At 40.5% G+C, this 576,716-nt stretch overlaps 1 protein-coding gene and 2 pseudogenes across 4 annotated transcripts; all 3 read left to right on the forward strand.

Moving 5' to 3' along the window:
• Positions 1-10,867: 10,867 nt before the first annotated feature.
• Positions 10,868-11,019, forward strand: LOC114700665 (annotated as a pseudogene).
• Positions 11,020-109,880: 98,861 nt separating this feature from the next.
• On the forward strand, positions 109,881-389,835 carry Mctp2 (multiple C2 and transmembrane domain containing 2). Of its 4 annotated transcripts, XM_037198670.1 has the most exons (24): positions 148,124-148,320; positions 180,577-180,675; positions 198,536-199,070; positions 213,047-213,109; positions 214,628-214,736; positions 232,829-232,971; positions 233,859-233,935; positions 234,306-234,417; positions 238,393-238,428; positions 250,993-251,157; positions 253,331-253,461; positions 262,481-262,667; positions 264,994-265,087; positions 282,871-282,973; positions 284,572-284,674; positions 307,097-307,198; positions 308,457-308,531; positions 310,406-310,525; positions 345,127-345,249; positions 348,420-348,461; positions 365,505-365,614; positions 379,067-379,176; positions 385,647-385,744; positions 387,906-389,835. In XM_037198670.1, the coding sequence occupies exons 3-24, from the start codon at positions 198,606-198,608 to the stop codon at positions 387,972-387,974; spliced, it is 2,637 nt and encodes an 878-aa protein (XP_037054565.1). In that variant the 5' UTR covers positions 148,124-148,320; positions 180,577-180,675; positions 198,536-198,605; the 3' UTR covers positions 387,975-389,835. The 4 variants fall into 4 exon arrangements, with proteins under 4 accessions (XP_037054570.1, XP_037054565.1, XP_028736164.1 ...); XM_037198675.1 differs by lacking the exons at positions 148,124-148,320; positions 180,577-180,675 and adding an exon at positions 109,881-109,979; XM_028880331.2 differs by lacking the exon at positions 180,577-180,675.
• Positions 207,309-207,798, forward strand: LOC114700660 (annotated as a pseudogene).
• Positions 389,836-576,716: the final 186,881 nt, after the last annotated feature.

Below are 576,716 nucleotides of genomic sequence, written 5' to 3' on the forward strand. Positions count from 1 at the left end.
TTGTAAATCTATTTTTAAAAAATCTTGGGGAAGGGCTAGAGATGGTGCAATGGTTAAGAATCTTTGAGACTCTTGGGGAGGACCAGAGTTTGGTTCATAGTACCCATGTCTGTCAGCCCATAACTGTTTTAACTCCAGCTTTAGGGGAACTGATGTTTTCTTTTGATCTCTGTGGGCACCTTTACCCATGTGCACATAACCTACACACATACACATAACATAAAAACAAAAAGTAAGCCTTTAAAATATATTTATTTTATCAGTAGGAAAACAACTGGATGTGACCAAGTCAGGAATTGATCTCAAGTTGGTCTGACTCCAAAGTCAAATTTCTTCTGGATTACACTAGATTTCCCTGCTACTGTAAGTATTCAATAAACAACTACAGAAATAAATTCGGTGGTGCAGCTTCATTAATAAGACTTCTTTTTAGGGAAGTAAATGCCTAAGTAAGTGTTTTTTGTTTTGTTTTGTTTGTATAATGACCAATTTGGTTTAAAAAATATTTATGCAGGTTTACCATATATCCTTACTATGAATCGTTTCATTGTACAAAAACTAAAAGATTAGCAACAATGCCTTTGCATTAAAAGACACATTATTTTCTCCTTCAAATGTGCCAGACAGTTGTGCTGAGTACATTACTCTTAGTTGGCCAATGTGGTCCTTTAGGGCTTGTGATGCATTGCTCCAGGCTCTTCTGGCTTTCAGTGTTTCCATTGAGAAACCAGCTGCTACTCCGATGGGTTTCCTCTCCGGTGACCTGTGTTTTTTCTCTTGCTGCTTTAAATACTGTCTTTGTTCTGTATACTTAGTGTTTTAACTATGATATGCTGTGTGGAGTTTCTTTTCTGGTCTTATTTGGTATTCTGGGTCCTTCTTTTATTTTTATGGTTATGTTTTCCTTAGTCTGAGAGAATTTTCCTCAGTGATATTTTTGAAGTGATATTGTTGAAGATCTAGTCTATATCATTGACCTAGATTCTTTCCCTTCATCTATTTTTATAAATCAAAAAAATTTTTTCATGGTTTTTCACATTTCCTGCATGGGCCTTTCCTGTTTTGTTTGTTTTCTTTTTGTTGTTGTTGTTATTGTTGTTGTTTTATGTTTCATATTATTTTGTCTAGATCCTCTACTTTATCTTCTAGTCCTGATAGTCTATCTTCTGCTTGGTTCATTCACTTACAGAGTCTCCCCCATGAGATTTTTAGTTGTATTACTGTGACTTTCAATTCTATCTTAATTTCTGCTTAAGTTGTCTTCAATGTTTCTCTTTATTGAATTCCATTTTCACATTCTGGAAGGTCTTCATCATCTGTCACTTTTTGTTGTTGTTGTTCTTCGGTTTTTCGAGACAGGGTTTCTCTGTGTTGTTTTGGTGCCTGTTTTGGATCTCGCTCTGTAGACAATGCTGGGCTTGAACTCACAGAGATCCACCTGGCTCTGCTTCCCAAGTGCTGGGATTAAAGGTGTGCGCCACCACCGCCCCGCAAGCATCTGTCATTTTTATTGGCCTTATATTTGTGTTTTCTTGGGCATTGCTCAGGCATTTCTTCTCTTTAAGTTCATTGAGCTGTTTCTTTGTATCTTCTTCAAACTCCTTGAAATTTTTGTTGAGGTTTTTTATTGTTGTGTCTTGCTTGCTAGATAACTTTACTCTTACACAGTTCAGGACCCATCCTAGGGAATGGTGCTACCCACAGTGGGCTGAGTCTTCCTATATCAATTAACAGTTAAGACAATCCCCCATACACATGCCCACAAGTCAATCTGTTCTAGATAATTTCTCATTAAGACTTTCTTCCCAGGTGATTTTAGGTTGTGTCAGATTGACAGTTAAAAATAATTAGTATCAATGGTGAAACAGATTAGGCATAAGGATTGCAAATTGAGACCATCAGTTTCCAATGCTCACACTGAAGGTAGGAATTGTAGAATGGATATATTGCCAAATATTGTAATTTCATTCTTTAAACTGTTAAATGGGTTTAATAGAATCACTCTATTTTCAAAGTTTTTGTAACAAAGACCTGAAGTACTGATTTGCTGCAAAATGCAAAAGATACCATCATGTTATAATCAGTGTACATGGTGCCTCTGAAGAGGTACAATCAGAAAACCTATACATTAATTATTTTAATTTGTTCAAATAAGCATACCTGGCAAATGGTAGGTACAGTTTAATTACCATGAATTTTTTAGGGTGTCTATCATGCTGACTAGAGTTTAGAAAATAATCATTATGTTTTGGCTGAGGAACAGAACATAGTCTATATGTAATTAGTAGGTGAGTTTTGATACTAGGAAAGGTATATACAGATACAAAGTAAACATTGTGTTGTGATGGCTGTTGGTGGATACTGAGTATCTTGGATTTGTTCATAGCTAATGGAGAGTTTAGCAACATCTCTGAACAAGAGAATAACATATTCAATGTAATGTAAGGCTATTAAATGACAGTTGATTTTTAGATGGGGTAGAAAAAGAACTGCCAAGACTCACATAGCATAAAATGGCAGTTGTGAGCTAGATATTTGGCTTCGAAAGGAAGGGATTAGCAAGAAGACAGGATAAGACCAGAGACCATCGCTGAGGAAACCAGGATAAATTACCAATTAAATGCTTCTCAAGATTACTGGGATTAGCCCAGTTCTACCCTTGATCTGATCTATGTTCTTAGATGAGTGAAGCCAGAGGCCTCTCCCCCAACATGACCCATCCATTGAACAGCCAGCATGACAGTATTTCTCTCTACTGCTCCCTACCTAAAAGATGGCAGCTCCTGTATCCCATCCTGAAGGACAGCAGACCTGGGACAGTTGCTGCAGTGAGGGGGGAGCCTGGCTGATGTCTCTCACCCCAGCCTGCTGGGAATGGGGGCAAGGGCTCTGTTCCCTGGAAACTGTATCTGTTTGCTTTACCTCTTCGACACACATGGGGACTCAGAGGGAGAAAACCATGCACATACACACTCCCGTCAATCCAACTGGGAGAGGTGGCCAGAGCCAAAGTTCCTTTCGTAATTCCCTGATTAAGTCTTTATTTGTACCAGCTTCCCAAGGGCACTAGCTTCCAGTGAGGGATTAAAACCAGCTTGTATCTAATTACAGGACAACTGCTCTACCTTTGTTTCCAAATATGTTTATAAATTTCTTGTAATTAAATTTCCCCTCCAGGGAAGACTGCTTGGTTGCACACACTACTCATAGTGAGACATATCCAACGGCTTCCAGAGCATTTCATTTTGATAAGGCCCGAGGTCCCTGCTGTACAGAATGGTGGTGGCACAGTAAAGGGGCCATGTGGTCCTAGTTCTCCTGCCATTTCTCCTCTCTCTCGGTATCCAGGATGTGTCAGTTGTCAGGGATCCCCTGGAAGAACAAGATGACAAAGTGGGTGTGTGAAAACACAGCTCTGTGGATCAGAAAGGTCTGCTTTTATGGACTGGCTCTGTGACTCACATATGTTTCGTTTGTTCATCTAGTATTGTGTATTTCTCATAAAGAACCACAGTTATCAGTCTGAAGCATATATACAGGCAGATTGAATACAACAAACCAACCAACAAAAACAAAGAAAAGTAAAAGTAAGTATGTGAAAGAAGATAGGCTAACTAAGATGCAAAAGAATCACCTCCTGTTTGCTGCTCTGGTCTCCCTGACGGCCATGAAGAAACAGAAAATATGACAAAACCCATCACCACTTCGTTATTAGAGACTGGGTCAGAGAATGAAAAACAACTTTAGGTCACCTTTTTTTTTTTTTTTTTTTTTTTCCTATGCGCAAATCTTCAACAAATCTAACTTGGAATGCATGGTCAGGGATGTTGATAAACACTGGGCGGGGGCCTTCCACACTTTTCCAGGCCACCGGTCATTGCACTGGGAAGACACTGCCATGTTCTCTACAGCTCTTTTCTCAGATGAGACTTCAAAGGACCATGCCCAGGTTGGCTGTGAATAGCAAATGAGATAATAACTAAGGTAGCATTTCGTCAACTGTGACAATATACATTGCAGTAGCATATATTTCAGCTACAAAATAGGAACAATAATTCACAGTTTTGTGAGTCTCTTAAAGGGAAAATTGGTTCTCCAGCTCTAGTCAACCTCCAGTTCTCATCCTCCTTTCCTGAGTTAAGGGAAGACAAGCTTCTCACCCAAACATGGTTCCTTGAGGTGACATTCTCTTTCTGGACAGGAAACTGCTGTCTCCAGGAAAGGAGGGCTGACGTCTAAGTCATTTGTGTAAATTTGACTTGGGAGATGGACCATCATCTCAAACAAGAGCCTGATGGGACTCTTTGATAAGCCAGTAGCCTGCAGATATTCTGCTTCTGTTGGAATTAACAACAGTGCATTTCAGTGGTTGATAAGGACACCAGAGGGACACAGTCTGAACACAGTCTCCTATAGCTGTCAGCCCTGCTAGGTGTCCACCAGGGACTTGTTTCCACCACCCAGTTCTTCAGTCCAGTCACCCACTGCAAAGCTTTCACCCACATCAAACTGTTGAACTCCCATACCACACTCTTCCGAGTGTGGGAGGGACCTGGGACCACATTCTAAAGCAAGTTTAGCTGGCAATTACTCTACAGATTGTTAAAATTGTCAAACTTCCTGGAGATGGATTTAATAATGCTCCTTCCTCTGGTATGGTAGAATTCAGTTTGATAGGCAACTAGGAAGGGAGCCTGGAAGGCATGGTGTTATGTGTTGGCTATTTTAAAAAGTATTTCACACCTGTTACTTGGAAATTAGTGATTCATGTTTTTAAATGGGTGTGAGTACAGGATAAGTTGGGATTTGGTTTTAGTTGAAGACTGGAGATACTTTGGGCACAGTGGCCTTCTCCATAGCCAATGGACAACGGCAATCATGTAGAATGGGGTCAAGCTCTACCCAGAGCCCATCCATCTTGAGAATATATCCACATCTCCACCCACAGCTCATTCAGAGGCTTTAACCAGAGGCTCTATCCAGTTATCCATGGAGAGCTTTAGCCAGAGGGTCATTTTTTTCTGAGACTCTATCTGGTGCTGCATTCAGACGTTTCTCAGAGGCTCCATCCATAGCTCATCCAGAGCCTCTATCTTGAGACTCTATCCAGAGCTTATTCACACACTGCGTCTAGAGGTGCCACATAGCTGGCCCTTCATACTTACAAATACATCTTACATGCACTATCTAGAGCTTTGCTTTGCTTGAAGGACATGTTAACACTTGACATTTATCTTTGCCTTGAAATTTAAAGAAACAACCAGGCTCCATGTAAATTTTGTCAACTCTACAAGACAGACTTTGGTCCTGAATAACACTATGGCACCAGTGGTCATGGATCCGGGTGGGCAGTGGAAGCACAAAGAAACATTTCTTCTGGATATGCAGTTGGAGTGCTCAGAAATGCCCTCCCACCAGGAAATGAATAATCTCCCTGATTTGTGGACTGCTGTCTATTAAAGCAATGCTATGAGGAATCTCAGGTCACAGCATGGCCTCAGTGTGGGAGAGAGGCTCCTAATGGCCCAGGCTCTGCTGGCTGACTCATCATACAGCTTTTAGCAACTTAACTCAGCAGTTCTGTGTCTCAGTATCCTTCTCTGTAATAGGGACTGTAATAACCTCCTCCTAAGATTGCCACAAAAGTGTAATGTGCCAACCCCTTTTTGCATTTTTAAGTGATTCATAGTCTATAAGTACCAGGTATTTATCAAGCATCTACCATGTGTGGTATGTGTGCATTTTCTAAAGAGCACTCAAAGAGCCTTCATTCCTTCCAGGGATTGTCATTGATTCCTGTCTTTTTCTGCATTCTTTTTAGTTATATTTTAAGACATGGCCTCCAATTCTCAATTTCCCTGCCTGTGTCTCTTGAGTCCTGGTGTTGTAGGCAAGAATACCTCACCCTTTTCACATCTCTCCCTGCACTGCTGAGGTGCTGTGTGGACAGTCCAATGGACCTTCCTTTACTTCCAGCCAAAGGGACAGTTTCACCGCAGCATGGGAGGCTCCCCAGCTCTGTGGTTCCTGTCTTGCATATCTTGCGAGGGAGGAAAGATGTGGGCTGCTGCTTCTCTCCACTCTCCCTCTGGCTCTGCCTCCAGCCTAGCAGTTCTAAATGGGATGAACAGCATCCCCAGAACTTCTACCATCAGGGCAGGCCTGCAACTCTTGACATTTATTACAAACCTTCTTGTTTAGATTTGATTTTCAATTTGTCAAGTACTCCAAACATATTTTTTACTTGAGATGGAATGGAGAAGTCTTATTCCTATGAAAATTACACTAGGCCATCAGGACCCCGAACACTTATGACTCTGGAGATCCTCTTCTTTATCTTTATCTCATAGTCTACTTGCCCAAATATATCTAAGGAATTGTGGGAAAAACAGGTCCTGATAATCACACTTGTCTGACCCTCAAAGTTGGGACTTTCTGATCTGTTGAAGAGAAATTACAATGGGAATTCTAAGTCTCCAGGCTGAGGGGATATGAGCCAGATTAGTCATACCTCTTTCCAGGATGCTGTATCTTTTCCATAGTCATTGGTTGGGGGTATAGCAGATGGAAAATCCTGTCTTCATTGGTAATTATTTAGAGTGAGCTACAAAAAGATCTCTTTGTACCTACACTAGAAGATGTAAACTCCAGGCCTTCTTGGGTACCCTTTTCTTAACCTTTCTATAGGGACATTCTGTCTGTGGCTAGTAAGACTTTGCCTGATATCTAGAAAGAGGTACAAAGCTGTTGTATATGGCTCCGCCCAACAAATGCCAGCTGCTGCTGACAAGCCCAGCAGATGTTCTTGAGTTCAACAAAATGGCCTCCACTATCTTTTAACTCAGAATTCTTCCTCATTCACCCTGTGCTTTCAGCTGCTTCAAAGTAATTCTGTTAATTGCAGCCAGTAACTTCCTTAATAACATAATATTGTGTGCACACATTACAGGTCTCCATGGCCTGACATGGGGAAAAATGCTAACAAAATTACAATGACTAGTTTATCAATTATTTCTGACAGCAAAAACAAACAAAAACAATCAAATACAAGGAAGCCATACTGTCCTATGCTAACAGTTCTTTTTTCATTAATTTTGCTTCTCATCCATAGAAGATGTGATAAGCACATGTCAGGATGTGTTTAGAGAGGAGAGGAGAAAGGAAAAAAAGAGGGAGAACATTTCAGTCTTTTGTTCGAAGGCATAGACCACACTTAGATGGCTGCCCTGTGCAGAGCCTGGCCCAGTCTGATGCCAGGACCCCCAAGTCTTGGTCTGCCACATGAACCTTGCCCTGAGGTGTGTCCAAGGAGGCTGGGTACACGGCACTCTGCGCCCTGACACCTTCTGTGTGTTTGCAGGAGCTGAGCACCATTCCAAGAAGCTGTTTCCCCATCTTCCCAAAGTCAGCTGGGTCCAAGAAAGGTCAGAATAACACCATCAATCACTTGGGCTTGCTCTTTAATAAAAGCGTGTGCCCAAGAAGCTGGGATTAGCACGGTGCCTTTGCCCTGTCCAGAACCACCCACAGTCTTCATTAGGCCCCCGGCAGTTCAGGAAGCCATGACTCAGCTGGGCAAGCCAATAGAGTGGTCAGGACTTCCAAGGGTAATTTAGCTTCATGTAGAAGCTCTGATTTATTCTTTTTTTCCTCCTTCAGATGATGGACACTGTACCTAAGTGCCTTAGGCTGGTGACAGGACTGGAGGTAACCCAGGGTTTCTCCACTGTCACCTCCTAGACTATATTCTGACACCTTTGCACACTGCTCCTGAACTCAGCTGTCTAATTCCCTGCCCACCTCTTGATTCCCTTCCAATCCTGCTCACATAACCCATGTGGAGAGCCAGGGACATCAGAGCACTAGCAGATTAGATTGGAGGAGTGAGACAGTCTGGAGTCAAGCCTATAATAGAGCTGTAGGTGTGAGCTGTGCATGTGGCTGGTGCTGAAGACAAGCAGATAAAGCTGTAGCCAGGCCACCACATGCTGTAGAGACAGCTACGCATTTCCAGGGCAAAGTGTTAAAACGGACTAAGGTAATTAGTAGCACCTTCCAGGTTACCCCAACACCTAGTTTCTCTACCCATTTTAGCCATTTTTTCCCTTGAGTCCCTGCAACAAAATAAAGCCTTAGAGATTAAGTTTACACTGTTAGGATGGGTCAGAACTAAGTTTGTAGTAAAGAACAAAAAGGAGAATTTAGGAAACCTCATAGGGCTAGAGCAGACTTTATTTAATGCCAGAAGGATGCCATCCTAAGTCTTGGTAATGCCATCATCAGGTCACAGGCCCCAGTCAGTCAATGACCAGAGTTGAAGAGAATGCAGATTACATTTTTCAGGCTGGGCTCTTTGTAGCTATGGACAGGGAAGGGGAGAAGGAGGTCCTTTAAGGGCAGCACAGGGGAAGTCAGCGGTTTTCCTTAAATAAGGTTTTTGTTTTGCTTTGTTTTGAACCTGTAGGTCTGTTGTCTTCTTTTGCACCCACCAGGTGTCTGGGTTTGGATCAGCTGCTTTTCTTCAGCAATTCCAACTTTGAGCTCAAGTTTAGGGCCTTGGATTTGGGGGCAGGGATTCCTTTAACAGACAGAAAGATTTTCTATTTGTGGTAAGACATCAAGGAAGTAAAGCTTGGGTAGTCTCAAGGGCACCGAAAGAACCACAGTTGCTCTGAAGGCCACGTCTACCAGCTCTCATTAATGACTTCTCCGTATCTCTCCCCAGCCATGTGTTCAGGGACACCACACAGATAACCGAAAGTCAGGCATGATGGGTGTTTACACCACAGACTGGGCAGGTGCTCAAAGGAAGGGCCTCAACACTCCCTGCAGTGCTGTTTCGCTGAGCCACGGAGCCTGATGCTTCTTCTCAAGGATGGAGCGAAACAGGGCTTTCCCAGTGCCCTGCACTTCTTCACTCATTAGTTCCTCACAATTGTATGAATTTCCCAGAATAAAGAGGAACATTTCCAGAGCAACCTATTTTGTCAGACTTTTCTGTCTCGCTTTTCCTTAGATTAGAACATGTTATTTAAAGAGGCGAGTATGATTCAGACAATAGGAGCATGGACATTTCTCCAAGGCCCTATAAATTACCCCTTGATTTGTGAAGTGGACTCATGGCCAGGCATTGTACTGCACTGTGACTCATGTCCAATCCTTCATTTGGCTCTCACAGCTATGTTGTGGGGCCAGGACAGACTGGATCACAGATGAGGGAGGGGAGTTCCTGAGGGGTCAGTGCCTTCCCAAATGTCCCCTAGTTGGGAAGTATCCAGCTTTGGTGCCTTTTTTGTTTGCATAGTGTAGATACGGTGATACCAGTTATATAAATCATACCTTGAGCCCATGTGAAAGTCAAATTATCAGATCAATAAAAAAAAATCTCTAGGTAAACAGATTTAATTCTTGCTATCAAGGGCAGAATGAAGCTTAGTCTATAGGGAAAATTGCAAATTTCCCTTAAAAAAAAAACAAACAAACTCGGGGCTTTTATATCTGTGGGTTTCTATTGGTAGCCAATAGTGGTTGCTTCAAAGAAAGATCAAAAAACAGAATAGGCTGAGTGGGCTTTGTAAATAGAAATTCCCGGGGAAGAGTAACATTGTCCTCAGAGACATTACTGCAAGAGAGAAAAGAAGAAACTTCATGAAACAGTAGTTGTCAGGCTCTCAGAGTATCTAGGAATTAAAAACAAAAACAAAACAAAACAAAAAACACCTAAATTAATGAAAGTGTGTTTGGAGTCAACTGTCAAACTTGCTGAAGATGAAAAAAAAATGGACATCTTCAGCAATAACAATGTCTGAATCATGCAATGTGTCTGGCAGACATCCTTTCCCAAATGACCAGGCTGATCCAAGCTCCTCCCTGCTTAGAAGTACAAAGTAAAGTCTATTACAATAGAGGAGGAGGAAGGGGAGGAGGACTGCTTTCGGCAAATTTGCAAAACCCTCGGAGTCAAAGCCCACAGCAATGAAACTTGGTCTCATCTACCATTTTGAAGGGATTAGGAAGTGCACAGGACCTTCCAGGATTTGATGCTGTGAGGCTTCTTTTTAAGGTTTGCAAATTTTAGACTCCTCCAAGGGACTCAGGAACTCACACAGCCCGTGGTCTCAGGGACTTTGGATAACACAGTCATGGATTCCTTTTGTGCCTTGTTTCAGACAGCTCTGGTTTGTTTCCATTTCATTCAAAAAGTTTAACCTCTGTGTGTCATACACAATGAAGGCAAAAGTAGCTCTTGGAAGAGGAGAGAATCATTAAAGATTAGGAAAAGACTCTTCAGCCTGTCTAGTTTTTAGCTCATCTGTTAAGTGACTGAGACTCAACTGGATTAGTGGTGAAGCCAGGCCACTCAACCCACTAGTGGCAAATAACTAGATTTCTCTAATTTGCATCTATCAAACCAAATAATGTATAGTTGTCCCTTCAGATCCACAGAGCCTATATCCATGGAATCAACTATCTTCGGATACAGTACTCTCAGAAAAAAAGAAATCGAAATGAACATGTAAAGTGACTTTTCTTGTCAGTCTTCCCTAAACACTACAGGTCACTTTACATAGCATTTACATCTCACCGGGTATTGTAAGTCACCAAGAGATGATGGGACTCATATGGGCAGATACTCTTTGGTGATGTGTCAACAATAATACAAGGAACTTGAGAATTTGCAGATCTGGGTATCTGCTAGACCCCTGGGAACAACTCTCCAAGTACAGAGGATTAATTGAATGCAAGAAATTGATCTCAATTATAGATGTGTGTTGACAATGACATTTTGATGATGCTAGCTAAATAATTGATTTTGGCAAAGCCAGATAAAGTTAAGTTTACTTTCCCATTTAAAAAAGAAAGTTCCATCGCTTCTCGGCCTTTTGGCTAAGATCAAGTGTAAAAAAGAAAGTTCCTTTGTTGCTCATTAAAGTGTTTTGTATATCTACTTAAAATTCAAACAGTCGTGATTCAGAATGACTTGCTTTCACTTAACCTGAGGTGCTAAGCATGCCCTCTGCTGTTTAGCTCAGGGTTTCCAGGTTATGATCAAAATCTCAGGTACAACAAATGAAATCTATTGAAAAACACAGTCAGAGGGAAAAAAAAATCTATGCTTCAATGGACAACGATATACATCAGCATGATTATACTTCTAAATTCAATGCCAAGTGCAAGGAAACCAAATTTCACAACTCTTAGGTTCCTATCTGGAAAACATAATCTCTTCCATCGATTTTGTAATATTTTTCACACTTCCAAAGATTGAAAATACAGATTTCCCTTGCCCCATGACTTGAACATTTCTGTAGAGTTTAAGCTTAGGATGGAAAGTAGTGAGGTGTATCTTTATAGTGGAAAAAACAGCTCCATGCAGGAGACACACCTTGTCGCTAATTTGTCCTGCTACATATTCTGGATGATTCTATAAAAGTTGGTCACACTAGGGAGTTCAGGCTTAAATAAAGGAAAAGGACAAGAAAAAGAAGGCCTCTACCCTCGGGGCACAGACATGATGACTGTAACAGTGTTGATTTTCACCAAATGCCTGCTGCAGTGTAGACTGAGAAAGTCACTGGTCCATTCTTTCTCTTTGCCTTTCTCTCTCTCTCTCTCTCTCTCTCTCTCTCTCTCTCTCTCTCTCTCTCTCTCTCCCCCTCCCTCCATCCATCCTTACCTTCCTCTGTCTGTTTGTCTCTCTGTCTCTCTGTCTCTCTGCCTCTCTCTCTCTCTCTCTCTCTCTCTCTGCCTTCTATGTGTGCCCGTGTATACTGTGTCTGCCTGTGTATGGTATATGCATGTGAGTGTGTGAACATTGTGTGCAGGTTGTCATGCAGAGTCTGTGTTTGTCTTGCGGTGTCTTCCTCTATTGCTCTCCACCTTGTTGTTTTGAGACAGGATCTCTCACGGAACCTGAAACTCAACAATTCAGCTAGTTTTGCTGGCCAGCAAGCCCCCAAAGTTCTCCTGTCTCCACTCCCACCATCCTGGGTTTTGTGCAGATTCTGCTGATCTGAGCTCTGGTCCTCACGCTCACACAGCAAGTGCTTTACCCACTGAGCTGGTGTCGGGACCCGATAGGTCTGCTCTGTTCTCACTCTATAGCCAACATTTTCCTGTAGCAAGAATCTTAAAAGTTCCTATTAATAAAATCAAACCTGAGGCCAAGTATTGGGGTGAACACTGGAAGATCAGAGAGACAGAACAAGCCATAGTTAACCTCACCTGGCCAACTTCTCAGCTGATCTTGTTTCCTCAGACTGGAAGCCTCTGAATCCTCATCCAGAAAGAATCTCAGCTGAACTGCTACTCACAGCCTGAAAGCTTAACCAACGAAAAGCTTCTAGTTTCTGGTCCTCACGCCTTATATCCCTTTCTGCTTTCTACCACCACTCCCTGGGATTAAAGACTCACTTTCTGGGATTAAAGGTGCGATGAATCACCATGCTTGGCTGTATCCTTAAACACATGGATTTCTGCCTCTGGGATGCTAGGATTAAAGGCGTGTGCTACCACTGCCTATCCTAAGTATCTAGTGGCTTTTCTGTTCTCTGACCCCAGATAAGTTTATTAGGGTACACAATATTTTGGGGAACAAAATACCACCACATTTTCCTGTCTTTATTTCCCTTTTTAAAGGACTTCTTATTTTTATTTTTGTGTCAGGGTGGGGCTATGTGCCTATGAGTGCAGATGCCCTAGAGGGTCAAAAGTGTCAGATCCCTGGAGTCACAAGTTGTTGTAAGCTGCCTGATGTGAGCACTAGGTCACAAAATCATGTCATCTGCAAGAATAGCTCACACTGTTAACTACTGAGTATAGCACAAATCTTAAAAGTCTTATTAATAACATCAAACCCAGAGCCAGGTATTGGGGTTAAAGCTGGAAGATCAGAGAAGCAGAACCAGCCACAGCCACCTCACCTTGCCAATTCCTCAACCGATACTGTTTCCTCAAACTGGAAGCCTCTGAGTCCTCATCCAGAATGGATCTCAGCTGAACTGCTGCTAAAAGCCTAAAAGCTTAACCAGGCTCTAGTTCCTGATCTTCACACTATCTATACTTTTCTGCTTCCTGCCATCACTTCCTGGGATTAAAGGCGTGAGTCACCATGCCTGGCTGCATCCAGTGTGGCTTTGAACTCATAGAGATCTGGATGAATCTCTGTCATCGGAATGCTAGGATTAAAGGTGTGTGTGTCACCATTTTCTGGCCTCTATGTCTATCTAGTGGCTGTTCTGTTCTCTGACCTCAGATAAGTTTATTAGGGTGCACAATATTTTGGGGAACCCAATAATACCACAACTGAGCCATCTTCCCATCCCATTCTGTCTTCCTCATGAAGGTAAGAGAGAGGTGGAATTACTAGGGATGAATCCTGACAGTTCTCCACTCTTATCTGCAACTGTGTAAGCATAGACAGGCCACTGAAACACCCCAACAAACATGTTATTCCTAAGGGGAATGAAGTAGCAGCCTAAAGAAAACCTGAACGTCACATGCCTCAAAAGTTCTAGGTCCATTCCATCTAATTTTGCCGTGGCTGCATTATTTCTTGGAGGTCCACATTAAGTGATAGTAGTGGGGCTGTATCCCGCCCAGCCTGTCCCCCCAGAATATTGCCTCCACATGTCTATCCCAGTTCTGGCAGTAGATGCTGATTACAGGTCTGTGAGCAATCTCTCCAGATGTCGGAGCCTCCCCTCAGGCCTTCGAGGTTGGCAGTGGGCCCAAGCTGGGGCCCTGAATGTTTGGCAAAACTAGCCTGTGAGTTTTGAGAGGATAGAGAACAGATTTTTCTGAGACTCCCCCCCCCCTTTTAAATAATACCAATGTTGTCAATGAAAAGAAGATCTCAGTCAGGGTGCAGCCCTACAGAAACCTTGTAAGGAAGGAGCTCCATTGATGGATAGTACCAAAGAATGAATAGTCACACAGACCAACATTTTAAAGATGCCTACATTTAAGCAGTGCCGTGGAGGATACTGTAGCTAGCTAAGTCCCTGTCCTCCAACTGTGTTGGGCTACACCACTAACATTTGCCCTCACCCCTTCCCAGTACGGCTCCTACACAGTGTTGGCTGAGTACGGCAGCTGAGGTACCTCACTGCAGTCCAGTTTGATTGTTCTTTAGTCTGACTCTCAGCGTCCACCTGGCCACCCTGCCCAATCCTGCTGATGGGAAGATGCTATGGAGCCCTTACCTTTGGCTCCTGTCTGGAATGGGGTTCTCCAGGGTACAAAAATGGGAGGCAGGGCTAGGTACTAGGTTCAGGGAAGGTTTATTAAGGAATGGTACCTATGAGCAGGAAAGGGTTGAAGCAGGATTATGCAGGGAATGTTATCTGAGCATGATGCACAGATCTGACCTTACCAGCAGCCCAGGGTATTTCCAAGCATAGATTGTCATTAGAGTGCTAGAGAGATTCTTTATGTGGTGGGAAAAGCTAGGCCCTCACATCACTACTTACTCACTGTCTCCTGTGGTCACCCGAAAAGGCTCTGCCTATACTGTCCCCTCCTATACTGAGTCATTGAGAGGGGTCACTCTAAGAACAGCAAGCCTGCAGCCATCAGATAACCATCTTTCTCTCAGCTGACCAGCTTGCAGAATTAGAGAAGGATGTCCCTTTGTTTATCTCAGTCTCCATCTTCTTGATCAATGCCCTCCTTGCCATATTGAGGTTGGCTGGTAAGGTTTTAGGTTTCTACCTCTTTCCAACAAGTATATCAAGGGTCAATGATATGACATGATTTTCTCCCCCAATATACACCTGTGATGGTCAGAGATAGGACAATACAAGACACAATGTCAGAGCTCTGTATAGTTTCCTCTATAAAACAGTACCTGTCAACTTTTATTGATGATGTTGGTCATGTGTCTGGATGCATGCGTTCCACCTTCTGCAGGAGCAGTCTCTGTAAGATTTGCAGCCATGCTGAGACAGTATTGCAACCTCCTGTGAGGATTATTAGTAAAAATCTAGAAATTAGTAAAAATAGAAAGAAACTGAAAGGGGGATTTATGAAGGTCTCTAAAACATCACCCTGGGCTCTGGAAAATAAAGGGGACATTTCAAGAATTCATTTTTATTTGTGTGATCATAAACTAATGCCTAGAAAGGACTTGCATTTGTAGGGAACTGCAAGTGGTAGCCTCATCAAAAGGAGTACAGCTACTCTTCTTTAACTTGAGGCTGAGATGCAAAACACAGAAGAACTCATTAGACATTTTTAAGTTTGTGTCTTAGAAAATGAAAGTTAATTCTGATCCTTCAAAATGAAAAGAACTTTCTTGAACTGGGCTTGGTTATTCACACCTATAACCAGCGTGTGCAGACATGTGTACCACAGTGTATGTATCTACTCAGTCACTGGTGGGCACAGGTTAATTGCATGCTTTCAATACTGTGAATAAGTGGCAAAGACTGAGAAAGTGAGGGTGTGTTTGGCATTTTGATTTCATGTCTTTTAGATACAGGATGGTTTGATCACACAGAAGATCTGTTTTTAATTTTGAAAGGGACCTTCACACTGTTGTCTATAGTGAATACTAATTTACATGTTCAGCAACAGTGTTTTGATGTGCTTTTGTCTCTCCAGACCTCTGCCAATATTTCTTCTCTGTTTTCTGTTTGACATTCCTCGCTGTGCTGAGACTGAGATGGTACCCCACGGTGATTTGATTTGCACTTTGCTGATGATGCAGGATGCTGAGCACCTTTGTACACACCCGCTGGCAATTCACAGGTCTTGCTTTGAGAAATATCAATTCAGATTTTCTAACATTTAGCTCTTGAGTTTTTGAGCTCTACATATACTTTGGATATAAAGTCCTTACAGAATCCTTACAAAATAGATGCTGTACTATTCTATTTTGAACAAATTGGGCTGCACATCACAGTCTGGCTTGCACTTACATCAAGGATAGTTAAAAGCATCACTCAGCATTTCCACATCAAGCCTCTCAGAATCAGGTTACCCTTATTTCCTGTATATTGAACCCTGACATTTATGTCTCTGTGATTTCTAACACTCTCCACCTTCTGTCTTGCAGGGACAATTGTTGATATTTATTAGCATGTAAATAATGATAGAAAAGTGTCTGTCCTACACTGTGTCCTTTATCTAAAATGAGCCTTTAAAAATTGTTCTGCATAACAATGAGACAATCTGGGCTCACCAGACACTTATTTCTGTGATCTAGAATGAAATTATACACGGCATAGTGTGTATCAGTGAAATCCATTGATCTCAATTTACAGTGCACAGTATACAAAGTGAGAGTTAGAACAATGGCAGATATAACATGGCTCATTGACAGTGCAGGGTCTTAAGTTTGTAAAGACTAGAATTATATTCAGATATTCAGATTCCATTTAGGAATTATAGAAGCTATACCCTTGAAAGGAGACTGAGCACATAAAAATCTTCTCAGTGAGCATTTCTAGAATAATAGTATTTGACACAGATAATGGGTATTGCTCAAATTCTAATAAAATATTATGAAACAGAGCTTCAATACAACCTAAGATTTTCAAATCTTATTTTTTGTGTGTGAGTACTTAGCTCACATGTATGTGAACTATGCACGTGCCTGGTGCCCAGGGAGGTCAGAGGAAATTGTCATTCATCTTCTCTGGAACTGGAGTTACAGACAGTTGTGTGTTGCCATGTGGTTGTTGGGAACTGTTGTCAGACTTTCTTTGGACCCCAGCCCCCAAATAATGAGACAGAGATTATTTTTAATTATGAAGGCTTGTTCACAGCTAGCTCTCATAACTTAAATTAACCCATTCATATTAATCTATGTTCTGTCTCATGGCTCATTACCATTCTTCCATAATGTATGTCTGCCTCCCTCCATGTCTTGCTGTCAAAGACTTCTTCCCAGAGTTTCTGTCTCTGCCTACAAGTCTCACATAACCTCTTCTGCCTAGCTATTTTCCATTCAGATCTTTATTAAACCAATCAGGTGCCTTAGGCAGGCAAGGTAAACAATGGCACATGTTTGCTCAAATATTCCACAGCAGGGACTGCACCTGGGTTTTTTGCAAGAGCAGCAAGTGCTCTTAACTGCTGAGCCATCTATTCAGACTTACGATGTAAGACTACTTTCTTCTACTTAAAACTAATTAAAAAAAAAAAAAACCCCAAGGCCAGATGGTTTTAGCACAGAACTCTACTAGACTTTTAAAGAAGAAGTAATGCCAATACTCCTCAACTTATTCAACAAAATACAAACAGAGCATTGCCCAATTCATTTTGTGAAGCCGCAGTTCTCCTGATACCCAAACCACATAAAGACCCAACAAAGAGAGGAGATTACAGACCAATTTCCCTTATGAACAAAGACACAAAACATATTCAATGAAATACATAGAAACCAAATCGAAGAACACACCAAAAAGATTATTCACCATGATCAAATAGGGTTCATCCCAGAGAGGTAGGAACGGTTCAATAAACAAAAATTAATAAATATAATCCACTGTATGAATATACTGAAAGAAAAAGGCCATATGATCATCTTACTAGATGGAGAAAAGGTCTCTGAAAAAATTTAACACACCTTTATGATAAAATCCCTGGAGGTATTAGGGATGTAAGAGACATACCTTATCGTAATAAAGGCAGTTTAAAGAAAGCCCGTAGCCAACAACAGCTTAAATGGAGAGAAACTCAAAGCAATTTCACTAAAATTAGGAACAAGACAAGTTGTCCACTCTCTCCATGCTTATTCAGTATAGTACTTGAAGTCTTAGCTAGAGCAATAAGGCAGCTGAAGGAAACCAAAGGAATACAAATTAGAAAGGAAGAAGTCAGAATATCTTTATTTGCAGATGATATTACCATATACATAAACGACCTTAAAAATTCCACCAGGGAACTCCTAACAACTGATAAACACTTTCAGCAAAGTATCTAGGTACAAAATTAACTCAAAATAGGAATCAGTAGCCTTCCTATGCACAAAATACAAACTGAATTAGAAAGAAGTCAGGCAAACACTACATTTCACAATAGCATCAAGTAATATAGAATACACTGGGGTGACTAACCAAACAAGTAAATGACTTGTAAAATAAACATTTTAAGTTTTTGAAGAAAGAAATTGAAGAAAATATCATAAGGTGGAAAGATCTCCCACGTTCATGGATCAGTAGGATCAACATAGTAAAAATAGCCATCCTACAAAAGCAATCAACAGATTCAATCCAATTTCCATCAGAATTCCAACACATTTCATCACAAATCTTAAAGGACTAATTCTCAACTTCATATAGAAAAGCAAAAAGCTCAGGATAGCTAAAACAATTCTGAACAAAAACAGAACTGTTGGACTTCTCACTATTCCTGATTTTAATTTGTATTACAGAACTATAGTAATAAAAACAGCCTGGCATTGGCATAAAACAGACACATTGATCAATGGAATCAAATTGAAGATACAAATATAAATCCACACTTTTTAAAAAAAATAAAATAAAGAAGTCGGAAATATACACTGGGAAAAAAAAGATAACATGTTCAGCAAATGGTCATATTAGATGATTGTATGTAGAAGAATCCACACAGATCCATACTTACCACTCTACACAAAACTCAACTCTAAATGGATCAAAGACCTCAACATAAAACCAGATACACTGAACCTGATTGTGAGAAAGTGGGAATAGCCTTGAAGCCATTGGCACAGGAAAAGACTTTCTGAACAGAACACCATTAGTGCAAGCACTAAGATCAACAATTAATAAATGAGACCTCATGGAACTGAAAAGCTTCCACAAGGAAAAGGACACTGTCAATGGGACAAAGCTGCAGCCTACACAAGGGAAAATATTTTTATCAACTCCACATCCAATAGAGAGCTAATATTCAAAAGTATATAAAGAACTTAAGAAACTAGATATCAAAAAATAAATAAGCCAATAAAAAATGTAATATAGACCTAAACAGAGATTTTCCAATATAGGAAACTCAAATGCCTAAGAAATACTTAAAGAAATGTTCAACATCTTAAGCCATCAGTGATATTTTGAGATTTCATCTTACACCTGTCAGAATGGCTAAGATCAACAGAACAAGTGACAGCTCATGCTAGTGAGGATGTCGAGTAAGGGGAACACTCATCCACTGCCGGCAATAATGCAAACTTGTATAGCCACTACAGAAATCAGTGTGGTGGTTCCTCAGGAAGATGGAAATCTATCTACCTAAATGTCCAGCTATACCACTCTTGGGCATATACCCAAATCATGCTTCATCCTACCACAGAGACACTTACTCAACCATGTTCATTGATGATATTTTCATAGTAAGAAATTGGAAACAACCTAGATGCCCCTAAACAAAAAAATGGGTAAAGAAAATGTGGCACATTTACACCATAGAGTATTAATCAGATATTAAATGATGGCATCATGAAATTTGCAGACAGTTGGATAGAACTAGAGAAAGTCATCCTGAGTGAGGTAATCCAGACCCAGAAAGAAAAATATTTTATGTATTTGCCTATAAGTGGCTATTAGCCATTCAATAAATCATAACCAGGCTATAATCCAGAGACCCACAGAGTTTAAGTCTAGAGGAATGAACCAGGGTGGGTAGGAACATGGATCTCTCTGAGAGGGATGTAGAATAGATTTTTATGAGTGGACTGGAGGTTGGGATATAGGAATAACAGTGGGAGAGGAAGATAGTGTTGAAGGAGAGAATGTGGGGAGAGACAGCTAGAATTGAGGGGCATTTGAGGGGTGTCACAGAAACCTAGTACAGTATAAATTTCTTAAAATTATATGAAAGCAATACTAATGAAGTCTCCAAATAATGAGGGAGACAGAGTCCCAACTGGCCTTCTCTTTTCTCCAAATGAAGTTTCCAGTACTGGGACTAGGTTACATCTAATTGAGTTGGTGGCCAAAAGGGTCCCATGAAAAATCCCTAAACAATCCAGGCTGTTGCCAAGAAAATAGATAATTCTCCACAAGCTGACAGCAAGACCCTATTGCTGAAGACAACACCCACACAACTCACTGAACATGGAGATGTCGAGCTAATGCCTACATAGAACCCTCACACCCATGTTCTAGTGTCTTTGGTAGAGAAAGGAACTCTGTAGGCTACCAAACATGAAAGAGAAACACCAAGCCAGCTACAAAATTTTGAATAACAACCTGTCCTGCCTGCAAAATATTCTAGAGCAGTAGTGGCACAGAGTTTGTGGGAGTAACCAACCAATGTCTGATTTGACTTAAGGCCCATTCTGTGAGACAGAACTCATGCCTAAAACTGCTTATATGACCAAGACCCAGAGACTAGATTGCCCAGAGAAATACGGTAAAACCAAATACTACTGTTTTTTAAAGTAACAATAAAATGACTTCTAATGGTATTCTTGCTATACTCGTAGATCAGTGCCTTATTCAACCATCACCAGAGAAGCTTTCTCCTGTAGCCAATAAGAAAAAAATCCAAAGACTCACAAGCAGATATTACTTAGAGATTGAGACCTTGAAACACATGGTTCTAAGTAGGATGTCTCCATCAAATCCCTCCCCTCTGAGTTCAGAGAACAAGGCCTTCTAAATCAATTGAGCAAAGCTCATATAAACTCACAGAGACTGAAGCAGCAAGCATAGAGCTTACATGGGTCTATATCAGATCTTCTGCGTATATATTATGGCTTTCAGTTTAATACTTTTATGGGGCTCCGAAGTGTGTGAATGAGTGGGTCTCTGATTCTAGTGGCTTCTTTTGAGGTTCTTTTCATTCTGTTAAGTTGCCTGGTCCAGCTTCAATACGCTGTTTTTTTTTATTTTGTTATTAAAGTATTTTAAAGATTATATTATAATCACATAACTGCTCCCTTCCATTTCTTTCCTCCAGACTCTCTCATACAACTCTCCTTGCTTTCTTTCAAATTTATAGCCTCTTCTTTCATTATTTTTATTAATTATTGTTACATAAGTGTGTGTGTGTGTGTGTGTGTGTGAGAGAGAGAGAGAGAGAGAGAGAGAGAGAGAGAGAGAGAGAGAGAGAGAGAGAGTTTTGTTTTTAGAATTTCTATCTTTTGGTTTTTGAGACAAGGTCTCATACTGTAGGTATCTCTAGATATTTTAGAACTACCTATATAAAGTTTAAGGCCAGCCTTAAACTTACAGAAATCTGCTATTCATTTCATCATGAGTGTGGGGATTAAAGGTATAGGTCACCATTCTCAGCTCCAGAAACTTTTATATAAAAAGTATAACTTTGATACTGAAACTTAAAAAAAAGTCACCAGGCAAGAAAAGACCATGGTCTAAGCAAGTTCAGGATCTTATCGATACATGAAGCATGGAATCCAGAAGAGAGACCACTGTGACATTCACTTTGATGAAAAGTCATTATATTTGTTTTTTAAGCAGGTAACTAAAATTTGTATTTTTAAAAACTAAAATCAATACATGACAATCTAGTCAAGGGCAAACATTTCCTGAACATATCACAAAAGCTATAAATTCTGAAAAAAAAAATTACTGGACTTGACTATGTAAAGCCGAAGTCTTAACTGTAAAAGAAACCACCACAGACAAAGATAAAAGGCCTAGGAATAACAGAGCAAAGAGTTCTTTAGGGTATGTCAGGGGAGAAATAAAATCCCAGCTTGTATGAAAAAGTGGAGCAAAGAACTTGAAGTTATATTTTGTATTAAAATATACAAATGGTCAACAAGAACATGAAAGGAAAATATGTTCACTAAGAGTGGAAGTAAAGCAAAATAAATCTACAGGCACAATTTAGTGGAATCAGGAAGTTAGGTGGTGGCGTTGGAGTTTTGGGCTTTATTTTATCACTTACAAGCCACATGATCTTGTCCTTGACCTTGGAGTCACTCATCTATGCAAGGTTTGTTGTAAGGACTGAATGAGTTAGCTTCTATGTACCACCTATATCTAAATTTCTAGTGCTTTTTTCCCACAAAAAAATTTGAGAAAGCAGATGTGCTAACTTTGATTTGAACTTCACAGAGTAAACTCATATAAGGAAATATATGGTACCTATATATGTGTAGAATTTTATGTGTTAATTAAAAATTTTAAAATGAAAATTGACATGAGAACACATTACCTCCACACCCCAGAAAAAAGAAAAAGTAAAAGAAACCATTTGATAAGTCTAAAAACAAACAAACGAACAAAATACCAAGACATTGCCAATAGTGGGAAGAGCCTTCCAGGCACAAACAAGCTTCAGATGTAATTTAAAAAAGAGAGCAAACACTGTGCCTGGAGGCCAGTGAGCAAGGTTCAGAAAAGAGGAGATGAAGTCGAAGAAGTACCAGGGTGCACATTATTTAGGTTCAGGATAGGGGGATGGGCTTTTACATTTTATTGGAAGTCCTGTGAGAAGCCCTAGAAGGTGAAGGTAAATGTTTAAAATATGGCTTTTCAGGGGGGAGAAAGGAGGCATGTGACACTTCCCAGTTCTTATGGTTTTAGAGTCCCACCAAGACTGATTTCTTTATGCTGGCATGAAGCCATCAAGCTGGAGTTGGCAAGGCATGTGCCCATCCTCTCAAGTCATACAAACAACTATAGGAAAGAAAGGGGACTTACCAGCCTCTTTAAAGGACTCTTCATAGAACAGATTGGAGGTTAGACCAGAAGGAAATAAAAACAGAAGCAGGAAGGCCAAGCAGACAGATTGCTGCTGCAATTATAAAAAATGTGAACAAAAGTGCTTCAGACCAGAATAATAACAGCATAGAATGATAAAACACTCAGTGTTTCTCAGGACCAGGCTCTTCTTTCAATCTTTTCTTATTAACCTGCTAAATGTAGCATCCCAATAAATAAGTTCTTAAATCCATTATGTACTCTAGTGCACTGAAACACGGAGAAGTTAAGTGCTTGCCTCAAAGCAAAGGAATACAGGGGATTCAGTAACAAGACATTTGGTTGGCTGGCCTGTGCTGGCCCTCAGGTTTGAAGTGCTCAGATTCAAGATGGAATCTTCATGCAAAGCCAGTAGGAAAACAAAGCCAGATTAAGTAAATATTTGGTAATTAATTTGGCTCTTAGTGCTGTTGTATGTACACAAAAAATCTTATGTCTGGCTATATATTGCTGAACTTTAACCTGTGGTGATATTATTATACTATGCCTTTGTCCAGTCATATGGACCAAATGATAGTAATAAATACATATTTTGCCCTTATATATAAAATCAAATATGTATATATTAGCAATATATGGCAATAAATATATTATTGGTTTCATTTATTTGGGGTAGCTAAAGAAGCCACAGTCATTTTTCTACTATATTAACAAAATAGCTACTCCATTTAGCAAACTGTTCTCAATTTTTCTCAAGATAATGCCAAACTTCTCAATGAATACAATTTCACACTAGAACCATTTTGATTGAGCATTTCAGAACATGACCTAGACCTCTAATTTTCAAATGTAATGTGAATACAGATCACATGGGCTGTTATTTAATTTCATTTTAATTGGTTGATTTGGGAGACAAGACTTTGCCAGAGGAGGAACTTAGAACTACTATTGTTTAAAGAGCAGTGGTAAAACCAGACAAAGTTGCTGAAGAACACCTCTTGCATGTCATAAAAAGTGACACCCAGGAAAGGAAGGGGCATCTTCTAAGAAACTGGGCTGTTTATTGATGGGGTGGTGGTCTGTGGGATTGGAGTTGGACAGTTCCTGTCTCTGTAAGCTTTCTCTCCCATCATTTGTGTGGAGTCCTCTCCACATAGATGGGATAGGCAGTCTACATTGGAAGCCCTGCTTCCTGCCAAGGAAAATGTGGGATATTTGGAGTTGTATTCTATAATCCTATTGTTGAAAGTCATAAAGATATGAGCAGGAAATAATCAGGGGGAGATGACAGAAGCCTGTCATCTAAAATGGATGAGACAGTTGAGTCAACAGGACACTGCCTCAAGACACAGGAGGTAGATTAAGAGAGATGAATAGATGAAAAAGCCTGAATGAGATCTGACTTTTAATACTTGGAAGACTTTGTGCATCCAGGAGGATATGTCTGCTTAGGAGAAACCAGGGAGGGCCTTGGGAAGTCACTCACTCCTGGCTAAGCATAAAGACTTGAAGATGAAGAAAAAAAAATGAAACAAGACAAACTGGCAAACCCACTGAAGTTTGAAAGCATGTCCCATCATTGCCCCAATTCTCTCTGTCATAGATACTTACATTCTTGTAGGAGTCCATCCTTGGGGGTAGTCAGGATCTAAAAATGACTTATAACAAATAGAACATTATACAGGTGATGAAATACCATTTTCTTGATTAAGTTGTATAACATTTTATTGTTTGCCTTGCTAGGACATTCTCTCTCTTTCTGGCTTTGATGACATAAGCTTCTGTGTCATTCATTGCTTTATACAAAGGTCCATGTGGTAAAGAATCACCACCAGCCTCCAGTTTATTATATTCAGCACTAACATTAATCTTTTGGTCCACTAACAGCACAGAACTCAGATCTGCCAACATTAATGCCAATTTAGCAGTTCACCTTTCTCTAGGTGAACTTTGAGGGGAGTCCAAGTGCCCTAGTCAACACGGCCATTTCATCTTTATGAATTCCCAAAGCAAGTAATACAGTTAAGCTATATCCAAATTCTGACCCACAGAACCAGTAAGATAATAAAGTGTTATGAACCCAAGTTTGTGTTGACACTCTAACACAGCAGTAGATAAAGAGTACAACTGCATGCACAAATCAATGCAAAAGGGTAGATTCAATGGCTCAAGGTATTTAAGCACAACTTCCAACTAGTCATCAATTGCTCCATTAGTCATAACAATCAAAAGAAAAGACTTAGCCCTAAAAATAAAATACTAGAATAAAAATATATTATGAGAAACTTTAGAGGCCATTTACTGCAGGTGAAAAAATATACTCGATAGAATGAGTTCAAATAATCAGGAAAATGAAGAAGCTAACAGCAGAGTATGTGGGGCAGGACATAGAGGAAAAGAGATATAGAATCTGGAGTTGGTGCACTTAATTATCCATAATATTCTGTTATCAACAAAAATTATGACATGCTGAAAAACAGGAATCTGTGACCCACCCAGAGAATTCACCACTAGCACCCAGATATTGGACTTGGCAGACAAATATTTCAAAGCAGTAACTATAAATATGTGCAATACTAAAAGGGAATTCTGCCTAAAGAATTAGGGGAAAGTGTACTGGTAAGGATTCAACCATTATATAATATCAATAAAGAGATCTATACTATGGAAAATTTTTTAAAAAGCATCATAATTCTAATGATGGAGTCTAAGAATCTCCCAGAGGTGAAGCAATTATCAGCAAATGTGAAGGTAGAATGGTAGGGTTTACCTTGTGCTATTTATACATCGGCCAGCTTGTTCTTCATGGGACTCTGTGTTACTTTACTCATTGATGGAACTGAATCTAACAAGAAGAGACTTAGGCAAAGAAAGACTTATTTTGGCTCATGGTTCCTGGGAGATCCAGAGCATCGTGGTGGAAGGTCTGACAGCAGGAGTGTGAGGCAGCTGCCCACAGTTTTCTAGAAGCACAATGGACAGGAAGTAGGATCATGCTATCCAACCTCAAGAAAAGTTCCTAATGACCAACTTCCTCTAGCAAAGCTCCACCCCCTAAGTGTTCCTCAACCTTCAGCACAGCTTGATATCAAGTGTTCAGACCTGAAGAATATTCATCCTGAAGAAGAGAAAGTGAAAACCTAAATATACAAATAAATAAATAAGAAAGAAAGATAAAAATTCCACAATCTGTAATGCTGAAGATTCAATGATTCTAACAAGCCAAAGAGGAAAACAAATAATGCAAAAATGTGAAATGTTAGATATTTACATTCCTCATATGTTCGAGCTACTTTTAAATATTTTAAGAGTACATAAGCATAGTCAAACCATGGCATTGCTTCTATTTCCTCAACAGGCCCTTAAAATGTGTTTACCCATTTCTTCCTTTTGTAAAGGGACAGTTTCTATTCTCCTGTAACAGTACATTTCTTATTTGAAATGTCATTCTTGGTATCTTTACTATTTCAACCAGGCTTCTCCATCAACACTTAAGAGCTGCTTCCAATCAGATTTACATCAGTGAATCATGAATTAATCAGATTAATTGAGAAAATAGGGATCAAAGCACAGGAGCACACCCATGAGCAGGCACTCTCAGCAAATGGCATCACAAATACAATGGATCTTCCTTGTGCACATGATCCTGTTCTGTAACTACACTGTGCCATCCATGCTCTGACTTGACACTGTATAGCACAGAGGAAGAAGGCAAGCATGAAAGACATAACCGGAAATTTGCTCGACAAGAAAGAGACACACTGAAAATTAACCAACTCCATTCCTCTGAGTTCTTACCTATTATTTTACTAATTTGAAAATGCAGTTGAGCAGTTGACAGACTACAGTAATATGGTCTGTTTACCTCAAAAAGGTTTGATAATAAATCTATACATAGATAGGGTGTCCTTCAATAATTCATTGTTACAATACTTCCAACCAATATTTGTGTGTGTGACTGAAAAGGAAGTACAAGGGCATGGAGACAGGTCACTCCCATTCCACGCCATGAAGACTGGTTGGGAGTTTGTAGAATGGAAAGAAGTGGTACTTCATGCTGGTAGCTAAGAAATAAGGAGGGTGACTTCTACTGTTACTCCAGGTAGGAATATTGATATAATTTTTCTGTTGTGCTGTCAAGTCAATGAACTTATCTGCCTACTCTAGAACATTATTATGGGAAGGTGTGACAAAAGAAAACTGGTTTATTTCACTGTGTACATCAAGATTATGGTGATCAGGACGCAGTAGACTATTAAGTATTAATGTATTCTTGATCTTCCAACAGTTGTGTAAGCAAACCAACTAAAAAGAAATGGAAAACAGAAGATTCCTCATTTCTTTAATAGGTATCATTTATAGTGTTTTAATTGATTAAATAAGTTCATCACATGTAATTGACTGCAAGGCATATTTCAAACATGCTGGCTTGAGATCAAAACCAATTCTCATTCAATTGGTTATGATATTACAAAGTGTTTCTAAATAAGTAAGTATAGCTAATGTGGAACGAAATTTGGCTCTACAAACTTCCAATGAACAACAAAAACAGCTTTTTTGGAATGTATGATCATTAGGATTCATGTTACAAAATAAGGGAAAAACTTAACAAGAATCTGTTCTTGGAATTAGGATAGAGAGTCATTCCTTCCTCACTAGGAGAAGACCCTACTCAACATGCTACTATCAACATAACCAAAGTCTCTCTCTCTCTCTCTCTCTCTCTCTCTCTCTCTCTCTCTCTCTCTCTCTCTCTCTCTCTCTCTCTCTCTCTCTCCAATCAGAGAGATTTGAAAAGGAAAAGCAATGTTTGCGAAATGAATTAGAAAAAAATGCCCAAAATACAATCCACAAATTGACTTGCTAGGAACAGACACAATCTAAGAATACATCTTAGGACTACCATTTCAATGGCACTTAAGATGTAAATCAGAATTACCCTAAGGAACTCACACTCTATAAGCCTAGGATCCAAATCAGAGGTTCTGATTAAATAGGTCTGGAGTAGAGCGGGGTTTGATCTGCCTCATGATGTTTTGTTTTCTTTATGATGTGCACAAATAGATAAGCACTGATGAAGAGAGATGAAAGAATATTATACCTTTGCATCATCTCAGTGTTTAGATAAGTATTTAACATAACTAAGTTCAAATCACATGATAGATAATTGTGCACAAGATGTCCCCGATGCCTTCATTCTGTTTCTACATAGCTTTCTGCCCTGCTTCTGTCCATAATGTGACTTGGGTGGCTGCTCTCCATGGACTGCATCACCTCTAAGCCATAGGATTTACCAATCAGGAACACTGGATGGGGCCATGGACAATGAAAGCTAAGCATTAGCTCATTTGATTCTTTCCAAGATGTCAAGAAGGTTTGCTGCAGCTGTTGTCCATGCAGGACACCTCTAGACGAATTTCTAAGAGGTCTTATTAAAAAAAGAACATGGAGCCAAATATAGGGGTGAAAGCATTAGAGATTAGGGAAATAGTGAGAGCCACCAAACACCTTACCTCACCAGCTCTATAACTTCCAAAATGCCATGACTTCCTGTCTACCCAGGCTTTTATTACCTTGCTGTTCTGTCCTCTCATTGGCTCTTAGCCCAGTCATCTCACTTTCTTGTCACTGCCTGTCTGTACAGACCTCCAGGTCTCTATGTTTGGTACTGGCATTAAAGGCATATGTCACCAAGCTTGGCTCTGTTGCCTAGTGTGACCTTGAACACACAAAGACCCTGCCTGCCAAGTGATGGATTAAGGATGTGTGCTACCAGTGCCTGACTTTTGTGTTAATGGCTTGCTATTTGCTCTGATCTCCAGGCAAACTTTATTTGTTAACATACAAATAAAATATCACCACATTTCAGCACAAATAAAATATCACCACAGACACCCCTTTCCACATCTCTTGACTTCATGTGCCACTTACAACCTTGGCGTAGGTGCTTGATTGATGATGGTTTACAGCTAGTAACAGAAATCTCCTTTGTGACCCATACACATACCTTCAGTAGGTAGCAGAGTTTGCTCTTCCATTTCTAGTGGTTGACATAGTGATGATCTTGCTGTTCCCATGCAGCTGGGCTCTTCCTAAGTAAGCAGCTCATGGTTTCCTGCTCAATCATGACATTTGTTCCTGCATGTAGGTAGTAAGGGACAGTGTCTCTTCATTAACTTTAGATTCTTTGGCTTGGGCAATCTTCTGGCACCCATCTGGCTGCATTGAGCATATTGTGGCTTGGATTTATGCAGAAACCCAGAGTTCTTTCCTGGCAAACCAGTATCACTGTTCACGATTTAGAGCCAAGCATAGGACTAACTTGTGGCTGGTGATAACATGAGTAGAATGTCCTACCAAGTCTGCCCAGACCATCCAAGAGCTAGCTCTCCCTGCCTCACCTAACCCCACTCTGGTTAGTATGGGGTTTCTCAAGGGAGAATGATTTCTCAAAGACACAAAACAGACAGAAGGGAACCATCAGGAAACAAATATGAGAGCCTTGAATACGTCTTACAGTTTTAAAGAATTGATTTGGCAAAATTTACTGCTAAATCCTTTAAGAATCCTGTATAATGAAAAAAAAAAAAAAAAAAACATGTAACTCTGCCTATGCCAGTATTTTAAACTTTTTTTCCTGATATTCTTTTTCATAGGTATTTTTACATTCTATAAATATATTCTGGGAAGTAGTAGGATTTGGTTATGCTAATGAGGCTCAAGACACAGTCAAACAGATGCCTCCTAGAGCCAAGCTGTTTGACTTCCATGTTGACTAACTTCTTGCTTCAACTCCTTGTGAACTAATGGGAGGGAGATTGTCTTTCCTCACTGTCGTTCTCAACTCAGCCAGCCAGCTCTCCAGACGTTGCTTCAGAGTGATGCCTAACATACCTCTCTAACTCTTGAAGGCATCTCTGTATAATGAACATCCGTTTCCACTGTCTGCCAGCAAGGCTGAACAACTCAAAATCTACCCCAAAATTAGCTCTCAGCCCTGTTCCAAACTGCATTTCTATTAAAAAAAAAAAAAAAAGTAAAGAAATTGACTCTATGCAGAGTAAACCTGCAAAAAACATATATTTGGGAGGAATGAAAGAGCAAGTTCATTTGATGATTGATAGAATCCTGTGTTGTATACAAGGATGGCTGAATTCATGGAGGAAATTCAACCATAGCACATTTGGTTGTGGCACTGGTTCCAAGACAAATCTATAAAACAAAAAGGAAGTACGAAAATGTATCAGGGAAATCTCGGCTTTGTTTAACATCTGAGGACATTTCAAGAAGACAGTGGAAATACAACATAGAGTATTAAAGAGTGCCTTTCCAATACAGGTGTTTAAACAAAGTATTGTGAGGTGGTACAAACAACAGATAGGGAAGGCAGTCATGGACATGAATGTGGGTAAACCATAAGAAGAAAAGATAGCACATAGCTATTAGACAAGCAGGTGGAAGACCATGTTGATGAAATCCCTTCAACTGTCATGAAACATGAAGTGAGTTTGAAGAAACAAAAAACAAAAGTAAGCAATCACTGAGCTGAATGGAAACTTCTCTCCTACATTCAGCTCATTGAAGGTAGAGAGTGGAGCTGGAGCAGGATTGGAGCCTTCACCCCTACATCCTAGTCTCTTGGGCACAAGAAGTTGTTCTGCAGACTACAGAAAGAAAACCCTGAACACTAACCCATCCACAAAGCCCTCCACCTACAATCTGTCCTGCCTACAAGATGTGATGGAGCCATCAGAGCACAGAACTTGTGGGAGTGGCCAACCAATGTCTGGTTTAACCTGAGGCCCACCCCCACAAGAAGGAGCCTATGCTCTATACTGCTTGGGTGGCCAGGAACCAGAGACTGGATAACCCAGAGATCTAGGGTAGAACCAAACACAACTGTCAAAAAATAAAATAAAATTATTCCTAATGTGCCTTGTCTAGTCATCATCAAAGAGGCTTCCTCCTACAGCAGATGGGAGCAGGTGTGAGCTTTCATAGGGTCACTCCCCTTGGTGATGAGAGAACCCCCTTGGAAGAGAGGGAGGAAGGACTGTAGGAGTCAGAGGGGATGGAGGACACCAGGAGAACATGGTCCATTGAATCAACTAAGCAGGGCTCACATGGGCTCACAGAGACCAAAAGGACAAGCACGGGGCCTCCAGGGGTCTGCACCAGGTCCTCTGCATATGTGTTATGGCTGTTGACTTGGTGCTTTGTGAGACCCCTAACAGTGGGAATGGTTGTATCACTGACTCTTTTGCCTGCTTCTGGGAGTCTGACTCTTATTGGGTTGCCTTGTCCAGCCTCAATATGAGGGCTTTTGCCTTGTCTTATTGTTTCTCGTTTGGTCCTGTCAGACTTGGAAACCTGCTCTTTTCTGAAGATGAAGTGGAAGTAGAGTGGATCTGGGGTAGAGGGAAGGTGGGAGCAGCTAGGAGTCGTGGGGGGAAGGGAACTGTGTTTGGGGTGTACTGTACGAGAGAAGAATCTATTTTCGATTTCAAAAAAAAAAAAAGAAAAGTAACTAATCAAAACAAGTGTCATGATCGCAGACAAGGTGAGGCCTAAGCTTACTCAAGCCCCTGGCTTTCCTGAGTTTGAAGGCAGACATGCCTCCAAGAGGGGTTGACGCAGAGGAGGAGCCAGCCGTTCATGGGAACGTACTATATATAAACCATGGAGGAACTGATGTGAACAATCGACCCTAGAAACCATTTTCTGGAACTGTTCAGGCCCTTTATACTGAAATTTCATATTCTTTGCCTGTGAACGCAATCAAAGGTCACAGCCTAGAGTTTCTTTGGGTGGTTAATCCTACTCCCTGATGGCAGAAGCATTGTTAATATCTGACATCATCATTCCCATATTTAATACGAAGAACGGAGCTCACGCATACGAAGAGAGGAAAAGTCCCTCTTCACAAGCTCAGTGACTTCTAAGGAGAGAAGGCAGGGCCCCCATTTGCATTGCTAGGGTGTCTAGAATAGGGAAAGTGGAAGTAGGAGGCAGCAAAAGGGGCTACATTTTCATTATAAATGAAAAATGGGCAAATGTTTTTGTTATAAAACATGTTTAATACTATCTCAGTTTTCTTGATGCATTAGGCATATAAGTGAAGGGACTCTGGCCAGGTTAGCATGGTGAGCGTGGCTCTGGCCGGGTTAGCATTGTGAGTGTGGCTCTGGCCAGATTAGCATTATGAGCATGGCTCTGGCAGGCCTTGCCCTTCTCCCATTCCCTCGTCTTGCTAAAACACTGTTAGATTATATTCCTAAAGCCAGCCACCGAGGTCTACTCTCTTATTTGACCATTGCCTCCTCCTGCAGCTCACTACATAAAGTCCAGTTATCAAAGTATTGAAGTCCAGCAATCAAAAGGCCTGAATTAACACACTCAATTAAAATAATAAACCTCATCCTAACATGGAGTTTCCCCTTTACCTTTATAAACCACCATTTCCCTAAGGGCCGCATCTGTCTCCTCTATCCAGAGGCAGTCCTTTGTCCCTCTGGGACAAATAGCCTCACCCCCTCTCCCTTGTTCCCTTCCCCTTCTCCCTTATTCTGTATCTCCTGTCTTTGTCTCTTATTCCCTGCCCTCTGTCCCTCTGGGGCAAATCAATCTCCTTTGTGCGGAGAACTTGACCTTGGGGGCCCTGAGCCGACACTTTTCCTTTCAACAAACATTAGGTTACAAAGCTGAAGTGGCATTTCCTGACTCAGGATTAATTTCTCAGAATCTTGCCTTCCTCCGGCATTTTAAATCGTTTCTTCATTCATTCATTCATCCGTCCGTCCATCTGTGCATGCGTGCGTGTGTGCTTGCGTGCGTGCATGCGTGCGTGCGTGCGTGTGTGTGTGTGTGTGTGTGTGTGTGTGTGTGTGTGTGTAGGAATGCACATGTGCCACAGTCTGCATGTGGAAGTTAAGTGACATTCTACCATGTGGGTTCCGGCCATCGAACTCGGGTCATCGCACTTGGCTGCAAGTGCCTTTTCCTGCTGAGCCATCTTGCTGTCCCCACCTGCATTGTGTTTGACTGACTAGTACTGCAACCAAAAGCCCCGTTTGGCTCATCTAATTAACACGCTCAATTAAAATAAAAAACCTCATCCTAACATGGAGTTTAAAGTCCATAACTTAATAATCTGCTTTCTTCCAAGGAACTTCTACAGATGAAGCCCTATCCTCTGAAGTCCCATGAGACTAAGTTTATTCCTTAAGCCTCTCCTTAATGGGAAAGCATGAATAGATTCGGTCATCAGCATTTCCATTCACCTGCCTTATATGATTCCATACATTCATGATATGAGGCTCAAACTGGGAAGTGTGAGGGAGAAAGACGATAAATCACAGGCTATCTGGTAGACCTTCAGAAATAGCTGGAATTCACCAACACTTGTGAATACGTATGAATGCATGTGTGTGAATGTGTGAATGTGTGTGTGTGTGTGTGTGTGTGTGTGTGCTGGTGCACACTCGTGCACATGTGTGTGCCTGGGCATGTGTGCTACATTGATAATTGATGGCAGATAACAAGATGGACACTTAGCTTGTGGGGGGGGGCAGTAATGGGATGGGGAGCGATGCCAGAGCCACTAGGCAGGCATCAGTGCACACACAGAGTGATGGCTGTAACAGGACAGCTTCCTGACAAGAAGCACAGGGCATGTACTCACAAAGCATTTGTCCCACGGAATGCAGCCAGCCACCTGCAGGCTGCAGGCTAAGGGCAGCTGAGGTGATTGACATTAGGGAGAAGCTCAGAGGGTCCAATCCCAGTAGGAGAACTGACTCCTGCAGATCTGCTGCTGTGCTCTGTGCCTCCCCCAGGGCATCCCACTAACATGGTTTACCTGGGAGCACTTCATCTGTCAGATAAAAATGAAGATAGGACTCCACTGAGGAGCAAGCGAAATGTTCTTGAATGGGCTTTGGCAGGGCATCACTGGATAATCCTGTCCTGTGTTCTACAGCGTTTCATAAGCTAACTATATTGGCTGACCTTCCTTTTAACAAAAAGGAGACAGCAGGGTGGATATATGCAATTCATATATATTTTATAGTATAATTATAGTATACACTATTTACTATCTACATATTCATATTATAGATATAATTATATACGTATTCATAAGTAGATTGATAATATGAATATATATAGCACTATATAACTGAATGCATAATCTTGGGCGGAAAGTCATATTTAAAATTAATAGAATTACTGCTACATATAAAAGAGATGTATCTTTTCTTTCCTCATTCTTGGCTATGTAACAGCTGTTTTGTGTCACCTGGGGCCATGCCCTAAGACCATCTTCAGTCTTGTTTTCATTAAGTTTAATAAATGTCCATGGCTCCTAAGAGAGACATAAGATACAGGGAAATAAAAAAGGATTTGAAAGACCAGAAAACAATCCCAAACTAGTGATTATTAACATGACTTTGCCTGCAGGTCCAAGGGCCTGAATTGCTGCCTGTCCCTGAGCTGTGACTGACATGTTTATGAGTCTAAGTTGCTTCTGTCCCCTAAGGAAGCTGAGTGTGGTCACCTGAACACAGTCCAGTTTCCCCTCGTCATTCCTAGAAGGTCCTTGGATGACCTCAGGAGCCCTTGTTTTTCTCAGCCTGGCAGCTCTGATTTCCTTGTTCTCCCAAGAAGAATCAGAAGTCTGGGGTTAAACCCACCCCTTCCTCCCCCACCATGGGAGAAATGAAGGAGTGTGAGCTGGCAGTGAGTTGGACTGATAAAAACGCTGTGTCCCTAACCGCTGAGTGGACCAAGGCAGTGGAATAGAAAGGCCTATTCTGAGTACCGAGGGGTCAGCCAAGGAGCATAAAAGCCAAGAAGAGCAGCAGGATTGATGACAGATGTGCTCAGAGAATGTGGAACAGGGCCACTTCTCATTCAGAGGAAAAATGGCTGGTGGTGAGTTCAAACCTGGACACCCAGAGTAGACAGTGATAGGTGCGAGAATGGGAGAGAACCGTGTCCTTATAAACAAGAAGCGACTTTGCAAGAACTGGATTTAAGAACATAAGAATAGGTTCTGGGTGCTAGGATGAGTAAATTAATAATCCACAAAGATACTTCCGTCTGCAGCAGGATTGTGGGTATGGAAGACATGTTGCTGGGACCTCAAGTCCACCATCTAGCTTCATTTTATTTCTGTGGACTGCCTCCCTGGGTTGCTTTTCACATTTCACTCCCTTTCTTCTCTCTCTCTCTCTCTCTCTCTCTCTCTCTCTCTCTCTCTCTCTCTCTCTCTCTCTCTCTCGTTGCTCCTATTTCTCTCTTGATTTACATACAATCCAGGGCGGTAGCGTAAGCTTGAAATGGTCTAATTTTTTCACTGAATTTCATGTGTTGTGTCATTTGAGTCTCGAACTCTGCACATGTGTATCTAGATTGATCTGTATGTTAGCAGGACGTGTGTGTGTGTGTGTGTGTGTGTGTGTGTGTGTGTGTGTGTGTGTGTGTGTGTGTGTGTGTGTAGCCCATTTGCTTGTGGGAAAGCACCACTTTGTAACTACTTGCCAAGTAATGAGCACCAGGCTGGTTCCCTGACAACAAACCAGATTCTACTCTCTCTCAGCAGTTGGGAAGGGTCTAAGGAATTAAAACTGGCCTGCCACCCCATTCATTGGTCTACCAAGGTTTCATGGCTGCTGGTGGGAAACATTAGACTCCTAGGGTAAAGATTGAAAGTGCATCCCAGTAAGCATTGGGATCATTGGCTTATTTACTTGTCTTCAAAGCTGTGCTAACATTCCACATAGTAGCCATATGTCTAACAGAAACAATTTCAAGGAAGAAAGCTTTGTTTTGGCTCCTGGTTTTCAGAGGCCTCCGTCCTTTGCCCCTTGGTCCTGTTGCCTTTGGGTCTGTGACTATGTGAGCATCATAGAGAGGGTACACACAGAGCAAAGCTGCTTACCTCATGGTATCCAAAAAGCAAAGGGATAGAGAAAAAAAATCATGGGAGTCCCATCATCTGCTTCAAGGACATTTCTCTAATGAACTAGGTTTCTGTCATTAAGACCTGCTTCTTGAAGATTCCCTTACCCCAGAATAGTGTTCTTAGCTAGAGGCAAAGCCTCAGTACTTGTGCCTTCCTAGAAGGTCAAATCAGAAGAGCCACCAAGACCCACTGACCAGTGCAGATGAAACAACAGCTACATATACATAAGGTGAGTTGGTTGGCAGGGGGAAGAATCCTAAGCTAAAGAAGGCTAATTCTTCCACTGTGGAGAATAAACATGCCTGTCTTTTGATCTATAGGGGGATATTATCTCTGTATTCTGAGCGGGACAGGGTTTTGTTTTTCAGATGATATTACATATTACCTAGTTTAACTTCAAATTTACCACACACCCGAGGATAGCCTTGGACACCTGATCCTAGTGCCTCTATCTTTTAAGAGCTAGAATTCCAAGAGGGCATGCTATCTCATCCCTCTTGAGGTACCATCTCTTTCTTCCTAGTGTATTTACTAAACCAACATCCTTGAAATTGTAGTATGAAATACAGACAGTCAAGTGGGTCATCTCAGGAGATGTACAGAAATTATAAAAACATATTAATGGTTGTCTCTCAACCATTCTTGTTTCCTAACTTTATGGAAGTCATATCCCCTTTCTTGATTTCATATTTCATATCTTTAAATAAAAAAGAAGTTAAATTAGATCAGTTCTAAGATAATTTATAGCAATGAAATTAGGATGACTTTTTTTTAAAGAGCAGTTTTGTCAAGATTCAGTCTTTCAGGGTCTGATAATCTCAGGATCATGCTTACATCCAGGAGATCAGTGATGGCTGGCATTACACACAGAGAGACACACACAATCAGTATGTCAGCAAATGTGCAGATTGATTTCTACATTGTGTGTGTGTGTGTGTGTGTGTGTGTGTGTGTGTGTGTGTGTGTGAGAGAGAGAGAGAGAGAGAGAGAGAGAGAGAGAGAGAGAGAGAGAGAAAGCCAGTGGATTAGAAGCTGTTACTAGAATTAAAGGCAAGTTGTGATATCTCATTTCATTTTCCTATCATTCTAATTCAATTGTAAATGTGTTTTTCTTAGTTTAAAGACATGTGAAAGAGACTGCAATTTTCTCTTGTTTGAAAATTTCTTTACTTTCAATATTTTCTGCTCACTCTCATCATGAACTTGTTCTGGGAGTGAAACGATTTGCAGAAAAATCAGTCCTGCTGATCCCTGCAAAAAGGACCAGGTCATTATGAAAAGAAGTCATGCATCTGCTGCAGTAGCTTTGGTAACCTGCCAATGTCAACCACAAAGTGCTAATGGTGGTGGTGTCTCTCAGATACCTCTGATCTGGATGGCCATGTGAACCTGCTGACATAGGGCTCTCAGGGGTCACCTTCTAGGTCTAAACTCCCTTCACAAAATTAAAACTGACACACCCCAGCTTCTTTATTCCATAATGACTTTAGGTATAAGGATTCATATCTTCATGTACATCATTTATCTTTGACATATATCCCTTTGAAGGGGATGAGCAGAAGTCCCTCTAATGGCAGACACTGAAGCCACTAGTATTTAGGACCAGAAAAGTTCTGTATTAACTGATTGGGGTCACCTAAGATGACTGGGAAACACAGATATTTACATTACTATTCATAACAGTAGCGAAATTACAGTTATGAAATAGCAACGAAATAATTCTGTGGTTGGAGGTCACCACATCATTAGGAACTATATTAAAGGGTGGCAACATTAGAAAGGTTGAGAACCACAGCTCTAGCCCATTAATGAATCCTTTGATGGATTTATATACACTGGTCAGTCAAACCTGACTTTCATCATACAGATGATGTACTCTGGGCATCTATATGCCTGCCCTGATCTTGGGTGTCTTTCTTTCTTGCTTTATGTATTCCTACAGCAACAGCTCCATCTTTTCATCACCACTGGGGCTTGTGGTTATCAAGCCTGCTAGAGCTGATGTATGTGGACAAAGTGCTTTGAATTTCATGAATCAGCAGAAGATCATCAGCTGGGTTTCTACACTGGGCTGTGCACTTCCCACGCTGCATGACATATAAGATGACTTTTCCTGGTGCTTGGTAAATATAAGCGGTTGACCTTATGTGGGTATTATTATCTAATTTGCCCCAAGATAACACTGAGTACAGCGATGCTGAATCGCCAAGGAGTCATAGCTACTAGATAAGTGTACTTGGTCCTTGCCAATAAATCTGTTTCGGAATGTCTGGTTTTATAAGCTACACATGTTTGTTCAGTGACACTTAAGTGGACACACAAGCCAAGTAGAGCAAAGCTGAGTACTTTGTCCATCGATCCTGTCTTCTCTCTCTTCTTTGGGCCATTCTTTGGAAGTCCTCTAAAGATGACCAAGATCCCAGGGCGATCTTTGGTGGCCAGCTCTTTCATGGGGGAGACTGAAAATGTCACCAAACTCTAGTAAAGCTGTCTTCTACAGTGGCCTCTTTCATGGTTCTTGATAACTTGAAATACAGTTCCCCCAGATCTCCTACCACATCTTTTCAGATACCTCCTTTATCTAGTTGTTGGCTCCATCACATTCAAGTCATATAATTTGTTGAGTTCCACTAAAGTCAAGATCAATGTGCTTCATTGTTCCAATATGTAAGTATCAGTGAGTTTGAGGGAAGCTGAATTGCTCAGGTACCTTGGGATATGGACACCTACAGTGCATCCTACTTTCCAGCCATTAATAAGTACATATTAGATTAAAAAATCCTTCTGCATCAGTCAGCTTTACATTACTACTGCAAAATACTAAGGCAGCTAAGTTCATATAGAAAAGAGATCTAGTTAGTTCACAGTCTTAGAGGCCAGAAGTTCAAACACCTCTGGAGAATGCTTCATGGCAGATGGCAGGAGTCCATGCATGGAAGGGTCACATGGTAAGGCAGGAAGCAGAGATGCACAAAGGAAGCCTGCTGGGTTTTATAAGAATCCTCATGAAAACTGGAGGGCAGCATGAAAAATACTCTAATAACTTGTGAAGATGGGGCTTGCAATGATCCCCCCCCAGGCTCTGGATGCTCAAATGTTTCTCTTTTTCCAAATATGTACAGGCACCATGGAGAGCAAATATCCAATTATATACCACCCTCCAACACACACTTGGAAGATACTGAAACTCCCCCATCTCTTCTTAGATCTAAATGCCTCTTGTTCAAAGTAAGGCCATAGTATATCAGTGCCAAGATGCTTCTTTACCCGTTTACCACACTGATTATCAGTGGTGAAGTTGGTGTTGTCCCCTTTACCTTTTTACTTTATTCAGTAGCCAACCTCAGGTATTCTAGAAATACAGAATAAACTAAGGCATTACATTTCAGACACTAGTTTATGTCATTTCTCTTGGTGTTATTGTTAATAACTGTGTGCTAAATGGTCTATTTTTTATACTTTGAAACTTCTATTAAGTTTGCAAAGAGAACTTTCTCTTCTCATGGATGCAATTTACTCTTCTTTCTTTATTGAAAGAAGATACAAATGAGTTTTGGGCCTTTATGACTTAAAGACCAAGCAAAGAACTGACCACTTGTCTAACTAGTTCTAAGTTTGAGTTTGTCAATCCTGAAATCCTTTTGTAAGTGTTTATTTCAAAGAATGAGTTCTATTGAACTTGGTTAATTATTCATTTTTTAAGGCTCAGTGGAAAGGTTAAGTTTATGTTCCACTGAAACTAAACTATCAGCATTCTATATTTTGTTTTCTTAGAGATCAGTCATGTGGCAAGAACTATTTTTCATTATTATCACAGTTTAATTTTTCTTAAAAAAATATTAAATTTGAAGAACAGCTGTGGTAACACATACTTTTAATCGCAGTGCTCTGGAAGTAGAAATGGAGGTAGGAAAATTGGTGGTTCTTGAGTTCTAGAGCATTCTGGCCTCCCTTTTAAGACTCTGCCTATAAATAAGTAAATAATTGAATTTGAGAATAAATTTGACAATGTTTGCTCTTATTTTGATGTCACATGATTTTACTATCCCCAACCCATGAAATTTAAAATCTAGAACCTACTTCCTCCTCCAAGAGTCCACGAGGCAGAGTTTGCTTCTCAATTACAGGCTTTGCTGCTTGTAGGACCTACAGGTGATGCTGTGATTCGCTTTGATCTGGCCTGTGAAGTCACCTACACAAACACCTCTGGCGTGTAACTTCTGAGTATCAGTTTTGTCCACTTTGACTTCCTCTTGACAAACTCCTTCTCACATTCTTTTCAGAGACAAATATTTTGAAAGTGAAGAGCACAAGAGGTTGCTAAATATTAGCTTTCAAAGGTTCAGAGTCACGTGATGTTTGCTCGGGTTACCTCTTATTCGTCTATATAAAGAATGATGTTTATTCTTGAATGTGCTTCAGGGCTGAGGCGCTGCTGGGCAAAGAAATACACAGCAAAGAATGTAAACATGGCTGGGACTTGCTTGGTTCTGTCCATGCAAAAATTTGTGCTGGATTTAAGCAATCAAAAAAAGAAAAGAAAAGAAAATGGAGAATGAGAAATAGGTAAGACTTTAAAGACAATGCCATCTTAGATCAAAATGAGAAAAGCAAATATTCCAAACCCCCTTGGCCCAGATTTTTTCCCAGACTTGGATGCTACTGTAGTTTAAGAATATAACATTGTTAAATGGTATAAAATAACTGGAAAAAAAAGTTCTCCATAAGCATGAAACCATAGGCCTAGTAAATTATAGTCTTAGTGTCATTTAAGTCAACTGAAAAATAATTCGTAAAGAATCAGCAGCTTAATTTGATTGCTCAGCAGTTCTTCCTAAAACAGGGAAAGGGCAGGCATCCACAAACCAGATCGCCTGATGGCCTCCAGGAACCCTACTGAGCTTCTACTCCTGAAGGAACTCCCAGCTCATTTTTCTTCTATGACATGGTGTTTCTTTGGCTGCCTTGCTTATGGTGTTTGGAGCCTGGGTTTTATATCTAGTAATAATTTGAGTCTACATGGGCCCTGTTCAAATCAAGGCTATTATGTCAAGATATGAAAGTCCAGACCCAGAGACCTTCTAGCTGTGTGGCAGCCAACAGGTCACCTCATGTTCTTCTAAAGAAAACAGACAACACACTTTTCACCACGCTCTACACGTTCATGAGGACTGGTGAGAAGGTGAGAGACACGTGCAGGCAAGGAGGCACTCTGCAAGAGGGAAAAAGGGCAGCAACAGAAGAGAGGCGATTAGCCATTCCCTGAAGATCGAATTTTGTGATTTTCAGCTCTTCTCTGTTTCCTACTGTTCAACTCAAGGTTTGTCTTCTTGACGATCTCCCATGTCAACACTGTTCATTTCTTTTCCAATCGCAAACTGAATTTTTTTTTGCATTTGAGACTGCCATTACATTACTTCAATCCTTGAACTTCTCTGGACACCATACTACTTGGTTTCATTTGTTAGGAATTTTTGTTTTCCCTGCTTTAAAATTCTATAGACTGCCTAATGAGAATAGGACCACAACATCCTGAAAATATTGTTCTGAGTGGGAGCTGCTTCTTATCTTCACATTTTAGATGCGAAAACGAGGCACGTCACCTCAGTACGTAGCACACAAGAAATAAACAGATGCACTTGAAGTCCACAGACCACCCACATGCCCCCATTGCTCCAAATTCTGCCATTGTCTTTATTTCATTGTGAATGGCTTGCATTGTCTTTGTGGGTTTTTTGAGAGGACTTGGTGAGTAGCTAGTTCCCAAGAAGCTCATTCCATCATCATGGCAATGAAGAAACCTAAAACCATGCCTCCTCTAGGTATTTTCTTTAAAATAACATTAAGATTAATTTCCAGTGATTTTTCATCAAAGTTTGGCATATGTTCTAGCTTGCTCTCTATCGCTGTGATAATACCATGACCAAAAGCAACCTGGGGACAAAATGGCTTATTTGGCTTCCATGTCTGGTTCACAGTCCATCATTGAGGGAAGCCAGAGTAGGAACTCCTGATGGGAATCTGGAGACAGGAATTGAATCAGAAACCATGCAGAAAAATGCTGCTTACTGGCTTGCTCTCCCGGCTCACATGCTATCCTTATTCCATCCAGGGCCACCTGCCCAGGGATGACACTCCCCATAGTGAACTGTGCCCTCCCACAACAATCATCAGTCAACAAAACATCCCCGAAGACTGGCCTACAGGCCAATCTGATGGAGGGATTTTTCTCCATAGAGCCTTCATTTTCCCACCACCCACAGGCTATAAACCAGTCAGTGCAGCATACATACCGAGAAACAGCAAGTGCACACATCTGTTGATTGGACTCCAAGGTGCTTCCAATATTCGAAAACATACATCAGCTTGTTAGCTTTTAAACTTCATTTTTTAATATCCCACAATATGCCTTTTTATGTCCAGAACTGTGGGATTCATCCAAGTTTTGCAGCCAGATGAATTTAATTTGTTCTCAATAATGTATAGCAGATACAATATATAACAAAAATTTAATTATAATACTGTTGATGGATATTTGAATTGTTTCCAGTTAGGGATTATTATATATGCTGACACTGTGAACGTCTTGGGCATGCTTTTGGAAAACACAGACATGAATTTCTATAGGGACTGGACATAGGAGGAAAATGCAGGTCACCCAATGTATGCATGTTCCTGTTAATAGGAACAGATTTCTGTTCCTAACAGGATGGGGGAATAAGAAGCCTCAGTGTTCCACATCTTTACAAATATGTGATATCAATTGTCTTTAAATTTTAACCATTCTGGCAAGTCTACAGTAGTGTTTTCATTTTCACAGATCTGTTTCATTGTGAGATGCCCTTAAGTGTGCTTATGACACATGTGGATGCTCTCTTCCAAGGTGCACCTACCCAAGATGCCTGCAGCTTTTTTCTCTTGCTCCTTCCATCATTTTCTAATTGCTTAATAACGATATGCTATTGTTGCTCTTACAGAAGACCTGGGTTCAGTTCCCAGCACCCACCTGGTGGTTTACTATAATTTGTATTACAAAGGATCTAGTGCATATACATTTACACAGCAAACAATCAAACCCATAGAACTTTACAAAATCTTAGGGGTTGTAGGGATGCCTCCATGTTTAAGAGCACTTGCTGCTTTTGCAGAGGATCCAGGTTCAGTTTGCACCACCTGCATGGCAGCTCACAACATTATGTAGCTCTACTTACAGGGATTCTGACATCCTCTTCCCACCTCTGTGTGTACTAGGCATACATATGGTGCACATGCATTCATACAAGTGGAATAATCATACACATCAAAAATAAATAAACCTTAAAAAAACAACTTATTCTATAAGCTATGAATCCCACTAATTTTATAGCCCTCAGCTCTCTCCTGTTGTTTCCAGTTTATTTTTGTTATGTCATTCCCTCTACTACTAGCTTATCTTCCAATTATTTTAATGTCAGAACTAGTGGTTACAGCATGCACCACTGACTCACAATTATAATCTCATGTAGAATTAGTACTCTGCTCACTTATTGGACAATTGAAGTGAACTATAATTATGAAACAAAAGGCCAATGTTTTAAATGTTGATGAAAAAAGATGGTAAACTTCATTGACACTGGAAGGTGAAAGAAATAAAAATTGATGAGGAGAAATGAAATCAATGTGATGTCTTTATGGTTTATAAAGCAAGAAACGAAAGCTTAGCTGTATTATTTTAATGTAAGGGCAGCCATCAGAGGAACAGGAATCAATGTACTTTTGCTTTTTCCTGTTTGCTTTTTGGAGTCTGAGTTGCTTTTTCTATGTGGCGAACCCTATGTTGTGAGTCTAAATGGATAGGAAAGACTTCCCTCAGCACAGGACATGAAGACTTCTTCTTCGTACAATGTTGGGATAGGTCTCCGATTTATGCAGTGCCAACAGATTCAGCATTGTTATATTTTAGTTAAGGAATTAATGTCCCAAGAACAAGGATTCATAACAAAATCAATATGAAGTAACTCAAAGTTGCAGGTGGGGAACATTTTGATATTTTTGTCTATTCATTATTTATTAATTATTGATATTATTTTGCAGAGCACAGGTTTATCACCAGAGCCTTGCATATGATAAGTAAGTGCTTTACCACAGAGGGAATCCCCAGCCACCAATTATTTGAAACAGGGACTTGCTGTATAGTCTAGGCTGGCCTTTAATATGTGACTCTTCCACCCCGTGTTCCTTTTTTTTTTTTTTTTTTTTGATTAAAAAAAACAACAACATTAAGTCAATAACTAAAATCGTGATGGATACCTTTTAAAAAAATCATTCAATTTGTTTCTATAATTCCAACTAAACTCTTTCAAATATACAAGAGACTTTTGGTGAATTACAAGGAACAAGAAACATTGGAACATATCAGTAAGCAAATAATTGAATTAAAGGCTTAAAAACCAAACAAATAGTAGAACAAAAGCATTTTAATTTTATTATCATGTAAGAGTGAAAAATAAACATATTTTATACTGACAAAGGACATAAGATGTAATACAAATACATTGAACATTAAGTTTAATATATAAAGTGATAAAAATATTACTGTCTGGAACAAAAGTTAATAGCATGAATAAAAGGAGAAATATTTAGAAACTGAAATAGCCACCGCAGATGTAAATAACATAGTCATGTAGTCCATAGCTAACAAAGAATGTTTTATGGACATATCCTTGGAAAATGGAGAAGAGTTAAATGTATCAGGCAATAAGAAATGAAACGAGCTTCACATCAAGTGGCACAATACCACAAAAAAAAAAAAAAAAAAAAAAAAAAAAAAAAAAAAAAAAAAAAAAAAAAAACCTTAAAAACAACTGTCTTCAACTTTCTGTTTTAAAACTTGATTTTTTTTTTAAGATGTTAAAAAAGTACCAAGTACCATGGTTAATTTATAAGATATCAAGGAAAAGTAAAAGATGACTTCAGGATGTGACTTACACTTTGTAAAGAGTCATATGGTAACCTTCCATATCCCATAAATTTATAGATAAATATACACGCACTATGAATTCATGTCACTAGATAAGAAATAAAACAGCCAACTCAGTAAGAAAAACACAAATCAATAGATATACAGAAGGAAGAAGGGGACTAGGAGGAAGGATCAGCAAGCAACAATAAACTCAGTTTCCTCCAGGAAGTGTTAGAATCAAATACAGAGCTGGTTCTGTCTTTAGGAACAGAGCAGTCATTGATAAATATAACTTGGGAAAGACAGTCCAGAGCACAGATGCACTCTGTACACCTATATTCAGCAACATTCAAGGAAAAAAAGCACAAAACAAAACTGATCAACTAAACTAAATCCAGACAGTGTGGACAGATTTTAAACCCAGGTGTACAGTGACTACAACTGATGCACGAAGAGACAAAGGAAGCAGGAGAGATGGCTCAGAGGTTAAAAGGTTCAGTTCCTAGCATCCATATCAAGGGGCTCAGAACTCCCTGGAATTGTAGCCCCAGAGAAATTTTCGAGCACTACACTAATGTACATATTACTCTGAACACACACATGCACACATGCATATAGCACATGCACACACACACAATTAAAAATAAAACAAAATTTTAATTAAAGAAAGAAGAAATAGGTATGTAAAGTTTTCTCCATCCTGGCTACATATTAAAATTATGGGAGTGAGAAGTGTTTGACATTAATGATAAAAAAGAACAAAACTAAAATAATGCATGCACATATTCCTCACATTCTGATTTAATCTCAGTATTGAGCTTGGACATACGAATCATAAGAGAAATCCCAAGGGATTGTGGTATGCCCCCTAAATGGAGCCTTGTTTCTATAGGAAAACTGCTTAGAAGAGTCCAACAGTTTTCAAAGTACCACTCTAAAAAGCACTGCCCCAATGATATGAGCCCCTTCTACATAAAGTAAAAATTATGATGGTTTTTTTTTTTTGAGTTTTCAGAGAAAAACAGAAAAGCATGACATGAATTTTGTAAGACCAGCTTGCTGAGGAAAACAAAGCTTCGAAGTCTGCATGACAGCTGAAGAAAACACAAGCTCAGATCAGTGTACCTCCTATCAGCCAGAGCTGAGCAGACCATTACAAGAAAAATACGGTAGAATGAAGGAAGTCTGCACTAAGGGGTGAAGAGTCACTCTAAGTAGGAAATGTAGTAAAATAATTCACAACCTTTAGACTTCTAAAAAGTAACAAATTCTCCATCAGCTTTCCCATTGACATTTTGATGGGTTGATGCCCATGTATGATACAAAAGAAATTATTTTTTTAAAAGAAATTATTTTATTTCAATGAATATAGCAGAATACTTCTTCAATTTGTTAAAAATATCACATATAACCAGTGTAATAAGCTTAACTTTTGAGAGACTGAGGCAAGAGAACTATCATGAGCTCAAGACCAGCCTGTGCTACATAGTGAGTTTCAGAGAGCCAGGGCTGTAGACAGACTTAGTCTCAAACCAACCAACCAACCAACCAACCAACCAACCAACCAACCAACCAACCAACCATCACCACCAACAACACAACAACAAACATCAAAAGGCTAAAGGTTCTTGAAAATAATGCTTCAGAGGATTTTAAGTTTATTAACTTTCTGATTAGGTTAGACATGACAGCTCACCCCTGTAATGCCTGCCCTTGGGAGGGTAAGCCAGGAAGACCGACATGAGTTCAAGACCAGCCTGTGCTATATAGTGAATTCCAGTATAGCCATGGCTACTGAGTAAAATACTGTCTCAAATAAAACAAAGCCAACAACAGCCTAGTGGTACTGGAGAGATGGCCGAATGCTTAAGAGCAATTACTGCTCCTCCAGAAGACCTGAGTTCAGTTCTCTGCATCCACATCAAGTGGCTCACAACTACCTGCAAGGTCAACTCCAGGGAGTATCTGCACTCACATGCATATACCAAAAAACAGGCACAGATACACACACATAGTTTTCAAAAGTAAAATAAAGCTTTTCAAAAAAGAAAAATGTGTAGATTACCAAGCCCACTCTCACGTTTATTTATGAAAAAAGTCGTATTACCAAATTCAATATAAAATTAGAATGCTAAGTGGCAATACTGGTAAATGGTGGTAGCTATCATCTGAATACATACACCTTTGTTCTATTTTGGATTATGGCTTCGAAGAAGCATACAATCAGGGTCATAATCAATTCATCAATGATACCTTGGGCTGAAAGAACAGATTGCAAGTCAGGGTTACTAATTTTTTCTTTTCTTTTTCTTTTTCTTTCTTTTTCTTTTTCTTTTTTTTTTTTTTTTTTTTTTTGGTTTTTTGAGACAGAGTTTCTCTGTGTAACAGTCTTGGCTATCTTGAAACTCACTCTATAGACCAGGTTGGCCTTGAACTCACAGGGATCTGCCTGCCTCTGCCTTCTGAGTGCTGGCATTAAAGACGTGTGACATCACTGCCTCACTGTTACTAATCTTCTAAAAGGGAATTATGAATACTCAGGTTTACATTTATCTCATATTGATATGTTTTAAGATGTACAAAATTGTGATCATGATGGGTGGCAGGGTGGCATTTGTGTGGTGTTTGGGGTTACCACCTTCCTTTCCAAAGTGTCGTGTGCCATTTTCAAAATCATGAAAAATGATGTTTCCAATATAGACAAAATTACATGAGTCACATGGAACTATTATGCCAATTATTTATGAAAATATTTCAGTGAGAGAAATAGAAGCAAGATTGTCCTGGTGCTGAAGCCAAGGCAAATAATCTAAGAAGTTGTCCTGAAGTTAGTTTAAAATCCCAACCGTTGCTGCTTCCTTATGGGTCCTGCCACAATAAAGGAATGCTATGGTTCAAAACTGCAGGAGATTATTCCAACATACTTTGCACAACAGAAAACCCTACACACAGTGTTGTGGCCTCAGCCCCAGGCATCCCCTTCTGGCCTCCTCCAGCCCTTCTGACCTCTTCTGGAAACACAGGAACTACTAACTGGCAGGCAAATGTTAAAATGCTTTTTATAGTTGTGTTTTGCTTGTCCTGCTGTAAATTATTTGAATTAGTTGCCAATGTGGGAGAATTGGGAGTCTGTGTCCAGAGCATCTAGATCTCCTTAAAAAACAGAAACTGTTAAGGGTTGAACCTCGCTCTCCCAAGGGGAGCTCTGCTCATCTGCTTTACAAAAATCCTGCCAACCCCTATGTTCTCTGTCTCTTCCATTGGTCACTACCCCCGGGAATGAATTTGGCTTTGTGTTCCACAAATACGACCCCCAAAGACTCACACATCCCTTCAAAACCTTCAAGAGCTGACACCTTAAGTTTCTAGCGATTGAGAAAGATGCACTGTGCCCATACATGCTGTACACATGTGTCAGGAAGTATAGCTTTGTCTGAGACACTGAAGAACACACCTACAGAATACAGTCTCTCAAGAGGTCACCATTAGAAAATGGAGGTGATAAATTCTGCTTTAAAATTAACTATGGACTGAAAGTTCATCAGCTGTGAGAAGAGCACGGCGCCCACACTAGCTAGCTCCAAACACTGTACAATGCTTCCACCCTGTGGCCAAATCACAAAGCCATTCCATTATCATTCCCTGGTGTCATGTTGCCATCTTCTGGTCGATTCTGGGAAGACACTCTAAAGCCGCAAATCTCAACAGTTACTGAAATTTCCACCAAATTGTGTATTTGACTGCAAACAGTGGCTTATTATTTGCGGATAGTTGCAGCATCACCTGGCCAATATATAGGGTATCATAGAATCCTGGTTCTAGGAACTAATGCAGATGTTTCCAACAGGAAGTCGAGGAGCAGTTATGTTGGAGGAGAAGAAACTATCTACCTAAGAAAGTCCCCAACTGAGATGAGTAAGGTTGGTGATTCTCCAATGTTTCCTGCTGGTTACACGAGAACCAAATGACATCTTGATAGAAATCTGGTTTTTTGTTTGTTTTTGCCTCTATCTCAGAAATTTTAATTCAGTCTGTCTTTTTAGGATTCTTGCAATCTGGACTTTTAAATGTTTTCTGACAGTTTGGTGAGCACTTTATCCAGAGAGTGGTGCTACTCACAGTGGGCTAGGACTTCCCACATAAATTAAAACAACCGCACAGACAAGTCCACAGACCAGTCCAGTGTATTCAATGTCTCATTGATCTCCACCTCTGCTTTTGATCCTATCGTCTGCTGAGGGAATGGGAAATAGGAAAAATGCACAGAAGGCAAAGAGAGAAAATGTAAAGAAGTCAGCCAGCACAAAATAGCTTATGAGAAGGTGTATAAAGGTAAGGGATCTCTGGCATGAACCCCAATGACAAAATCAGAAAGGAAGGGGGAAATGAAAAGAGAAAGTCTGGAGGTAGCCACTGAAGAGAATATACCAAGAACCCAGATTTCTAGGCAGCTAGTTATGACAGTAATGATTTTCACAGTGATATTCAGAAAGTACATTTTTCCTAGAAGAGCTGGATTGTTAACAGAATGGGTTTTGAGTAAAAGAGCAGCAGCATGCAGATGTTAAGAATGCATCACCTTGAGCCTCATTTTATCTTGTTTAATGTGAAGGTCAGAAACAATCAAATGCGACCTTGGTGCCCTGTCAGCTCTGGCAGACTTCATATCAACTGCTCAAATATCACGCTGTACTCATAACTATCAGACACTTTCCTTTGCTACATAGGAATAACTCTAGGCCAGATATAGATGACCCTAGTGTCATGACTACTCGTTTGTGGCCATTCCTCTTGGGATCCCATTTCCTGAACAAAGAAAGTAAGGTTTACAGAGGTCAAGAAATTTGCTTAAGTCTACATGGCCAGCAAGTAGCACAGCAAGGCTTCAAGCCCTGATATACTAAGGCCCAGTATAGGGGCTTAACATCATTTTATACCCAGGTGCTGCCTCCTCCTCCTCCTCTTCTTCTCTTTCTTCTTCTTCTTACAGAAGTAAGCTTTTATTTCCATGTTTCTCAAATTAAGTTGGTTGAGTTGGTTGCTTTGAGGGAATTAGTCAAAGAGCTTCTTAAAGTTGTAACATGTGTATGTAGGGATGGAGTCAGGAAACAGCAAAGGAGCTTTTTACCTTTATGCCTCTACATACAAGGTTTTCTGCTGCCTGCTTTCTTTATCTCTCCCCACTTGGACCCATTTCCTCAGTAAAAGAAGATGGAGTGAGGAAAAATGAATTTGAACTCACACAGGTGTTCTTGGCCATGCTCACCTGTTTCCTCAGGACTTCTCAGCAGCCTCGGTTCTGAGCATCCATGGATGCTTTGTCCTGCACATGCCGTCCTGCCTAGACTGACAAATTTGACCTCAAACACCTTTGTGCCTTCCTGGCTATTATAAGGTATAAACTCGAATATTTTCATAGGAATATGTTCAAGGCTGTCTGCTCATACAGAAACATTGGGTTACTCAGAGAAAACAAAGACGTTAATATGCCCTACTGTCGTTTCTCAACACTATCAAATTAGTTATCTTTGGGGTTGACTGCATTAAGATGTTTGATTTGAAAAGTTACAAGTTGAGTTACTAACTTGAGTTGCATACAGAACTCATCCAGTGAATTTTGGCTCGAGAGGAGGACACAATTTCTACTAGCATTTTCTAAAATGGTCCAAAACATGCTTCTGTCGATTTATACAAAGTGGTGTTCTCAGCATTGATGGCTATAAAATCAAAATATCCATGGACTTTGAAGGGTGATGAAGATGCTCTCAAGCCAGCAGAATTAGACAATATTTAATTTATGTAAAAAAAGCACATTTATCTCAATAGTATGCAAATTTCTCTCTATTTTTAATACATGATAAGGTTATAAGTATACCAAGGAATTGTTTCAAATTTCTTCATGACTATTTATTACAAAAATGTTTGATGTATGCTCCGATTTCATATATCTACTTATCAGGATCATATACAAATCTGCCTGGTGAAAAGGGTCACAAATGGAAGATGGCCAGGCCTACGCTATTTCCTTCTTCAGATGATTGAGGTCATCAGTGAAAATATTCATGATATCCTTTAACAATTCCACCACTTGGGAGAGTTTTGGTCCCCCAAATCCTAGACTTCAAGTTTTATTCTCAAAATTGGTCCAAAGTGAGGTTCCCAAATCTCTTAATTTATGGTTCAGAGCAACTGGGCTAATAGAGTGGTCCGTTGTGTAAGCTGGAAGTTGACACGGGCTTCCCTGTACTTATTATATTGGAGCTCTGTGGTTTGAACAAAAGTAAGGTGAGATAGATTAAGGAACTCATGAGTACTTTTGGCACTAAAATCTCTCTTGCTATATGTACTTCTTGAGATGCCACTAAAATTCCCAAGTCAGTTAGTTTAGTTTTATATACTCTTTAATTCCTTGGTAGATTGCACTTCCCTGCTCCTTTAGTCCTCTCACATCCTACATGAAAACATAGATGGCACTGACCATCAAGCATCTAACTGTCTGCAAATGGAGCTATGAGAACCCACACTTCCCTGGGTCAGGAACTCCCCGTCTTTACCCGAAAGAACCCCCCCCCCATTCTTTCAGCTGTGTCTCAGATGCCTACATGTCTACTCAAAGTCTTTGCAGACTCTGAGAAACAGTCGAGCCTTCCAGTCTGAGTCCCCATATCACTTACCAGTAAACATCAATTATGATGCTTATCACTGTTTGTGTCGATGTCTTCTTTCTATTTATGAACAGGGTTTCATTTTCACAGAAGCATAAGGCAAGGTTGGGACATCATTAGTCTGCAGGCCGGCTGCCAAGTTGCCTATAGCTTCCCCTCCCTCCCCTGCAAACTCAGCTGCCTCAGCACATTCTGCAACTGAGTCCTGTCTCGCAGGCTCAGGAACTCAAATCTCAGTTTCTAAAACATGCAGTCCTTCCAAGAGGTTTGCTCATAATAACTGGTTATGCACCAAGTTTTAAAGGGGGAGGAGAAAAAGGGCAGAGTGTAAATTTATAGTAAATAACACCATGGCATAATCACATATTTATGTGATCAGAAATGTGCATGAATCAAGAGATGGAAAGTATTAGTTACATGAGGAAAAATAACTGCTGGGTAAGCCTCTATCGTAGAGCTTTATCTATTGGGAGCAGAGGAGAGCCTTGTATAAAGAAGGAATGGAGGAACCAATATTTCTGACCTGCTTTGTCTCCTTGACTTTCTGTGCCAGATTTTATTATGCAGAGGATGGTATATAACTGATTACAATATCACTTTTTATATCAGGGTCTGACCCCTTGATTGCCAACACACTGACAAATGTCTTCAGATCTTTGTTCCAGTCATCATTACCCATCTCCTGGTTTCTTCCCACAGCTGATGAGTGTGGTGGTATTGTGTTCCCCCAAAATATTGTGCACTCTAATAAACTTATCTGGGGTCAGAGAACAGAACAGCCACTAGATATAGAGGCCAGAAAATGGTGGCATACATGCCTTTAATCTTAACATTCCAGAGGCAGAGATCTGCCTGGATCTCTGTGAGTTCAAGGCCACACTGGAAAGAGCCAGGCATGGTAACAAGAGCCTTTAATCCCAGGAAGTGATGGCAGAAAGCAGAAGGGTATATAAGGCATGAAAACCAGGAACTAGCTGGTTAAGCTTTTAGGCTTTTGAGCAGCAGTTCAGCTGAGAGGCATCCAGTCTGAGGAAACAAAATCAGCTGAGGAACTGGCAAGGTGAGGAAGCTGTGGCTTGTTCTGCTTCTCTGATCTTCTAGCATCCACCCCAATAACTGGCACCGGGTTTGATTTTATTAATAAGAACTTTTAAGATTCTTGCTACAGATGAGACCCCTATTCATTCATTCATTATGTGAAGATTATACTAGTGGTCTTTGCAGAAGAAGAGCTCAGGAATGGTATCCCAATAAGCTCTCGGAGACTTCCTTCTATTTGGGGGTACCCCATACACCCTGGCTCAGAATGCATTCTTAGTAAGTGTTTCCATTGATTTGTATTTGTTCATTTAACTTTCTTTTCATGGTTTTCAGTCTTCTTTTTATTTGTTCTTTGGAAGTTTTATGCAATGTGTTTTCTTCCTAATAAGCTCCTCTTCCAATTATTCTCCAATTCAACTCCTATCCTCTACCCACCCAAGTTTGTGCCATTAAAAATAAAATCCTTCAAGACCAATTTTGTGCTGTCCACATATTCTTAGTTGTGGGATCTTCTACTAAAGCTGTCAACTTATCAGGGGGTATACTCTTAGAAGAATCTGTCTCTCCTTCTCCTAGCAGCTAATAGTTACCAATCGCGTCACAAGTTGGGATGGGTTTATGTACCTGGCTCCTTCCTCCATGCTGGGATTTGGTCTGGCTTGGCTTACCCAAATTTCATACATGCTCTTGATAACACTATGAGTTCCTCTGTGCAGCTTCCCCGCTGTGTTCAGAAGATGATGTTGTAGTCGTCTAACACCTCGGCCTCCTTCTTTACCCTCTATTCCAATTATCCCTGAGTCTTGGTGGGGGAGGAGGATTGTCAGAATATATGTTCTCTAAAGGGTTGACCATTCTGCATTTTCTTATTCTCTGCACCTTGACTGGTTTTGTGTTAATCACAATATACTGCAATTAGAAGTTTCTAATTCCCTATCCATGAGGGATAGGCAATTGCATCGATCTAAGGATATAATGGTAAGCCATTAGGAGTCATTTCAATGTTACGTCCATTTAGCATCATAATAATAGGTGATTATCTCCTAGGGCCTATGACTTGTCTAGCCAGAAGCTCTTACCCTGATAATGGTGCCAGGTATGGGGTTCATCCTACGGAGCAGGACTTAGATCCAACCAGAGTGTGGTTGGTTACTCCCAAGATGTTCATGCTACTATTGCACTAATGGACTTGTCTTTCCAGGCCAGTCATTATTGTAATTTCAAGGGTTCATATCTGGGCATGATTGATGATTACTTTTCTTCTCAAGTAACTTGTATAGCATCTCCCAGCACTGTGAAATCCAGACAGTAGGGATACAGCTTCTAGGTCTGTATCAACTTGAATTTTGCCTATTCTATGATTCAGGCATGTATTGTCTTCAACAATGGAGCCTTACCATCAAGTCCTGGGGGGTAACCAAGAGCAGTGGTAATATCCCATAATATTTAGAGGTCAGTGGGAACTCACTGGTCAACAACTCCATAAGAAGTAATTCATATCTGACACTGGGATTTTTTGCTAGCCTCTGTTGTCTGGTAAACACATTGTTTCCCTGTTATACAGCCATTTCATGTGTGTGTGTGTGTGTGTGTGTGCGCGCAGGTGCATGTAGGCTTCCAGAGTAGTAGATTTCCATATGCCATCTTCAAAAGGTCTTTGGTATTATTTATCTCTTACCCTACTCTCTACACTACCAGCCACTTCCCTAAACCAGCTTACCCCGTACTGTTTCAATTTTTCCCTTTCAGCCCTTTATAGCAATAAATTCTATCTCCTTTGAAAGTACTGCTATGTCCCCTCAATAATTTCTCTCTCTCTCTCTCTCTCTCTATATATATATATATATATATATATATATATATATATATATATATACACAAATGAAACGTGTATTTGAAGATTTAATTCTAGCATCCACAGATGGAAGAAAACAAGACAGATATCCTTCTGAGTCTAGGGTGTATGTCCTTCGGGTATGTGCCCAAAGGTGTATAGCTGAGTCATATGAAAGATTTATGTTTTGCTTTTTGAGGGGCCTCCATTCTGATCTTCAGAGTGGCTGCGCCTAATGGATCAAGGACTCAACATAAAACCTGATATTCTGTTGCCAATAAAGGGGAAAGTAGAGGATAGGCTTGAACTCATCAGCTAATGGAAAGACTTTATGACCAGGAATCTAACTGCATAGGTGTCAAGATCGATAATTAAAAAGTGAGCCTCATATGTGCCTAGTTTTATGGTGACTTGTTACATCTTTGTTCAGTTGCTATATCTGAGAGGCCTGATCAGAGACTGGAGGAGTGGAGGGAGGGGAAACTTCAGTCAGGATGTAATATATGAGAGAAGAAAAAGAAAAGTGGACCTCATGAGACTAAAAAAGTTTGCGTACAACCAAAGAAACCACCACTCAAGTAAAGAGGCAGAATGGATAATAATAATAAAAAAAAATTACCAGCTTTGTATCCAACAAAGGGTTAGTACCTAGAATATAAGAAAAAGTAAAGAAAAGATTTGAACAAGAAAATAAACATCCCAGTTTCAAAATGGGGCATGGAACTAGATGGAGATTTCTCAAAAGATAAAAATGGCAGATAAACATTTAACAAAATGTCCAATATCTTGAGCCACCAGGGAAATGTTAACTAAAACATAGGCATATATGCATACAGTAACAGCTAGTGTAAAAAGAGGCCATGAAGCTGGGCGGTGGTGGTGCACTCCTTTAATCCCAGCACTCGGGAGGCAGAGGCAGGTGGATCTCTGTGAGTTCGAGGCCAGCCTGGTCTCCAAAGCAAGTTCCAGGAAAGGCGCAAAGCTATACAGAGAAACCCTGTCTCAAAAAAACAAAAAACAAAAAAACAAAAAACAAACAAACAAAAAAAAGAGGCCATGAGTTTGAAGTGAGGAGGGATATGTGGGACAGTTTGGAGGGACGAAAAAAGGGAGAAACATTGTAATTATATTAAAATCATAAAAAAACATAACCCAAAACCCAAAATAGTCATAACAGCTCAGATAACAAACAAATCATGTGGATGTAGGGAAAGGGAGACATTTATTCACTGCTGGTAGTGAATACATTCAGCTCTTTGCTTAAGTCATAAAATAACTAGTCAAAAATTGGCTAGTGTGGTAGATAATGATTTTAGTTTGTTATTATTTTAGTGTTTCCAGATGTAATTATGATTGAAAATATTTTCTAATGAAAAAAGTCACAGTGATTGTCCTGAATCACATCATTTTCAAACAGTTAATTTTCAGACAGCAGTTCTTAAAATGTGTTCCCCGAAACAACAGTACACTGGTTAGTCTTAACTGTCAACTTGCTACAACCTGGAATTGCCTGGGAAGTGTCTCATTTGAGGAACTATCTAGATCAAGTTGGTCTGTGGACATGTCAGCTGGGGAATGTCTTGATTGTTAAATGATGTGGGAAGACCCATCCTGAATGTAGGTGGCACCATTTCAAGGGCTGGACCCCGAACTCTAAGAGGAAGAAAGCTAGCTTAGCATAAACAAGCAGGCAGTATGCCGCCATTCATTGCTTCTGCTCTTGACTGTGAATGAGGTGTGACCAGCTCTCTCAGTCCGTGCCCCCCTGTGACATCCCTAGACTGATTATACCAGGAATTATGAGCCAAATAAACCCTTTTCTTCTTTATATTTTCTTTGTTGCTGTTTCTATTTTTGTCTTTCTTCCTTAGAATGCTTTATCATAAACAGAAACAAAACTAGAACTCATCAGTGTCAGTATCATCTGGAAGTATAAAAATGAAAAACCATCTGCTGCTCCTCAGACTTAATCAAGGTCTCTGAGGATAGAGTTCAGCCATATGTGGTTAAGCTGTCCTACCCTGCTCTATTCTAGTTAGGACACCACACATGATTCCAATGACACCTTCAAATTAGTGGGCAACTTAAAGCTCAAGCCGACCAAGGCCAATGGCATGCAATGAGTAGACAAGCAGCTAGAACCAGGAAATCTTACAATATGCTATCCAGGCAACATGCAAAGTCATGCAAAATCAATACACCATTTTAGCTGGTACTGGAAATAAAGACATCTCTGCTTATCACACACTGGCAACTATTCTCACCAAAACAGTATTTGAATGATTAAATTACCCAAAACAAACTTTTTTTGCCAATTGAAAATCTGCAAATATAAAAAAAATGGAAAATACCAAGGCAGCTTCATGAGTTACTCCTCCCAGGGGTAGAGATGAGATGTATTTGAGGTTGGGTCAAGACTAGGCAGTTAAGAACACACACTCTGGGCACTGTATTTTGAGTGGACTCGCTGACTTACACTTCCCCTAATCAAGGATAATGGCTGGTATGCAAATCATGTATCAAAGAAATGAAGAGAATGAAACAATCAAGTGTCTGAATTACTGTTCTATTTCTGTAAAAAGACCATGATGAAGAAACTTATAAAAGAAAGCATTTAATTGGAGACTTGCTCACAGTTTCAGAGGGTGAGTCCAGACCATCCTGGCAGAAAGCATGGTGGCAGACAGGCAGGCATGGCTCTAGAGCAGTAGCTGAGAGCTTACATCGGATCACAAGCAGGAGAAAGGGGGTTGGGGAGAAAGAGGGCAGTGGGCCTGGTATGGGTTTGTGAAACCTCAAAGCCCACTCCCCAGTCCCTCTTCCAACAAGGCCACTCCTTCTTCCTTCTAGTCCTTCCTAAATAGTTCACCAACTGGTAACCAAACACTCAAATATATGGGTCTACAGGAGCCATTCTTATTCAAACCACTACATTAGCCAGGTTGCTACAAGCTTCTTGGATAATTTCTCCTGCTTATTTGATTGACACTTAAATTATATTGTTGTTGTTATCATCATCATTGTGTGTGTGTGTGTGTGTGTGTGTGTGCCCATACCACAGTACATGTGTATGCATGCATATGTGTGGTCTCAGTGTATGGGTGGACACATGGACCATAGCATGTGTGTTGAAGTCAGAGGACAACCTTGTTGAGTTGGGTTTCTCCCTCTGCCTTTATGTGAGTTCCAGGCACAGAGCTAGGCTGCCAGGCTTGTAGGACAAGCATCGCTACCCATCGAGCCATCTCACCAGTTGTTGGTTGTCATTTGCATATATCCATAAGTACCAACAGAACATCTTCTGGGCCAAATGCCTCCTGGGAAACTGTATCCTCCTCCTCCGATGAATATACAATTAACATTTGTCCAAACACGTACTTTAAATGTTCTAGAATAATCATACTTGTATTCCCTTTGCTTTAAAAAGGGCACCAAGTTTGATAATAAACAATATATTGTCCCCTCCATCTCCACTACTCTGTCTGCCCCTGTGCACTTTTGAAATCTAGTTACTGAGAACCTCCAGTTATAATCACTTCTCTACTTCTTTGGCCATCCATGAAAGCACAATGGAAATAAGGCAATGAAGTTTGTTGTAGAATATTTTTTTAAGATGTGTTACATTTGTGTATGCTCTGGAACATTTGTTTAATGATGCAAAGAAGTATTGCATTCCTTTATGTTGCATTTGTTTAACCCTGTGAAGCTATGTTGCTTTGCTTGTCTAAAACACCCAATTGTCTAATAAAAAGCTGAACAGCCAATAGCAAGGCAAGTGAAAGGATAGATGGGGCTATCAGGCAGAAAGAATAACTAGAAGGAGAAATCTGGGAGGAAAAGAAGGAACGAGAAAGGAAAGAGGAGGACATCAGGGGCCAGCCATCCAGCTACACAGCAAGCCACAGAGCAAGAAATAATGAAAGGTATACAGAAATAGAGAAAGGTAAAAGCCCAAAGGCAAAAGGGTAGAATTTAAAGTTAAGGAAGCTGGCAAGAAACAAGCCAAGCTAAGGCCAGCAAACACTTATAATTAAGATTAAGTCTCCGTGTGTGATTTATTTGGGAGCCGGGTGGCATGACAGGCAGCCCAAAAGAGCACAAACAAACAACAGAAGTTATTCAGTGCACAATTTTCACTTAAGGACCTTTGTCTCCCCAGTTCCTGAACTTAGAAATGATTTTATCACTTTGGTCTGATTAAAGGCTGGGCCATATGAAAGCTCAGTCTTGCCACTGGAATTTTATCTTCAAAGTTTACTGGGACTGAGTGCTGCAGTCCCTCCTCCCCTGCTCCTCACACTGACTTGGGTCCTTCCTCTGCTTCATGTCTATACTTGGAGCTCTTTGAAGGAAGAGCTAGTTGATCTCTAGTATCTCCCTTCTGGGCATGGTAGAAACTATCTCTTTTATCTTCTTCCACATGCCAATCTGTGTGTCATCCATCCTGTGTGTCTTTAGAAAAGGAATAGAGTGCAGAACACTTAGGGGAGCCATCAGAGACCATCTCCCGACCAAATATATATACACTTCATAGTGCTAAAGAAAGTTGACCCAGATCAATTTCTTAGGTACAATCTATCCCAGTATAGGATCTTTTAGAAAGTCCCTGGAACACACACATATATTATATGGAAAAGAAGGAGGAGGAGGAGGAAGAAGGAGGAGGGGGGAGATGGGAGGAGGAGGAGAAGGAGAAGGAGGAGAATGAGGAGGAGAGGAGGAGGGGGGGAGGAGGAAGAAGAAGAAGAAACCATCATGGACAGCTTCATATTCTGCAACTTTTGCAACATTTTCATATTCTCCAATATTTGGAGAGCAGGGTATCCCAAATACCCTACATGGTTTAGTAGATAGAGCCCTGGAAAAGGGACGGTGGGATCTAACAGGACCATCTAAGTATGTACTTCTGAAGATACAATAATCTCCAACCAAGTAAGTAACCTTATCTTTTTGTTGTTGTTGTTTTTTGAGACAAGGTTTCTCTGTGTAGTTTTTGTGTGTCCTGGATCTGGATCTTGCTCTGTAGACCAGGCTGGCCTTAAACTCACAGAGATCTACCTGGCTCTACCTCCCAAGTGCTGGGATTAAAGGCGTGCGCCACTGCCACTCAGCTAAGTAACCTTGTCTTAAAGGTCTCCACAGGGGAGAACCTGCCCACTAGGCCCTGGGAAAAGCTAGGGCACACCGTATGGTGTCCACAGAATGAACTCTGTTAGTGCCAGAGTATCTCCACTTACCAGGACCCACACTGCACCTTCTCCAGGAAACTTATCTGCCCCATTCAGTCCAGAGCTGTTAGGACCATTGCTCTGTGTCTCTCCTTATCCTCTGTGGGTTCTCTAAAGCAAACACCAGACACTTCTAACAGGTCAACATACTCCTTTACTCAAATTCATTACACGTCGTACAGAACAGAGCTGGTTCAACCTTGCCACCTCACCATCTGCCAAGTTCATCTTCTGAGTCACAAGTCAAATAATTCTTTTTGTTTTATTACTATGCTCCCTCTCCAGTTTATTGCAGGTGATTGAGGCTTACTTTTTGTTTACTTTTGTTTCTATTTGTGTTACAGTTCCATGGAATTATATGTTCTCCTATATATACATAGATCAATACATGTCAGCCAATATTTATGACAGCAGGGATGCAGGTCACTATCAACATTCCAATGCGTTTCGCTGTTCTGTACTTCTGTATTAGATTCTCCTCCTCTCCTACCCTGATAACCACTGCATACTTTCTGTTCTATTAAGAATTTCCAGAATGTCATATAATGGAAATGACATCAAATATAAACTTTCTGAAACCAGGTTTTTGTACTTAGCACAGTGGTACTTAACCAGGAACTTTTGGCCAGGTGGAGATGTTTTAAGCTCATCTGACTCTGGAGGGAAAGGTGTTACTGCCATCTAGTGGACAAAATACAAGTTTGTGCCCACAGAGCCTACAGTGCACAGGACAGCCCCACAATACATCATCCCAGCCAAAGTTAGCAACTCTGACTTTGACAAACTGATCATGTGGGGTGTTCATTTATATGATTACATGCATCAATAGCTTATTCGTTTTAATCTCCCAGCTATATTCCATTGGGTAGATGCCACTTGTACCCATTTCTCTGAAGAAAGATATTTTGGTTATTTTCAAGTTTGGGCAGTCATGAATAATAATGCTGTGAACATTTTATTATAAACCTTAAATGAATATTACCTTTAAGCCACTCTTGCTAGACATTTTCACCTCTTGCTTTTCATGTTTACTTGCTAATAAGTCAGTAGTGTCTTGAAGTTCAGGAAATCACACTAGTCATCGGCAATTCTAAAGAATCAATTGTTGAGTCTTCAGGAATTCTGTGTCCTGGTTGGTGGGTGGTTATATGTGTAGAGAAATAAGTAGAAAGCTGTCCTCATGCCAAGACTGGCTCCATGCTCCGGAAATACCTGAGGAGACCCTAAGCTTTCAACTGAGGTGATGGAAGTAGAAATTAAAAGTAGGTGTGACCACCTGAATGGTCACCTTGCAATCTTGAACCCTTTAACATTCACCCACAGAGATGAGCTTACAAGTCTCAAGACACCCCTAGTCTCACAAGTATTTGTGGGATCCTTGTGAGGCCCCTCCTTCGAGTTAGGCAAAGCAAACAATCGGCAAGGAGGCTCTCTGGTTTTGGAGCAGCCTGCATGCCCCACTCCCCTAGGGTACCTTCTGGAGTTATAGCAGCATTGGAGTCACCAAAGCCTGTCAATAACCCAAATAAATAGACGGGTTCCCCAAGCTAGACCTGAAAAGAATCAGTTCTTCCGTCTGGTGGTGCCTTTTCGAGCTGGGGCGAATGGGCATTTCTTTATATCTTCCCGGAAAAGGTCATGTGGCCCTTGGAGCCTAAGCAGGGACTGACTGAATTAAAAGTGGATGGGGGTGGAATGCTGCAGGGTGAGTCCCAGGGTGGCCCTCTCCCTTTTTGTGCAGGGGATGTTGTGCCCCCTAGCTGTAGTGACAGCTGCATTGCCCCTTCTGTAGATGACAAGATATGCAAGTGAAGTTGAGCTTTCTGCCCAGAGGGAATTTGCCCACTTAAGGAAAAAATTACAGCAGGAAAAGGACAAACAGATGCTATCCTCCATGTTAGCGTTAGCATGTGGTCTGGCAGATAAACTGGATGATGGGGAGAGTGAGATGAAGGTACAGGCTGGCTATTTCTTATACCTAGGGGCCATAATGGTAAGAGAAGACAGATTAGGTCTTTGTTAAAGAGCCCATTCCAGGATACAAAGCATGGAGCCAAGGAAGGCAAGAATGAGGCAAAAGTAATAGAGGTGCCTCTCAGGGCCAACCTTTAATACAGAGAAAAGGAAAGTGGATCAAGGATCCTATCAGGGTCTCTCAAAAGCAAGTGTAGAAAGAATGTGTTGTAGCAGCATTCCTGGGGGGGGGGTGGGCAGATAGCTAAGTACTGTGCATGGAGGGTTGGAAAGCTTTGAAGCCAGAAGCATGAATGAAAGGTGGGACCACCTTCTGCTATGGAGGAAGGCCATGTGGTTGTGGTGGTGGGAGCACTCCAGTTGCTACTATATATGGAGACTAAAGTTGGCTACATCTTAAGGTAGCTGGAGGCCCTGTGTTGTATTGCAAATTTTGGAGCTCCATTGATATGCACCAAATATGCATGATATGGTGCTTGATCTTAGATGTTATTGGTGATTATATTTTAATTCATAGCAACCTCCCAAGAGTACTGGGAGCAATGAGCATGGATATGGAGATAGGGTGGCTCATGTAAAAATATTACACTTGTCTTAGAAGTGGGTAATTATCTCCCACTCTGAAAGAACATACTATATATATATATTTATCCTCTGCCAGAAAGTGTGCTAAGAATGGATGGACTGCTGGGGCATACTAATTCTACAGAATTTTGCCTAAGGGTGCAAACTGTAGGAATAGTCAGTTAGTCATGGTTAGAAGTAGTGGTAGCCTGCAAGGCTGAGAAATTATTCATCTCTAGCCCAAGGCCCTTTTAAAAGGGCTATCTGTGGTGGTTGAGAAGGTTGAATTGCTTATGGAGAGTGACTATAGATTGTGGAGGGCTAAATGGCCTGATGTCCCCGATCCATGCTACAGTCACCAATATTATTCTTTTTACAGCAATTGAGACAAGTGATGTTTTTTTCTTCATATGTTGGGCCTTGATGATTTTGGGGGGTTGGTTTTGTTTTTTGTACACCCTTAATTACAGAGTCCCTCCATACAATAGTGAACTTTCAATAGGTCTTGCTCTGGTAAAAATGTTTCATTATATAATGCTCACCCTTGATTAGCTCCTAGATTTGCCTTTTGAAGAACAGCAACATTAGAAGTTAATGAGTTTTAATGAGAGCACATGGAAAAGAGACTCTCAGAAGCCGTTCATTGTAAATCTGAGTGCCAGGGATAGGAGTATAGTTGTGGGTTTAAAGAACCCCCTGAAACTCCCAACCACCATATAGGCTATTGCTACTGATATTGTTTGCATGCCTGATGACCACCATATAGGCTATTGCTACTGATATTGTTTGTATGCCTGATGACCACCATATAGGCTATTGCTACTGATGTTGGTTACATGCCTGATGATTCAATATTGATACAACTGTTATAAGTGTGGTGTCTTAGGGTTTCTATTGCTGTGAAGAGACACCATGACCCTGGAAACTCTTATGAAGGAAAACATTTAACTGGGGATGGCTTACAGTTTCAGAGGTTTAGTCCATTATTGTCATGGAAGGAAGCAAGATAGCGTACAGGTAGACATGGTGCTGGAGAGGTAGCTGAGAGTTCTACATCTTGATCCATAGGCAACAGGAAGTGAACTGTGTCCCACACTGGACATAGTTTGAGCATATGAGACCTCAAAGCCCACCTTCATAGTGACACACTTACTCCAACAAGACCACACCTCCTAATAGTACTACTCCCTACAGGCCAAGAATTCAAACACATGCATCTACAGGGGCCATACCTATTCAAACCACCACATGTGACAATTATTTTCCAACTGTTTAAGGTTCTGTTCACAGGAGATAATCTATATTTGCTACTGGAAGACCAGACAAAAGTCTGTGACTGGGAAAACAGGCTTTAGCAAGGAGGTTACTGCTCTTGTTCTATTAAAGTGATATGATGTGGCTGTTAAATGAATTCTCCTCTGTGATGGTATTAGTATACTATAATACTAAGGACAGTATTAATTGCCAATGTGATAGAATGTGGTCACCGGGAGATGAGCCTCTGCACCTATCTGTGGAGACTATCTTGATTACATTAATTGAGATAGGAAGACCTGCCATGTGTGGGTGGCCCCATTCCTTGGGCGGTGGATCCTGGACTGAGCAGTAGTGTGCATTCATTGTTACCTTTTGACTGCAGAAAATAATGTGATCAGCTGTTTCAAGCTCATGCTTTGATTTTTCTGCCATGATGAACTGCACCTTTAACTATGAACTAAAAGAAACAATTTATTTCTTAAATTACTTCTGCCATAATATTTTGTTAGCACAGCATAAAATAAACTGAGACGTATTTGGAACATTTGTATATACCTGTGGACTTGGGTTGTTGCCAGGTGAAGTTGAAGAAAACTTATTTTACAGTGGGAGTAGTTACCATGGAGATTCATAATGAGTCTAACTGTTGGTAGTGGGTGTCTGTTGCTGGGTTCCATATTGCTGCTGTGTCACAGCAGCTCAAACCTCAACCCTAAATGGAAGAGAATAATCATAAATCTACATCACCTCTCCCAGGCTCTAGGACCATCATTGGATATAGGGGGCAAAGTATGTCAGAGCCAGAGAAAGTGGAGGACTGCTTTGTAACTGTTTGATCTGAGTTGGGCATGGCCATTACCTTCCTAGATGAGAGGAGTTGTGACCACTCTGATGAGACCCTCCCAAGAGGGCCCATTAATATTTCTTGGCATAGGGAGAAGGGTAGCTCAGGGGAATTATGGGGCTCTTAACTCTCATAAGACTTCATGAGACATTCATGAGATCTATTCCCTTCCCGGGGTTGCACAAAAGACAAACAACAGGTTAGCAGGGATGGGAACTTTGAACATTGTTGAGAGGACATTTCAGCAAAATCTCCCCCTGATTTGTCCATGCTGTGGTTGGGACACATCCATCATGTACCTCCATGAGAGAACTTCTTGGGACTGTGGTCGCATCTGAATGCACCACCAATCAACTCTTGGACAAAAATCCTTTTTGTGGTCTGTTGGTTAGCTCTGCATTTGGAGTGAAAAGATAGATAATTCTTTGTATCTCCCTGGGGAAAGTCACAAGACAAAACCCTTATAAAAGTTTTGTAAATTGCCTTGTGAAGCATTATAGAGGGATGCCCTAAGTCCGGGATAATTCAGTCACCAAGACAGTGCTAATGATTGGTTTATAGTTTGGGGATCTGGGTTTATAAGACAATCTCCGTAAACCCACTAGCTTACTACTAAGCTAACAAACAAAGGCTCCAGTTCAGGTAAAAAGTTTAGCAATCCCCTCAAAAGGCAATTACAGTCCACGATAAGCAGCAAGAATAGTTCCCAGGGAAGGAGTGTGGTCTGATTCCCAGAGTCCCTACATTATAGTACCAAACATTGCTTTGATTTCCACAGTAAAGTGCAAGGCATGCAAAGAAATGAAATGTGGCTCATCCATAAGGAAACACATTCGTAGAAATGTTTCCTGTGCATGGCCAGATAGCTGTCTCCTGGACGAAACCTTACATCTAAAATTCTAAATACCCTCAAAGAGATAAAGGAAAGCACAGATAAAACTAAAGGAAACCAGGAGAAATACATCTTGTCAAATGTGGATGACAGGAAAGAATAAAAAATTATTAAATTAAGTCAGAAATATGGAGTTCAAAAATACAAAATCTGAAACAAAAATGTTAGCAGCAGTTTTAAGTAGGTGTAGGAAATAACTGGTGAGCTTAGCAAATAGAGCAGTTTAAATGATCAAGTCTGAGAGCAGAAAACAAAAAGCATAAAAACAAACAAAAGAAGACTCTGTGGGAAGTGTGGACACATGCTGGAGTGCACCAGCTCATACATAATTGGAATCCTGGAAGAGGATAAAGAGAAAGAATTCAAGACACCAGGACATCCCTGCAGCTGCTGTCAATGTTCTTTGTGTTTCTCTAGTCTCATCTGTAGCACTCACTTGCCAGATTCTCCATAATCATAAACCGCCATCACTGTGAAACTTACAAAGGCCAGTAAAAATCGAAGGACTCCAAGATAATAGGCTCTCCTACCAAGGAGACAGAAAAATACAATAAAGATGAAGACACGTTGGAAGGGGGAGAGTATGACAGTAGTAGAGAGGAGAGTGTGTTCCAAGAAAAGGCAAGAAGATCAACATTACCCTAGCAAACAAGGGGCTTGTTTCCAAAAAGAAAACAAACAGAACAAAAAACAAAATGCTGCCGTTGCCCACCTGCTAAGAAGCAAAAAGGTGGCAGCCATACTAACCACAAAGATAATTACATCAGTGAAATTAGCCACAACACCTGGCAAGAAGACAGCCACGCCAGCAAAGGCATTGGCAGTAATGCCAGGCGAAAAAGAAAATGGTCGGTCCAGCCAAGGAGCAAAAGTATGGCAAGAATGCCAGGAAGGAAGGTAGTGAGAAGGAAGAGGAGGGTAAAGATGGCAGTGAAGAGGAGCAGGGTGAAGACAAAGACAAGGAGAGGTCTGAGCCAGCAGTAGTGAAAGAAGAGGCTGCCACTCCTGCATCAGAGGACCCAAGTGAGGAAGATGATGATGGTGAGGGTGAAGATGATGATGGGGGTAGGAAGAGGCTGACCTCAAAGGAGACACTGTGGAGACCACACCAGGCGAAGGGAAGAAAGCTATTGCAAAAGTCACTGCTGTGGACTCTAAGAGCATGGCCAAGGAGGAAGATGAAGAGGGACAAGAAGCAAATGAGGAAGAAGAGTCTGTTGAAGAAGCACCTGAAAAGCAAAAGAAAGCAATGACCCAGCAGCTGCTCTGGAAGCCACAGACAGTGGAAGCGCAGTGCCAACTGTATCTGCCAATCTCTTTATGGAAAACCTGAATCCTAACAAATACATCCCCCAAAGAAAAGCCCATCTGGAATGTTCTGCTGAAAATGATTTTGCTGTCAAGCCTATCAGAAAGGGCATGCAGAAGATGTCCAATCTGTTGGATTTAGATCTAATGAAAATCCAGAAAATGCCTCTTCAAGATCACTCTGGGCAATGATGTTAAACTAGAGAGACCAAAAGAAAAACATAGCAAGAAGTTTCAGTTTTTAAGAACATTTTTGGCTCCCAAACTCTCAACATTACTCAGAACTAATGAAACACTTTTATTAAAAAATACTTTTATTTTTTTAAGAAGACGTTAATACATCCCCCAATAAATCAAACCTAATGGATTCCATCACTTTATAAACCTGTCTCATAAGAATTGCTAAAGAAGTCCACACTGTGGTGAAAGGGCCCTAGATAGGAAGCTGAGCCCATGTGGCAAACCAATAGCAAAAAGGTGAAAATAACAAAAAAGCAAACATACCACATGGAGGAAGATAACAGATGGATGTAAAAACTCGGTATCAATGTATTTTGGGTTTCAAGGTCTCATGCCTTTAGATTACCAAAATTCACATAAACGAAACAATCACCTTAGAGAGCAGTTATTGCACAATGTAGAATGATATCTCATATCGTTTGTGGATATAGCAATATACAGGTACAGAGAAGATACATGAGTAGAGTTTTTGTGTGACAAAAGAGATTGACTCGGTATTAATTCAAGTGAGATTTTAACCCATTTACAATATTAATTGTGACATACAGTGCAAACGTTGAAAATGCACAAAGAAGGGAAACGAAAAGAAAAAGTCTAGTGAAGTCAAACAGGAAAATTCCATGTGTATGAAACAAAACAGTTTCCCCAAAATTAGTACAGGAGGGACAAAGCATGCCTTGCACGGACAAAGGGTCCGTCCACCGGGAACATGTAAGAACTGCAAACACACAACACAGCCTCAGAACACCAAACAAGCCCTTGTCTTCCGGTACCTGAGCACATAATACTGCTCCTTTTGTTTACATGGGCTGTAACTTTTCCTCGGTGTTTTAGAGCTCCAGCTGGAGACCATTTATACTGTCTAGACTCATACCTAAGTATTGCGCTTTGGCTCTTGTTTTCAACGTGTGTTTTGTTATATTTCACACTCAGTTGCTTATTGCTGGAATATGGAAAGCAACCTGCTTGTGTGTGTATCTTGCATCTTGTCACCATCCTGTGCTCATTCATTCCCTTTTCTCTGATGCATGTTATATACAAACATGTTGATGCCATTTAAATATTAGGGAATTATCTAGCCCTCTGTGTTATGACAGTTGATTTAAGTGTGACCTAATATGTACTTAACATACGCCCTTCTAGCTTCCTTTGGAGTGATGTTTTCCTTGCATGTATTTACCCATCACCTTACTTTAATCTCTCTGCATCATCATACTTAAAGTGAGTTTATTATAGGTTTTATTTTTTACTCAATTTAACCATTTCTGTCTTTTATATGCTGTTATGTAGACTTTTCAAGTTTATGGTAATAATTGACATGGTAGAGCACTAATGTGTTATTCTCATTTCCATTGCTGTGACAGAATACTCGAGAGAAGTAATTTAAAAAGAGGAAAGGTTTATTTAGTCTTGTGGTTCCAGACATTTCAGGCTATAGTTGTCTGGCTCCATTGCTCTTAGGTCCGTGGCAAGGTTGAAGGAAGGGCAGGGCAGAAGAAAGTGGCTCACCTCCCTGCTATCCGGAAGCAAAGAAAACTAGAAAGGGCTAGACAAGCTACATCCTTAAGCCGGGCGGTGGTATCACATGCCTTTAATCCTAGCACTCAGGGAGGCAGAGCCAGGCGGATTTCTGTGAGTTCGAGGCCAGCCTGGTCTACAAAGTGAGTTCCAGGGCAGGCTCCAAAGCTACAAAGAGAAACCTTGTCTTGAAAAACAAAAACAAAATAAAACAAACAAACAAAAAGAGATACATCTTTAAAGCCACCCATGGCGGGGGGGGGGGGGGGGGGGGGGGGGGGGGGCAGGGACGGACCACTTCCTCGAACCAGGCTCCAATCTCCAGTTTGTAACACCTCCCAAGGATGCCATTGACTTCCAAGTTCAGTGGACTACTTTATTAGGACAGTAAAAACCTGTGTGATCATGCACTTCTCCGAAGCCCCGTGTTTGGTAGCCAACCATTAACACATGGCTTTCTGGGAGACAGTTCACATTCAAACCACAAAAGCTATCTACTATGCTTCTGTTTTCTCCTTGCTGTATTCTCATTCTGTTTTCCTGTTGTTCTGACTTCTCCGATTTTACGTGTCTTTTATATGATTCCATTTTCTATATTCCATCAGTCTATTAATTATACTGCATTTGAAAAAATATAATGATTCTCAGGTTTGAACTATACATTTATGCCACTCTAAGGCCTCTTCTAAACAGCAATGTATTGTTTTATTTGTGGTACAGTATCATCCTTATGAAAGAATACCCCTAATCTATCCCATGTGATATCCCTGCCATTCATTTAATTAATTCATATGTTGTAAATTATTATTATTACTGCTTTATTAAATGTGTAAAAAAGTTAAAATATTTTATGTATCTTTGTTTCTCCTCTGATGATCTCTACTAGTTCATTTTTCTTGTCACTGAAAAATACTTGTCCATTTACTTACATTTGTGTTTGAGATATTTCCATTTGAATGTCTCTTGCAGAACAAATTCATCATCAAGTTCAGATTTATTATCTTTTGTATTTCTCCATGAATTTTGAGAGTCAGTATCCCTGGATATAAAGTTCTAGGTTACTACAATTTTCTTTAAACCTATAAAATATCTTACTTCATTCTGTTCCTGGTTGCCTGGCTGCTGATAAGAAGTTTCCTGTTTTATTTTTGTTTGTTTTGTTTTGTTTGTCTATGATCCTCTACTGATAAAGTAAATTTTCATTGACTCCTTTTATTTTTATTGTTTTCGAGACAGGGTTTCTTTGTGTAGCTTTGGAGCCTGTTCTGGAACTCACTCTGTAGACCAGGCTGGCCTTGAACTCATAGAGATCTTCCTGCCTCTGCCTCCCAAGTGCCGAGATTAAAGATGTGTGCCACCACTGCCTGGTTTCATTGACTTATTTAAAAATGTCTTTGTGTCTTTGATATTCCACAGGGAACTTGCTGTATCCAGCTCCAAGATTTGAGTCTTTATGCCTGTTGATGTTCTTCAACTTTTCTGAATCTCTCACTTGATATGCCCTTAATTTTGGAAAGTACTCGGTGACTACATCTCAAATATTTATCCTGTATCTCAAATATTGATTCTGCTGGGTTCATTCCTTTAACCTTGCTGAGTCACTCTAATCTTTGTAAATTGCCACATCATCCTTGGTCGTCCCCCCCCTCCCTCCCTCCCTCTTCTCACATTTCTGTTTCAGACGTCTTTTTGGACTCACCTTCCTATTTACTGCATCTCTCTTCAGCTGTATCCAGTCTCCCAGTGAGACCCTCCAACGCTTTCTTCTCTTTTTTTGTAATAAATTTTAAAACGTTATTTGTAACATTTCCCTTGACTCTTAGAATGTTGTACCTCTGCTGACATAGTTTGTCTTTTCTCATACTGTTGCCTGATTTTCCCACTGACGTTCCTAACGTATACAATCCTCTTTGGACATTCAGTGTCTTGAGTCTGTACCTTTGTCTTTAAAGTCTTTGCTTCGGCACGCCTTTTGGCAAATCTTCCAGCTGTTGAAAGCAGGGCATGTTGCCTCAGGTAACAGAGACTGAGAGAAGTAGGGTGTATTTTTATTGTAAAGATTTAACTCTTGCATGGCTGGGAGACCAGCTACTCTATGTGCTATGGCACACAGTTACCTGCACAGCCCTCTACTGTACTTCTTTCTGGCTTTGGGCTTCCCTCAGTCCTCTCCCTCAGGGAGGCAATGTTTGGAAGCTTTATCCCGCTGTAATCCACTGTTCCCACATGGGACCTTCATGGAGTGTGGCTAAGTGCCAACAATAGGGAAGCCTTTACCAGTCTTACAATCTTTCAGTGAACCTGATAGCCAAGCCGTGCTATTCACAGGTGTTTCTCCACGTCACAGATTTGCTTCTCTCTTATTGTTTTGCATTTTTCTCCAGCTAAAGCAGGGCCAAGCACCATTTTCCCCAGAATGTAGGGCTTTGCTAAGAGATATCCTGCAAGTGTATTTCACAATGATTAGATTGTAGGAGATGTTGGCAGGAGCAGTAGGAATCCTTCCTTTGTCTCATTGGTAAAGGACTTTGGAGACAAGCACAATGGGCCAGCAAGGGTAAGTGTTGAGAAAATGAAAGCATACTCTGAGTGACACTTGATTTTGTAAGTGAGGACTGCCCCGGGGAAGGTTAGAGACTATTAGCTGAGGGGTTTTTCTTATGGGGAGCTTCTTTTGTGTAAACCAGGCCTAGAAATGTCATTAAGGTTGAATCAGTCCAAATCATGCCCAGTTGATGGATGAAGTGAGTCATGGACAATGGGATTGATTTTTCCCTTAAAATTTCCCTTACTGGTTAAGTATCATAAACAGGAGGTCATAAAGCAGCCACTGGGGGAAAATGTTTGTGGACTACCCATGCTACATGGTAGTTGTAGCTGGCAGTGGTTTTGAGGATCGGGGAGAGAATCCTAGGATATAATGACTCTTTCTTTCTGATTGGACAGGAGCAACTTGTGATTTCCTTATTCAGTGTAAAACAAGGAGGAGATAGTTTAATGAAGGAGTTGGCCATCACTCTGATACATGCCTCCTTGCCTAATATACTGCCATTCTCGATTTTTCTTCCCATTCACAGTCATAGGCACCTTTACTGGCTTTTCCCTGTGTGAACTTCGTTGGGTTCCTGAAGGTTCAATCCTTCAATGCTCCTGTAAGAAGGAATCCTCCAGGAGTTGTTCCCATGATGCGATTTACACACTAAGCCCACAGCGATTGGTCAGAAGTATCCCTCCATTTTATTATTACAGGGTCTTTTATACCAAGCATATCCATGGGATCCACATCTACAGATTTCACGAACCAAAGATGGGAACATGCACAGATGTTTTCTTCCTGCCATTAGTCTCTAAACAAAAAGTGTAACCATTATTTATATAGAACTGACATTGCATGTATTGTTAGTGATAATCTAGACATGCTTTAAAGTGCATGAGAGGATGTATGCATATGTTATAAAGAAGTACAAAATGATTTTCATGAAGGGATTGCATATTTCTGTATTTTGGCATAGGGGTACATGTCCCAGAATCAGTGCTCCAGACACTCTGTGGGAAGATTGTCCCTTAGCTCGGAGATGTGCATGTGTCCCAGCATGGAAATCACCTATCACACCCAGTCCCCTTAAGGGTTGAAGTGCAGCCACTGATTGGGCCTTTGTTCCGTTCAGAGCTCTTTGCATTCAGTGCTGGGAACAGAAATGGCATTGCTATTTTCTTTCAGTTCAAAACACTTTTCCAATTCCTTTTCATTTCCTTTCTCTTATGCTATAGCTTATATACAAGTGTGCAGCTTCATTTCCAAATATGCAGAGCCTTTCAAGTATGTTCTGCTATTGATTACTGATTAAATTCCATTGTGACAAAGTAATGGGCTTTGGAGGTCTTGAATCCTTTTATATAAATTGAGATTTGTTTCGTGGCCCAGAATATAGGAGGTCTTTGTGAAATCTCCATGGATACTTGGTAAGAACATAAAAATATGAGCCAGCCAGTCTTTGAGACAATTCTTTATAAATTAGGTCAAATAGATGAGACCAGTTCACAAAATTGTTCATCTTCTATGTGTTTACTAATTTTCTGTCTGCTTGTCCTACCACTGAACGGTGATGACGTGTGAGCAAGGGTGTGTGTGTGAGAGGGAGAGGGGGAGGGAAGGAGATGGGGCGAGGGTGGGGTGGGGGGGTGGGAGGAGGAAAGCATAGCACGAAAGGGGGAGATCAGGGGAGAGGTGGGGAGATCAGGGGAGAGCAGGGGAGAGGTGGGGAGAGCAGGGGAGAGATAGGCAGAGCAGAGGAGGGGAGAAGAGAGGGGGAAGGGAAGGAGACAGGAGAGAAGAGGGGAGGGGAGAGGAGGAGAAGGAAGGAGAAAGGGGAGGGGATAAGGGAAGGGGAGGGAAGAAAATCTGAATAGTTAGAGACTTTTTGGTGTCTTTTTTCTCTTAATTCTGTCAGTTTTCACTTCAATATTTTTATTCTCCATTAGGTACAGAAACATTTATAATCATCAAATCAACCTCTTAATAATAATAATAATAATAATAATAATAATAATAATAAACCTGACAGGGTATTTGTTCTGAAATCTAGCTAGGTGTTTCTTTAGAGGTAGAATCTATTTAGATCTTGTCTTATTCTAAACCAAATGTTATCATGTCTTATGAGCAATCAAAATCTTTAAGCCTCTTACGTTCAACACTATTATTGATATGGGTGATTGAATTGGTCAGCTGCTCTTCTCTCAGGGCTGAGTCTTTTCTCGTGGTAGGCAAGTTCTCTACCACTGAATGGTATGCTCAGTTCTTAAATCTGCTAGGCTGGTGTTTGTTTTCTGTGTTTTTGAATGCCTTTTTATTGTTCTGCTTTCTGTTGTGTTGATTTAATTTCGTGATGGCGTTGTGGCCCCTTCCACAGCAGGCTGTCTCCAGCCCTCGCTTTTGTTACTTGGGTGTCGTTTAGAGTTTATTGTAATACTTTTTTTATGCACCTGTGGTCTGATTTTCAGTAAACCTGCCCCTCTCCTTCACCCGTAGCAGAAGAAACTGTAACAGTACACTGATACTCCCCACCACTTAGCTGTAACTGTCTTTATAAAATGCACTTCTGTGTGTGTCAGCATCTGCCACAGGACACTGCTATTACCTTTAACAGCAGACTGCCCTTGAAAAGATGAATACTTTAATTTCAGTATATATGGGGTGGTTAATGTTGATTGCCAGCTTCACAAAATCTATAATCACCCAGGAGACCAGCCTCTCTGAGCATGCCTGTGAGCGATTTCTTAGATTATTCCAACTGAGTTGGGAAAGCACATCCTAACTGTGGGTGGCACTGTTGTGTGGTCTGGAGTCTTGGAATGGAAATAAAGGAAAATGTGGGCTTGGTGTGAGTATCCATTTCTCTTTGCTTCCTGATGATGGATGGGGTGTGAGCAGCTGCCTCAGCCTCCTGCCTCCCTGACTTCTCCACCATGAAGGACTGGCCCTCCAACGGCCAGTCAGAATGCATTCTTCCTTCCCCAAGTTCTTCTGTCAGGGAATTTGTCTGAGCGACATGTAAAGTAACTAATACAATATTTATGCTGTTTGTGTTATTTGCTCGTCTCTGAGATTGAATTTTCTTTCTTTTTAATATCTTCCTTTGCCCTGGGATACGCTTTAGTGTTTCCTAGAGTGTCCTTCTTCTGCCTTCTTCATATTTAATACCCCTTTTCTATCCTATGCTGGTTGCACACTGATACCAGGGCTGTTAGGATTTCTGGCTTTCACCTTTTTCTTTCCACCTTTCAGTTTTGATGTTGTTGCTGGCCTGTTTTTCAGTCCACTAATCACCTGGCCTAATTGTCTAAACCTCCAACTTCATTTTCCACTACCAGGTGGGATATTTTTCTCACTTGTAATTTACAGATTCCCATTCTCTGTTCATTTTCTCTTTTTTTATCCACCTTTAAAACATCTTCATCAAGTATCTGTGTCTCTTATGGGTCTTTTCAACTATGACCTTCTAAGGAATACCTTCTCAGTGATCAGCTACCTAGTACTTCATTTTTACTCATGTTCACTGGCTCCACAACACTGTAGATACACAGTTTGGTAGGTGTGGATAACACATCTTCCTCTCAGTGCTGAATGTCCCCTGGGAAAAAGACAGACCCAGTGGGTCACTGTCATCTGATTAGTGTTTGATCCTAGTGCTTGGGTTTGACACATTCAAGTTTGGTGCTTCTTTTCAACCTACTAAAGTGTGGCCATTTTAATGAGTTTGTAGACTTTGTTCCATGTGCCTGGCCTTTTGGTGCATCAACTGAACATCTTCATGCACTCTATTCTTGTCTTCCTACCAATGCAGCTGCAGAAATTTTTGCTGCACCGAAGGCCTACCGGATGCTGCAGCTCACTCATCTTTGGATCCACTTTACCATGTTTCACTTAAAAAACATCAGTCAATAAATGAGGTGAATTAATTCAGGCTTTATATGGGACATTGCCTTTTAGATCACAGACGGTATGAAAGCTTGAAAATCCAACTTCTGCCTTTACTCCCACAAGGCAATCACTTCCTGTGTGTGGTCTCTATCTCCCTCCATGGTTAACTGAGAAAAGTTAAGATCAATATGATCTCTCTTGTCTGTGTCACTCTCCCCAGGAATCTCATCAGTCCATCTCTGCTCATTTATTGTTTATGGTTCCCAAGTGTTATTTATCCACAGCAGACAGTGGGAGGTTTATCTCTGTTTAATCTGATACATCTGCTCACAACCCAAAATCCTAATGTTCCTTACATATCACCAGACAGTTTGAAGTATCCCATCCTGGAAGTTGTTTCTTTGAAATGGTACTTCATTAAATTTGCCTTAAAGATTCACATTTTTAATAAACAATAATTATTTTAGCAACAACCATATTAAGAAATATGAAAAACCATCTTTTCTTAAATCCCCAAACTGTATTTCATTTTAATAGGTACTTCCTGTACTCGTTGACTTCAGTCACACATATTTCTAGATAGAACCCCAAAATTTCAAAAAGTGAATAGTGATGCTCAAAATAGTGTCATGTAGTCTGATGAAAAAGAAGGCATTGGAGTCAAACTGGACTGATGGTGTGATTATTTGCATATTAGATAACTTCCTAGCTGTAGCTTCCCCATTTGGAATGTGGAAGTAAGTAATTGCTTTTTCTGAGTGGTTGCTATGCAACCTGAGCTAGGCTAGTCATGATACATTGTCTTTGGGAGGAAAACTGAAAAGAAATGTAAATATATTTCAGTAGTATTGTAACTTAATGAGCTACAATGCATAGACCCCGTGAGTCAGTCTGTAGCCATTTAAAACTAGTAACGATGTCACATGACTCTGAGGGTTTATTTTGAGATCTTAAGTGTGAAAAGAAAGATGAAGATATCTGGATATAAACAAAAATCTGTGAGTTTGCAGATGTATGTGCATAATTTATACATATATATTACATCAAGGAAAATTCTGGAAGGTGTGATCTTATGCTAACATGACTTTCCTAAAACAAGGGCAGGTAAGAACTGCAGGTGATTTAGGCTGGTGCAGGGGCAGGAAGAGAAAGAGGCAAGGAAAGAAAAGGTGCCTCAGTGAACAACAGTAAGAAATGCCTGTCTGCAGTGACCACTGCTCTGTGTTTTTAAGATTTTTCTTTATATTGATTATGAGTATAAATGGATGGGTTTTTTTTTTTTTTTTTTGGTTTTTTTTTTTTGGTTTTTTTCGAGACAGGGTTTCTCTGCATAGCTTTGCGCCTTTCCTGGAGCTCACTTGGTAGCCCACGCTGGCCTCGAACTCACAGAGATCTGCCTGGCTCTGCCTCCCGAGTGCTGGGATTAAAGGCGTGCGCCACCACTGCCCGGCCCAAAATGGATGTTTTTGGTGTTGACTCTTTAAACTTATATTATGAGCTTATTATGATTTATATAAGTAGATAACAAAACTTCTGAGTTAGAAAAGGCTGTTAGGGATGAGCAGATAGATTTTTAACTCAAACATTGGCACTTTGCAAGAACTAATGACCTGCCACAAAGCAAGTCTTGCTGCCTAGACCGAGCTGCATGTCTGCACTCTGCTGCTTGGCTCTAAATCCCTTATATGAATTTGACTGAGAGGAAAATAGACATTTGGACAGCTGTGTCTTTACAGTATATCCCCTTTCTATTGTTTGCTCTTTGAATCCAATGAGTGGCTGGCAAAGGCTTTGCAGAGAGTGAATGGTTGCATCAGGGCATGGGCATACATGTATCTTAATTCCTAAACCACACATCTATGGAATTCTTTCTTGCCCATTTTTCATCACCCTGCCCCTGTAATGTTCTATGTTTCAGATAATCATCTGGGTTAACAGTAATGGATTCCTTCACAAAAGGACAAACCTGTCACTGAAATTTGCAGTTCCAAGATTGTCTTTCAGCCAATTTTAGACAGAGAATCAGCTGAGACAAAAGAATTATGCTCATGTCCTAAATGTTCCAAGCCCATCCCAAGGGTCTGGTCTGTCAGTCTGGGGAACATGGGTACAATTAAAGTGCCATCTGGGCATGTAACATGTAAGTGGGGGCGCTCAGTGCCCACAGCCACCCTGAAGACCATGTGTAGATCTCTTGGAATAGACTGCATGGATATCTACCACAGTAAACAGAAGAGGTGGGGACAAAGAACTTGCCTGGTTATAGAGATGACTGTAGCAAGAGCTAAGTGGTTGTTTTTCCTATTCTATTCTTGTGACTTTTGTCTTAAGACAGGAGCAGAAGAGGGAAAAGCTCTGGATGGGATTTTCACCTTGCATATGATGAACTTAATACTAAATTAGCTTCAGAGCATCGCCCAAATTGAGAGAAATTTGGGGGTATGACAAAAGAAGTAATTCAGGTTACCATAGTAGCTGTGAGGAACATTCCTTTCACTAATGCTGGTACATCTTGCTCCCTAATTTCTGTGCTAGAAGTGAAACTCCTGTCTTCTTACCACCCCACTGCTCATAATTTTAGTTCTGTTTCTTATAGAAATTAGAAAGAACTCAATGAATTCCCTTCCTGAACATCCATTCTTTGCATCTAGGATATATATAAATATGTTTAAGAGTGCATAAAGGAGCTCACTAGACAATGTCACATGGCATGTGCTGTGGTCCTTAAGCATGATAATATTCTAGATGTGAGGGAGCCTGTTGCTCTGCTGCATGATGCAGCCTATTGCACATTATGTCGGTGGTGTTTGTGATAAGACACATCTGGACTGGAATGACATAACCTCGGGCAGAAGAGTAAATGCATGTATAACAAATTTGGCCATTGGCACGATGGGCTTACTTAAGGCAGACCTCAGCGAACATTTCTTAAAAATCCTTTTAACTTCCAAAGAATTTGGTGTGGAGGATAATGATGAACCAAACAATATCTTTTCCTTAAGTGAAGTCCTGTGATCAGTCTGGAAATGATGATTAAAAACTAAATGGAATAATAAAAACATTGAGACTTGGTTGGGAAAATATATAGCCTCACTCTATTTAAAGGCTAGATTTTTTTTTTTGGGGGGGGCGGTTCGAGACAGGGTTTCTCTGTGTAGCTTTGCGCCTTTCCTGGGACTCACTTGGTAGTCCAGGCTGGCCTCGAACTCATAGAGATCCGCCTGCCTCTGCCTCCCGAGTGCTGGGATTAAAGGCGTGTGCCACCACCACCCAGCTTTTTATTTTTATTTTTATTTTTTTTAAAGGCTAGATTTTTTAAAAGATGCGAAGGACTTTGCTAGAGATACTTTACATGGCAGATAGTTAAAGATAACAAGTGCACTGCAAACATTCATGTAGACAAAAGGCAGACTTTTTGTAAAACTGTGGTAAAAAATTATCGTCATGGAAAAAAGCCTATGTCACCTCTTTCCTGCATTGGGAGCAGCAGATTGAAGCTGTTCTGTGTATTGTCACCTGTCAAGTGCCTCATCAGAGCAGAATGAGCGGGTATCTTTCAGAGGGGCACTAATAGTAACAAAAATACAATCCAGAAGGGAGCACAGAATTATACATCTATTTTTCCCACTGTCCTCTTTTCAAATTATTGTTAGAAGTTCACCAAGACTGAATGGCTGGTTTTGTCTGAAGCATGCAGTCACCTGTCCTGTGCACAGCAATGAGGTGTGACAGACTTAAACCCAACCAATAAAATTGGGGCTGAGACTATGCTAGTGAGAATTAGCAGTGAGGTTGAAAGGAAATAATACATCATGTCTTAAATTAACCTGAATGATTCAGTTCAGTACTCAAAATGCATGGTTTTGAAATGCCACACTGAAGCCACAGTCTATGAGGTCTGTAGGTTGTATGAATACCCAGAGAAAGCTTCTGCCAACCACTGTGGCCATAAGGATATATAACCCACTAATCTAATTTGCACAGCTGTAATTTAACACAAGCCCCCAAATGTGACAATGATTCCTACTTCACAGTATGGTGCATTTTGTGAACAAATGAGAAAATTGTGGTTACCTGTAACCCACAGGCAGGACACAGAGATGGGTTATCATTTTGTAACATTTCTTTTCTCGTATAATTGCTTAAGGACTGTGCTCAGCTTGTGTATCAAATTCAATCCGGAAGAATACATTGGCAGCTTGTTATCGCCCGACAAACCCCACTGTAAAAACTACCGCTCAATTCTTGCCAGCCCCTGCCTGCTCACTGTGTTTCTCCACTCCATCTTCTCAACTTCATCAGAAATGATATGTTATAAACAGACATATTTATCTTCCAGATAATCCCAAATGGTGGGAAGAAAGAGCTTGACACCAATTTGAAGCTTTTCTCTCTCTCTTTTTCCTAATCATTTATTGGAGAAGAAAAATAACCCCTAGAAAAATGGATTTTTTTTAAACCATATGTTCAAGAAATCCTTGGTGCATTTCTCTTATTCTCTGTCCAAGTGCAAGCATGCCTCTATCAAGATTAATATTAAACTCAGCCTCGGGCTGAGCTCTAGCTTTGAGTGATGACAAATTCCTGAGCATTTCTCCACAGATCTGTTCTTGTTTTGGTTATGTTTGCCCTCTAAGCAGACACCCTGAAAAAACACACCTGCCAGTGACTATAAGTCAAACCTTTTTGACATCTGATTGACACCTGCTACCACTTGGCTTCTCTGTGGGATGAAAGTCTGGAGGACTGAAACAGGGTCTCATCTATCTAGGCTGGTCTTGAACTTGCTAGGTAGCCAAGAATAGCACTAAATTCCCGGTCCTCTTGCCTCGATCTCCGAATGCTGGAATTACAAGACGGAAGTGTCCCATCCAGCTCTACTTGACATCTTGGCGTGTTATTTAATCTTTCACACTATTAAAGGTTCTTCTCTGGGAGGAATGTGCTTTCTGTAAAATATAGATTGTTCATAATTAAAATCCAGTTTAAATAATCTTGAGAAGATAACAATGAAGAAATGAAAAAAAATGAGGGCGAGTTGTGCCCCAATTCTAGATTTCATCTATAAAATAATGATAGTTTGCTTTATGTAAAGCAGAGCACAGTGCCTTTATGTCCCCTCTCATCTTACTTAAGATTTGACAGGGCTCTTTGTGGATCAGGGTATTTGATGATCAATAACCCAGTGGTTTTCAGCCTTCCTAATGCTGTGACCCTTTAAAACAGTTCATGTTGTGGAGACCCTAACCATAGGGTTACTTCGTTGCTACTTCCTAACTGTAATTTTGCTTCTGCTATGAATTATAATGCATATATCTGATATGGAGGATATCTGGGATATTACTCCCAAAGGGGTCACGACTCACAGGTTGAGAATAGCTGCAATAGAACCTTCTTCCCACACAGCCCTAACATTCCAGAACAGCAGGGTCGGGCCTTGAGCCTGGCATTTTCTTTATTAACAGGTTACACTTGTGTGAACTTTCCTTCGCCAGAGACAAGTTGTCTTCCCTTTGGAAGCTCACCTGTCCATTCATACAGCTTTGTCACCACAGTGAACAAAGGCATTGTCTGGCATCCTAACTAGGTGGAAGATCATTCTGACTGGTCAGTAATTTAAGTCGTTTTAGTTATTTAGGTCAACTTGTATAGTACATGGAAAAGCAAAGGTGAAAACAGAATTTCCCCAGTGAAATTCTGATCATGATCCTTAAGTGGCATAGAACCGTTGTGGGTATTTTCCCTGATGCCTGTCTAAACATGCTACTCATGAGCACAAAACACTGAAATAAAAGGAAGCCCACTCCAACACCAATTGGTTTGATTTCAGGTACAAAAATTTCATCCCCCTCTTTGGATTGTGTCTTCCTTTTGAGAGATTATTTGCATTGAGACTGTGGGTCCTGGTTTTTGTTGTTTGTTGTTTGTTCATTTGTTTTGTTTTTTGAGACAGGGTTTCTCTGTGTATCCCTGGATGTCCTGGAACTCACTCTGTAGACCAGGCTGGCCTTGAACTCACAACCACCACAAGGTGGCTTTTTTTTAAAAAAAAAATTTTTTAAATATTTTTATTGATTCTTTGGGAATTTTCACATCATGGACCCTGATGTCCATCCATGTCTGTGCCCCGCAACCTTGTGATCTCCCCCCAAAAGTAAAAATGAAAATGAAAGAAAAGCCCCAATTGTGTTATCTATATACCTCTGAGTCCTGTTTTACACTTGAACACGGCAGTGCGAGGGGCTGGCCGGAGACAGCAGTGGCAGCTGGTTCTCTGTGCTTTTCCTTCACTCTTTCTGTCTGATTTTGTTTCCTTTCCACTGTTGATGGACAGTCAATAACTACGCACATTATAAGATATGCATCAGTGGACACGGGTGACGTTTGGATTCAGAGACAAGTTATATGATCTAGTGAGAGTAAATGAAAAGCTCATCTACACTCACATGTTTATTGCTGCTCTGCGCTGAGGACATTCAAAAGCCTCTTTCCCGCCATTTCAAAACATGCAAGGCAGAATTGTCACACCACTTGCTCATCTGGAAAAGAAGAGTCGCTGCCTGCCCCCCACCCCAGCTCTATTTCTTCTCCTTTTGCTCACTGTACTCCGCTCTCTCAAATGTGTTTGAAAGTACATTCACTTTTGTTGCATTCTAACTACTTCACAAAGAGAGGGTTTGCCTTACAGCTTGTAATGCCATAAAAAAAAAATTACTGAGAATGCCATAGTGTGGTAAGCCTAGAAAGTGTGGAAACTCTGTGATCTATGGTTTTGCTATGTTTTACATGCATTTACTTCTACAAAATCCAACAGTGACAGCCCCAGTCCCCGAGACTCTGCCTTTAATTGTCTTCCCTGTGCCGTGTACCTGTGAACACGTGTGACCTTCTCAGCACCACCTCACAGCAAGGGCCAGGGTCAAACGAGGTCAGTTCTTGTACTTCTCATTCAAAATTATTGGGGCTCTCCTTTGGGCCTTATCTTTTAAATATATTTTTAAATGAGTGTTTCAAGTAGTACAAATATATTGGTAGTTTTCCTTAGAGTTTCTCCCAATTGACATATCGATTCAAAATTAACTGACACCTTCACACATACATGGCTTTCAACCTAAGAACTTGTTTATTGTCTTTTATATTAATTAGTAAAGATTTTTGCTCCTCTATGAATCTAGTGTATATATATGTATATATATGAGCAATTTCTAATGTGTTTGATGATTGTCACTAGTCTTGGAGGTGATCTGTACATTGTATCTAACTTGAAAAGGAATGGCTCTACACCACGTTATTAAGTATAAAGATTTTTATAAAATTGAGTTAGATAGCTTTTATATGTATATGTATAAGTATATGTGTGAGTATATGTATATGCATATAAAAGTGCTTTTTTATAACATCATTTCCCACTGATTCTTTGGGAATTTCACATCCTGCACCCCAATCCTGCTCACCTTTCAGTCCCTCCATATCCTTCCCTTGCCCTTGCAGCATCTTCCCCCAAAAGAACCCTCCCCCCAAATCAGTTCAAAACAAAATATAGAAAACAAGCAAGCAAGCAAGCAAACAAAACCCGACCTTGATCTTCCGACTTGCCCACACCTCTTCATTCTCCCAGTGGCGTTGGGAGCTGTGGTGCATCACACAGTACACCCCTTGGTCCAATCAACCCTACCCACAAAATGTCCATGGCCAATGTTCATAGGTCTGGTTAAAGGCCTCTGGCACACCACCATCACTGGACCCTCACCGAAACGCCTCTTGGACACAGCGCTGCTGCCTTGAGTCATGGGGATTTGGTGGCTATGATTCTACTGGGCCAGTTCCTTCCAGAACTCCAGCAGGTCACAGATAGGGTAGATGCTGGAGTGGGCCAACACAAGGCCCAGGGTGGTAGATGAGCTAGTCGATCTGTGCCGCTAGGACAGAGTCTCCTTCAGGAGAGGGCAGAGCTAGCTTTCCTAGGTCTATGCCAATGGGGCCAGCTCTCCTGCTGTAGTGTCCAGTAAGGGGGCAGGAATAGCTATCTCAAGGCCAGTGGGGGGGTGTAGCCGGCTCAGCATTGACCCTCCGATTTTAACATACATGGTTCCCATTAACTCCCTGTGGCAACACTGGCTATGAACAGACATCATCACAGACCCCAGCCAGCTACAGCAGGAACATGGTCCCAGACATGGCCTCGGTGGCAGCTTGGGCCACCCAGATCAGTATGGCTCCAGCAATGGCAAGGTCCTCCTACACCAACATGGTCTCAGGTGGTTGTTCAGACCCTGGGCATCTGCACAGCCCTTGGGGGTAACAGGAGCCACAGACATCGACTCAGACCCTGAGTGCAGTAGGGCCATAGACCCAGAGATGGCTGTATGCTGCAGCTCAGGCCTTCTAGATTAGTGTGACCCTGGAGGCAGTGGGTTCCTCAGACACCAACATGGACTCTGACCACACTCCAGTCATCCATACTGCCATAAGTGGTTACTGAAGCCATGGACATCAACACAGACCCTGGCTGCTGCAGGACCACTGACTCAGACATGGCCCTTGGCATCAGCCTGGGCCTGGATGTCATCATATCCCCCAGTGGCAGCAAAGCCCACTCACATCATCATGGCCCTGGTAGCAGCACAGCCCTCAGACACCAAAATGGCCACAAATGGTGGCCCAGATGCTAGGCATTCCCATAACATTGGTGGCAACACGGGTCATGGACGTCAACAAAGACCAAGACTGTGGTAGGCCTATGGACCCAGACATGGCCCTAGGCAGCAGCCCAGGCCTGGACATCACCCTGTCCCATGTGACATGAAGGCCACCAACATCAGACCATTCCTCACAGCCCTTGCTTCTTCAGATCTGCCTCCTACTACAGCAGACAAACCATTCCCCAACTCTTTCTCTCCCATTTCTCCACCATAAACTTGCTCATCATAATGCATGCTCCTGCCTGGTACCTTGTGGCACCTGCCCGAGGATGTCTTCAGTCAGCCCAAACCATGAGGACCCAGGCTGCCCTATGGGTGTCTTTTGCCCACCTGAGCTGCATGGCATCAAGAAGGCCCATGGACCTAAAAGTACTTTTGTACTGTGAGTGCATGTCTGTGTGTGTATATATGTCTGTGAACATAGTGAACATATACTTGTTTGTGTATCTGTGTGTCTGTGTGTGTATGTTTCTCTCTCTCTCTCTCTCTGTGTGTGTGTGTGTGTGTGTGTGTGTGTGTGTGTGTGTGTGCATGCACACAGACATGTGAAAGTAACCTTGAATGGCTGTCAGTTTTATCAAATACCTATTTATATCCACTTGTGCGCACGTATGTAGATTTTACTCTTTAATTCATTAAAACTTTGAATCACTTTTAGGGTTTTCTTTCTTTTCTCTGTTAAATCACCCATGGGCTCTCTGATGAGTCTACCCTGGTCACACAGATAACACCACAGTAGTAGCTCCTGCTTGTCAGCTGATGTTTGGGACTTCCGTGAAAGGTCACAGGGCACCTTCCCTTGTGCAGATCTCTCTCTTTCTGTTTTAGTGTCAGTGTTATTGTCCTGGTAATAAAATGACCTAGGGAGTTTTCCTTCTTTTCTCTGTCCCTAGAAATACTACATGCAAATGAGAAATGGGTAATGCATGTTTGGAAAGTAGGAACCAAAACTTCTCATCCAGAAGTCAATGTAAGGGATAAACTTTTATTATTTACATTTTTAATGGCTAAAGATCAACTCTCTTTCTCATAGAATTACATATTTGGCAAGTTATAAGTAGATAATCAGATAAATATAACTAATAATTTCTAGAGAATATCTCAGTTTTTAATAAATTGGCATGTAGTCATGCATAGTTTATAATTTCTTTATAACTACATGATTTCTCTAATTAAGCCCTCTCTTTGGTTACTAGTATAATTTTTTCACGAACTTTCCTGCTCAATAGTATCAGAATTTTCATTTTCATAATCAACGCAAATTAAGCAAGCATCTTTGATTTGTGCAGGTTCATAGTGACTTGTTTGCTTTGGGCTTTTAAGTGTTTTCTACAAGAGTAACTTGTCTTTCTACTCTTTCTCCTGTCTTTTTTAGGTATGTTTTAGGTATGTTTCTTTTTTTATATGTTTCAAAATTACATTTATTAATTGTGTATGTGAGTTAGAGATGGGGCAATAAATGTGAATGTCACAGAGGCATATGGCAAGGAAAGAGGACAACTTGAGGGAGTTCTTTTCTAACAAGGGGGTTCTCGGGATTGAACTCATGTCATCAGACTTGGCAGCAAGCGTCTTTACCCACTGTGCCATCTCACTGGCCCACATGCAATATTCTATTTAAGCATTTTCTTGATGTGCTTAGCTCATTCATTCTGTCTTTTGTCTTTTTTCTATAAACACTTGATGCTCCACTTACGCCTGCATTCCACGACTTCAGTAATGAGCTATTATTACTATTATTATGTGATTCTAAAGAGTTGCTTAACTTTCAATACAAACTTTTTAACACCTACGTTATTTGCAGTGTATCCAATGTTTCCATGTGAATGGGTCTTTCGGTCATTCTGGGTTTGTTTTTGACTTTGTTATCTGACATTGGTGTCTATGTGGCAAATGCTGTACTAGCTAAAATTCACTTTCTGGGTTGCCATGCAGGCTTGAGAGAATGTTGCATCATCATAGACTGTGGGATTTCATTTTCCTCAATGCTTTGCATTCCAAGCTCCCCACTCTAAAGATCCTTTGTTGAGTTCACACTCTGCTCTATGGGTTGCACACATATTTTGCAAACTCTGTTATTTTCTATTGACTTTCTTGAAGTCATCTTTTACCATACAAAAGTTGTTTTTTTTTTAATGTCACTTTAATAAAGTGGCAGTTGCCTATTTTTTTCTTCTTATGCTTATACAATTCCACATTAGTTCAAGGAAAGCTAACTAACTACCTGTGGATCAGAGGACAAAGCCAGCCACTATATTAAACATGAAGGTCAGACAGTGGTAGCACACGCCATTAATCCTAGCATTCAGGAGGCAGAGATCCTGTGAGTTCAAGGTCACACTGGGAACAGAGCCAGGCATGGTGGCACATGCCTTTAATCCCAGCACTAGGAAGGAAGGAAGGAAGATGACAGGGCACAGAAAGGTATATAAGGCGTGAGTAAGTAGGAAGTCTCTCTCTTGAGGCTGAGGATTTCATAGAGGTAAGAACATGGCTGGCTTGTTCTGGTTCTCTGATTTTTGAGCTTTCACCTCAATATCTGGCTCCATATATTTTTTTTATTAGTAACACCTTTTAGCAATTCATGTTACAGCCACCTTAAGTGTTCACATAACTCCTAGACATTCTTCCAGGACTATATGTCTGTTTTTATTGTCATAATTCACATGGCGGGGGGGGGGATACACAAGCTAAAAGACCTGCAACAGGTTGGAGAGATGGCTCAGTGATGAAGAGCATTTACAACTCTTGCAGAGGACCAGAGTTTGGTTCCAAGAACTCACATCAGGTGACTCACAACCACTTGTAACTCCAGCTTCAGAGAACTCCAATAACTTTGGCCTCCAAGGGCTCTTGTGCACATATCCAAACAGAGACACATAGTTTTAAAATGAGAAAAGCGAGTATATAAAATGCAAGATTTCCTAAAATCTCAAACATAAATACAAAATCAATTTCAAAATATTTGTTCATAGTGAAAAATAAATCACAACAGAATACACATTTATTTCACTTGACAAATATCTCAAACTTCCCCCAAATCCAGAAAGTGACATATGTTTACTACCTGCCTGCTTACTATTCAGCTAAGTACTTTTATCTACCTGTTTTTCACAGCACAGTCTTTAGTCTCCTCTAATATCATTAGAGTTTTAACATGCTTTCCACAGAGAGAATAAAGAGGTAAATTAGCCTTTAGCCAAATGGACTCAAGTATCTGATGACTCGTAGTTGTCAGTGGTGCAACTCAGGGGGAAAAGAGACACACCTCTAGATTTAGAACTCCTTCATGATGTGTCTTCCAAGCCAGAAATCAGAAAAACCGCATGGACATGAGTTTGAATTCCAGCACTCACAAACAAAGCTGGGTATCGTAGGTGGTGCATGTCCGCAATTCCTGTACTGGGACTGTGGAGACAGGATGAGCCTCCTGAGCTCACTGGCTAGCTAGTTTAGCTGAACTAGTGAATCCTGGATTCACTGAGAGACCCTGTCTCAAAATTTAAGGTGGAGAGTGGTAGACAAATATACCTGATACCATCAACCTCTGGCCTTTACATGCATGTGCAACCTGTGCATCATCCACATGTACATACCACACAGGAATATAAATTAAAAATTGGAAAAGAATATCAACCAAGAAATTAATTCACTGTATACATCTAAAAAGTGTGTGTATACACACGTGTACATATATACACAAATGTACAAATATACAGATATTTATCAAAATATATACATATATATTTACACACACACATATATATATGTACATATATATGTGTGTGTGCATTTATGTTTCTATGAGGTGTGCCTGCATGAATGTGGCAGCCATCAGGGCTAGGTGTGGTTTTATTTCCCTTTGCTGGCTGTTTCTTTTTTTTTTAGGTCTGTCTTAGGAACTTAAACTTTATATTTTCACAGCATTGAAGGAAAGGAGGGGGGTACAAAATTCAAATGGTGCCCATTCAGCAAACAAAAACCACTTCTGAGCATCTCCCCGGCTGTGTCTCCTCCCATTCTCCTTAGAGCTGGTCTCCTGCAGAGCTAACCCAGGCTTCAAGTCCAGACTGCTGGCATCCCGCTGTAGCAATTAGAGGAACTGCCCCTCAACGCCAGCTTTATTTTATCCTATGATTGCTAGGGAGAACGGGCACACAGCATCCAGTAGGCAGCCATTGTCGCGGTACCTGTTATCACTGTCATTTCCTGCTTCATTCAGGTGCAGCCGCCTTAAATACCCGCGAAGCAGTTGTGCTTAAAAGACTGAGCCCTGCACTCCAAGTATATGAGAACAAGGCAGAAGCTGGACTGGGTGGCTTGAAGGGCATAGATAAAACAGTGTAGCTGGATGTCAGGAGATTTTGAATTACAGTGGGCAAGGGTAGCTGGGGTCAACGTAGGACCTTAAACATCCATAAATAGGTACATTTCAAATAAGTGCCCCCATGAATTCTGTCTGAGCTTGCCTGCTTTTGGTTACTATCAAACCTCTCAGCAGTAGGTGGCATAATTTCCAGGGATTAATCTGCGCACACATATTTGGGATTCAATAGCCTGTTCTGAGAACATTGTTTCCATCTGGGCGCTTCTTGCTCAGAGGGCAACAGGAGCCGCTCACTTTCCGTGAGGTGTTAATTTGGATGGAATAGTTACTGCTTAGTCTTTCCATGGGCCAGCTGAGCTCTGCTCAAGGACTTTGCATACCATTCCCTTAATTCTTGTAAGTGGTATTCCAGATGAAGAAGGCAAGACCCAGAAAGACAAGAAACATCTCTCAAATCTAATAGCTGTAAAGCAACAGAGAGCTGAGATTCCAGGAAGACAGGGTGGGGTAGGGGATGGGGATGGTAGTAAAGATTCAAGGAAAGAGTGGTGGTTTTTTTTCCACTAGAAGGAACTGTCTCTGTAGGATCAGGCCATTTCTACAATATTCAAAATAAATATGGCGAGTCTAAGATGACAATACTTGTGAGACTTACCTTCACTTATCACCAAGATGAAGGGTTGGACTCTGTCACTTAGACTGACAAGTCCATGACTTATTCTGATTTGTTGCCATGTAAAAAACAAAGCGTGGGGAAGATTACAAGTTAAGGTTTCCGAAAAAATGGCAACTTAAAGGCTAAGATTAAGTGTACACACAAAGACGCGAGATGTAAATCCAGCAGAGCGATGATCCGCTGAGGATAAGCACTTCCAATCACTAGTTCCAACCTTAGCCTGCAGGTGGCAGTGCAGGCCACTGGATGCGGCCTTTGGCCTTAGGGAGAGCATTTCAGAGGACCAGGGGGCAAGTGAGGAATCCTGTTTCCAAAGTCTTAACTTTTACTCCTATGTGAGAGTCACTTCGGCAGGTGGATCTTGGAACCGTTTTCTTCGACCTCTCCCTCCCCTCTGGTGTTTTATTTCCCCCTTTACTATTTATCTTACACATTCTCAAAGTCCAAAAGGGGGCACTTGGGACTGAAATAGATGTATTGTTGTTTTTCCTCAGACTTCAAATCAGATGTTGAAAGGATCGACTAAGGAGTTGGAAACAGCTGTCTAGACCATTCGATATGTCCATCCATCAACCTAGATAATATCTCTCAGGAATGTCTTCTTCATGTACCTGGTGATTCAATCCACTTATATCGCTTTCTTCCTGAAACCTTCAATACTTCCCAAATGCTGACAGGGAAATGCTGAAAATGTGACTCTGGCATCCTTTCTCCACTTACACAAACCACCACATCAAACTCCAGCTGTCTATGACATCCACGAGCCCAGACTGTCCATGCCCATTCTTACCTAGAGTACGGCATCCTCCTCTGTGGTGATATTTTATTTGTGATGAAATGTAATTTTATTTGTATGTTAATAAATAAAGTTTGCCTGGAGATCAGAGGTCATAGCGAGCCATAAACAGAAGTCAGGTAGTGGTAGCACACACCCTTAATCCTATCACATGGCAGGCAGAGTCTCTGTGTGGTCAAGGACACAGCCAAGCGTGGTGACACATGCCTTTATTCCCAGTACCAACCATAGAGACCTGGAGGTCTGTATAGACAGGCAGTGATGAGGAAGTGATGTGGCTGGGCTTAGAGCCAATGAGAAGGCAGAACAGGAAGGCAATAAAAGCACAGGTTAGATAGGAAGAAGCTCTGTCTTGGGAAACTACGTTGAGGTGGTACGCTAAGGTTAGTTAGGTGGCTATTTGCTATTTCTCTGATCTCTTCTGCTATTACTCCTGTATTTGGCTCTGTGTTTCTTATTTAATAAGACCATTTAGAAATTTGTCTACACTCCTCCCCGAAATGTTCTCTCCTTGAGCTGTCCATCAACAGATAACATACAGTGAAAAACTTGTATGCATATAAAATGGAATGCTATTCAGCTCTAAAGGAAACTATAATTATGAAAATTTTAGGAAAATGGATGGACTTAGAATATGTATTATTAAGTGAGGATACACGACCTCAGAAAGAAAAAAAACCTCCACATTATTTTTTATATAAAGAACCTATCCCATAATATATACATATATATGTAAACAAATGTACATATGGATATAATATAACATGTAGGAAAGAGAACAAGGAGAGCTAAATGCTAGGAGATGGGAAAGGATGGAATGTAAGTGATGGGCATGAGTTATGAAAGAGGCTATAAAGCTAATTGGTTTTCTAGTTCTAGCTCTGTTGTGGATTTTTGGAGGGTTGGTGGTGGATGAGCGCATAAAAATACATTTAACAGTGGAGGGGTAAAGTCCAATGTGAAGCTCCACGGCTTCAGAATGGCTTTTCAAACAGTATGCAATTTAATTGAGATGTATAGACTTTGCTTCTAGTTAATTTCACTCATGATGTTTTTATATTTGCAAGTTATTTATAGCAAAGTTTATGTTAAAAAAGAGCCAGCCGGGCAGTGGTGGCACATGCCTTTAATCCCAGCACTGGGGAGGCAGAGGCAGGTGGATCTTTGTGAGTTCCTGTGGGCGCCACGGGCCCTGGCCCCCGACTGTGAGTGGCTGCGGCCTTGCTTGCTGACCTTGATCAGATGTCCTCCCTATTCAGATTCCCTGCCGGTATCCACCCTTCTGAATGCTTAAGGGAAGTTCCTTGTTTGTGTATCCTGCATATTGGGCGTTAACAACTTAGATGCAAGAATGTAGAACATTGGGTCTGGAATGTAGACCATTAGTAGCGAACTTCTGCCCTCTGGGGGTTCCTCCATTTGTGCTGTAAGCCTGTATTTAAGGTTTCTTCCCTCTTTCAATAAACGGCATTCGACATCCAATCATACGAATGACCCACTGTCTCTTGTCTCTATTTTTTAATCCGCAGCCCTTCGCTCAGACATGGTAAATGGGTATCGGTAATGCGGGCGTTACCGCTACAAGTTCCAGGCCAGCCTGATCTACAGAGCAAGATCCAGGAAAGGCACAAAGCTATACAGAGAAACCCTGTCTCAAAACACACACACACACACACATACACACACACACACACACACACACACACACATACACACACACACACACATACACACACACACACACACACACACACACACACACACACACACACACACACACACACAAAGAGCCAAATCAGGGCTGGACAGACGGCTCAGAGGTGAAGAGCACTGGCTACTCTTCCAGAGGACCCAGGTTCACTTCCCAACACCCACATGGCAGCTCATAGCTGTCTGTAACTCTTGTTCTAGAGCATCCGATGCCCTCATACAGACATACCTGCAGGCAAAACACCTATGTACATAAAATAAAAATAAATCAATTATTTTTAAAAAAGAGCCAAACAGTGGTGACCAGAGGCTAAGGTATGAAGAAAATTGGGCGTTGATAGTCCTTGGGCACAAAGCCTCAAGCAGGCAAAAAGAATTTTTGATTTTTAGATCAATAGTAATAATCAAATACTGCCCATTTCAGTATTGCCAGAGGAGTGGGTTTCAAATGTTCTCATCCAAAATAAGGTAAATATCTGAGGTGAGGAAGTTAGGTCAGCTCTGCTGTATCATCTACACTGCACACAAGCATCATGGTGCAGCTCTGTACCCACACTGCATGCAAACATCACAGTGCAGCTCTGTACCCACACTGCATGCAAACATCACTGTGCAGCTCTGTACCCACACTGCATGCAGACATCACAGTGCAGTTCTGTAACCACACTGCATGCAAACATCACAGTGCAGCTCTGTAACCACACTGCATGCAAACATCACTGTGCAGCTCTGTACCCATACTGCATGCAAACATCACTGTGCAGCTCTGTACCCACACTGCATGCAAACATCACTGTGCAGCTCTGTAACCACACTGCATGCAAACATCACAGTGCTGCTCTGTGCCCACACTGCATGCAGACATCACTGTGCAGCTCTGTACCCACACTGCATGCAAACATCACTGTGCAGCTCTGTACCCACACTGCATGCAGACATCACAGTGCAGCTCTGTAACCACACTGCATGCAGACATCACAGTGCAACTCTGTGACCACACTGCATGCAAACATCACAGTGCAGCTCTGTGACCACACTGCATGCAAACATCACAGTGCAGCTCTGTGACCACACTGCATGCAAACATCACAGTGCAGCTCTGTGACCACACTGCATGCAAACATCACAGTGCAGCTCTGTACCCACACTGCATGCAGACATCACAGTGCAGCTCTGTACCCACACTGCATGCAGACATCACAGTGCAGCTCTGTAACCACACTGCATGCAAACATCACAGTGCAGCTCTGTGACCACACTGCATGCAAACATCACAGTGCAACTCTGTGACCACACTGCATGCAAACATCACAGTGCAGCTCTGTGACCACACTGCATGCAAACATCACAGTGCAGCTCTGTGACCACACTGCATGCAAACATCACAGTGCAGCTCTGTGACCACACTGCATGCAAACATCACAGTGCAGCTCTGTACCCACACTGCATGCAATATAATTTGTCTATGTGTAAAAGGGTCCAGATCCTGATACACAGACTTCACTCCAGACCAATGAAATCTGCATGTTTGTGGGTGGGCACAGAAAACACGTGATTTCCAGGCATAAGGGGAGCTGAGGCTTCCTGCCAGGTTTGTGGTTTTAAAGGATGTTCTCAGGGCCAGCAGTGTTAGAGAACAGTCAATGTATTTGAAACGCACATCTTGAGACCTACCACAAACTAAGGAATCAGTAAGGGTTGGGTAGTGACAGTGGTCATATTTTTAAGAAGCCTGTCCCGGTGGTATATGCAAATGTCTGAGAAATGCTGTCACACAGTGTAAGTTGCCTAATTATTTATTTCAGTTGTTGACAATAGAGAAACCAGGGCCTCGTGCATTCTAGGCAAGGGCTCCATATTTATTTGTGAGGCCAACACAAACCACATTGTGATTGTGGGGGTCAGAGGACAGTTTGTGAAAGTTGGCTCTCCCCTGTACCACTCGGTTCCGGGTATTGGATTCTGGGATTGTTTGATGGCAAGCCAATCAGCCATCTTGTTGGTTCTCCCTTTTGAAAAAGAAAAATGCAAACAGGGTGTACATTTCCCAGTTTTCCAGGCTGGCCTTGAATTCATTCTGTAGCCCAGGCTGGCTATGGGCCTCTGCTTCTGCTGCCTCAACCTCCCCAGTGCTGGGGTTACAGTCCTTCATTGGCAGGCCCGGTATGAGGTTCTCACTTCACAGAATGTCCCATTGCTTTGTATGAGTCCTTCCTTCCTCTCACGCTCTATTTCTGGGCACTTTCTCCACATGCTTTGCTTACAACGAACAGGCCCATTTTCACTGAAAAAAGAACTTGACTCCAGCTTGGTCTCCTGGTCAACATCAATTTATAATAGAATAACTTGGAAAAGCGTTTTTACCTGTACTTTCAATCCTTAGAGCACCCCGGAGGTACTGTAAGCATGACAGCTTTCCAGATAAATGGAATGAAAATGGGCAAAAATATTAAATTTCGCTGTGCTCTGTACATTAGGCTTAGTGTTTCGTCACACTGAACTTCTAAGAGGCCAGTAGGATATGACTTTCAATGCTCAGGCAGGAAGAGACGGTCATAGTCCTTCAAAGGACGGTCACAGGAACACAAGGCCAAGGGGAAGAGCAGGCATTTTAACCAAGATCTGTCCCAACAGTGAGCCGTGCTCTGGGTTCTCATGAGCCTTCCTTTTGAATTTTGCCCATAACCAGAGAAGCTTAGAATGAAGAAATCTGGGGTCCTCGGAAGAGTATAGCTCGTTCATCACATGCTACATTAACTGCTCCTGATGTGTCCTGCTCCTTTAGCAGCTGTACACCGACAGGATTCTTTTTCCTCCTGGGGAACTGAAATAGGGGGAGGATTTCCACACACACTGGCTTGGAGACACAGTTATCTGACACTTAACATTCTCCCGAACTCATGCTTTTCTGAGCCAGTGGGCTGAATTCTCAGTCTGTTATGGTCTCAGCAAACGTCTCCCAAAGCCGGTGATGAAGGCTTCTTCCCTTGCATGGTCCTCTTGGGTAGAGGTAGAATTTGAAGGAGTTGGGCCCAGCCTTTAGGTTACTGAGTGTGTGCCCCTGAATGACACAGTGAGGCCCCAACATCTTCTTGTCTTTCTTTGCTACCTGTCTCAGGAGATGAGTGGTTATATCCCACCATGTAGTCACAGCATGGTGTGCTGTTTATCATAGGCACAAGGGACTGGGGCCACTCCACCATTGGCTGGAATATGAGCCAAAGCAAGGCCCCTTTCCCCTTCATAATTGCTTTAGACATCTTGTTACAGTTCTGAAAACTGACTAATGTCCATGCTTGAATATTGTATGAGTATTACTAAAATTGTACCAGGTGGCACTGTGCTAGGTTCTGGGAGGCACAGCAGTGATTACAGCAGACAGGGCTTCTGCTCTCCTGTGGGTCAAATGGTGTCCCTGCTGGCTTACTATCGAGAAGAACCATATTAAAATATCATATATGGTAAATGCAATGTAATAAATAATGAAATATAATATAATGAATACGTGTGTGTGTGTGTGTGTGTGTAGAAGGAGTTGAGTTTAGAAGTTTGGGACATCCTTTATGAGCTAAAGTTTAGTGTGGCTATAGATATGTGTGTCCATATGCCAAACACCCCATCCTGGCAGACAAGAACATGCCCAACCTTCATGTCATGAAGATCATGAAGTCTCTAAAGTCCCGAGACTATGTGAAGAAACAGTTTGCCTGGAGATATTTCTATTGGTACCTTCCAAATGAGGGCATCCAGTACCTCCTCTGTGATTACTTCCACCTACCTCCGCAGATCATGTCTGCTACTCTGCTCTGTAGCTGTCCTGAGATTGGCAGCCCTCGGCCCAAAGCTGACTGGCAAGATTCTTGAGAGGGGAGGCAGACAGAGACATCTATAGAAGGAGTGCTGTGTCCGCAGGGGCTGACAGGAAAGCTGAGGCTGGGGCTGGCTCAGCAACTGAATTCCAGCTTAAGAGGCAGCTTTGTTTGTGGACGTGGTCAGCCACCTCAGTAAAGTTGAAGATGGTGTTGTAGTGAATAAACTTTAAAGGAAAAAAAAGAATAATCTCTGTCTGAAAGTTCTGTGTACCTATATAACTCTATTAAATGTTATTTCTAGCTGTGGTGGTAAGCATCTGTGATTCTATAAGGTCAGGGGCTGAGGCAGAAGGGTTGTGAGTTCAAGGCTAGCCTAGGCAGCATAACAAGTTAAAGGTTGGCCTGACCAACACAATAGCATCAAGAGACGCTATTTCAAAAACAAAATACTCTCACTAATATTGCAAAGATGATCTTTAATGAGCCTGAAGATTATCCAATCTGGTCATGAATCTTTGGCTTTCTTAGGATGTTCCCACATAATTAGGCCACATCAATGCTATCATTATTGTAGGCCCAAGCACTTAGGAGGTGGGTCCCAATTAATTACAGTTATCTTGTTTAAATTGCAGGGCTGTAACCCACCCCAAATAGTCAAACTGAACTCATTGGGACTCAGGTGGTTAGGGTGCTATCCTCTACAACATAGGGACTGATTAATATAAACAGGTACAGAAGGATGTGACCAAGCCACTGGATGGGAAATCAGTGGCCCAGTGGGCTTCTCCCTTGCCTGGTGTTAGCTGTATGGATTAAATTGCCAGACACAAAGCATTTTAAAGCCACCAGAATTGTGCCATTGGCTCTGGTGTTGGGCCACACTTGCTCTTGGTGAGGAGACAGCACAAGCTGTGTAAACCCAGGCCTGGACACCAGACAGTTAGGCTGCCCCATGTGGCCCACATGGCAACAAGCTTCTGTCACCTCTGCCCTACTTGTTTTGTTATTGTTGTTTGTTTTTGTTTGTTTATTTTTGCCAAAGGTAACCGAAAACAATTGAGCCAAAAGTAAAAAAGGAGCATACTTGGGTGCCTCAACTTTTCTTCAATTTTCCTTTTTTTTTTGTTTCATTTTATTTTTATTTCAAGCAGCCAAATTCATCATCCCCTTCTCTGAGAGCCATGGGCATGACTCCCAAACACAGCCTCAAGAGTCCATGATACTTTGGTGACTCCATTTTCCCTTCTGTGGATTCCCTAAAAATCTGCCCCAAAGTATCAACATAGAGCTACCTCTCTCTAGATTCTACCCCCCCCCCCCATGTTTCTTACTCCTGACACTGAGAATTGTACTCCTGTTCTTTTGTATCTTATCACTGCCCCTCTCTCAGGAGTGTTTCCTCATCTGACCAATGAGAGTTCAGTGAAGCCAGTGTCTAGGGTCCCTATGCCTGTCTCTAATCAGTTGCCACTTTGCTGAGTCCTTGGCAGGGCTCCAGAGCTTTGGACCTGACTGGGGCAGTGAGGGAATGAAGTAAAGTACCAATATGTTAGACAGATACACAAAAAAGTTATGGTTGGATGGACTGGGCTCTTGGCTGCAGAAACCCAAGTCATCAACACACACCCACTCAGGGCTTTCTCCATGCCATACGATAAATAATGCTTGAAGATTTTGATTAAAAAAATAGAAATGTAAGCAATATAGAAAACCATGGGGAGCCCAGGAAGTTGTGAGTGAGTGAATGTGTACTGTTTGGTCCTTGTGAACGTGTATTTTTGATATGGGCAATGTCAAGGAGCTGCAGCCTCAGACCCAGAGGAAAAGATAAAGCACTCCCTTACAGGCTGTGTGTGAATGTGGACAGTGTTAGGATACTACCCTCACTCTTCCAGGTTCTGACGTCTTACATCATCAGTGGGCATGGGTGACTGTGTACTGCTGTGTGGTCATGCAATTCTCACCTTAAAAAAAGCAGGACCCAGACCCCCACCCTTTCTTTCTGTTTCAGCTCTGCTCTGCTCCACTCCCTCCCCCATCTTTCTCTCCCACCAGGTCTGGTCCCCTTCCCCACACCCATTTTCCCTCTTAATAAAGCTCTAAAAACTAACATTGGGTTCTGCCGTGGCCAGTGACTTTTCCGACGGCCAACCAGGGCCATTTTACCATTAGACACTGTCTATTTATTTTTGTATTGCTGTACATGAAGTAGCTCTTTACAAAGCAAAAGATGAAGGTACTTGAACAAAAGAAAGCTCTTTCCTCAGGTTAGCAAATCAGAAGTCATTTCCATTCATTTCCCTAATAGAAGGGAGAATTAAGTTCCTTGGAAAAGCAAAACAAAACAAAACAAAAACCCACAAGTGCTCTCATTTCCGGGGTGAGCAGGTATGAGTGCTTCTGATCTTGGAAATGGATGAAATGTTCTCAGGTGTAGAAAGGCCACCAGTCAGAAGAGCAAACTTAGGGTTCAGCTCAGTTTTCTAAATCATTCTTAAAACACGAAAAAGTTTATTAAGCCATGGAGGTGTTACTCTGACAGAGAAAATACTTGTTCAGAAAGATGCATAAACTTAGAAGAAACTTTATGCTTACAGGTGTGTGCCATCTGAGGGAAGCTGGATCCTTTCATCAGTGAAATTTGTTCTTTGATGAGGTCATACTTGTCATATGTACTACATATATACTGCATTCTTGTCACTCACAACACCCACCGTCTGTTATCTCCCTCTTGCCTTGTCAACCTGCTTCTTTCCTGCAGGTCGCTTTCACTTGTTCATGTCAGTGTATGTGTGTGTGTGTGTGTGTGTGTGTGTGTGTGTGTGTGTGTGTGTGTGAAACAGAGAGAGAGAGAGAGAGAGAGAGAGAGAGAGAATCACTGCATCAAAGCAGGGCTGTCTATGAGATCACAGATATAGAACTATCTCATGAAGCCCAGTAGACTCACCAATGGGTACACATCTGAAGATAATGACTCCTCTCTCCCTAGAGCCCTTCATAATATTTCATCAAGGAGGGGTAACCCATAACCTCCCCCCCCCAGTGACTGGCTGCTGACAGACCCAGTCTTAGTCTTATACAGCCCCAGTGCACACAAGCTAATTAATGTTTGTGCTATGTCATTCCCAGAAGACTGCATTTTGTCTCCTTTCTCGGTATTTTCTGACTCTTACAATCTTTCCACCCCTTCCTCTGTGATAGCCCCTGAGCCATAGACGGGGTGGTATAGATATCCTGTTTAGCACTGATCATCCACCCCCCCATACATGCACAAACTCCTTTTAGCACCTTACACAGTCAAGTATTCCTGCATTTGCTGTGCTGTTGTTTGTTTTAAAGAGGTGCTTCTCTGGTTAATGTTTAGAGTGGCTTTGTCTGTCAGTATCAACAGAAATGTGGAGAAGGCAGTGTGACACTATGCTGATGTATTTAAACACTCGTAGTAAGTCTTCCTGTGACCTATCACATCCATAGCCATTGCTCTTTTAATGGGTTTCTACTACCAGAGTTGCAATCACTCCTGTTCAGGGACCTCAAGTCTAATCAGAGAGTGTTTGGTGGTCCCCATAACCATCATGCCGCTGTGGCAGCTTTAGGCACATCCTACCGGGTGTGCTGATTTTGTACTTCATAGGTATCACAACTGGATAAGATCACTGATGGGACGTTCTTTCTGTTGCTTGATGTCCTAATAGAGCGATGGGAATACAAATGGAAGATCTGGCAAGTTCTCTCCTTGCATAATGAATCTGTTTTACATAGTGGTGATAATTATATAATTGTTAATATAAAATTCACTGCATTACATATTGTAAAAGGGTATATTTTATGGTATACAAATTACATCTCCATAAAACTACTTTATAAAAATCCATGACTAAATTTAATGGTGAATTAAAAACAGGTAAAATTTATAGAAATTTTGATATGCAAAATGAGAATACAAAATCATTCAAAATAAAGGAGAGCTAGAAGGGTAAGGAAAGACAAAGTATTGTGAAAGTTAGTTTTACATGAAAACTTGACTTAATTGAGGAATGTTTAGATGGTAGGTGAGGTACAGACTCTGTGTGTGAATGCATGTGAGTTGAACAGAAGGGGGAAGATCTGCTCTTGTTGTGGACAGGCACTATTCAATAGTCTGGAAGCCCGAAGAGACTAAAAAGACAGAAGAAACTTCAGTCAGAGAAGCAGGGAGGCTAAGGACAGAGTGTCACCTCTCCTGCCCTCCAAACACAATCCTCCAGTTTCATCCCCCCCTCTGCCACAGCCCACCTGCTGCAGCCTCCCTTCCTTGCCCCCGCCCATCTCCAGTGGATCCCATAGACCCTCTGCTCCTAACCCCTCCCATTGCTTTATCCCAGCCCTCAGCTCCAGCAGTCACTCCCCAGGAACTCACAGGCCACTCCTGCCAGGGAAGCAGGTAGGCTAAGGGCTGGTGTCAGCTCTGCCTTCTTTATTCCAGGTCCAATTCCCTGCAGCGCCCCACCTCCACCACCACCTTAGCTCTATTAGAGCTCACAGATCTTCCCCTCCTTACATTCCTTTCCTACTCATGACTCTATCCCTCCCCACAATGACAGCAGTCACTCCCTGTAAACACACGAGCCACTCTAGCCAGGGAAGCAGGTAGGCTAACAACAGATCTTCAGGTCTTCAGATCCTCGAACCCCTAGTCTAACCCCCAGTTCTGTAGCAGACCAGCTGTTGCAGCCCTGCTTCCTCTAGACCCCCCATCTGTAGTGGATCACACAGACCTTCCCCTCCAAACGTTTCTCCCTCCACTCATTGCTTTATCCCAGCCCTCAGCTCCAGCAGTCACTCCCCAGGAACTCACAGGCCACTCCTGCCAGGGAAGCAGGTAGGCTAAGGGCTGGTGTCAGCTCTGCCTTCTTTATTTCAGGTCCAGTTCCCTGCAGCAACCCCCACCCCCACCCCCTTAGCTCTGTTAGAGCCCACAGATCTTCCCCTCCTTACATTCCTTTCCCTACTCATGACTCTATCCCTCCCCACAATGACAGCCCTCACTCCCTGTAAACACACAAGCCACTCTAGCCAGGGAAGCAGGTAGGCTAACAACAGATCTTCAGGTCTGCAGATCCTCGAAAACTCCTAGTCTCATCCCCAGCTCTGTAGCAGACCAGCTGTTGCAGCCCTGCTTCCTCTAGACCCCCCCATCTGTAGTGGATCACACAGACCTTCCCCTCCAAACTTTTTTCCCTCCACTTATTGCTTGATTCCAGCCCCCAGCCCCAGCCCCAGCCCCAGCCCCAGCAGGTGCTCCCTGGGAAGCCAGCCAGCAAAGCAGGTAGCCTAACAGGCCTTCACCTCTCCCTCCATTACCCCAAGTCTCATCATCTAGTCCCCAGTTCTATAGCAGACCACATGCTGTAGCCTCTCCTCACTCTTTGTCTCAACTCCCAGGTGAATAAGCAGATCATGGTGGAATATCCTGCTTTCGTCCCTCATGTGGATCCCTCTGCTCTCCACTCCAGCACAATCCTAATCCTAAGAGTCAATTCCCAAAACCCAGAAACAAATTTTACTTGGAACCCCCAGTGCCTATACCTATTGCAGATGATTTTCCTACAGGCAACACTTAGCCACCACACTCTCCTAGAACAGAGAGGAAACAGAAACCAAACACCCACCCAAAAAAGACAAGACCAGATATGAGTACCTAGAATTATAATTATCCCATTCTCAGATGCCTAGACAGCAGTGGAAAAGGATAATCAATAACAAGGACAATTTGTCTCTACTAGAACCCATCAATCCTACAGCAGCAGAACCTGAATATTTCAACATAATTGAAGTACAAGTAAAAGACCTTAAAACAGCCTTTATGCATATGCATATAGAGGTCTATAAAGAGGAAAGGAATAAATCCCTTAAAAATCTATGAAAACACAAAGAAACAGTAGAAGGAAATGAATAAAACCATTCAAGACCTGAAAGTGGAAATAGAATTAATGAAGAAAACCCAAACTGAGGGAACTTTGGAAATGGAAAATTTAGGAACTCTAACAGGAACCATGGAGACAGGGAGACAGGCGTCACCAACAGAATACAAGAGACTAAAGAGAGAATCTCACGTGTTAAAGATGCAATAGAAGAAATGGATACTTCAGTCAAAAAAAAATGGAAAACAAAAACAAAACAAACTGCAACAAAAACCCTCCTGTTACCAAAAACACCAAATCTAAGATTAATAGGAATAGAGGAAGGAGAAGAAACACAAGTCAAAAGCACAAAATATATTTTCAGCAAAATCACAAAAGGAAATTTCCTTAACCTAAAGAAGAAGTTGCCTATCAGGGTACAGAAATTATACAGAACATCAAATAGACTAGAATGGAAAAGGAAGTCCCCTTGCCACACAATAATCAAAGCACTAAACCTACAGAACAAAGAAAGAATATCAAAAGCTGCAAGGGAAAAAAAGTAACATATAAAGGCAGACCTCTTAGAATTACACCTGACTTCTCAATGGAGACTCTGAAAGTCAAGAGAGTCTGGACAGATATGCTGCAGACTCTAAGAGACCATAAATGCCAGCCTAATTTACTATACCCAGCAAAAATTTCAATCACCATAGATGGAGAAGAGAAAACATTCCATGATAAAAATGAAATTTAGTCACTATCTATCTACAAATCCAGCCCAACAGAAGATGCTGGAAGGTGAACTCCACCCTAAAGATGTTAATTATATCTAAGAAAACACAGGGAATAAGTAATTCCAGACCAGTAACGTCAAAAAAAGGAAACACACACACACACACACACACACACACACACACACACACACACACACACTACGACCGCCACCACCAACAAAATAACAGGAATTAGCAATAATTGGTTTTTTATATCTCTCGCAATGAATGGTCTTAATTTCCTAATATAAAGACACAGACTAGCAGAATGTATACAAAAACAGGATCCATCTTTTTGCTGAATCCAAGAAAAAAACCTTAACATCAAGGATAAACTTCTCATTATTGAAAGGGTTGGAAAAGATATTACAAGCAAATAGATCTAAAAAGCAAGCTGGTGTAGTCATATCTGACAAAAATAGACTTCTAGTGGAAACTAATCAGAAGAATTAGGGAAGGACACTACATACTCATCAAAGGGGAAAAAAAATCCACTAAGAGAATTCCTAGCATCTATGCCTCCAGTTTTTAAAAGAAACACTTCGAAAGATTAAATCACATATTCACCCTTTCACACTGATAGTGGAAGACTTCAACACCCAACTCTCACCAATAGACAGGTCATCCAGACAAAAACTACACTGAGAAATGTTGGAGCTAACTAAAGTTATAAGCCAAATGGACTTAACAGATCTAAAAGAAATGGATCATTTTCTCAATACATACCACTGACCAAAGTTAGATTGAGCCCAGATAAGCAATTTAAACAGTGCTATAACCCCTAGTGAAATAGAGACAATAATTAAACGTCTCCCAAACAAAAAAAGCCTAAGGCCAGATGGTTTTTAGCACAGAATTCTGCCAGACTTTCAAAGGAAAGGTAATGCCAATACTCCCCAAATTATTTCACAAAATAGAACGAAAAGGTACATTAACTAATTCATTTTATGAGGCCACAATTACCCTGATACACAAACCACATAAAGACCCAACAAAGACAGAGAATTACAGACCAATTTCCCTTATATACATTGATGTAAAAATACTCAATAAAATATTTACAAACCAAATCCAAGAACACATCAAAAAGATTATCCACCATGATCAAGTAGGCTTCATTCCAAAGAAGCAAAGACAGTTCAATATACAGAAGCCAATAAATGTAATCCACCACATAAACAAACTGAAAGATAAAAACCACATGGTCATCTCATTAGATGCAGAGAAATCCTGTGACACAATTAGATATAAAGAAAGCAAATATCCCAATCAAAAACTGGGGTACAGATCTCAACAAAGAATTCTCAACAGAGGAAACCAAATGGCTGAGAAACACTTAAAGAAATGTTCAGTGTCCTTAGCCATCACAGAAACGCAAATCAAAACTACTTTGAGATTTCATCTTACACCTGTCAGAATGGCTAAGATGAACAGAACAAGGGACAGCTCATGCTGACATGGATGTGGGGTAAGAGGAACAATTATACATTGCTGGTGGGAGTGTGAACTTGTATAGCCACTATGGAAATCAGTGTGGTGGTTCCTCACAAAGATAGAAATCCATCTACCTCAAGATCCAGCTATACCACTCTTGCACATATACCCAAAGTGTGCTTGATCCAACCACAGACACACTTGCTCAACCATGTCCATTGCCACTCTATTAATAATAGTCAGAAATTGGAAAAAACTTAGGTGTCCCTCAACAGAAAAAACGAATAAAGAAATGTGGTACATTTATACAATTGATTATTACTCAGCTATTAAAAAATGGCATCATGAAATTTACAAGGCAAATGGATGAAACTAGAAAAAAAGTCATCCTGAGTGAGGTATCCCACACCCATAAAGACAAGCATGATATGTATTCACTTACATGTGGATATTATGTGTGAAGTCCATGATAACCATGCTACAATCCATAGAACCACGGAGAGTAGGTGTAAAATAAGGGACAGGAGGGAACAGATAGATTTTGTTAGGAAAGGGAAACAAAATAAGTAGATACATATGGAAAGGGGGCTGGAATGGGAGGATCATGTGGGGAGGCAGAGGAGAGAGAAGGTCCTGGGAGGGAATATGAAAACACAGCTAAAATTAAGGGACATTTGAGGGGCAGTATGGAAACTTAATACAGTAGCAACTTTGTAAAATATATACATATATGAAGGCAATATATATAAATGAAACTGCCAAATAATATGGGAGATAGGATTACAACCAGCTGTCTCTGGTCACCCAATGAGGCTTCTAGTAGCAGGATTCAGTTACATCTGAGTTGTTGGCCAAAGGGCCCCCATGGAAATCTCCAAACACCCAAGGTTGTTGCTAAGACAACATGTTGCTCTACAAACTGACAGCAACCCTCCATTGCTGAAGACAACATATACACAACTCACTGGAGATGTTAAGCCACCGCCTACATAGAGCCTTTGCTTCTATGTTCCAGCATCTGTAGCACAGGAATATACTCTGTATGCTCTCAAAAGAGAAATATAAATACCAAGCCAGCCACAAACCCTTTATCTCCAATGGTGTCCTGCCTGCAGAATACACTAGGGCAATGGTGGCACCAAAGTTGTGGCAGTACCCAACCAATAATGGATTTGACTTGAGGCCCATTCCATGTGATGTCACCCATACCCAACACTGCTTGAGTGACCAAGAACCTGATAGTAGATAGCCCAGGGACCTTGGGGAAAATCAAATAATACTGGTCTAAAAAAAGAAAAAAAAATGTAGAGATAAAATGACTCCTAATGATACTATGCTGTACTCATAGATCAGTGCCCTCTTCAGCCATCATCAAAGAAGTTTCCCCCTGCAGTGGATGGGAACAAATATAGGGACCCAAAGCCACACATTATGCATAGAGGACCTGGGAACACTCAGCCTTACATGGGATGTCTCCTTCAAATCCCTCCCCTCAGAGGTCAAGGAGCCCTGCTGAAAGGAGGTGGAAAGAATGTAAGAGTAGATAGGTGTTGCTGGAGGGCTTCTCTCCAGGTTCCACCAAGCTCCGCAGTCCCACAATCCACATATAAAATAATCACTCAGATGCTTATAATACTTATATACTGTATGGCAGTGGCAGGCTTCTTGCTAACTGTTCTTATATCTTAAATTAACCCATTTCTATAAATATATACCTTGCCACGTGGCTGGTGGCTTACTGGTGTCTTTACATGCTGCTTGTCCTGGCGGTGGCTGCAGTGTCTCTCTTCCCTTCTTCCTATTTCCCCAATTCTCCTCTCTCCTTGTCCCGCCTATACTTCCTGCCTGGTCACTGGCCATCAGTGTTTTATTTATATAGAGTGATATCCACAGCAGATAGGAATGAGCACACTGAGAAAACAAGACCCTCTAAAGCAGTGGTTCTCAACTTGGGGGTTGAACAACCCTTTCACAGGGGTCGCATATCAGATATCTTGTATATCAGATATTTACATTACAATTCCTAGAAGTGGAAAAATTACAGTTATGAAATAGCAATGAAATGATTTTATGGTTGGAGGTCACCACAACATGAGGAACTATGTTAAAGGGTTGAAGCATTAGGAAGGTTGAGATCCACTGGTCTCAATCAACATAAGCTTTCATACGAATTCACAGAGACTGAAGTAGCATTCACAGGGCCTGCACAGGTTTGCACCAGGTCCTCTGCATATCTATTATGGCTTCCAGTTTAGTGTCTTTATGGGATTCCTGAGTGAGTAAAGGAGTCTGTTTTTGACTCTTGTGCCTTCTCTTGGGCTCTTTTCCTTCTGCTGGTGTGTCTTGTCCAACTCCAGTGTGATAGTCTTTGTTTTACCTTATTAAATTTTATTTTTATATTTTTTAAAAACGAATGAATGAATGCCTTGCCACTAGGGTAAAGGTTAACAACTGTGCTGTGGTTTCTGTACGTTGTGAATATATGCTGTTCCCATTGGTTAGTAAATAAAGCTGTTTTGGCCTATTGCAAGAAAGCTTACAGCCAGGTGGGAAATCCAAGTTGAGAGACATGAAGAAGAAGGGAGGAGGGGGGGAGAGATGCCAGCTTGCCACCAAAGGAACAAGATGCCCACAGACTGGTAATGCCACAGCCAAGTGGAAACTTAGATTAATAGAAATGGATTAAGTTATAAGAACTGGCTAGTAAGAACCTTGAGCCATAGGCCATTCAGTTCATAATTAATATAAGCCTCTGAGTGATTATTTTATAAGTGGCTGTAGGACTGTGGGGCCAGGCAGGACCACAGGGCTGGGCAGGACCGAGGGGCTGGGTAGGACCAGGTAGGATCAGAAAAACTTATGGCTGCACAACTGAACTCATATCTGCCATGAGAGTGAAGATTAGTTTTCTGCAATGGAGTGACACTGGGTAAATAAACCACTCCAGGACAGGCCTCATGTTTAGGAGTAGTTGACCCATAGATAATGGACTCACAGATTTTTGTGTGTGTGTGCTTTTATTTGTTACAGTTTGGTGGTTTTCTTTGAGGGTGTGGTTTTATTTTGTTTTCTTGTGTGGGAGGGTTAGTTGTTGTATCAGGTTTTTGAGAAAAAAAAAAAAAAACTTAAAGTTGGGTGCATAGCAGGGGAGAGGGGTCCTGGAAGGAACTGGGGGAGAATATGGTCAAAACATACTCACAAATAAGTAAATAAGTAAATTACCAAAAATAAGTCAAAAAGCCAAAAGATGGGTATATTAGTCATGGCTTACCGGAGGAACTGAATCAATAGAAAATATATAAACTGGAGAGAGGATTTATCAGACTGACACACACATCATAAGTCAGAAAATCCAATAATAGCCATCTGCTGGGTGGGTAGCTTGGAAATCAGTTGAGAGGCTGGACTCCTTAAAACAAGAAGGGACAATTAGTGTGAGCAGAAGGTCTTTAGTGGAGGACCACTTACACAAGTTGGCATCCACCTGTTGAGGAGTCTAAAGGATGACCCTTGTGGTTGACAGTGGTGGCAAAAAGAAAGCTTCCTCAGGAAAAGGGGTGCACTGTGATAGTTTGGATGAGAATACCTCCCCCATAGGCTTATATGTTGAATATTTGATTCCCAGTTAGTAGAACTGTTTGGGAAGAATTAGAAGGTGTGGCCTTACATAAAGAAGTGCATCACTGGGTCTTTGAGATTTCAAAAGCCCACATAGTCCCAATATCTCTTTCTGCTGCATGCTTGTGGATCAAGATGTAAGCTCTCTGTTACTGCTCCAGTGCTATGCCTGCTTGCCTGCTGCCATGCCTCCCTCCACCCCATGATGGTCATGGACCCACCCTCTGAAACTGTAAGCCACCAATAAACTCTTTCTTCTATAAGTTGCTTGGCCATTATGTCTTTATCATAGCAATAAAAAAAGTAACTAAGGCAGAAGTTAGACCAGGCATTGTGTATAACTATGATACACCATAGGGCGTCTGTCAGAAAGAGTTTTATACAGGGAGTAGAAACAGCCTAAGAGAGAGAAATGTGTTGCAGTCGGCAAAGCTGGAAGGAAAGAGCTATCTAGGCCCTTTGGCATCAGACATAGAGTTACAGGATTTTAAGTTTGACCTCTGGGTTTTGGTCTTGCTTGGTTCAGAATTTCCTCCTGATGCCTCTGTGCCTCCCTATTAGGATGACAAGGTTTATTCTATGCCATTGTATGTTGGAGGTATATCTTTTAGATTTTGTTTTTATAAAGGGTTACAGTTAAGAGATTGCCAGAAGTGTCAGAAGAAATTTTAGACTTTGAACTTTTAAATTGTATTGAGACTGTGAAGGACTATGAGGACTTTTGAAGTTGGACTAAATCCATTTTGCATTATGATATGGCAATAAGCCTATGGGAGCTAGGCAGTGGTGCAAATGAGAATGGTCCCCAAGGGCTCATATATTTGGGTTGCTTGATCCTCAATCAGTAAAACTATTTGGGAAGGTTCTAGAGGTGTGACCTTGTTGGAGGGTGTTATTGGGAATGAGTTTAGAGGTTTCTGAAGCCCATACCATTTCAAGTCTCTCTCTCTTTATATTATATTTGCAGGCCAACATGTAAGCTCTCAGCTACTGCTCTGGCACCATGCCTGCCTGCCTGCCTGCTGCCATGCTTTTTGCATGACAGTCATAGACTCACCCTTTGAAACTGTAAGTCTCAATAAACTCCTTCTGTAAGTTGCCTTGGTCATGGTGTCTGTCACAGCAATATAAAAGTAACTAAGACAAGCACATACAGATGCCCCCACTTGTTCTTTTCATTTATCCAAACTCCTATATTTTGTTTGGGGTGAGCTCTGTCCATTAGTTCATTGGTACACGGCGAAATACACAGACATAGCCTGAGTGTGTTCTTATCAACTTCATAGAAATTTATCCATCCAGTAAAGCTGAACACCAAGATTAACAAAAGACAAATTCCAAATATTCTCCATTCCCTCTTTTCTCATTGCTTTGCTCTCTTGGAGAGTGGGGTACCATTTTCCACCTCTTTTGGGCACCTGAACTCAAACACTGATCTCTGTGAATGGACCAGAAAATTCCTGAACTCAACGGCCTTCATTGTTGGACTGAGAACCATAGTACAGCTTTTCATACTCTCAGAAATTTGGACTTGAATTGAGCTGTTCTGTCAGATACTGTCTTCTTGTTTACCAATAGCTTGTGGCGAGACTTCTCAGCCTTCATGATAATGTGAGATTCTTCTAATAGTTTCTTTTTCATATATATATGCATACGTACATGCATATATATGTGTGTGCTTATTATCTGATACTTACCTATCATTTGTCTATCTACTTATCTTCATCCTGGCTCATTTTCTCTGAAGAATCCTAATACAAGAATAGTATGCAAGTGTCTAATATATTCTTGACCTGAATCCTAGTTAGAAAAGAAAGTCAGAAAGAGTAAAGAATAGCTGCAGAGAAAGTGATTGATAATTTTCTGTTGAAAGCTTTCATATACTATCAAGTCACAGAAGGCCAACAAATATCAAGCAACATAAATAAAAAAATCACATCTAGAGAGATCTTACTAATGTTGGAGATACACAAAGATGGAGAGAAAATCTTACAAGCACTTACTTCCATGACACGCAAAGAAGGAAGTGTTTGTTCACTGCCTATAGACATTCATATTTGGATAAAGATTTTAGAGACTTATCACACAGTCCTTTAACTATTTTTAACATTGCTCAGTTAAATAATTTAACAGGTCTACTATGATAAGTTTTTGACATGTGTATTTGAGAGTAATTTTACAAAGGGAAGAGTGGCCAGCTTTGGGACTTACTGTATTTGAGAACAGGCCTCTAGTGATACATAATTTAATGAAAAAGAGAGCAGAGACCCAGGGAAGAGTGTGAACAGGAAAGATAAGGGAGAGTGAAGAAGACAGAGAGGAAGACGGAGAGGAAGAAGAGGGTAACCCAGAAGTCTCCAGGGCAGAAGCCAGAAGCAAGTGCTGCCTAGGAGGTTAGTTAGTCAGACACGACACACACAGAAACGTGTGAGAAGAACACTTAGTCTAGAAACTTCCACAAAGGCCAAGAGTGGAAAGATTTCCCATCTCCGATGGAGAATGGAGCCTGGGAAAAGTAGGAGTGAAATTTGAGAGAAAAAACATATAGTATCACAATTTTATGCTACAAGTCAAGAAAGAAAGGTGAGCTAACTCAGCCAAAATGGGCTTTATTTATAAAGACACGTGTAACTCAGAGTTGATCGGAAGACCAGACAGCCAAAGCAGACTGGGCGCACAGAAGGCCGGAAAGCTCCAACTTCAGGACGCACCGAAGTTGGGCCACCGCTGTGTGCTCAGGTTAACAAGGCAGGTGCCTGTGTCACTGCTGATGTCCAATGAAAACTAAGGGTATCTCATCCTCCCCAAATGCTAAGGCTTGGCTGTGGGTGCCTTACTGACCAAACATCCATCCGCTCCTCACTGTACAATCACCATTGCTTGCGAAAGTACCTTCCTAATTACTCTTGAGGAGACATCCCAGACAAGCTGTCCCATGTCGGACAAGATTCCACAGGGACACACAGAGCAAGAGTTTCCCGAAGCCCATAAGACTACGAGTCACTGGGAATGTGAAGGCATGTGTCCACTCCTACTCCTGTTGCTCTTCCTCACAAACGAGAACAGAAAGTTCAGTACAAAGCCTTCTAACTAACAACCACCAGTTCACCCTCACACACCAGAAAATAGTTCCCAGACATCAATAACATCTCCCGATGTTTGAGCTTCAGCACGAAGGCCTCTGGCTGTGATCTGTTCTTCTTTATAATTCTGTCTTCCTCTTGTTCTCATGAGTCACCACCTGTGTGGTAAGTCCTCTTTCCCTGTCAGCCATCAGTCAAAGAGGGAAAAGGAGCAGAAGGGGCAACAGAAAGCTTTATACGTGGTCCGTGAGCATGAATGGCGACTTCAGTGAATCAGCTCAATTTCATCTCAGAGCATAAGAAATATAAAGGATTGGGGAGCCTGGGGACAAACCCTAATTTGCATGAAGTGGCATGCTCCTATTACAAGGTTTTGTATGTGGTAACAAGTCTTCTTAGCAGGGATCTGTGCTAAGGGCCAAGCTAAAGATGAATCAGGCATCTGGTTTTAGAGACAGCTTTTAGATAAGGTCAGTCCTTCAGGCCCAGGGACATTCTTCAGATAAGGGCAAGTAGAGGTAGGAAGTTCTGCAGGAGAAAGGGAGCTCCATGTTTCCAAGCTATTGAAATAAGCTGCCAGGCTATGAGGAGCCTGTGACCTCGACCAGCCAGCAAAAATCTCCCAACACACCTGCAAAATGATCTCAAAACCTCAAGGGACCAATGCATATGTGATGTTAGTAGGAGACAAAATGGGAAAGCTGGTTGAAACAGTTCCATATAAGGAAGGCAATCTGAGCAGCGGATCTACGTGTCTTTTTTGTAGGAGGTCTCATGGCTGTGGGTAGTGTTTGTGACTGATTCTCCTGCTCACTCGGGATCTACGTTTCCTCCCTATAGACATCCAGTGGTTGGAGCATTTCACTGTTGGGTGAGCTATAACATTCACTAGTATTTCAGTCTTTGCTGTTTTTGCATGTGTAGTAGTTCAGTTTTCTTTAACTGCTTTTCTCACACTGTTTATAGACTATCACATTGTTACATTGAATGGGAACACAAATGTAATTGCTTTATGGTAGATCAGTCCTTTTATATGGTTACAAGTAATTGTCTTTACCAAACTGAAAAGTTTTACTCCTCCTTAGCTATCTCATTCCTAATATCTGCTTGGTGGTTTTATATATATATCTCCACATGAAAGTGAGAAGTACCTCTGTTATGTAGTTCAAGTCTGTACTTCAATCCCATACAAGCAGCTCTGACTGTTTACTATGGAGATAAGTCTCTGTAAAGAGAGGTGACTTAAGAAAAAAATCAGAACAGCCTAGACTTATAGTTTCAGTTTTGCCTATGTAAATATGAGTGGTGCTTGCGTCCTTGCATTTCCCATTCAATTTGAAGCAAGAAATATTTTCTACTTTAAATTCTTATTGTATATCCTACTGTTATGGGCTGAGTTCTATTCCCCACAAATTCACAGTTTGAAGTATCTAACATGTATACTGTCATAATGTGATTGCATTTGGAGACAAGTCCTTTTTAGTGGTGACTAAGTTAAAGCCAGTCTGCTAGGATAGGTCCCAGTGTGATCCAAATGGAGTCTTAGTGTGAAGAGAATATTGGGCCCACACAGAGGCATCAGGGTTCATGGACACACAGAGGAAAGGCCACACGAGGATGCAGCAAGCAGCCACTGTAACTGGAGACAGTGGACTGCAGAGAAACCACACTTGCAACCACCTGCCCTTGGACTTCCGGCCTCCTGTATTTCAAGGAAATGGATATTTGTAACTTAACTCACCTACTCCCCCGTCTGTAGAAGGTTTTGTTTGTTTTTATATGAAAATTCCAGCATCAAAGCACAGACACCAATTTAAAGATTTTAACAAAATCGTTAGTAAATGAAATGCACACAAGTTACATCTGCTTTTCTTTTATATCTGAAATATTTTCAGATGTGAGAACAGGCTGGTTTCCATAGCTGCTAATGGGAAAATCAGAAAATCATTCTATGACAATCTTTTTTGCTTTTGTTTTATTTATTTATTTAGTTTTCTCTTATCAGTTTGATGCAGTATAATTTCTTATCCTAATAGTTAAATGTTTCACTGAGGCTTGTCCAGTAACTGAGTAAAATCAAAATTTACTATAAGCCAGTCATCCTAGGGTCTCCCTGCTATATAGCCTCCCTGGTTCTGTGGGCTGCAGTCTGATTGTTCTTTGCTTTATACCTAGAATCCACTTATGAATGAGTACATACAATGTTTGTCCTTCTGGGTTTGGGTTACCTCACTCAGGATGATATTTTCTAGTTCCATTCATTTGCCTGCAAATTTCATGCTGTCATTGTTTTTCTCTGCTGAGTAGTACTCCATTGTGTATATGTACCAAATTTTCTTTGGTAATCTTAATAGCAAATCACCTGTGACATTTTTCTTGCACTGGGTTGGAGGAATCATCAAGGCTACATATACACTTGGCTACAAAGCCAGGTGTTTGCTGGCCATATCATCAGTACCTTCGCAACGTGAATCAGGATATCTTTCCTTAAGTAAAGGTTTGGATCTGTTTAAACAGTATTGAGTTTGACTTGAAAGTTTATATATTGAGGAGACTGTAAGTGTCTCAGATCAACTGCACCCAAATGAGACTCTAGATTGATGAACGCATGAACCCCAAGGGGAACTTGTGAGAAAATGGGGAAGCCAGCTAGAGTTTTATAGAGAACTGTTTCAGTTCATCCTACCAGAAAGTAGTGGATTTTGGTCCATGCCAGTGGTGGCCCCATGTAAGAGACATGTAAGTTTTAGGCTTCTGACATCATCAGTCATCATTATTTTGGGGAAAAGAAATTCCAGGACCCCAATATGAACAACCTATGGCATAAAGAGCTGCATATGATAGCTCTGGATAGCAAAAGCTCTCCAAATCTCTGGGGTCCCAGAAACAAAATTAGTGGAATTCATAGGCACCTTTCTGGCTGGAGAGCTGTTATCATGTACCATTGTAAGCATTGTGTTGTTCTGTTACTCAAAGTTACAAGCTTGGTCTTAGGCCACACCCCAGAAGGCCACCACCACTTCTAAAACCTGGGTAGCTTCAGGAAATTCTGTATTAGTAAGGTTTTCATTAAGCACAGACCTTCCTGTCACGTCGATGCCAAGAATTCCTCTAGGAAAACGACCAGGCATTCTGCAGCAGAATCATCTGCATTCTTTCCTTCTCTGGAACTCTTTTCGTTCAAGCCTCCCCTCCCATCTGTCTTCCTTTGGCCCCCCTGTGTAGCTAGAGTTTTCCTGCCTTGCCCACAGTCAGGACAAATCTTTGTCACCCGCCAGTCCCACAGCCGCTCAGACCCAACCAAGTAAACACAGAGACTTATATTGTTTACAAACTGTATGGCCATGGCAGGCTTCTTGCTAACTGTTCTTATAGCTTAAATTAATCCATTTCCATAAATCTATACCTTGCCACGTGGCTGGTGGCTTACCGGCGTCTTCACATGCTGCTGATCATGGCAGCGGCTGCAGTGTCTCTCCCCCTCAGCCTTCTGCTTCCCAGAATTCTCCTCTCTCCTTGTCCCACCTACTTCCTGCCTGGCCACTGGCCAATCAGTGTTTTATTTATTGACCAATCAGAGCAATTTGACATACAGACCATCCCACAGCACCCCTGTTTCTTCATTGTGTTTGCACTTACAGTCTCTGATGGTTCTGCACATTGGCCTTTGATTGGATTTCCTTCTGAGTGATGTGGGCAGCGTCAACTCCAATTCAGCCCACAAACAAGAGCAATTACATGGACTACTTTTGCCCAGTGGCTTAGGAAACAGTGAGAATGGTATTTTCCTCCTGCCTTCCCAAAGTGAACTGAATTTGTGTTTACTCCCAGGTTCCTATCATTTGGAGAAGTCACCTGCCCCTGGCATAGGTATTAACGGATGGGGATGTTGGGTGGCTGTTGGCAGGGCAGGAGCCAGCATGAAGGTGAATCATCTGTTTATACATTTGTCTAAGCCTTTGGCACAAGCTTGGGCCAAATCTCTACCACATCCACATGCTGACGTTCTAAGGGGAAGGGACACAGAGTTCATAGAGGTTGCTTAGTGCCTAGGGTCACCTGGTTTCCATGCACAGATGTTCAGTTTTTATTGAGGCCACATAGAAACCCCAACGCTCTTTTCTACAAAGGAGAATAGCATATTGCCAAAAAGTGCAAAGCTTTACCCTAAATCCAAGAGGTCTGCATATTTCTTATAGGGTTCATATTGTTTCAATACAGTATTTTGACCTCCCCAAGTGTGTACAATTCATTGGATCTGTTTGAATTAGGACCATATACAGTGACCTCTTTCTTCTAGGCTCATTCAAACAGAACTATTGTTTCCACCTCTTGTAACAACTATATAACATTACCACAAAGCTGGTGGATTTAAACGGTAATGATATTATTTTTATCTCTCAATTCAGGAGGCTATACACTTCAAATTAGAAAAAATGGTTCCCATAGGAGGGTCAGAGCGATATTCTGTTTCTAGCTTTTTAAGGGGGGGGGGGAACCTGCTATATTATTTTTGTGTGTCAACTTGACACAATCTAGAGTCATCAGAGACGAAGGAGCCTCAGTTGAGGAAATGCTTCCATGAGATCCAGCTGTAAGACATTTTCTCAATTAGTGGTCAATGGGGAAGGGCCCAGCCTTTGGTGGGTGGTGCCATCCTTGGGCTGGTGGTCCTGGGTTCTATAAGAAAGCAGGCTGAGCAAGCCATGGGAAACAAGTCATTAAGGAGCACCCCTCAATGGCCTCTGCGTCAGCTCCATCAGCTCCTCCTTCCAGGATTCTGCTCTGTTTGATTTCCTTTCTGACTTCCTTCAGTGATGAACAACAATGTGGAAGTATAAGCTTGTAGCTAGAGTTTTTCTGCCTTGCCCACAGTCAGGACAAATCTTTGTCACCCGCCAGTCCCACAGCCGCTCAGACCCAAGCAAGTAAACACAGAGACTTATATTGCACACAAACTGTATGGCCGTGGCAGGCTTCTTGCTAACTGTTCTTATATCTTAAATTAACCCATTTTTATAAATCTATACCTTGCCATGTGGCTGGTGGCTTACCGGCATCTTTACATGCTGCTTCTCCTGGCGGTGGCTGCAGTCTCCCTCCTCCTTCTTCCTGTTTCCCCAATTCTCCTCTCTCTTTGTCCTGCCTATACTTCCTGCCTGGTCACTGGCCATCAGTGTTTTATTTATATAGAGTGATATCCACAGCATAAGCTGAATCAACCCTTTCCTCCCCAACTTATTTTATGGTCACGGTGTTTCGTCACAGCAATAGAGAGCCTAAAAAAGACACCGGGCATCTTTCGCATTAGTCAGCTTGTGAATGCATCACTGTCCATACTACCTTCCACCCTGGAACTGTGTGTAACTTCCCCTTTGATGATACAGGCATGTGCTTGTAGATTTAAAGTGGTCTACCCTAAGTCCAGAATGATCTCTTTCAAGATCCTCAACTTATTGTCACCTAAAAAGGTCCCCTTTCCAACTTCGGTTACCTTCATAGGTTCTGATATTTAGAGCATGATCATGTATTTCACCCCATTGAGGATATATTCCTGATGAATTTTAGTGTGCTTCCAATTGTAGGTTATGTTCATAAAAGTACACAGTACAAGGTAGTGTAACTTGTCTTTTACTCTGGAGAAAATGCACCAATCTGTCTTTCCCATGAGCTTTGATGCCATTATATTTTCATAGAATGTACCTTCTGCTCCACGATACATGGATTTTTGCGAAGACCAAAGGGTTCCTTTTCATATTCTAACAGCTGATATCAGCAGTGTATCAGACCTGTGTGCTGTGTCTTCTGAGTAGGGAAAACAGTCATAGCTCTGTAGGCTAAATGATGCTGTGGAAAGAAACAGCTGAAATCATTCTAGGGTGAGATTGTTATGACATACCATTAGATCCTCAGCTACCCGAAATTAACTGCATTCCTCTGAATCAATACGAGGACTTCTATCGATTTCCTCCTGGAAATAGATCACACCTAAATAATAAATGCAACTGGAGTCATTACCTGCTCAGGTTGGGATAATTCATTTTCATTTTCATGCCCAGTCCAAAATTAATTGCCCCTGGCCAGATTTGAGAATTAAGTAAAGACAAAAGAGAAATCAGAACCTTTGCCTCTATCAAAGGTTTTCGTGGTGCCACCAGTTTCAGAAATGTCTTCATAGAAAGTGTAATTCATGTGTGTTATCACCTTAGTATTTTAGGTGACACCAGGCTTTTCTGCTATTTTATTGGCTATTCTGCTTTGTTTTGTTTTGTCTCAGGCAAGGTCACACTGTGTAATCCCGGCTGGTCTCAGATTTATAATCCTCGGCCTCTCAGATGTGGTGATCCCACATGGGCAACACTTTGCCCAGCTTGCAAAGGCTTATCTTTATATTTATAGTTGTTGTGTTAAAATCTGGAAGGCACAACCTTCTAGGATTGAGAATACACTTAATAGTTGTAGATTCACCAACTGGCAAACCCATGTGAAAGGAGTTTTTAATCTGCTGCATAGGTACCATGTCAATGTTCCATTCGCCATTTGGCCCCCGTAAGACTCCATTCTGAGCAGTGAAATATGTAATCACTAAAACTCAATCTGAAAAATTTAGTTAGATGGCTCATCTGTCTACCCCTGCTTCCTGTGTTTAATTTTTAGAGTCTACCCTCTAGGGAACCAATTCTGGAAATTGAGCAATCAATCATGGCAGTTTGGTTCAAATTATGGTTCCATTTTCCACACCAGGAATATTTTTTAAAGATATAAACCACAGAAAAGGGTGATAGTCAATTTCAGGATAGTAGAATATATGTATTTTTCCTATCCCTTTTATTATGTGGCATTAAAAATTAATATTGATTTATACATACACAAAGTAAAAATGGTGCAGAACTTAAAAAGATTTCAAATAGGCAAAGACATCTTGATTGAAAGAAAGAGGTCCTATATAATCTGATTTAAGGATTATGCACCGTGATTTCAGCCTTTCATCCCAGTGACAAAACACATGAGTCATAGGAGGCAAAGAAGGAAATATTTGTCTTGGCTCACGGTGTCACAGATTTCAACCACTTGGCTCTTGTTGTGCAAGGTGGAACAGAACATCATGGTAAGTGAATAACCTGTCTCATGAAGGACAGGAGGGAGAGAGTAAGGGTTAGAGACAAGCTGTGTCTTCCCGGGGCATGCTTCTACTGACTTATTGAAATAGGCCTCGTCTACTTGCTACCGCCTTCCAACAATGCCATCAAATCATCAATGTCTATGGGTTAATCCACTGGGTATGAAGCTATGCCCCCAAGGGCCAGTTACTTTCACAGTGTTGCACCTCTGAATGATACTGTCAGGGGAACCAAGCCTTCAAGGAAAGGCCTTTCGGGGTATTGCATAGGCAGTCCACAACAGTTGCAAAGCTACAGCAATCAAAACAGTCTGTTACTGGCTGAAAAAGAGAAGACCCAACACACACACATCATCAACTAGCAGAACACAATAGGAACTGGGGAGTAAAACCATTGCTAGATGTTCAACTAAATTATGGCACAGACATCAAGAGGATGAAATGAGAAGTATCACCTCTTCCATACCCAGTGCTGGGAAACCAGAACTCTGCATGCAGAAGGAAAGCGGATACACACGAAAAACGTGCACTCGAAGTACCGTAGAGGATCGTATAGAAGACCCTAACACATAGTTCCTAGGAAGAAACAACACAGTCAAACAAGGAAAGAGTTCCACAGCATTGATCTGGGAAACAGTCGTTTGTGGATAGTAACAAGGGCACAGCTAGCTAAACACAGAATAAGCCAGTATGATTAAACCAATCTATAAGGGTCAGTTTGGGAAAGTAAACAATTAGCCAATTGAAAGGGCAACCTGCCTCTTGGAAGAAAATATTTTTAAGCCATATATCTGATAAAGGGTTGTGAATATTCAAATATGAAAAGAAACAGTCAATTCACCAGCAAATATACTCCTAAATAATCAAATTTCAAAGTGGGTGAGGGGTGTGAAAAGACAATTTTCCAAAAGAGGCATATTGGCAGTCAATGAGGATCATGAGAAATGCTCACATAGGTATCCATCGAAACCCACAATTAGATATGACCTCATCCCAGTGAGAAAACTGATGTCGAGATGACAAAAGAATGGATTCAATAATCATAGTATAGTCAGATGTATTATAATTGTATGTTTATGAATCACCACACATATAAGAAATATTAAGAAAATTATAATGTAAGCAGGAAAAAGGACATAGAGTTAAGGATTCTATCTCTTACTTCATGTCTTTAGACAATAATAAGGTTTATATTTACACGTAAACATTTTATCACATGCATGTACATATATGCATAAATTCATTTTATATGTGGGTATTTATAAAAATAAATTTTGAATATGATATAACTAGAAGTACCATTAAAGCACTATAAAGAGATATCCTAAGATGAGTATAAGTAAATAAAAATGAAATCCTAATGTTTTAGTGATATGTAGGAAGACAGAACAAAGAAAACATAGACAAGGTCTCTTAAAGGCCTACTCTTTTCTGAAGAGGAAATGGAGGAGGAGTAGATATAGAAAGAAAAGAGGATATGGGCAGGGGGAGCTGGAAAGAGTGGAGAGAGAAGGAACTGTGTTTGAGATATATTATATGAGAGAAGAATGCATTTTGAGTTTTAAAAAAACAAAGACAAAATTAGGAAAAACAGATATCAGATAATCAAATGAATATGGTAGATATAAACCCTGCTATGTCAATGGTTCAAGTGTAGGTAAATAGTCAAAATAAACCAGCTGAAAGACAAAGATCAGAAAATATATAAAATATTATACAGTGGTATTATGTCTGTGAGAAACTTATTTGAATACAATAACACAGACTTGCTAAAAGTAAAAGGACTTAAAGACACCCTGTAGACAAGAAAAATAGGAAAGCTATGTTCACAAAAGACAAAATGTACTTCAGAGTAAATAATGATGACAGACAAAAAGGCTCTTCAAACTATGGTAAAAGGTTAAGGCAATCAAAATGACCTGGCTGTATCAAGTACAAACACCCTTCATTTGTAATGTCAAATGCCATGGACACCACAGGGGAGACGAAAGTCACATAGATAGCTGAACACTGTAACACATCTCTGTTAATAATAGAAACATAACAAGACAGGAAATTGGCAAGTCTGTGGAAGAATTCAATGTGCCATCCACCAAGAGTATCTAAGTAATATCTGTGGAACACTCCGCTCAACATCAAAATGCCCCAACCCCTCACAGTGCTCTGCTCTAGCCCCAAGGACACACGAGGAGAGACCTCTACCATCGAGGTACATCTCTAGCCCTCCACATCCTTTCTAGTTGCTCGTGAAGCCTACATTATATTCTGAGCCGTAAAATTAACCGCAGCAGATCTGAAAGCACTGGAGTCACACAGAGTGTGTTGTCTGGCCACAACAAAATAAAACTAGGACTCATTAACAGAAAGGTAACAGGAACCAATGCAAACACTTAGAAACCAAGAAGACACTTCTAAATAATGCATGGGCCAAGGAGGACATCTCAAAGAAAAAAGAAAATATATCGACCTGAATGGAAAGGAAAAACAACACAAGATATGAAGCACTTCTCGTGGGCTATGCCATTTCTGTAATTGTACACTGCAGTTCTTTGTGGCTGTACGTGAAAAAGGCAATAAGTTAACAAACATATATGAAATGGATGCACTGTTCGAAGTGTGAATTACTGTTAGAACACTTTCAGTTGGTGTTTCTTATCCTTTGTGTCTCAATTTGAGGCAATAATTTTTACTGCTGTAAAGTACAGATTTTTCAGAAAACAGATTTTACAAAAAAAAAAAAATGCCTGTCAATGGTTTTGCACTGACAATTCATTTGATTTAAAACATTTAGGGGTGCTGCAGAGATGGCTCAGCGGTTAAGAACACTAAATGCTCACCCAGAGGACCTGGGTTCAATTCCCAGAACCCATGTAGGACCTCAAAACATCTTCTAATCCCCTTTCCAGCAGATCCAGCACCCTCTTCTGGCCATCACAGGCATCAAGCACACACGTGGTTCACAGACGTGCACATGCACGCAGACACACACTCATATGTGTAAGATAAAATATTTAAAGGTTTGTTAGACTGTCACAAATTTAGTATGGACTTTTTATCAGACTACCTGCTACATAATAAAGACTTAATAAAACTATCTGAAAAATATTCATAGTTGTATCAGTATTAAAAAATTATGAAATATATCCACGATGCTTACCAATTAGCATAATAACTACCAGATAAATTCTATCTAATGTGTCCAATAACAGAAATTAATACATATGGGCAATGTGATTTATTGTTTAGTTTTTAAGCCAAACACCTCCTTAGAAATCAGTAGCAGCTTTGCAATAAAGTATATCAAGTAGAAATCACTGGGAGACCAACTGTCCCTAGGATGACATGAATGTTTCATGAGGTGTCTAACACGTCTCTGATGGCTATACAATAATAGACATGTCTGTTTTTAATGTTCTAAGGACAGTGGTCATTTGTGAGACATAGAAATAATCTATTGATGGATACTTTACAAAAAATGTATAACATTGAAACAAAGTTATTTTGAAAGAGTAATTTACAGATTGTGTATGTTAGAAGAGGGTTGGTGAGTATGATGTTGTTTATTAAGAGAAAGAAGTTCTGGTGTTCTACAGTGCAGCCAGCATAACTGAAAATAAATTATTACATATCTTAAAAGAGAAAGATCGCCGGGCGTTGGTGGCGCACGCCTTTAATCCCAGCACTCGGGAGGCAGAGCCAGGCGGATCTCTGTGAGTTCGAGGCCAGCCTGGGCTACCAAGTGAGCTCCAGGAAAGGCGCAAAGCTACACAGAGAAACCCTGTCTCGAAAAACCAAAAAAAAAAAAAAAAGAGAAAGATCAGGCCAGGCGGTGGTGGCGCACGCCTTTAATCCCAGCACTCGGGAGGCAGAGGCAGGTGGATCTCTGTGAGTTTTACGCCAACCTAGTCTCCAAAGCGAGTTCCAGGAAAGGCACAAAGCTACACACAGAAACCCTGTCTCGAAAAAACAAAAACAAACAAACAAAAAAAAGAGAAAGTTCAGAAGAGAAGAAATTGAGCATATATTTAACAACATCTTTGACTGTTTCTATGGCCCTTAATCCCCTTTATATAGGCTTTCTTCTTCTAGTCTCATGTATGCCTCCTTTCTTCCTTTGGTTAAATAAGTCACCATTATTCAGTCTTTTCTTTTAATTATGTGTAAATGTACGTAATGTAAACTTGAGTGCAGTTCCTACAGAAGACAGAAGAGGGTGTCAAATCTCTTGGAGCTGGAGTTACAGGAAGTTGTGAGCCACCCATTGTGGGTGCTGAGAAATTAATTCAGGTTCTGCTGTAAGAGCCCAATGTACTCTAACTACTAAGCCATCTTTCCAACCCTCCCTTTAGCTTTTCACATCAAGGTACCTGTCTCTGACTTTTCTCTTGTCTCCTTCTCCCCCCACTTCTCCTCCTCCTCTTCTCCTTTTTCATTGTCCTCCTCCTCCCTTCCTCCACCTTTTCTTTCTTTCTTTTTTGTATTGAGATCGAATCCATGGTGTCACTCACATGCTTGATAAAGTCTCCATTACTAAGCTATATCCTCTACCCAAATGTGTCATTGGAATACTTTCCTCAACTCAGTGATTAGGTTTCCCTGTTATGCAGAGCTTCAAAAGGATGAAAGGATGTGGTATCATGTCAAGTCAAAGCATTTATATCAGGTCATATTCAATACACAAGGCAGTTAGACAATGAATGTCACCTCCAATTCTCACAATTGTATGAAGTACTGGGTATTATTTGGAAAATTGGAACACAAATCTAAGTACTTGGAGATTTTTGAAAGACACAAGGGTAGCCAGGGAAAGTGCCATTTTTCTTACTGTGAATATCCTGAACTTTTCTTATTCTTTTCAATCATGGTGTGTCCAGGTGTCTTGCCAGCATGGAGAAATCACAATGGTTGTGGCTTCATCAGTTCTGGACACCTGACTGTAAAATTCCACACAAACTGCCGGGAACTGCAAAGAGAAGTCAATTAGTGTGTTTGAAGTTGCTTTACATCTATATTGTGGTAGTCCCTGAAGATCCGCTCTTGTTTATCATCTGAAATCCCTCAGACTCTCTGGGGCTCACTCTACCAGAGAACAGTAATTAGTTCAAGAAGGACAACTCAGCTTTCTTCTCCTGAGATGGCCAAATGATTTGACAATACTCAGTTTGTAGCTAGTCTGAAGATGTCATCAGTTTGTGTGCGTGCGTGTGCGTGTGCGTGTGTGTGTGTGTGTGTGTGTGTGTGTGTGTGTGTGTGCGCGCGCGCGCGCGCGCGTGTGCGTGTGTGCGCACGCTTTGGAATGAGGTTTTATGGGATGTAGGAATTTTTATGCTAAACCTGGAGAAGTCTCCAGCAAAATTAGATGAGTTAGACCCGCAAATCACCATAGATACTCCTGTTTATAAGAGCCAACTGGCTGTTTAGAGGTTTATTAGAACACAGCCATACTCATTCATTCCCAAAGCCTGTGGTGAATGTTACCAGGCAGGACTGAGTAGTTGTGAAGGTTGTGAAGGTGACTGTACAGCCTGAAGAGTTGAGCATATTTTCTTTCTGTCCCTTTATAGAAAAAGCTTGCCAAACTCTGAACTATATCTCACTGGAAGAAATCCCCTCAGAGGAGCTATGCAAAGACAGCTGAAGAATCCATTAAGGATGATGCAACTCACAGTCAGAACTACTCACACTACTAACAACAATAAGAGGGTTTTCTATGGTGAACTTCTAAGACAGACACCCATTCACACCTTAATAAGATGATAATGATTGTCCTTACAGGGAAAGACCAAGAGAATAATTACTCTTTTATCTTTCTTAAAACTCTTTTTTGGCCTGTGTTTTCTCCCTTGAGATTCAGCCTCCTGCTTTCAGGATGCTTTGTAGAGCTGATGAATCCTGACATTGCTTTTAAGTACAATGCTTTTAGTCTCCATATTTCCAGGGATGACGGGTTGCTAATGGTTCTAGCTATGGTGTTGGCTACTTGTTTCTCTATCAGAATGGGCTCTAAAATTGTAGTGTGGCTCAAAACTGTGGGCTGCTCTGTCATCTTGGGCAGGTTCCATTCCTCTGGACCTTGATTTTCTTACCTGCTCACTGAGAAACCACTGTTGCCCTGTCATAAGCTAATGTACTGGTTTTACCAAGTGATGTAGCCAAGGTACCAAATGCCAGATCATATAGTGTAAGCATCCGATATGGCCAACCTGCTGCTATTAAAAGCAGAATTACTAACTCCTTAGTCATTTACTTAGACAGTTAATCTGGATTTTTGCTTCTGGTTCTATGTGCAAATTAAAGCTATTACCTAATCTATGAGGAAGACGTGCATATGGTTTTCACTTGAGCTAGCAATTTCTCAGAGAGATGCATGTTGAACTTCTTGGGCCTCATTCAGTGATGACACTTTCTGGAAGTCTAGCAGCAGTTCATTTATCTCAGTGATGGTGGATCTGCCTGCAAGTTGTACAGAATAGAGAGTGATATACCTTTTGCAAGTCGTTGGTCCTACTGAAGTAAGATCTTCCATGATTCAGGTAGCCAACTGAGTAACCTATTCTCTTCTGCACCTGCAAATAATTCTATAAATCTCATTGGTTCACCAAGTGACACCTAGGTAGAGCTGTTCCTTTGGTCTGTCGCTGGTGTCCTGTCTGACATGGAGAGATATTTATTTGTTCACGTGTTCCCAAGAAAAGTCTTGCAAGAAATCTAAAACACTGTGGCTCTGATATTGTTCTGTCAGAAACTTCTTAAAGATTAGAGAACACTTTAAGGAAAACAAGTCTTGGAAATTCCGAACAGGGAATGCCTTAAGAGCCTTCCCACAATCACGGACTTAGTCTTACAACAGCCCTTTAAAAATAGTCTCCTCAAAAATAGTCTTTACTCTTCAGATGCCTCTAATGACACATCTTTTGACCCCCAAAAATGTTTATTTTGGATATCAGAGGGTTTCTGAGTTGAAGAGGACTTGGTTTCATTTGGTTCTTGAATGTAGTCCACAGCTCCATGTTTTGAAGGCTGGGTTCCCTAGGGTAATCCTCCTTGGGAAACATTAATTCTTTCAGAGTGGAGCCCAGTGGGAGTGCCTTGAGTCTCCAGGCCTGCTCTTAAAGGGGGTGTGTGACACTCCCTTCTGTTCTCTTGCTTCCTGGACATGAGGTGAATGCTCTTGTTGCACAATGCCTCTCACAGTGATATGCTAACTCACCACAGGTCCAGAGATGCAAGGCCAGATGATCCAGCGTGGAACCTCCCAGTGTAAGCTAAATATCTTCCCGGTCTTCCCATGTGTTTCTAATGTATGGTGATTAGTGTGGAGTGTGAACCGTTTCTAGCAGCCTTCTTTTATTTTCAATGACATTTGAGCTTTAGTGATGTTCAGTGTCATGGCATAGAGAAGCAGAGCTTTGTGAAAGATTTTAGACCTCCTGAATATTGATTATCTTCTGTGCCTTCCCCCATCTGTCTTTTGGTATATTTTCTATACATACAAGTCAACTTCCAAGCATAGCTTTTTCAGATATGAAGTTCCCTGCCATGTGCAATACATTTGGTGTCAAACTGACTTCTTACATATGTGTGAGTCTGGTCTTGTTATCCGATCCATCCAGACTGCCACAATCTGTTTCCCCTCTTCTAAGTCCCTTTTGTCATACAGTGGAATTAACAGAGTTTTATTTTTATCTCTACCCAGGAAAGCATTTAAGATATCATAAACTGCTTACATGGAAAGGTGTCAACATATGCTGGGGATTCTAGGGAAAGGAACAAAGCTGAGGAAGGGAGCCTGAGGGGACATTTATTTCCACTGACAACCAGAAGCACTGGCCGAGGGATTCGAATAATTACATGTAGCTCTACAATTAAACCAAGACACCAAATAATGAAAATTACCGGAGCAGCTCCATGTGATGGACACAGGGCTAATGCAGACACATAGATGTGCTGAATGTCCAGGAACTGCTTCTGAGGTCTTGTGATGAGGGCTGGGGCATCAGATAAGATAGATGGATTCATGTGGTCCCCAATATTGTGAATTCTTGATGTGGCCCTAGTGCCTAACTCTTCAATTCTCAGTCGACTTTTAACAGAAAAGGAAGAGTAGCAGAACTTACTTCTGAAGTTGTTAGAATTTGTGAACCCATAGGGTGCTGGGCATGAAGACTTAAAGAACAGTACCTAAAACCGTTAACATTCCCGTTTTCTACTGAAATCTTCATTGTCGTCTTATCACAAGGTACAGTTTTTCCAACCTGGAAAGGAATGGTAGCTAATGAAAGCCTCACTCCATACATTTGCAAATGATGTATAACTGATTAGCTGTGCATTTGTAGACATCTTTCTGCAATATTCTGTTCAAAATTTCCAACTAACTTTTTAATTTTAAATTGAGAAATGTTGAGCTTTCACAGAAGTGATTTGGTGCCACCCAGCATGTGCTACACAGTCGTCCCAGCAAACTGTAACCCCCTGTCATCAGTCTCATCCACTTTTACGTCAAGAACACATCTGGATCTGCTGCCTTGCTAGAAAGGACTTGGGATGCATTCACATCCTTGGCTGTAGTTTATCACAGGAAAGGATACAGTGCAAAAGCAGCAGAGGGGACTGAATTACAGAGAAAAGTAAGTGTCTCGCAAACCAGGCATGAGATTCCAAGAATCTTCTCACTTGTGGTCACAAAGGATACATTTAATCCTCTGGCAAACATATTGTGATAACACCTGTGACTTCACATGAAATTGACTCAGCGTTGAGGAGAGCTGTGGTGGTTTGCATAAGAATAGCCCCATAGGCTCACATATTTGAATGTTTAATCATCAGGGAGTGGCACTTTTTAAGAAGGATTAGAATAATTAGCAGTGTTGCTTTGCTGGGGTAGCTATGGCCTTGTTAGAGGAAGTGTGGAGCTGGCTTCCTAAAACCACAGCTACTTCTCCAGGAACATGCCTGTTTGCTGCCATACTCTCGGACACTATCTTCCCCACCATGGTGACAATAAACTAAACCTCTGAAACTGTAAGCGAGCCCCCATTTGAATGCTTTCTTTTATAAGAGCTGCCTTCGTCATGTGTCTCTTTACAGCAAGAGAAAATAGTAACTAAGGCAAGAGTTCACTGGGAATGAATATCCTTATAAACCTCTGCCCAGTATCCAACTTGTCGTTCACAAAGATGGTAGTCAACAATGAAGTTAAGATTTTTTTCCCTCCACTGACATTCCCTGAACAGCTGGAGTTCTGCATGAAAAATTTAAGGCTCCCAGACAAAGATGAGCTTTTAGTATGTGTCATATCCACCCCCCATAAACAGCTCAGGCACAGTGAGTCACTCTTAGGTATTAAGGAATGTCAGCAAGACTCCAAAATCTGTATTTTACATGTCAGTTTTGCAGCAATGTCACAAGGAGAACTTTCTGCTTTGTTGGGTTTTTGACACTGTTCTTTTGTAGTAAAATAGTGAAGGATTATACATAAAAGATCAAATTAAGGCCACATCTTACTCCATGCTTTGCCAGCAATTAGCTAGGATTAGCTATTACAGTAGTAAACAGTCTCATGGAAATCATGCTTTTCAGAGCTTCTTGGGTTGCTGATTTTGTGAATAAGAAATTACAGTAGTGTCTCTCTTCCTCCCACTCTTTCTCTCTTTCCTCTGTTCTCTTTTCCTTATTCCCTCTTTCATTTATTTCCTCCACATCTCTTTCTTGCTCCTGCTCAGTTTTATTACTAAGTATAATACAGAACAAGCACACAAGACCCAAGAAGTGAGAAGCAGAAGCATAGCCTTACCACGAGGTCCTTATTTAAGCCACATATAAAGTGATGTATATTTTGACAGTTGATGATAAACTGGAGTCAAATCCTAAAGAATGCATAAAACAACAAAAAAATTAGCATGGCTGGTAAGCCATGGAGAGGCAGACAAAATGGCAAAATATACAAATAATCCCAAAGGTGCTATCAAAAGGATGAACAAAATAACGACAAAACTCAAAGAGTACAAAATAGGAAATAAATAGCAAGGTGATAGATTTAAACTTATAATGTCAGTAGTCATATTGACTGTAAATGGCCCAAACAGATCAATTAAAAAAAAGAATATGAAGTGGAATAAAGAAAAGAAGACCCTTCTCTATGCCCATGCAGAAAGCTCTATTTAGACTCAGTCAAAACAAGCAAAGGATGTTAAGTTGAAGGCACTTCTTGGGAAGAAGAATTTCAGCCAGAGAGGACATAAGAGAAGGTAAAGAGAGACGAAAGTGCTCTAAACTTAGCATGTCTATGTATTAAACTGTCAAAGAATAAATAAAAGGAATTTAGGAAACTAAAAGAGCAAATTTAATCTAAGTTAAACAGAAAAAAGCAAATTGTGAAGATGAGAATATAAACTAGTAGGCTAGAAGGCAAGAACAAAGACAGTAGAGAAAACAAATGAAACCAATATCTTTGTTAGAGTTGACATCAGCTGTCACCTTGATGCAAACCTAGAGTTTCCTGGGAAGAAGGAACCTCAACTAAAGAAATGCCTGCATTGGTCTATGGTCATGTCGGTGAGGCATTAATTAATTGCTAATTGATAGAGCAGGGCTCAGACTACTGTGGGTGGTGCCATCCATAGGCAGGTGGGCCTGGGTTATCTAAGAAAGTTATCTGAGCAAGCCAGAGGGATGAAGCCAGTAAGCAGTTTTGTACAGTGGTATCTATTTTCTCCCTAAGTTGCTTTTGGGTCTGGTATCTATCATAGCTACAGAAAACACACTAGGACATAAATTGGTAGCAAGAATAGGTAGGGTCTTGCTGTGTTGGACACGACTATGTAGTTTGGGGGGAAGAACCTGGAAGCATTTGGAACTTTGAGCTGGAAAAGGCATCACATGCTCAGAGCTTAATGGGCTGTTAGCTGTTACAGGAGCTTGGAAGGCAGGAATGCTGAGAGGAAATCAGACAATAGATGCCTGGATTGTGAAATTTCGGAGGAAAGCAAAGATCTACTAGGGCTGTTCATATTACATGTTGGATCACGAATCTGTGGAAGTGAAACTTTTCTCTGCTTTACAGAACGATCAAGGCTGGTTAGTTAGGGCTACAGAACCTGCTATGATTAATGGTAGAACAGCATCACTGATGCAAAAGTTTCTGGGAAGGATTTCCTTAATGTCAGCACATAGAAGCTATGGTTCAGGGGGATCGGGACTGCCTTTCAAGTTGGCAACTTGAATTGGTAATGTGTAAGAATCTACCACGTGGTATTGGTTTTGGTGGCATGAACGCTAACATCTTATTTGTTGGAGGAAATGAAGGCTATAGAATATTACCATATTAGTCAATCTGATACAGAAAAAGGTAAATTTCAAAGATGAGAAGAATGGTGATAATCTAAGGAGTCTGCAGTTTTCAGAGCATCAGGGGACCTTTATAGCCAACCCCTTCAATAAATTCAACAGGGAGTATTAGTTAGATAATTCCTTGGAAGAAGAGATTAATAAAGCTCACTCAAGGAGCAAGGGGTGATTTACATGACTAAATTTATTAAATAAATTGACAAATTTCTCAAAAAGAAAAAAAAAATCCTCAGCAGCCCAAATGACCACAGATGAATGCTAACATGCACTTAAGGCAGTCGAAGATGTAATACGAGTAAGACCCAAGGATGTGCAAGCTCTGTAGCCAGCAGCATTCTAACCTGACTCCAGAATTTTCTAGCACATGGTGTAGACACACCTTCTCCCAGGTACTCGGGCACATTCTAATCTTGATGTAACTATGAATGAATATGATTAAGTCCACAGGTGAGTTGACAGACAGCCTGTCTTGGGTAGGCCAGGCCTAATCTGAGGAGCTTAGTCCTATCTTAACTTGATACGCCATGCTTCATTGACACCCACATGAGGCTTGCCTCTTTCTGAACAGAAACAGAGGAGGAGTGGATTCTGGGAAGAGAGGCAGAGAGGAGGTGGGGAGAGGGAATGGGAAGAGAGGAGGGAGGGGAAACTTTGGTCAGGATGTAAAATAAATGAATAAAATGAATTTTTTAAAAAATGAAAGTTTTCTCTTCAGGTGACCCAAGGAATGGTCAGGAACTTAGGCACAAATAGGTTCTAGTGACTGTCTTAATGATGGGAGGCAGAAAGTAACAGGCCATGTGGAGACACTCTAGGAGATGAGTGTGACACTTGGCTAGCAAGGGAATAAGGATCCCGATCTCCAAATGAACAGCAAAATTAGCTTAGAAAAGGACTTCTCCAAGTCTCCAGAAGAAACACAGCCAATGTATCACTTGTACCCTTTAGTATTCGGAGCAAGGGACTTAGCCAATTGCTTGTTACATAAAAATGGGAACTAATATACTTGTGCCAACAATTCATTCTTCACAGCTAGTGTTACCATAGAGATAAAGTAAGGCAGGGGGAGTCCAGGAACTCATGAAGAACGATGCAAAAATTCTAAGCACAATGCCGATGAACTGAACCTAACAATTTATAAGAATAATATAGTCAAGCAAGTGGGATCTTGGGCCTAGTTTATCACTCCAAAGTTGATGAACCTAGTGAGTCATGCTAACCAACTGAGAAACAAAAAGTTTGTAATAATCATAGTAGACGCACAAAAGTTATGTGACAAAGGGCCACCTCACCGCTTGCTCCATGAAACTCAGTAAACTGGGACTAGAAGGGACTTCCTCATCCTGGGATGCTGTAGTAAGGATCATGTTTAATAGTAAAAGACTAAATGCCATTTCCTGAAGCCTGAGGAAAATGAAAGAACTCTGTGGCTCCATCTTCTTGCGTGTCTTCTGACCACTGATCTATTTGTTTATATTAAAGAGAACACGATGTCCTTTATTCCTCGAGCTCAGGGTGTGCTGCAATGCGTCAGGGAAAAACTGACGCCACTTCAAAGAAAAGGAGAAAGGCTGCTCCTCTTCCTGGATGGCCTGGTGGTCTGTTTAAAATCCCAGTCTACCAGAGCTACAAGAACCAAGTTTAACAAGATAAGAACATATATATATATATATATATATATATATATATATATATATATATATATCTTTATGTCCTGGCACCAAATGGTTAGAAATTGAAATTTTAAAATCAACAGCATGCACAATGCCACATGGAGAAGCTGGGGCAATCATACCTGTTATTAGGAATATAAATTGGTACAGACAGTTTGGAAAAAGTTCATTGATTACATTCAAAATCGCATGTACTTGTGATATAGGGTCCAACCCCAGCCATTGCCTTCCTGTTCATTTATGGGGGGGGGTACCTATGTCCTGGTCCTGGAAAATACCATTGAAATTTGTAATTATCACAAATTGGAAAGAACTGAAATGTGGGACACCAGGCCCATCATGGTCTCTTCAAACAGATGAAATATTGTGCAACAGTTCTGAGCATACTAGTGCAAAGGGCCATTCGAATGACTCAAAATAATCATCCACAGTGCAAGAAACCAGATCTTCAGAAAGCTATTTCATTTACCCAAGCTCTAGAAAATGCATGTTAACGGAGGAGGAAGCTTGGGAGAGCATGCCCAGGGGCACTTGGGAACGATGAAGAGTAAAGTCTACATGTTTGGTCTCAGTTCTCTGGCTTGAAAAATATGCACATCCATTATATTGTACATGTTAAAATGCATGTTTCATTAGAAGTCAATCCGTCTTCACTAATATTTTTAACTCAGAGTGACAAGTGCCACGGCACAGGATCCATTCCTAAGAGCAACACCTTTCAATGAAATACACTTGAACACAATGGTATTGATTTGATCATTTACAGTGTTCAATAAAAGAGTGCATTGATAACGATCTCTGGATTTATCTCTCTTGTTGAAACTGAGTTCACCTCATTAATATGCTAATATCCATCTGTTTTTAGGATCTAGTCACTGAGGGTAGTCTATGTGAGCCTTCCTAGTCTCCGTTTGAAAGTTGAAACAGGAAATGTCCATCTGTAGCTAGCACCAGGGAAAACGCCTTCAGTGTTCGTGGGATTCTCAGGAGCACACCTCAGCTGCTTCTGTGTCTAGGAGTCCTTTCCCCACGCCTGTCAGGCTATGAGGCATGGATGCAGGAGAAAGTCAGCCTCACCCTACGTCTTCCTTACTTACTCATGCCTATACCTGCAACACACAGGGCCATTTGTGTCCTCTAGTGTCTCTCCTAAAAGGAATTTTCTTTAGCTCTTTTTAAAAGGGCTAGAAAATAAGAAAATAAAGCACATAGCATTTTCTTTCTTTTTTTTTTTTTATTCCTTCCCAAGGTCAACCAAAGGTAAAGAGTTCGGATTTATGCAGCAAGATCCGAGCAGGCATGTTTCCTCCTTAAAATCTGGGTATTTATAAGGAAGAACTGCCTGTGGCGAGGCTGCATGGTTGAAGAGGAAAAATAGCAAGGTCTCTCTATTTTTAGGCCATTGTTCATATACCTTAGAATTCATCCCATGAATGAGGACACTTTGGATGATAGTCCTTTAATTCAGGAAAGAGCACAGTCTGTAAAACCGGCAATGCTGGCCTGGCATGTCTGAAAGGCCTGGGGAAGCTAGAGTCGCTGCTCCCCCAGTGCGTCTCCCTATTTTCAAATGTTCCTCGTGGAGTTTTCATGATAACAATAGGTTCTTTTTCCCAGAAACCGCACTTCCACTTTGTAAAGCTTGCTGTAAGAGGGTGAGGCATGACTTAGCAAATCACCGGAAGCCGGGGTGTTTGTTCGTCCTGCTCTGGCCTGGGCAGGTACAAACCAAGCCCTGTTTGTTAGGGCTGGTGGTTTCACTTGTCCCTTCCTGTTTGGAGAAGGGTATTGCCTATAGAAAGAGCCAGGTTCCCGAATCAGGAGCTTGAGAGACTGTCAGAGGGCACAGCAGAGGACAGGACCACCCACGAGCTCTGTGTCTCCCCACACACGTGACAAAACTCTCAGACAAGCTCCGAAGGTCTTCAAGGAAAATGTGAGGGTCTGTAGTGTGATGAAGGGGGCCATCACCAGCAGTATCAGATGGATGTCACGGAGCCCTTAATCTAATGTGACAATGAGGTCTCCTCACTTGTACCTTTCCTGTGACATTTTTTTTTTTCAGGGTAAGATTAGATTTTCAAATGTAATCATACTTTTAAAAAGTGACAGAGCAAATCAGACAGTTGCAGTTTCTCCCAGATGTGTGGTCAGTGTTCTTCAAAGGTGTTGAGGGCATGGACAGCAAGAAATGCCAGAGACATAGACATGCTTCTAGACAGGAAGAGCCCAGGGAAACAGGAGGACCAAGCAGATGGTGTCATCCTGCCTGAGATCATTGAACATGAAGTGTTGCAGCAAGGGGAAAAGTGGCATTCAAGTCAAGACTGGCAGGTAATTAATAGCAACTACCAGTGTCTCTTTCTTAATTGTGACCAATGCATCAAGAGATCTTAAGAAATTTACAGAGGTGAAGAGGTTGGGCAGATGGCTCAATAGGTAAGAGGACCAAAGTTGAGGTCATCAGCATATGAATTTAACTCCAGTTTGGGTTCATTAGGTTGGGAATACTCAACATGTTGCATATTCTCATGGACAGAATTCATGGACTGAATGAGAAGGACAAAAGTGAGCTGAACATCATTCATCATCATTCAAGTTTCCTCTTCCTTACTGCAGACATGAGGTGACCAGCTGCCTCATGCTCTGGCTGCCATACCTTCACTGCCGTGGTGGACAGTACCGTCATACTGTGGGACCCAATAAACCCCTTCCTGCTCAAGTTGCTTTCCTCTGGCATTTTGTTAAAACCACAAGAAAAAGCAATGAAAACATCTGTCCTGGAGTATGTGTACTAAATGTTCACTCAGTAGAAGTGATACTGGACTTCAAACACGTGGATGACTAGAAGAAAGAAATCTTATGGTCTTGAGAATAAGTGCAAAAGGGAGAACACTGGACTCTGGACTGAAGATTTTTCAAGAACTGTAGAGAAGAAAGAATTTTCCAGTGCAAAGTCAACAATGTTTTTCGGTGAGAGGCAGCTGTGGCCTCACCCATTAGAGAGGCCTGAAGCCAGCAGCCATAATCACATCTCATTTAGGAGGAAATGCAGTAACTTTGTGGCTACATAGCCTGAAGACATCTTTGCATTTACAGGATGCTGGGAGGCTCTAGGCAGAGATGGTTTATCATTTGCTCATTAGTGGTGCATCCTTCATGAGCTTTTACCCCCTCCCCCGAGGTACTCAGGGAGCTCACACTGTCAGCATGTCCATGTGAAAAGACTTACAGACTTTTTATTTTTTATTTTTTTTTAATCAGACTAACAGTGATATGTGCTGCTGGCTGCAGACCTTGGATTTTTTTTTTTTTTCCTCTTAGATAGTTCATAGAAGCAACTCTTGTAACTACTGGAGGAATTGATGCAAAACACTAACAGTTCAAGAATTGTGAGAAAACTCAAAAGAGAAGACAACATAGAATCTAGTTTATTTATTTTAATTAAGATAATAGCCTAAAATTCCCTTCCATTAATTGCCATGATGTTCCAATAGGAATCAGATCTCTTTGCTCACGATGCCTCTGGAAATGGGAAACCTTTATAACTCATTGAGAGAGGCTTTCCAAAGCAGCAAAGTTAGGGTGAAGCCATGGAGCCCCTACTCCAGTCCTAGATGGATGGCAGCCAGACAGCTTTCTGGTTCAAAGGACCCATCTCAGCACTTTAAGGAAATGGATTTTAAAAACATAATACAAAATGGAGGGCCTGGAGGACAGTGTATCTGAGATTGGCACTCTGTTAAGTTTTTATAACACTACCTAGGCTTCAATGGTCTTAAATTGCGAACATTTTGCCTCTGTGGATGTTTAGACAAAACCTATTACCTAAGAATGGTAAAGAGAGCACCTTGCTTAAAACAGTAACTGAAAAGAAAGTCTTTAATCTCAGTTCATTCCAGGAATATGACTGCAATCTTTTAATAAAATTACAGGGGATGAGGTGGTGTACAGGAGAAATGTCTGTTGTTAACCATCAATATGGGAACAAAACAATGGATTGCCTTTCTTTTTGTTCATTTAGTGAAATTAGTCCTAGAATATAAATGTGTGTGTGTTTGTGGGTGTGTTGCTTTTTTGTTTTTGTTTTTCGAGACAGGATTTCTCTGTGTAGTTTTGGTGCCTTTCCTGGATCTTGCTCTGTAGACCAGGCTGGCCTCGAACTCACAAAGATCTGCCTGGCTCTGCCTCCTGAGTGCTGGGAATAAAGGCATGTGCCACCACCGCCCAGCATGAGTTGCTCTTTTTATTGCTGTGAAGAGATACCATGTATACTGGCTGGTTTTATGTCAACTTGACAAAAGCTAGAGTCATCATCACATAGGAAGGAGTCTTAATTGAGAAAATGTCTGATCCAGCTGGAGGGCATTTTCTTAGTGATCAGTGGGAGAAGGCCCTGCCCATAGTGAGAGGTGCTGCCTCTGGGCTGGTGGTCCTGGGTTCTATAAGAAAGCAGGCTGAGCAAGCTGTGGGAAGCAAGCCAGTAAGCAGCACCCCTCCATGGCCTCTGCGTCAGCTCCTGTCTCCAGGTTCCTGCCCTGTTTGAGTTCCTGTCCTGACTTCTTTTAATGATGAACAATGCTGTGGAAGTGTAAACCAATTAAACTCTTTTCTCTCCAACTTGCTTTTTGGTCATGGTGTTTTCTTGCAGCAATAAAAACCCTAACAAAGACACCATGACCAAGGCAACTTATAAAAGAAAGCATTCAATTTGGGGCTCATAATTCCAGAGGGTAGTAGAGTACATGATCATCATTGTGAGAAGCATGGCCAGCAGGCAGGCTGGCATGACCGTAGAGCAGTAGCTGAGGAGGGAGAGAGAGGGTGGGTAATTGGGAATGTTGTGGTCTTTGAAAGCTCAAAGCCAGTCACCAGTGATCTTAATTCTTTCCAGACAGTTTCACCAAGTTAGGACTGAGAATTCAAGTGTATTAGCCTATGGGGACATTCTCATTCAAACCACTGCATTGTGTAAGAGTTTCTACTTAACAGTTCAAAAGTACAAAGTAGGTTTGAGGCTGTGGGACAAAGAAGGGAAAACAATCAGTTCCTATGACCTTAAAATCCAATGAAAGAACATACCATTCTGTGGAAAAGGCTAATCCAAAAATGTTTTTTAGCAACTTTACTCACCATCTCCCAGCGCGAAAAGTCAAGTGTATATCAATAGAACAGACAAACCAACTGTGATATATTCATACAATAGAATATCCAGCAAAAAAAAAAAAAAAAAGAACACAATGAGGAAAGAAAAAAGTCAGCCTTACATAAAAGCATATAAAGGTGTTGTCCTATTTATCTGAAGTTCTAGAATAGAAAAACTGAACTGTGGTGGGAAAAATATATATCAGAAATGAGATCGAGACATTGTGAATTGTGAGTGTGACTCTCTCTCTCTCTCTCTCTGTGTGTGTGTGTGTGTGTGTGTGTGTGTGTGTGTGTGTGTGTGTACACGGATACTGACAAGAGAAATAGATGATGCAGTTTTGGAGGATAAAGACAATGTCATATCAGTTTGGCACTACACCTGTGTTTATCAATTAAACAGTGAACTTATTTACATTTGGAACTATGTATCATATATATGAACAGAAAATAAACCTGAATTCTAGTTAATGGTATGATGGATGATGTGCAATGATACCTTCTGTTTACTTTGAGATGTGTCAAAAATTAAACAGAGGGATAGCGGGCAGAATTGGTACGTAATGAAACATATGATAGAATATAGGTGGTAAATATATAGGTTAATGGTCTTATAAATGCTGTATGCTTAAGAATTTTCATAATAAAATGCTACAAAAACTCCAATAAAATTAGGGCTGGGGTGCGTTGACTTTCAAGCATGAAATTTATCATCAACATTGTCATTACCATATCCATTGATTAAGTTAATGAGAATCTGTTTGGGCTCAGATATATTCAAAATATGAAATCTCTTTACACAGTCCTGAGTGCAGGTGCTATTCCAACTCAAATGTGCAGGAATTCAGCTTGTTCAAGGACAGCATGCTCATGTGCCATATATGCTCTGCTCATTTATTTACTAATATTGTTTGCTTTTGTTCTTTTTATAAGTGTACTAGGTTTCCTGTGTGTGTCAAAATAACTAAAACAGTTTGAGGGTCTTGAGAGTCATGTTTGAAATCACTTTTGTTCGGATTATAAAGCATATAAAATAAGCAGGGGGAAAATGATCACCCCCAAAGTTGAATGATTACTCTCCTGAAATCCATGGATGAATAGTAAACAGAGCTCAGGGGAAAGGGACATTGCCATGACTGATTTTGTTCATGCTGCAGATGGCTGTAGACATATTGAGGCCCTATTAAATGACAAGAGATATGATGTTTGATCTGGGAAGGACAAGAACGCCATCAGTCTATGACAGTTTGGGTGCAAACGATGACTTTTCCAAGGACAGGAATAGAGACTTTGATGCTGACATATTTGCATCTTTCCCCTCAGAAAGGAAAGACGCAGCAGGGAGCTTTGGACCATGAATCATAACTTTGATTGCTTGCCAGTCACCTGGGGAGGCAAAGCTGCTTAGTGACTTCATTTCCAAGGCCATAATAATAAAAGCCACATTGAGATCTTGTCCAAGTGTCTTGAAGGAAAAGAACCCATCACGTTCTCAGTGTATTTCAAAGAGCAACTGCGTGTGACCTAGAAAATTTGCTGGCTGTCATCAGGAAGTGGAAATTTGCCTGTGTGATATTTTAAGGATTGGAGACAATGAGAGTGATGAGCCTTGGAAGAAGTCTTAAGCATTATTACAACTGTAGAGAGACACTTTTCAGTACTAAGGCAAAGGCTTATAAAATTTAAGTGCTAGACCCATAAAGACTTATTCCTAATGGAGGATGTCTGTCTTTCAGCAAGTTTTTCCAACCTGCGGCTGTTTAACTTCTGTCTGGAATTGGATCAGTTCAAGGAATTAATGGGAGGTGATTTCACGTCCATCAGACCCTGACTAAGTATTGAAAACATGACAAGAATTTGGAGGCTGGACTCTCTCATTAGAACAAGCAATAAGATATCCAGTGTCACAAAACTGATAATAATAATAGTAATTATTGGGTGAAACTACTGAAAATGCTTGATGTGGCTAAATATCTTCATCAAACAGCCTGAGAGATGGTACTCTGAGTACTGAAGATTTAAGCTATGAATTCAGATATCTTCTCTTCTAATGAAGTCCACTTGACTTTTAAAAAATTGGGTCATGTCCTTTTGTCACCTAGAATCAATGTCAAGATAGACACAGTTGAGGTTCGGTCAAATGCCTATATGCTTAGACTTCCGTTCCTGGCTGTGTTGAGATAAAGGAAACTGGATCGATCCCTCTCCATCTCTAACAACAGTGACATTTGTCCTGATCCCAGGAATGGAAAGGAGATGAGTTCTGAATTTCCTTCACTTTACTGGCTGGAGTGAGCACGTTTTATAGTTCAGTGGTAGGGACACCAAGCAGAGACTGTTGGCTTTTCTAAGCTCAGGGAAAATTCCCCAGGACATGGTAGCTTTAATTTAATCGGGGGTGGGGGGGTGGTGGTGGTGGCAGGGGGGCGTAGAGAAAGGGAAATGTATATGTACAAGAAGAGACAGAGATTGGGAGAAGCATGAACAGATTGCTCTTACTATGTATTTGAATGTGAATAAGCTCAGGTAGCTGAGAAATCCAAATCTGAGCAAACAGTTGTAACACTCTCTGAAGTTCAGACAGAGCCTCCAGGCAGAGTTCATAGTATCTACCAAAGGGTCTTCGTCAGAGTTTCTGTTGCTATGGGAAAATGCCATGGCCAAAAGTGACATGGGGAGAGAGGGGTTTATTTTACATTCCAGCTTACAGTCCTTTATGAAGGGAAGTCAACGCAGGAACTCAAGGCAGGATCTTAGAGGCAGGAACTGAAGCTAGGTCATGAAAGTGTTCTGCTTACTGGCTTTCTCATGGAGGATTTTTATATATCTCATGGAGGATTTCTCAGCTTATTTTTCTTATATATCCCAGTGGCAATGTCCAACTGACGCATTTATCTAGTTATTCATTATCAATAACAAGTCAGGAGTCAGATATCGGGGTAAGAGCCTGAAAGATCAGAGAAGCAGCAGAGCATCAATCTACAACTGGTATCCAAACGGGAATAAAGGAAGGGACATAGAAATATTGGGAGAAGTAATGCTTGGAAAACCTCTCATCTAACCTAGATTTGGTGATGATGATAAACTGAGATTCAGGATGCTCAAAATGCATTAAGCAGATCATGTATTTCTTGGACATTTATTGTGTACCTCCCCTATTTATTAGATAATCATCTCCAGATTGGTCTCCAGCATCCCATTCTGACGCTCAAACACACCCCTTTCCCTTGAAAATTAAATGAACTATTGATGTGACTGCAATGATTAGAGTATGGCAGAACTGATGGAATATAATTTCTGAGACTGTGTAATAAAGTTATGCCTCTCCTCCATCTTATATGGAAAACATGGGGAGGTATATGTAGCCAGGAATCATGCTGTACAACCAACCAGGTTTAGAATTTTGAAGCAGATTCTTTGGCTCTAGGTTATCAACAATGATATAGCGCTTGAGGCAGCTTGCCTGAAAACTCATGGAATATTCTGAACCAGAGACACTCATCAGAACATCCACAGATGATGCCAGAATCATCCCCATAGAAACTCTGATATAGTATACGTTTGTTATTTTAAATTACTGAGGTTGGGAGTTGTTACACAACAATAGATAAGAATCACATCATGTGTGTGGGTTCTTACAGGCACTATGGCAGGCAAGGAAACAATCTGCAAAGAGGTGACAATGAAAACTGAGTTCAGCCTGATTTAGGCTGACTGGATCAAACTTTGGGAGTCTGATGTCAGGCAGTTTATTGCCAGCATACTTAAACACAGTACAATTTTGAAAACAAAACAAAACAAAACTCCTTGGTATAGTACAATCCCTTGTGTGCTAGGAGGCATAGTTATATCAAAATTCAACTCAAATTATATGTCAGTTCTTCTAAGAAGATAAGTGTTAGAAATAAGCTACTAGTATTAGTTTAAGCTCCTAAGAAAGGGTCTGGTATGGTCTTGGCCATAAAGATAGCACAGAGGTCATTTGTGCTATCAGCTACCCTGGGCCTTGGTTGAGGGAGCTTTGGGCTATACAGATAATGCAAAGGTCATTTAGACTACTGGCCACCTCAGGTCCAGGTGTGGGAGCTCAATATGGCCTGGCCCAACAAATAATGCAGATCATCAGACTATTAACCATCTCCAATTAGCAGTTTTTTTGGGGGTGGAAAAACAGGTTTTATGATCTTTCCTGTGAGAGGACAATCCCAAATGCTTAATATTCTTGCTTTCCTTGGTGATCTGTGTGCAGCACAAGGACCTTCGTGCTCCCCAAATATATGTATGAAGTTTTGAAAAACCTTATTTTCTATAGACTGTCCAGAAATGAATGGTTAGTCTAGAAATATAATTTGGTAAGGGGTATCAACACAACCTTTTTACAAAGATGGAAGCGTTTGCTCTTGATTGAACCATTTTAAGGTTGCAGAGTTTGTACTGCTCTGGAGACTCTTAAATGAGAAGGGTTGATTCTTGCTAGTTGAGGAGTGAGAGAATTTTGGAGGGAGGAGACAGCGGTTATTTTGGGTGTTGGAGGAGACAGAATCTCATAATTTATATTTAGCTTTCTTCCTCCAAACTCAGAGGGTGACAAAAATGTGTGAGGTGGTTGGAGAGGTGGAACACCAAGGACTTGGTGTGGGAAACCATAAGAAGGAACAACGTCTGTGAGAAACAGGAACAAAGACCAACCAAAGACACTACTCTTTAAACCACAGACGTAATTGTGACTTTTATCTTGGGGCTCAACTATTGTGTGTGAAAACAAAACAGTGAGTCTTTTAAATAGTTCCTAGTAATATTTACCCTTCTTTGCAATATGAGAATGTGCCTCTACCTCTAGAAGAGCTGGTGAGTCTCCACCGCCTTAGAGAATAACACAGTCAGATAAGGTACTGGGGTGGTCTATACATCGCTTTATTGACTAGAGGATTACAGCATTTCGTCAAGTGGCAATGACAGCCAAACCTTGAAGGAAGTGTGATCCCTAAGGACAATCCATTTTCTTGCCTGACATATTACAGCCACCCACACACAGTGTGAACTTTGATTTTATTGGGACCATTACCATCACTGCTGACATATTCAGGCCGTTCCCTCTGACTTATTTGTCTATCTTGTTAATTCCCACTCTCTCCTCCAGTGCTCTGATCCTCAGTCTGTAGTTGCTTTACCCTGGCAATTTAAATTCTTGTTTGCTTTTTCCGTACTGCTCACCGACCCCTGACTTTTTCCATGTTTAATTTTCTTCCCTTTGACTTCTACTCATACTTTTTATGGCGATGATAATGGTGCCCTCTATTCTCTCACTTTACATTGTCATCGTTCTTGCCTGCAGAGGACACAAGCTCCCACTGGTCACACCTTGCTGAACCAGGCACTTCACAGTTGTGTGGACTACGAACAGTCAACAGACAAACATCACCATCAGCATTTCAAATGCTGGTTCTCAGACGTCAGTTCAAACTCTTAGAGAACTATCCTGTCAACTAACAAAATCCCATTTCAGCAATATACTAAAACAGCCTGCTCAGGCAAAACAGTAAGGGCTTGAGATTTGAGGAGATTTGAGGAGCTCTCAAAAGGAGCAATAGGTTGTTATTATTGGAGAAGGGAGATTAAAATAATGAGTGAGGCATTGAAGGTGATACAGATGTAACGGAGGCCTGGCATAGGTCTGCATGAGCATGCAACTGGATCCCTTTCTTATTTTGTGGTTTCCAGAGCATGTTTCAGCAATGAATGTGTATGGATGAAGCATACACAGTTTGAAAGATAAGTCTGGGATTTTCAATGAGGACCACATTTTGAACATTCATTAAAGAGGGGTTAGTTCACTGAAATATGCCAGGAATAAGACAGGTAACAAACTCTCTCTCTGTCTCTGTCTCTGTCTCTGTCTCTGTCTCTGTCTCTGTCTCTCTCTCTCTCTCTCTCTCTCTCTCTCTCTCTCTCTCAGTGTGTGTACACATGTGTGCATGTACATGCCAATAGGCTATATTCAGCAGGGACTGGCTGAGGAACTCTCTTCTCTCCAAATCATCTCAAGTATATTTTCTGTTTGATTAGATATGGATTCCCTTCCTGTTCTTCATTTTAAAAGCATCAGAACAATAAGTTCAAATTAAGCAAATATGCTTTATAAAAAGAATATAACCTTTATAGAATGTACACTTTTCCCTTTAGTTAGGTGTTTCCAGATAGGGAAACAATTGAATGCCTATGTGATGATTAGTGTTCTCAACTTATTTTTTTATAACTTTTATTTTTGAGATTATAATATAATTACAACATTTCTCCCTGCTCCTTCTTCCTACAAATACTCCCATATGCCTCTCTTTCCTTTTTTAAAATGCATGACCTCTTTTTAAATTAATTATTATATGATTATGTATATGTATATACACATGTATTCCCTAATGTAACCCACCTAGTCTGCATAATGTTACTCCTATGTATGTTTTCAGGGCTGACCATTTGATATTGAATAACCAGTTAATTGGTGTGCTGTTCCCTGGGGAAGCCTACTTCTCCCAGTTGAGGTGTTCTTTAGTTGCCTATAGCTCTTTGTAGGTTTGAGGCCTTGTGGGCTTTTCCTCATCTACTTGGGCATGTCTATTGGTGTTGTCCTTGTTCAGCTCATGTTTAGGCATTCATGTTTGTAAGTATTCATGTGTGTAGCCTCTGACATTATTAGGAGACATAATCTCTAAGCAACCCTGATCTTCTGACTCTTAAAATATTCCTGCCCCCTCTTCATCAAATTTCCCTGAGCCTTTGGTGTGGGAATGCTTTAGAGATGTATCCACTGGAACTGGGCTTTACAACTTTCAATTTTGATTGGTTGTGGTTTTGTATAGTAGTACTCTCCCTGTTAGAAAGAGAAGTTCCCTTTATGAGGGGTAAGGATTACACTTATCTGTGGTATAAGGACAAGTATTTATAGGTTGTTGTTAAGAAGTATGCTGCTTTAGTAAAATAGTGGTTGTAGGTTCTCCTTCAATAACCATGACCTCAACAGCACTGAGTAGTCAGCTAGGTTTCCTGTACCAGGCTGTTGGAGCCCACTGAGGTTTCCTGGTGGCTTTACCCAGCAGAACTGCATAAGAGGATGATTGGACCATGGGCCTGGATACCAGGTGTTTGGAAGGGTCTATTTACACTTGGCTATATCTAGCAAGGGAAAGGTCTTTTGCCTCACCCCTTGGTATTGTTATAAAAAGCCTTTTTGAATAAAATCCTGGGCTGGTAGGTTTTGACCCAGGCCCTCCCCAGGCTACCCTGTGTTTCTGTCTTTCCTCTCATTGTCTAGATATCTCTATCTAAATATTTCCCACATTTCCCTGCTCAATAGTACTCCAGTCATAAAAGTGGGGGCTGGTCCCCCACACCAGGCACAGTCTTCCTCTTGTTGAGCAGGTCTTAAGTCCAGTTAGAGAGCTGTTGGTTACTGCCGAGGTCTGTGTGCCACCACTGCACCCACACAATTATCTTTCCATGCTGGTTGTTTATGTGGTTCAGAGCACCATAGCTTGGTAGGACCTTCTGTTACCATGAAAGCTGGTCCTCAAGGAGGAGTTCTTCAGATCAGTTCCAACTCAAGGGCCTCTAGTGTCTGAAGTGAAATGTGTGTCTTCAGCAATACAGACTTAATTTCCACCTCTGGGAATGGGGGGTGGGGTGGGCAAACAAGGGCTATAGCAATAGACTGTGTGTTTGGGAGCCTAAGAACAGCCCCGGACAACTCAAACAGGGATTCTTGTGTCTAGTATTGGGGTTTTTGTTAGGTGATGTTTGACTCTCGGAGGAAGCATTGTCATCCTGATGAGAAAAGTTTATTAAAACTACTTATTTATATACAAAATTATATGTATTATGGGTTTTTAAAAGAAAGGATGGCTAAAAGTATAATTCCTTATGACTTTCAGACACACTTATTGTTATTTTTAACCTTCCTCCCTCCCTCTTCTGTGTTTACCTCCCCCCTAAAGTTCCCCCCTTTTCATTTCCCTGATATTGTCAGTTTGATCAGATTGAGAAATGCAAAAGAGGCGAATAAAGCACACTTCTGGGTGTGTCTGCGAGGGATTGGTTGGGGACAGTAGGCATGTGGGCTGGGCTGTAACAGGGGGCCGGGAGAATTTCCCTGAAGATGGACTTACCCAGCCCATAGCGGCCAAGTGAAATAAAATGGAGAAAGGTGAACACCAGCTAATGTAGGCTCCCTCTGCCCTTGCTTCCAGGTTTCTGTGATGTGAACAGATCTATTAGGCCCTCCCCTCCCCACCATAATGCACTGGAACCTTCGTAAATCAGAATGAATCTTTCCTGCCTTTAGCTGCTTTGCTCAGCTATTTGGAAACACCGAGAAAGCCTAATTAGCCCAATCTAAATACTAGAAATTAGTTTAATTTAAGCTGAAATTTTTTATTATTTCATTTCATATTTTGGGCCCATATTTTCTCAAAATGTGGCAGCATTAGTCATTTTAAATCTGTACCTAAACAATTAGTAAGCAAGTAATTGTATGCCTAACTTGCTTAGAAATATTGTTATTACACACTTAATAAGGCTCCATTAATTTCTGTACTAATTTGTAATCACTAATTAGTGAATCTGTACTGTCTTTGTAGGTCAAAATTCCAGCCAGTAATTGGAGGTTAGATAAATAAAAACTTATACAAATTACATGTCCTATATAGTTCACGAAGACACACAGGTGACATGCATTCAACATTTGTTAATATTGTTAGTTATGAGTGTGATTATTATTTCTCCCTGTGTATATATATTTAAAATTTCTGATTTCTTGAGTCAACATTATGGAGCTATTTCTAGACAGGTCTGGCTTCATTCCATGAATTGTTCTTTATCTGCTAGCTGTGCCTGTGAGCATCCTAGGCTTTGTACTTCAAGATCTTTTTCACAGCAAGTAGGGCTGACTCAAATTTCTCTCCTGCTAACTCTCTCAGTGTTATTTTTCCACATATTCTCCTGAACTTGACTCAGGACATGCCTTTCCAGCCTCTTTGGGCTTTTGCATCAGAGCTGCCTCCCTTAGACACACTCTGCTTGCTCATTTGATCGAACATTTCACCTTCTAACCAAGCTCCAGGACCCTAGAAGACAAAAGCCATCATGTTTTTTTCCCTCTTCCTCCTCCTCCCTCCTCTTTTTCTTCTATTCATAGTATCGATAATAGAGCTCAATGTATTGTTGATTAGGGGACACAGACTAGTCACGTGGCTTATGGCCATAAACCCAGGTTTAAAAATTTTTGAACTTGAATGTTTTTAGGTGGGTATGTCTTGTGCCGTTTTGACTGTTTTTGTCCTTTCCTGAGTTACAACAGGCAATCTTTTATTTTACTAGCTTGCCACAATAGACACCACTGCTTGTGTTCTTGGTTGTAGAATTCGAGCATGTGTTAGCTATGACAATATGTCAGTGACTGCATTGCTTATTAATGGAAGATTGGTTAACATGGAGGGTTGCTTATCATCCTGCTAATCCAGTCTGGAAACATCTGCTTGTTCCATCTCAGACTTCAGAAAAAAAAGTGCATCCAAAGATAGCTCCTCTGAACAATGAACAAATAAATATTTCCGAGGAATTGCTAGAAGTGGGACATGCTGAGTATTCCAGTGGTCCAGTCAGAAAGGAAAACAAGGTCAGTTGCTGTTGTGGGATATTTGTACCCTTTGAAGATGTACTGCTGTGATTGGTGTAATAAAATGCTGAATGCCCAATATCTAGTCAGGAGAGAGAGGTAGGAAGTCTGGGCAGAGAGAGAATGCTGGGAAGAAGAAGATGGAGTCTCCAGCCAGATGTTGAAGAAGCAGGATGGGCAGTACAGAGTAAAGGCAACCAACCTGCTTAAGAGAAGGTAGATTAAAAGATATGGGTTAATTTAAGTTGTAAGAACTAGTTAGGAACAAGCCTAAGCTAAGGCCAAGCTTTCATAATTAATAATAAATCTCCGTGTCATTTTTTGTGAGCTGGTGGCCCAAAGGAAAATCCATCTATATATGGTGCCCGGTGTGGGGTGCCATGTGTAATGAGTCTTTCTCTGCCCTGCCAGTGAGCTCCTGAATAACAACTTCTTATTAATTATGAAAGCTCTGCCTTAGCTTAGGTTTGTTTCTAACTAGCTCTTATAACTTAAATGAACCCATTTCTATTAGTCTACAGGCTGCCACATGGCTTATGGCTTTTTGTCTCTCCTCCTACATGTCCTGCTTCCTCTGCATCTGGCTGGTGACTCCCTCTTTCTTCCTTCCAGAACTCTGTCTGTCAGGAAGTCCCACCTATATCTGCTGCCTAGCTATTGGCTGTTTACCTTTTTTATTAAACCAGTCACAGTGACATGTCTTTATATGGTGTAATCAAATATCTCCCAACAATATTTAATATTTACAAACCTTTAGACAGGTCATAATACTCTTGATTTAAAGTGAGGACACAGCCCCAGACTCATGAGATGACTGCCTGTACCAAGGTGCCAGAAGCATCTATCAAGCTAAAAGGCCCATGGTAAAACTGGGCTTATCTACTGTGCTGAGGGTCCTGTGCCCTCTAGAGAGTCTAGGTAGTAGGGGGTGGGGTGGGAAAATCAAGTGTAAAAGGAAGAAAAGAAAAGAGGCTTAGAAAAGGAGCAAATGTTCCTTTGAAGATGACAATACAAACAGATTAAAAGAGCAAGCAAGGCCACATAAGAAACTTTTGTCTCTCTCGCTCCTCTGCCCCAGTGAAGTTCCTGTTCTGTGGTTCCCGCAGCCCAACCGCAAGTTGAAAATGACTCGCAGCATTTTGCAATCATTAAAAGCTATAGAAAGTGAAACAACTACAGACAGAGATGTCTAAAGTGATATCTCACCCCACCTCCCACCACAAAATGTGCATCCGTCCAGCTGTCCAGCTCTCTTGGGGGGGGGAGGGAGTGCTTTGGATGCTTGATGTGTCTTTTATCTGTCCAAAGATATTACCTGCCCCCCTCCCAGGAGTGCTTGCCTCGGAGAATAATTCAGTTGTCTTTAGTATTTGAGCTTTGCTACGTCACCAATCACAGCTCCATTTAAAACTATACAGGGCTCATCAATTTATAATATGCTGTTGTTATATTGGATTTCTTAATTTAATCAGGTTGTGAACTGAGCCTTAGTTTATGGGCATGGGTCAATGGTGAAAGAGATGTTACTTTAAGAATGTAAAACCTCCTGAGTTTATAATAGGCAGCCTGTTCTCTCTGGCCTTCATAATTCATAGCAGCAATAAGGTATGTGGTTGAAGTCTCCCAAGAAACAGCGCCGTGGTCAGTGTGATTGCTGACGTGGAGATTTTCCACTTCCAGACACACTCGCTTTCACACATTAGACAATGGATGCCTGGTTGCATGACAGTCTCATACTAGCTTTTGGTTTTTTAAACGTTCAGTGCAAATCCATGTTTGGTGGGGCCCATGTATAACTCTGCATACATAACCAAACTACTGTTCCATATCTGTCATGTTCTACCTAGAGGCCATATTTCAGGGGAGGAATCTTAGCAGTGAAACATGCATATTTGAAGGATGCAGAACAATTTAAATGGGGTAAGTTATAATTGATAGACACCCAGAATATGGGATGTGGAATGTCGGAATGAGAGCATCCTTCTTAAAAAGAGCCAACAACCAATGTAATCAAAGAAACTAGAGATCTGACTCTTCTCTGCCCTGAGGGACCACAGTGGATCTCCATGGTGATGTCTCCATGTCTTCCTACCCAAGCTGGTTGTGCTATCAAGCTATCAACCCAGCCCAAGTCCAGAGGGAGGGCCAAGGCTAATGTTAAGAGTTCAAATCCCTTTGACGGCCAACAGAAAGCTTCCTTGGCTCTGCTAGCCATGCCAGCAGTGATAAGCCCTGGCCCTCTGACATCATTCTCCTTTCCCTTCACTGCTCCTTCTCATCATTTAGGGAACAACAATGGTAGAAGCTGAAAAGCAATTGAGGTACACACACCTATCAGGATGCAGACCGTGGCAAAATGTGTTCTGTTGTCACAGTGCCAGATGCGTATCATGTAACAAGGGAGTGGACTCACTTTGCTACATGGTATTGAGAAAATGGCAGCCTTTTAGGGTTAGTGCAAACAGTTTTTGCTATTCTGTTTACCCAAGCGAGTTTTTCTATTGTACCATTGTCATTTCATCCCCCTTTCATAGTGGCAGGTGTGGAAACCTAATTTAGTAGGTCACTCCAGTCCTAGCTCCACTTGCCAACTGTATTTTCGCCCGCAGTGTTCAGCCTCCCGAGTAAAGCAGGGACCTTTACAGAAATCGAATTGCTTACAAAGCATATCATAAAACCTTCCTTCTGAATCCGTCAACAGAATTTATGATAATTCCATGTAGCAAATCATCTCAAGTATCCCATTGCAAGCATCCAGACGAAGGCAAAGGTGACTTCCTCCTGGTAGCTATTGAGGTATGTAGGCTTCTCTGGACCAGGCAGTGGCTTTCCCCATTTCTTCCTACTCTTGAATACTTTCTTCTTTTTTTTTTCTTCCCAATCCCTCCTAACTTCCCACCTAGGATAGATGGTCATTAGCTCCTTCTTAGTGAATGGCTACCACAGGAGCGGGGGTGGGGGTGGGGGTGGGGGGTGGAGGGGAGCTGGATGGTGCTGGATGGTGCTGGACACTGGCTTTAGAATTTCTCAGACTTGATGAGATAGCTATATTGAAATTGAGATTTATTAGAGGGGAGTTTGGAATCCTAATGGTTGGGTGATCTGCCTAGTCACAATTAGTTGTTGGGCCAGGATTTGATTTAAAGGCTTTCTGAGTTCAGAGCCCTGCTCTTTACCCATCAATCACACCAATTACACTCCTCTCCAGTTACAGACCTCCTGTCCCGACAGCAGCCTGTAGAATGCTAAGTCTGTCCCACACCCAATTTACCCTATCGGTGGTAACTCTTGTATCTGATTTCAAAACTGCTGCTTCCAGGAAAGGCGAGTCCCCGATCTTCCCCGATAGAGCCCCTCGGAGCCACCCACAGGCCTGCAGGGGGCAGAGTGGAAACAGAGGAGGTGCAGGAGCAGCAAGGTTGACAAAGAAAAGAAACACAGCCTGAAGGGAGGAGGGGAAGACACGGGGAAGAAAAAAGGCCAGGATTTACTGAGCACCTGAGTGTCATTAAGAAGTCTCTGAGTCCTTGGAACAGCTCCCAGGCCACAGGGCACTCTCATTTTTGGAGAAGCGGGGGGGGGGGGGGGGGGGGGGGGGGGGGGGGGGGGACGGGGACGGGACGGACGGACGACGACACAGCAGATCTGAGTGACTGACTTCCACACACTAACGCACCCATGTGGCACAGGTTTCATAGGTTTAAACCCTTGGGTGCCCTTTCTTAGGGTTGGGGCGGTACGAAGGGAATTTATTCTCTGTCTGGTGGTCTATTAGGGTCGGGATGGGAGCATCGTGAGGTCCTTTGAGCATTGGTGAAGACAAGTCATTTACTAACAAGTTTGTAGGACACATTCAGCCTCTTTCCTTCTTTTCGACTTTTAAGACACACCTTCCTCCCCCGTGAGCCAACCCAAACGAATGATCGGAGTAATCACCCTCTGCGTGCCCAGCCAGCCTAGAGAACAGCCCAGGCTCCTTCCTGTCACACCTGGCAGAACCACCCGCAGCTGCCCACGCGCTAGCTGGGAGGCGGCTCCAAGGTGACGCGACCGCCTCCTCCCCTTTAAGGCGGGGCTCACAAAGGGGTGGCCGAGGAAGTCCCGCGGCCCTTGGGACACTCTTGTCTCCTCGGCATCAGGGCTGCTTGGTGCTCTCCTGAGCAGCGATCGCGGCTACAAGAAACAGCAACGGTGGATCCCACGCAAGTGAGGGGCGCGCGCCCGCCGCGCTCTGCTGGACTGGGGACACAGTCTCAGACAGGTGAGGGTGGTGTCTGGTTGGTTCACCTGGCCGCGCACAAGGGCCGGGTAGCAGGGTTCTGGACAGCCGGATACTGAGGTTGTACTTCTTCTGTCCTTTTAAAGCCCAGGTGGGGAGTTATTGACTTTGGGGGTCCAGGATGGGATGTAGTGGCGTCCTAACCAGTGGTTGGCGAGTCAGGGTTCAGAGAAACGTCTTGTGGCTCAGAGGCAGACGTTAAGTATTGGCTAACTTGACAGGGCAGTCTGTCCCACAGTTTCTTATCATTTTAAAGGCCACACACTCAGTCTCTCCAGAGTGCAGCGGAATTATCATCTTATTGCTGCCAGAATCCGGGCTTTGCAGAGGTCAGTCCTTTGCTTGGATGGGGTTTGATGCACTCTGAGTTCCTGGAGATGTAGAAACTGTTCAGTCTTTGCGCTGGCATTTGCTCAGTGACAGGGCAGCAGAAAGCCTTAGAGTAAGCATAGGTTCCAGGCTCTCAACTACATTACAAAACAAAGCAAAGGCTAGGGATGACTGTAGTGAATTTGCAAGAAAAGGTTTCTGCAGTTAGTCCCCCAACGCTGTCCAGTTGTTAAACAGAGCTCCTCTCCTAACGCTGTCTAGTTGTTAATAGAGCTCGGATGCCTTGACAATTTCCTGGGGTGAGTCTTCTCTGTTAATGGACGACCTCTTTTGCAGTCTGAGGATTCCAGCTGCACCTGCATGCTGGACCTTGTGTGCACTGGAAACTACAAGCCCAGGACATGTAAGGTGTTAAGGAGCTTTTCCATGAATCCCGGGGCATTAGAACACTGCTTTCTCCAGGCATATGAAATTCAGTTGCTATTATTTATTGTGTGGGGTCTCTGGATGATGATAGTATAAGCATTCAGGCTTTGACTGGGTCAGCAGCCATTCAATTAAACAAATACTATATACCTGCTAAAGGTGAGCCTACTAAAGATCAGGCTGATCTGGGTTTTGGTAGCACAGATGCTAAGACAAGGGGGTAGAACTTAGAACACTTATAACTTACAGGTGGAGTTTAGAAAAGCCCAGGGCCACATTTATGATTTACTTCAGGACTGTCACCACAGGGAAAAAAGTACCACATAGGGAAAAACACAAGTCTGAGAAGGAGTACACCATTAGCCACAGTGAAAAGAATGATGAAAATTATCATTAAAATAAAGTAAGAACCAATGACGATCAATTATATAAAAGGCCACAGGCACTTAATCTTATGGCATGAAATACACACATAGTAGATATCAGCCCCCCACCCAGATGAGAAACTGAGGCACACAGCAAGGCAGTAATTTGGACAAGGAGGTTGACCTAGAAATGGAACGTGGGTACCTACCTCTGTGTGCTGTTTTGATAGTCCATGCTCTTGTAAGATCAGATAATGTAGATCTGAAAGACTGGCTGGAAATTAGATTTCAGTCATGTTCATAACAATCTGCTGCCTCGGGTTAAAGTAGGCTGAAGTGGATAAAGTGAGCAGTGATTTTATTGGGATTGTGTTGGTAAACTGTGACCTACCTGGGACAAGTAGAGGGACTGATATTTTTTAAAGGGAGAATTATCCTGTGACTTTTTTAGTCTATCTTAAAAGGATTAATATGTCCAAGTGAGCCCAGTTACTAAAAATTCATATGTATTCTTTCTATGTCATACACTTACATGCTTTAACAGTTTAGCTTAATTTTTTTCCTTAGCTGGAAAGTGAATAAAAACCATCACTGTTCCCTAGAAAGAACCTTGTTTATATATGTAAATCCATATCATATTAATAGATACATAACATTCATCTTTCCATCAGCCCATCCCAGGAAAGGCAGCCCAGTGTGCAGATTTGGCAAGGAATCCTTGGGATCCTCATGTGACTTTTGTGTAGAATCCATGACAGCTCTCCTAACCACATCTCCAAGTGCACACACGCTAGAAAATTGACCTTCTAATTAAAGTTATTATGCTCTCTAAAATCAGTTAAGCTAGAACTCATTTTTTTTTTTGTCAAGGAGAATGTTTGCTTTCTTAAAACCCTTTCTGCAAATGCTGTTAAGTAAACACAAAAGTCAAAGCTGTTCACACTTTAATTATTTTTGAGGTATTGCCACTTAACTGATGAGAAAGAGCTTTGCCCATAGAGAAAGATCAGGGGGATATTCTGCCTGGATCATGTTTCACAGGAGTTTAGTTTCTCTGTTTGTAGTGAAGTTGATGACACCCTAAACTCCTCTTTATGAGCCTTTAAAATTGTCTGTAGGAGATGTGTATAAACCCATGCTTGAGTTGACTAAGGTGGTCCAGTAAAGATAGAGCTGGACAGATGATGAATTGGAGAAATTTCCCAAAAATCCAAAGGGCCAAAGTATGTCTGAACATTGAAGCTGTAATGTCTGAGGGTTTTGTGTATCCTGACAGGCAAAGAATAAGGCATTCTCTTGTAGAAAATCAATACAAAATTTGGGCATAAAAGTGAATATTTATTTAAATGAGGATGAAATAGATAAGAACTTGAACATTTCTCTCTCTCTCTCTCTCTTTTTTTTTTTGGTTGCAATCTTATTGGGTAATTTATCAGAACTGTTTACAGAGCAATGCTTCCTGTTTCTAGCCTGGCTTCCCTTCTCCTGAGACTACTTAGTTTCTACCAGACGCATGGATCATAGAGGCTGAAGGTTGAAGCTCTGGTATTCATAATGAGTGAAAGGCAATTTAGTGTCTGGAGGCCAAGGACTCCCAAACCCTTGATTAGAGAAGAAGCAGCTGATGGGGTGGCATCGATTTCTAGATTGTTAGGGACTCTTAGCACCTATGTCTAATGAACAACCCAGATGACCTCTAAGGCCTTCCAGGGATCTTGCCTATTTAGTTACTATTTACTAGGGATTTTTTGTATCTCCAGGACAGGGTTTCATTGATCACAGTGCAGGGTAGATGGTGCCCTCAGGAAGGGTCTTTGGTCTTGTTTGGAATTGGTAGAGTTACTGAGTCTAAGAAGGGCTTTGTAGGTGAGCAGAGGGCTGCAGGGAGCCTGAATGCCTGTTGTTACATGCTGCTTTTAGTGATGTAGTAATGTACCTTAGTCAGTTCTTATGATATTCTTTCAGATCAGCAGCACGAGCACGTCTGAGATAGCTCCTTGGATGCACAACCTCAGGCCCTACCTCAGGCCCCGGGTATCACAGCTATGCATTTGAGCAGGGAGGTTTTTATTGAAACACCTACCAGATGATGTAAGGTATGCTTCAGAATTTTAGAAAACAGACCAGGCAGAAAAATCCCTTTGGACCAAGAGACAGAGGGGTGTTAGTAATAATGTACACGTATTAATATTGTAAAACAGATTAAGCACCTCTCTTCTGAAGACAAGAAATCCAGAGGGTTCCAAAATCTGAAACTTTTTGAATATTGGCATGATGCTTCAAGGAGAAAATTACACACTGTACAACTTTGTCTTTTGCCCAAAATTATTTAAAACATTTTATAAGATTACCCAAATGCTAGGTGCAAGCGAAACACAGTGAACTTGTGTACAAACTTGAGTTCAGACCCTAAGCTATCTCACTGTGCGTATACAAATGTTATAGCATATGAGAATTTGTCAAATTCTAAACTCTTCAGGCCCTAAGCATTTAAAATAAGTGACATATATATATAGTAAACACTGGAGCTCGTCTTGTTTATGTGTATCACATCCTTATATCGTGCCATGCATTGTGTTAAAAATGTTAATGTTTAATCATTAATATAACCTCACGGTGAGGCAGGGCTTTGATGCAAAGGTGGGAAAACTGAAGAAGAGAGCAAAAAAGGCTTTGCCTATCTTATGTTCTCACAAAAGTATGGAAAGTAGTTCAGGTAGGATTCAGGAGCAGATAGTCTGGACCCAGACCCATTTTTTTTTATCCTGCCTCAGAGAAATTTTCATGGATGCCACTGTATTGTGTTGGGCAGCAAGGAGGAAATCTGGAAGGCAGGCACAACAAACTATTTGGATGTACCTTTTAAACCATTCTTTCATTTTATGAGCACCTGGTTCCCAAGATTTTCTTTAGGGACAGATTCCCATATTGGGGAGGGGGTTTCATATGACTCATTCCTACTGCAGATGTTTAAAGTTTGAATACATTGATTACTTCTTTGTCACTGTGATAAAATACTTGATAGGAGCAACTGAAGAGAGGACAAATTATTTTGATTCTTAGTTTGAGAGGATATAGTCTATCATGGCGGGGAAGGCATAATGGTGGGACCTGTAAGCAGGTGGTTGCAGGTAGTATCAACAGACAGCTTAGGTGGATAGAGTCAGTTATAACTCCTAAGACCCACCATCCCAGGCTGCAACCCACTTCTTCAAGGTAGGTGCCACCTCCTAAACATTAAACAGTGCCACCAGCTGGAGACCAGGTGCTCAGACACATGAATTATTGGGGATATTACACACTCAGACCCCAACAAGCAGTGAATGGACATACTTGCATAACATGGGAAAGTCCTTTCCTGGAGCCATATTATGACCTAATAGTATGTCTCCAGTGAGTTTAATTAGGAGTAGTCGTGATTATGGAGGTTGGCTTTCATTAGATATGCCAAGATCTGACCTGAATTTGGGCTCGGGATAGAACCAAGGACCTCCTGCATAAGGGGCAAGTTTTTCATACTAGACTTTTCTAAAATCAAACCCTCTCCCCGAACCATAGAGGACTTGAAGGTGATGTGTATAACCATTGTGTATTGAAAGATGTACAGAAGAGCTGTGCCTTGTGTTTTCACAGCTGTGAGTTGTTTTTTTTTTCTTTTTGAAAACAAATATTCATGTTTAATCTCAAAATAGCCTCAAATAATCAAGCTGTTTAAGTAAAAATATATAGCTACAGATATAAGTATATGTGAGGACGTACAGAATGATGGTGTTCTTGAGTCTGAACTTCAGGTTACTGTCCTTGCTTTTCCTCCAGCTGTAAACATTGAGTTTATGATGGGCAGCAGTGTCTACGTTTGATAGCCTCAGCTGCTTCATCCTCATATTCCTTTTTGCATGTGTTCAGTCACTCGTGGCTTGTCTGGTTGTTAGGTGACTGTGGAGGTCAGGAGGAGATTGGGTCAAACGTAACCTTTGCTGACGTAACCGATTAGACAAGTATAGACTCTTCAGTGCCTCTTGTTCTGACACTCTGTAATGACATATTTTTGTCATTCAGGGTTTAAGCCTGTTTGTTGGGCTTGAGACAGTGGGGGATCTGGAGGTGTGGATATATTTGGGAGAAAAGTAGATTTACAAGGGTGATCAGGTGAATGGGAGTGACGAGGACAAGGAAAGTCTTGGTCTCAAGAGGGGATTTGTATCAGTTTGGGAGGAAGAGTATTACGAGGTCTATGAACCCTGTGTTTGAAATGACTGTGTGTCCCAAGGCAGAGGATTGGGACCCTACAATCTAGAAGTGAGTTGTATAATGCAGAGATTTGAAACAATGGGTCTTTAGGTAATAGCTTAATTATTGTCTAGTTATCACCTGGTTGAATAATGCAGTTGCCATGACAACTGAGGGAACCAATTGAATAGATTCTACAACTAAATGATAGAGAGTGGGCAAATTAGAAGGGGGTTGCAGAGGATATGTGACCATCCCTCACTCTGGCTAGGAAAGATGCTAACACATTCCACTTTCTTTGAAGTTAGGGTGGGAGAGGTTGATTCCTACCCTTTCTTTAGAAACTGGGGATGTATTCTCTGCTCCCATTGACCTTTATCACATTCCAAAGCTGGAATTGTGACTAAGAGAAAAAATTCTCTTTGAGGAAAAGTCAACCAGAGCTGGCCACAGCAGTGGTGTGAACAGGGAGATTGTTGAAGGCCAGCTTTCAGAATCTGATGGTACAGAAACTTCACGTCATTTTTAGAGCCCATTTCCTATGGTGTGACGCCTTCCTTACTCAGTCGTGAGGCAGAGGGGAGGGGCTTGGTCCGGCCCCACCTTGCTCTGCCCGCCTGTGTTGACTACCTCAGGGAGGTCTCACCCCCTATGAGGAGGGGACAGGGTTGGGATGGGGGAAAGAAAGAGAAGAGTGGGAGAAGGGGAGGGAGGGGGAAGAGGGGTCGGCATGTAAAATGAAAAAAAATTTTAAATTTCACATCATTTTCATATGTAAAAACCTTAATTTTTCTCTTCTATATCATGTATTTCATAAAATTATGTTTTTTTTATGTAACCCAGATTGAACACATTTTGTTGTTGATGCTAACACAATTCAGGACAACTTTTTAAAAGCAGAATACATAGATAGTCTTAGATGCACAGAGTTAAGTAGAAAGCTGTTTGAAATAAGCTAAAAAGTTCCTGAAATGAGAATTTGGTCTTATTTGATCCTGTCTTATGCACACTGTATACTAGAGTTTCAATTGTTACTAAAACAAGTAGATCTCCATCCCTTTAGAGCTTATAGCACAGAATGGGAGCTAGACATTTCACACTGAGTGACCCTCAAGGGCTGTTTAAGATAAGGGGCAGGTGTCATGAGAGCTGGTGGTGAAGGGCAACCTCTAAGCAGAGCTGCTGACCATGGGAGGAAGCAACAGGTGGGGTGGTTAGGCAGGGACACAAGGAGGAAGTTTGCGAAGCACCCTGGATGGATGCTTTTGAGGAACTGCAACCTCCGTTGTTTAGTTTCAGCATTGTTAGCAAAAGTAAGCAAGTGAAAGAGAATATTCGTGAGAGATCTGTGAGCTGAGGATGAGGCCCCAAAAGAAAATATTAAGTGTATGTGTGTAGCAAATACCATGTTGTGAGAAGTGCTGCAATGAGACTACTCGGTCCCAGAGACAAAGGGGAGGATAATAGATAATACAGATGATCCCCTTAAAGAGCAACCACAGAACACCACAGCAACTTTCAAACCCCAACTAATGACAGCAGCAACGGGATGATGATCGTGTAACACTGTTTGGGTTTGTGCATGACGGGCTATTTTTCAACATTATAAAACATATTAGGGTTTTAGATTGAGAACCTCTTGGTATATCAGTCCTGAACATTATATTTCTTGAATCACAATAAGCAACACCATTGCTACAATAGCTTTGCTTTGAGTTAAAGATATGCATCTATTGGTATAAATCAATTAGCTCAGCTTCCTAGATGATGTTCTTTGGGGACATGACTTCTAGGGTCAGCTCTTGCATCCCCTGCTGTTGTCCCATGAGTGAGTGATAGCCCAGAGGTGAGGAAAGCTTTTTCCCCTCATGTAATTAGTTGGTGGCTGAGTCTGTTGGGTAGAATGGGTCTGTAGCTCTCTGTCTACACATGTCTTGTCATTCTGTGCCCAAATGTCTCTTGCCTCTTGCCTAAGCAGGCCCCATGTTGATCTTGCTCTGCCGCCCCTTCCTTCAACATGGCCACCTCGAGGTCCTTCCCTTCTTATCTTCTTTCTGGCATGTTTACATTCTAATGTCCTTCCACGAAGCTGAATGTTAGGAATGCTGTAGGAATCCTTGGTAGAAGTCACCTTCAGCATTTGGGACTTGTCTGAACAGGTAGGTTTGTCGACATTTCTTTCCTTCCCTTAAAATTTCAGGTGAGCTGGCAAAGCCAAGGTAGAATGAGAAGAAAGGTTCCCAGGAAGTTGTCTTTGTTAATATTTAATAAGACATGGGAGGGTTAGGAAGGCACATTATGAATTGTCTTTAAACCTCATGAACTTTTAATGTGTAAAACAACAAAAAGTTTGAACAAGCAGGTGTGGCTCAGGTCATTTCTAACTGATTGACAAGTTTGATTGTGTTATCATCTACTTCCTCTCTGACATCCAGCCTCAGGTCAGTTCCTAGCTCCATGGTAAATCCAGGCTACCACTTGATTCACCATTTGATTGCATCTGTGTTCCATTGTCAATACATGCTTTCCGTCGGCAGGTTTCAGCTTTGCACTTAGTGCTTTTTATAGATGACACAACATACAGAGTCGTCTGGTGTGTTTTGCATTCTGTGTACTCACTCTCCGAAGTCACTGAGCCTCTGCCTGGTGCAGCTTTATCTTAGTCTTTTTACTCTGAAGGATCTCTACTCAGCAGAAAGCACTCTCATTTGACCGAAGAGGAAACATGTACAACTTACAGGTACAAATAAACAAGGAGATTGGTGTTCAGGCCAGTATTTGTTTGTTTAAGTTTTACTCCATTATTGCATTTCAAATGATCTCTATTTTAGTTTTTCTTCTCTGTCTTACTACTTAAAAAAAAGTTTGATGTTACCTTCTTTTTTTTTTTTAATTAAGAAAGTTTTTTCATTCATTTTACACACCAATCAAAGATCCCCCTCTTCCCTCCTCCCGCCTCTCCCCCACTCCCCTCCACAAAAAGGCAAGGCCTTCCATGGGGAGGCACATCCAGTAGAGGCAAGTCCAAGCCCTTCCCCCTGCCTCAAGGCTGCGTGAGGTGTCCCATCATAGGTAGTGGACTCCAAAAAGCCCCCTCATGTACCAGGGATGTATTCTGATCCTATCACAAGGGGGGGGGGCGGGGATCAGATCAAGCTATACAACTGTCTCACTATGCAGAGGGCCTAGTCCAGTTGGAACAGGGGTGGAGTGGGAAAGCAATGAAAGAGATACCATGACAGAGTGAGATATCATGGGGATAGAGAGAAACCCAGTGCTAGGGAAGTTACCAGGAATCCAGCTAGATCTACTAGAAATAGTGGAGAGGGTGCCTGAACCGAACTGGCTTACCCCAGTAATCAGATCGGTGAATACCCTAAATGTCATCACAGAGCTTTTCTCCAGTGACTGATGGAAGCAGATGCAGAGATCCACAGCCAATCACCAGACAGAGCTCCAGGAATCCAGTCAGAGAGAGAGAAGAGGGATTCTATGAGCAAGTGCATGTGGATCATGATGAGGAAACTTGCAGAGGCAACCAAACCAAACTAGTGGGAACTCATGAACTTTAGACCAACAGCTGTGGAGCCTCCATGGTACTGGTGACTTCCAGGTCACCAAGACTCATTCCAACTACTATTTCAGGATTCCCTTTGCTTGTTGGATTATGAAGAGGCTGGTTGGTCCATTCATTCTTGGGTTCAATACCCAAGCTGGCGCTGGCACACTTCAATGCATAAGAGACAGAATGATGAAAATGCCACATTGATGAAACTCTTGAGAATCCTGCTGACTCTGTTGTGGAGATGGGTGTGCATTTATTTGATTACACAAAACACACAAGTGAGTGTGCGCCTGCACAAGCACACACATACACACATTTTTAGATTACTTTCTTATCAGATTGTGAGTATCCAAAGCTTAATGTTTTTCAGTGTCCCCTCTCCTTAATCTGACCCAGTTGATACTGTGAACTCCTGATTATTCAAATGGATTTGTGAAAGGCAGAAAACAGCTGCCATATTTCATACTTGATTGTTCATAAAAGATCAACTCACTCTATGTGTTTCTGTTAGATGATGTAAGCTTTTAAATGCGAACAGAGGTTGACATTTCAAACCTCTGAAACTATTCTTGCCATTGATTTAATTAGGTGCTGATCTACACAACCATTAGCATTTGGGTACATTTATCAATTGAGTCTTTTCAGTATCTTCACTGCTCAGCTGTGGTTAGTGTTCCAGATGTTCCAGTCTTAGAGGGTGGGCACTATTCCTATTCCCAGAAAGGCCTTGGAGCCATAACTTAAGGACCTTCCTTTTTAGAAGACCTAGTCTGTAACTTCTTAGGATTCATCAGTGGATGCTCCAGCTAATAGATTTTAGTGGGAAGTGAGATATAATTCAAGTCCCCACAACCTATACTTGAAGCTCTGTGTGCCTTTGAGAAGGACACAGCTTGTGGTTTGTAGTAATTCTAAGAAGCCAACCCACTTTATGGTGTGTTATGAGGGCCTGGGGAGACGACTCAGAAGGGAAAGTATTTATTGTATGAGCAGATGAGGACAAGTGGGTCCCTGAAACCCTTGTAAAAGCCAGGTATGATGACCCATATTTACACTTCCAGTGCTGAGGAGGTAGACAGGCAGGTTCTGGCAGCTGACTAGTCAACCAACCTAGTCCAATGATGAGCTTCAGGCTCCATGAGAGACCCTCTCTCAAGAGATAAACGGTAGAGGAAGACACCGACTTCTGACCTTCACAGACCCAGGCATATGTTAATGCATGCACATACTCTCTTTGATATTTTCGTTAACCTTTTTCTTAAAATATAATTTTTTGCCAACTAGTAATTCTGTATGTCTGTTTGTAGGAGTTTAGAAGTTTTCCTTGGTTTGCACTGGCAACCTGAGTCTGGCTAGTCAGAGTGCTAGTCTTCTGGCAATTAGTCCTCCTGCCTGTGACTGTGGGTGAGCACCAACTGACCTAGTGTTTATGAAGAATTCGGTGGCATTGTTGCTTTCTCAAAGTGTGGCAAAGCCTGGCTTGAAATGGTACACAGCAGAATCCCCTTCACACATGCCTTTCTACTGTTGGCTGAAGTATGAATATATAAGTTCTTTTTTCAGAAGTGAGCACTAAAAAGTATGTAGTGGACTAGTCTGGGCTGAGTCACGGTTCACTGCATGCTTCCATGCACAATAACCATCTCCTAACGCATGCCTCTTAAATAAATGTGTTCAGTTTTAAATGGGTAGGGAGACAATAGGCCATTTTCGTTGTCATTAAAAAAGAAAGCCCTTCCAGGGGCTGGAGAGAATGCTCAGTGGTTAAGAGCACACACTGTTCTTTCAGAGGACCAGTATTTGGTTTCCAGAATGGCTTCAAGCACCCACTTCAAGAAACTAACACTGATGGGAACTCCAGCTCCAAGAGCTCTGCAGCCACCTGCATTCATATGTGCATACCTGCACGTACATAATTGCAAAATTTATACAATACACTTGTACTGGAACATGAGGATAGTTTAAAAAAAAGAAATGAAAAAAAAAAAGAAAAACCTTTGGATTTGATTAACATTTTGAAACCTTAAAATGTCTGACATTTACTATCAGATTCTAACAGATTCTCTGAAGTCAGAAAAACTTGTCCAGTTTTGTCTGCTTAAGCTGAAAAATATCTCTAGATTGTTGTCTCAGTTCAGTGTGTCTTCCAGATGGTGCCCTCTGAGGCAGGCATGGGGTAGACCAGTTAAGAAACTTCTACGCCAGGAGCCCAGTTTTAGAGGCTCATACTGTCTTTACTCTCTTAAACTTACCATCACCATGCTGATGAGAAGAGGCTTGGTTTTGAACTCAGAATAAATCAGAGTTCAACTATCAACTATGGCAGATGTTAGTTGTGGACTTTACTGTTTCAATATTTTCTCTCATAAATGAGTGGTGAAATACTTACATGGTGGTGTTGTAAAGATTAGTAATGGTGGGTGGGGGAGAGTGTCTAGTATATGATGGGTATCACCTAAGTTGCTCTTTCACGTGGAAGACAGGGAGTCTGGCTTCTCAGCATTCAGCAGCATCCAGAGGACTCAGGGAGCAAATGCCCAGTGTCCCCGAAGCTTCAGGCTTTTACTCTATGTTTCTTGTCACTCTCTAACCTGTGAAGGAAAGAAGGCATGATATTAAATTATTGTGCTTTAAAACAATAACAACGGCAACACCCAACTAAGGTCCCTGTTAGGAGACAAAATTTAAAAATTAAATTCAGTCCATGTACTCAACTTGAGGCCCCCGGTTTTAAAGATGGAGTGTTAGCTGTTTGCCTCCTAAGAACTCATCTGAACCTTTTAGATGGTTGCTTCACTTATAAGATGTTTTCCTCTTTTTATATTTTAAACTACATCTGAGGCTGGAAAGCTGATGGCAGACATGAGCACCCCATCCAAAGTGCTGAATTTCATGTCTTCTTGCTGCTGAGTACAGGATAAGTTGGTAAAAACTCAAGCACACCTAAGCCCAATTTGACAGTTTCCTGGAAGACCAAACTGAGTCAGTTGCTTTGCTGGACTCATACCCCTACTTTTCTAATTGCCAGGAAAGGTTTGATTGGCCATGATCTCATGTTTATTTGGGGCAAAAGTGAAGAGAGAAATAGCTCTTAGTCTCAAAAAGGTGGTCTCAGGTGAATCTGATGATTCAGACATGTGATCCCAGGTACATGGAAGTGGGAGACTGAAGCAGGAGGATTGATATATCAAGACCTGTCTGGACAATTTAGTGTACAGACATCTCATGTCTCAAAATCCAAAGTTAAAAACGGGCTGAGGATTGCTCAGTGCTATAGCCCTTTCCTGGTATGCATAAGGCCTCCGGTGAAATCCCCAGTGGAGGGATTGAAGAAAGAGAGGAGAGAACATGTCTCCCCAGAAAATTAGGATTCCTTTTCATGAGAATATCCATGCTACTTTTCTTGGGTACAGAGAAAACTTTAAAGTCTTGTAAGCTGCTTAGATCAGAAAGGAGGGGAAATGTGTCCTGTTGGTCAGGATAGGAGGAAGGAAACTATTGTGAGAGGCTTGCCATGGTTGCTGGGACAGGTTTACTGTTCACCTGCTCCTCCCATGGCCTCCTTGGATTGTGCTGTAAGGTGCTTTGCAAACAACTGAGTGTGGTAGGGAAAGACAATATGACATAGTGTCACCTCCCAGGATTGAGGAATCAGGTGATGGAGACCTGCTGGGGACAAGGCAGCATCATGATCAGGAATACAAAGCTCTGTGGCTAAGCCTGCTTCTTATTGACTGTATGCCACTGGGCAAGTTGCTTAAAGCTTTCTATGCTTCGGCTCACCAATCAGTGAAATAGAGGCTGTTAACAGGGTTATGAGGATTATATGACAATATCCCTAAAGAGCTTGTTCCTGACGCCTGCGGCATCATTTCCTCACTGTGAGGGGTATCTGCAGTCACTATAGTTTCCCATCCTCATGGTGAAGAAGCTTATTTTCGCATTAATGAACCATTACATGCCCTGTTGGCTTACCTCAATAGACCTTAATAATTGCTTCATATTTAAAACTCATTTACAGCATTATATCTCAGCAGGAAGAGTTCTTGGGATGTTGCTAATCACTCTAGGCTTTTTCCATGTGGATCCTCTGAGGTGCATTGCAAAATGCACATTTGGGAGTGATCAGTTTAAGCTGTTACAGAAGAGTGTCCTCTTCATTGAGCTGACAGCCACACTGGTGAAATCAGAGTGGTGGGGGGGAAATCAATGTAACTTTTCTGAAAGATTGGCACTTTTAATATGGAGAACATCGCTGTACACCTCATCATTTGAGAGATGTTGCTATAACAGAAAACCATGTGAATACTTTCCTAGAGAACTGACCACAAGCTTTGCTACTGAATAACCTCTTTGGTTGTTGTGAGACAAAAGTGACATGGTCTTGACAAATGTCACTTGAATTAATCACTGACAAGTTTAGAAATAGATTTGTCAAATGAACCATGACTCATATAAGCATAGGGACTATTCAGTAATTAGTATTTTAGGAACTTTGGTGTGTATGTCCATGTGGGTGTGCATACATTTTCATGTGTGTGTGAACATGCAGTATACATGGTTCATTTGAATCCACTTGTAGGCATTTTCTGGAAGGAGAGTAGAAGGTGTGTGCTTACAGATTTTGGGCTCATGTTCAGCTTTTGGAACCTTCAGCTCTCAGCTGAGAGTCTTTGCCATTGGTTATGTATGCCTTACCCTGTTAAGGAAGTCAAGGACTTCATGGCCCACCTGTTAACTGCAATTTTGTTATAGATGGCAATAATCGGAGTGGAGTGTTCATTATTAAATGACTTGGAAAATGCAGATGGGATGTGCAGTGGGTAAAACACACTCTACACTTACATGGCTACTCTACTGCACTTCCTCCTGGGCATCTAATGGGGCTGTGAGAGGGCTAATGATCTTTACTGACCTAATCTTCTTAAATCTGTGCACAAATCTACTCATGTTTCTCGTCATAGAGCAATACATTTTCCTTACAGCCTATGATTTTAAAAAGTTTAATGGTTATGATCCCTGTTAGGTTGATAGGATACACTGGTCTCTAGGCAGGCTTGGATTTATGGTAAATATTTAGTCATGATGATAGTAGATTTAATTGTCTGGATACACTCACCCTTCTGCCTTGCTACTCCTCTGTTCATCTGTTCATTTGCCTAATTGAAACATAACTGTGATGCACTAAGTATTTATGTGGACCAAGAAAATATACTCACCCCCCCCTCAAGTTCATATATCATTGGGATTGGAAGTAGATTGCAAGATTAAATAAATAGACTATGTGATCACTTTGGATCATCAGGTTTATGATAGATGTCAGCAGACATCACACGAGACATTACTGGGCAGAGGTACTCCTTCATAGTAGAAGGTGGGGCTTGGTGTTAGGCCAATTGGAGGGCACTCAGGGAGATGACCTTTTCTCCGAGACCCTAGAGAGCCAATGTTTGATTTGTGGCTGGGACATGTTACACAATGGCATGGGACCAATAACAGAATGCCTAGATTGTGACTCTAAAGGTTGGCACCCATGTTCTCTTTATTCTGGTTCTGCAGCTTTCTTCTTCATGTGGACTGGAGAGGACAGGATAGGACTGGGTAGAATTGGACCTTCCGAACACGAGGAGTCTCTCCCAGCATGGCCTTTGCCATGGGTCAGTGGAGCCTTCTTCCCTGCTACAGCCAATGTCAACTGAACTTTGTGCCACCGGCGACCTCACCTGTGTTTACTTGCCATTGACAATGGTTGGATAGGCAAGCCCTGGGCTGCAGCTAGGCTTGGTATTCATTTACCTTCCTGCCTAAAACATGTGCTCTCCTGCTTGGTGCTTTTAGCTCTGGGCAAAGTAGGCACTGTTTTGTCGGCCTCCCGCTGTCAAGGTTCAGCCCACTCACATCAAGACACCTGCTGGAAATGACAGCTCCCTCGACTTTCATTTTGAACTTGCCAAATGTGGAGGCCTTTCTAGCCATTTCTATTATTAATGGAATTTGAGTTGTAGCATGTGTTTTTGGAAAAGCAATCTAAGCAGTGGGTTGAGCTCTGTAAAAGTGAGTGTCTGAATTGAGGGTCCTTCAAGACTTGTCAGTGAAGGAAGCACCCACTGTCACAAAGTCTGTTGCAGTGCTTCGAGAAATTCTCTGTATTTTTGTTGCTGTTGTTAACTATGTGTACAGAACAGCATAACATGATTTCTTCAAAATGGAAGAAATGTATAGATTTATAGCTTTATAAGAAAGCAGAAATTTACTTAATTATTGAAATTCAACTTCAATCCTATTCAAGACTTTGAATTGTACAGGTAGATGTTTGCGCTTGCTGTTTTCTAGAATAGTTTTGATGGAGACCAAAAAATGCAACATTTTATTGCAAATACGTCAGCATTATAGCAAATTAACGATGAAACATATTAAATCGGTTATATTCACTTTCCTGCCACATACCTGCATGGTGTTAGTAGTCATCTTTTTATGAGCATCTTACACTTTAGAATATTACAATCTCAAATAATATACATGGACATTTCTGTCTTGGCTCTGGGAAAAGAACTCATTTGGTGTGTTATATTTTAGTCACCGGTGTCTCTTAAATTGATGGTTTTGTGCTTGATTTTTGTGTCAAACCTGTGTTTTGATATTAGTGTTGAGACAGCACTGGACGGGTTCATGTCCTTGAAGTCCCATTTCATACTGAAACCTAGAACCTTCTCGAACATAGCTGCTGACACAAGTGCTTTGAGTTCCTCTTGGTTGTCCATCAGAAATCTAGGCATCGTGATGGTGAAGAGCACACCTCCCCACATACATAAAACACCACTGCACACAGATGTTTTTAGATTCGCTTATCACAATACACATAATGCCTATACTAAAAGGTATAAAAAATAAAAATGGAAAAAAAAATCAAATATTCCCTGTCTTGGAGAGGAGTCAGCCATTAGCAAGTAGGTGTTCCATGTTTGTTTGTGGTTGAGCCATGATAGACATACCATCTCACAGAATTGCAAATATTGTTTAGTCGTGGCTTTGTGGATTTTACATTTACAAGTGTCATTGGTGATTTTTCAAGTGGTTTCCTAGAGCTTGAGGATAGTTTTTAATGGCTGGTTTGATAAGTGAACTAAGAAGTCTTTCCTGTGTGTAGTCACGTGCCTGTCTTCAAACCTGCGCCGCTTACTGCTCCTCCTGGGCCAGATCTCCTAGGCCTGGCATTTATTTACTTTTAATTTCCCCACTTGTCATCTTGAGCAAACCCAGATGGACATCCGAGTCTTCACCTCTGACCATGGAATTCTCTAAAGTTTCATATGGTGAGCATATATTGGGATTTGGAACAGAAGGTTGTGAACTGGGCACTTTCACATGGAATTTTCTCAATTTAGTCTAAATCAAAAAATTTAAGGTAAAGCCAGTGTCCACAAAGAATTAACACTGGAATTATTTGGAAAACATAATGTAGATAAATTATTTTTCCTCAATACTATTGGGACCAGGGTTGTCCATTTTCCCTTATATTAGCCTAGTGAGGGTCTTTTTCTTAGATACATGAGATAATGTGTTCCCTAGAAGGTTAAGTTACTCAGAAAATTAAAAGAAAAGTGTTCATACACACACACACACACACACACACACACACACACACACACACACACACGTTAGCAAATCCACAGCAGAGCTGAGCAAGTTTATAATAAAATTGCCCATCAAAACCATCTCCATTGTGCTTGCTGTGAAATGTGAATTGGTGTGGATTGATAGCATGGGGAACAGCAAAAGTGTCCTTGCCATTTAGTTTAAGCAAACATCGAAATGAAATGTGTTCCATTGACTTGCACTCTAATGTAAGAAGGCTGATGGCAAAACACAATTAAGAAATAGTGGTCCTGGGTCCTGGGAAGCTATTCAGTAGATAGAGTACCTGCTGTGCAAGCAAGGGGACCTGAGTTTGGGTCCCCAGCACCTAAAAGCCAGGTGCTGCAGCACATGTCTGTAACCCCAGTGCTGGGGGGACAGAGACTGACAGACACTGGGCTCTTTCTGGTCAGTCAGCCTAGCCAGCACAGCAGTCAGGTCCGGATTCAGTGAAAGGAACGGGCCCAAAAGCATAAGGTAGAGAGCAACAGAGGAGGTGTCCTGACCTTAACCTCTAGACACATGGAAAGGTAAACACACACACACACACACACACACACACACACACACACACACACACACACACACCATAAAAACCAACCAAAAACCAATATTTTAAAAACATATCAAAACATCACCCCCTAAAAAGTCCCTAAATCATGGAGTCAGTTTTATGACTGGGATATTTCACTTAGCACAATGCTTTCCAAGTTTACCAATATTATAAAATCATAACTAGTTACAGTATTTACTAACTTTTTCCTCCTGAGTAATATTCTTTTCTACAGCCATGAACATTTTGTTTGTTTTTGGCTGAGGGTTTCTTCTATCTGTTGCCTACTAACAATAATAGTAGGAAGACTAACATGCACATATATTTCTGTGTCTCTGCTGTCAATTCTTTTGGGTATATATGCTGACCTGGAATTTCTCTATATGATAAGATTTAATATTTTGGGAACTGCATATATAATTTTCTAAAAGCCATTATCCATGTTACATTCCCAAAATAGTTCACAAAGCTTATAGTTTGTCATGATCTTGCCCACTCTAGGTATTTTCTATTTGGTTGTGGGCTTTTCTTAGTGCATGTGAGGTTCTTTGTGACTTTTACTCAGCTTTTTATAATGATTAGTCACACTGAGTGCAACTTTTTCCAAAAGTTTAATATACATTCAATCCTTGACTCTAACGTTTCATTGAAAAAAATTACCTGGAAAATCAAAAGATCTGAATTCTAACCACGATTCCACGTCTCATTAGCCATTTGACCTTCAATTCTGTTTAACAAGTGTTAATTAGGCCACTACCAACCATTAATCACTGTACCTCATACCACAGAGAAGAGAAAAATGAGTGACAAGATTCCATTAATTTCTGTTTACAGTAATGAAAGTGCTTTTTTTAAAAAAAGCCCCCATCTGTAACCTCAATCCTTTTTAAATCTTTAACTAGCACCTAAAATTGTAAACGTGACATAAATTCTCTTGTAGGATTACCTGCAATTAAAATAATACATGAGAACTATACCAGAGAGGTTATAAGATCTTGGAGGCCTAGGGTCTGTGATCTAAAGAACAACAATATCAACAACAAAAAAACAAACAAAATCTCTATAAACTGAAATCATGAATGAAAATTTCATGCTTCATATTTCTTCATATTTCTCCTCTCTATGGTGTTTGGTACAGAAACACAAGAAACAGTGGGATCAAGATCTACCCCTGGTACATGAGCTGGCTTTCTGGAGCCTATTCCCTATGGTGGGACACCTTGCTCAACCTTGATGCAGAGGGGAGGGGCTTGGTCCTGCCTCCATTGAACATACCAGGCTTTGTTGACCCCCCATGACATCCCTTATTTTTTTAGAGGAGGGAATGAGGGATAGGTTGGGGTGGGGGAAGGCTTGGGGGAGCGGGAGGAGGGATGAGAGGGGGATCTGTGGGTGGTATGTAAAATAAATAAAAAAAAATTCTTAAATTAAAAAAAATGAAATACAATCTTAAGTATTTATACCTTAAAGTTAATTTGATTTTATGGCATTTTATATATGGCTAATTAAAAAAAAATACTTAATCCATCTTAACCAGTTGATGCCATGTATCACATCTCTATAGTTTGAGATTCAAGTTTCTCTCTTCTATTTTAAACTAAGCTTTTGTGCAAGATTGCTCTTACCCAGTCTTGTTTCTCTGCCTTCCCAGCTCCCCTCATCCTACCATTTACATTTCCAAGGCTGCTCAGCCTGCTCCATAGCCACAGCTGGATGCAGCTGACCATCCTCACTGGTTCTCTGCAGAAAGGGAAATGGATGCCCACTTTCTCTCAATGTCTCCATCCTCAATCAGCCTCACCGACTCCACTTCACTTCTCAGGCTATCCTTCCTGGCCAGTTGATTCATTTTTATCATAGGCTCAATTGTGTTTGTTCTGCCAGAAAGAGATAATTAAGTCCTATGGATCATTTCCTAATCTTGTTTTGTTTTTATTCTACAACCCTGTTAAAGTAGGGGCAAGGGCTCCCATCACCTACAATTCCATCTTAACTTAGTTCTTAACTTGATGCTGAGTATACAGGTGTATTGGATATGTCTGTCTCAAGTTTAGAAATATATGAGATCTTTCAATGGAACTCACGAGGCATGACACTCACCTCCTTCATGTCAATTACAACTGTATTTGTTTCCCTGTGACTAACTGGTGGCTGTGCCATATTCCTTTCATTTGCCTCAGCCCTGCTTCCTAAACATACATAATCAACAAATGACAGCCATTCCTCTATATTCATGGAAATTTAGGATCAGGATCCTTAAGCCCAGAGATGCTCAAGTCCCTTGAATAAATTGCCATAGTATTTACATACAGTCTCCAATCTTCCTGTGTGCCTTAAACCATCTCCAGGTTACTAACAGTTGTTTAATAATACATCGTGAGGCTTTTTGTTTGTTCATTATGTGTTTTTTACTGTGGTGCTGGTTGAACTCAGGTACTTATGCATGCTAGGCAGATATGCAACACAGAACAGTATCCCCAGCCTTGTGTAAGTGTTTTAGTACTTTATTGTTTGGGGAAAGAGGTCATGAAAAACATCTGCATGCATTCAGTGCAGATGCAATTCCTCTCTGAATTATTTGTGGCCCACAGTGGGTTGAATTCACCAACGGTGGTGCTGCAGCACCCTTGGATGCAGAAAGTTAACTGTCCACAGCTCAGCTTCTCATTTGATCAATGCATCTTCATTCTATTTAAAATCTCCTTGGTCTAGGCCTATGTGTTGGGTAGGTAGATCCATCTCCTGTGCGCTCCACTGGCACCCACTTCTTCAGATTTTGTAGGTTTCTCCATACCTTTACTTTCCTTTTGTATCTCTCTCTCATACTGGACCCTAAATATCTCAGGAGATCAAACTACATATTGTATTCTTTCTTTTAACACCAAGGAAGGAGTGAGACCTTCCTTATCCATGACACTACTTTTTTTTCCCATTTGTAAAACTCAGAAAATAGAAGAATGCAAAACGTGTGATGGTTCCACACAGGCTGAAGTGTTCATACAGTGTAACCAATAAATATAAAGGGCCAGAAAAGCAGCTCTTCTTGGGTTAAGGAGATGAGGTGTTGCTGTAAGCCATGGTGGGTGCAGCCAGTGTCTCTTTTAGATTCTTGGCTCCTTCAGCCCCCCAGCACACTGCTTTCACCTTCGGTGACTCCACTTTCCAACTACTGTAAGAGCTAGAGCTGAACACGTGTACATGATGTGGATGTGACAGTGGTGGGTGACAGGATGGAACGCTTTGAATAACTCAGTGGTACTTGATGAGACTTGGATAGTCTCTGTTTTCTTTTTGTTTTTGTTTTTTGAGACAAGGTTTCTCTGTGTAACAGCTCTAGCTGTCCTGAAACTCACTCTGTAGTCCAGGCTGGCCTCAAATTCACAGAGATCCACCTGCCTCTGTTTCCTGAGTGCTGGGATTAAGGTGTGTGCCATCACCGCCTGGCTGGACGTGGACATTCTGGAAGTCACTGCCTATTCACTTCGGTTTATGTTGCTATTTTGCCCATTGTAGGGTACTTCAGACCCATCACCTTGTAACCCATCTTTGCACATTTCAAATTATCCCTCCCTGTCCCCCCTCTAATGCACCAGTACCTCGGTCAACCCCAGTGCCTATTTTCAGTTTTTAAATTCCTCTTTCAGAATCGAACCTGATTTATCCATTAGACAGATGGGGCGGTTTCCTCCAGCTGGAGATGGCCGTGTAGCCCCGATGCTGTGGTGGGGCTAACTGGGGAAACCCTGGCACTGGCACTTACCAGCTGACAGCCTGTTGAGTATTTCTAATCTGGATTTCCTGAAAGCAGGGTGATTTTATCCAGCTCCGTTATGCTTAGGAAGATTCAGAAAATTCATAGATAAAGGTTCAGGGCCTGGTGAGATGACTCAGTGGGGAAAGGAACTGCCGTGCTAGCAAGACTGTGAGCAGAGTTTGATTCCTGGGACTCATTTGAAGGTGGAAGGAGAACAATGGCTCCATAGTGTTGTCTTCTGACCTCCATACCAGTTCAGAGAGTGACTGGTCGACGTGTTCCCTGAATGAATAAAAGAATTTACACTATATACTTGTTCTATGGGGAGAAATCATTCATTCGTCATCGACGGCAACCTTAAATGATTGATGAACATTTATTTAGAAAGTTATCACATCACTAGAGACAATTTTCAAGCTGTCGTTTTGTTAATAATTTAAACAATGTCCCTGCATTCTTATTCTGAAATTTGGAGTTATGAGGTGCCTTTCATTTGGCACTTTCATAAAAGATGAATTATGTTTGGGAAATGTCAATAACTTGATGCAGGGCTTAGCAAAGATGGACTTCATAAAGACAGAATTGTTTAGAAGTCTCCTACTGAGAGACAGGATATTTTCTAAAGATAATAGTAACTAAAAATATTAATTAGTAAATTAAAAACAGTTAACATTTTTATTATTCTTAATTAGTTTTCTCTGTAAGAGCAGTTTACTAAGGGTAGAGATGATGTCAAATATATTATTGGGATGTGGTGGTCTGAATGAAAATGGCCCCCATAGACTCATAGGGAATGGCATTATTGTAGTTGTGGCCTTACTGGGAAAAGTGTGTCACTAGGGGTGGCCTTTGAGGTCTCAGATGCTCAAGCCAGGCTCAGTGTCTCACTCTCTCTTCCTGCTACCTGCCAATCTGGATGTAGAAACCTCAGCTACCTCTCTAGCCATCATATCTGCCTATGTGCCACTGTAATTCCTGCAATGATGGTAATGGACTAAACCCTCTGAACTGTAAGCCAGCTCCAGTGAAATGTTTCCTTTTAAGAGTTGCCGTGGTCATGACATCTGTTCATAGCAATAGAAACCCTAAGTAAGACATGGGGGAGTTTTCTTATTTTCAGAATTGGTCAGCAGGTATTTCATTGACTTAGTGCAGAAAGAAGATCACAAGATCTGATGCTGTCCATAGAAGAAATCCAAGTGGAGGTCTTTGGTGTTAGCAGTAGGTACAGCGGGCTCCATACTTAACTGTTAATTTTTAATTAGGTTTTTCAGTTGATGCAGTACGAGTTTTAATAATTTTATTGGCACTCATTTTCTTGGTAGCAATAGATCCCATTTAGGTAAAAAACCTTCCCCATAGTCTTACAGAGGGAGTTTGGAGCGCATCAGGGCATTAAGGCTAGAACAAGGGAAGGAAGGAGCAGCTCTGTAGGGGTTCTGTCAGAAAAACTTAGTATCCTGCTCATCTTCCTTTAGGCCGAGAATAAAACCCTTTGCCATTGCAACCGAACTGTCTTCAAGTGTGTTGGGCTGCATTCATAACTCTCCTGGGAGGCAAGTGGCCAAGAACCCACAGGCTGGACACACTTGGCAGCCAGAAGAAGAATAAAATGGAACAGTGAAATTGGTGTGAGCAAAATAATTGCTCCAAACTGTTTTGGGGGAGAGGGGGAGAGGGCTTATCTCATTTCAACTGTGGAATGGTTATGTGAAAACATTTTCTTTTGACCTTGAAGTTTGTCTCTTCCTGTTATACATTTTTTTTTAAAGGAGAGATGATTTTTGCCTCCTGAAATGAAGACTTTTGCTTTGTTTTCATAGCAGCTAACAACTCTTGACATTTATGGTAGGAAGGACTGCACCCACCCATTCATTTTCAGTGAAGGACTACAATTCATGGTGTGCTTAACTTTGTCCCCATGCTCTTCCCCTACATAGAGCTGAGCTCATTGCAGATGGACGTGAATGCTGTAGTAAAAGAGTGAAGTTTCACAGCTTTGCTTAGATCGAGGGACTTATTATAGTGTCACCAGTAAAAATCAGCAAGGCAGACCTCCAGAGGGGTGTCTCTGCTATGAGAGACTCAGAGGAGTGGAGAAACTCACTGAAAAGCAATGAAATGTCCCCCTTAAATCCTGAGCAGATATAGCAGTCAGCACCCAATAAGGGATGCTGTCTATGATTTCTTATTCCCAGCAGGGCGCAAATGTGAACAACCAGAGTGCTAAGCTGGAAAAACGAACTTGTCTCTCAGCAGATCTCCCTTCTCAGCTCAGGACCTATCTGACCATGTTCTCCATGGTAAACACTGGGAAGACTTGCACTACGTGGACCTGCTGATGTATCATCATCATTATTTTTTTTTAATACTATGAGGTTGAGAGGTGGATGTGTGTGGGGGAAATTCCCAGACAGTTGGAGGAGGAAGTGGGTACTGGGTATCATGCATGAAATTCTCAAAGAATAAAAATTTTTAAAAATGCCATTAAAAATATAAATCACACCAGTCTCCTCATAAGACTCAGCCTCTCTCTGTCTAGTTAAACTCACTTAGGTGACCCTGCTGTCTCTGCCAACCTCCACCCCTTCATTGCTATGGTCTCTTCCTAAGGACAGGTGGACCGGGTTATCTCAGATATGTTCATCTCTTTGGTATTCGAAGCCAGAGGCACAGATGTGGCTTTAGGGCTCAGTGTGGACTTTTCCTTCTCTCTGGAAGTATCTACTTCCTTAAGTAGCTAGTCACTCAGTGCTCACATTACCTCCTTGTCTTGACTTGAATGTATCTTTCAATTTCATGTGTTGGATACTTAATTCTCAAATTTGTGTGTTCATGATACGTGGAGATAGAACCTCTGGAGGTGATTAGGATATGGTAAAGTCATGAGTTGGGGGTCCCCAAATGACATCTCTTCTTGTATAGAAACGAGACTTGTGATGGCATGCTAACTCTCACCCAATGACCTCTCTGCCACGTTATGATGCAACAAGAGGGCCCTCGCTAGATGCTGGCACAATGCATTTTAGATTTTAGCCTCTAGACCATGTAAGCCTCTATTCTTCATAAATTAATACGGTCTCAGATATTTGGTTCTAACAACAACAACAACAAAAATGGACTAAGATACAACTTCTTTTGACTCTAGTTTCTCTTCTGAAGACATAAATTCACTGTGTGGAGGCTTGTGTGGGTGGGGCCCTATGTCATTTTATCACTCAACTGAGACATGTATAAGAAGTCAAGTCAAGCTTGGAATCACGGACTTGCAAGTCCATTCACGAGAATCATTTTCAAAGCATATGACAGATCAAGTGAAACGGAACCTTACTCACACATTTTGAAATTTCAGTCCTGGTATGTGTTCACTATAATAATCTGGCAGCACCACAAGGTAAAGCTTTTTGTTTTGTTTGTTTGTTTGTTTGTTCTGTACTTGTAGAAATTCCACTTTTTAAGAATATTTATTTTCACTTCCTTATATTGACCTTTTGTTACCTTCCAAGGTTAGGAGCATCCTAATCATTGTTTACAGAATCATGGCTGAAGGAAGTCAGCCAGATGTCTCTCTGCATACATGATGGAGAATGCGTTTATTTAATCGTGTGAGTCTGAAAATGATGACTGTCTCCTGCCTGAGCTGAGTTGCCCATTTTTTTTTTTTTTTTGGTTTGATTATCCCTTCCACTCACCTATCATCTGAGGCCATAGAAAGGCATCTGCATCTACTTTTGGAAATACAAATTATACAAGTGGGATAGAGGAAGCAAAAGGAGGCAACATACAAGGTAGTTTGCAAATATCACAGTGCATTTAAGACAAATGAGCTCACTTATTGAAATTAATGTCCCCAAGGGAAACACCCTTTTGTAGAGGTGCCAGCAGTCTTGCCTGAAACCCTTATTTAAATCACACCTGCATGCTTTTTTTTTTTTTTTAAATTGCATATTTTCTCTATTTCTGCTCATCCTGGCTGGTTGGCAAAACGCTCTCAGCCTGATCTAATTTTCTGAAAGGAGAGACACTGATCCTAAAATAGTCTTTGCCTAAAGGGGAAACCAAATTCCTTTCTCGGTATTGCTGCTGCTATTGTTTTTTTTAAAGTTTGTTTTACAGCAGATTAAAGGATTTAACTCTTCACCTGCTCTCAAACGCTCCCGATTTTCTTGATCCTATAACCTTAACAGCGGACATAGCATATGTGAGTTTTCATGGTTACTTATGACTATGTGCATTCTCTGCAGCGTGATGATGCATTATTAAACATACACAGAAGGGACAATAAGGGGACCCAGAAAGTCATTCTGAATGGAAGTTCCAGTATTTTCCTCTCCTGCCATAGAACTGCACTCCAGCCATACCTATTCTGTTCTGGGGGAAGCCCCTTACACCTTCTAGTCCAGGACAGGTTTTCAGGTCTACTGAAAGGTGCCCACACCCTGCAAATAGAGGCTGGGAAGAGGATCCAGAAGGAAACTCTTTGAACTCTGTCTCCTTCCCCTTCTGAGAGAACACAGGGTGTGGCCTGGTGCCTGCTGCCAGGTGGTGGTCAGGGAACGGAAGCTGGTCTTCTGCATCTGTTTCTGCCGCTGGTTTGTGACTGCAGCTGTGTCTGCTGGCTTCTAAACCACTTATCCAGAAACTCAAAAACTTCTGAAAATGGAAAGTGCTTTTGTTTCTCATTGGCATCCAAACTGCAATCTGACCCCCTAGCTAGCCATTCGTGACCTATCTTTACATTCTAAGTGGTTTGATTTTTGATATGGTTTATGGAATGCATACTCTCCTTGTTAAGCCTTAAATTCTGATTTCTATAAAGTTGGCTGAAGATTTTCATAGAAGGGACGGTTTGATCTGTGCACCATTCTGTTTGAAACTTGTGATTCTGTTGAGACTCATGCTCTGTGACCTTTTATAAAGGATTCTGCTTTTCTGAGACAAAATTTCTCATAAAACCTTGTGATGTAGTTTAGGCCCTGAATGTTCCCCCAAAGACACATATGTTGAAGGTTTGGTTCCTACTACATGGTGTATTGGGAGGTGGTATAAGTTATGAGGTGGGAAGGGTTGGGTCATGATCCTTTTGAAGAGTACATTCAAGCCCTGGTGCCTTCCTCTTAGCTCCCTGTCTTTGGTTCTAGGTTATATTCATGTAAACAGGATTTCTCTTCCTTATCTTCCTATGATAACGCACTGTATTCCCATAGACCCAAAAGCAGCAGGATCAAATGACCATGGACTAAACTTCTAAAATAATGAGCCCCAAAACTCTTTTTAAGTTATTCATCTTGAGTGCTTTGTTAGAGCGATGGAAAGCTGATTGACATAGTTTGCTTAGGTCTCTATGGCTACAAAACAAGAGCCTGTTCATATCACTTGCACCTTGATTATGATGGGCTGACATGGCAGAGAGCTCTAGCCTAAGCCCATCTCCCTGAAGAGAAATGATTGTTTCCAAAATCTGTTAACTATTAGTAAAGGATATGCTAACTGCTGGCATCCCTATTCTCCATTTTTCTAGAAGCTCGTTCTTCAAGTTTGATTGTTTACTGTGAGGTGGGTCACTTGCTGTATCTCAGGATTATGTTAATGACTCTGTTTCAGTGTTCTCCTCCTGAAGATCCACCTTCTTTTGCATCATGTGTGCCTGAACCCCTAGAACCTTCCTGGGGATTCTAAGTAAATTGTAATGTCTGCAGCTCTCTAAAGATAGGGAAATGCAAAAGTTCTTTGGTAATGGATCTACCAGGGCTCCTTTCAATATGGCCATTTGACTGCAGAGGTCTCTACAATCTCTGTCATCCTTTCTCCAGGCTTCAGTCACCTACTGTCACTTAGCCCACAGACTCCTTGCTCTTTAGATCGCATACCATTTCATTATCGTAAGGTGCATCTGTCACTGAGAGGTTGCCGGGATCTCCAGTTCTGAACCAGCTTTCTCTCTGTTATCTCTTTCACCTCCTGCCATAGGTACAGTGGCTAGGAATACAGGTATCACCCACACACAAACAAGGAACAGTTCCAAATGCTGCCATTTAGCCTTACAAACACTGCATTAAGTCGTCTCACCTTTTGCCGTGCTCATCTCTAGAAGACTGAGTGAATCTGATTCTATCTACTATATGGGCCCTATGTTAGTCAGCTCTACATTTTTAAAAATTCTTCATTATTCTGAAGAATTTCACATGTACATACAATGAAATAGGAATTCCAGCCCACATTTCACTCCTCAAATGTTTTCCTGAATATATACCCTAGCTTCTTGTCTTTTTGTATAACGCGCCAAGTCCAAGCAATGCTGCCCATGTGTATGCAGGTGACAGCTGCATATTTTAAAAACAACTCTGCCATCCCAAAATAGCTGTGGCAAGAGAAAGCTATTCATTTATTAGTTCTTTAATTAGCAAACTGGGGTTTTCTAATTTACTCGAAATGCCTACAGGAGTTTGATGAAGATTATATAAGTTGTCTTTGTGATGTAAGTTAGTGTCTCTTTACTCGGTCAAAATACGCAAGACAATTAATGAAAAAGCAAGGGTTGTTTTGGTCACAATCTCAGAGTCTTCAGCTGATGGTTGTGTGGTTGCTTTGGGGCCGATGGTTGGATGGTATGTCACAGAGGTCTACGAATGGGGCACAAGGGGCCTGTTTACCACACAGTAGCTGGAACACAAAAAGAGGAAGGGGCTTGGGTCCCAATATCCCAGTCAAGGGCATTCCTTTAATATAGAATTTCCTCTCCCATCTTCCCCTCAATTTCTACCACTTCCAGATAACTCCATGGGCTGTTTGTAATACCTTAAGTACAGAGGCCTTTCTGGGTGTAGTTGAGATTTAGACTATGCAAGATTTAAGCAAGTATATGCCAGGAACACGGCAGGCCCAGTATCCCAACACCACAAGCTACTCCTGCCAAGATCTGAACTTGAAATCCAGGCTTATAAAGTTGAAGCTTCTGTATTACAAAGAGACTACATTAAATTCTGTCACAAATTCTATTGGTTCGGTCGTGCTAATAACAGAAATGGGCTATCAAATAAATCCCTGCTTGACTGGTACATGTATCTGTTGTGAATGGATTTGTGAATTCATGTGGTCCTTTAACATGAACAGAAGATCTTGCCTAAACCTATTTGAAGTCTGTGAAGTTGAATGGCTTTAAGGTTTAGATAGGCAACATCTCACCAAAGACTCATGGGTTGAAGATTGGTCCCCAACTGGTGGATCCAGTCATCAGGTGATTGGATCATAAAGACTTGGACCTCATAGGAGGCTCAATTCCTTCATGTCTGTGTAATATGACAGCAATGTTGCCAGGTGGTAGGAAATGAGAAAAATAAGAGGTCTTCTTATAGAAAGGAGGTCATTAGAAGGGGCCCTGGAAAAACACATTTTTCCCCTGACCTCTCCTCTCTTGGCTTCATGGCCTCCATGAGGTGAGCAGTCTCCTCCACGACATTCTCCCACCACTCACATGTCGCCCTACCTTACCAAGGCCCCAAGTAAAAAGATATAACCAAATGCAGACTGAAACATCCAAAATGATGAGCCAAAATAAACCTTCCTCTGAACCTCTTCTCACTGGTATTTGCCGAAGCAGGGGCAAGTCTGAGTGATACACTTGATTAGGAAGCCATATTTACCTTGGGACTTTGGAAAAGCATTGTCACGTCACAAATAAGTCAATCTGATTAGACACAAACTTAAGAACTTTGGAAATTAAGTGTTTTATTTCCTTCCCCTTTATTGTTCTCACACATTTAATTCCAGCTATGTAATCAATGTCTCCTCTTATTTGAGATAATTTAATTGACTTTGGGAGATTAAAAATAAATTATACTTAAAAGGCTTTTAGTTGAAGTCACACAAATACTTTAGTATTATTAAGTACCAACAAGTGAAAGTTTATAATAAAGTCTTCTTATGCAATTATCATGAAATATGCTCTTTTATGGTGGTCTTTAATGTGCTGTTTGCCAACTGAACTTCATTGGAAAATAATTGTTTGAAGATTGCAGTTTCAATTTGTGCATGTGTTTCCCAGACTCTTCTCTTTACTTACCAGTTTATAATGTGTGTGTTTCTTTTGGGATATGACTGAGACGTCATCGAACAAAGATTGGCCTGGCTTCATTCATTAAGATCAGTAGCTTATTCGCTCACTCCTAATTTTTTTAACTTCACACTTGAAAGCAAACTCAATAGTGAGTGAGTAGAAGCTGCAGTCATGAGGTCTGTAATTACATATGCACTTGGAACACTACTTCTCAAGGCATTTGAACATGTCTATGTTCTGTTACTTTACTTGCAAAATGGTATGTAGACTTTTGTATGTAATTTCCTGTGAACCAAAAAAAAAATGGATTCATATAATAGATTCAAGGTTTAATCATGCATGTTCACAAATCACTTAGTTTATTAAAGGATCTATGTGTGTGGCTATTGGCTGAATCCTGACTATTCAAAGTGTCTATCGAAGACAGAGTACATTGAGTTGGATTTGGTCTCTATGTTCACAGTCATTGTATTCCACAGAGCCAACAGAAGCAGTGAGTTAGTGAACACAAGTCAACTGAATCATTGCTTCCAGGGAAACTCAATAGTTAGGCTCTTAGAATTTTGTCTTAGTTTTATTTATATATGTATAAATGTTTTGCCTACATATATGCATGTGTATCATGTGTATATAGTGCCAGCAGAGGCAATTGCTTTGAGCCACCAAACTATCTGTCCTATAGTCATATTCTTGCAAATAGGTCTGAGTTAGGTTCTTACAAAACTCAGGTCATAATTTACATAAGTCAAGTTACAACATATTTGCTTCCTAGTGCATGAACTTATTTTCTATACAGTAGTGTTAAAAAACACCTTACTTTGTGCACACACATGTGCCATGTATATCACACACACACACACACACACACACACACACACACACACACACACACACACACACAGGATTCATTAGCATTGAACTTGTGGCCAAAACATTCAAATCATGTTTGAATGAAGGTTCTCCAGTACATGTATACTTTTTTTCTATAAGGCATATTACAGCCTTCCCCCTCTTAAGAATACCAGAGGGTGCATCAGACTTGTGCTTGGAGATCATTTAAATGAAAGGCAAGAATGTGTACTCAGTAAACTGTAGAAAGGGTAGGCCCTTTCCAACATCAAATCTGAAGATGTTATAAAGTGTAACGTACCTTCTCCTCTCATTGCTCATCCTTTATCTTGTAAAACAAAACAAAAAAACATAACACATTCCGTGATCAACGTTTTTAATAATGTAATCATCTGACCAGGACAAGCTCACATTAGGAGCATAATTTTCCCCTTGGTTGATGCTCTGTCTGTGCTTCATTGTATTCTCTTCAGTCCGATTTCTTTGTGAGAATCTTTCCCAGTAAAAAAACTCAACAGCGCCGGGTGGTGGTGGTGGTGGCGGCGGCGGCGGCGGCGGCGGCGGCGCACGCCTTTAATCCCAGCACTTGGGAGGCAGAGGCAGGCAGATCTCTGTGAGTTCGAGGCCAGCCTGGGCTACCGAGTGAGTTCCAGGAAAGGCACAAAGCTACTTAGAGAAACCCTGTCTCAAAAAACCAACAAATAAATAAATAAATAAATAAATAAATAAATAAATAAATAAATAAATAAAAAACAATTAAAAAAAGTCAACATCTTAAAAGATTGGTAGCTGGAGTGGCAGGATGTGCATGAACACACACACACACACACACACACACACACACACACACACACACACATTCACACACACACCACCACCACCACCACCACCGTCACCGCCACCACCAGGATGATCATGAGCATGTGGGCCCTGTAATAATGTCTGGTGTGGCAGAACTCCCCATCTTCCTCCAGACATGTGCTTGTGACTCCCTGACACCTGGGTTTGGTAAGAGGACCCCATTCCTTTTCCTTTCCTGGCAGTTCCTTTCTTCACTTGTACCACTCACTATGTGAATTACAGGAAATATTTTTGGTTTTCAACTTTTTTGGTTAATATTTCTTGTCTGTCTTGTCCTCTTCGACGCATACTTTCCCCATCCAGTGTTTACTGTTTTGTTTTCAGCACAGTGACCAAGGACTTGATACAACTCTAGGCTGGCTGAATGTTGCCAAGTGAGTGAATCAGCTTTCGTATGAAAGTTTAACAGCAGTAAGCGCTCCTCGATGTTAAAATGAAAATAAACATGCACTGAGGCGCTGATGGGTAGGGTGTTAATGCATCTCTGAGAAGGAGGCTGGAAACATTTCTGCACTTAGTCTGAGTGGAAAAAAGACAGTTGAGAGTTGTTAGCCTACCTGAAAACTTTTCAAGCTGGGATGTGGGGATGGAGAGGAGCAGTCAGAAGATGGATGTGTTTAGTAGGGCAAGTTGGGTGGCTGCCAGTATCTGGAATAGACCTTGGCCTGCTGCTGAGCAGAGCAGGCACACCCAGAGGCTGTGATGGTCAGAGGGCAGGCAGCCTTTTGGCAAAGAACTTACAGAGTATGTTTTGGTGAGTGGCCAGTTTCCTGGCATTTAATCTGTGAGTCAGAAAAACTTTATGTGTCTTCCTCTTTAGAAGGGTTTAGTCAGAAAATGAAATATATGAATTCAGTTGTCATCCAACAATGGAATTATGTGGAAATGCTGTGCAAAAGGAGCTCTTTATGGCTTCTGAGGGACGTGGAAGACCCGGCTTTTCGACAGGATTTTCATGTATTGCATTGTTTGGTGAATTTCAGCATTTCAGTTTGTTTGAAGAAGTCTTTCATACCTGTTTGAGGTCTTGTTGATTTAAAACTCAGGTTTATTATAAAACTCTTATGCAGTAAGCTTACCACACATATATCTTTGAAGTCTGAAGTTTAACTAATTATACAAAAAAATCTATGAGGACATCTCTTTCCATCTCCCCTGAATAAGTAGTGGTAAGTTTGGTTGTTGGGTCACATGACAGGTAGATATTTAATTGCTCAAGAAACTGTTGGGGTTTTCCGATATGTTGGTGTTAGACTTCGTTCCTGTTTACAGTGCATGAGTATTCTAGTTTGCTAGGCATCTAGACAGCCTCAGCAGCACTGTGTATTGCTGGTTTTGTTTTGGCTTTGCTCATTTGTTTTTAGCCATTCCAGAAGCTAGTTTAGTTTTGAATATAGTGGTGTGTGTGTGTGTGTGTGTGTGTGTACATATTTTGATGTCATTTTGTTTTTCTGAGACTATTTCTTTCTCCTATGATTGGCTCCTGTTGTGTATACGTCGTGTTTACTGCCTCACGGAAATTGTCTGGACTGCCACCTGTTTGTGATGTACATTAAGCCCCATTTTGCTCCCCATTGAATTCTTACTGTTGGATTATAACTTTTATGTGCACAGGACTTGCACCACTCTGATGAAAGCCACCACCAGAAACTTGCTGAGTTCTGAGGGGACAGCGAGCAGAAGTCAGCCTTAGAGAATTACATTTGATTAAAGGTGTGAGTTTCATTTTTTTGTCTGTTGTATAGAATATTAAGTAGTCATTCTTTTCTCTTTAGACAGGGTCCTATTATGAAGTTCAGGTTGGTCCCAAGTCCACAACCCCCCTGCCTTAGTTCAACAAGTATGTATATTACAGGTAGAGTTAGTATAGCCAGATGAGTTTTTCTTTACTTTTTTCTTTTTTTAGAGAAGTATGTTTTCTAGATTGTCAGTTTTGAATCAAGGATGAATTGATGAACATTAGCAATATTTAGGTTGTCAATATAAGGACCTCTCATTAGTCTGACAGCTTCAGTGTGTCTTCTTCATATAATATCCAGTACTTTTTCCAAAGCATCCATGAAACATGCCCTATTGATGAGAGTGGACCCTGTAGACAGGTTTTTCTTTGGGCCGCCAGCTCACAAAATACAACACGCAGACTTATTATTAATCATGAAAACTCAGCCTATGACTTAGGCTTGTCCCACTAGCTCTTATAATTTCAGTTAACCCATTTCTATTCCTCTATGTGTTGCCACATGGCTCGTGGCTTTTACCTTTCTTCGCGCATGTCTTGCTCCCTCTGTAACTGGCTGTCAGCTCCATTTTTCTTTTTCCCAGAGCTCTCTCTGCCCAGAAGTCCCGCCTATACCTCCTGCCTAGCTATTGGTCCTTTAGCATTTTATTAAACCAACCACAGTGACACATGTTTACACAGTATAATCAAATATCTCACAACAGCACCCTGTCATGCTGGTTTCAAATGCTGCCAGTTTTCAAGCTCTCTTCAAATTTAGTTCTAAGGAAAAAAAAATGATATAGACAAACAGCACCATAGACGTGCCCTAGTAACTTGCCTGTCTGCATTCACTCCTATCTAATAATTATCTTATTAAATATGAAGATGACTTTAAATTCTGCTTCAATTGTACATCCAACTGATGTTGTGCATAGACCAGTATAGGTATGTACTTACAACTTTGTATATCTTGAATCACGTTTTTGGTGATTGTCATAAAATACATGAAGCAGAGGGCTCATAATTCATGTTTAGTGTTTTGTGTAAGCTTTGTCCCAGGAGCATGGCAGCTTCAGTAGGGTTGATTAGATTCAGACATGTGTGATTAGTTTTGGCTGCAGACTTCTCTAATATTCTGTGCTATTTTTCCCACTCCAAGCACATTTTAATATGCCTAAGGTTCTGAATAAAATCTCCTTGACTTTGAATATTTTTCTGTGGCCCATTTGTTACATTTCCAATTCAACAGTAGGTGCTTAATCCTGCAAGGACTCTCAGGAATCAGCTGTCCTTCTAGCATAGTACTTCTCAACTTTCCTAATAGAGCAACCTTTTAATGCAGTTCCTCATTTTGTGGTGACTCCCCCAACCATAAAATTATTTCATTTATACTTCATAACTATAATTTTGCTACTGTTATGAATCATAATATAAATGGCTGATTCGAAGGATATCTGATATGTGAGCCTTGATGCAGTGATCTCATTGAAGACGTTTAAAGTTATGGCTGCTGTATTTGATTGTCACTATGCATGGCAGGGATGTTGTTGATGTCAAAGACATGAGGACAGCCCCCGTACAATAAAGCCTACACCACCCCCAGTGCCAACAATACCCACTATATATAGACCCAGGGTCAATTTCTGCAGTTGTGAACCTGAGCAAATCAAAATTTCCTTATCTGTAAAGCTGGCATAAAAGTATCTATTGTATATGTTGATTTGGAAGAATTGTTAATGCATGCAGAACAATTGATATGGGGGAGATATACAGGGACTAGTAAAGAATTCTGGGTATAATTTTTAATGCTCCATTGGCTTCTGAGCCCACTCTGTATAATAGTCAAGGTCATAAATGTGGCTCCCAATGACCTGCAGTATATCCTTTCTCCCGTCTGTCTTGCAACAACTCTCTTCCTGGTTTCCCTGTCTGACTGTCGGCTCTGACCACCCTTGACTGCTCATAGTCTCTTCACATCTCCCACCCCCTGGCCTTCTGCTTCTCTCTCTCTCTCTCTCTCTCTCTCTCTCTCTCTCTCTCTCTCTCTCTCTCTCTCTCTCTCTCTCTCTCTCTCTCTCTCTCTCTCTCTGGAAGGCCCCTGTTCAGATCTCTGTCTCTCTGTCTCTCTGTCTCTCTGTCTCTCTGTCTCTCTCTCTCTCTCTCTCTCTCTCTCCCTCCCTCCCTCCCTCTCTCTCTCCTTCATGCATTTCTGGTTTCTGCTCTGGTACTTTATACAATGGGTACCTCCCCAGTGCATGGACCAGAAATGGCTGTCTGGCAACCTGGCTCATCACACACAGACATCCTAGATCCTTCACTGTCGCTTTTTTACTTCCCTTCACCTGACATATTAAATATGCATTTACTTATTGTCTGTTGCTTCTAAGTAGGACACACATTCTATGAAATAAAGAAGTCTGTTTTGTTCCCTGACATATCCCTAAAGGCTGGAATAGCCCCTGATTACTTAGATATCAACAATGTTTATCGAATGAATAGATCATCCAGTAGCAGGATGGAGTAGGTTGTGATTGAATGAACACTTGGTGGTGTACATTTGGGGATGTGTATGCGTGTGAGAGAATGTGTTTATAAAAGGTTACTTTTCTTCTAGTTAAATATTTTTTCTTTCTTTCTTCTTCCTTCCTTCCTTCCTTCCTTCCTTCCTTCCTTCCTTCCTTCCTTCCTTCCTTCCTTCCTTTCTTTCTTTCTTTCTTTCTTTCTTTCTTTCTTTTTGAGACAGGGTTTCTCTGTGTAGCTTTGTGCCTTTCCTGGATCTCGCTCTGTATACCGGGCTGGCCTTGAACTCACAGAGATCTGCCTGTCTCTGCCTCCCGAGTGCTGGGATTAAAAGTGTGCACCACCACCGCCTGGCTTAAATATTTTTTTATGAAGATGATAAAACCAACAATTTACATGTGCCTGTCCGTCTAACCAAATTAGCCAAATATTTTAAGTTGTAACAACATACACAAAACTGAATTTTCTGCTCATCAACCTCTGCAGTTCTCTCATCCATTTTAAATAAGAAAACCTGCTGCAGTTATCACCCTGCAGGCATAATGATGTGATTGCCTGTGTGTATATTTGAAACTGCCTGTAAATCTCTAGATGAAATCAATAGAATTACCTATGTCATATTAGAATTATCAGGGTTCCTCTGCCTGCCTGGAGGAGGTATAGTTACTCTTAGGATGTGTCTGATGCTTCTGTTCAGACAGACATGGATGCGAATTTACTTTGCAAAGACTGGTTATGAAGAAACTACTTGTTTGATTGGGAAGCAAGGGAAAGACAAACATCTCTTTTAGGTTGAATTTCCCAACTTTTAATAGATGCAATCACATACCTATTTTGTTTCTATTAAAAACTACAATAATTTGGTGATTTAAAAAATACATACAACCATACTTCACATTAGAAATGGCTTAGAAACATATGCCCAACACTTTGCTTGTCTTAAGTAATTCATTTCCAGGTTAATAAGTTGACTCACACTTAATATTCTAAAATAGTTAAAAACCCAGATAGAATAAGTTTTATAAAAATTGTTATTGTCTTCACATACTATTCCGATAGCAGAAAACCCTACCAACACCTTCAGCATGTGCTTTTTATGAAGCCAATTCCCAGGTATGGTGTCAGATGCTGTCTTTATTGCCATGACCACCTAAGGCAGGATGGATCTACTTTGGCACATAGTTTGGGAGCATCATCTAGCACTGTGGGGAAGCCATGGTGGCAAAAGTGGGTTTACCTGTGGTGGCAGAACTAAGAGTTTATAGTCATAGTCTTGAATATGACATGAATATAGGCACTCAGATGGCATTTTTTTTTTTAACAGCTAGGGCACCCATTAAGGGAGGTTGCTACCCACATTCAGGGTGTGTCTTCCCCTCTCTGCTAATTGTCAAAAAACATTCTCTTGTACATGCTGTAAGTCTGTCTTCTAGTTTGATTCAAAGTCTAGCCACATTAATAATTAAGACTGACCATCATATAAGGGTAGCCTTTAGAAAGAACAGTATATTGGACTGGGGTTTCTGAAGTTGGGCAATTACTTCGTAATGTAGTATTAAGTGGTGTGTCTGTGTGGTTTACATGAGGCCAATGAAGCAAGTAAATGCAATAGCATGAAGAAGTGAATTGCTTCTCTTACATTTGGTAAATACCATTAAGTTGCTTGTTGGATAGTGCTTGGTTAAAATAAAGCTCAACCTAATGGCTGGGCAGCTGAGACTAACTTTAGATAAGAGAGTCAAGAAAGCTGGCATGTGTTTATGTTGTAATGGGGAGTCCATTGAGTCAATGAGGGATTGCTGACCAAACGCTTCTTCTATCTACCTCTAACCATCATCATGCCTCCCCAAGGGACCTGCATTTCTCTTCCTCTTCAGCCCTGTTTTTGCCTCTCTTCCCACCATTTCCAAGCTCTTCTCACCTTACTCCACTCAGATTATTTTCTGAATCACATCACCAAGACAATTCATACCATGACTACTTATTCTTTTCATTTTGTCAAATGGATACTTTCAAGATTATTGTTCCTCTGTGCGCAATACTTGATGCTGCTGACCACTTCCTCTATAAAACATCCTTCCTTTGACGCCTCTGTTTTAAGTTCTCGTTGTCATAGGTGATACCACACCTTTTTTTTTTCTGACTAAGTCTTTGTAGTTTCCTTTTTGAGTTTATTCTGCCACAACTGGACATTAAGTACTAGAGTTCCTTCAGGCTCAAACCATCTTTTCTTATGTATTTTCATCTGTAGTCTTCTTCAATAAAAGTCTGAATGCTAATCTCTCCAACATTAATTTCTAGACATGACCCATTTCTTGGTTCTACAATCATGTTTCTAGCTGCCAGCTTGGCTTTTTCCATGGGATAGACAAAACAAAAAGAAACCAGGACTAAATCTATGATTTTTTTTTGTAAAATCTAGACTTTTCAGTGAGTGGCTTTAATTCTTTGGTAATTATTTGGGTTTAACCTCAACATCTTCCTCTTTAGTCCCTCAACTGAGTGCTGTCAATTCAACATCATTAAAATATTGCTGAGAGAAGAAAATGACTAATAAGAACACAGATATGAGCAATATAGTCAACTACCTCCAAATAATTGGCAGACATAGAATACAACAACTGGAGGATTTTTAGTATTTTTATTATTTCTATTAAAATATTATACTTTACAATAAATCTCAGTATATGTTTGTATATATTTGTATTTCATGTTAGCATTTAACATTATAACAATTGTAATTTATAAATTGCTTATTAAATTGTATTATTATTTAATTCTGGATAACATTCATGCCAATGGTACATTCTAACTGGAGTTTTTTTCATATTTATAATATCTTGTGTGTGTTTATGTTATGCATATGTATTTCTGTGCATTTTTCTTTGTAGTTTTTAAATTTTTGAGATTATATAGTACAATATATAATCACAACACTATTTTCTTCCCCTCCTTCTCCTTCCTCCAAACCTTCCTGTCCACTACTCTGCTCTCTAAATTCATGGCCTCTCCTTTTATTACTACATGGATATATATATATATATATATATATATATATATATATATATATATATATATACATACACACACACACACACACACACACACTCCTAAATATAACCTGCTCAGTCCATATAATGTTACTTGTATGTATATTTTCAGAGCTGACCATTTGGCACTGAACAATCAATTGCTGTGCTCATCCCTGAGTATGACAACCTCTACTGCTCCCAGTTTTTTTTTTTTTTTCAGTTGCCTATTGCTCTTTGTATATAGTTGAGGCCCCATGGGCTTTCCCCAGTTCACTTTGGCATATTGGTTGGTGTAGTCTCTGTTTAGCTCATGTTCGGGCAATCATGTTGGTGAGCAGTGTTCTCTGCAAGAGCCAAAGACCAACTAACAAAATCCTCAGTGCCATACCTGAGAAGTCCTCTTGGTGTTGGTGGTCAGGGCTGTCCTAGGGCTTCCCAAAATATACTGTCCATTGCTGTTGTCCCTGGCTGCTTCAATATGTGGAGGCAAGTCCCTATGGCTAAAGACACTGCACTTCAGAAACAGGGCCCAGAGATCACTGAACTAGAACTGACCTAAATGCTTCCTTCCTGAGAATTAGCTTTCATGATACCTGATGGCACCATGCACACTTCCAAAGGATGGAGGCAATCAACAGTCCTACCTAGCTATGACACCTATGAACTACACCAACAGACAGCATGGCACATCATCCTAAGAGTGCATTAGTGGCATAAATAACTGGTAGTAACCAATAGCTCTCTAATTGTACTCAATATCCACTCAATAAAAGGGAAATCATGCCTGGTACTAGAAGCATGACTAGTTAGTGCTAGTCAAATCAAGATTATTGGGGGATAATGTACTAAACTAACTGGAGAATTTTTAAGCATCTGATTTCAGAAGACTGAAACTAAACAGATTTCCCAACCACCCCCAAATCAATCTTCAATAATATTTAGATAACAGTAACACAAAGATAATTAAATTTTCCTGTGTAGACATTAAGCTGTCTCTTAAAGTCTTACTAGTCTTTATTTTCACTCTTATCAAATAGGATACCGGAGGAAATTTTCTTATTCTCTTGAGTATTTAGTATTTAAAACCTTATAAAAATTTTTATACTTAAGTAATTTACGTTTGAAAGCGTTCTCTCCAAGGTTGGCTCCAATGGAATGAAGTCCCCTATCACCACTGGCATTAATCCATGTGTAAAGCAAGTTATAAATCTGTGAAAAAGAAAGCTGTGGTTTTGTCACAGTCGGTGAGATGGTGTGAATACAGATCCTGAGAGCAGTAACTGAATAGCTTGCTAGAAGAAATGCTTGCATGCTGATAGCCACTGAGTGTAAGATTAAAATGCAAAAATACGGCACAATTCTGTATGTCAGTAACAAACAGAAATAGGACATCATAGACAGTAGCATCAAAATCATGAGAAATATGAAAAAAGTTCACATTGAAAGTTTCAAAATAAATTTGAAGAAATTTTAAAAATCACATTTATTTTCTCTATAGCTTTATATTTCCTCACTAAGTTTCTTTTCCCAGTTCCTTAAGTAATTGTGTATCCATGAACCAATAAATCAGCATCTATTTTATTGTTGATTTATGACAATTTTGAGACTTTGAAGACTCAACCTCCTTACTTTATTTTCCTCTAGTATATCTCATTTATTCTGGGCATTTTATATTTTATAATATTTATTATTTTAATTACATACTTATGTATATTTCTCTGTGTGCCTAGCATGGTTACGGGAACTGAAATCAGATTCTCTGTAGGGATGCTCACGTGCCTAACTGCTGAACCATTTCTCTAGTTCTCAGTCCCTTAGAGTTCACGCACTTAGTTCTACATCAACTTATAAGAAAGATAAGAGCAGACATTGATAAGATTGGAAATAAAAATAGAACATTTTGTCAAGATACAGCAAGTGGAATGCATTTTTCTATTTCATAAAAATTTTTAAAGAAACACCTTGGGGCTCTATCAATTCTTATCATGCAAAGGAAAAATAACATGACTGTATTCATAAACAGGCAGAGATTGAATCTGTAATAACATGAATGTTTTATGCTGATATGTTTGGAACCCCAGATAAAAACTTACACTTTCTGATAAAATATATTAATCATCAAGAAATACAAGATACATAAAAGCAGGCACCTAAAACCAATAAGAGAACTCTCAGCCAATAGTTAAATATCATTTCCCCCCAAATTCATGCATATACAATTTTACAGTTAGGTTCTGCAAGTCTTTTAAGGAAATCCAGTAGTGTGTGTGTGTGTGTGTGTGTGTGTGTGTGTGTGTGTGTGTGTGTTCTATATGTATATGTGAGGGGTGGCATGCACCTGTGTGTGTATGGGGTGATCATGCATGTATATGTGTGTGTATTGTATATATATATGTGCATGTGCATGTGCGTGTGCGTGTGTGTGTGTGTGTGTGTGTGTGTGTGCATGTGGGGGTTGGTATGCACATATTTTTATGTGTACACATGTGTTTTATGTGTATACACATGCATGTGGGTGGGTGAGCATGTGCTCTGTGTGTGTGTGTGTGTGTGTGTGTGTGCAGACAACAACCTGGAGTTAAATCACTTTATCTCAATAGAACCATCTTCCACCAACTCCAAGAAATTCTTGTCTTACATTAATGTTTTCTTTGCTGAAGGTGAGATAATTATGAGTCTTGACCTGAAATGCCAACAAAGGACTAGAATTCCATATTACATGTAAAGTTATATGAGGAAATTGTAAGTGAACTGTTTACAGTCTGAATTTAGCAGTGGTTGAAATTGTTAAACTAATAAAAGGAGAATTTGAATTTATCTCAGAATAAAATAAAATGTTCTGCACTGGGATAACAGTACGATTTACTACATTAACTTATGAAAAGAGAAAAAACCCACAGTCATCTAAACAGATGGAGAAAAACTGTTTTGACAATTCAATACTTGTTTATTTTCTGGATTGCTAAACTAAGGCTATCTCCTTACCTTGAGATACCTCAAGAGATATTCAAGTGCTTCCTGGTAGAAGTTCACAGCAAGAGAAAAAGAAACTAAGACAGCTGTCTATCCTGGAAACTAGAGGTGGTTTTAGTTTCTAGGTGAATTATCAATGTTAAAATGATTTCAATAAGGTGATTGGAATTAGAATCTGCGTATAAAGGCAGTTTCCTGTATTCTAGTAACTGTAGTGAAATAAAACCACAGCATGAGTTGCTGTAAACCTGTGTGATATTCTTGCATTGCCAGCAAAATATGAGTAAGCCTGGCTACTATGGAAACATTTAAACTATAACTGATGATTGTTGAAGATTGCTCAGTGTTGCATTGCATAGATAGCATATGATCCTGTGATCCTTTCTCCAAAGGAATCAAGCTTACATCCACACAAAAATTCACACATGTGTGTTTACAGCAGCTTTCCTCACATTGACAAGTAGTAGAAACAACTAAGGTTGCCCTCAGCCCATGAACTGTGGCAACCTCCCAACAATGTAATACTATGGAATGATAAAAATTAAATGCATCTACAAAAAAATAGAGAGAGGGACCTTAAATGTGCTTTGCTCAGTGAAATAGGTGGGCCCGGAGAATATGTTATGTGAAATTGGCTACCTTTGGCATTCTGGAAACATAAAGCTATCGAAAATATAAAACGATCGGTGACTGTAAAGGAGAGGGAGGGCTAGGGAGTAGACAGGACATTTAGATCAAGGAAACAATTTTGTATAATGTTGTAATAGTTTGTAAACAACAAACATTTGCTGAAACCTACAGACAGGCATAATACAAAGTGTGACCTCTCGAGAGAGGGAGAAGAGGGAGGGGCACTCGTGGGAGGAAGAAGAATGTGGTCAGTACAGTTAAATTGCACAAGATGCTCGAGGGAAATTATCCATGTGAAAACCATTGCTGTGTTCAATGAATATATGTAACACACAGGAAAAAGATGGCAGATGAGAATGGGCTGCACCAAAGCAGACTGAAAAGGAATGTAGGTTCTTTATGCTCTGTACTTTCTGTCTGATTTGTCTATAAATATATAAGTATTCTAATGTATTATGAAAATGACATACAGAAAGAAACCACATTGGTGACTAGCTAGATAGGAAAATCATTAATTTGTTTTTATTTGGTGATTAGGCACCGAACATGGGGATGTTAATATTTACATTGAACAGCACAGGAAAAGAAAGCCAAATGAATGAACTGACGGCGGTTCACTTACCTATCTTGTTTCTAAGCTTTAAGCCAGTAGCAAGAATGTCTGTATGTATAAAGTGGGTAGAGATAATCAGTACAGACTCTGTGTATGGCAACTTTAGCCTGACAGTGACTACCACAGGCACTCTGGGAACTGAGCTCGGCATTTGCAGTATAAGATGCTTTGAAATTTGGCCACCCACTGGAGTGACAAATGAAATTTCATTCCCATCCCGAAGAAAGAAAGCTCGAAAATGGGAATGACAGAAGTCCACATGGGAACACACGACCGGACCACAGCTGGGAGTCTTTGCGTGTTGCTCAGAGGTCCAGGCTCTGAAAACCACCAATCTGAAGTATATGGCAAATAATGGCATTATGCCTAAGCAAAAGGTTTCCCAAACCACTCAAAGCAGGCTGAGTCAGGAAAGACTGAATCCATCCTCCATTAAGACAGATGATGAGTGAACTGTGTGAAGCCCATTCACTCTGTATTTACTTAGTACTGGCAAAGCACTTTAAAGCATATTGCCATGTTGTATTCAAGCAAGCATATTGGCCAAAAATGAATGACTGACTGACTGAATGAATGAATGTGTGATTGATAGATACACAGATAAGAGCAATGAAGTGGGGAAGAAAATCTGTAATACTTGACATAAATATACTCCAAGTGCTGAAGAAATTTGTACTTAGGACCTCAGATTGAATGAGTATAGTTTTTTTGCTTGTTTGTTTGTTTTGTTTGCTTGTTTTTCAAGACAGGATTTCTCTGTGTAGCTTTGCGCCTTTCCTGGAACTCACTTGGTAGTCCAGGCTGGCCTCAAACTCACAGAGATCCACCTGGCTCTGCCTCTTGAGTGCTGGGATTAAAGGTGTGCACCACCACTGCCTGGCTGAGTATAGTTTTTGATCAGCTACTGAGAACTAGAAAGCCTCCTAACACCATGAGCACCTTGTACAGACCTCTCTTTTCATTGGGTAAAGATAAAAATATCCCAAATTTTGTGTTTAAGTAGGACTTAAATTCTTTAAAATCTTTAATTCTGCCGGAATTCTAGTTGGAGACTGCTTGATTAAAATGAGATATGCTTACCATGCACCTGTTACTCTGCTACATGAGTTCACATTTATGTTGTGAAAATAAACCTACAATTTATTCTACAAAGCAGTGCCTCTCAAACTTTCTAATGCTGAGACCCTTTAATACAGCTCCTCATGTTGTTTAATACAGTTCCCCAACCATAAAACTATTTTCGTTGCTACTTTTTATCTGTAATTTTGCTGATGTTATGAACCATAATGTAAAGATCTGATATGAAGGATATCTGTTATTTGACACCCCCCCCCTCCCCGGGGGGAAAGGTTCATCCAATTCCCAAAGGGATTGCAATGGGCAGGTTGAGACCAGCTGCTACAGAGGAACTACGAGAAGTATTTTGAGTTCTTGTTGCTGATCAGCTCTGTTAAACTCATAGGAAAGAAAATGCCATTGTCCCTCGGAGCTCCCTTTTCCTTCTTTGGGGTTCTGATTCAGTTACTGAGGTGGCTCAGGCTCAGTCAGAAACTTTGAGGGCTGGTGTTGAAGTTTGTCTGTTTCCATTTGGGTGATTGCTTAGCTGCCAACTGCGAGGAACGTCTGAAAGCATAATACAGATGGGAGTGCCATTGGTCTCCTGGCTCAGGCTGTTTCCTGTGAAGATCTTGTCCTGCCGTAGCGGCTTAGAGAGGCACAGTGCTTATTCTTGCTCATTTAGTGAAAGCTGAGGTTTGGGGTAGGGGAGCAGGATCATTTTGTGTTGTGAAGAGATTAAACGTTTGCTGTTGCTTTGCAAAACGTGAGTATATTCTTGCAAAGAGTTTTAGTATATCTTTCTTTTCAGTTGGTGCACAGTAATTATGACATTTAATGAGTATTGTGTGGTACTCTCACATGCAATATAAAATGACCAGACTTACACTTGTTTTATATTGGAGATAGTTGGAATCCACTCTGCTCTATATTTGTAAACACTTAATTAACTGTTGGCAGTCATATTGTCTGCGAGGAAGCTTGTATCTTTAACTTGCAGTTTGCTGAGCTTCCAAAGAGAGTCTTTGAACTTAAGACTTGAGAGAAAAATGAAACATATGGGTGCCCTTCAAATAGCCTTTGAGATAAGAAAGTTGGATTACGGGGTTGGAGATTTAGTTCAGTGGTAGAGCGCTTGCCTAGCAAGTGCAAGGCCCTGGGTTCGGTCCTCAGCTCCGGAAAAAAAAGAAGAAAGTTGGATTACATTTAATATTCAAATAGGTGGGTTTATCTCACTGGGCTTTTTTTCAAAAGTAAGTCCTTCTTGGATTTCTTCTTTTAGCACTCCTTTTTCTGAAGTGCACACTGTATATTATAGGAATTGTGTTTCTAGTCATAAAGGAAGCCCAACTTCAGTTAGCAGTACACTTTTAAGAACACATTGGATTGTTGTTGTTGTTGTTGTTCGGTTGGTTTTTCAAGGCAGGGTTTCTCTGTGTAGCAGCCCTGGCTGTCCCCGAACTCACTTTGTAGAGCAGGCTGGCCTCAGACTCACAGAGATTCACTTGCTTCTGCCTTCTGAGCACTGGGATTAAAGGCATGTGCCACCACACCCGCTCGAACACACTGCTTTTTTCCTCTTCTTGACGAAGATTTTTGTGTTTGTATGCTTGTGATTCAGTATATTTGGTTCTGGTTATGGGCTTGAAATGATGGGCAGAATGCTTTTAATTTTTTTTGTGAAAGTTATTAAACGTAGTGTCCTGTCTCCACAGAAGATAGAATTTGGTAGAAAGGGAAGAACACTAACATTGGGATTCTTCGGAACTATACATGCCTTAGGCTCTACTTCTCAGAAGCATGCCACTTCTGTGATCACACCAGGCTAGGGGGAAGATACAGATCATTTCAAAACTAGACACAACATGAAACTTGGAAGTGCCTTGTAGTGTAACTGCTTCAGCAGAGAGAAGAGCCACTTCCTGTAACCTAATGTTTTGTGTGCTGTTCTCTTTGTCACTACTTGGAGTTTTGTGATTGTATATGGATTTTACAGTAAGTGTATTACTCACACAAAAAAAAAACCCTGCTGTATTCTTATTGTCCTTGTATTAAATTCACTGTGCTTGGATTTAATGTGTCTGATAGGGATATGTTTAGCAGAACAGCTAAGCAATTCTGGAAAAGAATGAATTTAGAGGAGTTACATAAGCTGATTTTAAGACTGGATGCTACCATGGCCATCAGAACAGTATAGTAGTGGAAGGTGATGGCGATGTGGGTCAGTGGAACCGAACAGACAGTCCAGGATGCCTCCCCTCACAAATAGGACATATTTCATTGAGACAGGAGCTAAGTAATTCATTAGAGGAGGACAGTGTCCCAACAATAGGGTTGGAATAAATTGTCATCCGTATATAAAATGAACTTTGACCTAAACCTAATCTTGTTTGCAGAAATTTTGTTAAAATAGGTCATAACTCTAAATGTAAAACTACAAAACTCCTGGAAGGAAATGTTGGAGATCTTTTTTGTGATTGAAGTTAGCCAATGGATTCTTAGATATAAAACCAAGTCCATTGTGTAAGATCTGTAAAATGTCACAATATTTCTAAAAGCTAACCCTTGATAATTAAGAACCGTTGACATGCAAAGGATATTAATAACAACATGAAAAGACAAGCTACAAAATTGGGGTAAATATTTGCAAGTTATGTCTTCAACAGGGCTCTTAAATTCAAAATATATAATGAACTCTCATAAGCCAAGAGTAGGAGAGCAAAGAATCTTATGTTAAAATAAATGGACAAAAGTCTTGAACGGACAGTTCCCCAAACCACATATAAGTTAGCAAATTAATGCCACAAACCATTTTCAGTATCATACACTAATATGAAAATAAAAATTTAAAACCTTTCTAATAATTACAAAGAACTAAAATAAAAATTCTAGCAATGTCAAATGCTATAGAGGATGGGAAACAAGTGAAATTCTCACAATTGTTAGTGGGAAGAGCAAATTCATACAACCACCCAGGGAACATTTCCTATGAAATTAGCACCCGCTTGCCTCTTGACCCAGCAAAAACATTGCTGGCCATTTAATTCAGAGATGGATAGTAGTTCCACACAAATTTATAACAGTTTTAGTTGAAAGAACATAAGACTAGCAAGGCCTCACCTGCCCGTCAAGGAAAACAGATCAGTTTGGGATGTGCACACACAATGGTGTACTGCTCCTGGAAATCAAGAGACAACCTACTGCGGATAGAGGCAACAACTTGGGTGTGAATCTGTGGAAAGCTTAACAGGAGTCAACCTTGGAAAGTCCCACGTTGTGGAATTCTGCCTGGGAGATTTTTGGAGACGGCTGTTGTGATGGAGAAGAGATCCATGGTAATCAGAGGAAATGAGTTTCTCCTGATGGTGTTCTAATGGTCCCCAGGATCCTCTTCCATCAGCTCCCCTTGATCCTACCCAAACATCACAGAAAGGATCTATTGGTTGTCAGAGGGCAGTTCAGTTGCATGAATGACAGAAATGTTTTCCCACATGCAACTAGTTCTTGAGGGGTATGCTTTTAATCTCTGATGTCACTTTATTGCATTTCTTTTGCTTTTGTTTAATAGATAGAAAGATTTCAAACCTCTCCCTTATATAAGTACTGAATTCCTCACATAGTTTCTTCTCCAAACAAATAGACTTCCCCACCAGGGAGTGCAAATCTCTTTTAAGGACTTAGATCCCAAATAGCGATTGCCAGGAAGTTCTGTTGCAAAGCAGATTCTTCAGAATCAGGTTCATCTGATATATTGGACTTAATTATTTAAATATCATGCAAATTTTATGTTTTATTATAGAAATTTCAAACAAAATTTGCTTTACCGCCCTCCTCAATGAGTCCATTTCAGATGGTACAGGGGCTTCTTTGAGAAGCCTGTAGGCCTGGGAATGTGAACATGTAGGTCATCTCTGTTTGCCTACCTCTGTCTCCCCCACTTTTATTATGGGTATGAAATCCCTAATGCCTCCTGCAGCCCTTTCAATGCCATTGAGTACTGTGTTATACTCCATTCCTTGAGCCCTTTGTCTTCTGCTGCTCCCACTGAGGTCATGTTCAAGTGCACCACTTATCTCTTCCTCCTGCTGCTGTGTTTCTCCAGGTTTCTCTTGGCTGCTCCCAGACTCAAGGTCATTGTTTTTGCTCAGAAGTTACTGGCATCCTTCTCCATTTTCATGAATTTTCTTTAAAATTCTCATATGTTATATATATATTTTAATCAGATTCTTCCTCTCCCCAAGCCCCTCCCATATTCTTCCCACTCCATACCCACCCAACTTCATGTTATTTCTCTTCCTCTAAACCAGTGGTTCTCAGCCTTCCTAATGCTACAACCCTTTAATGCAGTTCCTCATGTTGTGGTGACCTCCAGCCATAAAACACTTTTTGCTACTACTTTATAACTGTAATTTTGCTACTGTTATGAATTGTAATGTAAACATCCGTGCTTTCGAATGGTCTTAGGTGACCCCTGTGAAAGAGTGGCTGTGGGTTGTGGCCCACAGATTGAGAACAACTGCTTCAAACAAACAAACAAACCCCCCAAAACAAATAAATAAACCAAACCCAAAGAAAGCATACACACAGACACACACTGATACAGACACACAACACACACACACACACACACACACACACACACACACACAATGGCATGGAATCTGTTTTGTGTTGGCAATTGCTCCTGAACATGAGGCCTGCCTTGAGTGTGGTTCATGTACTAAGTGTCACTTCATTTGAGAAAACTGTTTACCCTCTCCCAGTATTCATATAATGCAAATAGCTTCTTAGGTAAGGGTTGGACTTTATGCCCACTTCCCCTTTTTTGTTCTGGGACTTTGTGAATTAAATTGTGCAGGTCTTGTGTAGTCTGTCACAGTCTGTAAGTTCAAATGTGCATCAGGCCCGTGTGCCTGAGTAAGGAAACACAGAAAGACAAATATTGCACAGTTTCTCTTATATGTGGATGTTAGCTTTTAAGCTTTAGATATGCACGGTTTATTTTGTGTATTTTACTTGCATTGTATTAAAACTTCCTGTTATTTGAGACTGTTTCTTCACTCTATTTTTTGTGGTTCATCAGAATAACGTATTTTTTTAAATGTTAAGAACTGTAGCTGGTTGCAATTACTATGGAATTTGGATATGCTATTCCTCTCAGATATTTCACTTGTGTGTGTGTGTGTGTGTGTGTGTGTGTTTTATTTCTATGATGAATTTCTGGAGGTTGGGATTTGTACCCTGGATCCTTTATAGCACCTGTCAAATCATGAGTTTCCTTCATACATTTATCAGAAGATTTGAATGTGATCTCATTTCCTCTGACTGAGTAATCTCATCTCCAGTGGAGAATTGAGAAAATTGGGATATAATGAGATGACATGACCCTGATCCAACAGCAAGGTAGTATGTAGCAAAGCAGAATTTGAACCCAAGGAATCCATCTCTAGAGGCCATGGACTTAGTTTGTAGTACTGGAGACACCAAGTGCATACTGGGAGAATCTCTTGCCTGTGGTGATGGACCATAGGCATGGGCTACAGAGATCCATATTCTAATCTTCAGCAGGTTAATAGCCATGTGAATCTTGATTTATAGGGACTTTTGACTGTTCTTTCCACTACTAAAATGCTTTGTCTTGATATGAGATAGTAGGATACAGGAAAGCATTGAGGGATGCTTTTAGAAAGCACTTCCCCTGCCCCTAGGCTCTCAGCTGTGTCTTGCAGCCAAATGTGGCAACATCCATGCAGTGTAGGACAGTGCTCTGATCACACTTGATCACATCAAAAGGATATTATGAAGCATTTGTCACGTGAAATAGGGTCATTTCTCCAGATTTGGTTTATATTGGTTCTCTGATTGATCCAACCTGCTCCATCTCAAATCACCATGGCGTTTTCACTGTGTGACCACACTTACATCTGTGCAGCCATCTTCACCCACACTCCCAATGGCGTGTGAGACACTTGTCCAGGTCACCTCATCAGGATGGGTCTCTTCAGCTTGCTTTGTGGAAGGTTCCTTCATGGAAGGAAGCATTGCCAGTTCTTCTGGATATGCGCAGGACTCTCATTTGGGCAAAGGGGTTTTTCTTTACCCTCGTGTGAATATGACCGTATAGCTGTTAAATGGAATTCAAGTTCAAATGAGTACATTTGTCCTTCAAAACAGATAAAAAGATTTTGGCGGGGGCTCAGTGAGTAGAGTGCAGGCTGTGTAAGCCTGAGGAACCGAGTTCAGATCCCCAGCACATAAACCAGTGGGACTCATCTGTAATCCCAGCACAGGGAGAGGCAGACAGGAAGATACCCTGAGCTCATTAGCAGGCTGATGCATTGGTGAGTTCCAGGTTCAGTGTTAAACCCTGTCTCAAAAAATAAGGCACAGAGTGGTTGAGGAAAACTCCTGACATCATCCTCTGGTTTCAATATGCATGTTCACACACATAAACCACACACACACACACACACACACACACACACACACACACAAAACACACTCGACATAGCACAGGAAGATGTTACATTTGTAGTGTAGATTGGCATGCACATAAGGTGCTCTTTTATCATCTTTTATGTCACAACAACACTTTTTTTAAGATAATGATATCAGACATCACCCAAATAGCAATGTCTAATACCTATTACCTTTCCAAGTACAGCAAATACTTGGTAATCCTCCATTTACAGATGTATATTCAGCTCCCCCTTGTTTATGGTGAAGAAATACTACAGAACCTGTTCTAGCAAATGTCTTGGCTTTAATATTTTTGGAGAAGAATAAGTAGTCTTTCTATGAAGCTTATGTTCAACCCAATAATCCCATTCATTACTTTTCTATTCTGCTGACTTAAATATTTTTAAATATTCTGTTTCTTAAAAATGCTTTTTCTGATGTTTGTGTAACTATGACCTTAATGTTTCACTTCTCATTAAGGGATCAAAAGCAAATTTTCTGCATAAATTCCCTTTGGGTATACCCTTAAACATCAAGAAGGCTCATGTCTGCTTGTGCTCTGTTTCACAGGAGTCTTCGACTGTTTTCCACTAGAGGCACACTCATTTGAGGAGTGGAATTCTTGATTCTTCATGCAGTCATGGATTTGGATAAACCATCTGTCTGGGGGTCATTCAAACAGCGGACCAAACCATTGTTAATCAACTTGAGCAAGAAGAGAGCTAAAAAGACCCCAAGCAAACCCTTGGATTTAAGGGTGCAGCATCACCTGGACCGGCGACTCAGCCTCTCCGTGCCTGACCTCCTGGAAGCAGAGGCCTTGGCCCCCGAGGGCCGGCCTTACTCGGGGCCCCAGTCGTCCTATACCTCGGTACCCAACAGCCTGTCCACGGCAGGCATTGTCCCCAAGAGCAGCAGCAGCTCCCTGAAGCAGTCTGAGGAAGAACTGGACTGGAGCCAGGAGGAAGCGAGCCATGTCCACGGGGTGGACACCGACTCTGAGGAGATCTACGCCTCTTCTGCAGAGGAGCGGCCGGCATCCAGCCAGAGTGGCCTGGATCTGCACAAACATCCCCTTGGAGGGGATGCTCCTGAAGAGCCAGAGGTGAGGCCTGGGCACTTCCCAGCTTTTAGAAACAGTGTTTTTAGGGTGAATTCACTGTCCTTGGGAAATTTGGGTAGGAGTTGTTTTGTGGTTATGCTGGATGGAGAGAATGTCATTTACGGGAATTTAAATTAATGTACTATTGATTGCACTGGTGTTCCCATTTGTTTTAGGACTGACCTCTATGTATTTAAAAGCTAGCACAAAAGAACCTTCTAGGACCGTTTAAGGCTTTAAAAGCCCTAGTGGACAATGTTCTTTTGTTTCAACTCCTGGCAAAGAAATTGAGCACATAACTAACCTTTTGTTCTTCCCCTTTTCCTTCTCTTTTCCTCTTCCTCTCCTCCCTCCTGTTCCTCCTCTTCCCCTTACCTTCAGTAAGTTACATGTTTCACACTGAAGTGAGGAGTGGCAAGAAATGAGTGCTATAGAGCCCCTCTCTACCCATTACCAGCTCAATCGGACCTGTAGACAAGGCATGCAGACCCTTGTTTTAGATGGCGAGCATGTTTCTCTTTGACCACTAGAGCCCGAAGGGTACTCTTTCCTCCTGTGGTACCAGGCCTGTGTAAACTGGTGCACCAGTGTGCACACTCGGGTTCGAGAACTTCCCTTACTTCTCTGAACAAAAAGGTAGTAGAAATCAGTAATCAAACTTTCATTGATTAGCAGTTGTAGCAAAGCGTCGGCATTTCAGGAAGGCTTAGTGGCCACTGTAACGCCAAAGCTCATAGATCTGGAAGAAGAGTTTATATTCAGTCACAAAATTCTTAAATCCTGATCCTGATTGGATGATCAATTTAATCAGCTAATGTGGATATTTTTATTTAAATTCCTCTTAATTAATAATGTAGAAATAGGTTCCAATGTTGAAGTAAGAGGCTAATTTTTTATGTATTCCACATTAATCTTAGAGTTGTAAACAAATTGATTCTTCAGCTGAAGGTTCTGGTTTTACTTTTAGATGAAAATCTGTTGCTCATTCAGTGTGTCTGGATCCCCTTGGGGAGTGGAGGATGCTGCAATCATGTTCTTTTGGACATTGTTACTCATTAAAGGACTCAGCTATTTTTATCTTGACCTTAACACTTAAGGGATATTGTTTGTAAAATTTTTGTGATATTTAATATTTGTAAATTTGAAAATTATTTCCATTTTGCAAAACGCTAATGAGGTAGGTCTAATAAGCTTTGTCAGTACATTAAGAAAACTTGTTAAATATATCTTGAGACTCTTCAGCATCTTTGCATTTATCTGAATCTGAGTGAACTTCTTGGCTTTGATACTAGAGCAATTTCAAATTAGAAAGATTTGTGAGCTATGGATGCTTAACTTCTTTAGCCCTGCAGTAGTCTTTGTTGAATAAATATAGATATTTGAATGCTGTGTAGCCCAAGCATTGGGAAGGTTGTTATTGGAAATTGCTGAATGCCACATCATGTTTGTGTGTGTGCGTGTGTGTGTGTGCGTGTGTGTGTGTGTGTGTGTGTGTGTGTGTGTGTGTGTGTGTGTGTGTGGTCTAGTGTGTATCCTAATGTGTGCCTGAATCTTCCCTGGTTCTTTCTGTGTAAGGTGGTTCTTTCCAGTCCCTAAGATTGCAGTGTTTATTATGTGTAAAGAGGAGCTTCTCCCTCACTCTTCTCCATGAATTGTCTGTGATGGGCAGAGTGTCCATGGCTAGGGAGAGTAATGTCTAATTTGTCCTTTTCTGAAGGCCTTGCTCTGTGCCCATACAGAGCATATGTTCAACTATGCTTAATTAAAAAAAATCAGTGATGGCAGTTGACCCAGGTTAATAGACTTTGAATTGTGGGTTTTCAAAATTGATTTTTTAATAGTATTTATTAGTTAAATTACAAATGGCCTTCGTGGTGATTTTTTCCTATAAATATATAGTGTGTTCTAGTAATATTGATTTTTGTTTATAGTCATTCCCACTCTTCTTGAATCTAATGCTTTTCTCTACTCATCCATATTTTAGTTTACAAATACGTTTTTTAGATGTCACATTGGAAAGAAAATATATGGCCCCTGATTTTCGGAGACTGGCTTATTTTGAAATGCTTAATGTGATCTGCACTAGTTTTACCCATTTTCTTGCAAATGGCATGAGTTTGTTTATTTTTTTTTTTTACAGTGAATAATATTCTTGTATATGGAAAGCATATTTGCTTTATCTCTACACCTGTGCCTGGCCACTGGACTTGTTCCATGTCTTGGATATTGTGAGTGATGCAGCTGTCTACTGCATATTCACTTTGAGATTCCTTTGAATGGTTAGACTTTTTGTTGTTGTTATTTAATATTTGCTTACTTTTGTTTTAGACTTTGTGTTTTGTCTCTTTTCCTATTTGTTTTTAATGTTTATATTAGTTATATACAATAGTGGCTTTCATTATGACATTTTTTGTAAATGTACACATTGTATTTTGATCATGTTATTCAACATCTTGTCTCTTCCTGATCCAGATAATCTCCTTCCTATGCCCTTCCATTGCCCGTGTACTTTCATGTACTTTTGTTGTTGTTATTGTTTTGTTGTTGTTGTTGTTGTTGACTCATTAGGGCTGCTTATAAGAGCATGCATGGGTGAGGGTTTGTTTACAGAATCATGGGCACCGTACCATGATGTCTAGGCTTTGCTGAGTGAACAGTTGTTGCTAAGGATTGCGGTGTGTCCACCTCCCTCTGTTCATATGCCGAATTCCTAACCCCCCATATGACTGTATTGGAGACTCGGCCTTTAAGAGATGATTGAGATTAAATAAATGAGGGTGTAAGCATGGAGCCACTCATCGAATAGCACTGACATTTTAATAACAGAAGGAAAGTCCTGGAAATTTTTTCTCCACCATGTTAAGACATATGGAGAAGACAGCTATTTATAAGAAGTAAATGACCTCATTGAGAACCAAATTTTCCAGGACCTAGATCTTGGACTTTTAGACTCCAGAACCATGAGAAATCAATGCATGTCAACTGGTCTCCTAGTGAGATGGCACTGTAGAAGCCTGAGGTGACTGAGGTAGTGTCTAATGGTCTTTCTCAGGAGGTGACTTCATTGTTCTTGTCACTGAGACTGGGGACAGAGAGTTTGTCAGAGGGCCTTGGAATACTGAAAAGCACCAACCCCCAACATACTTATGTATGTGATTAGTTATGTAGAAGTCTTCCCTTCTTGTTACATTGCAACTTCCAGATAACTAGCAATGTAATTTTTCTCCTCCAAGCATTTGTGCAAATCTGTAGAGATGGATATATGTTTATGTGTGTACATACACAGATACATACATTATATATATATACATATATACATACTCACAGAGATAAATATGTGATAGTAGATACGTAGATGAATATGCTCATGAAGTCTTCATTTGCCTTTCAAGCTAAACCCACCATGAGGTGCTCTGGTCACCATTAAAGAGTCTCTATTGGGTTGAGAATGTGTTAACACAGAGTTCCTTGGTACATAGGTGTGTTCTAAAGCCCACCCTCTTAGCTGTGGCATCACTTAACTGAATGTGTGGGTATTAAATTATTTGGCAGCAGTGAAAGTTTCCTGGCCATGTAAGGACTGCAAATTAAATCAAAATTCAACAGGTAATGAATGCAAGATATTTATGGCAGAACTGAGCCGTGTTACTACAGGACCTCACTGCAGCCATAGTTCTGAACACACAACATGTGCTGTTTGCACTCCACCTGCCCCTATACCAAACAACACCAGCAAATACTTCCTAGAATCCCTTGCCTCAGATCTGAGAATGTTGTATGTTATGAATTATAGTATGTCTCTGTACAATAAATTTTTCTGCTCTTATAAAATTATAATGGTTTAATTAAAGAAAGCATACTTTCCATACTTTACTGCCATAATTTTTCAGTGTGTATCAAATTAGCAATCTTTATATTTTACTATGTCATGTTAGATTTTATTTTTATTTAATTTTTTATTATTGTTCTCTTAAGCAATAAATTAGATTCTATTTTCATAATTAGTATTTGTTTATTTACATGCATCTGAGTGCATGTATGGAGATAAGAGGACAACTGTGGAACTATATCTCTTCTTCTACTGTGTGCTTTTTCTTGGAATCAATCCCAGGGCTTTAGGCTTCACTCCCTGAGCCGTCTCTCCAGCCCAGAATATTTTCTTTGAAGAATTTTTATGCTTGAGTTGCTAACTTAAGTTTTAAAAAGAAATTGTTAAACAAAATTTAGCTTGGGATTAGGAAGGAATTGCCAACAACTTTTGGAATGCCTCTGCTCAGAGTTCTGCCATTTATATAGTGCAGCATCCTTAGCATTGACAAATCAAAGTATCAGAGGACTTCAAGGAGTACTGGGGATGGTGTTCTTGTTATGGCATCAAAATTCAGCCAAGTTTTAATTTTTATATGAAAAGAAAGCATCTCCATTGCACTAGCATGCAATTTGCTTTCATCTTCTATTAGTGGTAAAATATTTACCTCAAAGAAATGTTGTAAAAATAAGTTTCTTCATGACTGATTTCAGCAAATATTTGATCTTTATACCTGTTTTATAGACCTATACAAAGGGTAGTGTGAAAGTTTCTTGGAGGAAAAGTGTCATGAGTAGGAGTTTAGGAAGCCTTATTTTTTCTTTACATACGACAGCTAAGCTATGCCCATTAAATCTCGAATGATGCTGGAACAATAACTGAGAGCCTACATCTTTGTCTGCAAACAGGGGATGTGTGTGTGTGTGTGTGTGTGTGTGTGTGTGTGTGTGTGTGTGTGTGTGCATGCATGTGACAGAGAGGGAGAGGGAGAGAAAGAGAGAGACAGAGGGGGGGGGCACTAACTAGGCTAACTAGATGAATGGTATAGGCTTTTGAAACCCTCAAAACCCTGCTCACAGTGACACGCCTCCTCCAACAAGGCCACACCTCCCAATCCTTCCTAAACTGTTCTACCGACCTGGGACCAAATATTCAAATATATGTTTATGGGAGCCATTCACACTCAAACCACCACAGCACATATACACATATTATATACATTTATAACAATAGAGAAGAGGTCATGAATTAGAAAAGGAGTTCAAGATACATGGGAGGAGTTGAGGAAAGGAGAAGGAGAGGTAGAAATGATGCATATATAGTACCCATGAATGATACTCTTAAAAAAATTAAAAAATAATTTCAAAGAGTCCACTTGGTAAATGTCATCTAGCTAGTTCTAGAACTAGCCATAATCCAGGCATATTGGAGTCTTAAGTCTGCGTGCAAATTTTATTTTCTACACAAGTTGGGAAGTAGTTTTAAAAGCAGAGAGATCCAAAACAAGACAACTGCAAAAGGAAGACATTCATTTTTTTCTGCCTCTACTGTGCTCCATCCAACACAAGGATAAAGGCAGTGATTAAAAAACAAATGCTGATGAATAGAAGGGTTATTTTCTCAACATCATCCATGAATTCTGTCAGGTGGTACACCCTTCCCTCATAGTTCATTTGGCAGTTGGAGCTGTAAACACTAGCTTTGGTGCTACCTCACAGGGTAAGCCAATGGTGCTTCCTGCTTGGGTGTTTCCAGAAGACCTGCCTTCCAGTTATAGAACTTCAGTTTGGTGACCACAGAGAAGCCACACAACAGCCACAGAGAGGAGGAAACAGCCTGTATCTTGCAAAAGGAAGCAGGTGCCTTAATCTCACTGTGCTTCAGTTCTGTGGTCGTTACTATTTTTGTTTGATTTCAATATGGCGTCAGTGAGGCTGATATATATGACGTGTTCTAGGGGTCTTCATGCATATGATTTTCTCCTTCATTTCCAACTCTGGAGACTCTGACATCTGTGGGTGATGAACTTGGCCCTAGGAACATAGCTACTGACAATGCAGACAAACCCCCCTTCTTTATGGAGTTCCTATGAGTAGTGTATGGATAATTTAGAAAGTGGTAAGTGCCATGGAGAAACATTAAGTGGAATACATCCTTAAAAGCCCTGTGTAGAGATGTTACAAAGACTGGTCAGGAGTGATATCTTATAAGTAGTCAATCCACTTTGGTTAGTATTTCTACTAGTTTTACTTAGGGTGTTGGGAACTAAACAGTCAATATTGTGGGCAAGGAATCTAAAGTTGAATTATGCTCCTAGCCCTTGAAAGAGAATCTTCACATGAAGAGGAGGCAAGATAGCAAGCTGTGTGTTTATCTGCAGATGTCTTTCGTGAAAAGAGACCAGGAATTGTGAAGTCCCCAAATTAGCAGTTTGTTAAGGGGTGTGCGATCATTTCACAAAGAACGAGCAAGTATTGTAGACAAGGAGGACAGTAAGGGGGAGCAATGGAGGAGACATCAGAGAAGGAGCAGAGGTTACATGACTGTAAGGCTTTCCTACTCTGCAGGATGACTATTGGACTTCCGTGATGGCCTGGTACCCTAAGTGTGCCACATAGATGCAAATGAAACTGAGACTCAATGCCATGTCACTCGCACACAGTGCTAAGTCAGTGGTCAGCAGTATGTTGGCCGTGGTTCCCGCACCTGCTTCAGACAACGGGACGAGGCTAAATAATGGTTTGCCTTGGATGAGAGTTTTGAGAAAACCTGATGGCCAGCGAGGAGGGGGGAATGGCTTCCTCCTCCTCTCTTCTAATGCCTTTTCCATGTCAACAGTGTCAGTTAGTGAAAATTAACAGAAGACCTTGGGTTGCAGGCCACCTTCAGTTTTAAAAAAGAACTTTCAGGCTGAGGAGATAGCTCATTAGGTACAAACACACTTGAATCACGTGCATGAGGACTTGAGTTTCAATCCCCAGAAGGTATTTAGAAGCCTTACGTAGCTCTGAACTCTAATCCCACACTCCTATGGGAAATGGAAAACAAAAATGGGAAAATCCCTGGAAATGCACAGGATAGCTAGCCTGCTACAAACAGTACAAAAACAACAGAGGCCCTGCCTCAAATAAGGTAGAAAGTTATCCATACGTGTCTATCCATACTCACACACATGAATGCTCACTCACATTAAACACACACAAGGAGATAACTTATTTCTTATTGTTGCATATATTTATGAAGTATGATATAGTAACTCCATACACATGTATAACTTTTAGTGGCCAAAACAGGGTAGAATGTTTCCATCTTTCATCAAGGTTTTGCTCTATACCTCCCAAGTATATCTGCTATAATAGTATAATAATAATAATAATAACAATAATAAATGTGCTAGCATAGTGACACTACTTTATTATTAGTTCCTAAAAGGAATTCTGTTAAATTCTGTCAGCATTATCTCATTGGAATGCATCAATTTACAAAGAGCTTACCTGGTACAGTGTCCACCCTAAAGAAGTCACTTATTAAGTAGATTTTGAACTTTTTTTCATCTAAAACCTACAAGGTAAGTATCCTGCTTTGCTCCTTTGAGAAATGTCTCCATGCCTGGAAATTTAAGCAAAACATTCAAAGACACAAAGAAAGAGCAGAGATGGGTGTGAGTGTCTAGGTTTTCCCCACCCAGATCCTTGTTGATTAAGGGATTTAAGTCTAGGTCGTCTTGATCCGGATCCTTGTTTATGACTGGGTGTTTCTGTTCCCAGTTACATCTGGTGTGGTGGCTGTTACAGGTGCTTTTGGCACAGCTGTGGTCTAATGAGGAGTGAAGGACTCGAAATCCTCCCAAAGGCCCAACTGTCTTGCTTCTCCTTAGTGATTATTTAGCCTCCTGGATTCTTCATTGTATATTGGAAATACGATGACAACCTTTGAACTTCTTAGTAGAAGATGACAACGTGTGTGTTTGTGAATTATGAAGTGATAAGCAAACATAAAGGGATGGATTGTTCTGTTAACACATCTCTTGCAGATAAGATGGAAGGTCATTTGCAAATATTTCTCCTGGTTCAAGAGGTGCCTGGGAACTGGCCAAGCACTTATATCAGGATTTGGTCAGTTTTATTTTCTGTAAATGTCTAGATATTAACTGTGTTTGACTTTGTGGGTGAAAGATGTCTGCCACACAATTCGCTTCTGATGTTACAGTGTGGAGAACACACAAATGAATAGGCATTCAAATGAGAGGGCCAAACAGAAAACACCAATTTTAGATATGTAGGTTTTCATTCCAGTTTGTTTTTGTGTTTTCTTGTTTAGATAGCATTTTCAATTCTTGCATTTTAGTAAGAAAGCTACATTTTGGTTGGCAGAGTTGTGGCTGAGCTCGTGTGCGGCGGCGGCGGCGGCGGCGTTAGTGGCGCCTGCAGGAAAGCGTTTGGTGCAATGGCTCACACCATTTTGTTGGTACAGCCTACCAAGAGACCAGACGGCAGGACTTACGCTGACTATGAGTCTGTGAATGAGTGCATGGAAGGTGTCTGTAAAATGTATGAAGAACATTTGAAGAGAATGAATCCCAACAGCCCCTCCATCACATACGATATCAGTCAGTTGTTTGACTTTATCGATGACCTGGCAGATGTCAGCTGTCTTGTTTACTGAGCTGATACACAGACGTACCAGTCTTATAACAAAGACTGGTTCAAAGAGACGATCTATGTGCTCCTTCGTCGACAGCCCAACAGGCTGGGAAGGAGTTGAGTTGGAAGCATTCGGGGCTGAGGGTGGTCTTGGAACAGGTGCATACAGTGTGCTGTAGTGAACATTTTGTATGATAGGAATCCTGTTTCCATTTTGTTACTAGAGCCAAGATTGAGTGTATGACATGATAGTGAATGATCTTTTTTTTCAAAACCACCATTGCCCCTTTGCTTCTTTCTTTCTTTCTTTTTTTTTTTACTTAAACATTTTTATGATAATTCAGAGAGAAAGTGTTCTTTACCAGTTAAGGTTGGTTCCAGTCCTTGAAACTGTTTGTATCTGCTTTCTAGCAGTAAGTGCACTAACCCTTTGTGGGGATAGGGATGGTGACGAGCTTAGTTATGTCCTCTGGAAAAGTCTTAGTGAAGAATAAAAAAAAAATCTGGAAAAAAAAAGAAAGCTACATTTTTTAATGGATGTTAGCAATTTATCGACCTGATATTTGTAAATGGTCTTTTGGGGCAAGTAAAATTATGTAACTCAGTGTTAGAAACAGGAGACATTTTTCTTTTTATTTGCATATAAAAATACTATGATATTTCTCAAGTTATTGGCAGTGTGCCTTGTGCCACTGAATTTCCAAAATCTATCTTTTTATTTTATTTTTTTTGCTGTGCTTCAAATAAATAGAAAAATGGTTATAAAAGACTAAATGGAACAGAATGAGAGCTGAATGTTGCAATGGGCTGCAGTTTGCTGAGGACAATTTTAGATTCTTGTGGGCATGTCTGTGCACACACACTTTATATGCTGACTGTTAGATTAGATAGTATTCTGCAGTTTTCTTTTGGGAATAATCTTAGAGGTGAAAGAAAACTAAAGCTAAACCTTGACAGTGTGTCCACCAACCTCCCAGTCATTTGTATAGAAAGGGACTATGGAAGACGAGGTGGATGTGTAGACTTGACTGGCTTTTGGACACACCCTCTGATTATGCCTCAGTTGTCAGATGCCTTCTCTTTAGTCTGTCACTGTTTCCAGTGACTGCTTAATAGCTTATCTTGCCCATCTGGCCATCCCATTCCTGATGTTTATGCTAATACTCTCTATGTCTCGCATAGATGTTTGATGTGATGCTCTTTTCTTTAATAATCATACTGTTGAAAGCCTCTAGTGGGTTACAGAATTTAAATCATATGCCACATAATTCTCAGATATCCACTCACATGCTTTCATGGATTAGTTTTAAAATGAAATAATTGATCGCAGCCCGTGTTGTCCCTTATTGTCAGCTTGTCTGCCTGTGGGTGTATGTCTTGTTCTACTGGAATCAGGCACCCACGGATGACTCACTTTGTTTTGGTTCTTGAGTATACTGTATAGCAAGGTTCTCTGACAGCCACATGGAAGGTGGCATTCATACAAGATCACACAGAATATATAGAAAAAGAAAAAGTCATTTGTTCACACCAATGTTTCACTTTCAAGATCCTTGGTGACAATATTGTATGTGTGTGTGTGCATGCATATGTAAGAGTGTATTCACATTCATATACTTGTAACTTCGTGTGTGAAGGCATACATGCTTGTCTGTGTAGAATTCAGAGGTCAAACGCAGGTATTATTTTTCAGGAGATGACCACCTTGATTGCTGAGACAGGGTCTCTCAGCGCATGGAGCTAACCCAACAGATGAGGCTGCTTCCCAGCAAGCCCCAGAGACTCATCTGTCTCTACTCCTCAGCCCTGAGATTACAGGTGTTCACCAGGAAGCCCCCCTATTTACATGGGATCTGGCAATCAAACTCAGGTCTTTCCACTTGCTAGGCAAGCACTTTAACCAACAGAATGATTTCTCTGGCCCTGTGAAACATGCATGCGCGCGCGCGCGCACACACACACACACACACACACACACACAACGTGTCCATCTCAAACCTCCCTTCACCCTTCTGAGTTTTAATGAATTTTCATTCTTTTAAGTTTGGAATTCACACCTAAATGGGCCACAGATTACAGATTAGCTTCCCATCTTTTGTAGTGCACTAAAGTAGAATCCAAACCCATGTGTCTCTAAAGCCAAATCAAATAAAATACACCTGTTGCTTTGACTGAGAGATGAACACCCTCACATGCACATTAGGTAGAAAATAATAGGCCTTAATATATTTTTGTGAGATTTATTAGATTTTTATGATCTTCAAAATTATCTATCCTATCTTTAAACTACTTGTTTAAATTCCTAAAACTGATGCTCAACAGTTGTCAATCTGTACACTCACATGATAGAATACTACTTGGCAATTAAGAGAGATGATAATGATGGGAACTTGGATGGTTTCAAAGGCATTATGCAAAGTGAAAGATGCCTTAAGTTGACATGCTATATGACTTCTTTGACAGATAATCTATAAATTATAAGATCATATGATGAAAATAGATCAGTAGTTGCCTTGGGTGAGGAAGAGGAGGAATATTTTAGCATAGTGGGATGAATGAGGAGGAGGAATATTTTAGCAGAGTGGAACAGAATGAAGGAGTTTTCTGAGTGGGAGAATTGTTATGTATCCTGATCATAAAGCAGTTGTTCATATCTACACCTCTTTAAAGCCACAGTACTCAGCAATATGGTAATCTTATTCTGTGTTAACTTGACTTGTGATACATTTTAGCAAACCCAATATACCTGATTATTCTTGTTGAGACCACAAACACCAACAGATAATAGCAGAGGGATATCAGCCATTCCTTATGACATAAATTTAATTGTGCTCCTTTTACTAAGACACAAAGTCATAACTCATAGATCTAGTTATTACGTTTACAGAAGAGCAGAGAAAACTGCAGATTCTGCTCAGTGGATAATTCTCTAGGTTCCGAGTGCATGAGAATAGTCTAAGTTATGTGTCTCCCAGCTGCTGTAACTTGTCCTCTTGTGCATATGGAGTGCTTTTCTGTTCTTATGGTAATCATTTTCCTTCCTTCCTGTATATATATAGTGTGTGACAGTTACAGTGGCTGTGGGAACCATAACTTTAAGTTCTGTGACTTCTGTGAGTAAAACCAGCCATAATGTTGAATTAATGCCATTGCTCACATGGAATTTCCCTGTTGCTGTAAGTGGGAAACTTACAGTGTATTTAAATAAAGGCTTGGCATTCATTTTTCAATAGTATATAAATTATGACACATATGTAGACTAATTTCATCATTAAGTAGCATTACTACTAAACAGAATAAGGATAACATTGGAGATTATACACAAAGTACCATGCGTTAGCATAATGTGGTTTAGCCATCCATACAATCAAAATGGAAGATAAGGAGCTGGGGAGACAGCCCAACAGTCAAAAACACTTACAGCTTCTGCAGAGGACCCAGGTTCAGCACACTACTTCCCTAACTCTAGTTCCAGGGCCTCCAACATCCTCTTCTGGCCTCCAAAGGCACCAGGCATGCACATGGTACATGTGCATAGCTGTAAAACACACACACACACACACACACACACACACACACACACACACACACACACACACCAAAAATAAATACTTAGAAAACATGGAAGCTAGAAGACTACCATGACACTCACTCAGCAAATAACAAACTAGGACTCTGCTCCTAGCCCTGGTAGCTTTGTAGGACTGCCTTCAAACAGGACTGATCAACTGGAACATTGATTCATTTACTGAAATGGTAGTGGAGAAATGGTAGAGGAGACTTTCTGGACTGCAGAGCTTCAGAGAGTGCTGGTTATTGTTGGTGCTGGGTGTTGAAACACCAGTATTGGCATAGAACATCAGGCAGAATTTGGGACTTGATAACATGCAGTATAAAAGACATGCGAGGAATCCTTTGACATCAGGAACATTGGGTAAGAATTTCATTGTTGATGGCCCCACCTGTCTTGCCTGGGTGTCATTTTAGAAATAGCCAATCAAGGTGAGACCAAGAACCTGAAGGAGAGGTTTTTGGGCACTGGACCTGCTGTGGCATTCTTGTCTGTCATTAGGCTGGGCCCCACGTGGGGTGTTAGGACGTCTTTTAATGCCAGGACACTGATAGTACTTACAGGGGTAGTAAGGTGTAGTGGGTGTAGTAAGTGAAGTGCATCAGCCCCAGAGACGACTCAAAGTACAGAAAACATCCTTCCCGCCTTCCTAGGTGAGTTCATATGAATTGACTGCGAGGTCTTCATGCTCTGGGGACACTGGACTTAGGGTTAGTGAGGACAGAGAAAAGTTTGAGAGCTGTAGAATCAAAAGCTCCAGGGCAGCTACTACTCTTGGCTGAAAGCTTGTTGGTATGTAAGCTATTTCTATATGTTATGGCCTCCTGGCTATTACCAGGTGCAGAGGTGGTTGGTCAGGGAGCCTTTGCTTGTTTGCAGCTGTTCAGCCACCCTGGAGGAGGATGAGAAACGGCCCTCTTGTGCTGGCACTGTCTAAAGGTTAGGGAGTGTACGTCTCAGTGAGGATTAACATATTCCCATGGATAGGAAGACCCACATCATCTGTGCCTCCAAGCATGGCCTGCATACCAGGGGTCTTTAGTCTAAGCAATCTCTACAGGCCTCCTTGTCCCCAAACTGGATTATAACATTGGAGTCACCCAGCTTTCATTAAAGCAAGACATTCTATCTTTGTTCATACAAGTACTTATCCAGGCTGATGTGCCAGGCAAATGGTAGCATGCTCATATTTCCAGGAAAGGTGAACACGAAACCTGTTCTCTCCTGTCTGTGTTTCCCTGCACGTATCACCCTCTCACTCTGCTCTCTAACCCTGCAAAATCCTCAGCTTTTCTAGCTTTTCCCTCATCTGTGCACACACAACTAGACCAAGGAGGCTGATGAGCATCATATTTGCTCTTGACAGTTTGTATATATAGTCTGTCACCCCTCCCGTCCTGAGTATGGGAGCCCATTCACACTAGGAACCTCGTGTTACCCTGTAAAGTCATTCGTTGGGAATGCCTGGTTCCTACTTTTGGATTGGCAATTAGAGAGTTGTGGGACCCAAGATGTCTAATTGGAAAAATGTTCCACAAATTGAATATTGAAGGGCTTCCCAGTTTGTGCATGCTGAATCCCCATGTGGATGGGCAGAACAGTTTAGTTTGGGAGTGGCTGGCCAGGCACTCCCACCTTGGGAGGGACTTGGCTACTTGCCCTCCTGGTCCTCTTCACAGGGATGAAAACAAGTCATTTGCTATATGTGTGGATGTACTCACAATCTAGTACCCGAGCCATGTTCTAACAGATAACCTAGGTCCCAGAGGCCATGGCCTGATCGACACCTCTGAGTTCACCTCCTCTTGCCACACAGCTAGCAAAGCCTCCCCCCTCCACCCCCCCATACCTGAAACCAGATATGCAAATATCGGGTTTCCAAAGGGTTGGGGCAGGACTTTGTCACAAGTAAATATTCATTTGCTTATCTAAAGCAGAATTTTCTTTACTTTTACAGAAGGCACGTGGCAGTGATGATCTGAATGCTTCTATGACATCTCAGCATTTTGAAGAAGAATCTGTGAGTGACGTTCAGTACAAACTAACACTGATGTCAGCATTGTAAATACTTCTTACCAACCGTCTGTAGTTCTCTGCTCCTTTATCTTTAAAATATATGGAAAGGTGCCCACCTACCGAAACATGCCTTGCAAGTTCTAGCTGGAAGAGATTAATTCAGGTTTATTGATTGGTTAGCCTGGAATAGATTTGTCTAAAAATATACAGTAACTATGCAAGTGAATTTGGAAGGAAAGAGGACAAAGCCCTTTGAAGCCCTCTGAAACTTTGAAAAGTAGCTTGTCAAGGGCAGCTGCAGCCACAAGATCAATTGATTGAGTGCCTAATGAATGAATAATAAATCATCCCGTCTTTTCTTTGAAGAATGGTAGAAATTTGAACTGGCTCAAACATTGCACAGGATTCATACATTTCACAGGTACTCAAAAAATAAGCGGGTTCATCACTGGAGCCCATGACAGTTGATGAATTCCTAGAGAGGGAAGCGACAGAGCTTAGGGGACAGGAGAGCACAAGGGTAAAGAAAGACAGCAAGGGAAGTTACTGAAGCATGAAGGTGAAATGTGCCTAAGCTAGAGAGGACAGAGCTGAGACTGTCCAGTGTGGACCTGGAGACTCGGGAGAAGAGCCTGTGCCTGATGGACTGGAAAGACTCACGTTGAGAGTTGAAATTCTATCCCATGTGGAGGAGGTCTACTGGAGTTGGTGAGGATTGATGGGAATGTAGACAAGACGTGGGAGACAGTCTACATATGAGGTAGATATGTGGACACACCTTGGTGGGAGGCAGCCCCGTTCTACTCTTTTCATACTATTTCTTCTTCAGTGTTCTGTCCTTATTTTGAAATTAGTTTATTCCCCACCCGTGTGTGTGTGTGTGTGTGTGTGTGTGTGTGTGTGTGTGTGTGTGTGTGTGTGCATACCTGTGTATGTGGGTGCACTTGCTTTTATCACCTGGAGGCTAGAAGAGGACATCCTCTTCTGTCACTTTCCATCTGTTCCTTTGAGGCAGAATCTCTCCCTGAACCAAGACTCCTACTTTCTCTGCTAGGCTAGATGCCAGCCAACCCGAATGAGCTGGAGTTGCAAATGTGCATGGAATGTTTGGCTTCTTATGTGTGTGCTGGGACTGGAACCCCAGTCCTCAGAATTACACAGCCTGTGCCCAACTGCTGAGTCATCTTTCCAGTCCAAGTGTACAGTTTTATGATAAGAAATTTCCCAATCAACCAAGGAGTTTAGGGGGTTCAGACATTGACATACTATTCATTCACTTGTTGGAAAGTTCAGTTCATCTTGTGAAGTTATACTCACGATTACCTCTGAATTCAGATACAATCCCATTAGGGGAAAATATCAAGTAGTTGACTGATAATGTAGTTAATGACCATTTTATCAAAGCAATTTACACCCGAGGTTCATCCTTGAGCACTGTTTCTTTTGTCTTTCCTGATTAATAAGCAGTGTCTCCACTTGGGCTCACATTTCACTGACTTAGACGCTGTTTTCATTTGTGCAGACTCTTGGAGAAGCTGGTGATTGCCTGAGTCACCTCCCGAGCCCCTTCGCATACCTCCTTACTATACATCTGAAGGAAGGCCGTAACCTCGTGGTCCGGGATCGCTGCGGTAAGGTTGGTTTGTTGTGTGCTTGCTCAGTAGCCTGAAAATTCCTCTGTGTTCTGGTAGGAAGGCTAGAGTCAACCAAGGTCCATCTCACACTGTTTAGAGAGGAGCTCATCCCTCACACTGGACCTCCAGCCTCAGCCTCTGCCACATGCATTGACTGTGAGTTATTTAAAAGTGATAAATGCTGTAAAAACCGACATGTGGACCAATGGAATCGAATTGAAGACCCTGACATTAACCCACACACCTATGGACATATAATTTTTGACAAAGAAGCCAAAAGTGTACAATGGAAAAAAGAAAGCATCTTCAACAAATGGTGCTGGCATAACTGGATATCAACGTGTAGAAGGCTGCAAATAGATCCATATCTGTCACCGTGCACAAAACTTAAGTCCAAGTGGATCAAAGACCTCAACATAAATCCAGCCACTCTAAACCTGCTAGAAGAGAAAGTAGGAAGTAATCTTGAACGCATTGGCATAGGAGATCACTTCCTAAATATAACACCAGTAGCGCAGACACTGAGACAAACAATCAATCAATGGGACCTCCTGAAACTGAGAAGCTTTTGTAGAGCAAAGGATACGGTCAACAAGGCAAAGCGACAGCCTACTGAATGGGAAAAGATCTTCACCAACCCCACAGGTGACAGAGGACTGATATCCAGAATATATAAGGAACTCAAGAAATTAGACATCAAAACGACCAACAGTCCAATTGAGAAATGGGCTTTAGAATTAAACAGAGAATTCTCAACAGAGGAAACCCAAATGGCTGAAAGACATTTAAGGAACTGCTCAACATCCCTAATCATCAGGGAAATGCAAATCAAAACAACTCTGAGATACCACCTTACGCCTGTCAGAATGGCTAAGATCAAAAACACTGAAGACACTTTATGCTGGAGAGGTTGTGGAGCTAGAGGAACTCTCCTCCACTGCTGGTGGGAATGCAAGCTTGTACAACCACTTTGGAAATCAATATGGCGCTTTCTTAGAAAATTGGGAATCAATCTCCCCAAGATCCAGCTATACCACTTTTGGGCATATACCCAAGAAATGCTCAATCATACCACAAGAGCACTTGCTCAGCTATGTTCATATCAGCATTGTTTGTAATAGCCAAAACCTGGAAACAACCTAGATGCCCTTCAACTGAAGAATGGATAAAGAAATTGTGGCACATATACACAATGGAATACTACTCAGCAGAGAAAAACAATGACATCATACGGTTTGCAGACAAATGGATGGATCTAGAAAAAATCATCCTGAGTGAGGTGACCCAGACTCAGAAAGACAAATATGGTATGTACCCACTCATAGGAAGATACTAGATGTGGAACAAGGATGACTGAACTGCTACTCACATCACCAGTGAGGCTACCTGGAAAACGGGACCCCAAAAAAGACATGGAGAAATGGATGAGATCTACATGAACAGCCTGGTCATGGGTGGGAACAATGAAGAGCGACGGTCGAGGGAAAGAGAGTGGGAGATTCTAGCTGGATCAAGAAAAGAGAGGGAGAACAACGAATAGGAGACCATGGTAAATGAAGACCACATGAGAAGGGGAGGAAGCAGAGAGCTAGGGAGGCCCACGGAGATCCACAAAGATACCGCCAGAAAAGACTGCTGGCAATGGACGAGAGACGGCAGGAACTGACCTACCCCGGTGATGGGATGGCCAGACACCCTGTTAGTTGTGCCATAAACCCCATCCATGGAAGGTCTGAGGAATCTGGATGCAGACATCCATGGCTGGGCCCTGGTGGAGCACTGGGAGTCTAATTAGTGAGAAAGAAGAGGGTTTATATGAGCGAGAATTGTTGAAGCCAGGGTTGGATAAAGCACAGGGACAAATAGCCAAACGAATGGAAGCACAGGATCTATGAACCAAAGGCTGAGGGGCCCCCAACTGCATCAGGCCCCTGAACGGGTGAGACAGTCATTTGGCTTGATCTGTTTGGGAGGCAGCCGTGTGTTGGTGCCGGGTCCTGGGCTTGTTGCATGAGTTGGCTGTTTGAATCCTGGGACATATGCAGGGACACTTGGCTCGGTCTGGGAGGGGGGACTGGTCCTGGCTGGACTGAGTCTACCAGGTCGATCCCGGTCCTCAGGGGAGACCTTGATCTGGAGGAGGTGGGAATGGGGGGTGGGATGGGGGGAGGGGGAGGGGGGCGAGAGTAGGAGAACAGGGGAATCTGTGGCTATTATGTTGAACTAAATGATGTTGTAAAATAAATTTACTTAAAATAAAAAAAAAAAGGAAAAAAAAAAAAAGTGATAAATGCTGGTATCCTTAAAAAAATAGTAACGATTCATAAAGCTATTTTAGAATAAAATAGCCATGATAATTTGTATTTGGCACAGAGCAAGTAGTTCAGAAAAATACTAACTTGTCCTTCCCACTTTATTGAAGAGAGTGAATGGATTTCTAAGATGAGGCAACAAGATTCACTGATTGATGCAAATAGTATTTAAACTTCTTCCTTCCTGTTTTGAGATTCCACAGGATCCCCTTTATAGCCATTATCTGTTTGTCTTTTCTACAAGTCTGTATACATTCCCATATCTATTTAAATTAAATTAAGACTGTGATACCTTTATTGTTGTGCAATAAGCTTTGCTTTTTGCTTTCCATCTTCAAGACAGGCCATGGTTTTCTGTGCAAATATACTTTCTCTTTTAAACTCACCAGGTTGCTGCATGTCCTTTGCATGTTTGAGTCTCCAAAGAGGCTGGTTCAACATTTCTGTGTCCTTGGGTCCCCACTTACAGATTCCATCTTTGTTCATGGCAACCTACCCTCAGTTAAGAAGGCTGAGACATGCAGCTGGGCAGGGTGAGCAGGTAGTACCTGCTGGGGTTTCTTCTGTTCTGCTCTCAGCAGTTCCTGACATCTGCCATTTAAGTAAGGCCTTTCTTTCTGATTACTACCCATGCTGTCTGTTCCTGTTTGACCACACAGGCTTTGCTGGTCCTTGTGTAGCATCAGCGAACAAGGGAGTGTTGATCCATCCTCTGCTGTATGAATGCTGCACCCAGATCTTGTGCTCAATCACACATTAGTCAGCTTCCACTTCTCGTATCTGCTGCCTCCAAGCCTGGAGCACGGCTAGCTCATTTGCCACACCCATTGCCCTTCTAGTCACCTCACCGCTGCCCCAGAATTCTTCCTACTACCTCTTCATACTGCATGTACTTGTGCTGCCAATTCTGCCACAAATCTGCTCTCACATGACTTCTGTCTGTGAGAACTGTGTGAAATATATCCTTTCTTTCCTTTTTTCTTTTCTTTTCTTTTTCTTTTTCTTTTTTTCTTTTTGACAGTGCTTCTTGTGTAGCCTTGACTGCCCTGGAACTCTTGCTTTGTAGACCAGACTGGCATCAAACTCAATAGAGATCCACCTGCCTCTGCCTCCTAAAGTGCTGGGATAAAAGGTGTACACCACCACCGCCCAGCACATCCTTTCTTCATAATAAAAACTCTTTTCATATGTAGTTTTCAAAACAGAGGGTCTTGCATTGTATTTGTTAGTAAGTCTAGTATTTTTTATTCAATCCCATAATTTCTTATCTGCCATTTGAATCACAGGTGTTTTATATCTGTTATAAACACATTCATGTCTATAGATACATTCCATGCCAATTTAATGAGAAGGGTCACCTAGATCTTCATACCTGAGATAACATCTAAGGGATGTGATCTTTAATCAGTATAAGTGACCACTTACAGATGACCCGACTCTGGACCTGCTAAGTGTCCCAGTGACGGCTTTTGTTAAAAAAGACCACTTTCAAGTCCATTCTGTGACAACATCCTCAGATGTTAAGAGTATTCTGGAGAGAGACTGTTTAACTTTGCAGGTCCCAAAACAATTTTTGTGTGTGTATATATATATATATATATATATATATATATATATATATATATATATATGTCTTTAATCTTAGAATTCATTAGAATTACACACACACACACACACACACACACACACACACACACACACACACACACACCTTTTTTGGAATTCCCTTCCTTCCAAATGTATAACTTTGGGGGTAGTCATAGGCCTTGGATCCTTTTGGGAGCCTTTTCTGATCTTTTGATTCTCTATTATGCATGAGTCATATAGCCAGCCTATTCTTGGTGCATCACTCTAATACAATCACAGCACATCCCTATAAGGTGGTCAGCATACTTGAGCGATAATGAAGCTATTGCCATGTCAGAAAGAGAATGAAACACTGGGGCTCATATGCACTTTTTTTAAATATACTTTGCTGTTTTAATTTTTTTGACACATATTTGTGGGGTAATATGTTTAGTTATGTACAAATATATGTAATGATCATATGTGTGCAATTTGCTTATATATCACCTTAAACACTTCTCAGCTCATCATTGTGAGAACATTAACTATCTTCTCCATCTGAAACATGTTATGTATTATTGTTGGTTATGGTCATTCTATTGGGCAACACAGCCCCAGAACTCCTTACCCCGCATAGCTATAACATGATGCCTGTGGCTAACCTCTGTCCCTCTTTCTCATCCCCATGTTCTTCTTGTCCCGTGGTATCCACCATTCTACTTTCAACTTCTCTGAGATTCTACATATAAATGAGAACATATAGCATTTGCTTTTCTCAACCTGGCTTATTTCACTTAACATAGTGTTCTTCAAGCTCATTCTCCTCCTTTTATTACTGTAGAGTGTATATTCATTATTTACAGGAGAGCTGTATTTGTATTTTTCCCCTTAAATGGGATAATATATTTAATTTTTAATTTAGAAATCAAAATGCATGTAACTGATCAGATATTAACTTTCAGTTATGATGGGGGCTTTCCAAAGTGTTCAGAGGTTTGAGTTACCCCTTCAGCTCAGGGGAACAGCTAGAAGATTGTTAATTTCCATGCATTGTTTCCATTTTGTAGGTTTTGCTCATAGATGTTATTTCTGATGAATCATTCTCTGTTACCAAAGAGATCAGCATTTTCTATGAATTGTTACAAAAACATTCCTGTTTATGAAGCTTTCAGTCTAGATATAGGTTGGCAAGTAGTTTATACCCAAGGCTCAGTAGTAGGTATTTTAGGCTTCATGATCCATGAGTGATAGCAACTCATCTTGTGTTACTATAACAGGAAAACATTCATAAAGAGTACATGGGCAAATGGGCAGAACATGGCTATGTTCTGCTAAAACTGAATTAATATAAGCAAAGATAAACTGGTCATTGGGCAGGAGTGAACCCAGATACCAGAGTTGCTGACCTCTGACTAGAATATTATGATCTGATTTTTGGATTCATCTGTGGTGGTATTGTGTTCCCCAAAATATTGTGTACCTTAATAAACTTATCTGGTCAGAGAACAGAAAAGCCACTAGTGAGGCAGTGATAGCACATGCCTTTAATCCTAGCGTTCCAGAGGCAGAAATCCATCTGGGATCTCTGTGAGTTCAAGGCCACATTGGAAACAGCCAGGCATGGTGACTCATGCCTTTAATCCCAGGAAGCCAGCCTTTAATCCTAGGGAGTGATGGTAGAAAGCAGAAAGGTATATAAGGCGTGAGGACCAGAAACTAGAGGCATTTGGCTGGTTAAGCATTTGGATGGTTAAGCTTCAGGCTTTCGAGCAGCAGTTCAGCTGAGAGTCATTGGCATGAGGACACAGAAGCTTCCAGTCTGAGGAAACAGGACCAGCTGAGGAATTGGCAAGGTGAGATAGCTGTGGCTTGTTCTGTCTCTCTGATCTTCCAGTGTTCACCCCAATACCTGGCTTAGGTTTGATTTTATTAATAAGAACTTTTAAGATTCATGCTACATTCATCCTCTAAAAACACACTTTTAATAGCATCGTGGCTGAAAACACTGTTTGAATAAAGAAGATGTGTTTATTAAGCAATCGTGATTTGAAGTTCATACTTTTAGTAGATCTATCTAGGAAGCCTCTTGGTTAAAAAGACAAAATACTGCATTACTATCTGGAGATATTAGGCAGCCAAAAGTTATGTTTTGGTATTTCTCCAGGTCTTAGGGTGAAAGTTCAGTTTCAGGAGGGGGCTGCTTAGGTAACATCAAGAAAGTATAAAGCTGTGCTTAAAGGCTTCTTGACCCACAGGAAACTAAGAGGAGGAGCCCCCCAGGCACTCCAGCACCTCTGTTGGCTAGGGCTGGAAAATACACCCTGCTGATGCTGAATCCTTTGCTTCTGTCTTGGAAGATGTTGAGATTTTCTGGCATTTTTTAAAAAAGTTTGTTAATACACACAGTGGTCAGGTGTTCTTTGGAAATATTCAGTGAGGAACTTGTGGTTCAGAATGCCAAACACATTTAGCACTGGTGTCCTACAAAGAGGAGGGTCTGCAGCTACCACCCAGGACCAAACTATCTGTCGTATCTGATGCTTGTTTATGTTCTCTTCTCTCTCTCTCTCTCTCTGCCTCTCTCTCTCTCTCTCTCTCTCTCTCTCTCTCTCTTTCTCTCTCCCTCTCTCCCTCTGTCTCTCCTCTTCCTCCCCCACCATTCCTCCTTCCCTACATTCCCCTCCCCATCCCTTGTAAACATGAATATATCCATGTGAATAATTATGGATATAAGAAGAGTGTCATGGGAGGCCAAGAGCTTTAATCACACAGTTCTAGAAGTTTGGACACATATCAAATATTGCCATGCCAGGACTCTTTCTAGTGTAGAATCCTTTTCTTTGGGTTTCTGACATCTTCCTTTGCTTATACCACACTAGATCCAGTAATGGGCATGTTGTGCCTAACTAAGGGATTCTTTTTCTTTTTAGGCAGGCAGTTTTGCTTGCTGTGGTGTGAGCCTGAGATGCAGCACATTGTCTGGGCATGGCCTTGAGCTCATTCCTTTAGGAGGAACATCATGGCCATTTCCCTCTCAGTAAATGCCTGTTTGTCCCTGCCTGGCCTCCGTCTCCTCTCCTCTCCTCTCTTTGTTTTTGCGTCCACCCCTTTACAACATTAAATCATACTTCATATTCCATGTTTCCTTCCTACTTTGGGGCTGTAAAGTTACACCTGTTGTATTGTTTTTGAGCACGTAAGACTTGCCTTTTTCTATGGTTTTGTGTGGTCCTGGTCCAGTAATTTTAAGTCTTCGAGGATTAAAACTGAAGTGATATAACATGACCATCTATTTTCAGTACAACTGCTTCATAATGTGGTTGATGCACAGAGAAAATTGGATCATGGTTCAGTTTCCCAGAGAGAGCAATGTGACTGAGAAGATATTTGGTGTCCCAGCGGGTAGGACTCAGGTCAGCAGCCTCACCTTCCACACTCATAGGATCCTGAGTTTTCTAATATAGACAAAGTCTCATGACCCTGGGAAAACTATCTCATGCCTCTTATACCCTACATCATTAATTCCTGGAAACCAACAGCACCCACATTAAAGCCTGTTTTTTTCCCTTGAAAACTTAGGCTAACCCAAGTCCATAGATGAAGCCTAAAAGAATACTGTGTTGATGGTGCCCTCTCCTGGCTCCTCTCCAGTATTGCAAAGGAAAGAAAATGAAATTCACCATAACATTCTTAGGGCCATAATGGTCACTCCCACTGTGCTGAGGGTTAATGGTTTTCTTTGTGATGTAAGTTATTTTGAAAACTCATGACCTGTTCCACCACAAAACTTCTCTCTTTATTCATATCTGGAATAGATAAGTATTTGATGTTTGTTTATAGAGTAGTGGCAGCTTCCTCTTCAGAACACAGGAAAACCGTCATTGGAGGTCACTTTTGAAAGGAGTGACTTGAAGACCAAGAGAACCAAGACTGCCACACGAATGGGTGATTAGAAAGCTGATGGACTGCCGCTGAAGCGATCCAGTGATCAGCCCTTCTAATTTAGATCTCGCTCCGCTTATCTGGCTGAGTTTTATGATTGTATATTCTCTTCGTAATGAAAAGATAATCATGTGAGAGCTATAGAGAAACATAGCCTCTGTGGTACGGCTGTAAAAGATGGACAGACAGCTGTTTCTAGAACTCTGCTGCAAAATAAACAGGATCCTTTGAATGACTCTTTTTGCATCGGTGGTGGTATTATACCCTGCGCTTTAAGTTGGATTCAATAGCATTTTAAAATGAATCGCCTTTTGCTGATATAAGTTTGAAAGCAGGGTTTCCTTTCTGTGGCATAATAAACCCTCATTTTTGAAATGCTCTGTCACTCACTTTTGGTTCCTATGTATGTTGTTCTCTATTACAAAATATTTAAGAAGAAAGATAAAATTGTAGAGCACATAATGCTCTGCTGAGTCAACATTCCAAATTAGGTTAATTAAAAATGTATTCTTATTACTATTTATTATTATTATTCCTATTATTATTAGGGTGTATGTGTGTACTCACATGCATATGCATGTTCCTATGATGTGTGTGAACACATGTGTGCCACAGCACATGTGTAGAGGTTAGAGGAAAACTTCATGGTGGTCAGTTCTCTCTGAGTCCTGGTTCGGGATTGACCTCAGGTCACTAGGTCACCAGGGTTGTGTGGAAAATACCTTTGCCCACTGAGCTGTCTTGCTGCCCCCCTCCCAACTTTTATTATTGCAAACCATGCTTCCACAAATGCGCCTGTCTGAAACTGTGTGTACAGCTTTGGTCTTCACTTCTTTGCAAGTCAATTATTGATTTGCATCGATTTTCTTCAGTCTTAAGATCATATGACTGGTTCCCTGTTCTCATTACAAAATTGGCAGTTTGCTCCTAAGAAAGGCTTAGTCTCACCAGAGGCAATGAATTGGCTCACTTTCTATTATCTACATTGACTGTAGAATGACTTTGTTAATTGGGTAGAGGAAAAACATTATCGCCCCCCCCCCTTTTTTTTGCTTAAATCTGTGTTTGCATCAATAATTTTGGACATTTAAATATGTTCATTCAGATTTGTTTTTATCTTTGCGAGCCCTCTTCTGTGCAGAATGGCCTTGCTCCCCCAGTGTGCTGGGTAGATTCACAGAGAGCACTATAATTTGTCATTGGACTTTTACTTTTATTTCTGAAGGGTCTGTTGTGATAATCTTGCTAGTTTCCACTCCTAGTCTGAAGAGTATCTCCCTTTGTTTCCACGTCTACAGAGGCCCATGCTCCTTGGATCGCTCGCATTAATCTACCTCATTCTGTTAGTGTTTTCATTTCGCATTTGTATTTTTTTGTATGTCTCCATTTTTTTTCAATATTAAGACCTGAATAGAAACTTAGTTTTTCTTTTTCAAAATGACTTCTAGATAAACAAGGACAAACCTTTCTTTCCCTAGTGGTTAGAGTGCCTCTTTACAACAACTATACACTCAAGTGCAATGTATACCAGCGTTTGCGTGCTGGGCTTCTGTTGGATCTCTGCTGACGTGTTCTGTAGTGCAAGAGTCAAGTGCGCACCCCAGTCTTGCTTCAGCCACACAACCCAACGAACCCTCTGTACTTTGCAAACCTCCAGCTTGGCTTCTCCCTGTAGTACCGTCTCTGAACACCAGATGGCATGAGATCCTTACTCTGCGTGTGCAGCTGCACAGAAACATGGGCCGCTGTGTCAGAAGCGAACCTGAAAGCTGATCCAGTGATGCTGCCGGTGTCACTCTTGCTCCCTTCCCTGCCCGTGGTGTTGTAGCTTAAGATGCTAAAAACAAATTAGCAGCCCAGTCTGGAATCTGTTTCTGTGGCCCCCCTTCCCACCCTGCATAGATCGTGCAGGACATACTGGTCTTTGTGTTTTCTGAGATCTTGTTGTGGCTCGGTTTTGTTTTGGGACTGCGTACACTCCTGCTTTGATTGGGATGTGTGGCTTGCCACTCTCTCAAGCCCGGTTCCATTTAACCCTTTCTCAGTGCTCATGAGGGGCCAAGGAGAGAAAGCCTGGAATGACGCCAATACTTGCCGCGCCTATCTTGACCACTGAATTGAATTTAGCCCAGCATGATATTTATCTGCTGGTGAGAGACTTCTCTATGTGGGTGAGGGTGTCCCTTGTCAGGTGCGTCATGGTGTGTGATGGGTCCCGTGCTGTGTTCCAGGTGTCTGTTTCTCATTTTGCTCCATCATCTGTTGTACATGGGTGTTCTGCTTGTGAGTATGTGTTTCTATGTCTTCAGGCCTTCTCATTTCACTTGAACCATTGTTTCTTGTGTTATAAGGATGGCCATGCATGAGATTCACAGAAGTTCACACTCATGTGTGCTTCTCGTTACACATAAAGAACAGGGATGCAGACATATGGTTTGCATGGCCAGTTCCATCAAAGCCCAGCTAGTTCAATCCTGTATTCATCAAATAACAAGTTTACTGAAATTACTGAATCTGTGTATATTGACAAGTCTTTCAGCTATAAAAAGTTTTGACCGTTATATGCATATATATGATGCATATATATGATATATATGATGCATATATATATGATGCATATATATATATATATCAGACTTTTTAAGTAGCTGTGGAATGTATATGACTCATTAACAATGGGTTATGAAGGCAAAATCAGAGTAGCATTTTAAAAAATATTTAAATATTTATTTAATTTAAATGTATTTTTATGTTATGTTTATGGATGTATTGCCTGCATGTAAGTATGTGCACCCTGTTCATGACTGGGACCCATGGAAGCAGAAGTTGGTGGAGCCCAGAAGAGGGTGTCAGATCCACTTGGAAATGGAGTGACAGATGGTTGTGAGCCTCCACGCAGGTGCTCTAAATTGAACCCAGGTCATCTGCCAGAACAAATGCTCTCTTAGTCACTGAGTCATCTCTCTAGCTCTTTAAAAAAACTCTTATGCCAACGAAATGATAGGGACAGGGTATGTTGTGGCATTGGTTATGGAGTCAGAAAAAGGGAAGATTAATGATGGGAAAAAAATGAAACTTAAAGAGAATCCAGATGGTAAAGGGAACAGAGTCTCAGTAGGTAGAGACAAAGGTAGTATGCGATGTGGCTGGAGGAAACTTATGGGAGGTCATTGTCTAGGAGAATCCAAATGACCTGGAAACACTCATTGCCTATTTTACTGCAGCATCGACAGGTTCTATTATACATTTCATACAGATTTTTATAAACTTCATAAACAGTAAAAGGAGGTTTGTGGTAAAATTGAGACTTTCAGATCATCAATTCTGCCATAAGCTGATTTCTGGAAGATTGTTGAGTAAAGCGAATATTTGTGTTGTGTTTTGTATTCTTAATCATGTATATTTGTAAATTGCCTGAGACCATTGCATTTCAAGGTCCAACCAGGGCCAGTCCTCGCTCAAGGGGCCATAGGAGGTTTTGCATATGCTTGGACCCCTTAGAGGAGAGAAGTTGTTCCTATTCAGTTAAGGTGGGTACATTCGCAAAGTGTATTTTAAGGACAGTAGACCACTGAGGAAAACATAGCTCATCTGAGGATGAAGATGGGCAAGTGGATCTTAGCAGCAGATAACCTCCATTTGCAGAAGTAGCCTGGGCTGGGACCTACCAGCAGTTGCTTGTATTCCCAGCCTTGAATGATCTGGGAGGAACCTTAGCTTGGGATTACTCTGAACTCATATGCTACATAGGAAGAGATTCCTTATTTTCACAGGATCAAGGAAATTGCTCCCTCTCTTTCTCAGTTGCCCCTTCTTGTTTCTGAATGGGACTGTGAAAGGATGCACTGTGCAGACATCATTGTATCTGTATGGCTTCACTGTGATTCTGTGGGGCACAGACTCCCTTATGTAGAAGTCACAACTAGCATACCTCCTCCATCTTATTTTTTATTCTGGAAATTGTCTTGTCCTTTTATTTAGTCAGCATCAAAGACAGAGCTCAGAGACCCCATACTGCCAAGGCTAGATTTCCAGAGTGCCCCGAAGTCCTCAGTGAATGACCTGTGGATTTTTTGATAGAGAAGAAACCTATGTTTCTGGGGATTTAAAAATTTTAATTTTGTACACAGCTGTTTCCTTTCCAGAACACTTAAGAATATTTTAGAGATGTTTTCCTGAGTTTATAGAATTCCTGAAAAAAAGAGTTTAAGCTCACAGTTTTTTCTTCCCATTTCCCTAAAAGAAAGGTGATAGAAAATTCCACACCATCAGAAATAGCACTAAAGAAACTTTATAGGGAGAAATTAGTCATGTGAATTACCTTGGACATTAAAATAAAGTAAATGGACATTAGGACTACATAAATGGCTATATGCTCTTCCTTTTTTAACTTAACTGAATCATGATGCTAAAAATAGCAGCCCTTACAAGGATGCATTCTTCGTAAATTTTGGAGCTGGCGACCATTAAAGCAGATTGGTTTATTTGTTCTCAGGGGACTCCTTTGAGAATAGTAGTTTTTCACATTACAAAGGAGAAGAATGTAGTGTAAGGGAATTGAGTGAATTATTCAAGATGACACAGTTTCTCACAGGATGCTCCTGGACTACCTTCAGCATCTCTGGGTGTGTTGGGCAACCCTAGGCATACGCCTTTACTTCCTGGAGCTCAGATGAATTTAATATTACCTCTATAGATTGTTTTCCATAGTCAAATTATTTTAAAGATGCCTTCTCCGAAAGTTTTAAGTTGTATTTATATTGTTGTTCTTTGTATACTGCATCTATTAATGAGATTTGTATTTTATTATTACTGTGTGCGTGTGTGTGTGTGTGTGTGTGTGTGCGTGTGCATGTGCGTGTGCGTGTGCGTGTGTGTGTGTGTGTGTGTGTGTGTGTGTGTGTGTGTGTTTACATATGCTGAGGGAAATATGTGCAGGTCAGGGGACAACTTTTGGAAGTCACTTGTCTCCTACTATGAGTTCCAGAGATCAGTTTCTTAAGGCTTGTGCAGCAAGTGTTTTATCCACTAAACCACCTCACTGGTCCTGTTAATAGAACTTAATATTTCACTATACATTTTGAAAATTCCAGAGGAGAACACTAAGGACCATTTCCAATAGCTTTGGTGACATACTCCTTCCAGTCTGTAGTACATCTCTCCAGATGACAGGGATGTCTGGGTATTTTGTTTTTTATTTTCCATTTTAAAAGGCATGTGTGTGTGTGTGTGTGTGTGTGTGTGTGTGTGTGTGTGTGTGTGTGTAAAGGCCCCAGGTTGATGACAGAAATCATCTTTATTTTTTCTTCCACCTTATTCTTAGGTCTGGCCCTTTCGATCAAAACCAGAGCTCATAGAGATGACTGATTTCCTCTGGGGGTGCCTTGCTTCTGCTCCCTGAGTCTGGAACTCTAGATAGGATGCCAAGCGCTCTGCCCGGACCTGGGTTCTGGGGATTTGAACCTGCGTCCTCTCACTTGCTTGGAAAGCACTTTGCCTACTGAGCCTGCTCCCTAGCCTCCTGCATGAAGTTCTTAGGGTCTGAGGCCAGCTTTCTCCTCCACCCTCAACCCCCTGCTGAAGCTTCCAGCTCAGCTACCAGGTGTCCTTTCTTTCTCCCCTTTCTCCTTCACCTAAATTATAAGCTGCTGTCAGACTTATGTGTGCAAGGCTTTGGCTCTGATCGCTTCACTCTCCTCCTGAGTGAACCTACATTTCCTTCCTCTTCATACTAAAATAACTCCAGATGGACCAAAAACTTGAGTGTAAAAAAAGAAAATGTACAAAAATCAATGGGAAGAAACACAGCTGAATTAACTTACAAATCCTACAGTTAAAACAAAAATGCTCCTCTGCAGGATGTGAAAGTACAAAGACAGCCGTCAGACCTTGGCTAATTTGGTTAAATAAATAGGAAAATAGCTTATTGCCAGTAATAACTTGTTAAATTCTGACAAGACGTATTGTCGGTGAGCAGTTTCCACAAGGAAGATCTGTTCCAGTTGTAGGCAGAGGACCAGCTGAGCGCCCTGAAAGATAGCCATATCATAAGAACAAGAACCGGATTGACAAACACAAACAGAAATCACAACAGCCAGAAAGTCCCTGAAAGTGTAAGAAACAAAAACGATGCATACTCTAAGTTCGATGAGCATCTAGAAGATTTATTTTATATTTATTTGTGTGTAGGTATGTGTGTCTGTATAGGCCGTGTATGTGGGTGCCCTGAAAGGCCAGAAGTGTCTGTTGGATCTCCTGTGAGCTGCCCAAAGTGGATTCTGAGAACTGAACTGGGGTCCCCTCAAAGAGCAGCAAGCTTTCCTACCCACAGAGCCCTCCTTCCCACCCACCCCCATGTCTGATAAGCTTAGTAAACCATTTGATAAGGTCTGTTAGAACCAAAACGAGCCACTGTGACACCTCAGGGTTACACACTTGCTCCAGAAAGGGGATTCCAGGATAGATACATAAGCCTGCTGACTGAACTGCTGTCCACAGCAGGGAAAATATTAACTACTGGCCTGCACTGATACAGCACAGCCAGGATATGTGTCCTTGGAAAGACACCCATAGGTGCATATTGCTGGTGTGACCCCAATACTATAGCATATTACTTGAGAAAGTGCAGTCATTTAAAAATGATTCTTAGATATATTTTCTCCTGTAAAACACCCCAGAAACTGCTTATGGGTATCAAAGCAGACGAATGGGATCAGGGTCCACTCTGAGGGCACAGGCTTTGTTTCATTTCATACCTTTCAAAGTGGTGGGCATATATTGCTTTTACATAAACAAAATTAAAAAGGCCAGGAACAGGAAATAAAACACCCACATTTCTTGCAGAATAATAACTAACCCTTTATTGTGTATGTTTAGGGCACTTTGGTCTCTGACTCAAAACAGCCTGTTGGAATCTTTCTTTCTCTCTATTTTTTTTCTTCCTTAATTTCTGGGTTCACTGAATTGCTGGTTTGGTATTACAACACGAATGATTTTTTGGGTCTCCCTCCCTGCTGCAATGACCCCAGTCTTTTTCCTGTTTAGTCCCAGGATGATTTCAAATCCTGCCCCCTTGATTTGAGCCCTCACTGACTTGTGAGTTAGGAACTACCTTTCCTACCTACTGCTGAGCAGAACTCCACACCAGGTTTACTTCTTTTGAACATTACCACCCGGGCCCCATGCTGTATTGTGGGGCATGCATACTATCCGGTGCAGAAGAGCAGGTTTCGCGTCTTGGCAACACCCAGGGTATCTAGCACAGAGCAGGACTTGGAAAAGACCAGACATATTTGTGGTCTGGTAGCATGGTTGACAGGTACATGTCAAGGGAGAGTAACCATCTGTAGGTTAGTGGTCATGAGCAGGAACAACTGTGATTCACATGGTTCTTAGGGGGTGGATTTGGTGCCTCTCTGCTACAGGGATTATGACTGCAGGCAGATATAATCACCCCCGGGGCCTCCATGGGGTTATCTCCAGTGCCTCTGTTGATTCCATAATCCATGAGTATGCAAGTCCTTTATGTAGAATGTAGTCTATAAACTGCCATGCTAGTATGTGTAGATATGGTGTTATATGTAAATTATCATAAAAATCATTTATAACCAACATGCACTTCCTCTTATCTTTTACTTCATCTGTAGATGATTCACACATTGTCAATATTATATAAGTAAGTAGTTATGTTGTGTGGGGGGTAATGACCAGGACAGGAGTCTGTACTTACTCAGTAAGGACACATTTTACATATTTAAAAAAAAAAAAAAAAACTGTGTTGTGCCCATGGTTGGTTGAATCTGTGCATGTAGAAGTTCTGTTTATAAAGGGAAGCTCCAGTTTGTCTCGTGTGGGAGAAGATGACTGGCCCTCGGTCCTAAGAGTCTGAGTTTGAGGATATGCAGAGACACAGCCTGGTCTCTATGTTCTCTGATTCCTTCTCCACTGAAAGTACCAACTCCCACAAGAGCCTCTTTGTATCCCAGGCTCCCAGTGGGGAAGGTTAAAGTCCACCCATTCAGGTGTCAGTTCACCATTTGTATAATCTGGGAGTCACATTCCAGAGCTGCCGGCCCCTTTTCAGAACCTGCCTAGTTGAGATACCACTTCCCTGACAGTCAGGCACTTAGGCCCGAAGAGAGAAAACCACCATGAACTACCCCCTCCTAGCAAATTTTCCCCAACAATTAACACTGCACTAACTTGACACCCTCTTTCCTTATTTGGCTTTGTAGACCCTGGTCCTTTTTTCTATTAATTCCAGACATTAATATTTTCTTTCATGCAACTGCGGCCATTCACCCGTGAAACAGTTTGAACATTATGTAGCTGTCAAGATGCTTGGGGATTACCCAGTATGCCTTGCTTGTGAGAAAGTGACACCACAGAGGCCGAGTTTTGAGATGTTTATTTTGAGAGTACGCTGACAAGCATGAAGGCCCTGATCCCAGAGTGGCAATTTCATTTAATTAAAGGCCTCTTTTTATTATAGTTTTCCCCCACTTTTTTATATATATATATATCACGATGATTGTTAAATCCTGACCAGCCAGAGGTGTTCTCTCAAGCTGCTGAAGGAGGGGGTGGGCAGATGCTCACTCACCAGTATGAATTCCACTGAGTGGCTGTGAATGCATTTCTTTTTTACTAGCCTTCAAAAACTGCTCAGCATGGGTATGTGTTTTGAATGAGGTCTGGGCTTCTCTTCCTACACTGCCAAACTTAAGACGGTAGAATTGGACACATCCGGTATTTGTAGCTTATTTTAATTTCTTTGTTTTAAAGTTAGTGCCCATGCATTACTGGAATGCTAATCCAGAAAATTCCTGCTTTAGTAAGGCTATTAACATTGAATAATGTATACTGTCCAGTTGCATAGTGATGCCACCGTCCACTCAAATAGCTAGGGAATGTATTGCATTTACTTTTCTGTGGTTTTTACTACTGGGGCCACATGGAAACATTAAGAAGGGGCCTACATGACAAACTATTGAAGTAAAGAATGGTAGTTCTTAATGACGTGTTTGCAGAAAAGTGGTGGAATTAATTTTTTATGATTAACTAAAATTAATTTCTGATATAATATTTGTAGATGGTATTGGCTTGAATTTCGTATCAGAAATTCATTTCAATGGATATTCTTGGAACCTATCGGGGGCCCTGAATTAGATGGTGGGTTCTTGCATTTATCCTCACAGGGCTGGGTTTCGAGATGGACCACAGTGCCAAACACTGCAAGTCCCAACTTTCGTCTTAGTAGCCTCTTGGGCTGGCCTTCCCTGGTCTCGCTGCTGATTATTCATTTGCTCCTGTTTCTTCACTCACCTGATACAGATGAGCAAGTATATCCTCGGCATGCTAGATGGCACACAGACTCGTGTAACACACAGGCGCAATACATAATTCATGCATTATGTTTGTAGGGTTCTTTTCTTTCCAGTTGATCTGAGAAATGTGGAGGAGGATCTACCATCAGTTTGTGTGTGTGGCGGCGGGCGGGGGTGGGAGTGGGGGTGGGGGGGTAGGGGGGTGGAGGTAGCAACTTGAGGGATATTATTCATTCCCTTTGGCATCCATTTCAAAGCACCCCAGGAGGGGCCACTCAGGTCAGCTGTGTCAGCACTGAGGCCAGCTGAGGGCCTGGTGGATGTGCTGGTCCTGGGTGGGGACAATGTGTGCAGCTTTGGTGCAGATGCGAGGAGGCAGCAAAGAATGGCCACTCTGTTGATTTAATCTCCATGCCCCTGGTGCCAGTCTGAGCCCCCTCACGTCATCTTTTGAATGAGTGATTGCGGAGACCGGTTTATTTGTTATGATTATATTTCAAGGTATAAGAAGATACGATTGAATCGGCCATCTGCTAAATATTTGGAAATGGCTGCTTTCCCTTTTCATGGACTTAACACCGATCCTAGGAGGGGCAAGCTTCTCCCCAGGATTCCTGACACTGACTTGATTTTTCGAATTTTTGTTGGTTATTGAGGGGTGACGTATCCACAATGAAACCACATAAAAAGTCTAGAGAGCTCATTCGTAGTCAACCACTAAAAGACAAAATAGAATTAATGGTTTACCCTTACATTGTAGCATTTTTCCCTCCCCGTGACGCATCCAGGGTTTCCCATCCCTCCGCACAGGGACATATCTCAGTGGGCTTTCCTGGCTTGCTTCAGGCCTGGGGACTGTGGGAAGAATCTTGACTGGGTAGAGATGTCAGGTGTCTATGTGTATTTTTAAAATTCTGTCTTGTTCTCTCTTTCCTTTTGAAAGGCACAAGTGATCCATATGTGAAATTTAAGCTGAATGGGAAGACGCTGTACAAAAGTAAAGTCATATATAAGAACTTGAACCCGATTTGGGACGAGATAGTTGTGTTGCCGATACAAAGCCTTGATCAAAAGCTTCGTGTGAAGGTAGTAATCCCGACAGCTTTCCGGTCAGCTCCTTCCTTCAGAATCTATATTCTTCTGTAGCTCTCAGGGCCTCCTTAAATGTGCACTTGCTTCAATTAATCCCTCCATTTTTCCCTGAGGCTGGATTGAAAATTTAATACCGTAGAAGGAATTTTTTTTTAAGACTCTTTATGAAACTGTGTTTCCCTCAAATCAAGGAGATACATATGCTACGAAGTCACCCTGTACTGTGTAAATAATGCCCTTATTGGCTCTATTTACACTTGCTCCATGTGGAAGAATTATTACTGGCCCTGTAGTGGTGACAAGTGTAGACACTGTTCTCATTAGAAAGAACTTTATACTTAACAGAGCTTCAAGTTACCAGGTGTAAGCATCAATGACTCCAACATCTGGGTTTCAACTGTGTGAGTTGAGTGTGTAGAATGGGATGGCTGCACAATCGTTAGCAAATTTCTACGTAATTGGCAGATCTGTTCACCATGGAAAATGCTAAGTTTTAATGAGAGGCCAATTAAACTATAGGGAGGGCCCATTGTATGTAATATTTTGTTGTATTTGACCACTGCCTTAAAAGTTTGGCTTTCCTTCCTTCCTTCCTTCCTTCCTTCCTTCCTTCCTTCCTTCCTTCCTTCCTTCCTTCCTTCCTTCCTTCCTTCCTTCCTTCCTTCCTTCCTTTCTATTGTTTTGAGCACGGCTGGCAAAATAGGCAGGATATTTTTTCTCTGTATAGTCTTGACCACAGTTTTCTTCAACCTCACTGTGCAAATTATTGTAAGGACTGAACAATGAATTTCCGAGTCCCCAGCCTATTCTGCATGTTAGTCATTTGATCAAGCCAGCTGCTTTGGATGGCCCTGTGTGCTAATGTCCTCCTTGATTTCTAGGTATACGATCGAGACTTAACCACGTCTGACTTCATGGGCTCTGCCTTTGTCATTCTCAGGGACCTTGAACTTAACAGGTATCATTCTTTTACCTTGAATCATTATCAGTGAATTTTAGGGGAAACTCATGCTCATATTAAATCATGCTTATTTCGGTTTTTAAATTATTGAGGGCCATAATTTAACTTAAAACATGTTTTTACACTTTATTTTGGTAGTAGAACAGGGAGACCAGTTAACCAACGTGGAGTTTGACAATGTCAGAGTTTTTTCTTCCACCCCCAGAAAATATATTTTCATTAAATGTGGTTCTGTATTCCCCCAACCCCCGCTGTGTCTAATCTTTATGCAGAGGTAGTAGGCTTTTGCCTTAGGCTTCGAATAGCTTAGCAGGCCTGCAATATTGCCAATTAATGTTATGATCAAGTGTTGTCTTTTTGCTTGCAGGACGACTGAACACATTTTAAAACTGGAAGATCCAAACAGTTTAGAAGATGATATGGGAGTGATTGTGTTAAATTTGAACCTAGTTGTGAAACAGGGTGACTTCAAGAGGCATGTAAGTGTGAACCTTTCTGATTAACCTCTCCACTGTGATGGGTCTTTGATGACTGACCAGCAGACAGGATACCTGTCAGTTGTACATTAAGGGGAGAAGTAAAATAATTGCATAAAGTGTCAGTATGCAGTTATCGACACACTTTCTCATGAACCACTGGCCAGGCAACCAAGAAATAAGAACTTATCTGGCTGACTAAGGTATGGTTAAGATTGCTTTTAAACTCATAGACTATGTGTGTTTTGCCTGAATAAGCCACTTGAAAATACAGTTTCCTTAAGTGTCAGGGCTTCCATTTAGTAATTTTCAGATTCTGGGTGACTTTTGCCTTTCACATATTCAGCTCTGCAGGCAGCTCCCAGGGTTTAATGTTTATGTCGTGAATTATGAAGTGATCAAGTATCCTCTTGCAATATGTTGAGTCCTTTGCCTTCTTTACTGGCTGTTGCTTTTAGCTGCTAACTTTTCCACTGGGTGTGCTTTTGTGAAAAATGCAAATTTTAATGTTCTCTCTTCTATCACATGGAAATTTCTCATTAACACACTATATAGTGGTGATGCTGCACCATCAGTGAAGCGTTCGATTTTGTTAAGATAAGATAGAAAGTCTGCTCTTACAAGTAAACATACTGATGAAAATCATAATCTCATTTTCATATTCATGGATTGCACATCATAATTCCAATAATTAAAATAAGAGCACAATGTGTTTTATTACAATTTACTGAAAGATATTTTTAAAGCAAACTAAAGAAGTTCCTGGAGGAAGAATAGATGTGTTACATTTGATCCTGCAGGGAATCCAATATGAAAATCTGAAGCCTGTTTAGAAATTAGGTTTCTAATAATACTTTCTAAATTGAGGTAAATATTCTTTATTTTAGCTACTGCTTAATCTTTCTGTTGTAATTAACTTCATGATGAAAACCATAACTAGTAATTTACTACTAATTTACTAGTAAACTCCTAGGAGCTAGCTAGTAATAGGAATAGTAAAAGTGTACTATGAATTTTTCATTTGTCAGAGTGTCAAGTAAAAATTCGCTTTCTATCATTTGAATTCCTTAGGTTAATTTGCTTACAAATAACAGACTAAAACTCTCCTTATACTTAAGATAACACTGTTCACATTTGGGACCTCAAGGAAACTGTTAATATGATGAAGACAGCATTGTCTTCTCTGTCCCCTTCTGTCCAGGGCTTTTCTTTACCTTCATTTTTATCCTGTTGTTGTTGCTTCAGAATCTATGCCCTGGATTCACTGTTCAAGTGTATAGTAGGTGGTGGGTGACTTGAGGTGGGTGCTAGCCTAAATTAACACGCAATATAGATTTGTGTTTGAACCAAATGCTCATGGCAGAACACTTGACAGCCAGTGTTTCTTTAGTGACTTCTATAAAGTTGATGTCTCCCATGAAAATGGCTGCACCTTTTGGATTTTTACACAGCTCAATAGACTATGTTCAACAATATTATTGCACTTCAACTGCATTTCAATATCACCATATTTGGAATTTTCAAGTATTAACTATTTGATTTTGATTTTTCTCAAACTGCAGAGCAAACAATGCAAGAAGCAACTTGGAAATGCACTTATGATACATCTCAGTGTGTCTTTTCTAAGTACCAAGAATATCCATTGTCTTCACCTAACTTAGCCTGGCCCCTCTTAGTATTTGAGCAGCACCCCCACTTCCTCTGTTGAGATCGCCAGCATCTCTGCTTACTTGTATGTTCTCCTTATGCATTGCCCAGCAGAAGCCAAGTGTACAATTGATTTTATATAATGAGAAGGCAATAGCACAGAGAAGCCTGCCTATCTCATATACTTTGCTTTGTAATTTCCCTTTTCTATTTATATACTTGATCTAAGCATAAGCAAAGGGACAGTACTGGAGGAATGACTTGTTTTGAGACATATATAGCCATCATATGTATATATATATTATATATATATATATACACACACACACACACACACACACACATATATATATATATATATATATATATATATATATATATATATATATTTGTACTTACAGGACTAACATGGTCCATTTGCGTATACTAGATAGAAGAAAACATTTGTTCTTTTTATTAAGATTAAGTGAATATTAAAAGGCGTGTTTATTTTGGGTTTTTAAGTAGAAATAACAAGCCCTTGGACCTAGAGGGCAGTAGATTTATGTGATTAGAACGCTTGGTTTATACATTACCACTTATGTGTAAACTGTAGAGGAGTTCCACTTTGGATTCTCAGTTTTGCAACAAATTTTTTTTTTTTTGCCATCAGTGAGGGAAATTTTGTTGCTTTAGAACCAAAGAGACAAAAAAAAAATCTTAAGAGGTGCAGCTTTTTTTGTGTTGTAATCTAAGTAGGGTACATCCCTCTGACTGAAAGCCTGAGTAAATTGTACTTTCTTTTTCTTGGAGAGGAGTAGGCTCATAATTAAAATCGTGGACTTGTCATCAAACTATCTGTGTTTGACTCCTAGATCCACCATGTCTCAGTCAAATCCACAGGGTTAGTTAACCTCTCTGCGGGTTTCCTTCTTGTGTGAGATAAGAATGAGGATACCTGTTTTATAGCATCCTGGAGATTGATATGACCAACTATGGCTCCAGACAGGGTAGAAATATTCAGTATATGGTAGCTTGTAGCATTACAGTAAAGTAGATATCATGTTAGTCCTAATTTGGTTTATCTTTTGTGATGGCTACAAAAAAATCAAGCCTATGCAAAAAAGGACTCAATAGCTTTATACCCCTATAAGGTTGTCATTAATTTCTGTGATTAGATTAATTGAGCATAGTTGGTATTTTTATTGAGAAAACACCTGAGCATTTTCTTTCAAACCTTCGTTGTAGTACCTTAACTAGGTCAGGTGCACAATGATGACCTCACCATTTCCCCCGGACAAATATTAATGAGAATCTGCAAGTTCTCTCTGGCCAGTCCTAATGACTGGCCAGTGAAATGTGAATGGACTTCTCTTGACTATTGGTTCCTTTTCAGGTTTCTTATTGATTGAGGAGAAATAGTAGCAAAATAGACATACCATTTACCTGCATTTTTTCTGTTCCTTGAACATTATAGTAAATGTGGTCTGCTTAGATTTCATAATTCAATTTCAGTATCCTGAAGGTAACCACGTTTTAACAAGCAGTTAGCTAGTGAGATAGCGAGAACAGAGCATTGCGGTACTGGGCACTGACTTGGGAGAGGAGATGGATTTTGCTGAAAGAAAATTTCAACCGAAGATGAAATAGAGCAGCGTTTGCATGACAAAAGAGGGATCAGAAAAGAATAGGGTGAAATGTGTTGACCTCCAAAACTTTTTTCTTTCTTCACACATTTGCTAGATCAACTAAATTAATTTCATTGGACAATGGTGATTCTAAAGTTTTTAGTATTTTCTTTTTTAATTAGGTTATAAAATAACAAATTTCCGTATGGCATAAGTTCTGCACTCTTTTCTGTTATTTTTGACTATTGAAATTTAACCTATGAAAATAAATAGAATTTTGTTTTCTGGTAACAAAAACTATGGATGATCCAAACATGAACTAACATTAGTTAATAATTTACAAATATATTTACAATGCTACCTAAACATTGTAAGTGGGAGAAACATAATCTTCCTTTTTGGAGATGAAATGTATTATTTCATTTAATTGAAAAAACGTTATTGAGATAGAATGATATTTGTCTGCCATTGCTGATCTATCCTAAATACTATGAGAAAATGATGTGTACAATTATCTAAGTGTGATATTCCTTTGTTTTTGTTTTCTTGTTTATGTGAGCTTTTTTGTGGAGAGAGATAAGTGATGGCAGAGGCTACATTTCAAATTTGGAAGATAATAACATGAATATAATATGCATCATATGTAATGTAAAGTAGTTTGATTATGTTATAAATGATTCAATGTTTCTCTGTTTCATTTTTATATCTTCACTATGCAATGAAGCGTTGGTCAAATCGGAAGCGGTTAAGTGCCAGCAAGGTAAATTTACTTGTTTTTTTATTTTTATATAATCTGAATAAGACTTCATTTTTTTCACACATGCATTCATATATATATATATATATACATATATATATATATATATATATACAGATATGCATATACATACACCCATTCATACATGTACATATATACACACACATATATAAAATTAGTATCGTTCAGACTTGATTTGAATCAGCATTCTGTACCTCTTATTGTTTTAATGAATAAAAAGGAAAGGCCCTTTCTTTAGAGTTTCATTAAGTGAGGGCATGGCCAGATGTTGGAACTTGCACTTTTTTGAGTGGTGACATTTTATATGTACCAGGGATGTTAGAATTTTACACTTCATTAAGCTTGGGACACTTAGAATGTGGCATGGCTAGATGCTGTTTCTTCAGGAAGTTCTTTGCCATGAGAAGCTAATGTGAGTACTTCAGGGGCGAAGTACAGACTAGAAGAACATGTGACAGCCATTATCAATCTCTCCCATATCTTCTCAGTGTACGATGGTAATATTTTAAATATATCACAAAGTACTGGTGGGTTTTACATCATTACTATATCTAAGCAAGTGTATAGTATTTTACAGTTTGTGCAAGTGGGAATACCAATGAAAGCATTCAGAATTTAATCATTTGTTTATTTATTAATCATTCTAATTAACAAATTAGAAAATTATACATTAGGTATCTAAACATGAAAATTATTCTAGAAGGAACCCACCACCACCACCAAAGTATTTTTAACTCATGTTAGCAGTTCTTACTACTCTACATCAAGAGATGTAGAATTCTAGTTAAATGATGGGGTACTTCAGGCTCTTTGTCTAATTTGATTTCTGAATGTGAGGGCTGATCTGTGCTTGTGGTAGAAAGAAGTTGTGCAGACAATCACTTGTATATGAATGAGTGTGTACATATACACAATTTCTAAATTTTAACTGTATAATACCTCAGGTGACTACTTCTCTATATGATACGGAGTCTGCATCAAGAACAAGAATTCTTAATATTTCTGAGAGAGAGAAAAGAAAGGGAGAGAGAGAGAGAGAGAGAGAGAGAGAGAGAGAGAGAGAGAGAGAGAGAGAGAGACTGTCTTGTACTCAGGAATCCATAGGAGTCAACATTCTAACGCCACACTCTGACTATAGTGTGTTCACACTGACTATAGTGCATCTGCATTTTAAACATGTAAACAGAACTGTGAAAGTGGAAATCATTGACCCCCCCCATCTCACTTGGTTCCTTGCACCCTGGTCCATGTCCAGAAACAGATGAGGACACGATGAATAATGGTATGCTGTCATCTCCAACATTCTCCACCTTTGCCTTATTCCTTTATAGTCACTAGAGGGTAGGAGAACATCGTTTCTCACCATAGAAGGGAGTCCAGCTCTCACTCTCTGCCTTAAGAGATGCTGTAACCACCCAAAGCAGTAAAGTTTCCCAGAATGCTTTGGTGAAGCCTGACAAAGCAGTATTTTCTCCTTTATTGATTCGGCTGCTGCACTAAAACACCGGTACTGTACATCAATAACCATCTTTAGTTAGGGAGCTTCAGTCTGTGGAAGAGCACTGGCAGTTTGTGGGAGAACATAAAGGCGAGAAACAGAAATTGTGAGCCTGGGGAATATTGGAGTCCAGGGAGGACAGGAGAGGTTATGGAACAATGGCCAAAGGAATGAAGAGGGGTAGGAAAAACGTCGACAGCTTGGATAAAGATATCAAAATTATGAAGGGGACAGAGGATCCAGAGAGCAGTATTTATATATAGATACTACAGAGTTATGTGTTGAGGCTGAGCCGCCCCTCTTATTTTTCTTTCTGGAATTTTGACTTCAGTGTGCTGGGCTTAGGAATGTAATAAATGCCCAAAGCCAGTATATATGTTTAGTAAAATCCCAGACAAGTAAAGCTTGATGAATGCTAGAGATATTCATATGTGAGACATGAAGATTATACATTGGGGAACACTTAATGGTGATGGTGCTTTCTTTGCATTGGGAAGTATGCAGTTTAAGGAGGAGAGCGAGATAGCTTGTAATTTGGCTTACGAGAAAGAACCACTGGGGAATTATACACCCATTGCCATTAACACTGTATAAACACAAAAAAAGTCTCTGATCATCTACCTTTTGATACTTTTAAACCACAAATTTCTTTAATTTAAAAATAATATTCTGTTATTTTACATGTATAAATGTTTGCTGCATATCTATCTGTGGGCCACATGCGTGGCTAGTGTTTGAGGAGACAGGGAAGGGGTTAGATCCCCGAAAACAGTAATTACAGATGGTTGTGAGCTGCCACGCAGCTGCCCGATATTGAACTTGGATTCTCTAGAGCAGTGGTTCCCAACCTGTGGGTCAGGTTAAAGCCAGTTTGGGGGTCAATTTGTCTCTTTCACAGGGATCACATATCAGATATCCTGCATATCAGATACTTAGATTTTTAATTTGTAACAGTAGCAAAATTACAGTTATGAAGTAGCAATGAAATAATTTTATGGTTGGGGGTCACCACAACATGAGGAATTGTATTGAAGGGTCGCAGCATTAGGAAGGTTGAGAACAGTTTTTCTAGAGAAACAGCCAATGCTCTTAACTACTTAACCATTTCTCCACCTTCTCTTTTAAGATTTTCATGTTGTGCTTAATGTTAGGAAATGTCTGAGATAAAGATTACTTAGCTGTGAACATAAAAAATTATACTTCTGTGCTACCTATGGCATAGCAGGATTTAAACCTCAATCTGATTCATCTATGCCTTTATTTAGATGGTTGCTTCTTTTTCTCTATGGGTCTTATATTTTTGAATTACCTCATATGTTCCTGAATAAGTGTATCCTTGTGGCTCATTTTAGAAGTGTGTCTTTGATATTTTGCCCTAGATTTCAATGTGATAGATATATAAGTGTAGATGTAACCAACCATCTTATTAAATAAGAAACACAGAACCAATGTAAAAGAGAAAGCCAAGAGGTCAGAGCTCAGAGCTAAAATCTCACCCTTCCTTCTGCGGTTGTCCTAGCTCTCTGAAAAATAACTATTTCCCGTGTGTACGTCTTTTCATAGTCTTTTTGTTCTGCCTTCTCATTGGTTGTAAACCCAAACACGTGACTGCCTCGTCACTGTCTGTATGTACAGCCCCCCAAGTCTTAAAGGCATATGTCTCCAATGCTGGCTGTATCGCTGAACACACAGAGATCTACCTAGCTCTTCTACCAAGTGCTGGGATTAAAGGTGTGTGCCACCACCACCACCACCACCACCACTACCACCACCACACTCTGTCTATGGCTCTAATAGCTCTGACCCCCGGGCAACTTTATTTATTAACATACAATCAAAATCACATTTCAGTACAATTAGAATACCACCACCATATAAGGATAGTGTTTAAGATAGGTTTAGCTTCCTCTCAGGAAATCTTTTAAAGTAAGTATCTGATGGAGAATCCGGGGTTTGATGTAATAGATCATGGACTGGCATCTCTGTCTTTTGCACTGTGGCTGGGTAGTACTCAGTGTGGCCGGGGCTGCTCGAGGATTCACTGTGGTGTCTGTGATGGCTGCTGCAGCTCGACTCAGGAACACTCACAGCACTTACAACCAGCAAACAGTTTAATACAAGGAGGGACAGAAAGGGGGCTAGAAGTGGAGGTAACAAATCTGTGACAGTACCTAGACACCTTGTAGCTCTATTATCCTTCCTCCCTCTCTCCCTCTCAAACACACGCTCATGCATGTGCGCGCGCGCGTGCAGACACACACACACACACACACACACACACACACACACACACACACACACTTGCTCATGCACACATGCACACTCACACATGCACACGGAGTTGGGGGGGGTCTCCTCATTTGGTTTGTAAAGCTGTCTGAACACATGTTTCTTTAGCTAAGGATCTCACGTTCATTTTCATGGGGATGAGTACACACTCTCTCAGGACTCTTCTTTTGACCTTCTGATTCACACATTAATACGTCAGCCATCTAAGATAAGAGAGGACCTACACCAGTGTAACATTTTTATTGTCTGTTATGAAATTACGTGACTAGTAGTGCCAACTCTTGGCCCGTCTGGCTTTATATTCTTTTATTGCAGTTTCTGTCTGTTATTGTGGAGGCTGAGCTCTGCGGGCTACACTTTCTAGGTCTCCTAATCATCTGTGCTCCAGCTGGCTTGGTACGGGGAGAGAAATTGGCACAAAGAGTGTTTGATGTACAGGAACTTAGACTGAGGGAGGAGAGTGAAAGAATTTGAAGGGGCCTCCTGTCTGTCTATCTGTCTATCATTAACGAGCTATTCTGTGATCAAATCTCACCTGGGAAGAGGGGCAAGTTTAATGATTGCATTGTGTGCGTGTAGTTAGGGTTAAGGAGTTGTTTCTACCCAAATGGGTTTCTTGCCATCTACTGTCTGGATGAACATGTCTCACTATACACATTTCTCTATGTGAACTCCCCATGCCTTATTGGTGTGAGAGCCTGGGAGTAGTCTGAGGGACTCCCTGTTGCAAGAAAAAGCATTCTCCCAAGTGCTGGTATCAGTTCTCTCATGGAGGTGGGGGCACCAAATCTCCTGCTACAGTGACTAGTGAGGGGCAGGGACAGCTATCCCAGGGCCAGTGAGGGACAGGGCTGGCTCAGCATGGCCCTTGAATTTCAACATGCGTGGTTCCTATGATCCCCTGTGGCAACAGGAGCCATGGATATCAGCCCAGCACCTGGCTGCTGTAGGGCCATGGACCCAGACATGGCCTGCGACAGCAGCCTAAACCAGGCCCCCTGTGGCTGTACAAGTCACTAAGATTGGCATGGTCTCTGTGGTTGTGAAGCTCTTGGACACCAATATGGCCATAAGTGGTGGCCCAGACCACTGGCATCAGCATTGCCTTTGATGTTATCAGGAACCATAAACATCAACACAGATCTTGGCTGCTGTAAGGCCATGGACCCAGACATAGCTCTTTGCCCAGATGGCCCCAGTGGCAGCATGGCCCTTGGATACCAACATGGCCATAGGATATAGCCTAGACCCCGGGCATCCATGTGACCTTTGGTGGCACCATGGGGCATAGACATCACAGACCCTGACTGTACTAGTACCATAGACCTAGACATGGTCCCACAAATCAGCACAGGCTCAGATGCCCCCTGGGATTGGTGTGGCCCATGTATCAGAGTAGCCCTTGGACACTTATATGGCCCAAGATGGTAGCTTAGACCCCTGGCATCAGCATGGCATTCAGTGGTATTAAGAGCCACAGACATTGACTCAGACCCACCTGGCTGTGCCACCCCACACCACAGGTGTGGGAGAACTGGACCCAATGGCATGGGCTTAGGAGAGCTGGCTCTGTCTGTCGTCTGAGGGGTGGTCCCCAGTGGCTTGGACTGACCAGCTCAACTATCACCCAGATCCACATCCTGGGCCTTGGGGTGGCCCACCCTAACAGCTGTCCCGCCTTTGACCTACTAGAGTGCATGAAGGGACTGGTCCCGCAGGACAGTAACTGCAGAATCTCCATGACTCAGGGCAACAACAGGATATCCGAGAGAAGTTTCAGTGAGGGTCCAGCCCAGTGATGAAACCAGAGACCTTGAACCAGACCAATGACTCATCGCAATGAACATTTTGTGGGTAGGGCTGATTGGACGAAAGGATATACTGCGTAACACACCCTGACTCCCAATGCCACTAGGATGAATGAAGAGGCGTTGGAAAGGTGGAAGAGTGAGGTGGGCTTTTTTGGTGGTTTGGTCTTGTTTTTAATTAATTTGGGGGGCATACTGCAGAGGTGAGGGGTGGATATGGAAGGATTGGGAGGTGAGTGGGATTGGGGTGCATGATGTGAAATTTCTAAAGAATCAATAAAGAATTATGTCTAAAAAAATGAAGAAGAAGAAGCATCCAAGGAGCTGAAGTCAGACAAAAGACAGAGCATGTTTCCCAAACACTCCAGCTAGCAGAGTGCTTTCTGTTTATTAGTTTGCTCATTCTCATTTGCACATGTTCTTCAATGTCTGCTCATAGTAACACAGTCTCACTATTCACTCTTTTGGTTAAACTCAAAGCCTTGAAATTATACATTCACACTGCCACATATATCTTGGTCCATAGAGTTCTGTCTCTGCATGTCTGGGTGCTTGTTTTTTTAATCCAATCTACTATATCTCTATCTATTTCTCCAAAGTATGTACTGTATTATCTGTCATCTATCACACCTCTCTAGCTTTTAAAACTGTTGGTGCTAGCAATAGAACCCCAGGTCTTAGGCTAAACACATACTCTACCACTGAGCTCTATCCTTGCCCTGTGTCTGTCTACTCTCTGTCTGCCTTCTGTACATTTAGATGTGGCCCGCCATAGCCCCATGCTAAGTGTCTCAACTCTGAACTTCTGCTTTCTCTTAAGAAGCGGAGGTCACAATGAGACTCTGGATACAGTGACCTCCAGGCTTTCCTGCTTTTTTGAGGCTGCAGCCATGCTCAGGTAGGGCTGTCAATCTGCCAGAGCTTTATAAGCTTATATGAGCAGAGTCAGGGGCACTATCTTCCTAGCTCTTTCATCATGCCAGTCTTCTCTGTAGCATTATACTCAGTATTACACCAAAATTTGTCATGGAACATAGCCTTAGAGTGGGAATGCTGTCCTGGAGTGTAAATGTGAATTAGAGAATCAGAATGTGTGTTGTGAGTATTCGGGGCCATACAGCAAGTTCCTCTCTTAGTCCTGCAGGTGGGTGGGGAGAGCCCAAGGTAATTTCAAGAAGACTAGAGTGACTATGAGTAAATAAGACAAGGCAGTATGGAGATGTGGCCATTCCAAATAATGGAGTACCTAATAAGAGCCAGAGATCATTGTATACAGCTTCAAACAACCTGTGCTCCTAAATGTGATCCGTGGACCAGTCACAGCTGGGATTTGTTATATTATTTTTAAAAGTCTATTTTAAAAACTTTTGTTGTTTGTAAGTTTTTGAGACAAGTTTTCACATGTAGGTATGACCAACTTAGTTTTTAGAACCTGTTATGTAGATAAAATTGGTCTCAAAATTTTACCGCTCCCCCTACACCAGTCTCCTCTCCCACCTCCCCACAGGTCTGAGATTATGGGTATGCACTATCATGCCCAATTTAAAGGCAACTTCTTAGCTCTCATTTCTTTTTATGTCTTGAATCAAAATCCCTGATAACTAGTGCCAAGAGTCTTAACTAGACCTCCAGGTAGTTCTAAAGCATACTCCTGTCTGATAGCCATTGACATGAGGTAGAAAGTGTGTTAAGCTCTTGGAGATAGAAGTTGAAAGCAGAGATGTCAGGAAGGGTGATGGTATGGTCAGTAGTTCTACCTGCTAACTCTTGGAGGATAGGAACAGGGCTGGGGTTAAGGTGCTGTAAGGAGGTGCTCAGGGGCATAACAAGAAGATGCCTGGGATCTAGTGCTAGCCCTGCACTTTCAACCTAAGAGTGAGACCAGCACCAAATACCTTATTTTAGGTTCAGAATATGGGAGCATTTGCTACATTTTAAATTAAGGCAAGATGTAGAGAAATAGAATAGACTAAAAGTCTAAAGCAGTTGACATAAAAACTAAATACTAGATTATAAATAGTGCTGCACAATGTTTGAGTTCCCTAGAGGCCAGGTCAAAGAAATAACCTCACAGATCACGTGATCATAATCTTTTTACCCCGTTAATAAAAGAACTGATATTTCTTGCCCCAAATTTAGAGTCGTGGAGCCCTTCCAGTCCTTGTCTATTTATTACATCTTTTCTTGATTTAGTTTTTATTTTCCAGTGATAATATTTCCTTATAACTGAGAATCTGAAATGAATACAGCACTTCTATAACTTTACGCACACAATGTTTGTCCTTGGAACTTTGGATACAAGTGCCTCTACAAATACAGCTCTCAACTTCCATGTGCATGTCTGTGTGGGAAGTGTAGAAAGTTTTCTTTGTGTCCTTATGTGAGGACTCAGGATCCTCTTCAGACGATGTAAGTAGCTGCAAGGAGGGTCTGTTCTGGAAGCCGGTTCCCTGCATGCATGGATCTGCTCCCATTGTGCCGTAAAGCTGTTGACAGGCAGCAGTAGTTTTACATGTTGAAAACACTTGAAAGGAATATTTTAGTGAAGCTTTTTATAGACCTAGACCGAGTGTTTTCCCTCAGCTTTGCACAGAAACAGTCATCGGAGTTGGAGCCCTGCTTTGCTGGTCATTTTTCTTACAGAGGTGGTTGTGTGTGTTTTTTTTTTTCTTTCTGTGCATTTGTTTCTGTTGGCTACCTGTGTTGACACAGAGACTTTAGGAGCATAATGGATAGGTCAAAAACAGGATATGTTAGCAACACAAGAGTCTTACACTGCCATCACTGAAAAAAAAAATCTTTAAAAAAAATTTAAGACTACACTTGCCCCTGCTTTTTCTTGTTACTCTACTTATTTATTATTATTTTGTACATGTGGTATTTATACATGTGTGGCATATGAGCATATGTGTGTGAGTGGGTGGGGTGTGTGTCTGTGTGGAGGAGGTCTGTGGAAACCTGTGCTTATCATGCTTGTCCCTCTTTGCCTTATGCCCTTGAGACGGGGTGTCCCATTGAGCCTGGAGCTAATCTTTTGACCTAAACTTGCTGGCAAGTTAGCCTGTCTCCACCATCTATATCGTTACCATTTTGGATACTCATGGCCCTGCTGGTCTTTCTGTGTGGGTGCTGTGCTGGGGGATGGGGATCTGAACTCACCTTTCTATGCTTGTGAAACAAGTGCTCTCAACCACTGAACCATCTCCCCAGCTCATTGTCTTCTTTTATCTTTCCTTCCTTTTTCTTCACCATTTGTTTCTTCTCTGATATCCATCAGCACATTCCACACTGGAACTTGCAGTGAACAGTTGAATGTGGCCTTGCTGTTGATGGCCACAGACTGTCCCCTGAGCTCCTAACTCCATGTTCTACCTTGCACTTGTATTTCACTAATCAGTTAATGTCACCAGACTACAATCCACTGCATAAACCCCGAATAAACACATTTACTCCGAGGCTCTATTCCTGGATAAGAACCTTTGGAGATTCTGAAGTGAATCTTGGCACCTCCTTGAAGTGAGCAGAAGCTCCCTAGCTTACAGACTCCTTTTCTTCCCACTGAGCTATGAGTGTGAGGTTATCATGACTTAAGAAGTAAAGAAATCTTTGGAGGGTTGCTCCATTTGCATGAAAATCAGCATGCTTAATGAGCTGAGTGTCACACCTTGTTTTTATATTTCTATTAATAATTGATGTATGCACTTTCAATGGACATCATTTTTCTAAGAAGAATATGAATGTGGATCCTATGGAGTGGGGGCCCAGACACAGAGAGATGAATGGATCACAGAGAAATACTAAAAGGTTCTGATCCTTAGGGAGGAAGGAGGAAAATAGCACAACCCTGATGCACTATATTTTATCCCTCCTGTCTGTGGGGGAATTAGGGTCAGGACCCAGAAACTTTGCTCTATCAGCTGGTGTTAGTTTCACCTCAGGTGGGTTGGGCTTCCTCTTTGATGGGTCATTTCCTCCTTTCCTATCATATTCCAGACTGCATTAAGATGACAAATTCCCCTTACAGGCAGGGACAGAAATGTGAAAACCCGAGCTATACAGCTAACTGAGTGAGTGCAGATGAGCCGATTTATTGTGAGGAAAAAGGGGGTGTTTGAAGAACAAAATAGATTTTGCTAACCTTGCTGTGCTGTTGGGCACACACAGAATGCCTGTTTCTGTCCTGCCCTGCCTCTTCATTTTGGGAAGGAATGCTGAAGGAGGTATGAAGAATGTCTTTAGATCACGCACAAGTACACAGAGTGTGGAGTTTGCAAGGGAACATTTTTTTTTTTTAAGGTCAAATAAGTAAAATAAAAGTCTTACTTTCTTTCCTATCTGTGAACTCTGCAATAAATAACTCTCTTCTCCCACCCTGTCTTTAGGATCGAGGGGTAAAATAAAAAAGAAAGAAAAGAAAACTTGGCCAGTGAACGAGCAAGTCTATCAGATCAAACATGACTGTGTTAAATACTAAAATGTTCAAAGTCCGACTGAGATAGATAAAGGCTTTGATGGAAAGAGGATATTTCCCAGGGACATTACAAGTCATAATCCAGATGTTATGGTGTAATGCAACGAGTGTCCATGGATAGATCGGGAGCTTCAGCCAAGCCGCGCCTGGTGCAGGCCTCAGCCTTGCCCTCCCATGCTGTTCTGCCATATGGAACCCATCTCCAGCCCCCTTAATAACCAGCTTTGGATTGCATTTTCACAGAGCTCATAGAGCTAAGTGGGGCTGCTTTATGGACAAGTTAGATAGAGGCCTTTCCAAGATAAACATCCAATTCGAAATTAGGACATTCTGCACTGCAAAATTATTTTAGGGCATATTTCATGGACATGCTGCCATTTTTCTTAGGCAATTGCCAGACTGTAGGATGCCCTTTGATCCTCTGTGGACATTACTCCCTGTTTTATAAAAGGGATGTTGAAATAGTTGCAGTGTTGAGGGAGGAATATATCTGTCGGAACTTTGAAGCATGGCCATGGGACAGGTCATGCTTTAGCTTGTTGGTTAGAAGTCAAACTTTTAAGAAGGAAAAGACAGCAAAAGAGGGAATTACAGCAGGACTTATGAATCAAAATCTCATCTTTCCTTTAAAGGCAGACATGTCAGCCTGTGCACTCAATAAGCTATAAAATGTGTAAGAGTATATTTTGTGTTTGTATGCACATCTGTAGATGTGGACACACACGGATGCATGTCTGTGCTATGTGCTGCTTTTGTGATGTGATTTTAACAAAGTCACTTAATTTAAACTGTTTTGTATCTCTTATAGTTGAATACATTGTATAGAAGACCAAGTGACAATTGGTGGTTAAGAAATAATCCTTGTGTGCTGGCAGAATCATTTCTCTCCTATTCAATTGTTTTCCCATTTGCATGCTCTAATTTGCAATAGTATTTCTAAATCAGTGCCCCCCCTCTCTCGTGTGTGTGTGTGTGTGTGTGTGTGTGTGTGTGTGTGTGTGTGTGAAGAAAATCTTTATGATCATCCTGGATAAAAGTTGGAAGTACATCTTTCCTTAAAAGTAATTTTGTTTACTGTTACCATACATCAGCAAAACACTCAGAGTGGCATGAATACATTTCTTGAGAATGGTGCAGTGACGTAGTTGAAGTAAGTAAGCTGATATATTATTAATATGGACCTAACTTACTACTTGTTAGGGTAAATTGTGACTGCCTGGTGTGGTTGAACAGACTGGTGTCTCAATGCCCACAAAGACAGAGTAAGCAGATGATGTCAATGCCTACACAGGAGTGCATTGCTTTGTTCTGATGCTCAGCTCCATGGGCATTCTTCAGTCTAGTGGTTCTTCTTCTAAAGAAAAAGTGTATACTTGTTTCACTTCAGTTATCAAGCACAATTTGGGAATGAACTCTGCCATCTAAACTCAGCCTGTGGATCAGGTGGGAATCCCAACTCAAGCAACTCAGTAGGGAGCGACCGTTGAGAGGTCAGGACTGAACACAGAGTATTGAATAATGCCAAAGGGCTGATGGGTCATTTTGTTGTACAGCGTAATTGTGGCATTTTGACTTCATAAAAACAAATGTGGATATTTTTTTTTCCTAAAATGTTTTCAAGAGACAAACTGATGCAGAGAGAGATGAAATTAGATGGGTGGGATGCTGAATGTGGTGAATAAGTACATGAAGATTAGTTCTACCACTGGTTCTGTTTTCTTTGGGGGGGGGAGAGCTTAAAAATTATATAATGAGAATTATAAAAACTGTAGCCAACATCTTTATCATTTAAGAATAGATACTTGTCTTCTTTCTATATTGTGTTTGAGGTATATATAAATAGAATCATTTAGAAAAAGAAAAACAGTAAGTTAGGAGTTACTTAGCCCATCTGGGGCTTCAGGGACTCTGAGAGGACTTCACACCCTTCCCATTCCCCTTGTCACATCTCATCCTCTGGACCCACACTGCTTATTTGGTCCGTTAGGTCTTTGAGAGCTACACTTGGAGTTGTGGCTCTCCTCATAGTGCCATGGAGCTTTTTAAATACTAGCCTGAGGGAGAGAAAGCATAAATGTGAATGTGATGGATAAATCCACAATCATTATTGCTATAGATCCAGAAGTGTTTTGTCCCTTAGAGCTCTCTTTCCAAGCATGCCTTTTTCCCCTCCCAACGAGTCAAACAGCCAAAGCCAAGTTCCAGGATCTCTATGAAAGAGCTCATCTGAGCAGGAGTGCAGAGCAGAGCCAAATCCACACACTGTTTGCACCTATCTCTTGCAAGATTGGAAGCAAGTCACAGAACTGGGAGCATAGATTTGCAAAACCAGGGAATGTTAAGACGTTCCTCCAAGCTGGGAGCAACTTCAGGCTGAAACAGGGAGGGCTGGAATGCCTATGACGGCCAGATTCACTTTCAAGAGCAATCAATCTGTTTACAAGCTGTTTTTATTTATTTATTTATTTATTTATTTTTAGTCCTCTTTGATCCGCAACCTACGGCTCTCAGAGTCCCTGAGAAAGAATCAACTCTGGAATGGGATTATAAGTATAACTCTGTTGGAAGGGAAGAATGTCTCAGGAGGGAACATGACAGAGATGTTTGTCCAGTTGAAACTGGGAGATCAGAGATACAAAAGCAAGGTAAGCTATGTTAATGATACAAGGAGGACATTATCTTTCCAAGCGATAAAGAGGAAAAATTTTCCCGCTTTATGTTTCTCAAGAGTGGAGCCAACTTATTTTTAGCATCTCCCCAGCCATGTTAAGTAGCATCCCACAAAACAAAACAATTGTATAGATTAATTAAATGGATTCAAGTTTTGCTTAGTGTCACTTATTTTCAGAGGTAAAGAATTTATTTTCATGTATTTCAGAAGTAAAGAAAGCTTCCTAAATCGTAGTTCTGGATGCATGATCTGTCTTCAGTTTGAGAATGAGTAATGTGGGCTCTGTAGGAAAAGGGTAGATGAGTGTTCTTCATTACTCTAAAATAAAGCTACAGACTACTTGAGAACATTAAAATGTCTGAGATAAGTAAAAATGTTTTCAAAATTGTATGTGTGTTTCCTTGTTAGTTTTAGCACACAAAAAAAAGGTATCTGCTGTTTCTTAGTTTTGCTATTTTTATTTTTTGTTATTATTTTTCCTCCCCCAAATAAACTACATAAAGTACTAAAAAAAAAACAGTGCTTTTAACTGTTTTATAAAGAATAAATTGTTTGGTCCTACTAATCCAAATTCCATATAGTTCTTAATTTTAGAAATTTGATGTGGATTGAATTAAAAAAATGTCATTTTTAACCATGGAAATTAATTTGTTTTCATCTTGATATAACTGTTTTATAACTAACAGAAATATTTTGCATGTTTTATGAAATTAAAGGGGCTAGTGTAGTTGAAAGTTATGCCACTTGCCAAAGACCACATTAAAAACAAAACAATCCTAGAAGGTCTTGAAAGAGGACCCAAGGATATTTGCACTGGGATTCCTGGCATCCAGGAAGCAGCCAAGCAGATACAGACAGCTTGGAAAAGGAGACAGGAAGGCAAGAGGCTGTATTCTGCCTAAATTTCAGTTCAACAACTCAATATTAGACATCCTTAACTCCAGCACAAAGGAGCAGAGAGACAAGGCACACAGCAAACAGGAGTGTGCAAAGAGTGGAAAAGTGAGTGTGAGTGAGATCTGAAATACACAGATAATCATTTCAGGAAGAGCCTGGCACTGAACTACCTAGAATGATTACTTCCCTCTACTGGGAAGCCTTTAGCCACTCATGGTCAGGCTAAGGATTTCTGGAAAGCTAATTCATCCCTGTGACAATTAGCTACACAGTACGAGGTGGAGTATAGAGTTAGACCAATGTCTAGCTCATTCCCTGCAGGAAATACTGCATTGAGTTTCTATTTCTAAGACATCTTTTTCTTCTTGGAATCTAAATTCTGTGATCTGATATGATAAAAAAAAATGGTATGAAACCCAGCTCAAATGTGTTTATATGACATGGCAGCAGCTGAGGTGTGAGCAGCCAATGCTTTACCTTGCTTGAGAGTAGTTGGTGCTGATTTAAGAGTTGATCTGTGGGTTTAGAGCCCAGACTCAGTCGCCAGTGCTTGAAATATTTATTCACAAATTAAATCTCTATGAAAGAAAGGAAAATGAAGATCCTGTCAGAAAAGCTACCCCATAGGCAATTTGTTCACACTTAGAGAACACAGGAACATGTGTATTTGTGATTTTTCTATAACCATTTAATTTCCCAGTATGGTAAAGTGGAATTGTCTTGTTTTCTCTTTGACAAAGCACTGTGATTCATTATCTTTGGACTCAAAATTAGATGGTCCGTGCTATCATATTATAGATTTCTCATTTAATGTGTCCAAAAGATGTTAATTAAGCCCACAAAGTGTTAGTTTATCTGATGCTTAAGCCAGCTCTGGTATACACACCATCACAAACATTGCTTATATTTGACTAACCAGTTAATGCTGTCTTCAGCAGGAATGAGCAGGCTCTTTGTATATATGCACCGCATGCTTGTGTGGTTCTTACGGTTTCTTATGGTCATCTTTTTAACTTGATGGAGCAATTGCTGCATTTGGGAGTCAGTTAAAAGCGCAGTCATATTTTGCTAAATCCTGAGTCCACGAGGGTCCCTGTTATTCCAAAAGTTTAAGTGTATCTTGCTAAGAGACCCACCCCATCATGGTGACTTCCCGCCCGCCCTGTAGACATGACTGACATAAATGTGTAGCTGCTGTGGCCATGACCGACCTTCTGAGAAAGTAAACCCTGTAACTGCATGTTTTCTAGACACTGTGTAAGAGTGCAAACCCGCAGTGGCAGGAACAGTTTGACTTTCACTACTTCTCTGACAGGATGGGCATTTTGGACATCGAAGTGTGGGGAAAGGACAGCAAAAAGCACGAGGAGCGACTGGGCACGTGAGTCACTCTGCTACCCCTGGGGTGGGAGTTCCTAACTGTACAGTGCTAGCTCTGAAAGAATGTCTCATGGGTTTGGGTTGGGGGTGGACACCCGTCTCCTACCTCGAGGGAGCAGGTAGTACACGGGACAGCCACTTACTGTGGAAGGGGTCTTAGTTGGTTTTCTAGTTGGTAGATGTAACTCAGTATTCAAATCAGGCTTGCAAAAGAAGAAAACAGTTATCCCTCCTCATCTATAGGGAGCTCACTCTAGGAACTCATAATGATAATAATATACTCAAAGGTCAGAGTGCATGGGGCGTGGGACATATTTGCATTCAGACACCACAGGTGCTTGGTTATCTTACATGCTTTGTCTCTGGATTACAAATGATGCCTAACATAATGTGAAACCTACGTAAGTCCTTGATAGATCCCCAGATGACTTCATGTGATCACTATGGGTATAATCTTTAAGCAAACATTTTATCTAAGGTTGGTTGAATCCATACATTCAAAGGTCCCACTGCAGTCTGTGAGTCAGGAAGACTCCAGAGGAAATTATGTGCTATCTCAGACCATTGGGACACATCTGTAAACATTTGCAGGATTTCATTTTGGTTTTACAATGTATCATGTGATACATTGAGTAAGAGAAGAAGGTGAGTTGTTCCCCGTGATAGAAAAGTTTCAATGTCCTTGATTCAATGTCTATAGAATCTGAAGCAGCCAAAACCATTCTGTGGTTTGTTTACTTTGGAGGTGGTCTAAAGTAAACAACTCAATTGAGGTGGTCACCTATGGGTAACAAATAATAACGTGAGAATTATAGTTTCTTCATAGGACTGTATTGAGGAATACCATAAAATCGCAAGCACCGTGCCTGGCCTGTAGTGAACACAAAGGAAACCCTTCCCTCTGATCTAGGGCAGCGGAGCTCTGCAAACTAGGGAGAGGAAGTCGTCCTGTGATGTGGCCTTGGGCTTGAGGACAATAAATCCCAGAGCCAGGATTTGGGGTTTTAAAGATCCCATTCTTTCCAGCAAATCGTTCCCTTTAGTTCCCCGCCCCCCAGATGCATCATTTGTATACAAATCTTAAACGATGAACACAAATGTGTAAAGAATTGCCAGCGGTTGTCTGTGGCTGGCTTCCAGTCTGGAGCCTCGGCTCAAGGCTCTGTGGTGAGCCACTGCGGAGGGACGCGAGGGACCACTTCACCTCTCCTATGTAGCCAGTACACCTTGATATTCAGGATTCCAGCCAAGGAAGAGGGTTTATTACTCAAAAATAAAGATTAAAAGAACGTATCTGCTATGTAGAACCCATTCGTTTTACAGCGAGGGAGTGCAGAGAACAGTCAGACGCTCCCTGGGAGACTTGGCACGAGGCCAGCTGAGCACTCCTTCAGAGAGTCGTCTTTCTCTGTGCAGCTCTCCTCAGTGCAGGGTGTGTGGGACCCTGCCGTGCGTGCAGCATTGGTCCTTCTTGCTGTCTGTATCTCATCCTTCCCTCCCGAGGCAGCTGCAGGAGCAACTTAGCACCCATAGAATCCTCCCCTTCTGTCTCCACACAGCTGTCCTGTTACATAGTGTTCCCTGACATGTAACAAGACACTTGTAGCAGACTGGCGGGCTGTCATCCACCTGACACCAATTACTTCCCACAATTACACAGAAACAGACATGTGCCTCTGCACACGATGTCTGCATTCCATTATGCGTGGCCAGGTACCTACTAAGGGAACAGCCGGCCAGAAGCTATGGCAGTTTCTGCTTTTCACCCTGGACCTGCCCAGCACAGTTGGCTTTGCCTTGCACGTCTTCTCATGCATACTCTCTGCTGCCTGTCTGCTAGGCAGCACTCACAGCTTTCTGGGCCAACCGGGCACATAGCATAGATAGTGAGCTGGATCATGCCACATAGCCCAGATCCAGCAGGTGTGGGCTGGTGCTTGATGGCCACTTCATGTCCAGTTATTGGTCTTGTCTTGTTTCTTGCTCCCATGTCCACATACGGAGACTGAAATGCCTCAGACATTTCCCAGTACTTCCAACATCCTCAGCTCTCTGACATGTCAGAGCCCTGCCTGTATCAAGGGCAGTAGGATCGGAAAGTTAGGACTAAGGCTAAATCAGGAAACTCTGAGAACTCTATGTCCCAAAGTGTTATCTGCGCAGTGGGTATTTGGGCCTCCTGTGATGAATGGCCTGGAGTTATTTTAGTAGGTGCAAATAATAATGCCTTGCATGTCTCATATCACTGCATTGTCGTGCTTCCGTCACATAATAGGAAATGCTTTTCCAAATGAGTGTTATGTGGCTTCACAGAGACAAAAAATAACTGAAGACGTCCTGTATGGTCTGTGTTTTGTCATCTGAGTATTCACTCATTATTTTAGCCATTTCCCGTTTGTAACTGAGATGTCTACCTGTCTTCTCATCATTCTGTCCTTCCTCTCTATGGGTTGGAAAGGATTTTTGTTGCTTTTTTGGGCATCCTTTTCCTTTTTCCCCCTCTTGCAATTCAAAAGATAACAACAGTGTCTCCTGGGAGCCTTGGCTCTGTACAGCCATGCATTGCGCAGAATATAGGCAGACACAAGTCTTTACTCACGTAGAATACTCCTTCTCAGGTTTAATGGAGACATGATGGCAGGACAAAGTGTCTTGGATTTTGTAATCCTAATACTCAGGAGGCTAAGCAGGGGGGATCATGAGTTTGAGGCCAGCCTGGGCTACACAGCAAAACCCTGTCTCATAAACAAACAGAACCGCAAACCGTTGTACTAGCATGCGTTATTTCTGGCAAGTTACTTGTAGATTATTCTTATGAGTTTCTTTCTTTCTTTTTTATTTCAACTTTAAAAAAATTACTTAATAGTGTCTATGTGTGCAGGTTGGCATATGCCAAGATGTTCATATGGAGGTCAGAGGACGACTTCCAGGAGTAGAATCTCTCCTTCTACCGTGGGGTCACAGGTTCAAATTCAAGTCATAAGGCTTGTACAACAAGCAACTTTAAGGTACCATCCTACCAGCCCACATTTCCCCATTTTTGTCCCCTCTAGCTTATTTTCCTTTGTATCGGTCACGCCAAGACTTAGCTATTCTTACTTCAACTACTCAAAACTAGAGGACTCTCTAGCGGTGCAAGCAGATGCTCACTGTCTCCTGAGACCCATCTTCCATTTTATTTGGAGAATACAGACATATTAATACTCTCATACCCCTCTAAGGAAATTCTCCCTGGTGAAGATTCCCATTGTGGATAGTTTGATACAGGAAGGAAATGTAACATTTTAGGGGTTACTATGTGATTTTGGTAATGAATCTACTGTATGTCTATTTTGCTGGAGTCCATGGCTAACATTCAGGTCAGAAACAGTAGCAATATCCATTGACATTATCTGCAGTGAGCATTACATTTCTGTTAATAATTTTGAAATTTTTCTCTATGGCAACTATAGATCTCTATAAAATATAAAACTAAAATTATTTAATTCAAATAAATTAAATGTAACCATATATATAAATGTAACCAGTTATATATATATATATATATATATATATATATATATATATATATATAATGTAACCATATATATATATATGAACAGTGGGCATGTTCAAAGATATTTGCATATTTACTGACTGGGGGATGAATAGCACCATTCGAGATTCATGGTTGGTGTAGCCTTTGCTTATAGGAGCTGGGCTCATATACAAAACAGTGGTCTCGAGATTGCCTCTTCCCTATATCTATGTTCTGAAGCTTTCTTGAGTGTGACTGCCCCTCTCCCATAGCATATCCACCCACAGGTTCTATCTGACCTTCAGTAACTGAAGATAGGGTGGATAGAGTCCCAAAGATGAACATGCTTTCACAAGAGCCAATCTCCCCTGAGAACATGCTGCCTAATTCACCTTTCGTTGTTGTTGTTTGTTTGGTTTTGTTTTTTGGCAAAGCAACTATAAAAAGAAACCATCAGACCTGAGGCAGGGGGAGTAAACTTTCAAGGAAAGGAAGACATAAGCCCAAGAGAAACCAGTCCCAGCTATGAGTGTATGCGATACAGTGTAACTAACAATATACACAGATAATAAGCCCCAGGAATGCCCCTGCCGTGGACCCCCAGCACAGTGAGCTGTGAACACTATGCCCAGCTTTTATGTGTGTGTTGAGGATCTGAAGTCCTCCTGCTTGAACGGCAGTCACTTTACCCACTCAGCCATCCTCCAGCCTCTGTTGTTAATGAAATGAAAAAGTAGAAAGGATAGGTGAACATCAATTATTCCATTTTTGTGCTGTTTCAACGAAGAAATCATTTTCTTAATGGATACATTCCATTTCAGGGTGACTGTAGAGATTCTCTTCCATGGAGTATTCTAAACTTAATTTGCAAAGCTTGAGACTGAGAATGCACACTCCTGTTTTGATCTGCCTCACAGTCGTTCCTCGGTCCCAGATGGTGTCTTAAAGTGCCTCTGACATCCTACCAGTTTATTAGTGGCTTTGAAGCAGTGAACAGTCCAGGCTGGAATATTTCTCTGGACAAATTGCAGCCCATGTCGTTGATCTGCTTTTACAGCCAGGCTTGACACGTTCACCATTCTCTTCCTGTTCGCCCACTTCCTCAGCTGCTGAGATTTACAGCTTTTCAAACCACCGCACTCTTTCCTGCCCCTTGCATTTAAGCTAAAAGCCGACCAGTCTGTAATATAAAACATGGAGTTATGATAATGAAGAAGAGGTTAAAAGCTACCACAGCAAGTCAAAGTTGGGCTGGTTTGGCTGACTGATATGGTAAAATTATGTGTTGAATTAAAACATTAAAATGTTGTGGGATTAATGGAGAAAGACAAGAATGGGAGGTCAGAAACAATGCTAAATCAGCACTTTAACAGCCTGTGGTGAAAGAGGGGGGCTTCAATAAATGTCTGTTGGGGGAAAAATAATACGAGTAATTTAGTCTCTGTTTCCTTCAGGTGAGTAGAACTGTGGAGTTCTCAACCTCAAACCCAGGAAGTCCGTTTACCTCAGCTGGTTTCTATACAGGGGAAGAATGATGGCTGAGAAATAATTAACCAAAGGGACAGATTTTTTATTTTTGTCATTTGAGATGAGGGGGTAGTTTTTTTTTTTTCTTTTTTTTTTTTTTACCCCAGTGGCAATTGTTTGTTTGAGCATTTATTTTATTCACCAGTCCCGGAGCCCTCTTGTGTGCTGGGCAAGCTCAAAGCAGTGAGGTTCATTACGACACAAAGACGGTGAATCTTCCGCCCTTGAGCACTAAATTTTGAGCGGTCACAAGCAGCCAACAGTGGCTCTTCCATTGGTGTGAAGGGTGTGGATTCCGGAGTCATGCAAATGACCTTGGGGTTCTGGTTCAAAGTGGTCAGAGTTCAGGACACAGGGTGACATAAACAGAGGTTTGTAAAATGAGTGGCTGAGAGTGGGGCAGAAAGGGCTGGAGTGGTGGACCAAAGAGTTTGCCATGTAAGCAAGAAGAGTTCAAATCCCAATAATTCATGCTAGAAGCATAGTGTGAACAGCTGGAATCCCAGAACTGCTATAGGGAGGTGGAGGTGCAGATGGGAGAATCCCAGGAAGCTTGGGGAAAGGAACAAAGAGAGCCTTTCCGAAACAAGGTAGAAGGTGAGGACCAACTGCTGAATTTGCCTTCTGACCTCTACATGCATCCTGTGGCACACATGCTTAGGAAGTCAGCACAAATGCAGGCAGCTGTCTACCAAGGAGACAAGTTCCTTTGTTCCGCAGAATCTTGACAGGTGGGAAAAGGCTGATGATGTCTCTGGATGAAGTTAGAGAATCGAGCAGGGCATATAGCCATGGAATCCCACATCACGTTGATGAATAAAGCAGCTTCTCTCTAGGTGTGCATAAATCAGCGACCATTCTGCCTTTATTTTCACAAGGTGAATCTTTGAATTGTGCCAGTATTCCTGTGAACTCAATTTGCTGAGATGTGAAGCTAGAATGTGTGTTTTCTGGTTCCCCATGGGCCCTGTGGGTTCACTATCCTGAATGTCCAGAGAGGGTCACTAACCTTGCACATGGAGAGAAGCACGGCACTCTGCTGACCACTATGCTTCCTAAATTTTCATTAATCGGATTTCTTATAAGGGACTTCTAAGTGGTGGAGTTTCATACAGCAGAGCAATTTTATAATAATCTTTCTTTATCTCTTTTTATTAGCAAACAGATCATTGGGTATTTTGGCTCCATTTCATAGGGTATAGTGAGATAAAAATATTTTAAAATTTCTTACATTAATGTCTCCTATGCCTTTATTGACCTCTTTATATTACCTTCAAGCAATCTTGCAATTAAAAATACTTCTGCTGGCATAATTCACCACAGCACAAATAATAGCATTTCTGTGCATCAAGATTGACAAACAGAATCCCGGAGTCAAAGCCTGCTTTTGAGTAAATGAAGCTTTATTAGAAAACAATCTCATTTGTTTACATTGTTGGTTATATTGTAGCTTTTGTGTTATAAGGAGAGAGTAGAACAGTTTCAGAAGAGATGATGACCCACAAACCACAATGGATATTTTCTGCTTCATCACAAAAAAAGAGTTGCTCCATGTGAGAATGTTCTGGGTGAGGTGCATAACACGCTGACAGGCTAATTCTATGACTTGTCCATAAGAGGTAGAGAGGTTGATCTTTCATCCTCCTTGTAGCTGGTACAGGTTGATCCTGCATGTACCTACAGCTGTTAGTGGGGAAAAGAAAGCAGCGAAAGCTTTTTTTGGACTTCAGGAACAGCCTAAGCAAGCAAGCAAGCAAACAAACAAAAACTAACTAAAGTTATTTTATATATTCTCTTAAACAAATACATTCCAGTAATGGGGATGAAAACCTTCCAAATGCAATGTATGAAGTTCTCAAAGAATTAACACAACTATTTAAACAAATAAAAGAGGGTCTTGAATTGTCTTTTCAAGATTTTAAGTAATAAATGCATCTTTAATTGATTTTTAAACATATTGCTTACATCTGGAAGAGTTTAGATTTGCTTTGTTAATAAGGAAGAGAAGCATTGCCTCTTACAATGAGCTAAGAAGGAATTTCATCCAAATCGTCAGCGGATTTTACATATTAGCAGATAACTAGTAATTGGTAACCAAGCACCACATACAGCAATGGCAGTTTTAAGCCTCATGGATAAATAGACAAAAAGTTTTCAGTTTGATTATAATGTTGAGAAAATGTATTCCCCTTCCAAACTAACATGTCCTTAACAACGGAAAATAATACCCTAAGTATGCACACTCATGTGATATTAATAACAAGTTCCCAAACTTGTAATTTTTAGAAGATGGTATAAAACACTTGATATTTCTCTATTAAGCACAGATACAAAGACAAACTTAATTTGAACAATTGGGGTCTCCCTCACTTGTTTGGTTCCCCACTTAAATGATTGTTTATAAAAGAGAACTATTAAGTGACCCCTCTTTTCAAGGGTAGCAGTATATTTTATTTCACAAAGGCTTCTTACTGCTATAAAAGCATTATTTTGATTAAAAGCACAGAAAACTAAATATATTTGTATTATTATTTTTTCTCTATTAGAAATATTTGAGAATTTATTGTATATATAATATAGAATATAAGTTAATATGATATAAATTTAATATTTATAGTTTATATTATATGTAATACATAGTATATTATAAATATAAAATAAATATAAACAATATATAATATATATAAAATAATCCATACCCCTCCCTATAATTGGAGTCACTTTACATAAATAGCAAGTAAAAAACCTATTCATGTTTAATTTTAGAGTCACTTATTAATATGTGAATTTTGATCCTGTAATAAAAATGGGAATGGACTGGTAATTTACGTTTTCCCTTTTTAATTGTGAGGGAGACCCCGATTGTTCCAATTAATTTTGTCTTTGTATCTGTAGGGTTCAAAATTGCAGTTGCGTTCCTTCCCATAAGGCCACCGACTCCTAGTTTTTTGCTCACACACAAAGTCCCTTGAAAAGTTGGTATAAAAATCTGCTTTAGCTCCTTGCGAGAGACAGTGCTTCTATTCTTTCCCAAAGTCTTGAATATTCATCACATTCATAATTGTACAGAGTCTCTGAGAATTGTATAAAATAATTAAATCTCAGCGCTTCCATCGCCTGCCTCCACCTGCCCCCCAGTGCTTTCCTGGCTTCTTCACCCACCTGCATCCTGAAACTTAGACGGTGCGGTGCGGCAAAGCCAGAGCTTTCAGTGTGGGAGCCAAAAAATAGCTCGGCACCTAGCTATCCCCCTTTGGAGGGTTTGCTTCTGTATTTAAATGCGTTTGAGGTTTTCAGCAGCTCTACAACATTGGCTCTTAAGAGGCAGAAAACCTGCAATTTATAGCAGATGGGTACAGCCCTTCCTGGCAATGCTGCAGAGATCATTCAACGATACTTCAGGCTCCATTTGTCCACAAGAAACTCACCCAGGGAAGCCTGCCTATTAGGAAACCACCTCAACAAATTTCTGTACCGAACATTTGCCAGTTGGCTTTAATCGGTTGGGGAGACAATGTCTGCGTTCACTCTTCCACCCCGCATGTGGTTGTCCTGACTTTTCTCTTTCTGTGTGCAAACTCCTAATCCTTTAGGGTAGGGAAGTTACAGGGAAAGCTCATCCCTGATGCTCACTCCCACCTCACCAAACTCTCCTCCCTCATTCTTGATTGTACTGTCCTTTGGGGCCCTTACTGGGCAAAGACCTGGCATCTTTTTTTCTTCCGTGTCATACTCTGTTATTGCCTTTTCTTTTCATTTTCTTTAATGAAAGTGAATCTTTAATTTAGAGCACATTAGGCCTAGAGAGAATCCTGAGGAGCTCTGGCACCCTTCCCTGATCAATACCCTGTGTCCAGACAGAGTGAAGTTTGGTTCTGAGGGACTATGTGTGAAGCAGGGTGGAGGTGGGGGCTCCAGGAGTTGACTTTGGCCTTGGATTAACCCCTGCTTTCCCCATCTCCTGCAATGTTTCTAGGTGTAAAGTGGATATTTCAGCGCTCCCACTGAAGCAAGACAACTGCTTGGAGCTGCCTCTGGAGAGCTGCCTCGGGGCTCTCCTCATGTTGATCACCCTGACTCCCTGTACTGGAGTCTCCATCTCTGACCTCTGTGTCTGCCCCTTCGAGGATCCCAGTGAAAGGAAGCAGATCTCCCAGCGATATGTGAGTCCAATGTTTCCTGTCACATGGCCCCTTCCTCCCTGGCTCCTCCCACCGACTTGCACTTTGAAGTCGCCATGGAGTCTCTGTGTTGAAAAAAGTACCAACGGAGATCTTTGCTGCAAGTTTAATTCCATGTCTCATGTATCAAGACAACAGAGCTAGGGGTGGATGCCTTAGCATGTGGTGAAAGGAGGCTTGTTTTTGCCTTGCTGTTTCAAAGCAACAGAAAGCTGTTTTCGAGTTGCTTTAGGATACTCTAGGAATACTAGTTTAGCCTGTCTGTGGGTTCAAGTGGATATTTGAACAGAAAAAGAAGTTCATTAGAGGAAACTTTCTAAGTAACTATAAATGTTCAGCATGTTTTATACAGAGAGATTTTTTTTTTAGGATGGGGGCTGTGCCTGGATAAGGCATGATGTCAATGTGAAGGACTTTATTCTGTACCACCTTGATGGTGACATCAGTGTATGACCATCTCTAACTACTGCTATGTGTGAAATGGTATACTTAGCATTTATGTGTCCATTTGTTTCTTGTACTATGGCCTTCCAGGTGGCTTTATTTCCATCGTTTGGTCTCCTTCTCTTGGCAAATCAACACATGTTCTTTATTTCTAACCTTGGAAGAAAGTTAAAGCCTGGAAACCAGAACCAAGATGAATCTTTACTCCGTGGCCATGTTGTCCTCAGGGTAGAGCTCATTGCCTTCGGAAGTCTTCACTGTGCGGGTGTATTGAATTGAATAAGTCTTAATCTTCAGGAGGGAAAATTCTAGGCCTCTATCTCACATGAAGTCAGAGTCTGTATACCAGTTTGTTATATTCTGAAGACGTCTGGCAGAGCTCACCATTGCTGTCTTCTTTGAGGACTTTATTTAAGTAAATGGAAGGTGAAAATGTATACTTTCCTCGAGTGGACAGTGGATTGTGAAATTTATGTGGACTGAAATTCAAGTGGATTGTGAAATTTATGAAGCATGCTTTATATTTATAAAATAATGTTTGTGGCATCATAATGACTGCTTTGAACAACATTTTAGAATTTGAGGCTACTAAGAAAATAGACATCCTGAGTGTCTTCAGTGAGCCAGCATGGGAGAGAGAGAAAGAATTCACTACCATGTGGTCTTTTTATATAGCTTAGGCTGGCCTAGAACTTACTATGTAGCCTAGGCTTGACTCAGATTCCAATCCTCCTGCCTCAGTCTCAACATTGAGATTACAGGTCCACATGCCTACCATCCTGGCAGAGTAGTAATCTGTAAACAGCATTTCTATTTTTTTTAATTATAGAAATATTCATTTCAAAAGCTTCCATATAGCCCAAAAACTAACTCGTTGGTTTGTTTAGAAAAATATATAGAGACAATATATAGAGACAATAATTTTCAAAAATTCTTAGAGCTGCTGCTGCATGTTAGATTAGGCTAAACATATTAATATCAAACTTTTGCCGTTTCACTCCCACATGCCCAAATAAGAAGGCTTTACTGTTGTCTCCTAGGCATTAGAACCTGCTTATCCCACCCTTTGAGTTATTTAACAAGGAGGGCAACAATTTTGGAGGTTTTGAAGCTACAGTTTTTTTTTTCAGTAAACTTTTTCTGTAGGCATGAGACTAGGTACCTGCTTGTCTCTGATACACGTGTTTTTAAGGATGCTGTGTAGTTAGAAACACCTAAATACTGCTGTGCCAGCTTCAGAATCATGAGTAAATGCAGTGAATGCATCCAATCTGTGGACCATGTTAATTAAAGACTAAAGAGAATATGACTCCAGGGTGGTACTAGAAGCCCAATTTTTCATTTAATGAATGGGAACAGGTTGAATCATAGATCAGGAAACTGAGTCTCTTTCTATCTCTGATTTCTTTCCCTTGGCAGTAAGCTTTTATGATGGGATGAAGGTTAGTCCTACAGTATCCATAAAGTTTATAATAACAAGACCAGCTTGATATTGTCTTTAAAGGTGATTTAAAAGTTGCATTAATGAGAAAAGGCAGGGGAGAATGAATGTAATTCCACCCACACATTTTCCCAGTGGGTTATCTATGCTAGCACCAGGGGGCGATGTTAAAAGCAGATTGTGAGTGCTTCTAATTTGTTTATTTTGAGGCTGCAGTTAATTAATTCTCAGTCAATTTTCCTCTAATCCGGCTGTGATACATGCCTAACGGCCCTGGGGTCTGACATAAGACAGCTCTGCAACTCTTCTCAGAATTTTATGAGCAAGGGGGAGAGAAATCTGGAATATACTTCCGGGGAACTTCCAGACAAGAGCTCACCAGTAAGCCATTCTCACTTGAGATTAACCTCCTTGTCTCCACAGGCCTTGCAGAACTCACTGAAGGATGTGAAGGACGTTGGCATTCTACAGGTGAAGGTTCTGAAGGCGGCAGACCTCTTGGCCGCTGATTTCTCAGGTACAGAACACAAGCCCTTTCATACACTTCCGTTGTCGTGATTTGTCTTGCTTCAAAGTGAGCTTCAGGCAAAACACGACACTTAATAAGTAGAAGTAACTATCGGGTCCCTTTGAATAAAGTAATAGGAGGCAAAGCCCACACGGGAGCAATTGTTTTCTCACAATGAGCATTTTCCACGAAATAATTTCTTTTCAAATAATGTTACTCAGATGTATTCATGTAGTGGTTCATTTGGGATTCCAAAATGCTAATGGATTGCCAGCCTCACAGTTTCAGCTTCTGTACTTGTAAACTATGCTTCGGGCGGGCGGGCGGGCCCTGCTTTGCTGCGGTCTCTCCTATGGCTCCTGCCCGCCTCACACGTTTGCTTTACTGCTGAATGCTGTGGTTCACTCTTCAGCAGGCAATGCCGGCAGTTCCCTGTTGCTCTGAGTGTCACTGTATTAGTGACCAAGATCAAGGCCCGGGGACTGCTTCTCACTTCTTGTTGTCCTTTAGGAACACTCTCCTGGGGCTTTGTGAACTTGAACTTTCAGAGGGAGGCCCGAATGGACCTTCTTTGAGCTCCAGTGGGCCCTGCAACATGTACAGTCTTCCAGACGTGGCCAGGTCCAACCTGTCCCTCCCCACTCATCGCTACATTATACCAAGCGCCAAGTGAAGGGCTGGTGGTGTTTAATCTCCTGGATTTACAGGCAGTGCAGTCTTCCTGATGTGGGTGCTGGGACCCGAACCTGGGTCCCCTGGGAGAGCAGGAAGTATTCTTAACTTGTGAGTCGTCTCTCTAACTCTACATTAAGTTTTAAGAAGATGAAAATTCATAAGACCAAGTTTTAAGAAGCTTAAACTTGGCAAGAATTTTAATGTTTAAGCACATCCTTTGTCAACAATTATTGAAAATAGGAACTCAATTTTAAGAAGTTCACATTCTGCTACAGATGAGAAGAGAGGACTACTGTGTACCTATGTGAAATGATTTATCTCCACCCCAAGGAATGTCACAGTGAATAGATTTTAAGATGTGTTTTGATGACCTACTAAAAAACAGCAATTTTAAGTCTTTTTGTTTTGTTTTTAAACAACAATTACTTTATTTCTCTTTACTTTCTTAGAATGTTTTTGTTTGGTGGTTAAAAAATACATCATTAGTAATTTCTATTCCTTTATCCCATTAGTCAAAAAACAACTTGTTGATATGACTTATTTTAAGTCTTACAGATGAAATACCTTGTGTGTAGTGTATGTTTGCATGTGTGTGAGTACAGGTCCATGCATAGGTACATGTGCATGTCCCCCCACCCCGTGTGTGTGTTGTGTGTGTGTGTGTGTTTAGTCCCAAGGTTGATGTATCATAGCATTCTTAATTGCTGTCCACCTTAGATACAGAGGCAGGGTCCCTTGTTGATCTCCAAGCTTACCCTATCAGCCAGCATGTCTACCCAGCTTATACTAGGGATTCCTGGTCTCTGCTGCCCTCATGCTGAGATTGCGCCCCAGGTTTCACATGGGTTCTGAGGATCTAAACCTTGGTTCTCACACTCATAGAGCAACACTCATTGACCGAGCCATCTTCTCAACCCTCAAATGGGTACTTGTAGTATTCACTAATGTAACTGCATATGTGAATGGTCTCATTAAATAAGAACTTGTCCTTTCCTTTCATTGATGGATTGAGAAAACGTTCACTGTTACATCTGTGTCTCTTTCAGGTGTTGTTTGATTTGTGAATCATTTAAGACTAGAATGCAGAATGAGGCGTTTCATCACAGCATTGTTATGCATGTCATCAGACTCATGTGTGCTTTTGACAGTGTTTAACACATGCCTTTGACAGTCAGCGTTTTGCCATCACTGAAACATACTTTGTGTTATCAATTCATTTTTACAAAATGGATTATTTTTATTTCTAAATATTAAGGTAGAACTTGTGCTTGTCTTAGGAAAAGTCTTAAGCTTCAAGAATGCATTTATGCATTTGAGAAGACTGTTTTTAAAAATCTCTTTTTGCAGTTGTAGAATTTTGATCCCCAGCAATTAAGGACAACGCATCAATGGTTTTGTTGTTTGTAAGGCCTTGCTTACGATGATGTCAACTTTGTAAAGAGTGTATGCAACCTGCTTTATTTACCCATCCTGTCATCTGATGCCCATGAGGCCCCTGAAATTACCGTGGATGAAAGCTCTTTCAGGCCACTGAGCATTATCCAAAGAGCACTTTGGCTAGTTAAACAAATGGGGATGTAACTCTAACAGGAGTCTTTGTAAATGCCAGAATGCAAGGTGAAACCCTTTTTATAAAATATTAATTAGTAAGGAGATGTTATTTTGCTTTTTAAAAAATATTTGAAGTCCTCATTAGATCATTTTGGAATGCTGATGGTATCACACCACAGTGATGAAGAGAGCGGAACTATTGAGGGTTTCCACTAAACACTCCCGTGTTTCCTCTCTGCATATTATTAATGCACAAATCACAACTATTCAAAATTGAGGCAAAGTGACTTGTCAGTAGCTAAACGTGTCTTTAGACCATATGAATTTTAGCTTTCAGAATTAAATTTAGTAGTCTATGTTTCTTGTAGCTCTTTGGTCTCTGGGTTTTCCCACCTGGGTGTCTATTTTTAGGAGATGAAGGGGAGGACCTAACCCACAATTATAATGTAACATTGTGTTGATTTTGAAACTAGACTCAAAAGCCCTCTGCCTCCCAAGATCTAAGATGATAGAACCTCCCTCCATTCCCAGAATAGCGTAACTTTTCTACAGGAAAAGAAATGGATTCCACTTACAGTGAGGGAATACAGTCAATACCTAAAAGAGGTCAGCAATAAATGCATACAGTGGGAACTCAAGTATTATTGCTAATATAATAATCATTATTATTGTTACCACTCCTGATAATATAGAATAGGACAACAAAACAACAACATCCACTGATCTTATATCAGTAGATCCAGTCACTGTCAAAAGTACCAGGAGCATTGGGGAAATAAGTAACTGTTTATTCTGTATGCCCCTGTAAGGTTAACCAGTCTTACTTTGCTGCCACTGTTCAGAAAAGAAAAAATTTACCTGTGCAAAATCCAGCCACTAGCTGAGAAGCTATTGACCTGTGATAGCTGTTGGGAGATAGCGTGTGTGAGTATGTTTTGATGATGTGACCCCTGGTAAGCTTACCACACTCCAGGGCAATCCCCACTACTAGTACTAGCTGGGCAACACAAACTGGATGGACTCAGTGTGGGGAAAAAGAAGATTCAAAGTTGGGTAGGGAGAAAGGTATGGGTCAAGAGGGTGGTTGTGTGCAGAGTTGGGATGATGAGTATGATCAAAATACATCATGTGATATTCTCATAGAATTAAGAAGCTATTTAAAAATGAAACATATTATTCTATATGACTAACAATGTTCTCTAAAAAATAATAGTCATTTTAGAGAGGGTGAAAAAGGGACCTTTTTTATCCTTTTCACTTTTGTTTGTTGGTCTGCCCATCTGTCTATCTTAACGAGTGCTTACCTTTTAAAAGTAATGCCATGTAACCAGGTGACCTAATTTTCCTGGGATTCAGAATCTGGATGGAGCAGAAGCAAGAGAGGATACTGACAGTGGTTCACAGAGGTCCTTGTTACTATGTGCTGTGAGTAGGGTCCCCTGTACTATGGAAGGAACAGGGATCCATGGCAAAACCCGATGGCAGTTCTGATTTGAAAGTCATCCCTCTCTCTGAGTAATAATGGAAGTATGAGCCACTCACATCTCTGCCATCAAATTAAAATACTCAATTTGTTATTAATGATATATAGCTATAACAAATTAAAATGAAAAACGCTACTATTTTAGATTTTTGGGGTAAAATATATCTAATGAAGTGAATGTCTCAAAAAAACATTTCCTTTTATGAAAAGGCAAATCAGTGGACAGCCTTTCAGATGTCACAGACGGTATCAATAACTGTGTGTGTGTATTATCAATATTAAGATATTTGCATCACCTAAGGACACAGAGGCTCTAAAATGTACTTACTTTTTGATTACTACATTCTTGAAGCAATTTTAAATTTTATTCATTATCTGTGTGTGTGGTGTGTGTGTGGTGTGTGGTGTGGTGTGTGTGTGTGTGTTGTGTGTGTTGTGGTGTGTGTGGTGTGTGTGTGTGTGTTGTGTGTGTGTTGTGGTGTGTGTGTGTTGTGGTGTGTGTGTGTGTGTGTGTGTGTGTGTGTGTGTGTGTGTGTGTGTTGTGGTGTGTGTGTGTGGTGTGTGTGTGTGTGTGGTGTGTGTGTGTGTGTGGTGTGTGTGGTGTGTGTGGTGTGTGTGTGTTGTGTGCGTGGTGTGTGTGGTGTGGTGTGTGTGTGTGGTGTGTGTGTGTGTGTGGTGTGTGTGTGTGGTGTGGTGTGTGTGTGTGGTGTGTGTGTGTGGTGTGGTGTGTGTGTGTGGTGTGTGTGTGGTGTGTGGTGTGGTATGTGTGTGTGTGGTGTGTGTGTGTGTGTGTGTGTGGTGTGTGTATGTGGTGTGTGTGGTGTGGTGTGGTGTGGTGTGTGTGTGTGTGTGTGTGATGTGTGTGTGTGTGTTAGGTTGTGTGCATTCACACTTGCTCATGAGAGAGAGGAGCATCTGCACATGCTTGCCATGTAATGTTCAGGACACAATTTGTAGGAGTCAGTTCTTTCCTTTAACCACACGGATTCCAGGGATGAATCTCAGATCATTAGGTTGGAGCGGCAAGCTCTTCCACCCAGTCCATCATCTTGCTAGGCCTATTTATGCATTTTAAAAATAAATTACTAATATAGAGAGTGATTAACATCATTCATAACGAATATACTTAAATTTCCATGTATCCTGTTTGTTAATTTTTTAAAGTTACTGAAATTTCTTTGTGTATAAGCAAAGCCTGCTTGGGATGTAGCTATAGCTGGACTTTCCTTTTCACTGCCAGCCCCAAATAATGACACAGACTTATTATTAATTATGAAAGCTTGGCCTTTGGCTTAGGCTTGTTTCAATTAGCTCTTATAACTTAAATTAACTCATTTATATTAATCTACATCTGTCAAGTAGCACTACCTCTCTTTTATCTTGCACCTCCTGTTTCCTCTACATCTGTCAGAGTCTCTAACTTCCTTCTTCTTCCCAGAGTCCTCTCTGTCCCTGGAAATCCTGCCTAACCTCTTTCTAGCTATGGACTGTTCAGCTCTTATTACACCAGTCCCGGCAATACATTTTCACACAGTGTACAAATATCCCACAAAATTTCTCCCTCTTTGTCTAAATAAAAATGAAAGGTTTTAATTCTAACATAGTAAAACTATACAATAAGAACAATTATCAGCTAAGAATTACATTTACAATGTTCAGTCCATTTGTATTTGTATATCAGAGAAAATGCTCTATTATCTATCTTATCTTGATGAATTTGAAGTTTTAAACATAAACCATTTGTTATCATAACTTGTATTACCATCTTAAAATTATCCTTTCTTAGATAATCATTTTAAGCTTTTATGCCTCTCAAACTTACATACTTTATACCTCTTTTGTGAGTTTTCTAATTGAATTTGGTAACAAGAAGAATTATAACTGTAGCTATCTCATCTTCAACTCCATCAGAGACCTGAGAAGGATACAATATCACCTGAGTAAACAAGAAGTGCAAAGAAAACAACTTTCAAAATTATAGAAGTAACAGAGACAGCTGGCTGTCTGGATAGTCACCCAAGGTTCCTCTGCAATGTTGGGGCATCAATCTTCAGCCTGCAGACCTTGAATATCTCACATATTTTCTGTGAAGCAGGAATTTTGAAGGACTGTCCTACTTTGTCTTGGCAAAGTTAGGCAGTTGCCTTCTTTTGCCCAGTTTGGGCAGCATACTGTCAGTAGTTGAGGCAAGGGCAGTTTCTTGCTCAAATAGCTGATTTACTACATTGAAAGCAGACTCCATATGGAGATTCTTCGATGCCCACCAACCTTTTTTGAAGTAAATTGGTGCTGCCAGTAGCAGATGTGTCTCACTGTCAAGAAAAGAATTATGTTATTAAAACACTTTAAGTGCCATATTCTGTGGGTCTTTGAAGTGTTTGAAGACCATCTATCTATTTAAAATATACCTATGTTTAACCTTGAAAACATAACTAACATGACTACAAGTTTTATTGTTATAGATGACTATTAACCTGTCTTTCCTTATTATCCTAAATAACTTTCAAGGACTAAAACTTTACACCTTTAAATGAGGTGGATAGGTACAATACCTTAAATGAGAGTAGAAACACACACACACACACACACACACACACACACACACACACACAGTATAACAAAAATAACCTTAAATTTGTATCAAAAAACAAAGATCCATACCAATGTAAAATGTTTGAGTAGATTTTAGTTCAAAAATAAACACAATAATCTACCTTTTTATCCCATCATTTCTATATTATATCCTCCCATTTTCCCTTCAGAAAGAAATCCCTGAATCTAATCTCCTTTGTTCTGCTTTTTTCCTGACATTGTCTAGTAACTTGTAACCAACCCCTTTAAACAATGACATCCATAACCCATTGAACAGCCTCACCTCTTGGGAATGTGGGCCTTGTGTTCTCTAGACTGCTTCCTGTTGTCTGGGTTGATGGCATTTTTAGGGAACTCTGAGAAAATTGGGTTATTGGTCAAGTTCTGGAAAAGCTAGCTGTGACATTTGTTGCTGTCTCTGTGTAATGGGAAATTGTAGGGCTTATCTGAAGTCCTGGCTAGTGTAATCTATGAGGCTGGACTATCTCTGCTAGGCCCTTTGAAGTTGTTATGGATGCAGAATTTTGAGGAACTGGAACAGAGGCATTCTGAGAGGCTGGATCACCTGGGCTTTTTGTTTTCATTGGTGTCTGGTCGTTTTTTTTTTTTTTTTCTGAAAATACACAAACTTTTAATCTGCATTAATACAAGTGTGGAATGTTCAGTGTGCACAAGTCTGTTAAAGATGTTTTGTTCTATGTTTGAACAGGTAAAAGGCATCTGTTAACTTTGTAAGTTTGTTTAGACTGTATAGCCAAACCTCTATCCGTGCAATAGAAAAGGTGGCATATAATAAGTCATGAGGACTTTGTAGCCATCAATAATTATCATGTTTTATCCATTCTCAGAGCTGTCCCAGTGTCAACAGATCAGGATATGTATCACCTGTCCTGTAGCCTTTCTGTTTTTTTTTTTTTTTTTCTTTTTCTATTCCCATAGCCAAGATTTTCAGGTCTCCCTGAATCAAATCTGATCTTCATTAATTTTGAAGAGAACCATAACTTTTTTGTTTCCTATAGAAACAAAGGGATACCTTCTCCCCCAATGCAACTGACTTTCATTTTGAAGTTAAGATATTCTTAAAATATATAGTTTGGTTAAATTTAGCAGTTTCCATAATCCAAAGTCTCTCTCAGCAGCTACTGTTTTTTGTAAATTAGCACTTAAAAATTCAGTGTCAACAAAGCACAATACATGATTCAGACACCCTGTGTACTTCCCATCTTTATATAACTTATTCTTTTTATATTGCTTTATTCTTTCTTTGAAGACTTCACTTATTATCTTTAAAGTGTTTATTTTTTCCTTTGATTGTCTATACCCATTTCTTTTCTTTCTTTAGAATCTAAGTGAATTTTTGAAATAATGTACCTTTCAAAAGTTTTTCTGTGTCTGAACCTGGCTTTACTAAGTGCCTGCCATGTTCCCTGACCACATGTGACAAATCTTTTTTTTTTTTTAATTAAAATTTTTCTTTATTTTACATACCAACCACAGTTTTCCTTCCCTCCTTACTTCCTGTTCCCTCCCCCATCTCCTTCCTACCCGGCCTCATCCACTCCTCAGAAAGGGTAATTCCTCCCATGGGAGTCAACAAGGCATGGCATATCAAGTTGAGGCAGGACCAAGTTCCTCCCTCCTGCATCAAAGCTGAGCAAGGCATCCCACCATAAGGAATAGGTTCCCAAAAGCCAGCTCATGCACCAGGGACAGATCTGGTCCCACTGCTAGGGGCTCCACAAACAGACCAAGCTACACAACAATGAGACAAATCTTAAACTGCCATGTCAGCCACTGTGCAGCTCAGCTTAGTGCATGGTGCTGACTAGCTCAAGTTGCAGACAACCTCCAGTAGCCACACCTCTGTACACAGAGCACTGGCCCACCTGAGAGGCTGCAGGACTAGGAAGCCATGTTCTGCTTCCTGTCCAGAACTTTTTTTAGCTTTCTTCGGCCCTGTGGTTGGATATTTGAGGCCCCACATTGGGCGCCAAATATAGATAAACTTTCTTTTCTGCTGCCAGTCCCAAACAATGACATGGAGATTTCTTATTTATTATGAAAGCTTGGCCTTTGGCTTAGGCTTGTCTCAACTAGCTCTCATAACTTAAATTAACCCATTTATATTAATTTACATTCTGTCATGTGGCACTACCTCTCTTTTATCTTGTGTCTCCTGTTTCCTCTCTGTCTGTCTGGCAACTCTACCTTCCTTCTTCTCCCCAGAGTCCTCTCTGTCCCCAGAAGTCCTGCCTAAGTTCTTTCTAGCTATTGGCTGTTCAGCTTTTATTACACCAATCAAAGCAATATATTTTCACACTGTCTACAAATATCCCACAACATTTAGCTAGGTCCTAAAGTGCTTGTCTAATTTGCATGAAGCTATAGGCTCAGTCTCCCGCACTGCACACACTAGCTGTGGCAGTGCAAGCCAGTAATACCTGCACTGGGCAGGTGAGGGCAGTAGGATAAGAAACTTCATGCCACCCTTCACTAGATAGATAGTTCAAGGCAAGCATGGATTACAGGAGACCCTGTATCAAAGAGAAAAGACTTAAATACTTATGGATCTGAATGTCAGAAGTGATAGAACACAGTTAAAAAATGTTCATCCCCAAGAGAGTGAGAAGATGAGAAAAGAAGGTCACAGCTTTGAAGTCAGCCTGGGCTACACTGTGAGACCACTTGTTAAAAACAAGAAGGCAGTCTGTCTTTGATCCCATCCCTTAAAAGTTGCTGAGAGCTTCCCCCCCACCCCCTGCCCCGAGGTCTATGCTAACATCAGCTCTGGATATCCCAGTTATTCTAATGAGGAGTCTGTATTATCATACAGACTTGTAAGCTTATATCACAAATTCTTTGAGCCTAGGGTAACCTAGTACTCTAAAGTAATAGGTTATGCAATCTGATGTCATCACTTCCTTAGTAACTGGGCCACAACCTTGATTCCTAAAACAAATGATGGACTGTTTTTTTTTTTTTTTATTCAAGGCAAACAGACCTGTGTATAATGCTTGATAAGATAAATATTGTTCACTCTACTTAAAACTCACCTTTTTAGAGAAAAATAAATAACTCATAAGCAAATGACTTAAAAGAGTGGCAGAAAGCTTCTTTTCCTTTTTTCCTCCCCCTGGACAAAGCTGACAACATGGGAAGACCACCCAGTTCCTCAGCAAGAGTGGAGGCCCCAACTTAGACTAGTGCTGCATGTTCTCATCTCTCCAGGGGCTTATCAAATGCATGGATAAAGTTAAAGAATAATGCAAACATGTCTCATAGACTATACAAAGATAATAGAGTATGCAGTGCATCAGTAGAAAGGCATGTGAGAACTGAAACATTTTTTAGCCAGAATTGTCCATTAAAAAACACTTCTTTTACAATTGAGTGAGATCAGTGATGGAATGCAGGAGCATTCTTTCATGCTCAGCTCACAACGATATAACTGTTCAGGAGAGTCCTCATATAATGGTGAGGTTGTATACCCTGAGTAGTCAATTCCATATGCCAGTGTACGGAACCATTAATGGATAGCCTTTGCCTAACACACAGGTAGAGAATCAACACCTATTCCTGACTCCTCTCTCATACACATCTACTTCCTGTTAATTAAGCTTTCTTTTCATGAGTTTTATTATTCCTCTTCTTTAAAAGATCAAGTAGATGAGATGTTTATATCTCCCAGTGCCTTATTCTAGTACTCCAACCCTCTGGATGTCACCAGGTAGAAGAGGTAGGAACTCAGTGCAATCCTATCTTCTTGGTGAGCTGTATGGTTTGCAGGAGAATCTGGGAGTTTACCTGAGACAATGGACGAGGCAGACCTTGAATTACAATCTTCACCCATTGTTGGCATCTATTTGTCCTTCAACAATCTCACCATGAATTTCTTTCTTTCTTGAGAGTTTTGTATGTATTTTGTCATAAATACCAACCATGGACTATAAAAGATTCCCAAGTATCTGCTAAATTAAATGATCTCCATAGGTATCCGTCAGAGGAATGCCAAAGAAAACATGTTTTGAGCAAGAAATGCAAGTTGTTATCAACATAGCCTCATTTGATGAATAAGCGGATTAGCTCTAGTGTCAGGACCCAATGCAGATCTAGGGTGCTTAAGTGCATTTGATTCCATGCCACTGCTGCCTTCCAGGGAGTATAGTTTGCCTTCCCCACAGATTTTTGAAGTTTTCCTCATCCCAAGCAAAGTTGGCATCATAGCAGTGTGGTGACTTTAAACATTTACCACTCAATGTCTCCAATAGGTGGGCAGACGCCTAGGAACATGAGATCTGCAGGTGGAATCTGTGTCTTTCTTTTGTGCTCTCTCCATCCTCCTCCACTGCATAATTCCTGATGTAGAGGATAGTGTGTGCCATTTATGTCAGGGAAGACCTTACTGAATCAGGGAGCAGAACTCAGTTTGCTGGTTCCTTGGATGTGCCATTAGGAGGAGCTCTTGGCACATGTAAATGTAGAGATGAACAGCCATTACTTGGCTAACAGCCTCTGTTCATTAGGCCCTTCCCACATGCCTAAATCACATACCTGAGTAAGCCTATACAGTTCAATGATATATTTATTGATGATGACAACCAATGCATGTATTTTTGCCCTTGATTTTTGTGGTCATTGCTTCTCATTTAAACCCCCTTTTTATTATGGAATGGCATATATATATATATATATATATATATATATATATATATATATATATATATCACCAGGTATTAGTTGGTTCTCCCACAGTGGCCTTGGGTCCACTGTGAATCTTCCTATTCTCATGGGTACTTTTAGGGTTAAATTAAAACCTAAATGAACATGCCTGGCTTATATTTTTTATTCAGTAGATGATTTTTTCCCATTATTTATTACATTTACTTTATTAATGTGTAGCTGACTTATGAAAATGTCAAATTGTATTCTTAACCTATTGTTTATAATCTGCCTTAATTTTGGATAATCCTGGAATTATTAAGCATTCTAATCACTTACTTTTAGCTTTTCATTCACTTTTAGAAACATACAGTGATCACCATAGGATGTTTTATTCTTGTTATTTCTGTTCCTGTTATCTGCTAAAAATAAAATGAAAAAAAAGTTTCACAGTAAGGAAGTTCTCATGCTAAGCTGTCCAACACTGGCATTTCACATTTTGATAATCTGGATAGTAATTTTATCTATATAAAACACATTTGTGGCCTCATCAACTTTTTATTATATATAAAAACACCCTTCACACACACATACACACAAAACTGTTGACTAAAACACTGCATTGAAACCTCATGGTACAGAGTATAAATCTTCCAGTCCTATGTTGTAATACTGACTTTTGAAGCATTTCTGTAATTTTACTTTGTTGTATTTAGTTTATTTCTTTCTTTTTAAATCCACTTGTATCAGAAGAGCAGGCCTGTAGTTATTGTTCACTGGGAATTTTAACCCACATGCCCATTTTATGGTTTATTTTCACTGTCTGTCTCTGGGAGCTGTATCCATAGCAATACTTTTCCTCTTAAGGATGCCCTATTTTCAGGGGGATGACTATAATTGGAATTTCTAGAAGCTTCATGGTAGTGATTGAATGCTTTTAATTTTCATGAGATCCTCCTGGACAGCTGAGCCCAAATTGAGGACTTTTGAAAAACACATTAAAAACTATATAAATCTGCCTTTGGCAGCCTGTCCATTTCAACTGTCTGCCAAAGAATGTGGACTTCAGTTGAAGTAAAGTTTGGGAGGATGTAGAAGATTTGCCAATTGTAACTTAATATTGCCACACGTGCCAGTGAATCCTGCTCTTGCATGGCATCCATTGAGCAAGCATAAGTTGCTTTGGTGTTAGAGGCAGGGTTCACAGCACATCCTAAATTATTTCAGTAGGTGCTTCTGCTGAGTGAGCCCCTGTGGTGTTCTGATGGTAGTAGAGGTCGGAATTGGTTCCCATCCTCAGCAACAGTTGTTGGATTATAATTTTGCTGCTCAGGTCAGTGTGAGACTCACTGATGAACACATGACAGTGTCCCAGAGCAGATGATGCATTAGATGAGATGCAGAGGCTGAGAAGGAGCTGGCATGGCAGAAACAAATGCCCAGTGTTTCCCAACTCCAAGCCTGAAGAGCTCTGTCAAGGCTGGAAGAGATCAAGTGAGACTAGAAAGTAGATCCTGTAGAAGAACTTGGAGGGAGAAGGAGGCTATTGTCTGAGGTGGGACTAGATCACTTGAGAGTCAGACAAAGAAAATTGGAAAAGTGAGGAGAGAGTAGTGGTGTGATCCCATATAGACTAACAGAGATGTATTCTGGCAGCTGTGAGGAGTATGACTTCTGCAGAGGGGTGAGGCAAGTTCAGAGGATGCTGTTATGGTTTGGAACTTGGGTGGAACATGGAGGTAAAATTAAAAGGAAAAATGACTTCTGCCATAGTCCTAGAATCTAAGGATGTTCAACACCCTTGCATAAAATGTGTAGACTTTATAAATCTGTGCATGTAATATGTACACATACTCTCCCACATGCATTAACTAACCTCTGACTTACTAATGCCTGTTACAATGGGGATGGTGTGTAAATGGTGACAGAGTTGTCTCTATTCAAACAGGTGAAGCTATCACAGGCATAATTACATATATGATTAATGCTCATTAGACCCATCAGATAGGGTAAACCAACTCTATGTATATGTACACAAACACCTTCCTGATGAATTTGTTCATAACTCCTCAGTAAGGACCCACTTTTTTTTTTAACTACAAAATCTCTTCCTCTGAGGAGAGTCCTTGCATGTGGAAGCTTGGTTAGCTTTGTGTCCTGGACAGTGCTAGGTGAGGAGTAAATATTCAGGAAACTGCTTTCAAATGATTGGTACCAACCTGGCTGGTTTTGTGTGTCAACTTGATACAAGCTAGAATCATCAGAGAGGAAGGAACCTCAGTTAAGGAAATACCTCAATGAGATCCAGCTGTAGGGCATTTTCTTAATTAGTGATCAATGCGGAAGGGCCTAGCCCATGAGGAATGATGCCATCCCTGGGTTGCTGGTCTTGGGTTCTATAAAAATGTGGGCTGAGCAAGCCATAGGAAGCAAGCCAGTAAGCAACACCTCTCCATGGCCTCTTTGTCAGCTCCTGTCTCTGGGATCCTGCCCTGTTTGAGTTCCTGCCATGACTTCCTACAGTGAGGAACAGCAAGGCTGAAGTGTAAGCCAAATAAATCCTCTCCTTCCCAACTTGCTTTTTGATCATGATGTTTCATCACAGCAATAGCAACCCTAACTAAGACAGACACTATTGAAATGCCAAGTTCCCACCTACTGTTAAAGGAATAGAGATGAATTTTAAGTTGGCACCCCCAAATAAGAATTATTGAGTGATACTTCATCATGAGCCAGAGCCACCAACATCATGACTATGCGATGGTGATGTACATCTGCTTATACTGGAGATAAGTTAGAAGCTTGACAGCAAAGTAGGGGGCAGTAAAATGTCCTCAAGGATGTCTGAATTTCAGTTGTCCTGCCATTATTCTCTTAGTATCATTGGGAAATGTTTGGATGGCCCATTTTTATGAGAAAGCATTGTCCTCAATAAAAATACTCATCATTTACATCTTAGAGCATCCTCCCCTCTGAAACCTTGCAAGAGAAAGAAACTAATGTACAAAGTGTCCACAAAATAGTCTCTAAGCACAGTCATGCCTTTGTTTCCTCTTCTCTCTGCCTGTTTATACTGTAATATTAATAAATGCAGCATTTTAATGAGCTTTGACTGAATCATCTTCAGAGAGTTGGTACAGTAGGCTCCTTGGAGACACATAACTGAAGTTCCTGGGTTCTGGAGAGGAGCGTGCTCCTCATTAGCTAGGACAGCTAGGCACAGGGCTGCTCAGGAGAGCCGGGCACAGCTCGAGACCACCTGTGCCTCTGCAGGACTGTAGCGCCTCTGCCCTGCTGTGTACCAACCCCAGGGCCTTCATTAAAAGTGTCAGGTGCTTTCCCCAGAGCCAGTGCTGATGGCATGTCATGCTGCTGTCCCCAGAGGAGCGGTGCTGACACCTACTAATGGTCTGACAAACGGTTAAGTAGCTGTTGGAGCTCAGGTTGGGGAGGGGGTGGGCTGCTGCACCTGAACATGTCAGCCGGGGCCGATATCTTCCTCACCGTTGTCAGTGCTGAAGGGGAAGTGTGTCTTCCCGCCCCAGCAGGTTCCTCCTACACTTCTATGGAAGGCTTTGCCAGGGGAAACCCAACTACCAGTCCACAAAATTGGATGTGGGTGGATGTCTGTGTTGGTGGCATTTTGCTTGCCCCTTCTGTGTTTGGACTGCCTCGCACCCCATGCTTAGAGAACAGGTCAAAGCCACTTTCACTCACGAAAGCCTCAAAGACAGAATTGATCACAGTCGTAGTCACAGCCAGGGCTTAGGGAAAATAATGGCTTCTTGGGGCCAGAATCCTGGTGAAGCAGAGGCCAATCCAGGCTTTGCTAAGCTCATTTTTTTTTTTCAGCCTGGTTTTCTGGCTTTTTCAGGAATTCAGAGGACGCTGGTATTATTTTATTATATTTCTGTGGAGTGGATACAGGTCCTTCCAATTGTTCGAAGCTGAGGACCCTGACGCTTCCATTTATGCCCATTAATGCATCCGTCTAAGGGCAACTGAAATTATGGGATTGGCTTTAAAAGGCTTCTTCTAGGCTCCTGAGTTGTCCAGGTCATGAGTCAGTACAATGGGGTTCTTCTGTTAAATACTAACTCTGATCCATGCTTCTACAGTTTAACTTTTTTCTTTTTTAATTTTTAATCATACCCAGGTCAGGCTCTCTGACAAATTAAGCTCTACATGGATGTGCAGGGCTTCAGCACCCCTGGCTATTTATTAAGAGAATTAGATGTAAGTTCAGCAACTTGAAGGGTTGGCTAAGAGCTCAGGAGGCCTGAGGACACTCTGTGGTAGGTCCTAGCCACCTGTTAGAGGGACATCTATCTTTAAGCCCTCTACCATGCTGTCTGTTAGACAGAACTCTGTTTTTAACCCCCCATCATGTCAAGCTAATGTCACATGGCTACAGTCATCCTTTCTTCCCCTGACTGACTCAATCTTAGGCCTTCCTGCCAGTTTCTGTGAAAGGTTATGGCTTCTGACTTAGAGGCTGTCAAGCAGATTTTGGATTTGAGGTGTCCTTGCTTCTTATGTATGTTTTTTTGGGGGGAACAGAGGAATATAAGATGGAAAAATAGAAGATAAGATGTGAAGAGGAGTGAGGTCACTGTGTGTGTATGTGTGTGCACATACACATGCATGCTTGTGCTTGTATGGTGTACTTATGTGCAAGTACTCAGATATCACCTTTCACCTTGTTTTAGACTGTGTGTGTGTGTGTGTGTGTGTGTGTGTGTCTGTGTGTGTGTGTGTGTGTGTGTGTGTCTGTGTGTTTGCCACTGCACACCAGGCCAGCTGGTCCAGAACCTTCCTGGGATTTTCTTGCCCTTGCTTCCTATTTTGCCCAGGTTTTTGTGGGTTCTAGAGACTTGAACTCAGATTTTCATCCCTTCTAGCCCTGTGAGATGAAAATTTTAAGTTAAAAAATAAGCTCTGACCTTACTTACTAAATTATACTTTGAAGGTTTCACAGCATCACCAACTTTAGCATATGGAGTCTCATACAGAGAATGTCGGTCATGTCTACTTACTCACCTAGCGCAGAGGTTCAGTTCACAAGAGCCGTTTTGTACTTTGTTGTCTGTCTTCTCACAGCCTCATGGAAGTTGGTGTTTTCATTGGTTTCCATTTACAGAAGAATAATTATCTATATTGACTAAAGAAAATTTAAGGAGGTAGCAGTGGTAAGCTTTTAACTGACATATGATAGCTGCGTCTTAGAGTGTGGTATGTCCGAGGTGTCATAATTAAAATCAAGCATATGTACCATGTCTATCATTTCATACATCTAGCATGTGTTTGGATATGAAGATCCAAAATCCTTTTCTCTAGCTCTTTTAAAATATCCAATACAATTTTATTAACGGAAGTCACAGTATTATATAAGAGAACACCAACATTGCATTCCATTCGTCCCTCAAGTCCAACCTTAACCTTGTACTTGTGCACAAATCTTTCTCCTACCACCCCTCCCTCTTCCGTCTCTAGCCTCTTCTAACCACTCTGTCACTATGCTTCTTCCTTATTTTTTGAGATTTATTTTTACTTTTTGCATGTATCAGTGTTTTCCTGCATGCATGTCTTTGCACCATCTGGTTGCCTGATACCTGTGGAGGCCAGAAGATGGTATCAGATGTCCTGGAACTGGAGATGGTTGTATGCTGCCATGTGGGTTCTGGGAATTGAACAAGTCTTTTGCAAAAGTAGCTAATGATCTTCACTGATGAACCAGCTCTCCAGTTCCAACTCTACTTCGTGATTGAATCTATACTGTGTATAAATGAGACCTCACAGTGTTTAGTCTTCTGTGATTGAATTACATAATGTATTATCCTACAGGCTTATTTGTGTTGCTGCAAATGGCATGATTTAATCCTCTTAATTGTTTAATCCTCCCTTTGATTGGATATTATTCTGTTGTCTATATGTACCACACTTTCTTCCTATGCTTGTCAGCTGATGGAAACCTGTATTGTCTTCATTTTTGGCTATTATGAAGAGTGCTGTGATGCACACAATACTACAGAGGTTGAAACCATTTCCATTGGATATATATATATATATATATATATATATATATATATATATATATATAATTGCTGCCAGATGACAGATCTATGTGTAGCTTTTAAAGGAAGCCTGTTCATCCAAAATGGCTTTACTAACTGATTGTCTCACTAACATATAAATAAGACTTCCTTTCCCTCAGATATTTCTGGGTTTTGTTATTTTTGTCTTTGTTTCTGTTTTCATGAAGTACAGTGCCTTGTATATGCTAAATGCTTTGTCACTCAGTACATCTACAGCCTTATTGTTGCCTGTTTGGTAACAGGTATTCTAAGTGGGTGAGACAATATATCATCGCGGCATTGATTAGCATTTTCCTGAAGATGAGTAATGTTGAGTATTTCTTCACATTTGGTAGTTTGTATGCCTTTTAAGGTCTTTTGCCCATTCTTAATTGAGTTATTTTATTTTATTTTGCCATTGAGTTCGTTTTAAAGACACACAAGGAACTGAGGACCCTTTCACGTGGAGACCTGGGCACCCTCCTGTGAGAGCTGTGATTACTGGCTTTCAGAGTGAAAATTCAGGTGCTCTTCAGTCTGGATCCCTTGATAAGTTAAAGACTGAACACTGGTGGGCTTTCCTCACTTACTGAGTTTTCAAAGTGGATCCAGAAAGCCTGCCGGGGAAGCAGCTTCCCTCCCCCCTGGTCTTCTCTCTTTTCACAATTTTATTGTGAAAGCACACAGCTCTTGTTCAATTTGCAGTGTCCCTTTGGAGATTCATTGGCCTTTGATGGTTGTCTGTGTTCTCTTTCCAGGGAAGAGTGATCCTTTCTGCCTGCTGGAGTTGGGCAATGACCGACTTCAGACACACACCATTTACAAAAACCTCAATCCTGAGTGGAACAAAGTTTTTACATTGTAAGTATGTCATGCTCTGGGATCCAAGGAGCAGCTTTTACTTAGAGAGCAATTATCCCTGGTGTGTGTGGGGAAGGTTGGGGGCTCCTGAGGGGAACTTTTCCACCCAGTTTTATGTGCAAAGAGCGAATTTTATTGTTTTTTCTCTTCCAAAAACCTTTTATCCTTTCATTTTATAGTATGGCTTAATAATAGAAAAGACCATTTGGAACTGTAAGGGACTGTTCAGAGACATTTATAAAGTAGATCTTTTAGTGACTAAATTAATCTGTGGATAGATGGAAGCTTATAGATGTCCAGACTAATCTATTTTGAGGTTAAGAAAAGTTACAAATGGAGTCCTGTCTTAAATTCTAAGCACTTAAATGTTATGATACTATTTTAAATGCATGAAGATTTGTATTCTGTCAGAATCTTTTGGAAAATGCAGATTATCTATGAATCCTTAAAGACTCCCAGTGGCTCCTGGTATTCCCTTCTACCAGAGTGGCTGGCTCCTTTGGACTGCCCTGTGTGTTTCATCAAACTTGGGCATTTAGGAAGCTGTGTATGTTTAGTTTCCCAGCTTGTCTTAGATTTCAAGGTGCCTGCCTGTTAAGAGAAGTCCCTATTGGACTTGGGTGACCTGGTGATGCCTCACCCACTCAAAACTGATGCTTAGTCTGTGCTTAAGAATAGAAAGAGTCCAGATTCGCCTCCTGTGCAATTGATGGTATGCATAGCAAGTCCCTCAATGGTCTAGCAGAAGTGATTTACCTGGAGACACATCAGCCAACTGCCAGATACAAGGGTTTTGACAATAGCCATGGCTCCGGTTTTCATTGTCCGTGGTGCCTGGTTTCTATGCAATATAAAGAAAAGGTGCTTCTAAAACTGCATTTGGGGTTTTTGGTACTTTATGTTTCAACTAGGAAAGGCTTTCTGTGTACCTCATCAAATAATTAATTTTACCACATTTTTTAAAGAAATATTTAAAAATATTTATTTGCTTATTTTTATGTATACATGTAGGTATGTAAGTATGTATGCCTGTGTGAGCTTATGTGCACCACATGTGCATTCAGAAGACCACACAGGCTAGAAAAGGCTGTGAAATCCCTTGGAACTATGGTTATAGGCAGGAGTGAGCTACAGGGTAGGTGCTGGGAACTGAACCTGGGTCCTCTACAAGAGCAGTGACTGCTTTGAACACTTGAACAATCTCTCCTCACATTTTCTCTTCATTGATTTCAAAGGTAATTTTTGCTTTTCCCATTGCAGAGTGACTTTGCAATCCCCTGAATTTTTCCTCTGCTTCCTCTCTCTCTCTCTTTCTTTTTTTATTCTGTTTCTTTAATAGTACCACCCTTGAGTGCACACATGTGTGGAAAATGCCACAGGAAGAAAGTTGACTTCTCCCATCATGTGCACATCTGAATCTTCCATGATGGAAGGTTTGGGAATACAGTCAGTTTGATTTAATTTTTGGAGTTTAATTAAATGGTAGTTTTATACTCTGAGGACACACAGACTTAATTAGTGCAAGTGTTTTCAGATCTTCATGGAGCGGACGTCACTCGTGTGTTTTTGTGTATAATACCTGATATTTCCTCTTTCAGCCCTATTAAAGATATCCACGACGTTTTGGAAGTGACAGTGTTTGATGAGGATGGGGATAAAGCTCCGGATTTTCTTGGAAAAGTGGCCATCCCCTTGCTGTCTGTAAGTCCTTTCCATTAATCAACAATTTGTAAGTCGGAGTTTCCATGGCCTAGAGTAATTTTATCTTTGTCAGTCTTGGAGCTACAATGGAGAGCAGTATTAATTCTTTATATTTTAGGTACAAAGAGACATAGCCTTTTCTGTGTCAGTCTAATATTTATTTAATCAACCAGACATGTTGGCCAATCTTTCGATCCCACTCTCAGACTTCATCCCGTCTCAGGATGGCACTTCCTGTCTGATTTCAAGGGATCCTGCTCTCTGATCAGATTTTCCACAGACTAGTGAGGACTATGCATTGATTTCTTTTTAGTACCTCCCTGTCTATTTCATTAAAGATTAATTGCGGTGACTGCACCTTTGTTCTCAGTTCTCTTAAAGACCCCTTTCCCCAAAGTCCTGTCTGTTATGTCTGTTTTCAGACTTTAAGCATTTTGTGGAAGAAAGTAAAGATATGCCTTGGAAAATCAAGAGGGTTTCAATCATCTGGTTAAGGTCAACAAAGAAGAAAAACATAATAATAATAATAATAATAATAATAATAATAATAATAATAAACCATACAAAATGCAGCAGAGAAAGCATCCCAGAATGCCTTTATGAGAATGAAGGGGGAAAGGTGGCCAATAATTGTCTTTTTATTTATTTATTATTTAATATCCACCTTTTCCCTTTTGATGGGACATTAATATGTATCAAATGAACTTGTTAGAGGCAAGCATTTCAGTTTTCCATCCATTCATAAAATTGGTTATACAGTCGTTATGGGTTCACCAAAATATGAGAGTTGATTTCTTCCCTCACACTTTTTTTCCCAAAGCTATTTGTACATTTTTGTGAGCTGTTCACTCTATGTTCTAACCACAAGCTTCATCTTACTCCCATAATGTTTACATGGAGGGGAACACTGTACCTCTTAATATCTTTTCATCTGCTTTTGATCGCTTGGTTAATTTCTCCCCAAGTTCTCATATCCCTGATGCTCCTCCAAGAAAATGCATGCAGCAGCTGCTGGCTGCTGCAGCCGGCCCCTGCCAAATGCTCTGAGCTCTCTGTGGCAGGCGGCAGTGCTCCTAGAGAGGAGATGGCAGTTTGGGGTCCCCCCCTTTTTTATTACAGCTTTGTCAGATATTCCTGGAAGAATACATGGAGCAGGAATATGGGACACACTTTAAAAGAAGTCTAAAGAGAGATGATACAAAACCAAAGCATCCATCCTTTACAATTCAGTGTATATGTATGTGAGCAGAGTGGTGTTTCTCTCTCTCTCTCTCTGTCTCTCTCTCTCTCTCTCTCTCTCTCTCTCTCTCTCTCTCTCTCTCCTTTTTCTCCTCTCTTTCCTTCCCTCTCCCCTTCCTCTCCCTCTCCTTCTCTGTCTCACTCCTCTCTTTCTTTCTCCCTCTTCCTTCCCTTTACACTTTTTAATAGATTAATCTTCACTGTATTTTATTCATTGACATGTGAGTACAATTTGATAGTTTAGAAACCCTTGATCTTTTTTCTTTGTTCGTAAAACCTCCAAACTTTTGTACATTTGCTTGTTTTTCTGTGGTCTCAGCTTCTGGCTTTGCTTTCTTACTTGACTTTGTCTCTCTTTCTCTCCCTGCTCAGCAGATCTAAGACAGGATGTCCAGTTGCATCAGGACTACTCAATCCTAAGGCTGTTGATGTTTGAAGTTAGAACATGTGTATGTTAGATGGAACTTTCCTGTACATTTTGGAGTGCCCAGCAGGTTCCTATCTTCTCTCTGTGATAGTAGTACTGTTTTCCTCTGCTGTTGTAAAAACTAAAGATGTCCCTAGACATTGGCAAAGATACTGAAGGGTGGTAGACTCCCTTATGGAGACAACAACTGGACTAAACTAATGGATTCTTTTTTTCAAAATATCCCTCCCCACCTAGAAAATTATGGCAAAGACATAACTTATTCAATACCTACTTTAAACACAAGCCAGACTCCGCAGTTGAGTTTTGCAGTGCTGGAACAAGCTGTCCCATGGCCTATCATTCATTCTTTTGTTTAACAAATGCTGATGAAATTTCACTGTGTGGCAGGCAATTTTAGCTAAGAGTGCTCTAATGCTGACCACAGGGAGCTCCCTCTTCCCTTTCAGCTTATATCATGTTTTATATGAGATGAGAATACAGAAAGATAACGAAAATAAAATCAATATCCAGTGTTGCACGATAAAGACCCACCACTGGGACACCAAGAGTATAGGGAAGTGGACCTCAGGTATCCAGGACTACAAGGTGAGAGGTGCACAGGAAAGGATACACTCGAGTGGGAACTCAAGGGGTGACAGAGCAAGCAATGTAAGTATTGGGGAAATTTCCAGGCAGGGGATCGATCGTGTATGTTCACAGGTTCGCTCACAGAAAGGACTTTGCCTGTCAGCTTCCAGAGATGGCTGGGAGGCCAGTGTGGATGGAATGCAGGGAACAGAGCACAGTGGTTTATAAAACAGAAAAGGACACAAGGGTAGGGTAGTGCAAGCCTTGTGGTACCCCGACAGCCAAGCACCAAGGCCTGTGAAGGATTTGAACTTGTCCTCAGGGCGGGATGGGGAACTACAGGTTTACGTCACTTACTAGTTAGTTCCTGTTGCCGTTATGAAACACCACAGCCCAAAGCAACTGGGCCGGGGGCTGTTGGTGCTTATTTCAGCTCACAGTTGTGCATTTTGGTCCATTGCGAAGGAAAACGAAGACAGAAACTCAAGGTAGAAACTTGGAGGTAGAACTGCAGTAGAAGCCACCAGAGGAGTGTAGCTTATTGGTTTCTTCCTCATGGCTTCCTCAGGCTGCTTTCTTGTAGCATCCAGGACCACCAGCCCTGGGATGGCATTGTCTACAGTGAGCTGGCTCCTCCCACTTCAGTCATCAATCATCAATCAAGAATCTGGTTGGAGCATTTTCTCAGTTGACATTCCTCTTCCCAAATGACTCTAGCTTGTAACAGGTTGACATAAAGCTTGCAGGACACATTATTTATTTGTTTTAAATACAAATAGCATGTGGTACAACCAAGAGAAAGGCCCGGTTTAGCAGGCTCTGCCTTGCAGAGTAGCCCTGCCAAGGCTGTAATCCTCTTAGTTGCCTTGGGGACGCCGGCGTGGCACTGGGTGCAGCCTCTGCTGCTGCTGTCCATGCGACTGATTTGATTGAGATTAATTTTAATTCTCTGACTGATAGATTGGGAAAATGACCAAATCCTAGAGTAGACCTGTGTGTTCTTGACATCAGGTGGTCCACCTGCAACAAATTGACCTTTTCAAATTAATTTATTTTCTAATAGAATGTAGATTATAAATGTGATTTCTAAATGTCATGACTCTCATTATGACTGAAAATTATAATCCAATAATTATTTAATTTATTGTTCTATTATCAAATAATACTGAACTGTACTTGGGAGGGTTTGTTTAAAGATATGACCATTTAGGTGTACATTTTTTTTTTGTTTTTTTCTTTAGTTTATATCTCTCGAGGGATGCATACCTGACAAGTTCAGTGTCATTAATAGTCTAAATCATTAATTTTCTAATAACTTAGTCTTTCACACTTAATTTTGGAAATTTATAAATTAGGAAACAGGAGCACAGAAGTGACTCTGTACTGTAGCTGGTTAGTAAGCAAGTTTTTAATGTAGACAGCCTCATGTTGGAGTCTGACTCTCCGAGTTTCTTAGACAGCCACAGTGAACACCCATTGAGCATCGAACCATTAGGAAGGCTAGGGATGTGTTTGCACGACTGTGATATGTACAGTTAGGGCTGGCCAGAGAGACATGGTGGTAGGAGAAGTGCAGGAATTCTTGGGAGATATCTGTACAGTCGGCACAGAAAATGAAAAGTCACAAATGCCACAGGAAAGGAACAAGATGCTTTGATGGATTACTGTTTGAGACAACATTAGGAAACAGGGGTTTGAACTGGCTCAGGAAGGAGTAGCTATCGTGACTGTGGATGGATGGGAAAGTCCTCTAAAGCAGAGGACCAAGCTGAGAGGTGCAGGAGAATGTTCTCATTGCAGGAACAAGGAGGGGCTGGGTGCCTTGGTCTCGGGATCAGAGTGGGGAGGGTAGAGGGGCATTGGATCTGTCTGTTAGCAGGGATCCAGGATGGGTTTGGAATAGAAGCAGTGACTGTAGAGTACTCCACTAGGACCACGGTGTGAGAATATCCCAGAAGATTTGTTAAATATCCAAGAATTGAGCATCAGAAAAATTGCTCAAGGTTCATTTTTTTTTATTTCGTAAGAAAAGGGTTGGTTCCTGCTTTTATTTTTTTCAGTTAATGTGAAAGAATTAAGAAAGGGGAATCTATGGTACTAACTAGTTACTTTACAAGAGAATTAAAACTTTATTCAGTGATGCATTATTTTAGCTTGGTCTGGTCACACAGGTCAATAATCCCAGAGACTTAGGCTGAGGCAGGGGAATCACAAGTTCAAGGCCTACCCAGGATGCATAATGAGTCATTGCCAGTCTGGGCAATGTATGGAGATCCTGACTCAGCATAAAAGGAGAACTGGGGATAGAACTCAGTGGTAGAACACTTGCCCAGCTTGGAGAAGGTCCTAGGTTCAATGCTTCATAGGACAAAAATATCAAAACATATTTAAAAGCAATTTTGATGAGCATATTCATAATTGAATGGGGATAATTTTGTGCAATTGTCTTTTCTTTACCTAAGGCACAAGCTAAAGTTCCACTTACCATTTGGTGGTGTTCTACTTAAGGATGCTAATGGTAAGATGATAAAACACCATAAGCAAGGTTAACTCAACTATAGCTTTTTTAAAAAAAAATTGCCTTTGTGTTTTCCTTTTTGAAATTAAAGTATAATTTCAACATAACCATTCTCTTCCCTCCTTCCCAGCCCTCCCATGCTCACTATAGCTTTCCAATCAGGGTGAAAGTACTACCTGGCAAGTGGGTCATTTAAATATTCAAACACTGAGGCTGGGGAGGCAGGTCAATGGTTCAGAGCACTCTCCTTTCCAACAGCCCCAGTTCAATCCCCAGCACCCACAGAGTGGTTCACAACCACCTGTAACCCCAGTCCTAGGGAATCTGATATTTTCTTCTGGCCTCTGTGAGCACCAGGTTTACCTGTGATGCTTAGACATAATACAGGCAAATTACCCATATACATAAAGTCAAACAAATTAAAACTTCATACATTAAGATTACAATATTCATTGGTGCTAGTGAATTGTTCAAGGCATATGTATATATATTCAATATATCTGAATAAAAGATCCAAGGTCAATGAGCCATCCTCGCATATGCTTAATTTCTCTTCAGTTAAAAACAAAATACAAAAATCACAGGGCCTCCTTTCTAGGCCATCTCCATCCCTTTGTTTCAGCTGCTGATCCAACAGAAACACTTTTCACCAGGGATACCCCTGACCTACTGCCAGTGGCCACTGGCTGGGACCCAGGTAGGGGATTTTAACTATCCTTCCTGTTTCCCACCCCAATCTCTGCAGACTTACTCTTGATCCTGTAGCAGCCAGCCTGCAGAAAGTCCTCCTCCTATCCTCCCTATACTCTCTAGGGACTCTGCCTGTTGGTGAGGACCCTGGTCCTCATAGCTCTTTCCTGTAGCTCCTCTCAGCCCTTCCTCCTAGCCCATCTGCATTCCTTTGTGCCACCTGTTGACCTACAAAAGCACCTTCTGCCAGGGATCCCACAGCCACCTTAGTGGTCTAGGATCCAGAGTACACAATAGCATCCAAAGAATGGAATACCTACCCAACAAAGACAAGACCAGATAGCCACACCAAGATATATCTCAAACATCAAAAATCCAGATAGATAGATACCAGTGCAAAAACCCAAGCATGAACACCTGAGACAATATGCCTCCTGCAGAAGCCAGCAGCCCTACTGGAATAGGCCCCGAGAAATGCAATTGAGCTGAAGCATGAGGCAAGACCTTAAAAACAGAAATGATGAATATGTTGAAGACCTTTTAAAAGGATATGAATAAATGCCCTATTGGTGACCATGAAAATAGAAATAGTTAAATGAAATATTGAAATCCCTTGAAGACATGAAAGTAGAAATAAAATCACTAAAGAAAGCTCAAATGGAAATAAACTGGAAATGAAAAACTTAGGATGTCAGACAAAAACCTCAGAGGCAAGCCTTACTACGAGATTATAAGACCCAGAAGAAAGAATTTCAGTCAAAAGAAATATTAAACTTAAAAAAAATCTAGACACAATACATCCAGAAGCTCTGGTCCATTGTGCAATATATACCGAACCTATGAATAACAGGGATAGGGGAAAAAGATGAAACGCAGGTCAAAGGCATAGAAGAAAATTTCTCAATATAAAGGAGATGCCTATGATGGTACAAAGAACAACATGGAACACCAAATATACAGAACCAGAAGCGAAATTACTCATGAAACTCAATAATCAAAGCATTAAAATACAGAACTTATAAAGGATAATAAATGATGCAGGGTAGAAAGACCAAGTAACATATAAAGGCAGCACACTAGAATAGTAAAACCCTGAAATCCAGAAGTGCCTGGACAGATGTTCTACAAACTGAGAGCCCACAGATGCCAGCCCAGATGGTGGTACCCAGAAAAACCATCAATCACATTCAGATGGAGGGGGAAAAAGTGAAAAAAATGTCATAATAAAACCAAATTTAAGCAATTTCTATCTACCAATCCAGCTCCACAGAAGCCCCTAGTAGGAAAACTTGAGTCTTAATAGATTAACTATACCCAAGAAGATACAAGGAATAAATAAATCCATGACAGCAAATCAAAAGAGTGGGAAAAAACCCACAATGTAACAATAAACTAACTGGAATCAATAAAAATAGCTCAGTGAAAACTCTCTATTAATATTAATGGTCTCAATTTCATCAATAAAAAGACAAAGACTAACATTAGAAAATAGAATCCATCCTTCTGCTGCATCCAAGAAACACACATCACCATCAAGGATAAATCTCACCTCGGGGTAAAGGGATAGGAAAAGATATTCCGAGCAAATGGGTCCAGGAAGAAAGCAGGTATAGCCATCATAATATATGACAAAATAGACTTCAAGCCAAAACTAATCAAAAGAGCTAGGGAAGAACATTAAATACTCATAAAAGAAAAAAATACATCAGGAGGATGTTATAATTCTAAGCATTTATTCATGAAACATAGGCTATTCAAGTTCATAAAAGAAACACTGCTATAGCTAAAGTTTCACATTGACCCTCACACAACCATGGTGGGTGGCTTTAATACCCTACTTTTACTGATAGACAGGTTATCCAGAGAATATTAAACAGAAAAATGCTAGAGTTAAATAATTTCATAAAGCAGGTGGACCTAGCAGATATCAACAGAACATTCCACTCAAACACTAAATAATATAATTTCTTCTTGGAAGCTCATGGAGCCACATACTAGGACATAAATCAAGTCTCAACTGATATATATCTCAAAAATCTTAAAATAACTCCAACCAAGCAAGAGAAAGACTTGTATAATTTTAAACTTTAAGGCATTGAAAAAAGAAAATGAAAATGACACCAGAAGATAGATGTTTCCATGCTCATGGATGGGTAGGAGTAATAGTGTGAAAAAGTCATCCTACTAAAAGAAATCTACAGATTTGATACAATCTCCACCAAAATTTTAGCACAATTCTTCACAGAGGTTGAAAAACCAATTTTCGACCTCATATAGAAACACATGCACACAAACAGGATAGCTCAAACAATCCTCAATGATAAGCACTGCTAGAGGTATTACAATCCTATATTTCAAGTTGTACTATAGAACTATAGTAATAAAACCAGCATGGTATTGGCATAACAAAGACACTGATAAGCATAATTAAATTGGAGATATAGACATGAGTCAACATATTATAGATACCTGACTTTTTACAAAGAAGCCCCAAAAATCACACTTGGGAAAAGACAGCACCTCCAACAAATGGTTCTGTTCAAACTGAATGGTGGCGTGTAGAACACTCATCCATGGCTGATGGGAGTGCAAACTTGTACAGCCACTATGGAAATCAATGTGACAGTTTCTTAGGAAGCTGGGAATAGATTTACTTCAAGATCCAGTTATACTACTCTTGGGCAAATACCCAAAGGTCTCTACATTATACTTTAGGGACACTTGCTCAATCATGTTCATTGCTGTTCTATTAATAATAATAGCCAGATATTGGAAACAGCCTAGATGTCCAAAAGATGATTGGATAATGAAAATGTGCTATATTTATACAATGGGATAGTTTCTTCCAGGTACAATGTGACTGATACACATAATAACTCACATAACTGTGGCAACATGCATAAGGTCTACACAAGTTCAAGGCCAGCAGTGAGGAGAGGAAGTGGGCCGAGGATCCAGTCCCTAACCAAGAAGCTTTTTTGCAATTGATACCTGCTGGCAAAGGTGAAATCAGTTTTGTCCAATGGAGTGTCACTGGGTGGTAACCATACTCTAGGGCAGGTCCCAGTCCCAGGAGTAGTTAGATAACACAAAACAACTCAATGATGTTTTGGTAGTTTTATTTCATTTTGCATTTTTTGTCTTATTGATCTTTTGTTTATCTTGATTTGTGTGTGTGTGTGTGTGTGTGTGTGTGTGTGTGTGTGTGTGTGTTTATGTGGCCTTTTGTGTTTTTTATTTTGGGGGTGTTGTTTGTTTGTTTGTTTTGATTTTTTGAGACAGGGTTTCTCTGTGTAGCTTTGGCACCTTTCCTGGAACTCACTCTGTAGACCAGGCTGGCCTTGAACTCACAGAGATCTTCCTGCCTCTGCCTCCTGTGTTCTAGGATTAAAGGCATGTGCCACCGCCACCTGGCCTGTTGTTTGTTTTTTGAAAGAAAGAGAGAAGTAGCACTCAGGTGCGTGGGAAGGTGTAGAGTATCTAGGAGGAATTGGAGGAGAGGAAAACATTACCAAATATATTGTTTGAAAAAAATATTTCAATAAAAAAGCATAGTAGTTAATAAACTGGACACATAGATATGCAAAATTCTTTACTCAAATACAACCAAGATCATTTCAAATAATTGTTAGAATGCATCATAATTTGACATCTAATACTGGATCCTTTTCTTTTTCCTTTCTAATCCTCTCATCGGTATCATAGTAACGCAATGGATGACAGTAAACACTTTTCAGCTTTAAAATATTTGGGGCCATTAACACTATCTCCTAGCAATGAGGTTTATTTACTATTTATATCTTCCATTTACGTGGACTCAGTGCTCTCAACACCAGGCCAGCCTCTCCTCTAGCTTAGACTTTCTTTTTCAAATGTAGTTGCTCTCTAAAATCATCTACTGGGCCAATTTAAGAAGAACACAAGTTGCTTTAGTTGCTCAATCTGTGCGGAAGCAATCAGGTGCAGCCATCTTAGTATTTGACAAAACAGACTTCAGACAGAACTAGTTAGAAGAGCTAGGGAAGGTCACCATATATTCATAAAAGGAAAAACCCACCAAGAGGCTATTGCAAATCTAAACGTTATGCACTGAACACAGGAGTGCCTAAGTTCGTTAATTACATATTGACTCCTTTATCATTTTCTAATAATAAAAGGCATACTTTTATTATTTTCTAATAAACCCAAATGAAAATAACTATCTCAGCTCAATGAAATGTATTTTGGAACAAATTTGACTCATCTTCATATGCAAGTGCAACCCTTAAGGGCAAAACAACCTATGACCAGAAATATGGCATCCATGCTGTCTTATGGAGCTGCAGTGTTTTAATGAAACATGTATATGTGCTGTGCGGAGCTGTATCCCTAACAGCTTCACTTAAATAGCTTTATGGGACAAATTTTCTGTAATTAGTTGTACCAAATAAATACCATACAAATCTCCACTTGCATTTTCAATTAAGTATTCTTTGCAATATTTAATTGCATGCAAGCCCCTGTAATGGGGCTACATGAAGTAAGATACATGGGCAGTCATGGTTTTTGTTTGTTTGTTTTAAGATTAAGATGGAGATTTTTAGCCGCTAAAGTAAATAATAGTGAAAATTAGGATTTCATTAACAAGTTTATGATCAATATAAAAATTAGAAGTGACATGTTGCCAGGATTTGGCTTTGGAGTGTAGATTTGGTCCATGAACCAACATGTTCAGTCTTGGAGTAGGGGGTAAATAAAATGGAGAAAAGAATGCATCACTGGGAGATTATTGGATAGATATAAAGAAGACTTGAATTCCAATGTAGGGTGATAGAGGTTATTTTCTTATGTATGTGTGTATATCAGAGCAGAGTATGTGCACGTGAGTTCAAGTACCCAGATGCTAAAGGTGTAGGATTAATTGTGGCCACCTGACTTGGATTCTGGGAACCAAACGTGGATCTTCTGGAAGAGCAATGCATGGTCTTAACCACTAGCCCATTTCTCCAAATATATATATTTTCATCTTTTAGCACAAACGTTCCATTCTTCTTATCCCCTTCTCCAAGCATACATGTTAATTGAAATAAGGTGAAAAGTCAATTAGCTCTGCTCTGCCCAGGACCAGGGCACTGTTAACATTCTGGGGTTTTCATGAGCCATATGCAGCATGGCCAGTGAATGCATTGGGTCAAGTCAGTCAGGCTGAGGAAGTGAGAATGCCTAATGGGCATTTCTCAATCTCCTAAAACAAGAAGCTGGTGAGTACAAGGTTGAGCACATCACACAGAATGGCAGATCGTGAATACATTGATTTTTTTCTATTAAATAGTAAATATCTTATACATTAAGTCAAAGTAAAATCTTACTTGCTCCTGCTTTGAGACATCTCAAATGTGGTGATATAAAGCAGGAGCATATAATGTATAGATGTAATAACATACATGTCAGATAGATGATGTATAATTCATTGTTGTAAGAGTTCAAAACTGGATGAATTATCACTCAGATTATACAAAACACAGCTCTGCATGTGGGAAGATTTCAGATTTTATTTTGGAGCAAAAATATTTTTAAATTTGCAAGATTAGAATAAAAATGTATATCATCTATTGAGCTTTAAATACTTAAAAGTATATCATGGATTAGGATTACAGCTTAGTGGGAATTTGATGTCCCATCATTGTCAGCACTGAACAATGAAGCAGAATGAACATGGAAGCTCCAAACACAAACAGAATAAAACAATGCTTCATGGTTCGTAAAGCTTCAATCCTGTAAGGCTGTCTGTAGCAGGCACCCTGCATGCTGCTTTTGAGCATAAGAGTTCTGAGCAGGAGCATCTGGAATCTTCTTTTCATCTATCAGCTGATTACTAGATAACCTTTAGACACATTAAAGGTGTAATTCTCAAACTTTAGACAATAAAAAAATCCATGTGATAGGTGTCTATGTCTGCAAGACACTAGAAAAACATCGTGCTTCAATGCCCACTGAACATGTTCAAATACTGTTGACTTGTTCAGGATACCTCAGTAGAGTTCAAAAAGACAGAAATTGCACTATGGTCAGAGAACCAAAATCTCCTTTTTATATGTTAGCAAAGAAGAAAGAAAGAACTATCAAACTACTTGGCTCCAAAAGAAAAAAAAAAGCAACTCTAAATTAATCAATGCACACTCCAAGACTGCAGTTAGAGGGTGCTTAAAACTGGAAACAACACTACATAACACTACATAAACCTATGCATACGGGCTGAAAGTATAATTTTAACTTGATTGGTTTAGTAATTAAACCTAAAGGTTGCATATCATTTAGAAAACTCAACAAAACTGAATAAGACTAAGAAAACTGGAAAGGAATTGATAAAGAAAGACACCACCCTCGAAGTAGGTTGAGCAGTGTAGCTCAGTGACAGAATACTTGCCTAACATATGAAAAGTTACGAGTTATCTACCAGCACTGAGGCAAAAGGAAATAAAACACAAAATGTGAAAGAGTATATGCAAACAGTGGTGCTGTGGATATGATAAATCCAGGCACGAGTACACCCTTCAAAAATACTTATGAAATTGACAAGCCATTTATAGCATTAAAAAAAAAGAATTGTAGTGAGAATGGGAAACAGTAAACAAGATGCAATTATGAATACAAGCACCGATTCTTGATGAGGGACCAAGAGAGTAGGGATGGCTGTAGAAGAAGACGTGAGATGGCTTGAGTCATGCTATGAAGATGTTTACTCTCTCCAAAGGAACTGTAAGGATAAGACAGTTCCACACCTGGGATAATGCATTGCTAAAGGAGCAAAGAAAATTATTTTTAAAAGTATAATTAGAGGAATTGGATATCAGATAGTGAATATGCCACTTAGTGAAAATGATTGGTTATGGAAAGTTTAGAAAAGTTTTCAAAAGATTCTAACCTTTTCTCTGTGTGTTTTCTTCTCTTGTTGTGAAGAAAATAGCATATCAATTGTTTACTGAAGTTGTTTTTCTTGAGTCCTAAGGAGATGAGTAATGCTAATGCCATTTAAATGCATTAAGAACATGAAAATTGGAAAATGTATTAAATTTTTCCTTGTGATTAGAATGAATAAGTCACAGCAAGAAAAAAATTTAAGAAAAAAGAAAATTATGTTCTTCTTGTATATCAGAAAGGCTCAACACATTAGAAAGCATACTGTGTAATTGATAACGATGACATATTAAAGGTGGAATGTTCCACAGCAGTATCACTAGATGTGGAAGGGGTACTTGAAAAAAGCCTACTCCCATTCCTGATTACAGACAAAATAATCCAATCAATTAGCAATCATATTAGTTACCTTTTTGTTACTGTGACTAAAATATGTGACATAGACAAAGGAAGGAAAAAGTAGTTATTTTGGCTACTGGTTTGAAGGTTTCAGTCCATAGACTCTTGGCTCCAGGCACTCTTAAACAAAACAGAATGATGGTAGGTGTATGTGGTGGTAAGAGCTTCTTCACTATGTCTCACTGTGGAAGAGGAGGAAGGGAGGAAGACACAAATGGGAAGGAAAAGGAGGAGGAGGCAGCAGCCAGAGGAAAGATGTTCCCTGTTATCTACTTCTGCTGGTTAGATTGTGAAATTCAGAACCTCACATTATAGTTCAACCAGCTGGAAAACAAGTGCTTTACATCATGAGCCTTTTGTAGGAACACTCCATATCTAAACCATAACAATAATTGAAGACTACCCTACCATGAGTCCCAGTGTCTGCCCAAAGCCTCAGAACCATGGCTGTAATACCACAATATTCTTTCTATGCCTTCCTCTTCAAAATGAAAGTAGTAAAAGGGCCTTCTCTACAGTATTGTTTAGGAACTTCAACAGGCTGAAGTTTATGAATTAACTAGTGAGAACATAAAGCTTTAATATCGGCTACAGCCAATCCAAAATTATATGGGGAAAAACCATTATGTACATCTTAACTAAGAAATCACATTTTAAAGTGTTATCATATAATTTCAGATATCTGTAAACATAAATAGTTAATAAGTAAAAGAATATAAAAGGTCAGTAAGATACATATTAAGAAAGCAATAGCAATAGCTATATTAATTAGAAAATTAAAAACACCAAAGCCTAAAATAAAATAAACAAGATATGATGTCTAAGATCTTTGTAAAGATATTCTAGAACTTTAGTGAAGGACTTGATAGAACACTAATTAGGGATCATTTAACATTAAATCTGAAGCATGAAGTCGCTGTGTAAAGGAAAAAAAACTTGGTAAGTGGTTCTGGGAAAATTAGCTGCTTAGGGAGTTAGGGTAAAATATTCCACTAAGCACAATAATAATTTCAAGATGAATTAAACACTGAACACTTAAAAGAATGCAAGCTCTTTTTATTTCCTCTTGGTTAACATCAGAACTAGTTGATCAGACCTAATTGTTGAAGACCACACACACTTCCCTTGCAAGATGTATCAAGTCGGAACTGAGCTGGAAGCTGTCAAGGTGCTCCAGAGCCTTCATGTTCTAGAAAGCATTATGCAGCCTGCTGCAGACCAGTAGTGTTACACAGCTGTGAGCACTGTGGACTATAATATCAACCTGTCAAGCCAGATGTGCTCACTGTTGGAGTAGTGGCATGACTGTTATGTTGGTAACCAACTACGTTCTGATTGTACTTAAGACCCATTTCATAATTCCCAGTCCTGGAGCTGGTGGGATCAGGATGCCTTCAGAATATAATTAAACCCACAGGAAAAGGCTACTTCTGATCTTAATGATAAGAGAAGCTTCTCTTTGCAATGAAATATAGTAAGTGCAGAGATGCTGGATGCTCAAGGTTCTGAGAATAAGTGATGTCTGGGTATACAGTCCTAAATAGGTAATTTGTGCCACCTCCATTAAAGCTGAGTGGACATCGCAGAAGTGGGAGCAGAAAGAATGTGAGAGCCAGAGAACAGGAAGTAGGGCAGTGAAATACTGACTTCTACGTGTGACATAGACGATGTAGTCATAATCTCACAGCAGTTACATTGGCCTTTACAAGACTACTAGATCTGTCAATAGTCAATTAGGGATCTGAGAGGGGCCCATGTACTCCTACCCCTCCATGCTTAACTATTGGATACCAATGGATTATGAGATGGGCTGTGATTGTGTTTGGTTGTATTCACTGGCAAGCCTACCATGCTTCAATGGATATTTCCAAACCTGTGTCAAATGTGATGCTTATGAAACTCAGTGAGTATTAAAACCAAACCCAAACCACTTTCATATGTGGCGAAGGTATTTAGTGGGAGGGTGGAAGAAAAAAGGATGTGATTAAAGTAAGGCAGGACAAGGTTAGTATAATCAGAATACACTGAATATATTTATCAAATTGACAAATTCAATAAAAGTTGTTAAGAAACTGATAATATTAAAAGGAAGTCCTAAATGTGCAAATGGAAACGAAGCAGTAAGAGAAAATTCCTAAGATCCTCAGATGTCAGCATCAATTACCATGCTAAATTGAAAAACAAAAAGGTGAAATGATTAAAAAAAAAAAAACAAAGGAAAACAGAATGATAGCCTATAAAGAAATGTTTGTGGCCAGCACGTATTTTCTTTAATTACTGAGTCTAAGGTAAGTCAACCTGGAAGAAAAGTTAACCCAAAAGAGAAATCCTCATAGCACAGAGATGGCCTATCTAGTTATGGTCTCGGTAGTTAAGAATGTAGGACAAGTTGGTGTTGCTAGAGAGCTTCTCTCCAGATCCCACCAAGCCCCACAGTCCCACAACCCACGTATAAAATAATCACTCAGGTGCTTGTACTACTTATAAACTGTATGGCCATGACAGGCTTCTTGCTAACTGTCCTTATATCTTAAATTAACCCATTTTAATAAATCTATACCTTGCCACGTGGCTTGTGGCTTACCGGCATCTTTACATGCTGCTTGTCCTGGCGGTGGCTGGCAGTGTCTCCCTTCCTTCTTCCTGTTCCCTCAATTCTCCTCTCTCCTTGTCCTACCTATACTTCCTGCCTGGTCACTGGCCAGTGTTTTATTTATATAGAGCAATATCCACAGCAAGTTGGCAGATCAGGGATTGAACTACTGGCTTCTCATGTAACATAGCTGAGGTTTTGCAAGTTACTTAACTTCTCTGTCTTTGACTCCTTATTGCTGATATGAAGCTAATTCTTACATGTATATTGTGAGGATAAGTGAACTTGTGAAAATGGAGCAATTAGTCCTTGCACACAGTCAACTGTCATATTCCTTTACCTTGTTTTAGCAGTTTAAATGATTAATTTAACTATGATTAATTAAGCAGCAGGATTGCCAAATCTGGTTAAGAGTTTTCATTATCGAATGGAGAAAAGGGGTGCCTTAAAATACTGTTGGAAATAGTGAGTTGGATAAAAATGGTTCAGAATGTCATATACACACACCTTGTACATTTATAGTCTAGGTATCCATTTTAAAGAGGCAGCTAGGGCCCACACAAAAAAAGTAGGTATGTATAGTCACACAGACACAGAATATCAGAAATGGGAACTGAGTATGTCTGTCTGCTTTCATAAAGTAGTCTCATTTGTTTTCAAAAGTGTGTATGAGGCTGAGCAGTGGTGTCGCATGTCCCAGAGCTTGGGAGGCAGAGGCAGGTGCATCTCTGTGAGTTCCAGGCCAGCCTGGTCTACAGAGCTAGTTCTAGGACAGCTAGTGCTGTTTCATCAAGAAACTCTGTTTCGGAAACAAAACAAAACAAAAAAGTGCATATGAACCAGAGACCTGTTTATTTCTCCATGGTAATATATTCGGGACTAAAGAAATTGCAGGAAAAAGACAACCTTCTTCACTGGGAATGTAAATCACTTAAGAATTTCAAGAAACCAACCTGGCAAAGCTTGTTTAAACCCTATAATTAGCCACCTCCCATGACTCAGCAATTACACCAAGGGCCTGTAGCTTGAGAAATGAATGCATGGTACTCACAGGTATCTATCAACACTCCTCACGGCCTACAAGGGCTAGAGACTGGTGAACTTAAAGGACTATGACACATAATTCATCAGAGCTAATTAAGAAGAACATACTTTCAACCAGGGTTGGAGGCACAGGCCTGTAACCTCAGCTACTTGGGAGGCTGAGGCAGGAGAAGGGCAAAATTCAAGCCCTTCTTTGGCTACAGGATGAACTCAGTTGCCAAGCTAAGCAATTTAGGAAGACCCCATTTCAAAACGTCAAAGAAAAAGAGCTGTGGGGGTTGGGGGATATAGCACCGGTGGGAGAGCACTAACTAGTCCAGGCTATATGAGACCCTGCTATTACCAATATATTAGCACATATATCTATGCATATGTATACATGCATAATTTCTGTGCATACAAATTAAGTCAATCAGAGATAGATAATATTAAACATATGCCATCTATTTAACAATTCCTGTTTACTCCCTACTGTGACTGACTGTTGTTAATGTATTTCACCTCGGAGATAAGTAGCATTGTTATTTACATCTTAAGAATTAAGAAACAAGGACAGAGGAGCTAGGTAATTTAAATGAAGTTATCCAGCCAGCCTTAAGCAAAGTCAGAATTATGAACTCAGTTTATCTACCTCTAGGGTCTACCTTAGACAGTGCCAGTCCTGTTTTAATTTTTTTAATTAAAAGTTTAGTATAAAGAAATCATAAATAAAAAAGATCACACTGAAATTATCCAGACCCATGGTGTATAAGAATACATTTGATAGTGTAAATGTAAAATCCAAGGTAAAGCTCAGAATGGGTATCTAACTGTTTAGAAACTCATTAAGATGAATGAACTATCTTATTTATATAAGCAACAGAAATAACAATTTACATTATAAACTACAGGTGCATTTTTTTTCTTGTGATACTTTTTGTGTGTAAATTTTCCCATAACTTAGGATCCTCTGTGAAGCCTGTGTGGAAATAGCTCCTATTTTAGGAACAGTAGCTGTGAGAAGCCCTAAGTATACCAGGCTTCACGTCATTTCTCAAGTTCAGTTCTGGGTTTGATTCCGGTGCAAGACTTGACTGCCTCGGAGAGATGTAATTGTCGTGACAAGGGTCAAGGAGGGGCTTCTAGGCTCCTTCAGCTTCCTAGTAGCTGATCTCTCTTCAGGACTCCTGGAAATCTTCACCTCTTCTGCTATTTGTAACTCAAATCATTGGACCCACACCTGATTCTAAGCTGCATGAAGAATGTGAAATGCCATCAGATAAAGTGTACTAATTACTAATTGTCCTCTTGCCAAGTCATGTGTCTCTCCTTGTCATGTTTTATTGGTGGTTATTTAGCTTGTGCCTCCGCTGGGCTCAGCTGCTGTACAATGCTGTGCCGTGGCCACAGTCTTTTTCTCCTTCTTTCTTCTTCCTCTTCATCTTCCTCCTCCTTCTCTTCCTCCTCTTCTTCTTCCTTCTTCGTCTTCATCTTCTTCTTCATCTTCTTCATCATCATCTGGAGTGGAGAATAGTATTTGATACACGAAGCTAATCTATATCCAAATGTTCTGCCTTTTCTAGTTTGAAGGTCAAACAGTGATGGAATCAATATGAGTTTTTACTTGGGATTTTGATCTTAAATGCATGGCTTTCCTCCTTAAGCTCTCCCATGGTTTTATTTCTTCATATCCATCCTGATTAACATTGGTAACATATTACATCAAAGAGTTTTATGGTGAATCACAATAAAGATAATTCTTGTTTGGAAAAATGCAATTGGGATTTTTTTTTTTTCTGTGTGTCCTCATGTGCTATAGTATGTTACAGTCAGGTTCTGTTTTTAAAAAATATTGAACAGAGTATTCCTCTGACTCAAAAGTTTATTATCAACTTTTAAAAGCCTTTCATATTTACAGTGCTTAAGAATAAGCAGAGATAATTTTATTTTATGTAGAAAAATGTTAGTTTAGGCTGGGCGATGGTGGCGCACGCCTTTAATCCCAGCACTCGGGAGGCAGAGCCAGGAGGATCTCTGTGAGTTCGAGGCCAGCCTGGGCTACCAGGTGAGTCCCAGGAGAGGCGCAAAGCTACACAGAGAAACCCTGTCTCGAAAAACCAAAAAAAAAAAAAAAAAAAAAAAAAAGTTAGTTTAAGGATTATTATGATTTTCTTAACATGGTAATTTTAAAGTTTAATTTGTTTGCAGTTTTATACACACACACACACACATACACACATATATACTTTTCACACACATATAAAATTATGTACACACACACATCTATATCTATATCGATATAGATATAGATATACATGTAGTGGTATTTGCTTTGCCCATGACCTTGGGCTATAGGGCCCGAAGGAGGCGGTGCTTCCTGCCTTTGTAAGTGACCTCTTAGAAGGAGAGGGAGAAGGGTCACATGCCCTTTCTCCCTGCTCCTGCCTGTGAGGTGGATTGGCTCTCAGTCAGATCAGAGGACGCCTTCAGCTGTCTACTCCGTTCTGTATTCATGAGTGTATTTCCTCACTTTATATCTTAATTAATCCTGTGGATCGATCATTATCTATGTATCACACTCACTGTTCCCATCTCCCTGCCACCTTTCTGCCATTTCTTCCTTCCTCGGCAAACATCTATCTCTCATTTCCTTTCTGCTCCTTTTGATTGTGGCCCACCAAGATTCACCAGCACCATCTGGGTGAGGTTGGCATTGAGACTGTTGCTTGGAGCCTTGTGGGTTCAGCAGAGGGGGCACAACTACAGGGAGAGACTTCTCCTGCCCCAGAGTCTGTCATGGCCACATTTCCGAGGGGAAGTGAGGCCGTGGATGTCCTCCATTCCTTCACTGTGCCTAAAGACTGGTTTGACAACATAACTTTTCATAATTTTTTTTCTTTAATCCAAAATCTCAAATTATTATTTAGTAAGAGACTTCCTGTTGCTTTTAAAATATTTGGATAATTACCAGAGTTACCTTTTTCCCATGCTCCAAACAGATGGTTTATATCTCACACTGAACTGAAAGGAAATCTAAGGTAGAGAGAAATGCCCATTTTTAAATCATGGAAGTTACTATTGCTAGTTATCGAAGTACCTTCCTTATATATGAAAGGTACTGTTCCTAATTATGAAAGGTATTTTCTCCTAGTTATGGTAAGTACTGTTATAAACTAAGGAGGAATTCCAGAAGGAAGTATTTCTAACTATGAAAGATGCTATTCATGTTTATGGGAACATTGTTCCCAGTTATGCAATGTATATTCCTAATTAGATTATATATGTGTTATACTGCCCTGTGAAGATGCCTTGAATTATGGTCTAATATTATCCTTGTTGCTGATAAAGTTGAGTACAAAAAAAATTATGTAATAAACCAGTTCCAAGATTTTATCTTACAGAAATGAAGTTCAATGTGTTATCTGGTAATTTCACCTAAGAGCCTTAATTTGATGGAAACTCAGTCTTCCCAGAGGGTAGCACAGAAGACTTCTATAAATGAACATGGGACCCCCCTCTTTCTGTCATGAATTAAAAACTGTTGCTTATTTCTGGCTGGGGAGACAGGGCCTTCAAACCTTATCCTAGACTTTAGCTCTCATACCTAGAGACAAAAATTCACAGAGTCTCACTTCTGAATGTTCTCTTGACTGTGTTTAATTTTCCAATTGAATAAAATTGTTAAAATTTTAATGTTAGAAATAATATTCTATTTCTCACTATAACGCACTACAAATCATGAGTATAGCCTTAAATGTGTAATGTACATGGGTAGGATTCATCTAACACCATCATGTGGGAGTTGGGCAGACGCAAATAGCCTTTCAGATTGACTTTTTAATCCTGTATCCAAGTGTTGACAGTTCAGTTCCACAATAGAACTGGAAAATATTTTCCAGAATGTTCTCTTCTGTTTTAGTGTCAGTATTTACTGTGATACCACATGTTTAAATCATTGTAGTTGATTTTCATTTTCAATATTACATAGCAGTAAAGAAGAGACATATGTAAAATAATATCACCAAATCATATTGGTAGCTACAAAATGAAGTTATAGACTTCATATAGTCTTAACAACAAAAATTAAATACTTTATAAGGCTATTTCTGTAAATATAAAGTTTCAATGAAAAAAATGAAGAAAGAGGTGTGCCAAATTCCTCCTTAATTTCTAATTCAGGAGAAGAATTGTGATATTTATATATCTTTGAAAGGAATTGGGTTTTTATATTTATAGTCATCAAACTTAAAATTTTTATGTTCCAACTTAATTTGCTATTAAAGTAGTAAACATGACTATATTTCATTGTATTTCTGGCTTTGATGATACCTTTAATGTTCCTGTGTGGACTCTGAGTTTTGCTGACACAATGCTAGCGACATTGAGTAACAGGAAATCATCATTTACTGAATTAAAAAAAAAAGAGAGAGAACCTCCCTCTTCTATGAAATATTTTTATATGGATACTTCTTGTTCTCCTACTGACCTTCCCTCGCCCTTAAGAAATCATGGAAATTTTAAGATAACATTACAAGAACTGAGGGCTGAAACAAAACGGAGTTGGAAGCACTTCAGCTTGGCAAATTGACATGCTGTTTTTGTATTTATGTCTTTCAACTTTAACACCGACAATTTATTAAGTGAGACTCTATGCCAGAGCGGAAGCTCCGAATCCTGTTTGGACACCGTTGAGGAAGGAAGCCGGGACTTTATGGGGGCACCCCCTTCCTCTCAGCCGCTGACCAGGAAAGCCATCTTTCTGTATGAAAGCTATTCAATCTGAGAGGTGGGGTGCTTCGGGAAGGAAGATGACCTCTCCCTTGTAAAGTGGAATTGCTGTTTCCCCACCGTGACTTACTCAACTCATGTCCACCAGTGTTTATGAGAACACTTGTGTGAATGATTGTAGTGACAGCAATAGTCATTTAAAATATGGCTCAGATTCCCGGCCTTCCAATTTTTTTTCAAGTTATTTGAATTATCAAGCATTACAGTCAGAAACTAGCAGACTTGATAAGCCCAGGTTGTGCTGAGGCCCTTTGGAGTGGACTACGTTTCCTAAATGCCAGAAGTTTCATCAAAATCCACCATGGCTGTGTAGGAAAAGCATGGCTGCTCTCAGTCTGAAGACAGAACAAGGAATTCTACAGTTAGCGTGCTTTCACGGGAGCCAAAGACTTTCTGAAATGCCATGGGAGGTGCTGTTTGCTGAGATGCCATGTTTGCTGGGAACTGCAGGCAGGTAGCACAGTGAGAGGAAGTGCTGAGGAGTGCTGGATGGAAGGAAGCCAGGGGGACTTGGTACTGTCAGAGACGTGGACGTGCAGGCACTTTGGATATCTTGAATGATTTGGGATCTTGACTTCAAATTCAGCTAGGTTTTGATTTAATTAATTTGAATTTTGTGGGGACCAGTGAACCACTGATAGCTTCATAATGAAAATTAGCTCCTTTATGGTTCTTTAATCATTTTTGAGAATGATTTTATAATTAAAGTAAAATTGCTAAGAAAAGAGAGCTATTTTCTTCCCATGTTAGCATCTTTTTTTTTTTGGTTTTTTGAGACAGGGTTTCTCTGTGTAGCTTTGCACCTTCCCTGGACCACGTTAGCATCTTGTGTTACTATGTTGCATTTGCCAGCGCTAAAACTTCACCAACAGCAGTATGGGGAAATGGAATCTTCATAATTTAGGAACAAAAGCTTCCTATCATTATGACATGATTTACACCTCTAGGTTTATGTCAGCATGCCACTTTGAGTCAATGGTTGTTACTTTATCTTTCTATCAATTATAATACCACTCTAGAATTAAAAGTTGACCGATCTTTCATTTAGTACCTGCCTAATACTTGCTTCATGTGTAATCATATAGTAGTAAAAATGAGACCAATATAAAAACAGTAAGTAAATTATCCAACCATGCTAGTAGATACATAATGAGTTATAAAATACATTTTTACAGAGGTCAAAAAATTAAATACTTAGTCAAAGTTAGTTTTATTTTTCCCATTTAAAATGCAAAGAACATTGACACTAATACGTACTTTGTCTTTTATTCCTAACAGATTAGAGATGGACAACCAAATTGTTATGTGTTGAAGAATAAAGATTTGGAACAAGCTTTTAAAGGGCTTATTTACTTAGAGATGGACCTCATATATAATCCAGTAAGTGCCCTCAGGATGTCCCCCCAGCTTCTCAGTACCTAAAACACATGGCACTCAGCCTGTGTAGTCTCAGATCAATGTCAAATATTTCAGAATTGAAGCTGGAGAATGGGTGGTGGTGTGTTTATACCTCAGTCATAAAATCCATGTTGAATGGTCCAGGTTTCAGATAGTTGAGCCCGCAGGATTGATGAGGTTTAAATTCTCAGTAATCTAAATGTCAAGGAAAAAAATTAAAAATAAAAGAAAAAGTAGCCTTTGTTTATCTATATATACATACATACATACTTTGTATATCTATATGTCATCTACTGATTACCCAAATATATGATACATTATACATATAATCCATTCTATAAACATAAATTTTATGTTATATGTAATCTACATATAATATCTAGCATATCTGTTTCATCTATGATATGCAAGCTGTGTGGTCTTTAAAACAATGAGTATCATAGATTTTATATCTCTACAGTCTCAAATTCTCGGTAATGTTGAAACTGGGAGACGGTCTTCAATATAAGAATGTGTTCTCCCTAGTCCCTTCCTGTTCCACTCCAATAAACCGTCTCTGTAGTTTGCAGGAGAGGTGACTCGATCTACTGCTTTCTTCTGGGAAGCACTTGCATATGGATTAGATGGAGATTATGTTATTCAGCCAAGACATGAGTGCAGTCGCAGGGGAAAATATGTTGGTTAAGGGCTACAGTGAAGGTAGATTCATGTTTCAGTTTTTGAAGTTTTCCCTCATTCTGCTGGCTTGAACAAGTCAGTAAATTCCCCTGGGGCACAGCTTTACCCCTGTAAACGAGCTAACACGGCCCATTTGCTTGTTTTTTCAGGTCACTGGAGGTAATGAGATTGTCTGTGGAAATGTTGTTTTTATGGACTGAGAACTGTCATTCCTGTTTTAGGTGCCATTGCCAAAAGTTTAGTTCAAAATCAGAGGAGAAATTTTTGTCATTCAGTTTAGCATGAAAATTTATGAAGCTCGGTGTCTGTCCTGATTTGAAGTATTTCTGTGGGTTTATCCAAATGGTGACGTAACTGTCCCTGGTCCAGCCTGACTTGCCCAAGGACCCTGATGACCCTGGGACCCTGAAAACTGGCCACGCATGACAGGACCCACCAGTTTCTGGTTCCGACCCATGGCCTGTGGGTTAAAAGGTCTCATTTTCTGTGATCTTCTCAGCTGCTCGGGAAGAGAAGGAAGTCCCTGTGAATGCTGTCCTTGTAACAGCCATGTTTTCCCCAGGTCAAAGCGAGTATCAGGACCTTCACTCCAAGAGAAAAGCGCTTTGTGGAAGACAGCCGCAAGCTGTCCAAAAAGGTAGGTGGTGCCCACCAATATGAGTACATTCAGCACTCAGGAGCCAAGCATGTCTAGTCATGGCTGAATTCCCCTTCACTTCTCTCCTCTCCCACTCCTTTTTGATTTGGACTCCTCATCTCTTCATTTCTTTCTCTGATCTTTTCTCTCAAAATAGGGCTTCAGCCAAGTCCATGAGGAGAGGCTTAAAACATACCCCTGGGAGGGAAGAGGGGGTGGGCACCCTGCAATATTCTCTAACAGTACACATGGAGCAGACAACCTCAAAGTCTTTGTTGACCCTCTTGCCTCATACTGGTTTCTCCTTTCCCAGCTGAAGGCAAGCGCTGCTCTCTGTTTGTTCAGGGGGGTAAAGGAATTTCCCAAGGGACTGAGGAAGCTTCTAGCCTCAGATTCACCTAGCTGCTCCCTGTGTCTAAATTTAGGGTGTGTGTAGGCATTTTACCCCGTATTGAATTAGCTGTCCCTCTGTTTGCCCATCACCCCTGAATTCCTCTCTTATCAGTTCAACAAAAGGTAAAGATCTAGGGTGAGGGGGAGGAACTTCATATTCAAAAAGAAAACTCCTGACCTCTGCGTTTCTTTCTCCTGTGTCCCCTCCCTGTCCTCTTTAGATAGAGTCCAGGATTTCAGTCAGGACCCATTGTTCCTCTTCAGTGGTGTAACAAAGAACAAAGTGTCCCCCCTTTAAAAGTGTTTATTACTTCCACGGCTTCCTCTGCGGTGAGCAGCTGTGCATGACACAAAGCAGTTAAATATAAAGCAGTCTTATCTTCCTTTTGTTTCCCATGAACTTCTGGGCCGCCCTCACTGGGGAAAGGACTTAGTCTTGTGGAGGGAAGTAACCCAGTGTTTTGTTTTAGTGCCTTAGCATTGAGTGCAATAGTCATCGTGTGTAATCTGAGTAAAAGTCTTCATTTTTATTATTATTATTACTATTAGTTTTTTGTCTTTTGCTCTGTTTACTTGAAAGTTAAAACCTAAGTGGAGGTAGGCAGGGTGGCAGCCTTGCAAACAAATCAAAGTACGGTGCTTCCCGCTGGGAGAAAAGACATTTCCTTTAGAAAACGGCTTGGCCACTGGGGTGGTGTTGGCTTTGAGAGTGGAGGGGGAATCTGGGGCCAAATTCCCTGGGTGGGTCAGGACCCTCCCCAAGTACTGCCCTGGGGTAAGCACTGTGTTACTCTAGAGGGTCATAAACTTGAAGTTTTACTTAAGAAACAAATACTCAAAACCAAGTCTGGAACTCTCACAACCACCTGTAAGGTTAAAAACAATGACAATCCTTTTGGGGAGGAAGGTTGAGAAACGTGCTGGAGATTGTACAGCTGGGAAGGGGGAGCTGGGTTTCCTTCCTACAACTACACCTTTTGGCCTAACTAAGCTGGAATATGAGGGCTTTCTGACTGGTATTCACTCCAGTTGCAGCCATACCAAAGAGCATCTTGAGACTCATTCCCATTCTGTCTCAATATTTTTCTTTCTAGCCATGTCTTCATACTTCTCTCTCTCCTTGTCACACCATGTACACACACATACATGCGTTCACCCACGCCGTGCACACACATGCATGCAGCACTCCTGTACACCAAATGCCCAGGTGCTCCAGCTCTCCTCAGCTCAGTTTTGTGCTGAACACTATTAAAACAAGCCATTTTTCAGACAATGGGCCATAGTTCAGGTTGGAAATTCTTGTTCCCTATGGATGGCAATATTTTGAAATAGTTTTAGAAGCTATGAGGACTTCTTATACTTTTTTAATTGGTGCCATTCATGATCCAATTGAAACAGCCAGGGCAGTGGCTCTAAGAAACCATCCAGAGAATGTACGTCTAATCTACCTCTCTGTTTTCCCTTTTTTTTTAAAAACCCAGATCTTATCAAGAGATGCAGACAGGGTGAAGAGACTCACGATGGCAATTTGGAACACAATACAGTTCTGCAAGAGCTGCTTCCAATGGGAGTCCACACTGAGAAGCACAATAGCGTTTGTGGTAAGATCTTTTTCTTTGTAATGTTCACATTGTTTCCGGTTTATTTGTATCCATTCATCTCTCTAAAATATGTTATAACATTGGGGGTTAGCCTTTCTAAAACTGTACCTGGATAAAAGCTGCCCGTAAAAATCCTTTAACTTATTCCAATACTATTCATAGGTCACTTCTTGCTCAGCTTAAAAGAGTCAGGATCTATGTGATGACTGCAACATATTTAGATAGTCTTTACATGGCCTACAAAAAGTGGCAGCTGGCAAGTAATATGACTAAATTATATCTAAATGGTTCTACTTTAGTTTTTCAGTAAATCATTCACAAAATTCAATATTAAAAATATGTTTCCACATCAAGCTTTGGATACAATTGATCACTGCAAATTAAAACAGGACCGAACACCAGAACTAAGAAACACTTGTATATATGAGCTACACTAAGTTTCTCAAAACAGTGGCCCATTCTCATGAACATAATCATATCATCAAGTCAGAGAGCTTTGAGAAATTGTCACACCTCCTGAGTCTGTTACCGAAAATCCACAGGTCTTTGAAGAACATCCCAGTTGGTACCACAGCCTCACTTAGCATCTCTGGGGCATCCTCTTTCTTTTGTAAAGGAACTGGCCCTTAATCAGACAGATAATGTTGGCTATGGAGGAGATACTGAGATTCTTAATGCCTTATATGTCTTTTATACCTGGTATTAGTGATGAATTTCTATACAGTTTATATAGATGTAAGAGATTACAATAGTTAGATTATATATGTGTGTGTGTGTGTGTGTGTGTGTGTGTGTGTGTGTGTGTGTGTGTGTGTGTGTAATGATCCAAGGCAAATTGGTCCTCCATGTTTTCTTCTGTCTTGCAGGCTCGGCCTTAATTTATATGATGTATATATCACACAGGTATATTCATGAGATCAAACTGTTATAGAAATAAAATCTAAACATTGCTGTTACATATATATGTGTATATGTATGTGATATATGTGTGCGTGTATTTATATATGAGCATAAGATATTAGTGCCTCATTGTGACCTCAAAGTTATTTCCACATTTTTTTATAGAACCAGTTATTTCAACTCCAAAAGACTTTTTCTTTACCAGTGGGCAGCATTTTGATTGATTGATTTTCATTTTTGCATCATTCAGGCAATGCCAATCCTTGCTGTCATTGCCCTGGCATTTATTTAGCTATCTCCATTTCATACACCCTCCTCAGCTGGTGGCTCCATATCTCAGACTCCTCTTGCACCTCCTCAGCTCCACTTCCTACCCAGATTCCCTTTCAAAACTTTCCATGGACTGTTGTGTGCAATTATGGGCCTCAGAGGAAAGTGAACACAATTGGCGGCTGCTTGCAGCCAGCGCTCTGGCCAGCCGCATGAGAGGTAGAGGATTTCCCCTTTTTCTCAGTTGATTTCTGGCTTGGAGACTTTAGAAAAACAGATCTGTTGCCCTGGATTCAGTAAGGGGATGACAGAAATGATTAATGGGCTGCTGGCCTGATCTGAAGAAAGATTAAAACAAATGAATGGAAACAGGTTGTCCAGTAAAGAGCACTTCTGGACAGGAAGGGAGCCTTGCCAGGGGGCCTCTCCATTGCCTCTGCCTGAGGTGAGTCCTCTTCGCTGGATACCACCTCCGAGAAGAGTCAGCACCAGACAGGGTGTCAGAGACTGCAACAATGTTCCTTGGCACCAAGTGTCCCCAGACAGAGGGGCAACAGTGTTGTCCTCTCCACCCTGATTTATTGAATCATAATGCCCAAGGATACATGGGCTATGGGACTGTGGCAGGCTCTACTGTTTGTGTGAATGACATATTTCCTTCAATACATCACTGAAAAAAGATCAGACTTAGTCACATACACTGTAGAGTCAACTTGCTGTGCTCATGCACTCCAATTTCACAGACCCAACCAGCTACAACTAAAAAAAAAAAAAAAAAAAACAACCACTTCAAAATTACATCTATACTAAACAAGTACAGATGTTTCTCTTGTCCTTACTCGTACAAAATTGTATCATTGTTATCTACATTTCATTTGCATTTTATTTTATGTTACAAGCAGTCTAGAAATGTTTTGTAAGATATGTGTAGGTTACAGTCCAGAGGATGACATTGGATCTAAGGTACTTGGGCATCTATGGGGTTAGGTGTTTGGGGGTGAATCTTGGAACGAAAACCCTAAGTTTAATGAAGGATTACTATATACATAAACGGTATCACTTCTCCTGAGTATAATGCATTGAAATGCATTCACATGCAAAAGTTTATACCATATGCATCGCATCTAGCCATGGTGTTTCTTAGAGACACCGAGACACTGAAAGGCAGATAGTTCCGGCCCCAAAGCTGATTAAATGAGATTTTATTAAACCCTTTCTGTTACTATATATCACCATTATAATTATCCCTCTACAGTTTCTGATCTTCAAAATATAGGACTACCTTGAAATGTACTTAAAGGACAGAATGGAGGGCATGTGTGTGTCTATGTGTGCATTCCACCCTCCTCTTTTGTTGTTGTTTAAATTACATTGTGAGCAGTCAAGCTCTTTTTGGGGAAGCATGTTTTGTTCATAGAGTATTCTATGGGCGTTTCCATTGCTCATACAGTTCTGTTGGAGTTATGTACATAGGGACTGCCACTGGGCATGTTGCTATATCCTTGGGTATGTGGACCTCTGTCCCAGTTTGTCTATCATCAGAAAGTTAGCTTCTCAACTAAGCCGAGCCAGAAAGATGCAAGGAGGTTGAGAGAAGGAAGCTCAGCATCCTCTCTGTCTAGCTTTCTTTGCAAGGATGATGTGTATGTAATCACTGGTACCCACTAATAGTTTTCCTGTGGTCTAGTTAGGGCATGGTGCCGCTGCTTTTTATTCATCAAACTGGCACTTCCTTTATGTTCCACCTCCTGGCTGGGTGATACAGGGGTGAACAGCTTTATGAACGTCTGAAGCATAGGTTTAACCTGGGAACTTATTCAGCAACCAGATTGTATTTGAAGATCCTTATCTTCTATTGGAAATGAGGATGAGTGATAGTGTTATGCTACTGTAGGGCTGAAAAAAAAAGTTTTGGTCAAACTATCCATGATAGGACTTTCCCTGTCCCTGTAGATACAAGAATTAATGCTAGCACACTACCTACTCAGGGAAGAAAGGAAAATACTTTTTCCTTCAGTTCGCTCCAAAAATAGTCTGCAAACTTCATAATCTTCCCTGTTCTTCCAGATGAGACAAAACATATGCATTGTGGGATTACATTTAGTATATGCTAGCTATTAATGTTAAGTCTTCAGGGAAGCAGGCCATACGTTTCTCTGGGATTCCTGTGAGTGTGGTTACATAGATCATTCCTTGTTGGAAGCTTCAGTTTAAAATTCAATCAGCGTTTTAAGATCTAAGTCCAGGGAGTCCAATCAGAAGTAGATAGACAGACATGGAAGAATTCATCATGTTAGATTATTTAAGCATAAACCTGACTCACTGGAGAACTTATCCTCTGGATCTTGTGTGGGTGGCTGCATCCCCAGTGCTAGGAGAAGAATGCTATCTTGAATACTTCCTGATAGCTACTATGTGTTGTTGAAAAAATTCAAATCAATCAATTTGAGAGGGGACATGGGAAGAGTAGTTGGAAAGAGGGGTTTAAGGAAAGAAAGGGAAGGGGGAATCACTATATTTTTATTTAAATATATTTAATATGAATATTTAATTAAAATACAATCTCAAAAATAAACAAATAAAATGCAATACAATAAAACTTATTTTATAATTGTTAAATTTGCATTTTATGGGGAATGGTCAAAACATACAAAATCATGTTTCTCACCTCAATGTATTTTGTTAGGCAGAATATTTCAAAGAAAATTCTTACTCTGTCTAGAGATTTTGTACTCTTTATGAACATTTGAGAAATATTTTGGTTCATTGTTCTCTCTGAGTTTTAAATTAATTATTCATGCTAAATTAACTATACAATTTCCCTCTTCAAAGAGTCACATTTTTGACTTTCCCAATTGAAAGCCAATACAAGTGCTAAGTTACTGACAGAGAACAAATGCTCAAACATATTGTACATAAGAGTGAACACTTCTGTCTGCACACTGCTCTATGAATTGATTTGTAAATATAGCATTTATCCATGTGCACATGGTTATACTCACACAGACCTTGAACTCTGGGGATACTAAGAGCTCAGATTACAGTTTTTCTGATTGGGTATAGCAATTCCAGGCAATGTTCATGTGCTAATTCAGTGAGTTCTCACAAAAGCCTGCAGATGTAGATGCAAAACTGGCCCTCTTTTTCATAGGTGCAAAATGTGAGCCCGTGCAGCAGAATGTTGATGTTGATGTTCATGTGTTTTTAGAAGGCAAAGTGGGGATTGAAACTCAGATCATCTAGCTTTACAAGGGGCCTGCTTTATTCGAGGGCTAGATATTGCTTGCCATTGGTGCTCATGATTCAATGCCACTGTTGTCTTTGGGTTTATATTCTGACTCTTGGAGCAAGCTAACTGATTATTTCAGCAATCCCTTGACACTGTGTGAGTGGGGGAGACACCTGTTCCTGGGCACTGAGAGAAAGATACCTACCTGGGTGGGACTAGTTCTCTGTCAGTGACTTTGTTCTGAGTTGATGGGACTAATATTAAATAAGATGGACAAGTTTGTGATACCACTGGGCAACAGTTCCAGCCTTGGGAATTATGTGACCTGTATCCACATTGGAACCCATATACATGATCTGGGAAGCACTGGTTCTATATTCATCCCTAGTTGGAATGTTTGTTTCCCTTACTTTGGGAGGATAATCTTAGATGATTCAGAAGTGTTTTCAAAGAAAGCATAAACAAAGACTTAAACTAATGGGTCATGAAAGGATACTTTTCACATTTTCTTTAAGGTTTCAAGTTGTTAAAAAGAAGAGATAGAATGGGAAGTAGTTGTGGAGAGTAACCAGTGCCTTCAGGTTATCTTATACAACCTGTCAATAAGCAGGCATTTCAGTTTAATCCCCATAATGTCTCTATAGCAGCACATCATTTGATAGTGGGTTAACTCACAAAAAGTACTTTTGCATTGTGATATTATATAGTATACTATAGAATCAATTATAAATATGTTATTTTTCTTTTTCTGTTTTTTTTCTGTATAGGCTTATGCATTATCTCAGGACACTGTTTAAAGATGTGAAGTTATATTATCGCATAAATACATTTTATTGCACAATTTTCCATGTGATAAAATAACATTTACTAAGAGATGGCCTCACCACAAGGTTACTTTAAATAGCAAAGCTCTCATGGTGCTTTTAAAGTGGTGTTGCCTTTAAGGCATTGTGTCTTTCCACCAGTCTTTCAGACAGACATCTACTACACTGAGAGGTTAGTGTGCAGGGCATTGATGGATTCCTTGTTTTATTAAATTTTTCCTTAGACATTTGCTGTTAAAAAGTAATCTAAATCTACCATATATCAATGGACATCTTCATAAAGCTATGGCTTTAACATCTGTGACTTTTTTTCTTAAATTTTTTTGAGTGTAAGAAAATGAAGAATTTTTCTTGAGTTGACAGGCCTTGTAATATGATATATAATTTAAAGTATCAATCAACCCCTCAAATAAGGTTAAACATACAACTCTCCATTTCTTAATCATAGGCAGTATTTATAGATTTATAAATTTATTTATGTCAAAGGAATCTATAAATAATATTTATATTTGATATCATTTATAGATTCCTTCGCAGTTTGAGATCCTAGCATATTAGGAAATGTAAAATATTTTGACTTTGAGCTTAAACACAACAGTAATAATGGAGCCAGCCATTCCAACACATACCAGGCATATGTGTAAAACACAGACACAGACACACACACACACACAGAGAGAGAGAGAGAGAGAGAGAGAGAGAGAGAGAGAGAGAGAGAGAGAGAGAGAGAGAGAGAGAGAACAGAGAACATTTAGGAAGTAAATAGTTTGCTCTGTTTAGCAGTTTGCCAGAGCAGTTCAGCAAAGCCTTGAGGTGACTATTACTTGTTTTACTTACTGCTATAACAAAACAACCTGACAGAAAAGGAATAGAGGTTTACATTGGCTCAGAGTTGGAGGGTATTACTGTCCATCAAACTAGGGAAGTCATGGTCCTGACAGCTTAAGGAGGCTGCTGGCCACACAGCCTCTACATCTGACTCTCAGGAAACAGGGATGGATGGATGCTGGCACTCAGCTCACTTCTGTTGTGTTTAAACAAGGGCTACAGCCCATGGAGTGGTGCTACCCATAGTCAAGTTGGATCTTCTCACCTCAGCGAACTCAGTCTGCACCCCCTCCTCACAGAAATGTCGTTTCTCCATAGTGATTCTATAGCCTGTCAAGAGGACAATCATTAACTATTACAGTGACCATGATTCCTTTGGGACGTTCAGCTTTATCTTATTTTGTTATGGATGGCAAATACAGTTCTAATTTTGTTTCTGAACTCCTTAAATGGGGCAATTCAAGTGGCTTTTTTGGTGATTTGGATATTCATAGTATCTAAAATATTTAGCTTTCTTTCTAAGCTCAATCACTAGTTTATTCATAACCAGCTGTACTTACATTTTATTACATTTTTGGTGACTGTCTCCATACCTACTGGTGGTAACCACTGTTCATACCATGTGCTCAGTGCCTGTGCAGTTGGAGCTTAAAGATAAACAATAGTTTTATAAGAGAAAGTGAAAATGAACACAAGGTTGAACCATTTTATATGAAGGGGAGAATTTCTTAAGACATCTTAACAGTATATATACACACACACAATATGCATATAAAATTTACAGTTCTTGATATATCATTTGTTTTAATACTAGTACAATGATCTCTCACATCTTTAATGTAGAAGACTACTTAACATGCTTCCAAAAACATTTTAAAGATTTTTTTCCTCTAACACTTTTTAAAAGAAGAACAATTCATCATTGCACATCGTGATTATAATTTTTACAACATAATTGTACCTTATATTGACAACTTCTCAGGCATTAACTAATTATGCCATTTAATAAAATTATAGTAATTGCATTTAAAAATCATCCAAGGAAGATATAAAAGGACACTATTAACTATTTTAGCATATTTTCATGTTTATGTTTTCAGACTTATAATTGAATTGTGCTGGCGGACAGAATCCTAGGACATGCAGACTGAGTCACTTGGTATTTTAGAGGATACTGATTTTTGACTCATAAGCACCAGGTCTTTATCATCCTAATCCTAGAGCAGTACAAACTATCATGTTCACACAGCTATGCTCGGTAGCAAAAGAATGATAAACTCTGGCTCTGTGGTTTGTATACTAGCCTCTACGTCAGAACTCCGCTATTACTGTTACCTGTTCCCATCCTTCTCTTGTTCCCATCCTTCTCTTGGGCTGAACTTGGAGCACCCATTTCTCTTTGAACCTGAAAACAACATCAGATGCATGTACAAGGACAAGATATGTGTGGGCAACACACACACACACACACACACACACACACACACACACACACACACCATTCCCTGAGCTTTCTCTTAGAAACCTTCCATCTTTCAGATTCCACTGGGATCAATTTACTGCAGTCTAACCCCCAGGAGTACCCTATTGTGAGTTTGAATGTGGTTCTTATGTTAGAACCTTAGATCTTAGATAAAGATAGGATTCTGAGAGCCATGTGGCTCTTCTGTGTAGCTAATGGTTGGCTGCTTTCTTTACTGCCATCCCTCTTCCTATTACACTTCCTTCCCATTACTGCTGATGGTCCAGAGTGTTTACCATAGTTACATATGGAGAGGCAGAAATGAACTTCTCATACTATGTAGCCATTGGTCTATGAAATTTCCTCCCCTATTTTTTCTTTTTCTTCCCGTGTCTCATACTCCTCACCCCATTTACTCTTTCCTCTCTACCTCCCTGTTTCTCACACCTCCTCCTCCCTTTGTTTTTTAGTTTCTATTCCTATTGATGTGATAGAATACTTTATAGACGCGGCAGATGGAAGAAAGGGTTCATGCTAACTCATAGTTCAAGGGTACAGATCATCCTGGTATTGGAGTCAAGGCATCAGGGGCTTAAAGCAATCAGTCACATCATAGCCACAATGACAAAACAGTTAGCAATGAATTCCTGTGCTCAGTTCATTTTCTCATTTTTATATAGACCAGCATCCCACCAGGAGAATGGTGCTACCCACAGTGGGTGGTTCTTCCCACCTCAATTAATGCAATTGAAATAATCCTCCCAAGGCATGCCCTGAGACCCATCACCCAGGAGATTCTAGATTCAGGTTGACAACCCTGAACATCACACTTTGCCTCTCTGCTTGTATTCTTTTACCCTTCTTTCCTCCTTGTATTTGAGGACAAAAGATAATGTTTTGCATATGAAAATATTTGATGAAAAGAAGTCTCTTTGAAAACCAACTTTGATAATAAGTATGGAATTTTTTATGAAATAAGCTACAAGTAATGGTAGGAGTCATTGTAAATACTAATGGGTATTGATGTTGTTCTAGTAAAAGCCTTATTAACAATATTTCATTGTGAAGTGTATTTTGTGAGGTTGAAAAAAAATGCCGTGATCCATGTTATGTGCTGTAGTGAATGCACAAGAGCCAACTACTTCCAGGAACTCATTAATGTGCTTGTGACCACCAAATCCCAAAGCATGGACCACCGCCCTCAAGGCTTTGATAGTAGTCTTCACACTTGCCTTGCTTCGCATCAAAAGCAGGGCACAAACACTGCATGTGTTTGCTGCATTAAGGAATTATGCAGAGTGACTATATGTATTGTTATGGTATGGTATACCATGTTTCAAACAGCAAAGGTCTAGTCTTAAATTCTTCTGATGATAATGCTGGGTACACAGTAGGCATCTAAACCTTGCTTCCTGGAAGAAGGCTAGGATCACTGGAGTCCATCTGTTTCCTTTTATTCCAATTCCTCCTCTGATGCACTACCCTGTGTCTTCTTTGGTGCAGAAAATCCGAAGCTATCTGACCACTCTATTGTCATCTTGTCTGTTATGCAATTTTCTGACCCTGCCTGCCCAGGGTAGTGCTAATTAGCAGCAAAACGGCCAAAAGGCAGCCAGCAACAGGAGGGCTGGGGTGAGATCTCTAGCTGGAACCCACAGTCATTGAATCTTGGAGCATTTATTCTATTTTATTTTATTTTTTTAAGAGCAGAGTGCTTTTCCTCCTCTCCATCTGTTTCTTTAACATGACACCTGGATGTGCAAACATTTGGAGTGATGCAAAAAATGGAAAAGAATGTCTGGAAATAGAGAGAGGGAAGGGCATGTGAGAAGACAGCCACCACCATCCCCGGCCTAGGTTCTGACCTGTTGAAGAACCATGCTCAGTGCTTCTATTTCTGGCTAATTTGATATTGCCTTTTTTGTTGCAGCCTGAGCTTTGTTATTTGTTTCTAAGCTGTCATTTTTATTAGTCTCTCTGGCTGATCTTTTGGGGCTCCGCATCAGGTGGCGTGTGCTCTCATTGTCTGGCTGGGCTCGGCAAAACGGAAGGCCTTTTATTGCTGTGTGATGTGGGCGTGCTTGCCTGGGTAGCCTGTAATTAGACCCACCACAGGTGACAGTTACAAGAGAGCCCAGTAATCATTCGAGCTGCCTGATCTGATGTTTATGGAGAGCAACCTGCTTTGTGGTCTGGCTAGGGTTTACTGCCGGATAGCACTTCTGCCATTTGATTTATGCTTTGGAAAGGCATGTTTGGTTACCTCTCCCTGGATCTTGAGGTTATGTCATTAGCTCTTTAAAATAACAGATCATTCTCTCTCTCTCTCTCTCTCTCTCTCTCTCTCTCTCTCTCTGTATGTATGTATGTGTGTGTCAATGTGTATGTGTATTATTTGCTTCTATTTGTGTGTGTTGTTCACTGGCCTAATAGTCCATATCTTACTTATGCCAAAAACCACATAAAGATACGAGAACAGCCATAATCAAATTCAATGCACAGTGCACAACCCTTTTAGCCATGTTCTTGAGCAGGGCCTTGTGAACTATTTCAGTTTCCCTGAGATTTTCAAACCAGCACAAAGCATGGTGTGTCATCCCCCCCCACCCCACCCCACCCCCCACCCCCAAGCCTTTTCGACTAAGTTTTCTATTTCTGCCCAATGTCTCTAAAGTTTCTCTCGATTGTCATGGAGGCTTCCTTCTTGTCAAAGAAAACATGGTAAAAGAGAAAGGAGACATGGTATTCACTTCTTGGCAAAAGCAATACTGAATGAGACAGCCAGGGCTGCTGTTTGCATCTGGAAAAGATGGAGCCACAGAGTGTTAAAATTGGAGGAATGTTTGTGTTCCATCACAAGGGTAGAAACAAGGCCTTCCTTAGGGTTCCCAGAGCATAACTGGCAAACCCCCAAAGCCCCAAACCTCAGCTCTACACCATTTTTACAAGGTGTGACTTTTACTGGCATTCACTTTGCTATTATGGTTTTAGTTCCTGGATATGAATTGCATCTACACAGCAGCCGCGGATTCTGCTGTTTTTTTAAACAGTACATTTTCCCCTCAAGTCCTCCTATTGGAAACTAGTTTGTAAGTCAGTGGAGCTGCTGCTTGGAAAGATAATGCTCCCAGGGATGTAAATCTGAATCACGACTCCTGTGCATTTGGCTGACCCTTCTGTTAAGGCAAATGGATCTCCACCACCAGGATTCTGTGAGCACAGAGATGGAGGGGATGGGGATGATGACAGGGACTGTAATAGCCTGGGATCCATGTGTTTCCAAAGCGCTGTGTTTTTGACCTCTACCTTAAAAACCTGTTCCTCAGTCATTGGTCTACAAGCGTGATTTTTACAAAATATTTTAAAATATCTCTTCTATTTTCAAAGCAGGAGAATACTGAGTATGTGTTTGCTAATAGCAATATTGCCCCTGTTCTGGATAGATCTAGGTACAGTGCTCAGAAATATTTTGTAAATGATTCCCAAACATGAGCTGTTTTCCCAGGAAATGAATTCAGTCTTTTTTTTTTTTTTTTTTGGAAGAAAACTTCTGCAACCCCTGCCCCATTCTACTTTGTAGAATCGGAAGATAAAGCATATGTTTTGTTGCTTAAAAGTGGTTAATGGAGCCCTCCTTAAATGAATCTCCTCTAGAATGTTTAATTTTGCATTTTATGGTGGTGTTTAAATTTTCAAAAATGTAACGGCTACCAAAGAACACTATTTATTTATGGCCATTTAACTCCCACCTCCACCCCCCCCCCACAAAGACAAGTTGGAGGAAACAGAAAAAAAAAAAGAAGAAGAAAAAGAGGAAAGGAATTAAAAAAGAATGAGCAAGCAGCTTGATGCTTGTCTGCGTTACTTAAGAGTCCGGCAGGTGGCGACAGAAACCCACAAATGAGGAAAATCCCAAGGTAGTTTTTTTTTTCTGTTGACTACGTGGGTATTTTAATTCCAGCAATTTATTTTTAATTTGATACAATAATCTGTAAACAGAAATTATTACATCCATTTAAAAAATTTAATTTCCATGTTGTGTAATTTTCTGCTCCGTTTTTGTAATCATTTTCTCTCATATTATGTAGCCTGTTTATCTCCATGCAGAAGGGATAAAAATCTAGATTATTGTCAGGTTAGTACAGATTTTCTGTGTCAATTAGATACCTTGCACACTGGAATTGCAATTTATTTTTACATAACTTTTAGGTAAAGTTATACATTATTGGTGGTTTAAAAAATATGCTCTCTCTCTCTCTCTCTCTCTCTCTGTGTGTGTGTGTGTGTGTGTGTGTGTGTGTGTGTGTGTGTGTGTATGTTTGTTTGTTTGTTTACAAAGACACATATTTAAGCTATAATATTAAACCCAGTTGCTGTAAGGGGTCTTTTCCTACTTGAATACTTAAGGTTAGTTTCAATGTGCTCAGAGTCACAGATTTCTTAAAAGATGTTATCCAATGCTAAAATCACAACACAAAAAATTGTCCTCAATTAGAGAATGCATAGCAGATATAATAACATTTCCATTTCTCTCCTTGTTTGTTTTGGGTATTAGGAACTGTAAAGGCAAAGTCAATGACTTAAAGAGTGGAGATTTCTTTCTCTGATGCAGGTTAAGGTTCAAAAGTTCTTAAATTGCAATTTTTGCAAAGACATATTCATTTGCATTTTTTTTTAGGTTTTAGCTTGAAGATACTGACTCTAGAATGATTTGCTTAAGCATAAAGCTAATTTTGGCTCTCCTATTTTCTTGTAGTCTCAATTAAAAAAAATCTGAAAACCTTGCAGTGCACATTTTCTGAGGGAATTGACATGATTCTAAGGAAATGTAATTATTTTGGTTTAAATGCTTTAGGCTTTAGAAGTGAGTGTCATCAGTGGGCAACTGGGATGGTCCTGGGGAAATTATCTGAATTTCTGCCATTGTCTTTCTTTGGAACTGTCTGCTAAATCTTATGATAAAGTTCAAAACCCAATAAGGTCTTGTCTACTGGTCCCTTGGATCCAGACTGTCTTGTAGTAGAAAGGGGGGGGGAGAGAGAGAGAGAGAGAGAGAGAGAGAGAGAGAGAGAGAGAGAGAGAGAGAGAGAGAGAAGAAACCAGATTTCTTATATTCTGTTTCAATTGCTCTTTCAATTACTCATGAGGGAGACTAGGGGAAGGCAAGTCCGACCCCCTGAAAACCTATTTTGCAGCCTCCATATGAAGAATATTCAGTTCTCTGCTCTGTTAGCAGCTGACCAGAATCTAATCCATTAAAAATATGTCGTGGTAAGCAATTCTCGAAAATGTTTATAATAAGTGGTGAAAGCCAAGCTTCCACTGTGAGATTAGCAGTCAGAGAGGACGTGTTCATCTGGAAATAGGTTACTGCTTGACCAGTTGTCCTGGCGAGAAGCCCGAGGGATAGGAGGAGATTTAAAAGCTGGAAGTGTAAGGGCTGTATTTGATTCCCCCCCCCCACACACACACACACTTTGCTGCTTTTGCATATAACTGTGTTGTTTATCACTTACATGAGGTTTTCTTCAAGGGATCTATTATGAAGCTAATTTTAAGAGCAAAAGCATGGTGTGTTTCACGGAGGGTGGGGGGTGGGGGAGTGGAGGATTACCCCATCCCTGTCTTGTGACCATCAAATGACCTATGCATATTCATGTAACTCATTTACTTTTGCAGAACCGGCTCAGGAAAAATGGGGGTGTGGTGTCTTGCTTAGGGCTGTAGTGACAATCCAGCTTTCTGCTTGATTGAGGTCCAGCCTCCGCAGTGGACACAGTTGACCAAGAATAACACTTTGGAGGTGGATGATACCTAGAGTATCAGCGGCCTGAGTGACTAAGAGATCAAATACACTGGCTAAAAAGCCTTAGGGAAGCATTATGTGTCTGAGGTCTGATCTATTGTCTGGGAGGTCGGGGAGTGTTAATGCAGTCTGCGAAGATTACACTCCCTCTCTAATTGCTCGCGCACATCCTTAAAGGATTTAAGCAGTCAGGAGAGGTGATGCTCCTTGGCACTTTTTTGTCTTCTACTGCAGTTGGAGTGTTATCTGTCTTCCCACCTAGATCACTAGATGCCTAAGGAGGGATGAAAGTAACTAGAGATGGTACTTTCAGCATGGTTCCTACCTGCACTTTAAATACCCTGGAGTTTACCTTGTGAGAAGGACAGCTTCACTGTGGCATACAGAACCTTCACACCGATCCAAAACTCTACATGGATTTTTGGCCCAATATATTTTCATCATTTCTTCTCAGTACTGGAATGCTACATGACATTTTGTATTGGGGTTATACTAGTAGATCATTTAAGCAAGTGGGGAAGTGTGAGCGTTAATATCTCTGGGCTTCCTACTTTACCAAAACACGCATGTGAGTGCGTGCACGTATATATGCATGCATGTGCACACACACACACACACACACACACACACACACACAAATGCACACATACAAATGCACACATCCGTAAACATTTGTCATCATACTACTTATACTCTGAAACACACACTCACATGCACAGGCATGCATGCACACACAAGGACACACACACAGCCACACATGTTCTAAACTGTTTACAAGATCCATCCACAAATAAGACCTGATAGCTTTGTCCAGACTTTCATTGTAAACTTCATGTAGTGTGTAAGCACATTTCTACAAAGGCCCCTCCCAGCTTTGGAGTGTATCTACTAAGCCTTGTACACCTGGGAGCCCATGAAACAATGTGATCATTCCCAAGTGACACCAGAAAGCTAAAATGAAGGCTTTACTAACTCTTTCACATGGCAGTTTAGGGAATACTGGGTGTCTGTGTGTCTGGAAGAGCACAGTGAGGCTGTGACATTTGTAATCTGTGTGGCTGCAGGAGTGGGGAGGGCAGGTCTATGTAAGGCTGGGAATGTTCTCTCCTCACCAGGCACCATTGCCTCACCGAGAGGTACAGATTCCTCTTAGATCAGCCCCAACTATGAATACAGATTGTGTAGATGGCCTGGAGCCCACACTATAATGTTTATGTAGCGTGGTGGATGAGACCTGGGAGGATTCCCTGTGATTCACCATGGTGCTGAGTGATGGGTGTGGAAAAGATTTTTTTTTTTTTTAAAGAAATCCTTGTTTGTCCCTTGGGATTTTTCACACTTCTTAGTCGACAACACAGTATTTTACTCATCCTGGATAAAGCTGTCAGTGTGTGCATTATATGTGTGTCTTGAAGACTCTGCGCAGATGACAGGAACAATTGCTGGAGGGAGAGAAAACACATTTGAATCAAAATCTTCAGAGGAGCGCTTCTCTAGGATCTCCGGCCCCTGCTTCTACGTGGTGGACTTCTTCTCACACTTTTCCTTTCTGTGTGTTATCTCACACTGTTGATAGATTGCACTGAATGTTTCATCTGTATATAAAAATTAAAAATTCAAACAAAAATCTGGCCCACATGAAGAACAGGCCCTTTGGGCATATGGTTCATTATGCATATTCGTTTAATTACTAAAACACTTGTGATGGCTTTTCTGCCCTTGCTTTCAACTTCCAAAGTTGGATCTCTTCTATTGCTTAGAAAATGCAGCACAGAATTCTATTTTGAAGGCAGGGGAAGAAAAGAGAAGCAGCAGCAAAAGGAACCTTTGAAGAAACGATGTAGTTCGCTTGGAAGAGGAAGGCTTCCTCTTTGGAAGAGGATGGTTTCCTGATGGGAAGCTGATGGGAGCTGGCATTCCTCCTCTCCTTTTGTTCCCCTCTCTCCTTGGGCTCTCCCTCCCATTCCCACGGCAGTCCCACCCCCACCCCCCAGGGCTGCTCTTACTGTGGTGAGTTCATACAGATGTGAACAGGGAGGTCAGACCAGGGATGTAGGTTTCCAGCATGTTCCCTTGGAGTAACTCAGGGAATGGGATGATGGAGCTGTCTGCATTTTATTGGTTAGAATGTGGCCACTATGAAAATGTGACTTTAATTGATTTTTCAGGGCAAACAGGTGGTGACAGATTAGACATTCCCTGGTCTCGGTGCCACTCCTAATTTGTGGCTGTACGTAGAATAGCTTTATTAAAATAAACAATCTCTCGGCTTTGGTGTTACCTGAACATCTGCCTCCCTCCTTTTGAAGATACCCTGGAAAGATTTTCATGTTGTGATCCTTTTAGAAAGTTCGGTTTCTAAGCTAGTTGAAAAAAAAAAAAAGACTTTATTTTCTACACTTGCCATTAAGTGTAGCATAAAAAATATCTTGGCGTGGAAGCTCTAGTGTGGCCCAGTGAGTCACACAGTTTACCCTTCAGTCCATATATCTTCACTTGTAAGTGTTCACTGCAATGAGTCATTGGTCTGATTGAGGCCTCTGGCTTCTGCTACACTATCAGTACCGGACCCTCACTGGGACTCCTCTTAGACATCCATCCTATTGTTGCCCAGAATCATAGAGATCTGTAGCTTTGGATCATTAGGTCCAGCCCCTTCACGTGCTCCAGCAGTTCACAGATGAGGTAGGTGGTGGGGTGAGCTACCTTGTAGACCTGTTTTTTGTTTTATTTGTTTTTTTTTGTGTGTTGTTTTATTTTTTGGTTTTACTTTTAAATTTTGGTTTTGGAGGAGGCTGCAAGGGCAGAGGGTGAAAGCAAGGGAATGGGGAGATGAATCGGATTGGGATGCATGATGTGAAATCCACAAACAATCAATAAAAAGTTTTTTAAAAAGTAGTATTTTTGTCCTTTCGTGTAACACAGATAGAATTCAGAAGATGTATAAATAGGATCATTGTTGTCTTTGTTCATTTAAGCAAAAGCACATTTTTTTTTTTTACATGATGCAACAGATTTTCAGCATGCTAGGTCACAGTTGAATGTGTGCTTATTCTGTTGTGACTAGACTTGAACTTTCTTGTTGGTGAGAAAAAGATTCCTGGCTTGAATATACACAGGAGTATGAGAGCTGTGCTGTGAGACCTTTCGGATTTCTTCCTGATTTATGGGGGCATCTCTACTTTAAGAGAGGATTTCCTGGGCTCCTGCTAATGAGAATATATTTAAAACTCCTAAACATGCCTATCTGAGGAAGGCAATTCCAAATCTGGGCAATATATGTGTCTTCAGGGGCAGTGCAAGCATGATTTTGCTTTCCAATTAAGCAAATTAGTACTCGAAGAGAAGTACTCCAAGACATGCTTGGTGGGATTGCTAAAGGAATTCTACTTTGCTACGCAAAGCCTCACTTACCCCTCACTCTGAAAGAGGCCCTTGGAATTAAAGCACCAGAGTTTGCTTTCAGCAGGGATAATGTGTCTTGAGCAGACTTGGTATGAACACCCTACAGTCCTGCTGCTTTAGTCCCAGAAACAAAGCTGCCAATGGGAGGAACTCAGCCCAGGGAACTCTTTTGCTCCAGCGCTGCACTTCTACTAATCAACTGTACTTATTTAATGCCAGGCCTGTCCACACCTTATTTTTATTCTGATCGTTCTATGAACATGAAGAACCGATAATGGTTGATGGTTCAACTTCAGTCCTAGTTGCAGCATGCTGCTCTCTGACTTTGGACAGACTGTCCTTTCACCGCAAGCCTTGTCCAGCTGGAGGATGATTAGAGTGTGCCTCTTTCCTCCTCTTCTATGGAGGACACCAAGCAGTCCAAAATAATGCTTCTGAAAGGAGTGAGACCCTCACCAGTCCACACAATGGTACTGTTGGTTTTTGACCTCTTCAGACACCCAGATTTTCAGAAGACTATAGAGAGACGTAAGGATTTTCTGTTCCCTTTTTTTAATGAGAATAGAAAACTTACTGATAATCGTGAAAAATGTATTTACCAAAGTCAGGCTTTCAGTTGCACAATTACTGACTTTGACAAAAATGCATAATGAGAAATTCATTGTCTGATTGTAGACCTTAAATTATGATTATTCTAGGGGAAAAGCCAATGGTGGCTGCACACTAGATGATTTTCTTTCTTTCATTTTCTTTTCTTTTTTTTTTTTTTTTTTTTTTTTGGTTTTTCGAGACAGGGTTTCTCTGTGTAGCTTTGCGCGCCTTTTCCTGGAACTCACTTGGTAGTCCAGGCTGACCTCGAACTCACCGAGATCCGCCTGGCTCTGCCTCCCAAGTGCTGGGATTAAAAGCTAGCGCCACCACTGCCCAGCCGACTATCCTTTCTTTCATTCAGTTTAGTACTTTATAAATTTGTAGCCTCTCCTTTCTGTGTGATGCGAAGATTTGTTTGGAGCCATCGGTGAAATGTAAAGCATCAAGAGATATAAAGCACATAAGGTTCATAAACGTCATGCAGACATAAAAGTGATATTGTTTTCAGAGAAAGAACATGGGAAGAGTATTTAATGAGAAGTGAACATATGTGGCAGCATATTCCTGTAATCTAGGACTTGGGAAGTGCATGGATTATATGCATGAATGATTACCTGAGTCACCAATAATGCCTTGGTATTGCATTAAGGAAAGAAATCAAATCACTTCCCCCTGGAGTCCTTTAACCAAGAGTGAGTCCAGATTTGAATTCTCTACTTCACGATTCCTGTGTCTTCTGTCCTCTGTCTATGGAACGAGTCGGAATCTGTGCCTGCATCTGTATCTTTGTCCATCCCCGTATGTCTCTCTGGAGAAGGAATTGGATGTTTTACCAAAATACTCAGTAATTTTTTATAAGGGCTTAAGTCATTGACTCCAACTGATCACAGCTGACCTAGATAACAAACATCAATGTTTATCAACCAATATCAAAAAATTATTGCTTTCAACTTTTCTAGTAGATTTTAGGAAGTTGCGTTCAGCCTCTGTATTCAAAATTTTCAGCAAGTAATACACATGCATTTTCTGGGCTAGGGGCCTGGGAGATCCCTAAGTTAAGATTGCAGCTACACATTAGCTTGGGTTTTAAAAGTTGATCACATGGAAATCCAATAAGACAATAAGGTTGGTTGAGTGTTCTCTTAAAAGCAGGTTAAACAAACAGGCTAAGTAAACAGTAGAATAGCAGTCTTAAGCTTAAGTGACTCTAAGGTGTATTATTAACTTTGGCTGTGAGATTCAGCTCAAATTTCAGTCTCATAGGATGTAAGAGACATTTTCAGAATATTGCATCTCCACAGGGAGGAGGAGATAGAAAGATCACTGCAAATTCAAGGATAACTGATTTAAATAGTTAGTTCCAGGCCAGGTAGGGCTGCAGAATCCAGCTTAGTATGGGAACTAGCTATATAAAGTGATGTGATAATATGGCCGCTCCATGGTATTGTTAAGGGGAAGGTTTTTGTTATAGATATGAGAGAGAGAACATCCAGAGGAATTTAGAAGAGTCCAGAGCAGAGAGAGAAAGGAAAGTGAACCTGGCTATGAGAGAAGCAGGAGCAGAGAGGGGGTCTGTAGATGTAATTCTGAATGGTATTATTAAATAAGAAACACAGAGCCAAATGCAGAGTTAAAAGCCCAGAGATTGAGCAGCAGCCAAGAGCTAAGACTGCCTTCTTACCCCTCATTGTTGCTGTTGTCCTTCCCCCTGAGAAAGAGACCCACTTCTTGTGTGCATCTGTATTTTTATTGACTTTCTGCTCTGCCTTTTCATTGGTTGTAAACCCAACCACATGACCTCCTCGTCACTGCCTGTTTATACAGACCTCCAGGTCTTCTATGGTTGGTATTGAGATTAAAGGCATGTGTCTCCATGCTGGCTGTGTCCTTGAACACACAGATCTGTCTGTCATGTGATCGGGATTAAGGGTGTGTGCTACCACTGCTGGACTTCTGCTAAATGGCTTACTATTAGCTCTGATTCCCCAGGCAACTTTATTAACATACAAATAAAAATCACATTTCAGCACAAATAAAATATCACCCTAGGAGTCAGTTAGAAATGGACAGGGGGAGAGAGAGAGAGAGAGAGAGAGAGAGAGAGAGAGAGAGAGAGAGAGAGAGAGAGAGAGAGAGAATTGAAAATAGCAGGGTTTTAAGGAGACTGAGTAGCTGTGGGGAGGGGGTGGAAAACCCTGTGAACTGGAAAGAGTTTTAGGGTAGGGGAGGAAGTGAGAAGGGCTAGGATGATAGTGTGGACTTTGAAATGTATAACGGGTACTTGTGATACTTTGGTAGGCTAATAGACAGCAGCACAGGCCGCCATTTGTCCCTCCTTCCAGGGATAAGGAAAAGTGACTTCTTTTGGTAGAGAGGAACTAGCTTTACAAGTTCCTGAGGAATACTGGCTTTTATCTAACCTCCAGAAATCCTTCCTCCTATAGTCCAGGTTGAACTCATTCCTGGATATTTGAACTGCCTTTTTGTATTTGGGGAAATGAAGTTTCCTTTGGATATAGCCATTCTCAGATGTTAAATGTTCTCGCTTTCCAAGGCACAAACATATTCCTCACTGAATCATGTTGGGGTAGTGTTAATAGCCCATGCATTCTAGAGATTTTCAAGCTCCACTTCTTGAATTCATGGTATCCAAAGCCATAGTTTAGATTGTGGTGCGGATTTCTCACAGACCACTTTGATCTATCCACACTCTTGTACCATGACCCAACTGCAGGTGCATAGCTACAAGTAATATTTCCTAGATCTTTACTGAAATGCTTACATTTAGATCTCCTGATTCAAATTCAACAAATGTTTGCATATCTGTTACAGGATAATTCCATCTTACATTTTCTATGATACAGAGACAAAAGTCATTTATGATCTATCAATCCAAAGAACAGATAGTAATTCTGAAATGAAAAATACGTATGTTCAAAAACAACCGTAATACTTTGCAAAGCATATGTGCCTCTTATCTTGCAGAAAGTCAAGGTTTGTTCTAAGTAGAATAACTTGGAAAAAGAAAGATGAATGTTACTAGGGACAATTCAAATAAAAATATTGAGGAAAAAAACAGAGGAGGAAATTTTTAAGTTGCACAAATTTATAGCTTGGAATTTAGGAACTAGGGTAAGATACAGAGAGGGTAAGTATTGAAAAATGTAAGTTTAGGCCATTACCTTATTTAATGGGCCTTGAATAGCAAACTAAGAATTCTATATATTTATATATATTTTAGCAAACTAAAATTCTACAGAGTAGGAAGGTGGATGACATTGGTCCTCTTGTGAAAGAGAACCAAGAAAAAGTATTTTGAATAATTTAGGAAATAGAAACATATTAAATAATCTGATTATAGACTCAGTTTAGAAAATGGTTAAGCCTACATTTGGTCTACTGTGGCATGAGTATAGACTACTATTAAATGATTGAATCCATTATTTATATTTAAATATATGTGTTTATATCACAGACATTTAAAAATGAAACTTCTCATTGTGCAATATATGTAAGACTCATAAAAACAAAGAAACAAGAACATTTTGTGAAGAGTTTTAATGACCCTTGGTTTTTCTTAGTGCTATCATGCAGAATCACAGATATACCTTGTCTGATTTGGGATTCTCATAAATTATTCACTCCAGCACATGCCTGATTCCTGTTTCTCCAGATCTGGCATGTGCTAGGTAGTTTCAATGAGCTCTTCAATACAGTAAGTAAGTAAAGAATGCCACAATCAAGATGCTCAACTATCTTACTCAACTATCTTATCACACAGAGCCTTTGTCCTGTTACGCCTTTACACCCAGCCTAATCTTGGCAACAACTCACTATTTTTTATCACTGTAGTTCTGACTTATGAACTGTCAGAAAAATCGTAAAGTATGGTGACCAATAAGATGAACTTGTTTCATTCTGTTGAGTGGCTTGAAGATACATTCAGGTTCTGTGCATCACTAATTCATCCATATCATCATCTTTTAAATGCTTAGAGGGCTGGGCTTACATTTACAGGACTGGTTAGATGGTGCTTGGAATGGACCCCTAGAGAGGAGTAGTGTTTTGGGTTCTCCATGGTCTCCACCACTCCCTGAGTCCCTCACCTGGGATTCCCACACTTTTATCCATTTTACCTGTTTAATCCATGTGGACATTTTGGTCCATGAGCTTTTCAGTAAGCCTTCGATCTGAAGTGGATGTAAAATGGTCAAGGCTTCATGGGTTAATGTATGTACTACAGGAAAAAAGAAGGTTTCCATGTGTCAGGTAATTTTGGGAAACAATGTCAAGAAGTGCTCTCAGCACTGAGTTGTATTCCTTCCCGTTGACTGTGGTTTTGCCACTAAGGGCTCTGCCTAGCTACTGTATTCAACACTGCCTTGTTTTGAAAGGCGGAAAGCACGTGAAATTTTGATGTTTTCTATGATTTGAAAAGAAATTCAATCAGCGTTACTTTTGATGATTGTATTGGTCTGTAATTTTGTGAATTATTTTGTCTATTCTATTATAGGTAGACTTTGAATTGATTCTAGATTGTAGATTTTGTTTTATTTTACTTTGGGTTATTATTAAGATTTTTTGTTTTTGTTTTTTTCAAGACAGGGGTTCTCTGTGTAGCTTTGAGCCTTTCCTGGAACTCGCTTTGGAGACCAGGCTGGCCTCAAACTCACAGAGATCCACCTGCCTCTGCCTCCCGAGTGCTGGGATTAAAGGCGTGCACTACCACCACCTGGTTATTATTAAGATTTTAAAATAAATATTGGCATACATGTCATCTGGTGGACATGTGGAAGAGTTGAGGCTTATGGTCCCAGTGTAGAGATTGTAAAGCAGCATTCAGGAGCTCTATAAAATGTAATTTCTCAATACTTCTCATCAAACCTGTGGAGTCAGGAACTGTGGCAGTTGGACCTATGTCTTGTTTATATAGATTTCCAGGTGTTCATACTTTTTTAAGTTTATACTGACTGCTTTAGGATATAAGATTTCTGGAATATCGTATACACATATATTGTTTGTCCCAATCATGTCCCAAGTTATAGATCATCAGCATCCAGTTGAATTTATCTTTCTGAATCTTAAAAACCTCTCTACCTCATCTTACTTCTTAATTTTATCAACTTGGGTGTATGATGTATTATTTAAATTTAGTCAAAATTGCATTTTCCTACAATGAAAATGCATTTTTCTCACTGATGGGTTTGGTATGTTTGGAGAACCTTTGGGTCCCTCATACTTTGTTATTCTGTTGTGTGTTTTCCCCCTGTCCACCCTTTTTAATTTGTAGCACCATCTATACTAAATAATTTAGACATAAGCTCTCTGCAATACAAATATCTTCTTAAAGGTTCTGTGTACCTTTTGTAGGCACAACGTGTGTGTCATTCTTTGATAAGCAACACCTACCATGTCAAACTTCTTCTTTTTATTTTTCAAGACAGGGTTTCTCTGTGTAGCTTTGTGCCTTTCCTGGAACTCACTCTGTAGCCCAGGCTGACCTCAAACTCATAGAGATCTACCTACCTCTGCCTCCCGAGTGCTGGGATTAACGGCATGTGCCACCACTGCCCAGCCTCCATGTCAAACTTTTTTCCCACTCTGTTTTCTACTTTGTACAAGTTTAAGAAATTCTTTCTTAGATCTTAGAAACTTCTTTAAAGTTTCCATTGTTCTTACTTTTACATTAATGTTAGCCAACTGGTGGTTTGATTTAATTTTCTCTTTTTTTTTTTCTTTTTACTGTTGGAGACTTTCATATATGGGTATAATTTAATTAAATTCATCTCACATTCACTCCCCTCCAGTTCCTCCTCTATCTGTCCCAAACTATTGGATTCCAATTTTATGTATTATATTTTTGAACTCACTGAGTCCACTTAGAGCTGCCAGTCATCATTGGCAGCCTCCTGGATTGGATCCTTAGGAAGGATTTTCCTTCCAGCAGCCAGGAGTCTTAATTAGTGGTGGGACCTTATGCCTACCTCTCCTTCCTGTGGGAATTTGCCTGACTTGAGCTTTTGCAGGTCTTCTGCATGCTGTCACAATGCCTGCAAGTTCATATGTACAAACTATGCTCTTGAGGTTAGCAAAAAGTTTCGCACTAGGTCTGACTCTTAAAATCTTTCTGCCCCTTCTTCCTCAATGATTCCCCAAGCTTGGTAGAAAAGGGTATGATAGAGATACCCCAACTTGGACTGAGGACTCCACAGTCTCTTATCTACATGTGACCAGCAGTGGGTCTCTGTGTTAATAGCTATCTACTAGGGAAAGGAAGCTTCTCTAATCAGAGTTGAGAGATTCCCTAATCTATGGTTATAAAAATAAATCATGAGGAGTTGGTTCAATACTATGTTCATTTAGCAAAATAATGTTAGTAGGTTCTCCCCTTGACTCAAATAGACACAGAATCTTAACCACTTTAATGGTGCTAGACATGAGTTCCATCTTTGGACTTGTCCTTAAATATAATTTTAGAAAGTAGTTGATTACTCTCTTTACATTGGTGGGTACCACTATTGTGCTAGTGATCATATCTTTTCAATCTGATAATTTTTGTAGCTCATAGAGTTCAAGACTGGGTAAGATCAATGATGATATTTCTTCCTTAGTAAAATGAATAACCCCCCTCCCACAATATGATAGCTAATCAGTAGGGTATTTAGCTTCCAACCCAATATGAATTCTCTCTCCATGTTCTATGAATCAATCATATGGTATCTTCAACAATAGGGTCTTAACCTTAAGTTCTAGAGGATAACCAAAACTAAGGGTAACAGCTTGTTATGATTAGTTGGGGTCAGTATGATCACACTGACCAAAAGCTACAAGAGACATAACTCATTCCTATCAATAGACCCTATGATATCTGGGGAGGCATTGTTCCCTCACTATATGTTAGCTCCACTAAAATTTGTGTATATATTTGTGTGTATACACGTGTGTGTGTGTGTGTGTGTGTGTGTGTGTGTGTGTGTGTGTGTGTGTATAAATGGTAGTAGTTGTCTGTATGGATTTTTCAAAAGTGTTTAGTGTTGTTTATCCCTCCCCATACTCCCTACTTGGTCCTCCTTCGATCCCCAGCCTGTGCTTCAGATTGGTCAACCAATAGATACATACATTCTTCAATTGTTCAAACTCCATTCCATGTCATCTCCAGCATTCCTTCTTATTTGTATGCTTCTCCTGGGCCACGTTCTCTAAACACTCTGAACATAGTCATTCTTAGGTCTAGTACTATCACCATATTCTTAATCTACAATTCATTCTGGCCTAGGTCATGGCAATGGCTTGTGAATGAAATCTATTCTCTGCATGGAGAGCTCTCATTATGCCATCACATTAGTATTTCTTGAGTAGAAGACAGTGTATATTGTTCTCCTGTTTATAACAATTTGGATAACAATCTGGCTACTTCCTTAGAATAAAAGTCAAATCCGAATGCCCATTGACAAAGCCCCTAAGAAGAGCTCCTATGTCTCCTCTTTCTGATCATTCACATTCTCCTTCAGATACCCTTGGATATACTAGATGATAAACTTTTCCCAGCGCCCACACTTTCTTCAGAGCCTTGGATTTCATCATCATCATCATCATCTATATATAATATGTATCATATATAATGTTTTACTGTTGATACTATATATAATACATAAATGATCTATGTTGTGCATTTATGTATATTAAATATAATAGATTATATATCAGATAAAAAAGCTCCAAGTAAGCTCCATAAAGGATGGTTATTCATCCAAGAATCTTTATTTTGTTACTGTATGTATTTATGATGGGGAGATTGAGCATGCCACAGCATGCATGAGAAGGTGACAGGAGAGTTTTACGAAGTTGGTTTTCTTTCAATCTTTGTACGTGTTCTAGAGATGAAACTTGGATCATTAGGCTTCATAACAGGTGTTGCTGATCTATCTTTCTGGCCCAAGGATGGCTTTTGTATTTCTATCACTATTTCTTTCCTTTTATACCCATTTATGTCCAAGTCAATGTTATCAGTTGCAGGTGCTTAACTAATAAGAGCAATGAACAATGAATTCATGCAGCAAATACATTTGTAATGGCAGACTGGGGTTAGTGTGTATTCTGGTGAAAGATCCACCTCAACTCCCCTCCCCCATCTCTTTCCCCAAACTTACCCCCTCAAAGCATGCCAAACATGGCTCTTCCCCAGAGATGCTCAAGACCACTCTCATAGGGTATTTAAATTGTATCCCAGAAAACAGACACATGGTTTTCCCATCTCATCCCAGTCTCCTTTGGGCGGGGGGTGGGGTGGGGGGTGGGGTGGCTGGAGAATCACCAGGGAATGTTTTACCCATTAATCTGAGGCTTTTTCTAATTTGGTCTGATTTGGTCTAATTTGGATTTTTGCATCAGCAGAGAGTCTTATCAGTGTGCAAAAACCTTTCCATGTGTAGCACTCAAAATGGGGTGATGTAGACACACTGTAGAAGCAAAGAGATACACCAGCTTCTGCGGTACTTGTCTTCAAAAATCAGAGGAGCGAGTGTTGGTATGCGAAGCCCTAACTGGCAACATTTCAGATCTTGCTTCTCACAGCCATGCAGCCTGTTGAGGAGCCTGGAACATGTACTGGGAATTAGCTGTTAAAATACAATCAAGTGTAAGCTAGCTCACCCTGCTGTGCTGAGTTATAAGGTCTACACATCAATTGTAGAACAAGGAGCAAGAGAGCATTTTCATTAGAGAGAGGGACATCTTGAGACCTGCTGGTGTTGTATTTTATTGTTTCTGCTTCATTGGTGATGGTGGTATATAGGGCACTTTAAAAATTGTATTATTATTTTAAGTTTTGTTTTATATATATGGGTGTTTGTTTATATCTATGTCTGTGTGCCATGGGTATGCCTGGTGCCCACAGAGGCCAGAAGAGGGTATCAGAGTCTCTAGAACTGGAGTTACAAATTGGTGTGAACCATGATGTGGGTATTGGGAATTGTACCTAGGTCCTCTGCAAGAACATCCAGCACTTTTAACTGCTGAACTATCTCTGCAGCTTGAATATTTTTATTTTAAGAATGACTTATGGGGATGGAGAAATGGTGCAGACATAAATGCAGGCAAAACAGCCATACACATAAAAAATAAATAGATATATACTAAAATGAATTGTAATTGTCAACATTAAATTAGAAGCCAATTGTTTTATTGATTTGTTTTTTATTTATCCCTGGAAGTTTTTAACCCTCACCCAGCACTTTTTTATTTATTCTACAATAAGCATGTGTATGTTAGCCCCTGACTTTGTTCTGTTTTATATAATTTTCCCTGTAGAAAATATGACACAGATGCCATTTTTAAATATGTAGATTTTATCTTCATTGCTACAGACAAATTGATTTGCACAGTGTTCTGCCATGTGCACTGCTTTTGGTGTGTATTTATATATTGCAGTTTTCAATTTTCCTTTTGGCATGGACTACTCCTGTGGATATTCACAGCAGTGTGGATTCTTCACCAGGAAGTTATAGATGAGAGCATTTTCTAACCCCTGGAGTACTGATTTGAAGACAACAGGCTTTCAAACAGCCCACCATTAAACAAAGGTGGTAACCAGAGCATTCTGTGTTCCCAAGAGTGATGCTCTTGGTTCAGCTTCAACCCAGCAGCCCAGTAGGGTTGGAGTTTCGGTTGGCGACAAGGAAGGTAGACAGTATGTCTTTCTATTCTCCTTCTTAAAACAGATGCTGGAATGATTCAAGATCTGTAGACCAATAAATGTAACCCAACACATCTCTGGGATGAAACCTACTTGATCATGGTAGATCATCATTTTTGATGTGTTCTTTGATTCCATTTGCCTGGTAGAGAGCCCTTGTGCAGGTTGGTGGATGTCAGAGAGAAATAGAGGTGGGCTATGAGAAAACGAGGAGAGGGGCTCCAGGAAGGATCTAAGGGGATCCTGTCCACACCAGTGGGATCCTGTCCACACCAGCGGGATCCTGTCCACACCAGCGGGATCCCCAGGGAGTTGGAGGTGTGGTGGGCAGAGAGAATCCTGCAAGTAGATAGACATAAGGAAAAGCATACTCTGGAAAGACAGAGATAAAAGAGTTAGGAGTACCCTGGGTCTGAACCAAGAGTTGGAGTCTTTGTGAAGAGAGGAAGGACACCTGTAAGCAGGTTATTTCCAGGTTGAGGGTGAGAATGGAGAACCTGTAATGGGGGACAGTGTGAATCACTGACTTGAATCCCTGCTAAATGTGGCCCCTGGGAGTCCAGGGAGAAAACATTTTTAGGGGCTGACAAAATGAAGTAGAGAAGGGCTAGCGGGGCTGAGAGGGTCTACAGTAAGTAGGCAAGCTAGGTCTACACTGAGATTATGTGGAGTCCCCCAAGAATAGGGGTTGGCTGGGAGGAGGGGCCGCTGCAAGCAGTCTACTATAGCACCACTGGGGATGAGCCTGGAAGACTATCATGGAGGACAGGAAGGAGAGTGAAAATTGCCTCCCTGAGTCCAAGTCTGGTGTGATCACTGGGGTCCCAAATAAAGAGGATTTCTAGGTATTGTCTCCTGACACAAAGGAATAGAAAGAAGGGGAAAAGCTAGGATAAGACTCAAGCTGTGTTTTATATTCAACCCCTTGCAAGAATAATTAAATATGATAACTGTAAGATTTTTGTTGATGCCTCTTACCAGATTGGTGAAATTCTTCTTGTACATGTTTTGTAAGAACAGAAGAGCATTGGGTTTTTGTCAAATGCTTTATTTTATCCATTAAAATAATGAGATATCTTTCCTCTTATTATGTCAAAATGGTAATTTACATGGTATTTTGTATATTAAATCACATCTTTGTTGTTTTCTGTACATATTCCACTTGGTCTTGATTTTACTATCTTTCCATGTAGTTTTCCATATATCCCTTGATTTTGTTTGTTAAGAGTGGGGAATTTTGCATCTATGTGTATGTTGGCCATTTGATTGTGATTTCTTTTTGTAATAGTTTTGTCAGGTTTGTATTTCACAATAATATCAACTTCTTAGAATAACTTGTGCAGGTTTCCTTCCACTCTAATGCTTCTTCTTTCAATATTGAGTAAAAAATTCAAGTGAATCATTTGTACCTCAAATTTTCTTCGTGGAAATGCCTTTATTTCATCACCAAACCAATTTATTTTCAGTTGTGTTAATCTTTATTTTGCTATAAATTTCCTCTTTGTTTGTTATGGATTTTTTTCCACAGAGATATTTTTCATCTCTGCCATTCATGTTTATGATGTTTAATACATTAACATTTAGTGCAATTATTCTATTTCAGATTTACATGAATATTTTTTCCCATTTTGTGTAGTTTTTTCCTTTTCTTGTCTTTTAGATTTGAATTTAAATTTGTGTGCTTACATTTATTTGCAATTTATTCCTCTGTGCATGTACCAGAAAAATAGAGAGACAGAGTAAAGAAAGGAAGAAAGGACACACACAGGGAGAGAGAGAGAGAGAGAGAGAGAGAGAGAGAGAGAGAGAGAGAGAGAGAGAGAGAGAATACATGTTGTACATGCTACAAATCAATTTGTATTTGTGTGCATGTGCAATGTGTTTGTGTGCATTCCTTAACTTTCAGTAGTCAGCTCAGGATCAGTATTACATGCCGATTTGAACTGTATAAACACTGCTACTTGCCTCAGTTTGACTACTGTAACACGAATCTTAAAAGGTCTTATTAATAAAAACAAACCCAGGAGCCAGTTATTGGGTTGAGTTCTGAAAGATCAGAGAAGCAGAACAAGCCACAGCTAACCTCACCTTGCCAGCTTCTCAGCCAATCCTGTTTCCTCAAATTGGAAGCCTGTGTGTCCACATCGGAATGGATCTCAGCTGAACTGCTGCTAAAAGCCTAAAACCTTAAAAGCCTAAAAGCCTCTAGTTCCTGGCCTTCACTTATATACCTTTCTGCTTCTTGCCATCACTTCCTGGAGTTAAAGGCATATGTCCTTCCCATGCAAAGACATGAGATCTCAAGTCCTTCGATTAAAGGTGTGTGCTACCATGCCTGGCTCTGTTTCCAGTGTGGCCTTGAACTCACAGAGATCCAGGTGGCTCTCTGCCTTCCAAGTGATAGGATTAAAGGCACATATGCTGCCATTTTCTGATGTCTATGTCTAATCTAGTGGTTGTTCTGTTCTCTGACCCCAGATAAGTTTTATTAGGGTACACAATATAATGGGGGACACAAATATCACCACAGACTACCATCCTTTGTCTTATTTAAATGCATTATAAACTCCATTATATATGTTATGTGCCTTGCTTTGAAGACACATTTGCATTTTAAAATGTTACTTTACATTTAACTTTGTACCATTTTTGAGGTGTAATTACTGGTGCTACTACTATGACTGAAGTAGTTCTTGGGTCAAAGATGAGAAAACACTCAAAGAACCCAAGTCACACTACATTCTGAAAGAAAAAAAAATGTCATTATTGGAAATTATGTGCTTTTTAATATGTATCAACTCTCCAAATAAAACCCTGGAATGGAAAATAAGATAAATGAATACAGAAGAACCTTCTTTAGATCTGTATGAAGCCATGCCCCACAGAGATGTTTAAACACATTTATAGCCACATGTCTTAAAATACTATTTTGCAGAGTAATTTTCTTACAATTGTTTCCTGTTGGAGTGGTTGATAAAATTTCATCAGCAGGTTGGAGATGGAAGTGACAACGTAGATCTAAAGAAATGTGTAGATTGGTATATAAATTTAGTTTCTAAAAGTGTCTATAAAGAAAAAATTAAATTTGATGTTTGTTTCTACCCATAAAAAACTGAAAAAGAATAAAGATCATATACATGCAATTATCATTTAAAAGATAATAGGCTTATCATTTCATAGTGAAATAGGATTCCTGTAGTAGAACATTGAATGTTGAAGGTACAAACCCAGAGATTATGTTTAACCATATAAGGAAAGAAAAAGCCATAGTTTCAATCAACGACTGTGTACATAAGATTCTGAAACATATACTTAAGAACTGTCATTTGAATGGGGAACTATAACAGGTAAAATGAATGTACTTATTTTATGCATAGACCAGCAAGAGAATGTAAGACTTTCTATTGAATAAAATACTGTCATATTGCACAGGTTTCTAAGCATATAACTGGATATGTATCTTTACACATATCAATAATTTCTGTGTAGTCTCTACTGAGTACCCAAAGGGTCCTCAGTTGAGTAGGATTTACCATTTTCAAGAGAAAATTGCTTTGGGGATGAGAAGAATATAACAGAGGGCTGTTGACAGAGGGAACAACTACCTGAAGTGTCTTGTATTGAAAAGGAGAAATAATGAGGCACAGAAAAAAAAAATGACATAAGAAATCTTAACCCTTGAAGGTGTCTATGTATTATTTGTCATCTTAAAATATTTGGTTATATAAACTATAACTTGTGTCATATGGGTTGAAGAATGCTTATGTTATGTCGCAATACCCTAATTGCAAAATTTGAAAATAACACATGAATCAAACATTTTACATCATTTGGAATTAATGTAAAGCTGCTTTTTGTCTTTGTGAATTCAGTACAACAATATATTAAGAGACTGTTAGACCTCAGTGTTGGAGTTTCCCCCCCAAAATTAGAAGATTTTTTTCAATCATCTGTTTAGGTAAATATATCCTGTTAATGTATTAAAAAAGAAGGATAAAATCCTTCTGCAAAAGATGCCGAAAATGAAAAACAAACAATCAATCAGCCACCATCCATTACTGACTTAATAAATAACACTCCTGAAATAAACCCTTATTAAAATGGATGGAAATCTTCTTCTTTAAAAATGTTTCATTAAATTTGAAGCAGATGCAAAGGAGTGCTTTTTAAACATTTGAGGATTATCATCAGTAGTAAAGTGAATACCTCTATGAATTTTCTCATATTAAAACTGAATAGATTTGTGTATATTCTTAATATGATATGATTTATACAGTGGAAACTAAAAGCAAACATCATGCTTAATGGTAGAGAAATGAAAAACTGGGACAATTTTCATTAAGGTTTGGAATTTGACAATAATATTTCTCCCAATATCTTTATGTAGTAGCAATGAAATTAAACAAGAAAAATCAAGTTACAATCGCAAGGAAGAAACAGAATAAATTTCTTATACACGGTTTATGTGAATATATTTTAGAAACTCCAGAAAGTCAGAAAAGTTTCAGCAAGGTTGGTAATTTTAAAAATTAATATATTCAAAATAGAGCTTTTTCAGGAAATTATAATCAGATTTTTTTAAAAGTATATTTAGGATACAGAGTAACCCAAAATAAAAGAATTAAGCGATATATAATAGTTATAAAGTTTTCAAACTTCAGGTAAAAAGTATCTTCAGCAGTAAAACAATATTGCTTTTGGATAGGAAGTTTTTATATTTATGATAAAATATTCTACCTTGAATTTTTTTTTTCTACATACTGGAAACTAATACTTACAAATCATGTGACACATTTCATAGACTATGTGTCAAAGTGTGGCTCAAGTTTTATTTTAATTTCCCCAAGAGGGCAGTCCTTTGTTCTCCTGTTCTGTGTCCTGGGAGGTAGCACACCTGTTGCTTGCCTGTGTATCTTACCCACCACTGCAGCTTAGGGTCTTTAGCACTCACTTGCCGCCCACAGCAAGGGGCACATGTCTCTGAGGCTGAGACTGATTGGTCCAGGTACATGTATCTTGTATTACATCAGAAGTAATACCTAATTATTTCCTAAGAGCCCTAAAATTTCACAACTTGCTCATTTCAGGATTTCTTAAAGGGATTTTAGAAACATATATGGACGTTAAATACCTGTAGTTTGAAATATTGGCCGCCAATCTCCCTTGTTCAAATCATCTTTACTGATGGCAATATTTGGCCCGTGTTTTGGCTCATTGTGACCTTAGAATCCTCTATCCTGCTCTCTAATTTCTGACATATACAAATCCAGAAGCAACAATATTAAATAGAGCTGACAGAAAAAAATGGTGTTTTGAAATATGACAATATTCTCACTGTTGCTGAGCATGTCCTGCCAATTCTGCCTATATTCTTTTCATTCTGTTGCAGTCTGTAAAGCTGAGTTCATCGTGTATGCGCATGCACACACATCTATACCTTTTGTGAGTTGTTTCTAAATGTGATCCCTTTTAACATTATATTTTTAGGTCTTTGAGAATTTAATACATTTACTTTGATCATTAACCCAACTCCTTCCAGATCTCCTCTCAACTTTGTGTATTTTAAAATAAAACAAAACAAAAACAAATAAACCAGCTGAGTTCTGTTTGTGCTGCCCATGCACTCAGAAGTGTGAGTCCATGCATATAGTGTAATCAACCTACTAGGGACCAGAGGGCACACCCTTAAAAACACAGAGTCTCCTTTCCCCAGAAACCATCGATTATCTTCAGCTAGGGCCTTTGTGAGGTCATGAGTGTAGTGATCCCGCCATGTCCAGAAGGACAATTGCACTCCAGTCCTCCTTGACCTCTGGCTCTTACCTCAGTTTTTACACTTCTGCAATGGTCCCTGAGCTTTGGGCAAAGGAGTTGTGATACAGATGACCCATTTGTGGCTGAATACTCCACTGGCCATCATTCTCTGCACTTGGACAAGTTGTTCGTTTCTGCATTAACCAATGTCACCTGAACACAGAAGGGACCCTGATGAGGTCTGAGAGCTACACTAATTTGTGGCTGAAGTATGAATTTAGAGGGCAGTCTGAAACTTGTCCATTTACCACAATAATAGTAGTAAGCTTATCCCTAGAGCCTATGATCTCTCCAACAATGTGTTCTTGTCTAGATTAACATTTCTAGACAAGTGTTTCTTCCTGTGGAGAGGGTCTTAAATTGAATCAGAATGTAGCTGGTTACTCCTAAGGTCTTTGTGCCACTATTGTATGCTCAGCATATCTTGTAAGCTCAGTCATTTTTGTAGCTCATAGGGTTAACAGCTTGGCACAAGTGTTGTTGGCTGTTTTCCCCAAGCAGCCTGCATGGCACCTTCCAGTACTTTGAATTCTAGCCATCAGGGATGACACTTCCTGGTCAATACCAACTTTATTTCCCCATGTCCTGTTTATAAATTGGTGTCTTCGGCAATAGGATCTTACCATGAAGTTCTGGTTTTCAACCAAGAGCAGTGAGAATACATTGTATTGTTTTAATCGTCTGTGACATTCCTGGACAACATCTTGGGGGATGTATCCCACATCTGGCACAGGGATTTATATCTTTTGGTAACCTATGACTTCTGGGAGGAACATTGTCTCCTGTAGAAGGAAACTCCACTTTTATTTCTTTGTATGTATGTATGTATGTATGTATATGTGTATGTACATAGGTATCTATCTATCTATCTATCTATCTATCTATCTATCTATCTATCTATCTACCATCTATCCATCCATCCATGTATTTATGTATCTATCATCTATAGTGTTTCAAACTGTAGGTATCATTTTGCAGCTATCCTCAGTATTAGTTAATTTCCCTCAACCTGATCCTCTCCCCTCCCCTCCCATTCCTCTCCACACTTAAATCTCCTTACCTATTATGCCCCCTTTCCCTTTAATATCACTTGTGTTCTAATAGTCACTCTTCCCTAAGATCTTCCCGACACCCTCAACCAGCGGTCCCTTTCCAGTTCCTTGGTACTCCAAGTTAAACACAGAAATCTAAAGATTTGACATAAGATTCATAAGATTCATCTGAGAGCATGTAACATTCGACTAGTGGTCCCTTTCCAGTTCCCTAGTACCCCAAGTTAAACACAGAAATCTAAAGATTTGACATAAGATTCATCTGAGAGCATGTAACATTCAACTAGTGGGTCCGACTATGTCACTTAGTATACTTTCTAATTCCATATTATTCACCTGCACATTTCATAACTTCATTTATCTTTACAGCTGAATAAAATCCCATTGTGTTTAGACAACAAATTATCTATTCACCAGTTAAACGATGTCTAGATTATTTTCATGGTTCATCTATTGTGAATAGAGTAGCTATGAACATGGTTGAGCGCGTGTCTCTATAACAGGAAATACTTTGTGTCTATGTCAGTAACGGCATAGCTTGGTCATGCAGTTGATCTGTTTCCAGGTATTTTAGGAACTGTTGCACTGAGTTCCATGGTGGCTGCACGCATTTGTACTCTCACCCTTTTGGAGCAAACCCTAAATCTAATCTCACTATTAGCAATGTAAAATTCCCACCCTCTGTTTTACCTAAGAGTCACGGCCTCTTACTTGTTTTCCCGGCAGGTGTTTTTGGTCACTGTCTGGAATTTTGAACTCTACATGATCCCTCTGGCATTGTTGCTGCTCTTTCTGTACAACTTCCTCAGGCCTATGAAAGGGAAGGCCAGCAGCACCCAGGACAGCCAGGTAAGCAAAGATTCCCAGAGTTCCTCCAACTTCGCAGTAAGGACTAGGAGAGCAGCAGGGCATTAGTCCCGTGACTAAATCATGATCCGGCCAACTGTTTGAGGCACGAAGAATGAAATACAAGTACAGTTTCAAAAACAGGTATTTTATCACATGCATTCTGGAATCTTCCTTTTATGCTGACTCATAGTCCCACATCTCAGCTGATGTTCTCAATATGAGAGGAAGCCTCTGGATCTTTGCTGCTGCTTCCTCCCTAGAAATCCACAAATCTATGTTGCTGGAGAGCTTCTCTCCAGATTCCCCAAGCCCCGCAGTCCCACAATCTACTTATAAAATAATCACTCAGACGCTTATATCACTTATAAACTGTATGGCCGTGGCAGGCTTCTTGCTAACTGTTCTTTTATCTTATTAACCCATTTCTATAAATCTATACCTTGCCACGTGGCTGGTGGCTTACCAGCGTCTTCACATGCTGCTTGTCCTGGCGGTGGCTGTAGTGTCTCTCCCTCAGCCTTCTACTTCCCTCAATTCTCCTCTCTCCTTGTCCCACCTACTTCCTGCCTGGCCACCTACTTCCTGCCTGGTCACTGGCCATCAGTGTTTTATTTATATAGAATGATATCCACAGCAAATCTATCTGGTTTCTGATAGAGTTCCTGGGACTTGCTTTCTAAAGACTAGAGGAAAATCTCTGGAAAGCTGGGTTAGGCCCCTGATCCTCTTGAGGTTTATCCAGGGATTACCAACTTCCAGGGTTGTCAGCAAATGGATGGGAGTAATCCCCCGCCACACACTTCTACTATCAAATGATGTGATTTCTTCTATTGACTCTTAAAGGCCCTTTATGTGGAAAGACACATGGTCACTTCTGAAGGAAATCCTTGGTGCCTACTTCTTCCCTGTCCCTCCTGGCTCTTATCATTGATCCCAGCCCAGAGGTTATTTTTCTCTTCTCTTCTCTTCTAACAGGAACTTGTATTGGTAACTAGCTTTAGGAACAGATATTGCCATTTCTGATTTAAGAAACAGGTTTTAAAATCAAGGCTCTAAAATTTTGGTGCCCGATAAATTTCTTTCCAAAGTCACCATCTACACATGAGGTTTTTCTGTGATTCAAATGCAAACTATTGTCATGTGGATTTTATATTCTCATTTAAAAAACCATCTTTGAAAGAATAGGTAGAATTTTTGGTTTCATTTAGGATGGAGAAAAATGTAGAAAAATGAGCATGTGGCAGAGACAAAACATCAAGAGATTTTAAAGTTATCTTCTATTTTCTTTGATTATCTAGTAGTAGTCATGAACATGTATCAGTAAGACAGAAGAACCAACTAACAAAAAATGGACTTAAAGTTTCTGTGTATTTATGGACTAGATTTTATATAAGTTAGAAAAACATCTCTAATAGGGAAACATCTGTACTAGTAAATTCTGTCAACTCACATTGGTGCAATATTTAGCCAGATTTTATTTTGCCACCATGTGTATGAGATCTTCTTTATCCTATGTGCAGAAGTGCATATATTTTCTATGACTACATATGTGTGTACAGATGTGCATAAATATCTTTTGATGGGTAGGAATATAAATTTGCATTGTTAAGAACTTTTTTATTTCAAAAACATATTTAAATTCACTGCTTAATTTAGTCTTGAAAAGACAACTGTGAATGAGACAAGAACTTCCATTTTCATTTCATCATTACCTTGTGAGAGGAACGTTTGGAGCAGCAGAGTGATGGGCCCAAAGTCACAGGGACAAACTGCAGAAACTGTGTCTCAAAATGATACCATCTAACTTTTGCAACTGTAATGTGTTTACCCCCTGCTAACCTTTCTTTGCTGCATTCCTACGTGTCTGTTGGCTTATATGAGACATGAATGACAGCAGTGGTGAATAAGCTAATCCCCTATACAGTCAGTGAGTATAGTACAGACTGACAGCTGGAGCTCATGAGGATTAACAGAGGGAAGGAAGCACCAGTCTGAGAGAAGTTACGTTCCTGACTGCTCGGAGATTTGATAGAATAGAGTACAGCACTCTGGTCACTTCTTTTAGCAGTTAGAATGCAGAAAATTGCTTTAAGCTGGTGGAACGGTACTAAATCGGAAGTCTGACCTTCGTGTGTGTTAAACAGAAAGGTAAGTCTTCAAGTTGAAAAGGTCCCTGGTTTTCTTATACTGAGTGTTCTTCCCCTGCTCCCAAACCCATCTGATTGTAGCAACTGATGGTAATTTTTCCCTTTTCTTCTTCTTCTTCTTCTTCTTCTTCTTCTTCTTCTTCTTCTTCTTCTTCTTCTTCTTCTTCTTCTTCTCCTCCTCCTCCTCCTCCTCCTCCTCCTCCTCCTCCTCCTCCTCCTCCTCCTCCTCCTCCTCTTCTCTTCTTCTTTTGAGTTAGATCTCGTTATATAGCATGAGCACTGGCTATGTAGAGCCTAGCCTCAAACTCAAAGTGATCTCTCTACCTCTGTCACCGGGGTGCTGGGAGTAAGGCATGTGTCATTGTATCTGACCGATATTCACCTTTAGACATTGCATTTATATATGTGAAATGTTCCTGTTAAGCAGACGGGATTTCTAAAGGGCTCTGAACAAACCCAGTTGCAACACAGATGCCTTGCTTTAAAGTCATGCACCTGTTAGTCAATATCAAAGCCTTCAGTTTTCTTCTCTGCTCTGTTCCTGCAACCCCAAGGGAGAAAATGTAACATTCTTAGTGATGACTCTATTCAGACTAGCGCATTTTCTGTTGTAGAATGTTTCAGTCATGGCAGCAAAGAGAAAGAAGTGGTCCTCATAACTATGAGTTTAGTAATTAGCCTTACTATAGTGCTTGGTTTATTTTCCAGACAAGAACAAAACTGTTTACAGAAAGGATCAACTGCTATGCAGCTTTGAAGCTGGATACTGTCAAAGGCTACTTGCACAATAGCTTTATTTATACATAATGGTTCCAAGTAGACTGTGCATAATGTTTATAACCTTGCCACGGTGCCCCTGCACTTTAAAAGTATGATTTTTTAAAAGAGGATATAATGAGTTTTAAAGCATTCTAATGTTTCAGTTATGTAAAGAAAACTTAACAATGTGTGTTTCCATTTGCATTGGACAATTCCAGTTGATGCTTACTTGATTAACAAGCTATGTATGGGGTTTCCTTTCAGGAGAGCACAGACATAGATGAGGAAGAGGAAGAGGAGGAGAAGGTGAGTGGTGTACTAATGACAGACCCTTAATGGTGACTACCCTGTTTCCCCAGGTTCTGTCTGTTTTGGCTTATTGGCATTATGTAAAATTATAGAAATACTATGGTTTAAAAAAAAAACAACCCCTTGCTTATTTCAAATGGAATGCTTACAATATTTACTTTTCCTCTAACATACATCATAGTAGTAGCAATTACCTTTCATATCTCACAATGATTATTTTTTAATGATAATGTGTTCCGTGTTTTGATGGATGGTGTGGTATTCAGTTTTTTTTCCAAGATTTTTAAAAAATCAGATGGAAAGAGGGTAAAACACGAGCAAAGAAATGGACTTTTTTAAGAATCAGGATGCAAGCCAAGATGGTCCTTTGCATCAATGAAAGTGGGCCTGGGAAGTCAGGAGCAAATCAAGGGAAATGGCTGCTGCTTCAGGTTCACGTCCGCGCTGTGGGGTGGTCACCCACTTCTGAGCCTGTCACTTTCCCAGCTGTTGCTGGCAGAGTTCTCTGCTAGATGTCTGTGTACAGCTGTCCTTTTCCTTCTCCTGGGAGAATCTCTCAAATCTGCTGCTTTTGTTGTCATTACACTTTCAGACAAACCTTCTGGAACCAAATGGAGGAAAGAAAAAAAAAAGAAGTGAAGTACCATGAGAGGCTTTAAGTATAATGGACTTCCAGTCCCTCAAAGCCTGGCCGTGTGTGGGGCTGTGGCGGTGGTGTGGAGAGGCTTGTGGGAAAGGAAAGGGCAGACAGGAGGAGCCAAAGAGCAAGTGTGCAATATAAATGCCTGCTGAACAGACATTAATTCCAAGACTGGTTCTGTGACACCAGCGCCTTACAGTTAATCGAGGGGACCAGATGGTTCTGCCCATTTGAAGCAAATGAGTGTGTTACAGAGTGAGTCTTATCTGTTGTCTGAAGGTGATCATTATTAAAGACATGATGAAATAAAGCACATATATTTAACAAATAAATTGATTTCTTTCCAGAATAGAGGTGATAGCAATGTAAACTTCTTCTTTAATGATTATTGATGAACTGATTCGAGTAGTTTTGGAATGATCAAACCATTGAATAGCAGGTGAATACCAATCTCAGTACACGGAGAGATGTTTTGCCAGAGAAAATTACAAGTAGTTATTTTAAACTTATCCAAGGCCCCTGGCAAGGCTGACCGCTTGTAGTTCTGATGATCAGCTATAAGTTAGAGTTACTATATTCCATCCCTGAGGTTTAATAAGTTTCTCAATTTGTTCACACAACTCAGGAAAAAACTTCCCTTCACTGGCTTATTCATGATTCAGCTTAGGAACAACCAAATAGGAGAGATGCACAGGGCCAATCCTGAGGCAACATGGGACTTCTGCACTTACCCTGGGCCCAGGAATTCCTTACATTAGTCTACACAGAGGGTTCCTGACGCTGTTTGTGTTTCTATTATTGTGTGCATGGAGGTTTCTCTATCATTACAAGACTGATTAAGTAAGTTAGTGACCACCGGTGATAGAGGAGCCTGTCTCTTCATTTGGAGGGTAGCTTGGGAGTGGGGTACCCCTTCCAATTTGAGCCCTGTCATCAGATGCATGGCAGGAAGCTGCCCCTGTCTTTTGAAGACGCCATACTCACTTAAACTCAGGTGTGTCCGAACGGGGATTGTTCTGCACAGCAGACGGCACTCCGTTCACCCTCGTGGATCTGGACCTGTTTCAGGGACTAAAGACAAAACCAAATATAATGGAATGCACTCCTGCTGCTCTTATCACTTAGCAAAACACAAGCGCTTTAAGAGCGCTGGCCACCAGCCAGGAACCAAGACAAAATATGTATTTCTTATTATATCACAATATCACACCAGGCGAAATTTAAATCTTTTTAAAAACCAAAGCTTAAAAGTGAGGCAAGTTTCGCTTCATCCGAATCTGTTTAAATGTGCCACCCTTGAAAGAGGACCACATTTACCCCCCAGGGACAGTTGTGACAGAGGATCTTTAACATAGCACCTAATGAAAAGCTTCCGACGGGAGGAAATGGACGGGTTCATCATGGCTCATAAGTGTACTACTAGTGCTTCTGAGGCTGAGGCAGGAGGATTACTGTGAGTTTAAGAACAGCCTGAGGTATGGAGTGAAATACTATGTCAAACAATCATAAACAAAACACATAAAACACCAGATGAAAAAATATTGTATGATGTCTTCCACCAGGCAGATACAAACATGGCTTCTCACCTGTGATATGGCACAATGGAAAACCAAGGCACAATTTTCGCCATGGTCAAACCTGTGACCCCAGTGGGTTCATGGAGCTTATTATAGAACATGCGGGAGGGACTACCTACAGGAACATGGGTGACCCCAAAGCAGCTGTACCACTGAAAAGTCTCACCCAAGCATAAACGACAACTTCCCCCAAAGCTGCATGGGTGGAGTCCCCCTGCAGCTAACCTTCCACAGTCTATGCACTCTGAGATCTCCAGAGACCATGAGACTGTGTGAAATTAGAGCACAATCACACACAGCTGACTGGGAGGTGTGTGTGTGTGGGGGTGTGGAGTGCCTAGAACCCCCGAGTGAGGGTCCAGTGACCCTCTTCAGTACTTCCTTCTATACGTGAATGTTAGCAGTTAACGGGCCCACACTTAAGGGTCTCTTGCAAGCAGCCACAGCTACAGGGATCAAGGGAATGGCTCTTATACACTCTTTAGCAGCCTTTCAGCACATTCCAATCTAGAGCTTAACCCGGAATGTGGTTCCAGAGATACCTGGAGTTCTGGAGATGGAGCAATATGTGCTATGTTTCAAATCTTTCTGGGCAAGGATGACTTCAGCAAGCATCTAAAAGTGGCATCCACAGAGAAGGGCCAAGACCTAGTGAGGACCAACGCACAATAGTGCTATCAGCTTGTCCCATGTGGGGAGGGTTGACAGCGGGGCTGTCCTCACTCACTGCAGGGTCCATTCATTTCTGAATCATTTCTGTTAAGGTATTCCAGTGTATTCCTTTCATAGTTTGTTCATAACCATGGTACTTTGTTTCCATAGTTTTTATATATTTTATATTTTATATAGTTTCTAAAAAAAAAAACCTAAAATGAAAAAAAAAAGCTATCTATGATCTTTTTGATAAACATACCTTTCTGTTGCTAGGGAGCCTGGCGTATTTTTAGTCTCCGCCCATATCATGTCACTCTTGCTTCTTGTCTAAGGGTTTCTATGGCTACGATAAAACACCATGACCAAAAGTGACTTGGGGAGGCGAGGGTTTATTTCAATTTACTCTTTCACAGCACAGTCTATCACTGAGAAAAAAAAAAGATTAGGGCATGAAATTCAAGCAGAGCAGGAACCTGGAGGCAGGAACTGATGCAGAGGTCATGGATGGGTGCTGCTTACTAGCTTGTTCCTCAGGGCTTATTCAGCTTGCTTTCTTATAGCACCTAGGACTACCAGCCAAGGGGTAGAAGCCCACTCAGTGAGACATACCCTTCTATATCCATTATCAATCAAGAAAATGTCCTATATACTGGCCAGTCTGCGGAGGGCATTTTCTCAATTGAAATTCCCTTTTCCCAAATGACTCTAGCTTGTGTCAAGCTGACATAAAACTAGCCAGCACACTTCTGTTGGGGATTTGCTAAACTAGAATTCTTAAGCTTCAAATTCAACACTATGAGTGTATATCCCATGTGTGTTCTAATGCATCATTTTCTCTCTGTGGACAGGACCCCAGTACCATGATGTGCTTGTCTGAGACCTGGCCAGGCACTGACAGGGTCACTCCCCACCACAGAGGATTGTTGAATGATCCCCATGGCTTCTGCTGTGTGTTAGACATGACAAAACGAGCTTCTGGGATTTGTAACATACCTGATCCAAGAGGATTCATTTACAAATTATAAACACACAGCCATTCCCAGCAAAAGTGGAAGGGAGGGAAGCTACTTTCCACCCATCTATCTTGAGAGTGACATGCCTTTATCTCTAGTTCCCCTTCCCAGAAAACATCATCACAGATGACAGAGGATGAAAGGCTGCCTGGGCCCCTTGGCCCAGCTTCTTCAAGGGATGAATGCACTCCCCGCTTCTGCCTTGCTCTGACTCATAGACCAGGACAAACATGGTCTGGGGGCTGTCATACTTTTATTGTCTGGAATACAGATGGTCATAAAATGACATCACTGTAGCCTCTGGTTCCTTATCATTGTTAACAGCGCACTGTAGTCATCTGAGTTAGAAACCAGACTGGATGCCACAATTCTGCCTCCTTTTCTTTTGTAATAGCACATACATCTTGCAGGTAACTAGATTTGAAGCTTTTAAGGAATGAAGCATACAGACTAAACTTTGAAGAAAGAAAAATCCTTCTTTCTTATACCAGATGGTCCATGTAAGAAATTGCTTGTTGCAAGTCTAGTTTTCTAGGGACCCCCATAACAAACAGATAATGGCTGAGTTCAGCCAACAACAATCAGTTAGCATTTTCTATTTTTATTAGATTTCCTATGTGGAATCCTCCATGTGGACCTTATTTGTACGGATGTACTACAATGAAAATTGCATTAATTTTCTACACAGTAAAGGTCAGTAATTGAAGCATGAACCAAGAAACGATTGTGTAAAATGCTGTACCCCATACTTATGAAAGGTCATGTAAGACAATAATATCTTGTTTTCATTGCTGAAGGTATAAATACTTTCCAGAGAGTTTCTTTCTTGTACCATCCCAACCGTCACTTACATAGACTATTCCAGCATTTACTATTAGCATGAGGAAGAAGGAAGCATAATAGAATGTAATAAAAAAAAAACCCAAAAAACTTGTTTCTAGCTATCAGAAAAAAGCCTCCTCTGATGGTCACAGTGTAGATTAGTTTTTGTATAACTAGACTGCCAGGGAACTTGAATGAATTCTTCTTTCAAGGTCATTGATGACATCACAGATGCCGGTCAGTGTTTGTGAGAAAAGAAATCCATCCCTTTATATGAGTTATGGATAAAATAAAGATAATGGGTATGTTTCTTTAAACAAGAAATGTCTAAGCATTCCATTGAGGGGCATTCTGTAATGAACAAAGGTAAATGAGCATTACTTGTACTATTCCCATTTAGAAAACTTAGCACACCGAGACACAAGAGATGCCCCAATGGTAAAAACCATCCACTGCTCTTCCAGGGGTCCTGAGTTCAGTTTCCAGCACCCACATCAGGTGGCACACATATAAGTCCAGTTCCAGGGGATCTACTGCCCTCTTATGGTCTCTGTGGGTACTTACATGCATGTGATGTGCACACATACATTCAGACATATACACACACATTAGAAAATAACTGTTTAAAAACATAGAATGCCATCATTGTCTTAAGCTGTCACAGTCAACATTTCAGATGCCTTTCCATTTTCCAAACTGACCTGCACCCGTGGCATGCATTTGGGAGTTTCTTGCAGAGTACTTTGGTGAGGTGCCCAAACCTACCAAGGTCAATTCCTAAAAAGGTAAATCTTCTGTTCCCTTAACCTAAGAATACTGTTGGCCATGGAGTGTCTGACAGTCTCAGTTTACCAGAAGGAGGATTTTTGCTTATTGTTGTTTGTGTCTTCTTAAGAAAATAAATAGCAACAGCAGCTCTCTCTCTCTCTCTCTCTCTCTCTCTCTCTCTCGTGTGTGTGTGTGTGTGTGTGTGTGTGTGTGTGTGTGTGTGTGTGTGTGTGACCATGTAGGTCAATCAATGATTTCTGTTAATTATAGGATACAATGCCTGTTATTAATGCCAGAGTATGGTATTGTTAAGAAAAGAAAAGCTCCAGCAAGCTTCTTTGAATAGTTAGCTTTTGATATGTAATCATGTGTGCACCTATGCACACAAAATTTCAGAACAAGCACAACCTACATGGAGGATGTGGTGCAGAGAACCTGATCATGGAAATTTTCAGGGCAGTAATGTAAATGGTCATTCTGATTTAAGCTCTGATAATGGGATTTATTTATTTATTTTTTGATGCAGTGGTTTTCTGGCTAGGGTTCCTACAACACTGTGTTATTTTCAAGGTTTTAGTAAGAGAATGGGTTGCAGCCAACTCTTAATGACCAGTGTATGGATGTTTTGAATCTCAAGAGGGCAAATTTCTGAGTTCATAGGCCTGCTTAACATGTTATCTCATGTACATTTCCTTTTTTGAAAATCCAATCTCCATTCTTCAAAGGGTTGGGACTTCATTTCCTTCAGAAGTAATCCCAAAGTGTTCTCAACCTGGTCCTTGGAGTATTATTTGGATATCTTGCTTGTTATGACACTGAGCAGTGTCCTTGGTACTTGAAGATGTTTTAAAACATGCACTCTAAGTGGTGTTCTTGGTATGTGCTTTCAAACAATATGAAGCAAGACATGCCAGGCTGTAAATTCCACAAGTCTTCTATGCTGCTATTAAGTAGCACTACTATTTAAAAGCTTAGAGTCCAAGGCTATGCTTCTTCAGTAACTGGTGCTACATCAAGCTGTTTACTTTCCCACTGTCTAAAATCATTCCATGAAGCTAAGGTAGAATAAACTGGCCATTGTATCCTGGTTATCCACTGGCCATTTTTCTTATTAGTAAGTTTTTTTTCCCCAATCTTACACAAGTAAACTATGCATTCTGGTACCCTTCTCTCCTCTCCTATTTCTAACCTCTCTCTTCCATTCCTGCCTCCACTCCCTAAAAATATTTTCTCCATTTATTAGTTGTGGTTTTGTTTATTGTTTTTTAATAGTTTTGAGGCTGGCTGTGTTGCCATGAATTTGAAACTAACCCTCAGAGCTTAGAGGGATCAACATTTGCTACTCATTTTTGGGGTGGGGGGCTACTAATGGTTGCCTTTGTCTTTCCCAATGAAACCTGCTGTTTCAATGTGGCCCACCCTCACCCTGTGTCCCGACTATCCACAAAGTTTACAAGATACATCTTAGACAGTTTATAAGTTAATTGATGGTTTATAAAATAATTGATAGAAAACAGAGTTATCATATTTGTCCTACTGGAAAAGTAAATAATGCATGAAGAATGACTTAATCAGTATTAATTTAAATAAGATGGTAAGACATTTAAGTATTCAAACTCATGGAAATTTTAGTAACTTTATAATGTTCAGGCATTGTGGGCTTTTGTGCCCTTTAACTCATTCAATACCCAGAATGTACCACTAGCTATTAATTTCCCTTTGCATTAATTAACAAACCTCATTTAAGAGAAATTAATGCATCTGAGATTTCTCTGTCAAATTCACAGTGGGATTCAAATCCAGACCCTCTGGCCTAAATCTTATTTGTAAACTGTGTTACATTCTTTAGAAACAAGCATGCCATTCATTCATTCATTCATCCATTCATTCATTCCACACTGAAGCAACAGCAGCAGCATTTGCTTATTTTTTTCTCTGTAGCAGAATTCCTGTGAATATAAATGCTGTGGCCACATTGGTGCTCCCATGAGAACCACAATATTGGATGAATCACCCTTGCACAAAGTTAGGAAACAGTTGAGGCAGTTGGGAGGAAACATTGAGGGAATCAGGCCTGCTTATAGGAGCTGATGTTTGGGTCAAGTTTTAGCATATAAGAATTACCTTCAGCTTTTTAAATTTGTGCATATGTGTATTATATACTTACTATTGTGGATATGTGCACACACGAGTGTGGAGGCCAGGGGACAATGTCAGATGTCTTTTCTACCCACTCACCATCTTTTATTTTCTGAGACAAGGTTTCTTACTCAACGTGAAGCTTATCAATTGAGCTAAATGAGCCAGCCAATGAGCTTCAGGGATCCATCTGCCTGTCTCACACCACTAACTCCTTTCCAGATGAGGGCTGTCATACCTGGCCTTTTAGGTTTATTTCTGGGGACCCAAACCAACATCCTCACACTAGGATGACAGGTGCTTTCCTCACTGAGTCATATTCCCAGCCCTGCCCTTTACTGTTCTTAATCAGAGGAATATCTTACCCAGTAGTCCCCTCCCTCTCCTAACTAGGAGGAGGGTCAAGGATCCAGGCAACAAAGCCATCACTTACTGTGCATCTGTCTGCAGTAGATCCGACCACAGAAGCCATGAGTCCTCTTTACCTTGTGGCAGCATCTATTTGTCAGCTGGCCCAGGGAAGTGATAATGGAATCAGTCCACCCAGCCTCTGAGTCGCCAAAATTATGGACTGCTGCTACCTTTTCAGTTGTATGTTTCCAGTATCTTTCTCAGGATGTTTTGGCTTGTGCCCTATACTGTTCTCACCCTTTCATTTGACACCAGACAAGACTCCTGTCTCAAGGCAAAAGCACATGTTGGTAACACCAGGGTAGAATTCTTTGTGAAGATCAGATGGGTAAAGCAGAATAAAGATGCTTAGAATCAGCATTGATTCAAAACTTCAACAGTTTTATATTCATTTCTCAAAGAGACAAAGTACTTTCCAGAAAGAGCATACATTGCTGCATCGCCGCCTCCTCCTCCTCCTCCTCCTCCTCCTCCTCCTCCTCCTCCTCCTCCTCCTCCTCTCCTCCTCCTCCTTCTCCTCTTAAAACATAATCTTTGAGACTGGAAAGATGGCTCAGCAGTTAAGAGCACCAGTTACTCTTCCAGAGGACCCAGTGGGATCAATCCCAGAGTCCAAGTGACAGTTTGCAATGCCTGTAACTCCACTGCAGAGGATTCTAGTGTGGTGCACAGTAATACATGTGGGTGAAAACACAATACATCTAAAAGAAAAATAAATAATTCTTTGTGTGTGCATGTTTATAAGTACAACTCTGGATATCTCACCACAATACACTTATAAACATCAGAGAACATCCTTGGATGTGTGTCCTTCCCTTCTACTTGGAAAGACAGGATCTTTTTGGTTTTCACAGCTGTGTGCTCCAGGCAAGCTTTCCCATGAGCTTCTACCTGAGTCTCCAGTTTTAATAGCATGCGCTATGATATTGACTCTACCTGAGCACATGAACGTGCCTCATGGGGCTGAATCCTGAAGTCCATTCCTAGTTTGTAAAGCTAGGGTTCCCAGGGAACAATTTTTAATCTTATGTAGCAGAAATACTGTTTCTTCAAGAGTCCTCATTAGCACAGATATTAAGGGTTTTTTTTTTTCATGCTAAATGCCACTCAATCAATTTCTGATTTTGATCATTCAAATTTTCAAGTTACAGGCTTCTAATATTCAGGGAATTAAAAGAGGCAATCCATTCCCCTTGTCTAAAGTCCCAGTTTTACATCTTTAATCTGTGTGGCTGACATTACTGGGAGGATCTTGAGATGAAAATTTTGCCTTGATCCTTTGGGGACTTGTAAGCATTCTTTGACAAACACCACTCAATTTTTAAGCATGTCAAAAATATTTTTTTCTGACAGGGTCAATTTTCAGGAATATCTCCCTGGTTTTGCTTAGATAATTAATAGAGAAATGAGTGATTTTCTAAATCAGAACAAGCAGGAAAGATTTAAAGTAACACACTGATTATATAATTAATTCTCAGTTGTAAATTCATTTTGATGGTGTTAATTCTCTCCCAGAGGCTCAAAGCTCCTTTATTGCACCTATGGAGCTGTGTTCACCAGAGACACGGGGCAGGCAACAAGGCCTTAAGGAAGGAAAGCTCGCCTGATACATTCCTTGTGTTTTGTTTGCTTTAAAAGAGCGAGCAGCTATGTTATGCCACAGGCACATTATTGATCCTTCTTTCGACTCTCTTTAAAACTCAGCCTAAGACTCAAACCTCCTGGTGCTCTATAAACACATGCACAATTAAAAGATGGTGATTGTGCATTCATCTTTACATGATAAGCACCTTTAAGAGTTGGGCTTTGTCCTGTTTTTGTCTTCCTGTCAATTTTACTCATTCTTAGAGTGCATTAAACGAATGGAAGCAGGAACCGGTGTTCTGGAACAATGGGGGAAAGTGGCCACAATCACTGGTTACTCAAGCAGGAGGACCTGAGTTCATATCCCCAGCACCCACATAAGCAACAGAAAGGTACAGCAGCCCACTTGTAATACTAGCACATGGGAGGTGGAAACTGGGTTTCAAGAACAAGCTGGCCACTTAAACTAGTAAAGCAGCAAGCCCTGGGCTCAATTAAGAAAGCCTGCCTAATACATAAGGTAGAGAATGCCTCTGCTTCCATACGCACCCTTCACCCACCTACACAGATGTGCCCACATGCACATAGACACACATATCATGTGCACACATCTAACAAAAAAGAAACCTTGTAAAATTGGATTCTGGATTTGAAATCTTCCTTTTTTTTTTTTTTCCTGCTCTGCCTGCTATTGATGACAGGTGCTTGCACATCGAGTAGCCCCTCAGTCATGAGGATTTCACTTAGGCCTCTATCCTTTTACAGGTTTATAATCATAAAGAAGACCTGCTGTGGCCATGTGGTCAGCTGCAATCATCTTGTTCATTTGTGCAGTCACACCAGCGGTCATCACTATTTTTCTAAACACGGTTCTCTGTATGAATCGGGAGCCTCTCTGGTGAAAGGACTCGAGGCATGCCGCCGCTGCCTGTCTTTCTGAATGAATCACTCTTACTCTTCCCAGGCAGTGTGGTGTCAGCAGCAGATGCAATGTTGTGTCTGCTAAACTGTTATCACCACATCCCCTGGTTCAATCTGAGATGTGTAAATAAAGCCAGCGGGATGCACATCCAGCTGCTAGACAATCTCTCAGAGCATTGGGGCAACATGAACAGACTTGTTCCAGAACAGCCTTTCTTAAGAAACCTAAACTCACCCCAGTATTCTTTAAGCTAGACAAAAGGCTGCTCATCTTTTGTCTTTTTGCCTACTTGAAGGGAAGGGGTTCGTGTTAATTACTGTACCAGGTAATTTACATATGTGATAAAGTTCTTTCCTGAGTGGTTTTTGTCAACATTATACAAAGGAGGCATGTCTTAGAAGAGAGGATCTTAACTGAGAAGCTCTATTCACAAGATTGGCCTGTAGGCATGGCTATGGAGCATTTCCTGATGAATGATTGATATGGGAGGGTCCAGCCCACTGTAGGTGGTGCCATGCTTGGGTTTTTAGTCCTCAGCTGTACAAGAAAGCAGGCTGACTAAGCAAGTAAGCAGCATTCTTCCATGGTGTCTGCTTCAGTTCCTGCCCTGAGTTCCTACCCTGACTTTGCAATATGATGACCTATAAGCTGTAGGACATAGACCCCTTCTTCCTCAAGTTATTTTTAGTCATGGTGTTTTATGACAGCAATAGAAAAGCAACCAAGACTTCTCATCTCTGCCTCCCCTTGCAGTCAGGGTCAAGATGATGTGAGTTTTTGTTTCCAGAACTGCGACTAAGACTCACACGGTAAAGGTCATCATGTTCACTGCTGTGGTGACTCTCTGAGTCCTCTGGGTTCAGGTTCTGGCCCTCAGGTGCTTGTGCAGAAGCAAGGGTAATGAACTGTAATGATGTCAGTTTTTTCTTAGATGAAAATGGAATGAAACTTTCCTCAAAAATATTTTCAAAAGGCATCAAATAGTACACATTCTTATGAATGCTGCACAAGAAAATCCCGGTGAGGGGATTAGTGTTGGTCTTGCAGAATGGAGTGCTTGCTCCTAGAAGGGTATTATGAAGTGAGAGCACCCTGCATGCCTGGCCCCTCTTGCAAATGTCAATTTCCTTTTCTGTGTCTCTGTAATGTTGTAATACTACCAGAGAAAGCTCACGAACATGCTGGTACCATGTTATGTGAATCATCCAGCCATGGGAATTGTGAGCCAAATACCTTCTTTACTTTGTAAATCACTCACCTCATGTATTCTGTGGCAGCAATCCAAGTAAGTTAATGTACACACAAAGCTCTCATGTACTCTGTCATAGCAATCCAATTAAGTTATTGTACACCCAAAGCTCATCCATGACAGGACCAGAACAGCACCCTCTTCCCCTCAACTCCATAGACTGTTATTCAGAGCTACACCTTTGCTTTCCTGAAAATGCAAATACTACTAAAGGTTTTGTATGCATTGCTATATAGGTAGATGTTACTTTTAAAACTGTAAAATTGGTATACCTTATTTGATATAATTTTGCAGTGTAGCAAGTGAGCAAAATGTTGGCTACTATAAAGATTAGTGTGTTTCCAGAATGTGCAGGTCTATGGAGTTCATATGCCTTAGGAGTTTTATTTTACATTTTATCTAAATTTTCATCTATTGATCTAAAAGTCACCGATTACCTGTCAGTTTTTTCTTAGATGAAAATGGAATGAAACTTTCCTCAAAAATATTTTCAAAAGGCATCAAGTAGTACACATTCATATGAATGTTGCACAAGAAAATCCCAGAGGAAATTTGAGGGAGGAACACCTAGCAGGAGCCCGTTTCTCAAAATGATGCATTGTATGAAAAGTAGAGAGAACACAAACCCATAGACACACAGAGAACAAAGGGCAGAAAGAACAAATATCTGATGAATGGATACTTTTAAAAAAGACCACCCGCATATATGCTACAGTTGTATAGCTTGGTCCTTTTGTGGGACTCCTAACAGTGGGAGCAGGGGCTGTTTCTGACTCCTTTGCTGGCTTTTGGGACCCTACTCCTCATACTGGGTTGCCTTGCCTTAATACAAGGGTAGGGGCTTAGTCTTATGCAACTTGATATGCTGTGTTTTGTTGATATTGATGGGAGACCTGGCCTTTCCTAAGCAGAAAAGGAGGAGTGTGTTGGGTGGGAACAGAGGGGGGCTGTGGAGAGAGACTAGGAGGAGAGTAGAAATGAGAAACTGCAGCTGGGATTTAAAATAAATAAGTAAAATGTAAAAAATGCCTCCCCAAACATATGACACTTCTTCTACTGAGTGACTCGTTCTTAGCAGTTGCTAGTCCTGGCTTAAGTCCACTGGAACATGCTTGTCAACACAGACAAATTCCTTACTGTCTCTATACTCTAGCTTCCTGGAAACAGGACTGAGTCCTGGTACCTGTGTGACATGCCCATTGACAGATTGATGACTTAAAAGATAACTTCAGACGTGCAGAAAAGGAGTCAATGTGTTCCTGGATGACTAAGAGTTGGAAGTATGGTGTGACCATAAGAGGACAGACAGCAGTCAGTGTGGGCGGGCATCCTAAGGCGGCTTCTCTAATCCCATGGAACTTGAATTTGACTGTTCAGTTTCGTGCATTCATGGCACCTAGAACCTTGCTCGGTGTCTCTGCACTTGCCAGTTTCCCAGGTCACTGTCAGTAGTACTTGGACATCATTGCACACATAAGCCCCTGCTCTTACACTGTATCAACTCATTTCTCCATCGAGAAAGCATCTTAGCTCTGAGGAGTCCCTGCTGCAATTCTGTGGATCCTCAGAATATAGTCAGATGGGGCAAGCTGGTCTTATCTATTGGTCTAATAAGTCTGACCAGTGGGAGGGTGTGGACGATGTTAATCACATATATAACTACGAAAGTACAAAAACCACCTTCCTGTATGTAGAGGCTGCGATGTCTTGATCAGCACAGAGAAACATTGTTGAAAGACCACCAAAACAACTCAGAGAACAGAAGGTATCCTTGATCCTAACCATGAGGATACATCCTTCAGCTGGACATATCCCGTGTCATGTATGAACATCAAATGCCTTATGTAGGGATTCTGTAGAGGCATGGAAATGCATGAAGAAATGCACTTCATCTGAATGAATAAAAAGAATTGATCCCTTTCTGTATCATAAATTTCAGAGGAAAAGGATATATCATGCATCGCTGTTTTTCCAAAAAGCTTTTAGAGCTAAATATTGTATTTAATATTTACATCAAAACAATATGGAACAAGTTGCTTAGCTTCCCAGATTTTTTCAATAGCCATTACTAGTATTCTTTGAAATGCTTGTGTGGGTAGTAAACTTTTCAAAGACAAACAGTAGGTTAAACCTAACGGACAATCAGTAATTAGCCATCCGTGATTCCTTCCACGGGCTGGAACTAACTATCCTTAGAGGTAAGGCTGTGAACAATCACTGGTAGAAAAAAATACCAGCCCCTTCTTGTCTCAGGGACTAGAGGAAAACTACTCCATTCCTCTGCTTCATCATCCACCATTTATAGGTTATACTAGCCTACTACGCCATGACTGTCACCTGGGCTACAGGATACACAAAATCCCCTAACTGCCAATTCCAAATGGTTAGTTGGAGGATTAAGAAGTTATAGAGTAAATGTACATTGAATATATTCAGAATTTAGTCCATGTCACTAATAAGATGATGGAAAAATAGTGTAAATACAGGAATAGAAAGTTTTATTTTGCCTATTACATTGAATAATTCTGCACTTGTAAAACTTGGATAATGCACATCAATATTTAAATAAGATTTACACAGATGTATATAGTTAATTAATATTCAGGGTCTGATAATAGTGCTATAAGTAGTTGTTGGTGTGCTGGCTATATTTTACATTGCTTGGTGTTGCTATAACAAAATGCCCAGGGCTAGGATAGTCTCTTTGTAGAAAGGCCTATGTAGTTCATGATCCTGATAGCAGGGATGGCTGGTGCCATGGTGGGGTCCTTTAGCTGTGTCACATCATGGAGGAGAGAAAATAGCCAAGCACATGGTAACCATGCTTTAGTTCAAATTATGATAAAAATATTTTAATACCAAATATATCTAGAAATGGGAGAAAATAGTGAATCCATGGGTCATTCAGAATAAGTTCTATAAAATAGTCAAATAAGCAAACATCTCATGGGAAGCACTGTCTTTAAAAATGCTTAACAGAAAAAATTCATAGCAATAGGTGTAAAATATACCCTGGGTGTATAAATTTGATATTACAATCCAGAATTGAGACTATCTTTCGTCATGCTTCTGAGTTTTCAGGGAACCTAAGCTCTCATTGAGAAAGTTTCTCTTAAATTTATCTACAGTGGTATCAGTTAGGATGCTGATTAAATGACCATTCAGTTCAACGCTGAAGATGGTTAAGAACACCTTTGTGGATATTAGAAATGAGAAGACAAAAGGCCATAGCATGGACATCCTGTGACATGATAGAAGACATAAGCAGAGCCACAAAGAGAGTGTATTCATTGAGTGCAGTTGAGTGTTTGGACCACAGATGACCTTCTTTATGTGTCACTTCCGAATATTCAACCAACATGAAGACTTTTTCATTTTAATGTATGCATATATATGATTTTGTTTTGAAACAATGCGTATGAAAATAAAATGAAATCATTTTATAATTTGGCTAATATAATCCAAGTGACTTAGTTGATAAATAATTTAAAAAGTACAGGATCTTGATTACTCTGACTCAAAAAAAAAATACGCAAGTCTGAATCTTATCTGTGGATACCGAACATTCACAGCAAAACGTCAAATTCATTTAAAAACTGAAAGGATGCTGTCACAATCCTTCATGAGTTTGCTGTACTAATTAACACTTGCTTCTTATCAGAACCTTAAGTTTTGGCTGTTTGTTTTGGGGGGTGTAATCAAACAATAAAAATGGGGAGTTTTTTAGAAAATTGAGCCACACGGAAATTTGAGTCATTTTCCAAGAAATTGTTTTGACCTAAGGTCAAGGCTGCTGCAAGGGGGAAGCTCCTTTGCCCTTTGGGTCAAGCTCCCCAGAGCCTTGGAATGCTCCTTTGTAAACACACAGGGCTTATGTAGCAGACAGAGATGGGTTTTGACCATTGTGTCTATTCATAGGCAATTGTGGGTTGCTGAGTATGAATGAGGTCGCCTTAGCTGCATGTCTAACTTTTAGCACAAACTGCTTAAAGAATGATAGTAAGTGGAAAATAAATTAAAATTAAGGGAGAGAGTAAAACTGTCTCACAAAGCTGCCGTTGCAAGAAGAAGCAACAACCTCAGTGTTTCCTTCTGCACCAAATGGTGGGGTAGGTACTACTTTAATCCCTGAGGGATTAATACACCCTCTCTCTATATAAATGCACTGCCCTATTGGTGTATTTCCCTGCAACCACCACAGAGGGCGCTTGCTTCCTCATTTCATTTATGACTCTATTTAAATGAGATAAATAAAGCAAAAAAAGAAGATGAAAACAAGTTTGTTTGTTTGTTTTTCTTTCTTTTGCAGGATAGAGAATATCCTAGGAGTGTTCCCTTAGGATTGTCTACATGGTGATTTGCCATAACTCTAACCCAAGTAGCATTCTCAATAAGAAAGTTTGATAAAGACCTTTGCTATATACAGCAAGTGCAATAGACTGAACTGATGCAGAGAGACAATAGTAGGGAACAACACAAGCCAAGAAATAGTGTAAAAATGTCAGTGTAGGAATATCCCTTCCTTGGGCATTTGAATAATTACTAAATTATGTTTATAGTGTTATAGCTACTTATCATAGTAAAATATATTGAAGATCTTCTATATACAAGTTAGAGATAACAAGTTAGACAGCAGAATTCTATTTTATATAAGGAATTGAAGACTAAGGAAGATACGGTTATATAGTATTCCAGCTTCATGAATAAGTCTCAGTACAGTGTCAGATCTGCTTGCAGGCTGTGACAATAGACCTATGCAGTCCAGCTGCCTATAACATGTCTCCGAGCACACTTACTCTGTTTCTGACATAACTGCCCAGGGACAATAGAAGTTTTCCAGATATCTGCAGTGTGTTGGAAACACGGTTAAGATGCATCAGTTTGCGAAAGAAGTCACAGTACTCAGAAATGTATTGTGTGTGCCTCCAAAGGGTCCTGTTCTTACTGTGGGGCCCGTCTGCAGCACTCTCATAGAAGAGGGTTTAATGTACTTTAGATAACCTAAGGACAGAGGGGAAAACAGCTGGCCATGCTGAAGCAATTGCAGAATTCTCTGCAGGGACCTGAAGCCTCTGGTCCCATGGACCCCCCCCCCCCCCATCATCTATGGATCCTAAGACAGTTATAGGGGCTGTAACCAAGAGTGAACTCTATATCCTGGAACAATAAACATTTTTCGAAAATGTGGCTATTCTCTTGAAATAACTGTTTTGCTTTGTTTTCAAGTAGCTAATATAAATCTCGATTTTTATGTTTCCTAGGAATCTGAGAAAAAGGGACTAATTGAGAGAATCTATATGGTACAGGATATTGTTTCCACTGTCCAGAACATCTTAGAGGAAGTCGCTTCATTTGGAGAAAGGATTAAGAAGTAAGTTCTGTCGATGGGCAGTGGTGTATAAACTAGACCTGGCACCCACAGGATGGTGGGGTGAGGAGGGCATGGGATCCTGTAAGTGATAAGAAAAGCAATGGTATTACACAAACTGGGAGTGACCTTAGCTGCCTTATCCTTTGGGCTTGGCAACTTCTCAGAACTGGGGTGAAGATATGACTCAGTTTACACTAGCCTGAGCACAACTATTTTTCCCTGTTATTGAAAATAGGTTCTTTTCTCACATAATGCACCCTGATTACAGTTTCCCCTCCCTCTACTCCCCCTACTTCCTCCCCACCTCACCTCCCACCCAGATCCATGCCCTTTCTGTCTCTCATTTGAAAAGAACAGACTTCTGAGAGATAACAACCAAACATGACAAACTAAAATATAATAAGATAAAACAAAAACTATCACATTGGATTTGGACAGAATAAACCAAGAGAAGGAAAAGATCCCAAGAGAAGACACAAGAATCAGAGATCCACTCATTTGCACACTCAGGAATCCCAAGAAAACATTAAACTGAAAGCCATAATATATATGCAGATATATATATCTGGTACGGTACAGACCCATGCAGGCCCTGCCTGCCTCTGTCTCTGTGAGCAGGACTATTAATAATTCCCCCTTTCACTTTTAGAAATATGCTGGTTTTAAATATGATGGATTTAAAAAATAGGTTACTTTACTCAGAAATCAGAGAGAAGCAAATATGCTCTGAAGGGTTTTTAAATCTGAATGCAAGAATCCAGTAAATGATTAGAATACATTTTCTTACTTCTCCAAAAAAGCTACACAACTAGCAGTATCATACATCTGTGGTGTGACATGAAATTAATTCATAGCTTCCATGGGTGTACCAGGATTAGTTTCACCTTTTTTAACATGCTAGAGAGAACATCTTTCACCCTAGTCGGCCAAGTATACTATGACAAGACACATTTACTGCTGTTCACTATTGTTATATAAATGAGCAGGAATGATATGTTCCCCATACAATTTTCCTCATAAAAGCAAGCAAAAACAATCCAGAAGAAAAAGAAGGAAGGAAGAGAGGAAAGAAGAAAGAGAGAAAGAAAGAAAAGAAAAGAAGAGAAAAGGAAAGCAGGATACATTTCCTCAAATCCAGCCTTTAATGTGCTACCCTCTACTTTTTGGTCAAAGAACTCCACTCTTTTAATGGAGGCTAGGATCCATGTTTTTGTTTTTATTTTATGTAGCCTTAATATGTATAAGGGCATCTTTGTCTGGTATGATATGTGAGTTTTAACTGTTTTCTTTAGGTTTATAAACAGATAATGTTCCTTCTCTGATCCAGAATTGTAGCATCTGTGTTTTGTAAATCCATACTCATGTTATTGGTCATGTCTGTGTAGGTTATTCTAAATACCTAAAGAGGATACTAGTTTTGAAATTGTAGAAGTAAAGAAATTTCAACTAGTTTTAAATACCCAGTGAAAGTTTCTACATAAAAATGCAGGTGAATCCCAAGTGATGGTTAACATCAGGGAGTATATATAATAAATGTGTCTTCTGTGAATACTGTGGGTTTTCAGTTAGAAGTTCAAAGTCATTGCCAGTGAACAACATTATCCTATTATCAGGGTAGTAGTTTCTGTTGTTCCTGTTGCCATATGGACACATAATCTCTCTGTAGCTCTGACCAATTGAAACTTACTATGTATCCCAGGCTGGCCAGACATGACCTTGTAATCCAAGCTGACCTGTTACTCGTGGCAGTTCTCCTGCCTCAGCCTACTGAGTGCTACAATTACAAACATAAGCTGTGTGCCTGGCTGAATGCATGTATGGTTAAAACTAAGTCAAAAACGATGTTCAGAGGCTAGAGACAGGGCCCAGTGATTAGAGTACTTGCTGCTTTTCCAGAAGAGCCAGGTTCAGTTCTCAGAACCCACATTAGGCAACTAAAAATTGCCTTTAATTCCAGCCCCAGGGGATCTGACAGGCCTGGCCTCAATGGACCACCCATCTGTATCCCCTTGTACATACCTACAACCACACACACACACAAATGCACACATGCTCATGATTAAGAAAAGTAAAATTTGAAAAACAAACACTTTAAAATGCTCAGGTTTCTATTAAATTTACACAGTGTATTTTTCATTCCTGATATCTTAAGAGAAAGGAATTATAGTGCGGATTTGTACTGACAGATGTTGACACTTTATCTGTTTTCCTAATTTCACATGATTAACAAATCCTGCCTTAGAGGAGCTTCGCAAATGTTGTCCTGAAGCATATGGAATAGTAGTATACAATGAGGAAAGTGGATAAGTCTTTATTAGCTTATTTTGCTGAGAATACAGTGTGTACATAGTAGCTGTATAGGTAAGAGTAGCATCAGATGGTAACATGCTGGCCAACCACTGTGCGCAGCCATTCTACAAACAATGAGTGTTTTTGTAGAATCACCCAGTGCTGAACAGAGTAGTTCCTAGCAGAGCATGGTAAAGGATTGCTAGTACAACCTAGGATCCTGAAGAGAGTGATTCAATTTGTAATCCAGGATCACAGTCAATAAGCCTCGGAGGAGCTTGGACTTGAACCTGCTTCTGTTACTGTTATACAGTAATACTATCACTCTCCAAGAATTTTTTTTTCAGTAAGAGAGAACAAAATATTAATAGCCAAATATAATTGTATAGCTTTCGTAGATAAGAGCCAGGTAGGATACTAGGGGAAGCTTGATGAACACAGAAGGTGACTTAAAAGAGAGGGACCTAGAAGGCAAGATGGAAGAAGCAACTAAGCAATCTCAGAATGGGAGAAAATAGTTTGTCAAAAGGTGGGTGGGGGCTGCAGCAGATGGGCACCCTGTGCATAGACTCAAACGCAAACACTATGGACCAGTGGTTCTCAGCCTTCTAATGCTGCTCCCTTTTAATACGGTTCTTCATGTTGGGGTGATTCCCGACCGTTTTCGTCTCTACTTCACAACTGTAATTTTGCTGCTGTTATGAACAGTAATATAAATACCCGTGTTTTCCGATGGTCTTCTTTTTTTTGGGGGGGGGGTGGTTCTCAGTACACAGATTGAGAACTACTGTTGTAGAAGATACAGGGAGAGATGGGGAAAGCAATATGTGCATGGGATAGGGAGAAAAGTGGTGATGCTTGGGAGCAAGGCACATCACAAAAGACCTTGAGCAGACAGAAAAAAAAAAAAGTCCCTGAAAAAAAAAAAAAAAGAGTGAAGAATGTACTGGAAGCCAGAAGGGTAAGAGGATGTGGAGTGGGGGCAAGGCCGAGGAAGGAAGATGATGTTTGGTCCAACTGTCTCTATCCTTAAACATCTCTAAAACACAAATGTAGCTGTTGTGTGGCTCATAATGTAAAAGGAAATGTGTCTGATAGGAGAAGAGGGCAGAGTGATTTAAGCAGGCTCCCATCTCTACAGTGCTTTTGAGGGGCAGCTGTGCCTAGCACAGCTGTGGTGGCCATGCCCGGAACGTGTTTACAGGAATGAACAGAGCACTGTTGTGCCCAGCTGCAACCCAGGAAGGCTCATGGGCTCGACTCCTATTAATTCTTTGCCTATTCATTATTACAGTGACCTTAAAGTCCCTGCTGGGCATTCAAGTGGGATGTCATGTGTCACACTCTTGGAATTCTATTGTAATTCTGTGCTTACAAACCAGGAAAACTTCTACCCAGCCTTTGGCAACAAGGAGCATTTTACGTGAAACTCTTAGAGCAAGGCTTCCATGCTACTTTCTGGAAGATTATCACCAGTGCTGTATATATACATGGGAGAAACAGTAGTTTACCCTTCCTGCTTTATTTTCTCTGATTACTTTTTTTTCTAGTATATGCAAATTTCAAATATGTTTACACAGCATGTTGAAACTCTTGGTCAGCACTACACTCTCCTAGAGAATAGGTCAGATGGTCTGAAGAGCTGAGTATACTGAATGTCCCTTGGTGGAATGATGGTTCCAACCCCATGTCCTTGAGCATCTTGGGCAAAGTTTTGAAGAGTTGGTAAGATTAAGGGAGCCTAGTGACTCATTCCCGCAGAGGGTCTAGAGTAGTGGTTCTTAACTTTCCTAATGCTGAGACTCTTTAATGCACTTCCTCATGTTGTGGTGACACCTAACCATAAAATTATTTTTATTATTATTTCATAATTGTAATTTTGCTATTATTATGAATCGTGATGTAAATATCTGTGTTGTCCAATGGTCTTAGGTGACCCCCGTGAAAGGTGACCCACAGGTCAAGAACCACTGGTCTAGAGTGTAGGTGACACATTTGTGTAAAATAGGACTGTCTTCACTAGGAAGTGGTGTTGGGAAAGTAAGTTAAGCACAGTTAGAATCATAGGGAACTCAGCAGAATGACAATTACACATTTTATTTACCCTGAGAGAAGCATGATAAAAGGGACAAAGAATAAAGGACAAATGCCTAGAAGAGCATTAGTAAGCTACCATGAGAACAGTGTACATGGTGAGGCCAGTTTGTTGGATATGGCATAAGAGAAAAATCTACAGGGACGTGTGGCCAGTAGTTTGTGTTTCTGAGAGTGGAGGTATCTGAGGGCTTCACTTGTCCCAGCCTAAGAAAAAAGCAGCCATTGAAATTGTCATGAATTCACCCCAACCTAGCATGGAGTGGGGACCATAGGAAAGAACTGCACTCAACTTACTGGGTGGTGTCCTAATCATTTTTACCAGGTGCCTTGAAGTTTACAAAATAATATCTTCACATGGGGTGAGTTCATGCTAAGAAGGTTAGCTTTTTATCCCCCATGACAAGAATTTGGAGAGCTCCCATCTCAAGAAAACGACTCAAGTCTATGAAAGTGTTTCATTAATTATTTGATTTCAAGATGTGCAAGCTGCGTTGACCAAGGTTATTCAGTTATTGAGTGTGCTACAGAAGACGCCCACCAGAACTCTGGCCTTTGACATACATAGACATTGCATGCCTTCTATGGGCACACACAAATGTTAAGGTCACATGAATTGGTGGCTTCCTCCAGCGTTCCTGACTATCCCAATCTCCATCTTAGAGCTTTGACACTTAAGTGTGGGAGAGATTATTTCTACTTTCTTGATTTGTTTGTTATACATTTAATTGCATTAAAAAAAGATTTTATTTCCTACCTGTTCCTTCCTGGTGTTTCAAAGTAAAATACATTTTCCTCCACAGACTTCATTTCTAATGACCTTGGTAGGTTTTGTTAGTGCACTTCTTGTATGAAATGGATTTTGGATTTTCTATTAGATCTGCCTATCACATAAGAAAACTTTTCATCCTTTCACGGCAGTGCCTGTGCATTTGAGTTTGGTTTGGAGCATTGCTCATGGCTACAAGACAATGAGTTTGTAGAGATCAGGACGAGTTTGGTAGAGGTTGCTTCCTCTGTCTCACAGTGAAAGCCTCCAAAAGAGCATTCCTAGAGAGGACTTCTGCCAGAGGTTTTTGTAAAGATAAGAAGCATTCCTTTGGTGCCTCTTTGTCTCAGTTTCCTTGTGCATATAAGCTGAGTTTGTCAAACAAGTTTCTTCTGCATATTTGTGGGGATGATTCATGTACCAGCTCCTTTCTTTTTGCTAATATATTTAAGTATTGTGGTTGATTTTTAGATGGGATGCCAAGCTCACCACCCTGGAATAAACTCCCTGTGCTTTGTGAAACAGTGCCCTCATATATTACTTTTTGCCTCTTCATTGCTGGAATTTATGATATATACACATGCCTAAGATTTCACAGCTGTGATTAATACTGTGGCCAGTTATTTTTCTGTTCTTCAAAATTCCTCAGGATTAGAAGGCTCCAGTTGTGTTTACCCTCCTCTGTTCTCTAGAAGTTTTCAATGGAGTTGGAGAATTGACACTTCCCTTCATATTTGAGAGAATTTGTTATTGAGCATCTGGGAGTACAGTTTTTTTTCTTAAGGCTTTTAATTAAATATTCATCTCCTGTTCTCATATATATATATATATATATATATATATATATATATATATTCTGGTTTTTCTATGATTTATGTTTCTATAAGCTGTAATTTTTGTATAACTTACATTTTTATAAATTTTAACTCTTAGAGGTTAGTTTACTTAATTTGAATATTTTACTATTTTCTATTTTGTGTGTGTGTTCATAAATGTGTGTGGTTTATGCATATGTGTAGAGGGATGGTTATATGTAGAGGACCGAGCAGAATATCCAGTGTCTTCTTCTATGGCTCAACTCCTTATTGCCTTGACCAGGGTCTGCCACTGAACTGGAAGCTTGCTATTTCTGCTGGGCTCGTTGACCAGCAAGCTCTGGGGTTCTGCCTGTTTTCACTTGATTCTGGGGTTACAGGCACATGCAGCCATGCCTGGCTTTTTACATGGGTACTAGGGATTTGAACTCAGATCTCTATGTGGCCCAGCAAGCACTTTTACTTTATTGAGCCATTTTAGCCTGCATGTTCTACTTTTATATGTTAGCAAGATCTGTCCTGGCATCTTCCACTATACTTGAGAGTTGTTTTTCCTTTTTTGCTTCTTTGACAAAGACTTATCTATTAGTCTTTAGAAGGAACACTTACTTGCCTTCATGAATCTCTGCTTCCTTTTTCTCTTTCTTTACCTACATTTCCTCAGCACTTTCTGTGATCTTCACTCATTGATATTTTTTTCTGCCACTTGGCAATTATATCACTTACTGTCAATCTTTCTTGTTAATGTAAAGATTTAATCTTCTACACTTTCCTGTAATCACAGCTTTAACTCCATGACAGATATTTTAGATTGTAACAGTAATCATTTGCATTTAGCTAATGCCATTTTCTGATTTTTATCTTGATTTCTTCTTCAGCCAAGAAGTGTGTTGCTTAATTTAGGTTACTATGGAAATTTTCTGTACATTTTTTTTGTTTATAGATTGTAATTTCATTCCTTTATGTTCAGAAAATATTAGCCCAACAATAGCTTACTTCCATAATTTTTTCATGAAGGCTTAGTAAGCAGATTGGGTGGATTATACCTTATATACTGCCCAAGTTCAAATTGCTACCATCATATCTTGTATGTACTCTTTGTTTTTTGATGGATTTCTGCTAATAGTTACTTAGAGATCTGTCAAAACAATCCACTATGACTAGGAACGATCTCTTCTTAAACTTCCTTTTCTTTTTGCTTTCCATATTCTTGATGCTCTGTTCTTTGTTTTTACATATTGAAATAGTTATTTTATGAATTACTTTATTAATAATTAAGAAGTAACCTATTTATTTCTAATGACATTTTACTGTCTTGCTGACTTACACAGATGTAGCTATGCCAGATTTTCTTTGTTAGTTTCATGATCCATGCTTCATTATTTTCTTTCAAGATACCTCGCATTGCTTCTGATTTTTTCCTGCATCTAACACTTGATATCTTTCCATCGTAGGATATACTCGATTCAAATTTCATATGGTTACTAAGAGGTTTAGATTTAAATCTCTGATTTTTAAGTACCTTACTCATTCTTGATTTTTTAATGACTTAATTTTTTTAATGGCTTGTTATTTTCTAAAAACTTTTCCATATTAACCATGGCTGTATATATAACAAACCTATCAAGTTGGTCTCAACACCTGAAATCATCTGTCTCAGAATTTGTTTTCTGCTGTTCCTGCTGGGTTTTATTGATGGGGCCAGGTGCCCTTTGGTGTAAGCTGTGAACTTCCCTCCTTGGAATGCTGTGTTGGTGTGCTCAGATGTCTGGACTGGTCAGACTTACTGCTGAAGAGGATTTGGCCATGGGTCACCCTGGGCAAATACCAACTTCAGAATCTTGGTTTTTCTGCTTGTTTCTTTGGTTTGATTTGTGTGTGTGTGTGTGTGTGTGTGTGTGTGTGTGTGTGTGTGTGTGTGTGCATTATTGTTGTTCTTGTTTTGTTTTGTTATTGTTTTCAAATCTTTTCAATCTGTACAAGTAACCTAACCTCAGATAGATAATGTCAGTCCTGTGTAGCTTAGGTTTTCCTGCCTTGCCCACAGTCAGGACAAATCTTTGTTACCCGCCAGTCCCACAGCCGCTCAGACCCAACCAAGTAAACACAGAGACTTATAATGGTTACAAACTGTATGGTTGTGGCAGGCTTCTTGCTAACTGTTCTTACAGCTTAAATTAATCCATTTCCATAAATCTATACCTTGCCACATGGCTCATGGCTTACCGGTGTCTTCACATGCTGCTTGTCATGGTGGTGGCTGGCAGTGACTCCCTCTACCTTCCTGTTCTTTCTTTTCTCCTAGCTGTTAGTCCCGCCTATACTTCCTGCCTGGCCACTGGCCAATCAGTGTTTTATTTATTGACCAATCAGAGCAACAGATTGACATACAGACCATCCCACAGCAGTCCTGTCTTCCTGGACCCCAGGTTCTGACAATATCTATCTGGTCCCCCCTTTCCATTTACATGGATTTTCTTTCGGTTCTTCCTCCTTTCATTCATTCTGTTTCTCACTCCTTCTTACTGTAAATACATGGACTTTACGCCATGATTTCCTATTTATTTCTTAATTTAGGGAGGTTCTAGGCTTTTTTCTTTTCTGTCTCTCACTCAGGTAACAGAAACAAGCTAAAAACTCCCAGTATTTGATTTTTTTAAAAAAATGGTAGAATAATGACTTTAGAATTGAATTAAATTCTTATATTAATTTTATTTTTTCCATTATATTATTTTCTTAATTCCATGTTCACTGAATGGTGGCCTAGTTTCTTTCCAAATTTTTTTTCAGACCATTTGTCTACCATTTTACTCTTTTAAGAATATGTGATTTTATTGCTAAAAAGTGAATCATGATTTATATCTTTTCCTAAAAAATGAATTCAAATATTTTAAAATGTTTTATTATCTTCAGACTACTAGCTGATATAATTAGATTCCTTCTCATATTTATGTCATGTTTGCATGAGAGCAAAACAATTCAGTAGCTAAAATGTATTAAATAATTATTACACTACACAGTGTTTTGTATTCATCAATTGATTGGCTAGTCTGAGCATCACTGTAAGGTAGATGAAGTTTGTCAGTTTTGCATCTATAATATGGGAATGAAGCAGAGAGAAGCTGGATACACTACTTATGGTTTTTACTTTGGGCTAAAGAATGTTAGAACAGAAAACAGTTTTTAATTGCACAGTACTAGCACATAATCTGCAAAGGTCAAAAGGTCATATATTCATCCCTAACTATGGATGTCTAGGTAATGTAGTCTACTCATTTTGTTGCCATTATTAACAAGTATTCAAAATTACTGTTTGATATTCACATTTACTTTAGTTTTATTTTATTTCACAATGTATCCATTAGGAGGATCACACATGGTCAATGAAACAATATCCTAATGTATTCTATACCTCTTTTCTAAACCCTATCTCATTTAGCTATGAGTAGTTCTTTGGAATATATCTTGCAGGCATTTATTGTGGTAGAGACATCTATTAGTATAGTGTCCACACACCAGTAAATCCAGTAATAATTTTCTGGAGGTATTGATGTCTATATTTTGATGTTTTTACTAGCTTTGAATCTCCATGCTTGGGGATCGAGTGAGTGGTCTTTGTGTAGTGTCATTGTTTTCTAAATATATATATTTCAGATTCTAAATATTTAAATTTTTCTTATTATTATTTCTTTTGTTTGTTTGTTTGGTTTTTTTTTTTTTTTTTGAGACAAAGTTTCTTTGTGTAGCCTTGCCAGTCCTGGAACTAGCTCTGCAGACTAGGCTGGCCTTGAATTTACAGAGATCTGCCTGCCTCTGCTTCCTAAAGACATGCAGGCCACCATGTACCACCACCACTGACTTTTGTTGTTGTTGTTTGCTTTTCCTCTTTTGGGGGACCTGCCACCTAGCTCTCAAGTAAATCACACATGGAGTCTTTTTTCTTAATTATTTAAGAAATTATTAATTAAACAATTGTTAATTATTAATTAAACAAGCCTTAGCTTGGCTTGTTTCTTGCCAGCTTTTTTTAACTTAAATTATCTGGTCTACCTTTTGCTTCTGGGCTTTCCCCAATCTCTTGCTTCTGTAAATCTTACTCTTACCCTGTGGCTGGCTATGTAGCTGGGTAGCTGGCCCCTAGAGTCCTCCTCCTTCTCTGGCTACTTCCTCTCTCTCCCCAGATTTCTCCTTCTATTTATTCTCTCTGCCTGCCAGCCCCACCTATCCTTTCTCCTGCCTTGCTATTGGCCATTCAGTTCTTTATTAGACTGTCAGGTGTTTTAGACAGGCAAAGTAACACAGCTTCACAGAGTTAAACAAAAGCAACACAAACAAAAGTAATACACCTTAAAATAATATTCCCCAACAGATGTTGTTGTTTGTTTGTTTGTTTTTGAGACAAGGTTTCTCTGTGTAGCACTGGCTGTCTTGGAGCTTGTTCTATAGACCAGGCTGGCCTCAGAGATATGCCTGTTTCTTACCTGTTTCTTAGATTACGCATTTTCTTGAAAGATTTGTTACTAATAGAGAGGTGATTTTCTGAAAAGTAAGCACTGTGAACTGCTTTGGTAGCCATTCATATCCTGCCTCTGTGTCCTTGGGTAAGACTGTTCTTTATTTTCTTTTCACTTGGGGTGCACCACATGTGCAACAGTCCCAACGGTGGCAAGAATAGCAGAAAGATGGCCATGAGTTGGATGTCAGCTTGAACTATATAATGAGTTCCTGGCTAGGATGAGACTGTGTTTCAAAAATTAAAAAACAGAGAAAAGTAAATGTCTTACCAAATTTACAAACTGACAAGGAAAACAAGAAAAAAATTAGTAATGAGAACACATATTTTCATTTAAAATTTATATGTAGACTAAAATTTAACACTTGTTTAATTCTAGAAATATACATGATACACATAGTATTAATAATACTATTTCACTGAGAACATATCATAATTCAGATTGATTAAATCAGTTCCCACCAATCACCTAATATTATAGTTGGACTAGAGCCCTAGTTAGTTGGCTTATAACTTAGTGGTCTTATGTACTTTTCTAAACTGAGTACAGGCAAGAAAAAAAAAAAAACCTTCATTGGTAATGTCTAGCATAAGATAGTCAACAGTCATATTAAAAGCTACAAAAATTTGCTTTTAGGACTCTTTCCTTAGCTCAGTGGCCCATTTCCATTTTTAGTAGAACTTTTTCATTTTTAATTACTTTTTTGTTTTTTGAAATTATAATTATATCATTTCCCCCTACCCTTTCTTCCCTCAAAACCCTCCCATATTCTCCTGTCTCTCTTTCAAATTCATGGCCTCCTCTTTCGTTAATTGTTGCATCCATGAGTATATGTATAAATATATACATGTATATTCCTAAATACAACCTGTTCAATTCATATAATGTCTCTTGTTGGTCTGTTTTCAGGGTTGAACATTTGGTAGTGAATAACAAGTTGATGTGCTCTTCCCTAGGAAAGACTGTTTCTCCCACTTTCAGTGTTCCTTAATTCCCTGGAGTTCTTTGTGTAGGTTGAGGTCTCCTGGGCTTTCCCATGTCCACTTGAGCTTGTCTATCATTGCCGGCCTTGATTATCTCCTGATTAAGCAGTCATGATTGTGAGACTTCATGAATGTAGCTTTTGACATTTACTAGGAGACATCATCTCAACAGCACACTGCCTGTTCCTCTGGCTTTTAAAATCTTTCTGCTCTCTCTTCCTCAGTGTTTCCGGAGCTTAAGTGTGGGAGTGTTTTCTAGATGTATACATTGGGACTGGACTCCCCAGCTCTGAATTTTGTGTGGTTGTGATTTTCTGTAATGGTCTCTGTCTGTTGTAAAGGGAAGTTTCTTGATGAGGGGTGAGGACTAAACTGATAGATGAAGATTTAGAGCTAGGAGCCTCTGATGAAAGAGACTATGTAATGATTGTCTTATTAAGCTAACACTGTTTAAATTCCATGCTGAACCTAGAAGGAATGAATTTTCTTTCATCTCTCCTCCTGGTGGATGCCTGGATTTCCTCCTAACCTATATTCTGTTTTTCTCTTAAACTCTAATAAAATTGTCCTTTAGATTTTTCCAAAAGGTACACAAATTTGCTTAATAGGAACATAATAATCATTATCCTCTCAATGGATAAAAATTTAAGCATTATTGACAATCATCTGAGCTACTTGCAGTTCATCATTATTGGTGAAACCATGACTGTTTATTTATGGTGTGTGTATATGGTATACGAATGTGTGTGCACAGTGTCCTGGGGGTGCAGCTGCTCCTATGAAAACATGCATTGCATCAACGGGAAGATGCCAGGTGTTCTGCTCTCTGGCTCTCTCCCTTACTCCTTTGAGGCAGTCTTTCACTACACCTGGAGATTTCTGTTTCAGCTGGGGTGGTCATCAAGTGAGCTCCTGTGAACCAACCCCTAGTCACTTGCCGGTGGGATTGCAGGGCAGATAGCCATGCCTGTTTTATGGATTTGGGTTTGTTTGGTGTTGTTCTTTCTAATGCTGGTATCAGAGATCTGAACTCAGCTCCTCATGCTTGCCCAGCAAACAGGTTTACTTACCCAGCCATGTCCCCAGCCCGCCCTGAATATTGATTATTTATATAAATCAGTCTCAATTTGCTCGTCCATAAAACATGGCTAGTATCTAAATGGCAGAATTATTGAGAGCAGTGCAGTCCAGATACATGAACATAATATATGACACTTAATGGCCTGAGGGCTAGCTTAGTTTGCTTCCTCTGAAATGATCCAGTATTTCTCCTCATTCTCTCCAAACAAAGACAACGGAAGAAGTTCTATGTACTCCCAGTACAGGGCAGTTCATCCACAAATCCTTTGTCCATGAAGGTGAAGCAGCGGTTGGAAAGTCTAGGCACAGCTGGGAGCTCAGGAGGCAGGCAGATTTTTGAGAACCGCACAGTGCTGCTCACACTGCGTTCACCCCCGTAGCTCACATTCTAGGGCCCCATTTGCACACAAAATCATGAAAACCCAGCAATAAGAATCTCCCTTTTCTACACATTTCCTAGCCACTGTGTGTTCCCTGAGAGAGAAGCATCGGCTTAGAAATGACTTAACAAACAATCAGTTTTGCAGAGACATAGGCACCAAGCTGTCATGAAGGGGCTGCTGTCCTCAGTCGCGGTGCAGTGTAGGAAGGGTTTTGTTGGAGACTGGTGGCTTGAGGAAGCCAGTGTTGCTGATTTTCTGACAAGTTCAGTGCTAACTGGTCTTCTGATAGTCTCCTTATTAAAATGTCTCAGGTGGTGTCCAGTTAGGCACGCTGTCAGTTTAGCCGAATTTTATCTTCAGGTTTTATTTACTAGAGGTACACACACACACTCATATATACCATGCTCAAAGAAACTTTTTTAATTGACCTTATTTTATAACTACACCAGAAATGCAAACGATATGATGTCTCTGTGGCAGTTTTTCAGCATCAGATGAACTGACACTAATGTGGTTTGTCCACAGCGTGTTTAACTGGACAGTCCCCTTCCTCTCTCTGCTGGCCTGTTTGATTCTGGCCATAGCCACGGTGGCTTTGTACTTCATCCCTCTCCGGTATATCGTTCTACTCTGGGGTAAGTTTGCCATGATCCTTTGGCTAGCAGGCAGTTCCAGGTAAGAACAAATTATTCATTTTTAAAGTACAACCATAAACTTTAAAAGTGCTCTTGTTACCAATTAAACATGAGATTAAGGAAAACATTTGGGAAATGAAAACTTCCAGGACCTCTCTGCAAAGGCCAGTTGCATAAGGGCTCCATGTGGATATTTATAAGCCTTGTGCAGAATCACAATCAAATGAAACTATGATTGGGCTTCCTCTTTCCCTTTAGGCTTTCCTGGTCATAAATCCCTTTGAATAATATATGGCTGTGGCCTAGTAACTTTCCAGAAACACCGTGGTTCAAATGGTGGGCACACACCTGCATGCTGCCCTTTATAGACAGTAAAAATGGTTCTGGCCACTGCCTGACTTCTCTGATGCTTCACCTCAAGTGCAGGAAAGAAATAAGCTCACCTCATAGTTAAATCCAGAAGCAGTGCGGGGATGAATGGACATCTGTGACTGCCTAAGCAGTGGGTGAAAGAGGAAGAAGCTCTTGCTTGCAGGGGATATGGCTTGCCTGCATAGTTTAGCCACTTTGAGAAAGCAGCGAGAGAAATGGTGATGTGATGTTGGCACCCATTTCATGACTAGATTTCACATTCAAGCAAGCAGCTGGACAAAATGGAAGCCTCTTTGTGAACTGCGTATCTTTGCTGGGATGACAAAGAGAGTGTGTTAGGATCACGCTAATGTCATTGATAGAAGAGCCAGCAGCCTTTGTCTTAGGCCTGTTGCTGAATCCCCCATCTTCATCATTTCATGGGCTCTTGCCCATGAAGATACTCAGAGAAGTCCTGAGAGACTCCCGGGATGCAGTCACCTGTAAACAACAGCAGGGAGCCTGGAAATGAAGATTAAATCTACACCCTCTTTCTAGAGCCATCATGGAATTCTTCCAAGATGGGGCTGGTAGAGAGAAACTGCTGATGAAAATAGCCAAAGTAGATATGAAGAAATGAGAGGAGTTATTGGAGAAATGAAATAACTCAAAAGAATACAGAACAGCAAGGAGTGGGAGAGGGCAACTCAGTCATTCTCTATGTTATTTTGGAGCTGAAATTGTCCTTTTTAAATTTTTTATTTATTCTCTCATACCATACAACCTGACCACAGCTGCCCCTCCCCCCACACCTCCTGCCCCCTCCCACCTTCCCTCTCCCCGAGAACCACTCCGAGTCCTAGTCTCCCGTCAGAAAAGAGCAGGCCTTCCAGTGATATCAACCGAACATGGTATGACAAGATACAATAAGACCAGGTACAAACCTTCACATCAAGGCAAGATACAATAAGACCAGGTACAAACCTTCACATCAAGGGTGGCTGAGGCAACCCAGTAGGAGAAGAAAGTCCCCAAAGCAGGCAAAAGTATCAGAGACAGCCCCACTTCACTGTTACGGGTTCCCCCCAAATACCAAGCCAACAACCATAACATATATGCTGAGGACCTAGTGCAGACCCACCCAGGCTCTGTGATTGCCACCTCAGACTCTGTGAGCCCCCATGAACCCTGCTTAGTTGATTCTGGGGGGTGTGCTCTCCTGGTGTCCTAGGAGGTGAAAATGTTAAAGAAGGCTCCCTCCATTGTAGCCAGTCAAAGGAAGAACATATTCTAATTCCTTCTTCATGGAGTTTTGACTTAAAAATATTAGGCATGAATGAGGATCAAGTAGGAAGTTTGAAACAGTGCTACACTGTATAGATAAAATAATTTTATTCTTCCTTCATTTTTGTAGGTATTTATTTTCAAATCCAATTTCCATTTACCTTTAGCACTTAGATGTTATCTTCTAACCAGATGTGGTTGACAGTGATAAGCCTTTGGCTACTATCTTGTTCACGTTGAACGGAATGCCACAGTCAGCTGTTAAACATTATTCATAGTTGATTATCCCTCTGAGCATCCTTACTTCAAGGAAGAAGGCTGATACAGTCTTTCCTACATTTCCTCAAGAAAGTGTTTCCCTGAATACTGTGACCCACTTCTCTAGATGTTTAAGTCTCATATATACTGACATAGTATTTGCCTCTAACCTGTGCATAATCCCTTGGATTACTAATATATAAAACTATATAAAATATGGTAAATAATAGGCATACTCTGTTTTTAGGGAATGGCAAGGGAAAAGTCAGCCTAGGTTCAGCACAGACATTTCTTTTGCTAATATTTTTGATGCCTAGCTGTCTAATACAGGGATGTGGAGTTCAGATATGGAAAAAACTACATGGTTGTGTCTCTTCTTCTGGTTGTCAATTTTGGCAATCCAGTGCCTCTTTCTATTTACCCAATTCACTTTGACTTCTGATTTTATCATCTCGCATCTTAGCAGCTTTCTAACATCTCTGCATAAACTTAATAAAATGCTCTTCTACTTGTTTTTCAGTTTGTGGCTGATATTGTTAAATAGCATGGAGCTCATTCTGCTCTCATTGGCCCAAACAAATCTTTTCAGTCTTTCATTCTGGTTGCTTAGTTCTACCCTCTAAGCTTATTGATCAGTTTACTAACTGGTAATGGAGTCCAAGCCTTAACCATTAATACATGGTGGCTTGCCTCCTCTCCTCATGCAAAACAACTATTGCATTTTGGAATACATTTTTGCAATTCTATTATGACCCCTCCTTTCCCAAATTAATTATTAGTTAGTTATGAGTTAGTTATTAGTTAGCATAATCTCAGAGAATATTCTTGTATGTCCTTGAAATGATTATATCCCTTGTAGACTCACACCTTGTCACATAGAAAAAGTTACCTGTATATGCCTAAAACTTTCATTGCTCCTTCTAACCTTATTAAGGTTTAGATGGCTTATTCTAAAAGTTACCTGTTAATTTTTGTTGACTGCTAAAGCAGATGAATTAGTATAAAAAACTGATGGCTTCAACTTTTTGGAAAAACTAACTAAATTATAGTCACTATATCTCATATTTTATGCAGTAAATACTTTTGTAGATGCATTTATTATTTGACAGATATTATTTGACAAAAACCTAGGAAAACAGCTTAGCTTCAGAACTCTCCTGAGAAAAACTGGACTCGGAAAATTCACCATGAAGTTTTGACAGGTGAAACACTGTCTTTGCTCTTTGGCTTGGTAGTTCAGTAGTGCATAGTGTAGGCATCTGAGTGTAAACAGTATGTATGAAATAGTTGGAAATATGAGCAATTGACTCTGAATGCTCATAGTTGTGTTCCGTAAAGGTGACCCTTACTATGGCACCTACCACTTCTTTATTTTGGGAGAGTGACTTTGCAAATTTCCACAAAGGGTCAGTTTTAAAAAAAAAATCTGAAATCATCCTTAGGAAGCTTTTTCTACCATACTTTGCTAACTTGTATGATACACACATTTCTAGAAGACTCTATGGGACTTTGCTGACCTGTGTGATATATACACTTCCAGAAGGCCACACATTTCCGCAATTCAGTCCAATGCTTTTTTTTTTCTTTTTCTTTTGAGATGTTTTCCTTAATTCCTTTGATTTTATCCCGTATTGTGGATGCTGTTCTTATTGTCTATCAGTTCTGGTCTGAGACACTTCCATTGCTGAAAGGTAGATAAAAACTCCTCATCTACATTTGGAGCTGTTTGTAAGAAGGAACCCTGACCCATTCACTTGTATTTTCATTTGAGAACATGGTATGGTCACATGGAAGGAGCTCAGGATTTGACAGGACAAGCGTGGCTGCTCTGTCTTACAACTCAACCAAAGTGCTGTACTTGGAACTGTGTACAACGTACTCAAGTACTTGATAGACAGTGACATTCTATGCCACGTGGTTGTTATTGTGTTACAAAAATGCAAAGCAGACACGTAACTTCTCCAAGTGATTTTTTTCCCTATTGGAGGCCTCAGCGCCATTAATTGATCTGTATGTTGTATGATCTGCAACTACTCACCGATGACTTCATTACCAAATGTTCTGCCTCACAATTTGCATCTCATTTGACTCTTTTTTTTTTTCTTGGCTAGCAATAGCAACAAAAGATAACTCTATCTGTATCATTTCAGTTTTTAAAAAGTCTAAAATTATGACTAGTATTCACTGGATCAAGATACAACTTTCATGTTTGGGTATGTGCTCCCAAAATAGTGTGTGATGACCAATAGCACAAAGACCTTTTTCATCACTACCTCCTTGTGGTATTATCTAAGTAGCATCTACAGTGCTGACTCCATTTACCCTGTATTGTTGGATAATTGCAGATGATAAAATCCTTGCCTACCTTACTCAACGTGAGTCTATCATCAACCCTGGAAACTACAGAGGGAAAGTTTCTATTATAAAGATTGCATTGTCAGAAATCTTGGGCCCAAGAGGGTGAAGTGATGTACCTGAAATCACAGTTAATATGTTATGAAGCTAGGATGGGACCCTGGGTATGGCTCTGCCTTTGCTGTTGCTCTATTACCCCATAAAGTTGACCAAGGAGTCTATGATGTCCATCCTCTTCATACTTGATCTCACAGAATAGATAATTTTGCAGAATACCTGAAATTGTTCAACCTAAGATACCTTAAAAATAAGCTAAGCTTCTGAAGCATGCAAGCCGAATACCTTGTGATTTTTATTCCAAGTTTTTCAAACGTAGTCAGTCTCACTGCATTGTGGACTACTTCTGCCTTTATGGGTGCGACTGAGCTGTGGTGCAGGTTTGTAATCTTCTCAGTGACTAAGAATGCAGTGTTTTGATCGGCTGTGATATTATCCCTGCCTTGCTGTTCGTTGTAAAGGCTCCAGATGCGCACACTATATATAATTAACAATAGAAGATACATCTTTTCTCAATACGTCTTTGTCTCCCTTCATCACTTTGCCTTGTCTGTTTTTCTTTTGCCAAAAAGCCCATGCTACAATTAAATGTCTTTAGAATAACACAGTGAGAGTATTTTAGTTTAAAGGAACGCTGGGGGGAATTTTAGTTCCAAACACGAAGCTTGCTGTGGGGGTAGAGGGAAGAAAGGCAGAGTGCAGCTTTGACTTGAAGGAAAGGGGAGCATTACTGAGATCCTTCCCCAGCCCAACCACCAAGCCACCATTTACTCATGAACAATGGCCGGCTCCCATTTGCAAAGCAGATGTAAATCTGACCCCCCAAAGAAAGGACTGGAGGTTGTCATTGTGTCAGGTACAATGCCATGCAGGAAGTCTAGTCCTTAGATGAAAGCAAAGTCATATTTAATGAACAAAGGGAAACATCAAACCTTTTATGTGATGGGAACTGTTGAACTTGGCTTCTGAGTAGGAGCCATTCAGAGCACAACTAAGCTGAGCATTCATTCATTCAGCATCATTGGGACAGGCGGGCCTTCAGATACGATCCTTGTTAAACAAGCACCCTGTGGCAAAACTTCAGAAGGCCACCTAGTCTTTCTGCTTCTAAAACTCAACATGAAAAAAAAAAGGGGGTTGACATTTGGTGAAAAGACTCTAGCTTATGAGATCTGGATAAGGCAGAGGCACCCCAAGGAGCAGAGTAGAAGACAAAAGAAGGTTGGGAGGAATCTCTCTCTGCAGAGGAATCCAGGTTCTGGGCATGCCCAGGAACTCCAGATGCACAGCTGAAGATTGACAGAGGCTGCATGGTCACTAGGCATCTTGAACATTGACCCTCATTCTAATTCCTACTGTCCCCATTCTAAGTTAGTGCAGACTCCGTTGCCTGGACAAACACGCGTGCCAGTGCTGCAGTCCATAAATGAAGTTAGTCACCACAGTACGATAATTTTCCAATAATAACTTTTCACAGTTTCTGTCAGCAACGTGCAATCAACATGTCAAGTTCTGTTCTGCAGCGAGAGAAAAGGATCCTGTGAAAATGAGTGGAGGGAGAGAGTGATTGCTGCAGTTTCTTTCCACCCACTAGAGCCCTCACCCCCCTCTCCCCACAGCTAGGTTTTGTCCAGAGTGTCCAAGCACGGACTTGTTTTGACTAGTAAAGGCCTTTTCCCATCTGGGACGCTTGTTTCCATAGCAGAGGAGGCTCTTAGTCAGTCGTTACCGAAGGAACCAATCGGTTCCCCTGTTTAAGCCCATGTTTCTGCAGTCCTGCTGCTAGGACTGTAATGGGATTTTCACAGCTGAAGAAGGGAGAGGCCCCTGTCCACAGCACGACCCTCCATCATTTCAGGACAAAGTTTTTTGTGAATGATGCCACATGACAGCAACGTGTGCATGACTGGAAGTTCAGTAATTGTTTTCACACTAATTTTTAGTTGTGAACATCTCTCCTTTCCCCACTCAGGCATGTTTGCAAAGATAGATGGTAGACAGGTAGAGATAGAGAATAATAGATAGATGATAGATAGATAGATAGATAGATAGATAGATAGATAGATAGATAGATAGGGAGATGGGGAGATAGGTAGATGGGTAGATGGGGAGATAGATGGGGAGATAGACATGAATGATAAACACATTGTATTTTTGTTTTGTAGGCATAAATAAATTTACAAAGAAGCTTCGAAACCCTTATTCCATCGACAATAACGAGCTCCTTGACTTTCTCTCCAGGGTACCCTCAGACGTTCAGAAGGTAGGTGATGATTGGTCACCACCCACAGGGGCACCAGCACTGGGTTCTTGCCAGCCCTAGAGATTTGGAAGGGCACGTGGCTGTGCTTGTGTAAGTAATTGAGATAAGGAATCAGAAAATCCCTAAAGAGTTCTATCTGGGAGGCGGTGGGGAGAAGAACTAGCCTTCCGATCAAAGTATATAATGACTGGGGAAAATCCTGCAGAAGCGTTGCTTAGGAGTGAATCTGGATCTCATACTGAGCAGCCATGGGGCTGCAGCGTTGGCCCCATTTTGATTGCTTGCCTCCCTGAAGAGAGAGAGATGAACTCGGAGGAGTCGCATGAGATCCTGGGCTGAGGGGTATTGTTTATTTTCTTGGTTCTCCAGATGGCAGTCATTTTAGGGGAAGGAGGAGACAAGAGGATTATTCTTTTTATTCCTTTCTTGCCCCAATTATCTCTTCAGCCTCCCTTCTATCCTCTTTCGTCTAAAGATTTAGGAATGCTGAGGGCAAAGCCCCTACTTACTCTGATACGCACAGATGAAGAGGTGGTGAGAAATCAAATTTGAGATCAATTGCAAGTATTATTCACAGGGAATGCTCACTTAGTCCAGCAGCGCCTCAATTTTGTGGATGCACAGAGATTAACAAAGGCAACAATAACAGAAAGTCCCAAAGAATGGCCCCATCCGGGGTCCTGCGGACTTGCCTGCACCAGAGCCAGAGGAAGGCAGGCAGTCAGTGATTTCGCTAATGGAGAAGAGTGTCCACTGAGTAGGTAAAGGGGGATTGCGTGGCATGAAGCATCATCAAGATGATCAAAGGCACCGTCTTTTATTGTCTGGGAGAATCCCAAATCAAGCATTGATTTTCATCTGCAGACCAATGTAGCATAATTGGCTTCTCAGGATCTTCAGGTGGATTATAGACACATGGGGCTAAAGTTCTCAAGCGCCCCTTTCCCTTCATTTCACAGTCTAGAAATTAAAACGGACTCTGATTCTTAAAACAAACAAACAAAAAACCAGCAACAACAAAATCACACAAACAAAAAACTTTTACTTCGTGACTTAAACCACTTAAAATAAATTCTATAAAGCTATATTTACTCTCTAGCATTTTCATGACATAATTGAGGAATAATAACCTGGCCTTTGTTTGTTCTATATTTAAGACTGACAGTTATATTACCTTACATTATCCTGGGGGACTTTCACAAAACACAAGATGGGAAGGATATATTTTTTCTTTTTGTTTATCTGGTTTGGGCAAAGGGTAGCCTAATGGCAGAAATGCTGAAATGAAGGATCATATGTGGCCAAGAACACAAATGCATTCTATCCCCAGCCTACCAGAGCGACACATGAAAACATGATGCTTGCAATGTACCATCACTTGGGTTACAGTATGAGTTCACACAGCATCTGTGAATAGAAATTTCTCATCACCCCCATCTCTCCATGGTCCTGGCAACAGCCCTTGGAGTGTTCACCCAGATATACTTGGTATATTCACGGAGAAGATATATATGACAAAACATCTGAAAGCGGATCCTCCATGCATTAGCATGAGTTCCCCTGTCCCACCAAGGGTGCTTTTGAATGACAATGACAGTTTGCCTCTGGGGACTCCCCAGTGTCCATGTTTATCACAGATGTTCTAGCCATTACACTGTAAGTCAAATTAATTTTAAAGGACATCTACAAAAGTTTGGGGCCTAGTATCAATTTCAATATTTGCCCCCCCTTTGGTAAAATTCATGAATGTAAGAGGCTGAATGTTCCCCCATCATTAGAATACTTTGAAATGAATAATACTCAGTAAGTTGTGTCATAACATATGATCACCAACCCCCAAGAGGCAGTTATTAGGTTATTTACGGTTGAAAGCTGGTATAAGCAAGACCAAAGTCAAGCAGCAGTGGTGAGTTAAGTAGAAGCCCATGCATCTCATTAGAAAAAATCTGCTTTTAATACTTTGGTTTCAAGAAATGATGCATGACTTCTGAAACCCTTCCTGCAATTAATCCCTCCCCCCACCATCCTGTGTTTAAAAAATGATTCATTACCTTTGAATCTTCCATCCTTTGCCGTGTGGTGTCCTTGGGGAGCCATTAACACACTCTGTGGTGAGCTAGGGTTACCTAACTGCCAGCATCATGTCTGTTTGTTTTCACAGGTGCAGTATTCAGAGCTAAAGCTCTGTGGCAGCCACAGCCCACTTCGGAAGAAGCGGAGTACTGTCTAGGGCTCACTCTGGCTGAGGACTCCAGCGTCCCATGTGTAGCTGATCAGACCTCTGTCTAGGCTGCGCCAGTGGTACCCAGGTGTCCTGAAATGGGTGCTCTGTGCAAGCCTCTCATCACCCTCTATTCTCTTCACATATTCAGATGCACACACCTGCACACATGTCCCCATGCATAAGTATCCCAGATGCCTAGACAGTCAACCCAACCAAAGGTCTCAAGTCTGAAACTGTGAGAGTCTTTCATTCATATGTAGGTAGGACATGAAACAAGGGGTCCACATATCTGAACACTGTCCTTGCTTCCAGAATCATGCTAAACTTATTTCAATCCCTTCAGCCGATTTATACTAAGATTCAGTAATTTCCATCAGGGACTTGTGGCTCACACTTGTAATCCCAACAGTGAAGAAGCTAAGGCAGGGCAGTCACAAGCTACATGCCAGCCCAGGAGCCGTGCCACACTAGCTTCTGCTCCATTACAGTCATAAAATGCAGCATCAACAGAGGTGTACTGATTTCCAGTCTTGATCTGCCACTTGTTTCAAATTCTTTCCATCCAGATAATGTACGTTAGAAAATGAACATTTTGTGACTTCCAGAATTAAACCCAAATAGTTTGGAATCAGCTGTGATTACTCAAGACCTCTTTATGTATTTGGTGAACCCTTAGTATTGGATGCCAGCCTGTATCACATCTCAGCTGTTGTAGGCAGGGGGTATCCTTGAAGGTCCCAAGGAGCCACTCATTTGAAGAGTAAGGATTTCATGATAGTATTTTGCTGCTATAAAAATGTGATTTCTTCCAACTTCAGTTTTTGCTTATTACCAAAACAAGATGTCGATATGCATCCTCAGAAAGATGGTGGGGGCTGGGGGAGACAAATTAGTAAATTCAGAAAGTGTCTAGAAATATGAAAGTGTGAAGGGGCTTACTTAGAGACTCTTAGTGAAATATAAGCATTTCAGCTATCCAGTGTTTTGAGCAGACAGTTAAAATGTTTTGGGCTCCCTGAATTTGTCTTTTATTTTTCCTGATGGTCAAAATGAGATATAGACAATAACAGCTTATTTCAAAACCCTGTTCATACAAAACAACCACCCAAAAGTCCTCTGTAAATAGCGCCAGAGTCCCAAGCAACTGGCTCTCCACAGCATACCCTGCCAATTTAAAAACAATTAATTTTGTGCATGTAGAAAATGTGTACAGATTCATTTGTGTTAAAATTATATTTAAGCTTCAAAATCTATGTTTCATTGACACATACTTGCTATGTGCAGGTTTGTATATATATTGTAAAGAAACGTTGAGGTAAAAAGACCTAATTTACGTATGTTTTCTTCTTTCTTTCTTTGTTTCTGCATTGTGATTTAATAATCTCCAAACAAAATGTTTTATGAAAAATGCCAAAGATTCTAAACTTTATCATCTCACGTCTGTTTTTCTTCATATCCTTCTTCCTGGTTTCTTTGTGACGGAGCCCGATTTCTGCATGATTTGATTTACTTCAAGTTAATGAAGCTGACTGGAAAAGAGCCTTGAGGAGATTCTAAAAGCCCCAGGAAATCTGTTAGTTGTACATACAATAGATACTCGAGAACTTCTTTGTCTAACCAGTTACTCAATCTTCTGTGTAAACAATACTGCATTGTCTCATCCCTGTCATCCAGTTTATCATAGTCTGTCATTTAGTAACGACCCAAGGCAGACATCTTTAAGCCGCCTTGCGTGAGATCTGATCAGTCATTGGAATGAAAACTTTGGGGAGTGAAATAACCCCTTATTTATTTAAATGTGGATCCCATCCTTCATGGCTGTTCTTTTGCTTTAGAATTTCTAAATGAAATAATTTTCCTGACAAAAAGGTGTCATTAGTGAGACTTCTTTCCTCTGTAGCCCAAATAGAACTCACAGCATTAAATTCAGGACACAAATGCCAGCTGGTATTTGAGAGCAGGACAGGGCCAATTTTTCCTAAACTCTCTACTGAAGATAATTGCTAGTTGATAAAATTGACATTGCATGTGAGAAAATGAGTGTTTGTTGGAAGTGAAATGTTAAGATTTATATAATTATTATAGTTGTACAGGTCTAATCCTTACAGACACTGCCTTGGCCCAGGATCTCAGAGAATCACAAACACTATAATTTGATACTTCATCCATCTTGAAGAAGCACCTGTTACACACTGTGGGCAGAACTATTGTCCTTGTATGCATGGCACCATAACTATCATGAATTTCCTTTTCCTTCTTCCACTAGTTGATATTCAAAAGGAAGATTTGTTCTAACCCAAGATCTTAGCAACTTCTTCAAGATTTTTCTTCTTCTTCCTGAGAATTTTTAAATTTGCACTTCTAGAAAGCAGTCCTTTGGCATGTACAGATTTGCCAGCATGACAGTTTGTGTGCTTTGATACCAGTATTGAATAAAATGCATGATACTAGAATGGAATCACTGCAGTACCACAACAGTGAATCTGATAGCCAATGGCCACTCTAAAAACAGAAGAGCCAAATGAAAGCAAAATTCCTACACCTCAACAGTCCAGACACGAGTCTTTGGAGCCTGGCTCCCTAGTGACCCTAAATTCCTTACATAGACATCTGGAGCCTAACCCCTAAACACTCCCAACGATTTACACAAAAGACCAGCTCTGTGGGATATTTGTACAGTGTGTGAAAATGTATTGCTATGATTGGTATAATAAAAAGCTAAATGGCCAATAGCTAGGCAGGAGGTATAGGTGGACTTCCATGGACAGGGAGGGCTTTGGGAAGAAAAAGATGGGGTCGCCAGCCAGACATGGAGAGGAAATGGGAGGTGCAAGATGGAAGAAAGGGAATGGCATGTGGCAGAACATAGATTTTAAAAAATGGATTCATTTAAGTTACAAGAGCTAGTTAGAAACAAGCCTAAGCTACAGGATGAACTTTCATAATTAATAAGAAGTCTCCAGGTCATTATTTGGGAGCCGGCTGGCAGAACAGAGAAAGATTCAATGCCTTACAGGCCAGTCTTTAAAACATGAGTCTTGTTATAAAACTTACTGTTTAAGGAGGTACCAAGAGGTCTACCTGTCCCCTCAGACATGGACCAACACAAGAGATCCACTATAAAAAGACTAAGTAACTTCTCTTTTACTTGCAATGACATAACTTCCATCTGCTTCTCTGAGTGGCATGGTTTTCTCTCTATAGAAACTCACTCACTGATTTATTGGAGTGTATTTCAATAAATTATGTATTGGTGTCCTGGTAAATTATTTTATTAGCACATCACTCTCTTTCCTATGTTGGTTTGCATGACAACTATTATGTGCCTAACAGGCGGGTAGCATATGCAGTGTGGATACTCTGAATGAAGGTTGAATCACATCCAAGGAAAGATGGACTACAAGGTACAAGATACAGCCACATAAATCAGAGTATGTAAAATCCACTTAATGATTTTGTAGAAATTTCAAGATTCCATATTCATATTATTCAACTTAAAGACAATTAAGTGGGAATGCTAAAGTTGTGTGAAGTGTTCACGGTTCTCTTCTTAATCCCATACTCACATTTATAGCGCTGCCAAAACATCTTAAAGGCTTGTCTCCTGGACTTGAGCCAGGAGTCCTCTCAAATATATATGTTTTTATTCGATGTACTTTTATCTCATCTCCAAATCTATAAAATGTAGTCAGTCAAGGGTTGATGTGGCATTGCTTCCATTCTGATGACCATGGCCACCCTTCAAGTCCACTATCTGCAATATTCCACATAGCATGGAAATGGTAGCAACCACATTGAGCTGGGTTAGTTTTCATTCATGTTATCCCTTTCACTTGTGATATCTCCCCCTACAATTTCTGACTAAATAGATTCTATTCTTCAAACCATTCAAAGTTCTCCTGCTCAGATGATGTTACCTTTGTCTTTGTGCTATATGAGTTTCCACTTCCTCCTGCAGCATAACATGGTGAGGGCATCAGATGGTGAATTGGAGAGTGTTAATGCACATCTCCTACAAAACCATTATCATCATCACGAAGTACCTACATCCTAATTACCTTCCAAATTCCCTGCCTTCAAACACCATTATTCAATAATTTAAAGATCAAGGTTTGGGCCGGGCAGTGGTAACACATGCCTTTAATCCCAGCACTCTCGAGGCGGAGGCAGGCAGATCTCTGTGAGTTCAAGGCCAGCCTGGTCTACAAAGTGAGTTCCAGGAAAGGCGCAAAGCTACACAGAAAAACCCTGTCTCGAAAAAACAAACAAAACAAAAAACAACAACAACAACAAAAATCATGTGCCTAACAGCACAATCACAGGCCATTTGTTTTTGTGTCTTTTCATATGTTGCTATCGGAGAAAGGGAATAATCAGGATAAGATTCTTGTTCAGATCCTGGATAACAATTACTTGCATGAAGCAGAGAGCTTATTTTGTATGATATATGATTTCTGGCTATGTCAATGACAAACCATTCAATTATATAATGACTTATATTTGGAGAAACTCTTACATGGCAATAGAAAATGTAATATTTGTGAACTGTAAAATGACCTTTCGGTTCTTCTCTTGTTTTCTTGTAACTTGGCAGTTAAAATACTGAACACAGATTGATACACATAAGCAAAATAGGTAACATTCCCTTGGCAGAGGTAAGTAATAAATAGCTACTTTCAAGCAGCTGATTGAAGTTTCATAAAACTTTTGCTCTAGTTGCAGTGGGTGGCTTCGCAATTAGGAATATATAGAGAATAGTTCTAAGTCATTTGCAGCATTCCTAATATAAACTAATGGTGCCCTAGGCTTACATATCATTGTACAGGGAGAGGAACTATAAAGGTCTAATTGGGAAACAGTAAGAAAAAAAATGAGGAGAAACTGATGTCTGTATCTACTTGACTGGAGAGAGAGAGCAGAGTCAAAGATGGCTATTTGATCCAAGGAAATAAAATGTTAATAATTTATAGGCTTTCTCCGAGTCTAGGGAAGTGTTGTTGCATTTTGCTGCGGAAGTAAGTAGAGAATCATTTACAGAAGAAATGTGTGGGAGCCATGGAGGGACTGTGGGAGTCAGTGTTGAGGCTGAGGAGCCTGAAGAGCCTCCAATGGGCATAATATGGAGATAACACTGTGTGAAGAAAGTGCTCAAAGAAGAAACACCCCATACCTAGGAGAAGCATACTTTAGAACTTGCTCAAACTGAGTGAAGGCTTGCTGTTTCAGAAAGTGAATCTTGAAGGCAACATTCAGACATATAATCCTGAGGTGGTGAAGATTGTGAAGAGTGGAGCTGGCTTATTTATAACGTACCTGCTGTGTCAGCACAAGGGCCACAATCTGGATTCCCACCTCTCACATAAGAGTAGGGTATGGTGGCCCATGTCTTTAAGCCCAGTGCTGGGAGGTAGAGATAGGTGGATCCTTGGAGTTCACTGAGTAGCCAGTCCCGGAAACTCAATGAGCACCAGATTCATTGAGAGACCTTGTTTCCAAAAGCAAAGGTGAGTGGGGCTAGCAAGATAGCTCAGCAAATAAAAGTATTTGTTGCCAAGCCTGGTGAACTGAATTCAGTCTTAGGACACACATTGTGGAAGGAGAAAAACCAATTTTGTTTGTTTGTTTGTTTTGTTTTTTTCGAGACAGGGTTTCTCTGTGTAGCTTTGCGCCTTTCCTGGAACTCGCTTTGTAGACCAGGCAGGCCTCGAACTCACAGAGATCTGCCTGCCTCTGCCTTGCAAGTGCTGGGATTAAAGGCATGAACCACCACCTCCCGGCTTTCAAGTTTCTTAATCTGTTCTCATGCCTCCAAGTGTGTCACACTTGGGCCTAACAACTCACACGGTAAATAAATGAAATGTAGCCAAACTGTAGTAGGGGTCAACAAAGAAGTTACTCAGTGTTGACTTGTGGCCTCCAAACATGTGCATGCTCGTGCACATGTATATATACACATGTACACACACACACACACACACACACACACACACACACACACACACACACGGGGGGGGGGGGGGCCCGCGGGGAGAAGCAGTGATTAGAGTCAAGGATGATTCTTATGAGGAAATAAATTAGCTGCATCATTAACTCTATGTTCACCTATTAGCAGCAACAACAAAACCATTCATAAGTCTGTGGCAGTGTTAGCCATACTAAGTTTCTGAAAGGACTTCCGTTACAGCTTGCCCATCCTTAACCTATCCATACACTTAAAATAACAACTCCTGAAAAATATGGTGAGCAGCTCATCGATGATTTGACAGAAGCTGAAATTTCAGAGCAATGATTAGAAACAGGCTCTTCTTTGCATGAAGTCTGCTAAACTACCTTTACATGGAAATGATGGTGTTCCAGGGCATAGAATGTTAATATTTTGGGTGACACATTAAATGTCAGTGAGGTGCTTTAATAAAAATCGATCTAAAAACTGTCAGAATTCTTTCTAAAAATTAAAATGAAAAACACCAATCTTATACAAGGCTGCCTAGATTATATGCGGCTAAAAGTGTATTTACCCACACATTATAGTGAGCAAAATCCTCATTCCCATCTTCAAAAAATTTATGAAAGAATAGAAAATTATTCGGCAAACTCCTGTATGAGCATAGATGTGGAGTGGAAGATATAGAAACCACTGCACATCATGAGCTGGTTTTGTGGAGCTCACTACCTATGGTGGAACACCTCCCACAGTCTTAAGACAGGGTGAGGGGATTGGACCTGCTTCTACTGAATGTACCAGGCTCTGCTGACTCCCCATGGGAGGCCTTAGCTTCTTGTGTGAGGGAATGCGGGTAGATTGGGGGGGCAGGCTGGAGGGAAAGGGGGAGAAAAGAGGGGGATCTGTGATTGGTATGTAAAATGAATAAAAAAATTCTTAATAGAAAAAATAAAAAATAAAGAAACTACTGCACAGAAAACATGGGGAAAGACATATGATGGGATTCCTATGTCAGAAAATTGAGTGTATGTAAGTGCCAAGATATTTAACACTATATTTAAGTGTTTAACACTTCTGATTTAAAAAATGTAGAAATTGATCAACTGATTCCAAGACTATATGAAAATGCAGGGTTTCACGAATAGGTAAGTCAATGTTGTAAAAGTGAATGCTAACCAATAGTCCCACTGTAACTAAGATTTGAAAAATAGAGAAGTCAAAACCTGGATGCTGCTGATGCCCACAAAGATGGTAACACTTTGTCTTAGGCTGTATCTTTTCAGTGCATAGAAAAACACTTTGTGTAAAATGGTAGTGGGTTATCATAGTTTTAATATGGATAAAATATTAACGCCTTTCCTTGTCTCATAGACACATATCACTTTATCGTATATAAAAGTGGAAGACAAAATAAAAATTCCAGAAAGACATATAAGAAAATATTTTTATATCATGTAATATAAGCAAAAATGTCTTAAGCTATAAGCAAAATGTTGATTCAAAGGGAATATAATAGTGCTTTGGAGAACACTAGAATTAAACTTTTCTTCAAAAAATGACTAAGAGTGGAAAAACATATATGCAAGAGTGGGTATCTTTATCTACATTCTATTATTTACATATTATTATATGCCAATGCTATTATCTATATTATATTTATATATGGCCTAATAAATAATTTGTATACAGAATATCATGAAAAGTCAAATATCTCTGAAGAAAAATGTGAACAGGTTTTTCCTGGGAAGTGCCCACCCAAATGGCTAACAAGCATAAAATTTGGCCAACACCTTTAGTTACCAGATAAATACAAATTTAAATTACCAAACACAGCTATATAAAAACAGCTACCTGGGAATTTAATTGATGTTACTTCTTCAGAAAGCTGTTCAGCAATTTCTATTAAATGTGATTACACATGCCCTGTGCCCATTGCTACAAGATCACCATTTGGCACGTAACCACAAAGGTATATGGATGTTCAGCCATTCATAGTGCCACTACTTACATTTTTCATAAATGAGGAAGCCTATTTCCTTTATTGTCTGTGTTGAGGCATAGATTGTAACTATAAAATGGAATAGGCAGAAGTTACCTGAACTGTTGCTACAGGTAGCAAAATGCTTCCACTTCTCAACTGAAGCCCAGGAGACTCTAAGATAAAGAGATACAAAGCATGGCTTCAGTTGAGTAAAGTTAAGATATAGGAAAACACACCCCAGGGCATGGAAGTTGGAAGGCTAGGACTCTAATGACTGACTGGATTCTTGGGTATTAATGTTTTCTATTATTTAGAATTCTGTTCCAGTTGCATAAGCTCATTTACTTCATAAAATGTGTTGTCTTGCACACTTAGGACATAATATCTGCACTTCTGGTTTTATTACAAGAAAAGTTAAAAAATAGGACAGTGTTATCCCATTTCACAGAAAAAACTGGGAACATGAAAGGAGAGGCAGTTGTAGCTCTTACATTCTGAATGTATATTCAAGAGACCAATGCAAACACACATTTAAATACATTTAAATTTTCAATGAGGGTCGTGGGAGTCATTTGAAACCACAAACCAGAGGGTTCTTACACTGCCTTAACCTATGTTTGAATATTTAGTTCCAATACCAACACAAATTATTTTTCATTTTAAGATATTTACTATCAGGATTGTTAAAGTGACTTCCCCTAACTGGGCACCCACTACACAGTGTAAAATTTTTTGGTGGGGATAGGGTGAGGTGGAGGTAGGGGGAGGGATTGTGATGTAGCTCAGTAATACAGCACTCATCCAGCAGGCCCAAGGCCCTGCATTGCATGCCCAGCACTCAAACAAAAAAGCCTTGCTTGGGGATAGAGTTCACTGTTGCTTAACCTGAGCAAACTGGCTAATACAACTTCAGGATCTGACGTGTTCCCGAAACTTTCGGCTTTTCCAGGTTGTAGGTCTGATCACATAGCATGGCAACCCGGGGACTTTATCTCTCACGTGTGTGATTCATTTCATCCCCTTTCTCACCTTTTCACACATTCAAGTTTGTCCAGCAACAAGGCTATAAAACGTGTTGAGTGCCTTGAGAAAGACTATGTTTTTTTTTTCTCCTGTAGGAAGAAATAGGTTACACAGGACAAATAAGTGGACACCCATACATATAAACACACACGAGACACACCTATTTGTTTCTACACATATACTCATCATTTTTATAATTTTGCACATTTCCAAAAAAAAAAAAAACGAATCAAAGACTACAAGTAAAAATATCAAGAATTTAAGTTTTCTGAAGAAATCCTCAGTTTTTTTTTTTTTTTTTTTTTTTTTTTGCCTTCCAAACCATACCCGCGGCTCAACCTCACTAGTCACTCAATGCTAGAAGGCAACGCATCATTATTCCAGCCAGCTTCTCTCTGAGATGACTTTATTATATGATACTCTTTATGCCTGACAAATCCCGAGATTTCAGCTTTTTATTCATTTAATTTATTGGGATACAGTCTTGTCTCTTTCACATGTTCACATTATTACATCAAAACAATTGCATCAAAAAATAAAAAAACACATGACATTTGCTTAACTGCACAACAGCGAAAGTATGCAACCACTCCACAATGTCAGTTATGTGCCAAATACTGCTAAATATTTGGTTTTACTTTGTTCCCTTAACCTCTTCCTCCTAAATACTGAATTACCCAGAGCAAGTGGAATATTCTTTGCACTATGGAGTGAGCTCGTAGGTTGCTGATCTCCATCCTTTTTATTCATGTTACATGCTGGGCTCAGGCCAGGTCCAGACACGAGGCCTCTGCAGTGGGATTTAGTATAACAAGCAGAAGATGGTATCTGGAGAAGATGGTATCTGTGGATGCTTGATAGAGTAGGAGTTCTCTGTGTGGGCAGACCACCTCGGTGCCTGTGTTGTCCCAGACCACAGCTTATTGTCACCCTCAGGTGCAGCAACTATTGTACGTAGGGTTCCAGCTACACAAAAAAGTCTCAGATAAGAGTCTTTCTCCCATCTATTTCCCATTCTCTGTGCACATGTGTCTCTCTGTCTGTCTCTGTCTGTATCATGTACACTAGGCGAGTAGGCCTGTGAGCTTCCAGAAACCCTTTCATGGCAGACTGTAACATAGATATGTTATATCTATAGGTGTGTATACACACATAAAGAACATTTGTGTCTTATCTCCTCTCTTTTCAGTCATTAACAACAATGTTGGATAAGGTTAGCCCATAACCTCAGCAAACCTCTCTTTGATTGGATTTACTATTAGTTATCCTTAGTGCCATCTTACAAATGTGAATAGTTTTCAGCCCGTCAGTTTCTCTTTTTTATTTCAGTAAATTAAGAGTTTTAAAGTGATGTGACGCCACTACATCTTCTTTATTTGAAATAACACACAAATCTGCTTGTTTCAGTAACTGCCTCCTCACCCTGCTGCCCCAGTCACTGACCTCAAGCTCAAGCTTCATATTTATTTGTGTAAATATACAGTGTGTGGGTGAGTGCATGTATATGTGACCATGTGTGTAAGCAGGTGGGGGTGCTAAGGTCAAAGCATGGAGATCAGAGGACAACTTAGAGTATTGTGAACTCCCAAGGATTTTCTTGCCTGTCTCACATCTCACCATAGAAGGACTGAGGTTACAGATTTGCTCTTTAATACTCTGTTATGTTTATTCTGGAGATTTAAACCTGGGTTCCTATACCTGAGCAGGAAACACTCTACCAATGAAGCCATTTACCCAGCTGCAGCTTCATAATTCACTGTTTTGAGTGAGGGTCCTCTTATAGTCACCTGAATGATTACCACTTATCAATGGTCATTTATGCTGGGGGACTTTGAACCACAGTTTAATCAGTTATAAAAATATTTTGAATAATTAACATTGTCTGACTAGACTTAGGAATTTGAGTTTACTTTTATAGGCATCTTAGGAACAGAAGAATACTCTCAGATTTGGGTGGTTGTAGAATAACTGACTTTTTTTGTTTGTTTGTTTGTTTTTGTTTTTCGAGACAGGGTTTCTCTGTGTAGCTTTGCGCCTTTCCTGGAGCTCACTTGGTAGCCCAGGCTGGCCTCGAACTCACAGAGATTTGCCTGGCTCTGCCTCCCGAGTGCTGGGACTAACTAAAGGCGCGCGCCACCACCGCCCGGCCCCAATAACTGACGTTTTAATGATGACTTTTTCTGATAGTCTTTTTCCCTTGCTTCTCATCAACGGCTCCTTACAAAATTGTTGAGCTGTCTATATCTATCTAGCATTTATACTGGCTGTTTGCGAAAGATTTCCAAAACAAATAGTATCTCATTCTTGGTAATAATGAATGCCTGTCCTCCAAACCCTTAGTTTTCATCAGGGATTTTGATAATTCATAGTCCAGTGGCAGAATTATGGACATAATTTACACACATTCTTAAAACTTTCCACTATATTTTAAGCATTGTAATTTCATATGTTTTTCCAAAAAGCCCAATGATCTATACAATTTCACCCTTACTTCATCCTGTTCACCTATTTTGCCTTTCCCCACTCTGTTCTCTGGAGTCAGACAACAGATCTTTTGTGTGTATTGAAGGGCAAATTAAAGGAGAGAATCTCAGAGTTATGGTTGACACCACAGCTTATGAGGCGATGGAAAAGAGTTTTCCCATCTCCTGCTGCCATGCTTTAGTAGTCAGCTGTTTCTCCTAGGAGTTTGGCTGACCACAAAGACCAAGAGCCAGAAAGATAAAGGTTCCAGTTTGGGTTTTAATACCATGGCACGTAATTATTATTGAACAACTGAGTTGACTTCCTAAACCCCAGTTTCTTCATGTCTAGTGTGGAAGCTATAACACTGGATGATAGAATGACTCAAGACACTGCTATGCATGTTCTGTTCCTCCTATGAAACTGTATTGTGCATAAATATTTGTAAGTAAATAGATGTACACATGCATGTACACATGTGGTGAGTTAAAATAAGAAATCTTTCTCAAATATTTTTTTAAAATTCATTCTCATGGAATTAGTGTGACTAGTTCAAAAAATGGAGTTCTTATAAATGAGATTAGTAAATATAAGAAAAATTTCCCTTGTCTTTTCTACCATGCAAAGTTGGAGTGAAAAGAGGGTTACCACTGAGGAGGAGAGTCCTCACTAGACTCTGGTCTCTAAAGGGCCTTGATTGTAGAGTCTAGAGCCTGAAGACCTGTGGAAAATAAGTATTCACTGCAGATAAACCATTCAGTCTATGATAATTTCTTTAAACTGCCTAAAAAGATTGAGACATTTTTTTCTTTTTCTTTCTTTCTTTCTTTTTTTTTTTTTTTTTTTTTTTTTTTTTTTTTTTTTTTTTTTTTTTTTTTTTTCGAGACAGGGTTTCTCTGTGTAGCTTTGTGCCTTTTCCTGGAACTCACTTGGTAGCCCAGGCTGGCCTCGAACTCACAGAGATCCGCCAGGCTCTGCCTCCCAAGTGCTGGGATTAAAGGCGTGCCCCACCACCGCCCAGCGAGAGACATTTTTTCAATAGATAAATCTTTGTTGCTAATAAGTAGAAGACAACAGTATAGTGGGACCCTTGATCAATAATGATAAAAAACAAGTGATACTTCCTTTTCTAAATCATGACCCCAACCTTCAAACTCACCTCCAGATACTGCCACATGTCCTGAGCAATAGAGTTGTGTGAGTGGTTGTTGGGAGACCCTGCTGTTCAGAGGTTACAGTCTACCATAGCCTAGCAACTTTCCCTGGGCTCAGCACAATATGGAGGTCTCCCTCCCCTGTCCCAGTGGGGGCTTCCTGCTCTCTACTTAACATTATCTGGAGGATGTCTCTAGGCCCAGACCTAACATTATCTGGAGGATGTCTCTAGGCCCAGATGCCTGACTTATTTCAAGGATAACCTTGGACATAGTTCCCTGCAAACAATCTTCCCCTGCTGCCCACATGGTAATTAAACAATCATGCTCAGCTATTTGCATAGAAGTATGATGCCTAATAAAAATTAGGGCTTGCCCCAGCGGCCATCCCAATCTTTTCTTTCTTTGAATTTAACCTCTTTATTGATTCTCTGGGAGTTTCATATCATGCACCACAATTTTTCTCACTTCTTAGTCCCCCATACCCTCCCATCACCCCCACAGAACCCCCCACAAATAAAACAAAACAAAACAAGCATGCAAACAAACAAACACAAGAACAAATCAACCAACCAAACAAACAAACAAACAAAATTTTAAAAAATAGCAACAAAAAAACACCTCTTCGATTCTCCTTTCCTACCTCTCCAACACTTCTTTTGTCATGGTGGCATTGGGGGCCTCGGTGTTTCATATAGTATATCCTTTTGTCCTTTCAAATGTTTACTAGCCAATGTTTATTGCAATGAATCACTGGTCAGGTTCAAGGTCTCTGGTTTCTAGCACACCATCATCACTGGATCCTTACCCAGTCTCCTCTGGGATATCCTGTGGCTCCCTTCAGGAGCTCCAGCAGGTCCTAGAAGGGGTCGATGTTAAGGGTGGGCCAACCCAAGGTGGGTCTGGGTGGCTACCACTCCAATCTTATATTTCCCCTGTACCCTGGAATAAAGTTGAGCTGTCTTACTGAAGTCATCTCATGGAAAGCTATTTCTGCAGTATTCACAGACCATTCAAAGCTCTCTGTTGTTGCTTCTGCCCCTTCATCCTCATGGAACGGCAGCCAGTGAACTTTGAGGGAAAAGGGGGTCCCACAAGTGGTAAGGAAAACTGCCCCTTTTGAGGAGTTTGAAGTCCAAGCGAAATCTTCTTTTTAAGCTGTCAATTCTCTCTGTCTCCTCATTGGCAACTCACCAGCAACACCTGCACTTAAGAGTGCTACACTGGCTAGGAAGCACTACTTTGTGTATGCTTCTGCCACAAAGAACAACCAGGGCAACAATGCATTCACTCAGTGGGAAAGGTCCCCTTTGTAGCCCATAGGCAGTATTGCAGCAGCTGGTATGTAACACTGTAACATCAGCAGAACTTGGCTCTAGGAGCCAGGGAAAAGTCCCACCCAGAAGCTGTAATTCCAATGCTGTGGTTACTAGACACCAGAGATTTCCCTGCATGCACTGGTGACACCAGAGATTTCCCTGCATGCACTGGTGACACCAGAGATTTCCCTGCATGCACTGGTGCCGGGGACCAGCCTCAGTAGTTTTGGGGGTCTGAAGGATGAGATACCTGGAAGGCACAATAACGACTCAGAGACAATGTTCGTGCAAGCTGACCGGTCACTTCCAGCTTCTGCAGTTGCTAAGTTTCTTCTGCTTCCCTAGCTTCTCTAACTTCTCTAACTTCTCTTACTTCTCTTAGCTTCTCTTACTTTAGCCTCTGCTTTTGGCCTGGTAACCTCAGTCTTTTATTATCATAAGTAAAGGGGGAAAAGAAAGAAAAGGACATATCACCCAATACAAAATGTTCTCATGATTCCAACGGTTACTCTTAGAAAATCACCAATATATTCTTCACCATTTTTTACTAAACACAGGAACTATCCCAGACTTAACACCAAAGCAAGTATAATCTGTTTTTATTATTAATGATTATACAATCTTTTGAGTACTTGACCCAAAGACTAGCAACATGGTAAAAATAAGAACAGTGGTCAATGTACCAGACAGTCTTTCCTTCTCACACAGTCTGCTCCAACCTCAAGACCCCTGCAGCTGCCTAGGTTCCTCCTGGGCCCTCTGCAAACACTAATCCCCATGACTGGTGGGCTACAATGACCTCAGACAAGAAATCTGTCCCTGCAAGTCATCAACTTCTGTCCTTCTATATCCAACATTTCCAAGGAAGACCTAATCTAATTTATAGAGCTTCTATGAAAGGAAGTTCACCTTTTCTGGCAGCTCTTTTCAATCTAGGAACCCGATAAAGCTTGTAGCAATCACTCCATCAATTGTCACATTATCTCCACACTCCTTCAGGAGGAATAAAGTATCTGAATTAAAGTTGCCATCTCCCTTTCTTGGTGGAGGCCACTATATTCCTCCTATTCTAAGTTCCCACACTTTTAGTTTGTCATCCCATCTGTATGTTACTCCATCCACAGTCTTCAGCCAATACCCCTTAGGGTCTCAAATTTTACACAATGCCCTTGGAATATCCTCAGAAACTGAATTATTCATCGTGGCCAGTTTAAGTGCAGTGTGTTGATACACATCATACCATGTGCTATAGTTGACCACACATTCGATACAGTTTATCCAAGCCTGAAAAACTTCCCCAGGCTGCAGGTTCTTTCCCATGAACTGCATAACTGCCTTAACCCCAGTCTGAGTGATCATCTCTGTATAATTTCCTGTGAAATTTACTTCACTCCTTTTCTGTGTCACAGAAATCACCATTGGTCTAGGAACACAGAACAGGAAGATCAGATAGAGGAAAAAGACTAGTATTACAAGAAATATTTATATGGAGGAGGACATGACATGTGCATGCCATAAAGCATGACCTTGGGACACGTAGGCATTTCTGCCTTGGCCCTCTAGAGGCATGCTAAGCAGAAGATCCAGAGGGGAACACACGGAGGGTTGATGGTCCACAATATCGGGTCCCCTTTTCTCCAGTCTCTGCTGGCAGCATGTCAGGCATCTTATATGCCATCCCGGGCACATTGGGGAGAAATTTCCATTCATTCTTCAGCTCTAGAGCCATAGTTACCAAAGCCACACTGCTTCACTGATACTTAACCCAGAAGGATTAAGTAAGGCATCCTCCACATTGTGTGCCCTAAGAAGACTGTGTACCAGCACCACCAGCCTGAATACCTGCATCTGCCATAGGGAATTAGTTAAAGTTTCTCCTCAGTTTTTCAACATAGGATCATAGCTGCTGGTAGCGAAAACACTCATACTGCTTGTTTTTATTCATCAGGACACTGGGAAATTACCATTGGAATCTCACAGCCTCCAAAGAGTGTCCAATAGTATCACAGGTTCCCCAAACTAAGCATAGTTATCCCTGACGTAAGTTCTCTTTTGTATCCTACATCATAAAGTTCAAAGATACCCAGTTACACAGATCCAAGCAGCTCCTTTGCAGATCCTTTGGGCTTCAGAGAAGGTCTCATTCTATCTCATGTCTCCACAACAGTGGCTTCTGCTGCTAAGGACTCAGGGATCTCTTAGATACCACCTGACAGTCTTGGAAATGTCTTATAGCTCAGGGACTGTGGCTGCTGGTGGCATATGTCTAGAATTTCTTATATTTGCCCCAAGGGACAGATCCCTTCTACATCCCCCACCACTGAGTCTATAGGGGCCATCATCCCAGGACCAATGTCATCTGTGCTCAGCTCTGTAAAGTCTACTGACACATGATAGGAAGGTCACACAAGCACCTTCATGAACTGCTGATGCAAACATGGGTACTGCTGACATCCATCAAAGATGTAGACATGAAAGACTGTGATTTTTTTCAGCTGCCTCAAACCAACCTCAAAGTGTTTACTCATACTGACTTTTATGTTCATATGAATGTAAAACCATCTGCAGAAGTACTTCATAAATGTGGAAGAGGTAAATAGCAAACTAGATGAATGGGCATAATTTTTAGAACAAGAGACATTAGAAGCCCACAAAAGAGAGTAACTGTACAGAAAGGCATCTCAATTTTAAAGAAACAAACAAAATGCCTGAAAACCAATGAAAGATAATGGTCCAAAAGAAACTCAGTGAGATACAAGAAAATACAAACAATAGAAAGAAATGGAGAAAACGAAGGTATAAAAGAATTCATCAGAGACAAAAATCTTTAAATGGACTGATGAGATATCTTATAAATACAAACAACCATTAACAAAATAAAGTAATTCCATAAAAGACCAGAATAATCCAAAAATTTCTGAACAGGAAGATATGTAGAAGATGATGATGGAGGGGCAGGAAGAAGGGAGGAGGAAGAAGAGTGGGAGAAAGATAGCCTAAAAGATTTGTCACTCAGCTGAGTGAATACGTATTCACACAACAAACATTCATGCTCATGCTCTCAGTGACAGCATGCAAAAGAAATAATTAAATTCACCAGTCAAATATGAAAACCAGCTGAATGAAGAAGAAGAGACACAGACCCAACTACATGCTGCATTTCAGAAACTCACTTCCATAAGGAAGGTACATAAAGACTGAGTGGGCCTCATCCACCTAAAGCTAAAAGAAAGCAGAAATGCATATGTACTCAGATAAGGAATATTCCAAGAGGAAAAACTGTAAAAAGAATCAGACTATCATTATGCATTGATTTAAGGATGGATTCAGCAATGACACAAATAATATGCATAGTTGTATTGTATATACTCATGCACACATGAACACATGCAAACATATGCATACACACATACATACATGAACAACTGCACATATGCATATCCCTAAACACACAAATACAACCTGCTCAGTTATTTAGTGTTATTTGTGCTTATATTATTTCAGGGTCAAAACTGAACTCTTTTTTATGAGTCCAAAATTATCCTGATACACAACCCAGAGAAAATACTAAGTTATAGAATCATGTGATGAACACAGATGCAAAATTTCTTAATATACTAGCAAATCAAATTTCACAGCACATAAGAAATAGGACATGATCATGTGGGATTCATTCCAAGGATGTGAGGCTATTCCACCATATGTGACTCAATCAACATGATACAACACATCCCTAAAATGAAGAATAAGACATATGGTCATTTAATAGATTTAAAAACAATTCAATAACATCTCTTGATTATAAAACCTTTTAGCAAGTTAGGTATAGAATGAATGTAACTCAAAATAAGAAAGGATGTATACCAGTACCCCACAGCCAACATCTCTACCTTCCTACACCCTATCTTGGGATACCCTGGTTTTCCTCTCTGTTCCTTTTTCTTTTTCTTTTCCATTTTCCTTTTTTCTCCTTTTTCGATTCTACATATCAGTGAGGCACTGTCAGATTGTGCATGTTTGTATGTGCGTGTGTGTGTGTGTGTGTGTGTGTGTGTGTGTGTGTGTGTGTGTATGTCTTATCCCACTTAATGTAATGTCCTCTTGATACTTATATGCTGTTCTAAATGATGGATATCACTAGTAAAGGTTGAATAATATCCCATTACATTTTTTTAACTCATTCAGCCACTTCAGTGATTTCCATGTCCTAGGCTGTCATTAATTCTGCAATGAGCACAAGGATGTCAACATCTTTCTGAGGCAGTAAGCTCAGTTTCTTTTCAGTGTAGACAGAAGAGGAACTGCTGGGTCCTGTGGTAGTTTTATTTCCAGTTGTGTTGGGAATATCCATATACTGATTTTCATAGTTCCTGAACCAATCTACATTCCTAGAAAGCACGTGAAAGGTGACTTAGATACTTTAATGTTTGAGATCATTGCCACCGTTTTCCTCACAAACAGACTGCCTCACTGTTAGACCAGGTAGCCTCTTCTCTTTCTAATGTCTGCTAGGGAGACATCAGGCTTGCACATTTGAAGCACATATGTGCCTTTCAGCAAAGAGACATCAAGCCAGGCTAACAAGAAATCCTTACCTGAGCAATGAGTGACCTTTGCTACGTTTGTCACTGTCACGCAGGGCAGCACTGTTAGTCATTATTTGCTTTAAAAGTGAGTGCATACAATGAACATCAGCTTTGCATTTTAATCTTCAATGGATGGAGGGCCCAGAGCTGGCGCTAAGTCCATCCACCTAGTGTCTTCTAGTTCATAAATTCAACCAGGCTTAAGGTTGTAGAGGATTTTTAAATGTGATATGGAATCTTAATTTCTTTGCTATGCAATCCTGAGTCAATTATTCTCACTGGGCTTTGCTTTTTGGATCAATGAAGCAGGTGCATTTTTCCTATGTAAAAATCTAACATTTTGATGCCAATTAGAAGCAGAAGAGGGCAATACATTTTAGTTGTTTGGGCACATTGAGGCAATGCATTCTGACATCCTCAACTCTCACTATTATTTAATGAAGAAAAAGGGAAATGTTTTCCAATTAGAATAAGCTGCATTGCTTAATATGTATATGTCTACACAATGAAATAATTCCAGGTCAGATAAGACATTTCTGATTTTTCCGTTTCAAGTCATATGCCTTCCTTGCTCCCATCATTAACTTTAACCATGGTTCAGCACTTCTGTATGTATCTAAGATCGGAAGACCATTGCCTTATTCATTCCCAATATTTCCCACCTCTCTCTCGGCTTTGTCATACCCAAGACATCCCATCCTTACCCTCTTTACTTCATATCTATGAGTCTAGGAGCTATCTCTCTCTCTCTGTCTTTCTTGACTTTTCTAATTATGATGAGGTGTACCTAAAATGTCTTTTCAAGAATGAATCCATAGAAAGAAAAGGACTTGAGCCTCTTTCCATCTGAAAAGCTACATCAACACTCACTCCAAAAACTGCATTTACTTCTGTGTGAGGTCCTCAGTACCTCCCCTAGGAGTGCAGGAAGTTGAGTAACTCATGAGAAGTTCATCCCAAGGCTAATTTCCCTGTTGCATTTTTGTGACTGGAAAACAGTTGTCTGTAAAATATACAGGTCCTTTCTTACATCTTCTTTTCTTTCTTAATTAGATGACTGTAGACAGAACTCAAGGATCCTTAAATAAATAATCTAGTTTTGCTTTTTTTTCTCATATTTTCTCCTTGGTCTGAGAAATTTCTTTTTCAATGCTTTCTATTAATTATTTAAGATGACCAATTGGAATTCAAACTTCTCAGCCAGTTACATCACAGCTTTTCCTTCAGACTGCCGTCTAAGTCTGAATATAAAGGTGATTTTCTTTTATGTCCAGCTGTTTTCTCCTTGAGTTATCTACTTCTTTCGATGTCAGTTCTTTTATAGTGTATATTTTCCTCAATGTTATGGAGATCAATTTTCAAGGTTTAGTATTTTGGAATGAATAATGTATTGATTGTTCTAGACAAGAACTGTGAGTTTTCTCTGCTGATATGTAGCTGTTGTCTGGATGAGAATTTGCTAAAGAAGGGTGTACCCCTGACAGTGTGCATATTTGATGGAATAGATAAAGCCAGTTTCTGACTGTGTGTCCTTCCTAATACTAGAATTAAAAAGATTTCAAGTTGCCAATACCATATTGAGCAAGTTATTCATAACAAATAACTCTAATAATAAATAATAAGTAATAATATATTAATCAATCCTTGAATATATCAGAAAACTAGTGGGTAATATTCTAACCTTTATATAAAAGGTTGGAAGTTAACCATGAACACAAGAGTTTCAAACAGAATCAAGGATCTAATTTTAAAGGACATCTCAGTCACCACAGGGGAACCATCCTACACGTGTCTGTGCCCCGGTTGTGTGGCTACACCAGGTCCACTATGTTTCAGAGGCCACAATTACAACTCGCTCTCACCAGCCTAATATCAAGAGAGATAATTTTAGTTGTGAAATCTGCACATGAAGGAAAAATTGATATAAATAGTCCCCAAATTTCACTGCTTAGGTCCCTAATAGTCCTCATAATTGCTGTAAACACACAAACTTAGGTCCAAGATTCCTATAGACTTTGTCAGTGCTAATTTCAACTGTCAGAGGTACATGGAATAAGTCCTGTGTATGCTTTGCTGCTAAACAAAAATATGAAAATAATGGAAATTAATATAGTAACAAAGGGATACAGCGAATGACCCCAAAGAAACAGAGATCTACAGATTGTGCAACACAGAACTAATGATAATTATTTTAATAAAGACAAGACAGCTGTGTGAACACAGACAGGCAATAATGAAATTGGGGTAAAAATACATGGACAATGCTAGAAATTCAGCAGAGAAATTGGGCCAGAAAACACGAACAGAACCTTAAGGGCTGAAGAATTAAATAGATGGAATGAAAGTGTCATTGAAAGCATCGGTGACAACATTAAAAAGAGAAGAAAGAGTTTGTGAATATGAGGACAGGTCATTTGAATATAATACATTGGAGGAGAAATAAATAAAAATGAATAAAATGGAATGACTAAAACATATGGAATTTACAGAATATAATCTAGAGAATGAATATTACAGAAGGTTTGGGGGAAGAAAAAGGGAAGTTAGAGAGAGAGGGAGGGGAAGAGAGAGAGGAAGAAAGAAAGGGAGAGTAAAAATGATTATTTAAGAAAAAAGTACCTGAAAAATTTCCCATAGTAGGGGCAGAGAGGTGTATTTCAATATATAACTCTTAAAGATCTCTTGTAACATGAGTCTTAAAATATCTTATTAAATAAAAAACATGGAGCCAGAAATTTGTGTTAAAACCTTAGAGAGATCAAGGAAATAGGGAAAGCCACCATATAACCTCACCTCACCAATTCCACAGCTTCCAAAGAGAGTGACTTCCTGTCTACACAAACTTATGTGCCTTGCTTTTCTGCCCTCTCATTGGCTCTCAGCCCAGCTACCTCACTTCTTCTTCCTACATATCTGTCTGTACAGATCTCCAGGTCTTTACGGTTGGTACTGGGATTAAAGGCGTGTGTCACCACACTTGGCTCTGTTCCCTAGTGTGACCTTGAACACACAGAGATCCTGCCTGCTAAGGGATTAAGGGCATATGCTGCCTGACTTCTTTGTTTACTTAAAATGGCAGATCTCCAGGCAAGCTTTATTTATTAACACACAAATAAAATATCACCACATTTCAGCACAAATAAAATATCACCACAATCTCTAATCAGCTTCAACATAAAAAGAAGTCTTCAGCATGACCTATTATAACTAAATTAACAAAAATCAAATACAAGGAAAAAAATTAAAGCAGCAAGGAAAAAAATACTTCTTACATATAAATGAGCCTAGCAAGGGACCTTATACCCTTGATAGGATTGTAAAGCAGGAGGGCTGATAAAATTCTACTCAACTTCATAGTCAAAAATCCTAGCAAGGAAAATTAGGCATGATAAAGAAATAAGCATACAAACCAAAAAAGAAGGAAGTTAAATTGTCTCTGTTTGTAGATGATACACTTCTACATACTTAAAATTCCAAAGACATTGCTAAAACACTGATAATCAATTCATCAAAGATACCAACTAAAAAAGTATCAGAAATCAGCTGGCAATCATCAACAGCTTTTTAATTGGATTTAAGAGCCACTTAACAAGGGAGAAATAAATGCGTGGCACTGGAAATCTAGCCAACTATCCAGGATTATGAAGTCATGGATCTTAGAGGATAACAAAAAACTGTCATTTTACTAAACTAGTACAATCCATAACTACATTCTAAATATTTGTCCTTAGATCCACAGCTAAGTGTAGTCATATTCTTTCCTCAAGGAAACTTCTCTTTGCATCAGACAGAGACCATGACAAAACCCTCAACCAACCAAAATGCAGAATTGTGGAGCTCAGTCCTAGTGGATACATTTATAAAACAACCCCTGAAGCCAAAGTTTAGGGATCATTTCAAAAGAGTTGATGGAAAGACTTTGAGCTCCAGAGGGATTAGGGAGTTTGCTGAGAGATTGTGTCTCCTTGGAATATTGGAAACTACATGCATAAAGTCTCACCAACAATACAGTCCAAACATGACTTGAACAAGGACAGCAAAAGACATGCTAACATGAATGGGAGAAAGTCCAAAAGGCCTCAGTCACACACACACACACACACACACACACACACACACACACACACACACCACACACCAGCAAAAATAACAACAACAAAACTATACGAAACTAAGGAATGCTGATCATGGGAGAGTCTTACCCAGGGAAGAGCACACCAACTGGTATCTAATACCCAATAGTCAACCTTGAAAACATACATGCAAGTAACATACAGACAGAACAGGTTGTACTTAGGTATTTAGGAATATATATATATATATATATATATATATATATATATATATATATACACACATATGTGTGTGTGTAACAAAAATTAATGAAAAAAGAAGCCATTATTTTTAAGAAAGCAAGGAGGAGTATATGGGAGAGTTCAGAAGGAGGAGAGGGAAGGGGGACATCATGTAATTATACCATAACCTCAAAATATAAAAGAAATGATTTTTTAAAAGAATCAGTTGCACAGTAGGGCTGGTCCTGATGATCCAGGTGTTGGAGAATGGACCCTGAGGATGTGAAATTAAAACTGGGCACACCCCTTGCTCATTGCTGCATAGGGTAAATTAGACAGGGCAATGCTAGAGAGCTCACCCTAATGATGAGGATGGGGGAGAGCTGGCAGCCTGACCAACCCTGAAAGTACCCAGGTCCAGAACCAGGGTTATGAGTTGGGCCACCCCATCTATGAACTGCTGAAGCATGTGAAGGAGCCAGTCCTACAGACCCAAAGCTGCAGGATCTCCATGACACAGGATGTCCAAGAGGAGTCCCAGTGACAAGCCTAGTGTCAATAGTGTAGCAGAAACCAGAGACCCCCAACCAGAACAATGACTCCTTTCAAAGAACTCCTGCAAATAAAGATATATGGACAAAAGGGTATACTGCATGACTCACTGTGTCTCGTTACAACTTCCATGACAAGATTTTACATTTATCCTTTTCATCCCCCCTTTTTCTCCTCTTAGATTTTATTGTATTGGAGTGGGGAGTTGTGAAGGTAGAGGGCAGGTGCTAAAGGATGGGGAAAGGAATGGAATTGAGATGCCTGATGGAAAAGACACAAAGAATAAGTAAAAACAAAGTAAAAAAAGAAAAACAGTCAAAAGAAGCAGTTGCCAGCAAAGTCATATGCTAACAATTATCTGAAAAGGAAATTAGGAAAATATCCTTTACAGAAATATTAAAGAAAATAATTATGAATTAATTTAGCTAAGAAGTTAAAACACAGAACAAATTTTAAAATACCGAGAAAAGATATGCATGAAAATGTATGTGCTCGGAAATTGGAAATTCTGTTTTTTTTTTTTGTTTGTTTGTTTTTTTTTTTGTTTTTTCGAGCAGGGTTTCTCTGTGTAGCTTTGCGCCTTTCCTGGCCTCGAACTCACAGAGATCCGCCTGGCTCTGCCTCCCGAGTGCTGGGATTAAAGGGATTAAAGGCGTGCGCCACCACCACCTGGCTGATTTTTTTTTTTTTATTAAAACATCCATACAACCCAAACCAGTCTGCAGATTCCATGCATTCACTATTCAAATGAATTTTTCATATATATATAATAATTAACTTGGTTTCACATATTAGCCACGGATTTCCCCGTCCTCCCTCCTCCCCCCCCCCAGACCCTCCCCCCAATCCACACCTCATTCTCACCTCCTCTAAAGCTAGGTCTCCCCTGGGGAGTCAGCACAGCCTGGTAGATTCAGCCTAGGTAGGTCCAGTCTCCATCTCCCTACACCAAGGCTAAGCAAAGTGTCCCTGCATAGGCCCCAGATTCCAAAAAGCCAGTTCATACACCAAGGACAGGTCCTGGCTCCACTGCCTGGGGACTTCCAAACAGTTCAAGCTAATCAACTGTCCCACTTATTCAGAGAGCCCGGTCTAGAGGGTTCCATGGGGGCTCTTCAGCCATTGGTTCAGAGTTTATGTGTTTCCAATAGTTTGGCTATTTGTCCCTGTGCTTTTTCCAGTCATGGTATGTACGCACTCACAAGTGGATACTAGATGTAAAGCAAAGGATAACCAGACTGTAACTCACCACTTCAGGGAGGCTACCTAGTAAAGAGGACCCTGAGAAAGACACAAGGATTGCCCAACGATGGAGAAATGAATGAGATCTACATGAGCACTCTGGGGGTGGAGGGGTAATGGAGGGCAAGGGTCGGGGGAAAGAGAGCTTAGGGGAGCAGGAGGTACCAGCTGGATCAGGAGCAGAGTGGGAGAACAGGGAGGGAGATACTATGATGAATGAAGACCCAAGGGGAATTGGAAGAAGCAGAGTGCTAGAGAGGTTCCCAGAAATCCACAAAGATACCTCCACTGCAGACTACTGGCAATGGTCGAGTGCCTGAGCTGACCTGTTCTGGTGATCAGATGGCTGAACACCCTGGCTGTCAAGATAGAACTCTCATCCAGTGTCTGATGGAAGCAGATGCAGAGATCCATGGCCAAGCCCCAGGTGGAGCTCCAGCTCCGGGAGCCCAATCGGCGAGAAAGAAGAGGGACTGTATGGATTTTTCATAGAAACAAAAATAATCACAAAATTTTAACAAATCACAAAAGACCCGAAATAACTAAAGCAGTTTGAACAAGAGCAAAACTGTGGATTTCTGAATTTTGCAGTCTATTATTGAGTTATACTAATGAACAGTATGATATTAGTAAACGAATACATGGAGCCATCGGGCAATAGAAAACCTAGACATAAACTCAACACATACAGGTAAATGAGCCTTTGAGAAAACCTCTAAGGTTATGCAAAGGAATGGGGCATTCTCTCCAACAAACAGTGCTGGGAAAATTGCCTATCACATGCAAAAAAAAAAAAAAAAAAAATGGAAAAAAATGACATTTTTTTTTCCCAAACATATACTAAAATGAATTAGATGTTTGAATTCAAGACTTGAAACTTTAAAACCCTTAGAAGTAAGGAGCTCCCAAAAAGAGCTCTATGCACTGGTCAAGGGAGTGGTTTCTGGTTTCTGGCATGAAAACAAATAAACAAACTAGTGCCACAAGTAAAATTATACAGATTGTGGTAAATTAAAGGACTAAAAATCATTTTAAAAAATAAAGAAGATAGATATGCCAAGCTAAATAATTTTAAGCACTGGAAACAATCAACATTGAAATGCAATCTAGGAAAAGAAATGGGAGATTTTGTAAATCATGTATGTTCACTAAGGTGTTAATTTTTAATGGCATGAATTTGTAATGTTCAATCTTCAAAGTTGACTAGACTAGATTTAGGATCAGCTAGAAGAGACATAGTTGAGGAAGATCACTCTGTGGGTGTTACCATCATCCCATGGGCTTGGATCCTGGACCTAGTAAAGAGGGAAAAAGGAGGAAGAGAGGCAAGGAATAGTACCCACCCTGGTTGAGAATGCAATGTGACCAACTGCTCACACGGATGCTTCCATGCCTCCCCTCCATGATGGATTGTATCCCCATTCTCGTCACAATGGACTGTTCCTTCTGTAACTTGATTTTTCCATAGCAATAAGAAAAGTAACTAATACAGACAATCAACCAGGCAAATGAAAGAAAAAAGGACCCATTTAAAAATTGTCAAAGGGACTTGATGAGACATTTTTCCAAAGAACATATACAAGTTTCCATCTGGTGAATAAAATATCACCAAGCATCAATAATAATACAGGGAAAAGCAAGGCAATGCCCAGATGAGGTATCAGTTGGTCCTTAAAGAAAGGTATCATGAAAAAGCCAAAAGATACTAAGCATTGCATTCATGCAGAGGAAAGGGAACTCTTGCCCATCACTGGGGGTATGAAAATGGACAGTCATGGAAAATGACATGTGAGTTTGTCACAGAAGTAAAAGTAGCACTATCATAGGATCCAGCAATCCCATTTCTGGCTAAACATCCAGGCACAGTATGAAATGAGAGCCATCACTTCCCATGTTCTTTACAGTGACATCAGTGATAATCAAGTGTGGTGAGGATGTGAGTTTATTGCAGTGGTAAAGGATGCTTCTCGCACACGTGACCTTGGAGTCAGCCACCTGCACACATACAAATTGGAAGAAAAGCAAAGCAAAATGCTGTCAAGTTCAGTGTCATTTGCTGTTTGCAGATGAACAGATAGAGACATAGATTATTATTTGGCCTCAAAGATAGAAATCTGCCATTTGTGACAACACAAATAAATTGGGAGAACATTAAAATAAGTGAAATAAGCCAAACAGAGAAAAAAATTCCAACACAATCACTTTAATACTTTCATATGTAGAATTTATAAAATACAAATTCAGAGTATGAAATGGTGGTTATCAGGGATATGGGGGGGTGTCACTGAGGCTTTGGGAAATAAGAAACATCGATCAAGGGCACAGAAACTTTTAGTTATAAGATGAATGAGTTATAGAGAGCCTAACATACAGCATTGTACCAATTGTTCACAATAATATATTGAATATTTGGATTTTGTGAACAAAGTAGATACTAAGCACTGTTATCTCACCATGAACACATACAGAGGTAGGAATCGATTTGTATGTTACATAAGTAGACTGTGGCAATAATTTTATGGAGTACTTATAGTTGAAAACATCATTTTATACACACACACACTTTGGAATACATATGTACATATATATATATAATTTTTGTCATTTTATCTTAATGAAACTGAAAAATTATAATTTAACCCAAACACAGCTCTGTCAAATCTCACCATTATTACTTATTACCCCTCACACTTTATAAACATGGAAACTAAGACAAAATGGTTAAGCAAGCAGTTCAAGGCTTTGCACAGTGAGTAGCAGAGCTGAGCTATGAAGCTAACCAGGCTCTCCTTGTGCAGTTGAACTTCCAATTCTGCTGCAACTCTTCAAAGATGCCATCGACATTTTCAAAAGAAGTGACCTATAGTTTTATAAACCAGGGTCTCATTAGCTATGTGCCTCCATGTGAACTATTGGTGAGTCATCCTGGTCTTAGCCATTCTCTTCTCATCCTCCACTGAGTTCAGGCTTAAGCCTTCCAAGGGTCATCCCAGGCAGAGCAGTTTGCTGCTCCACCCCAGCCTGTACTCTTCAGTGTGCTCCATCCTTCCTTGTCCTTCTCCAGAGCGCTTGCTTGTGCATGCTTTCTACATCACCCTCTTCAATTGTATGCATATATTCTCTTTCACATAATTCTGTCATTTAGTAGCTTCTCATGACAAAACAGAGAACTACCATGCTCGGTTAACTTGATTTTAAGAAATCTAAACTAGGTACAATTTTATATTCCTGTACTTTCTACACTAGTGTTTTAAATCAACCTACACCAATTAGCTTTATGACATATCCTTTTAAGCTGGGACCCCATTTCAACTGCTCATACTTAGTCTAGTGGTAAAGAGTGCAATTATTTTATTACTTTCAATATACCTGGGATTAAATTTGTATTTCTCTACATATAAAAATGAACTACATGCAACATATGTGGACTAGATTTAACTTCTGTTCAGGAAGGGTCTTACTGTGAAATAATGCTGACTTCCATGACTGTCTTCCATAATTATCTCGTACTGACCATGCAGTGAAAACTTAAGTAATCTGGGGTACCCAAGACAAATTCTCTGACAACTTTGTGGGAAACTTTAACAATAATGTGTTTCTCAGGTTTTAGAAAAGAATGTCTCTACTAATATATTTCAATTTTGCACATTTCTTATTAGCTCCCAAATATAAGCTGATGAAGTGAGTTCTCAGATATCCAGGACTCTGGATAGGGTTTCCTATGCAAGACGTGTCAGGAGTGTTAGCTAGGAACTTTCCTGATAGTCAATGCCAGTCCCGTGCATTTATCAATGCCAGTCCTGCGATGCATATGTTTCTGGTGTTTGCCATGTATTGTTAGCAGTGATTGTCATGTAATTAAATCACTGCTCATCATGAGAGCCTCTTTTTATGCTGAGATAAGCATCAGGAGCCTGCTGCAGGACCCTGGGATCAATAACCGTGTTCCCAGGAGGATTACAAAGAGGCGAGGGTTGAGTAGGGCACTTGAGTTAATTAGGAGTGATTTCTTTCTCTTTCTACTTTCAATATATTTTTAATTGTTTTTCCATTTTCACCGGGCTCTACCCCTACTTCCTTTTAAGTTCTGCTGATATTCAGACACTCCGGTCCAGAGATCTGTAAGAGGCTGAGCTCCACAATCCCTGCCACCTCCCCAGTCATGTCCCATAATTCTAACTCTCTTTGGTCCCAGTTATCTCAGGGGCTCCGAGTTTTCAAAGAAACTTTGGCAACAAAGATGGCCATCCAAATTCAGAAAGTTACTTAAACCTTCACACACCGGCTTTCAACTACATGGAGGCTTTCGCATTAGTTGTCATGCCCTTGATAAAACAGGTGCAGTTTCTAGAGGTAACTGCGTATTCTAAAATAAAATCTGAACCAAACCAAGTTTTAGAAAAAAGCTCTTCTTGTTATTTGCTCAATTGTGGTTCCATGCCTGAGCGGGGGTGACATGTGAATGGAGCAATGTAAGAACTTAGAATGAAAAACTTGATATTCTAAATAAGAGGTGAGTTCTCTTGCCAGAGGGAATGAGTGCTCTGGTCTTATCAGAGATACTCCCAGTATGGTGTTTTAGTACATGAAGTGGTCCCAGCTAAAGGACATAAAGAGGCTCCAAAATCAATGTTATGATGTCCCTCCGATATTCTCTCTTCATGTGATTTGACTATAAATATTTAGCTTCCTTCCATTCAAATCAGCCATCAGAAGTAGTGTTCTTACTCATACCTACATATGCCCTAATGCCTTTCTGTCTAGAAGCTGACCCTAAACAAGTTCTACTTGCCTGTTCCTAAAGACTGTATGACCTAAACCAACAAGACCCTATCCCTTAACTCAGAGACAATAAATGTGCCAACAGAAAGAGCAGGGAGAAATTGACCACAGAAGACCCACCAGGTGTCCCTACTTGGGACTGTAAAATCAAACTTCTTTTTTGCCAAGCACATCCATATATGGTTATCTCTGCTTCAAATAATTTAAGCATAAAATAGATATTGTCTTGTGACTTTTGTCTTCATTCAGAAAGTTCTCATGTGTGGTAATTTCAATAAGAATGGTCCCCATAGGCTCTTATATTTGAAAGCTTAGTCACCAGGGAGTGGAACTCTTTGAAAAGATCTGAAGGAATAGGGGGTTTGACTTGGTTGAAAGAAATGTGCCATTAGGGGGTTTGTTTCGAGGTTTCAAAAGCCCATGCCTTACCCATCTCTCTCTCTCTCTCTCTCTCTCTCTCTCTCTCTCTCTCTCTCTCTCTCTCTCTCTCTCTCTCTCCCTCTCTCTCTCCCTCTCTCTCTTTGTGTGTGTGTGTCTGTCTCTCTCTCTCTTTCTCTTTCTCTCTGTGTCTCTGTCTTTGTCTCTGTCTCTCTCTCTCTGTCTCTCTCTCTCTGACCTTGTGGATCAGGATGTACCTCTCAATTACTTCTCCTGTACCATGCCTGCTATACATGCCACTATGCTCCCCACCATGGTGGTAATGGACTCATCTCCGAAACTATAAGTAAAGCCTAATTAAATGCTTTCTTTCATAAGAGTTGCCTTGGTCATGGTATCTTTTTACAGCAATAGAGCAGTGACTAAGACACCATGCCACATAAAATTATAATTAAATAAATGTGTCAAGCTTTTCTGTGATTAACTTGCCCTTCCTTCCAGACATTTTAAATGTGGTCTTCATGAGAGAGAGGAAGATGACCACTCCATTTCCACCCACATATGTGACAGTAAGAATACTTGTCTGCATTGGATGGATGATTAAAAATCTAAACTAAAATTGGGGACAGAATGAATGAGGCTGATTCTGTAGGGTGTAGTGGGTGGGGAGGAGTGCTGGTATTCAGGGAATAAAAGGTAATGGGCAAATATCCAGGGATTGAAAATTAGATTTTTAAAAGAAAAACAACATCACTGAAGACTGAGTTTGGCAAATAGCCACAGGGCCAGTTTGACCTAAGCTAAGCCACCATCGTGTGTCAAACGCTCAGCTACGGTGATTGGATTAGCATAAGTAAGTGACACAAACGAGAACAGAATGATTTCGGAGTTTCATATAAGACATTGGAGAGAGCTGTCTGGTTTGTATTCAACTTGGAAGGCTGGAAGGAGCTACTCACAGCTATCTTGTCTGCCAAGTGAACAGAATCAGCATGTAGGATGCAAACCAACAGAGACAAGGACTGAGATGGGAGTTCTTGGTGCTGCCTGGCACTGAAGTGAGAACCCTTCCAAGACATCCCCGTGAACTGATCCAGTAAACTCCCCTTCTGCATAATTCACACTGTATTGCCTTCCCTTCCCCACAGCAGAATTCTAATTAACACATTGGATCATACAAAACTGCCTCCTTCTACTAATTTATTGGCCTTTGGCTATATAAAAGACAAGACATATTTACGTTTGTTGGATATAACCATTTCTTCTCTTTTAAAATTTTTCTTTGTGGTATTTGCTCATATTTGACAATTTTCTTTTTGTTTTATAGTAACTTTTTATATATTTAGAATACTAGCCTTTTAAAATGCCATATATATAACAAATATTTTTTTCCCAGACTGTCATCCATCCTTTGACTGTGACAGGTTTTCGTAGGAAACAAATGTTTTCCTTGTGCATTCTGCTTTTTGGCATTCTGCTTAAAAGTGCACTTCCTAATCCAGAAGTGTTTAAAATTCAGCCTTCAAAATAAAACTTAAAAATCAAAAGCATCTGTCTATACTGGGAATCATAACTTACATGGAGAAATAAAGAAATAGTTCAAAAATAGGGAAAAAAACCTACAAAATGAGTTGGGTCTACCATTGAATGTATCTGCATTTTGAAAAAATGAAAGGACAGAAGAGATGTCTGGTTAAATGAATAGATACTTCTTTGCTGGATGAATAACTCCATCGTGAACTTTATATTGACTAATATTCATTGGATGTCTATAGAATGCCTGGCACTCTGAAGGGCTTCTTGCATATTTTCCTTTGTTTCTATTTGCTATCACCATATACTCAGGGTTGGTTAGTATAGTTTAAAGCAGAGCTCTATTTAGCTCACACGGTTTTGGAATCTGAAATTGTATGATTGGGCAGCCCAGAGGTTTGCTGAGGTTCTTCTGGCTGTACCACAAGCTGACAGACATCACCGCTGAAGACCTTGGAACCGGAAATCCACCAAATTACAGAAAGCTAGGTATCTGAGGTCTGGGCTTGCTCTTTGCATAATAGCTCATTCAGTTCTTGGAGAATTACGTTCTTTTCTGATAGTGATGCCTCCACTGGCCTAATTACTTTCTACTAGGGCCCAAGTCTCAAGATTTTTTCTGTCTCTCACCATCACCCCACTGGATTTTAGTACCTGAGTCTCTGGGTTGCAAACTGCACCCAAATAGAAAGAATAGCACCATGTATTAACATTTAAATCTCCCATTAACCCCAAATGGTATTATCATCACAAACATTAGAGCTGGTAATTAATGGGGTTGGAGGCTATAATAAGAGAGAGGTGGGAGTAATGAGCTGGGAGTCAAACAAATAAAATGGTTAAGATAGCATATTGCACCAGTCGAAGAAGCCAAGAATGCAGAGTATTTTATGCTGTAAGTTCAATATAAATGACATTCAAGAAGGACAAAAAGAGAAACAAAATAAAATCATAGACTTACACAGTCTCCTGTTAATTTTAATGCTTTATTTTAATTTGTGATAAGTTGGGATAAAGTTAGCCAATTACCTAAATAGATTTCATGAATTATCCATTCTCTCCCACCATTGTAAAATGCTATTTTCTTCTCATGATAATATATATGGATACATTCCTGGTGGTTTTTTCCCCTAGCCTACCGATAGAAATACGTTTTTATATCAAGGATGAACCTGTGTCAGCTTTTTAGATCTTTTGTTTCCCACTCACTCTATCCCCAATACTTATCAATTCTAGTTTCAAAATCCCCGTGATGAGCCTTTGCTAGGATTCTATCTCCAGTGCCTGCGCCTGCGCAGTCATACTCCTGAAGCCCCATCGGACTCACTCTCCATCCTCCTGTGTCCACACTTAATCTCTGCCAGATCTATCGCGACACACTAGGAAAGAAAAACTCCCATTTTGTCCTGTCACTTCCCTGTTGGGACCCCTTAGAGAGAGCTGTACTGTGTTAGGGAACATCTGTCCTACTCTGCATTTGCGGGGCTTTCACCTACCCTGCCCTCCCCTCCTATCACATATCTTCCTGTGGAGTTTCATGCCAACACTGAGTTCCTTTGTGTTCTATAATGGGCGAGATCTTCCTGTTGTAGAACCACTCTGGCCATTATCCATTGAGAACTCTCTTATCTCTTCTGTCACTGACCTCACCTTCACACCTTCTCCTCATAAGGAGGCCGTTTATATGCCTGTCAATGTGAAGGATATGAATGATACCCTTTACTATGGACAAAGAATAATTTACCATGTCTGTCACTGCTTCTCTATAACCCACAGTTTTCTTTGATAACATTGCTGTTTGTAATTACACATTTCCGATACAGATATCATTATGTATTTTCCTTCTCACTCTTTTACACTAGATTGTAATTTCCTTATATGTAGGGATCATGTCTACCCATACCAACACCTGCCATGAGCATGATGCACACAGTAGGTCCTCAAGTATTTCCCTAATAAATAATTGACATTTTACTAATATCTGAGTAAGTGTATGACTTCTATCTTTCTTCATATTAAAAAACCCCAAAGGTATCTACATTAACTTTGTCTTTTGTGTGTGCTATGTGTCATGTATGTGGACCATGTGCATATCTTTGGAAGCCAGAACAGGACATCAGAAGTCTTGATCCATCAATTTCTACCTATTGTCTTGAGAAAGGGTCTCTCTTTTTTAAAATATATTTTCTTTTAACTTTTATTGATTCTTTATGGATTTCATATGATGCATTCCTAACCCACTTACCTCCTTTTCCCCTCATATCTGCCCTTTATCCTTGCATCCTCCCCCCAAAACCAAACCAAATTTAAAATAAAAACCAAACAAAACAAAGAAACAGAACAGAAACAAAAGCGAGAGAGAGAGAGAGAGAGAGAGAGAGAGAGAGAGAGAGAGAGAGAGAGAGAAGAATTTTGTTGTGGAAGCTGTAGTGTGGCACATTGAGTCACACAGTGTACCCTTTAGTCCATTCATGGTTACTTGCAAGTGTTCATTGCCATGGGTCAAGGCCTCTGGCTTCTGTTACACCACTGATAATAGCCGGCCCTGGAGGTGGGGGTTGGGGGGGGGGCTTCTCTTGGATATCCTGTTGTTGTCCCGTGTCATGGAGATCCTGCTGTTTCTGGTCTGTAGGTTTGTCCTCTTCACATGCTTCAACAGTTCATAGATGGGGTTGATGTTGGGTTGAGCCAACTCATAGCCCTGGTTATGGGTCTGAGTGGTAGCTAGGTTTGTCAGTCCACCAACTTTCCCTCATCATCACTACCCCTGCAAGCTCTGGCACTGCCCAGGTGGATCTCCAGCGCATCCCTGTCTTTTGGTGAATGGGAAGTTCACCACTTCGCTAGGCTGACTAGCCAAGGAGCCCTGGAGATCCATCTGACTCTGCTCCACTCTACTGGAGTTCTGAGCATGTGCAGCCATGCTTGGCTTTTTGTGGGGATGCTGGTGATTCAAACTCAAGTCCCCATACTTGCTCCATGAGTACTTTTGCTATCATAACATCCCCCCAGCTTCTACACAACTATTCTGAACATGAACTTTGGGAAGATTTTTTTCCTTTTATTAAAAGCAGATTTTTTTTTTCTCACATAATATAGGAAGATTTTTAAAAACGTACCCTCAAAACACCCAGCTGGAACTTATTTACACTCATGAAGTATTTTTGTATAATCTACTGCCTTCATAATTCAGAGTATTAAGTTTCTCAACATAGGACATAATATTTTATAGTGCTATCCACATATGCTCTACATGTTTCTTCTTATGATGGCTATTTCCACTTACATGTTTTTGGTGTAGAGAAGGCAACCTCTTTAGTTCCTTATTGTAAGTTATTTTTTTTTATTGTGTATCTATGTCCGTATTGAAGGAAGAAACAGAACTTAAGTTCCTTCTCAGTAGAGGACAGTCTCTTCTGTCCCTTGGTGCTCAAATGGAGTCATGAAGCTTATATAACCAACTTTATCATTATCTAGAGTTGCAGGGAAGCAACCGTCTCTCCTCCGCACTCCCTGAGAACCTGGCAGTGTTCTCCCCTGCATCCTTGGGTGTCTGTCATCCCAGCAGCCAGCACAAAAATCATTCCTCACTTTCACAAAACTGATTTCTGTTTATGGAGCAGCTGGCAGGAGCATTCCAAGGCCAGGCGCTCCCTGAGAAGCAAGCCTGCTTCTTTCAGCTGTCAGGGGCTTTTAGAAATAACACCCTCCTCTGAGGAAGTCAGAATAGCAACAGGAAAATAAGTAAAACCTATTATAAAACAGTTGTCCAAGAACTTGGGCACGGCGCGGGGGAGAGATCGATACGCTGTGAAGGTTAAATCTATTTTCACACTGTGCTCTATTTCACAGTTTAATGGTGTTTTAATGTGTCTGTCACTGAGCTCCTTCATGTTACACAGGTAGAGCCTTTATAAAGGAGAAAGAGCCTGGCTTTTCAAGCTTCGCTGTAACATCTTATTTACCAGCTGCGATCTGACACTTTCTTCTCCCTTCCAGGGAGACAGCAGGACTGGCTCTTGCCGCCACCCCTCCGGCTCTCCTTTCTCTTCTCTTTCTTACTCCTAATTTTACAGGAGGCAACATTAGGACCCTCTGAGTGACTCTTAGATATCTTTCTGAAAAGCTCCCCAGGACACATACCTGAGTCAAAAAAAGGAAGCTCACTAAAGCGTATCTGACCCTTCCACCCTGCGCCCTGGATTGGCATCTTCTGTTTTGTTGACGTCTCCAGCTGGTTCTGTTCAATATCACTGCTGTCCCCCTGTTCTCTGGGTTCCTTGCTCAGTCCCCAGCTTTGTCTCGTCTTGCTTTTCATACTTCAGGTCACTGAGTCCATCCCAGGCAGGGGCCTTCTCCCTGCTCTCCAACCCTTTTGGGAAAAGACCTGATTGCTTATTAATTTGTATGCAAGTAAAGATTTTGGCTTATTTATTTGCAAACTTCAAGCCACAATGGTAAGACACACCATATTCATTTAGTAAGTATTCCACAGTTAGTGGCTACACACTAGATAGAATAAAGCAACAAAAGTCAACTCCCTCAAAATCCAAAAATCAGATGTCTGTCTGTTTGTCCATCTGTCTGTGTCCCTCCTCCCTTCCCCTCTCCCCTCCCCCACTTCTCACTCTGTCATAGAGAACTGGCTCTATGTCTTTCTCTTAACTTTGGGTATGACTGGCACATGCAGGCATTCCTTGGTTTCATATAGATCACCCTAGTGTCTACCTCTATCACAACATATTGTAGCCCACCATGATGACCCGATACTATGTACAATGACACCATTTAAAACTGTGGTCACAGTCTAAAGTTCTGACAAAGAGATAGATAGTGACATAAATGTTACACCAATCATATTATGACACAGATGGGTGGTCGAATATTCTCCAGTATATTTCTATGAGGATGCTTTTAGATGAGATTTACATTTACTATAGCAGGCTCAGAAACACTGGCTTCAGTACATGCCGTGGGGGGGGAGGGCCTGAATCTAATCAGTTGAAGGCTCTCACAGAACAGACTTCCTGCCTTGGAACCAGGTGGAATTTTGGTAGCAGAGGGCAGTGGAACCTGAACTACATCAACTTTTCCTGAACTTTCACTCTCGGTCCACCCAGCAAAGTTTGCAATTGCCAGTCTTCAAAACAGTGTGATCCAATGATTTTAGAACAGATCTTTTTTTCCCTCTTGTATACATAGGCACAGAGATGCACACAAACGCCCTGTCCTTTGGGGAACCCTGATTAATATACAATCTGCCAAGATTTTGACAAGGTGTGAGTGTGGGCTCCAAGTGTTGACATTTAATCCTCACGTTGTATTTAGAGGCTGGGCCTTTGAGAGGAGACAGGACTAGGTGAGGTCATCAGGGCAGAAACCAGTGATCGAATCCAGGGATATTTGTAAGAGGGGAGAGAGACAACAGGGCACACACACACATGAACTTGTCCTATCTCTTTTTTCTGATGCTTTAGGGCTCTGACCAGCAAGAAAGCCACCACCATGTGCATGCCACATACTCGAGTCAAGACAGCTCTCTTTTTTTGGAAACCAGTTTGTTATTACAATAGGACAAATATGCTGTCCAATGGATTACAGAGCTATAGAGGAAATATATCAAAAGTAACTTACAGAGAACATATTATTTATTCATTGTCAACAATTAGGAGACAGATTTTATCCACTTCGATTCCTATATATGAGCACAATGGAGTCAGAATGACATATTCCTTCTTGCTTTGATTTAAAAATGGCTAGGTTTTCCATGGAATTCAAAGTACAGTATGGATGGAGGTGCAGGTCTAGATATATATCTTATAACAGAGGTTCTCAAATAGTAGTGTTTGGGCATCTTGAAGGCACTGAGATGTCCAAAAATTGTCTGTAAAGTCAAAATTATCCCCATTAAAATGTAAAATATTTCTTGATTATTTCCTTGTGTTGACATTTGCACTAATCTCACAAAACAATGGCAGGTAAAAGTGTTATATACACATCAGTTAAGTAACTCCAAACATTGCTTTTATTACCTCCTTATATTATTAACAAAATACCAGAAGGAAATTTCACTTAAAATATGTTTAAGAAAAATAAAATATTAATTCTTATTAATTATGATCTTCTGATACTAAAATGGAAAGTTTACATATAGTACTTCTGTTCCATATGAAAATATAATGACTATTTTAGGAAAGTACTTGTGTTTTGAGTTACTAGCTAATCTTTCCATTACAGGAAATAGCATTTTTACTCTCAAAAACAATAACTCTGAAAAGACAACAGAATCCTAGAAAACATGTATCATCCATCATGATCTATTGAATATCTCTATGATGAGATTTGTGCTGTTAGTAAACAAAGGTGACATTTTAGTTTGCATATGAAACATATCAAGATTTGAAATGTTTCTCGAATATGTTAAATTAACATTTTTTGAAAGACAAAACAAAATAATGCAGAATCAAGCATAGGTAAATATTTAGTAAAATCTAAAAGAAATGGATTTTCGAGTTCTTTCATGCGGTGGCAGGTTCCACATGCAACTCATGTTTACAAATCTACCATTTGTCAAATTTTATCAGAAACATTAAAGAGGCATCTAAAACTTTCTTCCCTTTCTGAAATATATGGTAAAACTCCTTTATGTACTCCATCTAACACAGTAACAACAACAAAAACCCAAACCAGACCTCTGCTATCTACTATTTCTCCAGATATTGAGGACATCAAAGAAAATTGTGACTTTATTTTCTTTACTAATTATTTAAAACATAATAATGACATAAATTATTCATTTTTCATACATTACTTTCAATAACTGCTTCATAAAGTGATCAGCTTTAATATTTGCTATAGAAACATTGGTAGATACATCTCATGTAAAAAGCTTGCTCTTATCTCAGACTTAGTTGTTTTTGTTTGGGTAGTTTCTCAGTTTTTGAGAGTATAAAGGTATACGTATTGGTCCTGAGGGGAAAAAGAAGTTAAAACTATTTGGATTTAGAGATAACCAAAAATATATTAAGAAAATACACATGATTCTGAAGAGAAAACTGACTTATTTCATACTAAATCATTAACTGAGTTACAGAGGTCATGAGTGATTCACTGTGTGTTGTAAAGGTGGTGTCAACATGACTTGTAGAGGAGTTATGTAAGGTGGTACACATGGGAAAGAAATAATTTCAACTCAAAGTTGGCTTGTGAAGTTGAACATTCCAGTTGGGATTTAACTAGAGAAGCCATCAGAAGACTTACATTGAGAAATCTGTCAGAAATTAGAGTTGAGAGGGTTGGCATTCAGGAGGGCAAGCCAACAGCTAAAGTTCCTCTCACAAGTAGAATTCCCTTGAAGGAAGTTTGGTCTCTGTTTTGAACCTTGCAACTGACTAAATCAGAATCACCAAGTCCTATAGCCACTAGAAGACAGATCACCTAGGGGATCTCTACTATTTCATGTCTGTTGATTATGGAGTTTAAGCAATATACCAAATGCCATCACTACAAGCAAGATTAGTGTTGACTGAATAGCTGCAAACTGTCTCACAGCCAAACAAACACATTAAAAAGATCATGATAGTCCAGACTTGTCAACATGGTATCCAGAAAAGTCATTGGGTTATATTTAATCTCCATTAAGGATTAGAAGCTATCCCTTTTTTGTTTTATTATTAAGAAATTTTTTATTCATTTTACATACCAACCACAAATCCCCCTCTCCTACCTCTTCCTGTCCCCCAATCTCCCTCCTCAACCTACTACCCATTCCCACCTCCTCCAAGGCAAGGCCTCTCATGGGCTATTATTTCATATAATACTATACTACCCTCCTAAAAGCACCACTCACATAAAAGACAATAATAAACGCTAACTGTGATTACAGATCAATTGTGAGGATGGAGATAAGGTTAAAAGCATCCTAAGTTTCTTCTCAGACAATGATGAAGTGTCCTAGGGAATGGACATTCTTTTCCTTTGCTAATCCATGATGAATATTAAAACATAAAATTAACTATCATTAACCTGTCTTATGATAGATGGTAAATAAATGAGGGGAGAAAACAAAAATATTCGGTAGATTCATGATTTTTATGTGTAAGAGTGTTTTGCTTACATGTATGCAAATGCAACATATGTGTATAGTGTCCACAGAGGCCCAGAAAGAGGTGCCAGGTCCCCTAAAACTGGGGTTCTAGATGGTTGTGAGTTACCATGTAAGCACTGGGAACTAAAACTGTCTTCTGGAAGGGAAACAGGTGCTCTTCACTGGTGAACCATATCTACATCCCCACAATTGACTTTTTGATCACAGTTAGCATTTAGTATTATCATTTATGTGAGTGGTATATATGGCTATGTATGTGTACATGCATTTGGAGGCCAGAAAAGGATCCTCTTGAGATAGCATCTCTCAATGAACCAAGAGCTAGGCTGATAGCCACTAAGTTTCAGCAATCCGTCTGTCTCTGCCCCCTTCTAGTGTTGGTGTCATACACATGTTCATGGCTACACATCTTTCTTTATATGGGTACTGGGATTTGTCCATATGTTTGCATAGCAGACATTTTCTCTGCTAAATCATCTGCCCCCTCCACTCAGCATTTATAACTACTTTTATTATTCAGCTTTTAAACATGATGACAAAACACCCGAGATACATCATGTAGAGGAGAAGATGTCAATTTTGATTCATAGTTTCAGAATTTTCCACCTGTGGTAGGCAGGTGCCATTGCTTTGGGGTTCTAAAATATGGAGCATCAAGGCAGAGGGTAAGTGGTAGACAAAGCTGATTACCTCATGGAGGTCAGAAGTGTGTGTGGGAGGTAGAAGCAGAGAGAGTGGGAGACCCAGGATAATATATACCTTCAAACCCATCCCCCCAGACCATGATTCATTTTCAATTAATCCCTGCCTCCCCACAGCCCATTCACTATGCAGTGTGGACCTACTGATAAAGTTAGCCTTTCAGGTAGGCATCTTTTATACCCAAACCATAACAACTACCATCTTCTGCCGTGCTTTTGTATTTCCATTGTCTTTAGGTGAAGTCTCTCAGATGGTTATAATTGCATGAACAGATCTGCCATCCCAAATGATGATTTTCTTTTCCAATTTGCCTGGATTGATTGATTGATTGATTGATATTACATCCTGGCCACAGTTTCCCCTGTGTCCTCTCCTCCCAGTCCCTCTCCCTACCCCCACCCCCACTCTGTTCCCACCCTCCTAGTCCACTCCTCTGTCTCCATCCAGGAATTAGTAGGTTTCCCATGAATATCAACAAAACATAGACTATCAAGTTGCAGTAAGACTAAACACCTCCCTATGTATCAATACTGGGCAAGGTGACCCAGTAAGGGGAGTAAGGTCCCAAAAGCCAGTAAAAAAGTTGGAGATAGCCCGTGTTCGCATTGTTGGGACTTCCATAAGAGAGCTATACAATTGTGTAGTCCCCAAGCTACACAACTGTAACATATATGCAGAGAGCCTAGAATAGTCCCATGCAAGCTCCCTGGTTGTCAGTTCAGTCTCTGTAAACCCCTATGAGCTCAGGTAGTTGTGGGTTTTCTTTACCCCCTCTGGCTCCTACAATCCTTTCTCTTCTGCAGCATTCCCTGAACTCCACTTAATGTTTGGCTGTGGGTGTGCATCTGTTTCCACCAGTTGCTGGATGAAAACTCTCTGACAATTATTGGTCTAAATACCAATCTGGTCACAAGAGATGGCCAGTTCAGGCTGTATATCTGCTGTTGCTATGTTTGGGTCATTTTTGTAGATTCCTGGGAAATTCCCTGGCACCAGGTTTCATGATGATTCTTAACTATTAGCAATTTTGCCTAATTTGGTTTACTGTAGGTTTTCGTTTATTGTTATCACAGAACCATATAGTGTAATAGTTGTTTAAGGGGCCTGCTGTGTTATAGACATACTCTTTTTATATCCATTGTGTAATAGCAGCCCAATTTCACTTCCTAATCATGGTTAGTCATTCTAGACAGTGCAGTGACACTTTTCTTCCAGTTGATTTAGAAGTATGAAGAGCCTACTATGACTTGATGGCAGGTTGATTATACTGATGGTCTGAGCACAGGAGATATAGTTCTTTGCTCTTGCTAGATTAGGTACTTACACAGATGAGCTTGTCTTCCCTGCATGCAATGCTTTTAGCAAAGCAGCTCTCTTTGGACTCTTAGATATTCACTGACTTGTTGGCCTTATTCCTGGTACTGCTCCTCCAAGAATGGCTACTGTAAATGGAAGTATTTTATCTCAACCCCCTGTTCCCAAATACGTGGCAGCTGCTTCCCAAATTACCACACAGAGGCTTATATTATTTATAAGTGCTTGGCCAATAGTTCAGACTTGTTACTAACCAGCTCTTACATATTCCATATTCCTTATTCACACTCTGCCAAGTGGTGGTATCTTTATTAACATGGCATGTTCATTTTCTGCTCCCTCTGCATCTGGCTGGTGACCACTCACTCCATCCTTCTCCTCCCCATCATTCTTAGTTTGGTAGCCATGCCATGGTTCCTGCCTGGTTACTGACCAATCAGCATTTTATTAAACCAACTTGAGTGACAAGTCTTTACAGTATATAAGAGCATTATTTCACAGCAGGCTGCTTTCAGATTTGAACACTAGAAGAAAAGCTTGTTGTTGATTGTATAAATGAGTGTGGAGTTATATACACATAGTATAGAGAGGAAGGTGAAAATTGGAAATAACGAATACAGAGAAAGTGTTTGAATCACAGTAGAAGAAAGAAGACAGAAGGAAACAGACAAGCTTCCAGCACAGGAAAGCAGTGTAACCAAAACCAACCAGCCATGCAAAGCATAGAGAACTATTCAACACTGGAGGAGCATAATAAAAAAGTTGGTGATCCATATGTATGATAACACCATAATATAAGTGCATGATAATGAGTCTTAACATTGTAACTTTCATTGTTTTTCACAAATAGAATAAAAGCTTCTGATGACCTGCTACACAAACAAATAGGGAAAACAGCAGGAACCTTGTATGCCAAATCCAACATGTATGGAAATCTACTTCAAAGAACAGAGGGCAGGGTGAACACTGAGAACTCATGCACCCATTCACTAAGGAAAGACAAAAATGTATGGAAGTGACATTAATTTGGGCAATGAGAATATAAAATTTGATACAATTTCTTTCACAACCTGAAGTAATTAAGGGATACTTTGATTAAAGAAGAATAAGAAAGCATGCAAGTTAAAATTAGCATTTGAATTTGATAGGGCCACAGAAAACAGAAAGACCAGACAAAAAAGACAGGTTTGATTTGTATTACTGAGGGGTCCACTGATGCTCAGATGCTCAGTGAACATGAGTTTGGAAAAATTAAAAAAAAAAAAAAAAAAACCATGACCAGCTCAGTGAACTCCTGAGACATTCTGAAGCACTATCATTTCTCCTAGAATTAAGACACTTTTTAATCTCCATTTAGTACTTTCCCAGTGAGGTTATGAACCAGCTGCCTATAGAGCAGAAATATTACTATCCAATTAATATTTTGGAAGCTCTGACAGAATACTCTAACCTCTTGGCTCAGCAGTCTGTTCTGAGTGTCTGATCATACAGGAAGTGGGATAAACTCAGGGCAGGTCAGTTCACCAGGTCCTCACCACCCAGAGCAGAGGACACTCACTCAAGTCTGTGAATCACAGAAGGCTGTAGCAGGGGAATTTACATTTGAATTATGAATATTTAAACGGCCTTATTAAAACTGGGTCCACAGAGAGCAAAAATGCATTTGCTTTTAAAACAATTAAAACTATAAGGAAAAGGGTGGATCTAAATGCATAAACTCTGGAGCCAAAAGTCTCAGGCTAAATCCCTAGGTCTGGTACTTCCCAGTGATGTGGCCACATGGAAAGCAATTCCAACTCTCTTTTTTCTTAGTCAGCCAATGATATGAAGACTGTATCTCTGGACCAAAATATGGAGATATAAATTCTGGCTCTCCCATTTATTAACAGGTAATTTAGCCTCTATGAATCTAGATGTAGCCTGCTGGAAATGGAGACACAGCTAAGAGCTATGGCAGGTCTGGCTGTGAGAAGAAAGTGTTAATTCACATATTTAAGACGTGTTGAGTGCCTTCTCTTAATATGATTAAATATATGTAACTGATATGGATCAGAAATTGTGCTGGGTGAGGAGATGTAAGAAGGCAGATAGATTTGCCCACAAGGAGATAATATAACACACAGTAACAAAACATAGAATGTCATTTAATAAGGAAACTTCAATGTTGAAGGAGCTCCTATGTCAGTGCTGACAGGTCAAAAAACGTTTCCAAAAAGGAGTAAACTGTGAGGCAGGGCAGGAAGATAGAAATTAGATAGGTAACAGAACAAAAAGTATCACTGGTAAAAAAAAAAGACAAGGTATGAATATAATGGAGGAAGAGAGGAGGAGGGTGAGAGAAGGAAAGAGAAGTCAAACGTCTTTTGTCAAACTTTTCTCCATGTGATGCTCTAAAGACCGGGTAACAGTTGGCCTGGGAGGAAATATCAGGGAGCATGAAATCCAACTTGCAGCCATTGAAAAGTGCAGGATCGGGTGAGGTTCACTTCATCTGGCCTGGTAGGGAGTCATGGAAAAGGGGACAAGAACAGACAAAAGCAGGAGGTGAAGGTGGCCAATGCTGTCAGTCAAATGCAATTCTGTCTTGTACGGTGATGAAACAGAAGATAAGGGGATGAAACATTTTTCAAATTTGAAACCCAAGGGAGATTAAGTGAGTGAATGTGGGGTACAAAGAAGGGTGGCTGCTTAAGGTTGGTCTAGATTGATAACTTGTGCAATAGATAACATGTGATGATTTTCACTAACTCTGGGGGCGGGCATCAGAGGTAGGCTACATTTAGGATGAAAGACAGGGGAGAAGTGAATTTAACTGTGAACTCACTGATTCGGGGAGTAAGGCCACAACCAAGCAGGAGAAAGACTGTGCTGGGGACACAGGGAATCATTACTGTAGACGTGAGAGGCAATGGGAAAAAGTCAGAGAATGGGAGGAGCTGGAGGACAGCTAGCCAGGGAAAAGGTACTGTGGGGAAAATGAAATGCTGCAGTTGAAAGGTGAGAAGTAAAGAAGGCACACTTAAGGTCAGAGTTGAGAGGTGCAGGCACATCCTAAAAGATTAAGGGCACTCAAGAATGGATGCGGTTGCTAGGAAACAGACATGACAAGGACTGTTGTGGCCTGAAACTCACTGAGCACCACGAGCAGTTGATTTCTGTTTATCTAACTGGGGGGACTGGTGGTAGAAGCTAGCAAACTGAAGAATGGGAATGAGAATGGGGAATCTTTGATGAGAGCTTTGAAACGGGAAGCTGAGGGAGGGGAAAGGGAACACTCTGGAGGAGTGAAATCAGGGAGAACGATTTAAAGACACAAAATGTGGCTTCCAGGTATCTGAATACCAGGAGACTGCACAAAGAGAGCAAAGCTCGAAGTTTCCACAGCAGAAGAAGCTGACAGAATTTAGGCCACTTCAGGAGATGACTCTTCCACATTCTAGTAAATACTGGTGCTTTTAAAGAGTGCATTAATTCTTGGAATGGCTCTTTTAGTTTTCTTCACTCATAATGATCACACATATGCATGAGATACAATATAAAGTTTTCAGTGTCACTTGGGAGGTGAGCAAATCAGACAGAACACTTATCTCTTTGCAAACTGATCATGGTTAAGTACACCCCAATCCTCTCTCTGTTTAAGATATGCAACAAGTTGATCACGGTTAAGTATACCCCAATCCTCTCTCTGTTTGAGACATGCAACACAATTCTTATTAAGGCTCAACAACTATCTTCATGCTCTTGGATAGAATACTGGGATGTGCACTTATCTAACTGTAACACTGTAGACATTGAGCAGTCTCTTCCCATCCCTTTACCTCCTACGCTGGTAGCCACTGTTTTACTTTTAACCTTAATTCCCTCATAGTTTTTAGATTCAACATCATAAACACTGGATTTATTATCAGTGCATAGTTTGGCAACTGTGGGATTAAATCCAATATACTTTACTATTTTCTTTCAAATACAAACTTTTCTAAATGCTTACAACCATTTGTATATGGAATAGTATCATGTAACATACCCACCTACTGGACTAGTATCAATTTGGGATAAATAGTCTGAGGAGCTTATTCTTGTACAGTCATATTTCCTTATATGTTATTGTACATTATGATCCAGGTACTAAACTTTTAATAATATTTGAACAAATGTCCACCAAAGCCTTATTTCTTTTTCTACTTATTCTACTGTCTGCATGGAAAAAAATGCTTATTTCCAAAGCTTAATGTAGTGGGCCATTTCTAATCATTTGGCTGTTAGCTTAAATACTTTTTTTTTTTTCATTGATGCTTTTTCTAACAGATTAATGTAAGTTAGTTATAGCTGTAGTTATTTTCTTTATTACCATAAATAATTTCCCCAGTATCTACTGAAGAGCATGATCTAGTTAATTCATTTACATACATTATATTTTTCATTACTATTAATATAAATACAGCATAAGAGTCAAAATGTGCGTCTGCCATTACAGTCTAATGCCTTAAATGGTGTCATATGCCACTAACACTGCACAAATAACAGTTGGTGTATAAAATACTTACCATAATCCATGCTGCATTTAAATCTTGAATGAACAATGGACGGTAACAAAGACAATAGTCAAAAATAAGGAGGCTAAACTTAAGAAAACTCTACCTCATAGTGTAATTGTTTCTGAGAATTATTTTAAACAGAAGGCCATGTTTTATTTTTAATAATTAACTTTCTTGGCTGTCCTAGGAAACAAGGGTTGCCTGTAGGAGCATTACTGAGACATAATATTGGCTTTCTTACAGTGCATTCTGTGTTATGATGTCCACTGAGGTTTCTGTTTTTCTTACGCTTCAGATTTTTGGCTCACCAAAGACAGGAATCTCTAATAAGATTTGCTGTTTCTTTGACTAAGGTGGATATATTCTAACTAAGCCACACATACTGAACTTCTGAAAACCCAGCCATATACTTAATTCTTCATTATCATCCACAGTGTTGTCAGAGAAAGGAGAATCTCATAGGGCTGATCAAAACTGTGTATTTATGACCTCAAAAGCAGACTAAAAGAAGTGAGAGGGGGAGAGATCTATTGGCCCTGCGTCATTGCCTCAGAGGTGCCTGCGCTCTTGTTCTGTTCTAAGAACTTGCTTTGTCTAGAGTCAGTAGTTACTATGAAAGAAACAGAAAGCTCCTTGCTCAGTTTCTTTGTCTAGATTCTTTTTTAAGCAATCTTTTACTCATTTTCCATACTAACCATAGATTCCCCTCTCTTCCCCCCTTCCTGCCCCCCCCCCCCCCCCCCCCCAATCCACCCTCCATTCCCTCTTCCAGCAAGGTAAGGTCTCCCATGGAGAGTTAGCAGAGCCTCATCCATTCAGGATGAGGCAGGTCCTATCCCCTCCTCCTGCACCTAGGCTATGCAAGGTGTCCCACCATAGGTAGTGGGCTCCAAAGAGCCAGCTAGATTCACTATCTTGAGCTTGGTTCTCCTACAAGCAGATCCTGAGACAAGGGTTGGCTCTTTTCTCAAGGGCACAAATAGGTAATGATGGAACAGACAGAAATGGCCACCCAAAGAAACACATTCATGAGCAAGGTATTATGGGAACTAGAATTCCATCTTGCTATGTAACTGGAGCAATGAATGAAAGAGACAGAGTATTTATATTCTAGTTTCTATCTCTTATTGGATAGATGCTACTTGCAGGGAGTATTAGATTACAAGAGTGGTTGGTATCTCTTGAATGCTGTGACAGAGCTTCTGGGAAGATTCTTGGGTATTAATACTTGTAGCGGGGCAGCACTGAAGTACTCTAATGGTAAGAACTGAGTGCCATGAGCAGGAAGGTCTGCTGTCAGTGTTGAAGGAAGATTGAATTTCAATGAATTACATACATTGCTGAAAACACTCAACAGTAAATTATCTATATTACTGGGAGGGAGGATAATTTCTGTCATGTCATAAATCAATATTTCTTTTTAAACTATTGTGTTATATAGTTGTTTCCTAGGAATTAAAATTATCCCACCAGCTGAGGGTCTTGAGATTCAGAAATCAAAGGAAACTTACAAGGCTTAGGAAGTTAATGAAAGTTACAAAATTCACAATGTCCCTACCCAAAGTATGTAATCAACAGGAGATTTCTGGAGTGAGGAGTGTCTCTCTGGTGGAGCTATCTGAAAGTCAGAAGGGAGCTTGAAGATTGAAACTTTCTTGATTCATAAAACCTGCACTAGGATGGAGTTTTCGATGGTGCAGTCTGCCTTTGAGTTACCAATGCTTTTGTTATAACCCCCAATAAACTATTTGGTTCTCTAAGCTAGACTGGGGTGGAAATGTCTTGCTCTGTTGAGGGTGACTTTTCTGGGGTGAATAGATATTTGTTTACAACATCCTATGAAATATTATATAGCACATAGTCATACATTTTTGTGTTCTCATTCTTTTTTCTCCCTTCCCCCCTCCTGCATCTCTCATCTCCTTAGAATTTTAAAGGAGGGAATTTTGATTATACTCACTTTGAATTCATAGAATTTTCTGAGATGCCCACAGAGCCAGATAGAACTTCAATTCTGCATGCTTAGAAATTTAAAAAGGACTCCAAATTGGTTATAAGAACAAATACATTTTTTTTAAATGTAAGAAGCAAGCAACCAGGATGATTTTTAGCATCCTCCCTCTTTTATTTTTTAAATACACTTGATTCTGTCTGACATATTCTGCCCCATTTTCCTTTCAAGACTGGTTATGGATGAGGAAAAGTAACTGCTGTTTATAGTTGGTGCTTAAATGGACATCATCACACGGCTTGAAGCACAGAACTAAAATTTTCTTAGTAAGAAGTTAAAAAAAGAACTTAAAATTGAATATGGTCAAAATAAATATTATGGATATTATTTTTTAAAGTCCTGGGACAGTTACATACAATGAGATATGGATATGCTATGGTGTGACTTAAGGTTCATGATGTTAGTTTTGTCTTATTAGCAAAACATTAACATGGATTTCAAAATATTTTCTAGAGACACTACTTTATCCATAAATACAAATTAAATAGATCACTGATTACCACCACTCAAAATATATTAGCCCTCTTGGCAAAATATAGCAAAGTAGTGTCAGTACAAGTAAGAGGAAGATTCTTAGGGTAGTCTGATGATGACATTAGTAGTGGCCACATTTCTCCAAGAAGTTCATACAGTTGGCCCTGCTGACCAGCTGGTATGGTTTCTGGAGACAGTATGGCTCAGCTCTTATATATTTGTCCTTAGTCGAGAGAGAAATTACAGACCAGAGAAGGAAGGCCCAATTAAGCATTCTTAAACTAGTCTTGTCAACTGGAAGGGGTATTGAAGGACAATGGTAAATAAGCAAGGATCCATGCTTAATTGTTAAACCTTGATAGTTGACTTTAAATTAAGCAAGTAAAAACTGAAAGTTTGAGATAGAGAGAACTTTTTCTCATTTGCATTTTAGAGTATTTGTCAGAGTGATGCTTAATCCATAATGAGCACAAAAGCCACAGTGAGCTACAGCCACCAGAAGCACAGTTTTCTGTGGACTCCTAGTATGGGATAGGTAGCCAATCTAAGAAGCCATAATTTAGCTGACTAGAGGTAAATATGTACTTACTAATACTTTATGGGTTTTAGGTAGATATTGTTTGGCTCTATCTATTATGAATAGTGTTCCTTAGTTGAGAGAATGGCCTTTGTTTACTATGATTTGGCTTCTTTATAACAAACTGAGCAGCCTCTAGTTCATGTGGCATTTGCTCTCTCACTCTTACCACTGAGTTCTTGTCTACAGAAGGGTGTGCTGTGTGTTCTAAGGATACCTATAGAATGGTGCCACATTTCACAGATTTTGTGCCCAGCTTCATGTATATCAAATGAAAAGATAAATGAAATGTGTGTGTTTATGGAGAGTAAAAGGGGAGAAAAGGATGATATCCAAATCGATTAGCCTTAAACACTCAACTATTTCTCTATCAAATTCTTCTCTAGTCAAGACAGTGGAGAAGGGCAGAGAACACCTGACAAGGAACAAAAAGAACCTCATTGATTTCCCAGCTGCTTCCCACCAGTGTTTGTCTGGACTTTTGTCTCTTGGCCCAAAGCATCTGTAATCTCTGAAGCCTACTTAGCCTTCCTAGCATTTATAACCTACATCGACCCTGAATCCATATATTGTCACACTGGAAATCTGTACTCATCAACACAACAGAAAGACTTCCAGATACATGAATGATATCAGGCCATAATCTAGCAGTGACTTCATAAAGACCTATTTTTGTTTGTCCAGAAGTGAACCTCCATAAAACACCCCTAGTTATCATCATTGTCAATATGCCTTTACCAACTCAACTAAAATTTGGTTTATAAGATATGATGCATTTGTTTTTATATTTACAGGATGCATATCGAACAAGTAAAGCCTTGGATTTTGAGGCATGGAGTGGCTGACATTCTCTCTTCTCTGAGAAATATTCTGGGTGCTAGGCATATATTAAAGAACCAGAGACATGTGGTCCTTCATTCACAGAGCCAATATTTTGATGAGGCAGATTGCCATGATCTAGAACCTTCATTAACAATTAACTATAGGGCTCTCCATTGTGTAAATGTACCACATATTCTTTATCCATTCTTCAGTTGATGGACATCTAGGTTTGTGGTGATATTGTGTTCCCCAAAATATTGTGCACTCTAATAAACGTATCTGGGGTCAGAGAACAGAACAGCCACAATATTAAACTTAGAGGTTAGGCAGTGGTAGCACATGCCTTTAATCCTAGCATTCCAGAAGCAGAGATCCACCTGGATCTCTGTGAGTTCAAGGTCATACTGGAAACATCCAAGCATGGTGACTCATGCTTTTAATCCCAGGAAGTAATGGCAGGAGGAAGAGAGGTGTTTAAGTCATGAGTACGAGGAACTATAAGCTGGTTAAGCTTTTGTGTGGTTAAACTTTCAGGCTTTTGAGCAGCAGCTCAGCTGAGATCCATTTGGATGACGACTCAGAAGCTTCTAGTCTGAGGAAACAGGATCATCTGAGGAACTGGCAAGGTGAGGTGGCTGTAGCTTGTTCTGCTTCTCTGATCTTCCAGCATTCACCCCAATACTTAGCTCCAGGTTTGCTTTTATTAATAAGAACTTTTAAGATTCATGCTACAAGGTTGTTTCTAGTGTTTGGCTATTATGAATAAAGCTGCTATGAACATAGTTGAGCAAGTGTCCTTGTGGTATGGTAGAGTGTCCTTTGGGTATATTCCTAAGAGTGACATAGCTGGGTCTTGAAGTAGATTGATTCCCAATTTTCTGAGAAACCATCATATTGATTTCCAAAATGGCTGTACACGTTTGTACTCCCTTTAGCAATAGAAGAGTGTTCCACTTGCTCCACATCCTCACCAGCATGAGCTGTCACTTGTTACAGGTGTAAGATGGAATCTCAGAGTCATTTTGGATAAAGAAAATGTGATATATTTATGGAATATTACTCATCTGTTAAAAACAATGACATCATGAATCTTGCCAGCAAAGGGATGGAACTAGAAAAAAAATTATTCTGAGTGAGGTAACCCAAACCCAGAAAGACAAACATGATATGTACTTACTTATAGATAAATATTAGCTATAAAGAAAAGGATAACCATGCTACAACCCACAGACACAAAGAAGGCTCAAGGTAGAGCCACATGAATCTCACTGCTAAGGTGAAGTAGAATAGACATCACAAGTGGATGAGATAAGAGGTCTGGATGGGGAGTGGGCATGGGAATAGGATAGATCAGAGGAGGAGAGGGTGGAGGGAGAGAGTACAGGGAAAGACAACTGTTATCAAGAGTATCTCTGGGATGAGCTAGAGACTTAGTACAATGAAAACTCCCAGTAACCTATGATGGTGACTCTAGCTAAGACTCATAGCAATGGGAGATACAGAGCCTGAACCAACCACCTCGTGTAACTAGGAAAGAATCTCAGTGGAGGGATTGGGACTCCAATCCAGTCACATAACCTCTGACCTACATTTTTCCGTGCCTACAAGATATGCTGTGACAAAGGTGGCGAAGAGATCATGGGCGTGGCCAACCAATGAGTGGTCCAGCTTTAGACCTGTACTATGAGAGGGAGCTCCCCCCCCTAACAATGCCTGGAGGGTCAGCATCCAGAGGCTGGACAACCCAGAGACCTAGCATAGAACCAAAAAAGAAAAAAAAAAGATCAAAGAAATCATTCTTAATAATATTCTGCTATACTCATAGATCGTTGCGTAGCCCAATTGTCATCAAAGAGACTTCACCCAGCAACTGATGGGAACAGATGCAGAGACTACAGCCAAACATTAGGCAGATCTTGGAAAATCCTGTAGAAGAGGGAGAGGAAGAATTCCGGGGCAGGGGGTGGGGACCAAGAATATCACAGGAAAACACACATGAGTCAGCCAATCTGGGCTCATAGAGACTGAACTGCCAACCAGCGAGCTTGCATGGGCCTGATCTGGGCCCCTTGTACATATGTTGCAGTTGTGTGGTCTGGTCTTCTTATGGGACTCCGGACAGAGGGAGCAGTGTGTGGGGGTGGGGGGGAGGGCTGGCTTTGACTCTTTTGCTTGCTCTTGGGACCCTTTCCCCCTGCTGGGTTGCTTCATCCAGCCTTCATAGGAGAAGAAGTGCCTAGTCTTGCTATAACTTGATATCCTGTGGCTGGTTAATATACATGGAAAACCTGCACTTTTCTGAGGGGAAGGAAGAGGGAGTGAGTTGGGGTTGGGGGGAGATTTGTGGGAAGAACTAGGAGAAGAGGAGGGAGGGGAACCTGTGGTCAGGCTGGGAAAAATTAACTAATTAAATAATAAAAAATAAATAAAATAAAATAATTACCTATAGAGCTCACAGGAAGGAACCCTAAGATTTGAGAGACTTTACAGACGGCAGCCTGAGATACTGGCAGCTTAGCATTTTACAGCTATCTGATGGGTGCTGCTAACAGTTGTCTTAACTTATGCCTTGGGAATCATAAGACTCGTCTGTTGTCAATATACCTGGGTCTATGAGTTTCTTCTTGGGGAAAAAAGCAGATTATTCTTTACCCTTTAGATATGAAATGTAAGAAATTATTGAAAGACCTAGGAGAACTCTTCTGCTATATACAGTTCATTTACCCAGAAAAATCCTAACAACTGCCCAGTATTTATTGAGACTGAGTATTGAGATGGGCTGTCTGTCCTCACAGAGAGTCCTGCTGTCCAGTGGATTTTGACAGAGCATAATCCTCAGTTCCAATTAAGATGCTTTGTAAGTCCTGGTATTTGACATGAACACACAGACAACAATGAGGTGATGAAACACTATCACTCTGAAACAAAACCCTTGTTTTAAAACCCAGTCTTTTCTCTTTCGCTATGGAAACTCCACTGCAGAGCACACAAAGGAAGCCTTGACAACCCTATCCCTGGCTGCAACAGATGCCACAGTAGCCTTTGCTCAAACGATTCCTTACACCAGTCTATTCTCTTGAGTCACTCAAAGGAGGAGCCCATTCAGTCATGGTATTGGCATTGTGCATTCACTCAGATTAACAGATTCTTCATTTATTTGTTTGAAAATTATTCAGCAGTAGATTGACAGTTGTCAACTTGACAATAAATTGGTGAACAATCTTATATTTTATGCTACCAGTTTCAAATATTCTAACTTTCCTGTGAGGATTTTCAAGAACTGTGGCTGATAACTCAGAAGATAAAAAGGTAAAACGTTTTCTTGCAAACATGAGAACCTGAGTTTGGATCCCTAGCATCCACATAAAAAGTGAAGATCATGGTAGCATACATCCATAACCCCCAGCTTTGTGAGCCAGAGAAAGGTGGATAAATGGGACTTACTGGCCAGCAGTCTAGCTGAATTAGTAAGCTTCCACTTCAATGAGAATCCATGTTTTTAAATGGAAAGTGGTATGAAAAAAAGATAAACACCTGATATTGATTGACCTCTAACCTCTACATACATGCACATACCTCTGCAGAGTACACCTACACACACACATACACACACACACACACACACACACACACACACACACACATACACACGTATCCATCAAGCACATACACATAGGCACAGATGGTAGTAGTGTCTTTGGGTTGAGTATACTTATCATATAGGATTTCCTTACTTTAAAAATGACATAGAATTTCAGGAATATAGAATCAGAATGAAGAATAACTCAAAAGCACAGGTTTTCAGTGAAAGAATATTGAGGCTTACACATTTTTGCAACAACTTTCTTAAGGAAAATTTTAAGACACTGAAAGATGAAGTGACTTGCCCAAGGCCACAGAGATGATTCAGAGCAATGGCTCTCAATCTTCCTAATCCTGTGACCTTTTAATACAGTCCTCACGTTGTGGTGACCCCCAACCATAAAATTATTCTGTTGCTAATTCATACTGGTAACTTTGTTACTGTTATGAATCATAATGTAAATATCTGGCATGCAGGATATCTGATATGAGACCCCTGTGGGGGTTGTGACCAAGATGGTGAGAACTACTGATGTAGAGGCTTATTTGAGATAAGAAGCTTACACCTACCCTTTTATTCCTACAACCTATTGTCTTTCATCTGTTTTCTCTTTTTTAGTGTCAAGGATCACACCAAGTCCTTGCCCATTCGAGGCATGAGCTATGCTCCTGAGATAAACCATTCGCCTTTGCACTGGATTCAAAGTGCATTGATAATACACTGACTTTAAAGAGCATATCCCACAAAATATGGTTCCATGTAAAACTGCAAAACAAATGATAGACAAATGTTCATTAATCTCCTCATTGCTGAAAAATATTCCTTTACACTGAGTGAAGATGTGTCACTGTGATTGGTTTAATAAAGAGCTGAATGGCCATTAGCTAATCAGGAAGAGGTTATGTAGGACTTCTGGGAACAGAGAGAAAGAAAGGTGGAGTCACTGGCCAGACACAGAGGAAGGAGGATGGTCAGTACAGAGTAAAGGTAACTGAGCTATATAAAAGAATGTAGATTAAAAAATGTTGATTAAGTTATAAGAACTAGTTAGGAACTAAGGTTGAGCTTTCATAATTAACAATAATATGTCTCTATGTCATTATTTGTGAGCTGGGGTCCCAAAGAAAAATCTTGATAAACAACGAAATACAATAAGCATCAAGTAAGAGTTAAGAATTTAGGAACAAAAGTAGAAACTTACATGAATCTTAAATACTCAGGAGTAACATATTTGGAATCCAAACCAAAATACATGGGCTTTATAACCACTTGCAGGAAGGGGATACACTAAGTAGGGAGCATTGGTGAACTTCTATTTCTGAATGTGAGTACTGATTGCAAGAGTGTATTCTTTGAGTGTAAACAAGCATTGAATTTCCTCATCAGTTGTATTTTTCTCTATGTTTGAACTTGAGGATAATGTTTAGTCTTTTTTCCCCCTCACGAGACAAGCTGTACCTGAGTTCCAAAAGTAGTTAGTGTTGATTTCTACTTCAAACTTTATGACTCTGGGGGAAAGTGGTCTTGGGAAAACTTTAGAATATCAGATTAATGACCTTGACTTAAGCAATTCTGTAGGTTCTACCACAAACCATTTGACTCTCTGCATAGTATTTATCTGTAAAAGGAAGATAATAATACAGTTAACCCTTCACAGTCTAGGGACAACAAAGGTCTCTTGAAGTGTTCGCCATAAAGATGGATGGAGAGGATTCTCAGTGAATAAATATGACCAGTTTTTAACAAACAGAACCCCCATAAACACTTTTTGTATGTCCCTATAGAACCACCGGGAGCTGAACTTTGCTATAATTCTTCCATGGTTCTCTGATCTCTAGAAACCATTCTACTTATGTCTGAGCAAGGATAAACACCTTTGACCATTAAATTCCACATAATCTTTAAATTATTCAAATCTTTGTACCTGGGTAGATAGTTTATCCAGTAAATGCTTGTGGAGCATGCATGAAGAACTGAATTCAGTCCCCCAGAATCCAAATAAAAGGTTACACATGCCTGCAATATGTGATGTAGTCACAGTGCTGAGCAGGAAAATATAAAAGATCCTTGGCGCTCACTGGCTAGCCAACTTAGCCAATTGGTGAGCTCCAGGTTCAATGAGAAACTTGGCATCAAAAAATAAGATAAATATTAGTTGAGGAAGACAACAGCAAACTCTGGCCTCTATTCATACAAGCACTTATACAAATCATTTAAAAATTCAACAGTAGTTGTATTTATTGAGCATGTTGGTCAAAGTCTTATATCAAGGATGAGAAAATGGATTTTGGTGCAATCATATTTACTGAATATGAGCATAATTATAATCTCTAGCTAACAGATCACTGTATGAGTTCAGAGCTCGAGTCATTTGATGAGGTAGCTTTTAACTGTTGAAAGGGAAATTGTACCTGGAACATCCCTGTATGAAGACTGAGACCACTGTGTTGAGATAAACCCACCTTAAAAACAGTGTGAAACAAAGAGGACTCAAACCGATTGTGTTCTCATTGAAATGTTAGCCATAAAGTCATGCTGTGGCTAAATTAAGTGAATATTTTGAGGCAGTACTTGTTATGTAACAAGGATATGAAGGAGGGTCTTAAAGAAGTCTAAAAGTTTAACTGATGCTACTTAATACCATTCTGCCAAAGACACTGAACTCTCTATGTATGCACAAAAACTATTCAAAGCCACATGGAATAGAACATACAGAAGGCACAGCTCTCTGGTAGAGGATGGGCATGGGTTCTGAAGCCACAAGGAATGGCTGATTCTGAGTCTCATTTGTTAAGTTTTTCAGAGAAATGTTTTGAAAGTTGTGCTAGTTAGTCCAAGAATATTGTAAGAAAGTATGTTCATGAAAGCATTTTCTAAACCACAAGTCACTGTAGAAGAAGCAATTAGAAATATGTTTGTTCCTCTATGAGGGTTATTTCATGATAATCTTGTTGACAATTTTCTTTTGGTAGAATGAATAGTGTGAGAAATTACTGGGACATACACAATGACTGTAATGTTGAGAAGGGACATCATAATGCCCTGGGAATGTGAGACTATGTTCATGGTTTATTTTGAATCTGCTTTTATGATAGTATTTTAGCTGTGATGTGAGCACAGGTTCTTATTTAGTACAAAGCAAATAGAGTATCAAAAGAGACGAGACACCTGCTTTGTAGCTCAGATACATTTTAGCAGCTTCATTTCTGCTCCAGGCAGAATGATATCTATAGCCTACTGGATGGAGAACTTTTTGGTTGTTTCCTGTTTGGGATCATCTGTCACCCACAGAAAAACTTGAGCTAACCAAGCTGAATGAAGAACTCCCCTTTTACAGGACAACTCATAGTATTCCCCCAAGCTTCTCTAACCACAGGAGACTTCATCTACAAATACAGCATGAAGCATGCACAATATGGTTAGCTAGTACACCTCCCTTGGTTCTTCATTTAAAACGGGATAACTTTCCCCATTAGGGAAACTTCATTAAAGTAAACATTGGGGCTCACAGTACACACAGGAGCCTAGGTCAGCTCACTCTGGAACATTCACAGGTGCTAAGCTCAATCAGGAGTAATGACACTAACTCTGAATATCAGGTCTGACTTGCTTCTCTACTTTGCTATTTTTCCTTCTAGTTGACAGCTTATTTTCATACACAGTGTGGAAGTCTCCTCCCCGTGTGGATGCTGGTTTCCACTCCCCCACCCCGACTCTTCTAACTAGCTCCCTGATGCCACAGGAATTAATTCTTCCTGTCGTTTTAAATAATGTGACATTGAAATACAATTTTTTAATGTGCTGGCATTTAACGTGTCACAATATTTCAGTTATTCTGCATTCATTTGGGTGCTCTCGTGTTGTTACAGCTGCTATGAAATTCTGACAAAGAGGTGCACTTCCTTCTTCTGTTCCACCATAATTGCTCCTTGCTGCATCTCTGAACCGTAACCATGGCGATCTGCAACATTCATCAGAGGACCTCTTGTTATTTCCCCTGTGTGAATGAAAAACAAAGTGATATAAATATGAGAAGTTTTAAAAAGACAGCTTTTTCCTTCTTCCTCCATTTCTCTTTCCTTCTGAATTTTTGGCTCCCACCCCCAATGTGGAAGATCCATTGAAAGGAAATTATGTTTCACAGCTTGAGAGTATTAATTAATTTTTTTTTAAAAAAATGAGAATTCCTCTACAGAGGATCATTCTGTGGCAGACATACAGAGAGAAAACTCAAGCCATTGACTTCAGGGAGACAGCAGCACTGTCATGAAAGAGGAAGCGAGAGACACTGGCTAGTCTCTTCCAAGTTTGACTTGGGACACACAGCAACTCATTTGAGTTTCTTAATGTGGGCTTTCATTCCATCATGGAAGCATCTGAGTGGTGTTTGGGTGTGCTCTTCCTATCAGTAAGAACATTGTAAGGACCAGGGCTTTGATGTACTTTAAACTGTTGGCAAGATTTCAGATGGAGAGGACGTTGGAAGGCCAACTCATTGTCATTCCTCGGTATATTCTCCTACTCTTCTGGAGTATTTCTCTTTAGTCTTGAAACTTTAGATAAAGCAACTGCAAAATTCCTACCATGTGTTCTGTGTGGCCATGCTCTACAGGTCAACCAACAAGGTCTCGTTATGTTGCTACACCCAGACCAGCAATGGACTAATGGGCCTATCTAAAACATTGATCAATTACCAATGGTTCTTTAAGTTTACTACTTTTAGATAAAGTAGTGTTGAATCTTGATTGGAATATTATTTATAGATTTCCTAGTTCGAACTTCAAAACTATTGCCTCACTTTGTGCACCATGATTTATCTGAGGTTTCCTTTTGTACATCTACAACTATGATTGTTTTCTGTTTATACAAGGAATCTCAGGAAAGAAAGAATCTGAATTGATGTTAATGATCTTGAGGATCACATCACTAACATTCTCCACAGAGGAAAATTGAGGCAACTAGTGCAGACCTGAAGTCTGAGGTGACTGTGTTTGAACACTGTAAACCAGAAACAGATAGGCTGGAACCTCATATTCACAGACTTGGGACACAACACAAAAAACAGCCCAGTACCTGCCACTGGGCTGAGACCATGGAAGGGTGTGGGGTCTCCTCTTCACAGGGATAAGGATGAAAGGAAGTTCCTCCCTGGCAAACTCCACAATTACAAATTCTCACTGTTTTGGATCCTGGAAATTTCCTCAATCCTTACAGGTTGGTAGTTCACTTAGCTAGATCTGCATGGTAGTTCTAATTTAGAAAAGAACCTTACATCACCTTCCAGTATACTGTAGAGTAATGTAGCCAGGAGTCACCTTGAGAAGTGAACCATTGTCACTACTTAAATTGCTCTAAGGCTCAAAAACCAATGCACAATTTCCACCCCTTAGATCCTACAGATATTTCACTACATTGGCGTGAGAAATAGCTGCCTTGTGTATGCAGCTAGCCCTAGTAGAGTGGCTATTCACTAGTCTAATCTGATATTCCACACCAGAGGGGACAAGGATAGCAACATAGAGGGAAAGTGATAGAACCACCTTTCAGAACAAGATCTGAATGCATGCTATCTGCGACCAAGGACATGGCCTGTGACAGGGTATACACATGCCAACGGCAAGACAAAAGGCAGTGTCCACGTGGCTGCTACTTCTCCATCTATCTGCACTATGTCTTAGACCTTATTGCATACACGTCAGGAATGCATCATGATCACTGCTGTTTGCACTGCCCATAGGGACATACTGAAAGCATGACCAGCTTCATAGTTCCATTATTTGTCTTCTCTGGGCACATGCTTTATAGCTAAAGGAGTTGAAGGGGGAAGAAAGGTGCCATCTAAGATGTTCTTGCAATCTGCAGATGCATAAGTCTAGAAAGAGTCTGAACAGAATTGTGTTGGGTGTCAGCTATAGCCCTGCTCCTTGGCATGCATTGCCAATTGTAGAAAAGGATGTCAGTTCTTGCTCCTTCACCTATATGGCTCCACTCTGCCATCTCTAAATGGTTCCTACCTGTATGTGGATGTCAGGATGGGAGATGAACTCCTAAAGAGAGTGCTATGGCCCTTACCACTACCTCGCCCCGTGCACCATCTAGACTGGTCAGACTACAAATGCTTCTGGTCCCTCATTATTCTGGGTCGGCCAGTGTCAGAGGGCCTTGCCAACAGAGTTAGCATCATCAAGAATGTTTGAAAAAAAATCCTGTATCTCTCAGTAGAGGCCACCAGCCCCATGGCAGGAACAACATCAACACACCCTGTTGTCTGCACTACATTTTTCCTTCCTGCTAGTGTATATGAACTCTTACATTGCCTACAGAGATAGCAGACCATGTATGTTATAGGTCAACTCCTTTTTTGAGTTTGTCATTTTAAAGATTTCTCTTTGGTTCTCTTATATCTTTCTCTTTGCTGACCTTGCATAATCCTCATTGTTTTACCACTTAAACCATGTATCTGTATTATCTTGATTATCACTATGCTTTTCTTACAGTTCTTTGAGCTTTTTACAGGTCTTTATCTACCATTGTGCTAATATCTGTATCTTTGGAATTTATTTGTAGAGACACATTGTGTGTTCTGTGTGCACAGTCATTAATCATAGTCAAAATATAGTAGGAAGACTATAGTGTGGTGCTCAGCTTGAGATAAAGTTGTCCTAAGGTATTTGGTACGAAGGTACTTACTAAAAAACAGTAGAAACCTGATCCATAAGATACAACAATCTTCATATACAAACATGAACAATAGGCAAAATTTAAGTTGCTGGGTGAGAATTCTGTAATCAAACTGAGTTTAAGACATGTAAACAAAACTGTCGTTAATGATCACTTTCAAGTAAAGAAGATTTGCATGCCAAAAATAGAGAAGATAATATAATGCCTTCAAGGGAATATTATAATTCTCCAGCAACAAATTCCAAATTTACTGATAAGGACAAAAATGCCTGATAAAGAACTTTAAAAAAAACTTAAAGAATTATAAGAAAAAACAAATGAGATGCAAGACAGTACAGATAAATGATTAAAACAGGAAAAAGCAAATTCAGCAAAGAGAAAGTTATGAAAGAACCACACTGGAATCACTGAAATAAAACTCAAAATGAAGCTGAGTGCTTGGTTAGGTAAAGAAAGAATATGTGAAATTGAAGAAAGGCCTTTTGAGATATCCCAGTCAAAACAGAGAATGATATAGTGAAGAAGTCATTTAAAACCTTTGAGATCCCATTAAATGAATAAGTATTTACATTTTTGAATATTCAACAGGAAGAGGAAAATTCAGTAAAATAGAAACTATATCCAGCAAACCTACATTAGAAACCTTTTCTTTTCTTTTTGCATTTTTTTTTTTTTTTTTTTTTTTTTTTTTTTTGGTTTTTCGAGACAGGGTTTCTCTGTGTAGCTTTGCACCTTTCCTGGAACTCACTTGGTAACCCAGGCTGGCCTTGAACTCCCAGAGATCTGCCTGGCTCTGCCTCCCAATTGCTGGGATTAAAGGCGTGCGCAGAAACCTTTTCTAATCTTGAGAAGGACATTGGCCTCTGCATCAGTTATTTTTCTGTTGCTATGAGAAAATGCTCTAACAAAAGCAACTTAAGGGGGAAAGGATAGGCTTTGGTTCACAGTTTCAGCATATAATTTATCATTTTAGGCAAGTCAAGGTAGCTGGTGACATTGTGTCCACATTCAATAAGCAAAGAAAGATCAATGCCTGTACTTGGCTCACTTTCTCCAGCCCAGGGAAGGGTGCCGCCCATAGTGGATAGGTCTACCCACCTCAAGTAATCAAATCAACATTATCCCTCACAGATCCACCCATAGAATAGTCTAAGGAAGCGATAACTTTTCACAGGTGTTACCTAAGTTCAGATCCCAGTATGCCCACAAAGCCTGCATGTGACAGCATGTGACTATAACGCTCAGGAGACAGAGATTCTGGCAGAAGGAACTTACTGGCCAGCCAGTCTGGGTGAAATGGCAAATTCAAGATTCAGTGTGAGAATCTCAAAAGACAAGCAAACAAACCAAACCAAAACAAAACATACAAGGTAGAGAGTGATAGAAGAAGATATCCAATATCCACCTTTGGGTTTCACATACATGTGGACCATCCATCCAATACAAACACAGAGTAACTTGAATAGGCCAATAATAGGCAATGAAATTAAACCTACGATAAGATAGCTTTACTGCTAAATTTTCCTGTATTAAAGAATAGTAGGCCCTTTCAATCTATTTCAAAGAATTAAAAGGAAAGGACTGTTTCCGTGTTGATTGGTGAGTTCTTATCCATCTTGTTGCCAAACCCAGCTATAGATACAATGAAACTTAAGATCAATATATTTTATGAACATAGATATTTTTACAAACAGCTTAATATTAGAAATTTGAGTTCAGTAGACTATAAACAGATCTCTGGGGCAAGAGAGATGGCTCAGTGGTTAAGAACACAAACTGATCTTACAGGAGACCTGAGTATGGTTCCTAATACCCATATCAGGTGGCTCATAACCACCTGTAATTCCAGCTTCAGGAAATCGGACATTGTCTTCTGCACTCAATGGTCACCTACACTCATGTGAGCATATAGCCACATACAGACAAATACACATATAAATTGTTTTTTTATTTTTAAAAAATTAAAACTTCTATTTCTCACTATTATGCTAGCTTCATCCTAGAGGTGAAATGACAGTCTCAGCCCACACAAATTAATAAACATAAAACCTCACCTTAAGAGAATGGCTTAAAAATTATACAATTACATTAATGTAAAAGAAAGATTAAATATAAAGCATAGTACCTCACCATAGTAAGGTAAACCTACAACCAAAACAAGTAGACTTTGGAAAGCTGAACTAATTTCCTGTAAGATTCAGAACAATATAAAGGTGTGCGTTTTCACGATTCTTACTGAATGTAGACTTTTATCTAGACAAATCAAGTAAAGGAAAAATATATAATATAAATTAAAAGAGAACAGTGAACTTATCCTTATTTACATGTTATGTAATTTATGCTATTTACATAGCAAAAATCTGCAGACTTCAAAAAACACTATTATAACTGATAGATGAATTTAGTGAAGTTGCAGAATACGAAAACCAATGTTCAACATTGTTTTCAATATAGGAGTAATAATACGTTGTGCAAGAAATCATGAAAGCAATCCAGTTCAAATTTATTAAGACAAAAAGATAGAGATGTTCCTTATATTCATGTATTAGAACGATTAATAATGTTAAGATTTCAGTGACATCCCCAACCAAAATACCAATGGCATTTTTCACAGAAATAGACAAAATAATTCTGAATTAAAGAGGAAATTGGAACAATAATAGCACCAAATTGTCAAAGCCATATCAAGTAGCTCAACAAGGATGTAAGCATTTTAAAATAAGACTTTGAGGCCCAACAGCCACTATAGCCAACAGAGCATGGCATTGACAAATTAGACACAGGGACCAATGGAATAGAATTCAGCTCACAGAAGCCAACTCATGTGTCTACAGTCAAGTGGTCCTTGACAAAAGTGGCCAAAGCAAGCACTGAAGAGAAGATGTCCTCTTTGTGAAATGGTGCTGGGGAAGCTGGAGTCCCACACACAAGTGATTGAAGCTGGGCTCCCTGCCTTCATCCTGTACAAAATCACCTTCACACAGGTGAGAGACCTGAAGCTCTGAAACTCTGAGACTGAAAGTTCTACCAAAAAGGTTATGAGGAACAAGTGAAGACCTCAGCACAAGCAATTCTTTCCAAAGTATAGGAAACAAGACAGCTTCAAACTAAAAAGCTTCTTCATATCAAAAAGGCAACCTGGAGAACAGGAGAAAATAGTCAACAATCATTCAAGAGGCAAAAAGTTAAGCTACAGAGTATTAGAGAAACAAAGAAACCAGAATGCAAAGAGAAAAAAAAACAACAAAGGAATCGGTTTAAAAATGGATAAGTTATCTTTATCACTATTTCCTAAAGAAGGTGTAAAGAGCCAACAAGTATACAAAAAATTCTCAGGGCTCAGCAGCTAAGAGCACTGTCTGCTCTTGCAGAGGACCCAATTCAATCCCCAGCAACCATATGGTGGTGGCTCACAACCATTTGTAACTCAAGTTCCAGGGGATAAGATGAGTTCTTCTGGTCTCTGTGGGAACTGCATACATGTGGTGAAGAGACGTATATGAAAGCAAAACCCATGAACACATTTTTTTTAAATCTCAATGCCACTCTCTCAGGGAAATGGAAATCAAAGATAAAGTGAGACACCATATCTCCTCAGTAGAATGACTATTACCTTAAACACATGCACACGCACACACACACACACACACACACACACATGCACACACACACACATGCATGCACACACACACGAGAGAGAGAGAGAGAGAGAGAGAGAGAGAGAGAGAGAGAGAGAGAGAGAGAGAGAGAGAGAGAATATGATATATGATGGTGAAGATGTAAGAATAAAATATCTCTTAAACTGCTGGCACAAATACAAATCAGAACCACTATTATGGCTGACAGTAGGGAAATTATATTTTAAAGGATTTTTAAGGATCTATGTCAGTGTATGCTATGTATGTGCATGTGTCAATGGAGGCCAGAAGAGCGTATTTAATTTCAGGTTAAATTACAGGCAATTGTAAGTTACACAATGGGATGCTGGGAACCAAATTCTAGTCCTCTAGAAGAATAACAAATGGTATTAATAGCCGAGGCATCTCTTTAGCCCCCAAAGGTTTATTTAAATGAAAAGTTGATTTACCATAGGACCTAGCTACCTCACTTTTGATTGCTATATTTGTTCTTCAGACTTTTGAATTGGTGAGATAAACATATGTGAGAAAATAACTTAAGGAAGTAAGGATCGTCAAGGTTGGAGCTTTGGTGGAGCAGAGCAATTCACATCTATGATTAGGAGAATTCCTCTATTAAAGAGTTGTCTCCTTCCTCATTTCCATCCATTAGGCCCCCAGCCTGGAGAAATATAATGCCCACATCCAGGTGGGTCTTCTCCCTTTAGTTAATTTGCCCTCAAAACTCCATCAGAAACATGCCCCAAGTTGAGTTTTACTAATCTAGATTTTTTTTCAGTTTCAATCATGTTAATAATGATGACTGTCCACCATAAGTCCACCCTTGTCACTTTGATCCATAAATATAACTCATGAGACAATTATATCCAACCCCAATCCCAAAGACCCTTGTCCATCTCATAAAAGAAATGGTATTCGGTTCACCTCTAAAAGTCTCAGTCATCTTCAACAGTTCCAACATTATTGAAGTCCAGGTCTTCCTTGTAGTCCAGCATCATTCTTACAGCTCCATCCACTGCCTTCCTAAAGGCTGCTTGCTGGTATTCTGACCTCACCATACATCACCAGGTCCTCCTTTGGAAGGTGGATACAGGCTTCCATGAGCCTCTCACTCTCACCTCTGTATGAATGTAAAGCAGCACCAACAGGGGTCGCTGACAGCTTGGTAGTAGCTGGGCCCCTTAGATTAGGTTTGCCTGTGGCCTCTGGGTACCTGCAAAACTGAACATAGGCAAACATTCTCCTCATTGACTCTGTGTGAACAGGGTTCTCTCGAACTTTCTTCTAAAAAATCAGTCTTTAGAATGAGTAAAAGTATTCACACCCTTGAGCCATTGATAACCAGGTAAGTTTAGCCAATCCAAAACACACTCAGCGTATCATTCCTATTGTTCAATGTCAAAACCTGACTTCCTTTATGGTTTTAGTCTTTTTACCAGCCATGCTTTCTCCCATCACACAATTTACACCCAATTGTTTTCTGGAAAAGTATAAGTTTTATAAGGTACTTTTGCTTGCCATTTGTACTTTAAGCTTGTCTAAAAGATGACAGCAATATCTATGTCCCAGCCTGAATGTTGAGTTACACTGTATTCTCTGAACAAGACTTACTCATCCACAGCCTTCAATTTCAACTTCCTAGGAAGTTTCATATCATGTCAATGAATTTTTGTCCAACTACAACAAGAATAGCATCTAAACTAATCCCCATTAGAAATGACAATCTCTTTTGAAACTTTGTGAGCACAGAACTTATCGTTCACATTTTTATCTCCATTCTGGTCTTCTGAGCTCCATCAGAATCACCTATTAAGCCTTACTTAAAGCACCTAAGGCTCATCAAGCCTCTCTCCCCATACATCTCTAACTTCTCATGAATCTGTTCCAAAGGCTTTTTCACCACATGGCCAGGTAGCCTGGAAATGGCTTCCCTTCTAGTACCAGTTCTCTATGTTACTCAGACTTCTGTACTATATTGACAAAAATACCAAAGAACACAGCTTCAAGGGGGAAGAATATTCCCCACATTAAAAAAAAACTAGAAAGAAATGCAATATATGAAGCCAAAAAGGTTAAAGCTTTCTTTTTTTGTGATATATATTTTTTATTTTACAATATCATTCAGTTCTACATATCAGCCATGGGTTCCCCTATTCTCCTTCCATTTTCTGATATCTTCTTCAATTTCTTTCTTTCGAGATTTAAAGTTCTTATCAAAAAGGTCTTTCACTTGTTTAGTGTTATCCCAAGGTATTTTATATTATTTGTGGCTATTGTAAAGGGTGATGTTTCTCTGACTTCTTTCTCAGCCCTTTTATCATTTGTGTATAGGAGGGCTACTGATTTTTTTGAGTTGATCTTGTATCCTGCCACTTTACTGAAGGAGTTTATCAGCTGTAGAAGTTCCCTGGTAGAGTTTTTGGGGTCACTTATGTATACTATCATATCATCTGCAAATAGTGAAAGTTTGACTTCTTCCTTGCCAATTTGTATCCCTTTGATCTCCTTTTGTTGTCTTATTGCTCTAGCTAGAACTTCTAGTACTATATTGAATAAATATGGGGAGAGTGGACAGCCTTGTCTTGTTCCTGAATTTAGTGGTATCGCTTTGAGTTTCTCTCCATTTAATTTGATGTTTGCTGTTGGCTTGCTATAAATTGCTTTTATTATGTTTAGAAATGTTCCTTGTATTCCTAATCTTTCTAAGACCTTTATCATGAAGGGATGTTGGATTTTGTCAAAGGCTTTTTCAGCATCTAAGGAGATGATCATGTGGTTTTTTTCTTTCAGTTTGTTTATATGGTGTATTACATTGACTGATTTCCGTATGTTGAACCATCCTTGCATCCCTGGGATGAATCCTACTTGGTCGTGATGGATGATTGTTTTGATGTATTCTTGGATTCGGTTTGCCAATATTTTGTTGAGTATTTTTGCATCAATGTTCATGAGGGAGATTGGTCTGTAGTTCTCTTTCTTTGCTGCATCTTTGTGTGGTTTGGGTATCAGGGTAATTGTAGCCTCATAAAAAGAGTTTGGTAGTGTTCCTTCTGTTTCTATTGTGTGGAACACTTTGAAGAGGATTGGTATTAATTCTTCTTTGAAAGTCTGGTAGAAAGCCGGGCGTTGGTGGCGCACGCCTTTAATCCCAACACTCGGGAGGCAGAGCCAGGTGGATCTCTGTGAGTTCGAGGCCAGCCTGGGCTACCAAGTGAGCTCCAGGAAAGGCGCAAAGCTACACAGAGAAACCCTGTCTCGAAAAACCAAAAAAAAAAAAAAAAGAAAAGAAAAGAAAAAAAAAGAAAGTCTGGTAGAATTCTGCACTGAAACCATCTGGTCCTGGGCTTTTTTTGGTTGGGAGACTTTTGATGACTGTTTCTATTTCTTTAGGGGTTATTGGTCTATTTAAATGGTTTATCTGGTCTTGATTTAATTTTGGTATGTGGTATTTATCCAGAAAATTTTCCATTTCTTCCTGGTTTTCCATTTTTGTGGAGTACAGGTTTTTGAAGTATGATCTGATGATTCTCTGGATTTCCTCATTGTCTGTTGTTATGTCTCCCTTTTCATTTCTGATTTTGTGAATTTGGGTGCTCTCTCTTTGCCTTTTGGTTAATTTGGCTAGTGGTTTGTCTATCTTGTTGATTTTTTCAAAGAACCAACTCTTTGTTTCATTGATTTTTTGTATTGTTCTCTTGTTTTCTATTTCGTTGATTTCAGCCCTCAATTTGATTATTTCCTGGCATCTATTTCTCCTGGGTGAGTTTGTTTCTTTTTGTTCTAGAGCTTTCAGTTGTGCTGTTAATTCATTGGTATGGGATTGCTCCATCTTCTTTATGTGTGCATTTAGAGCTATGAATTTTCCTCTTAGCACTGCTTTCATAGTGTCCCATAAGTTTGGGTATGTTTTACTTTCATTTTCATTGAATTCTAGGAACTCTTTAATTTCTGTTTTTATTTCTTCCTTGACCCATTGATGTTTCAGGTGGGCATTATTCAGTTTCCATGAGTTTGTGGGTTTTCTATAATTTTTGTTGTTATTGAGTTCTAACTTTAAGGCATGGTGGTCTGATAAGATACAGGAGGTTATTCTAATTTTTTTGTATCTGTTGAGATTTGTTTTGTGTCCAAGGATGTGGTCAATTTTTGAGAAGGTTCCATGGGGTGCTGAGAAGAAGGTATATTCTTTTGTGTTAGGATGGAATATTCTGTAGATATCTATTAGGTCCATTTGAGTCATAACATCTGTTAGGTCCTTTATTTCTTTGTTAAGTTTCAGTCTGGTAGATCTATCTTTTGGTGAGAGTGGTGTGTTAAAATCTCCCACTACTAATGTGTGGGGTTTGATGTGCGTTTTAAACTTTGGTAGTGTTTCTTTTATGAATGTGGGTGCTTTTGTATTTGGAGCATAAATGTTTAGAATCGAGACTTCATCTTGGTGGATTTTTCCCATGATGAATATGTAATGTCCATCCTGGTCTCTTTTGATTGATTTTAGTTTGAAGTCTATTTTATTAGATATTAGGATAGCTACACCAGCTTGTTTCTTAGGTCCATTTGCTTGGAAAACCTTTTCCCAGCCCTTTACTCGGAGGTAGTGTCTGTCTTTGGAGTTAAGGTGTGTTTCTTGTATGCAGCATATGGATGGGTCCTGTTTTCTTATCCATTCTGTTAGCCTGTGTCTTTTTATAGGTGAGTTGAGACCATTGATATTGATGGATATTAATGACCAGTGATTGTTAATTCCTGTTATTTTTTTTGGTTGTGTTGTGTTGTCCTTCTGTGGTGTATGTTGGTGTAGGATTATCTATTGCTTGATTTTTCATTGATGTGTTTAACTTCTTTGGGTTGAATTTTCCCTTCTAGTGCTTTCTGTAGGGCTGGGTTTGTGGACAGGTATTGATTAAATCTGGTTTTATCCTGGAATATTTTGTTTACTCTGCCTATGGTGATTGAGAGTTTTGCTGGGTATAATAGTCTGGGTTGGCATCCGTGTTCTCTTAGTGTCTGCATGAGGTTTGTCCATGATCTTCTAGCTTTCATAGTCTCTATTGAGTAGTCTGGTGTTATTCTGATGGGTTTGCCTTTATATGTTACTTGGTCCTTTTCCTTTGCAGCTCTTAATATTTTTTCTTTATTCTGTGTGTTTAGTGTTTTGATTATTATGTGGCAAGGGGACTTTTTTTTTGGATCCAGCCTATTCGGTGTTCTGTAAGTTTCTTGTATCTTCATAGGTATTTCTTTCTTTAGGTTAGGAAAGTTTTCTTCTATGATTTTGTTGAATATATTTTCTGTGCCTTTGAGTTGGTATTCTTCTCCTTCTATCCCTATTATTCTTAGGTTTGGTCTTTTCATGGTGTTCCAAATTTCCGGGACGTTTTGTGTTAGGACTTTTTTGTCTTTATTGTTTTCTTTGACTGACGAATCTATTTTCTCTATCGTGTCTTCAGCGTCAGAGATTCTCTGTTCCATCGGTTGGTTATGCTTGTTTCTGTAGTTCCTGTTCATTTAGTCAGGATTTCTATTTCCAGCATTCCCTCAGCATGTGTTTTCTTTATTGTCTCAAATTCATTTTTCAGATCTTGGAATGTTTCTTTCATCTGTTTAATTGCTTTTTCTTGGCTTGATTTGATTTCTTCCCATTTTTTGTTTGTTTTTTCTTCCATTTCTTTAAGGGAGTTTACTTCCTCTTTAATGGAGTTTTTCATTTCCTCTTTAAGGGAAGTTTTTATTTCCTCTTTAAGGGAGTTTTTTATTTCCTCTTTAAGGAAAGTTTTTATTTCCTCTTTAAGGTAGTTTTTCATTTCCTCTTTAAGGAAAGTTTTTATTTCCTCATTGAGGGAATGTTTTATTTCTTCTTTAAGGGCCTCTATCATCTTCTTAAAGTCATTTTTAGGGTTGATTTCTTCTGTTTCTTCTGTCATGGTATGTTTAGGTCTTGCAGGTGTAGAATCACTAGGTTCTGATGTTGCCATATAGGTCTTTATGTTGTTGCCTGTATTTTTGCACTGGTGTCTACTCATCTCTTCCTCTGTGCGGTGCAGGTGGTGTCTGTGTCTGAGAGTGCCTCTCTTGTTCTAATTTTTAGTCTTGATTTAGTTGTGGTTCTTGGTTAAATTGGTGCTATTGGGCTATTTCTTCAGGGGCAGCTGATTTCGATCGGTGAATTATATACTTATGATTCTGGTGATCTGGTTTGGTGTCTGGGTAGTGCCTTCTTCTGTGTTCCCAGGTCACGTTTTGTTCATTTGTCAACTCCTCAGCTGATCTTGTTTCTTCAGACTTTAAACTGTAGGCGTCTGAATCCTCTCCCAGATGGGTTTCAGCTGAGCAGGGTAGTCTCACCAACACCTCCAAGTTGTTGGGTTTCACAGGATCAGCAGCTGGGCCCTGGGTTGTCCTCAGAAGGAGTGTTCAGATTCGTTCTGGTTCTGACCCACGGAGATAGCTTCTTCCCCAGATGTTGGAGTTAGGGGCGTCCCTGTTCCAAGCTGCGTCTGCTTGTCTCCGTCCCTGGGCCTGTTTACCTCTGCAGTCCGCCGCTGGGCCTGTATGTCCCTGTCAGCTGCCGCTGGGTCTGTCTGCCTCTGGGGCCCGCCACCGAGCCTGAATGTCTCTGCCGGCTGCAGCCGGGACTGAATGTTCCTGTCGGCCGCTGCCGCCGGGCCCGTTTACCTCAGCGGGCCACTGCTGGGCCCGTCTACCTCTGCAGGCTGCCGCTGGGCCTGAATGTCTCTGCCAGCTGCCTCCGGGTCTGAATATCCCTGTCGGCTGCCGCTGCTGGGCCCGTCTACCTCCACGGGCCGCCGCCACAGGCCTACCTGCGTCTGCTTGTCTCCACCGCTGGGCCTGTCTACCTCTGTCTATTTCATGATTTTTATGTTGAATTTCCCTTAGAGAAGTTCAAAGCGTGGGCTAGGTTCTTGGTTCCTTGGGTTTTGACTTCCATTTACATCCTTGTTCGTTTTCATCTATGTTTTGGATCCTAATCTTTAGAAAAGATGTGGCTAGTGTGAGTTTTTCCTATGTGTTACCCACCTTTAACTTTGCCAAACATGTCACATTGTACTGAGTTTTCAAATCGTCAGAAAGCCCCAATCTAAAGCTTTCTTTAATGAGAGTAATTAAGTTGGGGAATAGGAGAAATAAAGTTGATTCATAATAAACAAATACACACACACGCACATACACACACACACACACACACACACACACACACACACACACACACACACACAAAATGTGGCCACAAGTACACTTTTGATAACAGAGTCAAGCCGGGCGGTGGTGGCACACGCCTTTAATCCCAGCACTTGGGAGGCAGAGGCAGGCGGATCTCTGTGAGTTCGAGGCCAGCCTGGGCTACCAAGTGAGTTCCAGGAAAGGCGCAAAGCTACACAGAGAAACCCTGTCTCGAAAAAACCAAAAAAAAAAAAAAAAAAAAAAAAACAGAAAACAGAGTCAAGCCTTAACCAAAATAAAGTGCTTTCCATTAAAAAGGAAAGGTAATGAATTGAAAGACATTTTCAGTTATCAGTAAGACTCAGAAACTACAACAGTACAGTGGAGTGACAGGCACCCAACAACTTTCTCCAATCCCAATCTCAGTTCTTTCTCTGCATGCTGGGTCTGCACTCTGTTGAGAATTCTCTGTTAAGCTCTGTAGCCCATTTTTTAATTGGATTGTTCAGTATTTTGATGTCTAGCTTTTTGAGTTCTTTATATATTTTGGAGATCAGCCCTCTGTCAGATGTGGGGTTGGTGAAGATCTTCTCCCCATTCTGTTGGCTGTCATTTGGTCTTATTGACCGTGTCCTTTGCTCTACAAAAGCTTCTCAGTTTCAGGAGGTCCCATTTATTAATTGTCGCTTTCAGTGTCTGTGCTACTGGTGTTATATTTAGGAAGTGGTCTCCTGTGCCAATTCGTTCCAGACTACTTCCTACTTTCTCTTCCAGAGAGGCTAGCTAACAGGAAAATACCCTAGGAGGGACACATGGATGATCCTGTGAAGGAGAAGTGGATGAGATCTATATGAGTGAACTAGGGGGTGGTGGCAGAGGGCAAGGAGTGGAGAAAGAGAACATAGGGAAATGGGAGGGTCAAGCTGGAACAGGGACAGAGTGGGAGGGCAGGGAGGGAGATACCATGATAGATGAGGACATCATGGGAATAGGGAGAGGCAGGGTGCTGGGTAGGCTCTCAGGAATCCACAAGGTTGACCTCACCTTGGTCTGCTGGCAGTGGTCCAGAGGGTCCCTAGACCAGTCTACTCTGGTGACCAGCCTAGCAAATAACCTAGCTGTCATCATAGAGCCTTTGTCAAATGACTGGTGGAGGCAGATACAGACATCCATGGCCAGGCACCAGACTGAGCTCCGGGAATCCAGTTAATGAGAGAGAGGAGAGATACTGAAGGTGAGGGACATCGAGATCATGATAGGAGGACGTTCAGAGATGACCAGCCACACTAGTGGAAGTCCATGAACTGTGTACTGGTGGCAATGGAGTCCCCATGGGACTGGATTAGGCCCTCTGGATACGGAAGATGGTTGTTTGGTTCAAACTGTTTGGGGGGCACCCAGGCAGGGGGATCGGAATCTGTCCCTGGTCTATGGGCAGGCTTCTGGAATCCGGTGCCTGTGGTGTGATGCCTTGCACAACCTTGGTGCAGTGGGAAGGGGCTTGGACCTGCTTAGGCTCAGTGTACTGGGCTCTATTGACTCCCCAGGGGAGACCTCGATTTGGGGGATGTGGGGTTGCGGGGTGGCTTAGGAAAGAGGGCTGAGGGATGGGAGGAGGGAGGGGGTGTGTGTGGATAGCATGTGGAGTGAGTAGAAAATTTCTTAATGAAGAAGAAAAAAGAGGTCTGCATTCACTAACTGCAGTATTTTTCCCCTCTTTATCAGCCTATTGATAGATCCATGTTCAATACTCTTAAGATTTCCTTCATGGAAGGGGGCGTGATTTGGCTTCTTGGTTTTAGGGGTAAACCCCAGAGATGGAATCTAAGGGTTTATTCTGTGACATTAGCTGTGGCTGGGGAAAGCAAAGGCAGTATAGGAAACTTCCCAGTGAAGAGGGCCAAGGGTCCGAAACAGAAACCAAATGATACCTGCTAATGAAAAGTGTTTGGAGAGATGCTGGATCCTGTCAGCCTGCCACCATCGAAAAAAATTCCAGACTGAATAAATAAACTGTACAAAAACATGCAAATGCTAGACAGGAAGGAGAAAATGGTTTATAAAATTCTTTGGATAGCAAGAAATAGTCCAAGAATTTAATTAAAGGAAAAAAATACCAATAGAGTTGATCGCATAGCATCTATATTCTCTTTGAAGAAACTAACAGATAATATAGAGGAAAAATACTTTGTAACTGTATTGACAAAATTGAAATAAAAATATTAATATACAAATCAATCATATTATTCCTAAGTGGAAAAAACAACTTTTAGAGAAAAATATAGGCATAGGGTTTCAATGTAAATTCATAGAAAAGATTATTTCCTCAAATCTCATTGCTATTTTACCATCATTGCTCTAATCAAAGAAATGCAAGGTATAAAGATGCAATATCATGGGGAAGACCTCAAATCATAAAAATCGAGATGTTTGGTGAGCTGCACATAACCAAAAAAAGTTAAGATTAAAAATAACATAATTTCTGTGGAGAAAAAAGTGGTTCCACATATAAAATATTCAGAAAACTTATGTCATTTGCCTTTTTAATTTGAATGAGCATGTCTGTCTCTGGTTGGAGCATTTGAGCACTTGTTTCACAGTTAGTGATGCTATTGTAGGGGTGGTGTTAGGAGGTACAGCTCTCTGGAAGAAGTGTATCCCTGGAGGCAGGATTTCAGAATTTTTGAAAACCTGGTATAATTTTCAGTTTATTCACTGCTTTGTGATTGCATTTTGAAGATGTGAGCTCTCAGCTTCCTGTCTGTGCCCCCTAGGCACACTGCTTTCTGCTCTGCCTCCCTGCCATGAGGGCTCTTATTCTTCTGAGGTCATAAGCTAATATAAACTCTTTATTATATAAATGTCCTTGGTCGTGATATTTTCTCACAATAGAAAAGTAATTAATATGTTATAAATCTACTTTTTAAGTGAGAAGTCTATAGTTAGCACACCTTAGGAAAATTGTCACATCAGCTATTGACTACCTGTTCAAAATCATCTGTCTTGTGTAGCTAGAGTTTTCCTGCTTTGCCCACAGTCAGAACAAATCTGTCACCTGTCAGTCCCATGGCCGCTCAGACCCAACCAAGTAAAAACAGAGACTTACATTGCTTACAAACTGTATGGTCATGGCAGGCTTCCTGCTAATTGTTCTTATAGCTTAAATTAATCCATTTCCATAAATCTATACCTTGCCACGTGGCTTACTGGTGTCTTCACATGTTTATTGCTTGTCATGGTGGCAGCTGGCAGTGTCGTGTGGTCCCGCCCCCCGCCCCCCACCTTCCTGTTCTTTCTTTTCTCCTCTCGGTTAGTCTCCCCTATACTTCCTGCCTGGCCACTGGCCAATCAGTGTTTTATTTATTGACCAATCAGAGCATTTGACATACAGACCATCCCACAGCAGTCTTGTGCTAGGGAATCTCAGCAAATGAGTTTCTCTTCTTGACCCATGTCAGTTCCAGAGAGACCTTGAGGTCCATACTATTGAGTGGTTGGAAGGAAGTCAGTATGCAGCTTCACATAACAACAGCAACTTGGCATTGAAATAGCCATGTAAGTCTGGTCTTCACTAGAAGTATTGGTCCTCGTTTACAACCTCCAAGTCTTTAGCAATAAAAGTAATACAAATTCCAATTCTACCTTACCACATGATAATTTTTAGAATGGTTTATATTTAAAAACACAGTGGTACATTCTTAGCATCAAGAACACAGACACATATAAAATATGTGATATGCATAATACATACATTATATAATATGTATGTATAAATATATACAGTTACATATTTATAGATATATAAATACACACACATATGTGTGTGTGTGTGTGTGTGTGTGTGTGTGTGTGTGTGTCTGTATTCACAGATTGATGAAGGGATAGATGATCTTGGCCTATGAGATTTCTAATCTTATTTTAACTGAAGTAGAAATAAAAATGGACCACTGATCAATTTCTTTTGGCTGAAACTAAACAGTGAAGACAGCACTAAAGGAAAGGAGTATCTAAGCTTACAATAGGAAAGCTTTGAAACACTTTCTAAAACATGAACCTACCTCTAGGAATTCTCGTGACCCTTACTTCTGATAATTAAGGTAAAATAGAAAATTCTTTATTGAAAAATCTATCATGCCAAATTGATTGAAGCACACATATTAGTTTGATCAGTTTGTCAGAAAAAATCAAAATCAAAGATATTATTTTCTGTCAATAAATGGTGGCCAATATTTTTTTAATTGTCAGCAAAATAGGTACTTATTCCGTCTTACTCTGCATTTCTAATGACTAGTCAAAAATCCTAATTTATGCTATTTATGTTGTAATTATCTAGACGAGAAAACCGTTAAATGTATGTTGTACTCTTGCTATTCCAAACAGAAGTAACATGACTTTTTCTTAACTAACTTCTAACTTAAAATTATTTTCAAATTGATTTTATTCACTAACATCCATGTGATATGGACCCTGTATACCTCTGATATTTATTTCACAAATGAAATGAGAAAGTTAAATTAACTTTTGCATCCCAATGTTTCTATTTAGTCTGTTATATATGGAATATTTAATGTTTTGTACTGCTTTATAGGACATTGTTTTCTTCTAAAGTAAACTGATTTACTCCTCCCAAGTTCTTCATGGTCTACACTTGGGGTTTTTCCTTACAAGTCTGTTTTGTGAATATGAGCCTTTCATAAGACACTGTGTGAGCTTCGTCATCCAGGAAAGTCTGGCAGCCTAGAATTGCTTAGTATTCCAAGTACAGATACCAAGTTTTTATTCTTTTCTCCAAGTTGGGTGAATGTTGAGACATTTGGAGGAAGAGAGTATATTAAATGCTTAATACAGTGCTATTCAACATTTGAAGTTATATTCAAGGATAACCAGAGACAAATCAAAACTTTAAACTAACTTTCAAAGCTAAGGCTTTGGTTTATCAAATGAAACTCTTAAGGTAAATCGCTGACAATAGCAAGTAGAAGGTAGAAAGAGTTTTCTCCCTTCTGTAAGAGTCTTGTGGGAGGCCACTCATTCAGCTTGTGCTTACACAGGAGAGCATTTATTTTATTCTTCACCCCAGAACGATGCTGGCTGATAGTGAAAAATGATGGGTCCTTTTGTGCAGCCTTGAAGCAGAGTGTGAAGAGGCTTTTGAAGAACTTGAGGTGGGAACTGGAGAGCTTGAAGATGGTATGTGAACCAAGTTGGGTTTCTGCATTCATCCAGAGAAAGAAAAGGCAAGGGAGTAAGGAGGCAAGTGCTCTCTGAGATGAATTCACTGGCAGAGTTGAAGGGGACCAAAACTAAACAGTTTTACTATGGACCAATAAATACTGAAGAGAAGAAAGTGAATTTGCATGACATGCATAGGTCTTGTCCTGAGAGGACTCTTGCCAGGACATCAGCACTGCAAGGACCTGCTGTGAAGCTGGAGTAGACGATGTGAGCCCAAGACAAGCCAGAGCACACAGAATCCAACAGGAAATGCTTCCTACAGAGAGTCACTGAGAAATTCTCACAACCTAGACGTCCCACTTCTGGATTTGCATCAGGAACTGATGGGAAGATGGAAATGGGTTCTTATGTTCACTGCAGCTTTGGTCACACTAGCCAAAATGTAGAGACAACTTATATGTCAATCGCTATATGAAAATATGAGTGTATACTTAGAAACTGAAATGCTATTATTCAGTCTTGAAAAAAGAGAAATTCTGTCATTTGTGACAACGAAGATAAATTTATATAATATTAAAAATGAATAAAACTAGGCACAGAAAGAAAAGATAAATCCCATAAGATATCACATACAGCATCTATTGAACTCATAAAATAAATGTCAAATAGTTATTAGAGAGTTATTAGAGAGTCGGGACTGGGAGAATGAAGATATCCTGATCAAAGAGTTTGAATCTTCAGGTGTACATAAGAAATGGGTGTTGAAATATATTACAAAGTAAAATGGCTGTAGTCTATAATGATGTATTATGTATTTCAGGATGTCTCAGTACATTTCAAATGTCTCCATAGAAACGATAGGTAAGTGAGGTGATATTAATTAGCTTGATTTAATTATTGTGCAATCTATACATGTATCAATATGTTATCTGTTATATGTATTATATTATATATGTTATATATATTATATATGCCTTAATATATATGCACACAATTATGACTTAACAATCAAAATTAATAGTTTTTTTTAAGTATGAGATAAAGTTTTCTTTACTTAATTAAAAGTTAAGCTGTGTTAAAAGGGTCTAATGACAAGGAGTATTCCCAGGGCACTGAGCAATTGTTCACATGATGCTTCTATAAGAGACTAAAGTCTAATGTCCACTATGCTGTAGCCCATGATTCTGGACACCAGCCCTAGCTACCAATCCCTCCACATCGAGGATGGGGACTCAGAAGCTATAGTGGAAGACCCTAGTTTCACTGGATTGGGTCCTTTCCCAAGCTCCTGTACAGAGTTTTCTAGATTGAGTTCCTAGAGTCTGAGGTCCTCTGTCTAAATCTGTATCTGAGTTTGCATCCTCACTGTGTTGCCCCATGTTGAGCAATAATTCCTCTGAGGGAGAGCCGCCTACCCTGATCTGTGTCCAGAACAAATAATTTCTTTTCCACATGATCCCTATTTACATTTCTTGAGCTTCCTGAAATATATTTCAAATAGCCATACACGGACATTAAGAATGACAATAGTTTAATAGTCTTAATATTGGGGGTAGAAGATATGACCTCAAAGGGACCAAACTTGCTCTTGTTTTATATCACAAGGAGAGGAGGCGGGGTCTCTTCTGTGTCTCAAACCCTGTGAATTTAAACCTAACGAAATCTTACAAGCTCTACAGCTGTGGTCTAGACAGTTGGCTTTAGACTTAAGCTTCCTAAACTGTAGGTTATGAGCCTATATGGGTTTCTAATACTGAATGTAGAGGGCTATGAAAAAAAATTGGGCAAGAGCAAAAGGTTTGTGAATGACAAACAATAAATGATTTCTAAGATAAATGCTTAGGGAATTGGAGGTGTTTCTGATAGTTTATGTTCATGTTATATTAAGAGCTTTGCTGAACTCCTGGTTCTGAACACACGGCATGCCCACTTTGAACTGTGTGTGCTGTTGTGCCAGCTGTTGCTGCCTGAATACCTCAGCTCAGGTTTGAGACTAATGGATGTTATCAATGGCAATCGATTTTTAAGATTTAGAAAAATGTATGTGCATGTGAGTATCCATATGCCACATATGTGCACTGCCCATAAGGTTAGAAGAAGGTGTGGAATTCTCTGGGGTTGCAGGGGTTTTTAAGCTGCCTGATGTGGGTGCTGGGAAGGCATCCTCTGGAGGAGCAGTAAGCAGTCTTAACTGATGAGCCATCTCTCCAGGCCCTGAATTGCAGAGATTTGTTTTTTTTTTTAAAATTATTGTACGTACAAACCTTTCTGTTCTTATAGAAACATATTGGTATAATTATGGAAAACAAAGAATTTTAATACTTTCCTAATGTCATTCTTCAGCATGTAAGTCTAAAATTAGTATGTCTTTGGATTATATCATGTTTAAATATTTGGTTTTAAAAATTGCTGCTAGTGTTGTTGACTTGAGTTTTATAAATAATACTTAAATGAATTTTGGCTTGAAAATATGACAGAATTTCCAACAATTTCTAAAATGGTCCTAAACCTACTTCTGTCATTTTATATTATGCATTTATGCAAATTGATGTTCTTGGCATTAATGATTATAAACCAAAATATTGATCAATTCTAAAATATGTTGTCTATATCTTGTAGTACCAAATAGCCAGAATTTAATTCTTTAAGTAAAAATAAACAAGCACATCCATCTCATTAGAATGTAAATTTTCTTTCAACCTTAATAAACAAACTTGTATGTATACCAGAAATATGTTAAAATGAGTTTCCTTATTACTTATTATCATAAACATTTGATTTGCTTACCTATTTTGTGTACCTACTACTGTGGTTTGAGTGTGCAACATCTCTCATTAGTTTATACATGTGAACACTTGATCCCAGCCTATTTGGGAAGGGTGTGGGATCTTGAGGAGGCAAAACCTCACAGGGGGAAGTATGTCACTGGGGGTGGGCTTTGGAGCTTTATAGCCCAGCCCCACTCCCATCCATTTTCGGTTTCCTGAGTTCAGACGTAATGTCATCAGTCATCCTTTGGCCTCATTCAGCATGACTTTCCTGCCTGAAGCCATGACTTCCAGACTACGAAGAAATGATTCCCTCAAACTATGAGCCAGAATAAACCCTTTCTACCTCAAGATTTTCTCAAGCTATTGTAGTAGAACATGGAGAAAAGTAACTAATGCATCTATACACCCTAAGATATGTAGATGGTCCTTTTTGGGGGTGAAAAGGATAGTAAATAGAAATAATTTTAAAAGTAAGGAGTGGGTTTGGGGTAAGAGCAATTAGAATGCAACACACACACACACACACACACACACACACACACACACGCATGTGTGTTCGCTCAAGGGTTTGTACAATTTGGGGCCTAAAGAGATGGCTTAGGAGTGTTTACTGTCCTTCTTGAGGTGCTCTGGGCAGGATTTGAATGAAGTGAATGTCAGCTAGTGACATCATTGAACCAAAGGTAATTGCACATTTGAATCAATTAGTCTCATGGCCGGAAGGTGAGGCAAGGGTGGAGGTGGGGGGCTGGGAGTTCAGATGGCTGACAGGTTTTAGGACTTGGTGGTGTACTGAAGCAGGGGAAGAGCTGGCTATAAACAGAAGCCAGGTGAATCCAGTGCAGTGAGCACAGAGGGAGCAGAAGATGGAGACACCAGCCCCCAGTGTTGAGAACCAGGATTTAGAGATGGAGGCCAGTATTAGACACTGCCAGTAAAATGTCTGCCTTCTTAAAACATACATGTTCCTGGCCCAGCAAGTTTGGATGCACACTGGACACCTAGTGTTTTGCTTCCGTTGAAGTCTCCCCTTTGCTGGTTTCTGACAACACAAAGCAGAAAACGCAGAGGCACAAAGCAGAGTGTGAGCCCTCGAAGGCTGCCCTGGCTTCTCCCTTCACAGTACACTGGGAGATGCCATGTGGTGCGAGGCACTCATTTGCAGGTATAAAAATCTGTAAAATTGTGCTCGAAAATTAAAAAATTTTAATTAGAAGGCAGCATCTGTGAACCTTTTGCTGGAAGCCACTGCTCCTTTCTCTCTCTCTCTTTTTTTTTTCCTGACAAATTAGCCCCGCTTTGTGGCCCCTTATCCCCACCCCACCATGTCGGAGATTGTAAAACCGCCCTGTCTCCCCTTGCTATGTGCCTGTAACAGTCAGAGAGAGATTTCCCTACTTAATATTTAACAAGCTACTGATGCCTCCTGGAAAAGTTTTGAGAAATATTTCATTTAGAGCCATGTCTTCCTGCACACGTGCTCTCTGCTACCCTGTCCTCCATCTAATCCCTTATTTCCGGAAGCAGCGTGAATCTAGACTGGATGCTGACTTCTGAGGAGTACATCGCTCCTGACGCCCTACCCTCTGTTGTTTGAAACAGTACCATGCACCCCAGCAGCCAATTTGAGTGGCCACAGGCAACACATTTCTTTTTTAATTTCAAGGTGGAGATATTTTATCAGTTGCAAAATAAAAATTTAAAAACCTTGCCTAATAATGAGAGTCTTACACAACCTTGGCTAACATGTTCTGAGGTGCTTTGGGTAGGAGTCGAATGAAGGGACTTTCAACTAGTGGCATCGCTGGACTAAAGTTCCAGTGCACATTTGAATCAACTAGTCTCGTGGCCGGAAGGTGAGGCAAGGGTGGAGGTGGAGGGCTGGGAGTTGGCTGACAGGTTCTAGGACTTGGTGGTGTACTGAAGCAGGGGAAGAGCTGGGTATAAACAGAAGCCAGGTGAATCCAGTGCAGTGAGCACAGAGGGAGCAGAAGATGGAGACACCAGCCCCCAGTGTTGAGAACCAGGATTTAGAGATGGAGACCAGCAGAGATGTAAGATAAAGTATGAGACTGAGAGCTGTACAGAGAGAGTACAGAGCTGACCACGCAGAAAACAGGGGTTGGGCTTTCACAGTAGGCTTCTAGAAATATTACAACAGCGTGATTAATTGATTTACTTATGCCCCAGATCAAAAGATCATGAAGTCCTTATAGGTTACTTCTGAATGCAATTTTTTTTGGCAATGGGTTGGGAGGACAGAGTCTGACAGATATCCAAGTTAAGATGAAGTTATTATGGCTATCTCCAATCCACTAGGCTAGGTGGTTTCTGTATAAAAACAGGATTCAGAGTGGGGCTCATGAGTCCTCACTCCTCCCAGAAGAGCTATTGGCTAGTAACAGTTCTGGGAGAAGAGGCATTCACTTTCTTCAGTGGTGTAGCCATGGGCAAGTTGCCCATGATCCAATAAATAGCCTTACACCTGCACTCATACAAACAACTCTAATTAATCCTTAAAACAAACAAACAAACACACACACACACACACACACACACACACACACACACACAAATAAATGACATAGAAGTGGGAGGGGACCAGTTGGGAAGAAGAAGGGGGTCATCAGGAGTAGGAAGGACAATTCGGGGTGTGTGTGAAGATGATCACAGTATATTGTATATGCATTTAAAACTGTAAAACAGGAAAACCATGAGGAAGCTCAGTCCTAGAGGTTGACACAGAAGACAACATTATACAGGCAAGGAGGCAGAGAAGGAGGTGATAAATCTATAACCATGGAAATGCCAGAAGGTACTAGAAAAAAACACAAGAGGAACTAGGAAAACTACAAGAGCTCAGATCCTGGTAGATGCCTCAACCCCACCCCCCTTTTGAAGGCCCACTACCCAGCTTCCAAATAAATACACAGAGACTTATTCTTATGATTGCCTGGTCTTAGCTTAGCTTGTTTCTAGCCAGCTTTTTTAATTTAAAGTAACCCATTTCTTATCTGTGCTTTTTCTCTGGGCTTTACCTTTCTTTATTCTATATAACTTTCCTTTTTATTCCATGGCTAGCTATGTGGTTGGGTGGCTGTCCCCTGGTATTCTCCTCTCCTTCTCCTTTTCTCGCTCTTCCTCCTCTCTGGATTTCTCCTCCTATTTATTCTCTCTGCCCTCCAGCCCCACCTATTTCTCTCTCCTGTCTTGCTATTGTTCAGCTCTCTATTAGACCAATCAGGTGTTTCAGACAGGCACAGTAACACAGTTTCACAGAGTTAAACAAATTGCAACATAAAAGAATGCAATACATCTTTGCATTATTAAACAAATATTCCACAGCATAAAAGAATGTAATACTTTTGAAACTAATATTCCACAACATATGCCTCAGAAGGAATGAAACATACTGACACTTTTATGTCCTGTATCTTTTAGAACTGAAAAAAAAAATACATTTCTCAACTGAATCAAGAACTCTGCAATCTACTGTACTGGCAGAGCTAACTAAGCAACACATTAGGTATTGCCCAAAGGCAGACAAGGCTGCATTCAAAATTTCTAGTCTTGCTCCTCTTTAGTAGAAGAATTTAAACTATTGCCCAGCTACTCAGCCCCCTGAAAATATGCTTACCATTGTCACATTCTTTGCTACTCTACTCCCATATTTCTTATGTTCCTCTGAGTCGGATCATTCCTTCCTGGAGGCTCATGAGTCTCAGGTAGTCAAGAAAGCATGATATGTCTGGGAAAGCAAAAACTTGGAAGGTTCTTGAAGGCGCTTCCCCAACTTTATAGATTGTTGTAGGCCAACTGCTGGAGGAATAGATTGACCTCCAGGCAGTGAGAGGGAATTCTTGGACCTTTTGATCTATGCAGAGAGCTCCAGGATTATTTTGTGAGTCATTACCCATGTAGGGGCCGGCTTTTTGGTGATGCGGCTGCTTTGGGGTCATTCGTGATTCTGTAAGTAACCCCTCCCACACATTCCTGCTAGTAACCCTAATAAATCTCATTGGCTAGATGTAGGTGCAGTGCTTATGTTGGCCTGTCATGCATTCCTTCTCTCAGGTGAATAGGTATGTATGCTGCATCTCTCCAGGAAACATCTGTCACAGAACACCATATATAGAAATATTACTGCAGATGACTGTCGGGACAGGAGCTTCTTAAAAGAGAGGGTTAGAAGCAGTATTGCAGGCCTGTATAACACCTGCTAATTGGGAATCTGAGGAAGGAAGATATCAAGTTCAAGGCCTGCCTAAGCACAGTAGTAAGACCACATCTCAAAGTACACAATGAAAAAGAGAGTTTCAGGCACAGCTGGATGGTAGAACCCTTACTGTGGAGGTTTGAATGAGGAGGTTCTCTATAGGCTCCAGCATTTCTGTGCTTGGTGGCACTGTTGGGGAAAGCTTAGGAAGTGTGGCTTTGCTGGGAGAACCCTAAGCCCAAATAAACCCTTCCTTCTATAAGTTACCTTGGTCATGGTATTTTATCAGCAATAGAAAAATGACTGGTACACCTAGCCTATGTGAGTCCGTAGGTTCAGTCCCCAGCACTACAGAAACAGCAATCAAGGGAACAGTAAATATTCATTATTTTGGCCCAGTATGCATTTTTATTCTTCTGAGAACCCATTCACCTATAATGAGGCCCTAGAAGTTACACTTATATGCATGGCAAAAAGAGATGTGTCCAGGAACCCTGCCACTCTTGGATCTACCATTGTCCTAGATTTTTTTTTTTTACTTGCAAAAATACTCAAGAGAACCAATTTAAGAGGAGGAAAGAATTATTTCGCTTAGTGTTTCAGAGGTCCTTGTCTGTGGTTAGGTAGTTTCTGGGCCTGAGGTGAGGCAGAACATTATGCTAAGAGCTGTTTGACTCATGACAGTAAGGAATCAGGGCAGCCTTCAAAGACACACTCCCAGACATCTACTTGCCCAACTATTCAAACACCTCCTAAAGTTGCTAGCACTTCTGCATGTAGTGCATCAGGATAAAAACTTCATTGATGAGTCTATGAGGGGCATGTCAGATTTGAACAGCAACAGCCCTGCTTTGTATTCCAATGCTGTGCTGTGAAAGACATAACGCTCTAAGAACAGTTGCTTCTGGAGTTCATGATAACAAAAACCACCATCAGTGTCTAACCAGTGCACAGCAGGTGAACGAATGAGATGTCTTGGATTTGAGGAGATGATGGGATGGGGCTTAGCTAGCATCATACTGCATGAGTGGTCAGTCAAAGCATGAATCAATCATTCCCTTTCATCTTTATCAAAGAGTGATCCATGTACTCGAAGTGCTGGTGAATGATGCTAACTCTTCTTCTTATTCAGCCTTTCTGAATCTCAGTATCTGGATTTGAAGCCTGGAAATGGCTGCTTTATTCGAAACTAAGTTACTTCTTAGGCACACTGAACTTTGAGAAGCTCCTTCTATTCAAGCCACCGCATACCCGGGTACTAAATCTGGGAAGCAGATTTAAGGGGCTGGAAGGAACAGTGATGATGTTTCGCAAAGGTTTTCAACAACACTGGACCGAGAATGAAACTGAGGTTGCTTATGGTGAGGGAACAGATCCATCTGTCACATCTGCTTCAGCTGGAGAGAGTAAAGTGGAGGAGGCTTGAAGCTTCTTGGGAATGTAGCACAGAGTAGAGAAAGCAGTGATTAAGGAAACTAGCAGGCATTCTTTGACAGCCTACAGGCACCACAGCCTGAGCTGGATATGAGACACATTTGCTCGCTTTTGCTACTTCCACACCACAGTTCTTCTAAAACTTTTGCTCCTTACAGTTGCCACTCACCCTCATGATTGCCCTACCCAAGGGAAATCCATCTGAGTGGGCACCATCTCCCAGTGTCTGTGCCACATTTCCCCTCAGCTACTATCTTAACCACCTTTCTCACTTTTTCACCCTTAGCACCAGCATTCAAACGTGCTCAACGTTTCACATTCTTGGGGGAGAGGCTATGGAGTAAAGGTGAGGTAATAGGCAAGGCATATGGAAGTGTCCCCTAGGTCCAGCATCACTTTAGCTACTCAGACTGTGTGATTCGCATTCTCACTGGCCACCTTCTCAAGAGGGGTTTATAGGCACTGTACCATCCTGGTTCAACCCACCATACTGCACCCTGCTGTGTTCTTCTTATCTGACTACCCTACACTCAAGTTGCTGTGACTAAAACCACTGGTATAACCAATTCCTGGATACTAACAGAATGTTCTGCTTCTCCTCTTGCATTGGCTGGACCTCATCTTACATGGGCTACAGATGTGCCTTAAGTCTCTCTAATCCAGGGTCTATCCTACAACAGGAGGCCATTCTCATGATCCTGTCTTTGGATGACTTTAATTTGACTTTTTCCGTTGGCTGTGGATTGCTTTGGCTCTCTTTCACATTTTAGTCTAGAGTCCCGGCAAATCAGTGATACTTATTTGGATTATGGCCAGGAATGTTCCTTTATCCTGGCAGAGAGGAAGATTTAAGAGCTAAATGAGGGAGATTCTTACATTTTCTATTGGCCCAGCATTAAACCCACCCATTTCATCTGGGCATGTTGTCAGGCCTCTATCAGGAGACTGGGTTTGTACTTGTAGCAGGTAAGTAGCAACAGTTCACTAAGAAGGACAAAGCAATGGGTAAAGAGCAATTATCATGGAGAAAGCATTGATAAAGAAGTAGGACTAGCAGTCACACCAGCTACCCTAGCTGGTACCCCCTGATGCTTCCTATTCTCATTCTGTGATGTGTACTGGTCTCACCATTGGGTCTATCTGGCCTTCAAGTCAACATATTCAAACACAGCCCTTGCTAATTCTCACCCACTGGATTATCTGTCATTTCTATATGCAAATGCTCCTCCTCTAAATTGCCTTTCTCTCTTTATCCTGTGGTCATCAACTGGTAAATAAAGGGGAATAGAAAACATGTTGAGTCCAGCATGAGCTTATAAATTTGCAAGGACCTCAACTTCATAGTGTATGTCTTATGGAAAGCATTTTAATAGCCTTTCCTCTTTGTAGATCTCCCACTGTGAGCACATTAATTTAGATGAATAAATGGGTCCTGAGTTATAGGACAAGTTTCATACCATCATATTTGAGTTCCATTAATTTTCTTCCTTGCACTCTCCAAATACTGTACAAGTACAAATTGCCATACTCATGCTTGTATTCTCCTGCCTTCTTCACAGCACAAAGCAAGTTGAAGACTCTCTCTCTCTACCTCTTCCTCTCTCTGTCTCCTTGTCTTCTCTCTCTGTCTCTCATCCTATTCTTCTCCCTTTGTGCTCACTGACAATATTACAACCTTATTGTACTCCTTTTAATGCTACTTACTGAGGATGCCCTAATGACTGGTGTATGGAAAACACAAAATAAATTATGTAACTTTATTTTCCCAAAGACAACTGGGGTTGCATCCGTGTCAAATAGCACATAACAGATAGGGATTTATTCTTCCATTAGCTTTTTAGGTTTGCTTATCTTTCAGAGTAATTTAAATTGAAATGGAAGACAAATCCTTATTTGATTGTTAGGCAATTCACTGCTATTTATTTTGTGTAAGTTGGTGTGGGATCTAAGTGCACTGCTGTTAAAAGGCTATTTAATGTCACATAGAGGGCCTATTAATTTTTTCGATAAATTGCCAGTGTGTCCGGCTAGTTGCATACATTTAATAGGGCAAGTCCTTTCTGCTCAAAGTCGGCCTCCATACTTTGTGGTAATGGTGCCATAGCTTATTTCTGTTAGACATGGTGAAGCACTGCCTTTGTTATCAGAAGTCTGGGGATAAATCTCAAAGTAAATGGTTCCATTGAAAGAGGGTCAAAGAATGATAGAAAGGTTTTGTTGTTGTTGTTGCTGCTTCTGCTATTTTATACAACATGCAATCAATACACCAAGCACAGTGGGGATTTTGCAGATAATTTCCAGGATAACTCTCTTCATGATTATAATGAAAATCTGCTTATTGCAGGTGAAGTTGAACGCTAACTTACACTTGATAAGGGTGTAAACAGAAGATCCAAACAGGACTTGGTGTGTCCTTGACACTCTTACTGGTCTTGCATATTACAAGTCATGTTATTTGCATTTTCTTCTACAGTTGAGCAATAATGCTAATTAGGTAATGGTTATCCCGTGGAAGTAGGAATTGACCATAGGGAGCAGAGACACTAGGGAATGGAGAGAGATCATCAGAAATTTTCATAAAGTTTGCTGTGATTGGGGGAAGTAGCCCCTAAAGGGTCATGTGTTAATGGCTTTGTCACCAGCCTCTGATACAGTTGGGAGGTGGTAGGCTCTTTGGGAAATGGGTCTTAGTGAAAGAATGCTATACTGTTTGGTTTGTGTCCTTGAGTGGGATATTGGACCCTGACCCCTGCCTGTCTCTCTGCTTCTCAGCCACCTGAAAATGAACAGTCTTCATGGGACCCAAAAGACAATGTGCCAAGTTGCCATGTGATTAAACCAAAAGGTAAAACAAATATTTCTCCTTAGTAAGATGGCTATTAGTTGTTGTCATGTTGGAAAATCATTTATAGATCATAAGTGAACAGTTTATTCTTAATTTAAATCATTGACAAATGACATGAATCAGGATATATGGTCCATGATGCCAGAAGTCTTATTTGGCTTTATAGGTAATCATTTCTTTTAACAATTGGCTCAATGTCTACCACAAAGTCCATAGTCAGATATCTGTCAAGGGAACTAATGCACAAAGATAGGAAGAGAAACACCAATGATGAATAAAAACGGCAGAGTAACTATGTTGTCCTTTCTATTTCCTTTTTTGTATGTGTATCTGTATATGTGACTACGAATGCTTTTATGTGTGCTATACTGTACACGTCTGCATATGGATAAAAGGAACAAGAGAGGATGTTGGTTTCCATTGATGGTCTTCCCCTTTTTCTTTATTGAGGCAGTGTCTCTCACTGACCCCAGAGCTCACTCACTTGGCTAGGTTAGCCAGTCCCTTTGCCCCAGGTACCCCATCTCCATCCTTTCAAGTGCTGGGAAGACAGGCAGCTGCCACTCCCGCCTGGCTTTTCACGTGGTTTCTAGGGATTTGAGCTCCAATCCTTGTGTTTGCATGAGCAATGTTTCGCCCTTTGCTTAACCAATTCATTTTATTTCCTAATGAGAAAAGTGTTTCCACAGAACAGATGACTATTTTGACAAACTACATTGCTGTAAGCGAATAGGAATAGTCAGTTTAAGTAACATTGTAACCTGTATTATCTCTTTCTATATATGGAAAGATGTTTTGTTGAAAATTTGAGAACATGAGGAAAGATTGAAATAAGCAAGATTAAAGAGAATCTGTAAATGTTAACATCATCAGAGAGAAAAGAGATATAAATGATGCATGAATAAGATTCAGCCTTATGTTATTGGTATTTCCAAAGAAGGACACATAAATAAATCTTGTGTGGGAAGTACATGATTAAATCTTCAGAAATGAAATAACTTAAGTCTATAGATTTAGGATGTACATAGAATCCAGGAAAATTTGCAATGTTATGACCAGAGATAAGTGATCTCCTAATAGCTCCAAAGACAGAGAATTCTCCCTTGGAAATATAAAATAGCTAATCTTTAAAAAGGGGAAAAGTGAGAAGGAGCTGATATATTTGTGTTTTGCCTTCCTGTGATGGTTAGCTATTTGTTTGTTTTGTTTTCCAACATGACACAACCTATATATGCCTAGGAAGAGGGAATCTCAACAGATTGAAAAAAGTGCCTTAACCAGATTGGCCTGTGGGCACATCTGTAGACCATTTTCTAGATGGTTGATGATGGAGGGCATTGTCCACTACAGTCAGTACCATTCTTAGGCAGGTGGTCAATGGCTGCATAAGCTGGCAAGCTGAGCAAGCCATGGAGAGCAAGCCAGTAAGCAGCATTGCTCTACGGTCTCTGCTTCAATTCCTGTCTTCGGGTTCCTGCACGAGTTCCTATTCTAACTTTTCTCTTTGATGGATTATGAAACCCTTTTCTTCCCAAATTGGTTTTAGTCAATGCTTAATCTCAGCAATAAAAACCAAAGTAAGACACCTCCCCCAGTCATCAGGGTAAGGGTGTGTATTTTTCATAGATGCCTATAATCACGTGATTAAATATATGTATTATTTTTGTGTGTATACTAATACTGACAGAGAATAAGATAGTCGTTAAAATGTCATCAAGGAAAAGCTGTGCTGAGAAATGGCAGTGTAAACAGACCCTTCAGCACAGCTGTGCTGGTCTTTCGGAAGTGAGCTTGAACTCCAGAAATTGCTTATAGAATGTTTAAAATTAGTGAGAGATGTTTCAAGAAGTTTCCAGAAAACTTAAATAAGTTATAAATTAACAGCAGCCTTCTTATATACAGAAGCCTGTGCACTATAAATGTTATAAAAGTATAAAAATGTACACACACAGAGAGATATTAAAATTTCAATGGTTCAAGAGATTTGGATAGAAGTGGTCATTGTCAGAGAAAAATATGAATCTAATATTTTATACAGGTATTAAATTATAAACAGTAGATAGAAAGACATCCATACATCCTATAATGAAGGAAAATAAGTGACTATGAATCCTTCTCCAAAGGAAATTAAGGTTTCTTACAGGAAAAATGAACATAATTTCCATGAAAAATGAAACAAATAACCCAGGAACAGTGGCATATCTTTAATCCCAGGTCTAGGGAGGCAAAGGCAGGTAGATTTGGCGTATGAGGCCTGCTAGGTTGCATAGTCAATTCCAGGCCAGACAGGTCACAGGGAGAGATATTGTTTAAAAAAAATAATAAAATAGACTTCATACTTACTGGGAACTAAAAATAATAACTGAGAAAATGTCAAAAACACAAAATCTGGCAATAGCACAAATGCATATAGGAGATATATGTTAAAATATGTATATGTGAGAAGAATATTAGTCTGTGAACTGAGAATAGATTCCTAATTTGATTAAAAGAAAAATGTTGAATCTCCTTTCTGTTACATACCAAAATGCATGCTCATTTTGTAAGTATTTCAAAAACAAATATTGACAGCATTAGACATAAACAATATGTATGGCTATATATTTTCAGGATAAATAAGGAAAAACATCCTCATGAATTCAGGAGAATGGGTAAATTCAAGTACATGAGGGCCAGCAATTACTATACTGCAGGAAGTGAAAGATCAGACAGTGAAAATACAAATGGAAATGTTGGGAAATACATAAAGCTGAAAAGCTTGCTCCAAATGACTTTCCTTGCCCTTGCCCTTGCCCTAGTAGATGTTTTGGTAAGTGGCTCTGTAAGGTCAAGATTAAGGGTCAGATTCAGGCTACTGAGACAGGACAGAATGCTCCCGGTGTTGAGGGGCGACTTAGATAAGTTTTATCCTAAGAGAGATACAAACTAAAACTAGGGTGTGGCACTTGTTACCTGGAAGATTGGTAAAGGTCAGTTTGGAGTTTGAAGGAAATGGTATTCTCTCTTGATTCAACAATAGGAATCTAAACTGGCCTATGCCTATGAAAATATGGGGAAATTACTATTAAATTTTGAAACTGGACATTCTCTTGACTTGGCAATTTTACTTCTCTGGAACTCATATTGCTGACAAAGTCACATGGGAAATTATGTGCACACAAATATATTCATGAAACAATAATTTGATAGTAGACGTTTATTAAATTCCAAAATGTTCATGAACAGAGGAAGATAAATGGTAACACTGTCTTACAATTGAATACTGTGCAAGAAAAGGGGAAAAAAGAAAAGGATCATTCTCTATAAACAATATGAAAGACATCCAAGCTATATCACTAAATGTAAAGAGAGGAGTAGAAAAATGTTTGTTTAGAAAATGCTGTTGCTTCTGTTTTAAGAAATATAGAGATACAGAGGTATATTCAGAGACTAATATGACATGGAAACACTAACTAGTAGAAGTAATTACATTTGGTGAGAAGTAGGGGGCAATGAGCAGGATGGGAGATCTTCTGTTCAATGCTTTATTCCTGAAACAATCCAGATCCCTGCTACCTGAGCACACTTGCCCAATAACAGAACATGCACAGAGCGGTTTTCGCAGCATCAAAACACAGATGAAAATTTCCCATTGTAGCCCAGTAGCCACTGAGAAGTCACAGCATGACGAAGCGCACCTGAAAAGACCGTCGTAAATCCATCTGTACCAGCAGGTATGCTGAAGTGTCATATGAAGGGCACAAAGTCTTATACAGTGGACAAAACTCAGGAGACGACTGTTGCAAGCTTGCATGTGACTAGACCATACTTTTGGTTGCTGTTTTAAAATATTCTCCTATTTATTAAAAAAAAAAAATCTAAACAAATTAATGATACCTTGGCTGAGGCCTCTACTATTGATGTTTTTTCTGTTTCTTGACTGCCTCTGGGGCTGTGTGGAGTGAGTGAAGTGTGATCATCAAACCAAGATGACATTGACTGATTAACACAGTTCTCAGAATGTCCCTTGTAATTAGCTGACACCTGAATGTGCTTAAGGAATGTTTTGATGAGCAAGTCATTTCCTTCTTACTCAGTTAAAAGAGGTCACACAGATTTTAAGAGAAAACCCTTTTCTCCATCATCCTTCCTTTTCAGGAGTGGCTCTCCAGGTAGAGCTGTTGAGTGCCTCCTGTGGTGACCGATGCCATCAGGTTTTCTACCAGCCTTTAGACTGTGGATAGGCTCTCCCAACCACTGCTCCTTGCGGATGTGCCCTGTGATGGTGCTTTTCTCCTGAGCTCAGAAAAGACCTGGCTTTGGTGGGGGTTCCCTGGAGTGGGGTTCTGAATTTTAAGTCTTGGACTTTCTCCACAGCCTGATGTGATGAGGGAACAACCAGCCTTTCTTTACTTCCAGTTTACTGAAAAAACCCTTCACTCAACCTTAGAACTAAAAGCTTATGAATTTAAAATACCCATATATTTTTAACCCATGAAGAGAATCTGGTGGCCTTTTCTCTGTTCTCCACCTCCAAATTCACTCCAAAAAAAAATCTGTGTCTTTATGAGGAGAAATAATATTAATCAGGCTGAATTTCTTATGCTTAATTGCTAAGCTTACTTTACTTCTGTCTTCCATGGTGGGTTAGACGTCCCACCATCGTAGCTAAAATGTTTGAAATTAACAAGGAAAGTACCAGAGAAAATTCCTGGAACTTCGCTAGTTTACTGGTAACAAATTAACAAAGTTTTCTTACACACAAAAGGCAAACTTATTTTGGCATTTGAATTTCTACCTCAAGGTCAAAAGAGGGAAATGGAAATGGGGAAACTGTCTAAGAAGGGGCAGGAAAGGGGGGACTAGATAGTTTTGTATAGTGCATGTATTATGTGAGTGAGTGCAGGTACATGCATGCTGTGACATATGGGTGGAAATGAGTAAACAACCTCAGGTATCACTCCCCATCTTTTTGCCTTGTCTGAGGCAGGATCTATTTGTTGTAAGCTACTTCATAGAGTAGCTAGGTCTTGATCTTCTATAGATCGTGCTGACTCCACCTCCCATCCTACCATGACACTGGGATTACAGTCATGTGCTACCACACTTGGCTTTATGCATCCTCTAGGGGATTCAAACTCAGGTCCTCATACATGTGTGACAAAGCACTTTACCCTCTGAAGCACTTTCTCAGTACAGGGAGAGTCCACCTCTTTATCCCTGGTCTCAGACGTCTGGCTTCCCTGCAGGCTACCATCTCCACAGCTGTCTACCTTACAAGCAGGTCTCAGAAGAATTTTCAGTATCAGTTGTGTCCTGAAGAGTCAATTGGAGGAGACTGGATGCTGGACTGTGAACTGTCTTGTTTTGATTTCTCCAGTTAGTCAGGTGGTATGAGTGGTTGTGGATAAAGTTTTATTGGCATTTAGCTTCTACCTTGGGACCTTCTAGGCTAACAACAGCAGAATCAAGTGGTTACCCTAGAGACCATGTGTCCTTGAAATGCTAAAGTATTTACTTAATGGCTTTTTATAGATACAACTTGCTGACCTTTGTTCTGCATTTCAAGAGGCCTGTGATAATTGTTTACATTTATTGTAGCTGGAGGCACTCATTCTCCTGAGCAGAACCCATATCGCTAGACCATCCTGAGAGTAAAGCTCCCATTACCTTGTAGTTCAACCCTCCTTTTTTTTTTAAGATTTATTTATTTATTATGTATACAGTGTTCTGCCTGCATAATTGCTTACTTGCTAGAAGAAGGCACCAGATCTCATCATAGGTGGTTGTGAGCCACCATTCGGTTGCTGGGAATTGAACTCAGGCCCTAGCAGCCAGCAGTCACTGCTCTTATCCTCTGAGCCATCTCTCCAGCCCAGGTAGTTCATCTCTCTTATCTGCAATAGCAGACTGAGGATCGAAGAAGCTCCCCTAGGTAATGGAAGATGCTGGTCAGGCCTCAGGAAGTAGTCTAGGGTTGAGGTTCCCTCATCAGCTTCTCACCTCCCAGCTGAACACACCTGCACAAATTATTTACCCTTTCCTGTAGAGAAGTTGCAAAATCCTAATGAGGACTCACACTGGAAGCTCTCTAACACACAACAATGACCTCTTAATACTACTTAGCACTTTTCCTTAGGCAACAACAACTGTGCTATTTACTACATGACCACAGCATCTTAGACAGTACCTTTGGATGAAAGATGAATGTCTAATCCCAGACCAGGCGTATCTGACCTATAGGCTGCATGATGATGAGGTTCCCAAGATCCAAGCTTTCGGCTACACAATGCGGCTGTTGTTTAGGGTGAATACCTGCAGTCAGGTGTACTACAGAGAGTATGACACACACATCTTGTTGTGGCCTAAATATTTATAGATTTCCTTTCTTTTTTAACCTTTGGACAATAAGTCACACAGTCACTTCATCCCTTCTGGATCATGACTATCGCAGCTTCAGGAGGTAAACTGGGGATAGGAGACAAGAGGAATGTGCATTATTAGATAAATAGAGTAGATTGTGCTGTTTGGAACCCTGGTGCTTTCTTGGTGGGGTGCCCTTCTCTTCTGTAGAGTTGTTAATTCTGAGACATTCTAGAATAAAAATGAGACCGCTTGATAGTAGTTATTCTGGAAAAGGGGGGGATGGTAAAAAAACAAGATTTGAGCTGAGCAGTCAGTGATGGCACAGGCCTTTAATCCCAGCACTCTGGTGGATCTCTTTGAGTTCAAGGCCAGTCTTGTCTACAGAGTGAGACCCAGGACAGGCACTAAAATTACACAGAGAAACCCTGTCTCAAAAAACCAAAATTAAAACAAAAACAAAAATAAAAATAAACAAACAAAAAACAAGATTTGGAGAAACATGTAGAATAAAAAAAATCAAAACTCCAAGATACAAAATCAAATATGAAAATTACTCAAGCCATTGGATGACCATTCAGCAATGGTGAAGTATAAAAGTGTGGGTTTTGGAATTACAGAAGCAACAGCTCATGACTGAAGGGATGTAGAGCTCACTCTAGCTGGACCGGCTGGGAAGGAGTCAAAGCTGAAGGTTAGGCTTTTTGTCCACATAAGGTCTGTTAGGGAATAAGCCCAGGTGCAAAGCTCCAAGTTTCAAGGCCCTAATTCCCAGGCTCTAACACCCATGTCCTGACTCTCTGGACCCAACTAAGTCCACAAGCCCGTGTCCATTTAAGAGCAGTGAGTCCGGCTGTCATGTAGTAGCAGCCTGAATTGGTAGCTCAGGGAGAGGGTTCATAGGCTAGCTGATGGTCACTAGGGAGTCAGCCACACTCACTGTGAATAGGCCCCTGGAAGGGAGGACGCCCTGTCCCACTGTCTGGTGAGATGCCCTTGGAGAAACTTCTGGTCTCCAGGTAAAGTCACTTAAGCCAAGGAATGCCTTCTCTAGATCATTTTCCTGGTGAAAGAAGGCAATGAGCAGAAGGAAGGGTTAAGGGGGAATTGGCTAATCGCAGAGTATGGGGAAAGGATGACCTCGTAAGAAGGGGCAAAGCCGGCGGGCTCGGAGCAGAGGTTGGTGACCTCAAGCCTTTGGCTATTGAGATGAGCCTGAAGACTGTTTGCCCAGGATGATTAGAAAGAGCCTTGCGGGTAAACACTGCAGTGCCCCTTTCTCAGGCCAGCTGACGAATAATTAACTGTACTCTATTGCCAGCACTTTTAACTGTGACGTCAGTTAAGGCTGTTGCGTGTTGCCCAGAAGTTAGGATGTGGACTGAGATAAGAGACAGCTAATTGCATCTATTCCTGCACTTCCCCCATACCTTTCAGCTCTTGTTAGCTTTGGCCCGGAAGGAGCAGATAATTATATTTATTGTCATCAGCTTACCCTCTAGCTTTGCAGTCAGTTTAAAGCCCTGCCATGGGTGCATGTTTGACCCCGAGTTACTCTTTTGGTTTATCTTTAACTACCCAGTGACAAGCAGTTATTGGAATGCTAGATGAAAGGTTAATGCTTCAGAGTTTCCTGGGGCCTCCTTGAGAATCTATCCCTTTCTCATTTCCCTCACACATTGTCCACCCTAATGATTTACCAAAGAAAAGTCTGAATCCATGTTTAATATGGGGGCAGGTGAATTAAAATTTATTACCATATCAAGCCACAGGTTGCCAAAGGCCTTGAACATGGCATGAGCTACAGTGGACTTCATTTAAGAGTTAGTGTAATGACTGGTCTAGGCTGTTCCTTCTTTGACAATGAAGAACTTTCTTTGGCAACAGAGGAGTCTGTCTAGGCAGGCCCTGCCACTCAGGGGTCATTTTTCTACAAGGTCAATAAAGGAGATGAGGGCTGATGAGCTAGCTGTATTGGTCAAGTGCCTACTGTGCAAGCATAAAGGACCTGAGTTCAAGCCCCAGAAGCCACTTAATGAAGTCAGACATTATAGTGTGGCTTGTAACTTCAGTCTAGACAGAGACAGGAGAATCTCCTATGCTGGCCAATGAGGTTGCCTAATTATTGGGTTTGGGGAAATAAGAGTTCCTATCAAAACAACACAAAGCACAAAGCAAGATGGACAGCTACTGAGTAGTGACAATAACAGAGGCTGACCTCTGACATCCCCACTCATGAGCACACACACACACACACACACACACACACACACACAGATTAAATGCACCCACACCCACATTAACAAGCATAGACATGCACATACATGTACAAACACAGAGAAAATAAAAACAACAAAATGGACAGAGGCAGGAAGGAAACATGGAGGAGGGGGCAGGGAAAAGAGGAGGAGGGGGTAGGAAGAAAGGAGAAGAGGAGGAGCCAAGATGTAGTTCATAGTCAGACATTGTTTTCCTGTAAGAAGTTCTGTGAGGAGAGCTTTTCAAACTCCGGGATGGAACCCACCTGGATAACCATGGATAAAATCTTATACACAAGGTCAAATCCAGCCATGTAATATTGGAGAACTGGGACTCTGCTCCAGCTTCTTATTAAACTGACCACCACATACACATATTTGCAGTTATCCTTACATTTGCTGCGGTTAGAAGTGAAATCTTGGTTACAAACTGTTCTTTTATGCATGTACAAAGATATCTTACCCTTTTGATGCATTGCAACCAAAAGAAATGGCCACATCCAGAGTATTCTGCAATCACCAGTGCTTCCTTGTTGTCCCCAAAATGTCCAGCCAAGGTCCAGTTTTCTGATTCCCCATTCCACATAGAACTTTGATCATCATTTGTGGAGAGCATCTTAGTCTTCCATGGCTTCCCTAGGCCATGCTGTTTGGTCTGCCTAGAGTGGAGGGAAATGTCTAGAGGCTTATGTGAATGAGGAAAGAAGTTGCGGAGAGGAGGAGATGGACAGTGGCACAGGCCTGCAGGCGCCATGTCCTGGGCTGAGGCTCACCTTCCAAGAAGACCATAGGTGTGCCCTATTGCTCTCAGGCTGAGTCTGCTCCTATTTAGTCTCACCAGGATCCAAATCTGAGTGTTTTGTACAGCATACTTCTCACACGGACCATAGGATTCCTGCTTGAGAAACAGGTTCACATGAAGTCAATATGAAGGGCCAATATTTGGACACTTGGATGCAAAATACCTCCAAGACTCTGAAAGTTGCTTGGTAAATAAATGAGATATAAGGTCTGGTGCTTCACAATTTCAAACCTCGCTGGCTAGGTAGTGAACACCTCATTCAATGTTGTTGCCAGCTTTGAAAGGGCCAGGGATAGATATCTGTGAGTTATCTATAATCTAGGTGCAGAGAGGTGTTTTCTGTGATTTTCTCCCTAAGGGTCAGTTGATTTCCTCATGGCAGGAGAAACAGTGTCACCTCTCTCCTGCAAATGTCAAAGATTGCTGACTCGTTTTAGACTTGGGAGAAATCAGTTATTTGAAGTAGTGGTAGCCGGGCTTCACAACCCCATTTAGACTTTGACTCTTCCCCCGCCCCTGCCCCCCCCCCAGGCTTTCTTTCATCTTTTCTTTCCTCCTGTTTTTTTTTTTTTAAAATTAAGAGATTTTCTATTCATTTCACATATCAACCACAAATTCCCCTGTCCTCCCTCCTCCCACCCCTCAGGCTTTCCCCCACAACCCACCTCCCATTCCCACCTCCTCCAAGGCAAAGTCTCCCATGGGGAATCAGTGGAGCCTGGTGCATTCAGTTGAGGCAGGTCCAAGCCCCTCCTCCCTGTACCAAGGCTGTGCAAAGTGTCTCACTATAGACACTAGGTTTCAAAAAGCTGGCTCATGCACTAAGGACAGGTCCCAGTCCTACTGCCTGGGAGCCCCCTAAACAGAGCAAGCTAAACAACTGTCTCACTTATTCAGAAGGCCTAGTCCAGTACCATAGTCCAGTACTCAGCTATTGGTCCACAGTTCATGTGTTTCTACTTGTTTGGTTAGTTGTCTCTGTACTTTTTCCAATCATGGTCTCGATATCTCTTGCGCATTGAAGCCCTCCTGTCTCTTGTCGATTAGACTCCTGGAGCTTCACCCGGACCCATGGATCTCTGCATCTGCAGACTATTTATGTGACTAACAGAGAGATTTCTAACAAAAGTGATGTTTAGTAAACACAGGAATGACCACAAGTGAAAGATAAGAAACCTTTGGGGCTCAAGATAACCCATTCCCATTGTATATTAGTTAAAGACCCACCAGGCTTATCCCAAATGGTGTTCCCTGGGGCAGCATCACTGGTGTTTAGATTCCGTCTTAAACTTGAGAAAATGCCTCAATAGCAAAATATACCTTTACTCTAGTTTTCAGGGCAGCTCTTGAACAAGAACTTCACTCCAAGATGTCTCAGACTGAATATGGTCAAATTTCCGTTCCTTCTCCATGAAGGAGTTGTTTGTAGGCACCATCCCCTCTCTGAGATGTTGCATGGAAGAACTTCATAAATGCGGTTATATTGCTGTGTTTAATACAAACTCCTTATGAATCTGCGTCTCCACATACCTAGACGTGAAACATCTACACAATGGGTGGATTTTTTGTCTTGATCTTTTTTAGATAGCAGAAGCAAAGTGTGAGAGTCCACATAAATCATTTGTGCTAAACATAGGAAGGGCCTTTTGACTAGGGGCTCATTAATCACCACCTCTCAGGTCTACATTGCCTATGATCACTTTCAAGCTTGCTGCTTAGTCCCTCCAGGTCAACATTAGAGTCTTAAGTCACCCCCTGAAAGTTCTGTCCAGAGGGGTCTAGATTTGAGCTCCATTGGTTACAGGGCAGCAGGGGCAGTAACTGAAGGAACTGGTTAAACATTTCAGAGGACGTTAAGGAAGAGTGGTAGTGTGAAGCTAATTGACTTGCTTAGGGATAATGAGGATGGGCAGAAATCATGCCACGTAGAGGAAAAAAAATAGTTGGTGTCCATTCAGAGAAAATTATCCCTCCACCTTTGTCACACCCCTGATGTTGGCAAGAGTGAGCTGGGAACTTAGACAGCATCTGGCATGCCATGTTGGGATCCCATGGTGAGTGGTAATAATCAGGATGAGCAATCACGCACAGCAGGTGTGCAGAGGTGGGAGCGGTGTGGGAAGCAGGCCCAGTGTGCTATCGGAATTGCAGAACACAGACTGGTTAGGGTGAACCCCTGAAATTACTGCAAGGGGCTTGGAGGGCTATTAATTCTTAGCAGTCAGGCCTGTGGGTGCCTGAATGCCATAATTAGGTCATTAAAAGTAGATGTGATAGAACTTTATATTGAACCAAATGCTTCCTCAACAGGGGTCATGGAATAAAAATATTTTTTGATATTAAAAGGATATGAAATTTCATTTTATGCACAGATAATATCTGAGTAATCTATGTATCTCCACAGTTACAAATGAGCATGTGCCATGGGCTGAGAAAATGGAATATAGTCTCCTTCTGCCGATCTCAGAGATAATGGAGGAACACATTACTCTCCATTTCAAAGCAGGTTCTAGATAAGCGAGGTAATAGTTCTAAAGGAAGCAAGGCCACACCTGCCCACCTACCACCTGATTCTGAGAAGCTGGAGAGGTCTTGCCAGTGGGCGCTTGAGGTTGTCATGTACAGTGTCTTGTTCTGTGAGTCCCGGATGTGTAAATCTGTAGAGAGGTTTATTGGGAGGATTTGACCTTTGTGCCCAAAGCCTTTGCTGCTGTCTGACTCAGTTTCAGGAAAGTTCTGGAGGATGGATTTGACCTTATTTGTGCGAGCCAGGAAGTGGAGGAGATCTGAGGTTGGGAGATGGGAGCCCTTCAAGGAACAGCAGCCAATAAGAGCCAACTGGCAGGAAATATGGAAATGGAGTCAAGGGCACGTTGTGAGGGGCTGGAGCTGAGTTTACTTGCCTCTGTGGCGGATCTTGTGTGTGTGTGTGTGGTGTGTTTGTCAGGAACTTCCTATGATATGTGGAGGCCAAACATCAACTTAGGATATATGGAGGCTGGGCATCAATCTATCCTCACTTGTTCAAGATCATCCATTTTCCTTCCTTCTTTCCTCCCTCCCTCCCTCCCTGTTCTCTTCCTCCCTCCTCCCCTCCTCCCCTCCTCCCCTCCTCCCCTCCTTCCTCTCTCTCTCCATCCTTCCTACCTTCTCTCTCTCCTCTCTCTCCTCTCTCTCTCTCTCTCTCTCTCTCTCTCTCTCTCTCTCTTTCCTAACACATTGTCTCACTGGTTTAGAGCTCCTTAAGTAGTCCAGACTGGCTGGCCAGTGATGCCTCTATCAATCTTTCTCCACTTCCACACATTGGGATTACAAATACATGCCCATGGATGCTGCTTTTTTACATGGGTTTGGAGATGGAATTTAGGCCCTTATACTGCACATCAAATGCTTTTCATGCTGAGGTGCCTTTCTTGCTCTTATTTTCTGATGCCCAACTTTGAGGGACTCCAAAGAGCTACAGGGCATTGGGAAGTACAAAGCAAAGCAAATGTCATCTTCAACTCGAGTCACAGTGGAGTGGAAGAGAAAATTCTGTTTGATGACAACCATTGCCACTAACCTGTTCCCTACTTAAAACAAGACAAAAAGCATATGTTGGAATCAGAAACCTCATTAAACAGAGGAGTGGGGCAAGAGAGGGCAAGGAGGAGTTTTAATTCTGATAACTCAAAAGATATCATAATTATACTGGGCATGGCATTCATTGCATAGAGACTGGTTTAAAGAGGAAAATGTCTAGTGATTGTTTTATTCTGTGGGAGAGAATAAAAAAACTCATGGACCTACCTTTGATGTCTTGAGACAAAGAAAGAAACCTCATCCCACAGAACATTTGAAGGGCAACAGTCTGTGGAGAAGAACGTGGAAAATACCAGTTATGACTACAATGCAACGTCTTTCATTTAATGCAACTTGCTAGTCATATCTGCCCATAACACATCACTAATGCTTGGTAACTTGACTCCTGCTTCATTTATTTTTTCATCTCTAGTTTTCCAGTTTTGGAAATCCACCTGATAGTCTCCCGGGACAGTCAGCATCTCTTCAGTTCCTCTGTGGCATGTGTACATTGCCCCTCAGCCCTTTCTGGTACCGGGCACTGCCCTAAAACCCCACCTGCTTGACTCTAGATCTAAGATACCCCCAACCACACTCCTCAGAAGCCCCTCTCTGAATTGGATAAAGCTTCAAAGCATCCAATTTAGCTCTAGGCTGAGGTTCAACCAAGTGTGTACGGGCCTACTTGGCTCTCTCCTCTTTTTCTTCCTTCTCGTTTCTGCACCACGGTAGAGTTTCAGATGACACACATGGCCGTCCCCAGAATAACAGTTGGAGACACAAATGACTATTGGGAATTTTATAGAGGTTATAATATAGAACTACCTTTATATCTTAAATATTAAGAAAAGACATTGCCCGCCCTGCATACAGTATCTGTTTAAAGTTCATCACAAGTTTCTGATGCCATGACTCAACAGTAATATCTCCAAGGGGGCACTTATCATCTACTGAATTTCACTAAGAGGCAAATGAAGTTGATTCAAGAATGGTAGTGGACAGAATCTGTGTTGCATTAAGTTGGATATAAGTGATCATGAGAAACAGACAACAAGCCTCGCACTCGGAATGCAAACTTCAAAATATCCTTAGCTGAAATAATAAGGAAGACTATAATTTATTATGAAGTTCAGTGGAATTGCAAAGGTGTGGGCGGTCAGAATCTTTCAATGTTCTTGTCTCTTTGGTCACCTTGACAGCTAAATTATTAGGAGGTAGGAAGAGAACATACTTTATAGCCAAAAAGGTAGGTTTCTCAAAAAAAAATAATGTTAAGGTTAAGCTAATTTATTGAAAATCTGGATAGACACGTTCTTAATTTCTTTATGACTAGCTCTGACCTCTGGGGAGGAAAGACTTTTTAAGTTTGTTATTTCTGTCTTCCCTAAGTAATTTGTTTGGTAGTGAAGAGGTTTTTATTATTCTTTATACTTGTTTTTCTTATTTGAATAAACTCTGAACTTACTTTTTGGTTGTTATCTTAATTTGTCACCAAGCCGTGTACACTGAGCTAAGGGCTTTATATTGAATTAATATATTAGGTTACTGTATAGGATTCTCTACTTAGAAGAGTGATAAGTTTGTGCATTTTGACTTCATACTTTAGCCTCAAGTATGAGGGAGCCATCTGCTTTTGTTGTCAATGACCACTCTTCCCTTTTTACAGAATCCTCCTGTACTTGCTGGTTTAGTAATAATTTGAACCTGATATCATCACCAAACTATAAACACTGTAATCATTGAATATAAATGGAAATTAGACAGCATAGCTGGTACGATATTTACACCTTCAAAATGACCAGTTGAATACCCTGTCTCAGGAGTGAATCTGACACACCTGAAAAGCCCAATCAAGTCAGAACCAGTGGTAGGGGCATGGGCACCACCAAGTCACTAATATGTGATACACTCAGTGGTCAGCAGGAAGCCTACCTTCCAATTACAGTTGTGGAATGGATGTGATCATCCCAACTCCTTATTGAGGGAACTCTGATGGATAAAGGACATATCTGCACAGTGGCCAGAGCTTGCCATTGCTACTCCTACTATTACCATCATGAAGAATTGCAAAATTGAAAACTTTATATTATTACACTTGTTGGGAACCATCACTTTTGGAACATCCAGATTTTTATTTATTTATTTATTTTTGCTTTTGTTCCAACACATTAGTAATAGTGTGCTGTGGGACGGTCTGTATGTCAAATTGCTCTGATTGGTCAATAAATAAAACACTGGTTGGCCAGTGGCCAGGCACGAAGTAGGTGGGACAAGAAGACAGGAGAATTCTGGGAAGTGGAAGGCTGATGCGGAGAGACAAGGCAGCCGCCGCCATGACCAGCAGCATGTGAAGATGCCGGTAAGCCACCAGCCACGTGGCAAGGTATAGATTTATAGAAATGGGTTAATTTAAGCTATAAGAACAGTTAGCAAGAAGCCTGCCAATGCCATACAGTTTGTAAGCAATATAAGTCTCTGTGTTTACTTGGTTGGGTCTGAGCGGCAGTGGGACTGGCGGGTGACAAAGATTTGTCCTGACTGTGGGCAAGGCAGAAAAACTCAAGCTACAATAGTGAAATAGACAAACAAACAAAACCTTGCAGGAACTCTGGAAAAGTCCAGAACTCTAACAAGGGCTGCCTTCCCTAAGCTCTCATCCACCAGACTTTCTGGTAGTGGATGCTTACATGGAGACTGAAACCCAATGAAGACACTGTCTTCAACACGGTCTTCTGTGTGGAGCAACAAGCTGAATGTGGTCAGACAATTGAGCACATTCTACCACTTTGGAAGTCAATGTTTTTTCTCAGATTTAAATATGATGAAACAGAGAAACTAGAATGCAAGAGTGTACTTGTCAAGTTTATTCAAAGAGGTGAAACACCAAGGATAAATGGCTACACTTATCTGTATACCATTTATACTTACTAATATGTAGAAGCACAGTGTCTTGGCTTCATGCAGTGGCAGAGGGGATAATACGGACTTACAAAGGCTGTGTGTGCCAGAGCATGAGCTCTTCAGGACAGGCAGGAAAAAACTATAGACAGATAAAGAAAAGCTCATGGAGAATTGCATACATTTGTGTCCATATGTGCTTCCTCCGGCTTCCACCTACTCTCCTGAAGCTGGGTCCTTCACTGTGGTGCTAAACATATTTAGCCCAGGAATTCCAAAAGCTCCTGGAGCATCCACAGGGAAGGAGAAGCAGCTTCTGCCTCACATCAACAATGCAAAACGTCCACTAGACAACATTGTGTGAAGCTGCCCTCCATATCCACTGATTAAATAGTTATCTTATTATTGTTTCTACCTTCTGAATCTCTGATGAGATATATGCTATATCCTACCCTAAAGGGAAATACACAAGTCTTAAAATTCTGGCAATATGGTTCTGTCTGTATGACCAGTACAGAAAGACTGTATATATAAGTATATATCATTTATGTGTGTGTATATATATTTATTTATATCAAATTCTATCTGCTGCTGTGCATTGCCTGCCTATAAAGTCAGAGTTAGAAAGAGAATAAAGGTTGGGGAGACAACTAGACTGCCCAACCCCTATAAGTATAATGCCTTATATAGCTCTGAGACACAAATGAAGGAGGAAGACAGTCCACCCAAGGCTATCAGAACAGGCCGAACACCAGATGCTGTTGCTAAGAGACAAATGTGCAAAGACAGCTCTTTCAAGTGAAAACAATTCAACAGGATTTTCGGTGCTAGTTATCAGAACATAAGACTTGTGACTTCTCTTTCTAATTTGAACCAGAGGTCCTCCCATGGAGTGTAGCCCTCAGCCCACATAAATGCACTCTCAGGGGCACCCTTGGCAGAGTTGAGGAATTAGGTAAGAGACAAGGAGGTGTTGAAACCAAAATACATGATCCAGAAGAAAGCGACTATGTGTGCAGATTCCAGGGAGGTCAGGGCTTCAGACAGGAGGACAGGAGCCACTGGGAAGTATCACCTGCAGTGAATATCATCAGCATGTAGTGAGAAAGAGATGCAGCACCTCAAGAACCGTTACAGTTGCTGATGCTAAAATGTGGTGATGCACACTCTATCATGTGTTCCTTTGAGTCAGTAGGAAGAACAAGCATGCCCTGGCCTACTCAGGTGTTGGGCTCTGACTCAAGTTCATGCAACTAATGTCAGCCCTGACAATAGGTGCATATCAGCAACTATATTAGCTCTATTTATGAGAAAATCCCACAAAAGAGGCAGAGCAACTGCCTATTAAAGCAGCATGTTTACAGAGAAAATTCAAGCCTGGCAGCCAGGGACTTGTAATTGTGCCATTTTATACAATCCTATCCTTTGCAAGATCCAGGTATAAACATTTGCCTGGTGACGGATGGAGAGCCTGGGTGCAGCCTTGGACAGCTCTCTACACGGGTGCAGTGCTGTGCTCCTATGGGCTGAGTAATGGGCTCTCTTTACCAGCACAGCAGGTTGTGTGTAGTGATCCAATAACTCCATTGTAGAGTCCTGGAACTAAGAAGGAAGAATGTATGCCATCTCAAAGCTTGGACTTTAGGCAACATGAAGCCTCTAGACATGCCTTTGTATGCTCTGACTTTGGAAGGGAACAGATTGTTTCCCGTAAGCCTTTTCAGGCAAGAGAAATCTTTAAATAAGAACAATACAGTTAAATGGTTGGTACAGGGGTATTGGGTTGCCTTGGCCTGAGATGTAGTGCATATGCCTGACTTTTCAGAAGAACCAATATTTCCTTACAATCTGTAGAACTCAATGGCAACTTCAGTCGTACTATAGACTTCTTGATCAAAATGATGAGCTTAGCATCCAGTATATAGTGTATTGAGCAGCTGAGCTACCCTCCTTTCTGTTTACTTATCTCAGAGACACAGAGAAGAATCTACCCTTTTATTGAAGTATCTGTTTATCTGTCATCTGGCACCTATCCATCAATATAGGTGCATACAAAGGAGAATGAATGTGTCTGAGTTAATATATCCAAGAAAAACAATATGGCCAGAGCCCATACTCCAGTTCCACCTTACATTTAGTTTCAGATGCTTATATCTTAATACACTTGGTCAGTATGGAATGCTATTTTTTGTTTGTTTTATTTGTTCTGGTTTTTCTTGTATTATGTAGAAAACCCCAAATGTTAGGGTAGCATCCTCTCCCTTTCCCTTTGGAGACAAAGCTACCCAGAATGTTTAAATGAGATGGCTCAGATCATGTAGCTCGGAAATGGCTAACCCAGGCTGGGAGGTCGGGCCTATGGCACTGCCTGTATCTCTGGTGCGTTCCTAGGGCTGCAGTCATTCTTTGGAACTCAAAAGTAGGACTTCCTTGGACTTTACACCAGACAGCCAGATTCATGAATGAAAATGAAGCTTTGTGTGGGCATTTTTTTTGGGGGGGGGGGCATCACAGTATTTGCATAGTGTAGTAAGTTTTTAGAAAGTAAAAACAAATGAAGATTGCAAGAATCATGCTCATGAATAGAGTTATGGGTTGGTGGCACATAACTTTGGCCCATGGATCTCTTAAGTGAATGGGAGGAAATACATTGGAGTCCATATTTTCTGAGACTCAAGGTTTGGGTAGTGGGAGAAATGAAGTGAAACTGTAGAGGCCTTAGACAGCTCAAGAAGTACAATGGGCCAACATAAAAACATCACCAATGACAGAACATATTATGGGGAGCAGAGGAACGGGGCAGAGATAAAGCAATTTGAGGTACATCCCCATTGCCTGGACAGGGAATCTTAGCTTTGGCAGTTGCCCTTTTATAAGAAGGGGCTTGGCTGTTGGAATCAAGATTAAAAGAAAGGGGGGCATGTTATTTTTTAATCAAATAATACAATATTAATGCATATGGATTTGGTTTAAAAATATCTATTGGAAAGAAACCATTTAAAAATGTGCTTTCTCAATAACCCCAAAATTAATATTAGGAAGAATGGAAATGTGCAAATAGTCTGAATTTTAGCATTAATAAAATTAAATGAGAATTTGATTATGCTGTGTTGCAGCAACACATAATGTTCTCAAGCAGAACCTCTGCAAATCTGTTAATTCTGCTGGTGATTAGATATGTGCATTTCAACACATTTTGCTGCCCTTTGAATCTAGTAAAATCAAGATGTTAGAATGTAAGTTATTTTCTGGTTATTAGGATCTGCTTCAATCTTCATCTTTAATCAACTGAAGATTCACAAGATGGCTTTGATAACCATGCTGGTGTGTATGTGTGTGTGTGCGTGTACCACAAACTGATGAGCTGTCATCCGTATCCCCCACATTTCGGAATGTGCCCTCTGGTATCAGTTATTACTGAGGACTCTTATGAGTTTCATTCATTGAAAAGTAAGGCAAATACTGGAAGGCTTTTTGCTTCTCTAATTCCTAGGGGGCGCCTTGTGGCTTGGCCCCTTCTGTCAGAGTCTGTAAGAGAAGGTGGGGGTCAGTGAGGCAGAGGGAGGGCAGCCAGTTGGTAGATAACGCCTGGCTGCCCTCTGACCTGTGGGTTAAACTGCTGTCTGCACAGCTCAGTCTGGGAAGCTGTGTTCCAGGGAGGGAGAGCTGCCAGTTATCTGTCAGCACACCATGGACTTAATGCCAGGAAGACACACAGAGGACATGATGTTGTTGAGCTCAGTTTCCAGGCCCCCCTCCAGTGGCTGCTCTGGACACTCCAGTGTGTACAATGTGGGGAGTTCTGAGTCATCAGGAACCCATAGCTTCTTTAGACCTTTGAGTGAGACTGAAGGATGCCATGTATTTATAGAGTGCTGCCTTTCAGATCTTTGTACAGTTTTCAGACCTGAGAGGATCGGTGTAAAGCTTCTCTCAGAGTATTGCTATGTTCGGGAACAAATATGTAATCTAGAGTTCAAGGTGTAAAGTTTCTGTGAGGGATCTGAGTCAGGGGTGAGTTGGAGAGAGAGGAAGGGAAGACAGTCTTTTTACCTGCCAAAAGCCACCGGAATATGCACAAAGGGACCAGAGCCACTAAGAGCAAATGAGACACAGACAGAGACCCAAAAGTAGCAGGAGAGGAAATCAGAGCTACAGGAAGAGAGACAAGGATGGATACAATGACAATCACAGAGCAAGAGAGACACACAGAGAGATACACAGACAGAACTAGATGGAGCTAGACCCAGAAAGACAAAGAGATACATACACAGAGAGCAAGAAGTATGCACAGAGTGAGACACACACACACACACACACACACACACACACACACACACACACACAGAGAGAGAGAGAGAGAGAGAGAGAGAGAGAGAGAGAGAGAGAAACAGACACACAGAGAGAGAGAGAGACAGACAGACAGACAAAGAGACACACACAGAAAAAGAGAGACAGATAGAGAGAGAGAGAGATAGACACATACAGAGAAAAAGAGAGAGACAAATAGAGACAGAGAGAGAGGTAATCAGAAATGCAGAGAGGAAGAGAAAAAAGAACGTGACGGCAAACCGCGAGCCCAAAGGAGACAGAAAGACCAAATAACACAGAGGACACACTGGCTGCAGAGCTTATGGGGAGAGACTGCTGGGAAGCAGGGCCTCACACAGACTTAACCACCGAGGTTGATGGAAGAAAATGCAGCCGCCTGAACCCCATCCCCTTGCTCTCCTAGGGTCTCCTCTAAGGACTGGGTTTCTCAAAGAGCCTTGGGGGAGTTAAGAAGGGGTAGTTGGGAATACAGCGGCGGGGCGGGGGAGGGGGCAGAGATGGCAGTGTCAGTGACTTCTCTGTTGAGCCAAAGCCTTCAGAAGCTCTCCTTTCCATCTTTCTCCTCTGAGCCCCACTCTTCATCCACAGCTGTCTTTCCCTAGGCTGTCCTGTGAACCCTGCTTGCTGGGCTTTCCTTTAACTGGCTCTACAACGCTACATACCCCTTGGCTTACCACAAGGTTATTTCCCAGTAAACCCTATTAAAAGTTGTAACTACCAGAAGCTGAGAATGTCTTTGATGCAGGTAAACACTCAAACAACAGAGCTCGCCATCACAGCATGGTGCGGGACATTGTTACCCTTCGTAATTGCCTAGCTCTTTGAGAACTCTGGTGGGCCCGCATTATGAGAGAGGATTGCTAAAAAGAGATTAAAATTCAAAGGCTGCTCCCCACTAAATGGACATCACATTTGCATAAATAAAGTAAACAACAGTAGCTAGAAACATCACAAGACTTTTTGTGCTTTTTGAGTCAGCTACTCTATGCTAAGCCTTTACAGATGGGGCAAGGTGGTCCCTTTCCTTAATTTAAAGCAGTGCTCTCTGGGGTCCTGAGCCTCACACAACATCACCAGCAGAGTTATAAGCAATGGTCTGTGGGAGCAGGAAGGAAGATGCAGGGATTGGTCTATTAAAGGCAAGATGTCTGGGTGGTCAAGGAAGGGGATTCATGTAGTATTAGCAGTGCTGGGCATTGGGTGAAGGAGAGATCCATCTCCCAATTGCTGGTTAGTAGGCCCATGCATTACATCCTTCACATGCCAAATGTTTACAAAGCCTGCACCATATACTAGGACCTATGTCACATTTTAGCTATCAGCGGTACCAAGGGCTGATCAAGTAGAAATTGTCTATCCTTCTCCTCAACTGACATTCAAATGCCAAAGAGAGAAACAGGTAAACTGAGCCAAATCCAAGAGTTATTTGCTTATGGCTAGTTGAGTAGACAAGTCCAGGCTCTGATGACCTCTCCCCTCTTTTGAGGGCATCCTAATACTGATTGAGTTGATTAAATACTCCTATATGGTGGTATTTTACTTGTACTAAAATGTTATTTGTATGTTAATAAATAAAGTTGCCCAGGGGTCAGAGCTATTAGCAAGCCATAGGAAAGCTGGACGGTGGTGGTGCACGCCTTTAATCCCAGTACTTGGTAGGCAGAGCTAGGTAGATCTCTGTGTGTTCAAGAATAGAGCCAGCATTGGAGACATACGCCTTTAATCTCGATACCAACCATAGAAGACCTGGAAGTCTGTACAGACAGGCAGTGACTAGAAGGTCATGTGGTTGGGTTTACAACCAATGAGATGGCAGAACAGAAACTCTCTAAAAAAAGACAAAAACAGGAGGTAGGTATTTTTCAGAGAGGTGGGACCACCTTGAGAGGAAGGGTAAGATTTTTAACTCTTAGCTCTGACCTCTTGGCTTTCTTGTTTGCATTGGTTCTGTGTTTCTTATTTAATAAGATGGTTGGTTACATCTATACTCCTATACTTCAGAGAAATCTTTGACCTCTACCAGTGTTGGTAGAGAAGTTACTTCTCTGAGAAATGCAGCTGAATTGTGTGGAAAATGAACCCTAGGAAATTTCAGTTTGGTTCCTAAATGAAGCCACTAAGAGAGCACCTGGGCTGCCCGCCTCCAGTGGGACATGCCAACAATGGTTCATGTGCAATGAAGAAAGGTACTGTAAGCAAAGGGAACCCTTCCCTTCCTGGAGGCATTGTCTTGTGCAGGATCCTGTCCCTTTCACTTAAGATCTGTTTAGACTTGGACATGAGTAGTGTGGCTTGGCCTTGACAGGGCTTGCATTTGGCCTCTCTCCAGAATGTGGAAAATTCAAGTTCAATAGGTGGTGCTGTCTGCCCTCCAGTCAGCCTCAAGCACCCTGGCCTTGAACTAGGCAGCCTCGGGGATGGAGAGATCACGTATCACATTAAAGGAGACTTATAAATGGTCACTGCAGCATCAGAGGACATGTGCTGTTTTACTTATAAGGTTTTTAGGTACAAACATAGCACACAGACTTTTTTCCATGTTCTTTTAGAATGGGTTATTTATATTACATGGGCATTATTCATGTGTTTGCTTATTCCGACCACAACATATTTTAAGCTGCTGCTCTTTGCAAGGAAGCATCTGGAATTCTTTCTTATATCCAGTTACAAGGCACCAAGGGGGAATATATATATATATATATATATATATATATATATATATATATATATATAATAAAATCTGATGTCTGCTACCTACAGCCTTAAAAAGTAAAGCACACCAGTTAGGTACCTACCACAGATTGAATTTGGACATTAAGCCCTATTTCCTTTCTATTGTTATGAGCCAGGGACAGTGATAATCAAGTGAAACTGTTGATGTAAGTAAATTAGGACTCACCCCCTCTCACCCCAATAAGATATAAGAAGAGATAGGGCATCACATTTCAATTACAAGCAGAGCCTGTCTTTCTGCCTGGCCACTCGACACATATTTCATCTTCCTGCCTCTCAGCTTCGTAGTCTGTGAGATGGAGACACGGACAGCACAAGGTTCACAGAGTTCTTGTAGGAAGCAACGCCTATGACGTGTTTGGAGTCCTCAGCAGCACCATGTGGGCGGGTGGAAGACATTTTTATTATTGTGTTAAAATAATCATGCAGAAAAGCTGTCTGAGGGAAATCTCTTCTACAGGCACAGGTTAGCCAAGTAAAAGCCCAGAGGGAAGGGGATTGCTGTCAAAGTCAAGTGATGCAGGTCATCCTGGGACTGAAGGATTTCGACAGCTGGAGGTCATGCTTTTGAGCGCCACATCTTTTTATTTTACCTTGCACCGCCTGTTGTGCTGAGTCCTTTATATTCCATTTTTCTTAATCCTTGTAAGAAGTCCATGATTTAGTTTTCTTACGATCTCTACTTCACCCTGTGTTCTTTCTTCCTAAGATTTAAAAGAATTAATTAGTTAATTAATTCATATTTTATTGCTAATAAGTGACAGAACAGGAGTTCCTCTAGATCAGAGCCACTTATGCCCCGCATCTGTATTCCTAAGTCTTGATCTGGAACATCTGCTAGAACACAGAAGGAAGTGAGGGTGGCTCCTCTGTCTCTCTCTAGATCCTGTTCAGAGCACAGTGAGGAATCCATTGGGTCCACAATGCTTAATGGAAGCCCTGAGAGTTGACAGGGACAGAAAATCATGTCTGCAGTGTCTTTAAGGACAAGTTAGAAAGTTTACATGTGAGATGATTCTGAATGGGGCACAATTGCACTTGGGGGATTTTGAGTCTTAAGGATTTTTTTTTTTTTTTTTTTGCCAAATATTACACGATAATTGACAAAGAGCTTGAATGACTCACGGTTTAGTCAGACTATATTTTAGAAGTGGGTGGTTTAGGATCAAATCCCCCTATCCTGTCCCATTGTTGAAATTATAGGGTTGTTTGGGTCTATCTTAAAAGGGGCTGTTTGGAATTTTAGATGAATGAAGAAAGGTGCCAGAGAAAGGAAGGATTTTAACATGCCAACTGGTTACCTTCAGCTCTCCATCTTCTCCTCTTTCATTAATTCATATGCATGTACCACCTAAGGAAGCATTTGGAAAATGCTGCCAGCCATTCTTTCATGATAGCATGAGTTAGGGCTTTTCTATAGAGCCCAAAGAAAATTGTACTCTGAATGAGGAATTGAAGTTTAAATCAAGATGTTCCTATTATCCAGAAAAATCCACTTACAGTACTCTCTTGAATACCTAAGTACCTGCATTCATCCCTTCACCCTCCTCCTGCACAATATAGCAAGAACCACGGGGTTTCTGCCCCCCCCCCTTTTTAAACCCTTCTCAGTATTACCAGATGCCGGCAGTGTGGCTGGTAAATGCCAGCAGACAAGGCTCTATTCCTGTTGCCTTTTCAGCAAAGTATGTAAGAGAATGGAGCTCTTAGTTACTGCCTTTGTGGTTTGTTTATTGTTTTAATGAGCCTTGGCCGCGTAATCACAGCACCATTATGACCTGGCCATACCACAAGGAGAGGAAGTTCCCGGAATCCTTCTCCTCGCTCATCTTTTCATGTTGCTGGAAGCCTGTGCCTCTGGCCAGCTTGCTCCACAAGCTTCCGGAGTTCACTGTGCCTTTGTTCTTATCAGTGATGCCCTCCTGTCCCCTATCCCTCCCTCTCCTCTTCCTTCTTCCTTTAGACTTTGAGGCTTCAAGTAGCAAGCTGAGATGGGGGAAAATAAAAAAGGACCAGAGTGAATAACATTTCTTAAGCCGGAACTATCCAGGAAAGAAATGCGGGCCAGGAAAGGGCGTGTGGAAGGCCAGGGGGATAACAGTCTCCCACCTCCTCTCTCCTCCTGCCTTTGCCAGCTGTAGATACAAACTGATACATTTCACATGGTTTTCTCTGGAGACCACAGTTATTAAGAAAGTGCCAATAGTATATTTAACTAGACTAGCACAGAGTGGAGAAGTGTATGTGTGCGTGTGAATTGGTATGAAACTGTACAGTGGGGTTTTGTGCACTTTGGGAGAAATTTATTCTTTGAATTAGGGGAATGAGCTAGACAAATTGTTCCCAAATAGAGATAAAGATTCAAGAGCGACAGGCTTCCCGTCATGTCTCCTGTATCACCAGGGCATCACACATGAACACAGCACTATTTGATGTTGCTCAGATGTTCTGGTTTGATTGGGCAGCTCAGTGGGGTCCCAGGTAACATGGACTTGGGCTTTCTATGAACTTGAACATGAATCGTAATCTCGAGATTCACTAGTGGTGTTACACTAGGGCTCATTCTCTTCTGGCATGCTGTAGGGGAGATAATAACAAGAACTTTGTGCTGACTGGGAAAGGTAGCTCACGTAGCAAAGCTGTCACTCACAGTGGCAATCAAGAGACCCTGTCTCAAAATAGGTGGAAGGCAAGGACCAACTTCTGTTTTTCTCTAACCTCCATACCCTTTCTCTTGGCATTCATGTGCCCTCACATCCACAAACCTGCACACACGCATGCACAAAACACACACACACACACACACACACACACACACACACACACACACACATTAAAAAAAATGTAGAACCTACGTAGAATACTAAGTACATAGTATAGTAGGAGCTATATAGTATCAGCTACTCCTCGGATATCCTCCATCATCTCCAGTTCCTCCTCCTCTTCCTCCTTCTCTCCTTAATCTTCCTTGAACATAGGTAAGTCTAGGAACTAGGGAGAACAAGTCCATTTCTGAATCTTACCATGAAGAAGGCTCAGTCCAGTGTGATTGGGCACAGGATTTTCACTGAGGGATTCATAAGACGATGCAAAGCTCCATGGGTATCATCAAAAGGAAGAGAAGCCAGGTGCACAAGGGTGGCTAATTCTTTGATCATTTCTCAACCCTTGGAGTTACACACAAGCTCAGACTCCTTCCATGAAATGGGTGAGGACTCAGGGGTCAGCCAGCCAGCTACTGCTTGGCAATACTGTGATTTAGAATGCAGAAAAGAACCATGCCACTTATCACAATGGTAACCTTTGGTCTGTATTCCCTGAATAGGATTTTTCAGAGAGAAATACAGGAAGGATTACTTTAGATCAAGCAGACACAAAAACTTAAACTGTAGAGGGACCTTTGTTCATTTTTCTTTTGATAAATATTTCTTGTGCATCCTTCATGCTTCAGGAATGGGCATAGTAGTAGACAGCAAATCATCCATGAACCCCTGTTTCCAGTAATGGAAATGATAGCCAGAAACCTCTCTTAGCCCTCCTCCTCCTCCTGAAATTCCCCTACAGTCTGAGCGGGCACTGTGACAATTTGATTCAGACTGATGTGTTCCCATGTTAGTCTTCTGTGCCTTCAGAATCAAAATCCCACAGATCAGGTGACTTTAAACAATGAGAATGGGTTGTCTCCTCATTCTGAGGTTCCTTGTCCAAGGTATGTATTTACCACTACTTCTTTATTTTTTAATAAGAAATTTTTTTATTCATTTTACATAACAATCTAAGATCCCCCTCTTCCCTCATCCAGCCCCCTCCCCTGAACCACCCCCCCATTCCTTCCTACAAGAAAGTAAGGCCTCCCATGGGGAGTCACCAGAGCCTGGTACATTCAGTAGAGGCAGGTCCAAACCCCTCCCCCTGCCTCAATGCTGTGCAAGGTGTTCCATCATAGGTAGTGGGCTCCAAAAAGCCTGCTAGAAAATAGCATCCTGAGTGAGGTAACCCAGACTCAGAAGGACAAACATGATATGTACTCACTCATAAGTGGTTACCACTACTTCTTTAAGAGAACTTTGTGCGTTGGTCCTTTAAATGTCTCCCAGAGGTTTCATGACAAATTTTGTTACCACACAAATATTACCTTTGTCCTCATATGGTGCTTTCCCATGTAGCCTTTTCCTCACAGTCTGCTCATCTCTGTTGGTGTCTGCTGCCTGTCTTTATGGCAACACCAGTCATACTAGACTTGGCCCCACCCTATAGACTGTAGCCACACCTTAGCTTGACTTTCCTCACAGAGATCCCATTTCCAAATCCAGGGACATTCTAAGCATTGGTAGTTAAGGTTCCAGTGCATTTGAGAGAACAAGATTCATTTCCCAACCATTGGTATTTATAGGCTCAATTCTAAACAGATCAAACTTCTAATTCTTGTTCCTCAGAACAAGGGCATTTATAAGCCAGCCACCATGATGTGAGGAGATGCTATTTGGTATGGAACTGAGGTGACACTCCTTTAACCAATAGCCCTAACTCCATTCCCAGAAGCCACATTCCCACTGTGAGAGTACTCCATCTTGGAAATGGACCCTGTGTGCCTTCCAGTGAAGCTGACTGAGCTCACTCCTGTGGAGTCAATATGTGCTATTACTCATAAGCCTGACCCAAACTGCATCGTTATAAGCAAAAGTGGCTGCTGTCTTACGCTACCCAGTTACACAGGAATAGATAAGCTTAACAAGGTTACTGAGAGCAGACATAAAGCAAGTAGTTTCCTTTGAAAAATGTGAGGAGGGACAGTCCCAAGGTCTCAGGAGAGAATGCACGAGACCTCCAGAATGGGGCAGTCCTGTACTGCTTCCTTACTGCATCAATGCTCCTCCGGATGGATCAATCCTGGGTGCTTTACCAGTTTGACAATCCAAGCAGAGGTATTCATCTCTGCCTAGCTGACTCCAAAAAGCCTTTCCTGTGAAAACACCTTCACTCTCTAGGCATGTGTGCCTCCCTTTTAGGAAGCAGTAAGGGTGGGGACCATGTAAGTGGGTGATGACAGGGCTTATCCAAGGTGAACTCCATTTACTTTACTCCTTCATAATGGCACAGAAAACGGAGCATAAAAATATCCAGTGGAAGGTTAAGTGCTCTGTACTAAATGTGGAGGAGACAATGAAGCAGGGGGTCAGCATAAACAGCAAGGAAGGGGGGGGGAAGTCATAGGCCTATAGTCTCCCAGTACTGTTCAAGTAAAGCTGTGTGCTACAACAATTAATGTTAACGGGAAATTGCATAGCAGATAAGCAAGATGGCGTCTTTTGACAGGCATCCCTTTTGGGTTAGGCAATCCAGAGAGAAGCAAATACTTGCCAACTGAGAGCAAGACTGTCTAGTCTGCAAGTAAACCAAAAGCAATTGTTTCCATTCTGAGGAAGAGCTAACGACTGGCTAGCTAGGACATGGACAGAGCTAGGTCTGGGCAGCTTTGTTTAGTACCAATGGGGACAGTGCAGTGCTCTGTGGGGGCTATCAGGTGTGTTTAGTTGAAGGTCACTGGGTGATCAAGGTTGAGGTAACACAGGAGCTTTGAACCTAATGTTCTTGGTTTGACACACTGGATATCGCCTTACAGGTCCCTACCACTGGGCATTGAGGACGCTGTGCAAAACCAGTCCTGCAGAGACTCTGTTCATGTGACACATTCGGTCAGGAAAGAAAGAGCCACCAGGCGCAAATCACACACACGCAATTTCAAATTAGAATAAAGCAGCAAAATACTGGGTTAAAGGTGTCAACCCTTTCATTCAAAGACCTTTTGTTCAAAACCTGGTATTTCTTTCTGACTTACAGAATAAGGTGCAAATGTCTTTTCATGGCATTTAAGATCCTGAACGGTCTAGTTCTTATTATACTTCCCAAATTACATTTCTTTCTGCTATTCTCATTCCAAATTCTCATATGCTTTGGTCTTACTTTGGGTAGAGGAATAGCTATGGAGTCTGAGTGCTGAGGTTCTTATCTGTATCATCCCACTCATTAGCCATATGTGCAACCTTAGGAAGGATATTCAAGCTCTCTGGGTCTCGGCATTGACTTCTTCTGTAGTTGGCTAGAATCTCACTGCCATAAGCCCCCGTGACTGAAAATGACATGGGCTTATGGATGTGGGTCTGCGGAATCCATAGGGGAGCAAGCTCTATAGCTTACTTGCTGGTGTCATTACACCTTATATGTGTATGGCTGAATTACACACACACACACACACACACACACACACACACACACACAATTTGATACTTGCTCTATTGTAAGTTGAATACATTTGTTTTCATGCCACACGGGAAGACATAGACTGTGTCTCCATTACAGGCATTGAATAAAATGTACTCAACTTGCTGGCATGCCTTGCAGAGGCTGGGTAAGACTGCTAACGGTAAGGAATACTGTTTTGGGGGGCCTCAAATAGGTGATTAGGATGCTGTCAGTTGAAAGTGATGAAGAAGTGCACTCTTTGGCTTAAAGAACTACTTTTGGGGGCTGCATCGTGGGACACCGTGTGTGCCAGTTGGCAGTGGTAGAATTCAGAGGCAGAGTGATCTGTAAAGATTGCCTCACTCATAGCCTGGGCAGGAGCTGTTCTGGCCCTCTGGAAACCATGGTGAGCCTTTTATCATTTAAATTTCATTCCAGAAGGGGCAGGAAAAAGGACAAAATACTGAAAATAAAAGTTAATTAAAAAATAAAATCAAGAGAAATGTGTCTCCAAGGCCACCTCTGTTACAGAGGCCACCTGCCATTAAACATTCTCCTGTCTATAAACCTGAGATTGGAAGCCAATTGACCCTTCTGTTGTTTGATTTTTAATGCCTCCTGTCTGGTCTCTGCCTCAGCTATTGTAGGTGGAGGCTGTCCTATGAATATGTCCCTGGGCCAGAGCAGTATGAATATTCCTGTGAGCTGGCCTGGCACCCACAGAGAAAGCCCACAGAAAGTTACAACTGCCAGCTCTCTAGGGAGTTGCTTCTTGCAATGGTGCAGGTGGGTCCCCTCACAGTTGGTGAGTTTGTGTTATAGGGAGGAAGGATGTACCCTGAAGAGACCAGAACTAAGAGACAGATCTTCAGCAGCAGGGCCTCTTCTTACCCATTGTCTGCATCTCTTTACTTCCTCATTCAATATAAATGTGTTGAGCACCTGCCATGTGCCACACATTGTTTTAGTATGCAAATTAAAGCCACAGTGTCATATAAAGAAGTCTATTCTCAGGACCCAGACATTTTAGTAAGAGAAAAGAAAAAGATAAATAGTAATTTGGGGTGGGTCATCTTACAAGATAGTATGGCAGGGCAAATAATACACACACACACACACACACACACACACACACACACACACACACATACACATAATATATATATATATATATATATATATATATAATTAGCATGGTTCCCTGGAAAAATGGAAAGATTTTTCAGATGGTTAAGCAGTGAGCTGACAGATGGGCAAGTCAGGACTACTTATATCACAGAGAATAGTGTTCCTAGAAGGGGAATCAGTAAGTACAAAGGCCCTGGGCTGGACATGAGCATGGTGTCTTTGAGAAGCAGAAATGTTACTATATTTCTAGGTATGGATCCATGCACATGATAGATGGTCAGAGAATTAGACCATTCAGGACTTTAGAGCTTGGGAAACAGAAAGACTTTAGCCCACAGGTTGGGCATCAAGCCCTGGGATCAGAGCATCCACTATGATGCCAACCACATTCTAGAAAAAACCTAAAGAAATGTGGGAGGTTGTGAGGTTATCTGCAGTGAGGCGGTTGACCCCAGGGCAGTCCTCAGAATGAGCCTATGCTCTGTTGCCTCAGCCTTGATCAGAATACCACCTGTACCTCACTACAAAAGTACCATGCTCCTGACTCCATCAGAAGATTGGAACTTCCCTGCTGCCCTCTATCCCTTCCTCTTCCTTCCCTTCTTAAAACACCCCCAATTCCCTTCATGTTCACTGTGTCTGTCTCTAGCTTCAACACTGAATTCTAACTCTCGTGCTTTAACTCTTCCACGTAGCATGGGAGACATCCAGGTTTTGCCCTATGATAACTGAACTCCGTAAGGATGGCCATCAAATTTACAAAAAAAAAAAAAAAAAAAAAAAAAAGCTGTTGGTATGGGACCACCCACATGCCAGATGGCCTACAGACCAACATCTTACCTCTGTTCTCTGTATGGACAGTTCTGCCTCTCCAGCTCTCAGCTCTGGAACAGGTCTTCAGAGCCCTTGGATGCTACTCTACACTTAGGAAGCCTTCCCCACCATCCAAACTAGGTGTGGGAAGGGATCTTTCTTTCTGTAGGAGGAGAACCAGGCCTGGAAACAGTGTTGGCCTACAAAGGATGCAGCCACAAAAACTTTGCAGTAAAGAGCATATGCCCCTGGATGAGATCTCCATGAGAAGGCCTGAGTGGGACTGGAAGTTGGAACGGCGATTTCCAGCTATCTTCTGTCCCTCCAGCTTTGGACTCCTGAAGAATGTTCTAGTTTCCTTATGCTTGCCGTGCCCAGTCCCCTTCTCTCATAAGACTCCATTTTCTTTCTTATCTAGCATTTTGAAGAAAGTTAAAACTAGTTGGTGGGGTAGGGAGATAAGTAAAACCAAGAATGCATTTGTGAAGTAAGGCCGGGGAAAAATGTACTCTGTTGTAGTCTATATCCTGAGAGTCGCAAATAGCAGTTAGTGTGTAGACTCTCATTCAGGGAGGGATTTAATTTTGTTGTTCTGGAATGTTTTTAATGTAGAAACAAACCCAAGGCTGCATCAGTAGGGAGAGCAATTTCAGAGGGGACCAGGAGGAGATTAATGGGGTTCTTTGTGCCTGCCCTAATTAAGACTTTTATTAGTATGTTTTAATAGCTTTAAGGTACCATGCACTCCCAGAACTTGGTATACAGGTAGTTTTTATCTCCTGAGAAGGGAAACTTTCTGCTCCAAATTACACACTAACTTTTTCAGGGCAGGTGTTATCTTGTGTCTTCCTCATTTTCTGTCCTTGCAGTGTTTTCTGTTGTTCATATTGTAACTGGGATCCCAGGGATTTCTGATGCCCACTCAGATTACAGGACCTCTGAGGTAAGAGGAGGATTCCCAGGGAGAATTCATGGGCTAGTCACATAGTGTGGGCCTCAGACAAGAATCCCCAAGGTCACCCAGGAGCCTGTGTGAGCCCAGCAGAATCACTCATTGTATCTTTCCATTTAGTTCCCAGAGTTAACCTCCCATGTAGGTACGATCGTCATCTTAGAAGCCCTTCTAAGTTTCCTTTAAAATCTGTCTTTTCCTTGGGATGGTACTGTCTGCTTCAGTTCAGCCAATTCAGGTACTTTGACAACTCTTTCCCTGGTCATAGTAAGGCTGCAGTTTAATCCCACGTCTTCGCATTGCTGAGCAAATACTGGTACTGACTTCACTTCTCCCTCCCTTTAGCTCCTTTGTCCTTCTCCCTTCCATCACCAAAATGTCACTCACCACATTTTCTTGACTAGCTACTTATTGAGTGTTCTGGTCAATTACGTAACCCCTACAGTTTGGGCATTTAGAGTGTCTTTCTGTGATCTCCGCAGGATGGGACTTGTAAAGTGGCTCACGGTGTCTCTCCTGGGGCATCCGTCCTTGCACAAGCTCTTTCCCTCAAGTGTGGCTGGGGCAGATAGCTTGTGCACCATAAATGATTCCGGGGAATGCGAAAGGAGTCCATGGAGAGGTTGAGAACCAGCTGTGGCTTTTGTCTTGCTCAGTTTCTGTTCCAGTGTCTTTCTGGGTGGCTCACTCTCTTGGGCCTTTTGCTATGCTGTTAACTGCCATATCACAAGATTTATGTGTCGAGGAACTGAGGCTGCCTACCACCCTGCAGGCAATGGGAAAGCCTGTGCTAAGCGACCTAGCCATAAGGCCAACGTGGGTCCTTAACCAACAGAGATGAGTATTTTATAGACCTACTCTTTGGGGAGGGTGATTTGAAGTAATTAATAACGGATATAGACTCCTTGCATTTGAGACTGTCAAGTCAATGGGATGGAAGGAAGGAGGCATTGCTGCTGTCTAACACTATCTGCTTGTCTTGCCAGTCTTAGGTACAGTATAAAGTACATCTCCTAGTCTACCTTGACTCCAGATGAAGAGTTATCTTGAGTTTAAGGACAGTTAAACTTGCCTAGATGTGATAAAAAACAAAACAAACAACAACAACAAAAAACTTGGAAGTTGGGGGTTCCCTACCTTTTTTTTTTTTAATTGAAAACAGATTCTTCTCTCATATAATACACCCTGACCATAGTTTCTTCTCCTTCCGTTCTTTCCAGCTCCCCACACCTCCCCCAGAAGAACTCCCCTCCATTTCCTCTTCAGAAAAGAGCAGGTCTCCAAGAGATAACAGCAAAATAGGACGAAACAAGACACATTAAGACAAGGCAAAAGTCCTATTGAGGCAGGACTTGGCAACGCAACAGGAGGAAAAGAGTCTTAAGAGCAGGCAAAAGAGTCAGAGACACACCCACTCTCACCGTTAACAGTCCCACAAAAATACCAAGCTAACAGTGATGGCACATATGCAGAGGACCTGGTGCAGAGCCATGCAGACTCCATGATTGCCACCAAGAACCCCACTAGAAGAAATTGCTTTATGCTCAGTCTTGTCAGCTTGTCGAATGCAGAGGACCCAGCAGAGGACTAAAAAAGACGTAAGTGGTACCTCAGTCCAAATAACTACTGTGCAGGGAAAAGTTTCATACAAAACAGTCAACCAGGAACTTCCACGTCAGACTTTGCATTTGATCCTTTAGTTATTGGTGGTACTTGTCAAAAACCTAACCTAAAAATACTGACCAGAAAATAGTATTTTTCTGTACTCCATTTGTTCTACATTTCTGGAATTTTAATAACAGTTTATATTTATCCCCTTAAATAATTCATTTAATACTATTATGCACTGAGTAACGTTTATTTATTTTCCCTCATTTATTTGTTGCCAAGCATTGGACTTATATTGAGGACAATTTTTTCCAGTCAAAAAAGGCAAGTAAATTGTAATTCATTGGAGTAATAAAGATATGCAAGGAACTCTATGTTGAGATTACTAGATATTCATTTGCAGCACCAAAACCCTTCTGTATCACGTTTATTGAGCATCTGTTGCATTGCAGAGGTAGAAAAGTATCCCTGCTTTAAAGTACAATGAATTTAACTCATGGAGATATGGGGTGCATAGAATATAAGAAAGGCTATCATAGAAAAAAAAATGTGCCTAGACTTTTAGAATTTTTTCAGTGAGACTTTGGTGGTTGGAGATAGAAGACAGCATCGCAGTGTAGGTTGGGAGTATTTATCAGTCAGAGAGTGAACACTCTTATCGAGTATGAAGGTTCGCATGCAAGGTTGGCTGCATGATGGGTTAGGCAAGTACCTGTGGAGCCCTTTCTGACGGAGGTAGGCAAGGATGTTAATGGGTAGAACTTAGTTATGAGAGTCTATATATGTCCAGCTGCTTGGTGTCTAGTGTCTCATTCCTTCTAGCCATATTCTACCAGTAATCTACATTGCTATGCGTTCAATGTTCATTCCTCCCAGTTGTGGCGGAATCTGTGTGTTTTAGCATTTTCATCATGTGAGTCACCATACCAGCTTTAGGTACGGCATACCTGTTAATTATAGCTATAATGGCTTATGTCTAATTTTTCCACAACGAAAAAAAATCCAATAAGGACAAATATTTCTATACAATTTAGAATAAAACAACTTTCCTATAACTTTTTTGGGAGGATTTTTGAGACAGGGCCAGTCTAAGCAACAAAGGCTTGCTATTCATTGAGAATTAGGATTTTCGCAGTGGGTGTGGTCTGCACTCCTAGGATCCCACCCTTAACTTCCTGGAACAGAGGGCATGAGTCACTTTCTCTTGTCAGGTTGGTAGAAACTTCAGGAATGTTTGCAAAGTTTGGCAGGTGCCACTTGTAGAGTATGTGGGGTATGGGGATGAACATGGCTCAGGTTTGGCCATCAGGAGCAAGACATTCATGGCTTTGGTGAGAGAAGACATCAGGCAGCCGCTGAGGTAGGAGACTGAGAAACATCAGAAGTGCCTCTGTTTAGGCTTCATCCCTTGAGTTTGCTAATGTGTTATAATAGCCTGAATGGACTAAGGTGATCTTTAATATGGATCCCTCATTCTAGCCATATTCTACCAGTAATCGACATTGCTATGTGTTCAATGTTCATTCCTCCCAGTTGTGGCTGAATCTGTGTGTTTTAGCATTTTCATCATGTGAGTCACCATACCATCTTTAATCATTATGGAGCTTTACAAATATTTGTATTAAAATGCTATTTGTATTAATTGCTGACTTTCTTTCAACATCTTGGATGACTCTTCAATTCTGTGTCTCAGTTACTCCCAGTCCTTTACTCTTGTGTTCCCCAACTCATTGTCATTACAACCCATTCTTTATGGGAAGAGGAAGTAGGAAAACTCTCAGGATGAGGGCCAGTCCCCCATGAAACCTTCTGCCTGTAGGCAGATACCTTAAATCCTTAAATTTGTGAAGAACAGACTCAGTGGCCCACACCATAGAGCTAAAATTTGAAGGCTGTGCATCCATTGGAGAGAGGATATATCTTTTACCTTCTCTACCTACATAACTGTTCACAAGAGCTGGAACAAAAGCCTAAAAACACTGCTTGTATCCTTGGGAAAAGTATGTTATCCACCTTCCCACTCTGCACGACTGTTGATTGAGCTAACAAAACTGCCAGGGTCTCCATGGGGTTTAACAACAGAGGTACTCAGAGACAAACAGTAGTACAACCATGTGCTATAAGTCACATGCTTTAATGATATCTACTGGACTTTGTAAGAGGGAGACCCTGGGAAAGATATTTCTGTCCTCTCCTCATTAGATGTCATGGCTAAGGGCATGGTCTTCTTCAGTCCTCCTACAAGCTCAGGACACTCTTACTTCCCACTCTAAACATTAGTTTATTCACCTGTAACATGGGACCTCATAGGATATATGTAAGCATTCAAGAGTCGGTTCAGTTCGGCATTTCTGGAAACTATCATTGAAAAAGGACAGTGTGAAAAATGAATCCAGAAAAGCATGTGGGGGGCAAATTAAAAAGTGTCTTTAGTTTCGTGAAGGCTTCTGTGGAATAATCCATGCTCAGCATTCCACTGTATACACATTACATACATATAAATTTATAACCATGTGAGCGATTAGACTTCCATGGTCAACCATGTTGTTAACACTACAACTGGATGAGACTACACACGAAAGAGTTCTCTTCCTTGGGTGAGAAACAGTCATTTTAGCTGTGGCTTAAGGAAAAAGATTTTGGGAGAGGAACTCACTGAGGACCTGAGTTCAAATCTCCAGCATTCACACAAAATGTTAGGCATGGGTGCATGCACCGCTAACCACCCTAGCTGTGTGGGAAGATGAAGATAGGGTGACCACTGGGGCTTTGTAGTCCCAGCCTGGATCCTAGTTCAGAGAGAGACGCTGTCTCAGGGAAATAAGGCAGAGAATGACAGAGCATGACACCAGACATACTTCTCTGGTCCCAGGATGCACACAGGGGCACATGTACCTGTACACATTGGTGAACACATATCACACACATAAACAACACAGAAATGCATGCACACACACACACACACATACACATATACGCATATATATACATACATACACTAAATTAATTAACTAAATTAAATGATAAAGTTGGCTTAAACACATATACAACACAGACACACACACATATATACACTAAATTAATTAACTAAATTAAATGATAAGGTTGGCTTAAATATGGAAGTGAAGTTAAAGAGAAAAACTACAGGGTACCCTAGCCTAGCCTGAGAATATTTATGTATGTCAGGGTCTGGGGAAAAGCTGTTTATGCTAAAGTCAGGCCCAGACAGACACAGGCATCCAGGAAGTGAAGGGTCTTTATGATCAAGCAGCAGGCTGTGGGGGCCAGACTGGTTTCTGGTGTGACATGTCAACTCCAACTGACCTGGAGTAGCTTCTAGGCACAGTACTTCAAGAAGCATCCTGACATCACATCTGGTTCCCTGATTGCTTAGTGATGTCACCTGCAGGGATCCACTAATTCCTAGAAGTTTAGAGCTACTGATGTGACCTGCCAGGATATCCATAGCCAGAGGCAGCAGAGGCCTCCAAGTTGTCTGGAGAGTGGGGCTGTGCAGGCTTGCGGCACAAGCATGAGAGGACACAGACTACTGTGTCTCTTCTCTGCACACCTCCTGCCACACATAGGAAAAAGGAGTTTCCAAGCTCTCCGCTGAGTTAATGAGAAAGGCTTCCTGCTCTGGTAGGGAGTAGGTAATGAGAGAGTGGGCAGGTGCCTTGAAATCATGTTAGTAAGCCATTGTTAGAGCAGGGAGGCGTGGACTCATCTCCGGTTGTAAATTTGCATTCAGGGAACTGGTAACACATTGGATCTATCTGAGGACAAAGCTGCCATGATGAAGAGAGCCCTAGGGTGGGTGGCCCAGCTGGCTGGAGCAGGACCTGCCTTGGCCAATCAAAGTCAAACCAACCAGCAGTGAAGTAGGGGTACTTTTGACTAGAATGACACAGCTAAACCAAACGTCTATCCTGGGGACAAAAGAGAGTTAGAGACAAATTAGGATAAGGTAGATGTCTATGTCTTGACCAGGCTGGAAAATGGTATAAACTTAGGCATAAGACATTAATGATGTTTCCTCTGTAATTTAAACAATTTTAAGCAAAGGCTGTTCAGTGCCATTAAGCAGCTTCAGTGTGTTACAGGAAGGGAGCATATCTATAATATTCTTTCCCTTTAAATTCAATTTTCTCACTGATTTTCTTGCTTTGATCTTTGTAGAGACAAAGGCTAGCCCAACAACTTTGCAAAAGGATTAGTGGGCTTTGAATTAATCAGCCAGCATGTTGGGCTCTTTGGTGCTGTATGGCATGTATGTGCACATGTGTTTCTCTCTCTCTCTCTCTCTCTCTCTCTTTCTCTCTCTCTCTCTCTCTCTTTCTGTGTGTGTGTGTGTGTGTGTGTGTGTGTGTGTGTGTGTGTGTGTGAATTATGTGCTCATGTTCACAGAAGTCAGAGGAGACATCAGCTGCCTTTGCTCTATCACATCAGTTCTCAACCTGTGGGTCTCAACCCCTTTGGGAGTTGAACGACCCTTTCACAGGGGTTGCATGTCAGATATCCTGCACACCAGATATTTACATTCTGATTCATAACAGGAGCAAAATCACAGTTATGAAGTAGCAACAAAAATAATTGTATGGTTGGGGTCAGCACAACATGAGGAACTGTGTTAAAGGGCCACAGCATTAGGAAGGTGGAGAACCACTGCTCTATCACTTTCTGCTTGATTCCCGTGACACAGACTCTCATTCAACCTGGGGCTCACAGGTTTCCAGCTAGGCTGGCTGACCCGCAAGCCCTAACAATTCTCCTGTTGCCTCCCTCCACAGTGCTGGGGATCATGCCTGCATTCCTGTGTTCCTGGGCTTCCGATGCAATGTGGATAGAGTTGCACTGACCAACCTCCTGAGAAGTCTTCAGCAGAGTTCCCACACAGTGCAGGAAAGGCAGCCATGACTGTTATTGGTAATATTGATCTACCTGTGTACTAAAGGATGTTTGCAGAACAGTCTTGAAAACTAAAAAGACAGGGTCAAAGTAAATGGCAGATTCGATCAATTTTGTAAAATAAAAGTCTTTAGTGAAAAATAAAAGCATATTACTCTGAGTGTTATTTGGTTTCACAGAAATACGAAATACAATTTAATACATTTCTCCTGTTATTTGGATGCCCCAGATTCATAGGTGCATGACACAAGCAAACCTTTAGATTTGTTCTTTACCAGAAAGTATAAACAGAAAAATTCAACATGTCATGCTATCTGTTTTCTTTCTCTCTTTATTCAGCAAGGATCTGGACTAGTCTTCCATGGCAGGCATTAACCTAGACACATAATGTGCATGGTATCTTTCCTCAGAGAGGTTTCAGTTTAATGAGTGAGGCAATATTGGGTAAATCAGCAGGCACTAAAGAGAAGAGTATGTGGACTTTGTGGAGAAGAAACTCACTTAAGAGTCTTGGGGTAGTGGGGGGGGCAGTATTTAAACTGGACGGCACAGAAAAGAACAGTATCCCAACAAGTGAGGCAGGAGGTTGCTCCTGCAGAAAGCCTGTGTGCAAGAGTCTGGAAATATGTTCCTAGATTCTTGTTACTCAAAATATGATCCACAATGACAGGATAGATAGATAGATAGATAGATAGATAGATAGATAGATAGATAGATAGATGATGATAGATAGATGGATAGATAGATCAATAGATAGAGAGAGATAGATGATAGATGAAAATAGGTAGATAGATGATACACAAATGAAAATAGGTAGATAGATGATAGATAGATAGATAGATAGATAGATAGATAGATAGATACATACATACATACATACATACATACATACATGCATAATTAACAAATCAGAAATGGCTTCGCTATACCATGGAATAGATGTAGAGTTTTGGGGTTCAAGTTTCAAGGTTCCCCAAGTAACAGCCTTATATGGAAGCTGCTGCCCATAGGCTCTGTACAGCAGTGACTCATAGGGTGTAACTCAGCATCTTCCCACATATGGAGACTCACTTACTGGGCCTAAGGACCTGGTGCCAAAAAAAATGTGATTATAAGATCTTTGCCAGTGGCTGAACCCTGGTTTCTTTCACGGACTTCTCAATCAATTATACAAAAGCCCAATAGTACATTGCCTTTGTGTCAGAAAAACAACAGCAGCAACAAGAGACCTGAATGATATTTTGTCTTTTATAATAGCTCAGGACTATGCTGGGAACTGGGGAAAGCAGACGTCCCTCTTTCTGTTTTGTGTCCAGCAGGTCAGCAGATTCTCCATAGTAACCTCTCCTCTCACCTCCAGGTCACTCTAACTGAGGAAGCAGCCCTGAATTCACTGGCAAGGAAAGCAAGCCCCAGTTATCACTGGTAATATTTCTAAAGTGCTTGAAGGTCACCTGGGATTCAGGCAGGTACACCCCACACTTGAGGTAGCATGCTGCTGTTTTAATTATGAAAGTCCCTATGAACCAAAGGAAGGCCCCGGAAAGAAAAGAAGAAAATCCCAGCTTCTCCCAACAGGTGACTAGCCTTTGGCTGGAGCCTGAGGCTCAACCATGGGCCTGTGATCAAAGAGGAGGCCAGGGCAGTGTGTGGAGACCCACCATTCTCATTTCCTTGACAGTGTGATTTTTACAAACCAGTTTACCTCTGCTCCTTCGCACCTCCTCTAGTACCGAGCAGCGACTATCTTGAAGAGATTGGAGGCTTGCACTGAGTATGCTTGTCTATTTCTCCCCCGTGCTCTCAACAAAACGTGCTCACGGCTATCAGATTTTACCCAGCTCTTGCTAAAAAAGAAGCCGTGGTTTGCTTGACGGAGTGCGTGTGTTTATGCTCCCTGCTGCTGTTGGAGGTGATTTGTTTTCATAAGAACAGACAGACTGTACCCGCGTCTGCAACTTCACAGAAGCTCCGAGGCTCTGCTTCCTTGGGAGAAGCCCATGCTGCTAGGCTCTCTCTCTCTCTCTCTCTCTCTCTCTCTCTCTCTCTCTCTCTCTCTCTCTCTCTCTCCATATATATATATTTAATTTTGTAGTATGCCTGATGTCTCAGAAGAGGGATGTGTCTATTCTAACAACCGTCATTTTTATATAAAATGGAAGGTATTCACATTATGTCTTTATCTTCTATATCTCAACTAGTAACAATATCAGAACTGCTCCCCCTTGACAACTATATTCATTTCTCATTAAAGATATTTCATGTTTTATTCAGGAATTTAAATGAAGCTATCAGAGCCCGGAATGGCATCCGTTTGGTATAATTGTATCCCTCGGATGCCAGCCCCAAGAGTTCTAATTAATATATATTTAGCTCCCTGACTGTCTTTAGACCAAACGGTTGAGTGTGAAAGACAGGAAGAGCGGGGGGAAAGCATAGAGATTTGAACAGGAGAATCTTTCTCTAAAAAGACAGAGTTTTAGTAATTGTGCATTTTGAGTGCTTGGCTCTTATGTCAGAATTACTTTCAGGCCACTGAGTGCTTTATGAAAAATGGGCTGCAAGATGATAATTATTTTTATTGATCACACATTCAAGTTATCAATTTTTTAATCTCCTTTCTTTCATTTTTTTCCAAGAAAAAAATTTTCCTGTCCAGGGAATTGTGTGCATTCACAACCCTCCTTCGCTTAGCTCTCCCCTCCCCTCTCTCTGCCCCTTTTCTTCCTCCGACCTCACACTATTAAAAAGCAATATTGTTCCTCTTTGCCAACGTGAAAATGACTGGAACTGTCGTGGGATTACTTGGCCTCCCTAAACCCATAATATGAAAAGAAGCTAATTGGGTACCAACCTCATTCCTTGTGGGCTTTGCCATCCTCCCTCATTCCCTCCAACCGCATCCCCATTCTCCCTTGCAGGAAATGAGTTTGGGGACATTTCCCATGCTGGCCCAACATTGGAATTCATAGCACTTGTGTGCACTTAGAAGCCTCAATTCACTCCCGTCTCTGGGATGCTCTGGGACCATGGTTTATAAATCAATCCTGTGGTGTACTGTATGCAGGGAGCAGGGCCTTTGTGAACTCTAGTCAGATTGAATTGCGCAGGCAATGGAGCGACCTTAAGAGTTTACAGTAAAGAAAAACAAAGGCTGTATAAATAGGACAATTCAATGGACACTTGCAACATTCACAAGGCACTATTGGAAAGGCAGAGGATGCTATTTTCTTTTGTTTGCAATCTTGGTCTCTCTCATGCACTATTTGCTGAGACTGGCTGTTTGATAGGGCATGGATTGGGGCCTCGATATAGCCAAGACTCTGACTTAAGTTGTTATTTAAATAAGTTAAGTTATTGTTCTGTGGGTTTTTTTTTTTTCTCCTGTTCTTAAACATACCACACGTCTGGTTTACTCTCCAAAGATCTGAGCTCTTTCCTGAACCTCTGTAGTGACAATGTCACTACCACTTTGAATCTTCATGGAGGAAGTCAGCAGCTCTCTTGTTTTCCCGCACAATTGATGGCAACTTGGCCCAAGAAAGCAAGTTTTCTAAGCTGCAAACATTTGTAAAGTGATTTGCTTCCTTAGTGATTCAATGTATCGTATCGGGATAACAACAAAAAGAGCAACTTGGTGCACTGGTTGCATAAGCTGCCTAGCTACTGTGTTGCAGGGCTTAGCCTCCATCTTGCATGACAATAGCAAGCAAGAATACATTGGGAACTGGTACAAGAGCTACATGAATGTCCTAGTACAATCAGTATTTTTTTAAAGTCTATATTTAGCAGGGCAAAGCTCCTTCCCCTTAGCAAACAGGCAGGCATTTGCAGGGAAGGAAGTCTGCAACTGTCTTGATGCAGGTAGGGTTTTCGTCATGCACACTGTAGCTCCATCCCTGTTGATTTCCAGATAGATCATCCTACAGTCTCACTGGCTGCTATGTCCATCTGACCAGACTCAGAGGAGTTTATTATTTGAAGCTCCTCACTGTATGGGCACAGTGACACTTGTGTCAAGAGGAGAACAATAACCAGAAACAGATGTGTGGAATATTCACCAATATGTCAGCAGCTATGATGCATTTCAGCGGAGTCCATTCTTATCCTGAACAAATAAAAAAAATAATAAAGAAAAGGGGAACATTTGTTTCCATGAGGCCAATTTCCATGCCAAACAGCATCGGTCCGGCTCTTGTGTTTGGTATAAACAGGACTCACACACTCAAAAATAATGTCAAAAGTTCAAAGGGTGGAGAGTTAAGAATTCTCACATGGGCAAATAAATGAGGTCTGCTGATTGGCTGGCCTTCACTCGGCTCTCCACGAAGTGTCTCCTTGGGACTGGGGTGATGTGTGGCTTTGATTCCCTGCCCTTGTTCTTCCATAACCTGGTTTGGAATGTAGCCCAGTCCTAAGAGATTGGGGGTCACTCCGGCTTGATAGTGTAAGGTCAGAAAATGGAATGAAGCTAGGATATCTCAATTGAGATTTGAGTGTATATAAGTATAAATCAAAAAAGGAAAATCCTTGAAGGGACACCTTGCAGCTGTCGCTACAAATGAAAGGTTTCAAAACAAGTAGATACAAGAGTGCTGGGATGGCAGCAGCTGATAATTCCCTGCTGGTTCTTCTTGCAAAATACCGGTGTGCAGATGAGCATTCAGGAGTAAAGGATGCATACTCTTCTAAGCAGTCATGATCACCCAGATTCTTTAATAAATCTTAAGTTACTTCTAGGATAGTATTTTGGGTATTGAAAAAAAAAAAACCTTCATTATATGCCTTTCTTGATAAGATGGAACTTAGAAATTTACTCAGCAAGCCCGGTAAATTCCGTTTTTTTTTTTTTTTTTTTTTAATTCTCAGTCTCTTCACAGTTGAGTCATTCATTCAGAAAGAGAATAAGAAAGCAAGTGGATTGTGTCTCCTTTGCTTCCTAAATGCCACTGTCTCGTTTGGCTGTAGGATAGTCCTGACTTTATGTTTATTTAAACAGACAGTCTCTAGTTTGTGGGCATATTCCAGAGTAGAACTGCATGTTGCTTCGAGTGTAGTTCTTATGGGCAAACACCTGATCCCCCTTAATAAAAGATAAAAGGGAAACAGTTCCCTTGCCGTTCATAGACCCCTTCATGCCCTGCCGGCTGGCAGAAACAGCCTTATTGTTTGACCTTTCTTATCCAGCCCAGCATGGAATGCACTGAACTTCGTTCAGTGGTTGCAGACGATGCCTCTAGTACCACTCGAAAGCTTGTTTGCATTCGAGAGTGCTTAGAAACTGCTTATAACACAAGTCCCAGGAGTTTCAATAGATCACGTGACAGACAGTACATAGAACTGCTGTTCAGTTGAACCAAAGTCACCTCTCCCTCAAATATTTTTCAAGGCAACAGTTTCTGAGAACTTCATTTTCGGATCTCCTGCCATGCTCAAGAAAGGTAATACTAGCCATGCAACATTCTCTCGTAATGCATCTCTCCAATGTAGTTCTCGTCCTTTGGAAGAAGTCAGTGTGTCACATTCCCACAACGGAGTCTGTGTGCTTATCACCTCCATGAACATCCTCCAAAGGATCTTACACAGAACACAGCTTATGGAGACTGTGAGAAGATTTTAGATTGAAGAGTAGCCCAGGGTCAGATAATTTTATGAAATGCTGAATTAAACTTAGAAATTTGTATTAAATGCAGGATTCCCAGGACATTTGCTCTCTGAAATTAGTTGCATGGGATTGCTGAACAAAGGATGAACATGTAATTTTTCTATATTTATTTTATTAATTATCATTGTCATTTTCTATTATTATTATTGTTGTTGTTGTTGTCTTTGTCTTTTGGGGGATTTTGTCACACTTTAGTCCAGCCTGTCCTCAGACTCACAACATTCAACTTGCCTCATCCTCCCACATGTTGGGACTACAGGGATGTGTCAACGCAAGAAGCTTTTCTCCTACATTAAAAAAAAAAATTCCTTCACTCTCTTTAAACATGAGCTCTGTTTCTGGGGCCGTCTTCCTCTGGCTGATGTTCCAAGGGATTTAGGAACTGCTGTGTTAAGTGCAGTGATGCTTGTCTTCCATGCTAGAAGAAGAAAACTGCCACTTTTCAAGACGGTTTATGTCAAGAGCAGGTGACATTGGAGTTTAAATTAGATTAACCGGCCTATAATTTTATTTAAGCCAAACTGAGAGGTTTTGTTTCTTTTTTCTAAATCCCCACGAATTGACAAACTGTTGTGCACTTGAAATGGAAAAGAAAAAAGGAATAAAAGCTTTAAAACATGGGGACTAACCTCTTCAGCAGACACCCACATAGAGCTTCATAAATCATTTAAAATGTGACAAGGCAAAGAAAACCTGATCAAGTGACTGTCCAAATAATTATAGTTTATTCTTCAACTTTTCCTCATTGAAATCCCATTGTCACTTGAGTACTCATCTTGACACGACTAATTATTGCCATCCAAGGAGAAAGGAAAAAACCCTTAAAATGTAGTTTAACCAGTTCCCAACTTCAGAAGCAATCACCGAAACAAGGGGTCTGTAAAGAATGAACCCCTCTCCTCTTCCTGCTCTGGCTATGCTGGCCTATGCAGCACGCTGCCATCTGCTCACTAACCTTGCTTGTGACCCTTCGTCTGTCACCTTGATCTTCAGTGCTAGCCTTCTGTTTCATCCAAGACAAGGTACATGTGCCACACTAACACAGAAAAGCACGTTGAGCTGTGGCCAGGGTCCTCAGGTGACATGAGCCAAGGCTGGCCCTGTCATCCAGAGGTGACATCTTCACCATACATTCTGTCTCTGTTGGACCCACCTCTTTCCCTGTGACAGGCTTCTGTGAGGTCACATGACACCAAGCATTCCCTGAGGCTGGAATGGCACATACTGCTCTGTCTTTCTGTTTCCATCCCAGTCTTCCGCAGGAAGCAAAGTGATGACATCTGACATGCTGGAGATAACGTCAGGGTTCTCAATGACCAGTAACTATGGTTACATTTGCCATTAATGGAAATGGTGCTAAATTAAAGAGGGGATGAGATTCAACTCCATCAATGAGGAGCTATCTGAATATGTGTGCTCTTGACTACTGAGCACTGACTAGAAACTAATAAAAATTTCCATTCTGAGCTCCGTCACAGTGGGCAGTGCTCAAACTAGTCACTTTTATGATTCATTCTCAAAACTAAGCAATAAACTTAAACATCCATGGGCTCCTGTGCACCAAAGGTACTGACTGGACTGAGATTATGATCATTTTGCACATAGGGAAAGGAGATTGTATATGTGCATGGTCCCATTCAAGACTCAGGCATTAAATCACCCCGGGAAGGGAACATTGTACACTGATCATGGTAGTCACCCTATATAGCTGTTTTTAGGGAATCTCAAATCAAGGATAAAGAAAACAACTCACTGAAAATTAAGTTGCCTAAATATTTCAACCCAAGCATGGTTTCAGGTTGCCTGTGCTGGGGTTGCTTTCCTACCCAGGAGAGTTCCGAGGCCCTTCCAGGGAACTTGTGCTGGGCGATGAGAATGAGGCCAGTGGTTGCTGATGTTAAAAGGACATGGCATCTGCACTAGGCCGGAGAAGGGGCTGGTTGCACAAATTAAAGTCAAACACATCACAGCCAGATTAGTAGAGCTGAGTGAGCTGTCTCCTGTGTTTCCTCCCTCTCTTTCTTCCTTCCTCTTTCTTTCTCTTTCTTTCTTCCTTCCTCTTTCTTTCTCTTTCTTTCTTTCTTTCTTTCTTTCTTTCTTTCTTTCTTTCTTTCTTTCTTTCTTTCTTTCTTTCTTCTTTCTTTCTCTCTCTCTCTTTCTCTCTTCCTTCCTTCCTTTTTTCTCTTTATTTTTATTTCCCCCTCTATATAACAACAAGACAACAAAACAACAACAAACCCTCTTGTTGTTCTGTGTCATCATCCCTTCTTACCCTCACCAGTTCCCATTTCTCACTGTATTCATGTGGAAATAACATTTACAATATGAGGAACAATTTAAATATAGGTAACTACTTGATCTTTCTCTGACTTGTTCTGGTCAATAAGAATTTTCACCCACATACAGCTTAGAAATACAAACCCACTGGAAAATAATAACACATGAATATTGTGTTAGAAAAAAAATTCCCTTGTTGCCAAAAATCAGACAAAAATAACATGCTGCATTTTCTTTTTTTCCCATCTTAAGCAGATTTAGAACCCACTGGAGCCACCTTTTCATATACTATGTGGTTCCTCTCAATGGGTGAGTTCACCCATGAAGAGCATTAATTACTTGATATTTGAAAAGAATTCTTTATTTTATTAGTAGAGGGAGAAGGGCAGGAGAGAGGAGGGGGAGTCATTTGTGTGGGAGAAGTTGAAAGCTGCATGTGGGGAGCATGGAGTTTAAACTACAACATCCTTAATGCATGAAAATTTCATTCTCAAAAGAAGGCGCTGATTTTGAAATCTGTCTTGGCCTGCCAACAGGATAAAGGGACAGTTTCAGGAGACATCAGGGTTGTGAGGTAAGTTAAAAAACAAAACAAAAAGCAAGCAAGCAAGCAAGCAAGCAAGCAAGCAAACAAACAAACAAAACCTGGTAAGTATTCATTTAAACCAAGCTGAGGGACAGACGAAGCCAACAGGATGTTTCAGTTGTTTTAGGTTTTGCTATATTAATTTCCTCAAGGACCACGGAATGGGAGGCTCACAGACGTGGACAAGGAAGAACCGTAACACAAGCCCAGAGGAGCTGCAGGGGCTTCCTGCTCTCCTTCCGCCCCCAACTTCCTTTGTTCCTTAATCATGAGGCAGCTGTTTCCTCTGGACCCATACACCCCAGCTGACAGGTCTCTGCCTCCTGGAGCCTGCTGCACATCAGCTCACAATGTTGACATCAAATCTGCTTTGTCTCCGAAATCTGCCCCCCTCCCCCCAGCAGCCCCTCTCCCCCAGGCCCTTGGGTTCACGCTGACCTTCGCAAAAGACAAAATCAGGGAAAAAAAGTGGCCCAAGCATTTCAGATTTTCATCTTCAACTGGCAAAGCAATGCTGGAAAATTTTCAGGTCTCAGACTGGGAAAATGTTTCCAGAGCTATCTTCTGTGAACAAAATGTTACTCAGCATTGTGTCCTAGCTCGCTTGTGAGATCAGTGCTTTGTAACACACATTGGTTTATGAACTACTGTTGGGCAGAAACTGAAACACAGCTCAATGTGGGAGGGACTGGGAGTGCTGAGTGGTGGTTCTTCCTTCAGAAACTTAGTATTACTATTTATTTAATTTGAGACTTTGAGGTAAAAAACAAGCAAAATAAGAAGTCTCATGCACTAAATATGTTGAAAAGGGAAGCATACAGAACTATACATCCATGGTTAGATCACTGTGAAAGAATGGAGCATCTGTCATCTGTCCTAATATGTTGGTAGAACATGGAGTGAGGAAGAGTAAAATGTGTGCATGTTGGTGAATGCAAGGTAAGGAAATGGACCAAGGAAGCTTCATATTAGTCAGGGTTCTCCATAGAAACTGGACTAATAGAAGGGTTCTTGACAGGTAGACATACAGATGATATGTGGGTGATGGTTAGAAAAATATAGATAATGAGAGAAGACAGATGATAGATAGATAGAGATAGATGATAGACAGATAGATAGATAGATAAATAGATAGATAGATAGATAGATAGATAGATAGATAGATAGATAGAGTAGATGGATGACAGACAGATAGATAGATGCTGTCTATAAGATGTATGATAGATAGGTATATGTACGCATAGACATAGTCAAATAGATGAAGTTATTACGGAAATTGATTCACATAGGTAAAGAAGAAAATAAGTCCCACTATCTGCATATACAAGTTGAAGAACGAGGAAAGTCTGGAGTGTACTTCATTCTATGCCAGAAGACCCAACACCTAGAGAGAGGACGGTGTCAGGTTGTGTTGGACTACAAAGGCTGGGGAATACGGAACATCAGACATCCCTGGCAGGTGACAGTCCCAGGTTGAGCAGAGAGCTCAGCCGTGTTCTTCTCCCACCTTTGTAGCATGAATCCTAAAGGTCTTACTAATAAAATCAATGCCAGAGCCAGGTATTGGGATGAATGCTGAATGATCAGAGAAACAGAACAAGCCACAGCCACCTCACCTTGCCAATTCCTCAGCTGATCCTGTTTCCTCAGACTGGAAACCCCTGAGTCCTCATCCAGATGGATCTCATCTGAACTGCTGCTAAAAGCCTAAAAGCTGAACCAGGCTCTAGTTCCTGGTTTTCATGCCTTATATACCTTTCTGCTTCCTGCCATCACTTCCTGGGATTAAAGGCTTGTGTCACCATGCCTGGCTGTTTCCAGTGTGGCTTTGATCTCACAGATATCCGGATGGATCTCTGCCTTCAGAATGCTAGGATTAAAGGTGTGTGTGCCACCATTTTCTGACCTCTATGTCTATCTAGCGGCTGTTCTGCTCTCTGACCCCAGATAAGTTTATTAGGGTGCACAATATATTGGGGAACATGATATCATCACACACCTTTGTTTTGTTCGGGCCCTCAGCAGCTGGATGGCGTTCTACCATGCTGGCGAGTGTAATTTAACCTGCTTACTAGTTCAGATGCTAAGGCCTTCAGGAAACACCCTCACACACTTACTCAGAAGCATCTTTCCAGCTATCTGACATCCCCCCGCCACAGAGAAATTAAACAGTAGCAGTGAATTGCTGAATGAATTGCTAAGAAAGTCCAAGTGATGAGACACTGACTTAAACAGAAGACCCATGAATGAAGGCACGTGTTCTGGACTGGAGATGGAGCTTTGAAGTGGTCCTGGAGCTGGTTCATCAGCCACAGGGAAGACTGAGTGCTAGGGCAGGACATAAGGCTCCAGGCTCCAGGACCCTGACGTAGAACCATACTCAAGGTTGTTTCTCCAGCTCTCCACTGGTACCACTCTATTTCGGACATTCCTTTCTTCCCCTCTCTGGAGTCTATGGAAGTGAGTCTCACGTCTTAAGAAGACAAAGACCTGTCTGATGGAGCAAAAGAATGGATGACTACAGAACTTACTTCTGTCCCTTATTTGCCCAACAGCTTTAGGCAAGTCCTTTGAAATTCCTTTGAGCCTCAGATTTTTCATTGATGAACTGGAAATAGATCACAATCTAAATGGTTAGACTATGATACATAAACCAAGTGTTGAAATTGTTGCATAAATGTTCACTTTATAATAATAATTATAAAAACAATACAATTGTTTTTATTGTTGTTGATGATGATGATGATTAAGGAGAAGGGCACCTTTAAGTTTTTTGAAGAATAACCTAGCTAGAATCAATGTTCTTCATAAAATGTGAAAAAATCAAGTTGAACAGTTAAAGATATCAAAGGGAAAATAAGCACAATGGATAACAGATAATGTTTATTGTGTGTTAAGAAGAGGTTTTAGAGCCTTGCTCTTTGTCCAATGAGATCTCTGTATGGAGATTTACTTGGAAATCCATGAACGATATCATAGTTTTGAATCCTTAATGTTTATAGGCATTCAGTACAATTTACAACTATCACATAGTCATAGAGAAATGGTCATTATGAGTAGGAATGATTCAGTTAGACTGCTTGACATTGAATTAAGCCACATTACAGCAGTGTAATCTAAACTTTGGTTTTCTTGTCTCCAGATAGAGATGGAGTTTTATCTGGGGGTGGTGGTGGTGGAGGACTTATTTAATATGAACAAATACAGGTGTCAGAATTATTTATAAATCCTTTGATGAATGTTGAATAATGAAAATAATTCAAAATACATACTAAATAATTGTAATAGTTTTAGTATAATTTTTCAATAAAAGCATAAGACTGATTTAACAATTCTCATACAACTCATTCTGCTCTTTATACTGAGGAGAATTCCAGCTCATTTGTCTGCCAATATGTAGGTTTCACTATGTACCAAGAGGTAACACTATCATGATAGGCTCACCACTTAAGGTGAATTAGCCTTTTGTGGCTGAAGTTGAAATTCCAAGTCTGTAAGTGTTTCACATTTTATAGAACCCATAACCACAATTGTGTCTGAGATTTGTCAATTTTCATACTTACAGTATCTTCTATGATTGGGGAGGGAATTTCCCTTGAACTGCCTGATAGCCAAATGGAATGATGATGCCTTTTTGGGTTTCCCCCAAAGCACTAATGGGCTATCCTCTGAAGCCAGTGGTCCTCCAGTGTCCTTTCTGGAATGCCAGCATGAACACCACCTCAGAGATTCTTAGAAAGGCAAGTTCTTAGCTTCCCCTAGACCAGCTGCCCCCCCCCATACACATTGCCCATACCCCAGGTACCCTGATGCCCTCCATCTTCACCACTATGGGAAACTATACAAGGATCAGAGGTGAAACCAATCAAGCAGGAACCACAAACTGCTGCTCAACATTGTGTCAGGGGCATGCACACATTCCCATTACCCCACTGTCCATGTGGTACCGACCCCAATGATATACTCTTCTTAGATATGCCAATATTACCAACTAGGCTCTAGGCTTTAGTCAAGTGACTTTTCCCTCAGCCTCAAAGTGATTTCTGCCACTTCCTCTCATGTGCTGATTTAATCATCTAAGCCTTTGAAGGAAGCTGGATTCCCAGCTTCTTAAGTGGTCCCTCTCTATGTCTGACACACTGCATCTTCCTCCCCCCAAACACTCTGACCATGCCTAGAAAACTAGTTTTATGGAGAACACACTCTTACAGGTGTTTTACTGTTCTTCATTTTATCCCCGATGATGTTTAGTGGTTTGAAAATGTGGCTAACTGAAATGCAGATGCAGTGATCTTGTTACATGAAAGAACATCTATCACTGAAGTCATTCAAAACATTCTGGAAGAAGGAAGAACATTCTAGAAGAAGAGACAGAGAAACACATCTGGAAATACATTTGAATTGAGAGTGTGGTTCTGCAGCAGGAGCAGACATTAAGGGTAAATGGCCATGTGAAGGTAGGGTAGTACCTGAAACTGCTTGGATATTAGATGTTTGGGACTACTTTGATAAATGTACATTGAGGAACGGAGCAGACAACCATGTGAATAAGGGAATCAGTCCTCAGGCTCCCTTTGAAGATTCCAGTGTTGAACAGGAGTTATGAGAGTTTCAGAGTAGTGAATCAGGACAACAATGACTACTAAGTGTTGAATGGTGGCTCAGCCCTAGTTGGTGAAACATGGTGGTGATACCCAAGGCAGAGAATACTGCAACCATGAGCGAACAGGCTTTGTGAGGTTTCCATACCACCCCTAAATGGGACTGTGCGAACTGAATATATTGCTGCTCAGAGTGTTTGTGCTTTTTGTCTGCATTCTTGATTCACTTGGAGACCTGGGTTAGGACAGTGCAGGAGGATCAGCAGCAGACATAGTGGCCGTGCTCTAGGAAAGACTTAGACAGAAATATATTCACAGAAGCTCTCTACATCTGATTCACTTAATGCTGGCGAAACATTTTAGGATTACACAAGATAAACGAACCTAATGGTTAACTGGAAAACTCAGGAAGGCTTTTCTAGGATATGTGGCTTTAAGGCTGAGGAACCTTGAAGGAACTCTAAAATTTCGACACTCAGCACAGGTGGCATTGATATGCTAATTTTTGAGTATAATCCTGGGCTAAAAATGCTCCTTTGTCTGTTTTGTCTTTCCTTAGCTGAATTTGCACCAGTGCGATGACATCTTGGTAGCCAGGAACCTTATCATATGGAATTTCTATTTTCTTATGCATATTTCCATTTTTTTTAAACTTTATTTGTCTCAGACAGGCGATGCAGTGTATTCTGGGGAGGGCAAGAAGTGCTGGTTGTTTAGTTGAGATGCCATTTTAAGGGTACGGGAACTATATTCTGTCCTGGAGATAAAGAGAAGCATCACAGTGCTAAGGAAAATCCCCATAAGGGAAGCCCTGTGCACCATGCTCATAGATGGGTCATCCCCAAGAAGGGAGGCCCTGTATACCATGTTTGCAGATGAGTTATACCCAAGGATGGAGGCCCAGTATATCATGCTCACAGATGGGTCATCCCCAAGAATGGAGGTCCAGTATATCATGCTCTCAGATGGGTCATCCCCAAGAATGGAGGTCCAGTGTATCATGCTCACAGATGAGTCATCCCCAAGGATGGAGGCCCAGTATATCATGCTCACAGATGGGTCAATCCTAGCACAATTTTCTTCTCCCCCGTAGTGAGAGTGGAATTGCAAAGAATGCTTACTCTTTGACAATACCAGTTCTTGGTCTGTAAAATGATAAGTACCAGAGAAGAAATGTATGCCAGAAGAGGTAGATTGCAGTATAAAAGGAAAGGATTGTCTCTAACCACACCAGCATAGTCAGTCACCTGACTTCTGAAGAAGCTGATAGAACTAATCTGAGAACACAGTGTCACCATAAGCCAGTAAAGCGTCTGCCATTTATCATGGAATTTATCTTCAAAGTGAGTTTTTCCTCCCTAGAATGTATACAGACAGTGCATAAGATGCCTGGAGACAATTTTTCAGTGACAAAATTACATTCTAGTCTTAGAAGTTTCTCTGTGGAACTTTAAATTGTTTCCTAAAAAGGCATGACAAAGTTGATATATGTGTTGTAATTTTTATTGAATTAATATTTTAAAATTAAAATATAATTATATTTTCCATATTCCTTTCCTCCATTTAATCCCTCAAATGTGCCTTCACCGCACTTTTTCCAGTTATACATACATATATATATATATATATATATATATATATATATATAGTCATATATATATGACTAAATATGTAAATAACAACTTGTTCAGTTTGCTTAGTGTTACTGGGTGTATATCCTTTCATCAGGGTTGACTACGTCTTATTGGATAACAAATTAAGGACCCATCTCTTGGGGAGACTATTTCTCCCACTCTTATTAAGCCCTCCCTACAGATGTCTTTTATTTTTATACAGTATGATGTCCTTAATAAAATGGTGCAGAGTGTTATATTTTTTTCAAGGGGGCTACAACAGAGAACATAATTTTCTAACATTTTTGAAAATACAAATTAATCAAACCTTGTGCATCCTTGTGTTATTTTATTTTTCTTATAGTTCAGCTGCATCATTCAGATCCCACTAAGGACATTGTTTAAGAATTCCTGAGGCAGCATTTTTTTTTCTGCAAGCAGCAGTGGGCTAGCCTTACTGTAGCCAGCCTAATTATTCAATAGTTTTATTCATCCTTTCTCATTTCCATGGTCTCTTTCCTAGTTTTCTTCCCTCACAACTGTTAAAATGGTCAAATGCATCACTTAAAAGAAAACAGAGCTCATCACATGCAATTCAATAACTTCCCCTATGGGGAAAGCAGGCCACTTTGAAGTTCTTTCTATTCTCAAACTTCATTAAGTTTATGCCAGTGTTGTCTCAAATTAGGTTTATAGAGAGAGGCCTTTTGCAAATTTGTCATTTATAGATTGCATTAAACTGACCTGATTTAGCGATGTTGTTTAGAGAAAAGATATAATGTGTATTTATTCTCAACTATTAGGCAGTAAATATATAGCAATTACTAGAATGCACAGATGTTCAACCCCCTAAGTGATGTATACATCTTATCTAGAAGACCAAATAGTTTCAAATTCACTTGTTTAACAAAATTATACCGAACATATATTATATGCCAACATCATGCTTCACATTAATACTATCAAGTCCAATGGGTTAAGAGCAGAAGCAGAGAACCCCCCCCAAAAAAAAAAAACATTACAACCAACACAGAGCAATGTGTGTGCTGATGAAGGATGAGGGAAGACAAGAGAGAAGCATCACCCTGAGAAGTCAGGAAGAGTCCATAGGAAAGACTTCAGAGGTGAAAAGAAAGTGATGGAAACCTAGGGAAGCATCTTCTACAGAGATGGTACCTTGCAAAGCCCAATCTTTTCAGGGAATGTCAGGTTCCCCTAGTGATGGAAGCAGAGCATGTTTGGAGAGGAGAATCAATGGGAAGCAGATCACAAATGTCATTCTTACATTCAGTTCTATTTGGGGAAGTTCCTGAGAAGAGAAACCTGTCAGAATTTGTATTCTAGAAGCTTCTCTACATGGTTCATGAGAGAAACTAGAGGTTGTAAGGTGTGGCTGAAGAAAGAGTATGACACAATTTCTAGATCTGTGGGGGAATCCTTGGGAAAGTTAAAAATATCCATGAGAGGTAGAATTTGAGAGATATCTCAAAGACATAATTCATCTCTGCAACATGTTCTTCCTGGAATGTCCACATAACAGGTTTCAAAACAAGCAGAGGTGAGGAAATAGGGTTTCTTCCAGCTGATTGGCACTGGCCATCAGCTCCCTTCTTATCACAAGTCAATGAATGGGAAAGCAAGGCAGGACTCTGTGCTCTTTGGAGTTCAGGATAACTAGACTTGCAGATAGACAACTCCCTGCTTCATTTTTCCTAGGAATGATATATTGTTCTTCTTATCCCTTGTTCTTTTGTCTTTTTCCAGGGATTGCTTTGATTGTAGGGTGTTTGACCATTCTGCTTCTCACTTGGGTGGAGTTGAAATGCCATCAGTGAAGGCCCAGCTGGGAAGCCACACTACTGAGTGTATCTCCCACAATGGAGGGAATGGAGCCACTAGCAGGTGCCATTGTTTCTGGGTCTGAGGGATTCAAGTACCTTTTAACATCTTACAGGTTCCATAGAAGCCTGTCAAGTGGCTTTGCAGTAATGCATCTGCCCCCATTGCTTTTGCAATCATCTTCAAGCTAATACAAAAAGATGGATTAGGAAAACAGATATGAAGCTGACTGGCTGTGCCTGGAACTAGAACCAAACAACAGCCATAATGAATGAATTAAGGAGCTGGGAGGTGGCTCATTCACTAAAGGGAATTCTGCACAAGCATGAGAACCTCATTGCAAATCTCCAGTACCCTTGTAAAAAGCTGGGCAAAATGGCACATGTCTCTAATCCCAACATTGGGAGGCAAAAGTAGAACACACGTGGCTTTCTAATCAGTCAGTATAATAGCCTAAATGGTGGGCTTCAAGTCAATGAGAGATCCTGCCTCAAAGAATAAGGTGGAGAAATGACTGAGGAGGACACCTGATATTAATTGATATCTGTCCTCTACATACATATAAACACACACACAAATACACACACACACACACACACACACACACACACACACACACGGACATGTATATGCACAAATTCAAACAATTAAGTAAATAAATGAAGAACGAATGAATTAAGCAAGTCAATTTTTTTAAGAATGAAAGACTAAAGCTAGCTATAGAGTAGTAAGAGGCAATAAGAATTTGCAATGCTGCAGTTTCATTGGGTGTGCAGACTCCACCTCCACATGCAGCATGTCCTGGGACTGTTTACTCTGATCTTTCAACTTTAGCATCTTCCCAATACTCTGCTTTATAGAGTAAGCCCCTTCCACCCATCCTACCCTCCTTCCGTTTGAACTACCGGGCACTGGGCTCCTGCTTTGCTGCCTCTTTCGTATTTGTGAATACTCTCCTACGTCTGGGACATCAGATTGTCTCATTTAAATTTAATTTGAATTTCTGTTTGAAGACTCAACCTGAGACATCAAAGAGAATCTGAAAATGCGCTACACAATAAATGATCAAATGATTTCTGAAAACATCAAACCTTTATATCTAGAAATATTGGATCAAAACTCCCATTTATTTTATTGTTAAAACTAAAGAGAGACTTAAAAGCACTTGCCATGTGAGTTTGACACTACATTTAACTAACAGACAAATTGTTAGAACCTGGTGAGGTTGGTACCATCAATACATGCATTTTTTTCTAATTCATAACACGTCAGATTTTTCTTGATTGCCAATCTTTGACTAAGCTTCAAACTAATTTTCTTCAAGAAGTCATAGAAATATTATTTAGAGTACAGGTCACAGATGCCTAATTTGCAATCTGAGAATAAGTATATTACCAGTTTATCTGCTCAGAATACTCTGAAGTCGGTGTTGAAATGTGGCCTTTGAGAGACCAACTTCTCCAAAAATATCCCACCCAAATTATATGTGGATTTAAATGTGAAGATTGAAAGCTCCTTTCTGCATGTTAACACATTTAAGAAGGGGCCTTAGAATGTACAGAGCCACAGTGAATTAGCGCCAGTAAGTCTGGGCAGGTGCTTGGGAAAGTTCATGGGTTCAAAAGGGCACACAGGGGGCCTTTATGGGTACAAAGATATGTTCTCTGTCTACCATAGAAACATGGGGAGAGCCCCTTCCAAATGAGGGAGTGACTATATCTTGCCAAAACAAGAACTTAACAGGTGATGGGAAACTTAATGACTGGTCCCTTGGCATACCAAGAATGGCAACACAGGGCAATGGTAGAGAAGTTGTGGATCCTACATATAAGAAGGTCCAGAGAGCAGATGATTCTTTCCAACTGAGTGATTCATGATATGCTTAAAATCTGTTGGTCAGGTGATTCTCGTTGAATTATTTAGTCATAAAGACTTAAGGCAAGACACTGTATTTCATAAGAAAACTTCCATGTTCCATAGCACACTTTATTGGTTATGGGACAAGGTCAGAAATATAATAACTATCTGCATACTTATGTTTAACATGGTACTGTGCAAGATAGTCAGGTTACAGAATTATTAGCCTAGGTGCGCTTCATCAGATGAACTGATACTGAAAATATGTTATTGTCTGTGTGTGTGTGTGTGTGTGTGTGTGTGTGTGTGTGTGTGTGTGTGTCTGTAGTGTGTGAGCATGTGCGTGCACATGTGCATGTGTATGCACACACATACACCCACACTGTAATATTGTCCACCCATAAGGCCATTTTCAGGGCTATGTGTGGAAATGAATAACATTATATTAAATAAGATACACTAGACTTAGAAAGACAAGTGTCCTACATTCTCTCAGGCAAATAATTTAGGGGGTAGGGAAAGGGAATAGACTTATAGAGGATAATATTAGCAAAGAGGAGAGGGGAGAGAAGGGGAAGGGATAAGAAAGGGATATGAAGTAAGTATGTTTAAAGTACATTATGCACATATATGGACACATCATAAGGAAACTTATATCAAGTACAGTACGTACTGATAAAAACTTTGAAGCATTGAAATTTTCTAAGAACTAATTTTGTTTGCTAGAGATAAGGGAAGAGACTGTGACATTCTAGGAGATGTGGGAACATACTTTCCAGTTACCTTCCTGTTCTGTTTAGGAAAACTCACTGATGAGTCTTTTGCCAGCCTCTACTCCCTCCAGCCTGCTCTAGAGGGGAGGAGATGTTTCTTGTGGATACCTAACTTGTCTGTTTAATAGTTACGGCCGGCCGTGTGAAATCTGAACCCTATCAATGCAGCATAGATTTCAGAAGATATGGAGAGGAGAAAGGGACAATGGCTTAAAGTCATGCTGGGGAGCCAAGACTTCCCAAAGCATCAAGACCCACGGAAGTGAAAGTGTGCTTAGGCAGTCGAATGTTCCCAGATCTCTTGATGTTTCTTGTCATCTATATTGATGACCCTCTACTTATGTCTTCATCATGACTGGAGCACAGAGATAGCCCACTCATGGCTGTGCTTTAGGAAATGGGAAGCAGGGACTATCTTTGGGACTGTAGGAGATGATACTTGAAAATAGTTACTAAAGGAGATTAAAATAATTATCTAGGTTATGGTGGCTATGCATATTGTAAGTATGTAAATGGAACATCTACTTTTGCCTCTCAAATACAAGAGGTGGTGGCCTAGTACAGAGTGGGTATGCTAGTATGTTTGTGAAGCACCATGGGATAGACCCCATATTTACATGGGTGTGAGTAGGCAGGGCTACACTCTACAGGTTGTATGTTTATGCATTTTAAAGATGGTAGTCATGTTTTAGTCAACCCAAAGTTCTAACTACCTTTCTTCAGAAAGTACACATTTTCATGACCTTGCGAGGTGGCCATCACTGTTCATCTAAAGGCCCTTATGATGTCTACTCTTGTGTGAGGCTACTACACTTGATACTACAAAATCTGCTTGCCCCTCTTTAAAATAAGTTTGGTAATTGGAATTTCCATCATTTCTCTTGGGATATTTCTTTACTTTTTCTATGTTATGAGTAACCATGTGGGTTTGGAAGGTGTTGTTTTAATTGAGCAGTCAAAAAGCAAAGAATGGTCTACCAGCTCTGAGTTAGTAGAATGTGAGGCTGTTCTGAAAATAGAAGAGGTGACTGAGAAGGACAGGTGTTCATAGCTGGCCCACCAATCCCTGCCCTACTCAGCTATATTCAGCTCTAACACCAGTATCGAAACTAGGTTTCAGTACTGCAGTGAACCCTTCATATCTTGGTTTTCTAAAGACTAAGGATAATGGGTTGTTTCGAACTAAAAGGCAGGATTGCAGCTTATCCAAGATTGTTGGTTTTGATGGTCCCAGAATACATGGCTCTTAGTCCTGGCATCTACCTGGAGCTCATTTCTGCTTCTGAAGCTGCTTTTCTAAATCATGAGTTATGTCTTATTATCCTTAACAAAAATGCCACAGCAGCTGTCCCTCACCCTTTGGACTCTGCTTTCTCCTATATGTTTCCCTAAACCATATTTATACCTCCATGAGCTTGTTGATGACAGAAAAACTGGCATTCTCCAGCAATGGCTTGCCTACTGCTTGGTGGCTTGCCAGCCTGACCTCTTCCTACCCTTTCTATCAGAGTCCTCAACAAAAATCTCCCTTCTCCTGTTCTTTTATCAAAACATTTGCTTAAAAATTCAGTGATAAATATTCTCAGTGATGCACGAACTACTCTCCACTTTCAAGATAATGATATCATATTTGTAAATAGGAGAAGGATATGAATACTGCCTTGCTCTAAAAAGGCTTATGTTTCTAAAGGAATTAAAAACAAACAAGTATTTTCACAATATTGCATCATTCTTATAATGCTGATTTGAGGAAAATCAATGATGAAGTGATCAGTCTGCAACTCACCAAAACAATACAAGTTTTATGCTTAAAAGGGTAAACAAGGCAAAAACATGTAGTTTTCTAGAGTTACAGTTTCACAATACTTCAGTACTTTTAACATGATAATATGATGCATAGTAATATCATTATGATAGTAACTGCACATATGATTACATAATTGCATAAAATTAATTCAAATACAAAGAATAACTATAGTCAATGGGCTGGATGTATTGAGAGACTATGGTCTTTATATACCAAACAGCTTGCTAACATGAAACTACATAACAATATATTTTGTAAACTACTAAAACACTGAATTTTAGAGAAAAATATATTCAGAGTCATGGAATATTATTTCAACAAAGAAGTGCCATAATGAAATTTTCAAGCAACCAAGCATTATAAACATAATAATAATGAACTAATATCATGGATAAACAAGTTACCCATGCAGAACATATAAGCCTGCAAAAAAATATTAGTATGCGGGGAGGAGAGAAGAACGCAGAAGATCAGAGGGAGGGAGGAGGGGCAAAATGAAGGCTAGAGAGGGTTTGTCTGTGAAGCAGTTAAAAAATAGAAGAAAACAGAGACTAGGAAGGAAACAAGAAGCCATAGCGAGATGACAGAAAAAAGAGCATTCTCCAAGACAATGGCCATGAACTACTCTTGAAGAATGTTGCACCTGGTACTCATTCCATCCTTTCTATCAAAGTACTAGCAAATCAATCTTTCACGTATTCATAGTTCATATTTACTTCAAACATTTGCTCTAAAAGCAGTTGATAAAGTTTCTCATTTATGCACAAAACTTACTCACACTTCTCAAGTAAATGATCATCATGTAACATAGATGGAAGGAATATGCAATACTAGAACCATTGCTCACAGAACTGAAATTTGTCAAGTCGAACCAAGCCCTATCTATAAACATAGTAAATAAGTGGACTGACTCGTCTAATAGTGATGTGTGGCGCGCGTAGAGCGCATAACACACCAACCTTGTGTGTAACGCCGAGTTTATTCAGTGGAGTGCGAGAGCACGATGCAGAATATAAGCCTTTAATTCTTCTTACCCCGTGGGCGTCAACTCTTTCTTCCGCAACATTCACCAAAAAACATTTTGACTATCTTGAGGGTGGTACATACGAGTCACTCCATTGCACACATGGGATGTCTCAAAGTGAGGGTGCCGCACAAAATAGTATTTGGTGTGTTGTCTGTCTGAACCATGATATAAAATATATGAAGATAAAACTGACTAAGGAGATAGTGTAACTAAAGACAAAGTGAACCCTCAGGATCGTGGAGAGCCCCTCTTCAGAGGAACTTGCGATAAACCAAATAAAAGTTGCCCCATGCTGACGAACACTCACCATTCACCACTAAAGATAGATGGAACTCAAGTGACCCTCGGAAACAATCTTTGTTAAGTTTGGCATTCGTCATAGAACTAATTATATACGAGAAAAGGATAAAACTGTCACCTATTAGAGAGACCAGCTATCAATTTCTCTTACAGTCTGAGTTTTCACAGAGTAGAGATGCTCAAAAAGAAAGACACATCATGTGACTGGCAACACTAGTCAGAAGTTCTAGTCTGTATCTATTCTGTAAAATGTAAAAGACACTGAAAGATAATAAGTTTCCTCCTTGTGAAGTTTAAAACTTACGTTGTACCAAAACGCTCGCGCCAAAAGTTTTCGTCTGTGGACATGAGCAGTGAAAATTGAAATATCATACTATCGTTTCCATTACTATTCGAAAGGAGTGCGGGAGAGAATGGGCAAAATATGCGGAGACCGGGAAAGATTACCATTTTGTCCCTCACAAGATAATTCTTTGAAATAGTGTGTCACTAGTATCACATCACTTGTGGAATGGAGGGTGTGTGCCCATCCCTAGCAAAAGCAAGCCCTGCACTGTCCTAAGAAAATTACGTTAATATAATCTGTTACCCTGTTCACCCTTGAAAGAGAATGACCTACATAGAAGGGAAGCACAAAGAATCGTACTCCGCACCAGCACCCCACACTAGCGAACAGCAAGCCCAAACGCAAGTGCAACAGCAGCTTTATTGAAACGGTTGCCTATACCTGTGTGTAAGATGAGCAAGTCCGATGCTGAGAAGGCACCTATAGTCTTGAAGTCATTAAGTATAACCAAAGGCTCACTATTAGAAACTTGTATTACACGGTTTTCGGTCAGTCGTGATAACTTGAACTGATTATCTGAAAAAGTAGACTGCCACCCACAATATGTGTCTATCGTGAGACTGTGTACCTTCCGAAAATGAATACATAGCACCCATCTAAGAATAAAAGTTGAAAACGGGGAATAGTATTGAAAGGCTAGATTCTAAGTGATGTCGGCCAGGCTGTTAGTAAAAGCATACCCCAAGTTGAAGTTTAAGTCCAAGTAGAGCGTAGACTGTGGCTACTATATGTAGAGAAAGAAGCCCACTCGAATACACTACTCAGCCTGTGAGGCAGATATCTCTATAGTGGGCTTTGCTCTATGAGTCTACTTCTCTTAAATACTAAAGTGCAGAATGCAAATGACGAGCATAGAGTTGTGATAATATCTAGCTCCGCTTTGAAGGGTGAGGAGTCGACTTACATTATCAACCCATTCTGACTCTGTGCTGTCTATATGAGATATTCTAAAGTGTAACCCACACTAATATTACAAATTAAACCAATTAATTATGGGAGAGTTAGCATCCGTAATCAGTTATAAATTGAAGCATGAGATATATGAAACACAAGAGAGATGCGATCCACTGTGGCAAGAATGTTTGCTTATATTGCGTCATCTGGAAAGTCGACAGGGTAGTGAGTCAAACCAGTTTCTAATGCAAAGGGATCATTTTTTTCAAAGGATGAAAAAAATAGGGTGGTATGCGTGCTATAGATGGTGATGAGAATGCTTCACATGAGATGGAGACCAGAAAGAGTATTGAAGTAAGCAATCTCTCATTGATGAGACTCCATGGTTTACCCAGAATCTAGAGTTCCCAGTTAGGAGCGAGCAAAAAGCGAAAGTTTGACTCAGGATCTTCGAAAGTGTGCAGCAAGATTGACTACGCCAAGTGTGAACGTTTCATGAAACAACCTCGAGTCCCCTCAATTAGTTTATTGAGCCTAGCGCCTTCCTCCTTAAATGAACTAAGTAAATAAAGAAACCTACAATCAAAACTGGACCCTAGTCAAAATTCGAAACCAACTATTTCTCAAACCGACAAACTGCATCTTATAACCTATTTTTAGAGCAACTTTTTAGTGTACTGAATCTATGAAAGTTTAAGGCACCCTCTCTTTATCTAAAATAGTGATGTAGGACTCACTCATAAAAACTAAATGTGAATCTAGTTACTTTATCTTCACTTGTAATAGAGTATATCTCCATTCTCAACACCAATGGTTGTTAGTTATAACATAAATCCCTGAAGAGTGATGGAGTATTTGTGATTACTTGTTGATATTTTAAAACCACTCCCATCGTTACTTTTTGGTCGAGGCTATATATTAACTCACAACTTCAGTAGTCTTATTGTATCTTTTGGACTAATAGTCTAATCTTGGTAGAGAAATAGGACCCAAGCTCTATACTGACTTGCTGAAATTAGCGAACGGACAACATCACTAGACAGTGAAGATTCACAGCTGGACACCACAAACCACACAATAGAAACTCCCTCCATGGCCTACAACTGCTGCCCTAAGTGCTGCTCACCAAGAACAACACACCTCCCATAGATCCACTCTGCCCATCTACATGCCATATAAAGTGTGCATGAGTCAATGTTCCTCTAAAGGTATGTTTGTTAATATATTGCATGTACCGAAGTGCCTTCCTGTTTAAATAAAAACTTCAGCCACTGTAGGGGTAAACCATATGCCTAAAGATGAGCATCTGCATTAGAACCAAATTAAGCCCATGATATCTCTGCAGTACACTCCATTTGTTGCAATCCTTAGAAAGTGGCAACCTATGATTTCGGGTATAGGGAATTTGTTTGATTGTGTGCAGTTTTGGAGTTCAGAAGTCCCCTAAGTGCAAGCCGAATTACTGAGGAACGTGCACTGTTTTACAATTTGTCACTAGGAGTTGGGAGTCTGGAAGACCAGTAATGCTAATACCAAATGCAGTTTAAGACAAGTACGTCAAGACAGGAGTGATATCAGAACTGGACTAGCAGCTCTTTCTGTTTGCTCTGTCCAATTTTAAGTTGTTTACCTATGACGACCAGTCTGAGAGACTGAAGTTCCCCAAAAACAGCAACTAATTCTGATTATCTTGGCAGAACATGTCTAGAAAGCATAGCCAATTCAGCGAGCGTGTGCATGGTTCATTTTTGCTCAAATTCCCTCATAATTAGTTAAGGTTTTATATGTGATATTACGTGTAACGCAAAAAATATATGGGACATGAGAGCACTGTGCTGGTATACATATATGAGGATGCGTGTAGTGTCGCGAAGAGTGTCAACTTAAATTAGATGCCTTTTTTTGTCTTCGTGAGTGTAGAGGTCCCTTGTTGGGTCCTTGGTAATGGTCCCTTTGTTCAGCATTTAGAAAAGCAGAAAGATGGTTTCTGAGCAGGACACTTTGAGGAGGAAGTTATATGCTTGCTTGTGTTGTAAAGACGGGAGAAGATGCTCTAGTCACTCTATCTGAAGATAAAAGAATCCTTCTTCACTGGTGGTTCATCGCGTATTATACTGCGGATGTAAATTAGATGGGAACTAGTGGAGTTACTGAGTGGTCACTAAGACCGAAAGTCGCACTGTATAAATACGCCCTGTTTCTGTTTCCATTACTGCTAGATGTAGCCAATGGACCATCACTTGATGGTCCTCCTACCCCTATAACGTCTCTAAATCAAATGATGGCTATACCATGTTGTGAAGAAAAATAATACATTATTAAAGAAAATATAACAAACTTCGGGTACTATTTTGTGACTGATAAAACTGGGGTTGGCTTTACTATTAAAGCAAGAGCTAAGCGTAGAAATTTGATGTAAGTCAGAATCGTGCTGTGAGTCTGATATTATTATATTTAAGAACTCTCTTATCCCTATTATAGCCTAGAGAACAGGTCTACGGTTACAATACATATAGCTGCAAACAACAGAGTGTCCTGTCGCGGGATCAGTCAAGACTCTAGAAAGTATGAGCACTTGTTACAAACTCTTCATAGGTATATTTCTTTTCTTCTATTAGAGTGGAAACATTTTCTTTTCTGTTATTTTTGATTTCTTTCTCCACAGTGCCTATAATCTTCTGTTAATGAATTAGAAGTAAAAGACCTCACATTAATATGGCTCTGAACATACATTAGCTACCTGGGCCTTTCAGCTAAAGTCTCAGGCTGATAGTGAAGGAGTGGTTTGTATTCCTTTTGTCCTTTATTTTGTTGTTGATTTGTGTGTGTGAGTAGACTCATTGGTGAATCTAAAGGTGTATTTGACGTTTAATTAAAATTATAATGTTCATATAACCTTTAGTTCTGCGTAATACTATTCACTCTCAGAATCCGCATGCAAAGTATCTTGTGCCAAGGCGACTTGGTATGTCTTTCTCAACTATCCTTTGAGAGTGAAACCACCAAATATGACCTAAAATGATCTGCTTTGCCCCTTCTACCCTGCAAGCTGCTGTTGAAATATTTATAGAGGATGATCAGTACCCACCTTACCTCTACTTGTCGTGGTGTGTGTCGTGCTTCTTCTTCTTTCTTCTTCTTCTTCTTCTTCTTCTTCTTTTTCTTCTCTCTTCTTCTTTCTTCTTTCGTTTCTGCCTCATCTCTACTGGCCTGATTACCCACTTGTTTTACCTCCTTTCTTCTGTGAAAATTCCTCCTTCCTTTTATTTGTTAGATTGATGGGCCCTCCTACTCCTGCGCCTCCTCACTTCTCCTACTGAATCTCATCCTTCCTCTCCTTCTTCATATTAAACTAATGAGAAACTATGAAAATAAGCTCTAGGAATACAACTGAGGTTGAAGTTCTGTTATTTTCCTACTATTAAAGTTATCTCATAAAATTGTTGTTCCACTGTCACGATCTGAAACTAGGACAGCCCTATGTCCAGTGTTAATGATATTTCGGTCGAGATTCGAGGATAACTGTATGGAGCACAAAAGAATACTAACTTAATTATGTTACAGTGTTTTAATTCTTCTATCCTCTACAAGATTGTATCTTATCTTCAAATGATATCCCTATTCTCAAAATTTTATGCATACTAGAGCTATTAACTTGAGTATAATAAATTTAAATGCATGCTATTATAAACAATTGTGGAACATACCTTATTAATGATTATTAGTGTTATTTAGAGTAAAGACACAGTGCACGTGAATAATTCAAGTAAAGGATTCATTGGACTCTCACAAGATGTCGTTAGTACTTTTCCAGAGACAGAAGAAGCAGGAGGGTCAGGAGTTCAAGGCCAGCCTAGGCTTCATGACTAAATAAATAAAGAAAACAAAAACAATAAAAACATAAAGTAATGGACAAAATAACTTTAATTATTAAAAAATAAATAGTACTATTAACAATAATCAAGTGGTACGAACAGAGACCGTGTAAATAATATCTTAAAGGAATCTCAGGAGACCTCACCCATTGTTGGTTCTGGAATGAGAAGATAAAATACTTTCCTTTAAGAAGAGATACCTAGAAAGATGCCCAGTTAAACAAGCAAACTATTGAAGTGTCTTCCCAGGTTCAACTGCCCAGGTGTTCAGAATTGACAGCACCCATCATTCAAAGAGGCAGGATTGCTCCTGAAGCTATTGGCAGACAGAGCTTGCTATCTTCCTTGTGCTATGGTTTTTGCAGGCAGCACAATGCAAGAGTTCTGGGGGGGGCATGGATGCTTGCACCCAGAGTGTTAAGAGAAGTCTGAGATTAGGCAATGATTGGGAATGGTGTGGATTCCCTACAGTGAGTTCCTGGCATGTGGTTCCACAGAGCCTTAGGAAAAGCCCCAATGGCAATCCCAGCATGTTAGAAATACTAGAAATATTGGCAGTCTGCCAGAAGAAAGTACAGGAGAAATGTGTAGTCAGCCTGAGGGAGATCAAGACCATCGGGCAGGGCTACCTAAGGTGTTTGGAGCTCAGATAATGCTGCCGTGCACCCAGGATGCAATACCAGACTTGGAGCTGTAGAAATTAATCATGTCCAGTCTAGATGCTGTTCTTGCTTTGGTCTCATGCCTTCTTTCTATGACCACATCCTTCCCTCTTGGAATGACAATATTTATTCTGTGTCAGTATAAATTGTAGGTATGAAAGTTTTTTGTTTTATAGATATGAGTTTTTCTTGAGAGCTGGGCAAATTGCTTCGTAGTAGAGCACGTACCTAGTATGCTGAAGGCCTTGGGTTCAATTTCTAATAGTGAAAACTAACTAATTAATTAAAGGTTTTTACCTCAGGCCTCAATAGAGACACTGAATTTTGGAATTTTGAGCAATGAAGACTTTGGGGGTTTGAAATTGGATTGAATGCATTTTGTGTTCTGAGATAGCCATGAGACTCTTGGCATAAGGAGCAGAATGTGTGGTTTAAATTTGAAATACCCAACACACGTTCATGATTTGAACATGTTCAGTAGCAGCAGCAGCACTACTTTGGGATGCTGTGAAGGCTTTACGGACTAGGAACTAGCTGGTAAAAATGGACTTCCAGGTGCAGATCTTTCATGGTTGTACCCAACTCTGCTTCCTTCCTCACCATCTGCTTCCAAGTCCCTTATGATGATGCAGTTAGTCTACTACCTGCTCCCATGGCTGCTAAGTGAGACATTCTTCTAGATTTGCCTTCCATAGAAGACTGGGACCTTCAAAAATCATGAATCCAAACAAACCTTTCCTCACTTAGGCTGTTTCTGTCAAGTGTTGTGGTCATAACAGCTGAAACATAGATGATACAGGGATCAATGGCTAGCCACCATAATCGGGTGCAGTAGTTGATTCTTGGGAATATTTGAATGTTTGGGCATGTGAACTTGAACTTTAGGTTGTTTGGATAGAGTGACACTCTTGACAGGTGCTATGAGTGGCCTTGAGTGGTTTTGTAAAGAGAACAGACCTGGAGACGACACAGGGGAAGCTCAGATTATACTCAGTCCCAAACCTAGTGCTTGGTAAACCATGATATTAAATAACAATTCATTGGGTGAAAGACTATATTAATGAAATAAGCATACTTATTTAGAAACAATAGAAAAACTCCAATTTTCTTTTTAAGTAGGGTCACCAATTTCTTTCTGTATCAATCATTTCAGAAGACATTTTGAGAATTCCTCCAGTCTAGTAAATTAGAAAGAAAGACAGAGGGGGGGGGGAGGGAGGAGGAGGAAGGAAGGAAGGAAGGAAGGAAGGAAGGAAGGAAGGAAAGAAGAAAATCAGTCAAACAATCAAAATACATCTACAAGTTTGTGCTTTCTTAGGATTTCAAACACAAAGCTTTTTATGTTATTTTTATTATATCAGAGCCTGAGTTCAGATTCCTAGCACCCATATAAAAACCAGGTTTGGTAGCCTGAGTGTTTATAATCCCAGTTCTGGGAAGGCAGAGACAGGTGGATACCTGAAGTTTGTAGGCAGGCTAGCTTAGCAAAATCAAATGAGAAATCTTGTCCTAAAAATAAGGTGGAGAGACATTGAGGAAGATGCCCTATAAAAACCTCTGATCTTTTCATGCATATGCACATATGTGCATATGTGCCCATACATACTTTCACACACCCCATACATATACAAACACAAAACCACATAAAGTGTTTTATTGTATTCCTTGATTAAATTCTCCTGGATATTAAAGACAATCATATATAAGCATACATATATACATATACATATGCACATATATATAATATACACATACTATATATATACATATATAGAGACATAGATACAGTGTGTTTATGTGTGTGTGTGTGGGGGGGGGGTGACATTGGAAAGAGAGACATGACCATGCCCTTTGGCATTCAAAGATGAATATGTCTTGACTTATTTTAGAGGGATTCAAACAGCATGATATAGCATTAGGGGTGGCTGCAGAGGCTAGGGCAAATTAATCCAAATGGGAATAGTTTGCAAGAAAGTTGTGCAGAAAGAAGCACTGTCCTGTCTGTTACTGCACATGCTGTGGGGCTGTGCACTGCAAGGTGGGCGATTGGCACTAACAGGAGTGCTAATATGATGTATTAAATGTCAGCTCGGCATCGCTGGGTGTGCATATCTTTCCTGTTGTACTGCCTGTTTATGCTTATTCAGCCCTTTGAATAATTTAACACATTTCATACTCTAAATTACTCTCAGGAATTTGATGGGGCTTCTGGCAGTTTACTTGAAACACTCAGTGTTAGGTCAACATAGGGTCTCAGCTTCTGCTAAATAGAAGTACTCCGCTTACTTAGGAAAACATAATTAGTTTTCTCTGTGGATCTCTTCAAAGGTGGGTGGGGTGGGAGAGCAGGCTCGGAGGAAGCCAGTGCATGGGTTCATTTGGTTGTCAATCCAGAAAAGCCCAGAGATCCAAGAGTTAAAATTTTAATGGGGCAGGAGGCTGGCCTTCAGGAGAGGGAAACGTTGAAGGGCATGGAAAACAGTCTGGGTTACTGTGCAAATGCATGCATTTGATAAATGACCCTCATTTAGTCGATACTGACCGTGTTGAGTTCCTTTCCTAATTTAATCCTCATGTAAATACTGGCTGCTCCACTGAAGACTGGCCACCATGCCAAGCAAGCGCTGCAGTACTGGTAACGTGTGCTGGTGAAGTAGTGAACTTCTATCCCGTTTGGAAACTCCCCGTTGCCTACCTCTCTCCTCAGACCACCTGTGTACAAACTATTCGTGATGTCAAGTCTTTGCTTCTTGATTTTGGATTTGTTGTATCATGAATCTTAAATGGTCTTATTAATTAAAAAAAAAAAAACTCTCAGTGCCAGCTATTGGGGTAAATTCTGAAAGATCAGAGAGACAGAACAAGCCAACGCCAACCTCAACTCGCCACCTCCTCAGCTGATCCTATTTCCTCAGACTGGAAGCCTCTGAGTCCTCATCTGAATGGATCTCTCAGCTGAACTACTACTAAAAGCCTAAAAGCTTAAAGGCCTCTAGTTCCTGGTCCTCACACCTTATATACCTTCCTGCTTCCTGCCATCAATTCCTGGGATTAAAGGTGTATGTCATCATGCCTGGCTATTTCCAGTGTGGTCTTGCACTCACAAAGATCTGGAGGGATCTCTGCCTCCCAAGTGATAGGATTAAAGGTGTGTGTGTGCCACCATTTTCTGGCCTCTGTGTCTATCTAGTGATTGTTCTGTTCTCTGACCCCAGATAAGTCTATTAGGGTGCACAATATATCAACCAAAATTTGTTGTTGTTTCCTTCTTTTTCTGGAGCTGCAGGTTTAGTAACTCACAAAAACTGACAGTTTTCTCAGAGCTCAGACATACTGGTTTCTTTAATATTCTGCGGCACGTTCTCTCCTGTGCATGTCCACTATAGAAATCGCACTGCCTTTTACGAGAGATGAGCATTTTTAATTAAGACTAGAAACCTTGCCTTTGATGATGCATCACTTTAGAAGAAATCCTGAGTGTGTAATGGCCCCAGTCAGCCAGTGTGGTGGCAAAATGATGATGCCAGAGTCCAAGGGCTCAGCTCCTAGTTATGTGACAGCAGGACTCTGATTGACTGTCCCCTCTGGGTTTGAACTCCACCACCACTCTCTAGATATGCTGAAAAAGCTTCTTGGGGATTTGAAGATCCTTACCCATACTGAGAGTCCATAATGAAGTGTTTGCTTATCATCCTTTTTACCCCTTTTGAAATGGTCTAAGCCTGCATTGTAACCTTAGGTCAAAACTATTCGGGGTGGTGGAAGGTTGTGATAAACACATGCCTTTGAAGGTTAGAATGCCATCCATTTAAGAACATCAGATTAAAATTTTTATTTAAAATTCTATACACAAAAATCCTCCAAACTGTCAGGAAGACCAAATGTGTGTGCATATGTGTGTACATGTGTATATGGTGCATGCATACATTAGTCCCTGGTGTTTATGTGTCTCAAGCACATAAATAGAAATGATTGTACACTAAACCGTATATATTTAATAAACATTTATTCAAACATTCTGTTTTTAAAACCTAGTAATATTTGTAAAACTAGAAGAATTTTAAATACAACTGTGTGATTATCACTATGTATTCCAAGAGAAGTAGGCCATCCTCTATTTGAAAGTCCATTTTTATTTCTAGAAAGGAAAGTATATTAGCCAAGGTTCTCTATTGGAACAGAACTGACAGAATGAATATGTGTGTGTATATAAAATGAATACATGAATTATATATAAAATGAATATATATAGGAATTATTAGAGTGGCTTACAGGCCTTGGTTCAGCTGGTCCAACAATGGCTGTCTACCAACACATAGTATCATAAAAGGACATTATCATAATTTCGTAGACACCAAGTCTCTGAAGAGTAGCATCATTTGCATCAAACAAGCACTTAAATAGCCATCACTGTACATGCTCATTAAACCTTGTGAGCAATATGAACCTTTTCCTTCCAGGTCTGGTCACTTTGTCATTTAACCTCACACTTGTATGTCTTTCTACAAACATATATTTCACATTTTCCTTTCTTGACAAAAGTGTTACCTTGAAGGATAAATCCATCTCTTCTATTACTTTCATTCAGGAAGGCAGCTACATTTTCTCAGGAAACACCCCACCCCCACCGATACTATAATGATCAGACACTGGGTTCCTAGAGTAAAAGGAAGTTTTGTTAGTGTTTTAGTTTGATTCCATTTCTGTGATAAAACACTGAGAAAGCAACTCGGTGGAGGCAAGGCTGTATTTGATTAAACTTCCATATCACAAATCCGTCGTTAAAGGACATCAGAGCAGGAGCTTAGCCCAGAATCTGGATGTGAACTAAAGTACAGTCAACAGAGGAACGCTGCTTACTGGCGTGCTCCTCCTAGCTTGCTCAGTTTGCTTTCTTACACACCCCATAACCACCTGCTCAGAGGTGCCACTGCCCACAGTGGGGCTGGGTCCCTCCACACCAATCATTAGTCAATAAAATGCCACACATATTTGCCTTTGAGGCTATCTTTTGGTGGTTTGAATGAGAATGGCCCCATAGGCTCATAGGTTTGAATGCTTGGTTTTGGGGGTGTGGCCTTGTTGGAGATGGTGTGTCATTGGAGGTAGGCGTTGAGATTTCAAAAGCCCATACCAAGCACTCCCCCAACCCTCCCTCTGTCTCCAACTTGTGGATCAGATTCAACCTTTCAGCTACTGCTCCAACATGATGACTGTTTGCCTGCCACCAAGATCCTCACCATCATGGTCATGGATTCACCATCTGAAACTATAAGCAAGCCCCCAAGTAAATGGTCTCTTTCATAAATGGCCTGGGTCATGGACAAATCTGAAGGGGACATTTTCTCAATTGAGGTTCCCTCTTCTGTGATGACCGTTGCTTATGTCAACTCGACAAAGACAAGCAAGCAAAAATTAACCAGCATAGTCAGGATATTTGCAATATCAATGAATTACGCATTAACACCCCCTCCCATTTCTGTGAAGCCAGCATTTAGTGGACACAGAACAAGTTAGTTTTAGTAGACATCTATGTCCTATGTCCCACTGCTTAGTTCAGAGCTAGTAATATTTAGCAATGACCCCATTGAGAAGGGTTCAACAAATATGCAGCCTCGTGCACATGTGTGCCAGGATCCAGTGTCTCCCATTGATTATGGTGGTGGATATGCAAGGCAAGGCATGGGTTTTTGTAAGGCAACTGCCTCTGAATTCCAAAATCCATGGCCAGGATATGGACGCCAGAAAACGGTCTTTTCTGATCATATAAGAACTTAGCTGATGGTTAAGTTTGTTAAGAACATTTAATTGCTAGAATCCAGGTAGGAGGTGTTAATTGTCCCCAAGTATCAGCTTCGTTTTCAAAGATTATTTTAACCACAGGCCAAAGTGTATAAGACTCTCACACATTTTGCCTATAAACAACAGATTTTTCCATGTGAAAGAAAACAGGCAAATGCAATTTGCTGTCAGTTGTGACCCAGTGGAAAGATCTCTGTCTGCTTTTCCTATTGTTTGTCCTGACTGTTGCTAATAAACGCCTGCCTTCTTAACCAGATCACTGTGTATCAAGGGTCTGTTGGGGAAGAAGAGGGAAGTGGTCCACCATGAACTAGCCCTTGATAGGCTGACTACTGTTACAGACCTCAGTTACAGGTGTTGCATAAGGGAGACCGTTCTGAGCCCGTGCTTAGGAGTAGTTATGCTAGGAACATGCACTAACAGTACCAAATTAGAGAGCTGCCTACTGCTAAGAACTAGGGCACCTGGTATTTTAATAATAACACCATCTTGAGTCATTTTTCTGGAGGATTTGCAGCCAAAATAGGATAAAAGTGTATTAGAAATACCTTTAAAAAATAAGGTTTTGTACCATCAACATCCACATCCAAGGGATCTGGTGTCTCGGGAAACTGGGGGTTCCATGGAGGCTGAGTTGAAAATGTAAAATCTCATATAGACAAGAATACACATACTTCCGAGGAAGAAAAAGCAGAGTTAAAAGAGGTCAAGACTGAACAGAGCAAAACCATAAATGTTCTGGAATACACAGGAGATAAAACAGGAGAAATAGCTTTCATTGGCTGTGTAGTTAGAAAGATCGTTGGGGCTCTGGGTATGGCCAACTCAGTCTCCCCCAGGGATGCTTGCCATCTCTGGCCTCATCTTTCTGGCATATATATAGAAAGTGGACCATGGCTACAGCTTTTTCTCTTGTTAGGTTTTCTAACATAGTGTCACTTATGCTTTGTTTTGTTATCGTTGCTACACAGCAATTTGTCCTCTAAATATCACAGTGTGGTGGTGATTCACTTTTTCAGATATTTAAAAGATTGTTGCTGGGCTGGAGAGATTTCTCATCACTTAAAGAGCATTTGCTGCTCTTGTAGAAGATCCAAATGCCCTCCTCAGCACCTTCTTTTGGCAGTTTAAAACCTGTAATTCCAGCTCCAGGGTATCAGACACCCTCTGGCCTCCACAGACACCATCATGTAAATGAACACATAGGGCTGTATGTGTGCATATGCGCATGCACATGCACACATGCCCAAGTGCACATGCCTGAGTGCACACATTGATACATGTGTTTTACTGAGAAATAAAGGTAACCATGTTCATGGTGTATTATTTTGTGGTAGTTTCCTCCAAATTGAAACATTGTTCTCCAGGAGGAGGAACAAGGCTCAAGAGACTAAGGAAATAAACAAAACACCATGGTTATAGGTAACTAGAAACTTGGAAGATTCTTCAAGCTCCCCCCCCCCCATAGCTTTATAGAAAGTATAAACAAGAATATGGGGTGGGGGTGGAAAGTCTGAGTAGCTGAGCTTCTGAAAGGAGATGCTTGAACCTGTGCGGCTGCCTGCAAGCTGTGCAGAGTGCTCCTTTGTTGTGACTTTCATGAGTCATCACCTATGTTGGGGTGGGCTTTGTGATACTGCAGCTGACTTTGAGGCATTTCTGTTTCTGTCAGTAATGCCTAATCCATACTCCTGTTAGTAACCCCGATAAAAACCTATCAGTTGGACTTTCAGCTACACAAAGATACCTATATTTCTAATGATATCACTTGCGTATCCACCACCATAATCAATGGGAGACACTGGATCCTGGTACACATGTGCCCAAGGCTGCTTTTGTCTGTCGTGGGTTTCCGTGTTTTAGGGTAAGTCAATGTTACACTTTTCGTGTGTCTCCCAAAGACTCGTATATCATGTACACATGCTGTTTTGAAACCTACACACTGTGTGGGAAGGCAGGATTGATAAGACCAGGACCCTTGATGTTAATTCCTGTATGTCTCAAATCTTTATTTTCCATTCAAAATCAAGTATGCAATATTAAGAAAGGAGGGCAAGTCTGGGTGACAAGGGTGACAGAATAGCAGAAGTGACAGGTGGGTATTTGTAGACGAAAACGAAGGAGACAAATGGCTCTGTAAACTTGCCCTTGCTCTCAAACACCTGCTGACCCTTCAGCGGGGGAAAGATAGGTGCTAAGGTTGGGTGTTCCCAAAAGCCCACATAGTGAAGGTATGGTTACCAGCTACAGCACTCCTGGGAGTGATGGGCCTGTGACCTGAAGGTAGGTCATTGTGAGCATGCTCCTGAAAGGGATGCTGGTTGGGCCTTTCCTTGTTGCCTTTGGTATCTGGTCTTCAGGAGGTGAGCGGTTCTGCTTCACACACTTTCGACCAGCTCGTGCCTCCTTGACAATGGCCCTTGAGCCACATGCCTGTCACACAATGGACTGACAATCAAAGCCACTGGAGGGAAAGAGCATCCATAGAGCAGTCACAAACAGACATTGTGGAAACACGTGCAGTATCTGGGATAGGAAGGTAGACAGAATGGGACACACAGGTTGAATGTTCCCGCTCAAGACACAGACCTGATCCATCTTCTCCATGCTGGAACCAGATGTGCACACTCAAGGTCAAAATCTAGAATTTCATGTGGATTCTCATTTTTTAATGTTGACAGCTAATGAAAGTATGTTACTTTACACAAATGCATCTACTTGGGAATTGAACCACCATTTCCCCATCAAATCCCAACTTTTATTTTATTCTTCAAGCATTCACGGAATAAGTATTGACTGTAACTATCCAAGAGACTTCAGATTTATTTTCTTTACCAGATATCATGAGGGCACAGGGACACCTTTACACTGGCAATTTCTGCCTCTATATTTAGAAGATGAAATTAATTTTTCTGTTTCAAGTCATGTATCCAAGGGAGAGGAAAAAAAAACTTTTTGTAAGATGAAAAATTTCAATTTCTCTCCTCCTAGGGGCAAATTAAGTGGAAAATATTAAGTAATTTTTTCCAATCCCAATTCAGAAATTATTCTGAAGTAATCGATTTTTAAGACTTGATGGAAAAGACCATTTTGAATAATTCCAGAGTTAACAGAAAAGGGACTATTCAAATTGAAAGAAAAAAAAACTCTGAGTGATTTTAAAGCATTACTTTTCCAACATTAGTAAATCAGGTTATTTCTTCTTACAATTGCTCTTCATAAACTAAGCCATCCTTCCCCACAGCTAGAACTTACATTCAGACAGACAGAGACTACTTCCTTCACAAATACCCTTAAAATGTCAAAGGAGCATTTCACATACCCACTGAGTTTTTTTCACAAAAATCAATGATCACATGGGTCATTCCCCACAGTAAACAATGGATCTCTGGAAGGAATGGAAGGCCCCACACAGGTACCTATATTTCTAATGATATCCCTGGTTTGGAAGTCCCATGAAATGCCACTGATTAGGAGGAATTATTCCACAGGCAGACACCAAAGAGGGGCATTGTTTTTGTTCTGTTAACAAGTATGTAAATTTACCTCTTTAAACCACTTAGGAAGACTGAAGAATTAGCAAAGCTGTTCCAGCTGAAGCATAAATGGAGGGAAGCCCTAAGACAAAGCTTAGAGAAAACTTAAGTTATTCCTGTTAAGGAAGACACGTTTTTCAGGATTCAGAGTATGTCGGGGGAAGCGAACCAGCAAGGCAAAAGGGGATGCTCTATTCAGGATAGAGGGACTGAAAACAGGTCAAGGGTCTGTTTCTCATTGTCCCAGCCAGAAAATTAGATGTATTTGGAGAATCATTGGCTTAGAGTTATTAGCTTCCCAATTCTAAACACCTGAGAAGGGTCATAGCCTGTGTCAAAATCTTTTTAGGGTAGTCACTCTTCAAAGTTCCTCATCTAGACCAAGAATTTCCAACCTGTGTCATCCCCCAGGTACCCAGTGTTGAAGGCGATCAGAAGCCTGACTGACATGATGTGGCATATCTGTTCCCACTTGTATCAACTAAGAATAACTTTCATTTATTTTACATATTTGCTTCAACTATTTCAAAGGTTATTGATGAATACCACTCTTTAGTTCACAGGTATGAAAGATCGGAAAGTGTAGAACCCTTTCCAGCTGCCATTCCTACCATTGCATGAATGTCCTCCACTCATTGTGTTGGATACTCATGACAGAAGAATATGACAACAACAGTGGGGAGTTGAATTATAGAGAAGAGCAGATATGAAATCCACAGGCATCACTGATTCCAAACACCCATCTTCCATTTGATGTTTGGGTGATATGCTAATTGATACTAAGAGTCAGAACTCCATGGAGACTGGATCTGGGTTGGTACTAGAAATGCTGTGAAACTTGACCACTCATCTGGCTATCTTCAGATGCACATCTGATTGTTGCAAGAATATTATTAGGATCTCTGGAGTTAAAAACAAACAAAACAAAACAAAAACATTTTAAGCCTTTTTAAAATAAAGGCTACATCAATGTATTTTTAATTCCAGACTCACTGGAAATTTTTTTCTAAGACACATATTGGTATTTGTGATAGTACAAATATCTAACAGTACAAGAGAGCATCCGTTGTACAGACACCTATCTCTATGCCTGTACGGACGGTGTAAACTGAATGCTGCTAACTCAGGTTGTACCAAAGAGTAATGTAATAGGAACAAGTCAGCTTAGGTTCTAATTCTGGGTTGGCACAAATCTGCTATGTGCTTTTGAGTAAACCATTTTCCCTCCTTGACCTTAGTGTCTGTGCTTGAAATGGTTTAGGCAACTGAAGTGTCTTCATCGCTACAGTCTCTTATTCTAGGTTTCTTTGAATAGATTATGGGAAGTAAACTGAGTTATGAAGATGATGGTATCAATAAAAGAAAAAAATGCACACTTTCTGATGTGTCTAGTACAAGTTAGGCAGTACTGAGAAGCACTACAGCCTCCATGTAATGTTATTATTATTATTATTATTTTGTACTATGAGGGTTTCTTCTATGACCGTGATCATTCACATTCACACAGCTTTTCCTCAAGATCACACTCAGAGATGGTGAGCTGACTCAGCAAGTAAAGAAACTTGCTATTAAGCTAGCAAGCTGAGTTCAGTCAGATCCAGGGGGCTCACAAGGGAGGGAGATACCTGATCTGATTCCTGACAGTTATCTCCTCTGATCTCCTTACATGTGCTGTGGCACACATGTACATGTGTACACACACACACACACACTCCACATACATACACCCCAAATCCACAACTTAATACATTAAATTCAGTAAAAATATCTCATTGCACCCCTGAAATATTTGCCAGCTGCACAAAAGTGGTGTGCTAGCTAACACTCAATGATTTCAACATTTTGCATAGATCAAACATCCTGTTGTCTGTGCTGGGTGAACAGAGAAACTTAAGGATTCTTTAAAATGATTGCTATGTAAAAGTCAGGAACTCCAAACTAGAATGTTAACTTATCTGTTAATAATAATAGATAAATTAAGCAACTCTATACTTATTAACTATTTAAATGCTAAATACATCCTAGGTGCTACTGCGAATAAAAAGGCTAATGTATGTGCAAATATTGACAAATAGTTGAAGAACTGAATGTATAAATTCCAGGCTCATCATGTATGCTTCATTAATTTAAGTCTGAGCCATTAGCTCGATTAGATCCCACTTACAGTGGAAGAGGAATGTTAGTGCATATAAATGAGCACTTTTCACACCAAGGAGACATATAGTTGTAATTCATTTAACAAACTTGCTATAACCTAATTGTATGAATCTTACTCTTTATCATAGCTGTCCTGACAAGTCAAGTACTTGCATTTTGTGACCACAGTGTTTATCTTTGAGGTTAACCACAAAATGCAAACACTAATAAAGTCTAAAGCCTTTGCAAAGACTACTCCATCTTGTGCAATACCACATGTAAAACAGGCTTTTCCTTCTGGGGCATTCTTTACCTGTAAGATGAAATGTCAGTACACTGCTTGCTCTACTCATGACTCATCAACTCAAATTGTGGTGCAGGCCTGTTTTCAAACCACATGAAATATTTTTACATTCTCTCTCTCTCTCTCTCTCTCTCTCTCTCTCTCTCTCTCTGTGTGTGTGTGTGTGTGTGTGTGTGTGTGTGTGTGTGTGTGTGTGTGCGCGCACACACACATGCATTGGGAGGGTCACACTCAGAACACTCTTTGGGAACAGTATGTTTCACACTTAGGCCACTCTCTTGGAACAGTATATTTCACATTCAGGACACTGTCTTTGGAAACAGTATATTTACCCCCTGAGCCTGCTCCCCTGCTATTACCTGAAATTTTAAAGTACTTTTGTATTGGAAAATTTCTAAATTAAGAAAGACAGGGTTTAAAAACAAATGTACATATTAGATGCAATTGAAGTCATAACTTACTGCTTAAATATGTGGCTTTCAAAACAGGTCGTTTGAGATCCTTTGTACCTCTTTTTATCTATGTCACTTTGGACAGGTTGACTTTCCTGATCATCAGTTATTGTATGCATAAAGTGGAGAAAATAACAATCCTTATAATGATGGATTAAGATAATACATACAATGTGGTTAAAATATTTTCTTATGTATAGTGAGTGGGCAATGAATTCTATCAATTATTATTTCCTATTTCAAAAACATTAAAACCACTCTTTCATTAAACGGTTTTTGATAAATTTTTGAAAGGTCAAACTACAGTAGAAATTGAAAAATTGCCCCAAAGAGTAGTAATTAAGGAATGTCAAAAGAGAACATATTTAAACGCTCCAATTGATAAATTCCAGAGCAGATCTTGAAGCCACTAACAGACACATCTCTTCAGGATTCTAAATTCTTACTGAAATTAATTGGGGAAAGGCTCAATAACGGACATAATAATAAAGAGAAGAAGAATGCAGCAGCAGCATGTAGAAGACACTAAAAAACCAGCAAAGAATCCCATGGATTGTCCCAGAATATATTATTATTATATTATTATAATCCCAGATGTATATTATCAAGGAAAACAAAAATGACCAAAAGTGATTACAGATGGAAATGTCGAAAATGATCCAGAACGTGGGGCTGAGCACAGATTGCATATGAGGCCAATTTTAGCAATCTTTGCTATTTCAGGAGCAAAGAATTCCTACTTTAAATTACATTAAATTTATGTAATAAATACATTTGTATAATAAATAACTATATTAAATATCTGGTGAGAAAGATGGAAGAAAAGCCTGCAAATTCTTTTCTACTCCATTAGCCCAATGGCAAAAAAATTGCATACTTTTTTAATCTCACCATTGATACAGTTGCAAATGTTCTAAATGAAATATTAATAAGATTGAGTTGAATTGAAGGATGTTTCAACATTAAGAAAGCTATTAAAATAATTTATGGCACTATAGGTAAGAGAAAAAAAACTATGATCCTTGCGAAGAATTCTGTCATCCATTTGATAAAACCTATCACTCATCACTCATAGAATTATCCATTTTATGTTGAATACTGAAGAACTGCTTCTTGATGTTGTAGAATGAACTGAAACCTACCACAAAGGCTACAAATGTTGATGAAATCCTGGATGTATTCCCATTAGCACATTAGTGAAAATACTTTTGTCAATACTGAATAACTTCTGGAAAAATAATCAAAAGTAAAACATACTTGGTAATAAATATTTTTCATGCCAAGAAGCAAATATTGACATTGTGTGGAACTTTTATGAAGAATAAAAGTTTGTTGTAATAGGTGAACTATGGTTATTAAGTGGCTATCACTTTCTCCATTTGAAATATTCTGCAATGGAAAATTTTACCAAGACATTAGATGATTCCCCATGATATCAATAGAAAGGCCATATTTTCAAATAAATGTAAACAATACTTTAAAACTTGTCTATAAAGAAAAATCAGAACACCATCCAATTTTTGAAAAGAGAAGTCATGGGGTTAGCTGCCCCAATATACAGAAGACTGTAGTATGAGACTGTAGGACCTAAAAACAGGAAATCTGTGTAATAGAAAGGGATGGATACAGGGATATATGCAAAGAATAATATTGCACATCTATACAAGTGTTTAAAATTGTTTAGTTGTACTGGGACAACTCAAGCCATAATAATAAAGATCAACAAATTAATTGCTTCTGGGGTTATTCACAAATCACATTGATTACAAAATGCCAAAGAAAGAATGTCAGGTGTTCTGTGCCTATGGCAACCCAAAATTCTACCCATTGTTAACATCTGAAATTCCAGGCATGTCTTGTGATTCCTTTTCTGGAGGGTCATTTACTTACACATAAAATGTATGAGTAGAGTCTGGCTTTGGATTTTCGTAACTTACCTAACCTAGATTTTACTTTTCTGGATAATAAAATTGGAGTAACCTTTCCATGGCAAAATGTATGATATAAAAAACAAACACATAGCCGGGCGGTGGTGGCGCACGCCTTTAATCCCAGCACTTGGGAGGCAGAGCCAGACGGATCTCTGTGAGTTCGAGGCCAGCCTGGGCTACCAAGTGAGCTCCAGGAAAGGCGCAAAGCTACGCAGAGAAACCCTGTCTCGAAAAACCAAAAAAAAAAAAAAAAACACATAATGCCAGTAAGACAGTTTTATAAAGTTGATCAACTCCTTAAAAACGTATAAAAGAATAAAGATGGCAAGAACAACAGAAACATTTGAAGATTTTATAGGTAAAGAAAGAAAAAAATCCCCACAATCTAATGCCAAGATCATTCACAAAGCACTCAGATGAGAAATTTATACAGCTATGAGATGCTATTTCAAGTTAGGCAGGTCATCAGACTAGTGGCCTAGGACAGAGCATGGTGTCATTATGTCTTTTTATAATGACAGTGGATTACAGTGGGGTGGTAGAATTTGCTAGAAGGTGGGATTTCAGTTGATGAAGTAGTAATTAGCTTTTTCATTATACTGATAGACATATAATGTGCCCAATCACAGTGAATCATAAATTAGTGAAGTCAGATGAAGTTCGGTGTGGACACAGCATGTGATGCAACCACACTGGTTCTGGGTTTCTGTGACTGAGACATTCTGAAATCAGAAACATAATGCTTAAGACTTTTTAGAAGCATGCTTACATACAGTAGCTTTGTTGTCCATGAGCAAGGAGACAAGTCTATGAGCTTGGCTTTCTCTTTGTAGTGGCAATTTTCAGCATTTAGGCAATGTAATACATTGTTACTTTGGAACCTATTTTAGGATACTACTAGTAGAGAGAAATATAAAAGGCTATTTCTAAAAGTTTAACAGTAATGTTGTGCAATTAATATAATTATAGTTCATAAATTTCGAGGTCCTTGTGTATGTGCATATATATTTTCTGACTGCATAGACTGTACAATTGTTATTTACATAACTTACAAATAATAACAGATTTTTTAAATACAAGTTTCTTTATATTAAGCACAGCTCATAGCTTCTAATCTAATGAACTATTTCTTCTTGGTATGATCCAAGAAAGCATTGGAGAAGATGTCCCCAAACTAGACAACTGGGGAGGTGGCTTTGGTAGAAATCTACCCCTTGGAGCACCTCTGTTACCAGAGAATAGGGAGGACCTGGTGACTGAGAACAGATCTGCCAACGACCGTGTCCATGTTGGCTGAACAATTTCCCTTAAGGAAGGCATGCGTGTGGAAATCTTGCTGTCTATATTATTCCCTTGTTTATAAATGAGTCATTGAAGAGCTCATTAAATTAATCATTTTGGAATGAGATCATTCTGGAATGTTTTTGTTAGTCTTAAATGAAAATACCAACATCTTTATAGGAAACCCACAAAGTAGAACACAGGGAGAGAAGGCCCTGTGAAGATGACAACATTTGAATTAATCTGGACACAAAATCCAAGTAAAGAAACATCCAACAGGAAGAGCATCATCTACCCATAGATATGGTGCACATGCTGTGTGGATATCTCTAGTTCAAATGATTGGCACCCAGATACATATCCAGAATGTAACTGTGCTGTTATAAGCAACCCAGTTAGTGGTGGTTTCTTACAGTAGCCATGGAAACTATATGATCAGGCAGAAACAGTCCTGAAAATGTACCTAGAGAGTGGTGTCAAAACTCTAAATGGTGGCAACTGAGCTGAAGACATCTTCTGCCCCACACTAGATTGCCTCTTTTGGAAGAAATAATCAGAAAGGGAAAGCCCCATGTTTTAGTTTCTTTTCCTGTCATTGTGATAACATTGCCTGATGAACGCAACTTAAGGGACAAAAGGTATATTTTGGTTCATAGTTCAAGGGCACAGTTCCTCTTGTGGGAAAACCAACACAGTGAGAACTTGAAGCACCTGATAACGTCACATTTGCCATCAGGAGCAGAGAGTGATGAACGCTTGCTAATGCTCAGCTCCCTGTCTCCATTTGACACAGTTCAGGATCCTTTGCCCTTGGAAGTGGTCCTGTCCACCACTGAGGTGGATCTTCCCACAATTAATATAATAAAAATAATTTTCCACAGACATATCCAAGGCCTGTTTTCCTGATTCAGATTTTCTCAAGTTGACAAGGGACAGACTAACCACCACAGTCTTCAAAGAAGGGAAAGGCTATTCCACAGAGCACCTGGAAGTAGTGAGTAGTTCTCTCCTGCCCAGTAGAGGGTCCTCCAGATTTCACAAGATCTACCTATGTGCACACATTTATTGAGGGAAACTGACCTAACAGGAAAATAGTTGCTAGTGAAGCCTAATAATTGGTGAGGAGGTGGACTCCCAGTGCCTGTGATTTGCAGCACACACATTTTATTTGCTTTGTTTTTCTTTGATGTGTTCTTACTTGTGTGCATTCTGGCCACAGTAGCTAATGGTCTACAGAAGGAAAACTCTTGAATTGATTCTGAGTGTATGTATCAGTGTGTGCAGAAGAGTAAGAGCAAATGAAAACTCCCAACACAAAATATCACATTAGCACAATGGATACCTACTTCAGTCCCCAAACAAAGATGAACCAGGTATAATACATCTAATTACTTAGTAGAAATCAAATTTATTCCATTTTATTCATAATCTCCTGGACTGTGAGATACATAAATATTATACTTTTATTTTTACCACAAGACTGGAATAAGGCCACTTTTCTAGAATTTTCTATAATATCCTGTCAGTGAGGTTTTACTGGTTACTTTTCTTGTTGCTATTACAAAACAACCTAATTGCTCACAGTTTGAAAGATTTCAATCTGGAGACATATCAGTTGATTCTTGAGCTCACAAATGTACATCATGAAGGTAGGAACGTGGACAAACGGAGGCTGCTACACTTCCTTTGGACAGGAAACAGAGAGGAAAGGACAGGCGACCAAGCATAATCAAGAAAGGCATGCTTGCATTGACCTCATTTGCACTAGGCACTACCTTACAGTGCTTCCAGAACCTTCTAAAATTACACTCCCATCTGAGGACCAAGTCTTCAACACATAGGCCTGTGAGGCACATTTCATGTTCAGACCAACACGGATGTCTATTCATTAGACACTGGCTTCAACTTGACTCTTTTGCCACTGCCAGGGGTACCTCTGTTCCAGGCTGAGCAATCTCGTCACTCCATAAGGCTTCACAAGTCAGTGAAGTTAGGAAATGCACAGCTACTCTCATGGGTGTGTCCTGCAGGGCACACACTCCCATTCCCAGCACCCGCAGGTTTTTTGGTTGTTTCCCCCGCCTTCTGTGTCTCTCTCCAGTAATTAGTATCATCCCTTCCTTCCTCAGCTGTGTGTCCACACTTCACCTGACAGACACATCATGTCACAAAAGGTGCTCTGCCACTCTTGGTTTTGGAAAGAAAATGCAGGAATGTTTTCTGCCTCATCTTACAGGTCAATCAAGACAAGAAAAACCTAGCCTGGTAGTGGTGGTGCACACCTTTAATCCCAGCATTTGGGAGGCAGAGGCAAGTGGATCTCTGTGAGTTCGAGGCCAGACTGGGCTACCGAGTGAGTTTCAGGAAAGGCACAAAGCTACACACAGAAACCCTGTCTCAAAAAACAAACAAACAAACAAACAAAAGACAAGAAAACCCAGAGTCTGTGTCCTGAATTAATTAGATGGATAGCTGATGAGAGGCCAGGAGGAAAATGCAAACTAAAAATTCTTGAAAATAGAGGTATTTTTCATTTCTTTAGCTTCTTTGTACCACAGTTCACAATGGACATTTGCTAAACATTCACACCTCAAATTCAAACCACTTTAAAGTGATTCTATTCACACTGGTCACTCAAACTCTATGTGTGTGTTGGTGGGGGCGTCATGGAGTGTAGATAAACGTTTCTGGACAACTTGAGACTTTGGCATTGGCATTGTAACTTAGAAATCCAGATCTGAGTTCACATTCTTAGTGTCCAGCCATTGCTGCCCCCATTCCTAGGGTATAGGTATGCAGTGACTCATGGCCAGCAGCACAGGTGAAATGGAAATGTACCTGTCTGCTGCTTGCTACTTGTCCCCTATTAAGAGGACATGGGTGAATGCCAGGGAGCCTTACTGTAACTTGTCTTCCACTGATCTGGAGAGAGCTCACCTAGGTGGGGGTCGCTGGCTCAGATTATCTTCGAAGAGGAAAGCATGCTCTGCTGACAGTGACATTTTTAAAGTCGGGTGCTTAGCAGAACTTGACGGCTGCATGCAGTCCTTACCAATTCAATTATATACTGAAGGATAAAAGTCTCAGACACATTGCGATGCTGAAGTTATGAACAGCAAATGTCCTTCTTCTTGATCTACCTACATATTTAAAAGTTCAACTGGACATGATGCTTTAAAAATCTAGAGGCACATTATAGTTTCTTTTATCTATCATTTAAGTCCCTAAAATATCATATATATGTGAATACACACACACACACACACACACACACACACACACACACACACACACACATATATATATGTATTTCAGCTGGAATCTCCAGCTTGGCCCCAATTAAAAACTCCACCCTCTCGGAAAGACACCGAAAATGTGCCTTTTGCTCCTCCCCTGAAGCTGCTAGTTGCTCAAGACAATGCCTACAGGGTATTTAAGCCTCTTCCTCTAGATCAGCCATGTGGTTTCTCCTACTCTTTTCCCCTGCCTTATCTCTGGGGGCTGGGAAGGTCACCCAGGAGTGCTTGGCCCAATAAACCTGGTCTTTTTAATTCAACTAGGTCTGGCTTACTGCATCAGCAGATAAACCTATTACTGGTATATGAATATCTTTCATATGTATATACTCATATGCATATATGTATTTATGCATATGATTTTATTGTAGTGGCTTACAAGCTGTGGTCTGGATAGGTCAACAATGGCTGTCTCATAATTGAAAGGTTAAGAATCCAGTAGTTGTCCAGTCTGTGAGGCTGGATGTCTCTGCAGACCTAATCTGATGCTGGAGTCCAAGAGGATTCCTGAAAATCTGTTAGATTTTCAGTCTGTGTCGAAACCATAACGATTGAATATCAGCCACAGCAATAAGGTAGACAAACTTTTCAGTGAGACTGAGGGCAAGCACGCAAAAAGGAAAGCTTCCTTCAGGTTGTTTTGTGTTCAGGCTGCCAGCAGAATGTAAGAGCAGATTGAAGTGGGTCTTCCTACTTTGAATTCTCTGGTTAGGAATATCATTTCCAGAATGCCCAGCAGGTTGGTGCATAGTTGGCTCCAGATGTAGTCAAGCTAACAACTGGAATTAGACATCATAGTTACTATTTGGGAAATTCTAGGACCTCCATCGTAGATACAGTACTGCTTAGCATTTTTCTTGTTCTCTTAGTTCCAATTTAAGCACTCAGGTGAAATTTCTTTCCTCAGGTGCAGCCATTTACTGAATGTCTCTGCTTGTGACTTGTTTCAAAGCCCCATCATAAATATCTCCTTCATTCCCTGAACTGCCTATTTTCTTTTGTTTGGCTAACTTGACATCATATATCCAGAGACTCAAAGCAGAACATAGCCTGCAAAGATCTACCCCAACTTCTTTTAGGTTTGTGGTTATAGTTCTAATCCCACACTTTTCCAAAGAGTTTCCTTCATTAGCTGAAAATAAACTTTTTTCATATGTACACACAGCTTATGGTCATTCCATTTCACACCATGAGTAAGTAACAGGGAACACTTAAGTGAGGACGGATTTATTTTGGCCAAGAGTTTGAAGGTAGAGTCCATCCTAGCAAGGAAGGCATGGCAACCAAGTGTGGGGCTGCTTGCTCACACCTTGGTGGTCCATTGAGAAGCATAGACCTCCGCCATGAACCAAGGCTAGGATCTAAGCTGTAAGTACTGTCCCTATTATGTTCAATGTCTGTCTGCTAAATCCCATGTCCAAAAATATCCACAATTTCCAGGAACAGTGTCACAAAACAGGGATGAACGGTTCAAATACAAAGACCTGTGAGAAACATTCCATGTTCAAATTGGAAAACACCTGAATAAAACTTTCACAAAGAGACCCTACGTTTTGTGGTCTACATTAGCAATTTTTCTATTTTGTTCGAGTCCTTAATTTCGTAGTCCACATTAGTAATTTTTTATTCTGTTCTACTCTTAGACTTCTTTGCATGGCTGTTAGGCTACACAGAATTGATTCCACAGCCCACTAATGGCTTGCAAACCTGCAATTTGCAAATCGGAACCAAATGGAACCACAAAAATGAGCTGAACACTGAAGTAAACAAAAAACCTTCACTAAAATGAGTAGAGTATGGTAGGTCCTTATTGGTAGTTGTATTTTAGTGCTAGTTCATTCTTCTGGGCTTTAAGTTTCTAATTATTCTTCCTTGACCAGCTAGCTTCCTTTCACTTCTGGGAACCCATTACCTGCATATCTACGCCATCACAACACTGTCTCTTCCCTTGCCTTTTTTTTTTTTTTAAGAGGATGTGTTTGAGAAGTAACTTGTCTTCTTGTGTGATATTTGTGTGATATCCTCCTCACCCCTGCTTTTCCTAGCGTCATCCACACCCTGAAGATCCTCTGTGCAGAACTGTGATAATCTCAACCTGCAACTTCCAGGATAACTGTTAAAACAGGAAATGCTTAGGCAATGTACTTGAAAGAATGGGTTGAGCACATTGGGAACTACTCAGATGTTGCTTCCAACGGTGCAAAATAAAGTACTATGATTGTTCTGAGCTTGTGTGTGTGTGGTGTGTGTGTGTATGTGTGTGTGTGTATGTGTGTGTGTGTGTGTGTGTTCACATGTGTGTGCACCCATGCATGCATGTGAAAAGGTCAGAGGAAAACTTCCCATGCCCCATCACTTCCTGCCCTGTCTCCTTGACTGAATCTCCTAATGCACATGGATCTGGTTGGTGAGCAAGACCCACATATACCCTCCTATCTCTACCACCACCACCCAGTACTAGGGTTACAAGCACTGCTTGTGTCTATACCTGGCTCTTATGTGAGTGCTGAATATCTGAACGCACACACACACCCGTGTTTGTCCTGCAAGTGTTTTGTCTACTGAGCCATATTTCCAGTCTATTTTTATTTTATTGATCTAAGAGTCTCAATTTTACAAGTATAAACTTTTAAAACCTGGGTCCCAAAGTTTCTGAATATGAACAGCATTTTCCTAAGTCTATTGCTATTACTGATTAAATATCTAGACAAATGATTCTTCAAAACATTGCCTATAAATTCATTCTACATCTGAAGATCATGGCACCTGGAAGGGAAGAGCTTCGGCATTCAGGGAAAGAGGACGTGCTACAAAACCACATAGCAACACTAAACATACATCTAAGCAGTTGTGAAGATCTTTCTCAAGCCCCACTGCCAGCATGTGTTGACTTCAGGCTGCACACATCGCGAGCCTTGATCTGCAAGGTGTCTTATTTATATCATCATGAAAATAATGTGAAAAATAAAACCCATTTTCTCACATAATACCAGCCAGTATTGGCATCTTAAATTTTATCATGATTTTGAACATTTTTAAAGGGTATCATTCTGGCAAGTTTTTTTTTTTTTTTTTTTTTTTTTTTTTTTTTTTTTTTTTTTTTTTTTTTTTTTTTTTTTTTGATATATATTTTTTATTTTACAATACCATTCAGTTCTACATATCAGCCATGGGTTCCCCTATTCTCCCCCTCCCACGCCCTCCCCTTACCCCCAGCCCACCCTCCATTCCCACCTCCTCCAGGACAAGTCCTCCCCCGAGGACTGTGGTCATCTTGTTAGACTCAGTCCAGGGAGGTCCAGTCCCTTCCTCCCAGACTGAGCCAAGCGTCCCTGCATAAGTTCCTGGTTTCAAACAGCCAACTCATGCAATGAGCACAGGACTTGGTCCCACTGCCTAGATGCCTCCCAAACTGATCAAGCCAATCAACTGTCTCACCTATTCAGAGGGCCTGATCCAGCTGGGGCCCCTCAGCCTTTGGTTCATAGTTCATGTGTTTCCATTCATTTGGCTATTTTTTTTCAATAATTGAGTAAAACTGAAATTTATTATATGCCACAGTCGTCCTAGGGACCTCCATGCTATATATATATAGCCTTTATGGTTCTATGGGTTGTGGTCTGATTGTTCATTTTATATCTAGAATCCACCAATGAGTGAGTACATACCATAACTGTCTTTCTGGGTTTGGGTTACCTCACTCAGGATGATTTTTTCTAGTTCCATCCATTTGCCTGCAAATTTCATGCTTTCATTGTTTTTCTCTGCTGAGTAGTACTCCATTGTGTATATGTACCACATTTTTTTCATCCATTCTTCCGTTGATGGGCATCTAGGTTGTTTCCAGGTTCTGGCTATTACAAATAGTGCTGCTATGAACATAGCTGAGCATGTATCTTTATGGTATGTATCAGCATTCTTTGGGTATATGCCCAAGAGTGGGATGGCTGGGTCTTGAGGTAGTTCGATTCCTAATTTTCTGAGAAACCGCCATACTGATTTCCACAGTGGTTGTACAAGTTTACATTCCCACCAACAGTGGAGGAGTGTTCCCTTTGCTCCACATCCTCTCCAACATTGGTTGTCATTGGTGTTTTTGATCGTAGCCATTCTAACAGGTGTAAGGTGGTATCTCAGAGTCGTTTTGATTTGCATTTCTCTGATGATTAAGGATGTTGAGCATTTCTTTAAATGTCTTTCAGCCATTTGTAGTTCTTGTTTTGTGAATTCTCTGTTTAGCTCTTTAGCCCATTTTTTAATTGGACTGTTCAGTACTTTGATGTCTAGTTTCTTGAGTTCTTTATATATTGTGGAGATCAATCCTCTGTCAGATGTGGGGTTGGTGAAGATCTTTTCCCAATCTGTTGGCTGTCTTTTTGTCTTATTGACTGTGTCTTTTGCCCTGCAAAAGCTTCTCAGTTTCGAGAGGTCCCATTTATTAATGGTTGTGCTCAGGGTCTGTGCTGTCGGTGTTTTATTTAGGAAATGGTCTCCAGTGCCAATGCGTTCAAGAGTGCTTCCTATTTTCTTTTCTATTAAGTTTAGTGTAACTGGATTTATGTTTAGGTCTTTGATCCACTTGGACTTGAGTTTTGTGCATGGTGACAGATATGGATCTATTTGTAATCTTTTACATATTGACAACCAGTTATGCCAGCACCATTTGTTGAAGATACTTTCTTTGTTCCATTGTATAGTTTTGGCTCCTTTGTCAAAAACCAGGTGTTCATATGTGCATGGATTAATGTCAGGGTCTTCAATTCGATTCCATTGGTCCGTATGTCGGTTTTTATACCAGTACCAAGCTGTTTTTATTACTATAGCTCTATAGTAGAGTTTGAGGTCAGGGATGGTGATGCCTCCAAGGGTTGCTTTATCGTATAGGATTCTTTTAGCTATCCTGGGTCTTTTGTTTTTCCATATAAAGTTGAGTATTTTTCTTTCCAAGTCTGTGAAGAATTGTGTTGGGATTTTGATGGGGATTGCATTGAATCTGTAGATTGCTTTTGGTAAGATTGCCATTTTTACTATGTTAATCCTACCTATCCATGAGCATGGGAGATCCTTCCATTTTCTGATATCTTCTTCAATTTCTTTCTTTAGAGATTTAAAGTTCTTATCAAAAAGGTCTTTCACTTGTTTAGTTAGTGTTATCCCAAGGTATTTTATATTATTTGTGGCTATTGTAAAGGGTGATGTTTCTCTGACTTCTTTCTCAGCCCTTTTATCATTTGTGTATAGGAGGGCTACTGATTTTTTTGAGTTGATCTTATATCCTGCCACTTTACTGAAGGAGTTTATCAGCTGTAGAAGTTCCCTGGTAGAGTTTTTGGGGTCACTTATGTATACTATCATATCATCTGCAAATAGTGAAAGTTTGACTTCTTCCTTGCCAATTTGTATCCCTTTGATCTCCTTTTGTTGTCTTATTGCTCTAGCTAGCACTTCTAGTACTATATTGAATAAATATGGGGAGAGTGGACAGCCTTGTCTTGTTCCTGAATTTAGTGGTATCGCTTTGAGTTTCTCTCCATTTAATTTGATGTTTGCTGTTGGCTTGCTATAGATTCCTTTTATTATGTTTAGAAATGTTCCTTGTATTCCTATTCTTTCTAAGACCTTTATCATGAAGGGGTGTTGGATTTTGTCAAAGGCTTTTTCAGCATCTAGGGAGATGATCATGTGGTTTTTTTCTTTCAGTTTGTTTATATGGTGTATTACATTGACTGATTTCCGTATGTTGAACCATCCTTGCATCCCTGGGATGAATCCTACTTGGTCGTGATGGATGATTGTTTTGATGTATTCTTGGATTCGGTTTGCCAATATTTTGTTGAGTATTTTTGCATCAATGTTCATGAGGGAGATTGGTCTGTAGTTCTCTTTCTTTGTTGCATCTTTGTGTGGTTTGGGTATCAGGGTAATTGTAGCCTCATAAAAAGAGTTTGGTAGTGTTCCTTCTGTTTCTATTGTGTGGAACACTTTGAAGAGGATTGGTATTAGTTCTACTTTGAAAGTCTGGTAGAATTCTGCACTGAAACCATCTGGTCCTGGGCTTTTTTTAGTTGGGAGACTTTTGATGACTGTTTCTATTTCTTTAGGGGTTATTGGTCTATTTAAATGGTTTATCTGGTCTTGATTTAATTTTGGTATTTGGTATTTATCCAGAAAATTGTCCATTTCTTCCTGGTTTTCCATTTTTGTGGAGTACAGGTTTTTGAAGTATGATCTGATGATTCTCTGGATTTCCTCATTGTCTGTTGTTATGTCTCCCTTTTCATTTCTGATTTTGTGAATTTGGGTGCTCTCTCTTTGCCTTTTGGTTAATTTGGCTAGGGTTTGTCTATCTTGTTGATTTTTTCAAAGAACCAACTCTTTGTTTCATTGATTTTTTGTATTGTTCTCTTGTTTTCTATTTCGTTGATTTCAGCCCTCAATTTGATTATTTCCTGGCGTCTATTTCTCCTGGGTGAGTTTGTTTCTTTTTGTTCTAGAGCTTTCAGTTGTGCTGTTAATTCATTGGTATGGGATTGCTCCATCTTCTTTATATGTGCATTTAGAGCTATGAATTTTCCTCTTAGCACTGCTTTCATAGTGTCCCATAAGTTTGGGTATGTTGTACTATGATTTTCATTAAATTCTAGGAACTCTTTAATTTCTGTCTTTATTTCTTCCTTGACCCATTGATGTTTCAGGTGGGCATTATTCAGTTTCCATGAGTTTGTGGGTTTTCTATAATTTTTGTTGTTATTGAGTTCTAACTTTAAGGCATGGTGGTCTGATAAGATACAGGAGGTTATTCCAATTTTTTTGTATCTGTTGAGATTTGTTTTGTGTCCAAGCATGTGGTCAATTTTTGAGAAGGTTCCATGGGGTGCTGAGAAGAAGGTATATTCTTTTGTGTTAGGATGGAATATTCTGTAGATATCTATTAGGTCCATTTGAGTCATAACATCTGTTAGGTCCTTTATTTCTTTGTTAAGTTTCAGTCTGGTAGATCTGTCTTTTGGTGAGAGTGGTGTGTTAAAATCTCCCACTACTAATGTGTGGGGTTTGATGTGCGTTTTAAACTTTAGTAGTGTTTCTTTTATGAATGTGGGTGCTTTTGTATTTGGAGCATAAATGTTTAGAATCGAGACTTCATCTTGGTGGATTTTTCCCGTGATGAATATGTAATGTCCATCCTGGTCTCTTTTGATTGATTTTAGTTTGAAGTCTATTTTATTAGATATTAGGATAGCTACACCAGCTTGTTTCTTAGGTCCATTTGCTTGGAAAACCTTTTCCCAGCCCTTTACTCGGAGGTAGTGTCTGTCTTTGGAGTTAAGGTGTGTTTCTTGTATGCAGCATATGGATGGGTCCTGTTTTCTTATCCATTCTGTTAGCCTGTGTCTTTTTATAGGTGAGTTGAGACCATTGATATTGATGGATATTAATGACCAGTGATTGTTAATTCCTGTTATTTTTTTGGTTGTGTTGTGTTGTCCTTCTGTGGTGTATGTTGGTGTAGGATTATCTATTGCTTGATTTTTCATGGATGTGTTTAGCTTCTTTGGGTTGAATTTTCCCTTCTAGTGCTTTCTGTAGGGCTGGGTTTGTGGACAGGTATTGATTAAATCTGGTTTTATCCTGGAATATTTTGTTTACTCCGCCTATGGTGATTGAGAGTTTTGCTGGGTATAATAGTCTGGGTTGGCATCCGTGGTCTCTTAGTGTCTGCATGAGGTTTGTCCATGATCTTCTAGCTTTCATAGTCTCTATTGAGTAGTCTGGTGTTATTCTGATGGGTTTGCCTTTATATGTTACTTGGTCTTTTTCCTTTGCAGCTCTTAATATTTTTTCTTTATTCTGTGTGTTTAGTGTTTTGATTATTATGTGGCGAGGGGACTTTTTTTTTGGATCCAGCCTATTCGGTGTTCTGTAAGCTTCTTGTATCTTCATAGGTATTTCTTTCTTTAGGTTAGGAAAGTTTTCTTCTATGATTTTGTTGAATATATTTTCTGTGCCTTTGAGTTGGTATTCTTCTCCTTCTTCTATCCCTATTATTCTTAGATTTGGTCTTTTCATGGTGTCCCAAATTTCCTGGACGTTTTGTGTTAGGACTTTTTTGTCTTTATTGTTTTCTTTGACTGACGAATCTATTTTCTCTATCGTGTCTTCAGTGTCAGAGATTCTCTGTTCCATCTCTTGCAATCGGTTGGTTATGCTTGTTTCTGTGGTTCCTGTTCGTTTTGTCAGGATTTCTATTTCCAGCATTCCCTCAGCATGTGTTTTCTTTATTGTCTCAAATTCATTTTTCAGATCTTGGAATGTTTCTTTCATCTGTTTAATTGCTTTTTCTTGGCTTGATTTGATTTCTTCCCATTTTTTGTTCGTTTTTTCTTCCATTTCTTTAAGGGAGTTTTTTATTTCCTCTTTAATGGAGTTTTTCATTTCCTCTTTAAGGGAAGTTTTTATTTCCTCTTTAAGGGAGTTTTTTATTTCCTCTTTAAGGAAAGTTTTTATTTCCTCTTTAAGGTAGTTTTTCAATTCCTCTTTAAGGAAAGTTTTTATTTCCTCATTGAGGGAATTTTTTATTTCTTCTTTAAGGGCCTCTATCATCTTCTTAATGTCATTTTTAGGGTTGATTTCTTCTGTTTCTTCTGTCATGGTATGTTTAGGTCTTGCAGGTGTAGAATCACTAGGTTCTGATGTTGCCATATAGGTCTTTATGTTGTTGCCTGTATTTTTGCACTGGCGTCTACTCATCTCTTCCTCTGTGAGGTGCAGGTGGTGTCTGTGTCTGAGAGTGCCTCTCTTGTTCTAATTTTTAGTCTTGGTTTAGTAGTGGTTCTTGGTTAAATTGGTGCTATTGGGCTATTTCTTCAGGGGCAGCTGATTTCGATCGGTGAATTATATACTTATAATTCTGGTGATCTGGTTTGGTGTCTGGGTAGTGCCTTCTTCTGTGTTCCCAGGTCACGTTTTGTTCATTTGTCAACTCCTCAGCTGATCTTGTTTCTTCAGACTTTAAACTGTAGGCATCTGAACCCTCTCCCAGATGGGTTTCAGCTGAGCAGGGTAGTCTCACCAACACCTCCAAGTTGTTGGGTTTCACAGGATCAGCAGCTGGGCCCTGGGTTGTCCTCAGACGGAGTGTTCAGATTCGTTCTGGTTCTGACCCACCGAGATAGCTTCTTCCCCAGATGTTGGGGTTAGGGGCGTCCCTGTTCCAAGCTGCGTCTGCTTGTCTCCGTCCCTGGGCCTGTTTACCTCTGCAGTCTGCTGCCAGGCCTGTATGTCCCTGTCAGCTGCCGCTGGGTCTGTCTGCCTCTGGGGGCCACCACCGGGCCTGAATGTCTCTGCAGGCTGCAGCCGGGACTGAATGTCCCTGTCGGCCGCTGCCGCCGGGCCCGTTTACTTCAGCGGGCCGCTGCTGGGCCCGTCTACCTCCACAGGCCGCCGCCACAGGCCTACCTGCGTCTGCTTGTCTCCACTGCCGCCGGGCCTGTCTACCTCTGTGGACCGCCGCTGGGCCTGAATGTCTCTGCCGGCTGCCGCCGGGCCTGAATGTCCCTGTTGGCTGCCGCCGCTGGGCCCGTCTGCCTCAGCGGGCTGCTGCTGGGTCCGTCTACCTCCACGGGCCTCCGCCGCAGGCCTACCTGCGTCTGCTTGTCTCTGCCGCCGGGCCTGTCTACCTCTGTGGGCCGCTGCTGGGCCTGAATGTCTCTGCCGGCTGCCGCCGGGCCTGAATGTCTCTGTCGGTCGTTGCCGCTGGGCCTATTTACCTCAGCAGGCCACAGCTGGGCCCGTCTACCTTTGTGGGCCGCCGCTGGGCCTGAGTGTCTCTGCCGGCTGCCGCCGGGTCTGAATATCCCTGTCGGCTGCCGCCGCTTGGCCCATCTACCTCAGCGGGCTGCTGCTGGGCCCGTCTACCTCCACGGGCCGCCGTCGCAGGCCTACCTGCGCCTGCTTGTCTCTACCACCGGGCCTGTCTACCTCTGTGGGCCGCCGCTGGGCCTGAATGTCTCTGCCGGCTGCCGCCGGGCCTGAATGTCCCTGTCGGCCGCTGCCGCCGGGCCTGTTTACCTCAGCAGGCCGCCGCTGGGCCTGAATGTCTCTGCCGGCTGCCACCGGGTCTGAATATCCCTGTCGGCTGCCGCCGCTGGGCCCGTCTACCTCCACGAGCTCCCGCCGCAGGCTTACCTGCGTCTGCTTGTCTCTGCCGCCGGGCCTGTCTACCTCTGTGGACCGCCGCTGGGCCTGAATGTCTCTGCTGGCTGCCGCCGGGCCTGGATATCCCTGTCGGCTGCCGCTGCTGGGCCCGTCTACCTCAGCGGGCTCAATCTACATTCTTTTATGTGGCTTGGTTACCTTTACTTTGTAAAGGCCATACTGCTTGCTCTGCATCCTTCCTGGCAAGTTTTTATATAAATGGTTATATCACACTTTAAAATAAATGCAACAGGATATAAATTCCACAATACCTTAAAACTTGTTAACATATCCCAATAGACAGACACATGTACTTTAATAAATTCATTTCATATTTTTTCACATTCTTGGAGTCATATTTCAACTTCTTCACAGATTGCTAGCTTAATGAAATTAATTACATGAGAATCTCAATTAATCTCCCTGCTTTATATAACTACAACACATACAATATGTATGCTTACAGAAAATATTTAATATGTTTTATTTTCTAAAATCATACACATTAAAATACATACATTTCAGCTTGAGGTATTAATAACATTATTAGTACTCAATGTGTAAACAACATAGATTCTAATTTCTAACAATTATTAAACATGAATATAATTTACTTCCTGATAAGAAAAGTGCTATCCAACTTTGCTCTTTGCATATTTAAAGGCAAAAATTAGTTTATTTCAAACCTTTCAAGTATTTTCTTTCTTTCTCTCTTTCTTTTTCTTTTTTTCTTTCTGAGATAGATTTTCTCTGTGGAGTCTTGGCTGTCCTAGACCAGAATGGCCTCAAACTCAGAAATCTACCTGCCTCTTCCTCCCAAGAATTAAAGGTGTACACCATCGTGCCTGTCTGGAATCCATCAATTATTGTTTTAAAACCAGGGTGTAGAAAATATTAAACCTTTCATAGAATTAAAATGATCATTAGCAGTATTTCATACAAATATTTAATGCTCATTGTTAAGATTAGGTTTCAATAACTTCTTGAATAACATAGAATATAAAATATATCAGATATCTACTCACATATGTACATAACACACACACACAACACATGCATATTACATACACATACACCATACACACATACATCACATACACATCACACATATACACACACATAACATGTCACATCTACACCACATTCACATACCACACAAGCACATCAATTATACACACAATACACATGCATGGGCATCACATACATATCCATAACACATAGACACAAGAATGTGTAAGAAAGAAAGAAAGAGAGAGAGAGAGAGAGAGAGAGAGAGAGAGAGAGAGAGAAAGAAAGAAAGAAAGAAAGAAAGAAAGAAAGAAAGAAAGAAAGAAAGAAAGAAAGAAAGAAAAAGCAATTTTAATTTCTTCTCCATGATCTTTCTAGAGTTCTCTATCCTGAGTATAGAGATATCCAGGTATCTTTACCTGGGATACTTTAACAATTGCTAAAAAATGGGATAATTCAAAATTTAAACAAAAACTTCAAAAGTTTGAACCCCATTAAAATGGCTGCTCATATAGAAGGACCCTGGCTCTTGGGTTCTGACAACTCGATTATCATCCTGAGGATGTTTCTCTTTACTTAGCACCTAAAAGTTTTCTTAGGGCAGTAGATGACACAAAGGTTGTGGAAAGTTTAGATGGTTACTTTTCCAGTAAAGGAGAAGAGAAGAAACCTACATGACAATTCTTAAGCAAATCCCTTCTGAGAAGCCCCAGGGACAAGAAATACATAGAGACTTTCCTTCAAGTCTACCCATGACCACATACCTGTTAGAAAGCTGTTATGTCACCCACACTTATTTAGGAAACATGACCTCAAACTGAAGCTCCAAACAAAAGATTTTTCTTGGGAATGGACAATTGGTTTGGAGTAAATTTTCTGTATCTTAGAGAGTTAGGGAAATCTCTGAAAATGTACATTTATGTTTTAAAGATCAGTCCTTGGTCTGGAAAGCTTTGCTAGAGCTCCAAGGGGAACTCTGAGATTGCATAATTGTGTATACATGTGCTCAATTTTATGGGCATGGGGCCCTGCCATTCATCAGATTCTAAAGAACTACGTGGCCCCAGAAGAGACATCGAACTGGTTTGCTGCTCTTTCCCTGCTTGCTGTGGACACTCCAGGGGCTGAATTTTTACAAAGTGAAATAGAAAGGAAGAGTGGATCTGGATATCAATATTCAAATAGTGAAGGTCTGCTAAGTGGGCTAAGAAAAACATTCAGCACATCAAGTTGTGTTAGAGTCTAAATGCAAAGCCTTTGCTAACAGGATGGGTTTCATGGGGGAATTTCAAGCTTGAACATGCCTTAGAAGATGCAGATATAGCAGCACAACGTAATATTTTTCTTCAGGGCAGTATCTTGGCTCCTTCCCTGGAAAATCCCCCAACCTGTAATTGAAGATCTGTGACGTGTACTCCCCATAGCTGTGCATAGTGGTTAGTTGTGTTCTATGCACGTCACACACAAAGCTTTTCACAGGCCTATGATCGAGAGATGTGACAGGCATCATTTAGAAACCTTGAGTAAGCTACCCAAGGTCTTAGACCCGAGAGGAGCAGTTCTGAGTGTGGAGCCCTCCTCTGCTTCATTTTCTGCTCCATCCTACCTTTGGTGAGGAAACCAGACTGAGTGAAACAGCAGCTCCCGTCTGAAACAAAAGCTAGCGATGTTGTGAAGGTTTTGAAACCAGGCCTAGGGGACACAGAGAAGTGTGTTCTTCAATCCAGCTTTTCTGACTGCTGTTTCTCTGTGTGCATCACTCCAGGTGCACTACCCTCCCATATTTCCTTTGCTTCTTCTACCTGTCAAGCGTCCTTCAAACCAAAGGGGTTGTCTTGCATTGGTTCACTTATTTCAACATGATCGCTGTGTCTCTAAAAAAGATCTATTTGACACGAATGAGCTTTCCCTCCTTAGGTCTCTCCTCCACATTGGGCTATATCTCACATTCATCCCCCTGCTTCTGCTACAGTTTATTATATATCCCCAATTCATCATTTGCCCTTTAGACATTTCCACCTGGAGTGTCAGTCTCCTCAGCCTCTCATCTTGCTTGTTTTCAGCTTGTCTGAAAGCTGTCAAGAGTTGGGAGCATTTCCCTCCTAAAATTTCAGCTCATCAACTCTTGGGATGCTTCACCATGCACTGCCAATGAAAGCGGCATTCAGATGTCTTAATATCTTTTTCTTTTCTGAAGTTAAAATAATGAATGAAAGTCAATTGCCAGAAGATTTTCCTTTTGTTTTTTGTAGCATATTAAACTAGCTTGCCTATATCATTGATTTGGGTGAGCATGATTCCTAAAGAAAACTCATTCAGCATTGTTCAGGTAGACGACCCTAATACACTACATGCCGAGTGCCCTGGATCTTTCCAGTTTGTAATGCCTCTCACTTAGAATATGTCCACAAAGTTATGGCACTATCCTGCTTTACATGATCAAATTGTGTTCTATAATATAATAAGCTTCACATTTGCAACTCTGTTTTTTTATATTTGCTTTGTGCCACATGTCACACACTTGGGGATTCTAAATATAATCAAAAGCTATAATATTTATATAGACCACACAGTTGCAATTTGGCACAAGTGTGAACATCTCTTGTGAAACATCTCTTGGTATTCTGCTGACTGAATACCAAGCTTCTTGAAGACAGGCTCCTTGCTTAATGCATATTCATATTCACAGTACTTCACTTGGGAGCTGAATGAATTGATTGCCTTCTACAAGTTAAAATATGACTCCCAGCATACATCTCTATGGTATGTACTTTGGCTGCAATAAAGTCTCGCTTGTCCTGGCTTATCTTCTCCCCCTCTACGCTTTCATTGGTTGGCTAAGCTTCTGGTTCATCTTTTCACTGGAAAGTACATTCCAACAGACTGCCATGCACAGAGACTGTAGCTGCTGCCGCTTCTACTGTATGTATATGGGGTGTAGTGTAGTATAGTGTAGGTATGTGTATGGGTATGCATGTCTATGCAGGTACAAGTGCAGGCTAGAGATTGACACTGGGGTGTCTTCCTTAATCACTTTCTCACTTTACCAGTTTGTTATTTGTTTATTAAGATGAGATTATTTTATTTAATCTGGAGCTTGCCACTTTGGTTCAACCAGCTGACAACTGATTCTCCTGAGATCCTCCCGTCTTTATCATATTCCCCAACAGCACCTACCTAATATGAAGGTGTGAGGGATATGAAGTCAAGTATCCATGCTGGTACAGATGACACTTTTCTCACAGAGCCGTCTTCCTGTCTCTTTCACATTTTGAAACTCAATTATCCCTTATTTTTGACTAAAGCTTCTACTGGGGCTGGAGAAATTGGTGGGGCATGGGATGTGGCTAGAGGCTGCAGAGAGAGGAACTGGGTATTAGCATGGATCAATGGAAGATGTAGTCTCTCTATCACTATGAAGAGAGGGTCAAGAAGTAGAGGTGATATGTAGCTGTAAGTTTCTAAGGACCAGGGAATGGACAAGAAAATAATTTGCAACGCAAGTTCAAACAGTATAAACTCAAAAGGTAAGAAACTGAATCAGAGGCCAATTAGAGATGATCCTGGATTGGAAGAAAAATGCAGATGTTTTTCATCTGTGTGGGACAAGAACCTAGTAATCTAAGATATCAGAGGTTTTAGGGCTTACCCAGAGAGGTCATTCAGAGAAAACAAGAGCTAAAGTTGGGAGCTCAATTTTACACTAGGATTTTCATAGGCCTGGTGGGTAAAAGATAAAGAAAACAAAAGCATCAGAAATTATTGCAACCCTCAATGCCTGTATCACTGGAATTTCAATGATGTGGACAGTTTCTGTGTTTTCAGACTTGGATAACTGAGTTTACCTGTAAAGATGTTTCTGCAAAAACCTCTTTAATGATCTACTTAGTCATACAAGTACAAAGCCAACTTTCTTCCTGAGATGAAGATGTGGCTAAAAGGAATTAAGACAATGAACAAAGACAATCGATGGAAGAGCCAGTGTTATCTAGGGGCCCACCTACTGTTTGTAGAGGAAAGACAGGGAAAGTCAGCAAGGGGTGAGCAGGACATTGTATCTACCTGCTTCTCCAGTGTCTATTCCCTGCTTACCCTTGGGGATAGACACAGGCAGCTCTTTCATCCTTCATGTTAGAAGCGGGTCACAGGGTAGTCACTTGTAATCCCAACAGTGGGAAGGTAGAGACAGATGGATCCTTTGAGGCTCCTTGGTCAGCCAGTCTAGCCTGATTTGTGAGTTTCAGGTCAGTGAAAAACTGCCTCAAAAAACCATGAATGACAGCTTATGAATGACACTCTAGGACACACACACACACACACACACACACACACAGAGAGAGAGAGAGAGAGAGAGAGAGAGAGAGAGAGAGAGAGAGAGAGAGAGAGACAGAGACAGACAGAGACAGAGACAGAGAGAGCAGGGTAGAGAAAGTAACTAGCCATAACAGTTCTGTCTCAAACTTGTGTTTACCTACTCAAGGACTACCAGCTAAGTGTATCCAGCTCCAGGTTCCCTTTGTGCTGTCGTTGGTAAAAGCAACATGATGCTATTTCAAGCATCACCTTGGATATGGACAGTTGTATGATGGCATCTAAGAGAGATGGACACGTACAGCACAGATAGTGTTGCTGGAGACGTGTTTCTGGGCTTCCAGGATACTGCCCTTTGGAGGACAACAGGCACTATAATAGGCATGAAAAGGAAGAAAACCATAAGCAATAATGGGGTTAAATAGAAGACCACACACAAACAACTCAGCACTATGCTCTATAAACCCTAGTGTTACTC

This window comes from Peromyscus leucopus, chromosome 1, assembly GCF_004664715.2.
Source record: "Peromyscus leucopus breed LL Stock chromosome 1, UCI_PerLeu_2.1, whole genome shotgun sequence".
NCBI lineage: Eukaryota > Metazoa > Chordata > Mammalia > Rodentia > Cricetidae > Peromyscus > Peromyscus leucopus.

Bases quoted from the DNA above. Each gene is read 5' to 3' on its own strand.
- Mctp2 (XM_037198675.1), top strand. From the start codon at position 198,606: ATGGATTTGGATAAACCATCTGTCTGGGGGTCATTCAAACAGCGGACC. The intron at 307,199-308,456 runs GTAAGTGCCCTC...TGTTTTCCCCAG, and splicing joins TGGACCTCATATATAATCCA to GTCAAAGCGAGTATCAGGAC. The intron at 348,462-365,504 runs GTGAGTGGTGTA...TATGTTTCCTAG, and splicing joins AAGAGGAAGAGGAGGAGAAG to GAATCTGAGAAAAAGGGACT.